Source organism: Lissotriton helveticus, chromosome 12 (assembly GCF_964261635.1).
Source record: "Lissotriton helveticus chromosome 12, aLisHel1.1, whole genome shotgun sequence".
In the NCBI taxonomy this organism is placed as follows: domain Eukaryota; kingdom Metazoa; phylum Chordata; class Amphibia; order Caudata; family Salamandridae; genus Lissotriton; species Lissotriton helveticus.
Window position 1 is genome coordinate 899,184,597 of NC_136073.1, and position 576,716 is coordinate 899,761,312.

The window sequence follows — 576,716 nt, forward strand, 5'->3', positions numbered from 1 at the left end:
CATACTGCGATCATATTTTAGGATCCTATAGGCCTGCGAGCAATGGGACGTTCCAAGGTTCCTACATAACTGTCGTAGCCAGCGATGTCTTATTACCTTATATGTTGGGCAAAAAAACTGTACATGTAGGCCTGTCTCCGTACAAGTTTTGCAAGTTGGACAATTTTTGGTGGAATTGCCCCCCACTTGTGAGTAGCACCACATAAGGGAAGTGCAGCGTGCCTAAACTGCAAATAAAGTATTTTGGCAAGAGAAGGCTGTATATCATCTATATCTATCAACTTTATTTCAGTTTGACTTCAAGAAAGGATATTGTAAGTGTGCCTGTCCTGGGGCCCCTCAGTAGTAGATTAAGATTGTAGTCATTAAAATTCTTAATCAAAGCCTTCCTAGTTGTTAACAGGCATCTATCTTCAGCACTGTCCCACAAATCTCCCATTCCAATGGATAACAAGAAGTTCTTGATGTAAGTGAGCCAAGAGATTTTACTTGCACCATTGAGGTTTGCTACTTCCCTCAGTTCCTCTCTATACATAGATAATTCTGGGGTGCTCCATAAGCGGTGCCAGTATAGCAGAGGTTTGAGGGCAACCTCCAGTGCCATTGGGCTAACTCCAAGATCCATTCGGAGCGGGGTTAGTGGTGTACTTTTTGGAAGTCCTGAAAGTAGTCTGAGAAATTAATTTTCAGTCTTAACAAGTTGTTCGGGTGACCGCTGACCCCATAGTTCTGCCCCATTTAGGGCAGCTCCTCTGGCTTGCGCCTTATATATTTCCAGCACAGGCCCCAAGAACTTATGTACGCACTTCCTCTGCTGTTGTGCTAGACCCCCTGTTGTTTGAGCCAGTTTAAGACAAGCCTTCTTGATTTAAGTGCCCCACTCCATTTTCTCATTAAGGGGCAATCCCAGATACCCACATACAGGGACTTTCTCTAGGTATTCCACAGCTAATTGTGGATTGGGTCATGTTGAACGCCCTGCATTGAAAAAAACATTTATTTAGTTTTCTGGGTATTCCTTTCCAAGCCCCTATTCTTGGAAAAAAAGTAAAAGATGTCTAAAACCCTTTGTATGACCATCGGTGACCTCGACAGCAGGAGGGTATCATCTGCGAACATCAAGGCAGGTACCTTGGGGCCTGCTAACTTAGGAGCATCTATGTCCCCTCCTGCTGTCAGGGCTCCTACAAAGCCATTGATGAAGATACAAAAGAGGGTGGGAGCCAAAAAGGCACCCTTGCCGTACACCTCTCTCTATAGGTATACGATCGGTGACGTCCCCGTTTTTACCGCATCTGATTTGAGCGAAATTATGGTCATGTATTCTTTTCAAGATGTGGCATACGTATGGGGGCACTTCCAAGTCTAATAAAATAGCCCATAGTTTCTCCCTGGGAACTAAATCGAAAGCCGATTTTAAGTCCACAAAGATCATTTTGAGACTGCCACCCTCCAGGATTACTGATTTCCAGTGGTGCAGTAGTGTAACCTGAAGACTTGATCGATTATGGACATTTTTGTTCTGAAACCGGCCTGAAAATTGAAAATTATCAACTGTGATGCCCTTCCTGCCCCAAATGACTGAAGAGAAGTGCCATCTCCCTGTCTGAATCAAATGTGGTCACTGACCTTCCAGGTTCTGGCTCATTGGGAGTTGCAGTGGGAGCTGACCTCTGACCGAGGAGCCTGGTCCTGCGCTCCTGATGTTAATGAGACCTGTCTGCAACTGTACACCTGCTGTTGCCTTTATTTATGACAGCATTCAACGCTCAGGACAGCACTTATGACGTCATTTCCGTGGCAAAGCACCCTGGGGAAATGCGGCACGTGCGCTCAGACTCCCGCGTGGACCTGTCTTCCCCCTGCCTTCGCGCGACTTCCGGTCTCCAAACGCATGCGCGTTCGCAGTGCCGATGGGTTACATTCTGAGAGCTGGCTTTGAAGCTCGTGCCGACCCGACGCTGCTTTCCTTCCTCTCGCGCGACTTCCGTTCTCCAGCAGCATGCCCGCCGCACAGCTGATGGCACGTTTGAGCTCTTGTCGACCCGCCGCTTTCCTTCCTCTCGCGAGACTTCCTTGTTTCGCGCATGCGCCGTGGCGGCCGCATCTTCCCGCGCTGCGTTGTTTCTCGAGCTTTCTTTCGGCCGCCGCCATTTTGACGCCCTCAGGACTCGAGGCCGCCGCGCGCTCCGGGCACCTCAGGGGCCACCAGGGCTTCCGTCCGGCGAGGCAGAGGTAGGGAAGACCCGAGGGGGGCCGGGTGAGGGCGATGGCGGCGACACCACGGGGAGAGAGGAGCCCTCGGGGCCTGACGCAGCCTCTTTGAAAGGCTGGACAGGATTCCCTCTCACTTCCTCATGTTTGTTCATTTTAGTGGCTGTTCAATCCCTTTATTCAAGTAAATATCTGCTTCCTTTGAAGCTTAAAATCTTTATGTGTTTAATACATTAATTCAGTAGGTTTTTACACTGCCACCACAGTGCATTTTGCACTTCTTCAAGGAAATTACATATTTATAAGACAAGAGGAATGACAATTTTTAAAAATACATTATTCATATACATTATTTACAAATACATATTAGATTAATATACTTTCACTGTAATATAATAGAACATGGTGTACCACACCAGTCTCTCCACTTACCTGTATTCATGTTGCTAATCCCAAGGGAGTAGTTGCAAAAATAAAATGCCCCTGGCTTTGAACAACATGGTACAGGGTGAACGACCAAAGTGTGCGGCCCAACCATTACTAAGAACGCCTTTGGAAATTGTTCCCATGGGGAAAATATGTGCATAATGATGCATTTAAAACACAATTATTTTTCCGGACTTTTATATGGCGCAAATTTGACCCAAGGTTATCCAGAGCGCTTTACATGACACCAGTTGCATTAAACACGGACAGACACATTCATTTTTTGTTAGGCACTGGGAGATTAGATGATTTGCCTAGAATAACAGGATGTTGAGCGTCCCGGCCAAGACTCTAATCCGGTTCCTTAGTATTGAGTTTGACCGATCTAGCTGTTAGGCCACATCCTCTCAGCGAGAAAATATGGCCCTAGGGCTCAATTTTAAACAAACTTGGCCAAATAGCTTTTTTTAAATTATTTTTGTCTTTGCTTCCTTTCATCTTATTTCTTTTTGTTCATCCATTTTCATTTTATTTTCTGCAATTGATTCTTTCCTTTGATCATTTGTTCTTTTTTGTATCAGTATTTCTTGCCTTCTGTCAGCTCTCCTTTCAATACTTGATTTTTCTTTCTCTCTGTTCTTTCCTTCTGTCTCACCTTATTGATATCTTTATGTTCTTTATATTCTTATTTTAGTCTTTCTTTCTTTCCACTGTCCTTTCCTTCTTCACATTCCTCATTCATCATTTTTTCTTTCTTTCTTATTTTCCTGTTACATCCTGTACATCCCTGACCCCTTTTTTCATTATTCTGTCACATCTTTAATTCTTTCTCTTCTTTCCTTCCTTTCATTGTCCTTCCCTCCTGTCTTTTCATCCCTTGTCCTGTCTCTATGACTCGTATGTCATACCTGGATCTTCATATAATGCTCTTCTTCATTTCTATCAAGAATGTGCTTCTGTGCCTCTTGTACTCCCCATCTCCGACAGTTGCTGTTTGAGTACCCCTTCTCACAACCTGACTCCAGTATTACTTGCCACCTGACATGACAAGGCCATGACTAACCGCCTCCCCCCATCATTTACTGTACAAATCTGATTATGTCTGTGTGTCTCATAGCTTTAGAAAAACAAAAACCTGTTACGTAGTCTGTAACTATAGACAACTATACCATGTTGTCACTACATCCAACTAACCTCTTAATGTGCTTGTTATCTGTTTTTCTTGCAAACTGCACCCCAGCCTCATTCCCCTCTGGATAGGGAAGGGCCTTGAAAAGCTCAACTGACCCCTGCTGTTCCATGTGGGTTCATGTAGCCACAGAAATACAGATATGTGTGGGGGAGTAGCAAGGGTGCCAAAGACCCTATTGGAAGCAAGGAAGATAAGCCTCCTTACCCTGGACCTGTATCAAGCCTCAGGTCAGGTCCAGTGCACCGCTTGAACCCCTAGGCACAGATGCTACTGCAGCACCAATGATAGCTACAACCCTGCTTACATGTCTCGGAATCCATCTTGCCCCACTCAGAGTTATACTTAATCCCTTGAGAACAAATGGTGCATATTCTTTTGCTAGAAGGAAAACATTTTCCGACCTACCCTCTGCTTGCCAGTCTTCATTCATGCATGACTATGACAGATTGAATGGTGGCGAAGGAAACGTTATTTACTTGTAATAGCAGTTCTACAGCAATGGTATCTTTCACAAATTCAGATGTGACCTTCCCTGCTCCTTATTTAGCTTTTAGAAGGTTAACTTGTATGCCTTGTCCACTGCTATGAAATGTGACAGAAAGTAGTCGTCGTTGGTCGTGCAGTTCAGATCACCTAATTGTGTAGCATTTGGACAATGTACAGTGAGGTGTATGTTCAACTAAATAAGCACAACAGTATTGACATTCAGCCGTATTAATATTGGTCCTGCTATGTACAATGGTGTGGGAATGTTTCAAGCATTAGAATCTAAGAAGCTTTCCCCAGTTCATTTTCCATAGGATATCAAGCAGTGTTACATAAATCAATAGGTTGAAAGGATGAAACATAATGCATACAAGTCAGGTAATGAATGCTGCCCTCTCTCTCTCTCTCTCTCTCTCTCTCTCTCTCTCTCTCTCTCTCTCTATATATATATATATATATATATATATATATATATATATATATATATATATGGTCGTATTTATTTATTTAATTAGAATATGTACATGTTTCAGGTACACAAAGTCTGCTGCTTCGATTTAGTCAGACAGGTGTTGCTTCATACGAGAACTGTGTCCATAGATTACAGATCATGATGGAAGAGGAGAATATGGATGAGAATTTGATCCCGTTTGCAAAGTAAGTTAGAATAATTTTTAAAAAATCCAATGGTTTCTATTTTGCGTGGGCAATACAATGTTTTCATCTCTCATTTCCTCATCTATAGTGCAACGGTAATATGACTTTAGGTCAGGAAATTTGAGAAATTCGTATTGCACAATTGTGTCTGAAAAATATAATCACCCATTTTCTGTGGTACCAAGGTATAATCGCACCATATTAAAAGTACCCCTTTTCCGGTGGTAATGCGGAACACAAGATGAGAAAACCGCTCTTTCCTAGCAAATGGGTTAGAGGTAGATATAGGGAACATCTTTCAAATTTCTCGATGGTTCTCTTTGCTGTGTCCTGTGTTATTTTCTACTGAATGGTGCTCCCCTTCAGCCTGTCACTGCTCCCCTCCCCACTTTCTTCAGTGGTCTTGGTCTCTGCTTCCTCTTCTCCTCCAAGATCCTTCTCTAGTCCCTGTAACATTTCTCTCCTCCATTGTTCTTTGCTTCCCCTGCTTCTCTTCTCCTCTCCTGTCAATCAATCAATCAATCAATCAGAGCATTTGTATAGCGCACTACTCACCCGGAGGGTCTCAAGGCGCTGGGGGGGGGGGTCCGCTACTGCTCGAATAGCCAGGTCTTGAGCTGCTTCCTGAAGGCGAGGTGGTCCTGGGTCAGGCGGAGGTGGGTCGGAAGGGAGTTCCAAGTCTTGGCGGCCAGGTAGGAGAAGGACCTTCCTCCTGTGGTGGCTCTTCGGATGCGGGGGACGGCGGCGAGGGCGTGGCTGGTCGATCGAAGCTGGCGCGTGGGAGCGTAGAAGTTGAGGCGGCTGTTGAGGTATCCTGGTCCTTGGTTGTGTAGGGCTTTGTGTGCGTGGGTGAGGAGCCAGAAGGTGATTCTCTTGTTGACCGGGAGCCAGTGCAGGTCTCTCAGGTGTCCGGAGATGTGGCTGCGGCGGGGGATGTCCAGGATGAGTCGTGCTGAGGTGTTCTGGATCCGCTGGAGTCTCTTCTGGAGTTTGGCGGTGGTTCCGGCGTAGAGGGAGTTGCCGTAGTCCAGACGGCTGGTGACGAGGGCCTGGGTGACCGTCTTCCTGGTCTCGGTGGGGATCCATCGGAAGATCTTGCGTAGCATTCACAGGATGTGGAAGCACGACGAGGAGACGGCGTTGACTTGTCTGGTCATGGAGAGGGAGGAGTCCAGGATGAAGCCCAGGTTGCGTGCGTGGTCAGTTGGTTTGGGTGCGCTGACCAGGGCGGGGGGCCACCAGGAGTCGTCCCAGGCGGAGGGTGTGGATCCCAGGATGAGGACTTCCGTCTTGTCTGAGTTCAGTTTCAGGCGGCTGTTCGACATCCATTTGGCTACTTCTGTCATCCCTTCGTGCAGGTTGGCTCTGGCGGTGGCGGGGTCGTTAGTGAGGGAGAGGATCAGCTGGTTGTCGTCGGCGTAGGAGATGATGTTCAGGTTGTGCTGGCGTGCGATGGCTGCGAGGGGGCTCATGTAGACGTTGAAGAGAGTTGGGCTGAGCGAGGAGCCTTGAGGAACGCCGCAGATGACTTTGGTGGCCTCGGATCTGAACGGGGGGAGGCGGACTCTCTGTGTCCTTCCGGTGAGGAAGGAGGTGATCCACTCCAGTGCCTTCTCCTGGATTCCGACGTTGCTGAGGCGCTGTACTAGGGTGCGGTGGCAGACAGTGTCGAAGGCCGCGGAGAGGTCCAGGAGGATGAGGGCCGCTGTTTCTCCGTTGTCGAGCAGGGCTCGGATGTGGTCTGTGGCTGCGATCAGGGCGGTCTCTGTGCTGTGGTTGGCCCGGAAGCCAGACTGCGAGAGGTCGAGGGAGCCGTTCGTCTCGAGGAAGGCGGCCAGTTGCTTGTTGACGGTCTTCTCGATGACTTTGGCCGGAAACGGGAGCAGCGAGATGGGGCGGTAATTCTTGAGGTCGGTAGGGTCTGCTGATGGTTTCTTGAGTAGAGCGCTGAGTTCGGCGTGCTTCCAGCTCTCCGGGAAGGTGGCGGTGTCGAAGGAGGTGTTGATGATGTCCCGCAGGTGGGGTGCGATGACAGCGTCTGCCTTGTTGAAGACGTGGTGAGGGCAGGGGTCTGTCGGAGATCCGGAGTGGATGGAGTTCATCGTGCGGATGGTGTCTTCGTTGCTGATCGGGGTCCAGGCGCGGAGGGTGGTGGTGGGGGGCGGTGGTTCGGTCGTGGCGTGCGTTGGTTGAGTGCTGAAGCTGTTGTGTATGTCCGCGATCTTGTTGTGGAAGTAGGAGGCGAGGGAGTTGCAGAGGTCTTGCGAAGGGGTGATGTCGTTGTTTCCGGCGTTGGGGTTGGAGAGCTCTTTCACGATGTTGAAGAGTTCCTTGCTGTTGTGTGCGTTGTTGTCCAGTCGTTCCTTGAATGCGGTTTTCTTGGTGGCGCGGATCAGCTGGTGGTGTTTTCGGGTGGCGAGCTTGAGGGCAGTCATGTTGTCCGGTGTTGGGTCTGTGCGCCAGGTTTTCTCGAGTGCTCTGCAGTTCTTCTTGGAGCTCTTGAGTTCGTCGTTAAACCATGGGGCTTTCTTGCTGCCGGGTCTGCTCGGCGGGGTCTTCAGAGGGGCGAGTTCGTCTGCGCAGTCGCTGATCCATTTCGTGAGGTTGGTGGCTGCTTGACTGGGGTTCGTTGTGCTGGTGGGAGGGTTCTTGCTCAAGGACGTAGTGAGCTGGTCTGCAGTGATCTTGTTCCAGCTTCTGCGGGGAGCCTGTTGCTGGTGATGGTGGAGCGTGGTCCTTCTGAAGCTGAAGTGGACGCAGCTGTGGTCCGTCCATTGGAGTCCCGTGGCGTGGCTGAAGGCGATGTCCTTGCTGGAAGAGAAGATCGGGTCGAGTGTGTGTCCGGCGTAGTGGGTGGGAGTGGTCACCAGCTGCTTGAGTCCCAGGTTTGCGAGGTTGTCCAGCAGGGTGGTGGTGTTGCGGTCGTTGTTGTTCTCCAGGTGGAAGTTGAGGTCCCCGAGGAGGATGTAGTCGGCTGAGGGGAGGGCGAGCGGGCGGATGAAGTCGGCGATGTCCTCGCTGAATTGTGTGCGTGGTCCCGGGGGTCTGTAGATGAGGGTGCCTCTGAGGGTGGTCTTGGGGTTGACGTGGATCTGGAAGTGTAGGTGTTCGGCGGGTGCGATGGTGTCGTCGGTGTTGGTCGTGATGCAGATGGTGTTCCTGTGGATGATGGCGATGCCTCCTCCTGTCTGGTTGACGCGGTCCCTCCGGATGATCTTGTAGCCGTCCGGGATGGCGATGTCGGGCGCTGAGGAGGCGTTCATCCAGGTTTCCGTGAGGAAGGCGACGTCTGGGTCTGTGGTGTCGAGCAGGTTCCAGAGCTCGACGGCGTGTCTGTGGACGGAGCGGGTGTTGAGCAGGATGCACTTGAGGTGGTTGCTGCTGGTGTTCTGCTTGGTGGACGCTGGTGCAGTGCAGGTCCGGATGCAGGAGAACTTGCAGGACTGGCAGATGAAGGGTCCGTGGGTGCGTCTCGGGGTGGCTCGGTAGCATCCAGGGGTTCGGCCGGCGTTGAGTGTGTTGAGGGTGGCGGCGTCGTACGTCCGGCGGGTGGGCTGGGGTCTGCGAGGGCCAGGGGTCCTGGCGCTGGGCGCGGTCCAGGCGCGGACGGGCGCGGACGGGCGCAGACGGGCTTACCTTTGGCGCGCCTTCGGCGCACAATCGGCGCGCCCGCTGCGCGTGCACGCTGCGCGTTGACCGCTCTTCCATATGTGGAGAGTGGGGGGGCGGAGCGAGGGAGGGGCAGCTGGGAGGCGGGAGCGGGTCGGCGAATGGGAAGGGCTGACGAGGGGAGGGGCGGGGCAGCGGCGGGGAGCGGGGAGGTGGCGGGAAGCGCGGCAGGGGCCAAGTCACAGGGGTACAATAGTACAAGAACGGGGGAAACAGAAAATAAAACAGGGAGCAGAAGCTGCACAGGGGGTCAAAGCAAACGGAGTTACAGAGGAACGAGTAAACAACACGGGGAGTAAAAAAAAGCTTGGGAGCAGAGAACACACGGGGGGAAGAGAACAATCGGGTACTTAATCACAGACGCGGCGCAGGTGGGGCAAGAGCGCCAACAGCGGAGTCACAGGGTCACGAGCGCCAACAGCGGAGACACAGGGTTACAGGACCCAGCTGCGAGCGGCGGCGGCGGCACTTGGCGGGAACGGGGGGCAGCCTGGGCTCACTCACGAGGAGTGTGCGAGGTGCGAGGGGGTGACCAGCCCTCCTCCGGCATCATCCCTTGTTGAGGCAGACCAACCGCACACAGGGATAGTTAAAAAACCTGCATTTTGTTTCAACCTTCCTTCACACCAACCTACAGAGAGCTCTTCAAAGTTAAATGTAAGCTCACTGATATAAACCTAGATAGTCCTGTCTGAGTGCAAGGACACCGAGACTTTTTCCATATATATGTATTTATAATAATCTTCTGGCTGTGTAGGTAGACACCCCAGTGTTGAACAGTTCGGTGACACTCCATAGGTCATTGACTGGCCAGCTTTAATTGCATTTATATGTAGAAAACTACAGTGCTGTACATAACATATAAGCCATGTTGCAGCATTTAACGTAGAATGTGCTTTACAGTGAAACATCTGTGGTAACTGAAAAAAATGAAGGGGAAGGTGCATGTCAGGTTAAAGGTGCACCAGTCTCATTCAGCATGCACTGTAACTTTAAGATAGCCTACAGCTTCCTGTACCCAGCATGCACTTTACTGGCATTTTGATTTACAGTGTCAGTTTAATGTTTTCAGCTCATGCTGACTCGAACTCAGGACACTTCAGATGTCTTCAACCTCAATTTGTCTCTGAGGATTTTTCTTCAGAAAATGGTTTCGACATTCACACAATGTCTTTTGAAGAATAAAATATATTCCCTGTCTTTTTCACCTCTATGTAATTATCTTCTCTTCGTTGTGCCCTCACTTTTTGTACAGTGCCCCAAATGGGGGAGAGAGAAGGTTGTTTCTTATCCTCATGATCTGCATGTGGTCTGTCTTTTAGCTTCTTATTCTGTTAAAGACCTTTCACATCCTCAAAGAAGGACACACAGGGCGCTTAAGTACAGTGAAGGAATACGCCTGAAAGGCGAACTAGAAGTACTCAGAGCTGAAGTGGAAAATAAGAGAAAGAGGAAAAAAGACAGGACCTACTCAACTGCACCATGCTCTTTCCGTGTAAAGGACACCCACGGAGGAAGATCCAGGAAAAAGAAACATCAGAAGCATCCCTACCATCGACCCAGACACTCCCATAGATCTGGAGAGCACAGATTGTCTTTGATGTTGAAGCCATTGGCAGTGATATGTTCACAGTCGACAGACTCTATAGTTCCAACCGTGTCCACACCAATGGCTCAAATACAATAACTGCATCCATGATACCAATTCCATCGATGCTGAGACCAGTGCCTATGATGGCGATGGTTACCACACCGGTGACCTGTCCTCCCGCGAAAAAGGGGATGAGGACAGTAAGGAGGGCTGCTCCCTCTAACAGGAGGGGCTCGGGTCGCATTACAAAGGTGGCAAGGCCTTTGAAGCTCCCTTCCATGGATGGCTGTTCCTGATTTCTGCTGGTAAAACAGTATGGTGCCTTGGGATGACTGCACGTCAGAATGTAGGGACATAGTCCCTCTACAACATCAGTATCCGTCGGCACAAATCCTGGCTAGCTCACAGTACCTCACCTAAACTCCTAATCTTCCCAGAAGTAGCCAGTGATTTTGGCAACCTAGCACATGACCCGCTAGTCCTCAAGGGAACTGTGTCCCTCACTCATGCATGCCCTTAGTAATCAAAAGAAAGACGCAAAGAAAGTTTACAATACGTTTATTAAAACTATTGTAGCAAATGTACTGCGATCACTAGGCAGATGAAACTAAACAAAGTAATTAGCATTACTATCAGGCTGTATAAAATATACATCCCCAACATGGAAAATGATCTATCTGCCTAGGCCTGCCCCTTCTGGGTTAGCAAAGGGATATAGTAGTGATCTCTGGGAGTGGCAACAGACCTCATACCTTGTGTATGTAGTTAGGTGGTCCACATCATTAGCTGTTATTCGTTTCAGGACAGGTCTCTCTGCCGGGGACGAGACACCGTTTATATGATAAGAACTACTGTGATGCAAAGCTGCAGCTGTGCTGTTGTGTTATGTCTAAAACATTAGGAGCTGTTGCTGACCGGTCAAAGAAAACAGTACACCATGTTGTTATGTGTTCTAAGCAACCTTGGATAAAATGTGCAGACCGAATCCTGAGAAGAATCACTGAATAGCAAACAACATGTACAGCATATTCCAAAACTAATTTCACAAAAACAAATGTGTTATGTGTGGCTGTGCAAAGCAGAAGCAGCCTAAAACATCTAATATGCAAAACGAAGGGAGAACCAAAGTGGGCCAAGAAGGGAAATCACTACACCATTACATAGGCAATGAGAGTGAGTGAGTTACCAGCTTTATCTGCTAATGAGCCCTACTTGATTATCAGTCTCAACAGGGTAGTATTAAGAACACACCCCTCTTATCTGCCGAAAGTCATATCATAGTTTCATTTTAATCAGACTATTTAATTCTCTGTGTTTTTCTCCAATCCATCTATCTAAGCAGCGAGATCTATACCGTCTCTAGCTGTGGAGAGTCCTAAAGTTTTATCCAGAAAAGACTAAGGGCCAGATGTACGACCCTTTCATTGAGTGCCTCGCAATTTGCTACACATTTTATTTATTTTATTTTATTTAAAGAGTTTTATATAGCGCTGGCTAGACCCGAAGGTATTAGAGCGCTTTACATGAGAATCAACAATGTAACAGAAAAAGATCAACAATTACACAATACATCAAAAAATAGGGAATACATTAGGAGAGGAGAGAAAGGAGAGAGAAAAGTAGTGGAGGGGGCTGGGGAGGTGAGAAAGGGAGGATAAGGGGAGAGACAACAAGGAGAGACGAAAGTAAGTCTGTCTAAAGACCGACTGGGTAGGTGACGACCAAGGAGGGAATCCACGGCCCATCTCCCCTATAGCTAAACCAGGTAGCTCCATCGGGCATCAGACAAAATAGCTAGATCTTTAATTGACGAGGGAAAGTTCGTAGATAAACAGGGTGGGGACTAAGGGCCAGGACACGTGGGGGTAATGGTCAGTAGCAGGAAAGTGGAGAAGAGTAGAGCGGGGAGGGGTAGGGGGTAGGGGGAGGAGAGAGATGAGGTCAGGAGAGACGCAGGAGGGTTTGTTGCGGCCGTCATTTTAGGCAGGTACAGGCAGTATTTCAGGAACGATCACTGTATGGGGTGACTAACTGCGAGGAGCTAAATAAAATGTACAACAGTTTGTATACACTGTTTTGCGATTCCCAATGGGGTCGAAGATTGCAAAGCTCTTTAATATTAATGAGCCTCTCGCAATTTGCGAGCCCATTGTGAATGCCAGCCCTCCCAGGGATGGTGGCCTGCTGGGCTCAGCAGACCACCATGTCTGAGACTGCTTTTCAATAAAGCAGCTTTTTTTAAATGCAGCTCGTTTTCCTTAAAGGAAAACGGGCTGCATTTTTTTAAAAAATGAAACGTTTTCGTTTCATTTTTTTAAAAAAAATGAAACGTTTTTGTTTCATTTTTTAAGGGCAGACAGTAGTCCCAGGGACCACAGCCTACCTTAAAAAAATTATTCGCATGCATTACCACCTACAACATTTTACGATTGCAGCAGCCATGTCATAACTTTCTTTTTTTTTGTTTCCTTTTCAGCCATGCTGCCGAGCATTGCTAAAAACTATTCGAAAAATCAATAGGTCCCAAAGGCAAGACATATTGACTTTGCCAATGCCAATGCTTGTTCTTTTAAGAAAAGAGAATCAAAAGTGACAAACACATTTCAAGTGCATTTTTTGGTTTGTGTTTAATTCTAATCTGGATGTAAAAAAAGGAAATGGCTTGGAGTCAGATATTTTTGCAAATTGTATTCCAAGATGCTATATATCAGGAGATGTATTCTTATGTTCTTATCTGTGCATTTGCCTAGACTTGTAACTATTATTGGTATAATTTAGTATGTTCATTTTTTTCACAGGAGATCCAAGATGGTAAGCAGACATGGGTCTGAAAAAAGACTCACAGAGCTTACTAGTAATTGCAGTACCCAGTGCTACAGTGGTGAATTTTGGAACAGATTGGGACAACAGCCCAGGTGCCAAGTCTTTTAAATGATTAAACGATTTTTTAACTACTGTTTGCAGTGCTTCCAGGTGTCTGTTAATAATTATTTTTTCTGTGCATATACTTCTGGGTGGAATCTTTTTATGGACTTACATCGCAACACTGAGAGGGTAAAACATTTTGATGCTTAAACACACATTTTACTTCCAGATCCTTAGCCGAAACAACTAAGATTAACAGGTGGACCATGCTGTTATTTATTTTTCAAAGGCAACTTCCCGAAGAAGGGGCGCTTGACTTTGAAAAACAATGCCCCTGATGTGCTGCGGGTTTTCTCCCAGCATGTGAAAGACATCTGAAAATTTGAGGTAGCAGTCTCAGTGTTGCGGTCTTCCAAGGACTGCACCGTTTTCCTCTGTGAGAGTTGGTGGTCAGGTGCCAGTATTGGGGGGCTGTAACAAGCTTTCCTTATGTTGGTGGATCCCTGTCTATGATGTTGGAGGACTACTATCAAGTTCATGGTCTCTAGTGTGGTGGGCTCCTCCTCCTGCACGTTCCTCTGTCTTGCTGCTGGAGGTGGACTTCTGGTCAGCAAATTTGATCTCTCAAGCTATTTTTCAATTGTCCTTGAGGTGTTTTGATGGCGAAAGGCCTTTTTCTGCTAATGACTCTTCCGATGAGACACTTTACTCCATCACACTTATATCTTCGTGAGTATTGGCACAGTGGCTTGCAGTGCGTTGCTATTTCTTCAGGCAACCAAAGTAACAGAAAATGAAGTTACCATTTCATCCAGTGCTTGGCAGGTTACGACCCCAATAACTGCAGCAAGCTACAGCATCTGTGAATCCTTCGCAGGATTTAGCTGCAACGTTGCAGGAACAAGGTCTGGAGATTCAGCAGTTATGCGGTAGGAACGCTACTTTGCTTCAGACTATTGGCATTTGAAATGTGGATCTTTCTGCAATAAGTTCTTCAGCTCCTTATTGCTCAGGAGATCACATTAGTTGAGCACATTTTTAGATTTGCTAACAATACATTTTGCCTTTTGCCTGTTGTACTGGCTTCCACTCATCCCAAGTCGAGTTTTTTGTTTAGTTCACTCTTTGGTGCCGCTTTGGCATGAGTCCGTGCCTCTGTGTCCTACTCAGATCCTTCCCTGAACTATTACTCAGGTTTCTTGACTCAGTTCAAGAGAATGTTTAAATGCCCTGATATTAGGTGCTCAGCACAAGAGACCTGTGTGCTATTCAACAGGGAATCAGGAATGTTTTCTTTTATGTTACCTAGTTTAGACAATTAGCTTGCAAAACGAGTTGAGAGAACGTAAACAACACTTTTCCATCTGGTTTGAAAGAAAAAATGAAAGATGAGGTATTACAAGCCAAATGACCTTCATTTTTGCTTGAGTTATACTAGTTTATTATGTAATGTAAAAAGAACTTATAAAGCGCAACTAACACCTGGCGGTTTCTTGGCGCTGAGGCATAAAGAAAACAGACAATCCGTGGGGCTGAAAGCGTTAGTTGTAAGCGTTACAGAACAGGTGGGTTTTTAGAAGGGACCTGAAGTGGGTGTGGGGGGAGGCTAGTCTTAAGCCTAAAGGGAGGGCATTCCAGAAGGACGGGGCAAGAAATGAGAACCTCAGTCCTCCCTGTTTTTTACGTTTGAAGGTCGGGGTCTGGAGTAAAGCCAGATGGGAGGAGCGGAGATTGCGAGAGGGAACGTATGAATGCAGTAATGAAGAAATAAACAAAGGACCTGTGCCGGCAAGGGACTTAAAAATAATGCAGCCCAGTTTGAACTTGCACCGCTCAGAGATAGGAAGCAAGTGGAGGGATTTTAAGAGAGGGCGTACATGTTGGTGTTTGGGTTGATGGTGAATGAGCCGTGTGGCCTGGTTCTGGACCAGTTGTAGCCTCTTTAGTTGGTATGCCGGTATGCCAACATAAAGGGAATTGACATAGTCTATCCTAGAGATGACTAGCGCCAATAGGGCCAGGGTGAGGGCTTCAGTGGTCAGAAAACGGGCAATCTTTCGGATTTTTCTCAACTGGAAAAAGCTGGAGGAAACTACCGCGTTGATCTGGGGTTTCATCGTAAGGTCGTTACTAATAATGACCCCAAGGCTTTTTACTGAGCTGACAGGGTTGGGGGGGGGGGCGCCCAGCCTTGTGGGCCAAAAGGTGGAATTCCAGGGATTGGCTACGCCCTCGACAAGCAACAGTTCTGTCTTGTTGGGGTTGAGCTTCAGATGATTCGCCCCCATCCAGTTGCTGATGTGACAAAGGGTGGTTTGAAAATTGTCGATAGATTGGTCCGTAGAGTTGATGTCGAAGACCAACTGGATGTCATCCGCGTAATTAAACGTGGTGACACAGCTGCCTCGTAAGGAACGAATAAGGGGGTGAGGTATAAATTAAAAAGAAGAGGGAATAAGGAGGAGCACTGCGGGACGCCGCAAGCTAGCTCGACCTCATCAGCAGAAAACTGAGAGAGCCGAACCGCCTGACGGCGGTTGCTCAAGAAGGAACGATACCAGGCTAGGGCAGAACCCTGGATGCCGGCCTCTCTGACGCGGCCGACTAGAATGTCATGGTCGACCGTATCAAAGGCGGCCGACAGGTCCAGGATCATCAAAACCTGGCTAATGTTGGAGTCCGCTCCTCTCCGCTGTTCCTCCATAACTGAAAGTATAACAGATTCAGTGGAGTGATTAGGTCTGAAGCCGGCCAGTTGGGAATCGAGGAAGTGAGAGTCTTCGATAAAGGTGCTCAGGGTATTAGTCACATGGGACTCAAGGACTTTGCTGAGGTAGGGGAGGAGGGAAATGGGACGGAAGTTACTCATAATCGCAGGGTCTGCTGTGGGTTTTTTGAGAATGGGCATGACCTCAGCGCGTTTGAATAACCCGGGGACAGTGCCAGAAGAAAGAGAGTTATTCAGCAATGCCAATGGGGGGGGGGAGGACAAGCTGTAAAGGCCTCACGAAGGATCAGGGGAGGGCAACAGTCGGTGGGGGATCCAGAGGCGACCTTCTTAAGGAGGGCGGGAAGCTCTGTCTCCGAGATTGGAGGGATCTGGGTCAACTGCCTGGGGTTGGGGGAAGGCAAGGTGAGGTCGGACCCAAGGGGGTGAGGCGGGGCTGAGGATAAAATACTGTTTTTGATATTGACTATCTTCTCGACGAAGAAAAGATTTAGGGAGTCACAGAGTGCACGGGAGGGGAGAGGTTTCGCGGTAACCCTGTCTGGGTTTGACAGCTCCTCCGCGATAGAAAAAATATCTTTGGTTTTGGTGGCGGAGTCAGCAATCTTGTTTGAGAAATAAGTGGTCTTAGCTTGCAGGACTGCTAATTTATAATCTTTGAGCAAAGTAGTGAAGCGTAGTTTCATGTCTGGGGCGTAACTACGTCGCCACTGGCGCTCGGCCTGCCTAAGGCCCAGCTTCAGGGCTTTGAGGTCTTCCGTGAACCACTTTTGGGCGTCGTGCAGGCGTCTAAGTTTAATCTGTCTGAGTGGAGCCACGATGTTGCTGGCTGACTCCAGCCAGTGTGTGAGGGCGGAGGCTTGGGTGTCGATGGAGCCCAGATTAAAGTGGGTGGAGGCTCTAAGTAAGGTGACAAAATCGCTAAGATCGGCCTTGTTCCAATTCCGGGCCGAAAGGTTGCCTTCCAGAGGTCTACCAAGGCTGGGAATGGCCGTAATAGAGAAGGAAATTATAAAAATGGTCTGACCATGCGCAGGGTGAGATGAGAGGGGCAGATATGTCCAGGTTGGATGTCCAAACCTGGTCCAGAATGTGACCCTTAATGTGGGTGGCTGACTTTATGTGTGTCAGGCAGTTCAAACTAGGTAGGAGATCAGTAAATTAGATAGAGCAAGCATTCTCCTTTACGTCAGAAGGCCAATGGTTAAAATCGCCTAAAACCAACATTTTTGAATTGTTAATGATGAGTTGGGAAAACATGTCCCCAAACAGCGTGGGAAAGTCAGGCATAGGTTGAGGGGGGCGGTAGACTAGAACACAGATAAATGGGGTGGTTGAGGATTCCAGTCTCAGCACAAGATTGTCGATCGAGCGGATGCCGACTGAAGTCAAGGCGGAGAACCGGGTGGAGTTTTTGATAATCGCTGCTACCCCGCCTCCTTGCCTCCCGGGCGCTCTGTTTGCCTGGAGGATGTAGTAACCAGCGGGGATTGCAGCGAGTATATCAGGGGCAGATTCCTCGTTAAGCTATGTCTCCGTTAACAGCAGTATGTCCGGTTGCTCAGAGTCTAACAGAGCAAAGATTTCCAGCTGGTATTTTACCAGTGATCGTGTGTTGAGATAGATCACTGTGAGATTAAGGTATGGGGTCCGTTTGTTGGGTAGAAGATTGGTAGTTGAAGGGGGAGCTGGGGGCAAGCCGGTTGCTATCTCAGGGAATGTGTCTCTGGTACAGAGGAACCCCAGTGGCTCAAAACCCGACAAAGTCGCGGGGGGAGTTGGCCTGTGAGGATGTAATCGGATCAGATCTGAGGAGGTGTATTGGATAAAACCGGCAGGGAGATATGCCCCGTGCCACGGCCGGCCGCGGACGGGCGCAGGCGGGCTTGTCTTAGGCACGCCTTCGGCGCGCAAACGGCGTGCCCGCTGCGCTCGTCCACTGCGCGTCCGGAAAATACACATGCTTTATAGGCCGGGGGTGTTGGAGGGGGGCGTGGCCTGCAGTCATAGGCGTGTCCTGGGGAATCCCAGGAATGGCGGCAAGATCGTGATCTTGGACCCGCGGCAGCGCTAAATCCGCTGTGCGGGGGGTGCCTGGTAAGTGCAACTAAGTAATAAGTGCCCAGAGCAAGGATTTCTAACAATTTAAAACAAGAGCGCAATATTATACAGTTTTAAAAACAACGTCCTATCGGCCCTCCCGGCTTCCGCCTCAGGAGGTTGCTTTCTGTGTGCGGCGCTTGTATTCAGCGCACGCGTTATATAGTCTTATGAGGGGGGCGTGGCCTGCAGTCGTAGGCGTGTCCTGGGGAATCCCAGTAATGGCGGCAAGATCGTGATCTTGGACCCGTGGCAGCGCTAAATCCGCTGTGCGGGGGGTGCCTGGTAAGTGAAAGTAATAAGTGCCCAGAGCAAGGATTTCTAACAATTTAAAACAAGAGCGCAATATTATACAGTTTTAAAAACAACGTGCCGATCGGCCCTCCCGGCTTCCACCTCAGGGGGTTGCTTTCTGTGTGCGGCTCTTGTATTCAGCGCGCGCGTTATATAGTCTTATGAGGGGGGCGTGGCCTGCAGTCGTAGGCGTGTCCTGGGGAATCCCAGGAATGGCGGCAAGATCGTGATCTTGGACCCGCGGCAGCGCTAAATCCGCTGGGCGAGGGGGTGCCTGGTGAGTGCAACTAAGTAATAAGTGCCCAGAGCAAGGATTTCTAACAATTTAAAACAAGAGCGCAATATTATACAGTTTTAAAAACAACGTGCTATCGGCCCTCCCGGCTTCCGCCTCAGGAGGTTGCTTTCTGTGTGCGGGGCTTGTATTCAGCGCACGCGTTATATATTCTTATGAGGGGGGCATGGCCTGCAGTCGTAGGCGTGTCCTGGGGAATCCCAGGAATGGCGGCAAGATCGTGATCTTGGACCCGCGGCAGCGCTAAATCCGCTGGGCGAGGCAGTGCCTGGTGAGTGCAACTAAGTAATAAGTGCCCAGAGCAAGGATTTCTAACAATTTAAAACAAGAGCGCAATATTATACAGTTTTAAAAACAACGTGCTATCGGCCCTCCCGGCTTCCGCCTCAGGAGGTTGCTATATATTATCTATATATCTTTATTTATATTTACAATAAAACATAACCTTCAAAAGACAATGTTGGAAAAATGTAAGAGGTCCATCTGGTATGGTGGGTCCAGTTGAGAAAGAGCATAGACAAAGGTGCCTGTATTGTGCTGACCCTGGTCATTAGGTAGAAGAGTGCACTCTGCAACCACTGAGGACTTCAGGAAAAACACAAACCTGTACTCTGTGAGGGAGATAGGAATGGCTACAAGGACTCCATTATTTAGCATCTTTAAACCCCCATGGTCAAAGTCTGTTTTATCTTCAAATAATACTGCAATATAAAGGTCACTCACTTATTTCCCTGTCTGTTGTTCTGGATAGTGGATTATTGGGCATGTATGTAGTTGAAGCCTGGACTTTGGCTCAGCTAATAAAATGAAAAATCAAACACACTCTAGAAAAAGTGCAGATGATTGATGGGTCCTTTTCAAAGAGATCAAATATCAACAAGATGGATATACGAGTAGATATTAAAACCCACCCAATATTTGGATCATATGGTATGGGTATTTATAATAGCACAAACAAAAACTCCTAATGTTATTACAGAAAGAACAGAAAACAAATTAATTTACAAGTTGCTGAGATGTGTAACAAAAATTGCTCAAGAATCAATAATGTACTCAAATTGTAATTATTTATTTAAAACCATTGTTAATGTAAAAACAAAAACAAATAATTTTGAAATTCGTCTAGTGCAAATTTATAAAGTGCAAGTTCATATGATCACCAGTATATTTCAAAACAGTAATTTCCTTGGCACATTGGTATCATTTTTTATATCCACTTCATTATTACAAAGGTTGATCAAGGGCAGACTACTTTACTGGTCCTGTTAGACCTGACAGCAGCTTTCGATACCCTATCTCCCTCCATTTTAACATCTCGTCTTAGGGAGATAGGGGTAGAGGGCTCTGCACTTAGTCTGCTGTCCTCCTTCCTTAGTCAGAGAGAGCAGAGGGTCAAGCTAGGAGAGTTTGTGTCCCCCTCTAAACCGGTGTGCTGTGGGGTGCCACAGGGGCCGGCTTCAAGCCCCACTCTTTTCAACATATATGTGGCCCCACTCGCCAGGTTGGTAAGATCTTTTGGGATGGAGGTGGTGTCATACGCCGATGACACCCAAATCCTGGTCTCGCTCTCCCACTCGGCGAGTACCTCCGTTCTTAGCTTCAGGAACTGCATGGAGGCAGTTTCACGGTGGATGATTTGCAACTCACTGAAGCTGAACGGGGAGAAAACCGAGGTTTTGATCTTCGGGAGAGACCAGGATGCCTGGTTAAGTGACTGGTGGCCCCCATCCCTTGGAGAGTGCCCACGGCCCACTAAATCCGCCCGGAATTTGGGCGTGATGATTGATACCTCTCTCGCTATGGACCAGCAGGTAAACAGAACGGTCTCCACCTGCTGGGGCGTCATCAGGACCCTGAGGAAAATTACTCATTATCTCTCCCTGAAAGCCCGTAAACAGACTGTAGTGCCCTTAGTTACCTCCCGGCTAGATTATTGTAACACACTCTACTCGGGCATTAACTCCAGCCTGATACAACGTCTGCAGACTGTACAAAACGCGGCAGCTAGGTTTATTCTTGATGTCCCCAGCCGCTCATCTGCTACTCTTTCCAGGAAGAGTCTGCATTGGCTCCCGATTCAGGCCAGGATCTCTTTTAAGATCCTATGCCTTGTCTACGGGGCACTATTTGGAGAAGGCTCTGAAGATATTAGAACTCTCTTAGTCTCTTACACTCCCTGTAGAAATCTACGCACCTCCAGTAAAAACCTCCTGACTGTTCCCCGGGTTAGGAGAGCTAGGTGGGGTGGAAGGGCCTTCTCTGTTTTGGCCCCTAGGTTGTGGAACACTCTTCCCCGGAATTAAAAACACAACCCGCCATTGGTCCTTTTAGGAAGGCATTAAAAACATGGCTATTTTCAGAGGCATACCTGTAAGCTAGCTCCTGGTACACATATTTTGGATTTATTCTCGTTAGGCGCCTTGATGCCCATGGGCTAAGTCTGCGCATTATAAGACTGCTTTCATTCATTCATTCATTCAAAAGACAAATAACAAATGCAAATTAAAAAAAGTGTAACATAAAAAACAGAAATTATCGACGCAGCTTTTCGGCAAAAGTTTGATAGCTCTTCACCTTCTTTAGGACAAAAATTATTTCAATTTATCAAATCAAATTATATTGAGACCCAAAAGAAGTAGTCTCTTGCTTGAAATTGCAAAAACACCCAATGGAAGAGAACTGTATTCTTCTCCCATGATACAATGATCGTGGGATTCTATGTGGTCGTCTATAGACTCTAAACGGCACACGCTTTGACGCCGTTAATTAATTTATCATGACATACAATAAAATGTTGTTGGCCCAAATGTATTAGGTAGAGCGTATAAAGTATCTATGATAAAAGGGGTCAAACAGACAGATTGCTTATTATAGTGCTGCCTGCAATGGGGTGGCCATAATATTCTTCAAGATCGGCCCTCCCTTGTCTGGCAATCCAATCAGTATTGCCAAACTGCCACCTTACTTTGACGTATTGTTGTGTGGCTCGGTTATAGAAGCCCAGGTTGAACAATCACTGGACTCTGCACAATCATCTCACAGCTCTACCGACCGTACGTCTCTATCCTCTAATTCCAAGTGTTTCAAACCTGGTTTGAATAGAATATTACGGCTACCCCATTGCATCAGTTTTTTCAGATATTTAACAACTGTGTCTTTTAAGAGATTATTTATCAATAATTATAGTATATCTAGAAGATATTCTTTTTTATAAGAATCTTGAAGAACATTGGAAACAGGTGGCCTTTGTACTGTTAAGACTGCAACAACATCAACTGCCTTGCAGACTCGAAAAATGAGACTTTGAGCGGGGTCACATTCAATATCTTGGATTTCGAATATCAGCCAAATCGATTTCCATGAATCCAGGGACGGTTGCAGACATACTGGGTTGGCAATTACCTTCTACGTTTATAGAGCTTTGTTGTATTTTTATGCCTGGCTGATATTGATCAATTGTTTATCTAGAACTTTGCCTATATGATGTCATATATTTTTAGAAGAACCTCAAGAAAGAGAGTGCTCAAAATGGAGTCTGTTGGAAGGGAACAATCTGAAAGAGTCTTTTAAGAACCAAAGAAAGCCTTCACCTAAGCATCTGTATTAATATCTCCAGACCTGTCAAAAGGTTTTTGTTAGAGACGGATGCCCCAGAAAGAGCTATTGGGGCAATATTCTAACCGTTCTGAAAGGATGATGGCTTAGAACATCCAATTTGTTATATATCTTGTGTTAACCCATGCAAGTAAATTATTCTGTTTTTGAGAGGGAGCTCAGATGAGTCAGGCATGTCTTCAGCAGTCTCATGTACACTTGGGGTCCCGTGAACCATGCAAAGTCTGAAATGGCCATCAGAATGTAGGGCCTTTGTGTCAAAGAATTTTCCCATTCTTTGTATAAGGGATAGTTAGTTAGTACATCAGGGCCTTATTTTCTTCATAATATGCAATGTCATACCAGCTGGCATGCCTGCTGGTCCCACCTTTTTGCTCAATATGACTTCCGCATTATATGTATACTGGGTCCTAAGAATATTATAGCAAATGCTTCATCCTGCAGCTATACAGTTGATCAATCTCAGCTGAGCCAACTTTTGTGCTTACATGTCAGGTCACCAATGAGATACGTTCTTTTTTAAGGAGAGTTTGTATTGTCTATGGAACTAGACGTAACATAAATGAAGGCACCTTTAAGATTGCAACCTAATCTTTGCTTCCTTTTATACACTGTATTTATGCCTACTTCTAAGCTTCAACAAGAAGTCTTATACATGTGTAAAAATCCAACAATTTGTGGACATTAAGGAATTAAGGCTACATTATACCTAATACTTTGTTCCTTGTGGTGACCTTCTTTCCAAGATGAGGTAGAGAAGTATGTTTCCAGATGTCCAGTCTGTGCTCAAGTAAAGGTGATACATTCCAAATTGTTTGGTTACCTAGGACTAGCTGTTTCTCTTCACCTGTATCATACAATGCTCACAGCTTTCTTTACTGATTTACCTCCTTTGAATGGTTACCGAGTCAATATGGTTACTGTGAGTATCTTTTCTAAAGTGGATAATTTTTCTCCATTTAAAGCAATGCCTTCTTCTACAGTTATGATGCAACAATTTGCTATTGATATCTTTCTACTATATAGATTACCACATGATATTGCTTCAGACAAGGAGCATATGTTTCCTGCTTCGGGAAAACCCTTTCTATATCCTTGGGTTTTAAACACACCTTTTCATCCAGGTACCATCCAGGTACCATCCACTGACTAATGGCCAAACGGACTGTGAGGCAGAGTTTGGAGCAGTACTAGAGATGATGCAGCAATGACACAAAAAATAACTGGTTAGCATGCCTAAACATTGTTGAATTTACATATAATAAAACCATATACTCAGCCTCAAGTTTCTTTTTTCTTTTTATGAGGACTTTATCTATACCTCTCTTTTATCCCTCGTATTGCCACTTCAGCCCCAGCTGCTTCAGACTTCATAGAAATGTTGATAGAACAAAGACAAATAGTTAATAAAAACTTATTATCACCAAAAGAATCTATGAAGAGGCCTGCAGATTCTCATAGATCTCCAACTCCAACCTGATCATCTTGTGATGAGATCTGGGTATCTTCATGATTCTTTTGTAACAGATGTTTCCTGTGAAGTTCAAACCACAATATTTTGGCCCTTTTCCAATCATCAAAGAGGTCAGCACTGTCACATTTCAACATTGTTTACCTTGTTCTTGGATAATATATCCACTTTTTCACATATCGGAGTTCACACTTTTATTTTAAATACCTTTTATTGCAACCTTTTATTGCACTACGACCCTACCAACGTTCATGGTCTAATAAAGAAGTCTGTGATTCCTGGCCTTTTTACTGTTTAAAGATGCATTTATTTGAAGATTTAGGAGGTGTTCATATATACAATTATGCCAATTACTTACACACAGAATATGAGTATAAAGATACTTCTCTCGTAGGGGATTTCCATTTTTAGTCATAAGCAATGAATAGTCCCACCCATGTGCGGGGACCCTGGAGCACTTCAATACATCTTAAGTGTAGACTTTTGGCTTTCTTGAGGAAGGCCTGAAAAGACACTTAAGATAGAGGCAGATTATGCAGCCTTTATACCTAGGGTACAATGGCCAAATTCTTCATCATGAAGACAAAAAAGGGCCAGAATGTAGTAAAAAGGGACAATTTTAGATGATCTGAAAATAGCATAAATCTCCCTCACAACCCCTTTTTATGATAGAGATGAAGGAGAGCAGGGCAAAGTAACCTCGTAGGCTGTCATTGTCTGGCTGACAAAGAAACTGGACCTTTAAGAACCCAGAGACCACCAGTATCCCATCACACTCAGCAGATCGCAGTTACTTCAGTTCTTTTTGAAGGCGATGTGAGAGCATATGTATATTGCATAAATACCTCTGTCCATTCCTCCGGGAAGTAGGGAGGGTTGCTTATGACTGTAATGGAAATACCCTTACGAGAGAACTGGAGTTACAGGTAAACTATTCCTTCTCTCGTAGGGGAGTTCCATTTATAGTCATAAGCACTGATTTTAAGAATAGCAAGCCCATATCCACTGAGAGTGGTGGAGGGGACAGAGGATGAACCAGGATGTTCAAGCAAAGAGATTTCTGAGGGAAGCCTGCTCTACTTAAGCATCTGCTCTAGCATCAGATAGCAATGTTTTGTGAATGTATGAGAAGATTTCTAAGACCAAGCCAGAGGTAAAGTGCCTGCGCTACTCCTTTCAACATGATTAAATTGGTATACTATTAAATGGCATATTTAACTTACCTATACGCCCCTAGTATATGGTACATGATGTACCCAGGTCCTGGATGTTAAATGTTAGTAGTGGACTGCAGCACCTCTTCTGCCATTCACTACATTTGCAGTGCAAACACGACTTCAGACCTATAGTTGTAGCCTGACTAGCAGTGAAAAAACTGCAATTTGACCTGTCAAAATAAACCCTTTTGAAATGTCAAAACCTCCCTTTCAAATATTAATAAGTCACCTCTCCGTAGGCCTTGTCAACCACAAAGGAGGGTGCATGGTATGTAAAAGTAGGACATGTAGAAATGTAATATTAATATTTTCCTATACTGACTAGTACTCAAAAGCTATTTTCACTGTGACAGGCCTAGCGGTCCTATGTGGAAAACCTGAGTACAGACTAAAATCCTAATACTGTATCACAGGAATGGGACTAGCTAGAAAAATAACTACCCAACTATTATTTAATAGTTATTAAAATTGAAGTCAATGGTGAAGTCGGATTTTAAATAAATAATAAGGAACACTAACTTTTAGAAAGTTACCTTTTCCCTGTCTGAAGTTCCTGGAGGCTAATTTACATTTGCTCTCCAACTTCTCCCAGCCAGAAATTAGCATTTGATTAGGTTAAAATGCCCCCTAGGAGCAAACAATAGTCTGACCTAAATGGACAGAGGTAACTCCTCTGAACCTCACAGAATAGGCAGGATGGGGGCTCTGGTCATCCTCAATGACACTACAGTATCACATCTTGCTGCACTGTCAAGTCCTGCTTGTCACCTCTGCTGGGTTTGCATATATTACGGGGGCTCACTTGAAAGGTACAAAATAGGATGTTTGACAGTTCTTGCGTATTCACTGGCTGGCTGCTGGAGATCCCTTCTTTTGTTCTACCAGATCTCTGTCTCTGGGTTTATTGTGGGTATAGTGACTGCTTCAAACTGGATGTTTGAGTTAGATGTGGGAGGGCAGTAAGGTAACCATACTCCACATACCCACCCCAGCCCTCAGAGCCCAAGTTTAGTTTGTCTAAAGACTTTTACTCTCTTGAAACAGCCCAAAGTTGGTAAGGTTTGCTCCAGGGACTTTTACCGCATTGGTTAGGGTGTGCCTAGCAGCTGTTGCCACCTGCTAGGTCATGCCAGGAATAAACGTGGCATCTCCGGGCACCCATTTCGAAACACTTCCTGAACCTGAGGAAGAACAGAAAAGGACAGGTCCTACAAAATTGACTCCTACAAGCCCCGCACACAGCCATATCTAACAGCTTTATATAGATCTTTTTACTATGTATTACACGGGCATGGCCTATTTTGCTCATACAAATGCAGAGTTTTCAGCATTTTCTTGAATTAATTCACTTGCCATTGACCCTATTGTGTAAGATATATTTATTTGTATTCCTCCCGACTTAGTGAGGTTGGGTTTGGTTAAGAGGGAAAATAGTTGAACATTCTAGACTCCTGCCAAAGAGAATACATTTACTTGTTTGTTTTTTCCAACATGGTGAAGTTCTTGCTTTGAGTTGGGGTAAGGTCCTGAGGCTTTGTATTATGCTTGCCAGTGTTTTGGAGGTATTCGAGATTTGGAGATCCGTGAAGGAGCTCACAGATCATGACAAGACGTTTTAAATTTGACCCTTGACCAAAACTTGAGCCAGTGGAGTTTCCTGTCAATCTGTGTTTTATGTAAAACCACGAGAAAGTCTAAAGCATATTGAATGTATGTAAATTACCGAATCTTGGTACAGTCGTTACTGGTATGCGACAATTTATTATCTATGTAATTCACTTCATTACTCTTGAGATATAGGTATGGGTCATTAGTTCTTCTGATAAATTAATCATTTAAACTTCCTATTTTCTAGCGCACACTGGATGGAAGAATACAGGACATCGCCAGCACGGGTATGTTCCCAGAGGAAAACATAGCAGCATTTATAAAGAAATATATATCTTGAAATGCATTAGTGATACATTTTGTAGTTGAACATTTGGGCAAAGACAAACTAATAAATGCAACACAGAAGAAAGTGACTGTTGATGGCAGCAACCAAACTAAGGGTCCTTCCACCTGGTTGGAATTCTGGAATCCACACTACAAATATGTTTTGGCCTGCAATACCTCAAAATGGTTGTATATGCAATTTCCTGGAAAAAAATTAAGATAATACAATTAGTACTCAAAAATATTTAAAATCAGTCAGATTTGCAAAAGTTTTTTTTAAGTTAAAAAACAAACTATATATCTAATGCGTTTTACACAGATCTTGAAATGGTTCCGTTTCATTCTATAAATAGCATCTCCACTTTTACCTCGCCAGGCAACCCTAACCTCACATAAACCATTCCATATGTGTTCTTTCAAAAACATTTCCTAGCCTGTTGTGGGAAAACAAGTACAGGGTATAGAAGCTTTGTTTAGAGCCTGCATGATCCCAGAACAAATGATATTTTTAAATGACACTGTTCAACAAACCACCTGTCTTGGCTTAGCCAAAATCAAAGATTTAAATAAACCGTCTATTCCAAAGCCAATAATGTTTAGCAATAACTCTGATACAGATGAAGAGATAGACGTAAACCATATATTAAACCAAAACAGAACACATCCTGATTGGAAACAATGGTTGATCTGGCCCACAGATACAAATAACTGTCAAGATAGATTCCTGAATAAAACACAGGGTTTCAAAATGACCAGGCCAGACCCTAGATATCCCCAAAGACATCACCCAGGGATAATAACAACCTACAGTGTGGGCAAATTATGCCTTCAGTGGCTACAAACTTCCACACTGCCTGAAATTAAGCAACACCTAACTTTACTTACTGATGGTGCTGACTTGCGTGATTTCATAATGGGACCACGCAAACAGCGTCAAAAGCGTTTCATAGCAGCCTCTGTATATGCAGCATACAATGAGGCCTGGAAGGTTACTCAAATTGAAACAGCAGAAAGAATACGGGAAATTGACCGTATCAATTTGGAAAAATCACTTTCTGTAGTGGACAATGGGTTAATGACTCTGTCCTCCAGAATTTTTTCATTGGACAGCATTGTGTCTTCAGCAATCGATATATTATCGCAAGACTTACTGTTATTACAACATGGTCAGTCACAATTGCGTTCCATTGTACAGCTTGGCTGGACGTTACAAAATCTGCGTTCAGGCTACGTGCCTTGGCGTTTAATCAACACAACGTCACTATTCCAAATCTTTAACCTTACTGATAGACAAATCGGTATGGCGCAAAAGGGTGCTGATTATACAATCTTGAGCATTGAAAAACTAGAAAGATTACCAATGACAATGTCAGAACGACCTGTCAGTGAATGGATAATCCACGGAATCATAAATATTCCAATCTCAACCTTCAGGTTTCAATACTGCCAAAAATATATACAGGCTGGCATGTACGAGAAATTGGGAAAGGGGTACCTTAAAACAACTTGGAACCTGCCCTATTCACATGCATGTGTCAGTAATAAAGGACAGAAAGTGTTTCTTAGTGGCAACAATTGTGCTATGTCACTAAGCGGCACGCTTCTGTGTAACGGTATTAGTTTGCACGGAGCCTGTGAAGGGAATTCATACAACCTTTCATGTCACCAGCAAGGCGCACCTGCAACTGAAATAGAACCATTCTTTCAAAGACTCTATAATGGGAGTTACATTCTTATTGTAGACCGCAGATGTTGCAGTCTTATGCCCGGGACTCCTTATCTAGTCACTACGACGGCGAAGGTCAAGTGCTGTGGACGCTCTTTATTCCCCAGCTCCTTTCCAGACAGGGAGGCAAGGGCATTGCCCAGTTTGAAAATTACTTCTCTTCGAATAGATACTTTAAGCAGAATGAAAACAGTGCTTCTTCAGACGCCTACAAGGCTCACGTCATCAAAAGAAACGTATGATCTACAAGTCGCAAGGACGACTGCAGAGATACATACATTATTATCAACTAATTCCCCCGTACATTTCGCGGAAATCCTAAGCGAAATCTTAAATATTTCTGATACCAATGGGATCTCAGGGGTATTTAAGACAGTATTTTCGATGGCATTAACACCATTCAAAGCCATACTGGGTATTTTTCCAGATTTCGTCCATTCGATTTTTGGCGGACTTCCCCTGATCCTGGGACTAATTGCAGGAATCCTATTCCTAGTCCTTATTTTTCGTTATGGCAACCCATGTCACAGATCAAACTCTCGCGACAATGGAAGATACGATCCTAGCCATTGGATACCGGGACTGGATATCAAAAATCCTGGGACTCTCCCGGCTTAGAGACCTAAACATGACTTGGTTTCTATCATTTCGACCAATGTGGCAAAGGTGTGTTTTACCTGTACTAAGGTGTCTGCTATGCGGAGAAGAATGCGTGTTAGACACCTGTCTGACGCTACAATCGGATGCGCCAGTGGATGCAGATACACTGTTGGTTCCTACCAAGGTTCACGCTTTGTGCTGCCCTCAAAGGCTGCCAATCCTGATGACGGCATTCCTGGAATCTTCACCACTGCGATTGAAGAGTAGTGAAGTTCAAGATGAAAGCAGCATCGAACAGGTACGACCTTCTGTCAGCAATGCGAATCAGAATGTCAATGCAGACAATCATGCGCACGAATGCATGGTTACACCTATTTCCGACTTAGTGGAACTTTCCCATGAAGCTGGTGACAGTTTTTTCGAAAGCCTGAATGATATGATGTTCTCTCCAGAACAGAAATAGAGACTTTTGAGCAAGCTCGCACACGGCGTTCCCTGAATTCGGCCTTCAACTTTAAAAATAAAGTCGCATGAACAATTCTTCCCACCAGTTCACGGACAACAATTTTTTAGCAGCCCCAAATTATTTTTTCACAAATTTTTCGGGACACTTATCTTCTGCTTAAAGTAAGAAACTATTCCTAGAGAACTAAGATTTCTATTTTTTAGATACTTTATAAACTTTAGTTGCCCGCTGGGATGTTCACAAATATTTTATTATGTGATGAGATGGTCTCGAACTTCCTTTCTGTATAGCCATATTAAGAGCCATTTCATGTGTATTTCTCATATACCAATAAGCAATAATGCATACAAATGCGTGTTTACTTTTGCATTTAATTCATAGCTTAAGTGCATACAATATATATGACTGCAATTTTTCAGTATATTTGAAAATTTCGAAATGCATTTATGTATTTTGGGGTGGTAAGGTATACACTATACTCTATAGTATGTTGTACTATGTTATACTATGCATAGATTAGTAGATATGACCATAGTTAGCGTGGAGTGGGTGTCGTGTATTTCTATAGGTTCTGAATCAGTCCCCCTATTCCTGACCCTATTCTGGTTAAACTAACTATCAAGTTAACTAACAGTCAGCCCATGAGGCAAGAAAAGCCCCCATGATGCAGATACCGTTATCTGACGCAGTCACACTACGGCACAGGAACGTGTTATCTGATTAGGTCATAACGCTTGAAATCTAATTAGACAAGCGACATTCCTCCAGCCCCTGATAAGGCATACGACGTTCTCATAACAAATCAAACCTATGACAACCTGGAAAATCCGTGCGGCCATTGTTTTGATTTCACAGAGAACTTTAGTAAAGAATGTGCTAACGAGCAAGTCGTATGACATCTTTATTGACGTATCTATGTCCATCCTTACGTCAATCTCGGCACCTTTAAGGTATAAATATTGCCGATCTTGCCCTATGCAAACACACGCGTGGTGACAAGACGGAGCAGCCATCCTTGCCGAAGCCGAGAGCAGAAGCAGACCCCGCTGGCAGCAGCCCCGCCTTCCTGACGTGCTGAGAGACGCGCTGCTATCTCAAGCCGAGAGACCCAGCACCGGCGCTTCTGGGCAGCCCTCGCAGGCAGCCTGGAATATCGAGAGCAGAGAAAGAGATACCATTCCTCATCCATCCTAAATTCCAGGTACAGAACTGAATAACCCCTCACAGAGAATTCTTTAGTTATTCACTTGGCAAAAACAAACTTAACTTAAACTGTAACTTTCTATTCCCGCCCACGCATTAGACTTAGGTCAGGTACACGGGGTAGGCGTATTTAGAAACACCAGTTGAGTACGTTTAGTCAAATGTATATGTGTATGTAAATATATTTTAATCATTTTAAAACATCATATGGCTCAGAAACCATATCAATGTTTTTACAGTATTATTTTATACTATTGCTTTTAATGTATGCACTTTACTTAATTATAAGTATTGCAATAATATCGATCCATTTCTCATGTACGAGAAAAGAGACTGATCAATAAATAACACCTTTTTATTGAACACGCCCGTCTCTTCCTTTTCTCTACATTCTGATGAGACTAAGAATGCACGTACTGACTGAGTAAAATAATTGCCTTGTGCTCACACGACTCTTGAGATTGACTCTTGATTAGGGGAGAGCAAAGTTGTCATGTTCTATGGTTGTCAGAAACTAAATCCCTTCTTGTCTAATCAGGGGAGTTAATTCCTTCCTTGAACATTCGAGAAAGTTTCTAGCGAACTCTGAGCTTAGCTGGCAAACCCAAAAATTAAGTCTAGTATCGACAGTAGTAGACCTAGTTAACGTCTGGCCTAGGCCTTTACTGCTGTAGGTACTATTCCAATGCGCAGAGCCTATTGGGAAAATAGGAGCTACACTACAAAGGTAAACTGGTTTATGACGCTCCCTGAATACCCCATCCTCTCTTCCACTAAATCTAATAGCCTGTCATGTTTAACAGTATCACATGCAGAAGGTAAGTCAAGGAGGGTTAGAAGGCACTCTTCACTCTGATCTAGCATTTTTAGCATGTTGTCAGCTATGTGCGTGAGCGCTGACTCAGTACTTTGACCCTGCCAGAGGCCAGTTTGGAGTTGGTCTAGAAGTTGGAATTGCTCTATGTGGTTGCAGAGTTGGACCTGGATATGCTTCTCAAAAAGTTTCGCCAAAGTGGGAATATTGGAGATGGGGCAAAAATTGTTAGGGTTTGAGCCATCTGCATTAGGTTTTTTTCAGGATGGGGGTTACCTGTCCTACTTTTAGGCAGTCGAGGATAGTGCCTTGATGAAGAGAGGCATTTGCTATCTTGGTCTAGAGTGGAAGTATAGAGGATTTGATCTCTCTCAAGAAATGTGGTGGTAGCGGGTTTATGAAGTGATTTGAAGGCTTCAATGCTGTAAGAAAGTTGTGGATGTTGCTTTCATTGAGGGATATGAATGTATGCCATGAAGCATTGTTTATGGGGGAGTGCCCAGGGAGGCTGAGCTTCTGGGATATAGGTGGAGTAGGCAGAATGACATGAGGAGTAACTGGAAAGAGCTCCATCTCTGCTTGCAAATCTTTTTCGATTTTTTCGGTTTTGTCAACGAAGAAGGAAGCAAAATCCTCACAGCTAGGAAGCATACTGGACCCATTACAAGCTGGATTAGGATGATTATTTGATTGTTGTTTGACAAGTTCAAAAAGATTTTTAGGATGTTTTTTTGCTAGATCCAGTTGGGTTCTGAAGAAATTAGTTTTGGAACTTCTGATTAGTTTGTTGTTGGTATTTTTCACGGATATTAAGCGCCTTAGGTGATCAATGGACGTTGAGAATCTCCAAGCTCTTTCGGCTATAGTCTCAGATTAGGTCTTTCCTCATTTAGGCTGTCACTGAACTAAGGTTTAGAGTCTTTGGTGGATATTCTTTTTAATTGTAAGGTCACAGTCGAGTCTAGGATGTTCAAGATAGAGGAATTGTAGTGGCCTGTGAGGACATGGACAAGAATCATGTCATCCTGGGGAGTCAGGATGTTGTTATTTAGGGCAGACAGATCTTCAAGGTTTACATTTTGCAGACTTCTATTCCATTGTTTAGGTGTTTTTAGTTGAGCCTTTTTAGCACTCACCTTCTGTGCGATGAGGAAGGTGCTACGATGGTGATCTGTCCAATCACAAGGTACAATAGATTCAAGTTGTATTTTGTCAGTTTTAGAGATAATAAAGTCAAAGGTCTCTCCCTTGATGTGTGTACGGCTGTCTCTGAATAGGGTCAGCCCGATATAGAAACGTTTTAAAGCTGTTCACTGCATGGTCATTCAAGTCATTCCAGTGTAGGTTGAAGTCTCCAAGGAAATGCTGGGTAAAATATTGATCAGTGCTGGTGGAGATGATTTCCATGATTGGTTCAATGAATGGTAGATTGTCTCCCGGTGGGTGGAATATGTGCTGGTAAAGATGATTTCCATGATTTGTTCAATGAATGGTAGATTGTCTCCCGGTGGATGGTAGATCACGTGAAGTTTACAAATGAATCTATTGTTGCTAGTAATATAGATGCATAGGTATTCGCAAGTGGGCAGTGCAACAGTTTGAGACTGTTTCACCGAGATAGTGTTATGGTAGATGAAGGCAACTCCCCTTCCCGGTCTGTTAGCTCTATCTATTCTAATGATGTTGTGTCTTGGGGGGACTAGTAAGTCTAGAATAGGAGCAGATGCATCTTTAAGCCATGTTTCTGTTAAGGATAACGAGTTTGAGTTTATGTGTGAGGATGAGGTCGGAAATATCTGGTGTATGTGTTACCACCGATATGCAGTTGAGGAGCATGCACTTTAGTTGAGTAGTGGAGTTAACTGAGGGATTATGATTGATGTTAGTACGTTTAAGTCTTCGTTTATAGCCCTGCTAGAGCAGTAATAGCTTGAATTTGGTTCGTACTGTCCGTGTTGATCTTTTTAAAAAGGGTTGTAGGTGCAGAGGAGGGCGTGAATGTCACTGTCTGTGAGTTGCTCGACCAGCCTGCAGGGCTAAGAAGGGGCGTTTGGGGAGGGCATCGTTTCCCATCTTAGACGAGGATCAAGAGGGAAGTGGGAATGTGGCCTAATGAAGAGGTCCATGGCAGGAGCATGGTTTCCAGTACAGATCGTCATGGACCTGATGGACCTTTGATTGACCACCAGTTCTTCCTTGATAGAAGTAAGGTTCCGTAACTCTGCCTTGAGTTAACTGAGAATGAGAGTGATATCATCTAGTTTAGATTCCAGCAAAGCATAGCAAGGCGAGATCATGCTGTGAGGGAGGGGGCCTAGAGTAGAAGGGCAGCCCTGGGAAATGGTATGGAAGTTATGCTGGTCACGGAGGTCCAGCGTCGGGTATATCAGTGTGGGGATGGAATTGGGAGGATGGGTGGCAAAGGAGAGGATCAACAGCTGTGTGAGCTTTCAATGAGATGAGATGTTGGACCTGTTAAGGGACTCGACCTCCGGTGATGTCGACAAAAGTGCCCTGGGGTGAGAAGTGAGAGTGCAAACGAGACACTCGTATGAGAGTTCAGAGGACCGGGAAATAGTCCTGGGGGAGGTGTTAGAGCTAGGATTAGGAAGCTCTGTGCTCACCGAATTGAAGAGTAAGTTGGGACTGGCTCAGAGAGTTAGGGGGAGAGCCCCTGTACATTCAAAAGCTGATGAATCTAAGGTGTTGTGGGTGGGGGTCGAAGTGGAGGAGCAGGGGCTGGCGACGGGAAAGGGGTTGGGCGTGGCTGTGGCAATATTAGGGGCTACTAGGGATTCCTGAGAGAGGATGGGGGGCTGGTGTGAAGGGAGGGGGGAATCCTTTTGGGTCGCAGCAGTTTTGATGATCGCAAACATTTTGTCCAGAATTTCTAGGTTATCTGATGCTTGTATGAAGATGATCCCATTGTTATATATGGTTATGGTAGCATCTTCTATACTCAAGAATTTGGGTGCTACCAATAGTCTATGTCAAGGCGATCCCTTGTCGGACGTCCGTTCTTCAGTTCCGGTCCTTGTCGGTCTCATGCCTGGAGTCCTTCTTGGTTGCCAGTGCTCCGCGTCTTCCGCATTAGGCATTCTGTTCCCAATGGCTGTCTTTGTCGGGTGCTTGTAACCGCGTCCTCTGTGGTTAAAAAACTTTTCTTTTATTTTCCTACAAAGACATTGGGAAGAGCAGATTTGTTTTAAAGAACCTGTGCATCCTAATAACGTGGTAACATTATTTTGAAAATCATGTGTTTTTAATATTTATCAAATGTTTTTTTCCTGGTTAGTGGAGATCCTGTTTTTGTGCTTGCTTTGCTTAATGGCTGAAAAGACAAAATATACATATATTGGTTTCCTGATATCCTAAGGAGTTGATTGGATATATTTATTAGCCCTGCACCATTTTGTGTGTTATTTTTCTTTGCTTATCCAGTATAGGAAAATATGTTTTTTGTTTTTTTCCTAATATATGTTGGATATGATTTAAGAGGGCTTGCTTGGATTTTTATCTTGATGATGTGAGGTCAGTAACACTACTTCGTTCCACATATATTATTAAGCTGTTACACTGATAACATTATCTAAAAACTTTGTTTTTTTCTATTTCTAGATATATTAACCTATAGCTGGTTCCTGCTTTTCTACATACTGTCCAAGCGAAGAGGGATTCTACCTAGGTAATTATAATTAGAGGGACTAAAAGGAGTGGTGAGTAAATGGGCTCAACACGTGTATACATGGTAACACATATCTTGTTTCTATCCAGGAATTGCATACAAACCGTTCTACCAGAATATCAGTGCAAGACCTTCAACAGCGACTCATCTCCTGTTCCGTTTCCTTGTTTTGTTACCCCTCTTCCCCCATTCTTCCTGTGTTGGCTTTGACATTGTTGGGCTAACTCTGGTGGATGTGGGAAGTTGGGACATAGCATCAGACCTTGCATCTCGCTCCCGTGGAAACAACAGGTGAGGACTTACAGTCTAAGGCCGTGAGGTGTTTTCCTGGAGTTATTGATCTGGAGCAAGGAATATAGAGTAATCCTCCATTGTGCAAGCCTTTTAGTGGAGAAGATGAGGTAACTAATTAACATTCCTTTGTTAGAGCAGAAAAATGGATCATAGATAAGAATTTCAGGGTGAGCTTTGAGGAGTCTGTGGAACTGGAAGAGGTGTGGCGCCGCGGCTAGGGCGACTGACTCCGGAATCTGGGGATCACGGTTCGATCCTCGGCGCCGGCGGCAGCTCAGCCCAGCACCAAGTGACTCTGGGCAATAGCTTGCTTAATCGTCCCGATGGCCCCAGCGCCTACAGACCCTTACGGGTGATTGTGCGCTTTATAAATGTATTATTATTATTATTGTTTTAGGCTTTTAGATGCATTTTTAGAAAGATCAAGAGGGTACTTAATTACATGGGCATTACAACCTTCTGGGTCTAGTTTGAAGTCCATTGCTCTAGGGGAGTTGTAGCCCATAATGAGCAAGAGATGCATTAAACAATGATCCAAGAAGTCCTCCGAAGGTGCTTTGGCGAGGGAGGAATCTAAAGAAGACTTCCTTCTCCTTTCTTTTTTAATACGTTTATCATAAGATTAAAATAGTAAAAACCGATCACATTGTATAGGAGTTTAAGCAGTTGGCTAGAAAGCTTAATGTAAATAAGGCTAAAATAACCATTCCAAGATGGCCGATAAATTAGTAAAATTGGTGGAGAGGCAGGGAAGCCCTTCTTTAGTTTCTGCTGCAGGAAGAGGCCACCATTTTGCTAAGGACCCCACCCATGTTAAGGGGAGAGAGGAGATCACAAGATGGAGGGCAAATCCAACCATGAGCCTCCAACACCACAGACCAAGGAACCAGAGCAGGCAAAGGATAGAAACCAGCCAGAGAGCAGAAGGCACAGCAATCCACCAGGGACAGGAGTGCACAGGGGGCCAGTCAACTCAGACTGGGCCATTTAAACAAAGCACTACCCAGGAGCCAGAAACTGGAGCCCAGCGAGTGTAGCAGTGAAAACCTAGTACTGGGGCGCTTAGACGAGTGTTCAGGTAGCCTGGAAAAAAGCTGCTATGAGATACAAGGGAACTCCTGCTTCGTGACCTCAAACAGGAATTAACATATCAGGTTAAGGGGTGACTCAACACACAGGAAGAACGGGCCGAGGGGAGCCCTCCAATGCCTTTGAGTCAACAAATAGGCCAGAGTGGCAGCGAGCCGGTCGGGCCATTAGGAGGGAACAAATCTGGCCACAAGCTCTGCCCCACTTAGGCTGCCAATGAGACATCAAACCTCACTGTGGCAAAGTGAGTGGACTGGCACATTTCAATCGAAGGACTGGCTGCAAACTGGGGCCATATCAGGAGGAGAACACTCACTGCCAGTCCGTTGCAGCAGGAGCTGCTGTGGACACATAGGGCCCTAGGGACCCGAACACGGAGTAAATGAGCATTTGCAATGTAATAGGTCTCGCATTGTCGTGAGTTTTACCTATTGGCATTGGAAATGACATTGACTTTTATTTATGTTTTCGTTTTTAAAATGTAAATAAAAGGCATTGTCATTTACAATGCCAATAGCTTAAACTCGCGTATTGCAAATACTTGTTTACCAAGCCATCAGATCTCTGACATTTTGAGTTACTTGAAGCATTGCTTTGAAATATTTTTCTGTTGGGCACCACTGATTAAATATAAACGGCACTCAATGTTTTCTTTTTTATAAATGTACTTATTTTTATTTTAACAATTAGTTTATTTGGAAGGGGAGAAGAAAAACCAAAAAAAGTTAAGGATAGGTTACAATATAAGACATCTCCCAGGAAACTGAAATTACAGTGTATTTTTATATAGGTTTTGATACAAATTTCTACACATTTCCAGAATGCGAAAACGCTGACTGGTGAACTGTGCTCCCATCACAGGAATTCGGGGATGGGAAGAGGCAAAATCTCAGCTTTTAACCAAAGCGATTCCATTCACAGAGGAAAGAGGCCAGTGAAACTAGTAGTTGGCCGTCACTGTGCCGCGAGAGCAGGGGAGCACACAGTTTAAAATGTAGCATGAAGGCCTGACACTTTCAGCTCATACTACAGAGGCGCTCCTCTACTTTCCCAGTCAGGATACAACTGGACGTCTGGGGATTAAGAAAGTCTGCCAAATCTGCCTCCACCTGATGGTTACTGCTGCTGCCTGCAATTTTTGTCATCTAACAAATCAAGGTTCCTGATAGCAGAGACTGACGCTTCTTGAAAACTGTGCACCCAGGGTCTTCCCAGAGATGACCTTCATAATATGCACTAATTAGTGATTCTGGAAAAGCCTAAAGCAAGGACTGGTGAGGTCCTCACAGCCAACTGCACACTTAACCAAAATAACCCACCATCTATGCTTCCCAACATGGATGTTGCAAAGCAACAAGCATCATTCCAAGATGGAAAGAAATTCTCCCCTGGGACTGCACAACAGGTTTAATATGCAGCACAACTGACTCTGACAGCACATTTCCCAAAAGAAAATGAAAAAAAGTGAATGCCGACAAATGTGTTTACTTCTTTCAAAAAATATTTTTGGGCCACATTTATTTTCACTGAAATAAATATACATTCCAGTGCTGCTACTAATTTTGTAAACAATGCTAGGGTCACAAACAGGGCTGTCAAGTTTACCAAATACACTTCATGCTTATAAATGTTTGTTTCCAGTCTGTGAAACTTGTTTAACACCATAATGCATTATGGGAGCTGTGGTCCCGGTTTACCTGAGCTGATCCCGGCTAGCACGCCTGAAATGTTTTGAAAAAGAAAAACACCGAACTGAAGCATTTTACCATATGCCACATGGGTCACTTTCTCTACTTATGCATTCTCCATGCTCTGACCACCAGTGCTTTATGCACTCTTTCACAATATCATGCCCAGGTTTTGATGTTTTACCGCGCAGCATATCGTTCTTGTCCTCTTCTGCATTGCATGGAGCCTGAGCAGGTATTCACCGACCGTGACCAAGAACAAGCATCGATCTCTTAGCTTTATGGGGCCATGTGTTTCTAATTAGCGTGAATTAGAAACACATGGCCCTTTAAAGTTAAGAAAGTGCTTTGCGACAGCAGCAAAGCAGGCGACCCAGTCGGATTGGAGGCGGAAGGGCTTCCACAAAGAACCCTAATTTCCAATGCCAGGCCACCATTTAGCATAAACAGTGAAGCCAGCCAATAGAAATGAGGGGCGGGGCTTAACGCCTTAACCGCGGTGGCAATTCCACCACGGTGCGGGCGTTCTAAAGGGTGGGCGGGGCTGCGACGGCCAACCGTCGTTCGCAGCACTGGGGAGGGAGTGCTCCCGTCGACCGTTGGCCAACGGGAGCACGGAAGGGATTAAAGCCCTTTTCTGAAATCCCTCTCTCACAAAATTTCCGCCAGCAAGCAGCGCATGCGCTGCGACGCAGGTGAGACCTAAAAACAAAGGGGCTGCAGGCACACTGTAACGATCGAGGCTGCCGTGCAGAAGTCCAGGGAGGCCCATCTAACATCTTGGGTAACAGGAGCTCACCAGCACAACACCACAACGTGCGCTAGATCGTCCGATCAGGGGCAGAAGACGGCACGACCAGCAGAGAGTCCTAGAACCGATGTAGGGAGAACTCCAAGGGTCCCGATGTAGTGAGTAGGACAGGTCTTAGACAGCAGTTAGAAATATCCGCTTGTTAATAGATCCAATAGTTAACAGCATCTAGTAGGTGGGTGGATGGCAAGGCATAACCAGGGATATTAGTAGATATAGAACCCGCAAGCCCAGGAGCTGCGCAAAAGCAGCAGCCATCTTGCACTTTTCTTTTAAAATCGGGACACATGCTGTAAATTTAAAAGGTGTCATATACGCTCATACGATTGCAAAGTGATATCACAGACATTGATTTTTGTGCATAACATCAAGCATGTGTCATAACACGCAATTGTCCACACATTTCAATTAAAAGATCCCAAGCATGCAAGATTGCAACACCTTGTCAGAGGTCACAACGTGCCTTTCCCTGGTACGGTAGATACAACACCCATGCTGTTAGGTGTTGGTGAAGTGATAGAACTTGTGTCTTCTAAAGCATTATGTTAGCGCTGCATGCTTATAACTCCGTATTTTTCCAAGCGGAGTTTTTCAGTACAAGCACAGGATATTAACTCCCTGGTATTGTGCCCATAAACACCTTTCGCATCCCTGTACTCATATAAGGCAGTATAAACAAACACACCAAGAAACTCAGTCAGAGGCCCGGTAGGGATGTGGTACATAACAATATGGTCATGCTGATAAAAAACATGCTGCTATTCAGTGCTGATATACCCCCTGGTATTGTGCACATGCTTATAACTCCGTATTTTTCCAAGCAGAGTTTTTCCAATACAAGCACAGGACTTTAACTCCCTGGTATGTTGCCCGTAAACCACTTTTGTATCCTGGCACTCATATAAGGCAGTCCAAATACACTAGAAATTCAGTGAGAGGCCCGGGAGGGGTGTGGTACATAATGCAGCCATAATGATAAGAAGAGGTGCCACCATTCAATGGCATTTTACTCCACGCTGGTTTTAGTGTGTAGCGTAGTATAGCTTCAGCACGGAACTCCTACTTACTTCATCAGAAGGATGACGTATCCATTAGACCTAGCGGGGCCCCCTCCACTGCCGTAATGTAAGAGGTGGGATTGTGCTAGCGTACAGCTTTTGTATATCCGGTTACTTCAGTATACGTGTGTCAAATGACATTTTTCGCTTCCAACACTTCCCCCTGGACTACAACACGGTAGGGAGTTGTAGTCCAGTGTTCCCACGGTCGGAAAACGGCCATGGGCCATGCCGCAACTTATCTCACGAGCCTAGTCCAATGGACTTGCTTAGAATAACCTACCAATGGTTGTTATTTATCTAGTCTAGGGAAGCCCACCTTAAAACCACCCAACCTGTAGCCTATCTCAGACGTGCGAGCATGGCTGTCCAGTGAAGTAGGGGGCGGACAGGCCCATGTCATATGGAGAAAGTTAGCTTCGGGCAACCCACATCGTGGGCATGTTCCAGGACGGGTTAAATAAATCGTACCCAGTGTCCGTGTGGTCAAATATGTCTGATGCACAAAATTATATTGAAGGAGCTTAAAACGTGCATTTGAGCTTACACCTCAGATCCCTCGTTGAACGTCAGCCATTCCCCTTCCATTACATGTTCCCCGACCAGTGCATCCCACTTTGCACAGGCAGAATCCCACTCGGTAAGTCATTCCATAGGGCCCGGTAGAGATGAGGCACCAGCCGCCGCCGGGCCATATACAGCATTACCTTCAGTATATTAGTGCTAGAGAGTTCCTCAGGAAAAGATGGCCAGACCTCCGACAGAACCCTTAATATCTTTTCTTACTGTAAAAATTGTCCCACCTCCAGATTAAAGGAAGTCATTGCCTTCTCCTGCTTTATAAATTGCCCATTAACATAGAGGTCCTATAGCAGCTGGCATCCTCCCTCCTTGCAGCGCCGCACAGATATGGAGTCAGGGACACATAAGAAAGGTCTTACTGCCCACAGAGGCATATCCGGGGCATAAGAGCATGTCGTACCTCCTACCTAACTGCGGTCTCCCAGATAATAGCCACATGTTGTAGGATATAGGGAAGCGTAGCAGGAACCCCAGAACCAAGCATCAGGTGCTCCAGCAGAGGACTCCTAAACTGAGAAAAATCCTAACTTTAAGACTTTCGGTATTCACAGAAGGCATTTAGGAGTTCTAAAGTTAGGACTTCTAACTTCTGTGAATACCAAAGTGAGTAAGTGCCTTCTGTGAATACCAAAGTGAGTAAGTGCCTTCTGTGAATACCAAAATGAGTAAGTGCCTTTTGTGAATACCAAGATGGGAGTAAGTTTAGGATTTTGTCTGAATTTAGTTCTGTGAATCGGGCCCAGAGTGTCTGAGACCGTAGCCGCAAAGGGAGGCACTGTCTAAGCCTCTGCTCAAAGGCGCCACAAGGGTATTGCTGGTCGATCATGGATTCCCCCCCCCCCTCCCCAAGACTTAACAGAACAGTCGAGTATCTGGGTAAGAAGGTGATCCCCTCAACCTAGGGTGCTAGTTCAACTGAGAGGAAATAGTAGCCCCGGCAGCTAAAAGTTTCAGACTCCGGGGAATGGCATGAGAACAATCTCTTTGCAGGGTGACAGTCTCTCCAGATGTCACATAACTGCATGACAATCAGAATGTCCTTTAGTGTTCCAGTCAAATGAGGCTTAGTATGGGCTCGAGGAGGCTCACAATCCATCAAGGATGCCATTAACGTTGCTTGCCCTTACTATTGCTGCACGCAGACAGGGAGCCGCCGCTACCATCACGGCAGGGAAGAAGGCAGGGCAATCAACATTAGGGGCATACACATTAATGATACAGATCTTCCTCCCCTCCAACTTCCTGTGTAAAATAACATACTTCCCCTCCGGATCCGTAACATGGTGTAAATATTGAAAGGGAACCCCTGGAGATACCCATATTAGAAACCCTCATGCAAAGCCGAAACATGAGGTGGCATAATGCTGCCCTCTCCACCGTTTCCTTAGGCATGATGGGGAGTCCCAGCAAATATGCGTTTCCTGCAGACATGCCACCGTCACTTTATACCATTTCAAATAAACAAACACCAATCTGCACTGCTCAAAAGCAGCGATACCACTGACATTCCTAGTAAACAACTTTGTTATGGAGGAAGCCATTAGTCACATAACACTCTCACATCACCCTATCTCGCCACCTCCGCCCTGCACAAGCCTTTCAGCCACCGTGGCCCTCTCAGTAGTACAAACCTACTTCTCTGACACGGAGGCAGGGCCAACAACCCCAACCCTACCACACCAGGTACATTATATTCCAATCCAACCTCCTCCCTCCCCATGGGCAGTACAGCCATCCCCATTGGTCTAATAGACAGGATGAGGATTTGCAAGTGAAATGAAATGAAATGAAAATTACATTTGTATAGCGCATAAACTACCCTGAGGCCTCGCGGCGCTTTGTCTGAAACAGAAGGGTACAGGAATTTCGTGCTAGCAGGATGTACCAAATAGGTGGGTTTTTAGAAGTTTCCTGAATGCCAGCAGGTTGTTGGTCCTTCTAAGCGAGAGGGGGAGGGCGTTCCACAGTTTTACAGCGTTGAATGTAAATGAGCGGCCTCCCCAACGAGCTTTGTTTATCTTGATTGAGGTAGCCAAATGGAGTAAGCTAGAGTGCAAGGCTCTATGGGGGAGGTATGGGGTAATCAAAGGATGCATTATGGCTGGACCGGTCCTCCAGATTGCCTTCTGCGTTATGGGCAACCAGTGTAGCTTCTTAAGAACAGGCTTGACAGATTGCCTCCGTTGGATTTGGTAGAGCAGTCGGGCGGCACAGTTCTGTGTGACCTGAAGTTTATTAATTGTGGCCTTTGGAGCTCCCAGATAGAGAGCATTGCCGTAGTCCAGGCGGGAGAGTATTAAGGCCTGAATCATAACTAGGCTGTGGGGTTTTAGGTTTAAACCTATAATAACTGATAAAACCCCACTGAAAGAAAAATAGCCCTCACCGGTGAAAACATATAAACACTGAAAAAACACCTGCACAACCACAAACTAAATGCCATTCAAAGATAGGAAAAAGAAAGTGAAAGTCATTTTGTTCTTACTGAAGGGGTCAATAAAATTTAACTTTGTTATACAAGCTAGCAGTAAGAAAGACTGGCTAACATTATTCTGCTTGAGTTTTGTTCTTTAGAGATCCCACTAAAATATTGTTTCTTCTTCCTTTTACTTTTTTCAGTTTTATGGCCTTTGGTCTAAAGATGCAGGGTTTAGTTTCACGTTTAAGGTTTAGTTTAATTATTTTATAAACTGTAGAGAATCAGGACATATCAAACTCACATTTGATATTTTGGCTGCATTTGATTCTTTCACTGATAGGTAAAATGGCTAGTTTCATAAAAATCTTTCCTAATATGTGTCATCACATTTACCCACAGAGAATGGGTAAAAACCCTTAATACATCAGACCATAGTTTCTAGTGGGTCAGTATTGATAGTAGGTGAATTGCCAACACCTCAGGCTTTAAACTTTAAATGCAAGGTAAAGTGACAAGTGTATATATATCACCAAGCATCTGGAATAGTGGTGAAAACCAGACTTTTGGAAAGCATGGAATGCAGTGTCACTTGTTATGCTCTGCAAAAAAGGTTCTTTCCAAGTTCAACAAAGATTGGAGTGATCTTGTTTGTATTTGTAGTGATTCAGCTATGTATATAAATAATTTGTATGACGACCTGTTAAAATTGATACCCGAGCTGAAGTGATTCCCTGTAGGAGATCCTTGCCACTTCTTAGATGGTATGCTGAAAGCATCTTTACAATCTTCAGAGTGAATGAGAGATGCTATTGACTTTTTAGTTCATTCTGGTGCACTGTTTTCTTATGCCCAGGAACTAAAATGCAAATATTTATAATTTCGTGCTTTATGTGGCATCAAAGAAAGAGTCATCCCAACTGTGTCCCTTAGCTGACTGTTCTCAGCCGAAGGGGCTCTGAATGCTGAGAGGGCCTTTTCACAGACGTTTACATGGGAAGGAAAGCACGAGCGCACATGACCAAAGACTCACTGAAGAAGTATTGTATGGTGTACTGCAATAAGATTAATTTGCAAAAATCTCTTTGGACCTCATATACACTATACGTACACTGTCTATATACCATGTTCTTTCAGTGCAGAAAGCAAACCATGATAAAAGCAAAACGTTCCATAAACACCGGAAAAACACTTTTTCTGTTGTTTTTAGTGACGTGAAAATGTGTAACCACTGATAACAACTGTTTTTTAAGATATTGAACACACTGAAAAAACCCCACCGGAATTTACCAAAAATAGAAACTGAAAACAGGACAGCCTAATCATAACTCTCCTTGCCTGGAACGGAAGAAGAAGGAGGATCTGACGGAGCATTCTCATCAAACCGTAACAGGTAAATGAGGTCTTAGTGGCCTGGACCATAAAATCCAGGGAACTGTCTAGCCAAACTCCCAGGCTTTTTATCTGTGTCTGAGGGGAGGGGTTCCATACATTCCGGCCACATAGGGACCAGAATGTTGGGTGTGGGGTTGCCCAATAACATAATTTCCGTATTTTTCCCGTTGAGTCTAAGACACGAGAGCTCCATCCATTTAGCGACCGCCTCCAAACAGGAGCCCAAAGTGCTAGACGACCCCCCAGCCTGGTTTAATGAAACCACAAGCCGGGTGTTGTCTGCATAGGTGACAATTTTGACGCCAAAGGGATGGACCACCTCCGCCAGAGGTCTCATGTAAATATTAAAAGTGCCGCCCCATAGCCCAACCAAAACCAGAGCAAAGAAAAATAAGGAACCACACTCTCATATTCCTCATTCCGTTTTCCATTTATTTTTGCTTGTGTATTGCTCATGTCTCAATTTTCTAGACATTTGTGCTGAGCTAGTGGTTGGACAGCTGGTGGGGTGAGAGGCAGGGACCTCCAGATCCCCGCCCAGGTGTCAACCTTTGGGGGTTAAGCCCCTCGCCAACATCGGTCATCTATATTCTGGAGGAATAACTCCTACATACAGTACCTCATGCAAACAACCCCCCAGATATCATCTCCCATGCTCCCCAATATTATCACAAAGACATATCATTCCACTTATCTAGCTCAAACATTTATGTCCCTTCTGCACTATGTTCCATCTGAATCTAGCTCGGCTTCTGTGGCCTGCAACATCCTATCAGGGCAGACTCGGATTTGTCCAGGGCTCCAGATCTTATCACAGGACCTCCACTGATTCAGTTGCTTCCGATCTCTGGCGGATCTGCCTGACGTCGACGATCAGGATGACTCTATTGTGGGTACCAGACTGGCACCTGGATGTCCCCGGGAGTCCAGCAGTCACTCGCATCCACGGCATTTTGACATACAGTTTGGCTGGGAAGAGGAGGATGCATTTGATATTAAGGTCCCAAAGGTGTCTTTTTACCTCAAGAAAAGTTTTTCTTTGGTCTTGAACTTGCTGCGTGTTGTCAGGATAAATTGAAATAGGGTGCCCTTCAAACAGCAAAGGCCCCTGGGTGAGGATAGTTTGCAGGATAGCGTCCCTGAAATTGTAAAGCCAGGCAGAAGGACAATCGCTCTATGGTAAAAAATGTTGAAAGTATTTTGGGGGCTAGAACAGTTATGGTTCAGTCTTCCAGGAATAATTTGGCAGAAGGCCCTTCCACTTTCTCAGGGAAACCTACAAAACCTACAATGTTTCTACGTGGCCCGCTTCAGAATCCAGTCATCCAGCCGCACATTTCGCTTTTGGAGGTCGAGAACAGTGTCCCAGAGTGTACTGACCTCAATGGTAACAGAGTCTATTTTTTAGACCGTCTTGTGTTGGTTGAATCACATTCAGCACATCTACAAGGGAGGGGCCGGATTCACAGCCCGCTGCATCCCTTCACCCTGATAAGTCATGGTCATGACTGATCATGATCAGTCACGGGGACATGGGCTGAGCGTAATTCAGGATTTTGTTGGTCTGGGCCACTCAGTTTCCCTTCTTTTTCACCATCATTGACACTCACTGAGAAGCCAATTATCCCAGGGACTCACCAGATGTGCCTCAAGAGAATTGTGGAGTGTGCGCGTCCCTGTCGTCACTCCAGGGGTATTGTATGCTACAGCTGGGGGTAAGCGGTCCTCTATTGGCTCAATCAATCACGGCTCCCACAATCTTGGAGACACGATCTCAGTGGGCGACCAGTTCAGCCCCCCGCACCCGCCGGACCTCCAGGGGCACGGGCAAGACAATACAGACAACGGGAGCCTCCAGCTAACCTCAGGGAGTGAGCACTGGTTCATGCCAGGGCCTCTCAATCGCCATGGGGACCTTCAGGGGCAGGCCCACAGCTCCCCCGTCCTGGCTGGATGCCGGACTCAAGAGTTCCAGTAAGCAAAGGTAGTCCCATTCCTCCAGGCGTCCAGGCAGTCTCCACCAAGTTCCTTCATATAATACAGCCTCAGCAGCAACCTCACAAACAGGGCCCCTGGCTCCCTTTTCGCTGTCACCGCCTGTCCAGATCCCACGGGCCAGCCGGCACGGAGTCGCTGTCCCGCGTTATTCCTCAGGTTCATAGAAGTCATTCGGAAGCAGCTGGCCGCCTGCCCCCCTTTGGGTCGTCTCAAGGTCGGGGCCCGTAAATTCTAATCACCATGCCTCTGGCCTGCGCCTCTACCTCACCATGGGGTGCCACTCAGCCAGCCTGCTCCGAGCAGTGTGCACGGCCAAGGCCTCTCCGGAATCCACAATCCCAACGGCCAATGTCCCCCACGCTTAAGATAACATACCGCTGCCTCCCAAGGCACCACAGTCCAGAGGCAGCGCTTCCACAGTGCAGCTGCAGGGGAACCAACATCATGGCCTTACAAGCTCAAGACCGCCTTCTAGTCATTGAAAGTCAGCTGATGAAGGGCACACCACTCTGGAATACGTTCGAGGAGACCTCAGGGGGACCCCCCCACACTCCTCTGGGACCAGCCCCTTCTAAGAGTGCAGGATTCACAGCTCTGCTTCACCACCAATGTAGGCCTCACCATCCCAGGCCAGCCATTTTAGCGCCACATCCCCTAGCAGGAGCCTATTTCTTGTCAGACAAGCAGTAGGCACAGGGAGGCAGTCACTGCAGCACCCCTCACAGGGTCATCCTCTACGGCGGAGTACCCTAGTACATCAGCCCATCCAGGCCTTGGGTGATCATCGCGATTTTGGTTTCTGGACATCTCTCCACCCAGCCCCTCATGGAGTAGAGAAAGTGGTGCTGGCACAGGCCGCCATTCCACTGGAGTAAACCATTTTCTCTGGGCAACAAGATTAAGCCAACGGCTGACCTCCGGATGAAAGCTGCATCATGCTAGCTCTTTGATGGGGGAATTACTGCTAGGGCACTGCAGGATATTTGACGGATTCAGTCCGTGTCAACAGGAGCGCCAGTAGAAACCTCTACCAGGCCATTTTGTCAAGCCACGCCCCCACCACCTCCTATTTATGGTGATATATGGCTTTAGTTAAATCACAGATAACTAGGGCTGGGCGTAGTTTGCGTTGTAGCGCTTCGCGAAGCTATGCGAAGTGCACTTCGCACTACGCGAGCTTCGCGTAGCACTACGCAATCTGCATAGTAGCATGTTCGCACTGTGCAAGATGCCGTTTTCAATGATTGCTCAGTGCGGACAAGCATCTGGCACTGTGCAATCATTGAAAACGGCATTGTGCACAGTGCGAGCTGTAGTTTTCTGCCGCTCGAGGAGATTTTTCCTCAAGCTGCAGCTTTCTCAACACGGACTGGTAGTTTCTCATCGCGAGCGGTCGCGAGCATACGCGACCACTCGGAATGAGCAAACAGACCTCCCCGCGTTGAGAATTTCGCAGAGAGGTTTATTTTCCACGCTCGGGATCGGCAACTTGATGTTGCTGATCGCGAACGAGAAAAAAGTCTCGCCAAGATGTCATTTTGCTTGCTCGCAATCGCCAACTTGTTGTTGAGGACCGCGAGCAAGCAAAAAATGAACGCTTCACTATGCTACGCGTGTTCGCACTGTGCTACGTGCAGCTCGCGTAGTGCGAAGTTGCGCAAACTTCGCAAACTACGCGAGGGTAGCGTAGTGCTTCGCCCAGGCCTAAAGATAACAGTTAGTAAAAACCTTTTTGTATCCAGGGAGTCCTCTTGCCCGAATCCAGCTGTTTAGTCCCTTTGGAAGTGTGCACATGCTACAGTGCCCGCATGGGACATGGCCAGTGGGTGTTGGTAAGTTCCACAATTACGTTAGGTTGTTCTGTGCCCTGTGTGGTTTAGGGGGTATGCGCACAAGTTCATCCTTGATCGATTTTCCTCCTCTAAATGGTAACATAGGTTTCTAAAACCCTAATGAACCTGGCATTAGAATGTTCCAATGTTTCTTTACAATTTTTTGGATAGCGTTTGAGTGTAGGCAAAAAGTAGTTACACAAATCAAATGATATGGAGTCGTTCTTGAAGAGGTTCTAGAGTGTTGGATGCTCTCTTACATGACCAGGTAATCACTTGTTTAGGGTAGTTCTTCTCACCCAGCTTCTCGGTAAGGCATATTATGAAAATCCTTCTTGTGAGTACTCCTCGATTCTCAAAATATTTCGGGGGGGGGGCTGATTCTTCCACCACGGACAGAATGGCTGTAAGAAGCCTCATTTACAAGTAAATGGTCTTTCAAAGACCTGTTAAAGGCCTGTTAAAGGCCTGTGCCCATACAATTAATATATCATCAATATATCTGGATGGGTTGCCTTCACTGTAAATGTGTTCTTCCTCAAATGCATTAACATACAGGCATGCCACACTGGGGGCAAAAGTACTGCCCATTAAAGTCCTATGGGTCTGTAGGTAGAAAACATCTTCAAACCTAAAATAGTTTCTTGCGAGGGTTGCATGTGCGCATTCCATCACATATTCATGTGTGGTTATTAAAGTCCATCCCACCTTTTGTAACAGGTCGTCGAGTACTCTGAGTGACTCCTCCTGTGGAATGCTCGTACAGAGAGCTTCGACATCTAGCGTCATGAGTAGCTGATCCCCATAGATTGAACTGGACCTGGCTCAGTCAGTACCTCGGGCATGTTCTTGAGGTCCTGTACAAACAATGGCATTCTTTTCACTAATGGCCTGAGGAAGTGGTCAACAAAGTTTGAAAGAGGTTCCAATGCTGATCTTATGCCAGCCACAATGGGGCGGCCTGGTGGAGGTGTTTTTCCTTTGTGTATTTTTGGTAGGATATAGAAGTATGGCACAGTAAGACTTGGCTCTATCAGGAAATCGGCTTCCTGTTTAGTGATCCAATCTTCTTCCACTACTTGCTTCACCATTTATGCTAATACACAACATCTTTTGTATGATCAGTTTTTTGTAGTTCCTGCCATCGCCAAGGTGTAAGACATTCCTATCTGTACATCTCCTTTAGAAGTATTACCACCGCACCTCCGTTATCTGCTAGCTTTATTATTTCCGTTTCATTTGCAAGATCATCCAGGGTTTGTCTCTTTTCTCGGGATTTGTTGTAAAAGTGTTGATCCGTTGTGTTACTTAAATTGGCAAGCTGTTGGTAGGAGGATTGAAGGTAGACTTTCTCCAAAGGCCCATGTTAGTCTCTCTATCAACTATTGGTTTCTCTAAAAAGAAGGTTATCAACCATACTATGTGGAAAAATTCAGCCATCCCTTTCCTTAGGGTAAATGTCATCTCTTTGAGTAGGGACATATTCTAGTCCTTTAATGAGACATATTCTAGTCCTTTATTGAGGACTTTCAAATGTACGTCTGTTAGGTTTATTTGGTTAGTTTGACCACTACACCCTGTCCTTGTTTGTGGGGATCAGTCCCTCTGCTCCCTTTGTTCCTTTTGGAAGTTCCACTGTACTCTACGGTCTTTTCTTCTCCCTCTGCCCCTTCCTCTGTCTAAAAAAAGCATGGCTGGTTGGAGGGGGGGGGGGTATCTTGGAAGGGATTCGACTCCATCATTTATTGCTAGAATTGTGGTGGACCAAAGTATTGTTTGCAACAGTATCTCCTCTTGGACTTCTCTCCTCTTGGTTTACTGCGATCAGAATCACTTTGGTCTGATTAAGATGTCAAAGATCTTGTGGAGAAGTTGTCCGAGCGATCCCTCCTGCTCCTCTGGGAGTCTGGTTTCAAGTAAGGGTATATTGTTTCCATTGAGAATTTCTTTAAATCCTTCTGGAATTTCTGATTTTTTTGTGCTGTGAGATGATCTTTAAATGTATTATCCAGTTTGTTAATCTCATCAAGTTTCTTTTTAAATACCTTGATAGAGACCTGTGCTTTTAATGCTGTTCCACTTATGTTGATTTTTTACCAATTCATCAGAGAGTTTCTTTGCAGTTTTTTGAATCTGCCAGTGCACAGAAGCCTGTTAACCAGGCCTCAGTGCTGGTGCCCTATCCTTAAAATTATGTATGTTTGATTGACTTATACCCAATTGGCATAAGCAAACTTACTTGTAATTCCTTAGTATGTGGTACCCTGGGTAGCCATGTCCTGTAAGTTAGAGGGCCACCGCAGGGACTGTAGCACGGGTTGTGCCGTCCTGGGTGTGTCAAGGTAAAACGTCGCTCCTAGTGTGCCACCAAAGACCGGAAGGGGAGTTTCTAAACTGCTAACTAGACTTTGCCATCTAAAGTAATGGCAAAGCCAAGTCCTCCCTTTTTATAATAAGTAACTCACCTCTAAGTTAGACCTGGCGAGCCCTAAGGCAGGGTGCTGTATATTACAAAATTGGATAGATAACCAGAAGGGGGGGAGTAAGAAGCTTTGTATGGTGTAAACTCAAGCCTCCCAGACTGTTACAAGTAACTACACTAGAGAGGGTTAACCTATGTTATTGTGATCTCTTCAGATCAAAAGATCAGCTGCGGCATTCTTACTATATCTCTAGAGAATGAGGTACCCGCACCCAGGTGAATTAGTGCAATCCTGACATCTCTTAGATATTTTTGTAGGATCCTCACCCACAGGTACCACCTGTGGCATGCTTCATCATTGATTCCTCACCCACTCCGCCTAGTCTGAGAAGGTGGGCTCTACGCAGTTTGTAAGTTGAGCTCCTATGCTAAGAATGAGGGGTAATGAGTCAATTAAAATTGCATTCCGGATCCTAACTACTTTTCCTATGAAGGTCTTTTGGCAGAGTTAAAAACAGTGAGATGTTTCATGGGTATGATGACCCAACACATCAACAGGTAGACATATTTCAGTCTGTAGTATGCCACCAAAGGTCAGTAGGCTTTCTTCAGGACCAAGAGATATCTCCGGACTTTTCCCAAGACATCAATACCTCCCTCCATTGCCCAGCTATTGGGCGCTTCCTCGCTTCCCTGGCCTCTTCCCATTGAAACACTATGCCTTCTGCCCCAGCCCACATAATGACATCTTTATTCCAGGTTTCCAATTGAGGCCCCCTCACTGACTTCCATTCCTTCGCTATTCTACGCTTAGCGCGGCTCAGAGCAAGGTCTATCAGTCTGTTCCCAACCGTACGCTTTTGTGGCCTAGGGAAAAGGCCCAACAAACACACCTGGATCGTGAGTGGCAGTACCCTACCCAGTACACTTCTGATCTTGTCTAAAACAGCTTCCCAGAATAGCTGTATATATTGGCAGCTCCAGACCATTTGTCCAAAGTCCATGTCAGGGTGATTACATCTGGGGCAGTGCCATATCTCTCACCCCACATATCACATTGAGACAGTGAGGCGTTAAGTAAGACATGTGTATGTGATTAATCTGGATACATTTTAAGCGTGTATGCCTGGAAATCTTTTTGGGGGACAGCAAAGTCTTCTGCCACTCCACGACCATGAGTTCCTCTCCCACAAGTCTTTCCCATTTCTCTCGAAGCTCACTCAAGGGGCCGAGGGATGCTGCTATTAGCGCGGCATAGAACCACTTTACAAGATGCCTTGCTTTCCCTAGGGTAAATAAGGCATGTAGCACCGGGTGTGTCTCTGGTTCCTCCCTCCCATTATCCCACAGCTGCACAAAAGTACAGGACAAGGCCTCATATTGCAAAAACTGACCTGGGGGCAGCCCGCTGTCATCCAGCAAATCCTCAAACTGAATCAATGCCTTATCTGAGTTACAGTCCCCTGCGTTGTCCAGCCCTGCTTCCGCCCAGTGTACCAGTTGTTCGCTTGTGAATACAGATTGAAGATCACCATGCCGCAGTCCCACCAGTGGCAACACCGGCGTATATTTAGCAGAACAACGGATCTTGTTCTGACACTTTTTTCAGGCTTGTAAGGCAGTGCGTTGTAGTAGTGAGCAGTATGGTGTATTTGTTGTCGTTATGAGCAATTCAGCCATCAGTAAATTGGGGTGGGATTCCAGGTTAGACAAACATATACCTTCCTCATTCACCCCCTCCACCCATTGTGACAAATCTGCAGTTGAGATGCCAGCATATAGTATTCAAAATTTGGGACTACCAGTCCTCCTTCTGCCATAGGGCGCTGCAGTGTCTTCAGGGACACCCTTGGATGCCCGTCATCCCACATCAAGCCCCACAAGAGGGTGTTCAGGGGGCAGAACCAGCTACTTGGCTTCAGCACCAGTAGGTTAACAAAGAAATACAGCAGGCGGAGCAACATAACCATCTTGGACAGGGAAATAGTTGCCATTATGGGTAATTGAAGGTTACCCCAAAAATGTACACATGAGCGGAGTGAGCTCAGGGATCTATTCAAATTCCCTTCCCTCAAGTCCTCCAGTGAATGAAAAAGGTATATGCCCAGGTATTTAAATGTATCTTGGGCCCAATGTATATTCTCAGTCAAGGTCTCAGGTCTACTTAGTGGGCCGCCACAGGGAATAGATATGTTTTGGCTTTATTGACCCGGGGACCTGACTGCAGCGCAAATCTATCCAAGATCTGCAGAGCCGCGGGGTGCCTATAGAAGCCTCCTCCAGATAAATTAACAAATTATCAGCATATAAAATATAATATGCTGACGTCCTCCTATTGTTAGTCCTATCCCCTCCCCGCCCTGTAGGATCCTCTCAGCAAGAGGCTCTAAAGCAGGGTTAACAGCAGAGGAGAAAGAGGACACCCTGGTGCATACCCCGCGAGATCCGATATTGCCTAGAGATTGTTCTGCCCGTTTTGACCCGGGCTGTGGGCAAGGCATATAATATCTGCACCCAACACATGCATTCCTCACCCAGTCCCATACGTAGCATCACCTCCAACAGGTACTCCCAGCTAACCATGTCGAAAACCTTTTCTAGGTCGACTGATAACACTGCAGCCTGTTGCTTGATAGAAACCTCAGAATGATAAAGAATAGAGTAAAATCTGCGTAGATTGTAGGAAGTACTGCGTGATGGGATGAAGCCATTTTGGTTGGGATGAACTAGGGATTGCATATGCGGAAGGAGGCTACCCGTCAGTACCTTACTTAAGATTTTAAAGTATAAATGAAGCATGGAGAGAGGTCTGTTGTCCATCACTCCGGCCATAGGTAATTTGTTCTTTGGAAGTGGAATCACTAACACGGTTTAGGGTAGAACTGGGCAATCCCCCACACTCATAAGCCTCTGTGTACAGCTTAACAAGGTGTGAAACTATTGTATCAGCATTTCTTTGGTAGAATTCTGCCGGTAGGCCATCAGGCCCCGGCATTTTACCGGTCGCCAGTTCCATTATGGCCGCTTTGATTTCTTGCGGGTTTATTGAGTCCCCCAGCTCCTTCTGTGCCGACTCATCCACAGTGCAGAGCTAGAGCAGGCCTAAAAAGCCTCTGATGTCAGGCAGGTGTGCACCTGCTGGAGCAGCATATAGGTGTTCATAATAGGAGCAGAAAGAATTGTTAATTACGGCCGGATCATGTATAACATCCCATGTATCTGCCTTCAACTGCGTAATTGGCGCGCCTCCCAGTGCTGGTTTAATTAGTATTGCTAATAGGCAGCCAGCTTTGCCCTCCTCCCTCTGTACTCTATCCAAATACTCTTTGTGGCTTTAGCACCTTAGGCGATTAAGCGCTTTGTCGTACCTCCTGCGCATTTCCAATAAAGCTAAGCGGGCAGCATCCCCTGTTCCCTGAGTATTGTCCACCTTACGTAGTTCTTCCTCTAAGTCCGTGATTTCCCGCTGTAGTTACCTATGTGCCCCGATCATGTCCTCCATGCAGTGGCCCCGTACAACCACCTTAAACGCCTCCCACTCCATCAAAGTAGAGGAGCCTGTGTGGACGTTAATGGGAAAGTATTGTGATGTATTCTTATAGGTTCTGAATCGATCCCCCTATTCCTGACCCTATTCTGGTTAGCAAACTAACAAGTTAACTAGTAATCAGCCCATGAGGCAGAAAATCCCCATGATGCAGATACCGTTATCTGACGCAGTCACACTACGGCACAGGAACGTGTTATCTGATTAGGTCATAACGCTTGCGATCTAATTAGACAAGCGATATTCCTCCAGCCCCTGATAAGGCATACGGAGTTCTCATAACAAATCAAACCTATGACAACCTGGGCAAAACCCTGCGGCCATTGTTTTGATTTCACCGAGAACTTCAGTAAAAGCATGTGCTAACGAGCAAGTCGTATGACATCCTTATTGACGTATCTATGTCCATCCTTACGTCAATCTCGGCACCTTAAAGGTATAAATATTACTGATCTTGCCCTATGCAAACACACGCGTGGTGACGAGACGGAGCAGCCATACTTGCCGAAGCCCAGAGCAGAGCAGACCCCGCTGGCAGCAGCCCCGCCTTTCTGACGCGCTGAGAGAAGCTGCTTTCTCCTGCCGAGAAATCCAGCACCGGCGTTTCTGGGTAGCCCTCGCAGGCAGCCTGAAATATCGAGACCAGAGACGAGAGATACCATCCCTCATTCATCCTAACTTCCAGGTACAGAACTGAATAACCCCTCACAGAGAATTCTTTAGTTATTCACTTGGCAAAAACAAACTTAACTTAAACTGTAACTTTCTATTCCCGCCCACGTATTAGACTTAGGTCAGGTACACGGGGTAGGCGTATTTAGAAACACCAGTTGAGTACGTTTAGTCAAATGTATATGTGTATGTAATATATTTTATTCATTTTAAAACATCTTATGGCTTAGAAACCATATCAATGTTTTTACAGTATTACTTTATACTATTGCTTTTAATGTATGCACTTTACTTAACTATAAGTATTGCAATAATATCGATCCATTTCTCTTGTATGAGAAAAGAGACTGATCAATAAATAACACCTTTTTATTGAACACGCCCGTCTCTTCCTTTTCTCTACATTCTGATGAGACTAAGAATGCACGTACTGACTGAGTAAAATAAATTGCCTTTTGTTCACACGACTCTCGAGATATACTCTTGATTAGGGGAGAGCAAAGTTGTCATGTTCTATGGTTGTCAGAAACTAAATCCCTTCTTGTCTAATCAGGGAAGTTAAGTCCTCCTTGAACATTCGAGAAAGTTTCTAGTGAACTCTGAGCTAAGCTGGCAAACCCAAAACTTTAAGTCTAGTATCGACAGTAGTAGACCTAGTTAACGTCTGGTCTAGGCCTTTACTGCTGTAGGTATTATTCCAATGCGCAGAGCCTATTGGGATGATAGGAACTACACTACATGGCGCCCAACGCGTTTGGAAAGGGCGATAAAACTAACGTAAGACATTTAGAGTAACTCAGTCGTGCTTTCTCACTCAGACCCCTTTTCCCAAATACTCCAAAGACGTCTGGAGTGGGTGAAAGGTTATATCCGCCAGACCTCGCAGGAGGGAACTCCTATGTATGGTTCTTGGTATAGTCAACATTGAAGGATAAACAGTTCCAAAATATTGTGCATCTAACTTTTGTTTCCATAAGAAACCTGATCTGCAAACAAACAAAATAACCTTTTGGACAGTAAAATGTCAGACAATGAGGATGAAAGAGAGGCAGTTAGATTAGCAACTGAACTCGCGGCAGCGGATGCTACCATGCAAGACGCAGACCCGGATATAATACTCATCCCGGTCATCAAAAGAAAATCTATAACCTTAAAACTTATAGAAAACGGACTGACACCTAGAGGTGGCACAGTCATATTCGTAATTTAGGCACACGAATATCGGCAGACAGAGGTATACTATTCATGGATAAATTTTCCAGCAGCAAATGCTGTAACAAAGTACTTCCACTATTACAAAATAGAGGAACCTCCTGAAAATTACACTCCTTTCGAGGAGGTGGAAGTACCACTCAAATTTCAAGAGCATTTGCTCTTATTTGATGGCGCCCTAAAACATAATAATCACATCACCAGGCTCGGTCCTTTAGGTAGACCAGGAGCAACGTGGCCGGTCCTAGCCGGATACACACCACACCCAGACATCGAAGGGATGTCTGCAGCAGAGCTGTTAACACAGCTAAAACAATTAATAAAAATACATAGACAATTAGTCCAGTATGTGATGCGGACTTCAACAATTCAGCCAGCGATTAAACTCCCACAGCTGACCCCTCACCAGGGGAACACAAATAAAATTACACCACAGAACATCCAGTCCTGCCTAGGTAAGGTACCGGCTAAACGGGAACAAATACCATTCTGGTTGGCACAGAAAATCACCCAAATAGAGGCGGTGTTTCCTGACACCACCCCGCTAGAAAAGCACAGGATTCTGACTATCTGTCTTCCAATGGGAATCGCACCACACATTGAGGACTGTGACACTTGGGGTACAGTCTTTGCTTCCATCTACACAAAAACGCACGGTGTTCCATCCATTTCGGTAATACCAGATGTGCTAAAACAAATTCAAGATGAATATGGTCCAGAACCCGCTTTAACTCTTGGTATGAAATTACTGAAAGACTTCAAGCAGGTCTCGGCTATATTATTAGCCAACATAAAAGGTGAAGCAGCAAACGTGGCGATCCGCCAGAGGTTAAAAGAGACAGATATAGCAGACCAACCAGCTGAAATTGCCAGAATCATAGAAAAATCCTATGAGGAACTAGGTAGAGATAGTTTAGGTGGAATACCAGTAAAACCGCAACTGATTGAAAGTCCAGAAAAAATATTTTTTAATAATAAATCTACATCACCAAAAAAGAACTGGGATGGAAACAAACAATCCAATCCTAAAGAAAAGAAATTCCAGTCCCGAGGAAGGTCTCCTAGGCGAAGAGAAAAATCTCCGAACCAAAGACACAGGTCACCCCAGAGTGACCCCTCCGGGAATAGATATAACCTTAGAAATAGGGATAATATAAAAAAGCCTGATAGATATCAAGACATTGATACACGTCCCTCTCAATCTTTTCAGACTTCCTCGCAGAAATCGGAAAGAAGAGGACGATCAGAACAAAGAGAAGAGCACGCCAAGTCCAAAGACAAGGAACCTGCTCAGCTAAAAAAGAAATTACAATTTCCAAAAAAGAAGGTAGCCAGTATCAAGGTAGTTAGCAATGCCGAGAATACTGAGGACACAACTGAAAAACGGGGAATGGGCTCAGACAATGCTAGACAGCGCAGCAGAAGTGAGCATAGCTCGCAAAGTCCTTATGAATCATCTGGAGACAGTGGACACGAATGAATATCTTCAAGTGGAAACTGCAGACACCAGAGTTAGCAAACCTCACAAAATATACGAAATAACATTGCGTATAGAGGGGGATAAGACTAGGAAAATAAGGGGACTATTTTGGGATAATCTCTCCAAGGGCTATGATATCCTTCTAGCTGAAAAAGACTGGCCACCAGAGTTTGTCAGGGAGTGCCCTCATGGCGAAGAAATAATTATGCCTGCCTTCTCAAATCAAATTCCAATTCATAAAAAATACACACTTGCTAGAAAGTGGGCAGTGGCTCTAGCTCCTGCTTTATATAAAAATCACGTGGGATGGGATGAGGACTCTCCTCCTCACAAAATCCAGTTAAAATCACAACCTACTGCACAAAGGCAGTACCCAATTAAGCAAGAAGCTAAAAAACAGGTAAATGAAATACTAGATCAGCTAGAATACCAGGGGGTGATTGAAACTTGCACCTCACAAATGAACAACCCTTTGTTTCCGGTCTCCAAACCAGACAATTCATATCGTCTAGTTTTGGATTACCGACACCTTAACACATGTTGCAAAACTTTTGCAGTGCAAAACTCACACAGTGCTGCACTAATGAATAACATAGTGCGCATCTCCAATGGATTCTTTTGTCAAAACATAGCACCAGAGAGCAGATATTTAACTGCGTTCTCAATAAATGGCACTCAAAAACAATTCTGTCGGTTAGCCCAGGGGTACAAGAACAGCCCGGGAGTATTCTCAGCGGGAGGAACAGAATTACTACAACTATATGATGATGAAGCATTATCTTATGTCGATGACATTTACTTAACAGATGATGACTTGGAGACTCACTTGAAGAGAGTGAACACCATAATACTTGGGTTCGCAACAGAGGGTTACAAATTCAACTTTAAAAAATCCAGAATTGCCCATCTGACAGTCCTGTTCTTAGGATATGAATTATCAAGTGAAGGCAAAAGCCTGGCTGGCAATTTCCTAGAGAAATGTGCCATACTCCAAGCACCCAGAACACTAAAAAACTTACAGTCGATTCTAGGCTTCCTAAATTTCGGAAGAACATACATTGCAAATTACGCAGAAAGGGTCAAACCCCTTTATGATCTGATAAAACCAGATTTTAAAAGATCCAATTGGACTCAAATACACACAGAAATTTTGAGATCCTTACAAACAGACATGCTAATTAAAACAAAATTAGAAACACGTGATAACACACGCAATCTTGAGATTCGAGTCATCCCAGGGAGATGCGGATTCACATACCTGACCTCTCTGGGAGAAAAGGTACCAATTGCATTCAAATCACACTTGTACACGGAAGCTGAACATAAATTCAGCAACAAAGAAAAAATTGTTCATGCAGTTCAAACCGCAATAGCTAGAGAAAAAGATCAAGTTGACGGTAGACATATGACAGTCAGAACAGCTGAATCAGCCTTTGAGGCACTAACAACACCGTGTAATTTACCAACAACAACATTGAATCCAGAATGGATACAATGGGTGAATTCAATCACAACGGACAAAGTATACTATTACTTTGATCCGGAACTAGAAGAAATGGAAAATTTAGAATATGAAAAAACATACCCTCTGCCAATCGACATTCTGCCTTTACGACATTACGCCTGTGTAATTTATACAGACGGACATGCTCAACCCCCCGTTTGGGGAGAACAGGCATACAACCCCACATGTGGGATTACAAAAGAAGTGTGGCGCGGAGGTAAACTAAAACCTCTATTAACAAAAACACACTCAGTAGAAACTAATACAGAACAACAAACTGAAATATTAGCTTTGAAAATGGCGCTAGATAATGCGGATCGCGAATTCCCGACACTTATAGTGTCAGATTCATATTACTGCGTCAAATCATATAACAAGGTGTTAGACCTAGATTTCCCAAGCCTACATAGGGTAGCTTGGCACAGTAGTGGTCTACAGCTAACTCAAGGCGTTGGCTAAGTACTTACAAGTCTCACCCACAGTACCACAGTGATGAACCACTAAAATAAAGACACAACACCTCTCTTTGGAAAAATACCGTTACCTTTTATAAAAATAATATGGCTCTTTGGATTCAAATTATACAGATTACCACATCAGTTTCGCTCAGAAATAATCATTACACTTTTGTCTTGGGAAAATACATGACGCTCTTCTTGCTGTGGAAAAATTACAGTGAAACACATTCTATTGACAATGGATACGTTGATGAATGAATAACACTCTTCTGGGATTAGAAATATTCCAAGAGAATTACACTATGCAATATCACTTTACATTAACAATCAATGTCATCAACATTTCATGACTTGAACCGGCCCAAATACCTGGTTACTTCATTACCAAAGGGTTAAGAACTCCCTCCCCTTCTCTGTACCTTCACACAGAGCTAGGATACACACTTACAGTCACCTACAGGGCTATAAATGCCTGAGGAAAGTTCCCCAATGGGCAAGTACTGTCAGCGCTTTATTGACAGTAATTTATATGTCAGACAACCTATAAACCTGAGGTGGGGGTTAAAGAGTTGTTATCCCCTCAGCTACTATGCACAATTTAGAGTTTAATCAGACAACATGTCAGGGCACCTTGTTATACGCAAGATCTGGTAGTTTTGTTTAACCTTAGTCCCCAGGGCACAGCACCTTCCTTTCTCTCCCCCACTCTCCTTACTGTCACAGTGGCCGAACCGCCACAGTCCTCCTCTCTTGCCTGACAATCGCCCTCAAAGGGTTTTGCCCAGCTTCCCTGATTGACTCCTCAGCTTGAGCTGGCGCTGGGGCTTTTGGTGACACACTGAAGGGCTTGCCGTGGGGTCTCTCCCTTTTCTGCTGCTCGGGGCGCTGTTCCTGTGGTGTTCTTGTGGTGCGCTGAGGCAGGTACAAGGCGGGGCACTTCAGGCGAGGAAGCGCCAAGCGGGCTCCCCCGACGATCGTCTCCCTCGGCGTCTGGGCGTCTCCTGCGCGCTCCGGCTTGTTTGCGCAGCTGCGGGAAGGTAGTGCTCCGGCGGGAAGTCGGCGCTGGTCACCTGATGCGAACGCGTCTCTTCACGGAGGCTGCTCACAGCTCAGACACGCCTCCCGTAGGCCTCGCCTCCTCCGATCCGCCTCCTCACGGCCAAGGGTAGGACAGCGCGGGCGCGAGGGATTAGTATTCCCGCCCGGCGCTGCACTTCCGCCGCTTTTCCTGCACAGTCTCTCCCCTCACCTGGCTCCACGGGGATCGCGCTTTGAAGCGGCGACTCGCTCCTCCAGGCTACAGGCTCCACAGTTCTCCAACCACACCAAGGCGCTTCAAGGGATCCACAACTGACTCGACACCCTGGTAGGTGCAGCGCTGGGCAGGGGATATGAGAATAAGTTTCAGAAGGAAGGTCCTGTCAGTTTTTACAGTAATGCTGATTAAGAAGGGTCTTCCTTCTCACGTAGCTCGATTTCTTTATCAATAGCTGTTGTCTTGAGAGAGGGATCGGTCAAAGGCTGAAGGGGGAACAATCCTCTGAAGTAACTGTCAGCCTCAGTGACAAACTAGCTGCTCTCAGTGTGTCCACCTCCTCTCACCACTGCCTCACTCCTCTACTCTGGGGTCAGCACAAAATGGCTGCTGGTCACTGGCCTTATATAGGGTGGCCTGAGACCTGCAGAAGCCTCTAGTTAATTCTAGAAAGTTCCCTAATGTTATCCTATGGACCTGTCCTCCAGTAGTGTCCGTTATGGCAGTTGGTGGACACCATTTTAGGTTTCTGGAGATCCCTAGATTTTCAAGGGGGCTGACTAGGCCTCACAGGTTATGAGGGAAAAATGGCGTCATCGTCAAGGAACACCTAGCCCCCTGACAGCATTAAAAAAAACTCCTGATGGACATATGTAAAAATAAAAATAGAAACTCTGGGAGGCTAAGGGGGACAAAAAATAAATCATAGTGGTTAGAGTCTTCCCAGAAGCAGACAGGTCTAACACAAGGATTTGCAGACATGGATTCAGAACGGTTACAAAGATAACACAGATGCACCAATAAAGCAGAAACTGCTCTGGGAACAAATAGCTCTTTTACAAAAAGAACTACCAAAGACTCACGTGACACATTCACTGAGTCACCAGCGTGATGGCGTTCACGTTGCAGGGAATTCATTGGCTGAAACAGCCGCAGCGGCAGCCACTAAATCGGCTCCCGTAGTTCGAAAAAAGCGTACATTAAAATACATTGACCGTGAAACAGTGCTGGCGGTGAAAACGTCATCAAAAGGCAACTGCTCAGCGTTACCGATCAACTATCCACTCAATTATACATACATAATCGATGCAAACTCCGTCCCTTTTGCTCGAATCCCTGGAGTGGGGGATAGGGTGATTCCAAACATGGACAGGAGAAACTTGTTAATTGCAGACGCACATATGGGCGAGGGTCTCAGACACCTCTGTGGAAAAGTAAATTTTGCCATGTTCTGTGTCCCTACGTGTCATCCATCATATGTTATGTGTGTATGATTAAATATGCATATGCATTCCCCATGTTCGATTAATGACGCAATTACAGTTGTGTCCACCTCTAGTATGCCAGTTTCCAGTCCTCGTGAATACTACGAATATCAGGCCTATGTAAAGCTACGTTGCCACGTTTCTCAGTGTGCACGTTATTCTATTATAAAGTCCCCGTTTCTAGGCCTCAAAAGGGCCCGGACACCAGATTCAGCTCCTGTCTCCTGACACTTCGCTGAGGAGCGATACAGCCCCCACCTGTATCCTCGACCCTTCACTTACTTCCTGCCTCGCAGTGCCCGGCCCAGCCTGGCTCAGTCTCTGAGTCTGCCAAGAATATGATTCCAGTTATCAGTTCAGTCCTCCTTCTCTGCATTCCTAAGCTACTGAACTGCATCAATAGTTTCCGTCATTGTCTAGCCTTCACGTCTCCACGTTAGAGAAATACTGCATTTAATGGTCATTTAATATTCTTCATCACCCACTACATGTAGAATAATGCATGGTCCAGTCTTAGAATCAAGTCAGCCTTTCCCCTCCTGACTTCTAGTTTATATCAACATGTTCTCTAAACATCAGATACTAGATACTGTTTAGGTACATGTCGCCCTGACTCTCCAGACTTCAGTCTCTGCTCCTAGCACAGAGTTCATAGCCCCCAGCTTCTCCTAGTGATACGTCATTGCTAGTTTGCGCGCACCATCAGGTTAGAGGTCCCGGCTCCTTAGGTAGCCCCCTCCATGGTTTCCGCCCCATTCATGACATATTCTGTTACGTTTGCATCACATGTCTATGTATACGCCCAGTTACACCTACTTTCGCCCTTATCTTTCGCGACTGCTACGCGTCACGCCTTCTGCTCCACCCACTGCTACGCCTACTGCAATGTAATGCTATGTGTTTGCGTTATGTATATATGCTCATGTATTATTATTAAAAAGTCAGCGCGCTCATCCCAGATCCAGCCCCAGCAGCTGCTGGGCCCTGTCATCCTATTCCTATGCAGGTTGTCCTGTTCCTGTCCTTATGCTGTATTAAACCTGCAAAACTCCTACTACCTCGAATCTTGACTCTTATTTATTGAGCTATCTGTTATGATATATGTCTAGTCAAAAAGAGAGGTATTATTTATTTATTTACCACATAATGGCGCCCGAATAGGGACTTGCCCTTTCCCCACGCGTCGGTGAAGCCACGCCGACCCCCTGACCCTCTGCAGTCGTGACGGAACTCTTCTGCGCACCGGCAGATATTTCTGCTTCAAGTATCCCTCAGGCCCGCGGAGGAGACGGAGGAGGCGGTCCAGCATCCAAACGAGACGGTGGAGGAACGCGGCGAGTCCCGACCAGAGCCCAAGCCAAGAGTCCAAGGTCCGAGGTATCCGGAGGCCCACCCGTAACTGAAGTCCGAAGTTCGTCGTCCGTCGTCGTAGCAGTCCAGTCCAGTCCGAGGCTTTCCGTTCTTGCTGCCCGGTGAGTACCATTACTGGGGTAGTATCTAGACAGGGTCAATCTAAATTGACTCTGGTCCGTGGGTTGGTGGTACACAGACTCACAAACGAAGTGTTCACCTAGGTGGATACGGGTCTTGATGCGTCCCTTTATGGGACCGGTATGTTCCGTACTGTTTCAGCAGTGCATCCAGTAACTCTAGTCTGTTCCGTTCTCGAGAAATTCTTGTGTTTCTGTTCTCAGTATTCCAGGTAATATTCTGTCCGAACTGTTATGTTATGATGTTGTTCAATGTATTTCCAATGTCGTGGTATGCCTGAATTATTCTCCAAATTGTTATTGTTTCTCGTGTATTGTATTGTGTTCCGATTCAAGTTTACAATGTCTCTCTTTTCGAGATTACGTCAGCTAAAAACTAGAAAGGGTTTGTTAGAAGAAGCAGTTCCTGTTCCGCCGAGGGACAGTCCAGGTCATTTTATGTATCAGAAGCATGGCATAAGCGCCATATTGTATCTAGATTTATGGGTAGAGTATACCAAACAGTTAGAAGAAAAGTATAGATGGCCCGTATCGGGTACATGGGATGCCGAGTGCATCATGCGAGTAGAAGAAGCATTATGGAAAAAGAAAGCCAGACAATCACAGAAAGATGTCATCGAGTTATGGCGTAAAGAAGCTCATAAGAGAACTGAAAAGGAAATCAGAAAGTCAGAATTAAGTAGAGAATCCTTAGAACGAGCACAAGAAAAAGGACTAATCGAGATTGGTGAACAAGTCAAAGCCGAACAGTCAGACAGACAGAGGCATGCCCTTATTAGGGGTATGTATCCTCTCTTTGCCGAGGGCTTGCCAAAAGCGACCCCAGAGGCATCCAGTAATTTCCCGCCACCATTAGTTCCGACCAAGCTACGTCACAAACAGACCGCAGCTGATATTTTTATTTCGTCCTATTTGGACGACACAGTCCCAGAATATGCAAATCCTGTTCGCGCTCCACCAGTCCCTGTAAATCAGGCACTTCCCGCTCCTCCAGACACCGGAGTACCTGTTACGGTACCCCCGGTCCAGTCCGTCATACAAGTCCAGCCTACATTTCCATTTCCCACTCTGCCAGGACGAAGAGCCTCAGTAGACCTAGACTCCAGTTTAGGGGCCGCAGGGGGAGGTACTCCTCAAACCCCGCCGCCACACAAGCGTTTAACGTTATCCGAATTACATGCACAAGCGTCACAGCGTACGCCTAGACATCAGACTGTAGCAGAAATAAGAAAATCCCTTGCCGAATGCGGCTATGATCCAGTCCCAGGCGAGGATAATATGGTTTTATATTCATTCCGCGTAAGAAAGGTGGCCGAGTATCTAGTCACCTTACCGAATATGAAAGAAGATCTAGACAGAATATATCGTTTCATCCGTACAGGGGATGATCCAGAAAGTATTAGCGAGGCCATGTCTCAAAGGAAAGCCGAGATCCAGCTCATGATATTAAAGTTTCTGATCAATTGTCTAATAAGAGAACAAGATTACCCGTCTAAAGATCCGGCCGAAATGAAAATCCTGACAAGGTGGAGTGATAATATAGCCGAGGGTAAGCACAAGACCGTCGGTGCTATGGAGAGTATGTACAAGAAAATCCGTAGAGAAATAATAAAGATACACGAACAACGTAAAGCAGTACAAGTAAGCGAGAAAGAAAGTAACTCTGATACTGAAGAGGTAGAGGACGAGAATCCCGCCAGAATAGCGTATGTAGGAAAATCTAGATTTCCAGATCGCCATTTACGCCTAGAACACAAGTCTATTTTTCATTCTCCAGCACCAGAACAAGGTTCACTAGAACAAGTATTCCAAGCTACCGATCACATTCTGAAATCACGAATCGGTTACAGTGAGTTAAGTACCATGCATGAACAAGAACTAGCCCGATCAGCAGTCCGATGGATTACTGATTCTACCACTTTTCCAGACGAAATAGTGGCACAAATGTTTCTGAAAATGCCCCCAGCCGAACAACGACTGGCGGGTATGTATATGATCCAGCACCTCATTACATTGTATGAGGGTCAGCACTCTGATCCAGGCCCGCTACATGATATCCTGAACGAGTTACTCCAGTATAGATGGAAAGGTCTAGGTACCGATTTAATTAGTGTCATTCTAGAACAGCGTCACAAATATAGAACGTTTCTGAACCCGCATTTTGTTCATGTCTCACCTCCAGAAAGTAAACCATTTTACATGGAGAGACAGAATCCGTTACGAGAAGTCCACCCAGTCAGAGGAACGGGTGGCGAACTAGAACGAGTGTTTGTATACACTCCAATAACAAAGATGGAACTCCTCGAGATGAAGAAATTAATTCCCTGTCATGACAAAGATCCAGCAGGGTTCCATAGAGAACTAAAAGACATGCTCCGTATGGGAGAATACACATACCCAGATATAATTAAAATGTTAAAGGTTCTGCTGCCCGCAGGGGTGTATGAAAAGCTCAAGGAAAAAGAATGGGAGGTGGGAGAGAAAAAGATCGATTGGGCAGTCCTAGAAGCTGAAGATAAGGCACGAGTACCAGGTACCGGTCTTGGAGATAAATGTAAAGAATTACCAGAATTATTAATACAAGTTTTACCCCGATTATTGACAACTAGAAAAGAAGACTGGGATGCAATCTCAGCCTGTAAACAGAAGCAAGATGAGGATATTAGTGATTTTTATTCTAGATTTGAAAAATGTTTTAGCATCAACAGTGGCCTCAAGACAAGTAGTGAGTCATACCCTCACCTTTTTGTTACTAAATTAGTCGAGAATTCAAGTCCACAAATTAAAAATCGAGTTTTGAAAGTCGAAAGTACCTGGCAAGCTAATACCCCGTCCCAGATGTTGCAAATGCTTCAGTATCATCAGAATAGAATCAGAGAAGAGCAAGAACACGAAAGAAAACGTATGAAAGACACGAAAATGAAAGTACTAGTTGCACAATCTGTTCCTCAAGACAGTCAGAAGAGGGGTCCGAATCAAGCCAGTCATCCTGCAGCTCCCGTTAAAGGGAACTGCAATTATTGTAAACAGCCAGGTCATTTTATAAATGAGTGTGCAGTTCTGAAACACAACATAGCTACTGGTAAGACTAAAGAAAGACCACGTCCGCCTAGACAAGAACAAGTTTCCCAGATTCCTCAGTCACAGAATGCACCACAGACAGTTACAGCACCGCAGCCTATTGCTGCAACACAGCATGTTACATCGCAGATGTACCAGTATGCACAGTCTGAGTATCCAGAGTACCAGCAGTATTCATGAAACAGCCTAGAGAGGGAGGTAGGCTTGCCTCTCATCGAGATACCTGTAGATCAAGAAGGTCCCTATGTTCACAGTCAAGTATTAGGGAAAGACAGAAAGTTTTTGATCGATACAGGGGCAAGTAGGACCACAATTAGTCATGCCGAAGTTCCAGGGGCTCCGCACTCAGGCTCAAGAAATGTTTCCCTTGGATTTTCAGGAAAACCTATCGTAAATGAGATTTCAAAACCAGTTTCTCTAGAAGTAGGTCCATTGTCCCGCACTACTGATCTGTTACTTACTAAGTCATGTCCAGAAAATCTATTAGGTATTAAGACACTGAAAGAGTTAGGTGCAGTTATATGCTGTTCCCCAGAGGGAATACGACTGTTCCTACGTGACTTCAAGGGTCACTATGTATTACGAGATTTTGATTCAAGACTGTCTAATGTTCCGCAGCACTTATGGGCGCAAGGTCCAACTGATGTAGGTTACATGCAAATCACACCCTATCGTGTGACTCTCAAGCCAGGTGTAGTGTTACCACGAATCAGACAGTACAGATTGCCACCTGAGGCTGTAGCAGCCTTATCCAAAATTATTGACGAGCTCATGGCTCAAGGAGTGGTTGTAGAAACTGACTCCAACGTATGTAATTCTCCGATCATTCCAGTCATGAAACGTACTGATCCAAATGCACCCCCAGTATATCGATTAGTGATTGACCTACGAGAGCTTAATAAATGTATTATTCCGCAGTACCCAGTTGTCCCAGATATCTCTTCCCTATTAACGGCCATTGATTCCGAAGCCACGTTCTTCACTGTCATAGACCTCAAGAACGCATTTTTCAGTGTTCCTATTCATCCAGACAGCCAGTTCCTTTTCGGATTTTGTTTAAATGGAAGGAGCTATATGTTTACACGAGCTCCTCAAGGTTTCACAGAAAGTCCTAGTGTCTACAGTCAAGCACTCAAGAGACAACTAGACAACATTCACATGTCAACTGACACTGCCCTGCTCCAGTATGTCGATGATCTACTGATCACAGCCCGTTCTGAACGTGCTTGCGAGCGAGCATCCCTTACAGTCTTGTATTTCCTAGCCGAGATGGGGCACAAGGTGTCCCCTTCGAAGCTTCAATTCTGTGTCCAGCAAGTGGTCTACTTAGGACACTTACTGTCCAAGAGGGGTAGGCAGTTGACACCAGACCGTATCCAGTTAATAGCGAGTCTTCCTCAGCCCAAGACCCAGAAGGAGGTACGTGCTTTTATCGGCCTCACTTCTTACTGTAGACAATGGATTCCCCAGTATGCATTTCTAGCCAAACCACTGATACGGTTAACGACACAGGAGGCAGCCGTATCGACTGTCCTCCCTTGGACATCTGAACATACACTTAGTTTCAATGAGTTAAAGAAAGCCCTATGCCAAGCTCCAGTTCTAGCAACACCGAACTACAGTAAGCCTTTTACACTTTTCGTTACTGAACGTGAAGGTACAGCATTATCTGTTCTCACACAAGATCAAGCAGGACAATACAAGCCCTGTGCTTATTTTTCGAGCACATTAGATCCTGTAGCCCAGGCTCTGCCTGCGTGCCTCAAGTCAGTTGCAGCCACAGCCCTAGCTATCAGACAAAGTGATTCCATAGTCTTAGGACACTCCTTGACAGTACAAGTTCCACATTCTGTGGAAGTTCTTTTAAACCGAACACAAACTCAGCACTTGACAATTGCACGTTTAACAGGTTATGAATTGACACTGTTCCAGCCTCACATAGAAATCAGACGCTGCAACATTTTAAATCCTGCTACACTGTTACCATCAGTTACTTCGAATCCTGACCCACATGACTGTGTGGAAATAGTTAACATTACGACAAAGCCAAGACAAGATCTGACAGATATTCCGTTACCAGACCCCGACCTGACACTTTATGTGGATGGTTCATGTATGAGAACAAGTACAGGAGAACTAGTCGCCGCGTATGCAGTGACTACTGACACCGAAGTTATTGAAACACACCGTATTGACACCCTGTCCGCTCAAGCAGCAGAGCTAGTTGCTCTGACACAAGCCTGTATACATGCCAAGAACCAGAAAGTTAATGTTTACACAGATTCACGTTACGCATTTGGAGTTGTACACGACTTCGGAGTGCTCTGGCAGGAGAGAGGTTTCATGACTTCTCATGGAACCAAGATTCAGCATGGTCTCCTTATTCAAGCTCTGTTAGATGCCATACATTTGCCGACATCTATTGCTATCATGAAATGCAAAGCACATACGAAAGTTACTGACATTATTTCCCAAGGTAATGATCTAGCAGATCGCACAGCCAAGCTCACAGCACAGACTCTAGACATTCCAGTTAATCAGACACATACTCCAGATCCGACCACATGTATGACAGTTAAGGACCCTACACAAGATGTCATAGACATACAGTTACATGCTACTCCCGAAGAAATCAAGAAATGGTCCGAACAAGGAGGGGTCCAGACAGATCAAGGATGGTTAACGAAGGGTAGAGCCACATGGTTTCTCCCCGACTCTATGGTTCAAGTCATTATCAATACCGCACATAGTCCAGCACATTTAGGAGAAAAAGCTATGTTAGACAGTATCCAGAACATTTGGTTCAACAAGCATTTACGAGCTGCAGCCAAGCAGAAAGTCCGTACCTGTATGATATGTTGTCAGTTTAATCCAGGTAAAAGTGTCCCGGTGGAACAAGGTGGATTCCAGCCCCCTGACCACCCTTTTGAAGTCCTCCAGATGGATTATATTCAGATGGAGCGATGTCGAGGTTTCAAGTATGTCCTTGTAGTTGTATGCGCTTTGTCCAGGTGGACAGAAGCATATCCAGTCCCAGATTACACAGCCGCGACCACTGCCAAGCAGTTGGTTCGTGAGTTCTTCCCCCGTTATGGACTCCCTAGAGTCGTATATTCTGACAACGGCCAGCCATTCTCATCTGAACTCATGAAGCATGTTTCCCTGTTATTAGGGTACCAGTGGAAGTTTCATTGTGTACGCCATCCTGAAGCAGCCGGTCTCGTAGAGAGACATAACCAGACCCTGAAAATCCGTATTGCAAAAGTGTGTAAAGAAAAAGGTGTGGACTGGCTAGTAGCTCTACCAGTCGCTTTGTTTTATATGCGCATGGTCGCACATTCCAGATCAGGTCTGTCCCCGTATGAGGTCGTTTTTGGCCGCCCCCCTAACATGTGGGGTACTCCTAGACCCCGAAGTATTACCGATGTTTCAAGTAATATGCTGACAGATTACCTAGCTTCCTTGATGTCTGCCCTCAACTCATGTCGTTCACAGGTTGCCGCCGCATTTCCAGACAATACCGAGGTGGCACCGCATGAAATCGTTCCAGGATCCATGGTGATGGTCCGCAACTTTGACAGATCAAGTCCGCTGGAGCCTCGTTGGAAAGAGCCCCGACAGGTCCTCCTCACCACCCGTACAGCCGTGAAGTTGGAAGGACGCAAAGGCTGGGTGCACCTTTCTCATATTAAACTTTTTAATGGACTGAAACCCGTCTTAAAGAACATTTCCCAGGATTTGAAGGATTGCCAAAATATTGTTCTCAAGGACTGTCCCGCAAAAGACATTGCTACAACCCCTCCCCTGTTAGAGAAAACTCCACAACAGGAGTACAAGCTAAAACTCCGGTCTAGTAAAATAAGTCAGTCAGTTTGATTGTCTAAGTCCTCCCCTAGGTGAAACGGTTAGACTGTTTCTGACATGTATAAAATAGACCCCCATAATGAGAGAGTTAGTCAAAACTCAATCCGATGTATCGTTTTTCTATGTTTCATATTGTTTCTCAGCCTTATGATTTCCTGCACCAGTTATGCATTTTTCTTGTATTTCCCAGTTCTTCATGTAAATAAGTCTGCTAATGCTACAGTAGAGCACACGTTTAGTGATCTGCCTCCTCATGAACTCTCTTACCGCCTCGCCATGCGAAATAACTCATTTATCCGCATGTTACATTACTCACACCAGTCCAGCAATGCCACTAATTGTTGGGTGTGTGGTCGACTCCCCCTTTCCAGATACCGAAGGGAGTCCTGCCACTTTTTCCTTATCCATTTTCACATAATGGTTCGTGTGGAGCATGGTCCACGTTAACGTCATCCTCAACAGATATATCTTTTCTTAACAATACATGTTTTCCAGACAAGCAAGGTCTCCCCCACAGAACAGGGTTAGATCTAGAAAATGAAGTGTATAATTTAGGTAATTATTCGTCGAATTTCATGGTCCTGAATGTTCAGTCTGATACTACTCCAGACTTACCTGCTATTTCAGTACTACCAGTCAAAGGCGAATTATGTGTCCGAAATTATGGTTCCATACACGTAGGACATAGTGATTGTACTACTATTGTCAAGTATAGTGACAGTGGGAAATCTATCTTCAAAGCTTCACGTCATTCTTATTTTATTTGTGGTCAAACCGCATATGTTCGTCTGCCCCTCGATTGGGAGGGAACCTGTTACATTGCCTTCCTACTGCCACCAGTTTTTCTAGCCCCACCTGATTATCATAGGAATACACATCTAGTACACATTAGACATAAAAGGGAGTCCCCAATTGTCGATTATACTGAAACTGCTCTAGAACAGTATACAGATTTCAACAGAGGTTTCTTCTTCTTTATAGGACCTATCCAGAATAGTAAACTGATCCGTAGGTTAACCAGAACCCTCGAAGCTGTAGTAAATGAGACTGCCTCTGCACTAGGTAACTTAACCGAAGAGCAATCTGCTATGAGATTTGTCGTTTTACAGAATCGTCTCGTCCTTGACGTCATACTGGCCGATAGGGGCGGGGCCTGTAGAGTCATCGGATCTAGTTGCTGCATTTTCATTCCAAATAACGCGCCGTCTGTTTATTCAGCTATAACCAGACTCCATAAAATTGCCCATCTGATACACCAAGATCCAGGCACCTGGACATGGTCCGGTTGGTTCTGGAATATAATTTCCGCCTGGGGATGGAAAATATTGTCCTTTCTAGGTATTTCAGTAGCGATCATATTCAGCTGCTGCCTCTGTATACAATGTGGCCCTGCGATTTGCGGCATTTGTGCTACCTCTTGTATTCCTAGTCCCAAGCCCCGTTCTACATCCCGTTCCAGGATAATTCGAGACGAGCAAATGATACTGTATGAAATGATAGATGGTATCATGAATATTGATGTTTCCTGATGGAAACGTAGTGACAAGGAGGGAATGTGGAAAAGTAAATTTTGCCATGTTCTGTGTCCCTACGTGTCATCCATCATATGTTATGTGTGTATGATTAAATATGCATATGCATTCCCCATGTTCGATTAATGACGCAATTACAGTTGTGTCCACCTCTAGTATGCCAGTTTCCAGTCCTCGTGAATACTACGAATATCAGGCCTATGTAAAGCTACGTTGCCACGTTTCTCAGTGTGCACGTTATTCTATTATAAAGTCCCCGTTTCTAGGCCTCAAAAGGGCCCGGACACCAGATTCAGCTCCTGTCTCCTGACACTTCGCTGAGGAGCGATACAGCCCCCACCTGTATCCTCGACCCTTCACTTACTTCCTGCCTCGCAGTGCCCGGCCCAGCCTGGCTCAGTCTCTGAGTCTGCCAAGAATATGTTATGATTCCAGTTATCAGTTCAGTCCTCCTTCTCTGCATTCCTAAGCTACTGAACTGCATCAATAGTTTCCGTCATTGTCTAGCCTTCACGTCTCCACGTTAGAGAAATACTGCATTTAATGGTCATTTAATATTCTTCATCACGCACTACATGTAGAATAATGCATGGTCCAGTCTTAGAATCAAGTCAGCCTTTCCCCTCCTGACTTCTAGTTTATATCAACATGTTCTCTAAACATCAGATACTAGATACTGTTTAGGTACATGTCGCCCTGACTCTCCAGACTTCAGTCTCTGCTCCTAGCACAGAGTTCATAGCCCCCAGCTTCTCCTAGTGATACGTCATTGCTAGTTTGCGCGCACCATCAGGTTAGAGGTCCCGGCTCCTTAGGTAGCCCCCTCCATGGTTTCCGCCCCATTCATGACATTTGCATCACATGTCTATGTATACGCCCAGTTACACCTACTTTCGCCCTTATCTTTCGCGACTGCTACGCGTCACGCCTTCTGCTCCACCCACTGCTACGCCTACTGCAATGTAATGCTATGTGTTTGCGTTATGTATATATGCTCATGTATTATTATTAAAAAGTCAGCGCGCTCATCCCAGATCCAGCCCCAGCAGCTGCTGGGCCCTGTCATCCTATTCCTATGCAGGTTGTCCTGTTCCTGTCCTTATGCTGTATTAAACCTGCAAAACTCCTACTACCTCGAATCTTGACTCTTATTTATTGAGCTATCTGTTATGATATATGTCTAGTCAAAAAGAGAGGTATTATTTATTTATTTACCACACCTCAAACTAAAAGATTCTCTGGAAGAATTACAATCAAGGTACTGGTGGCCAGGCATGAGCCTGCGTCATACCATGTTTGTAAAAAACTGCCCAAACTGCAATAGAGATCGCAGTGGGGAGAGAAATAGTTTAATACCTCGTCGTTCTACTCCAGAAAAAATCAGGAGTAAAAAGGAAGGGTTGCGATTAACATATACAGGCTAGTTCCACTTATAATGTAGATCACCAGCACTCGGCTGACGTCCGGACTGTTATACAAAGATTTGCGAGTCTAAATGGCATATACGCTAAGAGCATGCTACGTTTGACCATTGTCTCCACCCTAGCCCTCAAGCCTGAGGGGAAACATGACCAAATGAGCATAGCCCAGCGGGAATCTTCTCACTTCCTTCCTGAGGGTACGGGATGGTGTAAAGAAAAAACCAAGGCATAAAGCAATCTATAACGGAAAGGATATTAGGTTCGGGAGCTGGGTGGGTCACACATCTAATAAGTGTCCAACGTAGTCTCAATAACTTGCCAAGAAATTCTCTGAAGGGATTCAGTGCGTACGAATTATTATTTGGAACTAGGATGATGATCTCTGACATTGATAGTCAGACTTCAGTGGTGAAAGAAAAAAGCTTTGATATCAAAGACCGTTTGGCTATTTTGCAGGACTTAAACAAAACAAGAAAAGACCTGAGCAACATAAAGTTGAAACAACAGCCAACGACCACTGAAGAACCACCACTTGTCCCAGCAAGACCTGTCTGGATTCCAAAAGTCGGGGATCTAGTCAGGGAAAAGATCGCGGTAAAGAAGGAATTTGGGCCTTCTTACAGAAAAGCAGTTCCTGTCTTGTCTGTCAACGGGACAAGATCAGTTGTACTACCGCCACTTGCTGGTAAAAAGGAGAACCGAGTTGTATCCATCGACCTGGTAAAACCACAATCATGTGGCCGATAACAAACAGTAGGCCAAGTGGACTCCCAATAAGTAGCAGAACACCAAGGTTTGCTACCAGTACAGAGGTCCTAACGAAGAGGCTCATCACATTCGAAACGCCTACAGAAGAACAGCAAGGACTATGCAACAATGCAATAGAACTCAGACCTCTGAAAACCCAAATAAAAACATTTAGCAGAGACACACCAATATATAATGAAGTACCAAACGAAAATGCAAGAAACAGAAATCCTGAAGCAATTGGAACAATTGACAGAACGGCATCCGGCTACTTCATAAACTTCGATGATTCCTCTGAAGGCTTCAGTGAATCAAAGACACAGCCATCATCAAAAACCTTTGAAGATAAAGCTAAGGAACTTTTGAAACAACTGAAAGAAACATATCTGATTTCTCCATGGATTGAATTTTGGGTGGGTTTTGGTGCATTTATCCTCATACTTTGGCTCATCATGGTACTTACTTTGGGACGCTTCATTGAGGGAAAATATGCTAAAATGGACACAGCAAGTCAGAAAATCAACTTAATCCTCAAACCACACACATCTTCACACATCGAGAAAAGAGAACTTTCTTCAGCCAACTTCACAGCCAATCCGATACCTGGTGGGGTAGCCTGGGACAACACTGACTATGAAATTTATGGTCCGGTCGAAATCCTGAAATATCCACACCAAATTAAGATATCATTGAGTGACTTTGCAAAACCAAGCTCATTTGCTGATGATTGGGACTTCGAAAGCATTAATAATATGATGTCTGACTTAGTAATGTCTGCTAAATTTACCAAACATGATTATTTGCAAGGTTCTACAAATTATGATAATATGTACTGTTATAACCACTATGGTAACCATTTTTTACATAGATCTGCACAACCTAGAAATGTTTTAAATTATAATCAATGGGAACATTGTGCAACCCCTCCAAAAGGAAGCTCAAGGACCTTCTATGACAAATATTCATACTTTTCAGGTTTTAACACAAGTAATGCTGAAGCATTCTATTTTAAATTGTCAAACAAGACAGGGACAAAGACCATGATAACCAACACAAAATTGTTATATTCAGACTCATTCTTTGAAAAAATGAATACTTTTGGTTTTGATTATTGGGACAAAAATGTTGAATTGAAAAGTGTTTGGGGTACAAAAGAATGACAAGTACAGGGTATAGAAGCTTTGTTTAGAGCCTGCATGATCCCAGAACAAATGATATTTTTAAATGACACTGTTCAACAAACCACCTGTCTTGGCTTAGCGAAAATCAAAGATTTAAATAAACCGTCTATTCCAAAGCCAACAATGTTTAGCAATAACTCTGATACAGATGAAGAGATAGACGTAAACCATATATTAAACCAAAACAGAACACATCCTGATTGGAAACAGTGGTTGATCTGGCCCACAGATACAAATAACTGTCAAAACAGATTCCTGAATAAAACACAGGGGTTCAAAATGACCAGGCCAGACCCTAGATATCCTCAAAGACATCACCCAGGGATAATAACCACCTACAGTGTGGGCAAATTATGCCTTCAGTGGCTACAAACTTCCACACTGGCAGAAATTAAGCAACACCTAACTTTACTTACTGATGGTGCTGACTTGCGTGATTTCACTTTGGGACCACGCAAACAGCGTCAAAAGCGTTTCATAGCAGCCTCTGTATATGCAGCATACAATGAGGCCTGGAAGGTTACTCAAATTGAAACAGCAGAGAGAATACGGGAAATTGACCGTATTAATTTGGAAAAATCACTTTCTGTAGTGGACAATGGGTTAATGACTCTGTCCTCCAGAATTTTTTGTTTGGACAGCATTGTGTCTTCAGCAATCGACATATTATCGCAAGACTTACTGTTATTACAACACGGTCAGTCTCAATTGCGTTCTATTGTACAGCTTGGCTGGACGTTACAAAATCTGCGTTCAGGCTATGTGCCTAGGCGTTTAATCAACACAACGTCACTATTCCAAATCTTTAACCTTACTGATAGACAGATCAGTATGGCACAAAAGGGTGCTGATTATACAATCCTGAGCATTGAGAAACTCGAAAGATTACCAGTGACAATGTCAGAAACGACCTGTCAGTGAATGGATGATACATGGGATAATAAATATTCCAATCTCAACCTTCAGGTTTCAATACTGCCAAAAATATATACAGGCTGGCATGTACGAGAAATTGGGAAAGGGGTACCTTAAAACAACTTGGAACCTGCCCTATTCACATGCATGTGTCAGTAATAAAGGACAGAAAGTGTTTCTTAGTGGCAACAATTGTGCGATGTCACTAAGTGGCACACTTCTGTGTAACGGAATTAGTTTGCATGGAGCCTGTGAAGGGAATTCATACAACCTTTCATGTCACCAGCAAGGCGCACCTGCAACAGAAATAGAACCATTCTTTCAAAGACTCTATAATGGGAGTTACATTCTTATTGTAGACCGTAGATGTTGTAGTCTTATGCCCGGGACTCCTTATCTAGTAACTACGACTGCGAAGGTCAAGTGCTGTAGACGCTCATTGTTCCCCAGCTCCTTCCCAGACAGGGAGGCAAGGGCATGGCCCGATTTGAAAATTACTTCTATTCGAATAGATACTTTAAGCAGAATGAAAACAGTGCTTCTTCAGACGCCTACCAGGCTCTCGTCATCAAAAGAAACTTATGATCTACAAGTCGCAAGGACGACTGCAGAGATACATACATTATTATCAACTAATTCCCCCGTACATTTCGCGGAAATCCTGAATGAAATCTTAAATATTTCTGATACCAATGGGGTCTCAAAGGTATTTAAGAAAGTATTTTCGATGGCATTAACACCATTCAAAGCCATACTGGGTATTTTTCCAGATTTCGTCCATTCGATTTTTGGCGGACTTCCCCTGATCCTGGGACTAATTGCAGGAATCCTATTCTTAGTCCTTATTTTTCGTTATGTCAACCCATGTCACAGACAAAACTCTTGCGACAAGGGAAGAAACAATCCTAGCCATTGGATACCGGGACCGGATATCAAAAATCCTGGGACTCTCCCGGCTTAGAGACCTGAACATGACTTGGTTTCTATCATTTCGACCAATGTGGCAAAGATGTGTTTTACCTGTATTAAGGTGTCTGCTATGCGGAGAAGAATGCGTGTTAGACACCTGTCTGACGCTACAATCGGATGCGCCAATGGATGCAGAAACATTGTTGAGCCCGATCAAGGTTCATGCTTTGTGCTGCCCTCAAAGGCTACCAATCCTGATGACGGCATTCGTGGAAGCTTCACCACTACGATTGATGGGTAGTGAAGTTCAAGATGAAAGCAGCATCGAACAGGTACGACCTTATGTCAGTAATGCAAATCAGAATGTCAATGGAGACAATCATGCGCAAGAATGCATGATTACACCTATTTCCGAGTTAGTGGAACTTTCCCAGGAAGCTGTTGACAGTTTTTTCGAAAGCCTGAATGATATGATGTTCTCTCCAGAGCAGAAATAGAGACTTTTGAGCAAGCTCGCACACGGCGTTCCCTGAATTCGGCCTTCAACTTTCAAAATAAAGTCACATGAACAGTTTTACCTCCAGTTCACGGACAGCAGTTTTTCCAGCAGCCCCAAATATTTTTGCATATTTTTCGGGACACTATCTTCTGCTTAAAGTAAGAACTATTCTTAGAGAACTAAGGTTTCTAAAAATTAAATAGCTTATAGACATTAGCTGCCCGCTGGTATGTTCATAAATATTTTATTCTGTGATGGAATGGTCTCGAACTTTTTTCTGTATTAAGAGCCATTTCATGTGTAATTCTCATATACCAAATAAGCAATAATGTATACTAATGCGAGTACTTTGGCATTATTCTACAGCTTGAGTGCATACAATACATATGTCTGCAATTTTTCCGTATATTTGAAAAAAAAAAATTCAAAATGCATTTATGTATTTTGGGGTGGTAAGGTATACACTATACTCTATAGTATGTTGTACTATGTTATACTATGCATAGATTAGTAAATATGTCCATAGTTAGCATGGAGTGGGTGTGATGTATTCTTATAGGTTATGAATCGATCCCCCTATTCCTGACCCTATTCTGGTTAGCAAACTAACAAGTTAACTAGTAATCAGCCCATGAGGCAGAAAATCCCCATGATGCAGATACCGTTATCTGACGCAGTCACACTACGGCACAGGAACGTGTTATCTGATTAGGTCATAACGCTTGCGATCTAATTAGACAAGCGATATTCCTCCAGCCCCTGATAAGGCATACGGAGTTCTCATAACAAATCAAACCTATGACAACCTGGGCAAAACCCTGCGGCCATTGTTTTGATTTCACCGAGAACTTCAGTAAAAGAATGTGCTAACGAGCAAGTCGTATGACATCCTTATTGACGTATCTATGTCCATCCTTACGTCAATCTCGGCACCTTAAAGGTATAAATATTACCGATCTTGCCCTATGCAAACACACGCGTGGTGACGAGACGGAGCAGCCATACTTGCCGAAGCCCAGAGCAGAGCAGACCCCGCTGGCAGCAGCCCCGCCTTTCTGACGCGCTGAGAGAAGCTGCTTTCTCCTGCCGAGAAATCCAGCACCGGCGTTTCTGGGTAGCCCTCGCAGGCAGCCTGGAATATCGAGACCAGAGACGAGAGATACCATCCCTCATTCATCCTAACTTCCAGGTACAGAACTGAATAACCCCTCACAGAGAATTCTTTAGTTATTCACTTGGCAAAAACAAACTTAACTTAAACTGTAACTTTCTATTCCCGCCCACGTATTAGACTTAGGTCAGGTACACGGGGTAGGCGTATTTAGAAACACCAGTTGAGTACGTTTAGTCAAATGTATATGTGTATGTAATATATTTTATTCATTTTAAAACATCTTATGGCTTAGAAACCATATCAATGTTTTTACAGTATTACTTTATACTATTGCTTTTAATGTATGCACTTTACTTAACTATAAGTATTGCAATAATATCGATCCATTTCTCTTGTATGAGAAAAGAGACTGATCAATAAATAACACCTTTTTATTGAACACGCCCGTCTCTTCCTTTTCTCTACATTCTGATGAGACTAAGAATGCACGTACTGAATAAATTGCCTTTTGTTCACACGACTCTCGAGATATACTCTTGATTAGGGGAGAGCAAAGTTGTCATGTTCTATGGTTGTCAGAAACTAAATCCCTTCTTGTCTAATCAGGGAAGTAAGTCCTCCTTGAACATTCGAGAAAGTTTCTAGTGAACTCTGAGCTAAGCTGGCAAGCCCAAAACTTTAAGTCTAGTATCGACAGTAGTAGACCTAGTTAACGTCTGGTCTAGGCCTTTACTGCTGTAGGTATTATTCCAATGCGCAGAGCCTATTGGGATGATAGGAACTACACTACAGTATGACGAGGAGCCCTTGCAGCGAGTCACAGAAAGGTGCATCCTCCAGCACTGAGGGGGTTAAGTTTCCATGTTGGAATCGGGGTTCGACCCCCCGACATTTGATGTGTCATTATCAGTGGGCTATGATAAGCGTTGGAGGGGGCAGAGAGGCTTCTCTTGCGTTTTGGAGAGCTCTCGAGTTTGAAAGTCAACTGTTCTAACACATGTTTATTCCCTGTGCGGCAGGGAGAGATGAGACCCGTCCACCGCCCATTGCTAACTTGGGAGCCCACGTGCCTGAAATACCTAGAGGTCTACGTGTACCACACGGCGGCGGATATGCTGGACGGCAATGTAGGCTGCTGTCTGCGAGCGCTAAAGGGAAGCATGGCCTTTTGGGCCACCCTCCCGCTATCGGTAACCGGCCGAATCTCTTTGTTGAAAATGATTGCTCTACCGTGCCTTCTCTATTATTTCCGCACGCTACCTGTGTGGATTCCCAACCCCATATTTCGACGCTTAAAATCGCAACTGACCTCGTTTTTATGGGGCTCGGGCAGATGTAGAGTTGCGCTCCAAACGCTCATCCGCCCAAAAGACGAGGGAGGCCTAGCGGTCCCAGACTTCGAAATCTACTACCTCGCGGCCCAGCTGCAGCTCTTCACGCAAGAGGTGGCGAGGGTATTCCGTGGCCCAGAGCATGAGAGATATGGAGGCACTCCGAGACATGTCCTCGCTTATATTACCTTGCAGCAGAGACTGACCCTGCGCGATTTAACTCTTGAGGAGCAGACGTTTAGGCTCTGCTGGAATCGCTCCCAACGCCGTGCTGGAGTACAACATCCGTACGTGCCTGAGATACCTCTCGGAATGGTGACGGCGCTTCCTCATGGAGGGGACTGGTCGCAGTTACAGATCTGGGAAGATGCGGGGCTGCAGGTCCTTGGTGACTTATACGACGATGGAGTGTTAATACTGTATCAAACGTTGCAAGAGCGGTTTGACCTCCCGCGGGGAGGTTTCTTACTGCATGCTGCAGTGACCAGAGCCATGCAGGCACACTGGAGAGGGGGCTCTCAGAACCCACAACAACCATGGCCTGTCAGTATACCATGATGGCGGCGGGAACTTATAAAGCAGTAACATGCCTGTACTCTAGAATGCTACGAGAAAACTTGCCGCCCTTAACAGCGTTGAAAACCAAGTGGGAATCTGACTTGAACAAGGAGATCCCAGAGACAGCTTGGGCACAGATAGTGCGTCGAGCACGGAAGAGCACGAGGAACGCACGTTTCCAACAGATATACTTCTACGTCCTCCATAGGGCCTATTTAACACCCGGTAAAATTAGGAAGTACTTCGGAACGGCCGAGGCAGCGTGCCCCAGATGTGCTACGGAGGGAGCGGAATTGGACCATATGTTTTGGTCCTGCCCTGACCTGAGGAATTACTGGCGGGCGATTGGTGACACGTTGAACGAGGTGACAGAGAGAAGCCTACATTTTGATATGCCTATCAGTGTACTGCATTGGTTCCCACACACTCCCAAGCAAATTTATTGATATGCGCCTTCTCTTTGGAAGGCGAGAACGGGTCCCACACACAAGAGATGGGTTAATGAGTTCTTGAAATGGGCGGCTGCCGAAAGCACACTACGATACCAAGTGGCACGCCGGAGACCAGACGACAGGGCGATGGACGCAGCGGCTGCGTGGGAAACGCTAGTGCAGACCTTGCGAGATAGTACATTGCAAGATGATGGAGGACCACAGGACGCAGACGGGGACACTCCCCAAGTCACACCAGGCACATCACATACCTTGTCAACCATTGGCTCCTGATAACACCCATAGATATAGGTTAAACGAGCTCTAACGCATAGGTGGTGGGATCCAGGGGGAGGGGGGGAAGTTGGGGACAGTTTACGGGATGTAGAGGGGAGTTAGGGAGAAAAACTAAAAGCAGACATGAGAACTCCTTGTGAAATGGATGCAACTGTATTTTGCACTACTGCTTATGACATTTCCTTGATAAACGCCGCCCGACCTCTGGGTTGTGGGCTCCGAGGCTGTGTACAGTGCTGAATAATGACAGATGCAAGAGGATGTCAAAGATGTAATGTTTGCATAGAAGCATTATGGATATCATAAGTCTGCAATAAAAACTATTTATAAAAAAAAATCAGTGGGCTATGATCTGACAATGTACGACCTTGGTATTCGGTATGGAGTACAGTAATATTAAAGTCTGGCGTGTAAAGGAATATATCGAGTCTGGTATGTACCTGGTGAACTGATGAGAAGAAAGAATATTCCCTATTGACTGTATACAGTGTTCGCCAGGTGTCCTCCAGGCCCCAGTGGGATATCCAATTACAGAATCCCGCTGCTGTGCGATGTGGTTGCGCTCCCTGCAATGGAGGATGCGAACGGTATGCCAGAATATCCGAAAAACAGTTAAAATTCCCTCCCAGGATAGTGAAACCATTTATGTGACTAGCCAATATAGCAGAGAATGTCTCAAGGAATTCAACTTGGTCCTGATTGGGAGCATAGATATTCCCTAAGGTTACTGCCTGTCCGGCCAACCTCCCGGTGATCAGTACTTACCTTCCCCCTGTATCAAGGGACACACTGTCAAGCACAAAGGGGACCCCAGATTTAATCCAGATCAGCACCCCCCTTGCAAAGTCCGGAAAGGGGGTGGTCATGAATATTTGCCCCCTCCATCACCGTTTCAATTTCCCTGCCTCCTCCCCATTCAAATGTTTTTCTTGGAGGTAGGCTATATGTACATCTCTGCGCCTAAGATACAAGTAGATGTTGTGGCGCTTGGTCCTGGACCCCATCCCCTGTGTGTTCCACATTAGGAAGTGTATTGTGTTATGTTGGTATGCCATTGTGATAAGACGACCCTGAGTGACCTCCCAAGGGGACTCCACCCTTTCCCCGCTCGCACATTCCTGCACCACCGTTCCCTCCTGCAGATTAAACAACTTATTACTCTAACAAAAGAACCCCCAAGATGGTCAAGCCCCCCATCCCCAGGGAAGTCTGACAATGGTTGGCTGCCCAAACAGAGTGTGGAACATTATGCACTTAAGTGAGGCTCTAACCTAGTGGGGCTCTCAGTCGGGTGGCAAAGGTAAAGACATAGCTCATGGCACGTAAACCTTATAAAGTGTGCCGGTCCTACTATATGAAACTCGGTCCAGGACCTGGGTCAGCAATTTAATAATTCCCCAATACATCAGGGTCCCAATATCACTCCCATACTCCCTCTATTTCAGATGATCTTGTCGGCTGTATGTGGAGTCACCACTGGCAGTTTGCTGCTGTCACTATGGGAGAAATCCGAGTTGTGTTCCTCAGTTTCCTTTGATGAGCGAACTTCAGGCTTCGGAGAAGGGCTCCTCCTTGTTATGAGTGCCTGCAGCGCCTCTGCCCTCTTCTTCTCTGTGACGTAGTCGGTCTCTTAGCAAGGCCCCTTCGGGATCACCTTTTAGAACGCTTCCCAAGTTCCGCTGTTTTCTTTGCCATTGAGTTGGAGCTCCGCAACTGGGAGCCCCAACCTATGTAAGTTTCAGTCTGTTCCCATTCATCCTTCGGATTGTTACAGTAGTGTGTGTTCCCATCTAGGAAAATACGCAACCGGGCTGGAAACATCAATGAGTACTGCAGGCCCTCCTCTCTCGCAGGGCCCTCTTAACCTCCAGGAATGGGCCCGTTTTCTCTGTACCTCTAGCATGTAGTCGGGGAAGATAGATATTTTACTGTTGTCCAAGATATATGGGCCATCCGCACGCGCCCTTTGCAGGGGTAAGTCTCTATCTGGGAAATGCAGAAGTCTGGCCACGACCGGCCGTGGCGGTCTACCTAGAGCCAACGGTCTAGCACCCGATGAGCCATTATCAGCGTGTAGAACGTTGACAGTCCCTCAGGAGCCATGGTGGTTCTAATCCATTGTTCTAGGAAGAACACTATGTCGCCGCCCTCTGCCCCTTCTGGGAGGCCCAGGACCCTAATATTGTTCCATCTGTTGTGTCCTTTGCATCCTCGGCTCTCCGCTCCAGCATGCTCACTCTATCTGCCAGGACCCCCATCTGCACCTCCAAGGACTTCTGTGCTGGTATCAGGCCTGCAACGTTAGACTTTGTCAGCCTCTTGGACAGTTTCCTGTGTTCCTCCTGCCACCACCACCATACTGATATCTTGATGAAGGGTGGCTTTTGTATCAGTATCAGCAATGGCCTCCAAGATCTTACTTAATTGCCGCTGCACCGAGTCCTCTGGTGCTGTCTGAGACTGCTCTTGTACATTATCCTCCCAGTCTAGGGCGGCCCCGGACGTTCGTCCTCTATGTTTTCCCATTCTGCCTCGAGGATCCTGGGGGGGGGGGACTCACTCTGCCACACCACTCGCCGCAGGTTCCACTCCTAGTCAGCGTGCGTCCGATGTGTTGACTGGTACAGTCCACGTGCCAAGCGAGTCAACCACAGCTCCCACCGTCTCGCCTCCCTAGTCCGGTCTGGTTTGAGGCCTCCTCCGTTGTGCCCTAGGGGAATGGACACATCAATCAATCAATCATTCAAATTATATGTGCGCTACTCACCCGCTAGGGTCTCGAGGCGCTGGGGGGGAGGAGTCCGTTATTGCTCGAAAAGCCAGGTCTTAAGTTGCTTCCTGAAGGAGAGATGGTCGTGGGTCAGCCGTAGGTGGATGGGGAGGGAGTTCCATGTCTTGGCCGCCAGGTAGGAGAAGGATCTTCCTCCGGCGGTGGCTCTGCGAATGCGTGGTACGGTGGCGAGGGCGATGCTGGTCTATCGCAGCTGGCGGGTGGGCGTGTAGAAAGTGAGGCGGTTGTTGAGGTACTTGGGGCCCAGGTCGTGGAGAGCCTTGTGTGCGTGGGTGAGGAGTCTGAACGTGAACCTCTTGCTGACGGGGAGCCAGTGCAGGTCTCTCAGGTGGGCGGAGATGTGGTTGTGGCGGGGGATGTCCAGGACGAGTCATGCGGAGGCGTTCTGTATGCACTGGAGTCTTTTCTGTAGTTTGGATGTGGTTCCCGCGTAGAGGGTGTTCCCGTAGTCCAGTCGGCTGGTGACGAGTGCCTGGGTGACCGTCTTCCTGGTTTCGGTGGGGATCTATCGAAAGATCTTTCGGAGCATGCGCAGGGTGTTGAAACAGGATGACGAGACGGCGTTGACTTGTTTGGTCATCGAGAGGGAGGAGTCCAGGATGAAGCCCAGGTTTTGTGCGTGGTCCGTTGGCTTGGGGGTGGTGCCCAGGGCAGGGGGCCACCAGGAGTCGTCCCAGGCGGAGGGGGATGTTCCCAGGATGAGGTCTTCCGTCTTGTCTGAGTTCAGTTTCAGGCGGCTATTCTTCATCCACTCGGCGACGTCTTTCATTCCTTCGTGTAGGCTGGCTCTGGCGGTGGCGGGGTCGTTGGTGAGGGAGAGGATCAGCTGGGTGTCGTCGGCGTAAGAAATTATGTTAAGGTTGTGTTGGCGTGCGATGGCCGCGAGGGGGCTCATGTAGATGTTGAAGAGGGTGGGGTTGAGCGAGGACCCTTGAGGTACGCCGCAGATGACTTCGGTGGCTGCGGATCGGAACGGGGGGAGGCGGACTCTCTGGGTTCTTCCGGCGAGGAACGAGATGATCCACTCCAGTGCCTTCTCTTGGATTCCGGTGTTGCTGAGGCGCTGTATTAGTGTGCGGTGGCAAACTGTGTCGAACGCTGCCGAGAGGTCCAGGAGGATGAGGGCAGCTGTTTCCCCGTTGTCGAGCAGGGATCTGATGTCGTCGGTGGCTGCGATGAGGGCGGTCTCGGTGCTGTGGTTGGCTCGGAAACCAGACTGTGAGGGGTCGAGGGATCCGTTCGTCTCGAGGAAGGCGGCGAGCTGTTTGTTGATGGTCTTCTCAATGACTTTGGCAGGAAAAGGGAGGAGCGAGATGGGGCGGAAGTTCTTGAGGTCGGTGAGGTCCACTGTCGGTTTCTTCAGGAGGGCGCTGAGCTCGGCATGCTTCCAGCTCTCTGGGAAGGTGGTGAAGGAGATGTTGATGATGTCCCGGAGTTGGGGTGCGATGATGGAGTCGGCCTTGTTGAAGACGTGGTGGGGGCAGGGGTCGGTAGGGGATCCGGAGTGGATGGTGTTCATCGTGCGGGTGGTGGCTTCGGTGGTGACCGGGGTCCAGTTGCAGAGGGTGGTGGTGGGGAGCGTTGGTTCAGTGGTTGGGTGCGTGGTCTGTGCGTCGAAGCTGTTGTGTATGTCAGCGATCTTGCGGTGGAAGAATGAGGCGAGTGAGTCGCAGAGGTCTTGCGAGGGTGTGGTGTTGTTTCCGGAACTGGTGTTGGAGAGCTCTTTGACGATGTTGAAGAGTTCCTTGCTGTTGTGGGTGTTGAATGTTGTTCTTTTGGTGGTGCGGATCAGCTGGTGGTGTATGCGGGTGGCGTTCTTGAGGGCTGTCATGTTCTCTGTAGTCTGGTCGTGGCGCCAAGCTTTTTCGAGGGTGCGGCAGTTTTTCTTGGATGTTTTGAGTTCGTTGGTGAACCACGAGGCTTTCTTGCTGCCGGGTCTGCTGGGTGGGTTCTTCAGAGGTGCGAGGTTGTCGGCGCAGTTGGTGAGCCACTGTGTGAAGTTGCGGGCTGCTTCGTTGGGGTCCGTTGCGCTGGCGCGAGGGTTCTGGCTGAGGGAGGTGGTGAGCTGGTCGGCGGTGATCTTGTTCCAGCTCCTGCGGGGAGCCTGTTGCGGGTGGTGGTCATCGTGGTTCTCCTGAAGTTGAAGTGGACGCAGCTGTGATCAGTCCAATGAAGTCCGGTGGAGTGGCTGAAGGAGATGTGCTTGCTGGAGGAGAAGACGGGGTCAAGCGTGTGGCCGGCGTAGTGGGTGGGGGTGTTCACCAGTTGCTTGAGTCCGAGGTTGGCGAGGTTGTCCAGCAGGGTGGTGATGTTGCTGTCATTGTTGTTTTCCAAGTGAAAGTTGAGGTCCCCTAGGAGGATGTAGTCAGAGGAGGTGAGGGCGTGCGAGCTGATGAAGTCTGCGATGGCTTCGCTGAATTGTGTGCGTGGTCCCGGGGGTCTGTAGATGAGAGTGCCTCTGAGGGTGTTCTTGGGGTCGGTGTGTATCTGGAAGTGGAGGTGTTCGGCGGCGGTGAGGGTGTCGTCGGAGTTGGTCGTGATGCGGATGGTATTCCTGTGGACGATGGCGATGCCTCCTCCGGTCTGGTTGATGCGATCCCTCTGGGTGATCTTGTATCCGTCCGGGATGGCTATGGCGATGTCGGGGGCTGAGGAGGCGTTCATCCAAGTTTCCGTGAGGAAGGCGACGTCTGCTGATGTTGTGTCGAGCAGGTTCCAGAGTTCGACGGCGTGTCTGTGGACGGAGCGGGTGTTGAGCAGGATGCACTTGAGGTGGTTGTTGCTGGTGCCTGGTCTTTCAGGTGCGGTGCAGGTCCAGAGGCAGGTGAAATTGCAGGCTTTGCAGGTGAAGGGTCTGTGGGTGCGTTTCGGGGTGGCTCGGTAGCAGGCGGGGTTCCGGCCGGGTTTGAGTGCGTTGAGGGTGGCGGCATCGTAGGTCCGTCGTGTGGGCTGGCATCGTCGGGGTCCTGGCGCTGGGCGCGGTCCAGGCGCGGACGGGCGCAGACGGGCTTGCTCTAGGTGCGCCTTCGGTGCGCCAGTGGCGCGTCCGCTGAGCGCGTCCGCTGTGCAGCCTCCATAAGAGGGGGCAAGGGAGGGAGGGGCAGCAGGGAGGGACAATGGGTAGTGGGGGGGCGGGGCCGCATGGGGCGCGAGCGGCAGGAACCACGGGCGAGAGGGGGGGAGCGGGTGCAGAGGAAGAACGAGGGGTACAGGAGGGGTCAGGGGCACAGAGGGAAAGAAACGGGGGTACAGGAGGAGACAGGGGCACAGAAGAGAGCGAGGGGCACAGAAGGCAGCAGGGGCACAGAACAGAAATCAGAAGGGAAAGAGACACAGACAGGGGGCACCGTAAAAGTGGAAACAGGAGGCAAAACCGGGAAGCAACCAGAGGGTTAGGCGGAGGCAAAAACCACGGAGAGCAGCCCTCAGAGAAGCGGTCAGCGCATGGTAGATCAGTCTGCAGGGAGGCAGATGACACGGGCCAGCAGCAGCGGGAATCCGGGGGTCTGTACAGTGGCAGAGGGAGAGACCTGCCTGGACTGAGGGTCAAGGGTCGCACATGAGTCCCAGGCACTCACAATCTCCAGTGTCCAGGGAGGAATTCAGCCTGCTCCTATTTTTCTTCCGCTGGCCTGTCTACCTCTTGCCCTGGTGGGGACACCAAGCAGCACCCGCCCTCAAGGAATACACTAATTGGCAGCAAGACTCAGCACAGGACCACCATTCCCAGTCACTGCGCTTTTGGCTACCAGTCTGTTTCCTTCATCAATAGCAGGCGGTGTCCCCTCGCCGCTCCCTCCGACTTCACTCGTTCTTCCTTACACTAGGCTATTAGGAGCTAGAACCTTCCCACCATGTTATGGTCAGGCACGGGGGTCAGGCAATCCTCTGTAGGCCCCCTTCTGCCTTTAAAGTTTACATAGGCACTGTGATCATGCACTTTTGCAGGTTGCTCTAGCTTTTGGGCAGTGGGGCCCCGCTGTGCACCACTGCCGGCAGTAAGTCCAACACTCAGCCCTCCGAGCCCCGGTCCGTGCCCCAATCAATCCCCTCGCTCCTTACTGTTGGGAAAATGCCTGCAACACGTCCTTTGTCTCTGTGGCAGCCCCGCCGCCACAATGACCAGCCAATCTCTCTCTGTCCGCCGCAGCCGCCCGCCGAGCAGTCCTCAATCCTGGCGCGGACCACAGCAGACCCCGAGCCTGGCGTCTCCTCCCTTATCCGGTGCTCGTCTTCGGGTTGCCATCACGGTGCAAAGTTTGTTGCTGCCGCCATGTAAGCTATGAGCCGGCAGAATCAGCCCCTCTCCTCCATGGAATCACCGGACCTGGTTCGGGCTGCCCCCCAGGTCCAGGCCTTCAACAATTCACACCATTTAAAGAGCGGGCCGGCGCAGATCTCCGGGCTCACGCGTCCGCCATCTGCAGCTCCTTGGCCACGCCCCTTGCACGCAAAATACATAACATAATTAAATTGAGGATGATGTCCCTTAATGAATGTGTGACTACAGGGATGGGCCATCCCCACTGCCTTATGATGCCTAACTAAAATTGAGGACATAGACCATAAAGAGGGAAAGGTCCATTATGGTCTGTATTTTGCGTGCATGCTTCGTATGCAGTGTTATAAGTAATATGTGCTAGAGTTTCCAGAAAGAGGATACTTAGTGTATGAATCCCTTCTGTGGTGGAGTGCAGAGCTGCTGTATGCCTTTCCTCTGCTATCTTCTCTGACAAGATTTCTGAAGATCAGGATGGCTTGGCTAAAATCATCTTGATTGTTCCAGATTGGGAGAGTAGGCTACCCTCCTCTGTTGAGCTTGTGCATATAATCCCAGTCTACCTCTTCAGGGGGACCTTTCTACTAAGCAACAAGCCTGGGTTGAGCACCGAATCTTAACTTACATCTCAGTGCGTGGAGATTGATATGCGCTTTTGACTTACTTGCTGCAGTAGTGAATATAATTCTTACACTTAGATGCCAGTTTACCAAATCTATCTGTTCAAGTCGGGAACAAATTTGTGACCTTGTGTGAGAACTGTCAATTTTATTTTCTACAGGCCAGGTTATTTTTTGTTGTTGTTCGTTCTATCTTTGGTCCAGCAAGGGTTTGGACTGGACACAGTTTGAGATTATATGTTGTCTCTTTTGGCCTTTATGTATTTGCTTGAGCAACCTTTATGAATTAAATCACTAGTTTTACTATTTCTCAAAGGACTGTGCATGTTTCCGCTGATGCTTATCATTATATCGCAGTGGGGCCTTAATTTGGTTCTTATGTTTTTAATGTGCATGCTTCTCGAGCCCGCACACAGCTGTCGATACCGGCATCAGTGGGCATATCCATAAGGAAGATCATAACCTCTTCGTCGATGATGAACCCATTGACGAGGCAGAAAAGACCTGCGCTGTGGGCTCCAGACCAGACGTCACCAAGCAAAGTCTTTCCACTGCCTCCATCTCAACTCTTTGACACAGAGGAATCAGACGACAAAGCACTTTTCGGTCCAGCTTACAGCCCATTACAACTGTGGGTAAAGCTCCAGCAGATGGATGAGGAGGAATACCATAACATAGACACTTCGCCTACTTGGAAGGAGATTACTCATTACAACTCACTTTGGGTCGCGCAGAGGCACAATAACACCCTTACCTAAAACTCCACAACCTGCTTGCACGCAAGAGCACAGGGCAGTACTACCGCCTATCACCATCTGAGACGACTACATAGAAAGCGATGCTCATGACCAACCTGAGGAGGGAGAACTGCTTCAGAATCCAGCTGCATAATGGCAGGCATGGGATGATTACATTGCCCCTTCATCATCATCACCTTCATCAGCAAGTTCTCCTCCTAAGGACATCGAGGGTTTTCCACAAATTGTTGGAATGTGTTTGCTAAAGGTTTGACCTGCCTCTCCCAGTAAAGCAGGCTGAATACTTTTTGTAAGATTTCAAAGAATCTGCCAGAAAATCCACCCACTCTATTCCCATTGTCAACCATATCTGGGAACACGGTCTTAAATTTATGAAGACCCCAGCATCAGTCACCTCTGTTATTACCCAACTGGACGAAAAATTAAACGCATTGGATACTTCACTGGCCTATTTGATAGGTCATCCACAACAGGATTCCGTGGTCATGGAGGCTGCCCAACAATGCTCCAGAAATCCTTTGCCCCCTGTTCAGCACCACCGGATAAGGAAGGCAAGAGGCGTGATAACATCGGCAAGCAGTTTGTAGCAATGGCAGCTACTTCCATGAGGCCTTCAAATGTGCTGATTAATCTAGGTCGCTACGACCGTCAAATGTTGTCAGATCTGTCCGCCTTATTGGAGTTCCTACAGGATGACAATAAAAAGGAGGTGAAGGACATCTCGCAAGAAGGAGCTAGAGCGTTGTCTGACACTGCCATGGACATTTCGTGCACCTCGTTTAACCAGATGGCAGGTTCTGGCTGAAAGTGACCTCTTTCTGCCCTGAAGTCCAATCCAAGAATCTGGATATGCCCTTTGAGGGAGAGAATTTGTTTAGAAAACATCTGGACGATGCTCTGTAGGCCATCAAAGCCAATACGGATACTGCACATTCTCTAGGGATGCTTCATTACCAGCATTTTCAGTCCTTTTTATGGAGGTAGAGAAAGAGGGCAATATGGTCAAAGGCCTTCCGTTCAGCCCTACAAATATCAGCCATATTTACAGCAGGGGGATCGACCCCCAATTCACGGGGCAACATCTGACAGGACCTCCACTACTTCTGTGTATTCAAGACAACCAACACGAAGATGGCCCCTGCTGGGGGAAAATCCCCAGACACCACTAGAAGAGAGTAATCATTTTCAAACTTGCCACCTCGCCACCCCAGGGCCAACCATTGAGCCACTATCTCTACGCCTTCTGCGATCAATGGTTGAGTTTCTCTTCAGACAAATGGGTGTTGGACATCATCCTTCATGGTCACACCATGGAATTTGTTCAAAAGCCTCCAAATCCTCCTGCTTCCAAGAGAGCGCAACATTTCACTCTCTTAAAGCAAGAAATAACTCTTCTTCTCTCAAAAGGAGCTATAGAGGAAGTTTGCAACAGTGCGCCAGGAGTTTCTATTCAGATTTCTTCCTCATCAGGAAAAAGTCCAAGAAAAGGAGACAGGTCATGGATCTCCGGCAGCTCAAAAAATATATAAACGACTTTTCAGAGTGCTGTCTCGGCACGAAATCCTATTGCTGATTAACAAACGGGATCTAATGACGTCTCTCGATCTCTTGGATGCATATTTCCACATTCCAATTCACGTGAAACATCGGCTATTCCTGAGGTTCCAGGTGGTAGGGTGCCACTGTCAGTTCAAGGTTTTACAATTTGGCCTGGGATTGGCCCCCAGAGTCTTCACCAAATGCGTGGCTGCCTTTCTAAGAAGACCTGGGCACCAGAGTTTCTCTTACCTTGATGACCGGTTGGTCAAGGGTTCCACATTCCTTTCTGCAGAAATATCCACCTTAGCTTGTCAACAGCTCTTTCAGTCTCTGAGGCTCAAATTGAACGCAGAAAAAGAATCCATGATAGCATTCCAATTGCTGGTGTTTCTGTGGGCCATTCTGGACACAGTGGTCACCAAAGCTTACCTGACTGCAGAGAGAGTTCACAACCTGAGGGAGATGATTACTTCCCTTGAGAGAAGAAGGTCCACTTCAGTAAGTATGTTTAGGTCAATATTGGGAAGGCTTGCTTCATGCATTCCATTAACCCATTGGCTGCTGCTGCTGTCCGCCAACAGTCGTCGCAAGCACTACCTTGGTAGTGCTGCGCACGTCCGTTGGCCGACGCTGCCACACCCGTTTTTCGAACATTCAGCACTGGAGCTGAACGTTCGATGCAGCCAACTGGTTAATACCAAATTGTTGTCTGCACATGAGACCGTTGCAAGACCAATTGGATACAGGTGCTTGGTTACCTCCCTTGTGAGAAGGTGGTCCACTTCAGTAAGAATGGATGTACAATGGATACAGATGCACGGTTCATTCAACTACATAATCAACATCACCACTACGGTGAAGCAAGCTTTGTTACGATGGGAAAGAGAAGTCAGTATTTCTCTAGGTCTGTCTCTTGAGGCAGCACAACCATGCTTCATAATGACAACGGATGCTTCCTTGGAATGTGAGGGGCACATCTTCAGGAGCTGGAAATCCACAGGAAACTCAAATGCACATCACTCTCCTAGAGTTAAAGGATGTATTCCTGGACCTGCATTTGTTCCTACCCAGAAGTCGTAATTTCTCTGTCCTGGTGGGAATGGATAACACGTCTACTATGTTTTATCTCACCAAACAAGGGGAAACGAGATCAAAAGGCTCTCCTTGCAAGCCCAGCAAATATGGAAGTGGTTTCGTGCATGCGGCATCTCTCTGTAAGTTAAACATATCCCAGAGATAAACAAACAAAGGGGTGGACAGTCTCAGCAGAACAATAAGTCAATGCCAGGAATGAGAAATCAGACTCAGTTGTCTCAAATCATCAAACAATGGAGTACCCCAACTCTGGATCTCTTTGCAACTCTGGCCAACTAGAAATGCAAGATGTCTGCAAACAGGTTCCCAGACAGAGGGTTGTGGTGGAATGCTCTTCAAATACAATGGACAGGAATGTTTGCATATGCATTTCCTCCCTTTTCTCTCACCCCAGGGCGATTTGCAAGGTTAAGATGAAACCATGCCATCTCATTCTCAAAGCCCCTGTATTGCCATGGCAATACTGGTACACAGAGATTATTTTCCTTTCTGTGTGTCCACCCATACAGTTTCAACCAATGGAGAACATCATCTCCATGAACAGCAGTCAGGTGCTGCAACCTCAAGTGAAGTCTCAATTTGTCGGCATGGGACCTCATGACAATGAGTTTGGTTCACTAAGTAGTAACTAAGTGGAATGCAAGTCTATTCTGGAGCAGTCACTTGTTTTTTCCACAAATAAATCCTATTTGGCAAAATGGAAACTGTTACTGGTGTCTTAAAAATGATACGCATCCTTTATCGCTCTTTGCCGGAAGAGCTATTGCCATATCTCCTTCACCCGGTAAAGTCAGGATTGGCGCACTCTTCAGCCAAAGTGCATTTAGCTGCAATCTCAAGATTCCGAAGAAAACAGGTGAAATTTCTCTCTGGTCTACTAGACTTGTAAAAGAATTCATGAAAGGCTTATTCAGGGCACAGGTGAAGCCTCCTGCAATAACTTGCCAACTGAATACGGTTCTTTCCCAACTCATGAAAACCCCATTTGAACCAATTCATAAAGCTGATATGAACTATGTCTCATGGAAAACAGCTCTTCTATTGGCCCTTACATCAGCCAGATCGTTCAGCAAAATTCAGGTCTTTACAGTTGTGGAGCCTTTTTTATAATTCTGAGGATAAGGAGGTGTTGAGAATAAATCGAAAGTTCATCCCGAAGGTCCCAACTTCTTTTCATTTAAATGAACCTCTTGTTCTATCGACATATTTCAAAAGCCCTTCCTCTTCAGCAGGAAGGGCTCTCCACTCTCTGGATGTTAAACATTGCTTAAAATGTTATATTCACAAAACGCAAGCTTTCAGAAAATCAGATCAACTTCTCATCTCTTTGACTCCACCCAGGAAAGGTTAGGCACTTTCAAGAAGCAGCATAGCCCGTTGGGTGTCCGCAGCAATTGAATTTTGCCACGACAAGGCAGAAAGACCACAGTTGGCAAGAGTGACACCACATTCCACCAGAAAGATGGCTATGTTCACATTCTTGTTTGCTGGAGTATCGCTTCCAGACGTTTGCAGAGCAGTAACGTGGTTGAATGCTCCTGCATTCACCAAGCCCTATTGTTTGGATTCAGCATAGAAAACGGATGCCGCTGTTGGACAAGCAGTTTTACAGCACCTTTTTCCATAAGGTACAGATTGTTTTTTAGTTTTTTTTATTGCAACATATTGGGTGATAATGTATTGTTATTGCTTGTATCTCAATTGTTTGTTCTAATGTTTCAATTTTTTCCAGCGGTTTATATTTTAGGACCTTTGTACACCTTTGGAGAGAGGTGTCGTCTACCCACCAACATTTATTCTTTTCTTACTGCTAGCTACTTTGATTCAAGCATGTGAATCTATGAAAGATTAAATACTGGAAAAAAACAAGTTACCTGTACAATGTGATTCTCCAGTATTGATATCTTACATAGAGTCACAGCAACCTGCTCACCTCCCCGATTTGGGCTCACCTATACCTCATTTTTATCTATTATTCCCCTTTACACTTGTGCTCGAAATCTGAGGTATGGTGGCTCTGCAGGGGGAGCTTGGTTCAAGGTCTTGTCTCTTTGATTGGCTGAAGTTTGGGTCTAGTAAAACCATGTGAATTGGTTAACAATGTCAATGGCTTTTCTATGACTATTAATGTACTTACTTTGTGCTCCTTGTTTTAAATACCGTGGGACGCACACCATGATGACGGGGAAGTTTCAAGCATGTGAATCTATGAAAGATATCAACACTGGAGAACCACCGTGTACTGGTAAGTATCTTGTTTTTTACTCTGATGTCAGTGTCACACATTCACTTTGGCAGAAAGGTCGCCTCATTTGTAAAATGGTAAAAGAGTGGGAATCAACATGGTCACGTTGGTGGAAAGGACACTCATTATTGTGTATGGGGCATGGAGAAGAAGGAATTAAATAATTCCGCTGATTAGGGCTAGTAGCACCAGTTCTCTTACCAGAAACTGCTGTGAGCCAGCAGTACTGTGTTCTGGGTTGGAGTATAAGTATATTGCAAAGGACACTATAAGATTGGAGTTGGTTAGAGATGAACCAGAGTTTTCTCTATGATGTGTGCACAGAAGAAGTCTATGTGTCCGGTTCAAAAGCCAAGCCTATATGGAATTCTCCTTTCTAACTAGGTGAATTCAGGCTAGAGGGTTATACAGGCATCGAACCAGCAGCACAGAAAGATTAAGGATCGACTCCTGAGGCGGAAAGCCGGGAGTAAGGCAATTGAACTGTAAATAATTTTGTGTCACTGAGAAATCTGTTTTAAACTATACTGTCACAGAATACTTGTGCGTTTTAAAACTATATTGTCACTGAATACTTGCGCGTTTTAAACTATACTGTCACAGAATACTTGTGCGTTTTAACATTATACTGTCACAGAATACTTGTGCATTTGAACCTACTTACCGGACAGAACCATCGTGCACTCAGCGGAGCCAGCGCTGACGTCACACGCGTTCCCCCCCTCGCGCCCTCCCGCCACGAGCGGAGGCCACGCCCATTCTTAGACCACGCCCCCAACAAATACTCGCGCATAAAAAGCGCCTTGGGTTAGGGCTCTCAGCAAAGATTAAGGATCGACTCCTGAGGCGGAAAGCCGGGAGTAAGGCAATTGAACTGTAAATAATTTTGTGTCACTGAGAAATCTGTTTAAACTATACTGTCACAGAATACTTGTGCGTTTTAAAACTATATTGTCACTGAATACTTGCGCGTTTTAAACTATACTGTCACAGAATACTTGTGCGTTTTAACATTATACTGTCACAGAATACTTGTGCATTTGAACCTACTTACCGGACAGAACCATCGTGCACTCAGCGGAGCCAGCGCTGACGTCACACGCGTTCCCCCCCTCGCGCCCTCCCGCCACGAGCGGAGGCCACGCCCATTCTTAGACCACGCCCCCAACAAATACTCGCGCATAAAAAGCGCCGGGTTAGGGCTCTCAGCAAAGATTAAGGATCGACTCCTGAGGCGGAAAGCCGGGAGTAAGGCAATTGAACTGTAAATAATTTTGTGTCACTGAGAAATCTGTTTTAAACTATACTGTCACAGAATACTTGTGCGTTTTAAAACTATATTGTCACTGAATACTTGCGCGTTTTAAACTATACTGTCACAGAATACTTGTGCGTTTTAACATTATACTGTCACAGAATACTTGTGCATTTGAACCTACTTACCGGACAGAACCATTGTGCACTCAGCGGAGCCAGCGCTGACGTCACACGCGTTCCCCCCCTCGCGCCCTCCCGCCACGAGCGGAGGCCACGCCCATTCTTAGACCACGCCCTTCTGTCCCACAACCCCAGAGCACCATAAAACATGTGTATTTCTCGGTCGCGCAGCGGGCGAGCGTAGCGGGCGCTACGTTTGCGCGCCGAAGGCGCGCCTAAGGCAAGCCCGTCTGCGCCCGTCCGCGACCGACCGGGACTAGGGGCCATACCGCCTACAGGCTCCAGCCTATCCAGGACAGATACCATCTGTTACAACCGCAGCGAAATACTAGCTCTGACCAAATCCACCACAACGACCAACTGCAGTCAAACCGGCCCAGGCCTATCATACGGACCTATCTCATGCCGCTCATGTCAATGGACTAGCTTGGGTCAACTCCCACCGGATCTTCACACAATCCCTACCAGCTACCAGCGGGAACTAAAATGCCTATACTTTAACGCTAGATCCCTACCCAAGCATGCACTAGATATATGGGACATTTTAACCTCTAAGACTCCAGACCTGGTCTTTATCACCGAAACATGGCTATCCGACGCCAGTGCTCCAGACCTAGCCAATGCCCTCCCCCCTGATTATAAAATAATCACACAAAATAGACAAAACAAGAAAAAAGGAGGTGGAGTTGCTGTGATCTTCAGGGACCACCTAACATGTCTCACGGAGACAATTAATGCATATCCCGAACATGAGCTATTATCATTTAAAATTCTCGCAGAGAATTTTGTTATACTAGCAGGCGCAGTTGTCTATAATCCACCAGGACAACAAACCAGCGTCAGCGCCAAACTTCTGAACCAACTACTCCCTTTGTGCTTAAAACACAAAAACTACATGGTCATTGGGGACTTCAATGTCCATTACGAAAATACCAATGCCCCTGGATCGACACAGCTCAAGTACGACATGGAAATCTTGCAACTCAAGCAGCTGGTCGATGGCCCTACGCACATTGCAGGGCACACCCTGGATCTCCTTTTTACTAACATCGAGTCGACCACCCTTAAGGAAATCCTACCCCTGTCATGGTCCGATCACTTCATGCTTTCATTCTCGTTGAAACTTCCTGGCAAACCCGTAAAGACCAGACCTACCCCCCTCACCTCCAATAGAGCCTGGAGACTAATTAACGACTCCAATTTCCAAAATCACTTTCGCGAAATGGATATCTCCTTACCAGACAATTCATCTATTTGTAACAACGTTATCCGGCTAGAAACCGGAATCCGCCAAACATTGGACAAAATAGCACCTTTGCGAGAAGTAAGGAAAAAAACATCCACCAACGAAAAATGGTACACTCCCACCCTTAAGAGCCTCAAAAGGGAATGTCAAAAGACAGAACACCAATGGAGACAAACCAAAGACTCTGAAACCAGAGCCAACTATACCACCAAAAGGAGACAATACATCTTTGCCATTCGAGAGGCAAAAAAAGCATTCCTTACGCAACGAATTCACGAAAACCACAACTCCGCAAAAGAGTTGTTCAAAATCGTGAAAGAGCTCAGCAATCCATCCTGTACTTCGCAAACCCTCACCCCCTCAACAGAAGCATGCGAACGGATTAGCACTTTCTTTTCCGAAAAAATTAATAAAATTTACTCCACCTTCACCCCCTCCCATCCCACCACCCCTTACGACAACTTTGATGTACATCCACCTACATCCGACAAAGACAATGTCCATCTAGACACAGGCAACTCCCCACGTCTAACCAACTTCCAACCACTCTCCGAAGAGGAGGTGTTGGCAGTCCTTAAAGCAATTAAATCCGGCTCTCCTGCTGACCCCTGCCCGCACTTTGTGTTCTCAGAAATTGCACCGACACTCTGCCCCCTCATAACCAAACTTTTCAATCAGTCCCTCGCCTCCGCGTCCTTTCCAGACTCCTGGAAACACGCATCTGTAACCCCCCTCTTGAAGAAAGCCGGCTCCGACATCCTCAACCCAGAGAACTACAGGCCGATCTCACAGCTCCCTTACCTCTCCAAGGCACTGGAGAAAATGGTCAACTTACAACTGTCCAAATACTTGGAGGACAACTCGCTTCTGGACCCCACCCAAACCGGCTTCAGATCCAACAACAGCACTGAGGCTACGCTGCTGGCAGTGTCGGACAGTGTCAGATGCATCACTGATCAAGGGGGATCGGTGGCTCTGATACTGCTAGACCTGTCGGCAGCGTTCGACACAGTGTCGCACGAATGCCTGTTAAACATCCTCCAGAGCAAAGGAGTACAAGCCACAGCGTTAAAATGGATTGAATCTTTCCTGAGCAACCGCTCCCAAGCAGTGCACATGGGCCAATTCCATTCTAAACCCCGTCCCATTGGCTGTGGAGTCCCACAAGGGGCCTCCCTAAGCCCCACTCTCTTTAATGTTTACGTTTCATCTCTGGCTGACATTGGAAGAAAGTGGGGCATCGGCATATGTTCATATGCCGACGATACACAGCTGATGGTGACCATGGACGAAAGATCGGAAAGATCAGAAACAACCAAAAAAAAACTACACAGCTGCCTCTCCGAAATGGCAGACTGGATGCGCAACCACTGCCTTAAACTCAATGCCGGAAAATCCGAAATACTACTGTTCGGAGGAGCAAAATTATCATGGAATGATACGTGGTGGCCACCGACACTGGGAACAGCCCCCACCCCGAAACAGTATGCTAGAAACCTTGGCATCATGATGGACGACGCACTGTCCATGAAAGACCACGTACGCATACTCTGGGGTAAAGGATTTGCAATTTTGAAACTTCTAGCTAAAATCTTCTCCTGGATCCCACTGGACTGTCGGCGTACAATTACCCATGCCCTTTTGGTCAGCCGCCTGGATTACGGCAATGCCCTATTCGAAGGGATGAACGAGCAACTGTTCTCCCGCTTACAGGTCCTTCAAAACCAGGCAGCCAAATTGGTATGCAACAAAGGCAAACGAGATTCGGCATCAGCATGCCTGAAACAACTCCACTGGCTGCCAATGCGCCAGCGAGCCACCTTCAAACTACTTTGTCACGCGCACAAAGCCCTCCACAAAACAGGCCCTACAATCCTGCAAGGAAAAATCGAGTTCTATACTCCAAATCGGAACCTAAGATCCAACAACTCAGCCCTAGCAAAACCCAAGCGCATCTACAAAACAAGAACGGGTGGACGAGCCTTTTCACATCTAGCGGCCAAACGATGGAATGAATTACCTATGGATCTTAGACACACTACAAACCTCCTTCAATTCCGGCAAAAACTCAAAACCCACCTTTTCCCTATAAACTAACTCCCCCCGCATAATTTCAGCAGTCCCCTTTTTCTTTTTAGCGCCATGATATCCCTTGGGATGAGTGTCGCGCTCTACAAATACCAGAAATAAATAAATAAATAAAGTGCACATACTTCTTGGAGTAATATACAGACACGACATGAAGCACGGTGTACAGAGACACATGACATTCCAAGTGCAGGGCCCTGCCCTCGGACTATAGATACAATATATGCGCCCTCACAGGCCGCAGATGCATTTTACATAGATTTTATCAGCTACAGCAGTATCGGGATAATGGTGCCTCCTATTCTGTAGGGAGGATTTCTACCTTACATAGAATACACATGTGTTATATCACATGCAGTGGCCTAGAGTGGGCACATTAACCCTCCAACCTATTAAAACAGGTGCCCGAGGACTATACACAGAATCTTCCCCTTCCAACATGAGTCTTGTCCACCTAAGTTACCTCGCACCATAGGGCACTATGAACACCCATCATTACAGCGATTCAGAATCGCACTGCGGAAGGCATTAAGCGCTATAACAAAAACAAAGTCCTGTTGATGGCAGAATTAAAACACGAACCTGTCTCTGGGTCAATGTTGTGCTCAGTGAACACTGTCTCTGACACCCCCACAAAGTCCACCTTACTGCTTGACACACACTACAGGAATGAACGGGTTCAGGGCAGCCCAAGGGAAGCAGCTGCCATGCAGGGTTCTGTGTGTTTCACACCAAGCACTAAACATCTGTGCCCTACAAATGCGACGTCTATTGACTCACAACATGTGTATTTGTAAAGCGCACGTTCACCCCAACGAGGTCTCTTGGCGCTGAATAACAGATGTTTGTTACCCAACTCAATGGTACTCATTTTATCGACCTCAGATGACTGAAAGGCTGAGTGGACCCGCCTGGATTTGAACCTTTGACCATGAGATCGAACACAGGCCCCTGCAGTGGATGCATTGTGTTTAAGATTGTTTGCAGAAAAACAAAGTTTACTTCTGTATCGAAGGCAACTGGTTATAATGTCTTGGACAATAACAGGAAGAATCTTGTATTGTTGTTATAGTACCCCCAATATTGGACTTTGGAGTCAACGAAATAATTCAGCAATATTTTGGTTGCTAAATATGAAAGAGAAAATGTATAGATATGTGTTAACTTCAAAATGTGTGTAACCTGAGCAGGGTCGAAAGGGTCACAGTGTAAGGATGGATTTCTGCAGGCAGCTCTCGTTCCTAAACATGTCTGGTCTCAAATATCCTTCATTAATGATTTACCACCATCCAACCGCATGACCACCATGACAATGTTTGTCGATTATACAACAAGTCTGGCCCAAGAATTTGCTGGACTTCTCCTTTCTACTGGCTATTGACTAACTGAAAAAATATATCAGGCAGAAGACTCCAAATTATTTTTTAATAGAACAAACCTGGTTCAAGGGCATTGAAGCGCCTTTTAACAGAACCAGACTGCATTACACATACATTAACTTTGATGGACTTCTAAAGCGCACAGCTACTCGGAAAGTATCCTGGCGCTAAGCAGGCTAAATGAACCATCATTGCAAACACCGCCCTAGTGAAATGCTGAGAGGAATAGCCACGTTTTCAGATTTTGCTTGAAACAGTGCTTGTCTTTCATTGCTCATAAATGCGAGAGGAGGTCATTCCAGGCTGTGGCAGCGAGCTAGAAAAAGAAGTGCCTTCCCATCTTTTCCTTTTAATCCGAGGGACCGCCCCCAGAAGGGCACCAGAGGAGCGAGGTAGCATAGGTAATAATAACTGGCCAACTTTAGTGGTTTTATGCTTTAGTTTCCTAACCCTAATTCCACTAATTAAGCAGTGATTTTTGGGAATTTCTGAAGTTCTTTTAATTGTGTGCACCGGGGGTTAGCAAGAGGGTCTGGCCTGCAGCCAGGCCTTGCAAGCAACCCACGATGTGGCAAACTTTACTGCACAAGCCCTACGGCTGTGCACAGTGGAATGCGCCGCAATGCCTTGCCTTCGCCCAGGTCCTGCGCAAAAACATCCTCCACAGCCAATCCCCACTGTACATGGAGGCTTTTGGTTGTGTGCAGTAGAAGTTGGCTGCGGGGAATGACCTTAACCTGGGTCCTGCGCCAAACCACCCAGTGGTCCGAACCCCACTGCTCTTAGTGAAAGGTTTGGTTCTCCACTCAACTCACCATGCTGCAGCAGGATATGACCTAGTAGTTGCATTTTTTTATTTTTTATTTTTACAAATGCAGACATTTGCTTTGGGGTCCACTGCCCCAGAGGCAGCTTTGTGAATTTGGAAGAAAAACTGTTTTTTTTTCACAAGTCTGGGGTACCTCTGGGGCTCCTCTTATGGGCCAGGCAGTCAGGTTTGCTTCCCTTGTCCCCCTACAGCCTGATTCATTTGTTTTTGTTCATATGCAGGATCCGAGCCTTAGGTCCTTTTAAAATGACCACAACAGAATGTTTCTTTTGCAGCCAACCAAACAGAGTGGGTCTGTGGACCACCATTGGACAACAGTTGAAAATAGTCTTTTGCCCAGTGGTATTCATTTTTAGGTCGAGCCTGGGCAGGGCATGTGCTGCTCTGCAAGGCATGCTGTATTTGAGTATGAAAATGGAGCCCGCCCACTCTCCGCCCATATTTATCATTGGTTTGTGTTATTGTCCGTAAATGCTGCCTTCTGGTTCGTTAATAGGCTTGTTAGTCCCTCCTTAGTACCGCCTTGTCTTCATTTGTAACCTCCCATGAAGACTGGCCCTTACTTCTGTTGTTACACGGTATGTTTATTTTAGTTTGTAAGCACTATTTTCTTTGATGGGTGTTTGCTCCTGCAGGCACTACGTGCAGTGCGCCATGCACGTTGTCACTTTCAAAGCAACCGGGGATGATCACAGCCGCTTCTTTGCAATAAAATAGTTCTTGCATTTACGAGCGTTTGAGCTATTGCCATTATAAATGACAATGGCCTAAACTCTCGCAAATGCAAGACCTTTTGTATTACACAAATGTTTTTTGGGGTAAAGGCGCTCCACACGGCGCTTTCACTTTTATGTTGGCCACACCCTTTCTTAACACATAGCTTGTTTAAAGAAAGGGGCAGCTATTTAAGTGAAACCACGGCATGAGGCACTTTTACCCCAAAAAAGTATTTGTCAACTTGACTAATTGATGCAGGTTTTTTTTGTAATTGGGCCCCATACGGCGCTTTCACTTTAATGGCAGCCGCGCCCATTTTCTTTAGATGTGGCTCGTCTAAAGAAAGGGGAGTGGCCGACAATAATGTGAAAGCGCAGCATTGGACCCTTTTCCAAAAATTGCATTTGCAATGCAATAGGTGTCGCATTTGCGAGAGTTTAGGCTATTTGCATTGTCATTTACAATGCCAATAGTTCAAACTCTTGAAAATGCGAGGCTTATTGTGTGCAAATGCTTGTTGTTTTTTTGCTGGCAGTCTGGAAATTAATGGTCAAGATATATATCAAGTGAACTCTTCAAAGTCTGTACAACAGTTTTTCGTCTTACAAATATCTAAAAAAACTACTGAGTGAATTTACAGCTAACAATATAAAGCCCCTATTCTGTGTAAAGTTGTATTTTCATGCCAAGTTTATTGTTAATCCGGCCAGCAGTTCTTGCTGCATCGAAAACCAAACATTTCTACAGGAATTAACATTGAAATCACATGTTCTTGATCACCCTTTCAACTTACTTTTTTATCCCAGATGGATCTGCAGAAAACGTCACCTGCCTAAACTAAGTAATTTTTAGGTCTCGCTAGAGCCAGCTATGCGCTGATCTGGCGAGACATTTAGTAACTGGCTTCTTGAAGTGCAACTAAAAGGCTTTCTTCGGCCACCAGCGAGCGGTTACGCGCGCGAGCGTGCGCTTACGAGCACAGGCGCCATATCGCGGGCACCCTTACAGCCGCGATTACTTTCACTTTCGCAGCGCCACCATCTGCCATTCCTCGCTCCGCTTCTCCAACACCACTGATCGCGTCCCCTTTCACGGCCGCGCGGCCCGTTACTTTTATGGCTGCGCAGCTACTGCTTGTTTTATACTGTGTCTGGAAAATTCTTGAGAGTCGAATAAAAATGGGCTGGTATTTAAATGTAACCATGAAAACTTGCTAAACCACTGGTTTTTTAAACTCATATAAATAAACACATTCGTCAATAATATGCATGGGCATAGATTAGAAGGACGCAAAACTGAAGGGGGAAAAGTCTCTTGGCTACCTAAGATGCAAGTAGACTGGCCTGCCAGCCGAAGCGAAGCCTTATCTATAGGATTAGCTTGTCATCCGTTTGTAAACATTGAGCATTGTGCATCCTGTGCCTGACTCTAAAGTGGACGTCTCTGAAGACTTACCGCGCTCTCGCTTCTGCGCAGTCGCAGTTCGGCTGGCGGACCCTGATAGTAGTTGACGGAATGAAGAGGCTACAGTTCTCCATGATCGGGGCTCTCTCCTCCTCGGGGCCATGCCGTGCAGGGAGCACCACGGCCCCTGCCCCGTATGCTCCCGGGGGTCCTCCTCGGCCACGCACTCTGGCCTTGCAAAGCATGAACCCCTGTGTACGCGCTGTGGAATACGCGGTTCGGGTCCAATCTTCTGACGAGCCGGAGAGCTCGAACGGGAGCTGCTTGGGGTGAGTATGGAGTGCACTCCCTATCTAAACCCTAATTTCATAGCTGAATACCTATCACTCGCCCCTGCCCATGCTGGTGTAGGGCCAGAGAGCTGGACGTGTAATGAATGAATGGTGTGTGCTTGCCTTCATTCATTCATTCCTCATCAGCTGCTTATCTCGCCCTGGGTACTTCCTCCGCACGGATAAATAAATAGCATTTGAAAGGTGAATGCCAAATAACATGCGATGTACTTTTCGCCCTTCCGCTTTTACTTATCACACCAGCACTAATGCTCGTTCACACACGTTAGTTGTGGCTAGAGGGGCGTGCCAGTATGGGGAGGCTCTTGAAAGTTGTGCGCTTTGAATTGCCTGAGCACCGAATTGCTGTCACACACTGTGGTGGTTTCATCATCCAGGCCTCTTGCGCATCCCGTGATGCGCGTAGGTCTCTGGTGGTATGCAGTCACTGTAGCTTCACCCCATGAGGCTTCGTAAAGGAGGAAGTTAAATGCTCATCAATTCAATCCACATTTTAAGAATGTAAGCGCCATCTATGTCCACAGTGTGCGATCGTTGGTGCATTCTGTCAATTTTTTGTAATTGGGAAACTGACTTTCCGAACTTTATGAAACTGTCACACATTGTACTAGGTAAGCTTTTACCAGGCACATTAGAATCCTTTACCGTGAATTAATTGCAGACTAGCTCAAATCCAGTAAAATAGTGCTCTATAAATAACCTGGTATTCACACCGTTTCGGTTATTCCTAAAGATTACAGTGGTGTTTAGTGGCTCAGTTCGGTTCACCTTGTTTCCTTATAGTTGTAAGGAGGTGATTTGGAAGAATAATGCTTTTTAGGACTCTGCAGGAAATCTAGAGTCCTCACAGTAGCCTAAGGTCTTTGCCTCAAAATATGGCCTAATTGGTTGGTCATGTATTGAATGTTAACTAGTACCAGTGTTCTTAGTGTCGATCACAAGATATTTTTTGGGTTGGTACATAACTGCCTAGAACTTCTTTACATGGAAAAGACTAGAGACCTTACTTTTTGGAGAGCGTCCAGGCAGTTTGGCGGATGGATCAGTACTTCCAAGTTGATGTGTTTGCGTAGTATCTCAGAATGTAAGGTGCCATGTAGCATGCTTAGTATGTTTTAACCTTTCGCTTGGACATAGAAGACTCGGGTGCTGGTGTTCCATTAGCATGTTACTGTTTGATTCTGATCAGGATCTGAGAGAAGTTAGCTGTTGTGTTGCCTGCATGCACACAGGTGGCTTGTCTCCATATGGCTGAAATAAACTGTTTCTGATGAACTCTTCTCACAAGTGGAGATCACAACTTTTCTCTAAAGCATAAGTTGGCTTAGCCTTCCAAATAGTTGCATTACAGGCAATGAAATTTGTAAAACCGCACCTCCCTTAAATGTTGGACCTATAATTGCAATGGAAGCACCAAAAGTGATTAATTCGTAGATGTTTCTGTTATAGAGCAGAGAGTGGGGCCCCGGGCTTCACAGTGGACATTTGCAAACCCCTCTCTGCAGAGTTCCTCGTGTTACCCTAAGAGATAGCTTTGCTAACTATGCACAGTAAGCTATGTACGCATTTAGTAGGTGGAATATATTAGGACTCCATCCTGCTGGATCATGGGGAGTGCCCTCGTGCAGTTGGAGGCCATTGTGGCATAATTGTGCACACGTAATTCACTTATACTTCGATTTTCTTATATGCTGAATACTTTTGCCACACAGATAATGTTAGAATAACCAGCTGCATATAAAACAGATGTAACAGTGAGTCACAGGCACTTGCATTTGTGTGGAATCTCAAGTACTAAAGTACAGCACAGGTACCAGTATAGGTACTTTGTACTGCTGTCTTAGAAAACAAAACGTGTTAACTGAGGCTTGACATCCTCAATTGCAATTTCTCCTAGATGAATCTGGTCCCAAACCAGCAAGTCCACCTCTCTCTACCTGTAGGGCCATTTGTAAACTGCAAAGCACACACATTTTAAAGGATCTCTTGGCACCAAAGAAAACCTCCGAGCATCATACTAGTGTTCACTGAGCTTCACCCATGAAGGTTTTGTCATTTGACTAGGGTTTAAGGCCCTAATGAAACGGAATGTCTCAACCTTTAGTGATGGAAGCCCCACAATGGCATCGTAGGGCATGAGCAGGCTAATTTTAGAACTTTGCTTGCTCACTGGCCCAACATATCGGTTTGGGAACTGAAAAACTCATTTTTTGTGCCAAATCAAGCTATTTCCAGACAGTGAAATCAGTAATGCTGACAGCAAACAGCAAGTCCATACATGCCAAGTAAGGAATTTGCTTCCCATTCAGGAGGTTGTCAGTCACAATAATATCAGCACTCTTGGCTGGATGAGCACAGGACTATAGCTACACTAGGGTGTCAGTAAACGGAGGACTGACTTGCTTCAATAGTAAGAATAGGTAACACTGCCAAAATTCACCTTCTGAACACAATAAAGCAGATAATATGATGGACTGTAAACATATATACAGATCATAAACAATGAGTTTACCTTTAGTTAATTGCTATTTTTAGAAAACAGCTCAGAACAAAAGATAACAAGCATTGGCATTGCCAATAGGTCTCGCTTTTGAGACCTTATAAGTATTTAGTTATGCACCACAATATCCTTGGTACAACAACATCAACTGTTGCATAGCTAAAAACGTATAAGGTCCCAAAGGCGAGACCTAATGGCTATGCCAATGCTTGTTACCTATTGGCTAACGTTTTTCCTGCAGATTCGTCAAAATGCACCAAAGTTGCTCGCCAACCAAAAATAGAACATAGAAGTGAGATTGACCCACATTTTTTGTGTGTGTAATTATATGTATCCACATAGATTACAGGATCAAAAGATAAGGACGTTTGTGTGTGTGATTGTGTGAACCGCGTGTGCTTTTATTATGGAACGAAAAAGAAAGACGCTGAGGGGAGGGGGTGCTACTACTGCTCAAAGAGCCAGGTCTTAAGGAGCCTTCTGAAGGTGAGTAGGTCTTGGGTCTGCCGTAAGTGGGTAGATAGGGTGTTCCAGGTCTTGGCGGCGAGGTAGGAGAAGGATCTGCCGCCAGAGGTCATCCGTTAGATGCGGGGCACAGTGGCGAGGGCGAGGCTGGTGGAGCGGAGCTGGCGGATGGGGGTGTGGAAGCTGAGTCTGCTGTTCAGGTAGGCTGGTCCGGCGTTATGGAGTACTTTGTGTGCGTGGGTGAGAAGCTTGAAGGTGATCCTCTTGTCGACGGGGAGCCAGTGTAGGTCTCTCAGGTGGGGGGTGATGTGGGTGCAGCGGGGGATGTTGACGATCAGTCGGGCGGAGGCGTTTTGGATGCGTTGTAGTCGTCGTAGGTGTTTGGCTGGGATTCCTGCGTAGAGTGCTTTGCCGTAGTCCAGTCTGCTGCTGACGAGGGCCTGTGTCACCATTCTTCTTGTTTCGGTCGGGATCCACTTGTAGATCCTGCGGAGCATGCGAAGGGTGTTGTAGCAGGAGGAGGAGACGGCGTTGACCTACTTAGACATGGAGAGGGAGGAGTCGAGGATGAAACCTAGGTTGCGTGCGTGGTCGGTGGGTGTTGGTGCTGATACCAGTGTGGTGGGCCACCATGAGTCGTCCCAGGCTGAGGGGGTGGGTCAGAGGATGAGGACCTCCATCTTGTCCGAGTTCAGCTTCAGACGGCTGCTCCTCATCCAGTCGGCGACAGCCTTCATTCCCTCTTGGAGGTTGGTTTTGGCGATGTGTGGGTCCTTGGTGAGGGAGAGAATGAGCTGCGTGTCGTCGGCGTAGGAGATGATGTTGAGGTCGTGATGGCGGGCCACTTGTGCGAGGGGGGCCATGTAGATGTTGAACAGCGTCGGGCTGAGGGATGAGCCTTGGGGGCCGCCGCCGATGATGTCGGTGGCTTCGGATCGGAAGGGTGGGAGGCGGACGCTCTGGGTTCTGCTGGCGAGGAAGGACGTGGTCCAGTCGAGAGCCTTCTCTTGGATTCCAGCTTCTAGGAGGCGTGTCTTTAGAGTGTGATGGCAGACCGTGTCGAAGGCAGCTGACAGGTCCAGGAGGATGAGAACTGATGTTTCGCCGTTGTCTAGTTGGTGCCTGATGTCGTCTGTGGCGGCGATGAGGGCTGTTTCGGTGCTGTGGTTTTGTCTGAATCCGGACTGGGATGGGTCCAAGATGCTGTTGTTTTCCAGGTGGCGGGCCAGTTGCATGTTGACGATTTTCTCGATGACCTTTGCCGGGAAGGGGAGCAGGGAGATGGGCTGGAAGTTCTTAAGGACCTTGGGGTCCGCTTTGGGCTTTTCGAGAAGGGCGTTGATTTCGGCGTGCTTCCAGCTTTCCGGGAATGTCGCTGTTTCGAAGGAGATGTCAATGACCTTTCGTAGTTGGGATGCGATGGCTGTGTCTGCTTTGTTGAATACGTGGTGAGGGCACGGGTCAGATGGAGATCCTGAGTGGACGGAGTTCATGACCTTGCGTGTCTCGTTGTCGTTGATGTTGGATCTGGAGGTCAGGCGGTTGGTGCTGGTGGTGTTCACAGGGGGGGTGGAGTCTGGCGTAGTCGGGGTGGTCGTGTTGTTGAAGCTGTCGTGGATGTCAGCGATCTTGCGGTGGAAGAAGATGGCTCGTGAGTCGCACAGTTCTTGTGAGGGAGGGATGTCGTTGGTGCTGGGGTTGGAGAGTTACTTTACGATGCTGAGGAGCTCTTTGCTGTTGTGTGCGTTGTTATCCAAGCGGTCTTTGAAGGAGGATCTCTTGGCTAATCTGATGAGGTGGTGGTGTTTGCGGGTGGCGTCCTTGTGGGCTGCGTGGTTGTCCGGTGTGCGTTTGTGGAGTCATGTCTCCTTCAGTTTCCGGCATGTGCGTTTGGAGGTCTGGAGCTCGTCGGTGAACCAGGTGGCTCTCTTGTTGGCGTGGTTGTTGGGGGGTTTCTTGAGCGGGGCGAGGGTGTTGGCGCAGTCGTCAATCCACTGTCTGAGGTTGCGGGCTGCGACGTCTGGGTTGGTGGGGTCGGTGGGTGGGTTCTTGGCGAGGGAGGTGATCAGCTGGTCTTTGGTGACTTTGCTCCAGCAGCGGCGAGGCAGCTGTTGGGTGCAGTGGTGTGTAGTTGGTCTCTTGAAGGTGAAATGGATGCAGCGGTGGTCGGTCCAGTGGAGTTCGGTGGTGAGGTCGAAGGCGACATGGGAGCCTGTGGAGAAGACGGGATCCAGCGTGTGGCCGGCGGCATGGGTGGGTGCCGTGATGAGTTGTTTGAGGCCGAGGTTGGTGAGGTTGTCGATCAGGGTGGCGGGGTTGGCGTTGTTGTTGTTCTCGAGGTGGAAGTTCAGGTCCCCGAGGAGGATGTAGTCTGTGGAGGCAAGTGCGTGGGTGCTGGCGAGGTCGGCGATGAAGTCGCTGAACTGAGCCCGGGATCCGGGGGGTCTGTAGATGAGTGTTCCTCTAAGGGTGGTGTTGGGGTCGGTGTGGATCCGGAAGTGCAGGTGTTCGGCGGTGTTGAGGATGTCGTCTGCTTGGGTGGTGACCTTGAGGGTGGACTTGTGGACGATGGCTATTCCTCTTACGATTCCGTTGGCGCGATCCCTGCGGGTGATCTTGTAGCCGTCCGGGTGGCTATGGCGATGTCAGGCGCCAAGGAGTCGCTCCACCAGGTCTCGGTCAGGAAGGCCACGTCTGGGGCGGAGGTGTCAAGCAGATCCCAGAGCTCGATGGCGTGTTTGCGTGTGGAGCGGGTGTTGAGGAGTATGCAGCCGAGGTGGTTGAGTCCAATCCTTGGGGGGTTTGGTGGTTTTGCGCAGGTGAAGCTGCAGGTGTGGCAGGAGAAGGGTCCGTGGGTCCGTTTCGGGGCGGCCTGGAAGCAGATGTGGTTTCGGCCGGCGTTGAGTGCGTGGAGGGTGCTGGCGCTGTAGTGGGTTCTGGTGTAGTGGCGTTCGCAGGGTCCAGGGGTTCTGGCGCTGGGCGTGGTCCAGGCGCGGACGGGCTTACCTTAGGCGCGCCCGCTGCGCGGCCGCTTCTCGTCTTGCATTTAAGGAGGCTTGGGAGAGAGGAGCAGCTGGGAGGCGGGAGCGGGGAGGCCAATGGGTGTGCCGGGGGCGGGGCCGCAGGGAGGCAGCGGCGGGAAGGCCGGGTCGAGAACGGTGTGGGGGCGGGGGGAACTGGCATGCAGGGCGGAGGGGAGGGAAAAAGAAACCAGGAACACGCAGGCAGCAAGGAGGCAGGAACCAGGCAACCGGGCAGTCAGGTGACGAGTAGCGGCGTGGGGGCGACCTGCCTGCAAGCAGGGTCAAAGGTCGCTCCTGCTACTGCTTCTCGGCCTGCTTTTGAGGAGGCTTGGGAGGGAGGAGCAGCTGGGAGGCGGGAGCGGGGAGGCCAATGGGTGTGCCGGGGGCAGGGCCGCAGGGAGGCAGCGACGGGAAGGGCTGGGTCGAGAGCGGTGGGGAACTGGCGCGCAGGGCGGAGGGGAGGGAAAAAGAAACCAGGAACACGGAGGCAGGCAGCAAGGAGGCAGGAACCAGGCAACCGGGCAGTCAGGTGACGAGTAGCGGCTTGGGGGCGACCTGCCTGCAAGCAGAGTCAAAGGTCGCTCCTGCTACTGCTTCTCGGCCTGCTTTTGAGGAGGCTTGGGAGGGAGGAGCAGCTGGGAGGCGGGAGCGGGGAGGCCAATGGGTGTGCCGGGGGCGGGGCCGCAGGGAGGCAGCGACGGGAAGGGCCGGGTCGAGATTTTGGGAACTGGCACGCAGGGCGGAGGGGAGGGAAAAAGAAACCAGGCACACGGAGGCAGGCAGCAAGGAGGCAGGAACCAGGCAACCGGGCAGTCAGATGAAGAGTAGCGGCATGGGGGCGACCTGCCTGCAAGCAGGGTCAAAGGTTAAAAATCTTGAATGAATGAATGAGATGGCCCACCATTCTTTCTGAAAGCCTAATTAAATAGGCCATCCAAGGAATAATGTCAAAACCCAAATAGACATCATCTGAATAAGCAAAGTGGTAGAATGCCTAATGTGGGTGCTTGTTGGCAGTGCATGCCGGGTGAAGTGGCTGCTTCTTTCTCAACTCAGGATGGCCGATTTAATGAATGCATTCATCCTTACAGCAAATTGTAAGCTAAAGACAAGCTCTTCATGTCTTTTTTTATCGTAGATGTCAAATTATGCAGTCGAAAGACCTGATTCTCTAACAGACCTACCCTCGTTGCAAATAATTTCCATCCCCGAGAGACTCGTTTCTCCTTCAGAGCTGTGCAGAAACAAGAAGGGCAAGCAGAAGGGTCAAAAGAGAGACAGCAGTCATGTGATGTCGGTTTGCTGCCATCTAGAGGATCTCAGGAGAAGGCAAGCCACAATTGATCAGTAAGGCATTCAATTTTATTTCAAACAAGTTTCACTACTGTAGCTTAGGTCTAGATTTGAAAAATAGTTCACACGGTGGGGTATAATGGTTTATTGTAAATTAAGAGCATTATTACGCAGATTGCTCAGTTAAATGGAAGGCCCTATTGTGATACCGAGGAACACCTCAACTCTGACCTCAACAGCTCTCCTCCCCCCACCACAACCGACGGCAACTCCGTGGCCAATGCACTCCACTGATGGATCACTCACTGTGCAGACACTCTTGCTCCCCTCCGGAACTCCAACAGGCAGTGCGCCATGAATCCCACCTTGTTCACCACCCACCTCCGAGAATCCAAGCACACGTGCCGACGATTCGAGAAAGCTTGAAGGAACAGCAAAACCCCAGGAGCACGCTCCGCCTGCAAGACCACCATGACAGAACACCACCAACTCATCAGAACCACAAAGAAGAACTTCATCCAGAACAGAATACTCACCAACTCACGCAACTCTAAGAAATCTTCAGCATTATTCAAGAATTCAACAAACCCCCCAGCGAATCCTCCGAAGTCCCTGCCTCCCAGGACCTCTGCAACAAACTCTGCTCCTACTTCCATCTCAAGATCAGAACTCTCTACAGCAACTTCGATGAGCAGAACCCAGACACCAACTCTACACCTCCAACCGACAATGCAACCCAGCCGACCATCACCGCCTGGACCCCCGTCACCACGGAACACACCGCCAAAACCATGAGAAGTATACACTCAGGAGCACCCACCTCACATCTTCCACAGTGCTGCCTCCACCATAGCACCCAAACTACGACGTACTATCAACTCCTCCCTCGAAACAGGCACTTTCCCCAATGACTGGAAACGAGAGAAGCCCCTCCTCAAGAAGCCCACCGCAGACCTGATGGACCTCAAGAACTACCGACCCATCTCTCTCCTCCCCTTCGCAGTCAGAGAGAAGATCGTCAACAACCAGCTCACCAACTTCACAGAAGCCAACTTGATCCTCGACTCTTCCCAATCTGGATTCCGCAGCAACCACTGCATGGAGACTGCCCTCCTAGCCGTCACGGATGACATCCGCACCCTCCTGGACCAGGGCCACATGGCAACCCTCATCCTACTAGACCTCAGCAGCCTTCAACACCACCCCCCCACTACACACTACCTGCTAGACTCCACGACCGAGGCATCCGGGGAACCACCCTTAACTAGATTTGCGCCTTCCTCACTTGTCGAACCCAAAGAATGAGACTCCCAACCTTCCGCTCCAAACCCACAGAAATCAGCTGCAGAGTACCCCAAGGATCCTTACTCAGCCCCACACTCTTCAACATTTACATGGCTCCTCTCGCCACCATCGTCAGCAAACACTGACTCAGCATAGTTTCCTACGCCGACGACACCCAGCTTATCCACTCCCTCACCAACAAACCGGACGTCACCAGACACAACTTCCAGGAAGGTATAAAAGACATTGCCTCCTGGATGAGCAACAGCTGCCTAAAGCTTATCTCAGGGAAAACGGAAGTCCTCGTCCACGGATCCACCCACTCAGCATGGGACAACACCTGGTGGCCCACCACCCTCGACAAACCGCCCACACCCACAGACCACGCCCTCAACCTCATCATCATACTCAACTCCTCCCTCACCCTGCACAAACAGATCAACACAGTATCTTCCACATGCTTAAACACCCTCTGCATCCTCCTCAAAAGACCTTCAAATGGATCCCCCCAAATCCAGAAGGATCGCCACCCATGCACTCATAACCAACAGACTGGACTACAGGAACGCCCTCTACCCCGGAATGAATAAATCTCTACTCCTCAAACTCCAGACAATCCAGAACGCCGCAGCTAGACTGGTACTTGGCATCCCACGACAACACCACATCACCCAACACCTAAGAGAACTCCACTGGCTCCCCGTTGAAAAGAGAGTGACCTTCAAACTCCTCACTCACGCCTACAAATCCCGCCACAACATTGGACCCTATACCTCAACGAAAGAATCTACTTCTACGCACCCAAGAGAAGCCTCTAATCCGCCGATCTTGCCCTAGCTGAAATCCCAATCATCCGCAGAGCGAGGGGGCGATCCTTCTCCTACATTGCAGCAAAGACCTGGAACGAACTCCCTCTCAGCATCAGACAAATCCCCACACTGCTAGCCTTTAGGAAGAGCCTGGCTCTTCGGATGAGACACAGTTGTGCTCAAACCTCCCACCCGTGCCTTGAGACCCTCATGGGTGAATAGGGAACTTCACAAATCCTTGATTGATTGATTGATTGATTGATTGATTGATTGATAAATGACTATTAAATATGACTGGATCCTACTGCCAATTTGTACTAACCAATGTAACCTGCAACATGACCTGACGCATCTTAATAAAAAAGGGCCACACCCCCTTGCTATTTTATTCTGCATGAGCCCGTCAGACCAAAATGTTGATGGCAGACAGGAGAAAGATTATTATCTGACGGTGAGTTGGATATAACAGGTGAGTGCTGTTAATGGAAAGATTATATCAAGTAAAGGTAAAACGTAAGAGTTCCTCACACTTATATCTTGCTCTCTCGTATTTCCAACTAAGCAGAAGGGCAATATTCAATTTATAGAAAATCATCATTTGTAGCATCATCTTGGAATGAGGAATCAAAAAAGGTATCTCATACGGTGGGCATTGCATCCGTGGTTTACTTGCACATCTGCTACACAACCTTCCTGGACAGAAGTGAAACAACTGTGAATATCCTATGGAAAAGAATTCCATTGGTTTTCAAAGCAGTGTTATCCTGTCTGCAGTATATGGCTTATATAGCTAATTCTCTGAGACCATACCATCGTGTATCGCGTAGAACGATTTGGAGGAAGTATCTGCCACCTAATTCTATTCAGGACTGCTGAAGTGAAAGCAATGCAAGACGTGTATGATTATGTTTTAATTAATATAGAAATCTGAAAGAGCTTTTGAAATAAAGGAGATGTGTTCTTAAAACCTCTCAAGTCTCTTTGAAAGACAATATACAGCTCAGAAGCAGAAAGTGTATGTTTCTCACATATCCCCCTATCTGTCTTGATTTCACTGTGAATCAGAAATCTGAAATACCTTTTGAAATAGAGGAGATGTGTTCTTAAGTCCTCTCAAGTCTCTTTGAAAGATAATATACAACCCAAAAGCAGAAAGTGTATGTTGCTCACATATCCCCTCACTGCCTTGATTTCACTGAGGGTCACTGGCTTGAATTGCTTGAAATGCGGTCAAACATCATTGCAGCACTAGCCCAGTAGACCAGGATTTTTAGTTTTCTGGATTGTTTGTTGACCCCTAATAATATGCATACACATAGCTCCAAGGCAGCACGAAGCAGACAACTCTACTTGAATGTATGAAATTTAACATAAAACACAAGAATTACATAAAATGGTGTAGTGGGTGAAGGATACACATCATTGGTCCAAACACACCTATTTGGTCTATTTCACTTTTAAAACAGTACTGTCAACATTACTGTGTCTGTATGTGATAGTCTGCAAGCATTACGAATATGGCTTCAGTATGCAAAATATTTATATCATTTGACTTTCCGATTCTATATATGGTGCATACTGCCACTGGAGTGGCCCCAGACAGGTGCATGATACTTTAATCTCAAGGAAAGTTGAGAGTTAGTGGTGTCTGCGCTTTTCACTAATACATTATCAAAGGACTCATTGGAAGGATCAAGGCCACGTGAGTCCCAAAGGACAAGGTCCTTAGGTAAGTAAAGAAAATCTACACGAGACAAGATTCAAAGTCCAGACAATGAAGGCTTATTTAAAATTAAACATTATCACAGAAAACAAAAAGGCCAATTGGTCCGTTAAATAACAGTAATACGTTTATTATTAGGTTACTTAAAACCATTACAATCTTTAATAGCATGGTCAATGTTAAAAGGTTTCTAATTAAATGATTTACAAGGCGTTGATACATTGGACGATAAACCGCTACAATCAGTTGTCATAGGAGCGAGGTTAAAAATGCACATCAAACGACTTACAAATATTTTACATTTTTTCAGCACCACTGGAGTCAACAGCTGCTCCGATGACTAATAAAAACAAAGTGCAAAGTACACTATATAAAATAGGAGCAGCAGATTTGTATCAGCAGGAGTTAGGCATAAAAGCCTGATAAGCCCACCAAGAACTAGCACCTGTATTACATTTTGCTTCTGTGCTGATGCAGACAATTGCTCAAAACACTGGTAAATGTAAAGTGTAGAGTGCAATGTATAGAAAGACAGCAAGCTTTTGTCAACAGAAGTAAGGTGCAGGAGCTTGATGTTCCCTAGGGAGGCTAGGGCCTTGCTTTCTCAAGCTACTTAAAACCAAGACAGCCAAACTAACAAAGGTTTCATGGACAAGCTCGACCAGAAACATGCTGTCACGCCGGTGGGAGGACCCCCATCAATATATATCATGAGTTCAGAGAAAAGGTCTAAATTTAGAATCAGCAAGAGGACCAACATGAAGTCTGCCTCTGAAGTAGGGATGTATGTCGTTACAACGCATGCCTTTACGACGCAAGTTTTACAATGCAAGTCGTTACAACGACTTGCGTTGGGGGGCGCTGGATAGTGAATAGTTTAATTTACTATTCCAACTCCAGTCCCCGTGGATAGTAGGGAAGTTGTTGGATAGTAAATTAAAACTATTCCCTATCCTAGAGCGCCCCCCAGCGCAAGTCGTTGTAAAAGTTGCGTTGTAATAGTTGCGTCGTAAAGGCACTTCGTTGTAAAAGTTGCGTTGTGAACGCTGTTCCCCCTGGAGTAGAGACAAAAAGCTCTGGCAAACTGGCATGGAGACTGCTCAGTATGAAAGCAAGAAAAGCTCTGGCACACTCCAGAAAAGGCACTTTTTATATGTTTTTAAACTGTGAACGTCACACTCCTGACATTTTGTGAAATAAAGTAATGACAACAACCATAAACCATGATACATTAACTAACATTTCTAGAGAGCGCTTCAAAATGCATAATTAAGGCCAACCCTTAACCAAAAAACAAGAGAACAACATTATATCTTTGCATGTATTGAATTCAGCAGACCCTTCAGAGTCATCAACAGGAACTGGAAATGTCCTTGACTTGTTGCAAGAATGAGTACAGTCAAAACACAGCTTGAGAGGAAGTTACAAAATACATGTAAACCAATAAAGCAGGACCTGGCCCAGAGGGTGAAATGTGTTTAGTACTTTCAGAAATTAAAAACGATACTAAGTGGCACTATGAAACAATTCATTTAGGAGAAATTCAAAGAGCCAGGCAGAGGACATAATAGTAACAATCTACAATAAAAAATTATTAATAAAATGGCAAAGATCATTTCAGCGAAGTAGGATCTCTGGGACCTAAGAGACAATTTTCATTGTAGTTGGGCAGTAGATCTATACACCCCATGAGCACCCCCAGAGTACTTGAGTCTGTCTCTTTCCAAACACTTAAAATTCTCGCTCTTGAGATTTTGCTTTGGCCTAATTCCACTAAGGTACTATTGGTTTCGCCGAAAGAAGGAATTAAATAACACTCAATGCAAATGGTGTAATCAAGCAGAGTAGTTGCTAATGCGTGTGATCTGTGTAGGTGAAGGATTATTACCCTTGAGGTGCCAATGGCTTTCTTCAATGTTTCAGACCCTAAATGTGAGGCCTTTTCATGGCAGTTGTATTAAACTGCTTGAAAGGTGATTCTAACCAGGTCTAAGGGCGGCGGTTTTTAAAGTTTCTGAAAGAAGTAAACGCAATCCAAAATGTTAATGAATGATTTTAGAGGTAACAGAAGCGAACTTGCACACGCAACGCAGCACAAAGCACTTTTTATTTGTACGAAACTCAGTTTGGCCCCTATGGGGTCAACTATGATGGACTAACATGGATTAATAGACCCCTCTTGGATTTTCTGCCGTTTGGTTTGCTGTTCATACCTGACTCCTCGCTGTTTCCTGAGACCTGGTGACCTGGTGTGCCCCTGCAGGGCGGAGGCGGCTTCTTTGACGACTCGCCGGACCCGCTTCGCGGGTCCCGCAGCGCGTCTGTGGCAGAGGAGCCTGATAGTCTCAGGCGTCTGTTGGGAGGAGCGCGGGAGTGGCGGCCGGTCCAGCGGGGCTGCGAGCTGTTAGGCAGGGACTCCAGTCTCCAGGAGCCCCTGCGCGCCCATCAAGCAACACCTGGGCTGCTCTCCCCGCTGGCCACGCCCCCCTGCTGACGGTGTTAAAAGCGGTACTCTCCCTCACGCAGCTGGGACCCCTCTTGGATTTTCTGCCGTTTGGTTTGCTGTTCATACCTGACTCCTCGCTGTTTCCTGAGACCTGGTGACCTGGTGTGCCCCTGCAGGGCGGAGGCGGCTTCTTTGACGACTCGCCGGACCCGCTTCGCGGGTCCCGCAGCGCGTCTGTGGCAGAGGAGCCTGATAGTCTCAGGCGTCTGTTGGGAGGAGCGCGGGAGTGGCGGCCGGTCCAGCGGGGCTGCGAGCTGTTAGGCAGGGACTCCAGTCTCCAGGAGCCCCTGCGCGCCCATCAAGCAACACCTGGGCTGCTCTCCCCGCTGGCCACGCCCCCCTGCTGACGGTGTTAAAAGCGGTACTCTCCCTCACGCAGCTGGGACCCCTCTTGGATTTTCTGCCGTTTGGTTTGCTGTTCATACCTGACTCCTCGCTGTTTCCTGAGACCTGGTGACCTGGTGTGCCCCTGCAGGGCGGAGGCGGCTTCTTTGACGACTCGCCGGACCCGCTTCGCGGGTCCCGCAGCGCGTCTGTGGCAGAGGAGCCTGATAGTCTCAGGCGTCTGTTGGGAGGAGCGCGGGAGTGGCGGCCGGTCCAGCGGGGCTGCGAGCTGTTAGGCAGGGACTCCAGTCTCCAGGAGCCCCTGCGCGCCCATCAAGCAACACCTGGGCTGCTCTCCCCGCTGGCCACGCCCCCTTGCTTATCAGCCAACGACAACAGTGCCCATAGTACTTAGGTCCGCGGAGCTTCCGCTACGCGGGAGCGTGCCGGGAGAAGCCCGGGACAAGGGCGGGACCGTCTGTGGCCATCCGGGGCAGGAGGAGGCAGGGCAGGGCCACCCCTCTTTCATCCACCGTACCGGTTTCAACTTGTGGTGCTTCACTGTGGGGCCGGAACTCAGCATGTCAACTCGCTCCGGTAAGGCCTTGAGGGGTGGCGGGGAAGGTGCCCCCGGGGGCACTATGTTCGGATCTATGGACAAATTCCTGACTAGGGTGGCGGCTGTCATCGACAACGAACTCGCCATATCAGAACGGCGCCTCTCTTTTGACTTTCCTCCCTCTAAAAGCCCATCTCCAGCAATAGTGTTGTCTTCACAAAACTCTATTTCCCCTGCACTCTTGCCTGGGGACCTACCTGGGGATTCTTACATTGCACCATTAGAGGGTGGTATAGATGGGGTAGAAAGTTCACAGACTGATAACCACGGTACTAGCCCTTGTGCCGTGCCTATAGATCCATGCACTGAGTTTTCCATAGCATGCCCCCCTGGCATTCAGTCCCAACACCGCCCTGAGGTTTCTGCTCTTGACCCACAACCTCCGCCTAAAACTCGGCCTAACCAGGAGCTTAACAAAAGGAAGGGTAAAAGGGCAATTTACACTCGAAAGGGCTGTCCATCCAAGATTACTAACCATTCCAGGTACCCGCCCCAGAGGGGTCCTTCCCCCCCGGGTGCCGCAGGACCTGTATCTTCAGGGACACCTATCTGCGCTCCAACTGTTATTGATACAGTACTACCTTCCCTGCTGGCCCCATCAACGCCTGACCTAGCTAATGTGGGTCCCTCCCTGGAGTCGATCGAGAAGCTGGTCAGGTCTCTTTTGTTGCCACTTATAGACCAGGTCAAGAGGTTGGGGGATAGGCTTGACTGTTTTGAACAGGTTACCAGGGATAATTTCTTTGCCCTGAAAACCCTGTTCAAACTTCAGCCAAAGCTCAGTGAGGATAGGACAGATAGGATAGATAAGACCAATAGGATAGAGGTTCCAGTGAGACCCCCCTCGGGAGATCAGCTGACGCAGCCGCCCAAGCGACCAGCCCCTGGGAATACTATCTTGGTTGCTCCTAAGGATGGTCCTAGGCAGATAAAGCCGAATGCTTCCACTCATGCTGCTCAAGTGCATGCTACCCCTCCCCCAGCAGTAACAACCCCGGTGCCCATTCAAGGCCCAAGGCAACATCAGAAGGGAGGGACGGGCCCTACTTTGCAACCTGGGGCTGTTTCATCCGCTACAATTGGCGGTGTAGTATCAACTCCTAAGGTTGCATCTATCCCCGTCCCACCTATAAACCCTTCACCTTTAGGTCCTCCTCAGAATATTAGACGAAAGTGCCCCCCAGTTAACCTCCCCCCTGAGTGTCACCCGTATGTTGTTATTCTTACCAAAGTCCCCCCTATTAGGAGTACCCAGCGGGAAAACCATCAGGCACTTAAGAATAAGGTCATCCACTGGCTGAAAGCCAACAGGCCCTTGCCTTTGGGAGTGGATGGTATTATTCTTGGTGTACGCAGGGTGGGATGGATTGGAAACGGGAAAAAATCGCTTGAAGGGGATTGTGTGGTGGTAAATTTCCAAGATGCTAGGGTTGCCCATCTGATATGCTCTCAAGGTCAACCCACGGTTGGAACGGGTATCGACATAGTCGACTTGACATTCTTTTACCCACGGTCCATTATGACCACTCCCACCTTCCACCTTGGACAACCCACCCATATCAGCAGTTCTGGGGGCCAATTCCCTGTGGAGAACACTGCCCACGGCCTTTCTACCCCGGGAGTTTTCCCCCAGCGGCTATGCCTAGCTCCAGTTATACCAAACTGGGGACCCTGGAGTTGCTGACTCAGTAATGTTCCCGGGGAGGTCGCTGTGGCTTCAAGCCCTGTTGCTGAGCCAACACCTTATTTTAAAACCAATGGCTCCTCCTCCTCATCGCAAATTCAGGCTATGGCCGAGCTTGTAGAGGAGAAGGGGGAGATTGGGGCATCCTATAATCTTTTGGCTAGTCCCCCTGGTGTGGGTGCTGTGGTCTTATCACTCCCTGTCGAGGATTGTAGCATTGCGGCTGTAACGGACCCCCAGATTAGGGTTTTCAGCTGGAATGTGGCGGGCCTCGAGAGGAAGCTAGCGCTGCCGGACTGGAACGAGCTTGTGGAGCAATACTCCATATGCCTGTTCCAGGAAACCTGGAGTCGGGTGCCCCTACACAAGGTGGGCTATTCCACCCACTTTTTGCCGGCAGTACAAAGTGCAACTGGCAGGGGCCGCCCTTCGGGTGGCCTACTAATCTGGGTAGCCACAGAACTCAACTGCAGGGTGGAGGAGCGGGACACCAATTGCCCTGATCTCCTAAATATTTTGCTGAGAAATTCCAAGGGCAGAGTCATTCTAAACATTTTTAACATCTACGCCCGTGGCACTAAGGGGGGAAGAGAATCCTCAGTAATAGCTTGTCTGGAAGCCCAGCTCCGCTCATCTCCTCATAGGTCTTGTACCTTGTTGGCAGGTGACCTGAACTGCACTTTCGAGCCCCTGGACCTGGAAATCCTAGCAGACCAAGAGGAACATGATAATGGGTGGGGGATTCCGCCCCTCGAGCTTAGTCCTATTAAAAAGTGGACAGAAGTGGCCCTCCAGATCAACTCACTAGCTATGGAGTTTGGTCTTAGAGCTGCCAACGGCAGGACTAGGTCCGACAAAGCAGGGGCCCACACTTACAACAGGCCAGGGCACATGTCACGGATTGATTATTTTCTCCTTGACATACACCTGTGGAGCCTGGTGGAGGACATGGTAATTGTACCTTCTGTTGAGAGTGACCACAATCTCCTGTCCCTCACCCTGTCCCACAGGTGTTTCAATAGCACTGTGAGTAGATCTCCTTGTAACCCCGCCCCGGACCCGTCAGTGGTTACAAATTGTGGTCGAAGGCTAAAGTGGGCGAAGCTAGCTCTTTCGGAGGAGAAAACTTCTGCGATTAGGCAGCTTCTGGTCTCAGCCCTAGTTAATCTTGATTGCCAAGAGGAAGGGCTGATGGAGGTGGCACCCAGGTTTTGTGTCATAATTCAGGCCATTAGCGACCTCTTTGTAGTTCCAGCTCACCCGAGTGGAAGGAAACCAAGCTCACGATCGGGCCAGGGCTGGTACAATCAGAAGTGTAGGGAGGCGAAGTCACTTCTCATCGAGGCAGTCAAGTCCAAATTACCGTCTAGGACTAGGGAGGCCAGGAGACACTATGCACTCTGCCAGAAAAATGCAAGGATGGAGTGGGAGGTTAATTTCTGGCAGGACCTCCTGGCTGCCAGTCGTGGGAAAGATGCCAAAGGTTTTTGGGACATGGTGGGCAAAAGGAATCGTCCTGACGACTCCCGGAGGACGTGTACCATCAACGCCCAGACTTGGTTCTCCCACTTCCAAAATCTTTATTCTGCTGTCGAAGGCCCACTTAATGACTCCTTTAAACTCCCACCCTTTACTCTAGTTCGTGACCTGGAACTTTTTTCTGCTTTGGATGTCACAAAGCAGATCAAAACCTTGGTTCCCTTGAAAGCAGCTGGTCCGGATGGCCTACCGGGGGATATCCTCCGTGCTTACCCGGAAGAATGGGGGGTACTAATCTCTGCACTCCTCAACGCAATTATGGGGGGAGGCCCTGTGCCTGACTCCTGGAGAGGTGCGGAGGTGGTCCCCATTTTCAAAAAGGGCAGCCGGGATTTACCCGGGAACTATAGGCCCATAAGCCTAATAGACTCAAGCCAGAAATTGGCTGGGAAAACCATCTTGGGGAGGATCACCCAATGGGTGGACGACAATCACATCCTGTCCGATATGCAAGCTGGGTTTCGTTCGGGTACAGGAACTATTGAACAGGTCTTTAGGCTCTTGTTATTACACTGGAAGGTGGTGGTGCTGGGCAAAGGCAGTCTTTACTTGGCCTTTATTGACCTTAAGACTGCCTTTGACCTGGTACCAAGGGAGGAACTTTGGAGGGTGCTTCACGGTTTAGGGATGCCCCCGTACTTACTAAACCTCCTTATTAACCTGCACACCAACACCTATGCCCAGGTTAGATGGGGGCTGAATGGGGAAAAGACCGATAAGATCAGGGTCGAGAGGGGAGTAAGACAGGGCTGTGTTTTGGCCCCTACCTTATTCTCCCTCTACATTAACGGGGTGGTAGATCATCTACTGGGCGAACCATCAGACGCTCCCATCTTGGGAGGAGTAAAAATTCCAACTCTGTTGTTCTCCGACGACACCCTCCTCATCTCTAAAACCCCCCAAGGTCTCCAGACACTGCTGAACCGCTTCCAGGACTTCTGTACCACCAAGGGCCTTGTCATTAACGTAGACAAGACTAAGTACCTAGTCATGCATCCACCTCGTAAACTTGGCCGCCCTCCAATTCTGAACTCTATACCCCTAGAAAGAGTGGCAGAATTTGATTACCTGGGGATCCGACTGAATGACGTGATGAGCTGGACTGCCCACATTGACAAAATGACATTGGCCCACAAAAGGGTGGGGGGCGCCCTTCTTAAGGAGTTCAATAACTCTACAAAACATTGTGTTGCTCCTATACTTGAGATCTACAAAGCACGTGCGGTCCCTGCGTCACTTTATGGATCGGAACTGTGGGGCTTGGGCAAAGTTGACTCATTGAGCAAGGCCGAAAATAAATTCATCAAGGACCTCCTTGCCATTCCAGCGAGCAGCCCGACCATCCCAGTGCTCATGGACACTGGCTGTAAAGCCATAAGGGACCAGGCTCGGCTTCGACCCCTTCTGCTTTGGGCACGCTTGTGGAGGGTCCCGGAGCTACAATCCTATGCCAATGGCTTGGCAGAAGTGATGCACTCTGATGGTTGGCGTAGCATCAAATGGCTGAAGGATATAAAACACCTCCTAGGGGAACTAGGTTTGGACTCCTGCTGGCATAGCCACTCCGCTCCTCCAAAGAAGACCTTAAAAAAACTTTTCTGGGAGTGGGTTTGTGTGAAGCGCTTTAGAAGTCAGCAGCACTGCAAAACCACCGCAGCTTTCCTGCTGTTCAAAGACGCTGCCTTGTACGAGCCATACATGGACATTATATCAGTTGCTATGGATAGGTCCTTGTATATTAAATTTCGGTTAGGAACCTTGCCCTTGGCCGACCTCTGCTCAAGGTGGAACAAAGCCCAGCCCACATCTCGCTTCTGTGCTCTTTGCCAGGACAAGCCAGAGACGGTGCCACATTTCCTTTTCGAATGCCCGGACTATGGTCGCCCCAGATCACGTTGGCTGGGTCCCATCTGCAGAGAACTGGGGACTCGTCAGCACTCTGTTGCACTTCGGATTCTTTTAACCAATACAGCCCCTCCTATTGTTTGTGCTGTTGCTAAGTTTTTAAAATGGGCTTGGTTGATTAGACTTAGAAGACTGTCCACATCAATTTAATTCTTTTTTATCTAATTTATGCTGACCTAACGTGTTTTTAATTCTCACATTATATGTACAGTCTTACTTATTTCGACATGCTGTTTTTATCTTTTGTACTGCTTTTATGATATGTGCATATCGAAATAAAGCAATCAATCAATCAATCAGTAATGATAAAGATGACTATGCAGGTAGAAAACTTCCCTTTATGGTTTTGTAGCCTGGTTATCTTTTTGAATATCCACCCCCAAAGTTTTGGACAGATGCTGCTGTTTTCTTTACTCTGATGTGCATTGAGACCTCCTAACCAGACCCCAGTACCAGTGTTCTAATCCCTTGCAAAGTGTATGTTGAATTGGCTACCCCCAATGAGCATAAGCTGACTTACTTATAAGTCCCTAGTATATGGTACCAAGGATGCCCAGGACATGTAAGACAGAGTTCCCCCCAGGGCTGCAGCACTGGTGGTGCCACCCTGTGTGGGACAAAGTACAAAATGGCTCCCAGCCTGCCACTGCAGCCTAGAAGGGTTTTATACTGTAAGTTCGACTTTGCCATTTAAATTAATGGCAAAGCCCTCATTTACCTTAACAATATATTTAAGTCTCCCCTAAGGAATGCCTGTGTAGGCCTGAGGCAGGGAGCTATCTGTTATTAAGTTGGACATATGCTTTTAATCTGTCCTGACCTCAACACATCTAAATTGTTGTTTTGCTGTGGAAAAGTTAGTAGTCACATTGGGTAACACAGAGTTACCGGCTGAACCCTCAGCCTGGCTAACTTCTGAATGGGACTACTAAAATGGATACTTCAAGGTATCAAATTAGTCGTGGCATTAAACCCGACTTGGTGCCCAAATCAAATTTAATGTCACTGTTAAATAAAAGCAACTTTTAGAAAGTTGCCACTCTGTAGCCGGGTTTCTTCAATGGCCTCACACCATTACTGGCCACTAGACAGCTTTCTGCCCTCCTTGGGAGTAGTATGAACAAGTCTCAGGCTTAGGAATACCGGTAGCCTGCTACAGATGAGATATTACCTTCCCCTTGGAGGAAGCCACTAAGGGGGATGTACTAAATGGCCCACTCATGTGGTTAAGTACCCCATGATGACCGTCAACTATCACCATCCCAGATGGATTGTAGAGTCCTTGGGAGTAGTATGAACAAGTCTCAGGCTTAGGAATACCGGTAGCCTGCTACAGAGGGAGATATTACGTTCCCCTTGGAGGAAGCCACTAAGGGTGTGTACTAAATGGCCCACTCATGTGGTCAAGTACCCCATGATGACCGTCGAATATCACCATCCCAGATGGATTGTAGAGTGTTATGTCATTCAATTATATTGCATATGCCTACCTAGTGAGAATAGTTATGAAATAGGGCAGTGTCGCTTTCTTTTGAGACCTTATTATCGACTTTGACACAGTCTTCTGTCAATCTTATTCTTTGGCTTTATCTTGCTTTACAGCAGGGCTTGCCATTGGCTTTGACATGATCTCAGGTTACCTTGCGTACTAATTTAGTTTTGCTCTAGCTTATTTACGTGCATGACAACACTTGTAGGACTGACTCAGTTTTCTTGACTGTCGCCATTTTCTGAGCTTCACAAGGTGGGGAGGGCATGTTTTGTTCCCCACTTGTTTTTCACACCTCACAGACCAGAACGAACTGGATGTTATCAAAGGAATGTACAAACTTCACCTCAAAGCCAAAATACAGAGGCTTGGCCAGGTTCTGTCTTGACCTTGACGCAAACTGGTACGTGCCAGCCCGATTAACTCTATGAGAAGGGGGCGAGGCTTTCTAGAAGCTTTGTTTCTTGATTGAAACAGTACTAAAGCGAGGGGCCTCCGTGGGCTAGATGGAAGTTCGCCATAGAATAGACGTATTGCTGTGGGATCGGTTGTAACTCTGTGTCCTGATTGAACTCTCGCCTGGCTGCAGTATTGGACTCCCCTCAGCTTGGTTGGCGAGAGATGGCTTGGAAGCATCACTCGGTGAGGTGTTTCTAACCACACTCTGTACTATTTTCATTCTATTCTGGCTATATATTGTTGTCTTTCTTTCCATTAGTTCTCAATCTTTTCATTCATTATTACATGTATATATTGCATTTTATTTTTGGTATCCTATTGTTACTTGGGAGTCTGCCATGACTAATGCTTTAGGTTTGCCCGTGTTGAAATAGTGTATGAATAAAAGTCATATGTGTTATCCAGTATCATGGGTATCTTTCATAGATTCACATGCCTGAATCATTCCCCGTCGTCGGGGTGGGAGTCCCCGGTACATAATAACAGTAATGTCATATAGACATATACATACTAATAGGCCAGAGGCCTCACATTAGTAAGCTATCCAAGTCCTTTTGTAAAAAGGACCAAACTTTGGCCAGGAGCCAATCAGCTACTACCACCCTCTAGAACCTTCCTGGAAGGAGCCCTAGTCCCTCAGATTTTCTTTCGCACGTCGTGCTAAGGGAGTCTCCACTGAGCTCTGCCCAGCTTTCTGGTATTTCTGGATTTTTTCCATATTTTTTATCTTCAAAATGTACTCTTGTGGAGGAGTGCTAGAGCAACTATGTCTACCACTCCTAAAAAATGGCTCTTTAGACTCTGTGCCTCGTGTAGTAAGCTGAGACTACATGTAGATGACAAGCATGAGGACTGCCTCTACTGTCTCTACCCTGAACATTCTGCCAAGGATTGGAAGGTCTGCCGCACTTTCTCTGTCAAGACTTTAAAAGATAGAGAAGGACGCCTGCTTCTGTGGCTTCAGAGACTAAAGGACAAGGATCAAACAGTCTCTTCAGGTGAGAGCGAGTGTTCCTTCAGGAGTTCACACTCCTCTGCCAAAAGGCCAAGACAGACATCTCCAGGTCCTTCTGATATGCCACCTCAAAAGAAGACGCCAAAGTCTTCAGAGGGTCGTCCAAAAACCATGGCAGTTAAGACTCCTCAGGAAGCCACCTTCAAGAAGCCTGTGCTGGTGTCTTCTGCAATGCCTGTGACAGTGTCGACAGTAACCATCTCTACGTCAACAGCATCGGCCTTCACTACCTTCTCGACAACTACCTCAGCATCGTCGTCCACGGGTAGGTCTGTGACATCTATACTTCCTGTCAAAAAAGCATCGACGACGCCTCCGTCGACGATAGTTTCCACGTCGACGAAGTCGAAGCCATCGTCGTCGACGAAGATCCTATCGACGTCGACGACAACATCGTCGACAAAGCCATCGACGAAGCCATTGACGTCGACACCAGCGTCGACGAGGCCATCGACAACGAAGTCGTCGACGAAGCCATCGACGACAGCTCCAGCGTCGACGAAGAAACCATCGTCGACGACGCTACCGTCCTCGACGAAGTCGGCAGAGGTGTCTGCTGTGGCTGACAGCATCCCACCGCCGATGATCACCCGTCGACGGGCCCGTCGACAGAGGAATCTCCTAAGCTGAAGTGTACTTATACACACTTCAGAATGTCAACGCGTATGCTGACGCCAGTGACTACGTCTGCTAGCAAGGTCCAGCCACTGCCACCGGTGCACTTACTGGAGACTGAAGATTCGGATGATGGTGCCATGTTCCACACTGCAACAAGTCCTTCACAGCTCCATGTCAAGGTCCAAGAGATTTCGGATTACGAAGACCTGGGTCAGGCAGAGGTGCCATACCAGGAGAAATATCAACCGCCTCCTCCTTCACAACCTACGGTGTGCCTCCCGGCCTCAATAGTCACGGACCTCTTATTCCTCATAGCGGACTACAAGCAGCGGTTTCCGCCTACTCCGCCTCCTTCGGTGGTGCCTCCAAATCTCGTGGCACCAGCTCCTCCTCCTCGCCCTAGACCACCACCTCTGGTCATTCGCCCTGATCCTGAGACTTTGCCTCCTCTTCCGTCTTCTGATGAAGAAGAAGAGGAAGCAGTAGGAGACAATGAAGAAGGTCTTCAGGAGGAGGGAGAAATACAGGATGACGAGTGGGATGACTATGTCATTGAACGTCCGGCATCCCCAGACCAGGCAGAGGCTGATTCACCCCCAGAAGATATCGGGGGGTTTCATAATGTTGTGGAGAGAGCAGCAGCAAGGTTCAAAATAGAGATGTCCACGCAACCTCAGGATTGCTTTCTATACGACTTTAAAGAGCCATTCAAGAAGACGGTTCGGTCAATCCCGATTATCGAACACATCTGGGAACAGGGGGTAAAAATAATGAAAAACCCCTCATCTTTACTACCAGTGCCGAACAGGCTTGATAAGAAATATAAGGCCCCGAACACGGGTCCGGCATGCCTTACAGGCCAGATCAAACCGGACTCGGTTATCACCCAGGCCACGCAGCGGAAATCCAACAACCCTTCTGCTGCGCTGACTGCGCCTCCGGATAAGGAAGGCCGTAAGCTGGATAACATCGGGAAGAGATTCTCATCGATGTTGGCCCTTACTGTCAGGGCGGCAAACTCACTAGCGCTCTTAGGGCGTTACAATCGCCAGATGTGGGCGGACGTTGCCCCATATCTAGGCACACTGCCAGAGGAGCAGAAAGAAGAAGTAAAGAAGATCCTCCTTGAGGGAGAGCGGTCCGCCTCGGAAATGATTGACGTGGCGATCAACCGGATTTCGGCAGCTGGTGGGGGCAGTGGTACTTAGGCGCCAGGGATGGCTGAAAGCTACATCTTTCCGACCGGAGGTACAGTCCAAAGTACCGGACATGCCGTTTGACAGAGAGCTGCTCTTTGGGGAGCATATTGATGAAATGCTGCAGGGTATCAAGAAAGATACGGAGACCGCAAAAGCCTTGGGTACCCTCCAGTACAAAAATACTCCCTTTCGGGGCTCCAGAGGAAGAGGCCAGCAGACAAGAGGTGGCTATCAGGGATACAAATCCTCCTATGGCTCGTCCCAGCACTACAAGCCTCAATACCAACAGAGGCAGCAACAAGGCCAGTCCTCGTACAATAAGTCGTCCTTTCGAGGGAGAGGAGGAAAGAAGGGCTCTACCAGAAGACAATGACTTCTTTCTCCAACAGACCTCCACTTCTTCTCCACATTACGTAGTTGGAGGGAAAATTTCCAACTTCCTCCACAATTGGCAAAGAATAACGACGGATCGTTGGGTCCTCCAGCTGGTTCGCTTTGGCCATACTCTGGAGTTCGTGGAAACTCCTCCTTCGAATCCCCCAGGTCCCATGCAGCACAAGAATCTGCATCTCCTTCAAGCGGAACTCTCACTAATGTTCCAGAAAGGAGCCGTAGAAAGAGTTCCCAGAGGTCAGAGGGGGAAAGGATTCTATTCCCGGTTCTTCCTAATACGGAAAAAGGAGAAGAAATGGAGACCTATATTGGATCTCAGAAACCTCAACAGATACCTCAAGAAACAATCGTTCCATATGGTATCCATTCAGGAAGTGTTACAGCTACTCAACTCTAAAGATTTCATGGTGCCCTTAGACCTCCAGGACACCTATTTTCACATATCATCCACAAAAGTCACCGCCAATACCTAAGGTTTGTAGTGGCGGGCAGACACTACCAATTCAGAGTGTTGCCATTCGGCCTGAAGTCGGCGCCACGCATTTTTACAAAATGCCTATCTACAGTGGCAGCGTACTTTCGCCAGCACCATCACCAGGTATTCCCCTACTTGGACGATTGGCTCATCAAGTCTCCTACTCTAGAAGGCGGGAGCAGATCTGCCAACGCCTGTCTTCAACTCTTCGAGAGCCTGGGACTTACGCTCAACCTTGGAAAAGTCAGTTTTGCAGCCCTCTCAACGCCTCACTTTCCTGGGAGCAACTTTAGACACGCATCAGGAGAAGGCCTTCCCATCACAGGAGCGTCAGGTCAAACTGAGGTCTCTGGCAGCCCGCATTCAGGTCAAAAAGGCCATCAAGGTGCGACTCTTCAAGTCATTGCTAGGAATGATGTCCTCCAATATCCTCCTAATACCACACTGCCGCCTCTGTATGCGTCCCTTACAGGAGGCGTTATCATCTCAGTGGATCCAGTGTACGAGATCCTTCGACGATCTTATCAAGATCACTCCGTTCATGGTGAAGGCCCTGCACTGGTGGCTTCAAACAAGAAACCTGAACCAGGGCCTTCCATTCCTACTTCCAATCTCCCCACACGTGATAACAACAGATGCATCATTGGAAGGATGGGGTGCGTTCCTGCAGGAACTTCAGATACACGGTCAGTGGTCGCTGGCAGAAAAACAACTCCACATCAACCTGCTAGAGCTGAGGGCAGTATACCTGGCACTCCGAGCATTCCTGCCCCGGATCAGGAACTCCCCAGTGCTTGTGAGGACGGACAACACCACCACAATGCACTATCTAAACAAGCAGGGGGGAACTCGATCCATGACGTTGTCTCAAGAATCACAGCAAATTTGGAAGTGGCTACTCCACCACAACATTTCGCTGAGAGCGGAGTATGTCCCAGGAGCATGTGGAAAAGTAAATTTTGCCATGTTCTGTGTCCCTACGCGTCCTCCATCATATGTTATCTGTGCATGATTAATATGCATATGTATTCCCCATGTTCGATTAAAGACACAATTATATTTGTGTCCACCTCTAGTATGCCAATTTCCAGTTCTCGTGAATACTACGAATATCAGGCCTATGTAAAGCTACGTTGCCACGTTTCTCAGTGTGCACGTTATTCCATTGTAAAGTCCCCGTTTCTAGGCCTCAAAAGGGCCCGGACACCAGATTCAGCTCCTGTCTTCTGAGTCCTCGCTGAGGAGCGATACAGCCCCCACCTGTGTTCCTGACCCTTCACTTACTTCCTGCCTCGCAGTGCCCGGTTCAGCCTGGCTCTGCCTCTGAGTCTGCCAAGAGTATGTTATGATTCCAGTTATCAGTTCAGTCCTCCTTCTCTGCATTCCTAAGCTACTGAACTGCATCAATAGTTACCATCATAGTCTAGCCTTTACGTCTCCATGTTGGAGAAATACTGTATTAATGATCATTTAATACTCTTCATCACGCACTACATGTAGAATAATGCATGCTCCAGTCTTAGAGTCTGTTCGCCTTTACCCCGATAACTTTTGGATTCTATCAACATGTTCTCTAAACATCAGATACTAGATACTGTTTAGGTACATGTCGCCCTGACTCTCCAGACTCTCCAGACTTCAGTCTCTGCTCCTAGCACAGAGTTCATAGCCCCCAGCTTCTCCTAGTAACACGTCATTGTCAGTTTGCGCGCACCATTAGGTCAGAGGTCCCGGCTCCTTAGGTAGCCCCCTCCATGTCTCCACCCCATTCATGACATATTCTGTTACGTTTGCATCACATGTCTATGTATACGCCCCTGTTACACCTACTTTCACCCTTATCTTTCGCGACTGCTATTGACCACACCCACTGCTCCGCCTATCATATGTATTGTAATGCAACTGTTCTAGTATATATAATCGTGTATTGTTATTAAATGTTAGCGCGCTCATCCCAGATCCTGCCCGGCAGCTGTCGGGACCCCCCTGTCAGGCTCTGCCATTCTATTCCTATGCAGGTTGTCCTGTTCCTGTCCTTTATGCTGTAATAAACCTGCAAACTCCTACTACCTCGAATCTTGACTCTTATTTATTGAGCTATCTGTTATTGCTATGTCCAGTCAAACCTAGATCCGGTATTATTTATTTATATACCACATAATGGCGCCCGAATAGGGACTTGCCCTTTCCCCACGCGCCGGTGAAGCCACGCCGGCCCCCTGACCCTCTGCAGCCGTGACGGAACCATACCGTGCACGTGCAGATATTTCTGCTTCAAGTATCCCTCAGGCCCACGGAGGAGACGGAGGAGGCGGTCCAGCATCCAGACGAGGCGGTGGAGGAACGCGGCGAGTCCCGACCAGAGCCCAAGCCGAGAGTCCAAGGTCCGAGGTATCCGGAGGCCCACCCGTAACAGAAGTTCGAAGTTCGTCCGTCCGGCGTCGAAGCAGTCCAGTCCAGTCCGAGGCCTTCCGTTCTTGCTGCCCGGTGAGTACCGTTGCTGGGGTAGTATCTAGACAGGGTCAATCTAATTGACTCTGGTCCGTGGGTTGGTGGTACACAGACCCACAAAACGAAGTGTCCACTTTGGTGGATGCGGGTCCTGACGTGTCTCTGTATGAGACCGGTAAGTTTCGTACTGTTTCAGCAGTGCATCTAGTTTCTGTTCTAGTCAGTTCTGTTCTCGAGAAAATTCATGTATTCTGTTTCCCGTATTCCAGGTAGTATTCTGTTCGAACTGTTATTCTGAATGTTATTCATGTATTTTAATGTCGTGGTATGGGTGTGAAGTAATTATCGTGTTTATTGTGTATTGTGTTGTGTCCAGATTATAGTTCAGTCATGCCGCTATTTTCAAAACTGCGTCAGTTAAAAACCAGAAAAGGTCTGCTGGAAGCAGCAGTTCCTGTTCCGCCTAGGGACAGTCCAGGTCATTTCATGTATCAGAAGCATGGCATAAGCGCCATATTGTATCTAGATTTATGGGTAGAGTATACCAAACAGTTAGAGGAAAAGTATAGATGGCCCGTATCGGGTACATGGGATGCCGAGTGCATCATGAGAGTTAAAACCGAACAGTCAGACAGACAGAGGCATGCTCTTATTAAGGGTATGTATCCTCTTCTTGCCGAGGGCTTGCCAAAAGCGACCCCGGAGGCATTCAGTAATTTTCCGCCACCATTAGTTCCGACCAAGCTACGTCACAAACCGACCGCAGCTGATATTTTCATTTCGTCCTATTTGGACGACACAGTCCCAGAATATGCAAATCCTGTTCCTGCTCCGCCAGTCCCTGTAAATCAGGCACTTCCCGCTCCTCCAGACACCGGAGTACCTGTTACGGTACCCCCGGTCCAGCCCGCCATACAAGTCCAGCCTGCATTTCCATTTCCCACTCTGCCAGGACGAAGAGCATCAGTAGACGACTCTAGTTTAGGGGCCGCAGGGGGAGGTCCTCCAGGAACCCCGCCGCCACACAAGCGTTTAACGTTAGTCGAATTACATGCACAAGCGTCACAGCGTACGCCCAGACATCAGTCTGTTGCAGAAATAAGAAAAGCCCTTACCGAATGTGGCTATGATCCAGTCCCAGGCGAGGATAATATGGTTTTATATTCATTACGCGTGAGAAAGGTGACCGAGTATCTAGTCACCCTACCAGATATGAAAGGAGATCTAGACAGAATATATCGTTTCATCCGTACAGGGGATGATCCAGAAAGTATTAGTGAAGTCATGTCTCAAAGGAAAGCTGAGATCCAGCTCATGCTATTAAAGTTCCTGATTAATTGTCTAATAAGAGAACAAGATTCCCCGACTAAAGATCAGGCCGAAATGAAAATCCTGACAAGGTGGAGTGATAATATAGCCGAGGGTAAGCATAAGAACATCAGTAGTATAGAGAGTATGTACAAGAAAATCCGTAAGGAAATAATAAGGTTACACGATCAACGTAAGGCAGCACAAGTAAGCGAGAAAGAAAATGACTCTTCTACAGAAGAGGTAGAGGATGAGAATCCCGCCAGAATAGCGTATGTAGGAAAATCTAGATTTCCAGATCGCCATTTACGTCTAGAACACAAGTCAGTTTTACATCATCCAGCACCAGAACCAGGTTCCCTAGAACAAGTATTTCAAGCTACCGATCACATTCTGAAATCACGAATCGGTTATAGCGAGTTAAGTACCATGCATGAACAAGAACTAGTCCGATCAGCAGTCCGATGGATTACTGATTCTACCACTTTTCCAGACGAAATAGTGGCACAAATGTTCCTGAAATTGCCCCCAGCCGAGCAACGACTGGTGGGTATGTATATGATCCAGCACCTCATTACTTTGTATGAGGATCAACATTCTGATCCAGGTCCGTTACATGATGTCCTGAACGAGTTACTCCAGTACAAATGGAAAGGTTTAGGTACCGATTTGATTAGTGTCATTCTAGAACAGCGCCACAAATACAGAACGTTTTTGAACCCACATTTTGTTCATGTCTCACCCCCAGAAAGTAAACCCTTTTACATAGACAGACAGAATCCGTTACGAGAAGTGCATCCAGTTAGGACAACAGATGGTGAAATGCAACGAGTGTTTGTTTACACTCCAATTACAAAGATGGAACTCTTAGAGATGAAAAAGTTAATTCCCTGTCATGATAAAGATCCAGCAGGGTTCCACCGAGAATTAAAAGACATGCTCCGTATGGGAGAATACACGTATCCAGATATTATTAAAATGTTAAAGGTCCTGTTGCCCGCAGGGGTATATGAGAAACTCAAGGAAAAAGAATGGGAGGTGGGAGAGAAAAAGATCGATTGGGCAGTTCTAGAAGCCGAAGACAAGGCACGAGTACCAGGTACCGGTCTTGGAGATAAATGTAAAGAATTACCAGAATTATTAATACAAGTTTTGCCCAGACTATTAGCAACTAAAAAGGAAGACTGGGATGCAATCTCAGCATGTAAACAGAAACAAGACGAAGACACTAGTGATTTTTACTCTAGATTTGAAAAATGTTTTATTATAAACAGTGGCCTCAAGACGAGTAGCGAGTCATACCCTCATCTTTTTGTTACTAAACTAGTCGAGAATTCAAGTCCACAAGTTAAGAATCGAGTTTTGAAAGTCGAAAGTACCTGGCAAGCTAATACCCCATCCCAGATGTTACAGATGCTTCAATATCACCAGAATAGAATCAGAGAAGAGCAAGAACATGAAAGGAAACGTATGAAAGACACGAAAATGAAAGTACTAGTTGCACAATCCGTTCCTCAAGACAGTCAGAAAAGGGGTCCGAATCAAGCCAGTCATCCTGCAGCTCCCGTTAAAGGAAACTGCAATTATTGTAAACAGCCAGGTCATTTTATAAACGAGTGTGCAGTTCTGAAACACAACATAGCTACCGGTAAGACTAAAGAAAGACCACGTCCGCCGAGACAAGAACAAGTTACACAGACTCCTCAGTCACAGAATGCACCACAGACAGTTACAGCACCGCAGCCTATCGCTGCAACACAGCATGTTACACAGCAGATGTACCAGTATGCACAGTCTGAGTATCCAGAGTATCAGCCATATTCATGAAACAGCCTAGAGAGGGAGGTAGGCTTGCCTCTCATCGAGATACCTGTCGATCAAGAAGGTCCCTATGTTCATAGTCAAGTATTAGGGAAAGACAGAAAGTTTTTGATTGATACAGGGGCAAGTAGGACCACTATAAGTCACGCCGAAGTTCCAGGGGCTCCGCTCTCAGGCTCTAGAAATGTTTCCCTTGGATTTTCAGGAAAGCCTATTGTAAATGAAATATCAAAGCCAGTTACTCTAGAAGTAGGTCCGTTGTCCCGCACTACTGATCTGTTACTTACTAAGTCATGTCCAGAAAATCTATTAGGCATTAAGACACTGAAAGAGTTAGGTGCAGTTATATGCTGTTCCCCAGAGGGAATACGATTGTTCCTACGCGACTTCAAGGGTCACTATGTATTACGAGATTTTGATCCTAGATTGTCTAATGTTCCGCAGCATCTATGGGCGCAAGGTCCAACTGATGTTGGTTATATGCAAATCACACCCCATCGTGTGACTCTTAAACCAGGTGTAGTCCTGCCACGAATCAGACAGTACAGATTGCCACCTGAGGCTGTAGCAGCCTTATCCAAAATTATTGACGAGCTCATGGCTCAAGGAGTAGTTGTAGAAACCGACTCCAATGTATGTAATTCTCCGATCATTCCAGTCATGAAACGTACTGATCCAAATGCACCTCCAGTATATCGTTTAGTGATTGACCTTCGGGAACTTAATAAATGTATTATTCCCCAGTATCCAGTTGTCCCAGATATCTCTTCCCTGTTGACAGCCATTGATTCAGAAGCTTCATTTTTCACTGTCATAGACCTCAAGAATGCGTTTTTCAGTGTCCCCATTCATCCAGACAGCCAGTTCCTTTTCGGATTTTGTTTAAATGGAAGGAGCTATATGTTCACACGCGCTCCTCAAGGTTTCACAGAAAGTCCTAGTATTTACAGTCAAGCACTCAAGAGACAACTAGACAACATTCACATGCCAACTGACACTGCCCTGCTCCAGTATGTCGATGATCTCCTGATCACAGCCCGTTCTGAATGTGCTTGCGAGCGAGCATCCCTTACAGTCTTGTATTTTCTAGCCGAGATGGGACACAAGGTGTCCCCTTCTAAGCTTCAATTCTGTGTCCAGCAAGTGGTCTACTTAGGACACTTACTGTCCAAGAGGGGTAGGCAGTTGACACCAGACCGTATCCAGTTAATAGCGAGTCTTCCTCAGCCCAAGACCCAGAAGGAGGTACGTGCTTTTATTGGCCTTACTTCTTATTGCAGACAATGGATTCCTCAGTATGCATTTCTAGCCAAGCCACTGATACAGTTAACGACACAGGAGGCAGCCGTATCGACTGTCCTCCCTTGGACATCTGAACATACACTTAGTTTCAATGAGTTAAAGAAAGCCCTATGTCAAGCCCCAGTTCTAGCAACACCGAACTACAGTAAGTCTTTTACACTTTTCGTCACAGAACGTGAAGGTACAGCATTATCTGTCCTCACACAAGATCAAGCAGGACAATACAAGCCTTGTGCTTATTTTTCGAGCACATTAGATCCTGTAGCCCAGGCTCTGCCTGCGTGCCTTAAGTCAGTTGCAGCCACAGCACTTGCTATCAGACAAAGTGATTCCATAGTATTAGGACACTCCCTGACAGTACAAGTTCCACACTCCGTGGAAGTTCTTTTAAACCGAACACAAACTCAGCACTTGACAATAGCACGTTTAACAGGTTATGAATTGACACTGTTCCAGCCACACATAGAAATCAGACGCTGCAACGTTTTAAATCCTGCTACATTGTTACCATCAGTTACTTCGAATTCTGCCACACACGACTGTGTGGAAGTAGTTAACATCATGACAAAGCCAAGACAAGATCTGACAGATATTCCATTACCAGATCCCGACCTGACACTTTATGTGGATGGTTCCTGCATGAGAACTAGTACAGGAGAACTAGTAGCCGCGTATGCAGTGACTACTGACAATGAAGTCATTGAAACACACCGTATTGACACCCTGTCTGCTCAAGCAGCAGAGCTAGTTGCTCTGACTCAAGCCTGCATACACGCCAAGAACCTGAAAGTTAATGTTTACACCGATTCACGTTACGCATTCGGAGTTGTACACGACTTCGGAGTGCTCTGGCAGGAGAGAGGTTTCATGACTTCTCATGGAACCAAGATTCAGCATGGTCTCCTTATTCAGGCTCTGTTAGATGCCATACATTTACCGACATCTATTGCTATCATGAAGTGCAAAGCGCATACGAAAGTTACTGACACTATTTCTCAAGGTAATGATCTAGCAGATCGCACAGCCAAGCTTACAGCACAGACTCCAGACATATCAGTTAATCCAACACAGACACATACTTCAGATCCGACTACCTGTATGACAGTTAAGGACCCTACTCAAGATGTCATAGATATCCAGTTACATGCTACTCCCGATGAAATCAAGAAATGGTCCGAACAAGGAGGGGTACAGACAGATCAAGGATGGTTAACGAAGGGTAGAGCCACATGGTTTCTCCCCGACTCTATGGTTCAAGTCATTATTAATACCGCACATAGTCCAGCACATTTAGGAGAAAAAGCTATGTTAGACAGTATCCAGAATATTTGGTTCAACAAGCATCTACGAGCTGCAGCCAAGCAGAAAGTCCGTACCTGTATGATATGTTGTCAGTTTAATCCAGGTAAAAGTGTCCCGGTGGAACAAGGTGGATTCCAGCCCCCTGACCACCCTTTTGAAGTCCTCCAGATGGATTACATTCAGATGGAGCGATGTCGAAGTTTCAAGTATGTTCTTGTAGTTGTATGCGCTTTGTCCAGGTGGACGGAGGCATATCCAGTTCCAGACTACACAGCCGCGACCACTGCCAAGCAGTTGGTTCGTGAGTTCTTCCCCCGTTACGGACTCCCTAGAGTCGTATATTCTGACAACGGCCAGCCATTCTCATCTGAACTCATGAAGCACGTGTCCCTTTTGTTAGGGTACCAGTGGAAGTTCCATTGTGTACGCCATCCAGAAGCAGCCGGTCTCGTAGAGAGACATAATCAGACCCTGAAAATTCGAATTGCAAAAGTTTGTCAAGAGAAAGGTGTGGACTGGCTCATAGCTCTGCCGGTCGCCCTGTTCTATATGCGCATGGTCGCACATTCCAGATCAGGTCTGTCCCCGTATGAGGTCGTTTTCGGCCGCCCCCCTAACATGTGGGGTACTCCTAGACCCCGAAGTATTACCGATGTTTCAAGTAATATGCTGACAGATTACCTAGCTTCCTTGATGTCTGCCCTCAACTCTTGTCGTTCACAGGTTGCCGCCGCATTTCCAGACAATACCGAGGTGGCACAGCATGAAATCGTTCCCGGATCCATGGTCCTAGTGCGAAATTTCGATCGTTCAAGTCCACTGGAGCCTCGCTGGAAGGAGCCCCGACAGGTCCTCCTGGCCACCCGTACAGCCGTGAAGTTGGAGGGACGCAAAGGCTGGGTGCATCTTTCGCATATCAAAAAGTTTTATGGATTGAAACCAGTTTCAAAGAACATTTCCGAGGATTTAAAGGACTGCCAAAGTACTATTCTTAAGGACTGTCCCGCAAAAGACACTGATACTGCACCCTCCCTGTTAGAGACAACTCCGCAACAGGAGTATAAGAAGAAATTAAGGTCTAGTAAAATAAGTCAGCCAGTTTGATTGTCTAAGTCCTCCCCTAGGTGAAACGGTTAGACCGGTTTCTGACATGTATAAAATAGACCCCCATAGTGAGAGAGTTAGTCAAAACTCAATCCGATGTATCATTTTTCTATGTTTCGTTTTATTTCTCAGCATTATGATTTCCTGCACCAGTTATGCATTTTACTTGTATTTTCCAGTTTCTCATGTAAATAAGTCCTCTAATGCTACAGTAGAGCACACGTTTAGTGATCTGCCTCCTCATGAACTCTCTTACCGCCTCGCTATGCGTAACAATTCTTTTATCCGCATGTTACATTATTCACACCAGACCAGCAATGCCACTAATTGTTGGGTGTGTGGTCGACTCCCCCCTTTCCAGACCCCGAAGGGAGTTCTGCCACTCTTTCCTTATCCATTTTCACATAATGGTTCGTGTGGAGCATGGTCCACGTTAACGTCATCCTCAACAGATATGTCTTTTCTTAACAGTACATGTTTCCCAGACAAGCAAGGTCTTCCCCACAGAACAGGGTTAGATCTAGAAAACGAAGTTTACAATTTAGGTAATTATTCTTCGAATTTCATGGTCCTGAATGTTCAGTCTGATTCCACTCCAGACTTACCTGCTATTTCAGTACTACCAGTCAAAGGCGAATTATGTGTTAGAAATAATGGTTCTGTACATGTAGGACACAGCGATTGTACTACTATTGTCAAGTACAGTGACAGTGGGAAATCTATTTTCAAAGCTTCACGTCATTCTTATTTTATTTGTGGTCAGACCGCATATGTCCGTCTGCCCCTCAATTGGGAGGGAACCTGTTACATTGCCTTCCTACTGCCACCAGTTTTCCTAGCCCCATCTGACTATCATAGAAACACACATCTAGTACACCTTAGACATAGAAGGGAGTCCCCCATTGTCGATTATACTGAAACTGCTCTCGAACAGTATACAGATTTCAATAGAGGTTTCTTCTTCTTTATAGGACCTATCCAGAATAGTAAGCTAATTCGTAGATTAACCAGAACCCTTGAAGCAGTAGTCAATGAGACTGCCTCTGCTCTAGGTAACTTAACTGAAGAGCAATCTGCTATGAGATTTGTCGTTTTACAGAATCGTCTCGTCCTTGACGTCATATTGGCCGATAGGGGCGGGGCCTGTAGAGTCATCGGATCTAGTTGCTGCATTTTCATTCCAAATAACGCGCCGTCTGTTTATTCAGCTATAACCAGACTCCATAAAATTGCCCATCTGTTACACCAAGATCCAGGCACCTGGACATGGTCCGGTTGGTTCTGGAATATAATTTCCGCTTGGGGATGGAAAGTCTTGTCCCTTCTAGGTATTGCAGTAGCGATCATATTCAGCTGCTGCCTCTGTATACAATGTGGCCCTGCGATTTGCGGCATTTGTGCTACCTCTTGTATTCCTAGTCCCAAGCCCCGTTCTAAAACCCGTTCCAGGAAAATTCGAGACGAGCAAATGATACTGTATGAAATGATAGATGGTATCATGAATATTGATGTTTCCTGATAGAAACGTAGTGACAAGGAGGGAATGTGGAAAAGTAAATTTTGCCATGTTCTGTGTCCCTACGCGTCCTCCATCATATGTTATCTGTGCATGATTAATATGCATATGTATTCCCCATGTTCGATTAAAGACGCAATTATATTTGTGTCCACCTCTAGTATGCCAATTTCCAGTTCTCGTGAATACTACGAATATCAGGCCTATGTAAAGCTACGTTGCCACGTTTCTCAGTGTGCACGTTATTCCATTGTAAAGTCCCCGTTTCTAGGCCTCAAAAGGGCCCGGACACCAGATTCAGCTCCTGTCTTCTGAGTCCTCGCTGAGGAGCGATACAGCCCCCACCTGTGTTCCTGACCCTTCACTTACTTCCTGCCTCGCAGTGCCCGGTTCAGCCTGGCTCTGCCTCTGAGTCTGCCAAGAGTATGTTATGATTCCAGTTATCAGTTCAGTCCTCCTTCTCTGCATTCCTAAGCTACTGAACTGCATCAATAGTTACCATCATAGTCTAGCCTTTACGTCTCCATGTTGGAGAAATACTGTATTAATGATCATTTAATACTCTTCATCACGCACTACATGTAGAATAATGCATGCTCCAGTCTTAGAGTCTGTTCGCCTTTACCCCGATAACTTTTGGATTCTATCAACATGTTCTCTAAACATCAGATACTAGATACTGTTTAGGTACATGTCGCCCTGACTCTCCAGACTCTCCAGACTTCAGTCTCTGCTCCTAGCACAGAGTTCATAGCCCCCAGCTTCTCCTAGTAACACGTCATTGTCAGTTTGCGCGCACCATTAGGTCAGAGGTCCCGGCTCCTTAGGTAGCCCCCTCCATGTCTCCACCCCATTCATGACATATTCTGTTACGTTTGCATCACATGTCTATGTATACGCCCCTGTTACACCTACTTTCACCCTTATCTTTCGCGACTGCTATTGACCACACCCACTGCTCCGCCTATCGTATGTATTGTAATGCAACTGTTCTAGTATATATAATCGTGTATTGTTATTAAATGTTAGCGCGCTCATCCCAGATCCTGCCCGGCAGCTGTCGGGACCCCCCTGTCAGGCTCTGCCATTCTATTCCTATGCAGGTTGTCCTGTTCCTGTCCTTTATGCTGTAATAAACCTGCAAACTCCTACTACCTCGAATCTTGACTCTTATTTATTGAGCTATCTGTTATTGCTATGTCCAGTCAAACCTAGATCCGGTATTATTTATTTATATACCACAAGCAGACAACACACTGGTGGACTCTCTAAGCAGACAACGCTCCATTTGTCATGAGTGGGAGCTCGACCAACATGCTCTCGACGCAGTACTCTCCCGATGGGGCAGACCTCGCCTGGATCTGTTTGCGACGGAGATCAACGCAAAATGCCAACATTACGCAAGCTGGCTTCCCCAGAGAGGATCTCTCAGGAAAGCATTTTCGATGGCATGGTGCAACGTATTTGCTTACGCATTTCCTCCATTTCCCCTGATCCCCAGGGTCCTCCGGAAACTGAAAGCGGAGCATTGCACCCTGATCCTGGTAGCCCCAGCGTGGCCGCGCCAACACTGGTTTACAGAGCTACACATTCTGTCGCTGGAGCCTCCGATTCCATTCAGGCCTTACCCGCATCTTCTCACTATGAACCAAGGGCAAGTCCAGCATCCAGATCTGACATCTCTCAGATTATCGGCTTGGCTCCTGAGTTCAGAGAGTTCCAGGACCTAGATATTCCTCAGGACTGCAGAGTCGTCTTAGCCCGGGCCCGGGCTGACAGTACTAATAAGACGTATTCCCTTAAGTGGAAGAGATTCTGTTTGTGGTGTAAAGCTAACAAACTGCACCCGTTCACGTCATCTCCGGCACAACTTCTGCCTTACCTGCTTCACCTGGCCAACTCGGGATTGGCCCATGCCTCAATCAAAGTCCACCTGGCAGCCATATCTCGGTTCAGGCGCTCTTCGTCTGGTATTTCCCTATGGTCCAATAGACTGGTCAAGCAGTTTCTGAAGGGCTTATTCAGGACTTGTCCTCCAATAAACCCTTTACCACTTACATGGCAACTCAATGTTGTCTTGGCTCAGTTGAAGAAAACCCCCTTTGAGCCAATGCATAAAGCAGATCTCAAATACTTGTCATGGAAAACAGCTCTTTTGCTGGCTCTCACGTCAACAAGGAGGGTGAGTGAACTGCAGGCTTTCTCTATTCAGGACCCGTTCCTTCAGTTCAAACAGGACAGGGACATTCTACGAACTAACCCCAAATTCATACCAAAGGTTCCATCTGCTTTTCATCTAAACGAGCCTATTGTCCTGAGATCTTTCTTCCCGAATCCATCTTCAGCAGCTGAGAGATCTCTACATTCCTTAGATCTGAAAAGATGTCTGAAATTCTACATTCATGGAACGGAACAATTTCGCAAGTCCAACCAATTATTCATTGCCTTCAGCAGGCCCAGGAAGGGCCTACCATTGTCAAAGCCGAGCATTTCAAGATGGATCTCTGCGGCCATCGCCTTCTGCCATCAGCAGTTGGAACATCCTCTGCCCTCCAAGGTTCGGGCTCATTCCACTAGAGCGGTCTCCACCTCCATGGCGCTCTTTTCCGGGGTGCCCATTGTCGACATTTGCAGAGCGGCGACATGGAAGACACCACATACGTTCACCAAGCACTACTGCTTGGATTCGGAACTTATGAAGGATGCAGCAGTGGGACAGGCGGTGCTCTGTCATCTATTTCATTAGAGGTGAGCCTTCTTCCTTTCATCCCACCTTTCCTATTACCTAATTGCACATTTCTTATCCTGCTACTGTTTGCAGTTTATTGTGTTGCACTATTGATAAGTTATTATCAAGTGTCTTACATGCTATGTTATACGAAATGTGCTGCCTATTGCTTGCTACTCTGATTCAGGCATGTGAATCTATGAAAGATACCCATAATACTGGATAAGAAATGCGTTACCTGTAACTGCAGTTATCCAGTATTGGTATCTTTCATAGATTCACATGCAACCCACCCGCCTCCCCTGGAAGGGCTCACCTTAGTTCTCTCAGTAGGTACTACTTAGCACTAACAATCTGAGGGACTAGGGCTCCTTCCAGGAAGGTTCTAGAGGGTGGTAGTAGCTGATTGGCTCCTGGCCAAAGTTTGGTCCTTTTTACAAAAGGACTTGGATAGGTTACTAATGTGAGGCCTCTGGCCTATTAGTATGTATATGTCTATATGACATTACTGTTATTATGTACCGGGGACTCCCACCCCGACGACGGGAAATGATTCAGGCATGTGAATCTATGAAAGATACCAATACTGGATAACTGCAGTTACAGGTAAAAAACGCATTTCTTATATTCCATATGATTGGATAGGTATTATTATCTCGCCTCGGGGGAGGGCTGGGTTTTGCCTCGACCTGAGGGAGTAGTGTAGGTAAGATCTGTCCTTTTGGTGAAAAGCAGATTCCAGAACAGGGTGTTAGCCCAAAAGGCGAGCTTCAAAGGCGAAGCAGCCTTTGATGGGCAAATGGCTATCCCACTCCTGAGTGGTTGCTCCTTTGTTCAAGTAGACAAGTTGGTTGCGGCAACAGAGAGGGGAGGCCAGTGCCCAAATCAGTTTTTCCTTTGGCACGTAGTCCACAGGTAGCCACACCTCTAGGGTGGGCTACCAAGCTCTTAACATCCATGGAAGGAATGAGACATCTTGGGATGGGGCAGACTTGTGAAGCCTGGGATTGCTAGATGCCGTACAAAGCAGGAGGTCATCACAGGGAGGAGGATTCCAGGTAGCCCATTGGTTAGTGAACGCATCATTCCCTCCAAGGCACATTCTGGGTATAAATATGGCACCCCTGGCAACCTGAACCTCAGATCATGGCAGAGCTGGAGGAAGGACTGATGAAGGACTGCCCTGTTGACCCCTGGACCTGGCAAAAGAGGCTGCAACTTCTGCTGGACTGCACCCTCCGCACATTGGCTAGCGAAGGGAGGACTGTACCGATGGCTACTGACTCGAGAAAAAGAGGCTCTTGAGCCGCAGACCAAAGAAGTGATTATAATAATAATAATAATAATAATAATAATAATAATAATAGGCATTTGCAGAGCATTCAGCTACCCCAAATGGGGTGTCCCGGTGCTATAATAGACAGTGATCAAGGCAGAGGACAGCGCTAGACTAGTCATTCCGATTAAAAAGTCAGATCTTCAAGGCCCTTCTGAATTCCTGTTCGGACTGCATCATCCGTAAGTGGGGGGGGGGGGGGGGGTGAGGGAGGTTGTTCCAACATTTGGTGGTACCCACTTTGAAAGTTAAACCTCCCATTCTTGCTTTCACAAAGCTCGGTGTGGAGATGAGGCGGTTGTGATTGGACCTCAGAGGTCTGTCTTGTTGATAGGGGCGGAGTCTCCTCAGATAGATAGGGCCACTCCCTTTGTCTGCTCGAGAGGCAAATGTCAGTGCCTTAAATTCAATCCGCTTGGCTATCGATAGTCAGTGCAGTTGTCTGAGGTAAGGAGAAATGTGGTGTTGAAGCGGGACACTGCAGACCAGTCTGGCTGCCGCATTTTGAGTGCTCTTGAGTCTATGGATCCGTCCAAGCGGCAGCCACATGTACAGGCCGTTTGCATAGATGGGAAGTGATTAAAGCATGGACCACGGTTTTGCGAGTTGAATCAGGCAGAAGGTTTATAAATTTCCTGATGGTTTTAATTTTGCCAAAACAAACTGCCGAAACCGATTGTACATGGGTCGTGAGGGACAGATCTTTGTCCCACCTCACACCCAGATTTTTGATCGAGTCCTTTGGGATGGGGGCATCACCCAGCTCCAATGGCCACCATACATAGGACAGGGGGGTCGGTTGATTAAAAAACAAAACCCCTGTCTTGTCCGCATTAAGTTTTAGAAAATTGCGGTTCATCCAGTCAGCAATGTTTTTGAGACGTTCTTTTAGCGGGTCAAAGGTGGAATCAGATAATCCGCTAAAAGAAAACAGCAGCTGAGTATCATCAGCGTAGGATGTCACCTTAATCCCCATTTTGGTAATAAGCTCCGCCAAGGTTGTTAAATAAACATTGAAGAGAAGCGGGTTCAGGGCTGAACCCTGGGGTATCCCCCATTTCAGAGGTTTGGCAGGTGAGGTGAAGGGGTGGGTCAGGACCTGTTGGTTTCGGCCATGCAAAAAAGATGTCATTCAGTTCACAGCTGTAACCTGGATGCCTATGTCCTTCAGGTGGTCTAATAAGATGGAATGAGACACAGTGTTGAATGCTGCAGATAAATCTAACAACAGCACCAACATGGCCTTAGTGTCTCCATCCACAGGGAGAAAGCCGGACTGAGACTCATGTACGAGGTTATTAGACTCGATAAACGCTGCCAAATGCTGGTGTACTGATTTCTCTAAAACTTTTGCCGGGGCCGGGAGCAGGGAAATCGGCCTATAGTTGCTGGTGACTTCGGGGTCGCATTGGCTTTCGTCAAAATTGGAAGAAGAAAAGCATACTTCCAAGCTGAAGAATAAACACCCTGTCTAATAGACGAATTCAAGATGGTATTTAGGTGGGGGTTGAGACACTCCGAGAGGGAACTGTATAGTTTGGCTGGCCATGGGTCACCCGGGGACCCTGATTTGCATTTCTGAAGCTCTGTCAGCGATGCTTCCATGGAGATCTCAGCAAAATCTGAGAAAACTGGCCTAGGAGTCTGATCAGGTTTATGAGCATTTGTCATCCCAGAGGGACAGCGAGCTGCTGGGAAGGACATATAAATCAGAGCTAATTTTCCTCAAAAAAATCTGAAATTTTGTTACACAGTTTCTGTGAGAGGGGACAAGCGTAAGTGAGTGCAACTGGATTCGTGAAAGCCTTCACTATTTTAAAAATTTCCCTAGAAGAGTTCTTAGCGCTAGTAATACGTTCAGCAAAGAAGTCTCTTTTTTTTATAATAAGGAGTTTATGATCATCTTTGAGTGCTGCCAGATAACAGGCTTTGCTTTCCTGAGAGTAGGTTAGCCTCCAGCTGCATTCCAATCTTCTACATTCTGATGTTTTTGCTCTGATATCCTCAGAAAACCAGGGTGCCCCTCTCCAGGGCCCGAAGGGGGATGTTCTCGCAAAGTTTACCAGTCTAAAAGGGGCCATTGAGTCGAGGGCGCCACTGACCCATTTGTTGAGATTCGTGATGCTAGTCTCTAAATTATTAGATAAAGAGGGCAGGGAGTCCTGCAGGTTTTGCAAGAGAGACTCTGGGGTCACCCTACTCCATTTCCTTCTAAAATCTTTTGGGTTGGAGTTTGGGAAGGGTTCTCCCTTCGATTTTCAGGTGTATCCGAAAAGGGATCTGGAAGTGGTCTGACCAGATCACCAGTTCAGGAGGATGGACTGTCATGTCGGGAAGGTTTGAGCAAATAAGGCCTAGAGTGTGACCAGCCTTATGTGTAGGAAATAGCACATTAGATTACAGCCGGCCAGAGTGGATCATCCACATGAAAGTTAAGATCGCCTAGCATCGTGAAGTTAAAGTACCTAGTGCTGGCCTGGGCGATATAATCCACCAGAGGGGGGTGGATTTAAGGCTGCAGGCAGGCGGTCTATAAAGCAGGAGCCCCGCGTAGGAGGTGGAGGCAGAGAGTTTTATACAGAAGGGAAGACCTTCAATGTTATCAATCTGCACAAAGTTGGAAGTGGCGATCTCCCATATCACTTTATGGATGATCACTAACACCCCCCCCCCTGGCTTCTTGCTTTGTCTATTAACACAAACTATGCCATATCCCCCGGGGATAGCTAGAGTCACTGCAGGGTTGGAATCTTCCCATAGCCAAGTCTCAGTCAAGAACATAAGGTCCCATTTGTGTCTGCAAGGGACTGATGTATGTCCAGGGCGTGCTTGGGCAGAGATCTACAGTTGATTAGGCAAGCTTTTAGCTCCACAACCAAAGGGGGCTTAGCAAGGTTAGCACACAGACCCTTAAGTAGCCCCATGTTGCGACTGGTGGTAGGGGTAAACCCACAGCCCTGACATAGACTGCATTGAACCCTCAGGTGCAAGAAGAGTTGGATTGCAGCAGGTGAGAAGTCTGAGGGCAAGTAGCTTCTCACGACTCCAACTAAGCAGGGGATCCCTGAGAATTTGGGCAGCATCACTGGCCCTGGCCCCCATCCGGATGCGGACGGGCGCGGACGGGCTTGCCCTTGACGCGCCTGCTGTGCGTCGGCACCATCAAGCCCTAAAATAGCCCGGCACGGGGGTAAGGCTAGAACATCACCCTGCCAAGATGGCTGCCCGCAAATGGCCCACCGGAAGTGCAGGGCGTCGATGGGTTCTCTCTCAAGCCCAAGATTCTCCCTCCACTTAATCAGCAAGGGTACTGCTGAGATGGACCGGGGAGTAAACGAGCAAGGAGGAGGCAAAACTTAAAGTGCAGGTAGGTTTACAAGAACGTTTAAAACAATAATAGCAGTTTAAAACAATACTAGCAAGAGAAAAGCGCTAACGCAGCATTGCCAGCAAAGAGTTACCTCTGCTTTTCAGTGCGCTGCGTGTCGGCACCATAAAGCCCTAAAATAGCCCGGCACGGGTGGAAGGCTAGAATGTCACCCTGCCAAGATGGCTGCCCGCAAATGGCCCACCGGAAGTGCAGGGGGTCAATGGTTTCTCTCTTAAGCCCAGGATTCTCCCTCCACTCAATCAAGAAGCGTACTGCTGCGGTGGACCAGGGAGTAAGCGAGCGAGGAGGAGGCAAAACCTAAAGTGCAGGTAGGTTTACAAGAACGTTTAAAACAATAATAGAAGTTTAAAACAATACAAGCATGAGAAAAGCGCTCACGCAGCATTGCCAGCAGAGCGTTACCTCTGCCTTTCCAAGGGTCATTCGACTGATCCCCTGGAACCAGCACCAGGGCCATCAAATCTGAAGTAGCCCAACTCGGTAAGTCAGTAGCCACTTCTAGAGAATTGCTGCTAACTGCTACTAGGCACGCCAAGAGACCTATCATCGATCGCCAAATGTTGCACCAGAGTCTGCCACACCTGGGAGTGTCATCTTACTACAGATTTGTGGCCCAAGAGGGACACTAGCCTCCACCAAAAAATACCTCTGGACCCGCTGTGGACAGAGACCGGTAACCCAGTGGCAGGTGCCCTTCTACTGGCTCAAAGAGGACTTTGAGGGACACTGACCTCTGCTTCCAAAGTCACACCCCCTGGCCTATGGACTGAGGAGCAACCTTCAGGACAACTCTATTTAAGTATATGGCGGTTGTTGTGTAAAGTTCAACACTGGACTGTAGAACACTTCTGTGACCAGGTACCAGTCCATATCATCCCTGGTGCCCCCCCCGCCTGACCTTCTATCTGCCGGATTTAGTTGGGCCAGTGTAGCCGAACACAACTTTTTCAAACTTTACGGGTTACCAATGCTTGTTTGAGGTTGTGACTAACAGAACTGAGATTTACATTTGTTTAAATCTATAACTATGGAACCCTCTGGTGAATTTTGCTCATCTTGGTCTTTAAAAATTAATAAAAAAATAATCTATTTTTATACATTGGTGTCCAATTTCTTTTGTGTTGTGTGACATTCTTATTTCGCTGTTTAGTGCTTTTAAATGCTTTACACTAGTTCCTTTGTTTAAGTCTTACTGGTCGAAGCTAGAGCCACCCAGAATTGAGCTATAGGTTTTGCAAAAAAGCTGGACTGGACCCAAGACAGTGTTTACAAGTATATTACACGGTAAGGTCGCACAACCATAATACACCCAAATCGTCATATGCTCTGACAGTAGCTCTTCACAATTCTATATTCCATCCTCACCTTTTTTTCCTTTAAGGCAGTGTATTTGTCTCTGATGGCTCTCCTTACCGAGAATAAGAATAGGACACTAAGGGCCAGATGTACGACCTAGAATTGCATGCGCAAATGGGTTTGCGACCCATTAGCGCATGCAGTTTCGGTCTTAGCCATGTACAATTCCTAAATAGCGAGTCGCAATTCATTTGCGACTCTCTATTTATGAATTGCAAGTCGCAATTAGGAAAGGCGCGTTCCCTTCCTAATTGCGTCCGCAAATCAATGTACAAATGTTTTGTGACCGCATCCAGAACACATATACCGATATCAGAAGCAAAAATATTGTTACACCTTTAAATAAACAAGTTTTGTCAAAAATATTTCCTCACACAATATCGACTACAATTATATTGCCAAAATAATTACATTATCCTTAACAAACATAAAAAGTACTACTTTTCAATTTAAACACATAAATATAATGAACATTAAACAATATATACGTGTTCTAACAAAAGAAAGTATGCGTTATCATCAAAATAATTATAATTCACCCCTAGAAAAGTAACTAAATGCATAATAATATGACCAAAAAATGAATTTCATAATTTACAAACATTTATGCAACAATATAAATAAATATATATATGCATTTTTATATATATATATATATATATATATATACACACACATATCAAATAATATTCAAAAGTATCAAACTACATATTAAACACTATAATTAAATAAAAATAGCATTAATCATGGAAGGACAATAACTGATCAAAAAAACCTCAAACCGATACTAAACTAGTCGATAAAATCAAACTGTAAACAACTTAACCAATAAAATCACACAAACAATTACATTAACAATATAAAAGCACACACATTTTGTCAACTTAATACTGCAAAAATGACAAAAGCTTCAAGAGCATACCCCGCTCTCAAAAAGCACATGGGGCAGTTGTGCGAGCTTGATTAGTCTGACAAACCAGAAGGACCTGGGGGTAGACTCGGCGCCTGAGGGGCCGGCAAGGGCCGAGGGCCCTTAAATTGAGGGGGAATGCTTTTATTCTCTTACTGAGGACTCTGATTCTGAGAGTGTTACAGAAGCAAGCTCAGCTGAGCGTTCAGATGCAGGGTCCAGCATATCAGGTATATCAGACATATCAGGCAAAGGTACCGCACAGAGGAAAAAATCGATAAAAAAGAGAAAGCAGATTGATGAGTCACCGGGGGGCACGGAGAGAAGGCTGGTATGGGACTATGCGGCTACCTCACAGACATACCTAGAAGATGACAGCACTCTAGAAGCATCTCCGGAGCCCGTAGCACAACAGGCCCCTTCTGAACCTATCTTTACTATACTCAGGCAAATGCAGGCAGAAGCCAGATCAGAAAGCCGCAGAGCAAGACAGGCTTCGAAAAAAATTCAGATTACTATGAGGAAAGTCAATAAATTCTACGACGAAATGGCCGACAGACTAACAGAAGTGGAGGAGAGGACAAGCAAGCTGGAGGATGAGGTTACCAGTTGGCAAACATCCATGACTGCACAGGAAAAACTCTCTCAAGATCTTCAGTGGAAAATGGAAGATTGTGAAAATCGCCAGAGGCGGGAACAACATTAGACTCTTGGGTGTGGCAGAAGGGCAGGAAGGGCAAGATATCATGCGTTTTGTGGTGAATTTACTGAAGGGGGCATTTCCAGAATCTGAGTGGCAGTGGGAGAAGGAGATACAACGGGCACATAGGTTTCCCTTTACGCAAAAGAAAGGAAAAGGAGCAGGTGCGGGTGGCCAGGGGTCTTTTCCCAGGGCTATCCTTGTGAATGTGGGGAACTTTCTACTGAGAGAAGAAATTATTCAGAAGGCTAGACCGGATTCCAAGCGTACATTTGAGGTTATCACCTTCTTCGCCAGACCTGACTTCTGCCATGTCACGGTGGAGAGAAGGTGGAGACTTAGGCAGATGATTTCTCCATTCCAGGCAGTGGGCTCTGAAGCGTATCTATTATTTCCTGCTAGACTAAAGGTGGTCACTAAAGGGGGGGTTAGAATGTTTCTGTCAGAAGTCAAAGCCCAACAATACGTAGAAGAGCTCAAGAGACAGAAGGGAGGTTAACATCGCTATGGCTCAGTTTGAGTCTCCAGCGTACCAGAAGGGGGAACATCAGGGTTTGGGATATCTAGTAATACAGTAGAAGGGTAGGTGGGGGTGGGGGGGCGACGATCACGACCCTTAAAGCAGCCACACATAGGTCATTCCTGACCCTTTTGCCAGTAGTGGGGGGAGGGGCAGCAGAGGGGGGGGAGGGGGGAGGGGGGCAACGCAGCACAAATGGTTAGTCTTTTTTGTTTATTTCAGCACATTGTAAAATGCTTTAGAACACATAGTATTCGTATAAAATGGTTTGACGACTTCAAAGTTTACTTATATAATTGATTCTATGCTACAAGGTCTCCAATTTTATATCTATGGCGTGCAGGATAGCCTCAATTAATGTATGTGGTCTGTGGTTCTGAAATTCTGGACCCTACTGTTGTCCCGGTATCGAGGTCCGATACCCGTGTCCCGAAACATCAACGTACCATGACGAATTTGGTGTCGACGAACCGATAATGATTAGGACATCATTCCTATGCATTTGCGTCATGATCGAGGCATGCTAACACCCCTGAATCGTAGTTTCCGTCCCGACCCCTCAGACTCCATTTTGTAAACGGTATCCATCTTGTGTCTTGCCCTCATGATAAGTCAATTAAAGGTCGAGCTTGATCTAAAAGGACACGTCCACCTTCCCTGACTCCCCCCTGACCTGTCCCAACTGACTCCCTTGCCTCCAGCCAAACCTGTTTGGGCAGCTCCTCGCCCAGTGGCCTAATACGATAGCATCAATGCATAACATGCCCCAAACCATTCACTACATCCAGATCATGTTTTCTACACACACGCCTGTCCGCGTTCCCTGTTTATGGCCAGTTTTATGACTAGGAGGTGCCTTCTTTTATTGGGGCTTCACGGATATCTGATGGGAGTTCCGGGCTTGGCTGGGTAATCTATCACGAATTGGACATCTAAAATACGGGCTTGCCTACATGACTTCGCTCTTTTGTATTGTCGTAGAAATATGTGTATAGCCATATCGTAAACTCAAGAATTCTTGCTTGCAGCTATTATTTTTGTATATAAGGAGAAGGCTGGTTCTGTAAAAACGAACAGTCTCCTGAGAACACATGACCCGTGTTTGTCGTGCTTCTAGGACACCTGTTACTTGGTAGCTGCCAATAAAACTTGATCTCTGACTGCGACTAGAAGACTCAGTGTTTCTGTGGCCTGGAACAAGGGAGAACTCAGAGGTCTTCGGGTGTTATCCCCTGGCGCCAAACGGGTTCCTAAAAACCCGTTACCTCAGTTGGCGCCCAACGTTGGGCGGTATCAAGCGGCGACGGTCCAAGCCAGATGTTCGTGAGGAGCTTCGTGTGAAAATTCCAGAGGACGGCCAGCCACTTCAGCGACCCCTGTATGTCGACGTGGTTCCGAAGGTCTTTGCTGCGAGGTTCCCCGCGTCCCGACGGCTACGAAGGACTGCTGGCCTGACTATCGCCTTGTTTTGGACCCAGTGATCCTTGGTAGAGCGAAACGATAGACGAGTCTTCTAGCGACGTCACCGATCTTCAAATACTTCAGTTAAGTATAAGTGGAGCGTCTCCCAGTCCTTAGTTTGTCCTTAGTTTTTGGTATCCTTGAGATACGCCTTGATTTGGTACTTGCAAGCCCCAAAGCCGAAGGACTTGTGTATTCACGAGAAATATCGTAACAGATAATCCTTTGAAGTTTGAAGCTAGACTAGTGAGCAAAGATGCCTGGTTTTAGCAGACTTGGAAACTTGTTTTGTCTTGGTTATAGTAAGGACTCCCGATTAGAGGATTCCTGTCCGGTTCCTCCGATTGGAACTCAAACATATGAGCTCTATGTAAAACACGGCGTAGGTCCTATCACATATAATGAAGTGTGGATAAAATACACCCGCAAGGATGGTGTTTTAAAATGGCCCCAATATGGTAGTTTCGACTCAGAAATATTAGATAACCTAGAGGTCAAATTATTCAAGAGAAAAGCCCGGCCGGCGATGTTTGACTCTTTCCGCTTATGGCGCAAAGAAGCCAAACAGAAAGAAATAAAATTAGCAAAAAGGAATAAAAGAGGTATGTCAATGGTGCAAGCTGCCGTTGCATACAGGGATAACGAGGAAGAGCAGGAAAACGAACAAATACTTAGGAGCAAGAAACTAGCAGTAGATAAATGCTACCCGATGTTACCAAATAAGGGACAAGGTCAAGAGGAGAGATTCGAGAAAGATCCATTAATGTCCCACTTATTAAGCTCACCTCCACCGTATGCGTTAGACGCTACTACAACGCCAAAGCATTTTACTATACCGCGCCCCGGCGCACGTAACCCAGCTCTTGCACGAACGCCAGCTCCTCTTCAGCTGGTTTCTACTTCTCCGGCGCAGCCTTTTCAAGGGCCGCCATCTTTGCTACATACTCCATCTACTTCTACGACTTTGCCTACAGCTCCAGCTATTGTCTATGATACTACGTCTGCTACTACTTCGACTTCCTCTGCTATTGCCTCTACTTCTTCTTTGCCTCAGCCTGTTTTTTCCGAGGCACTTACTCCTCCGCAAGGTTCTCCTTCTATTAGACAAAGAGTGACAGGTACCGTCACTAGTCTATTTTCACCTTTCTTTGGGTCGCCTAAAACAACGCCTAAAACACAACATAGACAGTCCCGTAGTCAACTGCCTGATTACGAGGAAAGAAAAGTGCTGAATGAACTAGCACGCCAATGGATTACGGATACTGTTAGATATGATGTTCAGTCTGTTATGGAAGTTTTCCGTCAATGGAATGCACCCACTCAGAGATACGTATTCGAAGAGATGTGTGTATATCTGGGCGAAGATTTGGAGACGAATGATCCCAAATACACAATGAACGAACTATGGCGTACACGCTTTAAGTTCCATGAAGGTATGATTACAGGCGCAGATGTTGAGAAAGCGATAGAGTTGTTGTTCTCTTATAGGAGTAAGGGAAACGTCTCTAGATCATTGTACCAAGACGACGTATCAGGTAGGAAAAGAGCGAGACAGTACCCCATGAGAGAGGGTCCTCCGGTTTGGAGGGAAGGTGATGCGAATGCGAATCCATCAATTCTGCCTCATTTCCAGCGTGTATGGGTACATGTCCCCTGGAAACGATCCGAAGTCTTAGCACTCAAGCAGACACTGCCTGATCCTCGTAAAAACCCGACTGGGTATTATAAGGAGTTATCGCAAACTGCAAGCTCATGTATAATGAATTTAGCGGATATAGACATGTTGTTTGGGAACGTAGTTCCACATCCTTTATGGAGCAAAATACGTCCTACGAACCATGACCAAGAACTAGGTGACTCACGGGCGAACATTGCCGCTATAGATGCTAGACAAATAGGTGGTTCTAAACCTGAGCCGTTAATAGCTGAACTTCCCGGTAGAATTATCGCGTACATGAAAACCATAATGCCTGAAGTACGCGTAAACTGGGACAAGCTATCTGCGTGCAAGCAGAAGAAAGATGAGAATGTGTCTGACTTTTTCACAAGATTTGAGGAGACTTTCACCGATCATAGTGGTCAGGATATGGCTACCGAGGGTGGTCAAAGATTGTTTGTAGACAAATTCGTACATAATTTAATGCCTGAACTGTGTAATAAACTGAAAGATTCAGAGAGTGCTTGGGCTGTCTCTACGTCAGGGCAAATTTTAGCTACAGCCCAGTACTATGAAAATAGGCGCAAAGACGAGCTAGATAAAGTCGACAAAAAGACAAAAGATTTAAAAACTAAAGTTCTTCTCCAGCAAGCCTATCCGCCTCGTACGGCTAGTCAGCCCAATTATCAACCACAACAGCAGTATTCGAGAAACGCGCAAGGAAACGAGTTTTCCCATCAGCGTATTGCTTATGGCCCGAATCAATTTGCGTATTGCAAAGAAGAGGGTCACTTTAAAGGTAATTGTCCGGCTCTTGCGCGACTAGCCAAACCCTTGCTGGCACTACTCTGTAAAGACACGCCAAATCCTATGCCCTGGTCTGAAGATTGTCAGACGAGTTTCCACGAGTTGCGTGATGCATTATGTTCGGCTCCTGTGTTGGGAAACCCCAACTACAGTAAGCCTTTTACATTATATGTCCATGAGAAGGAAGGTTGTGCATTATCAGTTTTAACACAACATTTTGGGGACAAACAGCGCCCATGCGCGTATTTTTCGGCAACTCTAGACCCTGTGGCTAAAGCCCTACCAAGTTGTCTGAGGGCTACCGCCGCAGCAGCTGTCTGCATTCGACAATCCGCTGGATTAGTCATGAATAATACTCTGATCTTTATGGTCCCGCATGCAGTAGACATTTTACTAAACAGTACGAAGACACAACATCTTACTAGCGCTCGACTATCCAGTTACGAACTTACACTGCTAGCAAGTCACATCCACATAAAGAGGTGTGATACACTGAACCCCGCAACGTTATTACCCATTCCGACAGAAACAGACAAGATTGATAACCATGACTGCTGTTTTAGGACAGAAGAAGAGACAAAAGGGAGAGTAGACTTACAGGACACTCCCCTTCCTGAATGCAACGATACTTTATGGGTTGATGGTTCATGTTTCAAGCTGCCGAATGGTGATACGACTGCAGCATATGCCGTAACGACATTACACACCATTATAGAGACCGCGCGCATTTCCCATAATTCTGCACAAGCTGCAGAGCTAATTGCGCTTACCAGAGCATGTGTGTTAGCGAAAGGAAAGCGAGTGAATGTGTACACTGACAGCCAATACGCCTTTGGTGGCTCACAGTTTTGGGCGATTGTGGCGTGAACGTGGATTCCTGACGTCACATGGTGCAAAGATACAACATGGTCAGCTAGTTAATGAGCTCCTCGAGTCACTGACCTTGCCACTACAAGTTGCGATTGTGAAATGCAGTGCACACAAAAAGATTCAAGATGATGTTGGCCGCGGGAATGCATTTGCAGACGAGGTTGCGAAAGAGACTGCAAGGAACACGATGAGTCGGATGTATGTTGTAGGTCCCGCTAGATGGATTACGGATGTAGGAATGTGTGAGGACACCATTGAAAGCGTAAAATCTATACAAGCCGAGGCAACTGAGAAAGAGGTGAATGAATGGAGAGAAAGTAAAGGTAGACTAGACGCGAATGGTTGTTGGGTCGAACTGTCAGAACACCAGCGATGGCTATTACCTAACGCATATGTACTTGCAGTAGTAACCATGGCTCATGAAGTTGCGCACATTAGTTCGAGAGGAATCTGTTAAGTATTGGCCCCAGTATGGCAAAATGGTAATATCCCGAAATATGCAGAGAATGTGGTCAGAAACTGTATGCTGTGTTTGAAGTACAATCCCGGTAGGGGAACCCCAACTCCAGCTGGTCATTTTGCGCCTCCAACGTATCCGTTCGAGGTTTTGCAGCTCGATTTCATTCACATGGAGAGATGCAACAATCTGAAGTATGTGCTCGTTGTTGTTTGCGCTTTCTCCAGGTGGGTGGAAGCGTACCCCCTTAAGGACAATACTGCCTTGTCAACTGCCAAAGCCCTTGTCAAAGAGTTCTTCCCGAGATTCGGTATGCCTAGAATCGTCTGGAGTGATAATGGAAGTGAATTCGTAGGACGCGTGATGAAGAGAGTGTGTGAGTGTTTAGGCGTACAACAAAAGTTTCACTCTGCGAATCACCCCCAATCAGCTGGATTAGTAGAGTGCTACAATGGCACTTTAAAGCTCAAATTAGCCAAGATCCAAGCCAGTACAGGTCTTAAATGGCCTGACGCCTTGCCCCTAGCACTCTTGTCAACCAGAATGACAGTCCATTGCAGGTTAGGACTTAGTCCTCATGAGATAGTGTTTGGCCGCCCAGCCAACGTCTGGGGCGTGCCAAGGCCAAAGAAACTCAGCGAAATAGAGCACCCCGTACTGCTTGACTATTTGTGCGAATTAACAACTAAATTGCGTGTTTTACACCAACAGGTTCACAGTTCCTCTCCACCAGCCTCTGACGATCCAGGTCACTCCATCAAACCCGGCACGTGGGTCTTGGTGCGGAATTTCCAGCGCACAAACAACGGACAGCCGAGGTGGACCGGACCGTACCTGGTACTTCTTTCCACGAGATCAGCTGTTCGGGTGGAAGGCAAAAAGAACTGGGTGCACTGGACCCATTGTAAACGGGTCCCTCTGCCCCTTCCATACGACCGGTGGGTCAACGAAGGAATTGCCGACTCCGAGACAGAATCCATACCTCGCTTCATCCCTTTCAGCGATGCACGTTTAAAAGAAACTGGTACCGAAAAGGAGAGTGATCAAATTTTACAAGGACTTGTGCCACCGTCAATGCAGTTGGACACTTCAGAACCTAAGACATTGTTTGAAGACCACACCGTACCTGGGAAACAACAATATAATCTAAGGTCAAGACAAAGAGACTAATAAAAAGCAAACTAATGTGATTTCCCTTTCCCCAAGAACTATTTTTGATTTTTTTCAGCTCTCTCACTCTCAGGAAACTTGCTCATTTTTTATTTTCGAACCGCCATCCGGTTCTGCTGCTAGGGTCGCGGTTGAAGTCTGGGGAGTGCAACTGGGGACGTTTAGGTCAACGGTTCTGGTTGGTCCAAGGGAGTTACCCCGGACTGAACAGAGCGCACTCCCTGGCAGAACCAACCTACCACCGCGGGCAGCAACTAGAGGATGGAGTTTCCTAGGGTAAAGAGACCTGCCAGACTCACGGACTTTGAAAGACAATTATGCCCGATACTGGCCAAAAGAAGTTTTTTGATAATATGTATTTTTATGTTGTGTAGCATAGCAATGTTCTTGACTGGTTATACTCTATTCGTCTTTCAAGTTTCCTTGTTCTCAAATGACACTCGGCCAACTCCTCCTCTCACTCTCTCCACACACTCCTTTCACCCTCTACCTGAACACGAGTCTGCCAGAAGACTCGAATTTGTAAATAACTCATTCATTTAACTTCTACACCAACACCAGTCCATAATGAACACATCGAACTGTTGGGTATGCGGACTCATGCCGCACACGACTGATAAGGGTATCCCATACTTCATCCTGCCTTTCAGTTATTATGGTTCTCTGTGGGCTTTCCAGACCATGTTCCTATTCGCCCTAGAACCGTACCCGACCCGTTCTACTGAGAGTGATTCCAGTAACAAGGCACTAGTAGCAGGGATAAGAAATATGAGTAGAGAGTTCGACACCTATCTAACGATTCCCAAAGATGAACTCACTCCGTACACTCGTTGGAACGTAACTAAATATGGGGTTTACCTGAGTAAGAGCCAGACAGCAAAGAAATCCCGCCCAGTTTGGATAGTACCCAACAGAGGTCACTTATGTTTACAAGGTATCGGTAGGGATCCCAAAGCACAATTAGGAAAGAGTATATGCACGGAAACATATGTGTTCGCTTCCCGAACTTCCCCTATATTCTTCGCAGCCAAAGGCACGTATTTCGTCTGCCATGACCAAGCCTACACCTGGTTGCCCCCTGACTTCTCAGGTACATGTTTTATCTCATTTCTGCTGCCTCCCACCTACACGGCCAGAGCAGATTACCATCGGACAAGGACAGCTAGAGGTGTCGTGAGTAAAGACGACACCGCGGGTCAGGAATTCGCTGACTTCGCAAAGGGTTTTCTGCCATTTTGGGGGCCTATGGTGAACAGCAGGAATATTCGCCAGTTATCGAGGATAGTTGAATCCGCCGTGATTACAACGGCCGGAGCCCTTGGCAATTTGACGACCGAACTTCAGTCGGATCGACTTATGACCCTTCAGAACCGAGTTGCCCTAGATATCATACTCGCCGATCGTGGTGGTGTGTGTAGAGTGATCCAATCCAGTTGTTGCATTTTCATCCCTGATAACGCACCGACAGTGTACCAGGCCATCTCTAAGCTACACGAGATATCTGGTTCCCTTCGCGTAGAAAAAGGGGACTGGTCCTTACTAGGGTGGTTCTGGGAACTGATCGCTACCTGGGGATGGAAAACACTGATCTTCATTGGGATGATCTTAGCACTTCTGTTTATGTTCTGCCTGTGTGTACAGTGCGCTCCTGCACTATGTGGCCTTTGTGCTACCTCATGTGTACAGAAGCCTGTGTCAAGGGACGAACTGAGCAACAGAATGATGCTACAGCAGCATCTCCACGAATTCCTTCATACAGATTTAGACTCGGATTAACATGAATTATTGCCTTATATGAGGGCAAAAGGAGGGTCTGTGGTTCTGAAATTCTGGACCCTACTGTTGTCCCGGTATCGAGGTCCGATACCCGTGTCCCGAAACATCAACGTACCATGACGAATTTGGTGTCGACGAACCGATAATGATTAGGACATCATTCCTATGCATTTGCGTCATGATCGAGGCATGCTAACACCCCTGAATCGTAGTTTCCGTCCCGACCCCTCAGACTCAAACATCAACGTACCATGACGAATTTGGTGTCGACGAACCGATAATGATTAGGACATCATTCCTATGCATTTGCGTCATGATCGAGGCATGCTAACACCCCTGAATCGTAGTTTCCGTCCCGACCCCTCAGACTCCATTTTGTAAACGGTATCCATCTTGTGTCTTGCCCTCATGATAAGTCAATTAAAGGTCGAGCTTGATCTAAAAGGACACGTCCACCTTCCCTGACTCCCCCCTGACCTGTCCCAACTGACTCCCTTGCCTCCAGCCAAACCTGTTTGGGCAGCTCCTCGCCCAGTGGCCTAATACGATAGCATCAATGCATAACATGCCCCAAACCATTCACTACATCCAGATCATGTTTTCTACACACACGCCTGTCCGCGTTCCCTGTTTATGGCCAGTTTTATGACTAGGAGGTGCCTTCTTTTATTGGGGCTTCACCGATATCTGATGGGAGTTCCGGGCTTGGCTGGGTAATCTATCACGAATTGGACATCTAAAATACGGGCTTGCCTACATGACTTCGCTCTTTTGTATTGTCGTAGAAATATGTGTATAGCCATATCGTAAACTCAAGAATTCTTGCTTGCAGCTATTATTTTTGTATATAAGGAGAAGGCTGGTTCTGTAAAAACGAACAGTCTCCTGAGAACACATGACCCGTGTTTGTCGTGCTTCTAGGACACCTGTTACTTGGTAGCTGCCAATAAAACTTGATCTCTGACTGCGACTAGAAGACTCAGTGTTTCTGTGGTCCGGAACAAGGGAGAACTCAGAGGTCTTCGGGTGTTATCCCCTGGCACCAAACGGGTTCCTAAAAACCCGTTACCTCAGGTCTCAACGAGGTAAATAAGAGGATGAGAGTGGCGGCATATCTTAAAACTTTGCACCTAGACCTGATATGCCTACAAGAGACCCACATAGAAGGGAGCAATGTATATCTTCTGGAGCAATTAGGATTCACTGTTTTAGCAAGTACTAAACAGGGGACCAGAACTAGAGGGGTAGCAGTTTTAGGTAAAGGCAGGGATGTGGTAGTAGGGAGGAAAAAGGAAGACCAATGGGGCAGGTGGGTGATCTTGGAAGTAAATCTTAAGGGCCAGAAATTAACACTTGCCACAATCTACGGTTCAACATATGACGATCCAGACGTCTTCCAATTCCTCGATTCGTAGTTAGCTCACTGGCCTGAGCCTATTATTTGTTGTGGGGATTTTAATATACATGATTTAAAGAGTACTTTTGCACAGACAGGTGGGATATATCAGGGGAGGAAGAAGAAGGTGGACAGGGCACTAGCCTCCATGGTGTTCCATAATGCTTTGGTGGATCCTTGGGTAAAGTTACATCCATACCTTGACGGGAGTACTTTTTTCTCTGCCCCTCATAAAATCATGGTTAGGCTCGATTATTTTTTAATTTCTAATTCCTTGTTCTCTGGGTCGCAGATAAACATCCTCGGATTATATCCGATCACAGCCCGCTGATTTTAACACTTAAAATCGGTCACGCCCAAAGAACGTACTCGCAGTGGACTTTTGAAAGGGCCCTGTTAAAGGATCCCGTATATAGGGAACATATGACAACATGGATACAATACTTTTGGGATATTAATAGAGGGACAGCAGCTCCAGGGGTCGTATGGGACACTTTCAAGGCTGGGATAAGGGGAGAGACAATGAGCTTCGTGCTAGCCAGACAAAAAAGGGAAAGGGATAAAAGAGAGGAAGTCCAACAAAGGTTATTAAGAGAGGAAGAAGGCTTGTCTGTTGCAATTTTATGGAATCTACCTCTCGAAGAATATCTCTTTAGAATGATAGCCTTGAAAGCTGAAGCTATGGAAGGTCTGGCCAGGAAAGCAGCAGATAATTAACTAACGAAAAGGGAAAGAACATACGAGTTCAGTGAGAGAGTAGGGCAGGTCTTGGCCATTAGAACTAGGCAGAGAACAGCTGCAGCAGAAATTAAAGAAATTAGGAATCCACACGGTAACTTGATTACAGATCCCAATTCAGTAAGGGAAGTGTTCATGAGTTTTTACACAGATTTATACACCCCCGAGACTTCAGGGAGGCTGGGAGATATAGGAATTTTTCTTGGGAATATACCTCCTCCCAATATGTCTGAAGAAGACCGGGAGACTCTGGAAAGACCTTTGCGGTTGGAGGAATTCATAGCAGCTCTCAGTAGTCTACCAGCAGGGAAAGCAGCTGGGCCGGACCAAATCCCGGTTGAATTTTATCAAGTATTTAAAGATGTACTCTTGATAGATATGTTCAATATAATGTTACAAGCGCAATCAGGGGAATCCAGCCCTGACTCATGGGGGGGAGCTGATATGGTTGTAATTTTAAAAAAGGGAAAGCCACCAGAGGTACCTGGTTCTTATAGACCAATCACTCTGATGAACTCAGACGTTAAAAGATACTCTAAAATGCTGGCAAAAAGATTGGCAGGGATTATCGAGCAACTGGTAAGCCCAGCACAGCATGGGTTTATACCTGGTAAAGGGACAACGCAGCATGTTAGGACAGTGGTTACGATGTTTGTTTCGGCAGGTGTCCTAGGAGACCCCGTCGCAGCTCTCTTTTTAGACGCAGAGAAGGTGTTCGACAGGGTCTCCTGGAACTATCTATGGCTGGTTATGAGGTGGTGTGGGATAGGGGAGGTGTTCTTAAAAGCTATACAGGCCCTTTATAAAGACCCTACCGCAAGGATCAGAGTTAATGGAGGGTTGTCAGCTGCAGTAAAAATTGCTAGGGGGACCAGGCAGGGGTGCCCTTCCTCACCTCTGCTCTTTGCGCTGTATCTGGAGCCATTACTGCGGCGACTTGAAAGTAACCCTGAGATCCCACCAATGAGGGCAAGTAATAGTATAGTGAAGACACTGGCCTACGCAGATGATTTAGCCATATTGACCTCGAATCCTTCCCAAGCTATAAAGGAGGTCGAAGCGGAGGCCCAGGTGTTTGGGCAGTTGTCTGGGTATAGTCTGAACAGGTCAAAGACCCAGATAATAAAGAATATACACACTGTCTGTGATGATAGGAGGGTGGTTAGCTCTGCGGTATATCTTGGGGTGTCACTATCTGCTGATTTGGATGAGGTGGTTGGGAATAATCTGACCCCATTAATTTCTAGGGTAAAGAGAGATTTGGAAAGGATGAATAATCTCCATCTCTCCCTCATGGGCTGCACTAACGTGATTAAAATGTTGATTCTGCCTAAATTTCTTTACTTTTTTAGAACCACCCCCTTAGTTTTTGAAGCTAAATGGTTTAATATAATAGAGGGAGTATTGAATAGGTTTATTTGGGCCCATTGGAAAACTCGGCGGGCTTACAGATTCATGTCTCTCCCTAGAGAAAGAGGGGGTTGGGGGGCTCCTGACTTCACGCTCTATCAAATGGCAGCTGCATTACAATACATGCAGGGATTAATTGGGGGAGGAGGCTTCGAGCAAAGAGTTACGAGCATGTCCACGGAAGTATATTCAGTAGTCTTGGGGGTTGAGGCAGAAAACTGTTTTTTAAATAGAATGGACTTTGGGTATTATAAAAGGACAAAATTTAAGACGGTTATGGCAGCAGTGAAAATTTTGAATGCTCTATTAAAAAGGGCAGGATTAGGAAGATATAATAGGTATGTCCGGCTGTATAAGAACAGATCCTTCTCTACGGCTGTGTTTGCTGATTTAACAATGGCTGGCTGGGCACAAAAAGGGATTATACAGATTGGGGACTTAATGGATGAAGAGGGGATAGTTCAGTTTTCAGCCCTTACCTCCAAGTACGGCATTGATAAAAGGGACTTTTTTTAATATCTGCAGGTACGGAGCTTCCTCAGTAACAAACAGGGTGGTATAGCCGGGTTTGGTAGGAATGAGATATTGGAGAAGATAAAACTAGGTGGGGATTGCACGATCAGATCTTTTTATGCATGCCTCGCAATAGGAAAAAGTGATGATATTGACAAATATAATAACAAGTGGGTTGAAAAACTGGGCGGGGAGCCTGAATGCTTTCAGGAATCGCTGGATCTGGGACGTACCATCTTGTGCTCAGCTCCCCTCCAGTCTCAGCACTATAAAACTCTGTTTTCATTATACCACACTCCAGCCAGGATAGCTAAGTGGGGAGGAACCACTGGTATCACTTGTCCTCAATTCAATTCACCAGAGGCAGATATTGTGCATATGTTTGCTCTTTGCCCACAACTATTTACTTTGATTAAAGATTTGGAGGACTTCCTTGGTAGGATATTACGGTTACAAGTACGTTTGACACCTATGCTGATAATATTGGGGAGAGTTTTAGATAGAGATTTTGCACAAAATGAATTTATGTTTATGGCTATGGCAGTGTTTAGGATGACAATAGCAAGAGCATGGTTGGATAAGAATCCCCCGGTTATGCAAACCTGGCTGGCGAATTTATTAGCTACGTATAACCTGGAGAAGGCAATTTATGCACGAAAGGGAAAAAGGGGAAGAAGCTTAGGCTTAAAAATTTGGGAACCAATAGCGAAATGGAAGGAGACCTTGGCAATATAGGGTATATAAAAGGGTAATTTATGTGAAACGTAACATGAATTATAAGGTATATGAAGGATGTGAAAATGTTGGTAGCTTCAAGAAAGTCGACAAACCGGCTATTGTAATAGATACATTTAAATGTAAATAGTCAAATGTATAATATATACAATGTGCGTACTTGGGAAAAATAAAAATATATATAAAAAAAAAAAGCTTCAAGATGAGAAATCTCTGCCAAATTCTCTGACCTAACCCGGAAAAAAGAAATATATACAGCTCATCAACTATTTTGCAAAGTAAGTAAACCTATATTCAAACCCAAACTTACTTTTATTTCAAATTAAAATTGTAATATTACAAATAATTAACAAAACACTTACCAACTTCTTTCTCTTTACATGTAATTACTAAAAGAAAATACTGCAACATAGAGAAAGTGTTAACCTGTCAAAAGACAACACCGATCACAAACCAGAAAAAAAACATTCAACTGTAAGGGGTCGATTCCGATGTCGCTAAAAACGCCTTCCCAATGCTATTCGTAGGCTTACCTTATGACCGACTCGTATCTTTTCTACAAACGAGCAAGTACGATGCGTATTACAGGCAAATTTCCGACCGAATCGTCGGCTCCGATTCACGCTCTATTTAACGACTGAACAGGCCCAGGAAACACAGAAATCGAGTCATACGGAGGCTTTTCCCAACCAGTTTCCAGACATGCAAATACGATGCGTTTTTTCTACGCGTCGTAGAGGGTGCTGCTTCCAGCACGTCACAGCATTCGGGCGAGTCTGTTGTGTCGTGTTAATGCTTGGCTACATGGAGTCGTTCGCGTACGTGTCTGACGCGTCGTGTATGTGCTTGGCTGTGTAGAATTGTTAGTGTACGTGTCTATTGGGTTGTGTTAATGCTGGAGTATGTGGCATTGTTCGCATCCGAGTCTGTCGTGTCGTGTTAATGCTTGGCTACATAGAGTCGTTCGCGTACAAGTCTATCGCGTCAGGCTCCTTTCTTGCCGACTCGGCTGTAAAAAAAAATTACGGCCGAGTCGGCTGTAAATTTTAAGCATCACATCGTACTCAGCCATTTGAAAGGCGCGTGTACGGTTCGGTCGGAAAATATGACGGGTCCATGTCGGGAAAAACGTTTGCCAGCCAAATTCGGAATCAGGCCCTTAGTGTATGTAAATTATTATAAAATAGAAACTCACCCCAAAAACAAATAGAAGAAACCCTAACAAACTCAACCTCCACAACCAACAATTAAACATTTAAAATGAAACTGACGCTCTTTATTTTTCCAACAGAAAAAAGCACCTTCTCCACAATTCAACATCCCCAACAGAAAATATGCAAAAAAGTGTGGAACATACATGTAAGTATAAATAATAAACGAAGTTGCATAATTTTTCATGTAAATAACAAAGTTATAAAAAAAAAATACGTTGTAATTATACAATTACACTATTTTTACACATGATGACAGAAAGGAAAGCAATTACTTGGCTGCGTGGGCTACACCCATAGGCGGATGACACAGATAAAAGTGGTGGGGCGAGGTGGGGGGTCGGGTAAGTCGACATACGACAGGAGAAGTAAAATTAAATACAAAATAAAATCACTTTTCTTGTGCTTGGCGAATCACCCCGCTACACCTACAGCCAAGAAAGTACATCGATCGAAAAAATGAATTGGAAATGTACAAAGGGCTGGATTACGAGTTCAGTGCTCCATCGGACCCGCAAACCCATGGTGGTGTCCCTGGACCTCCAGACTGGTGGTCCGCCTGCCGTAATATGAATACGGCGGTGGGACCACCACAGGACCGCCGCAATTGCTGGGGATCATGGATCCCGTGGAAGTCAGAGGCCCGAATAAGCTTGTCGGGCCGCTGCTGCACCCCCAAGCAGATTTAGTGCTTAATTTGTGAAAAAATATATGCCAGGGCTCTTGTCAGGAAGCCACTGCAGTTTCCACCACAAATTGCCCCTGAAAGGCTGCCAATGATAGTAACAACACAACAAATAACTAGCACACTCCTACAAGTGTGATAATTCAGACCATTTCAAATCTCCAAAGCTATAAGAATGACTTGGGCAGCAGGTAATAGTCATTTTAATGGATATTGAATTGATAATTAACTGTTGTGGTCTTCTCTAAATTAGCCAGACAGTGCCACCTTGTGTCAGAACTCAGTCCAGGACACTTGCATGTGTCAGGGACACTGGCAGCGACTGGTGCCAGGGAAGACAAATTAGGCAGAATACTGGGTACAGAGCTGCCCAAGATCACACAGCGAGTCAAAGGAGAAAGGGAATCCTAAGAGGAAGCTCTGTACAAGAGAATAAGAGTTAAGGCTCAGAAAGGACAGGCCCTCAGAGGTGATTTAGCATTCAGAAAAACTACACACAGGACAGATAGGCCATATATATAAAACAACATTAACAATAAAGGGGATGTGGGGTAAAGCACTAGTACTGAAGCTCAGTAAGTTCCTCACCCACAATTGCTGTTACAGATACTGACTGCAAATACCCACATATAGGATATGCATGCAAAGGCAGGGTCTGTGGAGCTGATACCTATGGTGATGTTATAAATGTAACTCAAAGACAATACTCACAGTGAACAAGAAACACCACCTAGGTTGTCAGCTGTGCCCATGGATCCTGGCGATCAAACAGGTACACACAAGGCAGTAACAGTAAGGGGGTAGAACTAAACACAAGCACGAAAGACAAGGAGCTAGCAAGGAGGAGTGCTTAATAGGAAAGAAAGGAAATCACAGGACACACTTGGCAGAAAGCATGTAATAAACTTACAAGGTAATTTGGAGCAAGACAGCAGGAATAGAAAGACAGCAAACTAGGAACTGGAACCAAGGAAATGGGAAGAAAGGCAGGCACCGAAAAAGGATATACAGAAGGGGAGGCGACATGGGTTACTGGAATGGTGCAGGTTCAGGAATCAAGAAAATAAAGTAGCACTGAAGGCTGTGCTGGGGCAGAAACAAGAATTGAGCGGAGGCTCAGGAGTCAAGTTAGCACTGCAGGCAGTGCTAGTTTAGGAACAGGGAATCACTAAAGCTCAGGAGTTAAGGTAGCACTGCAGGCATCAGGAAACAGGAAATAGCTACAGCTCAGGAAACAAGGAGTCAAGAGAGCACTGTAGGCAGTGCAAATCAGGAACAAGAAATAGCTGAAGCTGAAGCACAGGAACAAAGAATAACTGTAGCTCAGGAAACAAGGTAGCACTGCAGGCAGTGCTAATGCAGGCACAAGGAATAGCTATAGATCAGGAATCAAGGAACAATGAATAGCTATAGTTCAGGAATCAAGGAACAAGGAATAACTATAGCTCAGGAATCAAGGAATATCAAAAGTTCAGGAAACAAAGATCAGTCTCACCGGAACACACTACAATGACCAACACTTGACTGAAGGGAGCTGGGGCTTAAAAGAGCTCACAGTAATCACATGCATTAGGTGTGAGCAGGCTAGCAGCAGCCAGCCACAGGTGAGCTGCATTCCTCCACCCATCCTTAGCCTGCAGAGGTGGAGACGAAGCAGTGAGCAGGGAATATTCTAGGTCATTGAGTGTCAAACATGAGCAGGCTGGCTACAAGCATTTGCAGGCTGGGTTTTACAAAACCTGGCATGGACTGGGAATGGATGACAATTTGTAAGTAGAATCCAAATGACTGGAAGTCAGTATATGCATGAAGGGGACGGTCTGGAAGCTTAATGGAACACTAGAGAGCCCCACAATTCAGCCCCCTGATGGTGGGCACGAGAATGCAGGGAGCGAATCGTGACACCTTGTGGCAGCATGTCAGGCAAGCTCCGGTGCTGACAATTAAGTGCTGGTGCCGAGCACCGAAAACCACTGGCTCAAATTAAGCACTGAGCATACTAGGAGTTTTCTGACCGCCTCACTTTCAATGGTGGTTTGCCTGCCATTAAAAGTGTGGTGGTGAGGAAACTGAGGGCCCTTACAGAGGCCTCCCGTTGCCTCAGGGCAATGGGAAACATGCAGGGGGCACATTGTGTCCCACCAGACCAGAGGAAAACTCTTAATTTGGTGCGGGTCTGACTATGAGTTTGGCGCTGGCATGGCGGCCCCCTTCAGGACCGCCAAACTCCTAATCAAGCCCTAAATATTGTTATAATGCATGCTATCGCAGTCCTCTACAAAATATGATGTTGTAATTCATGTAAGGGCACACACCTACCCCCCAAAGGTAACAGAAATAGATGTCAGGGAGGTATTTGTATGATGTAAGAAAGGCAAGCAACAGCTAACAGAAGCCCACAACAAAAATCCTAAAAGATATATTTTTTAAAGTCCCCAAACACACAGGGCAACCACCACCTATACCAACTCTAAAACGTTTAATTGCATGAACTAAAAAAGCCACCAGTGATACCCCTCCTGCCCCTCGAAGATATCAAGATATCGAAATACCCGAACACTTAAAAATTGCACATAATGGGGGAGGAGCTACGCGCGCATCTGAGATAGCCGCGTGAGCACAGGGCTCCCGAGGACCCTCGCTGCCTCCCGCATTTATCCTGGATAATATCCTGCTTTGATGGAAGATCATTGAAGACACAACCCGGCTGATGTACTAGCAGGTTTTTGGGTCGGAATCGGACACAGGGTCCCCAAGTTCTGCCGTCTTGAAATTTGTGGCCTTCTCCATGGAACAGCCCGGACCTTGAGTTGTAGCAGTGCCCAGGTCGTAATTTAACAACAACGGCTTGAGGGGATCAGACCACAGCCTCACTTCACTTTCGGTTTTGTTTCTCCAGCGCACTGTCTCCTATCTGCGGTGTGTCTGTTGATCGGACGAACTCCGATGCCAGCTCATTGAGCTTCGAGCTCACGACGGTTTGGCTGTGGACTCAAATTGGCCCTACTTCGGCTCCTGTATTCTTTTGTGTGAATTTTAAGGAGCCATTTGGACCAGATCCCAAGCCTCCCTCCGGGGCACCCGACTCACCATGACGGGCAAGCCCGAGGGTGAAAAACGGAAAGTCAAGACCACTATCCGTGGAGGCTCAACCCAGACGAATGTCATGGATCGCTACACACTTTCCAAAGGATCCCCTGGTGGCGCACCTAAGCCCCGGGAGGAGGCTGCCGACGATCCTGCTGTCTTGGCGAAATTAACGCTACAGGACGTGATGGGCGCCATTGCTGGTATTCAGTCTTCTATTGGTCAACAGTATGAAGCCCTAGCTCTGAGGTTGGACACGGTGGCTATTGATGTCAACCTCATTCGAACTGATTTGGCCAAGACGAACGAGAAGGTGAAGTCATTGGACCTGACGACATCCAGCCTTACCACGGATGTGTCCGACTTGCAAACAGAAGTGCGCAACCTTAGATCTGCTAATGACTTTTTTGCTCGTCGCTTGGAGGATTTTGAAGGCCGTGCACGGCGCAACAACGTGCGTATTATTGGGGTCCCGGAAGATTCTAGTTCACTCGCCACTGATCTTCGAGTGGAGGACCTCATTCTTAATCACCTTGCACCCAAGGGCCTGAGCAAATTCTTTGCCATCGAACGTGCGCATAGAGTGCCAGGGGGACAGGTGAAGCCCGGTTTTCCCCCCCGTCCGATCATTGCACGGATCTTCAACTTCAGAGATCGCGACGCCATTCTGCAGGCGGCACGGACAAGTGGCCCTACGCAGTTCGAGAACGCTGCTGTGAACTTTTATCCAGACTTTTCTCAATCGGTCCAGAAACAACGAATGGGATTTCAAGGGGTGAAACGGCGACTAAGAGACATGGAACTAAAATACGCTATGTTGTTCCCGGCCCGACTGCATGTTGAATATGACAATCGAACATTCTTCTTTGTCAGGCCTGAGGAAGCGAGTGATTGGTTGGACCCTTTGCCGGCTCGCCGTGCTAGCCAGGAACATGCTGGTGGTGCTGAGGGGGGACTGATGGACCAAGAATGATTATGGTGCATGTGTCCGGAACACTATTCAACGTGTCCAGCTGAGGCTCACTGACTTCTTTGATCATTCCGTTCGTATCTTGGGAGGTAGCGGGGATGGCGGGACCCCTTTCCTCCTCTGGGGTTTTCTTTGTGTAGATTAGTTCTTGTTTGTAATTGTTAGGGCGACAGGCACACTTCAAGTTGGGGTGGCTTTTGAGTCGGTGCAGGGGTGCAGGGTGGGGGGGGAGTTGTGTTGGGAACCTTGGGGGGGGGGAGGGCCATGTTTGGGAATTGTTTGTTTTTTCTTTTTCAAGGCAAGGTACTTTCATTATCTTTGACATTGGTGTGATGCTCGTTTTGCAATGGGAGTTCACTTCGGATCTGGATGGGGGGTAGAGGGTTGAGGGTATTATGCTGGAATGTGAATGGGTTGGGTGATCGGATAAAGAGAGGGGTGGTTATGCAGCTGTTGCGGCGCCTTTCGCCTGATGTTGTTTTGCTACAAGAGACGTGCTTGATAGGAAATACTTGTCACGCTCTTAATAGACGGGGTTATCGTCTTGCTGCCCATTCTGGATTTACATCTAGTTCTAGAGGAGTGGGTATTTTGCTTAGGGTTTCCCTCCCCCTCGAGGTTGACGATGTGATCCTTGATGCCAGAGGTCGATATGTTGCACTTGTTGGGCGGTGGGAGGGAAAACCAATTTCGTTGGTGTCGGTGTATGTCCCTCCAGGCTTACAATCCACGACATTCACGGACCTGGGGCGGATGGTTCTGGGTCTCCCGGAGGGTGTTTTGATACTGGGTGGTGATTTTAACTCCGTCATTTCTGGCAGAATAGACCGCTATCCGCCCGAGATCTTCCTGCTGCGCAATCCTGGTTGGGTGACTTCCTGGAAACATTGGGACTTATAGATTGTTGGAGATTAATGCATCCAGAGCAAACAGTTTACTTTCCACTCGGGAGCTCATGGTAGTCTTTCTAGATTGGATTATATCCTGATACCAGCTGCCCTGTCCCCCTCGATTGGAGAGGTTAGACACTTGGCCCGGGGTATATCAGACCATTCCCCCATTTGGTTTCATTTTAATCTCAACACCGGCGCCGAAGGAAGGGTGGCCCCGATTAACCCCTGGTATCTTCTTAACCCTAAGACTCGCACTGAATTGATTAAATCATTTGATCTGTATTTTACTGAGGATGCTGGTTCTGTATCCTCGCCTGTTGCGTTATGGAAAGCTTTTAAGACTGTGATCAGGGGACAGGCATTGTCTTTGGTGGGGTGTGCTAAGAAATGTAAGAATGAGGCAATTGTTCAGCTCGAGATTGAAATCACAGACCTGGAGACTGCATTGGAACGAGAGGTGTCTCGAGAAGCATTACATGTCCTCCGCCTTAAACAATTAGGATATAAAAATTTGGTTACTGATGCGGCAAAGATGATGAGTAGGGAACAGCAGGGACGGCTGTATGATGCGGGTGATAAAGCAGGAAAACTGATTGCCTGGCTGGACAGACGGGAGAGAGCGAGTCGAGTGGTTCCGGTGATTGAGACATGTGATGGTGTGCGTGTGACGGACCCTGCTGAAATTCTTGAATGCTTTGCTGATTATTTTTGAGAGGTCTATACCTCGGTGTCCGACAGGCCCGAGGAGGATTCGCAGTTGTTGCTTCGAGATATAGCACTTCCATGTTTGTCGGAATCGGATCGGGACTGTTTGGATGCCACGCCCTCGGTGGATGAGGTGGCTCTCGCGCTACGCTCCATTTGTTCTAGCAAGGCTCTGGGTCCCAATGGCCTTCCTGTTGAACTGAATAAATTACGCCCCGATATTTTAGCTCCCTATCTCCGTGATATGTTTTTGGCTGCGCGGGACGGTGGCTCCCTCCCCAGAGATCAGCGTCTTGCTACCATTGTGGTGATCCATAAGGAGGGTAAACCACGGGATCGTTGCTCGTCTTATAGACCCATTTCGCTATTAAATGCGGAGCCTAAGGTCCTCGCCAAACTGCTTGCTAATCGTCTGATTACGGTTATTAGCGACCTGATTCATCCGGATCAATCGGGTTTTATCCCACACCGTAACACGGCATTAAATTTGCGACGTTTGCATGGTGTTCTCGCGAGGGCCCCGACGCTGCGTGAACCGGCCATCTTGGCGTCCTTGGACGCCACGATGGCCTTCGACACAATCGAATGGTCTTATCTCTGGGCGGTACTCGCCAAATTTGGATTCGGCGCTGGTTTTATTGGTTGGGTCAAACTCCTGTATGAAACGCCACTGGCACAGGTGGTGGTTAATGGCCGTGTCTCCGTGCCTTTTACTCTTGGGAGGGGCACGCGGCAGGGTTGTCCGTTGTCCCCGCTCCTCTTTGCTTTGGCGTTGGAGCCACTCGCCGCTTGGCTACGGTGGGTACCTTCGATGAAGGGTATACGCTGGACGCCGGAATTTGAAGATCGCATTTCCTTATACGCGGATGATATTTTATTGCACCTCACATCTCCCCAAAAATCGGTCAACGTATTGTTTGACGTCCTTAACTCCTTCGGGAAGAACTCGGGCCTTATCATTAATTGGTCAAAATCCTATATTTATGTACTTGCGGGTGATGTCCCCCGTTTGCCGCGGGGCTGTCCCATCCAGGTGTCGCAGTCTGGTTTTAAGTACTTGAGTGTGTTTATCTCGTTAGATCCGGCGGTTCGCTATGAACGCAATTTACTCCCCCCACTCCAAAGGTTGCGCTCCGATGTAGCGCGTTGGCGTAAATTACCGTTATCTCCCCTAGGGCGTGCAACCCTTTTTAGAATGATGTCCTTACCGCGGTTCCTATACGCATTTCAGAATAGTTTTGATGTCATCCCGTCGAAATATTTTCGGGTAGTAGAATCGTTGCAGAGGCAATTAATATGGGATGGACTTTCACGCATCGCTCTTCCAAAATTGACACTTCCCTGGTATGATGGCGGATATTCGTAGGTATTATTGGGCCTCCCACCTTGCTGCCATCAACCACGGGATGTATGGCCCGGCGTTTAATCCAGCATTTGAAATGGATAAGTGGCTGTTCCCGGGTGGTGATTACTACAGGACGCTTTATTCGGGACCCTTGCGTTCGCAACTCTCGGGACCTACCGCTATAGCCGTGCGGGTATGGCATAGCGCAACGGCGGCTATGGGCTGGAGTGATAAACTAACTGGTGCAACTCCGCTCTATGCCTCTGCGAAGTTGGGTGGCCTATGGAAGACGAAGGGATTTGATAAGTGGGACACGATCGGTATTAGTAAAGTGCGTGATCTCTGGGTTAAAGGAGAGGTGAAGACCTTCTCGGATCTGCAAGTAGAGTATAAGCTGAGTGACAGGGAAAAATTTGGTTATGTCCAGGTACGCCATGCTCTGCACTCTGTGTTGCCAGTGGGTAGTGATATTCCGAAATCCTCCCCCCTCGAAGATCGTATACTAGACGGTTATGTGCCAGACAGTACTATCTCATTGTTCTATAAGAAAATGATTAATGACCGATCGAGTCTGCTTGATTGTCTTCGTGAAGCTTGGATTGCAGATGGTATTGAACTGGATGATGAGGACTGGCAGTTCGCGATCTCCTCTCCCAGGGAGGTGGCGATTCCGGCCCGCCTCCGTCTGGTCCAACTCAAGATCCTCCACAGAATCTATGTCACCGGTCCCCGTCTGATCCACATGGGCTACTCCACGGATGGCATGTGTAGGCGTGGGTGTGGTCTCCTTGGCACCTATCTCCATATCATATGGGAATGCCCTGAGGTGGTGCGATTTTGGAAATGTATACATGAGGTGATGGATGAAGTAACGGGTGTTGTGATGATGCCGGAAGCCCGACAATGTTTATTGAGTGTGTGGGGTCCGAATGATTATGACGTGTCGCAGCTTCGGTGGGTGACTCTTGCCAATATGGTTGCGAAGAGGGATATTGCACAGTTGTGGGGGTCCCCGAGGCCGCCTACAGTGACTGCTTGGAAAGAGAGTCTGGACTGGTGCATGTTCAGAGAGAAGACAGTGTATATGGCAAGAGGCAGACCCAAAAAATGGGGGAAGATTTGGAACCAGTGGAACTCATACCGTGGAGATATCTGTACGCCCCCACTCACTGCGATTCCTAGTCCTTCCCAGTCCTTCTAGCTGTGGTATATTGTGCTGTTCATATGCAATTCTACCTTTCGCACCCCCCCTCATCTGTATTCAAAAATCTTTTCCCCTGTTGTCATATATCTCCCGTCCTCCTTGAGCGCAGACCTAATGGCTGTATTATTGCTGTATTGCCTTGAATGTATGTTTGTTGTTTTGTTTCCTTTTGTTTTATATAATAAAAAAAATGTTTAAAATAAATTTGCACATAATGATAAACCCTTACTTGTTATATGACAATCTAAATAATGATAAACGAATCCTAATATTTTCTACAGCGGATAAATTACTAAAACTAAGGGCCTCGCTGGATAACTGTAGTTACAGGTAAGTAACGCATTCCTTCTCTTAAAATTGATGGAAGGGCAAAATCAAAATATCAATTGATTAACATAAAAATGCCCTTTTCTCTCCAATGTTTGTAGTAAAATGATTTATGATGAAATTTGATGTATTTATCAAACCATAGTGAAGAGGCTAGGAAAGATTGATAACTGTGAAAGTCCTTTAAAAAATTGTATGCAAAAGGTATTGAGAATATTTCAAAATTGGGTATTTAGAGATAAAGGTACAATTGGTCATAAATACAACATCCTTTAAAGAAAAATCATTTAATAGTGAACATTCAACAGTAACCCAAGATGGCCTAGGTAAATCTTGATAATCTTTAGACATAGCATAAAATTGACGAATCAAAAAAGCATTATGATATAGTCTAAAATCAGGAAATCGAACACAGCCCTCGGTTTTAGGACAAATTAATTTAGATAAGGCAATCCGTACACGCTTATTATTCCATAACAATGTAGTACAAATAGAATTAATCTGTGTAAAATAATAATTGGGGATTTTGAATGGTAACATTGAAAGTGTGAATAATACCTGGGGAGGTTCTACGGCTTTACAACGCGTGCTTTTACACCGCGTGCCGTTACAAAGCGGTTTTTTCAACGCAAGTCGTTACCACGACTTGTGTTGGAGGGGTGCAGACTTAGGAATTTTTTAATTTACTATTCTAACACCAGAGAGTTTATCAAAGAAAATGGACACTAGTTACAATCTTAAACCATTGGTAAAAGGTACTGTGGTCCCCTGTAAAAACTCAATGTTAATTCGGTTTTGCGGTGTATATTGTTTTTCCGCCCCACATTGTAGTTTTTGGCAGTTATCATTGGGTACCACAGTTAGTGATTTGTGCCCGCCTCATCCAGAAACTCTCTACTAAACCTGGGGAAGTAAATGGACATTTATTCCTCCTCCCTACCTCCTGATTATTCAGTCTATTCTAACACCAGCCTACGTACAGTAGGGAAGGTGTTGGATAGTAAATTAAAAAATTCCTTGTCCTGCAGCGCCCTCCAGCGCAAGTCGTGGTAACGACTTGTGTTGAAAAAACCGCGTTGTAACGGCAGGCGGTGTAACAGCCGCGTCGTAAAGGCTGTTCCCCCCTGGGGAACGATCATCATTTTAATCGATCTAGTCCGCCCCACCAAGACAGAAATGAAGGAGACCAAGAGGCCAACAAATTACTAATTTAAAGTTTTAGAGCAGTAAAATTGTGGGATAGTGTGTCATGAATGTTAGAAGAAAACCATGTTCCAAAATTTTTAATTTTTTGAGGGCACCATGTAAAGTTGGTTGAATCAAACATATGACGATAACATAGTGAATTTAAAGGTAAAATCTCAGTCTTGGAGAAATTTTGTTTATAACCTGAGACTTTGGAGAATGATGAAATCTCTTGTAAAAAGGGGGGAAGTGAGGAAACAGGATTGAACATATAAATAAGGATATCATCCGCATATGCAGAAAGTTTAATTTGATGGGATTTCAGTATAAAAACCAGGTATAAGGGGGTTATTTCTAATACGTTCAAGGAGGGGTTCTAAGCATAGGAGAAAAAGTAATGGGGAAAGGGGGTACCCCTGGCGTGTACCTCTTTGCAGATGAAAATACAGGTAGAAGAGACTGTTAACAAAAACACATGCTTTTGGAGCAGCATACAATAGTTTGACATATGAAATAAACTTTGGCCCAAACCTAAACCATTGTAAAGTGTGTATCATGAATTCCCAATTTATTCTGTCAAAGCTTTTTCAGCATCCAAAGATAGGGCGGCTAAGGGAAAGGGATATTTTCCTCCAAGAGTTAGAATATTGGAAAACATTCTGGCATTATCAGAAGCCAATCGTCCTTTGACAAAACTAGCCTGGTCTGGATTAATGAGAAGAGGAATAACTTTCTCCAAAGGGGATGCCAACACCTTTGCAAAAATATTACAATCATAATTGATTAGGGATATAAGACTAAAATTTTAGCAAAAAGAGGAGTCTTTGTCAGTTTTGGGAATAACAATAATAAGGGCTTCTAAAAAAGAACCACAGGCCTTAGAATTAGATAGGAATGAATTAAAAAGGTCTAATAATTTAGGGGCAAAAATTGGGGAAAAGATTAAAAATAATTCAACTGAAAAGCCATCCGGACCCGGTGCCTTAGATTTTTTCACGGATTTGAAAGCATTGGATATTTCTTGAAGAGAAATATCCTCTTCCAGTGGTAAAAAGATATCAGCGAGAGATTTAGGTTTGGGAATATCTTGGAAGAAAGATACAACATCTCCTTCAGAGGGATTAGTATTTTCTGTATATAAGAGATTGTAATAAGATTGAAATATGTCTATAATGTCAGAGTCAGATGTAAGGAGTTTATTGGTTGTTTCTGAATGGATAGGTCCGATATTCTTACGTTCTGATTTAATTTTTAAATAATTTACTAACATTTTCCCTGCTCTGTTTTGGCCTCCGTGAAATTTTGATTTAATCTTAAGAAGGATGTTACAGGCATCCACATGGGCAATTTTGTTCAGGGTAGATTTAGCTTTAATTAACTCTTGTAATGATCAGGAGGATTTGGGCGAAAAATATTTATGTTCCAAAGTTTTAATTTGTAGCAGGGTTTCTTTATATTTAACATTTAATAGCTTTTTTTCTTGGAAGAGTAAGCAATAGTGAAGCTCTAAATGATGCTTTAAATGCATACCAATTATTGTGAATTGAGGTATCCAAAGAATTGTTAAGCAGAAAAAATTAATTAATGAAAGAGTTTGTTTCTGATATAAAGGTTCGATCTGACAAAAGGTGATTGTTAAATCGCCAGCGACCTTGTTTGCATTTAGTGAGGGACATATCAATAGAGATAGTAACGGGAGCATGGTAGGAAATAAAAATAAAACCAATTTCAGATGATTGGAGAAAAGGTAGTAATGATTTAGAGATTAAAATATAATCAATACGAGACATTGTGTGGTGTACAGGAGAAAAAAAAGTAAATTCAGAGGCATCTGGAGTGGAGGAGTGTGGCTCAATGGTTAGAGCGGCAGACCCTGATGCAGAGTTCTGGCCAGGGACGAGGGTTCAATTCCTACCTCGGTGGGGTCTTGGCTTAATTTCCTCGGACCTGTTAATTCTCGCCTCGGTGCCTATTCTAATCACAGGCCCCACGCTGCAACTCTGGGCAATAGCTTGCTTAGCCTCCACACCGGCCCCAACAGCGCTAAGGATGCCTGGCTTCACCCTGGGGGTGCCCAGGAGTGGACACTTCACAGGGAAAGCCAGGAGGGGTTCCACAGCCGTATGAGTATCAGCGCCAGGATGCCGAATAGGCGACACCGCAAGGTGACCGTCTGGTGACAGTGCGCTCTATAAGTACCATGACATTTACATTTACATGTTTTCCATACATCATAAAAATGTCGAGATGAAATGGCAGACGAAATGATTTGTGGGTTGTTTCTGGTTTAAATTTACATTTGGATTTCCTGTCAGAAAAAGGGTCCAACTAGTTATTAAAATCACCACCAACCACTATATTAGAATTAGATATAGATGATAATTTCAATTTTATAGAATGCCAAAATTCAGGATCTGGTTTAACAGGTCCATAAATATTAAAAAAGGTTATTTGCATTTTGTTTATGAGTGTCCACCAGCACCCAACGACCATTGAAATCACATTCTGATGACAATATTTGGGCAACTTGGATGCTATGGCATGTCCAAGGTCCTAATGTAATTTCCATTGAAATGAATGGGCACTCCATGACGAGTTACCCTTGTCATTAGCATCCAAGTAGATATGTGAAACAATATGGCAACCCCACCATCAACTTGGGTGTTAAGTTTAGCCAAATGAGACAATACCTTATGACGTTTGATAGGATGACCTAGACCATGCACATTCCACGAGACAACGTTAATTATGTTGTTGGATTAGGGAGTACATGTGGAAACAGGAACACGAAACTGCAGGACCAACAAAAAAGAAAAAGAAAGACACCATTTATTATGTGATGAAGAAAAAACACTGCAAGAAGTGAAACAGGTACAATAAAAAAGAACCAAAAGAAAGAGGAATCGACAGGTATACAAAGGAAAAGAGAGATAAAAGGTGGAAGAGAAAGAAAGAAGAAAAAAGTAAACAGATCAAGGAATAAAATCCAGATCTTTAAAGAAAAGTATGTTCGAGTTGAGAGGAGCATAGTGACGTCGAAGGACACGAACAACAGTGATAGAAAAAAACGGATAAAATGAGAACCTCATGAAGAAGAAGACAAAGAATTATCAGAGAATGTCTACTAAGTAAACTTTTAGAACCATATTAGCACTCCTGTAATGTAATAAAAGTCAAGAATTAGTATCCATGCCACAAGAGGAAATATGAAGAAAAAGTTTACGTTTATCGGGATCATCAAAGGAACGTGACCATCCATCATGTGTGATTTTACAGAGGCATGGATGAAGAATTCCATATTGGATGTTGAGATGTCTCATCTGAGGGCGTAGAGCAAGAAATTCTTTGCGTCGAGCATTTGTTGCATTGGAAACATCTTGAGAGATGAAGATATTATGGCCCGACCAGTTAAGACAACGTTTAAGTCTTACAACCTTCAGGACGTGCATGAGTTCTGTGAATTCCAGGAAAAGCATTATAATTCCACGTAGTTTGTTTTGAAGTAGGATGTAGACCAGGGGTCCCCAAACTACGGCCCCCGGGCCACATCCGACCCATATAATCAACTAGAGTGGCCCACTTAACGAGCCCAAACAATCCTTTGCTTCTTGTCTCATGCAGAGACACGTATTTCTCACTTCCAGGTTGCAGGTGGTTGGCGGTCCAGTTCCAGGCGACCGGAAACCGCTGGGGTGTCTCACAGCGCTTCCGGGGTAAATCGCTTAACACAGAAGTTCTCGCCAACACAGAGCTTCGGATTGATGCCTGTCCTTTTCCTGCTTCTACGCAAGTAAGAACCGTGTTTTCTGAGGCCGTGTGTTCTCGACCTTTACTGAGGTTCTTTGACACCGCGGAGGAGCGCTATTCTGTGTTTGTTTTAACACCGCGCTGGAGCGCTATTCTGGATTTGTTTCCACACCGCGCTGGAGCGCTTTACTTTGGGTTTGGTTGTTTGTTTGGGCACCGCACTGGGGCATTATCCTGAGTTTGTTTTGGCACCGCGCTGGAGCGCTTTACTTGTGGTTTGTTTTGGCACCACGCTGGAGCGCTTTACTTTTAGTTCGTGACAACGCGCTGGGGCGCTTATGTGAATACCTTGGACACCACGCTAGAGGGCTTTGATTACGCGCTGGGGTGCTTATCTTTTTTCGTTTCTACACAGGAGCGCTATCTTCTAACTAACCACTATAGATGACTTCTACTCACTGGGTTTTCCAAAGCTCAAGGTAAACACTGTTAACCGCATGTGCACAAGAAGTAAACATAGAGAGGGCTTTATCTGTGCCGAATGTAATCAGGTCTCCCTTACTTCCCCTACCAGCCCGAGAAGAACATACCTGGGGGTCCATATCTTTCACAGTGCTACTGATATGCTAGATGGGAATGTGGGAAGATGTGTGAGAGCATTGGAGGGGAGCATGGCCTTTTGGGCAACACCCCCACTGTCTGTGACAGGTCGTATAGCTCTATTGAAAATGGTGGCATTACCTATGCTACTATATTTTTTAATAATACTGCCTGTTTGGATACCGAGTTCAACATTTAAAACATTGAAATCCTTGATAATGGGGTTTTTATGGGGAGCTGGAAGACGGAGAGTGGCCCAAGCAACGCTGATAAGGCCAAAATCAGAGGGGGGGCTGGCAGTCCCAGATTTTGAATTGTACTGTCTAGCAGCCCAGCTACAGATATTGACGCAAGCAGTAGCAAGGAAAATTAGCGGCCCTGAACACTTGAGAGGCAAGGGGATACTGTGCTAGGTCAGTCAAAAGACACTGAGATTGTGCTGGAATAGATCACAGCGTAGGGCGGGAGTAGTACACCCATATCCTCCCGAAATCCCATTAGGTATGGCGACTGCGCTACCACATGGAGGCGACTGGGCATCTCTTCAGGACTGGGAACAGGCGGAGATACAGGTGATTGGAGATTTGTATGAGGATGGGGAACTGATACCTTACCAGGCATTGCATGAGAGGTATGATCTGCCCAGGGGGGGATTTTTGATCCACGCGGCTTTGTTCCGTGCCTTAAAGGCACAATGGAAAGGAAGAATAGCGGAGCCCAAGACGACAATGGCGAGCCAATACACAATGATGGCGGCCGGGACTTTTAAGGCAGTCCCATGCTTGTACTCCAGAATGTTGAATGAAGGACTAGCGCCAATGGATAATTTGAGATCAAAATGGGAAGTGGGGATAGGGAAACCCATACCAGAGACAGCGTGGGAACAAATAGTACGTAGGGCTTGGAAAAGCACGAGGAACGCAAGATTTCAACTAATACATTTCTACATACTCCATAGGGCATACTTAACACTGGGGAAGATCAGGAAGTATTTCAAAGTGGAAGAAGTGGCCTGCCCTGTAGTGTAGCTCCTATCATCCCAATAGGCTCTGCGCATTGGAATAATACCTACAATAGTAAAGGCCTAGACCAGACGTTAACTAGGTCTATTACTGTCGATATTAGACTTAAAGTTTTGGGTTTGCCAGCTTAGCTCAGAGTTCACTAGAAACTTTCTCGAATGTTCAGGAAAGAATAAACTTCCCTGATTAGACAAGAAGGGATTTAGTTTCTGACAACCATAGAAAATGACAACTTTGCTCTCCCCTAATCAAGAGTAAATCTCGAGAGTCGTGTGAACAAAAGGCAATTTATTTTACTCAGTCAGTACGTGCATTCTTAGTCTCATCAGATTGTAGAGAAAAGGAAGAGACGGGCGTGTTCAATAAAAAGGTGTTATTTATTGATCAGTCTCTTTTCTCATACAAGAGAAATGGATCGATATTATTGCAATACTTATAGTTAAGTAAAGTGCATACATTAAAAGCAGCAGTATAAAATAATACTGTAAAAACATTGATATGGTTTCTAAGCCATAAGATGTTTAAAATGAATAAAATATATCACATACACATATACATTTGACTAAACGTACTCAACTGGTGTTTCTAGATATGCCTACCCCGTGTACCTGACCTAAGTCTAATACGAGGGCGGGAATAGAAAGTTACAGTTTAAGTTAAGTTTGTTTTTGCCAAGTGAAATAACTTAAGAATTCTCTGTGAGGGGTTATTCAGTTCTGTACCTGGAAGTTAGGATGAATGAGGAATGGTATCTCTTTCTCTGGTCTCGATATTCCAGGCTGCCTGCGAGGGCTACCCGGAAGCGCCGGTGCTTGGTTTCTCGGCAGGAGAAAGCAGCTTCTCGTTCTCAGCGCGTCAGAAAGGCGGGGCTGCTGCCAGCGGGGTCTGCTCTGCTTCTGGGCTTCGGCAAGTATGGCTGCTCCGTCTCGTCACCACGCGTGTGTTTGCATAGGGCAAGATCGGTAATATTTATACCTTTAAGGTGCCGAGATTGACGTAAGGATGGACATAGATACGTCAATAAGGATGTCATACGACTTGCTCGTTAGCACATTCTTTTGCTGAAGTTCTCGGTGAAATCAAAACAATGGCCGCAGGGTTTTGCCCAGGTTGTCATAGGTTTGATTTGTTATGAGAACTCCGTATGCCTTATCAGGGGCTGGAGGAATATCGCTTGTCTAATTAGATCGCAAGCGTTATGACCTAATCAGATAACACGTTCCTGTGCCGTAGTGTGACTGCGTCAGATAACGGTATCTGCATCATGGGGTTTTTCTGCCTCATGGGCTGATTACTTAGTTAACTTGTTAGTTTGCTAACCAGAATAGGGTCAGGAATAGGGGGATCGATTCAGAACCTATAGGAATACATCACACCCACTCCATGCTAACTATGGTCATATTTACTAATCTATGCATAGTATAACATAGTACAACATACTATAGAGTATAGTGTATACCTTACCACCCCAAAATACATAAATGCATTTTGAAATTTTCAAATATACAGAAAAATTGCAGTCATATGTATTGCATGCACTCAAGCTATGGAATAATGCTAAAGTAATCACGCATTTGTATACATTATTGCTTATTTGGTATATGAGAAATTACACATGAAATGGCTCTTAATACAGAAAAAAGTTCGAGACCATTCCATCACAGAATAAAATATTTACGAACATACCAGCGGGCAGCTAATGTCTATATGCTATCTAAAATTTAGAATTCTTAGTTCTTTAAGAATAGTTTCTTACTTTAAGCAGAAGATAGTGTCCCGAAAAATATGCAAAAATATTTTGGGGCTGCTGAAAAACTTGCTGTCCGTGAACTGGAGGGAAAATTGTTCATGTGACTTTATTTTTAAAGTTGAAGGCCGAATTCAGGGAACGCCGTGTGCGAGCTTGCTCAAAAGTCTCTATTTCTGCTCTGGAGAGAACATCATATCATTCAGGCTTTCGAAAAAGCTGTCAACAGCTTCCTGGGAAAGTTCCACTAACTCGGAAATAGGTGTAATCATGCATTCGTGCGCATGATTGTCTCCATTGACATTCTGATTCGCATTGCTGACAGAAGGTCGTACCTGATCGATGCTGCTTTCATCTTGAACTTCACTACCCATTAATCGTAGTGGTGAAGCTTCCACGAATGCCGTCATCAGGATTGGTAGCCTTTGCGGGCAGCACAAAGCATGAACCTTGATCGGGCTCAACAATGTTTCTGCATCCATTGGCGCATCCGATTGTAGCGTCAGACAGGTGTCTAACACGCATTCTTCTCCGCATAGCAGACACCTTAATACAGGTAAAACACATCTTTGCCACATTGGTCGAAATGATAGAAACCAAGTCATGTTCAGGTCTCTAAGCCGGGAGAGTCCCAGGATTTTTGATATCCGGTCCCGGTATCCAATGGCTAGGATTGTTTCTTCCCTTGTCGCAAGAGTTTTGTCTGTGACATGGGTTGCCATAACGAAAAATAAGGACCAAGAATAGTATTCCTGCAATTAGTCCCAAGATCAGGGGAAGTCCGCCAAAAATCGAATGGACGAAATCTGGAAAAATACCCAGTATGGCTTTGAATGGTGTTAATGCCATCGAAAATACTGTCTTAAATACCTTTGAGACCCCATTGGTATCAGAAATATTTAAGATTTCGTTTAGTATTTCTGCAAAATGTATGGGGGAATTAGTTGATAACAACGAATGTATCTCTGCAGTCGTCCTTGCGACTTGTAGATCATATGTTTCTTTTGATGACGAGAGCCTGGTAGGCATCTGAAGAAGCACTGTTTTCATTCTGCTTAAAGTATCTATTCGAATAGAAGTAATTTTCAAATTGGGCCATGCCCTTGCCTCCCTGTCTGGAAAGGAGCTGGGGAACAATGAGCGTCCACAGCACTTGACCTTCGCAGTCGTAGTTACGAGATAAGGAGTCCCGGGCATAAGACTACAACATCTGCGATCTACAATTAGAATGTAACTCCCATTATAGAGTCTTTGAAAGAATGGTTCTATTTCTGTTGCAGGTGCGCCTTGCTGGTGACATGAAAGGTTGTATGAATTCCCTTCACAGGCTCTATGCAAACTAATTCCGTTACACAGAAGTGTGCCACTTAGTGACATCGCACAATTGTTGCCACTAAGAAACACTTTCTGTCCTTTATTACTGACACATGCATGTGAATAGGGCAGGTTCTATGTTGTTTTAATGTACCCCTTTCCCAATTTCTCGTACATGCCAGCCTGTATATATTTTTGGCAGTATTGAAACCTGAAGGTTGAGATTGGAATATTAATTATCCCATGTATTATCCATTCACTGACAGGTCGTTCTGACATTGTCACTGGTAATCTTTCTAGTTTTTCAATGCTCAAGATTGTATAATCAGCACCCCTTTGCGCCATACTGATTTGTCTATCAGTAAGGTTAAAGATTTGGAATAGTGACGTTGTGTTGATTAAACGCCAAGGCACATAGCCTGAACGCAGGTTTTGTAACGTCCAGCCAAGCTGTACAATAGAACGCAATTGGGACTGACCGTGTTGTAGCAACAGTAAGTCCTGCGATAATATGTCGATTGCTGAAGACACAATGCTGTCCAAAGAAAAAATTCTGGAGGACAGAGTCATTAACCCATTGTCCACTACAGAAAGGGATTTTTCCAAATTAATAAGGTCAATTTCCCGTATTCTCTCTGCTGTCTCAATTTGAGTAACCTTCCAGGCCTCATTGTATGCTACATATACAGAGGCTGCTATGAAACGTTTTTGACGCTGTTTGCGTGGTCCCATTATGAAATCACGCAAGTCAGCACCATCAGTAAGTAAAGTTAGGTGTTGCTTAATTTCTGCCAGTGTGGAAGTTTGTAGCCATTGAAGGCATAATTTGCCCACACTGTAGGTTGTTATTATCCCTGGGTGATGTCTTTGGGGATATCTAGGGTCTGGCCTGGTCATTTTGAACCCCTGTGTTTTGTTCAGGAATCTGTCTTGACAGTTATTAGTATCTGTGGGCCAGATCAACCATTGTTTCCAATCAGGATGTGTTCTGTTTTGGTTTAATATATTGTTTACGTCTATCTCTTCATCTGTAGAAGTGTTGCTAAACATTGTTGGCTTTGGAATAGACGGTTTATTTAAATCTTTGATTTTGGCTAGGCCAAGACAGGTGGTTTGTTGAACAGTGTCATTTAAAAATATCATTTGTTCTGGGATCATGCAGGCTCTAAACAAAGCTTCTATACCCTGTACTTGCCAATCTTTTGTACCCCAAACACTTTTCAATTCAACATTTTTGTCCCAATAATCAAAACCAAAAATATTCATTTTTTCAAAAAATGAGTCCGAATATATCAATTTTGTGTTGGTTATCATGGTTTTTGTCCCTGTCTTGTTTAATAATTTAAAATAAAATGTTTCAGCATTACTTGTGTTAAACCCTGAAAAATATGAGTATTTGTCGTAAACGGTTCTTGAGCTTCCTTTTGGAGGTGTTGCACAATGTTCCCATTGATTATAATTTAAAACATTTCTAGGTTGTGCAGATTTATGTAGAAAATGGTTACCATAGTGGTTATAACAGTACATACTATCATAATTGGTAGAACCCTGCAAATAATCATGTTTGGTAAATTTAGCAGACATTACTAAGTCAGACATCATATTATTAATGCTTTCAAAGTCCCAATCATCGGCAAATGAGTTTGGTTTTACAAAGTCACTCAAGGAGATCTTAATTTGGTGTGGATATTTCAGGATTTCGACCGGACCATAAATTTCATAGTCAGTGTTGTCCCATGCTACCCCACCCGGTATAGGATTGGCTGTGAAGTTGGCTGAAGAAAGTTCTCTTTTCTCGACGTGTGAAGATGTGTGTGGTTTGAGGATCAAGTTGATTTTCTGACTTGCTGTGTCCATTTTAGCATATTTTCCCTCAATGAAGCGTCCCAAAGTTAGTACCATGATGAGCCAAAGTATGAGGATAAATGCACCAAAACCCACCCAAAATTCAAGCCATGGAGAAATCAGATATGTTTCTTTCAGTTGTTTCAAAAGTTCTTTAGCTTTATCTTTAAAGGTTTTTGATGATGGCTGTGTCTTTGATTCACTGAAGCCTTCAGAGGAATCATCGAAGTTTATGAAGTAGCCGGATGCAGTTCTGTCAATTGTTCCAATTGCTTCAGGATTTCTGTTTCTTGCATGTTCACTTGGTACTTCACTATAAATTGGTGTGTCTCTGCTAAATGTTTTTATTTGGGTTTTCAGAGGTCTGAGTTCTATTGCATTGTTGCATAGTCCTTGTTGTTCTTCTGTAGGCGTTTCAAATGTGATGAGCCTCTTCGTTAGGACCTCTGTACTGGTAGCAAACCTTGGTGTTCTGCTACTTATAGGGAGTCCACTTGGCCTACTGTTTGTTATTGGCCACATGATTGTGGTTTTACCAGGTCGATGGATACAACTCGGTTCTCCTTTTTTCCAGCAAGTGGCGGTAGTACAACTGATCTTGTCCCGTTGACAGACAAGACAGGAACTGCTTTTCTGTAAGAAGGCCCAAATTCCTTCTTTACCGCGATCTTTTCTCTGACTAGATCCCCGACTTTTGGAATCCAGACAGGTCTTGCTGGGACAGGTGGTGGTTCTTCAGTGGTTGTTGGCTGTTGTTTCAACTTTATGTTGCTCAGGTCTTTTCTTGTTTTGTTTAAGTCCTGCAAAATAGCCAAACGATCTTTGATATCAAAGCTTTTTTCTTTCACCACTGAAGTCTGACTGTCAAGGTCAGAGATCAACATCCTAGTTCCGAATAATAATTCGTACGGACTGAATCCCTTCAGAGAATTTCTTGGCAAGTTATTTAGACTACGTTGGACACTTATTAGATGTTTGACCCACCCAGCTCCCGAACCTAATATCCTTTCCGTTATAGATTGCTTTATGCCTTGGTTTTTTCTTTACACCATCCCGTATCCCTCAGGAAGGAAGTGAGAAGATTCCCGCTGTGCTATGCTCATTTGGCCATGTTTCCCATCAGGCTGGAGGGCTAGAATGAAAACAATGGTCAAACGTAGCATGCTCTTAGCGTATATGCCATTTAGACTCGCAAATCTTTGTATAACAGTCCAGACGTCAGCCGAGTGCTGAGGATCTACATTATAAGTGGAAACTAGCCTGTATATGTTAATCGCAACCCTTCCTTTTTACTCTTGATTTTTTCTGGAGCAAAACGGCGAGGTATTAAACTGTTTCTCTCCCCACTGCGATCTCTGTTGCAGTTTGGGCAGTTTTTTACAAACATGGTGTGACGCAGGCTCATGCCTGGCCACCAGTACCGTGATTGTAATTCTTCCAGAGAATCTTTTAGTTTGAGGTGTCTGAGACCCTCGCCCATATGTGCGTCTGTGATTAACAAGTTTCTCCTGTCCATGTTTGGAATCACTCTATCCCCCACTCCAGGGATTCGAGCAAAAGGGACGGAGTTTGCATCGATTATGTATGTATAATTGAGTGGATAGTTGATCGGTAACGCTGAGCAGTCGCCTTTTGATGACGTTTTCACCGCCAGCACTGTTTCACCGTCAATGTATTTTAATGTACGCTTTTTTCGAACTACGGGAGCCGTTTTAGTTGCTGTCGCTGTGGCTGTTTCAGCCAATGAATTCCCTGCAACGTGAACGCCATCACGCTGATGACTCAGTGATTGTGTCACGTGAGTCTTTGGTAGTTCTTTTTGTAAAAGAGCTATTTGTTCCCAGAGCAGTTTCTGCTTTATTGGTGCATCTGTGTCATCTTTGTAACCATTTTGAGTCCATGTCTGCAAATCCTTGTTATATGATTTGACGCAGTAATATGAATCTGACACTATAAGTGTCGGGAATTCGCGATCCGCATTATCTAGCGCCATTTTCAATGCTAATATTTCAGTCTGTTGTTCTGAATTAGTTTCTACTGAGTGTGTTTTTGTTAATAGAGGTTTTAGTTTACCTCCGCGCCACACTTCTTTTGTAATCCCACATGTTGGGTTGTATGCCTGTTCTCCCCAAACGGGGGGTTGAGCATGTCCGTCTGTATAAATTACACAGGCGTAATGTCGTAAAGGCAGAATGTCGATTGGCAGAGGGTATGTTTTTTCATATTCTAGATTTTTTAATTCTTCTAGTTGCTTGGAGTACGGCACATTTTTCTAGAAAATTGTCAGCCAGGCTATACTTGATAATTCATATCCTAAGAACAGGACTGTCAGATGGGCAATTCTGGATTTTTTAAAGTTGAATTTGTAACCCTCTGCTGCGAACCCAAGTATTATGGTGTTCACTCTCTTCAAGTGAGTCTCCAAGTCAACATCTGTTAAGTAAATGTCATCGACATAAGATAATGCTTCATCATCATATAGTTGTAGTAATTCTGTTACTCTCGCTGAGAATACCCCCGGGCTGTTCTTGTACCCCTGGGCTAACCGACAGAATTGTTTTTGAGTGCCATTTATTGAGAACGCAGTTAAATATCTGCTCTCTGGTGCTATGTTTTGACAAAAGAATCCATTGGAGATGTCTAAGGTTGTTTTGTATTTTTTGCGCACTATGTTATTCATTAGTGCAGCACTGTGTGAATTTTGCACTGCAAAAGTTTTGCAACATGTGTTAAGGTGTCGGTAATCCAAAACTAGACGATATGAATTGTCTGGTTTGGAGACCGGAAACAAAGGGTTGTTCATTTGTGAGGTGCAAGTTTTTTAGCTTCTTGCTTAATTGGGTACTGCCTTTGTGCAGTAGGTTGTGATTTTAACTGGATTTTGTGAGGAGTAGAGTCCTCATCCCATCCCACGTGATTTTTATATAAAGCAGGAGCTAGAGCCACTGCCCACTTTCTAGCAAGTGTGTATTTTTTATGAATTGGGATATGATTTGAGAAGGCAGGCATAATTACTTCTTCGCCATGAGGGCACTCCCTGACAAACTCTGGTGGCCAGTCTTTTTCAGCTAGAAGGATATCATAGCCCTTGGAGAGATTATCCCAAAATAGTCCCCTTATTTTTCTAGTCTTATCCCCCTCTATACGCAATGTTATTTCGTATATTTTGTGAGGTTTGCTAACTCTGGTGTCCGCAGTTTCCACTTGAAGATATTCATTCGTGTCCACTGTCTCCAGATGATTCATAAGGACTTTGCGAGCTATGCTCACTTCTGCTGCGCTGTCTAGCATTGTCTGAGCCCATTCTCCGTTTTTCAGTTGTGTCCTCAGTATTCTCGGCATTGTTAACTACCTTGATACTGGCTACCTTCTTTTTTGGAAATTGTAATTTCTTTTTTAGCTGAGCAGGTTCCTTGTCTTTGGACTTGGCGTGCTCTTCTCTTTGTTCTGATCGTCCTCTTCTTTCCGATTTCTGCGAGGAAGTCTGAAAAGATTGAGAGGGACGTGTATCAATGTCTTGATATCTATCAGGCTTTTTTATATTATCCCTATTTCTAAGGTTATATCTTTTCCCAGAGGGGTCACTCTGGGGCGACCTGTGTCTTTGGTTCGGAGATTTTTCTCTTCGCCTAGGAGACCTTCCTCTGGACTGGAATTTCTTTTCTTTAGGATTGGATTATTTGTTTCCATCCCAGTTCTTTTTTGGTAATGTTGAATTATTAGTAAAAAATATTTTTTCAGGACTTTCAATCAGTTGTGGTTTTACTGGTATTCCACCTAAACTATCTCTACCTAGTTCCTCATAGGATTTTTCTATGATTCTGGCAATTTCAGCTGGTGGGTCTGCTATATCTGTCTCTTTTAACCTCTGGCGGATCGCCACGTTTGCTGCTTCTCCCTTTATGTTGGCTAATAATATAGCCGAGACCTGCTTGAAGTCTTTTAGTAATTTCATACCAAGAGTTAAAGCGGGTTCTGGACCGTATTCGTCTTGAATTTGTTTTAGCACATCTGGTATTACCGAAATGGATGGAACACCGTGCGTTTTTGTGTAGACGGAAGCAAAGACTGTACCCCAAGTGTCACAGTCTTCTATGTGTGGTGCGATTCCCATTGGGAGACAGATAGTCAGAATCCTGTGCTTTTCTAGCGGGGTGGTGTCTGGAAACACCGCCTCTATTTGGGTGATTTTCTGCGCCAACCAGAATGGTATTTGTTCCTGTTTAGTCAGTACTTTACCTAGGCAGGATTGGATGTTCTGTGGTGTAATTTTATTTGTGTTCCCCTGGTGAGGGGTCAGCTGTGGAAGTTTAATCGCTGGCTGAATTGTTGAAGTCCGCATCACATACTGGACTAATTGTCTATGTATTTTTATTAATTGTTTTAGCTGTGTTAACAGCTCTGCTGCAGACATCCCATTGATGTCTGGATGTGGTGTGTATCCGGCTAGGACCGGCCACGTTGCTCCTGGTCTTCCTAAAGGACCGAGCCTGGTGATGTGATTGTTATGTTTTAGGGCGCCATCAAATAAGAGCAAATGCTCTTGAAATTTGAGTGGTACTTCCACCTCCTCGAAAGGAGTGTACTCATTAGGAGGTTCCTCTATTTTGTAATAGTGGAAGTACTTTGTTACAGCATTTGCTGCTGGAAAATGTATCCATGAATAGTATACCTCTGTCTGCCGATATTCGTGTGCCTCAATTACGAATATGACTGTGCCACCTCTAGGTGTCAGTCCATTTTCTATAAGTTTTAGAGTTATAGATCTCCTTTTGATGACCGGGATGAGTATTATATCCTCGTCCGCTGCCTGCATGGTAGCATCAGCTGCTGCGAGTTCAGTTGCTAATCTAACTGCCTCTCTTTCATCCTCATTGTCTGACATTTTACTGTCCAAAAGGTTATTTTGTTTGTTTGCAGATCAGGTTTCTTATGGAAACAAAGATTAGATGCACAATATTTTGGAACTGTTTTTATCCTTCAACGTTGACTAAACCAAGTACCATACATAGGAGTTTCCTCCTGCGAGGTTTGGCGGATATTACCTTTCACCCACTCCAGACGTCTTTGGAGTATTGTGGGAAAAGGGGTCTGAGTGAGAAAGCACGACTGAGTTACTCTAAATGTCTTACGTTAGTTTTATCGCCCTTTCCAAACGCGTTGGGCTCCATGTAGTGTAGCTCCTATCATCCCAATAGGCTCTGCGCATTGGAATAATACCTACAATAGTATATTAGACTTAAAGTTTTGGGTTTGCCAGCTTAGCTCAGAGTTCACTAGAAACTTTCTCGAATGTTCAGGAAAGAATAAACTTCCCTGATTAGACAAGAAGGGATTTAGTTTCTGACAACCATAGAACATGACAACTTTGCTCTCCCCTAATCAAGAGTAAATCTCGAGAGTCGTGTGAACAAAAGGCAATTTATTTTACTCAGTCAGTACGTGCATTCTTAGTCTCATCAGATTGTAGAGAAAAGGAAGAGACGGGCGTGTTCAATAAAAAGGTGTTATTTATTGATCAGTCTCTTTTCTCATACAAGAGAAATGGATCGATATTATTGCAATACTTATAGTTAAGTAAAGTGCATACATTAAAAGCAGCAGTATAAAATAATACTGTAAAAACATTGATATGGTTTCTAAGCCATAAGATGTTTAAAATGAATAAAATATATCACATACACATATACATTTGACTAAACGTACTCAACTGGTGTTTCTAGATACGCCTACCCCGTGTACCTGACCTAAGTCTAATACGAGGGCGGGAATAGAAAGTTACAGTTTAAGTTAAGTTTGTTTTTGCCAAGTGAAATAACTTAAGAATTCTCTGTGAGGGGTTATTCAGTTCTGTACCTGGAAGTTAGGATGAATGAGGAATGGTATCTCTTTCTCTGGTCTCGATATTCCAGGCTGCCTGCGAGGGCTACCCGGAAGCGCCGGTGCTTGGTTTCTCGGCAGGAGAAAGCAGCTTCTCGTTCTCAGCGCGTCAGAAAGGCGGGGCTGCTGCCAGCGGGGTCTGCTCTGCTTCTGGGCTTCGGCAAGTATGGCTGCTCCGTCTCGTCACCACGCGTGTGTTTGCATAGGGCAAGATCGGTAATATTTATACCTTTAAGGTGCCGAGATTGACGTAAGGATGGACATAGATACGTCAATAAGGATGTCATACGACTTGCTCGTTAGCACATTCTTTTGCTGAAGTTCTCGGTGAAATCAAAACAATGGACGCAGGGTTTTGCCCAGGTTGTCATAGGTTTGATTTGTTATGAGAACTCCGTATGCCTTATCAGGGGCTGGAGGAATATCGCTTGTCTAATTAGATCGCAAGCGTTATGACCTAATCAGATAACACGTTCCTGTGCCGTAGTGTGACTGCGTCAGATAACGGTATCTGCATCATGGGGTTTTTCTGCCTCATGGGCTGATTACTTAGTTAACTTGTTAGTTTGCTAACCAGAATAGGGTCAGGAATAGGGGGATCGATTCAGAACCTATAGGAATACATCACAGCCCTAGATGTGCGAGGGCGGGAATGGAGCTTGAGCATATGCTATGGGAGGACATAGGAGACACTTTGGGCTCGATCACAGAGAGGCGGTTGACTTTCGACTTAGCAACATGTATATTGCACTGGTTTCCTCACACCTCTAAGACTAAGATTTCCAATAAATTTATAGACATGGGGTTAATATTTGTAAAGAGAGAGATAACGAGGCACGTGGTTTGTTTTGAAGTAGGATGTAGACCAGGGGTCCCCAAACTACGGCCCCCGGGCCACATCCGACCTATCTAATCAACTAGAGTGACCCACAAAAGACAGTCCCAGTAGCGAGAGATGGAAGGCTGAATTCATAAAATGGGTGCAAAGTGAGAGTACGATCAGGTACCAGCAAGCAAGAAGACTAAATAATGATAAGGCACTGGACGCTGCAAATGCATGGGAAGCACTGGTCCAAGCGTTATTGGATCACCATGTAGATGAGGATTCAGAGCAAGACACTGAGGTTTGAGGGAGGCTCCCACATTCACAGGTACATAGAGAAATGTGAATAATGGTAACTGCACTAGGAACTGAAGCTGGAACGAGGCTAGCAGTAACGTGCACCGGTGAGGAGGGAGGGGGGAGGGTAGTTTGAAGGGAGTTGGGAACGGTTAGTATATGATTACATTTTGTGAGATGATATGTATGTAATAGAAATACGTAGACCATCAGGACATCCTGATGAAACATCACTATTGGTCGTTCGGAGGGGGTAATGAGGGGAATACTGAGATGTATGATTACAGATGATGATGATAAAGGGATACTGTTTATAATCAGATGCATGTATGAAACCAATAAAATATGTTTTTTTTAAAAAAAGCATTAGGTGAAATGGGAGGCTGTCGCCAGATCAAAAGAGGCCATAAACGAAATCTATAGGTTGTATAAGATGAATTTCACATTTTTGTGTGTCATGCCTTATATCACCTACCCAGATTATAATAATTCTAAAAATTGTCAACTTATTTGTAAAGGACTGTAGTAGTGGAAGGGGACTCCGGAGACCAAGAGTGATCAAGTGGTTCAATGAATCATGCAAAATTGCCAAGAAGGCCCTAGTAAATACCCTAAAGAGTAAGCAAAGAACACTCATTCCGGAAAGTACACTAAGGGTATTCAAATCTGTAAGGCCCAGTGGGAGACTGGTATATGGGATGGCTTATTAGAGGTGGTTAGGCTCAGAGACAATAAGCATTTTTGGTATTTGGTTACACATAACGGTCATAGAGACCTAACTCACCCAGATTGCCACCTTGCCCCAGAAGTCTGGGTGAACCGCTTCTCAACACTTTATGGGGAGGCAAATGTAGGTGATGAGTCATCAGAGACCTCACCAGTCTGTACTAGAGAAGAGGAGGTTAAGCCATTCACTCTAAAAGAACCTTTAGATAAACTTTAGATGCAATCCAGGCCCAGAAATCTGCAAAGCCCCTGGGTTGGACAGAATCCCTGCAGATGTATTCCATAGTGAACTTCAGATGTGGGGACCATATATAAATTGCCTGTCTAATGCATTGATGGCTGGAGCACCGATCCTGAGTTCCTGGAAAGGAGCGGTAATAATTCCCATTAATAAAAAAGGTGACAAATCTACACCAGGAAATTACAGACCCATAAGTCTGATTGATAACATTCAAAAAGTCTATAGCATGCACATTTTATCTAGGCTATGGGACTGGATTTCTCAAGCTAAAGTTTTATCCCACTTACAGGTGGGATTTAGATCCAACACTATTAATATTGATCAGATTGTGAGGTTCCTGGCTATTAAGTGGAAGATAATAGACATTGATAGGGGGTTGTTGTATGTTGCCTTAGTGGATGGTCGGGCTGCATTCGATGTTGTCCCAAGGGCAAAACTTTGGGTGGTTTTGCATAAGATTGGGGTCCCATGGGACTATTGTCCCTAATACAGGCTTTATACACATAAAACTTTGTGAGCGTTAGGTGGTGCCCTACAAGGGTACTGACGGAAGATATTCCAATCAGGAGAGGAGTAAGACAAGGGTGTGTTTTGGCTTCTAAACTTTTTATTTTGTACTTAAATGCCTGCACCACCTATCTTTTAAATTACGAAAATGACTCCCCAAAGGTGAAGGATTTTAAAATAAAGTGTCTCCTTTTCGCGGATGACACTGTGTTATTATCGAAGACTCCCAATGGTCTATCTGGCCTGGAAACTAACAGAAACAAAACTAAGTACATGGTCTTTGGTGTCTGGACAAAAACAAGCAAGAGTAAGGTATTCTTAAGCGGAGGGGCGATGGATAGGGTACATGAGTTTGAGTAATGGGCGCATGGTTGAAAGATTCCCATAGATGGGTAGCCCATGTACAGAAAAGTGTTATGACTCTAAAACAAAGAGAATGGCCTATCATAATATTTGCCAATAGATCGCCTACTTTTGCCATCTCCCCCCCACTTGGAGATATACAAGATTCAGGCTTGTGGGGAGCCATGTATGGGGCAGACTTATGGGAGCACTGTACCCTTAGTACCCTTGAAAAAGCTGAAAATGCCTTTATAAAGACCCTCCTGAGACTCCATACTAGTACGCCGATGCTGTCAATTAAACTTGAATTAAACCTAAGATCAGTTTCTCACATTGCTATGTTGAGACCTATCCAATATTGGATAAGGCTCAAGACCAACAAAGATTTAGGACCTGTAGTGAGGGCTTGGCCTGGATTGCGCACATTGCTATGTTAGCATAGGCTTATTAGAAGTTTACCTTTTGCTGCTTTTGCACACAACACTGCATATAGGTGTTTTTGTAAGTTAGGCTGCGTGAATATCTTCACATGAGAAAGGCTTGTTTTCGGCATCCTTAGACTTATATCGTGACCCTAGTCTGCACAGTGAGTGCTTCCCACCATTCCTGAGTATAACCTAAGTCGCATGTTCTGGGTTGTCTAATCATTGGTTCCTTTGCTATAGGACGAAGAGCTAATATGACACTGATGCTAGCTGGTTGGGGTTTTCTAGGTACTGAGGTGAGTTTTTTGGTCCACAATTCACTGGGCTCCTGGTACTCTGTGCACAGTTCTGTGTAGGAGCAGAATCCTTGCAATATGGCGCACCTAACGTTTGGTCTTATGTTTGAGACTCTCGAGTAGTGCTTATATCAGTCCACGACCCCCTCACTATTGTTTCCGGTTGACAGTGGTGACGGATAAACCTACCTATAGTTAAATAGGTCTTTTCAAGTTTGATCATTTAAAACGGTTTCTATTGGATTACTACCCAGTTGTGCTACTTTACTTTGTATTGTTCATTTTTCTCTACTGTGTCGTTATGGTTGAAGTTGATATACCCCAGCATAGTAAGGATGGCGGTCCACAATCATTTGCAGACTTATAACGTTCCCTTCGAGGGCATGGCAGTTGTTTTTGTGATGAGTGCAGACGCAGCTTACCCGTTTGAGATTTTCTACTCATGGGTTACATTCCCTGCGGTGAATACCGATAGCAATACATTTCATGTTTACACTCACACTGCCGTGCCTATGGAGTACACGCCATATAGGACACAGGAGATTCCGAATTCTGCTTGGCAGCACCGAATTTGGTTTAATGGCACCCTCCCCCACTCTTTAACGGCGGTTCGATTAGGTCCTTTGTCCATCACAGGCGCTTCTTGGCCTGTTTTTGCTGGATTTTCCCCGCACCCATGTGCCGGAACGGCTCTCGTTGGTGAAGTGAGAGCCCTTTATGCCTCTGCTGTAGGGGTTATAAGGGCCTTAGTTCAGTACATTACCCGCAACTTCCAGGGCGGGCCCCTGGAGCTGCGGCGCATCCAGTTGGACTGAGAGGGTTGAAGCTTAGTCCCATTATGGTTAATGCGGTTACGGACAAGCGTCTCCAAGATAAGGATGAAATGGCTTTTTGGCTTGCTGAGAAATTTGACCAACTGGAGGCAGTATTTCCAAATACAACTCCTGTGAAGAAACACAGGACTCTTACGATAAGTTTTCAGAAAGACTTATTGCCTGAAGTAACTGATTGTACCACATGGGGTATGATATTTGCGGCAGTCTATACTTGGTGCTTCGGCACACCGTCCATGGCTGTCTTGCCCTCCGTCATTAAACATGTTCAGGATGAGCACGGACCAGAGGTAGCTGTTGAATTGGGAATGAGACTCTGAGTGTTTGACGTAGTTTCCGATCTCGTCCTTGGTAATGTTAAGGGAGATGCGGATCCTAGTGTGACTACTCTTATCGTAAGTGACTCTTACTACTGTGTACAGTCTTACAATGACAATTTGTTATTTTGGACTGAAAATGACTATCGAGATTCCAAAAGTAGCACAATAAAACATAAAATTATCTGGGTTCGAGTGGCTGAGTTCAAAGAACGACTGCCACTCGTGTTTATGATTCATACTCTTGGTCACGAGCGTGTTGGAGTTCACGATGTTGGCAACAGTCTCGCTGATGAAGCAGCGTAGGCAGCAGTAGCAACATATGTGGTTGCAGCAGTTACACGTTCCAAAAGTAAGATTGATGATGACATCTTGGCAGCTATTGCCGCAACAGAGAAGGGAAGTAATTACCCTAGAGGTTTCCCTTCCAGATACTCTTATCAATTAAGTCCTGATAAAATTCCTTATGTGAGAATTACCGACGTTGGTGACAGGTTGATCCCCAACGCGGACCGCAGGTCCACACTTATTACAGCCGCTCATGAGGGTATGGCATCCGCCCATGCCGGCGTCTCTGCGACTGTATCACTTTTACAACAGCGTTACTGGTGATGCGGATTGTACAAACAGATGCGTGATTATGTCCTTCTATGTGACATTTGCCATCTGATCTTACCTTCTACTGCGACACGCCCGCCTCAGACACAGTTGTACATATCTAGTAAACCACTTGGGTGTGTTTATTTGGTCCACCACAATTCACTGAGGTCCTGGGTCTCTGTGCACAGCTCTGTGTAGGAGCAGAATCCTTGCAACAGACCCTATATGGATTGCATCAGAGTGATATTAGATGATGACCAAGTGGCTGGTTACGATGGCGGGCGGGCCTGATTTACCCCTCACCATATTATAATGGTGGGGGTATCGCGGCGGACGCAGAGTGGGTTGTGCATGGCAACGCACAACATGGCACTTTGGCATTGCGGTGGGTGCTGCTTACAGCAGCACCCGCCGCAATGTCAAAGATGTGGAATGCGAGCGCCAGGGTGGCGGTCGCACCATAATTAGCTGTGCGGGACCACCGCATGTCTGGTGGCCAGTCCCAGCACCGCTGGGGTGGTGGCATCCTAATGACCCCCCAAGTTGAGAAGATTTCCTGGCTTGTACATATTGAACATTGGATATTTAAGTTGGGCCTGGAAGGTTTTGGCTGCAGCTTTCTCCATTACCCCATGGTGCTGGGCACATGTTGAAAACGTCCTTTTGGACCTTTGTCTTAGGAGCCAAACCTTCTGCTTCATCCCCAGGTACCCTGGAAGACTCCTTTTTGTTGTTTAAGTGTGTATTTGAGTGTGAGCAATAATTGAATATCGTTATTAACCCTGCTGCACATGCACTTTACGTAATATTTAGATTGGGTATTTAAAGTTGGCCATGTTCTCTCGTTCCTGGACGAAAAAGGGAGACATATCAAATCTGTGCCCGGTGGGTTGTCAGGTACCTGAGAATGTGGAACATGTGTTATTTTTCTGCAAGGCCTATGCTAAACAGCGATCGCACTGGATTATTCCTCTATGTAAACTCCTTGGTTTTATGGATTATTTAAAACCAATACCAGAGACTGTGTGGTGTATTCAATCGTGAGATATCTGATGGCAATATGGTACATTAGGTCGAATGCATTTTGAAAACAGTAAGTCTAACATTTGCACACTTATCATCCTGTCTCAAATGTGTTTACAATTGGCTTCAAATCCTTTTTTTTATTGATGTCTCACCTAATTTCTTCATAGGATTTTACGTGACTTCTTTGTCAATCTTTTTAGCTTTGGGATGCTTCTTTTTTTATTTTATTATATTGATTTCAATTTTATGTATTTTAAAATATGATGAGATTTTTATTGTTGGACTGTAATTCCCAAAACGAGTTTGTATTTCCTAGGAAAAAATATTTTTACATGAATGTGCATGCTTTTATTGCATTCTTTTTTAAAATGTTTTTTACATTGTACCTTTTATGGTTCTAGTGAATCAAAATAAAGGAAATATGATGATGAATTAGCATTACATTTAAATTACAATATCCACTTTTTAAACATCTCCCCACCATTGTCCCCTAAAAAACCATTATTCTGCTACTGAAAAATAAGTATATTCATTATTTGTATACATTGATACAACTAAAAATAGAAATATAAAACATTTCACAATTAATATACTATCTTACCAAAGACACAAACAAAAAATATTAGACATATAAGATCAAACACACTGCAGTAAAACATAAACAAAATAACACTTCAAATCATAGTATATACAGCGTTATTTTCCATATCTATTTTTTACAACAATATAAAAGCAACACTTTAAACAATGTTCTTGCCTTTGATATTGTCTACAATATTTTTAACATCCCAATATTATTGACACAATATTTTTGTATCACAATATGTTTATTCAATATTTTGTCCAAGCACAGGATTAATTTTGTACGGTATTGTAAGGTAAGGAATCTGCAGCTAGATAGATAACGAATTAAGAGTCTGGCGGTCCACCATGGGGGCGCAGTCATGGGGAGGTCTCCTGATGGCCCTATTACAATAAGGGTGGTTGGACTGCCATTGCCCCGTCTGGCGGTGTTGCAGCGGTCAGGAAGGAGTAATATGCTTGGCGGGACCACGGCGGTCCCGCCAAGCATAAAACAAGTTTCCTCTCTGCCACGGTTTTCATGGCGGTTACACCACCATGAAAACTGTGGCAGAGAGGAAACAACCTGGTGCCTCATGCCCTGTGGATGCACACAGGGGTGCACAACATGTGCCCCCCGTGTGCATGCAAACCAGCTCCTGGATGGCATGGACTTTACAGTCCATGCCGTGCAGGAAATGTTTTGGTGTTCCCATCTTCAGGGCACCGCCATGGGAACGTCAAAAACAAAGCCAGCCAATCAGTAGGAAACTCCTTATCTGGTGGGCGGACTGACCATGGCTTTGGTGGTACAGAAGCGGGGCGGACCCGGCGCCTTACCTCCAAAGTCTTAATCAGGCCTATAGACTCTCTGCCAGATAAGGCGTTACCGAAGATAAGTAACTTGTTCATCTGCTGTAAAGGTACATCTGACAGTGAGTAAGGCCTACTGAAAATGTCCTTCATAGAGGTTCTTTTATTGCACTCCTGGTCGTAAAACAATCTTTGAAGGGGCTAATGAAATTATATCCCCTGGTTACACAAATTATCTGCACTTAGGGAACTAAATTTGGTTTTCTCTAAGTTAATGTCTCCTCATTTTTAATCTATGCATAAGGCAATATTTGTCATCAAAACCATTCTTAGTGGCTATTACATCAGTGCATAGAGTTGGCGGGATTAAGAAGCTGTCAGATAATGATCCCTATACTGTTTCCCACTGACAAAGCGTAATGATGAGAAAGCACCCTTCTTCTGTGCACAAAGGAGTTTCTGATTTTCTTGTAAATCTGTTTTTATACTGATTTTCTTTAGTAACCCTTCTAGTTTGGCTAAGTGGTCACTTCATACCCTAGAAGTAAGGAAGGTCCTGAGGTTTTACTCAGAAGGGACTGCGTGGCCATACTTTACATTAAGAAACATTTCAGCTTCTGCAATTTTTAAAGAGGAAGGTCCATTGTTGACACATGTGAAACTGTTTGCCTAGTTTCCCTACCTCGTATTTTTTACTTTTTGAAAAAGGATTTACAGTGGTGTTTCAATGTTCATTTTTAGCCCCAATAAGCTCTGTGGGCTTTCCATTTGGACAATTTCCTTGTCATGTTTATTTGATACATTGACTGCATTTAAATTTAGTGCTCTGCTATCTATACCTAGCGGGGCCGATTAACAGAACTAACTTAAGACAAAATCCTAAACTTACTACGTTTGGTATTCACAGAAGTTAAGATTTTGTCTTAAGTTTGTTTTAAGACAGACTTAAGACAAAATCCTAACTTACGTCTGTCTTAAGTCTGTCTTAAGTATGTCTTAAGACAAACCTAAGACAAAATCCAAACTTCTGGGAATACCAAAAGTAGTAAGTTTAGGATTTTGTCTTGTTAGTTCTGTGAATCGGACCCAGCATGTTTATCCTACCTTTCATTGAGGTGGGTATTTTTCAAAGTGAGTAAGTCTATTTTGATGTCAGTGAACCTGAGGCTATTTCTAATTTCTCCAGTATTGGGGTGTCTTTCATAGATTCACATTCCTGAATCATTCCCCGTCATCGGAGTGGGAGTCCCACGGTACATAAAAAAGCAATAATATGCACATAATAACCAAAACACCTTGGTAATAAACAACCAGGAAGTAAAGTAGCCCTAAGCTACAAGAGAAAAAACTTCCACACTCATCACTTTCATAGTCATTTTGTATAGTCCAAACTGCAGCCAATCAGGCAACAGCACCCACCAGAATGTTCTCCCCAGAGGCTCGGGCTCTCAGATGTTCTACCGCATGTCGTGTGAAGGGAGTCTCCCTGAGCTCTGCTCAGTACTTCACTGTTTTTTCTGGATTTCACCTCCTTTTCAGGATGTCATCTGCTAAGAAGTCTCTCTTTAGACCTTGTGAGTCTTGTGGGAAGCTCCAGCTATTTTCAGAAGATCCCCACAAAAAGTGCACCTACTGTCTTTATCCAGATCATGAGGTGAGAGATTATAAGATCTGCAGGACCTTCCCTCAGAAGACTCTCAGAGATAGAGAGGGACACCTACTTCTGTGGCTACAGAAGATAAAAGATCAGGATAATCCTTTATCTGAGGTGGGAAGTGTGGCCTCAGGTACATCTGTGTCCTCCAGGAAGAGGACAGCTGAGGAAGAATTATCTTCTCCTGGGGCCAAGGTGTTGAGAAAAGTTCAACCCTCTAAGGGTTCTAGCTTGCCTTCATCAAAAAAGGCTTCTCCACCTTTAAACCCAGCTCCTGTGTCGCCCCCCAAAAAATCTGGAAAGTCTCTGGCATCGAAAAGGCTTCCTGAGAAAGATTTTCCTCAGAAGCAGACCACATCGCGACGGCGTCGTCGACGGCTTCTTCGTCGACGATTCTCATCATCGACGCTACTTCAACGTCGACAGTTACCTTCACGTCGCCGGTTCTATGAACGACTACGCGACATGTGAAGATGGCACTAAATCCTTTAATTCAGAGGGATTAACGCCACACATACTAGATGGGAAGCACGCATAACATTTGAATTTCCCTAATACATGGCGGAGAATTTTTAAACATATCGAGGTGGCTATCCCTGTGCACAAAGTGAAGGATTGGACAAAAATATCCTCATGAGCAACTGTCGAGTGTAGACTGACAAACAATACAAGAAGGATACTATATGGAAACAGATAAGGGTGCTGCCCTATGAGAACACTATAAAACTGTGAGAAAAGATTAGAGAACCAACCAGTACAGATTGAATCACCACTTTGTCGCCCTAAAGAAGTCCTTATGGACGAAACGCGTTGGCTACGATCGTTTGAAGAATAAGAATAAACAACATTTAAAAAAAGACCTGCTGAACGGATTCTAATTTTTGCTACACTTACTTGCTATTTACGTTTTGTGGGAGTGCTGGATCCTTGTATTTCATTGTAAATTGGGGGAATATTCCCTTGGAAGCTTAGGGGTATTGAGCACAATCACTTAGACTACATTATTGATTCATTATTGCCTTATACCCATGGTTCTCTTTTGTTGTTGTTATATATATATATATATATATATATATATATATATATATATATATATATATATATATATATATATATATATATATATATATATATATATATATATATATATATAGAGAGAGAGAGATATGGATATATATATGTATATACTGTGATGCAAGGAGCGTCTTACGAGCATTATGTTATGTACTGCTGTCTACTCTGATTCAAGGTAGAAAGGGGGGGATTGGTTCAATTGAGGAATGTCTAGAGGCTGGAATCGAGTGAGAAATGTTTCATATGTCCATGTCTGGGTTGTGTTTGTGCATTTGTAAAAATTGAAAAAAAGAAGCAAGATAAAAGAAAATATTCCAACGTTACTTAAAAAATCATTTGGGTATCCAAGGAATGTTGAATCCATGGTGTCAGAGGCACGTTGTTGTTGTATAACTGTCTACTCTGATTCAGGCATGTGAATCTATGAAAGACACCCCAATACTGGAGAAGAATAATAGTTACTTACCTGTAATCTATGGTTCTCCAGTATTGGTGTCTTTCATAGATTCACATGCAACCCGCCCACCTCCCCTCTGAGGCTCTTTAGGCTAGGGTGTTTTTAGCTTCACTCCTGTGCGAGAAAATCTGAGAGCCTGAGCCTCTGGGGAGAACATTCGGGTGGGTGCTGTTGCCTGATTGGCTGCAGTTTGGACTATACCAAATGACTATGATAGTCATGAGTGAGAAAGTTTTTTCTCTTGTAGCTTAAGGCTACTTTACTTCCAGGTTGATTATTACCAAGGTTTTTTGGTTATTATGTGCATAATATTGCTTTTTTATGTACCGTGGGACTCCCACTCCGACGATGGGGAATGATTAAGGCATGTAAATCTATGAAAGACACCAATACTGGAGAACCACAGATTACAGGTAAGTAACTATTGTTCTTCTAACAGGAGAGAGTGAATATCCTCTCTGTCCTCATAAAGGGCCTCACCCCCTGCAGTTCGTTCCTATATTCCATCCTTGCTCCTCGGTTTCTTGTATACAGAATCTGGCTCCTGGATCTACCACACTTACAAGAGCAGTCCAGGCCCAGAGGGAATGTTGCTTAACCAACATGATGGTACGAGCACTGTCAACTCTTCAGGTGAGCTACTGCTAGTGGCCCCTAGTCCTGCCCAGCCTCTGAGGCCTTAGACAGCCACACTGCTGCAGCAGCTCCCCACTGCCACCACTTGCCTTTGGGATGCCACTGATGGGCCTCATTGCTGCAGCATTGGGTCCACAGAGGATCATGCAAGCGACTGAGGTAAGCTTCGTAGATTGACAGGATTATTAAAGGATTAGACCACCAATGGCTTAGAGCCCCCCACCACAGCAGTTACCCACCAGTGCACTCAAATTGACCAAATAAATGGATGGTCTGGATTGGATGCAACGTGGTAAAGGCAGCTGGGTGTCCACTACAAGAATATTCTTTCCTCTACTGCTCAGATGGGGAAGAATCTCAGGCTTCAGCCACATCAGTCATAGCTAAGCTTCCATCGGTTGGCACTCCACCCTCTTCGCTGTAGTTCTCTCAAAAACTACTGCAGACTAATCCATTTGGTGTTGGGGAGCGACAGTCACCACAGTCATTTGTACTACCAGCAGGAACAGTCAGAGATGTTTAACCAGAGAGTCTTCGCGTGAATCAAATGCAGTGGTGGGCGGCTAGACTACACGGACTGGCAAAACACTCCCCTGCACACCAGCCCCCACATAAGACAGGTGCTACAACTGTCATAAGGGGAGGTATCTTCTGGCCAGCACACTCAAAGCTACCTCTTATGTTCCACACGCCAGGCCTGAGCCTCACAGGACGACCTTCAGGATCTGAACCAGAGCCCACCAACCTCTTGATAGGATGCACGCTCCGGCCTCTTGTATGCCGAACGAAGCTCCCACATTGACCACACTTGCAAGGGCAAACCAGAACCAGAGGGGATATTGCTCGACCAACATGATGATAAGAGCACGGTCAAGTCCTTAGATGCGCTGGCGGTCAAGTTCTCAGGTGCACTGGTGGCTCCTGGTCCTGCCAGGCCTCAGAAAGCCACCCTGTTCTAGCAGCTCCCAGCTGCCGATACCTGCCTCTGGGACGCCACTGATGGGCCTCATTGCTGAAGCTCTGGGCCCCCAGCAGTCTATGCAGATGTCTGAGGTAAGCCTTGTAGATTTACAGGATCATATATGGATCAGATCGCCAATGGCTTAGAGCACTGGAATCAAATGGACATCTTGTTTGGCATCCAGCCATGTCCTCTGTACCCTGGTCTCAAATGTATTTTGTTGTGATCAAAATTGATTCTGATCGCCGGGGGTGGGAAGGGTGGGGGAGGTTGGTTGTTTGGAGGGTTTGATTTTATTTGTATTGCCTTTCATATTCTCCTGTTTTTAAAATATGTAAAATGGTCAAAGTCAATTTTTGTATTTTTCATGCGGCAGTTGTCTCTGGGGTTCAGAGATCTGCGTCATATGTGCTATTTTGACAAATAAAATCTGTTTTAAAAAAATAATTTGATTCTGATTGATTTACTTTAGAAGATAAATAGAATGAAACATATATTTTATGCAAGATGGAGAACTAGGTGTACAAGTAACTGTCATCTAGATGTGACTTCTTTTGAAAAGCAGTTCTGACTTTTTAGTGGAATTCTAAAAACTAGTAATTTACTGCCACATGGTGGGAAAGTAAGTAGGGAAATGTAATTAGACTATATAGGAAAATCTGGTACATGTTTGTAGCTGATGAAGGTACTATACTCTACTTAGTAACTAGTTCACATTTTGGAAGCTAATTCCACTATCAAAATGCTACTGCTTAAAGTTAAAGTATTGACAAGCATTGTTCCCAATAATGATACCTAGGGAAGGACAGAACAACAGCTGGTAATCTTGGTACTCACTAAATTAGGGAAACAGAGGTCACGACCAGGGCGCCGAAATATTGTCTTAGAAAATCCTTCAAACTAGGGATTGATAGCATTTTTGTCTAAATTATGTACAGGTTGAAGAAGCTGCATTGGGGTGGATATGGGGCCCAGCCTCCCCCAGACTGTTTGGAAGAAGTAGACAGCTCTTCATCTGAAATCTACGTCTCTAAAGAAATGCAGAACCAAGAATCATTTAGCCACCTAGGCAAGCAAAGGGCATCTTCCTGGAATGTGGAGCAAAGCAGCTTTCTCAGAAATGGGCAGGTGAGACATTCATTCAGACATATGAAATATCTATGTATTTTCTTAGGATTTTGCTTTGGCAAAGTAACCTAAGATAACTTTATTTTAACCTAAAAGGAAAGGAAGTAGCACCATCTTGGATTGGTCAGTTTCATACCATTATAATGAAATGTGTCGCAAAACCTCTGAGATCAGACAAGAAGTACTTTTTGAGAGATATGGGCCAAAAGTGTTGAGAACAAGAGGCTCATTTATATTTTGGCAGATTGGATTTTCTTTTTGAAAATAAAAAGTAATACCCCCCTAGCCATGGGAGTCACCTCCCTTGGCGGGGTTGAGCATTATTTGGTATTTTTTGTCACTTAGCACCAGGGTTTGGCTGGTGGTGACAGAGAGTAAACAAGCGGTGCCTAAACACGCACTTTATACTAATAGTCCTTGCTTACGAGAAGCAAGGCTGGCAGTAAAAGAGGCGCAGTTACTGCAAGCCTTGCTTCTCGTAACCAACGACTATAAGTACAAAGTGTGCATTTACGCACCGCTTGCAGGTTTTCAAAACACATAAATAAAAAGGCAGTCATTTACAATGCCAATAGCTCAAACCCTCGCAAAGGCGAGACCTATTGCATTGCAAATGCTTCTTATCTTTTAGGCACCAGATTGCTTTGGCTAGAGTGCCTGATGCTTACAATGTTATGAAGCATAATGTAGTTGATGAACGATTGATTAACTGCCTACACAGCCGAGGCTTAAGAAAGTCTGTGTCTTAGCGAGCAAAACTTTATTCGCATGTACATTTTGTAATTTTCCACAAATGTAGATTAGCCAGAAAGAATGGTCCCAGGTAACAGAAATATTCAGCACTTTTATCGAGTGATCACTCATCACACGCAGTGTGTGAAAGCTTATAAGGAACAGCACAGGTTAAAATGTCCCAGTTAATTTGAACCAGGTCACCCATCTTGATATATGTGCAATATTTAAATAAACAAGATTCAATATGAATTCATATCATCGCTGCTTGATTACAGTAGCAGAGTAATTTATCTGTGGTGCTGCATTACAACTCACAGTCAGTATATAGTATTATGCATGCGCCCGGGAGATCAATGATGCGTTTAAGTGAGTTAGTTAATTTACCACTGTAGATATAGTTTCACTTTAACTGAGAAAACAATACTTGAATGTAACAGCAGTTGTAATGGAATATAACAGCAGTTGGCCCCCTCACATCACGATAGATAGAAAAAGAAAAAACACCCAAATGAAATGTCGGAGGCAGGAGAGACAAGTGTTTGGTGCTGTTTTCTTCTGTGTAATCCAAAGCCAATAGGATATATATTACAGAAGCGATTTATTAAAATATTCATGCTTCCAGCCACCGTGCACAAAATAACCTAACAAGACAAGTCATGCTCTTAGTGCCTTAATTGGGCAAAGGATAACATGATCTATCTAACCAGAGCACCAGTGAGAATGTTCCTTTTTTGCCCGCCTCTCAGATCTAGCTATCTGGTTATCAAAAACTCACTACTATATGTGTCGCACAGCTAACAAATAATTCTTCACCATCCTTGGTCAAAAGGTTCAACTTTCATCTAGGCTAGCAAACGAATGGGTGTGACCACTGTTGAAAAGGTCTCTTTGTGGAGCGAGGGAAGGGGCCTTTGCTAAAGCTGTACTCTATGTGCTCTACAATTTCTGACGTCTCCTTTTGTGCGCCTCTGGATCTTAGGACAGCATATGATATGGAGGCTTCTGCCGTGCAGAGAACGTCGAAGATGTCGGTGAGAGCAATTACCCTTTAACAAGCCTCTAACAATTGATGGAGTGAGACTTGAGAGAGAATGGGGTTGTTCGACACCGAATGGAGCAGACGAAGTCTGTTGTGTTGTACAGCTCCATCCAGTATCCTTGACCGCATGGTGACAATCACAGTGCCTGTCATAATACCGGGCGTGAGCGGGTCGTGAAACTGCCATGCCTTTCTCTGTGTGAGGTTGAGAAGGCAATACTTTAACACATAAGTAAGTCTGCCTACGGCACATCAGAAATTACTTTTACTGGAACGTGCTTAACTCGTAGGCATAAAGGGCTATGTATACCTAAGAGTTAGGTACCTCCCATGGACACCCTGAAATTGGCGCTGGGTGTGTCCGAAAAATTTGTTCCACTGCCTGAAACAGTAGTTTGATTGCCGCCATTGTTAAATTTATATGGTGCAGACACTAGTCCAGTGACGTCACGGCCAGAGCTGGGCAATCCGGTTTGAATCTCGAAGCAGCTTAACATCCTGTGAATGACATGGTTTTAAAAAAGTCAATTACTGAATACCATCATCCACTCCCGAAGTTAAAATACCTACATCTGCTAAAAGCAGCATTACGGAGAACCCTTCATCTGCTAAAATCTGCTTCACAGAGAAAGGAACACCATATGGTGTAATAGCTAATGCGGCATGGCTTTGGAGCTGAAGAGCAGGATTCAAGTCTCCATGTCGACTCAACATTCGATTCTAGGCTATTTGCTCGATTTGCAGTGGAAAATGTAAACAAATAATTTAAGCAGCCTCTGCCAAATGTAAACAATTTAGTTTAAGTGGCCTCATGAAAAGTATTAGAAGTCCTCATACGTCACTGTACAAAGATGGCTTTGGCCTGTCAAAATGGCCCGTAGTAAAAGAGGACAAGGCGGTAACAAGTAAGCCAACAAACGTGCTTCAATGACCTTTGTGCTTTTCGAACATAAACATTACACAAAAGACTAACCATGGTAAATAAAACGATCAATTGTGGTTGTAAGAGAGCCAAAAGGCATAGAGGACTGAGTTGTGAGGCACTACAAAACAAAGTAAGCGGGGGATCCACGGATAAGACAGACAAGCATCGTAAATATTTATACTGGTAAACAATCACAGCCTTGTGCTTGCCTGGTAGCAGTGCGAGAAGCAAGAACCACTAACCGTTTCATGAATATGCTCCACTGGGTTAGAACCAGGCCATAGACAGCATAATTCACGTACATTCGGGAATTTCGCACTCTGCTGGTTACACAAAATCCCCGAAATTAGGCCACTGGGCTACTTCGCGTAATTACATGGCAAAAACTAGGCCACATTTAAAAAAACAAATCCCCGCCGGGCCGCCGCGCTGCCTGCGACGACCCGGAAGCGGTTGGGAAGCCGGCCAATCACAGCGCGGCCCCAACCGGAAGTCCCGCCCCATCGCGCCGAGAGGGAGAGAGAGCTGCCCGAGGAGCCACGAAGGCTCCGCATTGAGTCCCGGTCCCGAGATGGGGGACCGGGTGAAGAGCGGGCGGATGGGGAAGGCGGGGCTCTCATGTGGCGAGAGAGCCCCGCAAAGTGCTACCGCCGCCCGAAATGCAGATCCGCCGCCAGAACAGGTGAGTGTGTTGAGTGAGAGGAGGGGTGAGTGGGGGTGGGGTGTACGCGTGTGTGTGTGTCTGTTTGAGTGTGTTTGTGCGTGCGTCTGTCTGTCTGTGTGCGCGTGTGTATGTTTAAGGGGGGGTGCGTGTGTGTATATGCAGTGTGTGTATGGCTTTCTTTGTGCGCATGCGTGAGTGACGACGTGCGCGCTCACGAGGTACAATCTCGGAAAGAGAAAGCGCGTGCAACATTGTTGTCCTCATTCCCCCAGAAGTAACAACATAGGTCGTCTCGCCCTAGACAGCAAAGCTTCGCTTTGCTTTCGTCTAGGCGAGACCTAAAAACAGGAAACATCCTTTACGACGCAACTTTTACCACGCAGTGCCTTTACAACACAGGTTTTTCAACGCAAGTCATTATAACGAATTGCGCTGGGGTGCGCTCTAGAATAGGTAATAGTTTAATTTACTATCCAACACCTTCCCTACTATTCACGGGAACTGGAGTTGGAATAATACATTAAACTATTCACTATCCAGCACCCCCCAAAGCAAGTCGTTGTAACGACTTGCGCTGAAAAACCTGCGTTGTAAAAGCATGCGTGGTAAAAGCATGCGTTGTAACAACGTACATCTGTAAAAAACACATGGCTGCATGTCCGCTCATCCTGATTGGTTGGGCGGACATATAGCCATTTCTCCGACAGCCCTTTTTCAGACAGGGCTTGGGAGAGATTTGGCTATGACGATGACAGGGTATCACTGCCATAACCAAACCGAAGGTCTGCCCGCAGTGAATGGGAAGAGAGACCAGAACTCTGCCTGATGCCCCCAAACCGTTACAGAGTGTGAAGCATCCTACGCCTGCCACAGGTTAGTTAGGGCAGGTTAGTGTTGGGAGATGCTGCTGCATCGATGAACAATGCACAGGGCTACCAGAGGCATAACAAGTCAGTAATCCTCACGTTGCTGCCTCTGAATATTGAATCTGTTTGTACCTAATTCATACATGCAGCATTTGTGATACCTTATTTGGAGAGCAACTCACTTCCCTAACTGACCTCACAATTGGAAAGGCTTCTTCAGAATGATGTTGTGCTGTAATTCTCGAGCAGTGGATCTTACAGGTGCTTTAACTACCTTCCTTCCACCAAGCTAGGAATACTCAGAAAATTTTCATAGCAATAGTAAAAGAATCACACTTAATATTGGAGACTGTTCACCTCTGTAAGTATTTTCTGTTCCAGCTAATAAGGTGATTTTTATCTGCAACCTAGATGTCATCTTTAGTTTCACACTGCAAATCTGGGTGAGAGAATGTGCACATATAGCTTGCTATCAGGTCACTGGTTTTAACTATAAGACTCTTTCCATATCAGAGATATCACCTATTGTAAATATAAGAATATATTTTGTATGGAGGGAGGTTCCAGACTCACATGTACATTAATTTCTGGGCCTGAATGAGGCTTTCACAGGGCCTGCTTGCTCTTGTCACAAGTTTGCAGAAACACAGAAAAAGGACTTTAAAATTAGTTTATGTGAATCAACTAGTGATTCTTAGTGTCTGTTACAACTTGCTAGCTAAGACTAATGCAGTGATTCAATTTGTCACATTGTGTGCTGTCTGCTTTCTGAAACATGAGTCTATAAGGGCTATAACCCAAGTGATAGTTCTCTTGTTGAAGGATTGAGTCTTAAGGCCTATAGTGGAGGTGCGGTGATGGTTGGGGACCGCCGCACTAGTGGTCTGACTGCCCTATTACAAGTACAGTGGTTGGACCATTTTGAGACCACCGCAACTGCGTTCCCTAGAGGTAGCATGGTGGCACCGCCAAGCATATTCTTAGTTTCTCTTCCAGGGGATCCTCATCAAAGTCATAAGCATTAGAATATTCCCGCCCATGTGCGGGACCCCGGAAACACTATATTATATGTGCCCCACATATATATATACTCATATATATATAAATACATATATATATATAACATGCAATAGCAGCCAATAAAAACAGAGCTGAAATATGCTGTGTAGAATTTCCACCATACATGTATAATAATAAGCATTAGAAACATGAGAAACAACAAAAAAGTTTGTTTAGAAATTGTTTTAATGCTCAGAAAGCAGTAGAAATTCTTATAACTCACTGGAAGCATAGAAAGCTCCCAGGCTGCATTGCAAACACACAGTCTAAAAAGACTGAAAAGCTAACCTGTAGCTGCATAGCAATAAACTGACACCGTGCCTTTAAGGCACTCATGACCCCCAGTATCCCATCATGCCTCAGGGGTGACAGTTAGGTCAGTTGTTCTTTCCGGCTCCTTCAGTGAAGGACCCTGGTTACACAGCTCCACTAATTTTCCTGGTTTTTGACAGAAAAACTCTTCACTTTTGACAATTTTTTGTTCTTACTCGACATTTAACATCTAGTCAAGTAAGACACTGTCTTTTTCAGTCATTTTGGTGAGCATTTTCTCCTGAAAATGCCTTCACTCTTTGACAAATGCCCTTCTTGTGGCAACAAGAAGGCCAAGTCAGACAACCACGACGTCTGTATCCTGTGTCTGCCTGAGGAACATGATCCAGGCACCTGTCCTCATTGTGAACACCTGTCAGGAAGAACTTTAAAAGACAGGGAGAGGATTCGCATTTATGGCCTAGCTCATAGGTCATCAAGAGGAAGATCTCCGGTGAGGAAGGGCTCCAAGAAGACTCATTCATCTTCCAGAAAGAAGTCTTCACACCCCTCACCCTCAGCGTCGGGCTCGGCGCTGAGAAAAGAACCACCGGTGGATCATTCATCGTCTAAACTACAGTCGACGGCGGGCTCGCCGTCGAAGAGAAGACCAGGTACGTCGACGACGTCGAAGGATCCAGTTCCATCGTCGAAATCCCCTCCGCCGGCGTCAACCGGGCGACGTCCGACGTCGAGGAAGGGAACTCCGCCGCCGTCAACCGGGCGACGGTCGGCGTCGAGTTCCAAGACCCCTCCGCCGTCGTCAACCAGGCGACGACCGGCGTCGAGGGAGGTCACCCCTCCGCCGTCATCATCCAGACGTCGACCGGCGTCGAGAAGTGTGACTCCTCCGCCGTCGTCGAAGAAGCGACGTTCGGCGTCGAGGACCAAGACCCCTCCGCCGTCGACCGGGAAGAGTCGATCGGCGTCGAGGAGGCAGTCTCCGTCGGTGTCTCGTCAGCTCTCGGCGTCGAGGGTGTCCAATACCCCTCCACCGTCATCGCACAGACATTCGACGTCGAGGCAGAAAACTCCGTCGACGGCTGATCATCACCGTTCGACGTCGAGAGAAAGGCCTCCGTCGACGATTGGACATCGTCACTCGACGTCGAGGCAGGGTGCTTCGTCGATGACAGGACATCGTCGTTCGACGTCGAGATATCCGTCGACGACTGGGCATCGTCGTTCGACGTCGAGAGAGAGGGCTCCGTCGACGGCCGGTACTCGCCATTCGACATCGAGACATGGAACTCCGTCGGCGGCTGCTCATCGCCGCTCGACGTCGAGAGACCACACATCCTCGCATAGACATTCAAAAACAAGATTGTTTGATCCGCCGACTCCACGAAAGCACTCGACCACGAGGGAAGATCGCTCAATGTCGAGATGTTCAGATGTGGTGATGGTAACGGAGTCAGCTTCCCGTCATTCCACCTCAAGGTCCTCTGGCTCCTCCACGGCATCTTCGAAGTCCAGAAGTCCGGTACGCAAATCACCTGAGCGTCTGACGGACCCTTGGGCGGATAAAGTCAGACTGTCACCTAGATGGTACAGGTCTTTGGACCATTGGAGAGATTCTGGGGCTGCAAAGCGTATGCAAGACTATGCCAGCTCGCAGCACAGGTCTCCTCTTCAGGATCTGGTGGAGGAGATGGACAAGCATAGCCCTCCCAGGCGCAAATCTCCTGTGAGACCACCTACCAGATCTCCCAGACCCCGATCTCCCAGAAATGAACCACAGGAGCGGGTCAGGTCTCGCTCTCCTCGACGAGAAGAGCGTTCGAAACGATCAAAAGAGAGGAGGCACAGTGTTCACCGTAGACGTCGATGAACTCCGTCTACTTCATCTACCTCTTCTACCAGGTCTTCCAAGAGTGACTACTCCCCTACTTTGACGGACAGTCCTACGTCCCGATCCTCCCCAGTGGATGACATTGGCACGTATCTGGATGTCTTGCAAAGAGGAGCTCATAAGCTGAGCATTGAAATGTCTGTCCCTCAGGTTACAACGACAGTCATTTTTGAGACTTTACACAAAAAGGCGATCACCCGTCCTCTACTACCGTTAGTCCCGGGGATTATGGATCCTGTCAAGGAGGTATTCCTAACTCCGGCGGCTATCAGAGCTGTGCCAGCCCGCATCCAGAAGAAATACAAACCGGCCTCTTCTGACCCGGTTTTTGTACGATCTGACCCTCCAGCAGACTCGGTTATTGTGGCAGCGGCGAGGAAGACACACGCAGTTGCCGGTTCTTCTTCAGTCCCACCAGACAAGGACAGCAAGACTCAAGATTCCTGGGGTCGCAAAGTTTGCAACTCAGCTGCGTCGACTCTTAAGGTTTCTAGTGCGGCTGCACTTCTGGGTCGATACGACAGAGCCTTATGGGACTCTATGGAAAGGTTCAAAGCCAAGCTGCCAAAAGAAGACCAGCAGGATTTTGAAGAGACCGTGACTGAAGGATGTCTGGTGGCGAATCAGATGATAAGCACGGCTGCGGATGGTGCTGTCCTGGCGGCGCACTCCTATTCTCATGGGGTTTGTGCCAGGAGATCGGCATGGTTGCGCCTGACAGGCCTGAAGCCGGATGCTCAACATCGCATCCTTAATCTCCCCTTTTCGGGTTCCGCTCTCTTCGGGGAGCATGCTGACGAAGAAATGACCCGAATGAAGACGGAACTGGACACAGTGAAAGCGGTGGGCTTGGAAAAGAAGAAAGAGTTCAAGCGCCGTTTCAAGCCCAACAGGGGGAGAGGGGCTCAACAGAGGGTTCAAACCCCTCAGTGGTCCCAAAATAAGAACCAGGGGAAATCCCAGTTTCGAGGTAAACCTGGCAGAGGTAGAGGAGGTCATCAGCAATCCTCTAACACCACGAGAGGAGGAAAAGCCTGATCAGTGGCTTCCTCTGGCGCCGTTGCCCACTCCAGTGGGAGGAAGTGCTTCACAACACCTGGCAGAGTGGGTCAGCATCACCAAGGATCAGTGGGTGCTGAATATACTGCGCAATGGATACAGGCTACGTTTCCGTGCCCCTCCAAAGAGCATTCCTCCAAAGAGCGCTTACCCTCATCCACTAAGCTTGCTCCGAAGAGAGGTAAAAGTCCTACTACAAAAAAGAGCGATAGAGGAGGTTCCTCTTGCTCAAAGAGGAAAGGGAGTTTACTCCAGTTACTTTCTTGTCCCCAAAAAAGATCAGGAGGACAAGTTCAGACCAATACTCGATCTACGACTTCTAAACAAGGTCATCGTCAGAGAAAAGTTTCGCATGTTGGCACTTCACCAAATATGCCCACATCTTCAAGTCGGAGATTGGATGTGTTCGGTGGACCTACAAGATGCTTACTTTCACATCCCTATTGCTCCTGAAAGGTCCATCTCCAGTGCAGGTAAAACACGATCTACATCTGTGTCTACTCCAGTTGCACAGGCTCGGCCTTCATGTGAACCTGGAGAAGTCAGTCCAGCGGCCTACTCAATCAATCCACTACCTAGGCTCCGTTCTGGACACAAACGTGGGAAAAGCGTTTCCTTCGGAGGAGAGACTTTTTTCCATGAGCCAGAAATGTGGAATCCTGCTGAACTCTCGGCTTCCAACAGCCCGACAAGTAGCATCCCTGCTAGGTTCCATGGCGTCCTGCATCTTTCTCATCCCAAACGCCAGGCTGAGAATGCGTCCTTTACAGCAGGCTCTGGAGGATCAATGGGACCAGGCGACAGATCTTTGGGAGGATCGCATCAAACTCTCCCAAGCGACAAAAGACGCCATCAAATGGTGGACACGGAGAAAGAATCTGCTGGTGGGGGTTCGGTTTCACCAGCCTCTTCCAAACCAGTCGATAGTGACGGATGCCTCTCTGCAGGGTTGGGGAGCGCATATGGGTCCTCTTCAGATTCAAGGCCTGTGGTCTGCGCAGGAGCAGACATACCACATCAATATGCTGGAACTCAGAGCGGTATTCCTGGCTCTCAAAGCTTTTTTACCAGCGATAGAGTCCAACTCAGTCCTAGTTCAGACGGACAACACGACCACCATGTTCTATCTGAACAAACAAGGAGGCACAAGGTCTCGCCCTCTGTCTCGAGAGGCTCAGGCAATCTGGCATTGGCTCCTCTCTCGAGGCCTCACGATAGTGGCGGTGCACCTTCCAGGCGAGTTGAACGTAAAAGCAGACGCACTCAGCAGGCACTTCGAAGATCAGCCAGACTGGGTGCTAAACGACAAAGTAGTGGAAGAGCTTTTTCGTTGCTGGGGTCGTCCAACCATAGATTTGTTTGCAGACGACGAAAACTCCAAATGCCACGCCTTCGCGTCCAGGTTCCACCGACCAGGGACTCAGGGGAATGCTCTGCTGATGGATTGGTCAGGGGCATTCGCTTACGCGTTTCCTCCCCTGGCTCTGATTCCGAGAGTAGTTTCCAAGCTCTGCAGGTCGAACATGGAAATGATCCTGATAGCTCCGGATTGGCCTCGGCAGTGGTGGTACCCGGATCTTCTACATCTGTCTGTGTGTCCACACAGACGACTTCCTTGCAGGCCGGACCTGTTGAGCAAGATGAACGGGAGGATAATGCATCCCAACCTCCCATCATTGAACCTAACAGCATGGCTCCTGAGGTCCTGCAATATGGACATTTGAACTTGCCTCCTGAGTGCATGAACATTTTAAAGGAGGCTAAGAGACCTTCCACGAGAGCGTCCTATGCGTTTAAGTGGAAGCGGTTTTTCCTATGGTGTAGGGATCATCACCTTGATCCGACTAAAGGACAGGAGGACGTCATCTTGCCATACCTCCTTTCCCTAGCTATGGCTGGTTTAAAATACGCTTCTATTAGAGTGCATTTGTCAGCCATAGTGGCATACAGAAAATCACCAGATCAGGTGTCTTTCTTTCAGGTTCCAGTGGTTAAGGACTTCCTCCAGGGGTTGAAGAAAGTGTATCCCCCTGTGCGAAATCCTTCTCCTCCATGGGAATTAAACCTGGTGCTATCCAGGTTAATGTCACCACCTTTTGAGCCCATCCACAAGGCCTCTTTGCAACATCTCTCTTGGAAGGCGGCCTTTTTGGTGACGATTACCTCTGCTCGCAGAGTCAGCGAGATTCAAGCTCTCTGTGCGAAAGAACCATACACTATCTTTCATCACAATAGGGTAGTCTTAAGGGCTCATCCAGCTTTCTTACCTAAAGTCATCTCTGATTTTCATATAAATCAGTCCATTTCCCTTCCGTCATTTTTTCCAAATCCTACGACCCCAGCCGAGCGGTCACTTCACTCCTTAGATCTTAAGAGAGTGCTCAAGTTCTATTTGGAAATGACCAAAGGGATTAGGAAAACGGATCAACTGTTTGTGAACTATGGTTCAATGCGAACAGGTTTTCCAGCGGCCAAGAGGTCCATCGCGAGATGGATTGTCTCTTGCATTAAATTGGCTTATCAGCTTGCAGGCAAGCCTTTGTTGCAGTCACCCAAAGCGCATTCCACTAGAGGGAAGGCCGCTACAGTAGCCTTCTTGCACGACATTCCAATGTCAGAGATATGCAAGGCTGCGACTTGGAAATCAGTTCATACCTTTATGAGACATTACTGTCTCGAGTCTGATTCCAGGGCCGATACTCAAGTAGGACAAGCCTCTTTGAGGAATCTATTTGGGTAGCCTACGGCCTATACGAGCTTAGTATTTTCTAGGCTTAATATGGTTTATTACTGTATTGTTACTCCTTTGCCCGCAGGGAGATGAGGTGAGGCTCGCTATTCTATTCTAATGCTTATGACTATTGATGAGGATCCCCTGGAAGAGAAGGATTAGTTACTTACCTGTAATCCTAGTTCTCTTCCAGGGGTATCCTCATCAAAGTCATAAGCAACCCTCCCGCCTCCCCGGGCAAAGGACATTCTTTAATAAGGAGATATTGTTAACCTATTTGTTATTGGGTTTATTTTCAGTCTCCGAAAAGAACAACTGACCTAACTGTCACCCCTGAGGCATGATGGGATACTGGGGGTCATGAGTGCCTTAAAGGCACGGTGTCAGTTTATTGCTATGCAGCTACAGGTTAGCTTTTCAGTCTTTTTAGACTGTGTGTTTGCAATGCAGCCTGGGAGCTTTCTATGCTTCCAGTGAGTTATAAGAATTTCTACTGCTTTCTGAGCATTAAAACAATTTCTAAACAAACTTTTTTGTTGTTTCTCATGTTTCTAATGCTTATTATTATACATGTATGGTGGAAATTCTACACAGCATATTTCAGCTCTGTTTTTATTGGCTGCTATTGCATGTTATATATATATATGTATTTATATATATATGAGTATATATATATGTGGGGCACATATAATATAGTGTTTCCGGGGTCCCGCACATGGGCGGGAATATTCTAATGCTTATGACTTTGATGAGGATACCCCTGGAAGAAAACTAGGATTACAGGTAAGTAACTAATCCTTCCCCACCACCAGCCTTTTCATTGCAGTGAGCCCTCCATGAAAAGGCTGGCGGTGGGGAAACTGAGGAGGTCCTACAGGGGCCCCTGCTGCCCCAGAACACTGAGATGCATGCAGGGAGGTACATGGTGTGCCCCCCCTGTGTGCATACATGCCCGGTACTTGCACAGCATTCACTAAACAGTCCATGCCGTGAAGGAACTTGCTTTGGCATTCCCATTGCTGTGCCTCTTTCAAAGGTACCGTAGTGGAAATGCCAGAGGACCGCCCGCCAGACCAGGAGAAAACTCCTAATCTGGCAGGCGGTCGACATTGGCAGTGCAGAAGCGGGCGGTGGTGTGACACCCCGCTCCACTGCCCCGCTCCTGCACCGCCAAAGTCATAATCAGCCCCACAGACCTTTCATAGATTCACATCCTTGAATCACTCCCTTTTATCAGGCTGAGAACCCTTGGGAACTACACTCAGTAATGTTATAGAAAACCACAGACTGCCTACAGCCAGTTTACCTTATTGTGTGACCCTAACTTCAGCCAATCAACCCTAGGTCCTCAGCTTTGATAGACACTTCCAATTGCCAGGTTTTCTACTGCATGCTCAGAGATTTTTTAAAAATGGTTACTGGACGGTCATGCCACTATAGAATGGTGGAACATCTGGCATAGTTTGTTTTTACATAAACATCTCCCATATCAATAACAGTACTTTACATGACAAAAGGCTGCCAACACAGCAGGCAACTTTAGATTCAGAAGGCAAGCTGCAGCAGCTTGGCCAATGTGTATCTATATTGATCCCTAGGTCCTTTAAATTCCTTTGCATCTGCCCTGTATGGCGGTGAAACATATACCTTCTCATTTATATTTTCAGTCTTTCACGAAAAATATGGATCACAACGTTCTGTTTAGGGAATTTCCTAAGAATGGGACTTATTTATTGCTCCTCCATCAGCATCTAATGTACCTTCATTTTAGCAGTTGATGCCTGGGCAAGAGATGAACATTGTGACTTTGTATGTGTTGTGAGCCTTTCTGAATACAATTTATTGTGTATTCTACCCATAAAATATACCACCATCACAGAATAGTTCTGTGCCCTTGAAAATACAATATTTAAATCCGGGGTGGAGAGCCTACCTTAATGTTAAACTCTTCAGTCTTGTTGTTTCTGTGCCCTTTTTTGGTTATACTTGGAATGGTAAAAGAGTGGTCACCATTTTGACCGCAATATAGTGACCCCCTCCACACCCACACAGGTAGTAGGAGGGCTCTTCTCAGCATTAGGTGAGGCCTTCTCAAATATGAATGGTGTAACCTTCCTCCTGTGGCTCTCAATTTCTTTTTAAGTTTTGGTTTCATCTCTTCATCACTGATTTCTGATGATGTGGAGCCGTTCTGTGAGATGCTATATGGTTCTTCAAACCGTAGTGTCAAGACCACAGGGTGATGCGTTTTGGCACTCAGCAAGGCGCGGAAGTTGAGAATCAGTGGCAAGACAGTAAGTCTGTGGGTACAGATGGGTTCCGAGGTCATAGGCCAAATGCTATCAGAACAGAGAACATTCTCACAGACCTGCAGCCTAGCTTTGGATAGGTGAATATAACAAATTTCATATCATTCAGTAAAGCTTTCACTGATGTGTTAGTTTTAATCCTGGCAAAGGATTTCACCCTTCAATTCTTCTGAGTTTAATCGCCAAATCAGATACCTTTATATTGAGTAATTGTATAAAACATTCCTCTTTACAGCACATAGAAGTGACAGGAGTAAACGTTAAAGTACTAAATAGATTTAAAAAAAACAATGATTGTTGGTTTAATTGTTTAAGGAATCCCTAAGTCTTAGATATGTATGTGTGTATTTGCACAAAGCAATGTACTTGTTTGACTGACACCACACTTCAACAAACTGGCCATTTCGTGAATCAGGCTGACTTTTATTAATTATTAATTTAACAGGCTCACTCTGTAGCCCTGTTTATTTTGGGGGGATTTTAAGTCCTATTCCCCAGTTCAGGTTTAGGTGCAGTTTGTAATTCCAGCAACCTTTTCAGTTATGATAAGAATAGTTAGATGAAGCAGGACATTTAAGCTAAGTAGTCTTTTGTATTTAATCTTGTAGGAGGCTGGCTTAGTATATGGTGCACACTTATTTAAGTGATGCATCTTACACTAATCCAGGCAACCCTTATAGGGATTTTAGTGGTCTTTGATAACTGTAGAAAGCTCTCAAAGAGGCAGCTGTGGAGAGCAGCCTTCAGGCTTATCTTGAAGGAGTGTTCAGCAGCTTGTTTTGCCAGTTTAATCATGTAGTGTATGTTAAACGAAAAGAACCACACTGTGTTTATATAAAAATGCTTCTATGTATTACACAACTAACAAATTGTTATATTGTTATACCTCCTACCGGGAGATATCAACACAATACACAAAAATACTTACATTGAAATAAGGTAAGTAGCACAAAATACAGTGGTCTCTCGGGGAGAGCAAACCATATATTAAGAAAGTGCAATAGGAACTGCAAAGGAGGGCGGGATTTGGACCAGAAGACTCAGAGGAGCTGGGAACACAAGGAACCACCCAAGGGACATACCCGGGATCCCCCAAGGAGGCTGTGTGCAGAGTGGGAACACAGCTGTGTGCTCAATGGAAGTCAATGGAGAAGTTGCAGTTTTGCAAAGAAGGACCCTGCTCAGATCCCCGAAGAATTCCTTTGGAGGATGGAAGGTTGGAGAGCTACCCCACCCGTGGATGCCCCGAGAACCAGTTTACCTACAATATGGAAGCCAGGTGCATAGGGATGAAGAAACGTCGGAAATCTCCATAGATGACAATGGAAGACTTGGAGAAAAGTGCCTCTGGGGAAGAAGATGAAGAAGTCTGTTGGAATCCAAGGGTAGATCCTAGAAGTGAAGAACCTGTAAGCAGAGGGGATAGAGTCTATGCCACTCAGTTCTGACCAGGAGGCAAGGAAGAACAATGCCTACCGATGTTGGACAGTTCATAAGAGTTGGCGGTGCCCTTCTTGCTGCAACTGTGAGGACCAGGCGATGCTGAGGAAAATCAGGAGCCATGCAAGAGCTGTCCCACGTCGGAAGTCAGTTACTAGGTGGTCGGTGTCTGACAAGAGCAAAAAAACAGGCCTTCGTAGCCACAACTGGCGTGAAGAGCGGAAAAGAAGTAACGTTGGGACCAGCAAGGTCCAAGGGACTCACCACAAGCAGGATAGTCAGAGTGGGCCCTGTGCAAGCAAGCAAGCCCACTTAAGTAGGAGAAGACCCTCAGGAGGACCCCCGGGCCTTAGGCATGGGAGTCTTCACCTCATTGAAACCCCAACAATCAAGAGGTCTAGAACCGGGAGTCGACGCTTCTCCCTTAACGCTGCAAAACTATGGAATGCACTCCCACTCCATCTCCGCAGCTATCACGTCTTCTGTAAACAATTTAAATCTTTCCTATTTCTCTAATGTCTGTGCTTCTGAGTACTGATCACGCCTAGCGCTGGGAGGCCTGTGGGTAGCCATGCGCTATATAAGTGTCACTTTCATTTCATTTCATTTCAAGAGGACCTCAAGCAGCTCATCAAAGATGAAGGCCCATGGTGCAGAGGATGCGGCGAGGACGCTGTACTTGGCAGGCAGGAAGAGATGATGGAGGCTGGAGCTTCTTGTAGCCCGGAGATCTCTGGAGTGCAGAGCCAATAAGCCTTGGCAATGGCAAGTTGACTTGGGACATCTGGAGCAGCAGACTGGTTAGCTTTGTTATCCAGTATTGGGGTATCTCTCATAGATTCACATGCCTGAATCATTCCCCGTCGCCGAGGCGGGAGTCCCACGGTATATAAAAAAGCAGTGCCAACAGTAAATTACAGTAGTAGGCCCTATGAGAAAGCCTGAGGCCTAGATTGTAGTAGCCTATCTACCTCATTATGCTAAAAAGACCAAAGACTTTGCACCAGCCAATCAGCTCACAGCACCCTCTAGAAACCTCTCTGCAGAGCCTGTTCTCCTCAGATTTTCACCGCACGTCGTGTGGAAGGGAGTCTCCCTGAGTCTTGACTCAGTTTCTTCATCAAAGCTTCAGGATGTCTGACAAGAAGGCCTTGTTTAGACCTTGCAGAACATGTGAAAAGAAAAGGGTCCATGTTGATGACCAACATAAGGACTGCATTTATTGCCTTTATCCAAAACATGAGGCAAAAAATTGCAAGATCTGCCGCACCTTCCCTTCTAAAACTTTAAGGGATAGGGAGGCCAGAGTCCTTTTGTGGCTAAAATCCTCTTCTATGGATGACGAAGACAGAGCCTCTACCTCCAGTAAGAGAGCGAGATCTCAAGAGGATAATTCAAGTGAGGGGAGAAAGCATGTTAAAACCTCCCACTCCACTTCAGGCTCTTCACAGAGATTTCCATCTAATATCTCTGGGGCCTCAGCCACCAAGGAATCTTCTAAGAAAACCGTGAGTATGAGTTCTTCTGTCTCCTCACCTGTGACTACCATTTCTACTTCTACTTCTTCATCTACGGCTATGATCTCCACTACAGCCATTACTTCTCCTATCCTGTCTACAAGAATCTGTATTGTGGCTACAAAAACCTTCGTCGACGATTCGTCGACGACAGCCTTGACGACGAAGAAGCACTCTTCGATGAAGAAGCCCCCGTCGACGAAGTCATCTACGGTACCGTCGACGACCGTCTCGTCGACGAAGAAGCAAGGTCCATCGACGATGAACCCATCGACGACGAGTCCGTCGACGGCGGCCCCTTCGATATCGAGCCTGACGTCGAGTCCGTCGACGGCAGTCCCGTCGACGTCGAGTCCGTCGACGATGAACATATCGACGACGATAACACCGATGGCATTAAGCCAAATGGATACTGCTTCAGCTAAGCCTTTAGCTGTGAAACAGGCTTTTTCTACCCCGCTTCCTTCAAAGACCTTTCAATTAGTATCATACCAGAGGCAGCAAGGATCTTACATTTTGCCACTCATGCCATCTCATCTACTAGAGACTTATGCTGATGACGATGAGGAGAGTCTTGAGGATGATGACAACGAGGGAGCTTTTGGAATAGCTCACCATCCCTCAGAATTAAATATTAAAGGCCAGGAGGATGATGAAGAAGAAGATGCTTATTCTGGGCATTATTATCAAGAGGACATTGTAGTCCCTCATCATTCAGAATACTGGAGGAGGCCTCAGGTTTCGGAGGCCAGCCATTTACCACCAAGCCTCATTCAAGATTTACAGACTATGCTGGCATACAGACTATGCTGGCAGATTACAAACAACGTTTTCCACCTCAACAGGTTGTGCCTCCAGCCCAACCTACTGTTCCAGTTCCTCAAACTGACGTTCCACCGCCCAGGTCTCCGGTCACAGAAACTCCACAACCTGCCTTACCTACGCTGACCCCGGACACTTCTTCGGATGAAGAAGTAGAGGAAGGAGAGTTACCTAACAATCCACCGTTGGATCCATGGGACGGCTACGTTATTCCCATGACGTCTCCATTAACTCCACAACCTTCTTACTCACCACTTGAAGACATAGATGGTTTTCATAATCTCATGCAGCGAGCTGCATCTAGATTTCAGTTGCCGGTGACGGGGGGCAGTCAAAATGTTTCCTCCATGATTTTAAAGAAGTAACTAGGAAGGTGTCAAGAGCCATTCCTATTATAGATTATATCTGGAAGGAAGGTGTCACGGTGATGAAAAACCCTGCTTCAGTTCCAGCAGTGTTGCCCAGGATTGACAAAAAGTATTGTGCTCCTCTCACTAGTCCTGCATGCCTCATTGGACACCCGCTGCCGGATTTGGTCATATCACAGGCCGCGCAGCAAAGATCAAAAAACCCAGCCACCCCTATCACTACACCACCGGATAAGGAGGGGTGTCGTTTGGACCTTATTAGTAAGAAATGTTCCACCATGGCTGCTGCCTCGATCAGAGCTGCAAATTCTTTAGCGATTATAGGGCGCTATGATCGCAAAATGTGGTCCGAGATGGCTGGTTTAATTAATCTAATCCCAGAAGATAAAAGACAGGAGGAACATAAGATCTTATTGGAGGGGGAACGTGCAGCGGCAGAAACCATTGACTGCGCTTTGGATATTGCTAATACGAACTTTAGACAGCTGGCAGGAGCTGCAGTTCTCAGAAGACAGGGCTGGCTAAAGGCTACCACTTTTAGGCCCGAGGTCCAACTTAAGATCCTGGACATGGCTTATGATGGAGAGTATCTATTTGGGAAACACATTGACGAGGCTCTCCAGGCAATCAAGACGGATACTGACACTGCAAGATCCCTAGGATCATTGCAGTACAAGAGAGGATCGTTTAGAGGTGCTAGAGGACGTGGATACTCCTCTAGAGGAAACTACTACCAACAAGGCAGACAATATCAACCTCAGTACCGGCAAAGTTATCAGTCTTCTTATCGACAGTCCGGAACAGCTAGTTTCTCTCACCAAGGTGGACGGAAGCGCACAAACAATCAAGGGAGAGACACGCACAGAAAACAGTGAGATCAGCCGGGCGCCAACCTCATTTCCTTCCCTCCCTGTGGGCGCGAAGATATCTGCCTTTCAAGAACAGTGGCAGCGGATTACATCCGGCCAGTGGGTGCTAGACTTAGTACAACATGGTCACACCCTGGAGTTTATCACTAAACCACCAATAACTCCGCCCAGGGGTCCCCCTCCCCCTGGTCTTCACTTATTGTTCAAGGAAGTTCATTAAATGCTCCTCAAGAACACTATAGAAAAAGTTCCAGTACATCAGAGGCACACAGGCTTCTATTCCCGTTTTTTCCTCATAAAGAAGAAATCAGGGGAATGGCGACCAATTCTAGACCTGCGCAAACTCAACAAATATCTCAAGAAGCAGGGCTTCCGCATGGTCACTCTTTCGGAAATTCTAAATTGCCTCAACGAGGGAGATTTTATCGCTTCCTTGGACATGGAAGACGCATACTTCCACATCCCAATCCACCCAAAACATCAGAAGAATCTCCGTTTCACTGTGGCTGGTGCCCATTATCAATTCAAAGTTCTCCCATTTGGCCTCAAGTCGACGCCAAGGATTTTTACAAAGTGCCTGGCCCCAGTAGCATGAGTGAGATATAAATTGAACGATTCAACAAATTATTCATATAAACAATGAATGCATCCACACTGTTTTATTCACAATGGGACTAGGTATACTCAATATACAAACAACTGATCAATCATAATAAACGGTTGTACAGTGCCCCAGGGAGGAAGGGGAAGGGTGATCAAGTGAGGATATTGTGATGGAAGGGAATTGGTGACAGTAAAATCAGCCAGTTAACAAAACTGTATTGGCGAGATATATACAAAACCAAAGGACCAATGGTTCGAAGTTTGAAACAAAAACAATGTCATACTCCACAATATACAGTGAATGTAAAGATAATGGCGTGAAGTTGACAATCAAACAGGATGTTGTCGACGTTTTGATTGCGAGTCATGGCAAGTGATCCCGTGTGACCACAGTCCTCGACCCCTCACCAATTGAGATAACAACCATGGTTGCTGGCCCCAGATTCTATCCTGATGAAGACCCCACAGCAAGGGCAAGATTAATCCCTGCGAACTCTTGAGGGTCGAAACATCGACGACATCCTGTTTGATTGTCAACTTCACGCCATTATCTTTACATTCACTGTATATTGTGGAGTATGACATTGTTTTTGATTCAAACTTCGAACCATTGGTCCTTCGGTTTTGTATATATCTTGCCAATACAGTTTTGTTAACTGGCTTATTTTACTGTCACCAATTCCCTTCCATCACAATATCCTCACTTGATCACCCTTCCCCTTCCTCCCTGGGGCACTGTACAACAGTTTACTATGATTTATCAGTTGTTTGTATATTGAGTATACCTAGTCCCATTGTGAATAAAACAGTGTGGATGCATTGTTTATATGAATAATTTGTTGAATCGTTCAATTTATATCTCACTCACGCTGGGACCCCTTCCTCTTAGTACTTATAGAACCCAGGTCCCAGTGACTATGTTTGGATAAAACCCCCCTACTTATATACCTGGCCCCAGTAGCGGCAGCACTACGCTCATCAGGGATCCAGGTTTTCCCGAACTTGGACGACTGGCTAGTCAAAGGTCCATCAAAATGCAGGGTGCAGAGCGACATAAAAGTGTGCTGCAATCTCTTTGCATCCCTAGGTCTCACTATCAACGAAAAGAAGTCTCAATTGGTTCCAAAAACAATCCTACTTTTCCTAGGAGCTTGTCTGGACATGATACAATGCAAAGCATTCTTGTCTCAAGAAAGGCAGCTTCGTCTACAGGCTTTGGCCATACAAAATTTCCAAAACAAAGTCACTTTCTGTTCGCCTCTTTGCGTCACTTCTGGGAATGTATTCCTCAGCCATAAATCTTATTCCGTTGGCACATCTCAAAATGCGGCCTCTACAGGAGGAGCTACATCTCCAATGGCAGCAAGTGACAGGCTCATTCGAGGACATTATCAAAGTCACCCCACGTATAGTGGATGCTCTGCAATGGTGGACACAACTTCACAATCTAAAACAAGGACTCACGTTCTTACAAACTCCTCCAGACTTCGTCCTGACGATGGATGCGTCCATGGAGGGCTGGGGAGGCCATCTCCAAGACTTGCAGGTGCAAGGCAAATGGTCTCAGAAACACAAGAAATGCCACATCAGCAGTCTAGAGTTGAGAGCCATCTTCCTATCTCTACAGGCATTCCTCCCCAGAATCGCGGGATCTTCAGTCCTGGTCTGAACGGACAATACCACCAGCATGTTTTACGTAAACAAGCAGGGAGGGACAAGGTCAGCAACACTATCAAAAGAGGCTCAAGAGTTATGGGAATGGCTAACGCTGCACGATATAACTCTCAAGGCGGAACATGTTAAAGGTCTGCACAATACCCTGGCAGACAAGCTAAGCAGATCCTTGTCGGATTACCACGAGTGGGAGCTGGACAACATGCAGTTAAACAAGGTGTTTCAGACTTAGGGCAAACCAACGTTGGATTTATTTGCGACCAACCAGAACAATAAATGCCGGTATTACGCCAGCAGATACCCTCAACAGGGGTCAAGAGGGAATGCCCTGTCCATGCGATGGTCAGGGATCTATGCTTAATCCTTTCCTCCGATCCCTCTGATTCCACGAGTGTTGCGCAAGATTAAATTGGAGAGCTGCCGTCTCCTTCTAATTGCTCCCAGATGGCCTTGTCAATATTGGTTTCAGGAGCTCATGTTGCTGTCACAGGAGCCTCCGATCAAACTTCAACCGGTTCCAACTCTACTGTCACGCAACGGAGGTCAGATTCTTCACCCAGACCCTCAATCTCTGAAATTGCACGCATGGCTCCTAATTTCTTAGAATTTCAACACCTACAAATTCCTCAAGACTGCCGGGATATCTTGAAGAAGGCACGAGCCCAGAGCACTTTGAAGACCTATTGTCTCAAATGGAAGCGTTTCTGTTCCAGGTGTACTTCAAAGGCTTTACACCCTATCAAAGCTCAAGCGGAGAAAATTCTACCTTATCTTTTACATTTGGCTCGCTCTGGTCTTTCATTCTCGTCCATAAAGGTCCATTTAGCGGCTTTATCCAGGTTCAGGAAAGTGGCTGACACTCCATCACTATGCTCTTCGTCACTGTTAAAACAATTCAAGAGGGGTCTTTTCCGGGCTTATGCTCCAATTAAACCTTCACCACCGGAATGGGAACTCAACACGGTCCTCTCACAGCTGATGAAGCACCCGTTCGAACCAATCCACAAAGCCGACCTCAAATTCTTGACATGGAAGGTCGCCCTGCTTTTAGCCCTAACTTCTGCCAGGAGAATAGGAGAAATTCAGGCTTTCATCTGAATGAACCAGTGAAATTGCGGGTTTTCTTTCCAAATCCTACAACCCCGGCGGAAAGAACACTACATTCTCTGGACAGTAAACGATGTTTAACGTTTTATCTTCAAAGAACAAAGAACTTCAGAAAGTCAGATCAGCTATTCGTGGCTTATAGCCAAACTACACTGGGGAAAGCGGTCACTAAAGCCACAATTTCCAGATGGATAGCCTCTGCGATCCATTTCTGCCATGTTAAAGCTAACCGACCACTATAAAGGACTGTAAGATCTCCCTCTACAAGAGCTGTAGCAGCATCTACAGCATTGTTTGACGCTAGAGAACATTTGTCGTGCTGCGACATGGAAGAATGTCCACACGTTTACAAGACATTACTGCCTGCAATCGGCAAATCAAGAGGATGCGGCAGTTGGTCAAGCGGTTTTACGTCACCTGTTTCCATAAGAACATATTCAGGTAACAATATTTGGTTCATTTTAAGATGTGTGTATATTATTCAGTATTTTTGTTGATATAAAAGAAGGACATGTTTAGCGTATTGCTTGTTTATGTTATGCTAATATTCATTTCCTGAGGAATACTAGATGACTACTCTTTTGAATTTAGACATGCTTTTATTAGTAGATCATTTACTTTGCAATTGTTGGTTGTTAAACATACGTTTATGGGGGTGCACCACAATAAGTCTCCCACCATCCGCAACCGACTTTTACCTGGCTTACTGCTTGCTATTCTGATTCAGGCATGTGAATCTATGAAACATACCCCAATACTGGATAAGAAAACAAGTTACTTAACTGTAACTTCAGTTATCCAGTATTGGTATCTTTCATAGATTCACATGGACCCACCCTCCTCCCCGGAGCGTCAGTTCTCTAAGTTTGGGATACTCATTCCCACTTGTGCTACCGAAAATCTGAGGAGAACTGGCTCTGCAGAGAGGGTTCTAGAGGGTGCTGTGAGCTGATTGGCTGGCGCAAAGACGTTGGTCTTTTTAGCATAATGAGGTAGATAGGCCACTACAATCTAGGCCTCAGGCCTTCTCATAGGGCCTACTACTGTAATTTACGGTTGGCACTGCTTTTTTATATACCGTGGGACTCCAGCCTCGGCGACGGGGAATGATTCAAGCATGTGAATCTATGAAAGATACCAATACTGGATAACTGAAGTTACAGGTAAGTAACTTGTTTTCTTGCGGTGCCTGCAGATGGAGGGAAGTTACTCCTTCACTCCAGGGAGATTACTTTGGGTGTCCTTGATGCCCACAGGCCTGTTAAAGATCCTGGAAGAGGCACAGACAACGAAGAAGACTTGCAGAACAGCGAGACCAGGAGCAGCAGGAGACTTCCTGGATGTGGTCTTGGTTCCAGGCGAAGTCCAAGTGTCCACGTGGTTGAAGAGTGACATGATTTCAGGCTTGAGTCTTGCCCCATGACAAATCTGAGGACCCACCCACAGGTAAGTCCTTAAATACTATAAGAAAGGGTTTAGGATAACTCAGGGGTCCCTCCTAGAGGAGGGGCTGGACAGAGGATGTCCTCTGTCCTTTGTCCATGTTTTGCACCAGAGCGAGAGCCAAGGTCTCCTTGAACCAGATGAAACCAGGTTATGCAAGGAGGGCACCAATGGTGCCCTTCAAGGCAGTCTGGTGGAGCTGGCAAGTGGCCCCACCCCAGCCTGATACACTAAGTCCTGTCTGGGAGGTGGTCACCCCTCCCTGTGACAGGAAACCTATTGTTCTACCTTCCCCTGCTCGGGCTCAGCTCAGCAGCAGGAGGTCAGAATTGTGCCTGAGGTCAGAAGGAGCACTAGCTTGCTGGCAGACCTTGGAAGGCTGTTAGCGGGAGTATTGGGAGCTTCCCGGAGGAGCCCTCGACTGCATGGAATCATAAATCTAACACTGGTAACATTGTTGGGGTATGATTCCAACATGTTTGATACCAAACATGCCCAGGTTCAGTACAGCCACTATATAGTTAGCCATCGCGCAATGATGGATGGCCAGTATCAAAATGGCTGGCTGCACTTACAATGCCTGGAGAATCAACTCCGGAGTTAGTAGGGGTCTCCTGCTCATGCAGGGACTCCCTCACATTTATAACCCAGCACCCTGCCTTCAGGATTGAAAGGCATGCCTTAGAGGTGACTTATGGGTTTTATGTGCAGTGACCTCAGATATAAAAAAAACTATATCTGTCGTAAGTGGTGTTAGCACCAACTTTCACAGACTGCAATGGCAGGCCTGCAGTCACAGTTTGAGTGGTCTCTCATGGGTGGTACAAAACATGGTACCTATGCCCTGGGTACCTCAGTGCCATATACTAGGGACTTATGGGGGGGTACACCAGAAGCAATTGTGGAGATACAGAAGTACTTGCCATCGTCAATTTAGAAAGGAAGAATGGTGACTGGGGTCCTGATTAGCAGGATCCCAGTCAGACTGGTGAAATACATCCTTATACCAGCAAAAAGTGTGAGTAACCATGAAAGCAGATCATACCTTTCTACAACCCTGAAAAAATCTGACGCTCACGTTCAACTTTGAGGGCTGTGATGCAGAGCTGCGCTACCATGCCATATTGTTTACTGTCAAGGACTTAGTCGACTTTGAAGAGAAGAGGACACTCCATATTGAGTAATAATACACGGTTGACATTGAGATACACTATAACATTGAGGTATTCATTGACGTTGAGACACGCTGGTTGTGAGAAGTTGGCCTGATATATGATGCTTCCAATTCTGGAATCACCTTGTATCAGTCCAAACAATCCCTTATGGTGTCTGGTTGTAAGTCAACCTTGTAGACAAGCTATCTTAAGGGTAGCATAGACTAAGCAGCCTTAAAGGCTTAACTCAAGAGGTTGTGTTAAGCGAGCTGTTTTACCAATCACAGTCCTGTAATACCAAATGAAAGGACACCACACAAGTATATATTATAAAAATATGGTGCACAGACATAATATCGACTCCAAAATATCGTTTGGACAGAATATCGAGTTTTAAATATCGTTTGGACAAAATATCGACAGGACAGAATATCGACAGTCAAAATATCGTTTTTAAGGTAAGTGAAGTAATATCGACTGTAAATAATATAGAAAGTGAAAATATCCAAGTATATAATCTAGATAGTAAAAAATATCGTTTTTTAAATAATATTTAATTATTTATAGTGTTTTTATGTTATAATATGTGTGAAAAGTGTAATTTTATGTTATAATTATTTTTAATTAATGATTTTTTTTTAATTATTGTGTAATTTTATTCTGTAGCGGGTTGCGGGTTTATAGGGGAATAGGGTGGGAAGTAATTTAATTATAATTAATTAAATATGTAAATTTATTAATTGGTAGTAATAATTAATTAATTGGTAATTAAATAATATTTGTTAATTATTTAAAATTTAATTGGTAATTAATTTAATTTAATTGATTAATTGCTAATTATGTAAATTAAAATAATTTATTTCCAGTAGCGGGTTGTGGGTTTATAGGGGAATAGGGTGGGAAGTAATTTAATTATAATTAATTAAATATGTAAATGTATTAATTGGTAGTAACATTTAATTAATTGGTAATTAAATAATATTTGTTAATTATTTAAAATGTAATTGGTAATTAATTTAATTTAATTGATTAATTGCTAATCATGTTAAATTAAAGGGGTATTTTTAGGGTTCAGGGTCAGTTTTTGGTTTTTGGGTAAAGGGGTATTTTTAGGGTTCAGTGTCAGTTTTTAGTTTTTGGGTAAAGGGGTATTTTTTGGGTTCAGGGTCAGTTTTTAGTTTTTGGGTAAAGGGGTATTTTTAGGGTTCAGGGTCAGTTTTTAGTTTTTGGGTAAAGGGGTATTTTTAGGGTTCAGGGTCAGTTTTTAGTTTTTGGGTAAAGGGGTATTTTTAGGGTTCAGGGTCAGTTTTTAGTTTTTGGGTAAAGGGGTATTTTTAGGGTTCAGGGTCAGTTTTTAGTTTTTGGGTTAAGGGGTATTTTTAGGGTTCAGGGTCAGTTTTGGGTTTTTGGGTAAAGGGGTATTTTTAGGGTTCAGGGTCAGTTTTTAGTTTTTGGGTAAAGGGGTATTTTTAGGGTTCAGGGTCAGTTTTGGGGTTTTGGGTAAAGGTTTTTTTTTAGGGTTCAGGGTCAGTTTTGGGTTTTTGGGGTACAGGGGTACAGTGTAAAAATAAAGTAAAATTAAATTTACATTAATTTAATTTAATGAAATTAAATTACATTAAATTCATTTTAAATAATTTAAATTATAAAAATTATTATATACTTACCAATACTTATGTTGTAATGGTAGTGCGTTGTAAAAGTTGCGTTGTAACGTCATATATCCACTGTTGCACTCCTTGGAGTGGGAATAGTAATTTTAACCCCTACGCTATCCAACGCTTTCCCTACTGTTGCACCCACTGGAGTGGGAATAGTAATTTTTACTCTTTTGTATTTGTACGTTAATAATATTGGCTATTATTTAATTAAATTTTGTTACTATATATATACATGTTTTAAGAAATATGATTAAAAAAATATTATTTTTTTACTTTCATTAATTATTTAATTATTACAAGTTATTTTAAGTATAGTTAAGTATATTTTAGTAATTAATTTTTTATATTAATGTAATTAAACATTGTTTTTATTAAAGTCGATATTTTTTACAACTATATTTTTGTAAACGATATTTTTAACTCGATATTTTTGTACTTACCTGTTTGTAGATAGAAACTCGATATTTTGTCTCTCGATATTTTGTCAACGATATTTTTGTTGGTCGATATTCTGTCCCTCGATATTATTTCAGTGATCCTAAAAATATATGTATTTATTACTTAAAATAATCCCCAGTATTCTTTATGAACAAAGGGGCACAAGCGTTAAATCAAAAGCACAGTATAACATACAAAGTTGCACAATTATGGATGAGGGCGGTTAATTTCTAAAAGAGCCTCAGATCCACAAAATGGATGCTTCTGCCACAGACACAAGTCTGACCCCCTGTAGCTGACCGAAACTCAGCCAAGGGGGCCTGGACAAAGGGTCTCCTGTCGCAGGGAGGTGTCACACCACCCCAGACAGGAGTTAGTGGTTTGTAGCAGGGAGGTTTGAAAGAAACCAGACACTGCATGGGGAGCACAAGGCTGCCCCTTGCATAATCCGGTCAAACCGGTTCTGGGGCACACCAGCCCCAGTCCCAGCGCGGCCTGGATCAAAGGAAAGGGGTGTATCCACCCCCTTTCTGGGTCCCACCCATAGGAGGGGACCTAGCAGGTAATCCAGCCCCCCAGATTCGAATAAGAGTGGGAGCAGTGCCAATGCACTTCAGATTATCCTGATGAAACATAAGAAACGAAACTCTGGACCCTTTGACATCCTACTCAACGTAGAAGACTGAAGAATCTCCCTTGTGGTCAAGGAGTGACCACCCTGTGCAAACAGGCACCATCCAGCCATCGACGTCTGCTTTGTTGCAGTTCCTGCCGGAACTCGAGCAACAGAGATCGACGAGATCAAGCTTGCCTGCCTTCTAACAGCCCGATCCACAGTCCCTGCAGAGCTGAGACCCGTGGAGGCGACCGGAAGCGTGGGGCACGCCATCTTGGAAAGACCATGAGACGCTGACCGTGCAGCCCACGAGTGACCCTCGAAGCTGTACACCGGGGTTTGAGAAGCCCCAACCCTGAGCCACTCTTGCACCGAAGTTCAGCCCTCCACACTCGACGAGTGCTGCTTGGGGCCCTTCTGCTTCTTTGGCTCAACGCGTTGGCCCGGTCACTTGCCAGCTGGCTTGTGGCCCCTGTGCCGACGAAAACCGAAATACGATTTGTGATTCTGGTTGCTCCAGATTTGCACCCACTCCCCTGAAAAGGAGTACCCACTCTGACCCTCCTGGTCCGAGTGAGAAGCAATCTCCCGGTTCCGCGTGGATTGCTTTTGCCAAGTGTTGTTTGCTCCAATCTTGAAGCCGACAGCGCCGACGGTGAGAGACTTCGTGGGACAGATCGTGACCCGCTCCTGGACTTCGTAGATGCCCCAGAGCCCACGTGACAGCGGAGAGAAGCTCCTCGACAACGACCTGATTGCGCCCGACATTGCCTGGTTCCATCCTGGTTCCACCCTGGTCACTGCTAAGTGACCCAGACTCTGTCCCCTCTGCTTTCAGGTACTTTTCGACTTCGATCCACCCTTGGATTCCACCGGACACTTCTCCTTCACAGCGCCTGCAGCTTCTTCAGCTTCAAGCACCAAGAACCAGCGTGACGAAACCCGACACTACTTCGACCCTGTGCACCCGCTTCCTGTGGGTGAGGTAACATTGCAACGCCGGTGTTCCCACACTGGTACACACCTCTAGGGTCTGTGTGTCTTAAGTTTTGTCTTTCTAGGTTCAGCGGAAGTGTCCTAAAACTCTATTTGTGTAACTTTTGCGCACCATTGACTTGCATTGGTGCATGCGTGTGCTTTCAGCACTGCACCCGAATCCCGCGGGCTTTTCCTGACTTCAGCATTGCTTGTCCCGACTGCTCCCAGCGATTCCCTAGGCCCTAGGCCTAACCACTGTTCGATTGGTATCTCTTATACCACTTTCTTAGTATATGGTCTGAGTGGCCCCTCGCCCTCATCCATAATTGTGCAACTTTGTATGTTATACTGTGCTTTTGATTTAACGCTTGTGCCCCTTTGTTCATAAAGAATACTGGGGATTATTTTAAGTAATAAATACATATATTTTTATAATATATACTTGTGTGGTGTCCTTTCATTTGGTATTACAGGACTGTGATTGGTAAAACAGCTCGCTTAACACGACCTCTTGAGTTAAGCCTTTAAGGCTGCTTAGGCTATGCTACCCTTAAGATAGCTTGTCTACAAGGTTTACTTACAACCAGACACCATAAGGGATTGTTTGGACTGATACAAGGTGATTCCAGAATTGGAAGCATCATATATCAGGCCAACTTCTCACACTGGTCATTTGTAAATCAGCCATTTGGAGAAAAGGGATGAAGATGAGAAGGTTACCTACCACATCAGACTCTGAATACTATAGAGCGTATTTTCCATCTACTCCATTATACCTGTTGGCCATTCCGGAATCTCAAGCTCCTGCCCCTCAGCTTCTCTGTAGACTTCACCTCCACAACACCCAGTTTTGCCAGTGACTTCGCTACCTCTTCCTTCTGCTACTCCTCTGCCTCCTCCTTCTTCTCCATTAGTGCCTTTGATTTTGTATTTTTTTTTGTAAATCTGTTTTTTATTGCAGCATAGTTATTCGTACATTCACATGTTACGCGTTATGTTCCCCGGTGAACAATCCCCTTATAAATTTTCTATATATACGTGACACACAGCTCTTTAACTCACACCCCGGAGGTCGAGCAGCGCAACAGCAGAGATATACATGTGTAGGGTGTAATGACATGGAACAGTTGAAATCAGCTTTCTGGGGAAAGACAGTGCTGCTTTTCAGTCCTCTCGCTCCCTCGCCTAAACGCTTTTGTCCATTTAAAGGCAGGAAGGTCTCTCCTTTACATCCGAACAAGAACTCCCCACCCTCAACACCCAGCTTGCCCCCCTCCACCCCTTCCCCCCCTTCAGAACTATCCCCCTTCCCCCCCTCCTCCACCCCCCACCCCCCCAGACGTGCCAGTTCGTCACCAGTGCGGGATCATAGTCATCTCGACCAAAGCAGTCCCGAAGTGGGTCATCAGGAGCATCCAACAAACAACTCATCGTCCTCACTCAGGAAGTAGGGGCTCCATTAGTGCCTTTGATGTCTCAACCTCCATCCAGACTATCTGGGGCACCAAAGAGATTCAAGTCTCCTCTGCCTAAGTCCAAATCTTATCACAGATCAAGACCAAGATCTAGACACCGCTCTCAATACACCTCCTCTTCTAGACATTCTCCTAGACATAGACATAGGTCTGCAACACGTTTCTACTCTTCTAGATCAATGACTACTTCTGATAGAAGAAGGTTTTCGCCTCCTTTGACTGATTCTCCACCAATAACAACCACACCAGTTGATGAAAACAACCCATGCTCATCCAGGGAGCTAACAAAGTGAATATTTCTCTGCCAGCTCCTACAGCGAACCACGTCTGTGATTTTTTTAGATGCTTCACCAGTGTTTGACCACAAGGCCGCTATTTCTATTAGTTCCAGGCCTAATTGTGCCGGTGATGGGATTATTCCTTATGCTTGCCTCAACTTAAGTTTCTTCATCTAGGCTACAAAAAAAGTACAGGCCTCCAGATCAGGATTCCCTTTTCCTGCATTCAAATCCTCTTCCTTACTTTGTAGTGGGCCTAAGACCAAAAAAATGTTTCATGCAATTGGTCCCTCATCTACAGTTCTACCAGACGGGGAAAACTGAAAACTTGATTCTTTGGGACGTTAAATGTGTGTCTGTCTCCATGATGTCGGCAAGTGCTACAGCCCTTCTGGCCAGATACAACAGATCGTTATGGGATTCACTTCAGCAATTTGTTGACAATCTTCCAAGAGAACATAGAGAAGATTTAATTGAAATTTTGAACAAGTGTATAATTTATTTTCATTTTTTTTTTTTGACTGAACAAAAAATACAATTGTATAGCTCATACGAGTTTGGAATAAACATAAGGATGCAAATATAGAACAAAGGCATGATAGTGTCCGATCAAATTATCGCTTCGGCTGCAGAGCTTTGGCTACACATGGATATTGTTCTTGGCTAAAACTAATGGCCCTCAAGCTAAAATCTTAACAACAGATTCTATATTCACCTTTCTCTGACACAACTTTATTTGGAACTTGTACCGTAGATGAAAGCCAAAATAGAGACCTTAAAGGCTGTTATTCTGGAGAAAAAAACAAGCAGAAAAAGTACTGCAGCAGAGCTTATGATCAGCAATATAACCAGCCTTAAGGTCTTTCCACCAACAAAGATACTAACCAAAAGATAGAGGACTAGATTCCTGATGCTGTGTTACAAAAAGTGATTCAGAAAAGGGGGTGGTGATGAACAGAGTGTCTGAATTAAGCAGACCACTCTTACCCAGTCCAAAGATCAGGGCTTGATCCATCACCGTTATTTAGCTCACTGCCCCATCCCAGCTCAGAACCTGGCTATATGCAAATTAGTCTGTCCCTGGCCCAGTACATCATGGGAACAGGGCAGACCAAACTACCAAGCCAATTCTTCACCAGAAAGGAGACAAGCTACCGGGGACCGGTTTCTGGCATTTCAGCCTCGTCGGCCCGGCTTGCTTGAATCCTGATGGAGCAGTGAGCAAGGGACTCATGTCTGAGTATACCCTGCCACACCTATAGTGGCCAAAAACGATTCAGAAAAGTGGCATTTTTGATGATCTCGGGCCAGGTATTGGAAATAATGCTGGAATTGGAGGACATGGACAAGAGTTCAATAATATATACCCTATTGTTTCTACCTTCAGGACTCATTGGTTGCCAACTGATCAAACCACTGCTGGTGAAAGAGAAAAAGACAACCTCACAGCAGGAGGTGGCTTGAAACTACTGCTGGCGAAAGAGAAAAACACACCCTCACACTTGACAGTGGCCAGGCCAGTGAGGTTTCAAGCCATGCTCACACCAGATGTCTCTTTGGGCTATCAAACCAATCCAGCCAAACCAGGACCCACACTCTTACCTCATTCTAAAAACTCCCTCTGGCACCATTTGTAGAAAACTAGGTGCTGGGCAGCTCTGTGGGGCTGTTTTTTTTTAACATTTCTGACTACCCCATTGGGGGGGGCTGTGTTCAGATGAGCTGGGAGTGAGAACATGGAGTGCTGTGAAATTGCTGAGAGAAGTGCATTATGATTGTGATTTCTAGGTCAAATCCTACAAGACATTGCTGCTACCTGGTTGCTAAGGACTTCTTGGGGATGTTCTGAAAGCTGACCTAAGAATGCATTACACCCATTGCTTACTATTCGTTTTGTGGTTTGTAACTCACATTTGCTTTTTCTGTTTGCTGGGTTTATTTATTTTAGGATGTCCAGCATGTCTTCGCCCCTCCCGTGGATTATACCTGTTTACTGTATTCTTCCACGGGTGCTCGCTTTCTGTAAACTGGACTTTGAATTTTGTTTTCATCTTGTCACATTTGCTGTGCATTCAAAGATAGAGGTCAAATGTCAGGTTCTGACTTCCCTTCCGAGGGAGCTTGATTTTTATTTTTTTTCCTCTGAATTCGAAGTGAAAGGATTTGTCTGACAATCAGGGGTTGTGACAGAAAAGGCTGTTTTTCCAGCACACAACAAAATGTAAATGTCTGTAAATGAACTGTGCAAATATTTCTGAATGTATAAGAATTAGGAAAGCACAAATTAAGCACTTTTTTGTAATTCTGAAGTGTGCTGGAAACGAATATTTTAATACGATCAAAACAAATCAATACACTAGGTGATGCCATTTGTGGGTTGTATAGTTTTATCAGTAAAACTGTATATTGTGCAAATGTAATGGTCATTTCAATTGCTAATTTGTAATGGGCGTGCACTACCACACGATGCATACTCCACTATACGCCACTCCACGCTGCTCCATTCTGCGACACTCTACGCTGCACTCTACTCCACTCTAGTCCACTACACTCCATGTCACTCTACTCTACGCAAATCCACTCTATGACTCTTTACTTCACTCTACGCTATTCCACTCTACAAAATCCAACTCTATGCTCCTCTACTCTACATCACTTCACTCTATGACACTCTGCTCCACTCCACCTCACTCTACTCCACTCTACGCCACCCCACTCTGACACTCCTCTTTACTCTATGCCACTCTGTGACACTCCATTCAACACCACTCCATGCCACTTAACTCTAGGCCATTCTGCTCCACTCAACACCACTCTACTCCACTCTACCTCACTCTACGACACTCCAATCAATCAATCAATGCATTTATATAGCGCACTACTCACCCAGAGGGTCTCAAGGCGCTAGAGGGGGGGGGTCCGCTACTGCTCGAACAGCCAGGTCTTGAGTTGCTTCCTGAAGGCGAGGTGGTCCTGGGTCAGGCGGAGGTGGTTCGGGAGGGAGTTCCATGTCTTGGCGGCGAGGTAGGAGAAGGACCGTCCCCCTGTGGTGGCTCTTCGGATGCGGGGAACGGCGGCGAGGGCGTGGCTGGTCGATCGAAGCTGGCGTTTGGGAGCGTAGAAGTTGAGGCGGCTGTTGAGGTATCCTGGGCCCTGGTTGTGTAGGGCTTTGTGTGCGTGGGTGAGGAGTCGGAAGGTGATTTTCTTGTTGACCGGGAGCCAGTGCAGGTCTCTCAGGTGTCCGGAGATGTGGCTGCGACGGGGGATGTCCAGGATGAGTCGTGCTGAGGCGTTCTGGATCCGCTGGAGTCTCTTCTGGAGTTTGGCGGTGGTTCCGGCGTAGAGGGAGTTGCCGTAGTCCAGACGGCTGGTGACGAGGGCCTGGGTGCCCGTCTTCCTGGTCTCGGTGGGGATCCACCGGAAGATCTTCCGTAGCATGCGCAGGATGTTGAAGCACGACGAGGCGACGGCGTTGACTTGTCTGGTCATGGAGAGGGAGGAGTCCAGGATGAAGCCCAGGTTGCGTGCGTGGTCTGTTGGTTTGGGTGCGCTGCCTAGGGCGGGGGGCCACCAGGAGTCGTCCCAGGCGGAGGGTGAGGATCCCAGGATGAGGACTTCCGTCTTGTCCGAGTTCAGCTTCAGGCGGCTGTTCTTCATCCATTCGGCTACCTCTTTCATCCCTTCGTGAAGGTTGGCTCTGGCGGTGGCGGGGTCGTTGGTGAGGGAGAGAATCAGCTGGGTGTCGTCGGCGTAGGAGATGATGTTGAGGTTGTGCTGGCGTGCGATGTCTGCGAGGGGGCTCATGTAGACGTTGAAGAGGGTAGGACTGAGCGAGGAGCCTTGAGGGAAGCTGCAGATGACTTCGGTGGCTTCAGATCTGACCGGGGGGAGGTGGACTCTCTGTGTCCTTCCGGCGAGGAAGGAGATGATCCACTCCAGTGCCTTCTCCTGAATTCCGATGTTGCTGAGTCGCTGCACTAGTGTTCGGTGGCAGACAGTGTCGAAGGCCGCGGAGAGGTCTAGGAGGATGAGGGCTGCTGTTTCTCCGTTGTCAAGCAGTGCTCGGATGTCATCGGTGGCTGCGATCAGGGCGGTCTCGGTGCTGTGGTTGGCCCGGAAGCCAGACTGCGAGATGTCGAGGGATCCGTTCGTCTCGAGGAAGGCGGCCAGCTGCTTGTTGACGGTCTTCTCGATGACTTTTGCAGGAAACGGGAGCAGCGAGATGGGGCGGTAGTTCTTGAGGTCGGTGGGGTCGGCTGATGGCTTTTTCAGTAGAGAGCTGAGTTCGGCGTGCTTCCAGCTCTCCGGGAAGGTAGCGGTGTCGAAGGAGGTGTTGATGATGTCCCGCAGGTGCCACACCACTCTATAACACTTGACAACACTCTATGCCACTCTACTCTTCTCCACTCTACACCACTCTACTATGCTCCACAGCACTTCTCTCCACTCTACAACACTTTACTCCACTCTACGCTCAACCACTCAATGTACTCCACTTTTCGACACTCCACTCTACACCACTCAACTCTACAACACTGCATGGCACTGCAATCTATCTTATTCCACTGTTTCCCACTCCACTTAACACCACTCTATTCTACGACACGAACTCTACGACACTCCACTCTACTACACTCCACTACACTCTGCGACACTGTATTCCACTCTATGCCACTCCACTCTATGAAATTCTTCTCCACTCTATGACCCTCCACTGTGCAACACTTTACTCCACTCTACTCTACTCCACTCCACTTTAAGCCCCTTCACTCTGAAGCCCTCCACTCTACACCCCTACACTCCATGGCACTCTATGACTCTAACCTGCATGACACTGCACCCCACTCCACTCATCTCCACTCCACTCAATCCAATCCACTCTATAACACTTTACTCCACTCTGCAACACTTCACTCTACACCACTTCATGCCACTCTATGCCACCTAATTCTAGGCCACTACACTCTACTCCAATCTACAACACTTTACTGCACTCTACACTACGCCACTACATTCTACACCACCCCACTGTACGACACTCCACTCTATGACATTTCACTTTACAATACTCCACTCCACGACTTGACACTCCACTCTATGACACTCCACTCTACAACACTCTATGACACTCTTCTCCCCGCCACTGTACGCCCTCATCCCTAATGCCCTTTCACTTTACGACATTCCATTCTAAGATACAAAACTCTACTCAGCTCTACGTCACTCTACTCCACGCCACTCTACTCTACTCTACACCACTCTACTCCACTGTGCTCCACTCACTGCCACTCCAGTCTCCACCACTCTACTCCATTCTGTGCAACTCCCCCCTATGCCACTTTACTCCACTCTACATCACTCCACTCTACTCTGGCACACACCTCCAATCTACACGACCCCTAACCACCACTCTATGGCACCCCACTCTATGCCTTTCCACTCTATGACACTACTCCACTCTATGCCCCTCCACTATACGTCCCTCCACTCTATACCACTTCATACTACACCAATCCATTTTACACCACTACAGTCTACACTACTTTGCTCCACTCTACATCACTCTACTCCACTGCACACCATAACACTCCACTCTACCCCACGACACTCCACTCTACTCTACTTCACGACACTCCTCTGTATGACCCTCCACTGTATGACACTACAATGTACAAGACTTCACTCAACAACACTGCACGACACTCCTCTCCTCTCTACACCCCTCCACAACACTCAATTCTAGTAGTCTCTAAGAGGCTCGGTATATCTAGAAGCCTCTAGCGGCATATCTCCTCTGTACCTGGTCCCCACGAGCAGGAGTACATTCACAATGCCATCGAGCTGAACCAACAGAAGAGAAGGCTCATAAAACAACAGTCTTGCTGATAAATTTGGTGAGGGGTAAGATGCAGCAGTCCACGCTGCCCAGCCCATGCCCCTATAATGGCTCCAAACTTACCAGCCGCATTAAAGGTGATGGGAGGAATGCTTGAAATTAGTGAACCAGTGCCAGTCACTTGAGGTAGCATTTGAATCCATTGTTCTTTTGCCCACCATACCCCCTCTGTTTGGACCCAGCCATTTTCAAATCAGTCTTGATCCTGTCCCAGTAGGAACGGTCCAACCTGAACTGCCCAGCCACGTTCTCCCTGAAACAGAATTGAAGCAACTCAATGCTGGTTTCGCCCATATTGAGACTCACCATTCAAGTCTAACTTAGTTCCAGTGGCACAGTGAGCACAAGACCATGTCACTTGGGGCGGTACATCAAACACACAAATGGTGATGGGAGGAAAGCTTGCAATAAGCCTAACCACTGGCAATCGTTCGGGTAGCCTTTTAACTGAATATTCTTTTGCCCACATTACCACCTCAGTATGGACCCAGCCATATATATGACAGTTAGATCCTGTTCCAACAGGAGCAGTCCAGTCTCAACTGCCAGGCCAGGTCCTTGTGAACCATAACACAGGCAACCCCAGAGCGGTTTCACCCTGATTTGGACTCATCAGGCAGAATGAGGTTGGTTCCAGCGGCACAGTTAGCACAGGACCCACATCTGGGCATACTCTCGCCGCATAGGGTGATACATAAACACACTAAAAACTGATGGGAGGAATGCTTGCTATATGTCTAACCACAGGCAATCACTCAAGTGAGTATTCCAAGCCATAGCTCTTTCTCCCACCATTCCACCTCAGTTTAGACCCAGGCATGTGTAAATCAGTCTAGACTCTGCTCCAATAGGAACAGTCCAGCCCGAACTGCCTGGCCAGGCCTTCCCTGAACCGGAATGCAAGCATCCTAGGACTGGTTTCATCTTGATTGGGGCTCTTCAGTCTGGTGTAGGTTGCTTCCGGTTTGTATAAGGCGGGTCTCTGTCTAGAAACAGTGGTCTGGCATGCGGCCCAGAGTGATGGCCAGTGGCTGAGATTGAGTCCCGCCTTCCTTCCATCACCTTGCTTGCAGGAGTCCATGGTGATCCACGGGTGGACACAGAATGTTTGGTGAGCGACAGCGCCCCTCCTGGCAGCGGGAGGCAGGGCGGCAGGGATCTCCACAGCAGGGTTGAAACCTGGCAGTCGAGCAAAGGAGGTGAGGCCTCGATAAAGTGATGTATGGAGCTGAGACTGAGAGGTCATGGAGCCACGTCACCAGTGGTAGTGGTGAGCTTTTTAAAACACAGCCCTATGTTTGAGACTGGCCATCTTGCCACATAGGCTGTTTATTCATGGCTGAGCCCCTTTGTCAGCCCCCAAGTGACAAAGAACTCCGAGGATGCGCTGGGGTCACCCCACACTGGTCCTTTCCTGCCACGAGGCAGGCGAGGGCGGGCTGTGCTGCTCCTGACGTCTGTCTCGGTGTGCTGTCAGGACAGTGTGTCTCTTCCGAGGCGGCATGGCTGGTGCATCGTGTACACAACCCTTTGCACAGATCAATGCCTTGTTGTTGTTCTCCTGCTCTCTTTCATTCGCGCTGCGTCCCTGAGGGTGGTGTGTTTTGTCGTTCCAGCTCCTGTATCCCCGGTGGAGTCCGGAAGTGGAAGAGGCGTTCTTGGTCCCTGAAGAGCATCCCGTGATGTCCTACGTCATGGCCACGGCAGACAGACACAGCGGGGCGCCGCCGGGGTGCCTCACCCGGGAGATGCTTTGGGGCTCTGAGCACCAGCCCGAAGAATAGTCCCCGAGGGGGGAGAGGGCGCCAGGGTGTGCACAAGCCACACTCACCTCACATCCCTCCGCCAGGGTTATTTGTACAGTAAATTATATGTACCTGTTCGGTTACTGAATAGAAATAAAGGCTGCGGCCGCGTTTTAATGCAAGGAACCTGCGCCCCACTTCAGTGACTCCCCTGCTTTGGTGATCCGTGTGGATGCAAGTGGAGCCCCCAGCACTCATCAAGCTGTGACCCAGACGATGAGGCAGAAAAACAAGCACTGGCAAAGCAAATAGGCCTCACCTACGGGAGAGCTATCCGCTTTGTCGTTGTCTTTTAGCCATGTTATTTCCTTTTAAAAATAAAAAAAGATTGTAAACGTTACATTCTAGTGTGGAAACTTTAACTGAATGGTCTGTTTGAATAATGTATGTTGGATGAATGGGGCACTGATAGCCCAATAATATACTAGTTTCTCCAGGGATTTTCCTTTGACTTTTTTTTCTTTTAGCCATGTGTTACAGCAGCGTGGCTGATTAGCATGGATAAAAGGAAAGTTAGAACAAAAGTATTATTATGCGGCCAGCGCTGGCGCCGTACCACAGCGTTTTTTTCCAGGGGAAATGGGGTGGGGAAATGGGCAAGCAAGGACAAGAAAAGGGGTTGAGGGTGCCGGCAAGCAACAATGACGGTGAAAGGTGGGTGAACGGGTGCAGCAACAGGCAATAGGGTGGAAGGGGAAGAAGCAGCATGGAGAAAAATTGGATGGAAGGAGAACCAGCAACACGGAGAAGGGGTAGGTGGAAGATGAAAGAAGGAACACGGAGAAGGGGTAGGTGGAAGATGAAAGAAGCAACACGGAGAAGGGGTAGGTGGAAGATGAAAGAAGCAACACGGAGAAGGGGGAGGTGGAAGATGAAAGAAGCAACACGGAGAAGGGGGAGGTGGAAGATGAAAGAAGCAACACGGAGAAGGGGGAGGTGGAAGATGAAAGAAGGAACACGGAGAAGGGGGAGGTGGAAGATGAAAGAAGCAACACGGAGAAGGGGGAGGTGGAAGATGAAAGAAGCAACACGGAGAAGGGGGAGGTGGAAGATGAAAGAAGGAACACGGAGAAGGGGGAGGTGGAAGATGAAAGAAGCAACACGGAGAAGGGGGAGGTGGAAGATGAAAGAAGCAACACGGAGAAGGGGGAGGTGGAAGATGAAAGAAGCAACACGGAGAAGGGGGAGGTGGAAGATGAAAGAAGGAACACGGAGAAGGGGTAGGTGGAAGATGAAAGAAGCAACACGGAGAAGGGGGAGGTGGAAGATGAAAGAAGCAACACGGAGAAGGGGGAGGTGGAAGATGAAAGAAGGAACACGGAGAAGGGGGAGGTGGAAGATGAAAGAAGCAACACGGAGAAGGGGGAGGTGGAAGATGAAAGAAGGAACACGGAGAAGGGGTAGGTGGAAGATGAAAGAAGCAACACGGAGAAGGGGGAGGTGGAAGATGAAAGAAGCAACACGGAGAAGGGGGAGGTGGAAGATGAAAGAAGCAACACGGAGAAGGGGGAGGTGGAAGATGAAAGAAGGAACACGGAGAAGGGGGAGGTGGAAGATGAAAGAAGCAACACGGAGAAGGGGGAGGTGGAAGATGAAAGAAGCAACACGGAGAAGGGGGAGGTGGAAGATGAAAGAAGCAACACGGAGAAGGGGGAGGTGGAAGATGAAAGAAGCAACACGGAGAAGGGGGAGGTGGAAGATGAAAGAAGCAACACGGAGAAGGGGGAGGTGGAAGATGAAAGAAGGAACACGGAGAAGGGGTAGGTGGAAGATGAAAGAAGCAACACGGAGAAGGGGGAGGTGGAAGATGAAAGAAGCAACACGGAGAAGGGGGAGGTGGAAGATGAAAGAAGGAACACGGAGAAGGGGGAGGTGGAAGATGAAAGAAGCAACACGGAGAAGGGGGAGGTGGAAGATGAAAGAAGGAACACGGAGAAGGGGTAGGTGGAAGATGAAAGAAGCAACACGGAGAAGGGGGAGGTGGAAGATGAAAGAAGCAACACGGAGAAGGGGGAGGTGGAAGATGAAAGAAGGAACACGGAGAAGGGGGAGGTGGAAGATGAAAGAAGCAACACGGAGAAGGGGTAGGTGGAAGATGAAAGAAGGAACACGGAGAAGGGGTAGGTGGAAGATGAAAGAAGCAACACGGAGAAGGGGTAGGTGGAAGATGAAAGAAGCAACACGGAGAAGGGGGAGGTGGAAGATGAAAGAAACAACACAGAGAAGGGGGAGGTGGAAGATGAAAGAAGGAACACGGAGAAGGGGGAGGTGGAAGATGAAAGAAGCAACACGGAGAAGGGGGAGTAGGAGGGAAAGAAGAAATAGTATCTCAATCACAGTGTGAGCAGAGGACAAACACTAATCAGGACGAAGCAATCTGTGCATTGTCAATGCTCCACAGCAAGAGAAGGAAGTGATGCTCTGCAGGTGCTAGCCAATTAGAGGCAGTAAAGAAGAGTGACAAAGACGCCAACAAATGGTAAGCAGTGGGCAGGATCCACGCCCTTTTTTGTGAACAGTACTCCTCGCAGCGACAGCACATGCACTGTCGACAGGAGAGACTTGAAAAGGGAATGAAGAAGAGAAAGACAGAAAAACGGTGCCCAAGAAAGAAAGCAGGGATGAGAAAGAACTAGCTAGAATGAGAAAAAGAGGCATGGAGTGTCTGGTGATAGTATAAAGTGGTATGAGGTGCAGTGTCGGACTGACCCATATGGCAATAAGGCACTGCCCAGTGGGCTGGTCTAACAGGTTAGTGAAGGGCGCTTTTTTGGCTGTTTGAGGGCCTGTTGTATGGACTGTTGGGCTGGTTGTTACGGTTGATTTCCCTGATATTAAAACAAACATTGTCTGCAGCATGCTCAAATCCATGCAGTTTTTCATACCTTGCAATACCTTTGTACAGCATGGATTTAGAAGTTCAAAATTGCCACGGTTTACACAGCCACTTTGTTAGCTTTCTAATTCACTAATGGGGACCACTTTTATGTTGGTGCCTGGCCCTATTTTCTGTCCCAGTCCAACCCTGATAAGGTGGAATCAAAACTACACAGCCTTGGTATTTGGCACCTCTGGCATCCAATAGTGCCCTCCACTGACCTCTGGGCACACATTTGGGCCAAAAACTTCACAGATTAAGCACTGCCACTACTTATTTTAATCCTATTTGTAAAACCAGTTCTTATGTTATGACCCTCTTTGCGCTTCCCTGTGCTTTCCTACTGGCAAGATGAGGTTAGAAAATAGTCAGGTGTACACTAGGGCACAGCTTTGTCTCAAGATGTTGGAATGAAATTGGTGCAACTTCAGGTGAACTTTTTATCAAATAGTCATCAGTAGAGCACTTTTCGATTGTATCCAGTGCCTTTTACATAATCCCTCTCCCTACAATGAAATTGTTACCGCATCCATATTTCATGGTCCTTCCCATGCCATGCACTGTTTCATTCTTATACTTATTCTATACCTGCACACTTTCCTTGCTCTTCAGTACCAGAGAAAGTAAACACACATTTTTTGATGTGATAGGGGAACTCGCTGATGATTGGTATTGGCGTATTATGTGTATGTACTCTCTTGTCATTTTCTTTAGCACAGCAGTAATGCTTTTATATGTGGATCCAGCTGGTGACACCTTCAGCATCTCAAGGGTCAGTATTAATAATCTGCAAAAAATCAATACCAGTGTTAATGTATCGTAATATAAAACACTCCTTAGCACACGTATATCAATCTTTGTAGTAACATAGGTACGTAATATGTTCAGTAAGCACAAACAGAAATAATAGACAAGAAATTGTTCTTCTATCTTCTTTGTCGTTCGATTTAATATGTGCAAGTCTTCACAAATTGTTCTTTACAGCCAACACGTGTTTCGTCGCATCGGGAGGTCGTCCTGCAACTTTCTCAAGGCTGTGTGAATGTAAAAACACAAAGAAACCAATGTATGTGTTGGGGAAAACTATCCCATTGATAACAGCCCAAAACCAATCTCTATATACACACATGTTGGCTGTAGAAAACAATTTGTGAAGACTTGCACATATTAAATAATTGTCTATTATTTCTGTTTGTGCTTACTGAACATATTACGTACCTGTGTTACTACGGATCTACGGAGTTCAAGGCGGATGACCATAGGTGAAGCAGCCGATCCAGCAATCTATTCAACTAGGTCTAGCATTGCGGACGTCCGCCTGAAACTCATGATGTTTGTTCTTTGAATACTGAAGTACAAATTGACAGGAAAATCTCCTCTTACACATTCTAGCACCTTAGCTTGTGCTACACATAAGGTGCTCAAACACACATAGCCCCTTATTCACCCCATCACACATAGGTCCTGATGAAAGCCAGTTTCCAACCAAAGCCTGGCTGAAACTAGTTGACCACACGGGACGTGGGAGACCATAAGTCTCTCAACCACGTCCGAAAGCCTTGTTTTTAATTCTGCCTAGGGCCCACCAATAAGTTTATGTAACTGGGACCTCTAGGACAGCTTTTTAACCGCACTCAAGTCACTTCACTGCACACTCACCTTACAAAACCAGCTACGCTGTAGTCGGGCGTCGCAGCACACCCAAGGCACACTTGGTGCCTTGGGTGGAGCCCGATGATGAAGCATGCCACCAACTAGGTTGGTGGGTCAGGGCCTTCATAAAAACAAGTAGTTTTTCCTCCCCCCAAAACAATCTTTTTGACTTAACAGACACATAGCCTTTTCACAAGTAGCTAGCTCTTATTGATTCAAACATATCCTCAGTGGAAACGAACTAGCTACTCTAGTTCCTCACTCTCCACTTTTGATTACAAGTAGTATCATAATGCTGCCATCAACATCGAAACAGCACCTTCCACCAGACCCGATTAATTTTAGAAGTGTAGTTTGTGAATAGTAAAGGGCTTACTCTTTTGTGGATGGGTGTTTTTCATTGTGCCTGTCCCTCTCTACACCCCACCTGACCCTATCCTAAATCCCTCCCATTTATGTGTAAGTGTTCCCCATGTTCCAGCCACTTCCTCCTTTCCTCCCACGTTTACCACTAAAATGTAGACCCATGTGTGCGGAGATCTCAGCACTGGAGGTGGAGATCTCCAAATAGAAACAAAAGGCGATGCGGAGGTGGAGATTTCCACTCGCAGGTTTGTGAAATGCACTTTGTAGTACATGAATAGCCGTACTGTGGTAATACTAAACATACTACAAAGTGCAATTTGTGAATACAGCTCAGAGTATCCTAGCTGGATTTCCTGAAATCTGTTATGGATTTTACCCTCTGTAGGAACTGGGGTCACCAGTTCCCCGGGGGTAGCCTGGCACGAGCAGGTAGACACCCGAAAGCTCAGGTGTTAAGTGACTACACAACACACGCATCCACTGAGACAATACGTGCACGCAAGGACTTAGACCACACCAGTTACGTTTGATTCAAATTCATAAGCTTTTATATAAGATTAGAATCAGGGTAATCAAAAATTCACAGTAACAATAACTTATTAGCTCCCTTTAAAAATACATATGTTTCATCACTCGGCAATAAATACTGTACTGAATAAATATTAAATATTAGATAACATAAGCTTTGCAATAGTCCTGCTCTTACTCAGCACCTGCAAGAAATTCTTTATAAAGTCATTCGGATACCATTGCAGCAAGCACCAATAACCATCTCTACATGTAAATAACCCTTTCAACAGTACATTTCATGAGGGGAGCAAAGGACATGTCGTCATCAATGCCACAACATTTCCTAGCTGCAGGAATAAACGGTGCATTAAATGAGAATGTAACACTTCTCACAATGTAAAACATTTCATTAGATGTCAACCATCTTCTTTAAATGTAAAACGTTTTCTTTGGCCAGCTGTAGCCCCCTCTGTCTCAAAGTTACTCAATATTTCCTGAGGCTCTGGTCCAGTCTACAGTATTCGTATGGGCCTTTTAGGGGCTAACGGGGCCCAACAACAGTTTCCCCGAGGGGAGGGGCGGTTCCGAGGCCTCCTGTTCCCTCCTGGGAGGCCCCGCGTCTACTCCGGTCCTCCGCCCTCCCCCAGGGTTTTACCTTCACTCTTCGGGCCCACGGCCCCTTGTGGAGCAGCTGCAGATGGTGAAGAGGCCTCCGGCGGCCTGCGGATCGATTCCCGGCCCTTCGGGGCCCAGGCGCTGACAGGTGGGGGCCCTGGCTCTTTCTCCGAGCCTTCCAGGGTCCCAACAGGTTGTTCCCGGGCCTCTCGTGGCTTCCCGGCCCGGGTACCAATCGGGGCGAGGCACAACGGAGGCGCGCCCGCAGCCGCCAATGGCAGCGCGGCCTGCGGGGCGCGATGACAGGGCCCAATGGGAGCGCGGCGGGGGCGGGGTTGGTGACGACGCCCCCGTCACGTGAGCTGAGATGATGCCTTCAGGGCCTTACGCGGCCTGCGGGGCGCTCGAGGCCTGACAGGAATTCCTGAAGCGGCGGCCCTCTCGTGATGCTGGGGGCCGCCGGGGGGGAACAACCAACAGCAAGACACTCGTGGGGGGAGCGCAGAGGCCCCGAGGATGTCAGCGGCCCTTCGTTGACTGGGCGCCTGGCCACAACAGTGAGTTCACATACGGCGCTGGTGAATGGCAAAGCGCTGGGAAGCCTCGGCGCTGGGGCGTGGAGTTGAGCAGCGCTGGGAAGATAAAGCGCTTCGTAAATCTAGCGCTTCAGGGCAGGAAGGTCTCTAGCACTTCGGTACTTCGCACAAGCACAGTGGGGGAAAAGTTGGCCCCTCTTGGAGGCCGCGCTCCGGACCACAATCACAGCGCTAGCTTGCACCCAGCAGTTCTCTGGATCACAGCCGGTCTAGGCAGTGCCGCGCTCTACAGAGGCCACCGCAGGGGAGCGCTGGGCAGGCAGCACAGTCAATTCAGGCAGTTCACACAGGACAGGGCGGACAGCACCGGAGCCCAGGTTGGGGGAAGTGAACACAGGTCTGTACCTGGGGGGTCCTTCAGCAGTCCTCTGTAGTACAGGCAAGGAGTCTTCTTGGCGCTAGATGGTCCTGCGCCCTTGATGGGTTGTTTCTTAAGAAGGGGGGGGTTTGAGTTGAAGGCTTGTCAAGTTTCCTCACAAGGTCACTGAAGATGGTCCCTGGGTTCCCCTCCCGCCAGGCCAGATCAGTAGGCTAGCTCAGGGTACCTCACCCTACTTGGAAGGCAGCACCTAAGCCCTGTCACTCCCAGTGGCATAAGTCCCTGACTAGGCCCTACCGCCTAAATCTCCTGCGTGGGTCCCCCAGGTCAGTGATGCCCCAACTGACAGGAAAGTTTCCCTCCCTTTCCTTATATAGCGACAGTTGGCAGTTGGCAGTGGCAGCTGGTGTCACCTCCCCTGTTCTAGAAGGTTCCAGGAGCTTCCCTCATTCTAGCTATGGGCAGGCTGGCAGGCTGGTATTGCAACATTGTTTAAGGGTTCCAGCCAGCTCCTGGCTACTAGAGTGCGTCTACAAAGACCGCGCTGCAGTAGCAGGGGTCAGTGGCAGCCATGTTAGGGGAAGAGAGCACCTGCACCTTAACATTGGGAAACAATGGGAAGGTGCCCAGAGACCTAAGGCCAAAAAAAAGTAGGTGGGAAAAATGAGGCCAAGGCGAAAAAAAATAGGGAAAGACCACCCTAGGGCTGACAGGTCTAACACCCTCCCTAACTACTCGTATACGCTATATGATAGTGGGGCCCTATGTATGTTGTGGAGCACCATAGTTCACAGACCCAGCGATAGAGGACGCCTCTTTCATTGGTGGACATCTGCTAGTTGTTTTCAATATCCCATTACTGCCTTCTTCTAAATGTCTGAATCCACATATTCACGTAGCATGAAGGACCATGATTCACCTACCATAAAGAACACAACTAAAATAGTGGAAATACATAGATACATTATGTAGAGTCCAAAACTCGGTCTCCGTTACTAGAGTATCGATGCTGAGCTGTAAACTGTACATACACACATTCACCAGAGCCAGATAACCAGACATCTGCCATTCGGGAGCATGCTTCTGGAAACATGCTCCCTCCTGTCCAGCACAGGTATCAGACAAAGACCCCATTACGAGTTGACTAGAGACGTTTCCCTGACTAGGATACCGCTCTGCTCAGTTATAAATGGGCCCAGTGTCCCACAAACTGTTTTTTAGGGTGCTGGAACACTGGTCCCCATTTTACAGATTGTAAAATCCATGTAGCAAAATCGCTATGGGGTAGAGCTGCAAATGCAGCCATGTCTTGGTCCCCAGCCTCTGCCCGACTATTTTCTAAGTCGCGACGGAGCATTTAATGCTGTGGCAATTAAAGCGTATAGTTAGGCACGAGAAGTCTTGAATACCAAAAGGTATCTGTAAAAGTGACTCACCAGGACATCATTATGAAACCAGCAAAGAATGACTGCGTCAACGATTGATTGGGAACAGATTCCCTGTACCACTGAATGACACAAATATTTAATTAAAGCCACTTTTACACATCCCTTCGGTATTGTATTCTTCTTGCACACAGGAGATGTTGATTTATGTGTTTCTGATATACATGATGTTTCCATTATCTGTCCTGATGAAGACCCCTTGCTGATTCATTACTGACACTTTCTTCTGGCGAGTCGAAACGTCAACGGAATCCTTGTGTATACCTGGATTCCAAAAGACATTCTATTGAGACAACGGATTTTGTGAATACAGTACAAAGTCCCGTGGTCCTTGATGAGAGGATGGGCACTGCGTGGAATTTCTGGCAGAAAACAGGGACAGGACCCAGAATTAATGATTGCCACTTTCCCCTCAAGTGGTTGCACCCAAGGACCACTAGGTTCATCAATTGTATAGAGATGTGGTAGAGAGAACTTTGTACCCAAAAATTCAGTCATGGTATCCTGTAATGTTCCAGTCCAAACGGCATTCCTTTATTTGTATACTCATTTATTCAAAGTAGATCCAACGTTCTTAACTAAAATGTTGAAGTAACAGCCTGTTGTTTATTCATTTTATTTAAGAACGTTATTTCTACTTTGAATAAATGAGCATACAAATAAACGAATGTCGTTTGGACTGGAACATTACAGGATACAATGACTGAATTTTTGGGCACAAACTTCTCTCTACCACATCTCTATACAGTACAAAGTCCCAATTGCAGAGACTTTAATGAACCTTGTCCTTCACCAGGCTATCTTGCTAAAATATTGTTTGTGCATTTGTACCACACATCAGTTGACACACTGCACAAGCACTTTTGCACTAACCACGGAGCACCCCCCTCTATAATTTCTATGTTGTTATGTAAACCTGAATGAGTTTGATCCAGTCATAAGATGCTATTTTTCATTTTAACCTCCCCTGTGGGTGTTTGTGTGTAGGAATTATTCAATTATTTTTTCGATGTATACAAAGTTATTCAGAGAGAACCAATTCTTGTGTGGCATGATATGTTGCCCAGGTTCTGAAGGACAAAGGGTTACCCCACAGTTGATAACAGTGGATCGGGCCCAGGGCCAGAAATCCTAGCCATACTCCCACACAAATGGATGTAATTACCTACCCGCCTGATGTTGAGACCCAAGCCGCAAACACTTCCAGTAAGAACGATCTCCCTTATCTAAGATATAGCTCTAAGCAGTTCATGGCCCTAAGGACCCCAATCAAGCAGAATTGCTCTAAATTACTTTTGAAAGGCGAAACTACTACCTGTCTGAACTGCGGCTTATCAATTACAATCAGGCATAATTTAATCAAAGACAGGAAGAGTCACAAGCAACCTAATTGTAAAACATTCTCCTTTCTGAGCCTTAACTGTAGGTCACTACCTAAACACAAGTTTGAAATTTTCAACTTGTTATTAGATGAAAAACCTGATGCCCTCTTCTTAACCGAATTAACTAAAGACAAGTGATGCCAATGGTATTTTACTTAAAGAAAAATTATTAGCAGAGACAGATACTACAAATTATCTGTCTCAAAACATTATGAATTGTACAGAATCAATCTATCATAATATTATAACGTTCATCTAGTGGCTATTAACACCAACTGAAAAAAAGATACACAAACAGTAGTTATGATTTGTAACTTTCTTTTAAAAGTCCTTTTTCATTTTTTTATCATATGTACAAATCAACTAGTCAAACAATATTTAATCTTGTGAGAAAACAATCAACACAATCAAAATTTCTTTTTGTTAACCCTTAATCCTTGGGTTATGTATGAAGCCCAATTAATTATGTACAAGGAAAATACAGACAATGTCTTTTCTGGCCTTAATTTCTTTTCGAACACCAAAATATCAAGGAGCATAGGAAGCAAAAATCAATGTCTATGGCTTCTAATCAAATTGTACTCCTAGGGATTGTGTCCAAGAAATTTCAAAATCAAGAGGGTGTCAAAATTGGTGATGACTGTCGCTGGGGGTCGCGTAACTAGTCAGCTCTTTCTCGATTCTGTGGGTGGTGGTGCATGGCCGTTCTTAGTTGGTGGAGCGATTTGTCTGGTTAATTCCGATAACGAACGAGACTCCTCCATGCTAACTAGTTACCCGACCCCCAGCGACAGTTATCACCAATTTCGACACCCTCTTGATTTTGACATTTCTTGGACACAATCCCTAGGAGTACAATTTGATTAGAAGCCATAGACATTGATTATTGCTTCCTATGCTCCTTGATATTTTGGTGTTCGAAAAGGAATTAAGGCCAGAAAAGACATTGCCAGTATTTTCCTTGTATATAAGTAATTGGGCTTCATACATAACCCAAGGATTAAGGGTTAACAAAAAGAAAATTTGCTTGTGTTGATTTTTTCTCACAAGATTAAATATTGTTTGACTAGTTGATTTGTACATATGATAAAAAAATGAAAAAGGACTTTTAAAAGAAAGTTACAAATCATAACTACTGTTTGTGTATCTTTTTTTCAGTTGGTGTTAATAGCCACTAGATGAACGTTATAATATTATGATAGATTGATTCTGTACAATTCATAATGTTTTGAGACAGATAATTTGTAGTATCTGTCCCTGCTAATAATTTTTCTTTAAGTAAAATACCGTTGGCATCACTTGTCTTTAGTTAATTATATTTTACCCAGATGCCTATTGGTTTATCGGGTACCCCTGTTGTTAATAATAAAAACTCTTCTTAACCGAAACATGGCTCCACGAGAGCTCAGGATCGGGTGTTGCGGTGGCTGTGCCTGATAACTATGCAATTGAGAGGTTTGACCGCCCCAATAAAACAGGAGGCGGAATAGCTGTTCTATTTAAAAAAGAATACAACTGTGATATTACGAGCATTCCCAACACTAATGGCGAAGCAGCAGTTTTCAAACTTGCTATCACCCCTAACTTCACATTCTCTGGTTTGCTGGTCTACCGTCCACCGGGTTCCGCCACAGCCTGGACGAATGCTTTACCGGAAACCATAAGTCCCCTAGTTTTGACAGCCGCCAATTTTTCTCTTATCGGAGACTTTAATATACATCTGGAGAATCTAGCTTGCACCACCACCTCGGAATTTATATCCGATCTAGCCGCCCTGAACCTAACGTTGTTAAATTCAGGACCAACCCACACGGCAGGTCATTTACTTGACACTATCTTTTCCAACCTTAAAGCAATTAATGTTCTCCCGGCACTACCACTCAGCTGGTCAGATAATTATTTGATCACATTTTCATTCCAAGTAGCCTCACAGGAGTATAATGTCACATCGGATCAACCAAGGCAGATTAGAAATTGGAAAAAATTGGACATGGAAACTTTGAACACCTTCTTAGATTCTCACCATCCCTGTTCAAAACAATCTGTACACTCATTGTCTGTAGCAGTTCAGAACTGGCTCTTGACGGCAATAGACACTTGCCTCCCATTGTCCACGGCGAAATGCAAGGGCCTACGACTTCCTGCCCCTTGGTTTACTGAGACAGTAAAAAAGGAAAAATCTGAGTGTAAAACCTTGGAACGCAGATGGAGGAAAAACTATTCCTTGGATGTGAAGAAAGAGTGCAAAAGTAGATAAAACAAATATCGGACCCTCTGCAATAAGGCACGAGCAGAGCATGTCTGCTCCACGATTGCGTAGGCCCTAAATCGCTCCCAAACCTTATTTAAGTTGGTAAAAGAACTTGCAGGATCTAAAACCATAGCCACGCCTCCAGATCTAAATAAATTGCAATGTGAAACTTTAGCGTCCTTTTTTATACAAAAGGTGGACAAAATCTATCAAGGAATTACGGCAGCCCAGAATAGTGGGGTCCCCCCTGATACAACACATCTGAGTCCTTCTGCTCACAATATTATCAGCAGATCCGATACAGATGCTTCTCAGAATCCTGGAAGTATCTTGGATAGCTTGCCCAGACTAAACACTGAGACTTTACTGAAACTGCTTAATACCATCAAATCGGGGTCACCAAAAGACCCTCTACCTTGTACGATACTTAAAAAGCTTGGCCCACACTTACTCGACATTATTACAAATCTACTTAACACCTCCCTACAAGAAAACACTGTACCTTCCGATTGGAAACATGCCATGATTCACCCATTACTAAAAAAGGCTGGAACGGATCTTAATCAGCCCTCCAACTTCCGGCCCATCTCTCTGCTACCCATCTTTTCCAAGATTCTAGAAAAACATGTGAATCAAACCTTAACTGAATTTGTCACCACCCAAGATCTACTACCCCCCTGTCAATCTGGGTTTAGAGTGGGCTTCTCGACGGAAACCAATCTATTAGGAGTCACGGAAAACATTCGGGGCCTTTTGGACAAAGGAGAGATGGTGGCCCTTATATTGTTAGATTTAAGTGCTGCCTTTGATTCTGTATCACACACTGTTTTAATTAACACGCTTCGCTCTCTTGGTATTTGTGGTTCAGCATTGGAGTGGCTCATTACCTTCCTAACTGGAAGTTACTGGACGTTTCAGGTCTTCTCTCATACAGCATGCTCAGACACTCATGTCTTTGAACACGGTGTACCTCAGGGTTCTATAATCAGCCCCCTATTATTTAATTTGTATATGAGCCCTCTGGCTAAGGTAGTAGAAGAAGCGGGTCTATCAATGTACTCATACGCGGATGACTCACAGCTAATTTTCTCCCTCACATCTGAGAATATGGATGCCCCGTCCACCCTCAAACACGGCTTAGTGAAAATAGCAGGCTGGATGCAGGACAACTTTCTCCAACTAAACGGGGAAAAAACGGAAGTCATCATTTTAGGTAAAAACAAAAACATGTGGGGCCCTCAACATTGGCCAAATGAGATGGTCATGCTTCCTGTCCCAGTACCACCAGCGCGTAATCTAGGTGTAATCATTGATGACTCTCTTAAGATGCACAAACAAGCTGAAAAAAACGCAATTACGTGCTTTGCCATGGTAAAATGGTTGAAAAAGATATGCTGGATGCTGCCTGAGCCAACAAGGAAAACGTGATTAATTCCTTGATCACTTCAAGGATTGACTATGGGAATGTCCTTTATTTAGGCTCAAATAAAGCAACCATCCGTAAACTACAGGTAATTCAAAATTCAGCGGCCAGGCTAATATGCAACATTCCTAGATACACCCCTACTACCCAATATCTTCGGGACCTTCACTGGTTGCAGGTTGAAAACCGGATAAAATTCAAAGCATTATGCTTTTTGCATAAAATTAACTCTGCTAAAGCCCCAAAATACCTTCTATCTCTGGCCCTCCCTTATCGCCCATATCGAATCCTGCGCTCCCCCACACAAAGAAAGTTTGTTATTCCTAAAATCAAGCTGTCCCGTATGGGAGGCAAATCTTTTTGCTATCAAGGGCCCGTGCTATGGAACTCCTTGCCTTTCTCAGTACGCGACGAAGATAATTATTTCAAATTCCGCAAAATCTTAAAAACCTGGCTATTTAACATCTAGGCCCTCTTCATCCTTTTGACTCAGACATTTCTACAAATCTCGCGCCGGGAAACCCTTTGTGGGTAGCTGTTGCACTTAACAAATGCAATAAAAATAATAATAATAACAGTAGGTTATAATCTGGGCCTGAGAGTTGAAGAGGCCCATCTCCATTTGGAAGTTTTGGGGAGAGTCCAGTGCTTCCACGCAACATGTAATCTTCCTTGCCTTGACTCGTGTGTCTCGTGTTGCACATCTGTGATGCCAGGCTTCTTTCCAAGTGCTGTAAAGACAAAATATTGGGAACAAAAATATTGCTACAAAAATGTCGGGAACCAAAATATTGAGTTTAAATGTCTTACATGAAAACTACAAAAATATTGATCATATATATTGTGGACCAGAATATCGTCAAAAAACATGCAAGTATATTGAAATATCTATACATACAGAATCATGGTTAATTTATTTTAAATTATTAATATAATTAAACATGAATATAAACATATTTTATTGAACTATTGTAAAATAAAAATAAATATAATATATGTGTCACAATTCGCTCCATGCGCTCTCGTGCCCACCACCAGGGGCCGAATTGTGGGACTTTCCACTGTTATAATAAGCTTCTGGACCCTCCCCTCATGCATTTACTGACTTCCAGCCATTTGGACGCTACTTAGAAATTGCCATCCATTCTTAATCCATGCTGGGTTTTATGGAAGCCAGTCTGCTCATAATGGAGATTCCATTACCTTGAATTTCCTGCTCACTGCTGCGTCTCCGCCCCTGCAGACCAAGGATGGGTGGAGGAATTCAGCTCACCTGTAGCTGGCCACTGCTAGCCTGCTCACACCTGATTCATGTGATTACTGTGAGCTCTTTTAAGCCCCAGCTCCCTTCAGTCAAGTGTTCGTCATTGTAGCTGTGTTCCGGTGAGACCGATTCTTGCTTCCTGAGCTTTTGGTATTCCTTGATTACTGGGTTTTGTTATTTCTTGTCCCTGTTCCTGAGTTGCAGCTATTCCCTGTTCCTGATTAGCACCGATTGCAGTGCTCTCTTGCTTCCTGAGCTGTAGCTATCCTTGTACCTGATTAGCACCACTTGCAGTGCTCTCTTGATTCCTGAGCTGTAGCTATCCTTGTTACTGATTAGCATTGTCTGCAGTGTTTCCTTGACTCCTGTTCCTGAGCTGTACCTATACTTGTTCCTGATAGGCACTGCATGCAGTGCTCTCTCGATTCCTGAGCCATAGCTATCCTTGTTCCTTATTAGCACCGCTTGCAGTGCTCTCTTGATTCCTAAGCTGTAGCTATCCTTGTTCCTGATTAGAACCACTTGCAATGCTCTCTTGATTCCTGAGCTGTAGCTCCTTGTAGCTGATTAGCCCTACTTGCAATGCTCTCTTGATTCCTGAGCTGCAGCTATTTCGTGTTCCTGATTAGCACCGCTTGCAGTGCTCTCTTGATTCCTGAGCTGTAGCTTTACTTGTTCCTGAGTAGCACCGCTTGCAGTGCTCTCTTGATTCCCGAGCTGTAGCTCCTTGTTCCTGATTAGAACCACTTGCAGTGCTCGTTTGATTCCTGAGCTGTAGCTATTACTTGTTCCTGATTAGCACTGCTTGCAGTGCTCTCTCGATTCCTGAGCCATAGCTATCTTTGTTCCTTATTAGCACCGCTTGCAGTGCTCTCTTGATTCCTAAGCTGTAGCTATCCTTGTTCCTGATTAGCACCACTTGCAATGCTCTCTTGATTCCTGAGCTGTAGCTCCTTCTTGCTGATTAGCCCTGCTTGCAATGCTCTCTTGATTCCTGAGCTGCAGCCATTCCGTGTTCCTGAGTAGCACCGCTTGCAGTGCTCTCTTGATTCCTGAGCTGTAGCTATCCTTGTTCCTTATTAGCACCGCTTGCAGTGCTCTCTTGATTCCTGAGCTGTAGCTATCCTTGTTCCTGATTAGCACTGCATGCAGTGCTCTCTTGATTCCTGAGCTGTAGCTTCTTGTACTTGATTAGAACCTCTTGCAGTGCTTGTTTGATTCCTGAGCTGTAGCTATTACTTGTTCCTGATTAGCACCGCTTGCAGTGCTCTCTTAATTCCTGAGCTGCATCTATTCCTTGTTCCTGATTAGCACCGCTTGCAGTGCTCTCTTAATTCCTGAGCTGCATCTATTCCTTGTTCCTGATTAGCACCACTTGCAGTGCTCGCTTAATTCCTGAACTGCATCTATTCCTTGTTCCTGATTAGCACCGCTTGCAGTGCTCTCTTGATTCCCGAGCTGTGGCTATACTTGTTCCTGATTAGCACCGCTTGCAGTGCTCTCTCGATTCCTGAGCTGTAGCTTCTTGTTCCTGATTAGCACCGCTTGCAATGCTCTTTTGATTCCTGAACTGTAGCTATTCTTTGTTCCTGATTAGCACCGCCAACAGTGCTTCTTTCTTCTTACGTTTTCTACCCATTCACCAGTGCTTGCTTAGGTCCCTGAATTTGTCCCAGACAGTCCTGGACATTTCCTGACAATATGCTTTACACATTTTTAAACTACATGAAAAATAAAGATAAATAAATGATGTTACAAGGTCAATTAATAATAATAATAATAATAAATAACAAACATATATATAAAGAGCGCCGTCACTGCCCGACATTGGACATCCGTTCGTTTCTGCGCAAGCTACCAGGGCATTAGGCTGCCGCCAAGGACCAGACTTTGGTTTAGGCCCACAGCAACCTAAACGTGGAATGCAAGTGGATCCTGGCTATTCCAAAAAGCAGCACATCAAAAAACCGGCATTACCTATTGGAGGGAAACACCGTGAAGGTAATCAGCACACTACAAGAACAAGCATGCCCGTAAGAATAAGTCAGCCCGTCGTGGTGGCCACTAGATGGCGAATACCTTTAAAGAGCCCAGCTGATCAGTGTGCTGCATACACCCGTGAGATGCCGAGGCGTTCTCCCCTGACGAAGGTCGAAGCACAACCGAAATGCATTGGGACAATACTGAACTCGCCTACGCTGCAACATTAAATATATGCTTTTGGAACTGTCCAGGATGTGTGCGGCTCAAATTCCTTTCTCCCAGAGAGGCTCCTGTTACACACATATATATATATATATATATATATATATATATATATATATATATATATATATATATATATATTCACTTTGAGATGTCATCAGTGATGTCACTGACCATGTCATGAATGATGTAATATGTGACATCATCGGCAGTGGATTGCGGGTGCGCGAAATATAGTTAGTACAACTAACTATATAGGAGCAATTTCAATGGTTTTGTATGAGTGAAATGTCCAGCTAACTATAACACCCCTAAAACTTATAGTTTTTTGAATGAATTTTAAAGGTTTTTTAAATGCTAATTCTTAACTATATGAGGCCTGAAACCTATGGTTTTTCAGTGAATTTCAAAGGTTTTTTAAATGCTAATTCCTACCTATATAAGGCCTGAAACCTATGTTTTTTCAGTGAATTTGCAAGTTTTTTTAAATGCTAATTCCTAACTATATAAGGCCTGAAACCTATGTTTTTTTCAGTGAATTTCAAAAGTTTTTTTAATGCTAATTCCTAACTATATAAGACCTGAAAGCCCACCAGGAATCTCCAGTATGCGCCAGGGGACTGCATTGCAGAGAGGTGTAATGAAGCCACGCCCCTTTTTACACCTCTCTGCAACGCAGCCCCCGTGCATGTTTGAAGAGGGGGAACTAATTCCCCTTGCATACTGGGGGCCCCTGGGGGCCAACTAGCCCACCTTGAACCTCCAGTATGCGCCAGGGGGCTTCATTGCAGAGGTGTATTGAGGCTATGCCCCTTGTTACACATCTCTGCAACGCAGTCCCCTGGCGCGTTTGCAGAGGGGGAACTAATTCCCCTTGCATACTGGGGGTCCCTGGGGGCCAATTAGCCCACCAGGAGCCTTAAGGAAAATAAAAGCATTTGAATATACACCAAGATTCAGCGCTTCAATAAGGACTCTAAGTGATATGATTTGATTGGACTTATTGTGCAAGTGGTGCTGTGCCAAACTTTGGAATATTCTTCACTACTCTCTACTAATTACTCTATACTACTCCACTACTCTCTAATACTCACTCTCTACTACTCATTCTCTACTACTCTACTACTCTCTACTACTCACTCCGTACTACTCACTATCTACTACTCTCTACTACTCACTCTCTACTACTCTCTACTCTACTACTCTCTACTACTCACTCTCTGCTACTCTCTCTACTGCTCTCTACTACTCCCTACTACTCACTCTCTACTCTATTACTCACTCTCTTCTCTCTACCTCTCTACCTCTCTCTACTTCTTTCTCTACTAGTCTCTACCTCTCTACCTCTACCTCTCTACCTCTACCTCTCTACCTCTACACCTCTACCTCTCTACATCTCTCTACACGCACACATATACACATATATATGCATATATATGCATATGCATTTATGTATGTGTATATATATATATACATATATAAACATATATAATCTGCATATCTATATAAATACAAATATAAATGCATGCATACATATACATATATGCATACATATGCATGTTATTTACATGAAAGTTTTAAAAACACTAATAAAAGCAAAGCTAAAAAGCCACCTCATTACAAACAGAATGGCTTTAACTTAAACGAGGGCGAGATCTATTGCATTTTCAATGCTTGTTTACTTTGGTTCCATCAAGAAGGCATTCAGGTGTGTCACACATTTGCCATAAATTCTGAATGTTAGCACTCTAGTTGCTCATTAGATCACTGTAGTAAAGCTACTGCTCACCAGGGAAGTCTGCTGCTAATCATACTTTCTATTTCTATGGCAAAATGAACCCCCTCATTTTGTTCCTTTTTAAATTAAATGTTTTCAGACTTACCACTTCATTCCAATCAAGATGGCTTCTGGTGTGCCATACTTTTGTCATAAGTAAGACTGTTAGCGCTCTAGTTGTTCTTTAGAACACTCTGGGACATTCTGTCATTGGGCTATACTTGGGCTACATCTGGGTGATATCTGGGCTACATTTGGGCTCTTTTGTCTCTGGTGGCCATCTTGGGAGACTGCATGTCAGAATTTTTTAATGAAATAGAAGAGGATTTGGGAAGTCACTCAAAATGTGCTCTAATTTTTCTTTCTGCAGCACTAATCATACTTTCTATGGCATAATATACCCCCTCATTTTGTTCCTTTTTAAATTAAATGTTTTAAGAGTTACCACTTTATTCCAATCAAGATGGCTTCAGGTGTGCCATACCTTTGTAATAAGTAGGACTGTTAGCGCTCTAGTTGTTCTTTTGAACACTCTAGGAGGCTGCAGTAGAACACAAAGGAATCAACTGACAGTCTCTGTCCTTGTTGGATGTACATGTTTTACTGAGAATGTCAGACTTCATTCTCACATGACTGAGAAAGATAATGTGAATTTACAGAAAATATGCTTTCAGTTTATCTTATAGATCCCCTTCCAAACCACTGTGGGAAAAGCATGAGATAATAGTTTTCTTTCAAACATGATTCATGATATCCCAGCAGAAGGCTTTTTCACATGGTAAAATCACCTTAGAAAACACCACAATTCCTAAAATGAGTATGGTACTGATCCAGCGGCCCTATAGAAAATATGCCATAAGCTACGCTACCTAACTCCACAATACTCACCATTAATAATAAATCTTTCACAAGGCCCATAAACTAATATGACATATTTTGAGCAACTGAATCATGTGACCTAATTAATAAACCTATTCACAAAATATATACATTTATATACATCTGCAGAAAAACAACTTCATCATACATAATAAACCCTATGTTTAATTAAGCCACTGTGGTAATAGATCTGCTAATGGTAACCTAGACACATGAAATAACAAGTCCAGCTTGTTTTTTCAAAGATTATTATTTATTTTAAAGAAAGTGCATTAGAAATCTTTTTATTTAAGCATTTTTATAAAATTTTTAGCGAAGTAATGACAGTTTCAAGTTATATCAAATAGCATGAATTTTATTGAAATAAAGATTTTGGCATCATCAAAACCCTAAGTCCCTAGCTACACTTGCCCCATTAAGTAAAAGGGAAAAGTCTTTAAGCCTAGAAGGTCTCTTACGTGCTCCAAGTAAGTCCAAACAGCACGATACGCCCTTCTGGAAAACAGCAAACAGCAGCGGCTTCCCTCCCAGGGGGACAGTTTTTATACCCTTCTAACTAGCTTATCTAAGAAAATTAAATACTTTTCTGCCACTCAGAGTCCTCATTGGCTGACAAGTGACAGACCATAATGTCACCACATTCTTTGGAGCCCAGTTCCGACTTTTTTTAAAGAGTCTATTGTCCTTTATTCCAAGTCACGAAGCTTCCTACAGTTTGCAACATTTAATAAAAATGTCCGCGACTTCCTTAGCTTGACAATCTCTCTGCCGGTTCCTGGCCTTGGCCATGCAGACCAAAAGTACAGTCAGTTCACTGAACAACCACGTTTGTATTTTTTCTCCCTTAAAACTTGGCAAGAATTTTTTCCGCACTGGACTCTTGCTTACTCTGAGCAGAACTTTGTCAACTGCACATTAGGACGGACTAGGCCTCAAGCCTTTTTTCCAGAAACTAGTGCATAAACAAACACAAAAGAATAATTAATGCAAGAAATAAAGTTCGTTCTGTTACCCACCCACCTTTGCTAATTATTAACCCATTAATCTATGTTACCTGGCATAGGCAAATGAAAGCAACAAACAAATTCGTGCAATATTTAAGACAGAAAAACAAAACATGAGCACACAAAATTAAGCACATGCCATTATTTAAACAGCCGCATTTAATTCTGACAATCACAATAGACAGAATTAATTCATTATTTTCACACACATGCAAATTCAACATAATGCACATTTATGAGCATACATATTAGTTTCCCACATGTTTGTGTAAATGCAAATTTTACTCTAGATTGGTTAGTACTTTTCACCACACACTTTATTAATAATATTAATTTATTATGGAAGTTAAACTTCACGAGCAGAAATAAATATATTTCTAAATCTCGCTCCATCAACTCCCTCATCTGGTGATTTCAAAATCACCAAACCACACCCAAACATGTAGCAAAATGTTCTTAAGATGAACATGATTTGATTTCACTGTATTAGTATTTCTAAAGACTTGTTTTAGCCGTCTGCCTGCAACTTTCATATTGAACTTTACAAAACTCTTCTAGTTCTATCTCTTTCTCTTGTTCCTTTCTGATCTTGTAAATTCTCTTCTTTTCCCTCATGTATTTCTTCCTTTTGTGTAACATGCAACTGATCTTCAATAAAAGTATCACAACAACTATTACAAATAAAGGTGTTAGAATCTTGCCAAGAACTGAACCACCAATTTCTTGAAACCATGTTTTGATTGCCTGAAATCTTTTAGAAAGACGTTCTGAAAAATCATTCTCTTCTAAGGGAACAATTTCTGAGTGCATTTCTGTAATATTTTTGATGTACATCTCAATGTTTTTACTTTCATCGGGGATATACGTACAACAGTGTTGGACATGTAAAATCCCACAGACTCCTCCCTCTTTTGCTAGGAGTATGTCTAGGGCAAGACGATTTTGCATTACCATCGATCTAATTGCAATAACCTCAGTATCCACTAATTGGAAACCACCAGCTGTATCAGTTGACAATCTGTCAACAATCGTGGACAATTTTCTGATTCTTCCTGCATTCAGGGTTATACCCACCAAAGGTATCACTGCTTCAAAAATGTCTCAAAAATCTCTGAGAAACTTTCTCTTTTGTACCTATTTACATGATTACTGATTTCAAATGAGCCTTCTGCATTTCTGTCAACATGAAATATTTTTGGAAAAACAAGTCCAACAAAACACGTCCCATACCAGTGATCTGGGAGGTTATAATAGGCTTTGTCTCCACAAACAAAATAAATTCCAGGAAAAATTGGGTCTTTACCACCTTTGAATCCCCAACCCCCCATGATTTGGTAAGTGTCCTCACAATTGCTAGCTCCCACAAAATAATTATCAAAAAGTGTGTTATCTCTTCTAATGCAAAGCTTACCACTAATTGGTCTGTCTATGTGAATTGCAACATTGTCAAAAGATTTGCCATTGAATGTTGTATCCTCTTTCTGCCAGAACTTTGATTTTGTCTGCTTGACCATCTCATTTCTTTTATAAATTGCCCTTCTCTCCTCAACAAGGTTCAGGAAAGTTTTTTCCTCAGTCCTCAATCTGCATGTTAGATTATGTGAGTTCATTAGTCACAATGAAGAATTCCCTCATCTGTTTAGCTTGTTTATGTTTATTTAAGCTTTTCTCTATTTTCAGGTTTGCAAAAATCTCATCATAATTAGAGTAATAATACTCTAATCCACCAGTCTGATAAAATAAGCTAGCTATCACACTGCAGGTTATGCCATAAGTAAGAGGAAGCATATTGTATGTTACTCCCTCTGAAACAGAAGCAGGCAACTTCACACAGATATAACAATCTTTGACTTCCATAACCTTTACATATTCTGCCAGAAGTCTTGAAAAAGTATTGCTAGAAAAATCACCAACAGACCTATCTTGGTGAACCTCTGGTGTGTGATCAATAACTTTGTTAACTTTTTCTGTTGCACTATGTTTGTCTTGACTAACTGAAGCTTTGCTTGTCATATTGACCTTGTACATCTCCTTATCGATTCCGAAAGGAAAGATGACAGCTAAAACTAACCAGAGCAGAATTATTAAGAGCACACATATCAGAGACATCTTGCAACAACTTTTAAAGATGGAGCATCTTGAGCTGTTGTTTACAAAAACATAAGGCATTTTCACTAAGTTTGTTATAGAAAAAGAAAACAAAAATTTTAAAATATCCCAAAATGTGTCCAAAAGTATCTAAATTTTAATCTTTAACACCCCCCTATTTAAAGTTTATTTATTTTTAAACCCTCTAACAGCTTTTCTTCGACCTTGTGTCACAATTTGTTTTCAAACTAACACAATTTCTTCGACCTTATGTCACCTAACACAATTTCTTCGGCCTTATGCCAAAAACAGAAAACCTAAATTTTCAACAAGTATTTCAATCATTGTCACTATTGTCTTCAATCTCTTCCTGACTGCTACTGTTTATCTCAACTACAGGCGGAATAATGATGTACGTCCATTCAGGTGATTTATATTTTTGATTCGGCCTTAGCGTTCTCTTTGTCTTTCTAGAAATAACCTCTATTTTCTTCCCTGTCTCACTTTTCCTTTCAGGATCCTTTTGACTAGTTATTTCATTAATTTGTTCCGTTGATTTCTTTATTAATTTAAATTTCAGCCCTTCATTCTCACTCGACCAGTTATCACCTTTTCTTGGTAATTTCTTCTTTGGCTCAGTCACATTACATTCTGTTCTCCAAGCTCTTTTTCTGAATTTTCTTATTTGAGAATCTTCATCACTCTCATCAGTATCAGTGTCAGAAATTTCAATTCAAGACTCAGGTTCTTCTTTACTAGGCAGCCTCACTCCATTAGGAACGTCATCTCTATAACTGGTGCTTGGTAATTCGTCCTCTTCCTCTTCTTCAATTACCTTCAACTTCCCAGCTTCGGATTTCTTGTTCCTGTATACAGAGCTTCTTTTCTGCTTTCAATACTCTCCTGGTCTTAATTCTGAGCTTGATCAGATTCTTCTGCTATATCTTTTTCTAACAGATCTTCATTATTTTCAGAGTCAACAACTATGATTCCCAAATCCTTTTCATTAGTATCTCCATTCACAGTTGAATTTTCCAGATGTCGACCAACCTGTCGATCTTCAGAATCTGGATTTCTTTCTGACTCTTCTTCAGAATCTGAATCAGCTGTGGTATCACTTTCTTCATCAGAATTTTCAGGTGTAGGCACACGAATGGTATGACTAGCATGAATCCACCTTGTTATGCCTCTACACTTCACTGCATTTGTAGTCACAAGAATCACTTGTCTTGCTTTCTGCCATCTTGGTACCAAACAATTTCTTCTTCGGTGAACTTTTGTCCTCACCCAATCACCAGGTGACAGATCATGTGCTTGCTCTTTTTCTCTTGTGTTTGTTATAAACAAGGGAACCCCATACAGGAGAACCTGGGGTAGAATGATAATTTTAAAGAACAATGGTTCGAGGTGGGCCGTAAGAGGTCCTTAGAGGGAAAAAGAGCGAGTATTTAATAAGTCGCTAGGGAGCAATGGTAGTAGGTAAGGATAAGAGTTTTTTTATTTTTACTCTTTTCTCTTAACGATATACATAAATATATATACTGTATTGCAGGTGCTCAGGTGAATAATACGGTGCAGAACGTGACATAAGTGATCAAAGTGAACGGACTGTCACACAACAACAAGGATAAAAACACACAACAATTATATACAATAGAACAAGTGAAATTCCTTGGGTAGGTCGACGGCGTTTCGATCTATTTTGTTTTAGATCTTCATCAGGACAGTTGAGCCTCCTGAAACTTGCCGGTGGGTAGGGCAAGGATAGTCATTCGTACAATACAGCTGGTTGGGTGTCGCTTTTTTCCAAAGAATTTTAAAAATTATCGGAATTACGTCTTCCAATGAGGAATTCAAGTAGCGCTCGTTCACTTCTATGTAGGCAAGGGTCCTACTTGAATTACAGAAGATTAATCAAGTTAAAACACAATCAGTGTAGAAGGGGGTTCCAAAAGCGCATTTGTCGCTATGGTAGAAATAGGCGCCTGAAATGAATCGTCGTAGTTCTGTGTGGCAGGAGAAGGGGGTCCGAGTACCTCTTTCGCAGTAGCTCACCAATCTACTGCGAAAGAGGTACTCGGACCCCCTTCTCCTGCCACACAGAACTACGACGATTCATTTCAGGCGCCTATTTCTACCATAGCGACGAATGCGCTTTTGGAACCCCCTTCTACACTGATTGTGTTTTAACTTGATTAATCTTCTGTAATTCAAGTAGGACCCTTGCCTACATAGAAGTGAACGAGCGCTACTTGAATTCCTCATTGGAAGACGTAATTCCGATAATTTTTAAAATTCTTTGGAAAAAAGCGACACCCAACCAGCTGTATTGTACGAATGACTATCCTTGCCCTACCCACCGGCAAGTTTCAGGAGGCTCAACTGTCCTGATGAAGATCTAAAACAATATAGATCGAAACGCCGTCGACCTACCCAAGGAATTTCACTTGTTCTATTGTATATAATTGTTGTGTGTTTTTATCCTTGTTGTTGTGTGACAGTCCGTTCACTTTGATCACTTATGTCACGTTCTGCACCGTATTATTCACCTGAGCACCTGCAATACAGTATATATATTTATGTATATCGTTAAGAGAAAAGAGTAAAAATAAAAAAACTCTTATCCTTACCTACTACCATTGCTCCCTAGCGACTTATTAAATACTCGCTCTTTTTCCCTCTAAGGACCTCTTACGGCCCACCTCCAACCATTGTTCTTTAAAATTATTGCTCTTTTTCTCTTGACTGTACTTCAGTTCCCACCTGATTAGACACAGAAGTCACGACATCAGACAGTTTCCTACAATACTCTAAAATTGCACTATCATTAATAGTCAACAATTTTCCTACTGGTATGAATGCCTGTCTCATGACTCTGCCCATAAGAATATCATGAGGACTTAAACCTGTCTTTTTATCTGGTGTACTTCTTAGAGTCATCAGAACAAGTGGAAGAGCATCTGTCCACTTTATACCTGTAGCTAGACACATCTTTGCAATTCTGTTCTTAATCGTTCCATTCATTTGCTCAACAACTCCAGATGCCTCTGGTCTGTTTGCACAATGCAACTTTTGCTCAATGTGTAAAGCCTCACAAATCAATTTTAACAGTCTGTTTTCAAAATGCCTTCCTCGATCACTCTCCACAGTCACTGGGAAACCGTACCTTGGTATTATCTCCCTTAAAAGTAACTTTGCAACAGTAATTGCATCATTGTGACGTGTGGGAAATGCTTCAACCCATCTTGAAAACAAACAGACAAATACCAAAACATAGTGCAATTTGTTATGCTGTGGCATCTCAATGAAATCCATCTGTAATCTGGTGAATGGACCACCCTCCCGTCCTATGGTTCCCATTCTAACAACAGTTTTCCTGATCGGGTTCATTTGTTGGCAAGTCAAGCACCTCTGACAAAGAGATTCTGCGATTGGTCTGAATTTGGTATTAAACCAAGTTTCTCTGAAAAGTCTTACCATTGAATCTCTACCAATATGTCCCAGGCCATGATACATTCTAGCCATGTCAGCAATCATGCAGTTTGGTAAAACTATTCTGCCATCTTTGTAAGTCCAAACTCCATCCTCATCTCGCTGTCTACATTCTGCTCTCAACCATGTGTTTTTCTCCTCATCATCAGCTTCATCTTGTAAATCTTTGACTTCTTGCCATGTCTCAACTATTGAAGTTAGCATTAATGAATTCAAAGCATGCTCATCATTCCTTTCCCGATTAATTGCAAAATTGTTTCTTGCGCAGTACTTAGCAATTTCGTCTGCGTAAGCATTTCCTTTTGTAATGAAATCATCACCTTTCTGGTGAGCTGCACATTTTACAACAGCAATTTTCTCTGGTAACTGAATGCCATCTATTAATCTTTTTATTAATTTTGCATTTCTGATTGGTGATCCTTCAGATGTCAAGTAGCCTCTCTGAGACCAGAGCTGTCCATAATCATGCACAACTTCGTACCCATATTGGCTATCAGTTATTATTGTGATTTTCAAATGTATTGCTCTTTCACATGCACGAATTAAAGCAATCAATTCTGCTACTTGAGCTGAACGAATTCCTTCAAGACATGATGCTTCCACAACATCTGCGACTGTGCAGACAGAGTAAGCTGCTCTCAAAAAGGCCTTCTCTGTTCTCAGACAAGAACCATCAACAAAATAAACACGATCTGAAACAGGCAATGGAACATCCTTAATGTCCTGCCTTGGCTTGGTACAATATTCCAAAACATCCAAACACTCATGATCAACATCAATTTCATTTCTGATTTCAGTAACAGCACCATCAGGCAATAATGTGGAAGGATTTAAATTCACACATCTTGCTATCGAAACATTATCTGATCCCAGAAAATTTTTTCATACTTAGTAAGTCTGTTACTGGTTAAGTGTTGCGTTTTACTTCTGGTAAGAAGAATTTCAACTGAATGAGGAACATAGACTTTTACAGGAAATCCCATTATGATTCCTTCACTTTGCTCAAGACTCACACTGGTCGCAGCTACTGCTTTTAAGCAGCCTGGTAATGCTTTTGCAACTGGATCAAGTACTGCTGAGAAATATGCAATTGGCTTTCTCAGTTTTCCATGTCTCTGTATTAACACAGACAAAGCACATCCTTCTCTTTCACTGCAATACAGCTTAAAATCTTTCTCATAGTCTGGCATGCCCAGAGCTGGAGCTTCACACAAACTTCTTTTTTTTTTTTATATATATATTTTTATTGATTATAACACAAGAGTAAAATGTACATATCAGGTGTCATTTGGCAGCACATATTACAGTAATGAACGGGCAAAGGAGTCAAGGAAGTACACTACAGTTATAGGCACCTGAGAAATATCAATACCAGCATAGAACTGGGGCAAAACCATACAATACAGATAACCGTAGGCAAACGTTATCAGAACCCGCCCACCAGGGAGTCAGGATATGTAGATTGCACACTCGACACCCAGATACGAATAACAAAAGGCTCAGGAGAATATGCCACATCTCTTGTGAAGAAGGGAAAAGGGAAATAGACCGGTCATAAACAAAATAAAGGAAAAATAAGAAACCCCCCCACAACCCCCCACCCTGCACCCCTGCAGATGGCTACGACCTAACCCCACTAGCAGCGTGCCTGTCGCCCCCTAAACTACACCCCAAGGAAGGGAAAAGATGGAGGAGGAGATATATTACAAAACGATACGGGCTCCCGGACTCCCCTCCCCCGCCAAAGGCAGACATCCCCTACCATGGTATTAAGCGAATTATAGCAGACTAATAAGCAAACAAATAGGGAACCCACCGACAGAGAAATGACCGTCCCGCCCAGCCCCCGACACCACAGAGGCAGCAAACCCCGTTTTCGAACATAACCGTCACACCAAACCCAGACAATCAGAATTCCATCTGGCCCTCACTCCCAAAGATACAACCCAGCAGAGCCAAAAGAAAGTCACTGTACCGAAGAAAAACAGTCAAATTCAGCCCTGGCCCTTACGATCCATTGTACACACCCCATACACTAGGACCAATATAGTAGCAAAAGAGTCAAAGCGTTGATGAAAAAGGAGATCAATATAGCCTGAAAGGGTCAAAAAGGTTAAGTCTCGAAGTCTATCAGATACACAAAAGTTAATCCAAAAAGTATCAGTGGAGGTATCCAAAAGAGAGGGAAGAAGTGAGTCCTGCACGGGCGATAACTTTGCCGATCTTGCTAGTTGTTCGGGGGTTGCGGTAACGTACCGCTGTAGTTGTGTGGATAAAATTGGCACCAGTGTCTGCTTATGGTCGGGGTCCTCCTCTCGAGGTAGATCAAGCTTCGCGGGGGTCACCGTATGTTGCAGGTCTGACACAAGGCTAGAGTCCGGTCTCAAACAAACAGTCTCGATGCGTGCAGTCAAATTGTGGAGAACAGTCTCCATTTGCAGGCGAAGAGCCCCGATGGCGGCCATCACGGTCCCCAGGGTCGGTCCACACGTCGTCCGATCCATCTCTGCGTGAGCGATAACAAAGCAGATCTTCAACCCCGGAGGCCGGCTACTCCGGGGAAACCAACAGGCGTGGAGTGGACGGAAGCGACTGGCGACTCACAGGCTTGGCACTCTTTACACCGCTGCCGAGAGCGGGGTCCCCACCCACGTACCCCGAGGGCTGCAGCTGGGTCCCGGGACCTGGTCCCCCACCCACCGCGGCAACCACGTCTCGTCGCCGTCGTCTAGTATTCGCCGGGACCAAGACCACCACCAGGATCGAGAATATGTTCCACTCCGATGAGACCGGACTCAGCCGGGTACCCGCGGCCGATGTTGTTCAACTGAAACCCGGCTGGGTCAGTACTCGAGGCCCCGGCTCAAACACTGGAGTAGGCCCAAAAATGAAAGACGGTGTAACTTCGTCAATAAAAGTGATAAAAACTCCGGAATTGCCCCCCCGGGCTCAGCAACGATTCAGACACACGGGAGTCTGGCGGGAGGTCAGGATAAAGTTCAGGATAAGTCCGCCAGCGACGGAGGTCGACGGAGCCGGGAGCTTATGCGGCCATCTTGGTTGCTTGCGTAGCTCCTCCCCCCACAAACTTCTTTTTAACTTCAAAAGCTTCCATCTCAATTTCTGTAAGGACAATTGGATCTTTTATGTCTGATTTTGTCAGTTTCTGTAGTGGCTTCGCAATTACCAAAAAACCACTAATCCATTGACGACAATAGCCAACCATTCCTAAAAACATTCTGACCTGTCTCTGTGTTTTTGGAGGCTGTATTCCTTGAATCATTTTAATTCTCTCAATTGTCACTTGTCTTGTTCCCTTTGCAATTCTGTGACCAAGGTATTTTACTTCTTGCTTACAAAACTGTAATTTTGCAGGTGACACTTTATGTCCTTCATCTGCCAAATGATTCAAAAGAGTAATTGTATCTGTAACACAGTTATCTCTTGTTTTTGCTGCAACAAGAAGGTCGTCAATGTACTGAACCAATGTTGACCTTCCAGGTAAATTTAAATTCTCCAATGATTTCTTTAACAACTCTTTAAAGATAGAAGGACTCTCTGTATACCCTTGAGGAATACGACACCATGCTAGTGTGCGACTTTGAAATCGGAACGCAAATATTTCCTGACTCTCTGGATGTAATGGAACAGTAAAGAACGCATTGCACAGATCAATGACAGTGTACCACTCTGCATCATGTGGAATTTGATAAAGAATCACTGCTGGGTTTGGAACAACTGGACAACAAGGAACAACTATCTGATTAATTTTTCTCAGATCCTGAACTATTCTGTACGTTCCATTTGGCTTTTTGATCCCCATAATCGGTGAATTACAAGGACTACTCTCAATCTCTTTTAAAACACCTTGCTTTATGAATTTTTCAATCACAGGAATGACACCCTCAATCGTTTCTGCCTTCATTTTGTATTGAGGAATGTTTGGAAAATATATTCCCTGCTTTACTGTAATTTTTACTGGATCAACATGTTTCATCAGACCCATTTCACTTCCTGACAAGTCCCAAATTTCAGTTTTAACTGTCTTTTTCAATTCTTCAGGTAAATTTTCTTTGTCAAAAACCGGAAATAATTTTGTTTTCTCTGCTTCAACCATTAACATTGTTAATTTATAAAGCCCATCTTCCTCCATGGTTTGTAGCTCAATACCCTCCGTGGAGCAATCTATTTTGCAGTTCATCTTGCATAGGATGTCTCTTCCCAGCAAGTTTACAGGACTGCTGTTACAAACTACAAATCTGTGTTTGTCTCTGAACTTCCCAATTTCTATTTTCACAGGCTCTGTCAAATCTGTTTTAATTTGCTGATTTGCTACACCAACTACTTGGATGGTATCCCCAGAGAGAGGCAGGTTTTCAATTTCCACTGATCTAACAGTAGAACGGGTAGCATCAGTGTCCACAAGAAAAGTGATTTCTACATCATTCACTTTACCATTTACAAATGGACCAGACTGGTCAACCTCAAGAGTGGCTCCAAGTACACACTCTTCCCCCTCTCTCAGGCACCGTCATAACTAATCATCAGAATCACTCCCTTGATTTTCTGTCAACAAAAATTGTCCAGAAGCATTAGTTAAATTTGGTCTTTGTGTTCTAATTACCTGATCACCACCGCAGAATCCTGTCTCTGAATTAAACCTTTGAACACCACCACAATTTGGGAGAGGAGGCTGTGGAATTTGACTCTGCTGATTCACTAATTGTCGCTATAGCTGTTGCTGAAGACTCAATTCATTGAGCTGACGCTGTAGCTGTTGCTGCAGATTTACATCATTCTGCATCTGTGGATTTAATGATGCATTTTTAAAATTTCTGGGCGGATTTTTACACTCGCGCTTCCAGTGTCCAATTTCGCCACAATTAAAACAAGGTAATTTTTGTTTCAGCTCTTCAATATTAACATTAAATTTAGGTTTATTAAAGTTTCCCTTACACTTTCCCTGACCCTGATTTTGATTGAAATTTACATTTTTATTCTCTAGATTAGCAATCTGATGTTCAGCCACTTTCACTTGTGCCCACATTGCTTTTTCTTTTAATTTCTTCTGTTTTGCTTCTAATTCATCACTACAGTATTTTGCCTTTCTCAAAATCTAATCAACTGAATTTGATTGCCATCCGACAATATTATTCTTAATCATTTCACCGATTTCAGGTCTAAGACCATAAACAAATCTGTAAATGAAGTGGCTCATGTCTTTTTCATTTAATTTTTCATAGCCACTGTACTGTTTGAAAACCAACAATAACCTTTCATAGAATGAATGAACTGACTCTTTTGGCTCCTGGTTTGTTCTATCTATTTTCACCCAATCTACCGGTTTCGGAGGAATCTTTTGTTTTAACCAATAAATCACTTTGTCATATAGTCCCATGACTTCTGATGATGGGGCACCTGTCTCTTTGTCCCGAGCTGGTTCTACTTTGGGCCAACTCACAGCAACTTTACATTCTGTCCAAAGATCTGATGGGACAACTATGTCAAAGAATCCATCAAGATCAATCCACAGAACCTTCAATACTTTGATGAATCTATCCACCTGTCGATACCATTCCACTGGCTTTTCTCTCAGCCGAGGAAAATCAATTGTGAATAACAAAATGTCCTGTCTTGACCAGGGAACATGAACATAACCACCACCAGCAATTTCTCTCATTGGGAACTGTTTTGCTAACTTTTCTTGTCTCTCCTCTTCCATTGTGCCAATTATTAACTCTCCTAATCTGCCTTTAGTCTTGCAACATCAAGCTTTGAAATATAATCTGTTTTCTCAGATAATTCAGTATCTCATTCTGCACCCATTGGTGTTTTGCATAATGAATCAGGGTTAAAAGTTAAATCAGGCATCTTTGTTTTTTTTCGATGTATTTCAGTTAATTCTGAGTAAAAATTTTCAGCTACCTTTTGAATTTCTGCATGTAATGGAATTGTCAAACCTGGTTGCTTAATTTCTCCTTGATCAAAAACAGGTTGAACAGGACCAATAGTTACTGGAACTGTCACTGCTTCCATGCCTTTAGTTAATTGTCGAATTAATTCTTCTTTTGATCGTAAATATTCTGAATTATCTGTAACTTCCTCATTTCCACTAACTCCCATCAGTTTTCCAGAAGTTTCTCTTCTCATTGGGGTTTCAGAAAAATTTCTGCTTTCATCGTAAATACTAGAATTTGTTCTTGTTTCTAACCTCATAGGAGTTTCAAAAGATTTAGAATTATTCGGATACAATCTGGGTGTTTCTTCATTTAATGGAGGAGCACTCGGTGTGGTTCCAGTAGAAACCATCGGAGTAGAACCAAGAACAAGCTGGTTTTAAAGAAGTCTGTTTTTTATTTACTAAATAAATATCTTCTAGAACTTGGTCTTCTGATTCACTTTCAACAACAGTATTATTTTTCTTTTGGATACTATTTTGACCTGGTATTTCTGTAATCATTTCTCTCACTATGTAGAGACCATCACACATATCTGCCTGTCTCCACCGACGCATTCTATCTTCATGAGTTTCATGTTTAAATTTTGATGAATTCGGAGGTCTTATTATGCCATTTGTTTCTCGCTGAAGTTGAAACATCTCATCCTCCCATTCAACTAAAGCCTCAAATTGTGTTGGTCTTGGTTTCGGAACAAGAGCTGTCATTTTCTCTCTCAAATTTGTCAAAATCCTCATATTAAATGAACCATCTTCTGGCCAAGCTAGAACACCGTCATTTTTAGTGTACTGCATCCAAGCATCAAACCAACGGCAAGTATGATAACCATATTCACCTTCTGTTGGACCTGGGCCTCTTGGCAGGGTCATCCCTAAACTTTTTGCCTTCCTCCAATACTCTCTCTGACCTATTTTTGTTGGTTTAATGACTCTGGGCACTTTTACCACTGCTGACCAGTGCTAAAGTGCATATGCTCTCCCTGTTGTAAAGTGTACATGTGATTGATGTCCATGATTGGTTCATTGGATTTACTGTTAGTCCCTAGTAAAGTGCACCAGGAGTGCCAGGGCTTGTGAATGCCAATACTGCTAGTGGGCCTGCAGCGCTGGTTGCGCCACCCACAGAAGCGGCCTGAAAAATGTGTCTAGGGTCTGCCATTGCAGAACCTGCGTGCAATCTGGTACTGTCACACTGGCTGGGCAAGTGCACACACTTGCCAGCCCCTAAAACCTTCCCTTAACTTCATATTAGTCACCCCTATGGTAGGCCTGAGGGCAGGGTGCATTGTAAGCATAAGGTAGAACATGCCCTGATGTGTGTGGCATGTTCTAATAGTGAATTACTGCCAAATTCGTTTTTCACTATTGTAAGGCTACCAGTTCCCTTCTAGGCCAGATGGGCTGCTGGAATTATTACACTCTATAATCCCAGCAGGCTCAGGGAACATGGTAGAAATTAATGTTTAGTATGCCTGAACTCAGAATAATAAAATACTTCTTTTAGTAAAGTTTATTTTAATATCCTGGGTTTGCAAATGCTACTTTTAGAAAGTTAGCATTTGCTGGCCTAACCATTTCAGCCCGCCTCTGCTTGGATGTGGATCTGACTGTCTGGTGTGTGTGAGTGACAGGGCTGGGAGTTGACAGGTAGTGAATAGTAGGATGACTCAGCCTGCACCTGGCCCAGGAAGGACCGAAGCTTGTCAACAAAGTGCTCAAGCTGCCCCTGTCTTCACAATGCCGGCTCCGCCCCCCTGGGGAGCGGCTGATGTGCCTGCCCTCACACTGCATGCAGAAGCCAGAAGTACCCACAACAAGTGCTCAGAGACTGGAGCAGTTATGCAGAGGCCCCCCTGGCCTGCTAGAACAAAAGAAACTGGGTATAAAAGTAGGAGCCCTGCTCCTTGTAAATTAGATCCTGTTTGCGCAAAGAAGAAGCTCTGCCCGAGGAGAAGGACCCTGGAAGCTGCATGGAGAAGTACTGCCTCTGACCCCAAGAGACTGGCCTGTGGTGGGTGCCTTGCTGCTGAAGGAGAGCAGGAGAAGAAAGACTGAAAGACTTTGCTTTTATTCAACTTGTGCCAAACTTTTACCCAGATCTCCAAGGGCTTGCTGTGGAACTTGCCCCCTGAACTGCGCCCCAGGAACAGTGGGCGCTACCCCCCCTGGAAAGAGAAGCTGCTGTGAGATCTGCATCTGCCTGGTAAATCCTCCTGAGGAAAAAGCGGAGTGCGCTGTGAAGGAATCACTGTGCCCTCTGAGAGGCCCTTGGCACCCCCGTCCCGCCGAGCAACGCATCTGCTTCCTGGCAGGCCCCAGCTGACATCGCCAGGACCAGCCTCGCTGGCCCCAGCACCGTGCCTGTCGCCTGCCTAACTGCGGACTGCACCGCAAGACCGGACTCTGCCTTTTGCCCGCCTGCTCCTGAAGGAGAGAGTGCCTTGAAGCCCCAGCCGCCGCCGTTCGTGTGCAGCAGTGGCGTGGGGAGAGAAGGAGCACTCCCTGTGCTTTGCCAAGGCTTGTTTTGTGCCTCACTTTGCTGCCCGGGGCGCCACCCCCTCTTTTCAGGACTCAAGGCGCTTTGTCTCTCTGGCCCGGCCCGCGCCGCAACGCCAACCTTCAAGCCCGAGCCGAGCCGCCGCTCTGACTGGCCCAGGAAGGAAGACACCGCGACGCAGGACACCGAGCCGACCTTGACCTTGCCGCCTCGACCCTCTTCTCATCACTCAAGGTACTGTGTGCCCCAGCGGTGCGAGCATCCTGCCCTTTGCAGCTCGCACCGCCCTCTGTGACCTTGTGTGCCCGGGAGCCCCCAGCTGCAGTCTGCACCTTGGCACGAGCCTCCCCTCTTCAGAGAGGCTCGCACCGCTCCTGGCTCCCCGAGGCCCCCCCTGACATTCCCTGTGGCCGGCGCCCCCTCTACAGCGAGTCCCACACAGCCTGTGACTCATCCTGAGAGCAGACCCGGCCGTGCCCATCGCTGCTCACGCGAGAAGCGTGAGCTTTGGCAGGCCGGGCCCGATTTTCAAGCAGGAGGTGCACAGAGGCGCTAGGAAGCACCCAGAAGCGCTAGAAAGCACTATACTTGGCAGGAGCTGGGCAAAAGGCCCCAAAGAACACCTTTGAGAGACTAGAAGAAGCAGAATAAGAACTGTGGCCTATTAACAAGTAACTGGAACCATTTTTTGTACCAAGACCGTATTTACAAGCCTGCGTTAAAATATATATAAAGAAGATATTTTTACAAAAATACAGTCTAGTGTCATTGTGTGGTGGGTTGGTGGTGTTTGGTGTGATACTGCAGATGTTTAACCCTATGTGCCCCAGAGATTAGCCTAGACTGCTTGCGCCACACTACCTAGAGGGTAAGCAGAGGTTGTTCTTGAAGGTAACCCTCAGCCCTGACGGGGAAGAGAGAGGCCCTGCTTGTCGCCAGTGCTGCACTGCGCCAACCAGAGACTCCCCCTTTCTACATTGGACGCAGCGCTGAGGATCGCGAATTTACGTTTGCAGTGTCTTTACCTTAACTACTGACCATTGCACAGTGATGACAGTCCAGTAACTAAGCCACAGACTCTTTTTTGAAAGGATTTGCGAGAAGAGATCTCCATGTGTTTTTGAAGTCATGCCTGTGTCAGTGAAAATGGAAGAGGCAGCATCCATTTCTTCTATTGACTGTGATTGGGAGAAACTAGAAAACTATACTGGGAAACAGCTCAGGAGCTTCTGCAAAAATTTGAACATTTCCATGACCGGACTCTCCAGAAGGGAGCAGTTCCAAAAGGCACTGAGGGCCTGGGTCAAGGCAAGGAATGCCCCTGGAAAGGATTTTGAATTTGAGGATGCAGAACAGCAGCTGGAGGGACCCCTGACTCCAGAGTGTAGGGGTGCAACCTCCCCATTGGGTAGCAGTGTTTCTGGCCGAGGTCTGTCGCCAGAGGAGCTGGCGGACAGACAGGCAACCCGAGATCATGAATTGAAGTTGGCAGAGCTGGAAATAAATGGGCAACTGGAGCTAGAATCTAGGAAGTTAGCCCTGGAAGTAATGAAAATGGAGCTTGCGCATGACTTAAGAATGAGGAAACTTGACTTGGAGCTCGAGGGGCTTGAGGCCAGAAGGGCTTCTGCCCAGCAACAAGAAATATGTGTAGCTCAGAGATTGAGCTTTGCTGAGTTGGAGGTGGAGTCCAGCTCAGATGGTGGCAGCAACATTAAGGTATCTAGTGCTGACAGCATAGCGCGCGCACCTAGAGATATGGCACCTGACTTAGAGGGGGTTAACATACACCAGGAGGTTCAAGGGCATGAGGTAGCTCCAGTAGTGCGCAGCGTCCCTGAAGGGAATAGGGTAGCTGGCGTAGGAGTTCATGGTCCTAGTGGCGGGAGGGTTTCCCCCATGGTTGAGGTCCTGGTGGGTGAGTGTAAGGACCGCCCAGAAGAGTGTGGGTTGTGTGACAGAGACAGTTCGCTACTGTCTGGCCAGTCTCAGAAGAATGGTGTGGAGTATGTGTGTGAGGCGCTGGATGGTGAGGTGAAGGATAATTTGGTTAACCCTGCTAGGGGGCTGTGTAATCCAATTGTGGGAGAGCATACTTTAAGTCCCAGTTTTCCAGAGCTATGCCAACACCTGTTTGAGAGTGAGTTCTCTGACCCCAGGGAGCTCACGTTGGAGGCAACCCTTGTGGTGGATTCCAGAGGGTCTGGAGAGGCATTGGGGTGTGATCCTGTGGGGAGTGGCTCAGGTATCTTCCAGCCCAGAGTGGTGGAAGTGGCGCAGAGTAGCCCAGCTAGGTCCTGTAGTAGTGAGAGGGGTGTAGGGCCTCACGTCCTGTCCTTAAGGGGAAGGAGTGAGAATGGGTTTTGTCCCGGTAGTGCCCAACCTCAGTCTCAGAGCCTGGATGGTTCTTTAAGGGAACACCAGGTGGGGAGCCTAGGCTGTCCGGATGAGTCACCCGCTGAGGGGGATCCCCCAGTGGCTAGAGAACGTGGAGGCTCTGTAAGCAGAGCTCCAGTCGTTCTGGTGTCTGGCAGTACCGCTCCAGTTGGGAGGGTGCAGAAGTCCAGAAGGAGGGGCGAGAGGGGGAAAGAGTCCCCAGTGGAAGAACCAGTGGGTATGGGGCCAGCCAGCAGGGCTGCGTCCCCAGTGAATGACCAGGGGGACACCACTTCTGTCCTGGGGGATCTTCCCACACTGTCAGAGGGACAGGGTTTGGGAGATCTGCGCCAGGCAGACTGTCGCACGACACATGAGCTATGTGCCACCCTCAGGGGGGGCAGGCGTGCTCCCCGGAAAGTCCTGGTGTGCCAGGCAAGTGTTCAACTGCAGGGTTGGGTCCCTGAGTTGGAGAGCCAGGTTCAGGTGTTGTCTGACCTGGAGGGTGGGACCACTGTAATCAGTGTCCTGACCCATGTCACTTCTAGGGGTACCACTCCAGTTGGGAGTGAGCAGTACTCTGGAAGGGGGTGCAGAGGGAGGGAGTCCTCGCCTCTGACCCCGGTGCGGCTTGAGGGTTTAGACCCTAGGTTTAAGGGCCAGGTGCAGGGTGTCCACCCTGACCTGGTGCCCCAGTTGCAGGATAGCACCCCTGAACTGGTGAGCGAATTGTGCAGGTCACCTGCCCCAGGTGCCCTGACAATTCTGGAAGGGGGTACCACTCCAGGTGGGAGGGTACAGAGCCCCAAGGAGGAGGACCGGGTGTGGGAGAGGCCACCCCAGTCTTTGGTACAGCCGCCAGGTACAGACCTGGGACTGGTGGGTCAGTGCCAGGATGTCATACCTGACCTGACAGGAGGGAGAGTGGACAAAGGGTGCCAAGCACCTGGGGCTACTGCCCCCCACTCCTTAAGGCCACAGAGGTTTGAGAGCCCTGAGAGGCATGAGGCCTGGGTCTCATCTCTGACTACCGTCAGTGGCCGCTATGACTTGATGTCTGTCTGTTGGGACACACCTGGGAGCAAGTTAAGGTTAGAGGCTGCACAGGTGGTGTCCACAGAGGAAGAGAAGGGGGCCCCATGGATTAGCTGGGTGGACCCTGAGAGTATGGACAGAGGATTTGAAATAGGTTCAGTTTGGCGTAGAACTGGAATGTGCCCCTGCTGTTGCGGGCCAGGTCCATGTTCTATCGCCCTAAGCAGGGAAGCCCATCACAGTGGTGATTGGTCTACCCTGCGTTTTGGCTGGAAGGGGGTTGTGTTGGACCTGGGCCTCTTGGCAGGGTCATCCCTAAACTTTTTGCCTTCCTCCAATACTCTCTCTGACCTATTTGTGTTGGTTTAATGACTCTGGGCACTTTTACCACTGCTGACCAGTGCTAAAGTGCATATGCTCTCCCTGTTGTAAAGTGTACATGTGATTGATGTCCATGATTGGTTCATTGGATTTACTGTTAGTCCCTAGTAAAGTGCACCAGGAGTGCCAGGGCTTGTGAATGCCAATACTGCTAGTGGGCCTGCAGCGCTGGTTGCGCCACCCACAGAAGCGGCCTGAAAAATGTGTCTAGGGTCTGCCATTGCAGAACCTGCGTGCAGTCTGGTACTGTCACACTGGCTGGGCAAGTGCACACACTTGCCAGCCCCTAAAACCTTCCCTTAACTTCATATTAGTCACCCCTATGGTAGGCCTGAGGGCAGGGTGCATTGTAAGCATAAGGTAGAACATGCCCTGATGTGTGTGGCATGTTCTAATAGTGAATTACTGCCAAATTCGTTTTTCACTATTGTAAGGCTACCAGTTCCCTTCTAGGCCAGATGGGCTGCTGGAATTATTACACTCTATAATCCCAGCAGGCTCAGGGAACATGGTAGAAATTAATGTTTAGTATGCCTGAACTCAGAATAATAAAATACTTCTTTTAGTAAAGTTTATTTTAATATCCTGGGTTTGCAAATGCTACTTTTAGAAAGTTAGCATTTGCTGGCCTAACCATTTCAGCCCGCCTCTGCTTGGATGTGGATCTGACTGTCTGGTGTGTGTGAGTGACAGGGCTGGGAGTTGACAGGTAGTGAATAGTAGGATGACTCAGCCTGCACCTGGCCCAGGAAGGACCGAAGCTTGTCAACAAAGTGCTCAAGCTGCCCCTGTCTTCACAATGCCGGCTCCGCCCCCCTGGGGAGCGGCTGATGTGCCTGCCCTCACACTGCATGCAGAAGCCAGAAGTACCCACAAGAAGTGCTCAGAGACTGGAGCAGTTATGCAGAGGCCCCCTGGCCTGCTAGAACAAAAGAAACTGGGTATAAAAGTAGGAGCCCTGCTCCTTGTAAATTAGATCCTGTTTGCGCAAAGAAGAAGCTCTGCCCGAGGAGAAGGACCCTGGAAGCTGCATGGAGAAGTACTGCCTCTGACCCCAAGAGACTGGCCTGTGGTGGGTGCCTTGCTGCTGAAGGAGAGCAGGAGAAGAAAGACTGAAAGACTTTGCTTTTATTCAACTTGTGCCAAACTTTTACCAAGATCTCCAAGGGCTTGCTGTGGAACTTGCCCCCTGAACTGCGCCCCAGGAACAGTGGGCGCTACCCCCCCCTGGAAAGAGAAGCTGCTGTGAGATCTGCATCTGCCTGGTAAATCCTCCTGAGGAAAAAGCGGAGTGCGCTGTGAAGGAATCACTGTGCCCTCTGAGAGGCCCTTGGCACCCCCGTCCCGCCGAGCAACGCATCTGCTTCCTGGCAGGCCACAGCTGACATCGCCAGGACCAGCCTCGCTGGCCCCAGCACCGTGCCTGTCGCCTGCCTAACTGCGGACTGCACCGCAAGACCGGACTCTGCCTTTTGTCCGCCTGCTCCTGAAGGAGAGAGTGCCTTGAAGCCCCAGCCGCCGCCGTTCGTGTGCAGCAGCGGCGTGGGGAGAGAAGGAGAACTCCCTGTGCTTTGCCAAGGCTTGTTTTGTGCCTCACTTTGCTGCCCGGGGCGCCACCCCCTCTTTTCAGGACTCGAGGCGCTTTGTCTCTCTGGCCCGGCCTGCGCCGCAACGCTAACCTTCAAGCCCGAGCCGAGCCGCCGCTCTGACTGGCCCAGGAAGGAAGACACCGCGACGCAGGACACCGAGCCGACCTTGACCTTGCCGCCTCGACCCTCTTCTCATCACTCAAGGTACTGTGTGCCCCAGCGGTGCGAGCATCCTGCCCTTTGCAGCTCGCACCGCCCTCTGTGACCTTGTGTGCCCGGGAGCCCCCAGCTGCAGTCTGCACCTTGGCACGAGCCTCCCCTCTTCAGAGAGGCTCACACCGCTCCTGGCTCCCCGAGGCCCCCCCTGACATTCCCTGTGGCCGGCGCCCCCTCTACAGCGAGTCCCACACAGCCTGTGACTCATCCTGAGAGCAGACCCGGCCGTGCCCTTCGCTGCTCACGCGAGAAGCGTGAGCTTTGGCAGGCCGGGCCCGATTTTCAAGCAGGAGGTGCACAGAGGCGCTAGGAAGCACCCAGAAGCGCTAGAAAGCACTATACTTGGCAGGAGCTGGGCAAAAGGCCCCAAAGAACACCTTTGAGAGACTAGAAGAAGCAGAATAAGAACTGTGGCCTATTAACAAGTAACTGGAACCATTTTTTGTACCAAGACCGTATTTACAAGCCTGCGTTAAAATATATATAAAGAAGATATTTTTACAAAAATACAGTCTAGTGTCATTGTGTGGTGGGTTGGTGGTGTTTGGTGTGATACTGCAGATGTTTAACCCTATGTGCCCCAGAGATTAGCCTAGACTGCTTGCGCCACACTACCTAGAGGGTAAGCAGAGGTTGTTCTTGAAGGTAACCCTCAGCCCTGACGGGGAAGAGAGAGGCCCTGCTTGTCGCCAGTGCTGCACTGCGCCAACCAGAGACTCCCCCTTCCTACACCTTCCATATAAGCTGCGGGTGTTTTGTATTTATGAAGTAACTTTCCACCCCGTGTTTCAATTTTCTTATCCGGTGAAATAATTTTTTTAAATCTTTGAAGCAATGTAAGCTTTTTCTCCTCTTTTTTATAATAATAACTCATGTTTTAATCAATTTTATTCAATTTAAAATGTTCGTAATGTTTTTGGATGTTCCGCTAAACCAGCCAATCCGTGCGCGAAACACACCAACAAGCCAATCAGGTTAAGCCACGTCACCACCTTGCTCAACCAATAGTATTACTACTTTCTCAACGAACCAATCAACTATCAGTTCGTCAGAGTCACGTGAACCAATCAGTACGCTAGCTGTGACGTATATTAACCAATCACAGCGCGGACCCTGTGACGTACACAACCGCTGCGGCTTCTCCCGTCTCACTCCCAGAGCTTACCCCTCCTTCACAAAACTTTTCACAGCGCCATTTTAAGAACACCTTTTTAATGAAACTCAATTAATAACGACAAAAAGAACAAACCATTCGTCTGTTTCGCTAAATTACATTCGTTGATAAAGTAAACCTTTACTCTACCCTTCAAACAAGTAATAACAAACTTGTTTCCCTCTGAATGCACATAAAGTATCAATTCAAAGTTTGACTTGAACGGAATTACAAAATCATTTACGCACTTTCAAACGGAAAATTTCCCTAACCACATATACATGAAATCCTGGTAGGACTTTAACCCACCATAGAGATCCTGAATCGCCAGTAAAATAAACGACGTTACTTTACCCTTCACTCAAGTTTGAATAAAATCTATTACTCTTTTCACATTGAAATTTTAAAACGGGCTCTCAGTCCCTATATTCCAAGCTACGATTTCATAGACAATCCTCACTATACATTTTCCCTAACATACCTATATCCCTAACATGTGTTGTACGACCACAACACTAGTGATAAATTATTATCACTATTCTGAAACAGATCAAATGCACTGTGTAACTTCACTCGTGTTACACCACTCTGTACCGGTACAACTAGGATTTTTCACACTGCAGGAAAAAAAACCTTTCGACTACATATAACAAATGAACAAAACTCAACATATGTTAAACATCTATCCTATGTAATTACCATGTAGCATTTCGGTTACCATAGCAACCGTATCTCTGCTACCATTTAATTGATCCAGCGGCCCTATAGAAAATATGCCATAAGCTACGCTACCTAACTCCACAATACTCACCATTAATCATAAATCTTTCACAAGGCCCATAAACTAATATGACATATTTTGAGCAACTGAAACATGTGACCTAATTAATAAACCTATTCACAAAATATATACATTTATATACATCTGCAGAAAAACAACTTCATCATACATAATAAACCCTATGTTTAATTAAGCCACTGTGGTAATAGATCTGCTAATGGTAACCTAGACACATGAAATAACAAGTCCAGCTTGTTTTTTCAAAGATTATTATTTATTTTAAAGAAAGTGCATTAGAAATCTTTTTATTTAAGCATTTTTATTACATTTTTAGCGAAGTAATGACAGTTTCAAGTTATATCAAATAGCATGAATTTAATTGAAATAAAGATTTTGGCATCATCAAAACCCTAAGTCCCTAGCTACACTTGCCCCATTAAGTAAAAGGGAAAAGTCTTTAAGCCTAGAAGGTCTCTTACGTGCTCCAAGTAAGTCCAAACAGCACGATACGCCATTCTGGAAAACAGCAAACAGCAGCGGCTTCCCTCCCAGGGGGACAGTTTTTATACCCTTCTAACTAGCTTAATCTAAGAAAATTAAATAATTTTCTGCCATTCAGAGTCCTCATTGGCTGACAAGTGACAGACCATAATGTCACCACATTCTCTGGAGCCCAGTTCCGACTTTTTTTAAAGAGTCTATTGTCCTTTATTCCAAGTCACGAAGCTTCCTCCAGTTTGCAACATTTAATAAAAATGTCCGCGCCTTCCTTAGCTTGACAATCTCTCTGCCGGTTCCTGGCCTTGGCCATGCAGACCAAAAGTACAGTCAGTTCACTGAACAACCATGTTTGTATTTTTTCTCCCTTAAAACTTGGCAAGGATTTTTTCCGCACTGGACTCTTGCTTACTCTGAGCAGAACTTTGTCAACTGCACATTAGGACGGACTAGGCCTCAAGCCTTTTTTCCAGAAACTAGTGCATAAACAAACACAAAAGAATAATTAATGCAAGAAATAAAGTTCGTTCTGTTACTCACCCACCTTGATAATTATTAACCCATTAATCTATGTTACCTGGCATAGGCAAATGAAAGCAACAAACAAATTCGTGCAATATTTAAGACAGAAAAACAAAACATGGCACACAAAATTAAGCACATGCCATTATTTAAACAGCCGCATTTAATTCTGACAATCACAATAGACAGAATTAATTCATTATTTTCACACACATGCAAATGCAACATAATGCACATTTATGAGCATACATATTAGTTTCCCACGTGTTTGTGTAAATGCAAATTTTACTCTAGATTGGTTAGTAATTTCCACCACACACTTTATTAATAATATTAATTTATTATGGAAGTTAAACTTCACGAGCAGAAATAAATATATTTCTAAATCTCGCTCCATCAGTAACATCAACAAATGATTTAAAATGGAACTAAAGTCCTAAAACCCTCTATTAACTACAATGCCTTTTTAATAAGGTGCTATCATGTATATTGGTCCCAAGATGGCTGCCAACACTTCTTGGATGAAGTGCTGACAGCCAATCAGATCTCACGATGAGATGTGTGGTTAGGCTCCGCCCAGATATATATGTGTTTTTGAAGTTAATTTTCATAAAAACCACTGGAGCAATTTTCACCAAATATAGCAAAGGCACTTCTGCGTACCAGTCCCAACAATTTTGCCAAGTTTGGTGTAATTCCGTTCAGCGGTTCGGGCTGTAGCCTTGTCAGTTCAAGAAGTCTTTATTCGATTGATTCATCATAAAAGACATAAATACAATTACACAAAAACATATAAAACCAGTATTAAATTATCAGCATCGAGTTGACTTCATACAGAACTATACAAAAATTTAAAATATTGTCATGTATACCATATTATCACAATACATATAAAAGGTTTAAGCAGTCTCTGCTGTATTGTGTTTAATAAACCTGCATCTAATCACCCATGCCCACCCAAGAAACTTAGCAACCCCCACAACAATAAATGGATCCAGATTAGTTTTTAACAGTCTCAAGGCTTCAGCAGCTGATCTGGTACCTAGCAGTCTACATATTGGTATGAGCCACTTAGTTCTAGGGGCTGTGTATAGGGGGCACACATACAAAAGGTGAGAGAGACTTTCCCCTGTGCCCTGACAGTTAGCACAGTGCCCCAAACTGCCCGTTCCCCACTTTTTAGTGAAATCCCCCAGAGGGAGAGTACCACATCTGAATTGAAAAAAAAGTTTGCGGTCCAATGGTTTGGTGATGGTTTCCCAATACCTTTCTAACCTAGGAGAATCTTTATGAACCATAAATTGGCCAGAAAGACTGCTCGTACTCGTATTTAAGAAAATGTTGTGCGTCACCCATTCCCAATAGCATTTTTTGAGCTCTTTTTTTGATGGGAATTTGGCTGTTTCGGGCGAAAACCACAACTCGTTAAGGCCCAAAGATAGTAAGGTGGCCCTAAGATCTTTAAACCAACCAATTTTGGTGGCTCCAGGACTATTTTTTACCTCCAGGCATGCTTCCGCGTAGTGGTGTAAATCAGGCGTCGTCCACAGGCGTCGCCAGAATGATAAGGGCCGATATTTGGCATAGTCAACCACCGAGTGGCAGCCCAAATCAAATAATAAAGGGAGTAAAGGAGTTGACTGGGGCAGACCTGTTGCCATCCTTATAAACCTATTTTGGGCATGTTTCAGGGAATCCAGATTACTTCCACCCCAGAGCTCTGCTCCATATAACACCGCTGACAGTACCTTCCCTCCATAGATCTTCATCAGCGGTGACATGGGCTTCGTGAATGACCCCTTGTGTTCCTTAATCAAGGCTCCGCCCAGCTGCTGATGTTTCAGGGTCATGAGCTCAATCTGATGAGTCCAACTAAGGGTGTCACTGAAAGTAACACCCAAATAGGTGAAGTACTTGGTCTGCTCCAGGGGGGTGTCCCCCATAACAACCCTAGCGTTGACCTGCTTGTGCCCCCTCATCACCATGAAATTGGTTTTGGCTACGTTCACCTCAAGCTCATGTTCGCTGCAGAAACTCTCAAACCTCGACAGTGCATGCTGGAGGCCCTGTCGGGTTCGTGAAATCAGGAGAGTGTCGTCAGCGAACATGAGCAGGGGGATTTTCATGCCAGCCAAACTCGGAGCATCAGTGGGAAATCCGTCGAAGTACTTGGTAACTCTATTAATGTATAGAGAAAACAAGGTTGGTGCCAAAACGCATCCCTGTCTGACACCTTTCGACACAGGGAATTTCTTAGTCACCTCACCAGGTTTGCCCCATCTTACAAAGGCATAGGTCTCTGTGTGGAGATTAACTATAATGCGGAACAAAGAGGGAGGCATACCCATTTCTAGAAGGCTATTCCAGAGCCCAGCCCTCGGGACAAGGTCAAACGCAGACCGAAGGTCTACGAATGCCGCAAATAAGTTTCCTTTGCCCAGGGTGACCGTCTTCCAGTGTAAAAGCATGAAACGAAAAGCCTGGTCCAGGGTGCTTACGTGAGGTCTAAACCCAGCTTGGAGAGGAGTGAGTACATTAAATTCCTCAATCCATGCCTGGACCCTAGATAAGACAAGGCGAGAAACTATCTTCTGTACCGCATCAATAAGGCTGATCGGCCGGTAGTTGGAAGGAACCGACCGATCACCCTTCTTGAAGATGGGCAGGATCTCAGCACCAGCCCATGAATCAGGAACCTTTGCACCCCTAGCCAAAGAGTTTGCCAAATACAGAAGATAAGGAACCCATAGGTCCCGGTCTTCTTGGAAAATATCTGCTGGGATGCAGTCCGGGCCGGGCGCTTTGCCCCTAGGGATGGCATTCAAAACGTTTTCAACCTCTTTAGCAGAAAACACAAGGATGTCACTAGTCAGTGGCCAGCCAATGGGAGCAACCCCCACCCTAACACACCTAAACTGTTCCTCAAAATAAGACACCCAAGCACGAGGGTCAACAGAAGCAGGACTAGGACGATCGTCCTGGGACTGTCCCCACTTGAGGAGGTGCCAAAATTGCGTGAGGTTCCTAGAGCCGCAGGCATCAACAAGGAGAGCCCAGCGCTCAACATCCCATGCGGCTTTAGCCCTCCGTTTAGCTTGGTTATAAGCCTTCCTGCTGGATTTAATAAGGGCTGGATTCCTAGATTTTAATGCCTTAAACAGGGTTGAGTGGGAATTGGCACAATTTTCATTAAACCAGTTCGCAGGCTTCCTCGTCTTACCTAAGCCCTTTTTAGCTACAATTTTAACGAATAGTTTCTTTAGGGATGCAAACAGGCTTGCATGAACGTCTAAAATATTAGGATATGTCTGATTCGAATCAACACACTTCTCTAGTTCCCTTAGCGAACTTGAAACCAGTGTTCTTATTTTACTACGTGCACTCCCATCAACGGCAACCCTTGGCCAACGAACCCTCCTCATATCATTAGTTAATGCAACGGTCCCTTGGACGGGATTAGAGTGTCGCACAATAGGCCCAGCAAAACTAAAGTCCTTCAGTTCAGCGATGAGTGGTTCGTGATCACTTTCAGGACGTGGTCTAATTGCCATGTCCGTCACCAAGGGCCACAGGGACATATCAACTAAGATATAATCAATTCGACTACTATGCCTGCCGTTGAAAAATGTTGGGCTGCCCAATCTGTCCGATCTGGTGCGGCCGTTTAGAGCGCGCAACCCCCAATTCAGACATAAACCTTTAACAAAGGTAGCACATTGGGACCACTTAGCAATAGGAGGAAGCTCAAGTTGGGGAATACCCCACATCAAATCTTCGTCCTCAGTTAACATCCCGTCTTCTCCACTTAAAGGTTCAAAGCAAATATTAAAATCACCCATTACAACCACCTGACCCACTGAATTTGTAGAGCCAAGGAAATCATCTAAACGTGTTAGGGTGGAAGATACACGACCACCCGCGGTTCCTCTGGCATAAACATTAAACAGCAAGACATCCAACCCACTATTAAATTTCAAATTAACTATAAGGATATCAGGACAGTCAATATAAATTTCCTTCACAGAAACCCCTGCAGTTTGGCGAACCCAAACGGTGAGGCCCCCCATTGCTCTACCTCTTTGGCCTCTAACTGCGGGTTTGTTAAAGCACAGAAATCCTTGAAAATAAACTGGATGGGTTGACCATGTCTCCTGAAAAGACCAAATATCACCATTACTGATGAAGTCAGCCCAGTCAGGTATACATAAACAGGATTCTATACCCGCCACATTCCAACATCCCAAAGTAGTACCCTTGACACAAGCTTGAGCACACTGGACTGTTGTATCCTTGGGGAGTTGTTCACAGGGTTGCAGGGAAAATTCAACAAATGAAGAGACCTCATTGAACACCCCTTTCTCAACAGCATAGGATGGAGTACCCAGAGCTTCTACCCCCCCCCACACTCTGAGTTAGAGACAACACCCCCAGGTGGGGGTGCTGGTCAATCATTGGTCGCCAGCCAGGATAATGGATCGTAAAGGTTTCTCAGAGGGATCTTCCAAGACTCCTTAGGCTGAGTAGACATATTTGAAGAGGAATGTGTTGGGAAAAAACTTGGGTACTGCTGAGTCTGAATAGGATCAAATGCTCTGGAAACAGGTGGATACTGAGGCCTATTGGGGAATAAAGAGTCGGGTAAAACTGGAGGGCCCTTAAACTGGGTATTGATCTTAGCCCAACCCGGCGTCTGGTCAGGGCAATTGTAATTTGATTGGATATAAGATCGATACTGCACCTCCGGATTAAACTGAAAGCCATGGAAATTTGGGGTGAAATTGGTCCATTTAAGGAGGTTATTGGTATTATTGCTATTAATAACTGGTGGATGATCTGGAGGTTTAAGCAAAGTCTCAGGGTAGAAATAGGTGAGGTTCCTAGTTGAGATCCCACCCTCATTATTACCTACATACCAGTCTGAGAGATGGGATACGACTTTGTGGTCCCTAAAGTTAATAATAACTATATCCCCCTCTATGTCCTTGGGGCGTACCCCTACCCACCGGCATCTTCTGACTGTAACAATGTCCCCATTTAGATGTGAAGGAAGGGGCCTATTTGTTTTCAGCCAGAAGATGACTTTATTTTTTAAACTAGCATAGTTTTCCCTGTCCCCTTCCGCAAGTGGAGGCACACCCGTCAAAACGATAACATAATTCGTAGAGTCCGGGGGCAGATCAACATTTTTCTTATGTGGGAGGGGTCTAGTAGTTTTGCTAGTGGGAATGGCGGATTTAATCGCCCCAGTCCTTTGCTGAGATACACCCACCTTCTCAGGGGGTTTGTTATTAACACCCACCCTAGCGTGTGTTATAGCAGTACTAACTACAGGGGGTTGTTTATCTGCTGAAACCAATGCTTTGTTATTTGCAGAAGCATTCTCATTAGTAGAGGCATGTTTATTAGCTCTATTGGAAGAGGTAATCACGTTAGCAGCAACATGCGGTATACCCTGAGTTAACTTGGAGGGTCCCTTTACCTTGTCTCCGCTAGGAGCGTGGGTGGGTTCGACTGTCGCCAGCAAACGATCCAGTTTGTCCCCCAGTATCCTAACACGCTCCAACACAGGAAGCATATACGATTTAATAAGCTTTTCTAGGTTGGCAAGAGACACCTCCTGAACCCCTTCACTACATATTTCATTGGACTCCAATCCCTGTGTGTCTAAAGCCTTAGGCTCTATGATAGATGGAGGGGCCAATTCTACTGCCCGTTGTGGTGATAGTAAGGCTGGTGGTGTGGGAGGTCGACCACTATATCCTTTTCTTTTTACTCCCCCCTTCCTCCTTCTTTTTCTAGGTGGTGATTGCGCAGCCCTTTTGGCCACAACAGGTTTGGCTCTACTGTTGCATCCACTCTTGGGGGGTATACCATCTCCTGGTGCCAAACCAAACTGTGGAGGGGAGGGCAGCGTGGAGCATGAATCCAAGTCAATAAGATTGGTAGAGGGGATGTTAGACTCCACAAAGCTAGAGTGGTCAACCGGCGGGCAACCTAACCGGTCGTCACTAGTTGCATTAACACAGAGCGGGGAGATAGTTGGAAATCTAAATATACTCGGGCTTTGATTGATGTCGGTGACATCAGCGTCAATTGAACTCTGCCCATCCCCAACCATATCATGGGTGAAATTCGAGACAGTTAGAGACTGCATTGAATTTCTCTTCAGATGCTCAATTGAGCGACGACGCTCGGCTCTTCGTTCGGCTAGGAGTAAGTCCATATCAAGTACCTTTGTAGATTTTTTTAAAAATGTATCAAGTGGACCGAGAACCGAGTTCCCTACACCAGGGGGGGCAGACTGACTCATAACAGAACCCTTCAACAGTTATTTAAAAACACAATAGGATAGGCTGGCAATAAATACAGTACAAAATGTCAATAACCTGGCCCAGCCCGGCCTCCTACGGCCCCGGACGGCCACAGACGGTCCCGCCCTTGTCCCGGGCTTCTCCCGGCGCTCCCGCGCGCTCCCGCGCCGCGGGTATGTCCACACCTCTTAATAATGACCACGAGTTACCAAGGGGACGGGGCCGGCAGGGAGAGGAGCCCAGCTGGAAACGGGCGCGCGGGGACTCCTGGTCCGTGGAGTCCACCCGCAGTTTCCTCGCAGCCCTGCCGGTCACCAGCTGAAAGCCCTTGCAAAGATACAAACAGCCGCTGACACCGCGAAGCGGGACCCGCGCAGCGGGTCCGGCGAGCAGCAGCGGTTCAGCAGGCTGATTCAGAGGAGGTCCGTGGTGAGTGGCGTGGCTCGGTCAAAATAACAAATCCGCCGAGGGAAGGGCAGAGAGCCACTAAATAGATGCAGTGGATGGGGGCGGGGCCGGCAGGGAGAGGAGCCCAGCTGGAAACGGGCGCGCGGGGACTCCTGGTCCGTGGAGTCCACCCGCAGTTTCCTCGCAGCCCTGCCGGTCACCAGCTGAAAGCCCTTGCAAAGATACAAACAGCCGCTGACACCGCGAAGCGGGACCCGCGCAGCGGGTCCGGCGAGCAGCAGCGGTTCAGCAGGCTGATTCAGAGGAGGTCCGTGGTGAGTGGCGTGGCTCGGTCAAAATAACAAATCCGCCGAGGGAAGGGCAGAGAGCCACTAAATAGATGCAGTGGATGGGGGCGGGGCCGGCAGGGAGAGGAGCCCAGCTGGAAACGGGCGCGCGGGGACTCCTGGTCCGTGGAGTCCACCCGCAGTTTCCTCGCAGCCCTGCCGGTCACCAGCTAAAAGCCCTTGCAAAGATACAAACAGCCGCTGACACCGCGAAGCGGGACCCGCGCAGCGGGTCCGGCGAGCAGCAGCGGTTCAGCAGGCTGATTCAGAGGAGGTCCGTGGTGAGTGGCGTGGCTCGGTCAAAATAACAAATCCCCTTGTCAGAACGTCCTATGGAAATTAACATGGGGACAACACGTTTTGGGACCCCCCCTTTTTTCTCAGCCCCCACTTCACGAATCTCCCCGAAACTTTCAGGGAAGGAGCGCAGCGGAGCTGGCCAAAATTTTGGAAAATTAAACGCAAATTCCTCAACCGGCGCCAAAGTTATTCCCAATAGAATGTTGCAGATTTCCTATGATAGCTAGGTCCTAACTATATATACCTACTGGCTATCGCCAGTAGGTAATATATATATATAAAACAAAAACATATATCAAACTACATAAAAAAATAACATCAATACAAACCAAACTAAATTAAAATATACATAAAAAAATACAAATTATTACATTTTATAAATAATAAAAAAATGATTAAAATAAAAATAAATAAATATTAATAATCTTAACTACACAATAGTAGGAAAAGTGTTGGATTTTGGATTAGTCAGATTTACTATTCTATCCAGGCACAGGGTAGCTATAAAGTGGATAGGACAGAGGGCCCCAGAGATTCCTGCATGGCTTAAAAACGTGAGAGAATGGTCCCTAGCAGGAGAAACACATATGCAGATGTGATGGGGGGGCTCCCCAATGGGGGTACAATCCCCGGACATGGACTGGTGGACAGCCTCCCCATTTTCACCTGCTTCCCTTCCCTTGTTTCAGCAACCTGAAGCCGGCTCGCGGGATGCGGTGGCAAGTCAAGACCAAGACCCATGGGGGCAGGACAAGGAAGCGGCGGATCCCTTTAAGTTGGAGTATCCTGAGAACGTAGGCACGCCCACCACTAGCGGAACGACGTCAAAAGAAGGGAGGACCCAGGAAGAGACGAACGGCGTTTCCAAGGAGGAGAAAGGAGTTTGTTACACCGGAGAAGAGACGAAGACCGAAGAGGAGAGCATCGAAGGAGCCCTGCAGACCAGGAAGGAGTTGGAGAAGCCCGGAGGCCATCGTTCCCACGAGCTGCCCCGTCACGTGCCCCCTCTTCCCACACCCAGTCAGCTGTAAGTGTGGCTTGGCAGTGTGGGCAAGGCCTGTTTCGCAGTGCAGGCTGTGACTACAGTGACTCGCTCTGTGAAACATGCTGCCCATTCTGGCAGCCTCACCGATAGCACATTGTCAGACCTCTTCACGGAGTGAGTGAAACAGTGACCCTTACAAAATATGGGATCAAAGTTTACTGTTGAATTTACATGTGAAATAAGCATTTTATTATTTTAATGGAGTGGTCGACGTAAAATTTTTAAAACATAGCTGACAAGTTTGTAAAATGTTTAAAACATAGCTGACAAGTATTTTATTATTATTATTTATTTTATTTTATAGTTTTATAGAGCTCGAACCAGACCCGTGACAGTATCAGAGCGCTTTACAGGATTGAAGGGTGGTATACAAAAGAATTAGGAGAGGAGGGAACCAATGGGTAAAACAGGTAGATACATTATACAAGAAAAAGCAAGCAGTCTAAAGTCCCGATACAATTGGGATTACAAAAAAAACAGGTAGATACATTATAAAAGAAGGCATGCAGTCTCAACTCTTGGTTGGGACGCCCAGGAGTGACAACACTTTGTATGCTGGGGTTATGAGCTCATGGTTTTGAGCCCATGATGAAACTGTTAAAAGCAAAACTACAAGCCCCACAATGCAACATGCCCTTGGTTGAAGAAAACGGATGACGGTACCCTCTGCCCTACTGTGAAAGTGCAGTGTTGTGAAATGCAAAATAAAAGTTTATTTCTGACTTTCTTGCTTTTTTCTTGTAGGCAGTGAAGTTTTAAACAGCCCAGTGGGTGAGAGGACAGAGGTCCTTTTCAGATGCTGTTAGAGCATCTCACTGTAAATTGGCCATATTAACACTTCTTAGAAAACCTGCAATTCGCGTCATATGAAACTTTATAAATAAATGGGCACCATTTAACAGAACAATGGAGCAGCAACAGTTAGACGTGTCTAAAGACACTCAGAAAGGAAGAATAATGTCCTGTCCCCGCTCTTCCCGAACACGTCCTCGGATGTGGTGGGTTGAGGTGGCGCCATTGCTGTGAAGCGCCCTACTCGAACAGGTGCAGCACGTGCGGCAGGTGCTGCCCTGCGAGAGGCACCAGTGCTAGTAAGCCCCAGGTGATGCTGCGCCCTGTAGAGGGGAATGGACAGCTCTTAGCACAGTAGGAAATGCAGGTGCCCAGGGATTGGCTGCCTTCGCCCAGAGCCCGCCCCATCCCCGGGTGTTCTTCCGGATTCATGAGCGAGGTGGACTGCAGCAACTTTGAAGATTCTGCCATTAACTTTAGTAGAGGTTTGGTGCTCAGGCTGTGTGTGTCTGGGCACAGAAAGAGTAGCTGTAAACCTGCTGGCTCCTCCATGTTCACAGTATGTAGCATATATGTTCACAAAGTAAGAAATCCTGACTTGTATTCCTGATGCTGCAGTTTAAAATAAAAGTATTTATTGAGGACAACTGAGAGCTCAATGTGAGGCTGGTGAAGGCCTGAGAGACCGAGAGATGCCGAACAAGGAAGAGGCAGAGGGGTGAGAGAGGAGGGAACAGAGTGACTGGACAAGATAGTGGGCAGTGGGGTGACAGCCGGAAAGAGAAAGGTGGAACAGAATGACAGGGTGTGAGAGAAGGAGGAAACCGGTGGGTGGAAACAAGGATGAATAAAGAGAGATAGAGTATGAGAGAAGTGAGTCACGATGAGAATAAAAGATAAATCAAAGTGATATGAGAGAAGTGAGTCAGGGTGAGAAAAAAAGATAAATCAAAGTGATATGAGAGAAGTGAGTCACGATGAGAATAAAAGATAAATCAAAGTGATATGAGAGAAGTGAGTCACGATGAGAATAAAAGATAAATCAAAGTGATATGAGAGAAGTGAGTCACGATGAGAATAAAAGATAAATCAAAGTGATATGAGAGAAGTGAGTCACGGTGAGAATAAAAGATAAATCAAAGTGATATGAGAGAAGTGAGTCAGGGTGAGAAAAAAAGATAAATCAAAGTGATATGAGAGAAGTGAGTCAGGGTGAGAAAAAAAGAAATCAAAGTGATATGAGAGAAGTGAGTCACGATGAGAATAAAAGATAAATCAAAGTGATATGAGAGAAGTGAGTCAGGATGAGAAAAAAAGATAAATCAAAGTGATATGAGAGAAGTGAGTCAGGATGAGAAAAAAAGATAAATCAAAGTGATATGAGAGAAGTGAGTCACGATGAGAATAAAAGATAAATCAAAGTGATATGAGAGAAGTGAGTCACGATGAGAATAAAAGATAAATCAAAGTGATATGAGAGAAGTGAGTCAGGATGAGAATAAAAGATAAATCAAAGTGATATGAGAGAAGTGAGTCAGGATGAGAATAAAAGATAAATCAAAGTGATATGAGAGAAGTGAGTCAGGATGAGAAAAAAAGATAAATCAAAGTGATATGAGAGAAGTGAGTCAGGATGAGAATAAAAGATAAATCAAAGTGATATGAGAGAAGTGAGTCACGGTGAGAATAAAAGATAAATCAAAGTGATATGAGAGAAGTGAGTCAGGGTGAGAAAAAAAGATAAATCAAAGTGATATGAGAGAAGTGAGTCAGGGTGAGAAAAAAAGATAAATCAAAGTGATATGAGAGAAGTGAGTCAGGATGAGAATAAAAGATAAATCAAAGTGATATGAGAGAAGTGAGTCAGGATGAGAATAAAAGATAAATCAAAGTGATATGAGAGAAGTGAGTCAGGATGAGAATAAAAGATAAATCAAAGTGATATGAGAGAAGTGAGTCAGGGTGAGAAAAAAAGATAAATCAAAGTGATATGAGAGAAGTGAGTCACGATGAGAATAAAAGATCTGTCTTTCCCTGTGTTTTTCAGCCCTTGCCTCATTTTTCCCACCTTCTTTTTGTTGGCCCTTAGGTCTTCGGGCACCTTTTCATGGCTAATCCATGTTAGGGTGCAGTTGCTCTCTACTTCAAACATGACTGCCACTGGCCCCTGCTACTGCAGCCTGGTCTTTTAGTGTAGCACCCTAGCTGCCAGGAGCTGGCTGGATCCCCATACAATGTTGCAATGCCAGCCACCCAGCCCCTGTCCATAGGTAGAGTGGGGAAGCTCCTAGAACCTTCCAGAAGAAAGGCGGAGCTGATTTTTGCCGCCTTAGAGAGTGGTCACCTGACCTGGGCACACTTAAGCAAGGGAGGGAACTTTTTCTAGTCAGTTGGGGCATCACTGACCTGGGGAACCCACGCAGGAGTTTTAGGCGGGAGGGCCTAGTTAGGAACTTATGCCACTGGGAGTGACAGGATTTAGGTGCTGCCTCTTAAGCTGAGTGAGGTGTCCTAGACTAGCCTTTAAGTCAAAAATAAAATTCCCTTTGGGCATATAAATTTTACAAACATCAACTTCTCAGTGACATAGAAGAACAACAAATATTGTGAACATAAACACAGATTAAACCATAGAAACTAAGAGACTAAGAGCAATGCATAAGCTTCAGCTGAAGAAAGCAGGTAACCCCCGGGGAGGAGGGCGGAAGGCCGGGTAAGGCCCCGAGGTCGCTCCTCCCCTGGGGAGAACCGAGATTGGGCCCCGTAGGCCCCCTAATGTGCCTCGAGAGACTGGGAGGCCTTGATGGGGTGTTGAGGTGTGTCGGGCCCTAAAAACTGTGCATACCTGGAGAGCAGGCTATTCTGAAGTAACTGTTTCCAGTCCTTGGTGATAAGATTGTTCAGTCAGTGACTGTTGGTGTTTGGTGGCCTGCATTGCTCATGCCGGCCTAAATGTTTTCAAGCCTGTTGATGAAGTGGTTATCTTTTCCCTGTACTGAATTTCTTGCAGCAGCAGGCTTCTACGGATCCTGAAGGGGTTAGATCCTGATTCCTAGTGATTCAGTCCAGCACTATTTTCATGATCTGACTTTGGTTGCTAAACTGTTGATATTTGCAAGAGGAAATGCTTATAATTGCTTCCTGCATGCTAGTCCATGGTTTATGAAAGTACCCATTTTAGCCTGCTGAATGGTATAACGCGACAGGCTGTGTTATTTCAAGTTTTCTGCTTTACTGGAAGTATTTAATGAAAAGTTCCACCATTTACAGGAAATGCATTTTGAAAGGCGTCCATGAAATGCTTTAAAGTGGTACTTTAATGAAATGCTGGTGATTTGCTAATGGATTAACTGCTTTGATCTAAAGCCTACATAAAAGATCTTGATTTTCAAACACAACTACTGGTGTGGTCTCCATTATTGCGCCCACTTCATGTCTCCGTGGATGAGTGTGTTAAGTAGCTGCTTTACACGTAAGCCCCTGGCTGCCTTCCTGCTCGAGCCAAGCTACCCTCCGGAGAGCTGGTGGTCCCAGTTCTTACACAGTGTTATTGTGTAAAATAGAAGTCAAGCAATTGGAGTGAGAGAAGAATGCAATAATATCAAGAACATGAATGTGTGATGAACCAGAAAGAAGTGGAATCAAAGTTTGAAACCAGAAGGAAGCCATGAAGAGCGAAACTGGGAGTGATGACTACAGGCAGCTGGAGTCAGTGTGTGTGAAGATGGCAGCGGGAACAGGAAGGTGAGAAGGGATGCTGTGATTGGAAATATAAGGGGATGGTTAATATGAGTGTAAAATAGAGACAGATAAAGATGGGTGGGAGCCAAAGACAAAGGCAGGGTGTGTTGAGAATGGAAGAAGAGGAGGACGAGGAGAGGTGACATTGAGTCTGAAGCTAGAAGAGCCAGTGTTTATGAAAGTGAAGAGAGGTCAGTGCTTGAAGGTGGTGATACTCTGGACTAACACAAGTAATGAATCGATATCATATATAGATGTGTATGCTTTCTGGCAGGGTCGATTCGATTCAATAAACTTTATTTGGTTAAAGTGTAGCAACCATAAAAGCAAATGTACATGCACAAATACTAAAACCCAGTTACAGCTTCATAAAAGGCGGAAAAATACAATCACAGTTCATAAAACATTTAAACACCATACTTTTCCTTGCATGGATTGATCTTAAAATAAATGTTGCAGCATAAAAACAAATCTCGGGCTTTCTTAGTGTAAACAGTAGACTCATAGCAGCATTGGCGGTTATGATGTGATATTTTTTAAACAGAGGTTTTAAATAAACAATTCGGAAATTCAAATACAAATCACATAAAAGGAGAAAGTGCAAGGTGCTTTGTTTGTTATGCCAGGTTCTGCCAGGGTCAAATCTGTCATCAGTGCAGTGGCCCAGTGATGTGAGGGGCCCTACGCCCCATAATTGTGCTTCTCTTTTACTAAGTAACTGCAGGGTGAAGGGGGTCCCATGCCCTTGTTTGTATTACGAACCATAGATTCTTTGTTAATCCTTTGTTTGAGCAAGCCAATGCATAGTCCGTACTGCCGCGACACTACCCAAGATTAGCGTCATGAAACCTCCAGGTGACCGTGCGCTCTAGAAGTTCCTGCTAACATAACATAACACTGCATAGAACTCGCTACACCGTCCCTTCTACCAGTGGTTTCGACAAGAGGGAGTCCCAGTGCCTTTATGTCCTCATAGGACCCTGTAAACCCGAACCTCTGCGCGGTCTCCAAGACTTATAGGGAGAGGCCTCTTTCTCAGTGGAGGACCACGGCAGCACAGCTCCCTTGACGCACTGCAGCAAACATTCATCGCTGATCCAAACAACCTCAGACATTCGGACCAGCAAAGTATCACACAAGTCTACACTCCAGCAAACATTTACAGAAGAAAGACATCACACACATCCAAACACCACCAGACATTCATACTAGCAAGAGCACAGAGCAGACAGGCTTAACTTAAAAAATGTTGAAAGCGATTAGTAATTGCATAAAAGTTCAAACACAACTCTATAAAAATCCTACTCCAATTATTGAAAATAGAGAACAATTTAAACAGGAAATTTACACCAAAACGACAAAAAAATCCAATAAGGGCAAATGGAGTTCTCCAGTATTGGGGGTGTCTTTCATAGATTCACATGCTTGACTATTCCCCGTCGTCGAAGTGGGAGTCCCACGGTACATAAAATAGTAGTAAAGTATATATATATATATATATATTTCCGCACTTGTGCTCCTGCTACCACGCCACGCCATCAATCCTCGGCCAACAGACGAGCAAGAACACGGAAGACCCGGAGTGCAGGTGAGTTTTTATTTTGCAGTACACCACGCCAGGATAACGTTTCGCCCTACACAGAGGGCTTGGTCACATGGCGCATTGAAAGAGTTGCGTGAATTTAAAGTGCTAGTGCAGTAACAGCGACATCAATGATTGGTTGCAACTTAATTGATGAAAATATATAACACATTTGTTAAAACAATCATTTACAAGTGCAAAAACGGGCAAGAAAAGCAATGTTAGGCCACTACTTGATAATACCTGTTTAAATACAGTCTCCTTATCCGATAATATATATGAAGTTTGTGAATAGAGGACCAAATGGGTATTCCAACAGTACATAGTCAGTTTGTAAGGTTACATATTTTTGTAAAAATTTCTCGTAAAAATTTCATGTATTTACAGTTTGCGCAAGAATGCAGCCGCACCGCCATTGCCTGATATTAAGGCTAGGTCATTTCTACCAAGACTAGCTGACTGGCATTGACTTTTAGTGCTTTTTGGAGCTATTTTTTTGCTAAAAACTTTTAAAAAACATATGAACAATAGTTACTTACCTGTAAACAGTGGTTCTCCAGTATTGGTGTCTTTCATAGATTCACATGCTTGAATATTCCCCGTCGTCGAAGTGGGAATCCCACGGTACATAAAATAGTAGTAAAGTATATATATATATATATATATGTACATATAGAAAATTATATATAATTATACATATACATAAAATGTAATACACATAAAACATATATAAATATAACAGAAAGTTAAAAGTACCATGGAACTGAAAACAGGCCCATAGAAGCCTAAAAGGGAGAAATCACTTTAGTAACATATCACAGTCATTATAATGGTCCACATTCCAGCCAATCAGGCAACAGCACCCTCTAGAACCTTCTCTCGTCAGAAGCTCAAGCCCTCAGATTTTCTACCGCACGTCGTGTTGAGGGAGTCTCCCTGAGCTCTGCTCAGTTTCTTCAACTCTTTTGCTTACTTCAACCCTGAAGATGTCTACAACTAAGAAATCCTTGTTCAGACCTTGTTCATCCTGTGGAAAGCTCCGTCTGTTTCGTGAAGATCCTCACAGTAAGTGTATTTACTGTCTTTATCCGGACCACGAAGTTAAGAACTGCAAGTTCTGTAGGACCTTCTCCACAAAGACACTGAAGGATAGAGAGGCACGTCTCCTTCTGTGGCTACAGAAGTTGAAGACTTCCGAAGGTGCAGTTTCTGACGTGGAAAGCGTGTCTTCTTTTCATTCTAAAGCCTCTCTCAAGCGTGGGTCAGAGACTGAGATGCCATCTCCTTTTCTGAAGAGAAAGAAGCTCGTTGACGCTTCTAAGTCTGTCTCCCCACGGGATTTGCAAGTTTCCACGCCTACGGGACCTGGTTCTCTGGCGTCGCAATCCCAAGCTGTGCCCTCGTTATCTAAATCGGGCGCCAGCTCGTCGACGCGTCCGTCGACGACAACATGTTCTATGTCGGCGAAGACTACGATGACGACGTCTTCCTCGTCGTCAATGCTTCCAGAGGTGAGGCCTATTTCATCTATTTTAAAGATTTCGTCGACGGCCGTTAAACCGGCCTCGTCGACGCCTGTGCTGAAGCCTTCATCGGCGAAGACTCCGTCGACACGCCCTTCGTCGATGACAACATCCTCGTCGACAGCCAAGACCTCGTCGACGGCCAAGACCTCGTCAACAGCCAAAACCTCGTCGACGACCAAGACCTCGTCGACAGCCAAGACCTCGTAGACGGCCAAGACCTCGTAAACGGCTGCACCCTCGTCGACGGTTACGTTGACGGCAAGATCCTCGTTGACGGTGCCGTCTACGTCGACGGTTCCTCCTGTGTTGACGACTTCATCTTCGTCGACGACTCCGTCGACAGCACGGAAATCTACGTTGACTAAGGAGAAGATATTACCTCCGTCGACGACTCCATTGCCATCTGCTGCCATCTCGTCGACGGGACCGTCGATGGCACAACGTTCACTCTCTACAGCAACTACTTTCACGGTGGTTACAGCTTCTGTGGTGAAACCGCCTGTTCCATTGAGTCCAATGACTGAAACTCTGCCAACAAAATTATTTGAGTCTGCAGAAGACGACTCTGATGACGATTCCTATGTCAATGAGGTATTTCGTCCTGCTAACAGTCCATCTGAACTTAATATAAAGTGCCAGGAAGAAGATGACAAGTATGATGAGGAAGGAGGTGCTCTTTTTCCTGTTCAGGATGCTCGCTTTGAGGCACCACATGAACAACGTATGACGCAAATACCGTCTTCTCTGGTGACCAACTTGCAGAACATGTTGGAGGATTACAATCACAGGATCCCTCCATCTGCGCCTACCTCACCAAGTCCTCATCCTGCAGCGCCAACACCTGTACATGCAGAAATACCGCAGTCGCCAGCCCATCCGCAGCCAGATACTGATGAAGACGCGGATGTCCATCAGGACACTGATCAAGATGACTTCCTCGCGGACTGGGATGATTATAGAGCTCAAACGCCATCTACCCCACCGACATCGCCTTTGCCTTCTCCGCCGGTGGACATTGGAAGTTTTCATAACTTAATGCTGCGTGCTGCCAAGCACTTCCATTTAACGTTAGAGATGCAACAAATGGATTGCTTCCTCTACGACTTCAAAGATCAGCCTCTTAAACAGACTCATACCATCCCAATCATTGACTTTATTTGGCAGGAAGGCCTTAAACTTATGGCACGACCAAATTCCATCCCGGCTGTATTACCACGCCTGGACAAGAAGTACAAGACGCCTGCAGACTCTCCAGTATGCCTTGTCTCTCATCCCAAGGCAGACTCCGTTGTTACTCAGGCTGCCCAGAAACGTTCGAGGAATCTAGCTACTCCTCTAACCTCCCCTCCAGACCAAGAGGGACGCCGGTTGGATTCTATCAGCAAGAAGTTTACCACCATGGCTGCCACAACGGTCAGAGCGGCTAACTCCCTGGCCATCCTTGGGAGATATGACCACCAAATGTGGTCTGAGATTGCGGCTTTGATTAACCAGCTCCCGGATTCTGTCTGCACCGAGGCCCAGACGATAGTCTGGGAGGGAGAAAAGATCTCTGCAGAGATTATAGATTGTGCTGTTGACATCTCGTCAACAGGATTCAGACAACTTGCTGGAGCTGCCGTTTTACGATGCCTGGGCTGGCTCAAATCAACAGCTTTTCGGCCCGAGGTGCAGGCGAGAATTCGGGACTTGCCATATGATGGGGACTTACTTTTTGGCAAGCATGTTGATGACGCTCTTGAATCCATTAAAAAGGACACAGATACTGCTCGTGCCTTAGGAAGCCTCCAGTACAGGAAGCGGCCCTTTCGAGGAGCACGTGGCAGAGGTAGCTCTTCCATTTTTCGTGGCTCCTCCTATTATCGCTCCTATAGCGACAACAAACAAAGGTACAGCTATCAATCTCAGAATCGCCAGTCCGATTCAAGACCTTATCGGAGGAAACCTAATTACAGAGGGGGAAACACCTCCAAAAAACAGTGACTTTCCCGACAAGTGTTCTCCGACTCTGAAAATTGGAGGTCGAATCTCCCAAAACTTCTCCAACTGGTCTCGTATCACCTCGGATTGTTGGGTCCTGGATGTCATCTCGAAAGGACATGTTCTCGAGTTTACAAAATTTCCACCCAGCCGTCGACCTTCTGGTCCCCCACCACCTCATTTAAAAGATCTGTTGGCTCAAGTCAAGATCATGATACAAAAAGGGGCTGTCGAAGTGGTCCCTCGAGCACAACAGGGAAGGGGCTTTTATTCCAGCTTCTTTTTAATCAAGAAGAAATCGGGAGAATGGCGCCCCATTCTGGACTTACGAGCCCTCAACAAATTCATCAAATCACAAACTTTCCGAATGTTGACCCTCCTGGAAATTTTGCAATACCTCAATCCCGGAGAGTTCCTCTCCACTATCGACCTACAAGATGCATATTTCCATGTGCCACTACATCTCAAACACAGGAATTATCTTCGCTTCACTGTCGGATCGAAGCACTTCCAGTTCAAGATGTTGCCTTTCGGCCTTCGATCAGTGTCGAGAGTCTTCACGAAGATCATCGCTCCAGTCGCGGCTTTCCTGCGCCAGCAAGGCGTTCAATTTTATCCTTATCTAGACGATTGTCTAATAAAAGCCCAGACACATCAAGAAGCAAGACAGCATACCCAGACCTGTCTGTCACTATTTCACGCCTTAGGCCTTTCCGTAAATCAGGAGAAGTCTCATCTTCGCCCATCACAACAGAGAATCTTTTTAGGAGCCTTAATCGATTCTCGTCTGGCACAGGTGTTCGTGTCCCAGGAGCGACAACTTCGCATCCTCAGGATGGTCGCTTTCCTCAAACCAAAAAAGTCAGTTTCTGTCCGGATCCTGAAATCTTTTCTGGGCATGGCCTCCTCTTGCATACATCTGATCCCACACTGCAGACTTCACATGAGAGTCATACAGGAGGAGGTGGACAAACAATGGAGACAGGTTTCGGGGTCGTTCAACGACAAACTCTACCTGACCCCCCAAATTCAAACAGCTTTGGAATGGTGGGCTCACCTTCCGAATATCGCCGCGGGGCGGCCTTTCCAAGAAACACCTCCTTCGCTCACCCTCACAACGGATGCTTCCTTAGAGGGTTGGGCGGCACACCTAGAAGGCATGTCAGTCAAGGGCAAATAGACAACAACTCAACGCAAATGGCATATAAATCGTCTAGAACTCTTGGCCATCTTCCTTGCCCTGAAGTCCTTCCGGATACTGATCCAGGGCCATTCACTGCTGGTGCGGACAGACAACACCACCAGCAAGCACTACCTCAACAAGCAGGGAGGTACGAGGTCTCTCCTGCTTTCCAAACAGGCGCCAGAAATCTGGACTTGGGCAATCCAACATCAAGTTCACCCGACAGCAGTCCACGTGCCGGGCGTCTCCAACACCCTCGCCGACTGTCTCAGCAGATCTCTGGCAGACAACCACGAATGAGAACTTCACCAACCCATTCTGGACTACATCTTTCGCCGGTGGGGCCAACCACAGCTGGATCTGTTTGCGACTTTAACCAATCGCAAATGCCGACGCTTCGCAAGTCGGCATCCCCACAGAGAGTCGAGCGGGAATGCGTTTTCGATCAACTGGTCGAACTAATTTGTCTACGCTTTTCCCCCGCTCCCTCTCATCCTGCGTCTGCTGCACAGGATGAAGCTTCAACCATGCCATGTCATTCTGATTGCGCCCAGGTGGCCATGTCGCCCGTGGTTCTCGGACCTCCTTCTTTTGTCCATGTGCGACCCAATACCACTTCATCCTCTGCCCCACCTGCTCACCATGAACCAAGGCCGCATTTGCCATCCGGATCCGGCATATGTCCAACTGCACACCTACAACCTGAATACAATGAATTTGCAAGTCTAAATATTGCTCCGGAGTGCAGGGATGTGCTGACTCATGCACGCGCTCCCTCCACCATTAAAACATATCAACTGAAATGGAAACGGTTTTGTGTCTGGTGCCACAAAGAAACTCTTGATCCAATGCACGCTAAGCCAGAGCAAATCCTGCCTTTTTTCTTATCTTTAGCAAAATCAGGACTTTCTCATTCCATTCTTAAAGTCTTTTTGGCAGCGATTTCCCGCTTTCGTCAAGATGGCACCACATCTCTATATTCCTCTCGGATCATTCAACAGTTTTTTAAAGGCCTCTTTCGACTATATCCACCAATTCATCTTCCTCCGCCTCCATGGCGCTTGAATCTGGTTTTATCTCAACTCCTCTTACCTCCTTTTGAGCCAAACCATTCAGCAGATTTGAAATTTCTCACGTGGAAGGTTGCTCTTCTGCTCGCACTGAGGTCATCACGGCGAGTAAGTGATATCCAAGCATTCACAATCCAACCTCCATTTCTCCAATTCTCCAAGGACACTGTTACTTTACGTACGAATCCAAAATGTATTCCCAAGGTGCCCTCGGATTTTCATCTGAATGAGCCAGTAGTTCTCAGAACTTTCTTCCCAAATCCTCAGTCTCCGGCTGAGCGTTCTTTACATTCCCTGGACTTAAACCGCTGCCTGAAATTTTACATCCAGCGCACTGCACCTTTTCGTAAATCAGACCAGCTCTTTGTGGCCTATGGCCGACTATGCAAAGGACAGCCAGTCACCAAACAATCCATTACTAGATGGATTTCTTCTGCCATCTCCTTTTGCCATTGCAAAGCCGGAAAACCTCTTTCTACTCTGGTACGAGCACATTCGACAAGGGCTGTGGCATCGTCTACCGCCCTCTTTGCTGGAGTGCCTCTACACCAGATCTGCAGAGCGGCAACGTGGTCGAGCAGACACACGTTCACGAGGCACTATTGTCTGGAATTAGCGGACACCGCGGATGCTGCTGTGGGCCAAGCTGTGCTACGAAATCTTTTTAACTAAGGTGGGCCTCTGTTGCTTCCCGCCTCCTGTCATAAAAGGTTTTAAATTATGTTTCACTGTATGCTATTTGAATAATACTATAGTGTACTTCTCTGGTTTTGCATTGCCTTTTATGACTCATGTATATTTTACTGCTGTCTACTCTTATTCAAGCATGTGAATCTATGAAAGACACCCTAATACTGGAGAAGAACATTAATTACTTACCTGTAAACTGTGGTTCTCCAGTATTGGTGTCTTTCATAGATTCACATGCGACCCACCCTTCCTTCCCTCAGAGGCTATCTTCTCCTCATGCACTCATGGTTACTTTGGTGCTACGAAAATCTGAGGGCTTGAGCTTCTGACGAGAGAAGGTTCTAGAGGGTGCTGTTGCCTGATTGGCTGGAATGTGGACCATTATAATGACTGTGATATGTTACTAAAGTGATTTCTCCCTTTTAGGCTTCTATGGGCCTGTTTTCAGTTCTATGGTACTTTTAACGTTCTGTTATATTTATATATATTTTATATGTATTACATTTTATGTATATGTATAATTATATATAATTTTCTATATGTACATATATATATATATATATACTTTACTACTATTTTATGTACCGTGGGATTCCCACTTCGACGACGGGGAATATTCAAGCATGTGAATCTATGAAAGACACCAATACTGGAGAACCACTGTTTACAGGTAAGTAACTATTGTTCATATGATTTTTAAAAGTTTTTAGCAAAAAAATAGCTCCAAAAAGCACTAAAAGTCAATGCCAGTCAGCTAGTCTCGGTAGAAGTGACCTAGCCTTAATATCAGGCAATGGAGCGCAGACTCGATACGCCAACCAGATTCAACTCAGTCAGAGGTTATACTTTGAGACTTGGTCTTTTTTCTGGAACCCAGAATCTTTCGGCAGGGCAGCAGGCGGGGTCCGAGGATGGCTCCACAACGTTGGACAAGCATTGGACGAGATCCCGTTGAAGCTCTTAGTTTTGGCTGGAAAAACTTAGAATAGGAAAATTGGAATTTTGCAGCCAGGGAAGTCTTCTCACTGGTCAGATACATTTGGGGCCTTTCCCTGGTCAAGATGTTACCTCTGGACTTAGGTTAGTTTACACAGCAGGGAATCCCCCAGGGGAGCAAGGCTGCAGGCTGGATCCAAAGAGGGCTTCACGAGTCCGGGTACCTTCCTGGCGAGGTCCAGCTTCCGGCGGCTCCGGAACCCAAAGTGAGTGGCTAATCCAGTGGTTGTTGGTTATTGACTCTCAGAGAAATGTGGCAGATGTGGTGGGGGCGGAAACTGAACTGCAGCCATAAAGGTTACGGCAAACATGCACGTGACAGAGTAGGATGTGCTCAGAGAGAGGAGGCGCCACGAGGAAGGAGAAGGAAAATGTGAAGGTTTTAAATCGAGGTGGACATTGTCATGCAGGGTTTTAGGAACACAGAGAAGAGACTCTGAGGATGCACACCTGTAAAAAGAAGCATTCCTGTTTAGAAGCAGGTGAGCTCTAGACGCGCTCCAGCAAGGACAGCTGGGCGGCTCATGTAGCGCTACTGAGAGAGCACAAGTTTGAAAAAAATGTATAAGTACGCCATATTTACAAGCACGTAGTTAGTTTAAACATGTTTTGCACACGAGTGTTTTATATCCAGGAGTGAAATATACAGAGTGGTTTATATTCAGTAGTGAAATGTATAGAATGTTAAGTAGAGTAACTATAATTATAACAGTGTGAGATTAATGTAGAAATGTTGGAATATATGTGAAAACCTCATGTTCTCATGTTAAAAGAATCATGTCCGAATTAAATGTAACTTTGAAAATCCAGTATTATGTGTAGGCCTTAGGGCAATTCACAGCAAACCTGAACGTGCTGCTAAAATAATGTGAGATAAGGTTGACGTGGTTCTTCCAAAATGTACTATTGAACTTAGGGTTAAAAGTATATGCTTTATAGATGTGTTATTTTAGAAACGTATGCTAGTTAAGAATGTTTGCTGTTTAAATCAAGTTAACGTTTTAAGAGTGCAGGGACCTGCTGCATGTAAATCAAGTAGGCCAGAGGAGATAATGTCATGTCGTGTAAATCGTCATGTGCTCGTTAGAGAAGAGGTCGCGAGGTGTCCAGCACCGAGCTTTGAGAGTGTTTTATGACTAAAGATATGGTCGAGTCTGGAATTTGAGGCCCACTGCAGGACGAGCTGTATGCAGGTGCGAGGGTCCTAATCAGCTCGAATGAAAGGGACTTTGTTCAGTGGCGCCTTGCGCAGGCCTGTAGGAGTTTCCAGGAATTTCAGGGGGTATCAGCGCACTGAAGAAGAAGCCTGGGAACCAAGGTCAACTATAACGAGGGTCTTCAAGAGTACCATCATGGAGTTTGCCGCGCAAAGATGTACCACGTGAGGGGCGTCCCAAGGGGCGTTTCTATTGGAAATGTGATTTGGTATTAGGGAAAGCGACCCGGGAGGAGAGCAGAGCAGATGATTTTGGGAGCCTAAGGAAGCGGATGGGTAGGCAGATAGGCTGATCAGGAGAGACCCATTATCAGAGAAGAGACAAAGAGAAGTGCGTGATCTTCTTAGGAAGTCACCACGGCTGACACCTAGAGGGTTAAGATCTTGCTAAGTAGGGATGTCATTTAAAATAGTGTAGGGACAGACTAACCTTAATTTTCTTTTCTGTAATGACTTTGAGATTGCAACTTATATCTATTTTGACAACCCTTATGGTCTTTGAGCTTGTACTTATTATTTTGTTCTTCAGACTTAGATTATTCAAGAAGTTCATGTTTATAGTGATACCAATTTACCTTTTGAATCTCATTTTGAGAAGTTTGTATCTTCAGTTATCTTTGACTTTATATTAAATCTTTAAAACTTAAATTTGGTCAGTGGTCATTTAGAGTGTTGTAAGTTCTTAAATTGATTGACTTATTGCGAGATTACCTTTACTCAACGACAGGTACCAACGATTCAGTCGACATAGTTTGGGATTTGGTAAGATAATTAGTAACCAGTAATCCCGCGTTAGCAGTTGGTAGCAGAGTGAGGATGGTTATCTTCTTGAGGAAGGTAATCTAGAGAGGTTAGTTTACCCCAAGGCCCGAGACGCCGAGAGACGAGCAGCGGAAGAATCGTGTGCCGAAAGGTGCAGACGGTGCGAGAAAAGCAGCAGTATCGGAGAGTGAGTATAAAAAGGGTCATGCGTGAACAGATTGCGGTGTTTTGTGTTGTATTTGTATTGTAATGTCTTGCGGAGTTGAATGCCTGTAGTGTGAATGAGAGAAGGTTGTGAGCGCGCGCAACCTGGTAAGCTGGTAACCTGGTAAACGGGTGAACTGGTGAAATCTTAAGTTCAGGCCAGAGCTTAAGTGGTTTTGGGTGTATCGAACATCCAGGGTAGTTGTCGACCATAGTACGGAGGTCACGAGGTACCATTGACCGCCGTGGATCCAAGATAGGGGGAGTGTAAGAGTGAGTGTATGAGTAACGGACGCTGGTCGAAAGTTACTGTGTGTGAGTACCCTATCGGAGAAGGCGATTGTCTGGAAGTAAACGGAAAGACATTTCGCCAAGTTAAGGTGACAACTACAGAAAGACTGTGGGCGTACAGTCAAAGAAAGGTGATCGCTTGGACGGAAGTAATCATTTTTCGGAGTATGAATGGGACGCGTGCATGACCGAGGAGACGAGCTGAGAAAGGAGGGGAACTGCTGCGAAGGGGGACGGGTGACGTCGGCTAGAGCCGCGCAGTGATTGAGCGGTTGGTGTGACGTTAGCTAGAGCCGCGCTCTGGTTGGGCGGCTAGAGTGACGTCGGAGGAAAGTCGCGTACGGATAGGCCAGTTAGTGAGAACGGCGCTGAGATTGGTGGATTGTCATCAGGAAGTAAATAAACGCGGAGAAAAGAGAAATCATGAAGTGTTTTAAGTGTTTGAAAGGGATTTTTAAACGTAAACGAAGTGAACATTATTATGGGGAAGAGGCACCGCCGGAGGGTACACCAGCTCATTACATGGCAACGAATGTGGGGCTGCATACGATATTGTGGATTGGGGCTTGGAATAAGCTTACGGAAGGGAATGAGGAAATGCAGTTCCCGAGGTACGGGACGTTTAAATTAGAGGTGTTACATCGGCTAAAAGCAACCATGTCCTCATTGAAACCCTCGCCCAGACCAACACAGTTTGAGGCTCTTAATGCATGGATTAAGGCTGCACACGACCGAAATTTGAACAGGCGTCAACAAAGACTGACGCGATCGGTAAGGGCAGTGCGAGATTCCAAATGGGATGAGGAGGAAAAGCGTTGGAGAGTACAGACTATTGAGGTGGAGAAAATGTATCCGATGAGGGAGGTGTCAGGAGGAGGAAACCTCATGGAAGAAGACGAGGAAAGCGAGTCGGAGGACAATCTGATAAACAGATTGTTAATGGATAGACCACCTCCGAGAGTGGGGTTAATAGAAGATAGAGGGCTCGCAAGGGAAGATGGAAATGACATAGAGGGATATACACCACTCCCTATATCGGAATGGACACCTATCAAAGGCGGAGAAACACCTCCAAACAACACTGTACAGAGTGTAGTGGGAAGGTTTGTGGTGCAGAAAACGCCAACCACAGAAAGGGTTGAGTCTGTGGGATTGCCAGACGCTCTTCAAGTGCCTGTTACCATAGGACCCATAGTTTCGATCTATAATTCTGAGAGAGATAGAGGGGAACAACAAAGGCAATTGGATAGAGAAAGGATTGAGATGGAAAGGAGGAATAATGTGACAAATGCATGGAAACAATTGCCAGGTTCGGTAACATGGAACACCCCATTAGACACAACTGTCGGTCCCAATTCAGAACAGGGAGGTCCGAGAGGACCAATGGATCTAAGGGGACCACGGCCAAGATCTTTTTCAGAGTTAAGAGCTGATTTGAGGGAATGGGACGGGTCCGTAGTATCTCCAAATAACAGGACAAGAACAGAACCAGAGTGGGAAAGCAGGGGTAACGGGACAGTATCTCATTGTGGGGCCAGCGAAAGCAGTCAGGGCCGGGAAGGCCAAAGTCAAGAGAATAGAGGGGATGCATGTCCTACAAATCAGAGAGAACAGCCGGAACAAAATACTAGGATTGTAGAATGTGAGGAAATGTCCCGTCTCTGGGGGAAAGGAGGAGATGAGGCGGTACGGGCTTTTCAGAATAGGTTTAGGTGCCTTCATCATACACTTGGGGAAGACGTTCAACATTGGAGAAAGGAGAACAGCGATAGGTCCCGCCACGCCTCGAGTAATCAGGAATCACAGGGAAGTAGGGAAGAAAGAGGGAGTAATGGAACATCTTACCCTGCATCCCGTGAAACTAGCCAGGATGGGGAGAGGGAGGCTAGGAGGCATGAAGGAGTGTTTCACCACCCACCCCGAGAAGATGGAAAGGCATGGGACTTAGAGAGATGGGAACAGGGGAGGACTCCCTATAATTCACCAATACCCAAACGTAGATCTCGGAGCTGGGATGGGAGAGATGCGGATGGAGGAGCTAAATTGAGTGTCTTGAAAGCTGAAATTAAGGCAAAAAGGCTTGATGTTACCAGTTTAAAATCAGATGTTGATGAGATAATAGATGGAACATTGCCTTTGGAAAGGATAGAATTGTATGAACAGGATGAGTTATTGTTCATGGCAAAGGATATTACTAGGAAAGCTAGAGCGTTTCATGAGAAATTGACTGATTTGGCAGACAGGTATGCCGTGGATTTGTCTAGGACAAGGGCATTACAGAGTAACCACAGATTACAGTACGCAGACCAAGATCTAGATGAGAAGAGAACTACTGGATTAAAAACACACATAAGAGAGCTGGTAACAGGGATAAGAGTGTGGAGGGAACTGGATAAATGGGAAGAAAGGTGGTCGAAAAAGGGCACAGTTAGGCGAAGTACAAATGTGATGACCCCTGAGGGAAGGGTAATGCAGATGGAGGCATTCCCTTTGCGAGAAATATCAAACGGAAATTATGTACATGTGCCCTGGAGTAGAGGAGATTTAGCTGCATTTACCAACTCATTTCCGAAGTTGCGGGACAATCCAGTCGAATGGTATAAACAGGTAGAGAGGTTTGTCAAAATCTCGAAAGTACTGTGGATAGATTTGAACACGTTGTTTGACATCGTGGTCCCATCTGATTTGTGGACCCCGTGCAAGACTAGTGTTGAATGGCCAAATACTGAACCAGTGAGGGATGCTCGGACTAATGGACCGTCCGAGATTGTCATGCAAAAGTACGAAAGGGTAATAGCATGGCTGAAAGATAAGGTACCACCACAGGATATAGATTGGGTAAAGATAGATCGAACAAGGCAAGAACCGAAGGAGACCGTGCATGAGTTTTATGAGAGGTTGCTGAAAACATTCAAGCAATACAGTGGACTAGATGTAATGGATCCCAAAGATATAGGGCAGTTTGTGTCAAAGTTTGTCTTGGGGTTGAGACCTGATATTTGTTTGATGATACAGCAACATTTAATCTGTTGGCAGAACAAACCACTAGATGAGATTTTACGTTATGCGAGGTACTGCAGTGACGAGATAGATTCTAAAGCCAAGAATCTAAAGGAGAAATTGATGGTGGTGCAAATGCAGTCCGCTGGGAAGGGTGGCCAACAGAAGCAGGGGATGGGACGAAAGCCAAACGGTCAGAATAAGGACAATGAGGAAGGGCAGAGACCTAGGATAGACTTTGCCACTTTAAAGAAAACGACAAAGTGTCATCAGTGTCACCAGGTGGGGCATTGGCGACGCGAGTGTCCCTTTAACCCTGAAAATGGAGAGCTAGAAGTAGAAGAACAGGTCCAAGAAGACCCAGTGCAAAAGGTGACAGTCTCAAGCAGTAAGGTGGCCAAAGGGGGGACTTCGGCTCCACGGGCCCAATTCCCACAGCCACCGAAGATAGCAGCTGGGGGAAAGGTCTTTAAACAAATGCCTCTGTTTATCGAGGAAGAAAAGTGTTATTACATTGATCCATTGACAGGACAACGGGTGAGCAGTGGAGAGGATTGTACCCTCGGGGCAGTCCTAGAAGTGGATCAAAGAGGGCCATTTGTTGAGGCAGAAGTGGCAGGGTGTCCCACTACGTTCTTAGTGGATACTGGGGCTACTCGTTCGACTCTGAGATCAGCGGTGGTTCCAGACTTGCCGATGTCAGGGGAAACAATTCAGGTGGTAGGAGTCGCAAATAAAAGAATGACAAGTCCCTTGACCGAACCAGTGTCTGTGAAGATAGGAAACCACATGAACGAACATCAGTTTGTGGTTTGTGACTCGAGTCCGGTATGTCTGTTAGGAAGGGATTTGCTGTGCAAACTGAATTGCACCATATACTGCACCCCGCAAGGAGTGGAGGTACAGACTACCAACGAAGATGCTACTTTTAAGGTGGCTAATTCAAAATCTTGTGTAGAACTATATCCTACTCTGACAATAGAAGATCTTCCCCAAGACCTAAGAGATGCAGTGGCGTCAGAGGTATGGGATTTCACAGGAGAAGAAATAGGATTGATTAAGGGGGTAGAGCCGGTAAAAATATTGGTAAAACCAAATGTTGAGTTTCCAAGAACGCCTCAATACAAATTATCACAGGAAACGATTGCAGGAATAAAGCCTGTGATCGAGTCAATGATTCAACAGGGAATACTGAAAGAAATCGTGGGTAGTCCTTGTAACTCCCCGATTATGGGTTTGCAGAAACCTAGCGGGAAGTTTAGGATAGTTCAGGATTTACGAAAAATTAACAACATAGTCGTTTCATGTTGTCCCGTGGTACCGAATCCATCAGTGATATTGTTTCAAATACCATGTCAAGCAGAATGGTTCACAGTGATAGATCTTTGTCAGGCTTTCTTTTCAATCCCATTGGATGAAGAGAGCAGGTATCTTTTTGCTTTTAAAATGGAAGATCGCGTTTTAACATGGTGTCGAATCCCACAAGGATTCACAGACAGCCCATCCATCTTTAATCAGTTGCTGAAAAAGAATCTTGAGAATCTAGTACTGCCACAGAATTCGGTTCTGGTACAGTACATAGATGACCTACTTGTTGCGTCAGAGACAGAGGAAGCTTGTAAAGCAGATTCAATTGCCTTACTGAATCATTTAGCTGAAAATGGACATAAGGTATCTCCGAGCAAGTTGCAGTATTGTTTGACAGAAGTACAGTATCTAGGGCACAGGTTAGAAAAAGGGAAACGTAAGGTGTCACCAGAGAGGATTGAGGCGATAATGAAAATGAATGCGCCTACAACACAGAGAGAAGTTAGAATGTTCCTAGGAATGGTGGGTTACTGCCGACAGTGGATAGTTAACTTCTCACTGAAAGCAAAGCCCTTACAGAAACTGACGCACAAGGAGGTGAGTGATCCGGTACCATGGGATGAAGAATGTCTAGTGGCGTTTTTACAGCTGAGAGACGATTTATGTCGTGCTCCGGCTTTGGGAATGCCAGATTACGAAAAGTCATTTTCACTCTATTGCTGTGAGAGAGAGGGATGTGCTTTGTCCGTCTTGGCACAGACCCACGGAAATGCCCGTAGACCAGTTGCATATTTTTCGGCTACATTAGATCCAGTAGCCGCAGCGTTGCCCGGATGTCTCAAATCCGTTGCTGCAACGGGTGTCAGCATTGAAAGGAGCGAGAGTATTGTGATGGGACATCCAGTGGTGGTGTATGTACCACATTCAGTTGAATTGCTAATGACCAGGACGAAGACGCAGCATCTGACCAATAGTAGGCTCACGCGCTACGAGCAAGTTATACTTGCCGCAGAGAACGTGACTCTCAGGAGATGCTCTGTCTTGAATCCTGCTACTTTGATGCCATTACCCACTGTAATAGAAGGCGAAGGATGTGAAGACCACGATTGCCTTGATGTGACTGAACTATGCACGAAACCCAGACCAGATATTGTGGATGAGCCATTGTCAGACCCCGATGAAATTTATTTTGTTGATGGCTCATGTTTAAGAGACGATACTGGTCGGTTGAGAGCAGCTTATGCTGTTTGTACTATTACTGGAGTTGTAGAAGCCGCTTGCCTGGAAGGAGTACATTCCGCACAGGTAGCAGAGATTATTGCCCTAACTCGTGCCTGCATAGCAGGAAATGGAAAGAGAGTCACCATCTACACGGACAGCCAATATGGTTTCGGTGTGGTTCATGATTTCGGGCAGTTGTGGTCTCAGAGGGGTTACATGACCTCCTCTGGTTCGCCCATTCGAAATGGAGAATTTGTGCGGCTGTTGTTAGAAGCATTGCAAGGTCCAGTTGATATCGCAATAGTAAAATGTGTAGCTCATACTAAGAATACAGATTTTGTGTCACAAGGCAACAGATACGCTGATGAAGTCGCACGCTATTGTGCGGAACAAAATTATTCTTTCTCAAAGGTGGAAATAGAAGGTGCAGAAGAAAAGACTGAATTAAGTATGATGTTAGAAACTGTAGACACTTGGGAGGATTTAAGAATAATGCAGGAGAACGCACCTGAAACAGAGAAAAAGGCATGGGAAATAGCAGGTTGTGTGCGAAGTGAAATGGATTTTTGGGTTTCAGCAGATGGGAGAGCTGTGTTACCTGAAGAATTAGCTAATCCCATGGCGAGAGAAATACATGGTCCAGTACATCTAGGAAGGGATGCTATGATGAGAGTGTTTAGGCAAACTTGGTATTGCCCTAAATTTAGAATAGCAGCAGAATCAGTATGTAAGCGATGTGTTACCTGCCAACAACTGAACGTAGGCAAACGAACACCAGTCACACTGAGTCACATTGGGAGGTCGGGGGGGCCTTTCAATAGAATGCAATTAGATTTCATCGAAATGCCAAGAGTCAATCGCCTTAGGTATGTGTTGGTGATTGTATGCGTATTTTCCAGATGGGTTGAAGCGTACCCTACACGTAGGTGCGATACACTCACAGTGGCTAAATTGTTGCTCAGGGAGTTGATACCGCGCTTCGGGGTGCCTGCCTCTTTGGAATCTGACAGAGGAAAACATTTTAACAGCGAAATAGTGAAGATGTTGTGCTCCACACTGAATATCGATCAAAAGCTGCATTGTAGTTATCGACCAGAAGCTTCAGGAATTGTGGAACAAGTGAACGGCACGTTGAAGAATAGATTGGCTAAAGTAGTGGCATCCACATCTTTGAGTTGGCCAGATGCTCTTCCTTTAGTGCTCATGAGCATGCGCAGCACACCTGATAGGAGGACAGGTCTCTCTCCCCACGAGATCCTGATGGGGAGGGCCATGAGACTTCCTACAGTTCCAACTACTGCTCTATTGAATATTACAGATGATCTGATCTTGGATTATTGTAAAGGACTGTCTGACGCCATCCATTCTGTGTCCCTTCAGGTGCATGCGGCTGAAGTTCCAGCATCGAGGAACCTGTGTCATGATCTGAACCCAGGGGACTGGGTCTTAGTTAAAAAACACGTCCGGAAGAACTGCCTAGATGTTCGCTGGCGTGGGCCCTTTCAGGTAATCCTGATAACGAACACCGCGGTGAAGTGCGGGGGGCTGCCAAATTGGATCCATGCATCCCATACTAGAAGAGTTCCAGCACCTCTAGAAGGAACAGCTCCCATCCCAGACGAAAGCCCGGAAGTGGAAGAAGAGTCGCAAGAAGGGATTGAGGCAGCTGAGGGGGTGTCGGAAGAAGTTGGGAACGCAACGGATTCAGAAGAAGAGCGAAGGCAGGACGGCAGTGAGACAGAAGACGCAACTGAAGGAGAGAGCAGAAGTGAATACGACTCAGACTCAGATCCGTATCAGAGCGACCAAGAACCAAGTGGGAGGACAAGAAATAGGAGAATAAGGCTTGGAGCTGCCACTTGGCCAACAAGGAGAAGAAGGCTAAGTTTGAGGTCGGCCCAGGAAGAAACGCTTACTCCTATATCCGAAGACTCAGATCCAGAAGAAGATATCCAGGATCAAGCCGAGGAGGGTCTTAGAAGATCAAGTAGGGTGCGAGTGCCTAGTAGAAGATACTCTACTCCCGACTGGACCTACCTCGTTGCAGATGTCTGGGAGACACAGAACAGGGAGGATCAGGGAAGTGGAACTGATCAGAACTGACCCGATCATCACAGTGCAAATAAGATTTCTACTGCCAGGAGCGGAGACCGAAAGGTTGCTGACACTCAACATCGTTCATCCTGCTCTCCTGAGTGGAATAAGAAAATTGATTTTAGAGACAGTTGAGTTTCCAGTTTGCTGTTCACGATATCCAATATTGGAGGGAACTCTTCTTCGTTTGGAAATGCTTGAGCGAGTAGTGGAAATGCTAGGAGCGCTTATTGTTGTGGATTAATACCATATTGTGAATGTCTTCAAAGGGGCGCAGAACTGGAAAGGTGAAGAAAGTGATCTTGATTAGAACGGACCCCTTTGTAATTGTGGATGTAGAACTGATAGTACCAGGAGTGGAAATTGAAAAAACGCTAACTCTCAATTTTGTCCGTCCACTTGTCTTGAGCGAAATAAGGAGAATAATCCTAGAAAAAGTTGACTTTCCATGTTGTGGGACGAACTGCCCAGAACCTGAGGGAATGATACTTCGGATGGACATTTATGAAGACGTAGTGTCACTCCTTGAGTCATACATAACTTCAGACGAAAATAAGACTGTTGAAAAGAAATTGTAAAAACTTGTTGCAAGATAACCTAGCGCCGAGTGGAAGAAGAAAAGTGATAGGGGTTTCATTTTAGTGGATGGAGAAGGGCTAGGGTTGTCTATTTTCTACTGGACTTTGAACTGTTTTGCGGAAACAAATTGTCAAGCTTCCAAGTGTTCAAAGAAAGACATTGCAAGAGAGAAAGACTTTGTTTGAAAAGAAGAGGAAGTGAATGCTGGAAGAAAGTCAAAAACTACACTGTTTGAGAACATGGAGGCTGGCAACCCGAACCGCAGGGCAAAATGTATAGCTGTTACACTTTTAGGAGTAGTGGTTTCTCTTATAATTTTAGTGGTAACTGTTTCATTCCTAGCGGGACACGAAGGGGATGAAACCGCAGTTAAGGAGGATAAGGGAGTATCAACACCGAAAACTACCATTATTAAAGAGAAGGGAAACATCAATGAGAAAGACAAAGCATTGTTAGATGCAGAAATAAAAAGGCTTCACACCGATGAATCACAGGGAAATTACAAGTCAAATGCTTATGCTAAATTGCTTTATGAATATGTTGATGCCATGGAAGTAAAGGATTGTTACGTTTGTATGCAATTACCAGCTTCAGTGGAGGAGGGTATCAGATACCATCATCTTCCATTGACATATGGAATAACGTGCAGTTTATTGTTGAGCATGTTTTATGGACGAGAAGGATTCGAGTATTATTTCTCGAATTTCGACTCGACATTGCCAGAGGTTCCGAATTTCAAGCATTTGAACAAATGGGACTACTACAAAAGCGAAGACAGATTACACAAATGGTTTATTCCATGGAAAACGTTAGATACTTCACATGCTCGAAGGAATAATCTGACTTGTCAAATATCAGAAGTTGAGAAAAAGTTTATAGCACAGGTAGATACTAGATACAGGAGGCAGAAGATTTTGAAAGCATCAGGACAATGGGAAACAGATTGGACCAAGGAGGAGAGGGCACATCAAAGAAAAGGTAGTATTGGTCCAATTGCTTTGGATAAGGATAAACGGGGAAAACTGTGCATTCACAGGAGTTACTCATATTATGAAAACTTTTATGTAGGTCAAGTCCATTGTGAACATGCCTTTCAATTGGAGTATTACTCTAAGAACTTTTTGAAAGGGATGCAAGCAATACCAAATGTATATTTTGTATGTGGAAGAAGTGCCTATGTGAAGTTACCAGATAATTGGTACGGATCATGCTATCTGGCTGTTGTCTTCCCTAAAATATATCATGTTGAGAATTTAGACACGCCTAAGAAAGAAATATCAACTAGATGGAAGCGAGGGCTGGGTGCAGCAGAAGTAGTTGGAGATGTACTCGGTGCTGCATTCCCTTTCTTAGGATTGATAATGAATGACATCAAAATTAGGAGGTTAGCTACAGTCGTAGATAGGCTATCTGCTAGTACTGCAAGATCCTTGATGCTGATAGAAGGGGAGATGCAATCGATTAGGGCAATGGTTCTTCAGAACCGACTTGCTTTAGACGTTCTGTTAGCAAAAGAGGGAGGAGTCTGTAAGGCCTTGAAGGTCCAGGAATGCTGTACTTACATTCCAGACAATTCAAAACCTCTAGAGAAGTATATACAAAATATCACTGCCATACACTACGAAATTGAGGACCTAGCAAAGGTAAATGTGTGGGAAAAAGTAGGTCATGGAATGGGTAAAGTTGGAAGTTGGTTTGCCAACTTAGGAAAGGGTATCGTTTGGTACATATTGAAACCCATCATCATAATTGTGATTTGTGTAATCACTTTGTGGGGATTGGTGCGTTTGTATCAATGTTATAGAGCAAATAGGTTACAGAGAGCTATGAAGAAACAAGAAGAAGAGTTGACAGCGATGCAGGACACTCAATATAAGAGTCTGAAAGCATTAGAGAGTATGAAAAGAGGTGGAACTGCCCTGTCTTCACTTTAAAAGGTTCTACATTTTTAGTGTCTTGGCGATGATGACCCCTGAAGGTCATCAAAGGGGGGACTGAGAGAGCACAAGTTTGAAAAAAATGTATAAGTACGCCATATTTACAAGCACGTAGTTAGTTTAAACATGTTTTGCACACGAGTGTTTTATATCCAGGAGTGAAATATACAGAGTGGTTTATATTCAGTAGTGAAATGTATAGAATGTTAAGTAGAGTAACTATAATTATAACGGTGTGAGATTAATGTAGAAATGTTGGAATATATGTGAAAACCTCATGTTCTCATGTTAAAAGAATCATGTCCGAATTAAATGTAACTTTGAAAATCCAGTATTATGTGTAGGCCTTAGGGCAATTCACAGCAAACCTGAACGTGCTGCTAAAATAATGTGAGATAAGGTTGACGTGGTTCTTCCAAAATGTACTATTGAACTTAGGGTTAAAAGTATATGCTTTATAGATGTGTTATTTTAGAAACGTATGCTAGTTAAGAATGTTTGCTGTTTAAATCAAGTTAACGTTTTAAGAGTGCAGGGACCTGCTGCATGTAAATCAAGTAGGCCAGAGGAGATAATGTCATGTCGTGTAAATCGTCATGTGCTCGTTAGAGAAGAGGTCGCGAGGTGTCCAGCACCGAGCTTTGAGAGTGTTTTATGACTAAAGATATGGTCGAGTCTGGAATTTGAGGCCCACTGCAGGACGAGCTGTATGCAGGTGCGAGGGTCCTAATCAGCTCGAATGAAAGGGACTTTGTTCAGTGGCGCCTTGCGCAGGCCTGTAGGAGTTTCCAGGAATTTCAGGGGGTATCAGCGCACTGAAGAAGCCGCCTGGGAACCAAGGTCAACTATAACGAGGGTCTTCAAGAGTACCATCATGGAGTTTGCCGCGCAAAGATGTACCACGTGAGGGGCGTCCCAAGGGGCGTTTCTATTGGAAATGTGATTTGGTATTAGGGAAAGCGACCCGGGAGGAGAGCAGAGCAGATGATTTTGGGAGCCTAAGGAAGCGGATGGGTAGGCAGATAGGCTGATCAGGAGAGACCCATTATCAGAGAAGAGACAAAGAGAAGTGCGTGATCTTCTTAGGAAGTCACCACGGCTGACACCTAGAGGGTTAAGATCTTGTTAAGTAGGGATGTCATTTAGTATAGTGTAGGGACAGACTAACCTTAATTTTCTTTTCTGTAATGACTTTGAGATTGCAACTTATATCTATTTTGACAACCCTTATGGTCTTTGAGCTTGTACTTATTATTTTGTTCTTCAGACTTAGATTATTCAAGAAGTTCATGTTTATAGTGATACCAATTTACCTTTTGAATCTCATTTTGAGAAGTTTGTATCTTCAGTTATCTTTGACTTTATATTAAATCTTTAAAACTTAAATTTGGTCAGTGGTCATTTAGAGTGTTGTAAGTTCTTAAATTGATTGATTTATTGCGAGATTACCTTTACTCAACGACAGGTACCAACGATTCAGTCGACATAGTTTGGGATTTGGTAAGATAATTAGTAACCAGTAATCCCGCGTTAGCACTACAATATATACTTTTGATAGGCACTAGAAGCAGGTGAGCTCTAGACGCGCTTCAGCAAGGACAGCCGGGCGGCTCATGTAGCGCTACAATATATACTTTTGATAGGCGCTAGAAGCAGGTGAACTCTAGACACGCTTCAGCAAGGACAGCTGGGCGGCTCATGTAGCGCTACAATATAAACTTTTGATAGGCACTAGAAGCAGGTGAGCTCTAGACGCGCTTCAGCAAGGACAGCCGGGCGGCTCATGTAGCGCTACAATATATACTTTTGATAGGCACTAGAAGCAGGTGAGCTCTAGGCGCGCTTCAGCAAGGACAGCCGGGCGGCGCATGAAGTGAAGCATAAAGCAGTGGCTGGACGCCTATATAGGGATATGGAGAGCTTTAGGCGCTGCATGAATAAAGTAACCTCAGAATGAAAGGAAGGTGAGAGCAGATACAGGAGAATAATGCAAACACTCAATGCAAGCATGGAAAAGGAGACGGTGCAGGTGCTGAGATCAGGCCTCCTGGGAGACACCTCGCGTCCCGGCCGCGAGTTAACACACAGAAAAGAGAATGCAACTCAGCTTAAAAGGAGAGATAGCGAGGACGTGCGGCTCAATATTCATTCATTCATTAATTCATGTCTTCGTCCCCGGCTGCGAACACACCCATCATGGCTGACAAGAGCAGCCGGCGCGATTGACCGCAGCAGAAACCACACAGTCAGCCCGATGATATGTTTAAATCACGGCTCCCACTCGGAGGGCGCCTCCTTGTGTGACCTTCTGCCAAAGCGCAAGTACCCGCGCTCGGCGCTGACGTGAGCACAGCACAGGCCCTCGTGCACAGCACAGGGAGCACTCGTGCACAGCACAGGCCCTCGTGCACAGCACAGGCTCCCGTGCACAGCACAGGCTCTCGTGCACAGCACAGGCCCTCGTGCACAGCACAGGCTCCCGTGCACAGCACAGGCTCTCGTGCACAGCACAGGCCCTCGTGCACAGCACAGGCCCTCGTGCACAGCACAGGCCCTCGTGCACAGCACAGGCCCTCGTGCACAGCACAGGCTCCCGTGCACAGCACAGGCCCTCGTGCACAGCACAGGCCCTCGTGCACAGCACAGGCTCCCGTGCACAGCACAGGCTCTCGTGCACAGCACAGGCTCTCGTGCACAGCACAGGCTCTCGTGCACAGCACAGGCTCTCGTGCACAGCACAGGCCCTCGTGCACAGCACAGGCTCTCGTGCACAGCACAGGCCCTCGTGCACAGCACAGGCTCTCGTGCACAGCACAGGCCCTCGTGCACAGCACAGGCCCTCGTGCACAGCACAGGCCCTCGTGCACAGCACAGGCTCCCGTGCACAGCACAGGCTCTCGTGCACAGCACAGGCTCTCGTGCACAGCACCACAGCACAGGCTCTCGTGCACAGCACAGGCTCTCGTGCACAGCACAGGCTCTCGTGCACAGCACAGGCCCTCGTGCACAGCACAGGCCCTCGTGCACAGCACAGGCCCTCGTGCACAGCACAGGCCCTCGTGCACAGCACAGGCCCTCGTGCACAGCACAGGCTCCCGTGCACAGCACAGGCTCCCGTGCACAGCACAGGCTCTCGTGCACAGCACAGGCTCTCGTGCACAGCACAGGCCCTCGTGCACAGCACAGGCTCTCGTGCACAGCACCACAGCACAGGCCCTCGTGCACAGCACAGGCTCTCGTGCACAGCACAGGCCCTCGTGCACAGTACAGGCTCTCGTGCACAGGCCCTCGTGCACAGCACAGGCTCTCGTGCACAGCACAGGCCCTCGTGCACAGTACAGGCTCTCGTGCACAGGCTCTCGTGCACAGCACAGGCTCTCGTGCACAGCACAGGCCCTCGTGCACAGTCTCGGCCATCCGCTCCTGTGCGTCCGTCCAGTGTGCCCTGTGTTCAGATGTCATATGTGTTGTGATGCTGCGCGCTCTTGGAGCAGATGTGACCTTGGAGTCCGGTGCTGGTGCGCGCACAGCCCCCCCCCCCCCCCCCCGGGGAGCGCATCCATCATCAGGTGACATTTATCACCAGAGGGGGGATTTGGGGCTGATTAAAGGCCCCATCGATCGCTGTCGGTGATCCATTGTCCGCATTGATCGGGGCGGGGGTCAGTGTCCGCTGCTGGGTCTGCTGACGGCTTCAGCAGCAGGAGCGTCTGCGGCACGCACCGCGCGTGACACCCGAAAGGGGCGTGACACCCGAGAGGGGCGTGACACCCGAAAGGGGCGTGACACCCGAGAGGTGCGTGACACCCGAGAGGGGGGTGACACCCGAGAGGTGCGTGACACCCGAGAGGGGGGTGACACCCGAGAGGGGCGTGACACCCGAGAGGGGCGTGACACCCGAGAGGTGCGTGACACCCGAGAGGGGCGTGCGCCCCTTTCACGCAAGGTGCGTGTACATCAAATAAATGCTGAGAACCAATGTGAACACGTGTCCCGCAGATTGCAAGTAGTGTGGAGCGAGCCCGCGCCAATATCCGTGACGTTTCATACCCTGATCATCCATGTCATGGCCCTATCAATGGTGGCTTCACCAGATACAGCTCTGTCTTCTGTAGGGAGTCTGTACATGGGTGTCACGCTCCCCGGCTGCCGGGGGCACCTCTGCATTGAGAGGACAGAGCGCCTCGAGCCTGAAGGAACGGCTTCGAGTCTCGGCAGCGTCAACTCAACAGCCTGTGATTCTGGGCACATCACAACCTCTCTGTGCTCAGCGAAATGACCGTGTCCGTCTGTAACGCACCTGGTGCTCGTAAAGCGCTCTGATGCACGCCTGCGGGTCGAGTTCGCGCTATATAAAACTAAAGAAAAAAAAACATGCATTGTTATCCGTGGAGCTTGCTGGAAATCAGATAATTGGCGACAAAGTCAGATTGGGTTTACCCAGGACAGATTTCCTATTTTGTGCCAGGAATATCTTTCATCTGGTTTGTACATTTGATCAGTCGGTTTTATTGGAAATGGCTAACTCGTTGAACCACAAATCCGCACAAGGCTTTAGCCTTTCCTTTAAAACACGAAGAGCTGACTAACTTCGATGAATGGCCGGCTGTGTCAGCAGCATTATTGGGCCATAATCCTGGCTTCCACGGGACGGCACGGTGTGTGAGCCTGCGCACAGTGCTTCGGTGCCCTTAACTGCAGCTATCTAGGCTAATGCCTAGTAAATCAATCTAGCTGTGCAGTGCAGATCGACATTTAATTATATTTATTGATCATTTATAACGTGTAAATGGGGTGCCCATGACCCCTGCCGACCAGGCGTTCTTAAGTCTTCCAAATATGAACAGTTTTTTCAGCATGGCCAGTCCCTATGGTCCGGCGGGTGCTTTGGGTCTGGGCACCATGCCAGCCCCCCCCTGGCCTGGCTCTCCCTGTGAATGTGGCGCCCTCTGCTGGCGCGTGTCATCATTGCATGCTCGTGAGCACCGGTGCGGCCTGCACTGCCCGTGTACCGTCTTTGTATTAAAGTTGGAATCAAACAGCAATCAGAGTGACTCGTATTCCGCGAGACAGTCATAAAGTTGGCGATCGAGTTATTATTGCCGATATTTTTTATATTTTTAATTTGATTAAAAACAGCCCCAGCAGGACACAGGCGCCAGCACCCGCATGGGGGGGGGGGGGGGGGCTCATGGTATAGCAGACACATACGGCTCTGTATACAGGACTTTAATAATGAGTTATTTACGAATAACGGGGCATATTAGCAAGAACCTCGTTAAAATTATCGCCGTTTTAGCGGCAGTTTACTGCCGCTAAAACGGCGATAGTTTTAACGAGCTTCTTGCTAATATGCGCCAACATCTTTCTGATCAATTCCTATGAGCCGAAGTGGCGTGGTACTCCTTTCATGCGCCGTGAAAGGATGAAAGGCTGAGTAGACATGCTGGGGCCTAAGCCTGCTGGCTTCAAAGACCCCCGTGCGGTGCAGGCGCACACAGACCTTCACAGGACGGGTTGTGCGTCTCCCCTCGCAGACACACAGCCTCTGGTTCTTCACTCGAGGCGGAGGCAGCGACGCGCACAGCACCGGGCTTTAACCGGCTGTTAATGCCCCAGCCGATCGATCACTCCGTATTAGCCATTAAAGTAACCGCCCTTAAATTGCTAATATATTCCCATTAACGTCTATGCTTTCAGTGTGGGGAGGGTGTGTGTCATGCAGGCTAGTGTTGTTCTTCGAGCCGGGGAAGGGGCAGAGGGGAGAGAGACACAAAAAACAACACAACCCTCACACCGCAGCCATCCGGGCCTGTCTCAGGCATGGAGAGGGTCCAGGGCAGACGAGGGGCCTCTGAGACTAGAAGAGCCCCTCTGGAGAGGCAGCCAGAAGAAGGCGACTGCAGACATGCCAACCCTCCCGATTGAGGCGTGAGACTACCGATTTGAAGGCTAGTCTCCCGCCTCCCGATTCCTAAAAGCAAAAACCCGATTCCTCGGGGGTTTCAGCTGACAGGGCTTGGTATTGTGTAAAGTGCTAATTCTTCCAGCAAAGAGTGGCGATGCAGGGGCTCTCGAAGGTGTGAAAAATCAACAAAGCGTCATTAACAAAGGAATCGTCTTTTAATGACCTGCGAAGTACAGGGGGGGGCCGTTTCAGCCCGGGCTGCCAGGGCGGTGGGGGGTGCATGCACTACCAACAACCTGCCAGGCCAGTGCTTATGCTCCATGCTTCTGAAAGGTAAGGAAAAAAAAGTGCATTTGCGTTTCAAATGTCCGATCCTACAGCAGCACACAAGCCCATACATGCCAGTAACCCGATTCAAAGCCCCATTCTCCCGATTTTTTTTTTGATTTTTTTTAAATCTCCCACTTTGCTCTCCTGAAATGTTGGCATGTATGCGACTGTTACATTTGGGGGTCTCTGGTTGGTACAGGTAAGTACTTGTGACAAGCAGGGACCCTCTCCTCTAGTCAGGATAAGGGGATCACCCTCTAAAATAACCCCTGCTCACGCTCTAGGTAGTGTGGCGCAAGCAGACAGGGCTTATCTCAGAGCGTTATGGGTTAAGCATTTGTGAACACATACAGTAACTCAGTGACAACACCACACATGGACACCACACTAGTTTTATATCCAAAAATAGTATCTTTTATATAAGGATTTAACACAAGACCAATAATCACCAAAAATGATCCACAATACTGTTTAGGCAAAAGAGTTCTTAAAAATGCGTAATTCAATAGTCTGTGCGCTGCGTGTTCTCCAGCTCGGCCTTACGGTGAAACCAACAGAGTCTGATGCGTGCCGTTGACGCTTCTGTCCGATGCGCGTTGAACACAGTGTTTGATGTGGACATAGTACTGAGAGAGCGCAAACTGACCTAAATGTATGAGTGCATCACACTTACCTGTAGTAAGCATAAATCATGAGGAGAAATGCCATGAGTGCTAATAGTATCTGAAATTATATTCTGAATGTATAGCTAATGTAGAGATTTAAGTAGAAGTGGAACTAATACAGAAATGTGTGACACTATATGATTTTATTAGATGTGATTATTCCTGAATTCATGTCGTATAGCTGCTAAAATGTAAGATGGCATGTGGTAAAATGCAGAATGTGGTAGGCCTCAGGGCCAAAGCTAGAAAGTGTTTCTTTTCACGACATAGATTGAAATAATGTTTTGGCCATTGCATTAATGGGCCATGATTTATAGATGTGTTTACTGAATAATAGAATAAGAGTATTAACATGCTTTAATTAATGAAGAAGTTGAATGCTATAATCATTATGAGAAATGCTGTGGGCCTGAATTATTTTAAACATTGATTTATACGTACATGTCTGGGCTGAGAAATGTTGCAAGCCTTTTTGGAAGTCTATGAGAGTTGGGTTCTTGGCTGCAGATATCTGTCTGCAAAGGAAAAGGGGGGATCCAATTATAAATGAATGAATAGAGGTCTGTTCAGTAGACGGCCCAGACATGGAGGAGGGTTCCGGAATGTTTAAGGGGTATCAGCGGGCCGGAGAAGAGTCTGAGAAGCAAGGTCAACTCCAACGTACGAGGCCCAATACAAAGCAGCATGGAAAAAGCCAGAAGCTACACCACGTGAGAGGCGTCTCACGAGGGGCGTCTCAAATGTTGTTGACTGTTTTGTATTAGGGACAGCACCCCTGGGTGGAGTTGGAGCAGATACCTGAGGACCCTTTAGAGAGCGGATGGGTAGGCAGAGAGGGGTCATGACTGGAGAACTATAGGTTTTCACCAAGAGACTTAGAGTGAGTGACTTCCCTTGGGGGTCATTCACTGCTGACACCTTCGTTAGGTTGGGATTTGGTTAAGTAGGGATACCATCTAGAGCAGGGTAGGGACAGCCTAACCTGTGTGTTTTCCTCCAACTTAAATGAAGGAGAGATATGCGTCAATGCTGATAGCTTTATTATTCTTAGAACTTGTGTTAGTGATTTCCGTTGCTCGTCTGAGGGCTTTCAGAGAGCACATGTATGTAGTTGGACCTGTGTATCTCGTGAATCTCATTCTGAGATGCCTGTATTTGCAGCTTATCGTATCTTTACAATAAACTTTTGAAAGCTAGAAGTTGTTTGTGATCTTTGGGAACAGAGACCTTTATTGGGTGAACTAACTTGCAGAGAGGTGCACTTTTTTTTCCTCAAAGACAGGCAATAAAGGTTCAGTCGACCAGATCGAGGTTTGGATCAATAGTGATAAGGTATCGATCAAAATCTCGCCCTTCCAGTTGGTAGCTATAGAGGATGGTTGCCTTCTTGAGGACGGTGACCTAGGCCAGGTTAGCTTACCCCAAGGCCCCTAGAAATCGATGATCGGAAGAACCGCCCGCCGAAGAAGATCCGGATGACGTGAGACAGAAAAAGCAGCAGTATCGGTCGAGAGTGAGTATAAAGGGTCATGCGTGTTAGATTGCGGTGTTTTTGTATTGTATCTATGTTGTAATGTCTGGCGGAGTTGAATGTCTGTAGAGTGACTGTGGAACAGGTTGTGAGCGCGCGCAACCGGTGGAAATCTTAAGTTCAAGGAGAGCTTAAGTGGTTCGGGTGTATCGGACACCCAGAGTAATTGTCAAATAGTGTGAAGGGGGTCATGAGGTACCATTGATCACCCGAAAGACCGAGATAGGGGGAACGTAAGAGTGAGTGCGTGAGTAACGGACGCTGGTCGGAGGTTACTGTGTGTGTAAGCAACCTATCAGAGAGACGATAGACATTTCGTCAGTTGTGTTGACAATTACATATAGACTGTGGACGTACAGTCGAGGGAAGTGACCGCTTGGTCGGAAGTAGTCATTTTTCGGTGTATGAATGGGACGCATGCATGACCGGGAGACGAGTTGAGAAAGGAGGGGTGCTGCTGCGAAGCGGAGAAAAGTGACGTCAGGTAGTGTCGCGCAGTGATTGGCTGACCGAAGAAAGACCGCGCCGTGATAGGCCAGCTAGAAAAGACGTCAGAAAGTGTCGCGACGTGATTGGCCGACCGGAGAAAGACCGCGCTGCGATAGGCCAAGCTAGCAAAGCCGCGACAGGATTGGTGGATTGTCATCAGGAAGTAAACAGAGTAGCGAGGCTGGATATTGTGCGCATAATTATGAAGTGTTTTAAATGGCTGAGAGCGGTGTTTAAAAAAGAGAAGCGGGGATCGTATGAGGGGGAAGAAGCCCCGCCGGAGGGTACGCCAGCTCGTTACATGGCAGTGAATGTTGGGCTGCATACAATCCTTTGGATATCAGAGTGGAGTAAGATTACTGAAGGAAATGAGGAACTGACGTTCCCGAAGTACGGGACGTTCAGATTAGAGGTGTTACATCGATTAAAATCAGTCATGACCTCAATGAGACCCTTGCCTAGACCGACCCAGTTTGAAGCTCTTGAAGCATGGATTAGGGCAGCGCATGAAAAGAATATGAACAGACGACAAGAAAGGGTGAAACGATCGGTAAGGGCAGTGCAGGATGCCAGGTGGGATGCGGATGCTAAAAGATGGAGAGTGCATAACATGGAAGTAAATAAACTGTACCCAGTGTTAGAGGTGCCCGTAAATAAAAGCCCCCTAGAAGAAGATGATGAGAGCGAAACAGAGGACAGCCTGATAAACAGATTATTGACAGACAGGCCACCCCCGTATAATAGAGCAGGGGGAGAGGTCGAGCATACTGAAGGAGAAAAGGGGGGCAATGCAGGAGAGCATAGACCGCTTCCCAGTTCAGAGTGGGATCCTGAGGCAAAGAAAGAGCTGTCCCAGCCTAGTCAGGTGCAACAGGTAGTCGGGAGGTTTGTGGTACAAAGAGCGCCGGAAACGGAGTGCGCCACATCCTACGGATTACCAGATGCACTACAGGTACCTGTTACCATAGGTCCTATAATATCGATATATGACCAAGAAAGAGCAAGAGGGGAAGAACGGGTACGGAAGGACAGAGAAAGAGCAGAGAAGGCAAGGAGGAACGATACGATCAATTCCCCAAGTCAGATGCCGATACCGAGAGAGTGGAGCACCCCGATGCACACAGCAGGGGACCCAGGAGGGGATCCTGGGGGCCCTAGATGGCCAGTGGATCTGAGGGGATCCGGACGAAAATCCTTTCAAGAGCTAAACGAGTACATGAAGAAGTGGGATGAGGCAGTGGAGGCTCACAAGAGCATCATAGCTGCAGAAGCTGAAAGGGAAAGTCAGGACAGCAGAGCTCGGACTCACTGCGGGGCTGGGGAGAGCAGCCCGGAGTGGGACTGTAGAGAGAGGGATAGTAGGGGAGTCACCCATTGGGCCCGGAGTGGGAATAGAACAGATCTGGAAAACGGGGGCCCCGGGAGGGGAGGGGTGGCGTGCCCAATACTCAGTGAAGGGGAGAGGAGAGCGCAAGAGTACAGAAACAGCTTTAAGTGTCCACACTGTGTGCCCGGCAATAGAGAACAGAATGGGAGTTGTGAGAGGTCGCACCATAGTCCCTGTGATGACGGAAATGAGCGCAGCCCAGGGAATATGGGGAACCAGGAAGGATCGTATCGGATACTGAGCGATACTAGGCAAAGGGAGAGTAGCGACCAGAGGGAAAATAACAGAGAGGCGTACGGTGAAAGGAGAGAAGCAGAAGAGAGTGGGCAGAGTAAGAGTGGGGGTAACAGGCCCGTGTTCCATCACCTTCCAAGATCGGATGGCCGAGCATGGGACCTGGAGAGATGGGAGCAAGGGAGAGTACTCATTAACTCTCCCGAGCCCAAACGTAGAGCTCGAAGTTGGGATGGTAGGGAGACCAGTGAGCCCCCTTCGAAAGACATATTGCGAGCTGAGATAAAAGCTAAGAGACTCGATGTCGCCAGCTTAAGGTCAGACCTGGATGACATGATAGATGGTACCCTGCCTTTAGAAAGAATGGAAATGTATGAGCAGGACGAAATACTGTATATGGCAAAGGATATCACTCGAAAGGCGAGAGCAATCCATGAGAAGTTAGTCGAACTAGCAGGCAAATATATGGTGGATCTGTCAAGAACCAAAGCATTACAGGGTAACCACAGGCTACATTACACAGATCGAGACCTAGATGAGAGGAGAACGATTGGGCTGAAAACGCATATAAGGGAACTGATCACTGGAATAAGGACATGGAGGGCACTAGATAAGTGGGAAGAAAGGTGGTCCAAGAAAGGGACCGGTAGGAGAAGCACGCTTGGGACGACACCAGGAAGGCTGCAGGGAATAGAAGCATACCCTTTGCGTGAAGTCGCCAATGGGAACTATGTGCATGTCCCTTGGAGTAGGGGAGATTTAGCTGCTTTTACCACCTCCTTCCCCAAATTGCGGGAAAACCCGGTGGAGTGGTACAAGCAAGTTGAGAGATTTGTAAAAATCTCAAAGGTCCTATGGATAGATCTGAACACGCTGTTCGACATTGTAGTACCAGGAGATCTGTGGACAGCATGCAAGGTTAGCGCTGAGTGGCCCACAACGGAGCCAGAGAGAGATGCTAAGACTAATGGGCCGTCCGAGATTGTGATGGCAAAATTCGAGAGAGTGATGAATTGGCTGAAAGAGAAAGTGCCAATGCAAGACATAGATTGGGTCAGAATAGACCGAACCAGACAGGAACCCAAAGAGACCGTCCACGAATATTACAAGAGATTACTGAAGGCGTTTAAACAGTATAGCGGCCTGGATGTAATGGATCCAAAAGACATAGGGCAATTCGTGTCCAAGTTCGTCCTGGGACTGAGACCGGATATTAGTTTAATGATTCAGCAACACTCGATTTGTTGGCAAAGTAAACCCCTAGACGAAATACTGAGGTATGCCAGGTACTGCTGTGATGAGATAGACTCCAAGGCTAAGAAACTAAAAGAAAAGTTGATGGTGGTACAGATGCAGGCAGCAGGAAAGGGGGGACAGCAGCAACAGCAGCAAGGAACAGGTACAGGAGGAAAGAAGCAGTACAGTCAGAACAAGGGCAATGAGGAGAGTTCCACCTTTAGACCCAGATTAGACATAGCTGCCTTGAAGAAAACGACAAGGTGCCACCAGTGTAACGAGGTGGGGCATTGGAAACGCGAGTGTCCCTACAATGTAGAGATAGGAGAACAAGAGGAAGAGGAGGAAGAGGTCCAGAGAGCGCCTACGAAAGGGGTGACGCCATACCAAGGAAAGGTGCTCAAAGGGGGGGGGGCTCCTCCCCGAGCCCAGTTCCCGCAACCTCCTCGAGTAGGGACCATGGGTAAGACCTATAGACAGATGCCCCTGTTTGTAGAAGGAGAAGAGTGCTATTATGTGGACCCATTAACCGGACAGAGAGTGGAAAGAGAAGACTGCACCCTCGGGGCAGCCTTGGAAGTGGATCAGAGGGGACCCTATGTTGAAGCAGAAGTAGCAGGGTGCCCCACGACATTTCTGGTGGACACAGGAGCCACTAGGTCCACGATCAGATCAGCTGCAGTTCCAGACCTGCCCATGTCTGGAGAGACCGTACAAGTGGTAGGGGTCGCAAACAGGAGAATAACCAGCCAATTGACAGAACCGGTACAGGTGAAAATAGGGAAGTACAGCGATGAGCACCAGTTTGTGGTTTGCGATTCAAGTCCTGTGTGTCTGCTAGGAAGAGACCTGTTGTGTAAATTGAATTGTACTATATACTGTACACCTCAGGGAGTGGAGGTATTGACCAATGATGATGATGCAGACTTCAAAGTTGCAAACTCAAGAATATGCGTGGAGCTGTACCCTACTTTAACAGTAGATGAGCTCCCCTGGGACTTGAGAGAGACAGTGGCACCAGAAGTATGGGATTTCACTGGGGAAGAGATAGGATTGGTCAAAGGGGTGGACCCAGTGAAAATTGTAGTGAAACCGCATGCTGAGTTCCCAAGAACACCCCAATATAAATTGACTCCAGAAACGATTGCAGGCATAAAGCCCGTGATCGAGTCCATGATTAAACAGGGAATACTGAAAGAAATCGTGGGTAGTCCATGCAACTCCCCGATTATGGGTCTGCAGAAACCAAATGGGAAATTTCGGATAGTACAGGACCTTCGAAAGATTAATAACATAGTCGTTTCATGTTGTCCAGTGGTACCGAATCCATCAGTGATACTGTTTCAGATTCCATTCCAAGCTGAGTGGTTCACTGTGATTGATCTTTGTCAGGCTTTCTTTTCGATCCCTCTGGACGAAGAAAGCCATTTTCTTTTCGCATTTAAGCTGGAAAATCGCGTCCTAACATGGTGTCGTATCCCTCAGGGGTATACAGAGAGCCCATCGATCTTTAACCAGCTTTTGAAGAAAAATCTTGAAAGTCTAGTGCTGCCCCAGAAGTCAGTTCTGGTCCAGTACATAGACGACCTCCTTGTGGCGTCAGAAACAGAAGAAGCTTGCAGGGAGGACTCCATTGCTTTGTTAAATCACCTAGCTGCCAATGGGCACAAGGTGTCCCCGGGAAAGTTGCAGTACTGTCTGACAGAGGTGCAGTACTTGGGACACAGAATAGAGAAAGGCAAACGAAAGGTGTCACCAGACAGGATAGAGGCGATCATGAAAATGAATGCGCCTAAGACACAGAGAGAGGTCAGGATGTTCCTAGGGATGGTGGGTTATTGCCGACAGTGGATCGCGAACTTTTCACTGAAAGCAAAGCCCTTGCAAAAACTGACGCACAAGGAGGTGAGCGATCCGGTACCATGGGACAAAGACTGTTTGATGGCATTCCTACAGCTGCGAGAGGACCTGTGTCGTGCTCCGGCATTGGGAATGCCTGATTACAATAAACCATTTTTTCTTTACTGTTGTAAGAGAGAGAAGGTTGCGCGTTGTCTGTGTTAGTCCAAATCCATGGGAATGCCCGTAGACCAGTTGCTTATTTCTCGGCTACTTTAGACCCAGTAGCCGCAGCGTTGCCCGGATGTCTCAAATCCGTTGCTGCAACGGGTGTCAGCATTGAGAGATGTGAAAATATCGTCATGGGGCACCCGTTAGAGGTGTGCGTGCCCCATTCTGTTGAACTGTTGATGACCAGGACCAAAACACAGCATCTGACCAACAGCAGGCTCACGCGCTATGAGCAAGTTATTCTTGCTGCAGAGAATGTGACCCTCAAGAGATGCTCTGTTTTGAACCCTGCCACCTTGATGCCACTCCCAAATGATATCGAGGATGATGATGAATGTACAGACCATGACTGCCTCGATGTGACTGAACTATGCACCAAACCCAGACCCGACATCGTAGATGAGCCACTGACTGACCCAGATGAAATTTTCTTTGTCGATGGCTCATGTGTAAGAGACGAAGTTGGGCAGTTGAGAGCAGCTTATGCTGTTTGTACAATTACTGGAGTTGTGGAAGCTGGGTGCCTGGAAGGAGTACACTCCGCTCAGGTAGCCGAGATTATTGCCTTGACACGTGCTTGCTTGGCAAGCAATCAAATTCGAGTCACCATATACACCGACAGCCAATATGGTTATGGGGTTGTTCATGATTACGGGCAGTTATGGTCTCAAAGAGGGTTCATGACCTCTTCAGGCTCTCCCATTCGCAATGGAGAGTTTGTGCGCCTGTTGTTAGAGGCGTTGCAATGCCCAGCAGGTATCGCAGTTGTAAAGTGCACCGCACATACCAGAAATGAGGACTTCGTTTCGAAAGGCAATAGATATGCTGATGAAGTTGCGCGGTATTGCGCAGAACAAGGGTACTCTTTCACAGAGGTGGAAGTGGGTGGAATAAATGTAAGAACTGAATTAGCCATGATATTGGAAACTGTTGATACTTGGGATGAACTGTCAAACATGCAAGAAAATGCTCCTGATTTTGAAAAAGAAACATGGGAAAAGGCAGGATGTGTAATGGGTGAGTCCCATTTTTGGGTCTCAGCAGACGGCAGAGCAGTGTTGCCCAATGAGATGGTGAGTCCAATGGCCAGACTCATACATGGTCCCGTACACTTAGGGAGAGATGCTATGCTGAGAGTGTTTAGACAGACTTGGTACAATCCTAAGTTTCGAATAGCAGCAGAAGCAGTGTGTCAGCGTTGTGTGACCTGTCAGCAGCTGAATGTAGGGAAAAGAACACCAGTTGCACTGAGTCACATAGGAAGGTCTGGAGGTCCATTCAATCGAATGCAGATAGATTTCATTGAAATGCCGAGATGCAACCGCCTCCGCTATGTCCTGGTGGTTGTTTGTGTGTTCTCCAGATGGGTTGAGGCATACCCTACACGTAGGTGCGACACCCTCACAGTGGCCAAGTTACTGCTTAGGGAACTCATTCCGCGCTTCGGGGTGCCGGCCTCTTTGGAATCAGATAGGGGAACGCATTTCAATAGCGAGCTTGTGAAGATGATTTGTGCAGCTCTAAATATCGATCAGAAGTTGCATTGTAGTTACCGACCAGAAGCCTCAGGAATTGTGGAGCAGATCAATGGCACGATCAAAGCCCGAATTGCCAAGGTGTGCTCCTCAACGACCCTGAGTTGGCCTGACGCCCTGCCATTGGTTCTCATGAGCCTTCGTAGTACCCCAGACAGAAGAACGGGGTTGTCACCACATGAGGTGTTAATGGGGAGAGCAATGAGGTTGCCATCTGTCCCGACTACTGCACTGTTAAATATCACAGATGATATGATCCTGGACTATTGTAAGGGGCTGTCTGACGCCATTCGTTCTGTGTCCCTTCAGGTGCAGGCTGCCGAGGTTCCATCGTGCCAGGGCCCGTGCCATGACCTGTATCCTGGGGACTGGGTCCTGGTGAAAAAACATGTGAGAAGAAGCTGCTTGGATGTTCGTTGGCGTGGGCCCTTCCAGATCATCTTGATTGCGAATACGGCTGTGAAGGTGGGAGGCCTGCCCAATTGGATCCACGCGTCACATACGCGAAGGGTTCCAGCACCTCGGGAAGAAACAGCTCCTCTCTCGGATAGACGTCCAGCAGAGGACCGAGAAGCCATAGAGGGGGCTAGCCAAGCTGAAGAGGTGCCAGCGGAAGCAGGGAACGAGTCTGACCAAGCTGAGGACGGTCAGTACAACAGCGAAACAGACGACGCTACAGAAGGAGAAAGTAGCTGGGAGTACGAGTCAGACACTGACAAGTCTGACAGAGAGCGAGAACAGACAAGAAGGAGAAGGAGTAGAAGGGCACGTGGAGAAGCTAATTGGCCGCAAAGAAGGAGTTCTAGCCTGAGGTCAACTCCAGAGGTAACCCTTCCTCCGATATCAGAAGACTCAGACCCGGAAGAAGGTGCTCAGGGCGCTGAAGCACCGGACCGAAGAAGGTCGAGAAGAGTGTGTGTGCCTAACAGAAGATACTCCACTCCTGAGTGGACATATCTGGCGACAAATGTCTGTGAAACAGGAGACAGGGAGGATTCGAGCGGTGGTGGTGTCCAGTTCTGAGCCCATCGTCACCGTGGAAATACGACTGTTGGTACCCGGAGTCGAACAAGAAGGGTCACTAACATTCATGCTCCCCAGACCTCCCCGCCTCAGCAAGTTAAAACACATGTTTCTTTCAGAATTGCAATTCCCCGACTTTGGTACAACGATAACAGCACATGAAGAGCACAATCTTCGTTTGGAAATACTGAACTTTGCTATCGAAGCTGCAGGCACAGGCTTGATAGTAGACTGTTAAAGGACTTTGTAAATAAAGTGAACAGAAAAAAGAAGATTACCTAGCGCCCAGGAAGCAGAGAATTTTAGGGAACTTCCCTTGAGTTGATGGAGAAGGGCTAGGGTTGTCTTTATTGAACTGTTAAAGGACTTTTGCGAAAAAGGTTGTCAGCTTCCAGTTGTGTGGATTCTAAAGACAAAAAGGAAAAAAAAAAAAAAAGGAGACTGTAAAGGAACGAGAGGAAAAGAACTTTTTGCTAAGATAAGAGAGAGCCATATTGTCTGACGAAATGGAAGCCGGCACCCAGAACCGCAGAGCTAAATGTATAATAGGTACACTAATAGTAGGAGTGATAATATTAATAGCTTTAGTGGTAACAATTTCTTATGTAAAGGGACATGAGGAAGAGGCGAAGGTAACTGATGTGAAATCTGTAGAAACGCTTACACCCACTGTTGCTGGTGAGAAAAGGGAAAACATTCAAGAGAAAGCGTTATTAGCTGCAGAAGCCCGCAGGTTACACGTAGATGAGTCCCAAGGAGACTTTAGGTCAAATGCTTATGCTAAACTATTATATGAATACGTGGATGCCATGGAGGTTAAGGACTGTTATGTCTGCATGCAGTTGCCGGCGTCTGTAGATGAAGGCATTAGATACCATCACCTCCCGCTGACATATGGCATTACATGTAGCTTATTGCTTAGTATATTTTATGAGAGAGATAGTTTTGAATACTATTTCTCCAACTATGATTCAGTGTTGCCGGAAGTCCCAAATTATAAGCAGATGAACAAATGGGACTACTGGAAGAGTGAAGACAGACTGGCCAAGTTCTTCATTCCTTGGATTACCTTAGATACTTCACATGCCCGTAGAAATAACCTGACATGCAAAGTGTCAGAAGTCGAGAAGAAGTTCATAGGGCAGGTGGATGATCGTTACAGGAGACAAAAGATTTTGAAAAAATCAGGACAATGGAAAACAGATTGGACCGAGGAAGAGAAGGCACACAAGAGAAAGGGTAGTAGTGGTCCAATAGCTTTAGATAAGACGCAGAGAGGAAAGCTATGTCTTCACCGAGCCAAAACGTATTATGAAAATGTATACGTGGGAGAAGTCGACTGTGAACATGCTTTCAATATAGAGTACTATACTAAGGATTTCCTGAAGGGAATGCAAGTGATTCCAAATGTGTATTTTGTATGTGGAAGAAATGCTTACGTGCGACTACCTGACAACTGGTATGGATCATGTTACCTAGCAATTGTCTTCCCCAAAATATATCATGCACAAGACTTAGTGATCATCGAGGGCAAGACATCATCAAGGGGAAAGAGAGATGTAGGAGATGCAGAAATGGTTGGAGATGTCTTTGGAGCTATGTTCCCTCTTTTGGGAGTAATCCTTAATGATGTTAAAATTAGACGACTGGCAACAGTTGTCGACAGGTTGTCTGCCAGCACTGCTCAGTCCTTAATGCTGGTAGAAGGAGAGATGCAATCGATAAGGGCTATGGTTCTTCAGAACCGTCTTGCGTTAGATGTCCTACTAGCAAAAGAGGGCGGAGTCTGTAAGGCTTTGAAGGTCCAGGAATGTTGTACTTACATTCCAGACAATTCAAAGCCCCTTGAGAAAGTTATTAGGAACATAACTAATATTCACAAGGAGATCGAAGACTTGAGTAGAGAAAATGTCTGGGAAAAGGTGGGCCACGGAATGAGTGAAGTTGGAGGGTGGATTTCCACCATAGGCAAAAGCTTTGTGTGGTATATACTAAAACCTATCATCATAATATTGATCTGTGGGATTATATTGTGGGGATTGGTGAGGGTATTCAAATGGTACAGAGCAAGAAGGTCAGAAAGGGCCCAAAGAGAACAGCTGCAGAGATTGGCTGCCATACAAGATAATCAGTACAGGAGTCTGAGGGCTCTGGAAGCGCAGAGACAAATTATGCCAGCAATAACTGCAGTTTAAATGTTAGTGATGACCCCGAGAGGTCATCAAAGGGGGGAACTGAGAGAGCGCAAACTGACCTAAATGTATGAGTGCATCACACTTACCTGTAGTAAGCATAAATCATGAGGAGAAATGCCATGAGTGCTAATAGTATCTGAAATTATATTCTGAATGTATAGCTAATGTAGAGATTTAAGTAGAAGTGGAACTAATACAGAAATGTGTGACACTATATGATTTTATTAGATGTGATTATTCCTGAATTCATGTCGTATAGCTGCTAAAATGTAAGATGGCATGTGGTAAAATGCAGAATGTGGTAGGCCTCAGGGCCAAAGCTAGAAAGTGTTTCTTTTCACGACATAGATTGAAATAATGTTTTGGCCATTGCATTAATGGGCCATGATTTATAGATGTGTTTACTGAATAATAGAATAAGAGTATTAACATGCTTTAATTAATGAAGAAGTTGAATGCTATAATCATTATGAGAAATGCTGTGGGCCTGAATTATTTTAAACATTGATTTATACGTACATGTCTGGGCTGAGAAATGTTGCAAGCCTTTTTGGAAGTCTATGAGAGTTGGGTTCTTGGCTGCAGATATCTGTCTGCAAAGGAAAAGGGGGGATCCAATTATAAATGAATGAATAGAGGTCTGTTCAGTAGACGGCCCAGACATGGAGGAGGGTTCCGGAATGTTTAAGGGGTATCAGCGGGCCGGAGAAGAGTCTGAGAAGCAAGGTCAACTCCAACGTACGAGGCCCAATACAAAGCAGCATGGAAAAAGCCAGAAGCTACACCACGTGAGAGGCGTCTCACGAGGGGCGTCTCAAATGTTGTTGACTGTTTTGTATTAGGGACAGCACCCCTGGGTGGAGTTGGAGCAGATACCTGAGGACCCTTTAGAGAGCGGATGGGTAGGCAGAGAGGGGTCATGACTGGAGAACTATAGGTTTTCACCAAGAGACTTAGAGTGAGTGACTTCCCTTGGGGGTCATTCACTGCTGACACCTTCGTTAGGTTGGGATTTGGTTAAGTAGGGATACCATCTAGAGCAGGGTAGGGACAGCCTAACCTGTGTGTTTTCCTCCAACTTAAATGAAGGAGAGATATGCGTCAATGCTGATAGCTTTATTATTCTTAGAACTTGTGTTAGTGATTTCCGTTGCTCGTCTGAGGGCTTTCAGAGAGCACATGTATGTAGTTGGACCTGTGTATCTCGTGAATCTCATTCTGAGATGCCTGTATTTGCAGCTTATCGTATCTTTACAATAAACTTTTGAAAGCTAGAAGTTGTTTGTGATCTTTGGGAACAGAGACCTTTATTGGGTGAACTAACTTGCAGAGAGGTGCACTTTTTTTTCCTCAAAGACAGGCAATAAAGGTTCAGTCGACCAGATCGAGGTTTGGATCAATAGTGATAAGGTATCGATCAAAATCTCGCCCTTCCAGTACCTTTAACTTGTAGAGTTCGTCACGGATGGCGCAGGAAGGCAGAAGCGTACATGCGGCGATGTCGTCCCTTCGTGGTGCGAGCTACGGCTCGTAGAGGCCCAGAGTCGCGTTACTCGAGGAGACTGTGCCTTGCGTTGATGCGTTTGCACTTCGATGCGGCGAACGCACCGTACCTGGAGAGTGGGCGGCCTGTTGCAGATCCCTCGAGCGCGGTGTGAGGCGTCAGTACTCTTCGGAGGTACGAGACGTACCCAGCCTCTCTATGCACCGCAACCTGTAAATAACAGCGGCGGGGTGCGCATCGAGCAGGATGATGCGAAGGAGAGAAGTGAGGCCCAAAAGTGGAGTCCGTTCCTTGCGTTGCGAGCTACGGCTCGTAGGGGGCAGAAGTCGCGTTGCTCGGGCGAGGCAGGTCCGTCTTTTACGTTGCGAACTACGGCTCGTAGGGGGCAGAAGTCACGTTGCTCGGGCCAGACAGGTCCGTTCCTTTACGTTGCGAGCTACGGCTCGTAGGGGGCAGAAGTTGCGTTGCTCGGGCCAGACAGGTCCGTTCCTTTACGTTGCGAGCTACGGCTCTTAGGGGGGTAGTAGTCATGTTGCTCGGGACAGACAGTTGGGCACGGGCTTCTCAGACTGTGCGGTGAGTTTTCACGAGGCGCACACAGCTCCTCCTTCAGCACTGCGGGGAAAGCAGCGCTCTCAGCAGCGTTTCTCCAGGTTGCTGAAGCCCTCTGGTCCTGGGACTTCGTTCAGGGGGCAAACTCACTCACAAGCCCTTGGAGATCTTTCAGAATGCACAAGTTGAATAAAGTCTCTTTAGTCTTTTCCTCTCCTCTCGCAGCAAGGCAACCACTGAAGGCCAATCCCCCAGGTCAGGGACAGTACTCCTCCTTACAGCTTTCCCAGTTCCTTCTCGTCGGGCAGAGTTTCTTCTTGGTTCAAGCAAGGATCTAATTTCTTAGGAGCAGGGCTCCAATATTTATACTAAAAATCTTTTGTTCTTTCAGGCCAGGGGGCTTTTGCCCAGTTCAGCCCAGTTCTTGAGCAATTTGTGGACATGCTTCTGACTTCTTCTTTCAGGGTGCAGGGCAGAGACATCAGACGCTCCACAGGAGGTGGAGCCAGCATTGTGGTGGCAGAGCACAGCCCTATTCAGAGTCAAGGGGCACTCCTCCCACCCATCTTGGATGTAATCTTCCTATTCACCACCTGGCTGCCCAGCCTGTCTCCTGGAATTCCCAGCCCTGTCACACACAGAAACCAGAGAGCAGATACACATCCTAGCAGAGGCGGGCTGAAAAGGTTAGGCAAGCAAATACCCACTTTCTAAAAGTGGTATTTGCAGAACTTTAAAATAAACTTTACCAAAAGATGTATTTTATTATTCTGAGTTCAGGCATACTAAACTCGAATTTCTACCATGTTCCCTGAGTCTGTTAGGATCATAGGATGTAACAATTCTAACAGCCTATTCTGGCCTATGAGAACAGGTAGCCTTGCAATAGTGAAACCCGAAATTGGCTGTAATTCACTATTAGGACATGCCTGTGAGAAGTTGGCCTGATGTGCAGTGCTCACTATTCTAGTGATCACTATATATCAGTCCAAACAACCCTTATTGATGATTGGTTGTAAGTCAACCTTATAGACCAGCTATCCTAGTAGCATGGATACGAGCAGTCTAAGGCTAAGACTCTAGAGGGCGTGTTAAGCCAGCTGTTTTACCATCACATTACCCCTTGAACACCCAGTGAAAGGACACCACACAAGTTGTTATGAAAATAAACAGTGTATTTATTTATAACAAGACTACCCTGGCTCTTTATGAGACAGGGAGCTAAGCACACAACAAAACTCTTACGAAAATACTTTTAAGTTAGCACGTTACACAAATGCCCGAGGGGCACGAAAAACCATATACGCTAAAAGTGGAATGCGAATTACTAGCAGGTAAGTAACAGTTCTAATAGGCTTTGGAATCGCTAGGACTGGACTAGGGAATCGTTAGATTACTACTAGGAGGCCCAGGGGACTCGGGTGCAGAGTGTGCACTCTCACGCGGGATGCGGGACAAAGTCTATGGAAGCTAGAATTCACAAAGTTAGTGTTCACGGGCGAACCCGACCTGGTAGGGAGAAAACGACAGTGGATCCTGACCCTTGGATAGTGAGGCTATGCTGGGACACCGGAGTGCCGAAGTTACCTAGCCCAGGGGCTGCAGTTGCATAGGTCTGAAAAGACGTCGGGGATCTCGTTGCCGGACCAGGAGCCTGGAAGGAAGAAGTTGCTGGCAGGCGACCAGTGAAGAAAAGTTCGATGGATCCAAGCCTGGATCAAGGAAGAAGAAAACCTGAAAGCAGAGGGGACCAAGTTCTTGAATCACTAGCCAGTGATTAAGTGGGCACCAGGATGGCACCGGGCGAAGTCACCGCAGTCAGGTGAGTGGGCGCTGCTGGGCTCTGCAGTCTCTCGGACCAGGAGGCGTTGTCGGTGACCAGGATGGAGGTGCGAGCTGTCCCACGAAGGATGAAGTCGTTGGCGTCGAAGTTACCCAGGATTGGGCAACAAGCCTTGCCTAATTCAAGCCCACGCGGTGGACTCAAAATGGCGTCTTGAGTGGACCAGGAGGGTCCGGGGTGCTCCTCTTCTGGAAGGGAGCAAGGGCCAGTCTGGAGCAACCAGACCAGCAGCAGAAATGTCGTCGGGCGTCGTCAGGAAGGCCACAAGCCAACGGGCTAGTAGCCAAACAACGCGGTGAGCAGCGGAAAGCAGAAGGGCCCCACGCAGATCGTGGAGATGCTGGGGGGCTGCACTTCGGAGCTGGAGCTGCTCAGAGTCGGGGCTTCTCGGACCCCAAAGCACTCACCAGTAGATTACTCGGCGGGCTTGCTGGAAAGAAGTCGTGCAGTCTTGCAGATGGCCGGTCCCTTGAGGTCTCGTCGCACCCACGGTTCTCAGCTGGGCTGTAGAGGTGGGTAGAGGTCAGAGGTGCCAGGGAAGCCGGTTCTCGTCGAGCTGGGCAGTCGGATTCCGGAGGAAGGACTTACAGCAGACCGCAGTGTTCTTGGATGGTGCCTGCGGATGCAGGGTGACTACTCCTTAGTCACAAGGGAGAAATCTTAGGAAGAAGTCTTGAGTTCCTTTCGCAGAAAGTAGTTTCAGGATTCAAAGATGATCTGATTTGGAAGGGGGCCTGTTCCTACCTTTATCCTGTAAAAAGGGGCTGGCACGCGACTAAGTCCTGCCCTATGGGTGGGACCAGGAGGGGGGTGGTTACACCCACTTCCTTGGCGGGCTTTTCCCCAGCACAGGGTCTGGAGTGACCCTGGAACTGGTTCAAGCCAGCCTATGCACAGTGAGCACCGGGGTGCCACGTGCAGTCACCTTCCTCTGAAGCCCTGCCTACCTACAATACACAAAACCCTGTCTGGGATGGTGCTGGCACCGCCCCTGGCAGGAAACCCTTTGTCCTTATCTCCTGCTCTGGGAGGACTCCCAGCAGCAGGAGGGCAGACTTGTGTCTCGGTGGCAGCATCCATTTTGTGGATGCTAAGGCTCTGTCTGACTTTTAACCGGGTTATAGGTTACAGGCATGTCGTGTCCCTCTAGAAGGGTGGAATGCTAACCCCGTCGCCAGAATTGGCGAGGGGTTAGTATTCCAATTCGTATGACACCTTACTCGACATGTTTTGATAAAGCGATACCAGAGTTGGCACATAACCGCGAGGATTATAATGCACTTAAGAGTATATGGTATGCGATATCATGGAACCGGCTAAGGGATGGATCCCGAAAGCCGCAGACAGGCTCAGCTCATGCCAGAGCCCCATCTCACACGATTCCAAGCACTCTGCCTTCAGGATTGTTAAGGCCTGCCATAGGAGTGACTGATAGGAGATCTGTGTGTCCATTTTAGGGTTAGATATAGGTATACTATATCTAAAGCAAAGGGTGAGTACACCACCTTGCCCCAGCTGTCGTGCAGCCAGTTGTGTCAGTTTTAGTTAGTCAATCCAGGGGTGGCATAATACATGCTTCAGCCCCTGGGAGACTTCTGGGTGCACCTCAGCCCTGGGTACAGGGACTTGGAGAGGGCCCAGTGCCAATTCAGTACCTGAGTACAATTTGGATAGAGAGAACAGCTAGGCTGTGGGTCTGATTAGCAGGCCCACAGCCAGGGAAAGTCGTAAACCAGTGCAGCAAAAAGCAAAAATCTGGGTGATCATAGGATTGCAGACCCTACTCTCCTACATGACCCCCCCCCAAACTTTGGGACAATAAGCTAACCTTGACCAGGTGAGTCTTCTTGCTCTAAGTGGAAATACCTGGAGAGCCCATCAGCATTGCTGTGATCAGTCCCAGGTCTATGCTCCACTGTAAAATCCATCCCCTGTAGGGAAATGGACCACCTAAGCAGTTTGGGGTTTTCACCCTTCATCTGATTTAGCCACAAGAGGGGCTTATGGTCTGTCTGAATGGTGAAGTGAGTGCCAAACAAGTAGGCCCTCAGCTTCTTCAGGGCCCAGACCACAGCAAAGGCCTCCCTCTCAATAGCTGACCAATTTTTCTCTCTGGGGGTCAACCTTCTACTAATGAAAGCAATAGGCTGATCATTACCATCAAAATTCAGTTGAGACAGAACAGCTCCCACACCCAACTCAGAAGCATCTGTTTGGACAATGAATGGCTTGGAGTAATCTGGACTCTTGAGGATAGGTGCTGTGCACATGGCCTGCTTTAGGTCATTGAATGCTTTCTGACAGCTTGCTGTCCACTGAACTTTCTTTGGCATCTTTTTGCTTGTCAGGTCATTAAGGGGGGTCACTATGGACCCATAATTTCTGACAAACTTCCTATAGTACCCAGTCAGGCCCAAGAAAGCTCGAACCTGAGTCTGGGTGATTGGAGGAGTCCAGTCCTTGATGGCCTGTATCTTACTCTCCAGTGGCTGAACCTGGCCTCCACCTACAAGGTGGCCCAGGTATACAACCTGTGACTGCCCTATCTGGCACTTGGTGGCCTTGATAGTGAGGCCTGCCTTTTGCAGGGCCTCTAACACTTTCCTCAGGTGGACCAGGTGATCCTCCCAGGTGGAGCTAAAGACAGCAATATCGTCAAGATAAGCTGCACAGAAGTCATCCAGCCCAGTGAGGACTTGATTCACCAACCTTTGGAAGGTGGCAGGTGCATTTTTCAGTCCAAAGGGCATTACTACAAATTGATAATGCCCTCCAGGGGTAGAAAATGCTGTTTTAGGTTTGGCTTCCTCAGCTAACCTGATTTGCCAATACCCAGCTGTCAAATCAAATGTGCTTAAGAAGTTGGCAGAAGCCAATCTATCTATAAGCTCATCTGCTCTTGGTATTGGGTGGGCATCAGTCTTAGTGACTGCATTGAGGCCTCTGTAGTCTACGCAAAACCTCATCTCTCTCTTACCACCCTGGGTGTGAGGCTTTGGCACTAGAACTACTGGGCTAGCCCAAGGGCTATCTGAGGGCTCAATGACTCCCAGTTCCAACATTTTCTGCACTTCAGTTTTGATGCAGTCTCTAACATGATCAGGCTGTCTGTAGATTTTACTCTTGACAGGCAGACTGTCTCCAGTGTCAACATCATGGGTACACCAATCAGTTTGGCTGGGTGTCAGAGAGAACATATGTCGAAAGGATTGCAGAACTTGCCTGCAATCCTGTTGCTGATGTTCAGTGAGGCTGCCACAAAAGACAACACCATCAACTGACCCATCATCAGGATTCTGAGTGAGCAGGTCTGGGAGAGGGTCACTCTCTTCCTCCTGTCCCTCATCTGTGGCCATGAGCAAGCTCATGTCCTTCCTGTCAACATATGCCTTTAGCCTGTTAACATGGAGCACTCTGAGAGGGCTCCTGGGAGTTCCAAGGTCCACCAAGTAGGTAACCTCTCCCTTTTGCTCAATGATGGTGTGGGGCCCAGACCATTTGTCTTTCAGAGCTGCTGGGGCCACTGGCTCCAGCACCCACACCTTCTGTCCTGGCTGGTACACAGTCAGTACAGCCTTTTGGTCATGCCAAGCTTTTTGAAGTTCCTGGCTGGCCTCAAGGTTTTTGGATGCCTTTTCCATATACTCAGCCATCCTGGAGCGGAGGCCAAGTACATAGTCCACTATGTTGGTTGCAGGCTTTTTGAGAGGTCTCTCCCATCCTTCCTTCCCCAAACACAGGGGTCCCCTTACAGGATGCCCATACAGAAGCTCAAAAGGGCTGTAGCCAACCCCCTTCTGTGGGACCTCTCTGTAAGCAAACAAGAGGCAGGGGATCAGGACATCCCATCTTCTCCTAAGAGGTTCAGGTAGCCCATGAATCATCCCTTTCAGGGTCCTGTTGAATCTCTCAACAAGCCCATTGCATTGTGGATGATAGGGTGTGGTGAACTTGTAGTTCACACCACACTCTTTCCACATGGCAGTCAGATATCCTGACATGAAGTTTGTACCTCTGTCAGAAACGACCTCCTTAGGGAAACCCACTCTGGAGAACACTCCAACTAGGGCTCTTGCCACTACAGGGGCTGTAGTGGTCCTAAGGGGAATAGCCTCAGGATACCTGGTGGCATGGTCCACCACCACCAGTATAAACTTGTGTCCTGATGCTGTCTGGGGTTCCATTGGACCAACAATGTCAATCCCCACTCTTTCAAAGGGAACCCCCACCACAGGTAGTGGTATGAGGGGGGCCTTTGTTGTGCCACCTGACTTACCACTGGCTTGGCAAGTGACACATGAGCGACAAAACTCCTTGGTATTCTCATTCATATGGGGCCAGTGAAAGTGTGAGACAAGCCTGTCCCAAGTCTTTGTCTGACCTAAATGACCTGCAAGGGGAATCTCATGGGCCAAGGTGAGAAGGAAACCTCTCAGAGACAAGGGGATGACCAGCCTCCTGGTTGCACCAGGCTTGGGGTCTCTTGACTCAGAGTACAGGAGTCCATCTTCCCAGTATACCCTGTGGGCACCTGTGGCATTCCCTGCAGCCTCAGCAGCAGCCTGCTGTCTGAGGGGTTCAAGGGAAGGGCAGCTCAACTGTTCCTTCCCCAGGTCTGCTCTGGAGGGTCCCCCTGAGCCCAGAAACTCAACTTGATCAAGTTCAAGCTCTTTAGGCTCAGTTTCCCTCAGCTCTTCTAGATCAGCCTCCTCAGAGACTTGATCCTCAACCTGGGGCAAGGGGGAAGGCAAAGCCTTACCCTTACTGCTCTTCTTCTTGGAAGGTGTCTGGTCCATAATTTCAGGATCCAGCACCTGTTCAGTGGGGCATCTTCTGGCCTGTGACCTAGTCACAGCAAGCACATGTGCTGGCAAGCCTAACATCTCCATGTGAGTCCTCTGCTCCACTTCTGACCATTGTGATGACTCCAAATCATTGCCCAACAAACAATCAACTGGGAGGTCTGAACTGACTACAACTTTCTTTTGTCCCTTCACTCCACCCCAGGAGAAAGCTACAATTGCCACACTATGACTAGTAGTGACATTGCTGGCATTGGTCACCAGGAAATCAGTACCTGGCATGATCTGTCCAGGGTCCACAAAGTTAGGTGTCACCATGGTGACACTGGCACAAGTGTCCCTATAGGCCTGAGCCATCTTGCCATTAATCAAAGGTGTCTGCCTGTATTTGCCCAAAGTATTGGGACTTATTTCAGGGGACATATCCATATCCCCTGTACAGACAAGGACAGCCTGAGTGAGTGTGCCAACTAAGTTGTCAGACCCCTCAGTACCCAAGGTTAACCCGACTAATGCCTTGGGAGTGACACTACCACTACTGACTGTACTAGGGGGTGCAGTTGCTTTAGGAGCTGTAGTGGCAGGAGTTTGTCCTCCTCCTCTTTTGGTGCACTCACTAAACCAGTGAGATTTACTTTTGCAGTACTGGCACCACCTTTTTGACTGGCCTTCTTGAGTCTTCTTCTTCTGGGAAGCCTGACCCCCACCCTCTTTGGTTTGTTGGGGACCTGGTGAAGACTTCTGGTCATTTTGCTCATTCTTAACATTACCCTTCTGGTCTGCTTTCTTCTGACCACCCTGGTTCTGGTTCTGGTTCTGCTTGATCCTTGTCCTGACCCATTTGTCTGCCTTCTTTCCCAATTCTTGGGGAGAGGTCAGATCTGAATCAACAAGGTGCTGGTGCAGCAACTGGTTCTGACAATTGTTCAAAATTTGTTCTCTCATCATTAGATTATACAATCCTGTGTAATCTGTAACCTTGCTACCCAGCAACCAGCCCTCCAAAGCCTTAGTGGCACAATCCACAAAATCAGACCAGTCCTGAGACTGAGTTTTCTGGGTGTCTCTGAACAGCAACCTGTACTGCTCAGTGGTTAAACCAAACCCATCAACCAGTGTATTCTTCAGGACCTGGTAATTGTTAGCATCCTCCACTCTTGTAGTGAGGAGCTTATCTCTACCTTTACCATCAAAGGAGAGCCACAGTATAGCTGCCCACTGACTCTGGGGAATGTTCTGCACAGTGCAGGCCCTCTCCAGAGCAGCCATCCATTTCTGGATGTCATCCCCTTGCTTAAAGGGGGGCACTATTTTAGTCAGGTGTTTAGTATCTAAACCCTTCTCTCTATCTCTTGGGAGATTGCTGCCACCAGTGGGAGCTAGCCCACTCATCTGCTGCTCTCTTGCCAGGGCAAGCTTCTCTTTGGCCAGGGCAATTTCTTCCCTTTCAATCCTCAGTTCAGCTTGTCTCATCCTAGCTTCATGCTCCTTTCTCTGAGGGGAAGTAAATCTCCTCTGTGGAGGATTCCTTCTCCCCTGAGAAGAGGCATGAGAGTGCAGAGATCTATTGGAGTCCCTAGAAAGAGATCTATCTCTCCTAACTCCAAGGTTAGGCCCACTTCGGGTTAGTACTGGGGGGCCCCCAGATCCTAGCCCAAGTAAGTCTAAGTTGGTCCTAGTTAGCCTTCTGACTACCTCAAGACCCTTGTCTACCTCATCCCCAGAGAGTACCTCCTGATCCTCCTCCTCAACTGCTGAATCAGTGTTGTGGAGATCTGGATCCCCAGAGGTTCCCTCTAAGGCTGGCATGTTCTCATGTAACTGAGAAAGCTTTCTGGCATCATATGTCTCTAAGAGACCTATCAGAAAGGAAGTGGTGGGGTTAGACCCCTGCTTCAGTTTCCTGGAGACACAGATCTGTCTCATCTCATGGAAACTGAGAGCTGCATATCTTGAAGTGACCTGTGGAGGGTCAACACTGACCAGGGGAGTCTCAGTAGAGTCCTCCTGAGTCGACATGCTTTTCTAGTGAGGTGTAAGTGGTGCACTTACCTACACTATATGTTTGCCTACTGATCCCTTGCTAGAGTTGTAGTTTTAGGGTGTGCTAGGCCCTAGGAGCTACAACAGCTGGTTCAGTAGAACTCAGAGTATTCTAAGCTAAGTTATATGTACCTTTAGTACTTATGTGATCTTTCACAAGATATTCTTAGGGCATGTGTGGTAAAACAACAGCAAGCTCAAATCCCAACCGCTGCTCACCAATGTGAGAAGTTGGCCTGATGTGCAGTGCTCACTATTCTAGTGATCACTATATATCAGTCCAAACAACCCTTATTGATGATTGGTTGTAAGTCAACCTTATAGACCAGCTATCCTAGTAGCATGGATACGAGCAGTCTAAGGCTAAGACTCTAGAGGGCGTGTTAAGCCAGCTGTTTTACCATCACATTACCCCTTGAACACCCAGTGAAAGGACACCACACAAGTTGTTATGAAAATAAACAGTGTATTTATTTATAACAAGACTACCCTGGCTCTTTATGAGACAGGGAGCTAAGCACACAACAAAACTCTTACGAAAATACTTTTAAGTTAGCACGTTACACAAATGCCCGAGGGGCACGAAAAACCATATACGCTAAAAGTGGAATGCGAATTACTAGCAGGTAAGTAACAGTTCTAATAGGCTTTGGAATCACTAGGACTGGACTAGGGAATCGTTAGATTACTACTAGGAGGCCCAGGGGACTCGGGTGCAGAGTGTGCACTCTCACGCGGGATGCGGGACAAAGTCTATGGAAGCTAGAATTCACAAAGTTAGTGTTCACGGGCGAACCCGACCTGGTAGGGAGAAAACGACAGTGGATCCTGACCCTTGGATAGTGAGGCTATGCTGGGACACCGGAGTGCCGAAGTTACCTAGCCCAGGGGCTGCAGTTGCATAGGTCTGAAAAGACGTCGGGGATCTCGTTGCCGGACCAGGAGCCTGGAAGGAAGAAGTTGCTGGCAGGCGACCAGTGAAGAAAAGTTCGATGGATCCAAGCCTGGATCAAGGAAGAAGAAAACCTGAAAGCAGAGGGGACCAAGTTCTTGAATCACTAGCCAGTGATTAAGTGGGCACCAGGATGGCACCGGGCGAAGTCACCGCAGTCAGGTGAGTGGGCGCTGCTGGGCTCTGCAGTCTCTCGGACCAGGAGGCGTTGTCGGCGACCAGGATGGAGGTGCGAGCTGTCCCACGAAGGATGAAGTCGTTGGCGTCGAAGTTACCCAGGATTGGGCAACAAGCCTTGGCTAATTCAAGCCCACGCGGTGGACTCAAAATGGCGTCTTGAGTGGACCAGGAGGGTCCGGGGTGCTCCTCTTCTGGAAGGGAGCAAGGGCCAGTCTGGAGCAACCAGACCAGCAGCAGAAATGTCGTCGGGCGTCGTCAGGAAGGCCACAAGCCAACGGGCTAGTAGCCAAACAACGCGGTGAGCAGCGGAAAGCAGAAGGGCCCCACGCAGATCGTGGAGATGCTGGGGGGCTGCACTTCGGAGCTGGAGCTGCTCAGAGTCGGGGCTTCTCGGACCCCAAAGCACTCACCAGTAGATTACTCGGCGGGCTTGCTGGAAAGAAGTCGTGCAGTCTTGCAGATGGCCGGTCCCTTGAGGTCTCGTCGCACCCACGGTTCTCAGCTGGGCTGTAGAGGTGGGTAGAGGTCAGAGGTGCCAGGGAAGCCGGTTCTCGTCGAGCTGGGCAGTCGGATTCCGGAGGAAGGACTTACAGCAGACCGCAGTGTTCTTGGATGGTGCCTGCGGATGCAGGGTGACTACTCCTTAGTCACAAGGGAGAAATCTTAGGAAGAAGTCTTGAGTTCCTTTCGCAGAAAGTAGTTTCAGGATTCAAAGATGATCTGATTTGGAAGGGGGCCGGTTCCTACCTTTATCCTGTAAAAAGGGGCTGGCACGCGACTAAGTCCTGCCCTATGGGTGGGACCAGGAGGGGGGTGGTTACACCCACTTCCTTGGCGGGCTTTTCCCCAGCACAGGGTCTGGAGTGACCCTGGAACTGGTTCAAGCCAGCCTATGCACAGTGAGCACCGGGGTGCCACGTGCAGTCAACTTCCTCTGAAGCCCTGCCTACCTACAATACACAAAACCCTGTCTGGGATGGTGCTGGCACCGCCCCTGGCAGGAAACCCTTTGTCCTTATCTCCTGCTCTGGGAGGACTCCCAGCAGCAGGAGGGCAGACTTGTGTCTCGGTGGCAGCATCCATTTTGTGGATGCTAAGGCTCTGTCTGACTTTTAACCGGGTTATAGGTTACAGGCATGTCGTGTCCCTCTAGAAGGGTGGAATGCTAACCCCGTCGCCAGAATTGGCGAGGGGTTAGTATTCCAATTCGTATGACACCTTACTCGACATGTTTTGATAAAGCGATACCAGAGTTGGCACATAACCGCGAGGATTATAATGCACTTAAGAGTATATGGTATGCGATATCATGGAAACGGCTAAGGGATGGATCCCGAAAGCCGCAGACAGGCTCAGCTCATGCCAGAGCCCCATCTCACACGATTCCAAGCACTCTGCCTTCAGGATTGTTAAGGCCTGCCATAGGAGTGACTGATAGGAGATCTGTGTGTCCATTTTAGGGTTAGATATAGGTATACTATATCTAAAGCAAAGGGTGAGTACACCACCTTGCCCCAGCTGTCGTGCAGCCAGTTGTGTCAGTTTTAGTTAGTCAATCCAGGGGTGGCATAATACATGCTTCAGCCCCTGGGAGACTTCTGGGTGCACCTCAGCCCTGGGTACAGGGACTTGGAGAGGGCCCAGTGCCAATTCAGTACCTGAGTACAATTTGGATAGAGAGAACAGCTAGGCTGTGGGTCTGATTAGCAGGCCCACAGCCAGGGAAAGCCGTAAACCAGTGCAGCAAAAAGCAAAAATCTGGGTGATCATAGGATTGCAGACCCTACTCTCCTACAATGCCACACACATCAGGGCTTGTCCTACCTTATGCTTACAATGCACCCTGCCTTTGGGCCTACCATAGGGGTGACTAATATGAAGTTAAGGGAAGGTTTATGGACTGGCAAGTGGGTGCAGTTGCCCAGTCAGCATGACAGTACTAGACTGCACACAGGTTCTGCAATGGCAGACCCTAGACACATTTTACTAGGCTGCTTCTGTGGGTGGCACAGCCAGTGCTGCAAGCCCACTAGCAGCATTTGGATCTACAAGCCCTGGCACTCCTGGTGCACTTTACTGGGGTCTGACAGTAACCCAAATAAGCCAATCATGGAAACCAATCAACATATATACTTTTTACAGGGAGCACTTGCACTGTGGCACTGATTGGCAGTGGCACAGTGCTCTGAGCAGCTAACACCAGCAAAACACATGAGGCACGGTAACAAAAATGGAAGGGAGACCCACGCCAATGGTGCCAGGTCTAACAGCGACACACTCCAGGAATGGAATATAGGGAACGCTGGTGTACATATTCATAAATACAGGACATCACAGAGACGTCTCAGTGACATGACTGGGGGATGTCAGGCTTTGTTAGTGATTACTGAGGCATAAGTGTTGTGTTGCCACAGTTTCACATAGGCATCTTCCATTTGTGTACAGTGTGGCATCTGTTACAGAGGGATCCTTGTGACTCTGAAGGTGGAGCATGCGTGAGAGAGATGTTTGTGTCTCTGAAGGTGCCTCTTGCTTTATACAGGAATCTTTGTTTCTGACAGTGTATCCAGCATTCTTTTATAGAGACATTACATAACACGTCGAACATTGTCCAGCTCTGGTGTGCCTCCTCGAGTGGCAGTGATGGCCTGCGCGCATTCCAGTGTGACTTAGGAAAGGTGGCAAGACTGGTAATTTATCGCATTCCTGACACATGGCGCAGCGCTACACAACACCACACTAGAAAAGCAGGCAATGGGCTTCTAAGGCAGACAACCCCTCACCCAGAGCATTGTGTTACAGACACAGCCCTTACTGCAGCCCTGTTGAAACTCCTGTGGTGTCTCTGCTGCATGCCACCGGGCAAAAGATATTAGTGCCAGCCTAGTGTGCAAGTAAATACGTTTTATGGCATTCATTTCAATCAACGGTGTTTACATAGTTTCGTTGTTTTGCTGAGTTTATGACCCACCCAAGGCAATCTATATCTGTAACCTGTGGAAGTGACTGCAGGAATCTGTCCTGGTGCCAGGACAGGCGGATGACACTGCCCAGAGGCAGGGCGGTGGCACTGGACCCGAGAAAGGCTTCTGAAGCTCAGTAAACACTTCTTCTGAGCCACGAGCAATTTTCTTAAAAGTTCGCTGCTTCTCAGGAAAAATGCAAGGGCTGTGCCAAGATAGGTAAACAGGTATTTCTATAATTACCTGCATGCTGCCAGGCGGATATCAGCTTTAATGGAAACTGTCTTTCCAGCTAAGCGTGTTTCTATACGACTTTGGCAGGAAACAAAATTACTCAAAAATAAAAAAAAGTTTCTATATTAGTGCAGTTCCAAGGAATAACAGGCCCTCTTTCACCTCAATGCAGGCCAAGCCTGCCAGCGAATAAGATGGGTGGTGTGGGGGCATGTGACGGGCACAGGTGGCGCAGACCATGGATGGTCGTGGAAGGCCCTAGGACCACCCACAATTGAGGAACTATGGGGCTAATTAACAAGCCCTTTGCGCCACTTTTGCGTCATTTTTAACATGGGAAAAGTGACGTGCGGGTGGGGCAAGGGTCTTGTAGATAAGCCCCTATGCCTTTTATGCCGACTAAACACATGGTACAAGAGCACGTGTGTCACGTGCTCCCCTCCAGAACACAGAAGGTGAGCCCACCGCTGCATCTGAGTGCGCCAAGCCTTACGTAAATCACTGCACTGACATTGCAGCTCCCAATAACAAGCATTGGTGCCAGGAAATGAGGGTTCATAAGTGCCAGCCCAGCATACTAAGGGCCATATGTATCATTGAAATTCACATTCGCAAAGGCCGAAATTCGCAGAATTCCGGCCTTTGCGAATGCGAATTCTCAATATGGTATGTATTAAGCAAATGTGGTTCAAAATAAGGAATCGCACAATTTGCAATTCCTTATTTTGCGATTGCATTTAAGGAATCGCAAAATTTGCGATTCCTTAAATGCAATGTATGATGCAAAAAAATATTGCTAATTGTCCCTAAGGAATCGCAAATTACCACCAACTTCAAGTTGGTGGTAAGTTGCGAATTCCTTTAAAAAAGCATTTTATTTCAAAACAAAAGGTGCCATGTGACGCTCATACATGCCCTTAGGGCATGTATGAGCACCACATGCGCACACATGCCATTTTCAGGGGTGCAGCAGGGTGTCATAGAAATGAATGAGAAATTATTCCTTAATGGCGATTAGCAATTTGCGAATCGCAATTAAGGAATTTTAAGAAATCGCTAAAAAGAAGCTGATTTCTACATACATACCATTTTTCGATTTCTAAATAGCGATTCCTTAAAAATCGCTATTTAGGAACACAAAACGGAATGTTGATACATATGGCCCTATATAACCACAGGCATTCGTGCCCTCCAGTATTGCAGGAACCATTCATTCAGCCTTGAGTTACCTCTGGAAATGATCAGCTGTGTCATCTGAATAAATATACCTTTTGAGAATTGGCTGTGATGTGTTATTCCCTCTCCTGTTCCTGTACTCGACACATCACAGGTTGACTCGGTTCTCCTCTCTGAAAGGCTTCATGCTGCGGTCAGATTAGGGTCCGGTAGAGGTACAACACATACTCACCAGCCCCCCTGCAGAATGGGATGAGGGGCCCCTGAGTCTCCTATATCTTAGAGATATTCACTGACCTTCGGCTGAATAGAAGTCCCCCTTGCAGGGTTGGGGGCCCCTGGGTGATTGGGGTCCCCCCTGGCACCCCAGGGCTGCAGGGGCCTGCGTTACGCCCCTGGTCAGTTATCCTAGAATCCGGCCCGAGCCCCTGTCCTGTGAGGTCTCCACGAGGCTCGGTCCAGTTTAATCTGGCATGTCCAGTTATAGTAAGCTGTGAGTCTTATATCGCACACACATAGCACAGATGATTTCTTTTAAAACTAAACAATGAACAGGCAGCAAATGTAACCCCTAACAAGGGAAACAGGAGGAGGTGTTTTTTTTTTGTTTTTTTCATAGTCCTCATTAGTGCAATATTATTAGTAAGGAGTCGTCGGGCCCCAATCTCTCTTTAGTTCTTAGACTTCACTGTCATATAACGGAGTATGTGTAACTGGACAGTTCCCCTGTAACGTTTTAAAAGAGAGGAGGGTCCCCTTGTTTCCATTACTTTGTAGAAGGATTTAATGCGAGGGGGGGGGAGCTAGCCATTATGGCTACTCATGCAGGCCTTCTCCTGACTTTCCATTGCTTACACATAATCATTGGACTTTTGCGTAGGTTTATCTGATTCGTACCAACCACTGGGGCAATATCCCTTCGAGTTATCCTCTAAACAATTTAGCTAGCACCTTGATGGTAGTTTTCCCAGATGTTCCAGAACTTAAATTTTTTTCTAGGGGCTTTTCTTTTATCAAGTCTATATATTCTTAGTATTGATGTTAACCATTCACTGTGAGCTGGAGGGGCCGGACTTACCCATTTCACACATATTTCTCTCCTTGCCAACAATATTAACAAGAAAAGGAGATTTTCCTGTGCTATAGAAAGTTTTTCTGGTACATTTGAATTCCTTACCCCAAAGATAATTAAATCAATACTTACATTTAGATGTCTTCCTAAAACCCCATCGAGTGTCTTATCCACATCATTCCAGAAGCCGTCGAGAAGGGGGCACTGCCGAAACATGTGTAAATCATTGGCCCTTTCCTACCCGCATTTAGGGCAGACTTTCACTGTCGTCCCGGCGAATTTCGACAGCTTTTTTGGGGTCCAGTAAGCTCTATGAGAAGTGAACAGATGATTTCTCTTTAGGGCAGCCGATGTTACAATTGTCCAGCATTTGCTCATAGATACTTGCCATTGGTTGTTTAACTCCAGCGTCGGCAGGTCTTTCCCCCATACTCTCTCCGGTATCCGAAATTCGTCTTCCCCTGCGAGAATCAAAGCCCAGTACCAAAACGCGATTTCTTTATGTATAGTGTCTTTTTTCTGCATTTCTCTCTCCAGGGTTGGGTTTCCCGCTCTAACTTCTTTTAGGGATTTAGTCCAGCTAGATAGCTGATAGTACTTGAATTTAGATAATGAGCCCATAGTTTTTGAAGATAGGGTGTTCCACTCCAGAAGATTATTTTGAGACATCAGATGACCCCACTTGGTTATTCCTGATGATTTTAACGGGTATGCTAATTTGTCTTTGAGACACTCTGGGGTGCCAGGGGAGTCCCATATGGGGGCCAGGTCGCTGTAGTAGGGAATATTTAAGGTACATCTTATGCCAAACCAAGATTTGGCCGCAGACTTCAGCATCTTGAGTTTAATTTTATTAAAGAATTTAGGATGTCCAAATTTGTATAAGAAATGGCTGGTTTTATTAGTCATTGTTTGGAAGTATAACGGATAGCATTCAAATGCATTTAGGAGCTTTCTGTTTGATTTAAATTGAAAAGCTCTGCAGTACTCAAAGAGATCGGGGCTTGCGATTCCCCCCTGGTCTTTTCTTCTTCTTAACTTACTCCAGGCAATTCTGGGATTTTTTGAAGACCAAATAAAACTTGAGATTTCACTCTGGATTTTTTTTAATGATTCTTTTTTGAATTCAAGAGGAATGGCACCAAAGGCAAAAGTAAATTTTGGTAAAATTGACATTTTTATTATGTTCGATTTGCCTAGAAACGTCAAGGGGAGACCCCCCCACACTTTCAATAACCTTTTGACTTCCTTATCTATTCTTTGGATGTTTATGTGAGTAACTTTATCTAAGTCTTTGACTAGGTCTATACCAAGGTATCTGATTTTATCCTTATTGTAAGGGCTAATGGAGTTATCATTCCAGCTCATAGTTTCCGTCTTATCTTGGTTAATTTGATAGCCGGAGATACTCCCGAAACTGGTTAATGCCTCTTCAACTGTTATTAGCGATCCACTGAGGTTGTCTGTAAAGATCATCAGATCGTCTGCATAGAGAGCGATCTTTTTAGACCAGTCTTGGAAAGAAAAGGGTGATATTAAAGGATCTATCCTGAGGTGTTCCGCCATTGGTTCAATATAAAAGTTGAAAAGCAAGGGGGAGAGGGGACATCCCTGCCTGGTTCCTCTCTTTATCTGTATATTAGTAGTAAGGCTGCCATTTATTAAGATTTGGGCTCTAGGAGAGGTATATATCTTTTCCACCATATTCAGGATATTTGCCCCCAGGTTAAACCTTTTCAGAACTTCGCTTAAGTATACCCAGTTGACTCTATCAAACGCTTTTGCGGCGTCGATAGTAATTATTGATAGAGGGAGTTTCTCGTTGGAAGCGATGTCTATGGTGGCAAACAATTCTTGCGTTAGGTCTTGTAAAGGTCTTCCCGGTATGAAGCCCTTCTGGTTGTTATTTATTAGAAGCCCGGCTATTTTCCCTAGTCTCTTCGCCATAATCTGTGTAAAAATGTTATAATCACAGTTCAGGATCGAGATTGGTCGGTATGATTCACATTTTTTGGGGCTTTTACCCTGTTTTAGAAGGACCGTAATTATGGCTTCGTTCCAGGAGTCGGGGAGATCGCATTTTTCCATGAATATTTTATTCAGCAGTGTTGTTAAAGGTGAAAGCAAAGCCTCTATTAGATTTGTGTAACATTCGTTTGGTAGAGCATCTGGACCAGCTGCTTTGCCTTTCTTGAGGTTTTTTAAAACTACTTCTACTTCTTGAGTCGAGATTTCCACGTTTAGTTCTTCTCCCAGATCTGATGGTAAGGTTGGGAGATTTAGGGGGTCCAAGAAGTGTTCTATTTCTTCCATTTTGGGTTGACAATCTTCGTTGAACAAATCTGAGAAGAAAGTGAGAAATTCTTGTTTTATTACAGCTTCTTCAGATCCGTTATCTGCTGGGTTTCTAGGGTCAATACAAACAACTTTGTTCCTGGTTTGTTCTGTCTTGGTTTTCCAAGCAAGCATCTTGCCACATCCCTCCCCATATTCATAATGGGCTAGTTTGCTGGCTTCCCATTTTTCTCTCACTTTGTTTTCTAACATTTCTGCTAAACTATATTTTTTACTCAATCTGTCGACCTCTAATTGCTCTTTGTGAGTGGAGGAAGTTACTGAGGCTATTTGTAGATCCAGGTTTTTGATCTTATCTTCCAAGGTTAATATCGATTGTTTTATACCCTTTGATTTATGAGCTGCTAGACTGAGGATGTGTCCCCTTATCGCTGCTTTATATGCGTCCCAGGTAGTCTGTATCGAGGTACCTTCCTTATTTTCCTCAAAGAAGAGATTGGTCTGTACTTTTAGCTGATCAATGATCTGGTGGTCAAGGAGGATTGTGCGGTCCAACGTCCATCTTTGTGAGAAGTTGGCCTGATGTGCAGTGCTCACTGTTCTAGTGATCACTATATATCAGTCCAAACAACCCTTATTGATGATTGGTTGTAAGTCAACCTTATAGACCAGCTATCCTAGTAGCATGGATACGAGCAGTCTAAGGCTAAGACTCTAGAGGGCGTGTTAAGCCAGCTGTTTTACCATCACATTACCCCTTAAACACCCAGTGAAAGGACACCACACAAGTGTTATGAAAATAAACAATGTATTTATTAGAATCACAACAGCCCTGTACTCTTTATGAGGACAGGGTGCTAGGCACACAACAAAACTCTTACGAAAATACTTAAGTTAGCACAGTATACACAAATGCCCGAGGGGCACGGAAAACCATATACTCTAAAAGTGGAATGCGAAATTACTAGCAGGTAAGTACAGTACTAATAGGCTTTGGAATCGCTAGGACTTGACTATGGAATCGTTAGATTACTTCTAGGAGGCCTAGGGGACTCGGGTGCAGAGTGTGCACTCTCACGCGGGATGCGGGACAAAGTCTATGGAAGCTAGTAAAGTTAAAGTTAGTGTTTACGGGCGAACCCGACCTGGTAGGAAGAAAACGACAGTGGATCCTGACCCTTGGATAGTGAGGCTATGCTGGGGCACCGAAATGCCGAAGTTACCTAGCCCAGGGGCTGCAGCTGCATAGGTCTCAAAAGACGTCGGGAATCCTCGTTGCCGGACCAGGAGCCTGAAGAAGAAGTTGCTGGCAGGCGGCCAGTGAAGAAAAGTTCGAAGAGATCCAAGCCTGGATCAGGGAAGAAGAAACCTGAAAGCAGAGGGGACCAAGTTCTTGAATCACTAGCCAGTGATTAAGTGGGCACCAGGATGGCACCGGGCGAAGTCACCGCAGTCAGGTGAGTGGGCGCGGCTGGGATCTGTAGTCTCACGGACCAGGAGGCGTTGTCGGCGACCAGGATGGAGGTACGAGCTGTCCCACTGTGGTAAATAAATAAATAATACCTCTCTTTTTGACTAGACATATATCATAACAGATAGCTCAATAAAATAAGAGTCAAGATTCGAGGTAGTAGGAGTTTTGCAGGTTTAATACAGCATAAGGACAGGAACAGGACAACCTGCATAGGAATAGGATGGCAGGGCCCAGCAGCTGCTGGGGCTGGATCTGGGATGAGCGCGCTGACTTTTAATAACAATACATGAGCATATATACATAACGCAAACACATAGCATTACATTGCAGTAGGCGTAGCAGTGGGTGGAGCAGAAGGCGTGACGCGTAGCAGTCGCGAAAGATAAGGGGGAAAAGAGGTGTAACAGGGCGTATACATAGACATGTGATGCAAACGTAACAGAATATGTCATGAATGGGGCGGAAACCATGGAGGGGGCTACCTAAGGAGCCGGGACCTCTAACCTGATGGTGCGCGCAAACTGGCAATGACGTATCACTAGGAGAAGCTGGGGGCTATGAACTCTGTGCTAGGAGCAGAGACTGAAGTCTGGAGAGTCAGGGCGACATGTACCTAAACAGTATCTAGTATCTGATGTTTAGAGAACATGCTGATATAAACTAGAAGTCAGAAGAGGAAAGGCTAACTTGATTCTAAGACTGGACCATGCATTATTCTACATGTAGTGCGTGATGAAGAATACTAAATGACCATTAAATACAGTATTTCTCTAACGTGGAGCCGGAAAGGCTAGACAATGACGGAAACTATTGATGCGATTCAGTAGTTTAGGAATGCAGAGAAGGAGGACTGAACTGATAACTGGAACTATAACATACTTTTGGCAGACTCAGAGGCAGAGCCAGGCTGGACCGGGCACTGCGTGGCAGGAAGTAAGTGAAGGGTCGAGGATACAGGTGGGGGCTGTATCGCTCCTCAGCGAGGCTTCTGGAGACAGGAGCTGAATCTGGTGTCCAGGCCCTTTTGAGGCCTAGAAACGGGGACTTTACAATGAAATAACGTGCACACTGAGAAACGTGGCAACGTAGCTTTACATAGGCCTGATATTCGTAGTATTCACGAGAACTGGAAACTGGCATACTAGAGGTGGACACAACTATAATTGCGTCATTAATCGAACATGGGGAATGCATATGCATATTTAATCATGCACACATAACATATGATGGATGAGGCGTAGGGACACAGAACATGGCAAAATTTACTTTTCCACATTCCCTCCTTGTCACTACGTTTCCATCAGGAAACATCAATATTCATGATACCATCTATCATTTCATACAGTATCATTTGCTCGTCTCGAATTATCCTGGAACGGGATTTAGAACGGGGCTTGGGACTAGGAATACAAGAGGTAGCACAAATGCCGCAAATCGCAGGGCCACATTGTATACAGAGGCAGCAGCTGAATATGATCGCTACTGCAATACCTAGAAAGGACAATATTTTCCATCCCCATGCGGAAATTATATTCCAGAACCAACCGGACCATGTCCAGGTGCCTGGGTCTTGGTGTATCATATGGGCAATTTTATGGAGTCGGGTTATAGCTGAATAAACAGACGGCGCGTTATTTGGAATGAAAATGCAGCAACTAGATCCGATGACTCTACAGGCCCCGCCCCTATCGGCCAGTATGACGTCAAGGACGAGACGATTCTGTAAAACGACAAATCTCATAGCAGATTGCTCTTCAGTTAAGTTACCTAGAGCAGAGGCAGTCTCATTTACTACAGCTTCGAGGGTTCTTGTTAACCTACGGATTAGCTTACTATTCTGGATAGGTCCTATAAAGAAAAAGAAACCTCTGTTGAAATCTGTATACTGTTCTAGAGCAGTTTCAGTATAATCGACAATTGGGGACTCCCTTCTATGTCTAATGTGTACTAGATGTGTGTTCCTGTGATAATCAGGTGGGGCTAGGAAAACTGGTGGCAGTAGGAAGGCAATGTAACAGGTTCCCTCCCAATCGAGGGGCAGACGAACATATGCAGTTTGACCACAAATAAAATAAGAATGACGTGAAGCTTTAAAAATAGATTTCCCACTGTCACTATACTTGACAATAGTAGTACAATCACTATGTCCTACATGTACAGAACCATAATTTCGGACACATAATTCGCCTTTGACTGGTAGTACTGAAATAGCAGGTAAGTCTGGAGTAGTATCAGACTGAACATTCAAGACCATGAAATTCGACGAATAATTACCTAAATTATACACTTCATTTTCTAGATCTAACCCTGTTCTGTGGGGAAGACCTTGCTTGTCTGGGAAACATGTACTGTTAAGAAAAGACATATCTGTTGAGGATGATGTTAACGTGGACCATGCTCCACACGAACCATTATGTGAAAATGGATAAGGAAAAAGTGGCAGAACTCCCTTCGGTGTCTGGAAAGGGGGGAGTCGACCACACACCCAACAATTAGTGGCATTGCTGGTCTGCTGTGAGTAATGTAACATGCGGATAAATGAGTTATTTCGCATAGCGAGGCGGTAAGAGAGTTCATGAGGAGGCAGATCACTAAACGTGTGCTCTACTGTAGCATTAGCAGACTTATTTACATGAAGAACTGGGAAATACAGGAAAAATGCATAACTGGTGCAGGAAATCATAATGCTGAGAAACAATATGAAACATAGAAAAACGATACATCGAATTGAGTTTTGACTAACTCTCTCACTATGGGGGTCTATTTTATACATGTCAGAAACAGTCTAACCGTTTCACCTAGGGGAGGACTTAGACAATCAAACTGACTGACTTATTTTACTAGACCGGAGTTTTAGCTTGTACTCCTGCTGCGGAGTTTTCTCTAACTGGGGAGGGGTTGTAGCAATGTCTTTTGCGGGACAGTCCTTGAGAACAATATTTTGGCAATCCTTCAAATCCTGGGAAATGTTCTTTAAGACGGGTTTCAGTCCATTAAAAAGTTTAATATGAGAAAGGTGCACCCAGCCTTTGCGTCCTTCCAACTTCACGGCTGTACGGGTGGTGAGGAGGACCTGTCGGGGCTCTTTCCAACGAGGCTCCAGCGGACTTGATCTGTCAAAGTTGCGGACCATCACCATGGATCCTGGAACGATTTCGTGCGGTGCCACCTCGGTATTGTCTGGAAATGCGGCGGCAACCTGTGAACGACATGAGTTGAGGGCAGACATCAAGGAAGCTAGGTAATCTGTCAACATATTACTTGAAACATCGGTAATACTTCGGGGTCTAGGAGTACCCCACATATTAGGGGGGCGGCCGAAAACGACCTCGTACGGGGACAGACCTGATCTGGAATGTGCGACCATGCGCATATAAAATAAAGCGACTGGCAGAGCTACTAGCCAGTCCACACCTTTTTCTTTGCATACTTTGGCGATTCGGATTTTCAGAGTCTGATTATGTCTCTCTACGAGACCGGCTGCTTCAGGATGGCGTACACAATGGAACTTCCACTGGTACCCTAGCAAAAGGGAAACATGCTTCATGAGTTCAGATGAGAATGGCTGACCGTTGTCAGAATATACGACTCTAGGGAGTCCATAACGAGGGAAAAACTCACGAACCAACTGCTTGGCAGTGGTCGCGGCTGTGTAATCTGCAACTGGATATGCTTCTGTCCACCTGGACAAAGCGCATACAACTACAAGGACATACTTGAAACCTCGACATCGCTCCATCTGAATATAATCCATCTGGAGGACTTCAAAAGGGTGGTCAGGGGGCTGGAATCCACCTTGTTCCACCGGGACACTTTTACCTGGATTAAACTGACAACATATCATACAGGTACGGACTTTCTGCTTGGCTGCAGCTCGTAAATGCTTGTTGAACCAAATGTTCTGGATACTGTCTAACATAGCTTTTTCTCCTAAATGTGCTGGACTATGTGCGGTATTAATAATGACTTGAACCATGGAGTCGGGGAGAAACCATGTGGCTCTACCCTTCGTTAACCATCCTTGATCTGTCTGGACCCCTCCTTGTTCGGACCATTTCTTGATTTCTTCGGGAGTAGCATGTAACTGTATGTCTATGACATCTTGTGTAGGGTCCTTAACTGTCATACATGTAATCGGATCTGGAGTATGTGTCTGATTAACTGGAATGTCTAGAGTCTGTGTTGTAAGCTTGGCTGTGCGATCTGCTAGATCATTACCTTGGGAAATAATGTCAGTAACTTTCGTATGTGCTTTGCACTTCATAATAGCGATAGATGTCGGTAAATGTATGGCATCTAACAGAGCTTGAATAAGGAGACCATGCTGAATCTTGGTTCCATGAGAAGTCATGAAACCTCTCTCCTGCCAGAGCACTCCGAAGTCGTGTACAACTCCAAATGCGTAACGTGAATCTGTGTAAACATTAACTTTCAAGTTCTTGGCGTGTATACAGGCTTGTGTCAGAGCGACTAGCTCTGCTGCTTGAGCGGACAGAGTGTCGATGCGGTGTGTCTCAATAACTTCAGTGTCAGTAGTCACTGCATACGCGGCGACTAGTTCTCCTGTACTAGTTCTCATACATGAACCATCCACATAAAGTGTCAGGTCGGGGTCTGGTAACGGAGTATCTGTCAGATCTTGTCTTGGCTTTGTCGTAATGTTAACTACTTCCACGCAATCATGTGTGGCTGGATTTGAATTAACTGATGGTAACAGTGTAGCAGGATTTAAAACGTTGCAGCGTCTGATTTCTATGTGTGGCTGGAACAGTGTCAATTCATAACCTGTTAAACGTGCAATTGTCAAGTGCTGAGTTTGTGTTCGGTTTAAAAGAACTTCCACGGAGTGTGGAACTTGTACTGTCAAGGAATGTCCTAAGACTATGGAATCACTTTGTCTGATAGCTAGTGCTGTGGCTGCAACTGACTTGAGGCACGCAGGCAGAGCCTGGGCTACAGGATCTAATGTGCTCGAAAAATAAGCACAGGGCTTGTATTGTCCTGCTTGATCTTGTGTGAGAACAGATAATGCTGTACCTTCGCGTTCAGTAACGAAAAGTGTAAAAGGCTTACTGTAGTTCGGTGTAGCTAGAACTGGAGCTTGGCATAGGGCTTTCTTTAACTCATTGAAACTAAGTGTATGTTCAGATGTCCAAGGGAGGACAGTCGATACGGCTGCCTCCTGTGTCGTTAACTGTATCAGTGGCTTAGCTAGAAATGCATACTGAGGAATCCATTGTCTGCAGTAAGAAGTAAGGCCGATAAAAGCACGTACCTCCTTCTGGGTCTTGGGCTGAGGAAGACTCGCTATTAACTGGATACGGTCTGGTGTCAACTGCCTACCCCTCTTGGACAGCAAGTGTCCTAAGTAGACCACTTGCTGGACACAGAATTGAAGCTTAGAAGGGGACACCTTGTGCCCCATCTCGGCTAGGAAATACAAGACTGTAAGGGATGCTTGCTCGCAAGCACGTTCAGAACGGGCTGTGATCAGAAGATCATCGACATACTGGAGCAGGGCAGTGTCAGTTGGCATGTGAATGTTGTCTAGTTGTCTCTTGAGTGCTTGACTGTAAATACTAGGACTTTCTGTGAAACCTTGAGGAGCTCGTGTAAACATATAGCTCCTTCCATTTAAACAAAATCCGAAAAGGAACTGGCTGTCTGGATGAATAGGAACACTGAAAAATGCGTTCTTGAGGTCTATGACAGTGAAGAACGTGGCTTCGGAATCAATGGCTGTCAATAGGGAAGAGATGTCTGGGACAACTGGGTACTGCGGAATAATACATTTATTAAGCTCTCGTAGGTCAATCACTAATCGATATACTGGGGGTGCATTCGGATCAGTACGTTTCATGACTGGAATGATCGGAGAATTACATACATTGGAGTCAGTTTCTACAACCACTCCTTGAGCCATGAGCTCGTCAATAATTTTGGATAAGGCTGCTACAGCCTCAGGTGGCAATCTGTACTGTCTGATTCGTGGTAACACTACACCTGGCTTGAGAGTCACACGATAGGGTGTGATTTGCATATAACCTACATCAGTTGGACCTTGCGCCCATAGATGCTGCGGGACATTAGACAGTCTTGAATCAAAATCTCGTAATACATAGTGACCCTTAAAGTCACGTAGAAACAATCGTATTCCCTCTGGGGAACAACATATAACTGCACCTAACTCTTTCAGTGTCTTAATGCCTAATAGGTTTTCTGGACATGACTTAGTAAGTAACAGATCAGTAGTGCGGGACAATGGACCTACTTCTAGAGTAACTGGCTTTGAAATCTCATTTACGATAGGTTTTCCTGAAAATCCAAGGGAAACATTTCTTGAGCCTGAGAGCGGAGCCCCTGGAACTTCGGCGTGACTAATTGTGGTCCTACTTGCCCCTGTATCAATCAAAAACTTTCTGTCTTTCCCTAATACTTGACTGTGAACATAGGGACCTTCTTGATCTACAGGTATCTCGATGAGAGGCAAGCCTACCTCCCTCTCTAGGCTGTTTCATGAATACTGCTGGTACTCTGGATACTCAGACTGTGCATACTGGTACATCTGCTGTGTGACGTGCTGTGTTGCAGCGATGGGCTGCGGTGCGGTAACTGTCTGTGGTGCATTCTGTGGCTGAGGAGTCTGTGAAACTTGTTCTTGTCTAGGCGGACGTGGTCTTTCTTTAGTCTTACCGGTAGCTATGTTGTGTTTCAGAACTGCACACTCATTTATAAAATGACCTGGTTGTTTACAATAATTGCAGTTCCCTTTAACGGGAGCTGCAGGATGACTGGCTTGATTCAGACCCCTCTTCTGACTGTCTTGAGGAACAGATTGTGCAACTAGTACTTTCATTTTCGTGTCTTTCATACGTTTTCTTTCGTGTTCTTGTTCTTCCCTGATTCTATTCTGGTGGTATTGGAGCATTTGTAACATCTGGGACGGGGTATTAGCTTGCCAGGTACTTTCGACTTTCAAAACTCGATTTTTAATTGATGGACTTGAATTCTCGACCAATTTAGTAACAAAAAGGTGAGGGTATGACTCACTACTTGTCTTGAGGCCACTGTTGATACTAAAACATTTTTCAAATCTAGAATAAAAATCACTAATATCCTCATCTTGCTTCTGTTTACAGGCTGAGATTGCATCCCAGTCTTCTTTTCTAGTTGTCAATAATCTGGGTAAAACTTGTATTAATAATTCCGGTAATTCTTTACATTTATCTCCAAGACCGGTACCTGGTACTCGTGCCTTGTCTTCAGCTTCTAGAACTGCCCAATCGATCTTTTTCTCTCCCACCTCCCATTCTTTTTCCTTGAGCTTTTCATACACCCCTGCGGGCAGCAGAACCTTTAACATTTTAATTATATCTGGATATGTGTATTCTCCCATACGGAGCATGTCTTTTAATTCTCTATGGAACCCTGCTGGATCTTTGTCATGACAGGGAATTAATTTCTTCATCTCGAGGAGTTCCATCTTTGTGATCGGAGTGTAAACAAACACTCGTTCTAGTTCGCCACCCGTTCCTCTGACTGGGTGGACTTCTCGTAACGGATTCTGTCTCTCCATGTAAAATGGTTTACTTTCTGGGGGTGAGGCATGAACAAAATGCGGGTTCAGAAACGTTCTATATTTGTGGCGCTGTTCTAGAATGACACTAATTAAATCGGTACCTAGACCTTTCCATCTATACTGGAGTAACTCGTTCAGGATATCGCGTAACGGACCTGGATCAGAGTGCTGACCCTCATACAAAGTAATGAGGTGCTGGATCATATGCATACCCACCAGTCGTTGTTCGGCTGGGGGCATTTTCAGAAACATTTGTGCCACTATTTCGTCTGGAAAAGTGGTAGAATCAGTAATCCATCGGACTGCTGATCGGGCTAGTTCTTGTTCATGCATGGTACTTAACTCACTGTAACCGATTCGTGATTTCAGAATGTGATCGGTAGCTTGGAATACTTGTTCTAGTGAACCTTGTTCTGGTGCTGGAGAATGAAAAATAGACTTGTGTTCTAGGCGTAAATGGCGATCTGGAAATCTCGATTTTCCTACATACGCTATTCTGTCGGGATTCTCGTCCTCTACCTCTTCAGTATCAGAGTTACTTTCTTTCTCGCTTACTTGTGCTGCTTTACGTTGATCATGTAACTTTATTATTTCTCTACGGATTTTCTTGTACATACTTTCCATAGCACCGACGGTCTTGTGCTTACCCTCGGCTATATTATCACTCCACCTTGTCAGGGTTCTCATTTCAGCTTGATCTTTAGACGGGTAATCTTGTTCTCTTATTAGACAATTGATCAGAAACTTTAATATCATGAGCTGGATCTCGGCTTTCCTTTGAGACATGGCCTCGCTAATACTTTCTGGATCATCCCCTGTACGGATGAAACGATATATTCTGTCTAGATCTTCTTTCATATTCGGTAAGGTGACTAGATACTCGGCCACCTTTCTTACGCGGAATGAATATAAAACCATATTATCCTCGCCTGGGACTGGATCATAGCCGCATTCGGCAAGGGATTTTCTTATTTCTGCTACAGTCTGATGTCTGGGCGTACGCTGTGACGCTTGTGCATGTAATTCGGCTGTCGTTAAACGATTACGTGGCGGCGGGGTTTGAGGAGGACCTCCTCCTGCGGCCCCTAGACTAGAGTCGTCTACTGAGGCTCTTCGTCCTGGCAGAGTTGAAAATGGAAATGTAGGCTGGACTTGTATGGCGGGCTGGACCGGGGGGACCGTAACAGGTACTCCGGTGTCTGGAGGAGCGGGAAGTGCCTGATTTACAGGGACTGGCGGAGCGCGAACAGGATTTGCATATTCTGGGACTGTGTCGTCCAAATAGGACGAAATAAAAATATCAGCTGCGGTCTGTTTGTGACGTAACTTGGTCGGAACTAATGGTGGCGGGAAATTACTGGATGCCTCTGGGGTCGCTTTTGGCAAGCCCTCGGCAAGAAGAGGATACATATCCCTAATAAGGGCATGCCTCTGTCTGTCTGACTGTTCGGCTTTGATTTGTTCACCAATCTCGATTAGTTCTTTTTCTTGTGCTCGTTCTAAGGATTCTCTACTTAATTCTGACTTTCTGATTTCTTTTTCGGTTCTTTTATGGGCTTCTTTACGCCATAACTCGATGGCATCTTTCTGTGATTGTCTGGCTTTCTTTTTCCATAATGCTTCTTCTACTCGCATGATGCATTCGGCATCCCATGTACCCGATACGGGCCATCTATACTTTTCTTCTAACTGTTTGGTATACTCTACCCATAAATCTAGATACAGTATGGCGCTTATGCCATGCTTCTGATACATAAAATGACCTGGACTGTCCCTAGGCGGAACTGGAACTGCTTCTTCTAACAAACCCTTTCTAGTTTTTAACTGACGTAATTTGGAAAACAAGGGCATGACTGGACTGTAATCTAGACACAATACAATACACAATAAACACGATACTTATTCCCCATTCATACCACGACATTAAAATACATGAAAAACATTTAGAAATAACAGTTCGAACAGAATACTACCTGGAATACTGAGAACAGAATACAAGAATTTCTCGAGAACGGAACAGACTAGAGTTACTGGATGCACTGCTGAAACAGTACGGAACATACCGGTCCCATAAAGGGACGCATCAAGACCCGTATCCACCTAGGTGAACACTTCGTTTGTGAGTCTGTGTACCACCAACCCACGGACCAGAGTCAATTTAGATTGACCCTGTCTAGATACTACCCCAGTAATGGTACTCACCGGGCAGCAAGAACGGAAGGCCTCAGATCGGACTGAACTGCTACGACGACGGACGCCGAACTTCGGACTTCAGTTACGGGTGGGCCTCCGGATACCTCGGACCTTGAACTCTCGGCTTGGGCTCTGGTCGGGACTCGCCGCGTTCCTCCACCGTCTCGTTTGGATGCTGGACCGCCTCCTCCGTCTCCTCCGTGGGCCTGAGGGATACTTGAAGCAGAAATATCTGCCGGTGCACAGAAGAGTTCCGTCACGACTGCAGAGGGTCAGGGGGTCGGCGTGGCTTCACCGACGCGTGGGGAAAGGGCAAGTCCCTGTTCGGGCGCCATTATGTGGTAAATAAATAAATAATACCTCTCTTTTTGACTAGACATATATCATAACAGATAGCTCAATAAAATAAGAGTCAAGATTCGAGGTAGTAGGAGTTTTGCAGGTTTAATACAGCATAAGGACAGGAACAGGACAACCTGCATAGGAATAGGATGGCAGGGCCCAGCAGCTGCTGGGGCTGGATCTGGGATGAGCGCGCTGACTTTTAATAACAATACATGAGCATATATACATAACGCAAACACATAGCATTACATTGCAGTAGGCGTAGCAGTGGGTGGAGCAGAAGGCGTGACGCGTAGCAGTCGCGAAAGATAAGGGGGAAAAGAGGTGTAACAGGGCGTATACATAGACATGTGATGCAAACGTAACAGAATATGTCATGAATGGGGCGGAAACCATGGAGGGGGCTACCTAAGGAGCCGGGACCTCTAACCTGATGGTGCGCGCAAACTGGCAATGACGTATCACTAGGAGAAGCTGGGGGCTATGAACTCTGTGCTAGGAGCAGAGACTGAAGTCTGGAGAGTCAGGGCGACATGTACCTAAACAGTATCTAGTATCTGATGTTTAGAGAACATGCTGATATAAACTAGAAGTCAGAAGAGGAAAGGCTAACTTGATTCTAAGACTGGACCATGCATTATTCTACATGTAGTGCGTGATGAAGAATACTAAATGACCATTAAATACAGTATTTCTCTAACGTGGAGCCGGAAAGGCTAGACAATGACGGAAACTATTGATGCGATTCAGTAGTTTAGGAATGCAGAGAAGGAGGACTGAACTGATAACTGGAACTATAACATACTTTTGGCAGACTCAGAGGCAGAGCCAGGCTGGACCGGGCACTGCGTGGCAGGAAGTAAGTGAAGGGTCGAGAATACAGGTGGGGGCTGTATCGCTCCTCAGCGAGGCTTCTGGAGACAGGAGCTGAATCTGGTGTCCAGGCCATTTTGAGGCCTAGAAACGGGGACTTTACAATGAAATAACGTGCACACTGAGAAACGTGGCAACGTAGCTTTACATAGGCCTGATATTCGTAGTATTCACGAGAACTGGAAACTGGCATACTAGAGGTGGACACAACTATAATTGCGTCATTAATCGAACATGGGGAATGCATATGCATATTTAATCATGCACACATAACATATGATGGATGAGGCGTAGGGACACAGAACATGGCAAAATTTACTTTTCCACACCACGATGGATGATGCTCTCGACGTCGCTGGACCCAGGATTGGGGCAACAAGTCTTGGCAAATTCAAGCCCACGCGGTGGACCTAAAATGGCGTCTGGAGTGGACCAGGAGGGTCCGGGGTGCTCCTCTTTTAGAAGGGAGCGAGGGCCAGTCTGGAGCAACCAGACCAGCAGCAGTGATGTCGTCGGGCGTCGTCAGGAAGGCCACAAGCCAGCGGGCTAGTAGCCAAACAACGCGGTGAGCAGCAAAAAGCAGAAGGGCCCCACGCAGATCGTGGAGATGCTGGGAGGCTGGACTTCGGTGCTGGAGCTGCTCAGGGTCGGGGCTTCTCGGTCCCCAAAGCACTCACCAGAGGATCCCTCGGCGGTCGTGCTGGAAAGAAGTCGTGCAGTCTTGAAGATGGCCGGTCCCTCGAGGTCTCGTCGCACCCACGGTTCTCAGCTTGGCTGTAGAGGTGGGTAGAGGTCAGAGGTGCCAGGGAAGCCGGTTCTCGTCGAGCTGGGCAGTCGGATTCCGGAGGAAGGACTTACAGCAGACCGCAGTGTTCTTAAGATGGTGCCTGCGGATGCAGGGTGACTACTCCTTAGCCACAAGGGAGAATCTTGAAGAAGAAATCTTGATGTCCTTTCGTAGAAAGTCGTGTCTTGATTCCAAAGATGATCTAATTTGGAAGGGGGCCAGTTCCTACCTTTATCTGGGAAAAGGGGGCTGGCACGCGACTAGGTCCTGCCCTATGGGTGGGACCAGGAGGGGGGTGGTTACACCCACTTCCTTAGCGGGCTTTTCCCCAGCTCAGGGTCTGGAGTGTCCCTGGAACTGGTTCAAGCCGGCCTATGCATAGTGAGCACCGGGGTGCCACTTGCAGTCACCTTCCTCTGAAGCCCTGCCTACCTAGGATACACAAAATCCTGTCTGGGACGGTGCTGGCACCGCCCCTGGCAGGAAACCCTTTGTCCTTATCTCCTGCTCTGGGAGGACTCCCAGCAGCAGGAGGGCAGACTTGTGTCTCGGTGGCAGCATCCATTTTGTGGAGCTGAGGCTCTGTTTGACTTTAACCGGGGTTAGGGGTTACATACATGTCGTGTCCCTCTAGAAGGGTGGAATGCTAACCCCGTCGCCAGAATTGGCGAGGGGTTAGTATTCCAATTCGTATGACACCTTACTCGACATGTTTTGATAAAGCGATACCAGAGTTGGCATATAACCGCGAGGATTATAATGCACTTAAGAGTATATGGTATGCGATATCATGGAAACGGCTAAGGGATAGATCCCGAAAGCCGCAGACAGGCTCAGCTCATGCCAGAGCACCATCTCACACGATTCCAAGCACTCTGCCTTCAGGATTGTTAAGGCCTGCCATAGGAGTGACTGATAGGAGATCTGTGTGTCCATTTTAGGGTTACATATAGGTATACTATATCTAAAGCAAAGGGTGAGTACACCACCTTGCCCCAGCTGTCGTGCAGCCAGTTGTGTCAGTTTAGTTAGTCAGTCCAGGGGTGGCACAATACATGCTTCAGCCCCTGGGAGACTTCTGGGTACACCTCAGCCCTGGGTACAGGGACTTGGAGAGGGCCCAGTGCCAATTCAGTACCTGAGTACAATTTGGATAGAGAGAACAGCTAGGCTGTGGGTCTGATTAGCAGGCCCACAGCCAGGGAAAGTCGTAAACCAGTGCAGCAAAAAGCAAAAATCTGGGTGATCATAGGATTGCAGACCCTACTCTCCTACATGACCCCCCCCAAACTTTGGGAAAATAAACTAACCTTGACCAGGTGAGTCTTCTTGCTCTAAGTGGAAATACCTGGAGAGCCCATCAGCATTGCTGTGATCAGTACCAGGTCTATGCTCCACTGTAAAATCCATCCCCTGTAGGGAAATGGACCACCTAAGCAGTTTGGGGTTTTCACCCTTCATCTGATTTAGCCACAAGAGGGGCTTATGGTCGGTCTGAATGGTGAAGTGAGTGCCAAACAAGTAGGCCCTCAGCTTCTTCAGGGCCCAAACCACAGCAAAGGCCTCCCTCTCAATAGCTGACCAATTTTTCTCTCTGGGTGTCAACCTTCTACTAATGAAAGCAATAGGCTGATCATTACCATCAAAATTCAGTTGAGACAGAACAGCCCCCACACCCAACTCAGAAGCATCTGTTTGGACAATGAATGGCTTGGAGTAATCTGGACTCTTTAGGATAGGTGCTGTGCACATGGCCTGCTTTAGGTCATTGAATGCTTTCTGACAGCTTGCTGTCCACTGAACTTTCTTTGGCATCTTTTTGCTTGTCAGGTCATTAAGAGGGGTCACTATGGACCCATAATTTCTGACAAACTTCCTATAGTACCCAGTCAGGCCCAAGAAAGCTCGAACTTGAGTCTGGGTGATTGGAGGAGTCCAGTCCTTGATGGCCTGTATCTTACTCTCCAGTGGCTGAACCTGGCCTCCACCTACAAGGTGGCCCAGGTATACAACCTGTGTCTGCCCTATCTGGCACTTTGTGGCCTTGATAGTGAGGCCTGCCTTTTGCAGAGCCTCTAACACTTTACTCAGGTGGACCAGGTGATCCTCCCAGGTGGAGCTAAAGACAGCAATATCATCAAGATATGCTGCACAGAAGTCATCCAGCCCAGTGAGGACTTGATTCACCAACCTTTGGAAGGTGGCAGGTGCATTTTTCAGACCAAAGGGCATTACCACAAACTGATAATGCCCACCAGGGGTAGAAAATGCTGTCTTGGGTTTGGCCTCCTCAGCTAACCTGATTTGCCAATACCCAGCTGTCAAATCAAATGTACTTAAGAAGTTGGCAGAAGCCAATTTATCTATAAGTTCATCTGCTCTTGGTATTGGGTGGGCATCAGTCTTAGTGACTGCATTGAGGCCTCTGTAGTCTACGCAAAACCTCATCTCCTTCTTACCACCCTGGGTGTGAGGCTTTGGCACTAGAACTACTGGGCTAGCCCAAGGGCTATCTGAGGGCTCAATGACTCCCAGTTCCAACATTTTCTGCACTTCAGTTTTGATGCAGTCTCTAACATGATCAGGCTGTCTGTAGATTTTACTCTTGACAGGCAGACCCTCCCCAGTGTCAACATCATGGGTACACCAATCAGTTTGGCTGGGTGTCAGAGAGAACATATGTCTGAAGGATTGCAGAACTTGCCTGCAATCCTGTTGCTGATGTTCAGTGAGGCTGCCACAAAAGACAACACCATCAACTGATCCATCATCAGGATTCTGAGTGAGCAGGTCTGGGAGAGGGTCACTATCTTCCTCCTGTCCCTCATCTGTGGCCATGAGCAAGCTCATGTCCTTCCTGTCAACATATGCCTTGAGCCTGTTAACATGGAGCACTCTGAGAGGGCTCCTGGGAGTTCCAAGGTCCACCAAGTAGGTAACCTCTCCCTTTTGCTCAATGATGGTGTGGGGCCCAGACCATTTGTCTTTCAGAGCTGCTGGGGCCACTGGCTCCAGCACCCACACCTTCTGTCCTGGCTGGTACACAGTCAGAACAGCCTTTTGGTCATGCCAAGCTTTTTGAAGTTCTTGTCTGGCCTCCAGGTTTTTAGATGCCTTTTCCATGTACTCAGCCATCCTGGAGCGGAGACCAAGTACATAGTCCACTATGTTGGTTGCAGGCTTTTTGAGAGGTCTCTCCCATCCTTCCTTCACCAAACACAGGGGTCCTCTTACAGGATGCCCATACAGAAGCTCAAAAGGGCTGTAGCCAACCCCCTTCTGTGGGACCTCTCTGTAAGCAAACAAGAGGCAGGGGATCAGGACATCCCATCTTCTCCTAAGAGTTTCAGGTAGTCCATGAATCATCCCTTTGAGGGTCCTGTTGAATCTCTCAACAAGCCCATTGCATTGTGGATGATAGGGTGTGGTGAACTTGTAGTTCACACCACACTCCTTCCACATTGCAGTCAGATATCCTGACATGAAGTTTGTACCTCTGTCAGAAACGACCTCCTTAGGGAAACCCACTCTGGAGAACACTCCAACTAGGGCTCTTGCCACTACAGGTGCTGTAGTGGTCCTAAGTGGAATAGCTTCAGGATACCTGGTGGCATGATCCACCACCGCCAGTATAAACTTGTGCCCTGATGCTGTCTGGGGTTCCATTGGACCAACAATGTCAATCCCCACTCTTTCAAAGGGGACCCCCACCACAGGTAGTGGTATGAGGGGGGCCTTTGTTGTGCCACCTGACTTACCACTGGCTTGGCAAGTGACACAGGAGCGACAAAACTCCTTGGTATTCTCATTCATATGGGGCCAGTGAAAGTGTGAGACAAGCCTGTCCCACGTCTTTGTCTGACCTAAATGACCTGCAAGGGGAATCTCATGGGCCAAGGTGAGAAGGAAACCTCTCAGAGACAAGGGGATGACCAGCCTCCTGGTTGCACCAGGCTTGGGGTCTCTTGACTCAGAGTACAGGAGTCCATCCTCCCAGTATACCCTGTGGGCACCTGTGGCATTCCCTGCAGCCTCAGCAGCAGCCTGCTGTCTGAGGGGTTCACTGTGGTTGATTTTTGTTCCGCCTTTTTTTCCTACCCGTTCATCAAGAGAGTCAGTTACTCTTTGTTTTCTCATCCAGTATATACCAAATGCTATGGGAGGCTTCCTCAAGGCTTTACAGAATCCCCTTTAAGGCTTTCCTATACTTTAAAAAAGGATTCAGACACCTTGGTCTTTCCCGGAAACAACACTTTGGTCCAGCAGGTTGATGATGTTCTTCTTGCCTGTTACTTTAGACCAATGCAAAGGTCCCTCTGTTTATCTGCTCACCGAATTAGATAAGAAAGCGCACAAGGCTTCAAAAGAAAAACTACAAAGTTGTCTTTCCCTTGACTAGTGTCTAGGTGGTGAGATCTCTGCATGAAAGCACCATCTATCGACAGAGCGGATTGACGCCATTCATAAGTTACCACGTCCAGTAACCGCCTCCCTGGTGCACACGTTCTTGGGTATGTCTGGGTTTTGTAGGCAGTGGATCCATGGGTAGGCAGGCTAAAGTAAACCCTTTGATAAAAAAGGACACCCCTGAACCCTTGCAAGGGTGTAAAGAAGTTGAACATGTAATTGTGCAATAAAACAAGCTCTTGCCTTTGCAACCGCCTTGAGGCGTTCTGATTACACAAAACCGTTTATTACGAATGGGAAGGGTTTTCCCTTGAACTACTGGTACAGGGTCATGGTAATCCAAAAAAGGCTTATAACATATTACTCATCTGCTCTAGACCCCATTGCTACAGGGTTCTCTCCAAGTTCCTGCTCTGTAACTGCTGCTGCCCACCTTGTTGAGGCCTCTGAAAATATTATATTGAGTTCTACCTCGATTGTGACCGTTCCTCATTCTGTTGTGCTCAGCACCTTTCCACTGCCAGAGTGTCTGAATAGGGGGCCCTATGGCTATCTGTCTTCATACAACCCTGATTCATTGCTGTTAGACCTGTCAGCCTTAGGGTGGTCTTCCCCATTTTTTTCCGCTTTTGCCTCATTTTTCTCACCTACTTTTTCTTGGCCTTTGGTCTCTGGGCACCTTCCCATTGCTTATCAATGCTAGGGTGCAGGTGCTCTCTTCGACCAACATGACTGCCACTGACCCCTGCTACTGCAGCGTGGTCGTTATAGGCGCACTCTAGTAGCCAGGAGCTGGCTGGAACCCTTAAACATTGTTGCAGTGCCAGCCTGCCGATAGCTAGAGTGAGGAAGCTCCTGGAATCTTCCAGAATGGGGGAGTGGACACCAACTGCCACTGCCAACTGCCAACTGACGCTATAAAAGGAAAGGGAGGGAAACTTTCTAGTCAGTTGGGGCATCACTGACCTGGGGGACCCTACGCAGGAGACTTAGGCGGTAGGGCCTAGTCAGGAACCTATGCCACTGGGGGTGACAGGGTATAGGCGCTGCCCACCAAGCTGTGTGAGGAACACTGAACTAGCCCACTGATCTGGCCCAGCGGGAGGGGAACCCAGCGACCACCTGAAGTGATCTGCTGAGGAAACTTGACAAGTCTTCAACTCAAACCCTCCCTCTCTTCAAGTAACTTCTAACAAGGGCGTAGGAAACAGCTAGCGCCAAGAAGATCTTCTCACTGCCCACAGGACTGGTGGAGAATCAACCAGGTATTGGCGCTGTGTCACCCCCTGCGCTCCCTGACTTCACCTGGGTCCCCTCTGTTGTTTTGCCACTGTTGTGTGGCCTGTCCTGGGCTATCTGACCTGCAACTCTGTCTGATTCCCCTATCCAGCGCTTTCCTACGGTCCCCCTGAGAAGCGCTGTGAACTGTTGACTGGCAAGCATTGTGCCCCCCTGAGAAGCGCTACTGCGTGGAGACCCTCTGTGGGCCCAAAGAGAGCTGCCCGAGGCGCGATCGTGAATTGCCCCCAAAGCGCTAGGAGGACCAAGCGCTTTAGCTACCAGGCGCTTCTCAGCTGTGCCCCCCACCTCTTTTTGCGCTTTCCACCGTGTGCGCCCCTGAACTTACTGCTTCAGCCCAGGGGCCCTCTGAGCCTCACCGACATTGCCGCAGCCCAGCGCGTTCCCCGAGACGCCAACGCCGCCTTCTGCTTCCCCTCGGTGGCCCCCGGAGCCAGGAGAGTGCTGCCGTGAAATCTTGTCAGGCCGCAGTAGGCCTCACTAGGCCTGAAGCCTAGATCTGGCATCATGTGACGGGGGCGCCCGTGTTGACCCCGCCCCGCCGTGTGCTGATTGAGCCCCTGTGCTGTGCCCCGCGAGCCGCTCTGCTATTGGCGGTCGCTGGGCGCCTGGGCCTCCCATTGGTTCCCGGTCCCTGCAAGCACTGAGGGAGGACCGGGACCGGCTCTGACACCTGCGCGGGGGGCTCGCAAAGAGTACCGGAGCCCCCGCCTGTCCCTGACTTCACCGTAGAGCGCAGTAGTGGGAGTGCGCCTCCGGGTATCAGCCCCAGCGTGCTGAACCTCCGCAAGGGCCCGAGAAGGGGCCGAAGAAGTAAGGTAAACCCCTGGGCAGGCTCCAAGACCGCCCTCCCCGCGGGAGACTGCAGTTGGGCCCCGTTGGCCCCGATAAGTACTGTGGACTGGCAGGAGCCCTGTGTCGTTTGAGGAGCCCTCCAGGGGGCTTTTGTGACTATCCCTAGGGAAAGTTAACCCCTTAGTAGGGGAAAGGTTATTCTGTTATAGTGGCCTGATTGTTATTGGAATTGTCATGCTTAGCTCCTGAGAGTAATGTCCTGCCTATTCTGACCAGAAGAAATGCTAATTTTGCCGGCAGGAAAGGTTATTAGTACCTGTTGTCCATCTAATGAACTGTTGGAGTTTACCTAAAAGAAACACTTATTTCTAATTATTGAACTGCTTTATTCCAGCCTTGTGAGATGCACTACATTTGCTGATAACTGGCTTATCTTTGCAGCTAGGAAATGTTTACCCCCCATTTATTGACATGCCGATTTCTGCAGCGACGAAGTGACTGTTGCTGAGTAATGAAATGTTATTTAAATGTTTTAAAAGGGAAATCCTTGCAGGTGCTGACTAGGAGCAAGGCTGTTACCAGGCCTACCGTTATTTAATATTGAATATTTATTTATTTAAGTATTTATGGCCAAGAAATGGAAAGCATGTGTTTTTAAGGGAAAGCAATGAGTTAATTCTGCTGTGATTTTTGACTGACCTGATTTTGAACCCAGATAAAACTTATTTATTTGAAACAGGCATTCTGATGTGGACTAAGTCTTTGCATGCACTTATCGTCTCAGTGGATGTATGTGTTGTATGGTCACTTAACACCTAAGCTGCTCGGTCCATGCTACCCCCCGGGGACCTGGCGAACCCAGTTCCTACAATTGCCACATCGTAAAATCTGCATCTCTAATGGCCGCCAGAGAGGAGGGCGAACCCCCTGGTTGTCTTGTGATAACCAAACATTTGACAAAGCCCTCCATTGATCTTACAGATGCTCCTATACCAACTGGTGAATTCATCTACTTTGTAGATTGGTCAAGTTCTAGAAATAAGGAGAGTGAGCTTGTTGCTGGATATGGTGTATTCACTGTATATCAACTTGTTGAGAACCACTGTTCAGTCAATATGAGATAAGTAGTGGCGGCTCCTCCGCAATGGCGGAGAAGCGTCGCCTCACTGCCTGGCTCAGAGCCAGCAAATGCAAAATAAAAAGATGTTCTTGCATCGTCTTATTTTACATTTGCCGGCTGTTAGCCAGTGGTGTTGGGAGGGGCGGGCAGAGGCACAGGATGGGGGAGGAGGAGTGCTTGTGCACTCTACTCCCTAAGTGCTCATGTGTTTGGCCGACCATCTCAGGCCGACCAAGACACACATGCGAACAAAGGTTTTCTCCAGCCCAGCTGTATTGAGCAGCCAGGCTAAAGAAACCCCACAGACTCCCTGGTCTGAGCAGGGCGTTTTTCCTGCCTGCTCAGACCAATCCACGTGCTGCTCTGCAGTGCAGGGATTGGACAGGGAGTCTGTCCCAAGGGATGCTGGGACCAGGCAGGAAGAGGAGAGGTGACGCGACGTGGTGCAATGCTGGAGGCGGCCGGCGGCAAAAGGTAAGTTTAAAAAAGATATATATTGTATTGCCCCCTCGCACGACACCTCCCGGGCAACCCCACCCGCCCCACCACCCTTTGTTTATGACAGCTGCCGCCACTGGAGATCTGTCCAGGTTGCTAAGCTTCTTGTCCTTCCCAGAGCTTGCATTCCTGCTGAGAAAATGACTGTAACTGTATTCACGGCCTCAAAGTATTTGTTCAGAGTTGTGCATGACTGTGGGCTTCTGTGGCTGCAGAGGAGTTTTCTAACTTCTGCTAGTAACACAGTCAAAAAAGGCCTTTATGTAAAGAATCTGCTGAGTGCCTTCCTTCTGTCACTTAAAATTGCAACTGCCAAATGCGCTCCCACCAAAATTCTCATCATGACGTCTCTCTCAGACATGCCTTTGTTGATTCTGCTAAGGAAGCTGCTGAATCTTAGAACAATGAAGCTGCTATTTATATTGCACAGACTGATTTCTTTCCTGTCTCCTCTTTAAAGAATCCTTCTTTTGTTACAGAAGCATGCACCAAAAGTAAAAAAAAAACCAAAAAAACATTTGCAATGCAATAGGTCTCGCATTTCCGAGAGTTTGAGTTCTTGGTATTGTAAAAGGCAATGCCTTTTATTTATGTGTTGTTTTTAAAACAGATCCATAAAAGGCATTGTCATTTACAATGCCAATAGCTTAAACACTTGCAAATACAAGACCTATTGCATTGCAAATGTGTTTGGCGGCCGTGGTATCACATTTTTAAAAAAGGGTTAGGAGAGAGCCTGTTGCAGGCAGGAGAAAGAAAGATATTTGAGAAAATAGTGCCCGGAGGCTGTAATTAAAGCCTACCGAGTAACAACACACGTAACAGGGGTTGTTGCCATGGGAGGTTACAAAATGAGACAAGGCGGTACTAAGGAGGGACTGCTAAGCCTATTGACAAATGAACAGCCACAGTTTGCAATGGACAATGACACAAGCCAATAAAAAAATATAGGTGGAGCTTCAAGTCCGTATCTGAATACAGCATTCCTCGCATAGCAGCGTATGCGCTGCCCGGGCTCGACCTAAAAAGAACAATACTAGACAAAGTAACATTTTACAACAGACCTGGAAGGAGTGTGGATGGACAGCTCAGGGCATGCAGTCACATTGAACTGCCTGCTCTCCAACCTCAAGTGATTGTAGATTGGAGCTGCCCATGGTGGTGAGCCGCTGGCCATGTCTCTTTGCCAGACTGGCGCAGAATGGGGTATCCCTCTGGGTGACGATACGCATGCAGTCTCTCTGTATGTGGATGACATCCTGATCTACCTTCGGGATATGCGTAGCCCATTCTCTGAGACCGAAAGGGCACTGTCAGAGTTCGCCTCCCTGTCAGGGCTACGAGTAAAGTGGGGGAAGTCGTGCTTGTATCCCTCCGCAAAGGCTACCCCGGATCTGGATTTGGTACTGGATGGTACACCGGTGCCGTGGCAAAACTCAGCTCTCCGTTATCTAGGAGTCCGTGTCTACCGCCAGCAGGAAGATCTTCTGGAAGGTAACCTCACGCAGTCCGTGGCGGCGGTGAGGTCTCAGATGTCTTTCTGGCGCACACTCTCATTGGCCACCATGGGTCGTATAGCGCTTCTGAAAATGGTGGTGCTCCCTCGGCTACTTTATCCCTTCACAAACCTGCCAGCATACATCAGACCCTCGTTTTCCATGCTCTAGAGCAGGACCTGAGGCAGTTCATATGGCAAGGAACGCGTAATAGAGTAGCATTAGCAAAACTTTACTTACCCGTTGCCCGAGGGGGATTAGGAGTCCCAAACATATAACACAACTATTTGGCATTGCAGCTGCAGTGGATAGCCCGCTGGATTGGTGGCCAACAGTTGGTGGACACTGGCACGCAACAACCTGGTTATACGCAGTCCCAAATCACGGCCCTGTTTCACCCCGGTAGGAAGGGTGCAGTTCCGACTCAGTTCCTGACTTCGGTTGCCTACAGATGTTTTCGCCGGAGCCTAAAGCTCATGAAAGAAGTCATGTCATATGCCCCCTCCCTGCCCATACTTGGCACACCAACTCATCGCCGCACGGTCTCAGCAACGGAGCTTGTCGCCTGGGAAGCGGCGGGGCTGCTGACCCTGTGAGACCTGTACCAGGACCAGCAGCTTGTGCCAATCCACACACTGGCTGAAGACAGTGGCCTGCCGCAGGACCAATGCCTCTTATATGCCATGCTGACATGGGCGCTACGTGTTTTGTGTGGTGACATGGTTTACGAGTCTGTGACCTAGCTTACCTTACAGTATCTTCATGAACTGGGCACAGGCAGACACCTTACTAAATTGTTCGCTGAGTCCCTACACACACATTCGGTACAACCACTGACGTCCCTTAGGCAGCACTGGGACTCCGTCTTGCAGAGGCAATGCCCCAACCATGAACAGGGCCGGACTGGCTACCGGGCGTTTTGGCATGCTGCTGAGCTGGGGGCTGATTTCGTTGATGCGGACCTGCATGCGCTGAAAAACATTTGTTTTGCTTTGTTTATTTCGAAGCACACGCAGGTCCCCATCAACGAAATCAGCGCCAGCTCGGCAGCATGCCAAAACGCCCGGTAGCCAGTCTGGCCCTGACCGTGAATGGTCTGCCATATTAGAGGGGCCACACATATTCCCAGAAATGCCTGGTTCCACTTAATACAGTACTACATACTTCAGAGAGCATATATGACACCAGCCAAGAATAAGAGGTATTTTAATCAGGCGGATGCCAAGTGCCCTAGATGCAGATTGCAGGAACGCTGTGGGCCCGCACAGCGCTCACCTCCTATTGGAGAGCCGTCACAACGCATTTACGTATCGTAGAACAAAAAAACGTTAAGTAACGTCTCGATTTATAGATCTCAGGCTCATTGTAGCCAAGTGCTTAATCACTAGGCGCTGGAAGTTACCGGAACCACTGAACGTCAAAGCATGGCTACAGTTTCTGACGTGCTGGGCCCGGGCGGAGAGTATGGCACTGCAGCGAGTGGACACACTAGGTCTGTGGGCGCTCCTGCTGGCGGAAGCAGTGAATGCGATTCTACTGGATATTCAAGACGATCCAGAGGTGCTCAGAGCTCCCACATAATGCTCTTGGTTAGATGGACCAAGCGACCCGCGTGGGACGTGCTGGCCGCCATTGGGAATCCTGCGGGACAGAAGACTGTGCTACCCCACTGACTATGTGCCTCACGTTCATAGCCAGGGCATGTTATATAAGTACATTCAGCAGTGGCTAGAATCACATACCCTAAGCAGATAGATAAGAAGCGTATACATTAGCTGGGAACAGCACAGAGGTAATATTGGGGAACCAGCCCAGGTAGGGGGGGGGGGGGCGCCACATGCACTAAATGAAAATGATACAGCATGAAAATGTCCCAGTTAATACATCCCCTGTTTCTTTAAGCATTAACACTTACAATATATGTTATATGACACAAAACAATATAAGGCATACATGCTCTCATTATGCAGATTCTCATCGGTGTATGTTCAATTATGCAAATATGTGCATGTAATTTGAATAGAAGTTTGTCAAACTGTATCTAAAATGTTAAAACTCAATAAACAAATTTAAGCAAAAATGGAGCAGCCCATGGTGGACATGGTTTGATTTGTGGTGCAAATCCACGGGTATGTTCCCCTTTTTCATTCTTTTGCCCAGGCCTATTGCCACTCCCATGCCATCTATCAGTCCCACAATATTGGTTAGAGAATTAAAACCACCCCGCTGCCCATCCACCTCCTTCGGGCCCCATCATTCATCTGCAGATGGACTTCAAGTTCCAAAATATGCTTCCTAGGCTTATGTGCTTATCCTTATCTGTATATTTTCTGGGAGAGTGGAAACATACCCATGTGCAAGAGCGGATGCAATATCAGGGAATTCATTCCAAGATTTGGTATCCCACCGCCCATTTCGAGTGACTGCGAAACCCACATAAATTCAGCAATAGTTCAAGAGATCTGCAAAACTTTAGGGATAAAGAAAAACTTACACTATTGAAAGACTCAAAAGAAAAGACCATTGGCTTGTGGTCAAGTCAGGACATTCCAACTCAAAGGACTAAGCAGAATCCCAAGCAATGCCCTATGTCGTAAAACTCATTTGCTCCTGCTGCTACGACAGACTTGAAATTGAATGATGATGCAGTTTATCAATAATTACTAAGAGGTATTCTCTAGTTCTTCATTGTTTCTGTTCTCTGGTTGCAGCTGTCTTACCTGACTGCTCATCTGAAGTCTGCCATCGCTGGGTGTTTGTCAAAGTGAACTAGCGAAAGTCCGCCTTTCAGCCCCGGTAGAAAGGAGGACCATATCAAGTGCTGCTCACCACCAACAGAGCCTAGAGGTCATAGATTAGAGACATGGATCCACTCCTCCCAGTGCAAGCGTGCATCACCCCCGCCGGACGCCTGCCCACCAGTGCCCGTGTGCAGGCCTGCATCTGCTTCCAGATCAGGAACCCGGCTGGAGCGGCTCATGCCTCTGCATCTTCTCCTACGATGAGAGCAGACACTCAAAGCCAACATGCCATGCCTATTCTTGGAGGGAATCAACTTGCATCCTGCCCCATGGCAGCTGGACAGCGATGTGCCCACCTTCTCTCACCATTACCATCTTTGCCTAAGGTGGTTGAATGATCACCTGATGCTGTATTTTTCTGTGGGTTTGGCCTTTCCTCTTTGTCTCTGGTTTGATCATCTGGCTTTCTTTGTGGTATCTGATCTTTGTGAGAAAGCCCCGACTGGCCAGCTACAATGGGAAGGTCACATCAGCTTTGCTTCAGGACCGCCATTTGGTCTTCCATGAAGAAACCTAGCTGCAACTTCTCTAAAAGCACCACCAAGCTGTGAATCTTTCCTCTTGCTGGATCTCCACTCATATACCAGCTGATAGAAAAAGTGTGGCTCAGCTATTCTCTGTGCTGCACTCTTTGCGAGACACAGAATGTCACGGTCTATGTAGGGGACAGTACATGTGACACCGCGCTAAACACCATTCCAGGATGGGAGGAGCCTAATTTGATTTGCGATCCCTAATGTCTTTTGCAGAACTCAGAGCAGAATATAGCCTTCCGGGAGGACAATTTCTGGATCATGTGGTATTGCACGAAGCAATAACAACTACGTGGGAGCAGGTGCCTGTAGTGTCCTCCTCAGTCCAGGCACATGCAAATGAATATGCCACACACGGAGCTCTGGATTGTGCATTTTTATTCCTCAGAATACTATCACAGTCTGTTCTCTGATTACGTCATAACCGTTAACAACCACACCTTAACACTTACCAGCAAGTTACGTACTTCCTCTCTTAAGTCCGCCCAGAACCGCAAGGGTCCTAGCACACATAGTCTCACGACACTACAGTGCCTACTGAAACTGAAACCGAAAGCACACTGCAGATTTTAATATCAAGTTTATAAATTATAAGCTTATATAGCGCATGAATCACCCCCTGAGGGGTATCTCGGCACTTGCGGAGTTGCAAAAGAAGTTGTGGCGGTGGACTGATCTAAAAAAGGGCGGTTTTCAGAGCCTTTCTGAATTTCAAGTGGTCGGGGCATTGTCTTAAGGCCAATGGGAGTTGGTTCCATTTGAGAGGTGCCTGGTATGAAATGGACTTTCCTCCTGTTCGTGTTTTTTTAATCCTGGGAATTTTGAGCAGGGATTTCGACCGTGATCGCAAGTCCCTTTGGGGGATATAATGATGGAGCCTCTCCAATAAATAGGAGGGTCCTTTTGCCCATATTGCCTTGTGTGTCAGGCAACAGATCTTAAACTTGACCCTTTTCCGTGCAGGTAACCAGTGTAGTTGTTGTAGGAGAGGGAGCAAAGCTGATCTGTAAGGTGCATTTAAAACTAAACGTGCTGCAGCATTTTGTACCACCTGAAGGCGATTTAGAGCGGACTCATTAGCTGCGATCAGTAGAGTATTGCAATAATCTAGTTTACTAAGCACCAGGGTTTGGGAGATGGGGGAAAGCTCTTCTCAGCAGGCCCAACGTATGAAAGCATGCGCCAACAGTGTGGGCTACATGCTCTTTCATTGTTAGGGTCTGGTCAAGACGCATTCCTAAATATTTTGCTGTTGTTTTTAATGTTGGAACAGTTCCCAACTCTTTGGGCCACCAGCTTGGTGCCCATAATAGCAGGGCCTCTCCAAAGAGCATGATTTCCGTCTTTCCGGCATTCAGCTGTAAAAAGTTATTTCTCATCCATTGTGAGATGGCCAGCATGCCGGAAGAGAAGGAGGCTTGAGTTGTCTGGGAGGACTTGTTAAAGGAGAAGGTAAGTTGAATATCGTCAGCATAGGATATCGGGACAAACCCGTAAATTCCTTAGAAGTGCGGGCAAGGGGGCAATGTAGATGTTAAACAAAGTTGGGCTTAAACATGAGCCCTTGCAGCGGAAAGACCTACCCTAACAGCATGGTGCAATGGCATGGACGAAGCCATGATAGCAGAAAGGGCGGTGTTTAGTAGCAGGGGGTGCCCAAGAAAATGGAACATGGGGGGCATGGAACAAGTATAGGGGAAATATCTGTGAGCCACCACCAGACCAAGATGATAGCAGTGGGGACTCCGACGAAGACTAAGAGCTTCGAAATTACCATACAAACTGCATGTTGGAATGTCATACAAATGTACACCTGTGATTTGAACGTGCTGGAATGTGTCTCTGATGTAACTATGCCATGTTTAACTATGAATATGTGCCTGAAACGCCTGTACTGTGCTAACATACAATTTCTAATACAAAAAATGTATAAAAAAACAAACAAAAAAAAACATGAGCCCTGAGGCACTCCCTTGGTCAGTTCTTTAGTCTTGGACCGATATGTGCCCCGATTGATAGTCTGGGTACGATCAGAAAGGAAACTAGTCATCCATTGCAGTGCCACACCCCCAATCCCTGCTTCCCTCATTCTTCTGAGCATGGTCTGGTGGTCGACCGTATCGAATGCGGCGGAGAGATCTAAAAGCACCAGGAGGGTTGATTGGCCCTGATCTAGGGCAAGCCTGATGTTGTCTGTTATGGCCACCAATGCAGTTTCTGTGCTGTAGTTGGGGCGGAAGCCTGATTGAGATGGGTCAAGGTAGCTCGCCTATTCGATATGGTCAGATAAGTGTTTGTTGACATGTTTTTCCAGGACTTTGCTCAGATAAGGTAAGAGGGAAACAGGGCGTAAGTTTGAAAGATCTTCCATGGACGCTTTGGTGTTTTTCCGTATTGGAATGATCTGAGCAGCTTTCCATGTAGGTAGGTGGCCATCCTTCAGAGATAAGTTCAATAGGAGCAGATAGATAGCAAATTGGCAAGAGAGGCTGAAATTCTTGCAGGTAGGAAATCAAGAGGCGAGCCTGACTTTACCTTGCACATTAACATTGCAGTCTCTTCTCGCACTAGGGGAGGAAAGGTCAGCAGTGTTTTTGGCATGATGTTAAGGGGGGGTACTGGTATGGTATCTAGCGGCAGAGGGCAGCTTGTCTTAGTGATTTTATTATAGATGGTGTCTATTTTCTATATGAAGAAAGCACTGATTTAGTCACAGAGAGACTGGAAGACATTTTCTTCAAGTTCGCAGGCTTTGGGGCAGGTGAAAGCTTTCAAAATCTGGTATAAGGTTTTGGGGGTGGTATCAGCTTGGCATAGCTGTTGAGCTATGTGGGTTTAGCGAGTTTGTCTAATGTTTTTGTGATAAAGGGCGAGGGCAGATCTGTAGTTCTCTTTATCAACTTAAAGATGGGTTTGTCGCCATCTCCTTTCTAAATTTTTACAGTGACTTTTTGTTGGACTTGGCCCTTTTCCCCCAAAAATGTTCGCTTTTCGCCCCCGTATTGTAGGATACCTCCCGCATGGTAAATAATGTTGTATAGGTCATGTGTGGTGTGAGACGCCATGTTAAGGTGTAATGTCGGGGCTGCACGCTCTGGGCTCCATAAAAAGATTGCTGGAGCGAGCGGGCAAACCCTAACCTGGCTCTGGAGGGTGGCTGACGTGTCTGGCAGGGCTCTGTTAGCACGGATGTGCACTCCTGAAGCTCCTGATATTTTACGCTGTGATTTTAAAAAAGCGGTCCCTTTGTTTTTAACTCTGCCACATTGCTGCTATTTGTATTTTTGCACTGCCCTTACCTTTTGGGGGACCGGAGTGGTCTCCTCGGGCTCCTGTGTGCTCTCCCCTGGTCGGGTCCGTCCGTGCGAGCGGACCTGCCATCTTGGGGGTAGTTGGGCCACGTTCTAGTGGTCGGGGCTGCACGCTCTGGGCTCCATAAAAACAACACTGGAGCGAACGCGCAGCGGGCGCGCCGTCGGTGCGCCGAAGGCGCGCCAAAGGCAAGCACGTCTGCGCCCGTCCGCGCCAAGGAAGCGCCTAGTTCCAGTTGTGCTGCCGGTTTTTCCTACGCTGAGGAGTGCCGACAGGTTTCCGTTTCTAAGTATTATTCTAGAGAGAAGCTGTTGCATATTGGTGAGCACCACGCTGACAGGGGGACACTCGGGCTGCTGGATTCAGCTCATCCATTGGCAGATATTCTTGCTGGCGATCTCTTGATGTGTGGGCTCCTGAATGTTAGGTCCCTGCCAAGGCATAGCGTGGAAATCCAACTAGTGATAGAGACATACGAACTTGATGTTCTGTTTATGACAGAGACATGGACTCGTCCTGACTGTATGGGTGACCCCGGCTGGGCCTGTCCATCTGGTTTTAAATTTCTACATCTCCCTAGGCCAAATGGGAGGGGCGGGGTGGTGGGGTCATTTATAAATCATCTTGGAAGATTGGATCCATTAACATGGATCCGGTTGATTGAATGGAACTACTGGGCCTATCTATAAAAAGCTGCTCCAGGATTATCTTTACTGGGGTTTTATGCTACAGACCTCCAGGGGCTTTCAGTGCTCAACAGCAACAATCGCTACTAGCTAACCTTACTAATATGGCAGCTACTCACCATAAGTTGATAATTCTTGGGGATTTTAATCTTTGGACAAACGGCTCCCTAGACTCAGGCTTATTAAATTTGCTTCACTCATGCGAAGGTTTTGTCCTTTATCAGCAAGTCGCAGAAGCCACTCACAAGGCGGGGCACCTCCTTGACTTAGTTTTCACTGTTCCCGACCTGTTGGTTATGGGGGAAATCTTGCCTATGGACTGGACAGATCACTCCCTCGTCAAATTTTATGTTAAAATCAATGGCTCTCAGACGAAGGCTCCACGGGTTATAAAGGAGTTTCTGTGTAGAGACTGGAAGGCTCTTGCTCGACTGAAGTCCTCTGACTTGGTGTTTAAAGTTGGAGATTGCTTCGCTTTGGATAAGCAAGTTGAGGAGAACTATGCCTCACTCTGCGCTAAAATTACCTCGGCGCTGGACTCTCATGCCCCCCTCAAAGTACGAAGTTGCGAGGGGAAAACCTCCGCCCCCTGGTTCAATGATACGTCGAAAAACTTAAAACAAGGCTGTAAACAAGCAGAAAGAAGTTGGAGGCGTGAATATGAGGAAACTAACAGATTGCAGTGGAAGCGTTAAATCCGGAAATATAAGAATTTGATTAGGAAATCTAAGGCTGACTATTTTTCTTCCTTGATTTGCAATGCTACTAACAGCTCTAGGAGTATTTTTAACATACTAAATAGTCTCAATAACCCTGACTGTTCCAAGAACTCCATTGTCCCGCATCTGGCTAAATTCTTCAAGGAAAAAATTGAGCTAATCATCAAGGATCTGGAGGATCCTTCTGAGATTAGTAGCCCTTTGGCCACCAGGCATAGGCCTCCAGAGGACAAGACTAACGGTCCAGTTTGGCCGCTAGGTGAACCTTTATTAGAGTTCCCACCTCTTACGGAAGAAGCCTTTCCTCCGGTTCTCCTTTGTACCCCGTACCACACAAGATTTGGAAGGAGTATGAGGATGAATTATTCCCCACTCTCCGCCTGATTTGTAATCAATCACTTGCCACTGGTATTGTTCCATTCCATTGGAAGCAGGCTCTGATATCTCCCCTGCTGAAGAAGCCTTCCTTAGACCCTGAATGCTCTAAGAACTACAGACCGATTTCCTTGCTGTCTTTTCCAGCCAAAATTGTTGAGCGTATGGTCAGCCTAACCCTTTCAAAACATCTGGAACAGCATCACTTATTAGAGGACGACCAATTTGGCTTTCGGCCGGCTCACGGGACCGAAACGGCCTTAGTTACCGCCATGGATGAGCTTCAAAAACGTGCAGACAGAGGACAGGCAGCGGTATTGATTCTGCTTGACAAGTCTGCCGCCTTTGATACGGTTAACCATGAGATTTTGCTGAGCTGACTAAGTGATGCTGGGGTGAGAGGTAGCGCTCTGTTGTGGTTTCGGTCATTCTTGCAGGACAGACAGCAGGCGGTGTCCCTGCCTCCTTTTCAGTCTGTGTTTTCTCCTGTTCTGCACGGGGTGCCTCAGGGCTCAGCAATTAGCCCCATCCTTTTCAACCTTTATTTAAGACCTCTGATCACGCTTATTAAATCCTATAAGATCAAGACAATAAATTACGCGGACGACACGCAGATGATCCTCTCCTTTGAGGGAGAGGAGTCGACACCAGTGGATGTATTCCACAATTGTCTGCGGGATACGTCACGCTGGCTGCAGAATAACTCTCTTCAATTCAATGCTGGGAAGACGGAGGTGCTTTTTAGCGCTGGGAATAAGATCTCCTGTCCTTTTCCAGGGAATTTTTGGCCTCCTGAGACAGCGACCAAAGTGCGGTTAGTGGAATCAGTCCGTAACTTAGGGGTCATGCTTGATTACAAACTCAGCATGGAGACTCAGGTCGCTAAAACGACCTCTTGCTGCTTTGCAATTCTGCAGTCTCTGAGTAAGATCCTGCCATTATTACCATCTCAGGCGCGTGCCCAAGTGGCAAGATGTACGATCCTTAGTAGGATGGATTATTGTAATGCCTTATTACTGAAGTCTCCAGGCTTCTTGTTGGATAGGCTCCAAAGAATTCAATCAGCGGCTGCTAGGTTGGTCTTGGGGCTTCCCAGAAGAGCGCATGCGCCGGCAGCTCTGGCGGAACTTCACAGGCTTCCTTTGAGGCAGAGGGTACAATTTAAGTCCCTTTGTCTCGTCTTTAAGGCTCTCCATGGAACAGACCCTCTACCCCTGCAATCTAAATTTGCCTGGTATACTCCAACCAGGCTGCTTCGCTCTTCATCGGCTAGACTGGTGAGAGTTCCTAGGTTTAGGAAGGTTAGATCAGGGGGTAGATCTTTCGAGGTGGCAGCTGCCAAATTATGGAATAAGCTCCCGTGCGAGATCAGGCAAATTAAGGAGCTTCTTCCCTTTAGAAAAAAGGTTAAAACCTGGCTATTTCCCGAGTAAATCAGTCTGGCCGGCCTGTTCTGACATTCTTCCGTCCTCTTGAGCCACCAGCGCCAGGATGCCTGTAAGGTGATAGTGCGCTTTATAAGACAAACAAATAACAAATAAATAAATAAATGTCATGCAATGGTGTGAGCACTTGTCAATACCCCCCAGTGTGTAAATGTGTCCTGGTGAACTGCTATTTTTAAAATGGATGCCATGGCTGTGCGTTGTGCCACCTGACTGCATGAGGTTAGCGGTCTAGTCGTTAGGTACCCAGCCACCCCAGCATTTGGAGGGAAAGCCTGGCACCCAGGGTGCTCTACTCCTCCCCCTGAGCCAGGTTAGACCAGTTTGTCACCACATTCTAGAAGGTTCTGGCACTGCCTGGGAGGAGGGTATAAATAAGGGGGATGTGCCACCATGTGCAGAGACAGAGCTGGGACAGAAATGTGAGGGGACCTGTTGCCAGGGGATACCGCCACTTGGGCCTGTGTGCTGGACCCTGCACCCATCCAGAACCCCCCTACTGTCCCCAGGGCTAGTGGAGCCCCACTTCAGGAGTTCAGGCTGCTGTGTAGGAGGAGGGCCACGCTGCAGTGGGGATGGTGAAAGCCTACCACCCTGTTTTGATGATGCCCCCACTACCTGCTGACCTGGCCCAGTACTGCCTACTGCTCTGTCCCCCGGGGCCCCTGAAGAAGGAGGGCCCCTGAAGCTGCCGGGACCCTGCGCCACGCAAGCGCTGTGCAAAGAAGCGCCTAGAAGGGAAGGGGTGTCGTGGACTGGACCCCCCAGGAGGAGAGAAGAGTTACCCTGGGACTCCTGGGCTTGCTGCTGGGGCTGTCCGCCCCCCCCCTTGCGCTGGGTGCCGCTGGAAACTGCTGTGCTGTTGAGGACCTGAACTGCTGTATAGCCCTGAATGAGTGCTGCCTGCTAAGCGCTATACTGCTTGTGTCCCCACAGTGCTGTGGCCCTAGGAGTAGCGCTGGATCCCTGAACACTGTTGCCTGGTGAAGCGCTGTGTGCCCCCTTTATAGCGCTGTGTCTGCAAAGGCACTTTGTAGCCCAAGAAGAAACTGTGGAGCTGAAACGCTGCGGGTGCCTACCCCCATTTTGGCGCCGCTGTGTGAATCTAATTTAAGGCGGGAGCCTACTCCTCGCTGTGCCCGCAGTCACCGCCGCAGCCCGGTACCTGTAAAGCGCTGTGGGGAAGAGAGCGCTAGCTGGGCAATTCACCGCCGCTGCCCCGGGTCCTCAGGTTGTGTGGGGCCCGAAAGACTGTTGCCGCCTAAAAGCGCTGCTGTGCCTTCGCAACACAACCCAAATCACCGCCGCGTCCCCGAGAGTAGTGCAGTGCCGCCATCACGTGATGGGGCGCCGGTCGAGTCACCGACCGCGCCCCGCACAGATTGCCCAGAGCTGCCGCGTCCCCTGAAGGCCGCGCAGTGATTGGCTGCCGGCCGGGCAGCCAGAAGAGGCTGCCGGAAGCAGGAAGAGGCCGGCAGGAGAGGCCCGAAACAGAAGGAGGTGCTGCGGGCTCCCGTGAGTTACGGGGAGCCCCAAATGGTGAGGGAGCCAGGCGGGAGCCTACCCCGCACTGGCCAAGTCGCCGCCACCGACCCCTGCAGCCTCGCGGAGGCCGCCTTGAAGTCCCGGGTCCCCGTGAGGCAGAGGGACCCGGGTGAACCTCGGGGAAGTGCCGGACGGGGCTCTCCTGTAGTGAGGAGAGCCCCGCGAGTCAAGCGATGTGCGGTAGGGGCCTCGAGGCACATTGTCGGTGCCTGCCCCCCCCTACCGCAAAGGAGACCCCAGAGGAGCCTGTGCCCCCCTCCTTCCTCCCTGCAGGACTGCCGGTGAGTGTGGGCTACGTTAGACTGTGCTGGGGGCTGAGTCGGGGCACAGGGTCGGTGCCCGCCCCCGGAGGAGGAACTGTCGTTGGCCCTAATTGTACACCAGAGCCTGCTGGACTGGGCTGGGGGACTGCGCCCATTACCACTGTTCAGATCCCTGAGGTAGCCTGTAGCCCATGTGTTGCCCCTAAAGAATGTGGACATAGATAATGTTGACACCTACATGCTAATGTGCCTATGCCCAGGTGCTGAGGTTGAGGTCCCTTGGTAAAGGTGTTTTAGGCCTGACAGGTTTCGGATTTACCTCCTGTTGCTAAGGTTAATGAAGATTCATGCTAAGGCTAGGCATATTGGGCTCTTACCTCCAATGTTCGATGTTATGCTGATGCAAGTTATGCCAAGCCTTTTTACCTAATGTGTATTTTATGCCTAATGCTTTAGTTTATGCTTACAGCTTACGTCTAGGTGATGCCAAGGATTAATGCCTGAGTTTGCCCTGCAAAATTGACCTTGGGTTTCATGCCTAGTATTTCTTTCCCTCACGTATTCTGCTAAGGTTTCATGCCAATGATAACATTCTTATTTCGGCTGGACACTAATGGACTTCCTTAACCCTTTTTCTTATTTCTACCATTGTTCCTTGTAAATAATCCCCCTTGCATTCATTGCCCTGGCGCCAGTTAGCGCCCTTTTGTGATTACTGCTATTATTGTGTTTTACCTTTGCAGGATGGAGATAATACAAAACGTATTCTTTTTCCAACCAGAAGCAGTGTCGTGTCTCTTTTGTAGTGTGCCTGGTGTGTCGTCTGAGGGTACTGCGTGGATGCTTCACACATGTCCTCTGAAGTTTGGCCTGCCCGCTCTGCTCCATGCTACCCCCTGTAGAAGTGGCAACCCCATTTCTAACACTTTTATTCTTGTGAAGTTCGGGAGTAAACCACACTGCCTTGGATTGTCTGGGTGCTTTTGTGCAAGGAAGATATAGGTGTATAATCAGTAACATATATCAGTCTGAAACTAAAACAGAATAGGGCTGTTTTACAATCCGGATGGGAGGAGAACTTGGGGGTTAAGCTGACAGAGAGGGGGTGTGCAGCTGTGCTCAGACAAGTTCCTGGGGTTTCTCAGAACTACTCTTTGAAGCTCATTCAGTTCAGCTATGTTCGGCGAAGCTGCTTAATACCAGCTAGATTTCGCAGAATACTCCCTGCGGTGTCAGCGATTGCCCTCGCTGCGTGACTCCTGACGCCTCTCTTTAGCACATGCTTTGGCAGTGCCCTTTATTACATGTATAATGAGAGCAAGTGGGGAAGTTGATGGTCAGGCGTGCTTGCTGGGCCATATGCCCGGCCTTATGCCCAGACACGGGAGCAGGACCCCAACCTGCGTTATTGAGCTAGATGCCCTACTTTCAAGAAGAGCAATTTCTCCATCCTAGAAGTCACTACACTCAACATTGCTGACAAGCTGGTGAGCTCAGGGTCACAAGGGAGCTCAGGTGGAGGAGGCAGTGATTAGCCCATTTGCTTAGAGGACTTGGAGATGGATGAAGCTGACAGAATGGGGTACATTTATGCTCAAACTGCCCCACAAATCCAATAGCTGGAGGTCTGGCTTGAGAATTAGGCTCTTGATGCTTACATATGGGCTGTGCCCTTCCTCTGTGCTGCCAGGAGTGTGATGGAACTGCTGACTGTCTCCTTGTGGACCAATCACACCCCACGTCTTTATTCTTTCAGTAAAGTTGTTTGATGTGGTCCAATGTTAACAATGCATGTCATACCTGCGGAACGGTGAATTGTACCTTAAAGTATTGTGTTATAAGGCACATGGCAAGAACAGTGTCGTACCACACACCATCATCGGGATGTATCCATTCGTAAGTAAAATTAGTGCTACTTCCGAGATGCAAGACAATAATGTTCCTATTTCTGTTTGTTTGCAAATGATAAAAATAAAAAAGGAAGGGAAGAGCCCACCACCATTCCTGTTACTAGTAGACTAAACCTAAGGATCTTGTCGCACACACAGTATAGGCCACATTGCAAACAAACAGAAAATGACCTAAGCAGACAAATCCGAACTTACTAGGAACTGCATACCCCTGTGATCTTGCTCAACATTCAGACCTGACCATGGCACAAAATCCCCTCTTTGCAATATGAGAGTTTACTGCAAATCCAGCAGGTTAGTTACTAAGATAAATGCAATGCTGGAGGTATGTTTCAAGCCTACTTTAGTCATGTGAATGATCTAGTGGCTTTTCTTTAGGACCATAAAAACTGAATTTACACAGTGACTGGGCTTTCAATATATGAGTTCATTTGTGTTACTCCCAGCCACCTATACTTCTTTATGTATCAATATAAGTAAAAACAACTTTTGAGAAGATCTGCAGTGCAGACAAAATGTTGAACAGACACACCCAACACCTCACTCAGAATCCATCAGCAAATAGATCACATCAAGAGTAGCATCAGGGAACTACACAAAATAACACGCACCTTCACACTGAATAGTAACAAACGCAGATGAACTACTGTTGAAAGAAAGAACTGCTGGAACCAAAACCTCAACTTTGGGATTTCTGTGCGCCCAGAGAATATCTCTGTACGTTCCAGCTTCATGTTTGCATCACTGGCTGGCAAGGTGTCTTCGGTAGGTGACTACCCAAGCTTCATATCCAGAATGTTCAAACCTAGGCTGCTTCCTTTGCGATTAGCTCTTGAGAGATGCAGATGCATCTGCAAGAGTGAAGGAGAGTGAGAAGCGACATTAAGAGAGGATTTAAGAGAATGAGTGGTAGAAGCTAACGAGGTGCAGGATTTCAAAGGAGGTTTATTAGGAAATGAGAAGAAACTGGTCTGGTCAATTGGAATGTAGAGAAAGACACCAGAATTTATGAGAGCAGTATATGCTATTAAGAAAGGGGAAAGACTTTGACAGTGTGAGGGTACTTCCAGCCTCGTAGTTCTCTGCGTCGAGTGCAGGCACTGTTATCATGTGGGTGGTAGGTGCCAGATGCCCACAGCGCTATTTAGAGCCAATGCTGTTCTAGCTTCATGTGAAAGATGTTGACATTGTGGGGGAACTTACAGCCCCATAGCTCACTGTGCCAGGGCAGGCGCTTTCATCCTGAGGGGAGGAGGTGCCAGACCCCAATAGGGCTATTTAGTGCTGATGCTGCTCCCGCCACACAGGAAACACTCCGACATTTATAATGGAGACTTTTTATACATGTTACACTTACATGACAATGTACTTAGAAGTTATTCTGCATGCATGGTATTGCTTTGTAAGGATTATTATCATTTGGATTGTATTCTCTGTCCGAAGCTAGGCAAATGGAACGCGATGGCTTTGTATTTACTTGTCCGGTTGGAGACAGCTCTTTGGCTCCAGACACTCCATCGCATCAGCTCTGCACCTTTGACACAGTGTGATTGGAACAGTACTTTTATTATATAAACAACCTCTGCATCACATTCAGCAGAGGAACACTTCTGCTGGGATTGTCCTGGAATGCAACAAACTGTGGCTGAGATGCAGCCCTGCTGACTGACCTCTATCTTGCAAAGATAACCTGTTCTACGCAGGCCATCTTCCTGATACATCACACTCAGGAATGGGGGTGTTGGGCTATCCCAAGGGATCTTGCAGAGGGTACTCCCTCTATACTCTAGATAGCATAGGTAAAGTTAGGTAGGAGTATAATCATCTGATTACATTTTAATGATATAATGGTTGAACATATTTCTTGTAATGTTGGATACAATGCTTGCTTCATTTGCCTAATAATTGGAACACACTCTTTCTATACAAGAATATGGTTGTTTGAATAAATATTTGAAAAGCCTGTTGTATAGCATTTTAGGACCCTAGTGTAATTTTCCCGATTCATGCCCCTATATAGGTATAAATCTCCATATCCTTATATAGGCATAGAAATCATAACCATATTTAGACATAGCTCATGCAGTCCAAATACAGCATGGCTACTTCCACTAGTTCCGAAAATCCACAACGATTTCTTGGGAAACTCTGCTTCAGCAGTTAGGGACTTCCTCTTGCTTGAATATTGATTTGGCCAAGAACTCATGGAGTTTTCAAAGAACTGAGACTCTTTGATGACTTTATTATGTCCACCTTTACATCAAACTCGGCACCTTCAAGGTATAAATATGCCCACACTTGCCTTAGCAAGCACACAGTGGTTTGGAGCAGTTCGACTATCTACTTGCCCGACGCATCCTGCTGCAGCAAGTGCCGAAGGAAGCCGACCCTCCAGCAGACGCACTGAGAGAGACGCTGTCTTTTCTCTTGCCGAGAAATCCAGCTCCAGTGTTTCCAAGCTCCCCTTGCGGGGTGTTGGGAAATTGAGTCCTGAGACAGAGAGATACCAGGCCTACTTCATTCTAAACCAAGGTACGGAGCTGATTAGACCCTAAGAGAAATCTTGGATAGATTCTTGGTAAAAGAATACTAGATTTATGCTACACCTCACTTACTTCTTTCCTCGTACTAGACTTAGGTTAGGTACATCGGGGTAGGCGTATTTTAGAAGCACCAGTTGAGTACTTTTTAGCCTTTTATTATTTGTGTATGTATTTTATGGCTTAGAAACCATACCATGCTTTTACAGTATTATTTTATAATACTCTTCTTGCTGTACGCATTATACTTTACAGCCAGTATTACGATTGTAGCAGTTAATTTCTTCTGCACGAGAAAGAAGACTGTTCAATAAATACTTTTATTGAAAACGCCCGTCTCTCTATTTCTCTGCACCTCTGGTGAAACGAAGCATGCATGAATGACTGAGTGAAATATCTATCTATTGTTTCCACGACTCTGAAGATCAGTTTTATCTTGGGGAAACAAAGTTGTCATGTTTATGCGGTTGTCAGAAACTAATCCCTTCTTGCTTATTCGAGAAAGTTTCTAGTGACCTATGAGGTAGATGGCACTCACAATTAAGTTTAATATATGCGATAGAGACCTAGTAGACACCAGTCCTACGTCAAATCTATAGGATATATTATTCCAATGCGCAGAGCCTATTGGGAATATAGAAACTACACTACAAGCCAATTTGCATCTTTCTTGTGTTTACCTTGGGCATACAAAAGTAAAAAAACAAAAGGGTAGATCTGATTCCATGTTTTCCTTGGGTGTAAAAAAGTGGCCATATTTGAGGTTGCTGAAACCGTATGGTACCTAGGTAAATGTAGGTGTTCAGATGGGGCAATGTGAGCTAGCTAGGAACCAGGCCAACACGTCCTGATGATATGTGCGAAGGGATTTCCCATATTCTGATGTTTATGTTGTCCAGACACACAGTCCTACTTAATTCGTATTAACCGTATAACTTCTTCTCACTCCGACTCATCCCATACCTTTCTGACTGCTATTACTTTCCAAACATCCTTTTCAAACTTCCCCCTCCTTTTTATCCAATTCACCTAACAAGCTCACCGAAGTAATAACTTTAATGTGTTTCTTTAGTCAACAGGAAGTTTATTTGGCAACAACCGTATGACAACTTCTCTAGGTTCCAATATAAACAGACTCTGAACCTCCGTGACCACATCATTAAAAACATTCATTACATAGCAAACATTCCTCTGTATTAAAGTCACAATAGATCTCCTTTTCTTCACATAAATAAGGAAGAAGGATATATACACAACAACAGGACAGGGACCAACACAGACACAAAGGTCAGGGAAAAACACACAAATGGAAAAGAGAAAACAACAAACCAACTGATATTAAGCTATACAGATCCAACAACCAACAACTAATAACAAAAATGTAATCAGCCATGAATGACATTAAGAGAGGGAGGTTATTTACCCACTCATGAAATCCCGGATCCAAACTGGTGGTCTGCAAATTTTTAACCGTCTGACTCTCCCAAACTGTGGCATTTGCCTATTTGATGAAAGAAAAAATTGGAGAAGTATCTCCTGCACATCCCTGTGTATTCTATGCTCCATCCTAATTACCACATCCTAATCCTCTACTACTGTCCTGAAATTCAGCCTCTAACATGGAGAGCAAGCCACTACATCCTTCATCTCCCTCCTTCGAACAGGTACACACGCCACCCCTCCGATATAATGCCACCCTTCTTAAATTCTGTGTCTGGATATTTTCACATTTTACCATATTTTCACCCACAAATCGTACGTGATATGGGCTATTCAATTTGGGCAATCCCTGGCCTCATCTACTTGTTTTAAATTTGACCCACTCTCCCTGCATTATCTTACGGCCCATTTGTCTACTGTTAGATGTTGTTCCACCACTTCCATCCACAATAATTTCTCATATCCAAGCCGGTATCAACTTTGTACCTGGAGATCTGCCTCTCAGCATCTCAAAAGGGGACTAACCTGTGTTAGGGTTTGCCAGCGTGCAATGCGCCTGCAACATGTCGTTCACTACCCCGTATATGTTTTGTCTACATTTAGATGCCATTTCCACAGTATCCTTGAGTAATCTTGTGATTATTTCAGCTTGCCCGTTAGACTGGGGATTGTACAAAGAGGTGTGAATATGTTTGATACCTATGCTACGCAAAGAATCACATATTTCTGTTGAAATCAATTGTGTCCCATTGTCTGTAACCAGGAAAGAAGGAATTCCTTCTCTTCGAAAAATCTTTCCCAATGCAGCAAACGTGGAGTGTGTAGTTATACTCCTCATAAATACCACTTCAGTACGGCTAGAACAAACATCCACAACTCCTGCTGCATACCTCTCTTGCTCCAGCAAATACCAGAAAGTTCCAATAAAATCCATGCACACCTTTTCCCACACAACCTTAACATCACAGACATGCGTTTCATCCTATAATGCTCCCAAGTCAAACTTCAAGCGTTTCTCTGAGCTCCTGAAGACCATACACTCCATGGCCACCCACTTTCTAACTTGATCGTCCATTCCAGGCCACCAAAACCTTTCCCTTAGATGTTTGTCATGGAATGTCCTTGATGTCTTTCGTACGCCAAAGACATCAGCCTATTTCTTTCACCAAACAGAGGAACAAACTTGTCTCTCACATAATTACATGCTCATCAAACAAAGCTAACTCATCACAACTTTGAAATATGATTGGGTACCTTTTAAAAGTGTGCTCTCCATGCAAGCTCATTTCTATATAAGTACAGCAACCTCTTGTAGGTTGTTATTATTTCTTATAGCTATAATCCAAACTTCTTTTGACACTGCCCACTGCAATCCTTCTGTGGCATCACCCACACTCGTCACTGCCTCTTCAGTCTGCATGTCACAATCCAATTCCGATGCATCGGGCAGGCAAGACAGTCAGCAAAGTGATTCTTCCAACCTGGGACATATTTGACAATACAGTCATACTCCTGCAATTTCACGACCAACTTAGCTGAACAATTCCTTGTTCCCCCAAGTCTGGTATCGCAGGCCGCTGCCAATGCTTCCAGTTCAAAATCAGATTAATTTCTCTCTGTTTCAGCGATCGAGAAGCAAATATTACTGTCTTTTCAGACTTCCCATGTAGATGAGTGAGGACAGCTCCAATGCCCACACCACTGGCATCGACTGTAAGAATTGTTTTTAGTGCAGTCTAAACTGGATTTGCAATGACTGAGAAGTGTGGCTCAATGGTTAGAGCAGCAGACCCTGATGCAGCGGTCTGGCCCGGGACCAGGGTTCAATTCCCGCCTCGGCGTGTCTTGGGCTCAATTTCCTCGGACCTGATAATTCTCGCCTCGGTGCCTATTCCAATCATGGAGTCCCACTCTGCAACTCTGGGCAATAGCTTGCTCCACAACGGCCCCACAACGTTAAGGATGCCTGGCCTCCACCTTGGGGGTGCCCAGGAGTGGACACCTCACAGGGAAAGCCAGGATGGGTTCCACAGCGGTATTCGTACAAGCGCCTTGAGACCCTTGCGGGTGAGTAGTGCGCTATACAAGTATCAATTTACAATTACAATGACTGATTTCACCTGCTGAAATATTTGCTGTTGACCCTCTTCCAACTTAAACCTCCTGCCCCTTCTTAACAACCTTCTCAAAGTTTCTGCTTTGTGGGAGAAATTAAGCACAAACTTGGAATAAAATCCCCAAGCCACATAAAAGTTCTGTTATCCTTATCATCCGGAACTGCAGCGTTGACTACTGCACTAACTAAATCCGATTTAGGTCTCGCGCTATCACCAGGAATGAGGCAACCCAACAATTCTACTTCCTGGACCTAAAACTTGCACTTCTTCTTATATAGGGTGAGACCAGAGCATGATGTTAAACTTAAAACTTACTGTATTGCATCATTATGAGCTTCCAAAGACTCTCCAATGACCAAGATGTCATCTTTAAAGAAGACAACATTATTCACACCGGCCAAGATGTTTGACATTAGTCTTTGGAAGTTACTGGCTGCCGCAGACAGACCGATGGGCAGCCTAGTGAACTGTTATATCCCTTCAGAGGTACTAAATTCAGTCTATTCTTTAGAATCCCAATGAAGTTTAACCTGGTGGTAAGCACTTCTTAAGTCCAGCTTGGAGAAATACTTACCATTAGACAACATGCAAACCATCTTGTTGGTGTCCGGCCGTATGAGGAGGGTGAGCGAGTGGAGGCAATGGATTTTTGTAATCGGTAAACATCACTTACAACGAAACTTTTACAACGCACTACCATTACAACGCAGTCATTACAACGCAAACCATTACAACGCATTGCGCTGGGGGGCGCTCTAGGATAGGGAATATATTTAATTTACTATCGAACACCTTCCCTACTATCCACATGGACTGGAGTTGGAATAGTAAATTAAATAAATCACTATCCAGCGCCTAAAAGCACTATGCGTTGTAAAGGTTTGCGATGTAAAAACCGCGTTGTAAAGGCAGGCGTTGTAATAGCCTGCGTTGTAACGTCATACATCCTTTGTAATCCAATGGCGAAAGGAGTTGCGTGGGCCTCTTGATGAGAAGGAAGCCAAAGCACTAGTTGAAGACAGTAGCGAAGGGAGGCGCGTGGGCTTACCAACTCGTGGTAGAGCAATGGTGAACACAAGCAGGTGCCGCAGTTAGCCGGCGCGCTACTATTAATACATTGAGTTGACTCTGTTTCAATTGTGCAGGGTTGCTGATGTAAAAACAGTCTGTTTTGTACTTTTTAGTAACACTGTGTGTTGTACAGCAGGTAGCTTGCTGAAAATGTTGACCATACAGTGTTAATGTACACACAGACAGCATAGTCATCAGGGTTGTTACACTTGGTCAATTCATCAGCAAAATTGTAGCAATCATGCTGATGCGTTTCAACCCTGTGACACCTTCCAGGTATGGAACTACAGCCAATTCCTCTAGATTCCAAAATAAACAAAACTGGGACCTCAGTAACCACATCATTGGTACATTCATTAGATAGTCAACATTCCTTTGTATTAAGATCACAGTACGCACATGTTCATTACTCCCAATAACAGCTCACAGTTTCCCTTTTCGAATCAATTTCAATTATTCTACACCTATTTAAAACACTACTAAATGCATGAGAATTCAAAAACACAGACTAAAACTCACAACTAGTCAACAGTGGAAAACAGGAAGCACATATTACTAATGTACTATTCAACTCAAATCTTGGGTTCCAGAGTCGAATGCTACTCGTTGCAAAGTCCTTCAACTCAGTGGTATGTAGAATCGGGCAGTACGACAAAGCAATGCGGCTGCAAGATGTATGATAAAACAAGTTGGTATATTCCAGAGAAAAATCCTTAAGGATGGACTCACGGCTATCGGGCAAGATGCAAAGGAGAAGTCTCAGAGGGAACTGACCTTTCTCCTGGCAACTAGAGATAGGTTCAAAAACAGAACATTCTATTACACAATAATAGAGAAGGCACGTATAGAACATTAAATGACATGCAGCTGGATTCATCATTGTCAAATCGGCTCGCAAAGGGCCAGATTCTGAGAATCTGGCCCTTTGCGAGTGCAATTTTTGCATTTGGGATTCATCACCCCAAATGCAAAAATCGCTAATTGCGAAATCGCATATTTGCGAGGAATTGCATTTGAGGAATCTCTATTTGAGATTCCTTAAATGCAATTCATTAACCATTTTTAATTTGCGAATTCGCAATTTTTGGCCGCTATTTACCACAAATTGTAACTTTGTGGTAAATAGCGAAAACTTAGAAAAATGCACTTCAGTGCATTTTTCTAAGTTGCATGTTACACACACACATGTCCTTTGGACATGTGTGTGCGCAACACATGTGTACATTTGCATTTCACGGGTGCTACAGGGTGTCCTTTGGACACCCCTGCACCCTTGAAATCGCATCCTTATTTGGGATTAGCAAATTGCTAATCGCAAATAAGGAATAAGGAATAACTCCCCATTCATTCCTATGGGCCCATAGGAATGAATGGGGAGCTATTCCTTATTTGCGATTAGCAATTTGCTAAACGCAAATAAGGAAGATGTTGGAATCGCATTTCTTTATGCAATTTCTACATGAATCCCGTTTTGCGAGTCCTTAATAGCGATTCCTTAATCGCTATTAAGGACTCGCAAAACGGGACTTTGATGAATCTAGGGGATGGTGAATAACATTTCACAATACATAAGATTAACATATGAAATAGGACACTACCTCACCTTCCCCCTATAAAATATAAATTAGGATAAATCATAAATAATCATTAAAACAGAGTGGTAAACTAGAAACCCTTCTAGTACACACAGGTTCCGAACAAGACGAGGAACCTGACAAGCCTGGACACTGTGACCACTGTGGGATCAGTCTGAGATATAGGTGTACAGAGCAGAGTCGTGGTGAGTTTACCTTAACAAGTAAACGCTGTGAAGCACACTGTGAGCTATTAAGTGGAACCAAATGAGACTCAGAAGAGGGTACAACTGAGTGAGAAGATACCCCACATAAATCAGAATTACTAGCTTCATAAACAATAGAATCGTCACCAACTGTAGTATGAGATTTCAAATGAATCTCTTTCTGAACATCAGAGACAGCAATTGCATGAAGGAAGGAGGGTGAATGGACCATAGAAAACCAAGGCTACTTTAACCCAAGGACCATCCGGTAGAGAAACAGGATGCAAAGGTTTATGGGCAGTTTCCCAGTGTTTATCTGACATGCACTGAGGACACAAATTGTCAAAAGAAGATATTTGCGCTTTCATGGCAGGCGACCAATAATGGTTCCTTAGCTTTTTGCAAGCGGCTGTGATCCCCAAGTGCCCTTCATGAGCCATTTCTATTAACCCTGGCCTAAGTGAAGAAAGAGAAATTAATTTACCAATTCTGGTGCACAATCGGTTTTGAATAGAGAGTTCAGGAGAGACTTAAGCAAAAGGTCTCCAATCATCAGAAAGATTATGCAGAGGAGGCCAACTGTTCCTGGTGTGCTCCACAACTCTCTTGAGAACCTCATCTTGGGAGGCAGCTTCCAACCAGTCTTTCTCAGAAATAACATTACAGCAAGGAGAAACAGCATCTAGAGCAGCTACTACAAGTTCACAGTCTCACTGATATCATCATCGAAAGGAAGATGTAAACGTGAAAGGCAATCAACCTGAAAATTCTTCTCAGCTTGTACATACGTGATGATGAAATCTTGTTCTTGCAGTTTTGAAAGCAAACATACAAGGCAGCAAGACATTTTACCAAGACCATTACCTTATAGAAGAAACACAAGTGATTGCTGTAGATTTCAAATGAACAGCCCCACAAGTACGTTTTAAAGTTCTGGACAGCCCAGACACAAGCCAACGCTTCTCTTTCTAAAGGTGCTGTAGTGTGACTCGGCTTCTGAAAGAGTTTTAGATGCAAAAGCTATGGTGATTTCCTTACCTTTGACTCTTTGCCTAAACACTGCACCAATGCCTTTCATGCGGTAAACCACTGAGAATATGCATTATTGACCAGAAACAAAAGGACTAAGAGCAGGGGCATTAACTATCAGTTGTTTGACACTAGCAAAAGCTTAATTGATCTGACCAGTCCACAACAATTTAACACCTTTCTTGAGTAGATGTCTTAAAAGCTGACCTGCACAAGCGTAAGATGGTACAAAACGTGCATAATAGTCACAGAGACCCATAGATGTTCTTAAAGAATCTCGGTCAGCAGGAGCCTTTAAAATAGCTTCAACATTGTAAAACTTCAGTTTGATGCCATCGGGTGTTATGGTGTGACCAAGATAATCTAAGTTTTGAACTAAAAATGAACACTTTGCAGACTGAACAGTTATGCCTTTAGAGTTCAGAATGTCTAGTACTCTGTCCAAAACCGAGAAATGTTCTTCTTTAGTCTCAGTAAAGACAAGAATATCATCCTGACAAGCTTGGACATTTTTTAGATCTTTAAAAAGAATGTCCATAACCTACTGAAAAACGCTGCCCGCTGAAGCAAGACCAAATAGTAGTCTTGAGTTCTTATAAGCCCCAGAGGGAGTTAAAAAAGTAGTATGATCTTGGGACTTAGTACTTAAGGCTATCTGAGCAGAGGGCAAATCTATGGTTGAAAAATACTTGGCCTGGCCTGTTAGATAATATTTATTGAATGTGAGGGAGTGGGTGACAATCCACAATTATGTTGCAATTCAAAGACCTCAAATCCACACAGACGCAAAGATTCCCACTCTTCTTTTTAGCTAAAACAATGGGAGATACTCATTCTGACAAATCTGTGGGCATAATAATACCTTCTTCTGTAATTTTGTTAAGCAAATTTTTCAAATCAGAACGAACATTAATTGGAACAGGTCTGACCGTTTGTATAATAGGAACAACATTTTTCTTCAACCTAATCTTGTGCTCAAACCCATTTACAGTTCCTATCACATCTTTAAATACTCCCAGGAATTTATGCATTAAATAAGGTAAAATGTCAACTCTACAGTTATTGGAAAGAGACAGTAAAGGCATAGCTCCCAGGACGATGGGATGTTTATGACCACTGATCCCCACCCAGTCGGAAATAACAATCCCACTCTACCATTGCTAACGCCTTTCAAATCGGTGACTTGTAAACAAGTATCAGTGGCTGTATCAAAGATCAACTCTGGCTCCCCAGCAGATCCTCTTCCACCCAGCTTTTTTATTAAAATAGCACCCCTGTTAACACCTAGTATTACAGAGATCTTTAACATGTCACTAGACCAAGCAATGGTCCCAACCAGATGGAAAACAGCTCAAGTCAAGCCCATCTTGAAAAAGCCAAACTTAGATCCTAGGGTACCAGGGAACTATCGCCCTATCTCGCTACTGCCCTACTTCGGGAAGGTGCTTGAATCCCTGGTAAACAAACAACTTACCACCCACCTGGAAAATCATGAATTCCTTGATCCATAGCAATCTGGTTTCCAGTCTGCACATAGCACCGAAACGGCATTAGTACAGATTGTTGATAATATCAGGCTGTCTCTGGACAAAAGAGAATCAGCTATGTTGGTCCTTTTGGATCTGTCGGCTGCTTTCGACACCATCTCCCACAGCATTTTAGAACAGCGGCTCTGGGAGGTAGGAGTCAGAGAGAAAGCCCAGGACTGGTTTGAATACTTTCTAAAGAACCGTACAACCACTGTACATATAGACACCTTGGCCTCACGAAGTAGGTCAGTAAGCATAGGAGTTCCTCAGGGATCCATCTTAAGCCCTATGCTTTTTAACCTCTATGTAACACCTTTGGCCGGGATGATTAGGTCCTATGGTTTTGAGACTGTGTCTTACGCTGATGATACTCAGCTGTTGATCACGTTTGGTCCCGACCCTGCAGACACAATGACCCGGTTTAAAAACTGTATGAATCACATTAACAACAGGATGGGCAATATCAAACTACAGCTCGACTGCAGTAAAACGGAGATCATCTTGTTTGGCAGGGCTGAAGAATATTGGTCCAACAATTGGTTGCCACAGGAATTGGGCCTTTGCCCATCCCCAAAGCAAGCCATGCGTAATCTTGGAATAACCATCGATACCAAACTATCCATGAAAACCCATGTCAATCTTCTATTAGGCACCTGCTATGGCATCCTGCAGAAATTATGTAAAATCTTTAAATGGATACCTATTGAAGCCAGGAAACCTCTGGTGCAGGGTCTAATTATAAGCTGTTTGGATTATGGGAATACTTTGCTGGCTTCCCTAAACTAAGATCTTTTTTCCAAACTGCAGATTCTGCAGAACACAGTTGCCAGACTTATTTTGAATCTGCCATCCAGAGCTCCTTCAGCCCCCAGCCTGAGGCCCCTCCATTGGCTCTCGGTAAGAAAGAGAGGCCATTTTAAAATCCTATGCCTCACTCATAAAATCATATATGGAACCGGACCCTGTTATCTATCGAAAAAGCTTAACTGGTACCAGCCAGGTAGACTGTTAAGATCTAGTTCAAAATCTCTCCTTACCTCACTTTGAATCCGCACGGTACAAAGTGGGGGGCATTCCTTTTCCTTTCTTGCCTCCCATCTCTGGAATAAGCTTCCTTCCCATCTTCATTCCATTATCGAACACAAACATTTTCGGAAAGAATTAAAAACTTGGCTGTTTGATCAGAAATAATGATGAACAGACATGACCTTCAGCTTAAGGGTAGTCCTTCAAGCACCATGAGACCTTAGGGTGAGTTGTGCGCTCAACAAGCTTCTTTGACTTTTGACTTTTAGGTATATGCCCAACTTAGCTAGATCCATCAAGCCAACAAGGTCTCTTCCATTAATAGCTCCACAAATCTTGGTGTGTACCATTCTGCCTAAAATTTGTAAATCATCAAAGAAAGATCTGAGGAGATCAATCTCCTTTTCCCCAAATGCCTTTGGACAAATAGCAGGAGCAAAGAGTTTGAAAGTAGAAGGCCATAACGAATGAAACGTCCTATCAGCTAAGACCGTTATGGGTGCACCTGAATAAGCGATGACTTGCAGAGATTTTATCCCAATAACAGATTGACAAAAATGACCCTCTACTTTGACAATGTTCTGCCCATTTTGAATAGTCAGGACAACATTCAACCGATTGAATGCTCAATCACTAACAGAATTGTCTGAAATATCCTTACCAGTTACGTGTTGGAGGTCAACACTATGCATACTAGTTTTACCAACAATGCAGTGAGACCTACAAACTGTCAGTCAAAAGAGCAATGGAAGAACGCCCTTAATGAGAAGCTAAAGCTTGAGTAGTTAGAATAGAATGTTCAATGCTTTTAGCAATATCCATAACCTCAAAAAAAAAGATGGATTGCGACAGATAAGTAATCTCTCATGCATCTTCTTTAAGAAACATTTGAAAACCAATTGCTCTCTTATAGGTGTCAACTGAATTCTCAAACTCCCATGGCGCAGCCAGGACATGTAATGCCACTATATACTCCTGTACAGTTTCGTCGCTAATATGTTTGCGCAAAACAACACTGTGCCTCTCCAACAACAAACTAGTTTCCTCTGGGTATTGCATCTTAAGCCTCACTTTATCCTCAATACATACATTCCATACAAAATCACCCACAGAGCGAGGTATAACAAGAAGTTTGTAAAAACTACTAAACTGAAATGCGATTTTTCTGGCAGGTGTATAATCAGGCCCATTAATGGCAACTAAATAACTTTCCAAATTGCATAGCCATTGCTTCCATTTTATTTCTGGTTTACAGTTTCTGTAAAAAGGGAGGCTGGTGCAATACATTCTGTGAAGAGGCCATACCTGAAAAAGAAAGTGATTAAAATGACAGTGAAATAATAAAGTGGTAAAAAACATAACTCAAGAGATTCTGCATAAAATTGCTGTAGAGAACAAAAACACAGAAGGTGATGCACAAAGGTGATGCAAGATGGCTGCTGTAGTTTGACAAAAGAGTTCCAGGAAGATGAGCAGTTAAAAATGTATCAGACGAGGCAGCACCAAACAGGAAGTGATATCAACAGTGCAGAACAGGATATCTGTCCGTTAGAGATCAGTGGGTTGGAGCAAGAATACCGGCACTGCAAACCGAAGCTCCCACAACGGCAGCACAGCAGGTAGGAAACAGCATGAAGCGCCCAAGAGGCTGTTGCGGCCACCAGGAGCAAGAAGAACGTAGCCGAAGGCAAAAACAATTCATTCTACTGTAGAGCGCACAGAGACAGACCGCAATTTCTAGCGGCAGTTATGTGCTGAACAGAGCGCAAAAAGAGAAAAATGTGATCAGGAGAGTGCGCAGACACTATGGCAACAGTAAAGAATGGCTGCAGTCTTGAGCTGCACAGGAGACACAACAACAATGGCAGTGGCGAATCTGAGATCCGTTGGGCACACAGGGAAAATGGTAAGATTTATTTTCGACAAAGCGAAGCAGGGAACACAAAGCAGAGTCACGCACCTTAAAGTAAACGTAGAAGGTGCCAAATTCTCTTTCTTTTTGGAGTATTAATTTTCTTGTTCAAATGGTGAGATGGTTTCAGTCAGTGGGTCCAGGAAACGATATGCCAGCCTGGGGAAAAGAGTCAGCTAACCCCACTCCTCGTACCAGATGTAGAATTGGGCAGAAACGCGGCAGCACAATGTATGATGAAACAAGTTGGTTTATTCCAGAGAAACATCCGTAAGGATGAGCCCACGGCTATCAGGCCAGTTGCTCAGTAGAATGTTCAGAGAGAACTGACCTTTCTTTCGGCAACCAGAGATAGGTACTAAATCAAGCAATAAAACTGATCTCGTTATTAATGGATAAAACAGTATTTTCTAAGAAACATCATGCACTGGCAGGGATACAATCTTACCAGACGCTGAAACCTCAACCGTACTTGTCTGAACACCTCTTATATAAAAATAAGCATTATTTGACATGGCTGGGGTCATTCCCCTCGAAGGATTGAACCCCGAAATGGAAGCATAACTGGCCGACAAAAAATTTCGCCTCTGCGGTCAGGGTGAAGAGACACTATAACATCTCCTAAGCTCTTGCCCCTCATTAGTGGAAATTCGAAAAATTGTCCTTAGAGAGTCATTAAGGATAGAACAAATAAGGACATGCAGAGCGGCGGGCATAAAATGCCTTGGAGGTTTGTGGATCCAATTGTCTTGCAGAGCTATAAAATTCTGGAAAATTGCGGCAAAAGAACTGGTCAAAAAAAGCGATCAAACATGAGTATCCTTGAATTGAACTGTTTGCACACTTACTAATTGCAGTCTACATTTTTTTAATATTTTCTACTGAATGGTTTGCACATTTTTCAATTGCACTAATTATACTTTTTAAGATTATCTCTCAGTCTAATTAGCAGATGATTGTCCGAGGATAGGAGGACCTCGTTGTGTTTTTATCTATAGCTTTTATTAAATGGCTTTCCAATAATTAGGTATAATCGTGGTTTTCCCACTCTTTTATGATTTTTAACTAAATCAAATAAAAGTATTATTGACATTCTATTGCAGAATACTAGAGAAGGCAAGTATGGTAGATCAAATGAAATAGTGAATAAAATATAATACATAACTACAATATATTAAATAGGACACTAGGGTAGTAAGCACCTTATAACTACAATTTACAACACATTTTTGAGGGCGTATTCGGGTACTTGTGATGATTCAAACTCCTGTTTTATATCTTCCATTTCCATATTAATTTAGTTTCTCCCTAATCCCAACGCAGATTAGACTCAAACTGTAAAATGGGCCGTGTCACGCGAGGGATGCGCGTGTCACGCGAGGAATGCGCATATCACGCTGAGTGACAGGAGTTCTGACCGGAGCAGCTCCCCAGGTGGCTCTAGGCCCCAGGTCCAGCACGCCGCCACCGGCCCGGAAGTGATGTCTGCCCCCCACCGTCCGGTGGAGGCGGGACATGGATTGCCAGGTGTGACCCCGGCGGCGCTGCCCGCGAGCCCCACGCTCGCCGCCCGGAGGAGGCGTGGCCTCGCTCTGACAGCCGCGAGCAGGCACGTGACGCTCCACGCACGCCGGGGGTGCGCCGGGCTGTGTGCGCGCTGACGTCAGACGCCGCCGCCCTGAGAGAGGGGCTGCTGTATAAGATGGCGGTTGGCAGGGCTCCGGAAGGTAAGCAGCCTGCTCGCCGCCGCCGCTGCTCCCCGCTCCGGCGCGGGCCCAGGGAGGCCGCGGCGCCGCTCTCGGCCCGTCCGTTCTGACCGCCCCCTTCGGTTCCACCCCGTGCTCGGTGCATGCATCACCCCGGAGGCCTGCAGGGGCGGGGGTGGCGTGAGAGCTGCACCTGCGGAGGGGTGAGCCCCGCGGGGGCGGCAGGTGGGGGGTCCTCTCACCTGGACCTATGCTCCTCCCCGGGGCTCGTGTGCCATTATCAATGGAGCCTCTCCCCATCCCTTAGGGTCACTAGCCCTCCCCTGTCACTGGGCTCTTGTGCCATTCACTTAGACTCACTCCCCCATCCCTCAGGGTCTCCCTCCTCTCGGGGTCACAAGCCCTCCCCTGTCACTGGGCTCTAGTTCCATTCACATGGACTCTCTTCCTCATCCCTCAGGGTCTCCCTTCTGTCACTGGCCCCTCTCCTGTCGCTGGGCTCTTGATTCATTACCAATGGAGCCTCTCCCCATCCCTTAGTGTCTCCCCCATCCCTCAGGGTCTCCCTCCTCTCAGGGTCACTAGCCCTCCCCTGTCACTGGGCTCTTGTGCCATTCACATAGACTCACTTCCTCATCCCTTAGGGTCTCCCCCATCCCTCAGGGTCTCCCTCCTCTCGGGGTCACTAGCCCTCCCCTGTCACTGGGCCCTTGTTCCATTATCAATGGAGCCCCCCCATCCCTTAGGGTCACTAGCCCTCCCCTGTCACTGGGCCCTTGTTCCATTATCAATGGAGCCCCCCCATCCCTTAGGTTCACTGCCCCCCCCCCTGTCACTGGGCTCTTGTTCCATTATCAATGGAGCCCCCCCATCCCTTAGGGTCACAAGCCCTCCCCTGTCGCTGGGCTCTTGTTCCATTATCAATGGAGCCCCCCCATCCCTTAGGGTCACTAGCCCTCCCCTGTCACTGGGCTCTTGTGCCATTCACATAGACTCACTTCCTCATCCCTCAGGGTCTCCCTCATCCCTTAGTGTCTCCCTCATCCCTAAGGGTCTCCCCAGCCCTTAGGGTCACTGTCCCTGGGCTCGTGTTCCATTATCAGTGGAGCCTCTCCCCATCCCTTAGGGTCACTAGCCCTCCCCTGTCACTGGGCTCTTGTGCCATTCACATGGACTCACTCCCCCATCCCTTAGTGTCTCCCTCCTCTCGGGGTCACTGTCCCTCTCCTGTCACTGGGCCCTTGTCCCATTATCAGTGGAGCCTCTCCCTATCCCTTAGGGTCTCCCTCATCCCTTAGGGTTTCCCTTCTGTCACTGACCGTTATCCCTCCCCTGTCACTGGCCGGCATCTCTCTCATGTCACTGGACTCTTGTTTACGTTCTCATTGGAGACCCTCTCCCCCGTCCCTTAGGGTCTCCCCATCCCTCTTCTGTCACTGCGTTCTTGTTCCATTATCAATGGAGCCTCTTCCCATCCCTTAGGCCCCCCATCCCTTAGAGTTTCCCTCGTCCCTTAGGGTCCCACCCATCCCTTAGGGTCTCCCTCCTCTCAGGGCCCGCATCCCTCCCCTGTCCCTGGGCTCTTGTTCCATTCTCACTGGAGCCTCTTCCCCCATCTCTTAGGGTCTCGCTTCTGTCTCTGGGCCGCATCCCTCCCCTGTCACTGAGGATGTGTCCCATACTCATTGGGGAGGACACGCACCTCCTGTCACTGGGGTGTTGTCATCCTGTCCTCCCCGCTGGGCTTGTCTCGCCCCCTCACCTGGACCATGCCCCTCACCTGCCTCTGGGTCCCTGCCCCCCCCCCCCCACACAGCGGGGTTGATTTACTCCTGTCTTCCGACCTGCCCTTCACCCTTGTCTCCCTCCGACTCCCAGGGACCCCTCCCTCGCCTCTGGGACCCTGTCCGTTGCACCGGTCTTTGTCTTCGCCTTTGACCTCGGTAATCCTTACATACCCTAGCACTTAACCTCCCCCGTTGCTCGTCCAGTGAGGGTCCAGGAAGGAGCCTGTAGGAGTTAAGTCCCTGGGCGTTCAGCGGGAGGGCGGCGGGGGTCGCCCTTTGGGTGTTTAGAATGAGGGCACCTTTTAATAGGGAGAGAGTGATTGAACATAGGACAGCGGCGAGTTCAGAGCTCTCCCCCCAATGACCTGACAGGGGTGTGTGTGTCTGTCCGTCCGTCTGATGGCTTATGAACCTGGTGGTGCGCCGCTTCAATGACCGTATCCTGCCCTTTAACTTTCTGACCTCGTCCCATAATTCCAGCCCCTAATCCGCGTGTGCTGCCAGGGTCGCACGGAGTGTGGCGGACGCATGCCAGGGCACCTTCTTCCCTTAATACCCCCGCGATGCTCTCGTCGCTGCCCCCGGGAATGAGATGATCATCTCTCCTTCGCTGCGGGCCCCGATCTGGGGGATGTCACCATGGGGTGCATTACTGGGCTGTTCCCAGGGGTCACTTGTAACCTGCGTGTCTGTAGGGTCGGTGGCTGCATGCATCGGGGCCGTCCTTCCACGGCTGCCCGCGGCCGGCTCTCGCAGGAGCCGTTTCAGGTTTTGGATAGCTCCCGGGCGGAGCCTGCGGCTGCCGAGGGCATTTCCTGTGGGAATCGATATTTCCGGCCCATCCCACGGTTTAAAGACCACAGACGCTGTGGCCAGACGGGGAAGGAGCTCGTGCGTTGTCGACTTGATTTGCATTCTATCCCACTGCACAGAGTTCGCTTCCGTAGCAGGTCTGCGGCATCGCGTTTACTCTCACCCATGCAAATGCTGAGCTACTATCTCTGGGTAAACCGAAGAGACCAGTTTTACCCCTTTAATTTGCGGGGCAACAGCTCCGTTTGCAAATCACTGTAGGGGATTGGGTGCTAAACTATAGTTCAGTGGTTAAAAAAATAAGAGCATGCACCTGGAGCAAGAAAAAGATGGGACACAACCAGGAAATAATGCAACCGCCCAAAAAACGACAGAAGCCAGCTAAAGCGAACGTGTAACTTCAATTGGATCCGACCCGGAACTACTTTCAGCGGCCCCAGAAATGGACGAGCCTCCGGTGGGATCTGCGGAGGAGCAGACTAGAGCCCAGACCTTATGTCAAGAGTTTCAGCCTGAAGGCAAGAGCAGGCCAGACATACAGCTCGATAAGACATGTAACTGGACTAGAATATACTGGAAACCTACAAACACCGCCGCGACCTCCAGGCAGAGTGCTGCCAGGCCAGGCAGTAAACAGAAGCGAACGCAGCAGGATCCAGGTGGGCAGCGTGCGGAGAGTCCGAGCAAAGACTCCTTCAAGAATCTGACGGAAGTGTGGCAGAATAGATGGAGCAGAACCCAAGTTTAAGACAGCTGAAAGGTGGCAGGGTACACACCGAGCCGAAGAAGAACCCAACGTTTCTGGGGCACAAGACAGCTTGGCTATTTGTGAATATAGGAACACGGAAAATACTAAAGCCAGAAAACAACTGGAGACACCACTAACATGAAGGTGTCTGTAGCAGAACACCACAGGCCAGAAAAAAGTGAAATACAACCAGAACAAAAATAAATATCAATAGAATGGAATTAAACATTGCAGAGAACAGCCGGGATAAGCGGCAGCAGCATCCGGTGTATCTAAAATGCACAAGAATGTATCCCAAACAGAAGACCGATAAAGCTGGACGGAACCTGCCAGTCGAATGGAGCATGGCCTGACAGAGACCGAAGAGAGTGCGCCTGCCTGGTACAGAGGGGCACCAGCACCACCTTTGACTCCTGTGGCAGTAGAGGGAGATGTTCACACAATGGACGGAAAACATCATAACAGACAACAGCCAGAGCAGAGTAAACCTGGAGCACTACAGTCACCACGGAGTACAGTTGGGTTAACAGAGCAGCCAGGGCAGAACAGATAGGAGCTGGCTCACATTGAGACTGCAGCAATAACTGAAAAGAACAACCTGAGGGCTGAAGCCGGGCATTGAGCGGAATCAGGGCGTTTACTTGGGAAGTGTCTGATTAGACGGGTGATTTTATTGGCTCTGTGTAGTTTTCCAGCTCTTTAGATGTGCTCACGAGTGTCGTGTTTGTGCTTTCAGAGAATCTGAAGCCACGTGTATTTCAACCTTATTTATTCTCTCCTTGGTAGCAGTGTTTGCATGTTTGGTCTGGTGTGCTCCTACTCTTCTGAAGAATTATTGGCCTGTCCTTGCAGTGCTCATGTATTTGAGCGTACGCTGCTTGTGTGACAGCATTTACTGTTTGTGCTCTTTTTCCTTATGTTGGCTCTGTCCTTGTGTGTGGTCTTAGCATGGGTTGTGTGAGCTCCGGTCGTGCAGATTTGTGGGCGCTGTTTTTGTTAAGACTGTTTACCTCAGCTGGTTCCATTCTTGTTTGGGCTGTGAGTCTCGTAGATATGTGGTGTTTGAGTACTTCGCCTGTGTTGTAGAGCTGAGGGATGGATATTCCAGCAGTGTTAGGGTACGTCGCCTGTGTTGTAAACTGGGGTTAGTTCTAGCAGTATTTGTGTACTTCGCCTATGTTGTTGAGGTGGGTGAAATTCTACCAGTGTTTACTGGTTGGCATCCGACCAGTATTAGAGTACTTTGTGTTGTATAGCTGGTGGGATAGTTTAGCCTTGGATGTATACTTATTTTATTAAATATAAAGCGTGAAAAATATTTATTTTTTTTGGTTTCCGAGACTAAAAATTGAAAATAACAGAATGTACTCAAAGTAATACATAGAATCTCATAGCGATATCACAAACTAGACTATTGTGTAATTGGGCTTTGTGATGCAGTGTACAAGGACGTTTTTGTGAGTGGGAGATCGCCAAAGAACATAATTGGTAATGTCATAAAATTAACTGTAAAATGTCAAACATGGGAAGCAAAACGAGAACATTTACCAGAAATAACTGGATTAACAGTGGTAAAGTTGCTAGCATCTGTCGGTAAGGAATCTATTCAATAATAACATTTTTACTTCTTTTTACGTTGAGCCTAGCACTGCGAGGCATGGTGTATTCAGTACATGGGCTTCAAGCTGACCCATCGCTTGCCATTGGTAGTTCAAGGTGCCTTTCTAAATTCCTTACTTTTGAATAGTATAACGTGCCCATTTGTCCTCCTTTTGGTCTGTGGTTCCCTCCCATAGTGACTGGTCCTGCTACATGGCTCATTTCGCTTTAGTCTATTTCAGTTAGTTTTGCGCACTATTTTTTCCAATCACCTGCCTCATGTTCTGGAAATGTTGCAAACGTGAGCAGCTGACCAATGTTACTGCTTCCCCTCCCTGCCTCCCACTCACCGTTTCTCCGTGTTCTCCCCTTCACACCTTAGCTTTCACTTACGATCTACAGAGTCTGGGTCACTGAAGATCGAGTTGAGCAGCTCCCTTTCTCCTAATCTTTCGTTTTTAGCATTAATTTTTTCACTCACTAGGAACTCAGTTCCTCCATTTCTGTGACAGTGCTGTAAATCTTGTGCTTTATCTAGTCTCAATGTGGCAGATGTATCTCTGTTCCTAGTGGTAATTCCCTTTTCTTAGCCCTCTAGCCAGTGCTCCTAGCTGCGTCTGTGGTCTCATCTGTAAATAAGTTCTCTACATAGTGCTGCTGCTGCTTCTCTGGTCCTGTCAGTAATTCCTACATTCTTAGTCCTCTATTCAGTGCTGCAGCTGTTTCTCTGGTCCCGTCGCTAATTCCACATTCTAACTCCTATAGGCAGTGCTGCAGCTGTGTCTCTGTTCCTATTGTTAATTCCTCATTCTTAGAACTCTAGGTAGTGCAGCTAGCTGCTTCTCTGGTCCCAGTGGTAATTCCTCATTCTTAGTCCTCTAGGCAGTGCTGCTATCTGCTTCTCTGGTCCCGTCAGTAATTCCTCATTCTAAATCTTAGACAGTGCTGCTAGCTGCTACTCTGGTCCCATCGAAAATTACTCCATTTTATGTCCCTTTGGCAGTGCTGCAGCTGTCTCTTTTCATACATCCAGTACACTACAAACCAAAACACATACATAAAAGACATTCTTTAACAATGTCAATAGCTCTAACTCTGACAAATGCGAGATCAGTTGTATTGCAAATGCTTGTTTGAAGATGGTTATTGAAGAAGTTGGTCTTGGTCTCCGGAGGAAGAGTGTGCCAGATTTTTGGAGCAATGCGGGAGAAGGTTCCCTTTTAGAATTTGTTCAGTTTTTTGGGCTGTGCGCAGAAGGGAGCTTGTGTTACAAGAAGATCTATTCCCATCAGATAGAACCAGTTTCTGTGCCAGGTAGCAAGGAGTGTTGTGGCGAAGGGCTTTGTGTCATACAGGCGATTTTTATGTGAATCCTAGCCTCCGAAGGTAGCCAGTTCAGTGTATGTAAGACAGAGGTGATATGCTCATTTTATTGTGCCTGTGATGAGCCGAGCAGCCGCGTTCAGGGTAGTCCTCATGGGAGCTAGTCGTAATTTCGGTAGGGCGACGAGGGTAGCATTCCCATAGTTGAGTTTGGAGGTCACAAGTACTTGAACTGCTACTTTGAGATCTGCAATGGGAAGGAAATGTTTTTCCTTAATGTGTGAAATTGGTGATTCCTCCCTCTGGTGGAGGTGCTTATGTGGTTCTGCATGGAGAGGTGGTTGTTTAGTATGATTCCTTGGGATTTTGCTGAATCGGTATGTGTGGTACAGTTCACAGCTGTAAGATGTGGGAACATCTTTGAAGTTAGACGGGAAGTTGAGTTGTGTTTTAGAACTGGGTGCCATTCTAGCAGTGTTTGGATACTTGGCCTGTAAGAGCTGGGTGACATTCTAGCAGTGTTTAGATACTTTGCCTGTGTTTATTAACTTTGCCTGCATTATAGAGCTGGGGTATACTCTAGCAGTGTTTATTCACTATGCCTGTATTGTAGTGCTGGGAGATATTTTAGCAGTGTCAGGGTACTTGGCCTGTGTTGTAGAGCTCGGTGACCTCTATCAGCATTTACTTAATTCGGTGGGGCAGTATTTTGATTTATTTGTTGAAGCCCATAAATCCGAATTAGTTTGTCGTGGTTTGAGTGTACAATAAAGGCTCTAGGTAAGGACAGCGACCACATAGATTAATGTGTCTGACTGTCCATTATTACTTTGTCTACAAGTCCGTAGTGGCAAGGGTGCAAGCGACGCAATAAGTCACCACTTACAGTAGCTGTGCTTATGAAGATGTGGCTTGAAGGTGTCCACGCATGCATTTGATAGTTTCCGGGTTCATGAATGCAGCAGAGTGGAAACAGGCAGAGGCATGCATGTTTCAGAGTGAGGGGAGCAATGGAGGACTTTGATCGGAGAGGGCGGTGCTGGTTTTGGCTGGGCCTCTGAGATCAATGGAAAGTCCTAATCATAACCTTTTCCTCCTTGTGCACACGGGATGCACAGGGGTGTGGAATTTAATCAAGTATCTACTTGTCCATGGGGCAGGTTGCTTGTAGCTCCCCCTTCACCAAAACACTGGGAATCACCCTTAACAGCGATATGTCACTGAAAACTCAGGATGGCTCTGTCCTCTCTAAATGCTTCTTCCAACTACGGAAGATTTAGGAAGATCCGCAGTTTTTTCACACATGAAGCTCTGATGCAAGTCGTAATAGCCACCGTTATCTCAACTTGGACTATGCCAATTCTGTGTACCTGGGCATGCCAATATACTTGATCAAGCGGCTACAGATGGCCCAGAACCATGCGGCTAGATTGATTCTTCAGCAACCTAGATGGCAGCCAGCATCGCCTCTGCTGAGGAAATTGCATTGGCTCCCCATTCCTCAACACTGCCTTTAAAGTGGGCTGCCTTATCTTCAAATCCCTGCATGCCAAGCACCCTGAATTCATCAACCGCTTGATACTCGGACACACTCCCTCTTGCAACCTCCGCTCTGCTCACCTCACTCCTCACCATCTCGATCTTTAAATGGGTACGTCATGGTGGCCGCAGATTTACAGCTCTCACCCCCAGACTGTGGAACTCTCTTCTGGTGGAGATCAGGTCCTGCACTGATCTTCTGCAGTTCAGCAAGTCCCTTAAAAAGTGGCTATTTGCACAAGCCTATGATTAATGATCCCTCTGGCAGCACTGGAGCCTTTCACAGCGCCATGAAACCACCCGGTGTACGTGTGCTTTATAAGTCGTTTTTAACATTAATATCTCATTATATAAAAGCTCTGATATGGCCTTTCTGATCATGCCAGGGCTCATACAATAGTAGTGTTTAAATACTTGCAATCCCATTATGCTGCCATGTTTTTGCAGAACTACATACTGGGGCTGAAGATAATGGTAAGCAATAGTTACAGGGTTAGAATGTCCTTTTGAATCTTTGCAAACCTTATAACGTGCATGGTTTTTAAGGGTTTTTAAAAACTCTTCTGTAATCTTTTCCCATACTGAAAAATATTAGAAATTTGCTCCTGACTATGGCAGACGTGGTTGGAGGGAAAATCAACTTGAAAACACTAAAGATTTTTGCATGCGCAAATCTACACATGCATATTTGCTCATGCTAAAATGCAGTTCAGATATTTCCTAGGAGTACTATTTATTTGAAAGTTTTATATAGCGCGAACAAGATCTTTGCAGATATCAGAGCGCTTTACAAGGGCATGGGGATAAAAAATACAAAGTAATAAAGCGTATATACAGAGTAATATGAGGTAGTTAGGTACAAGGTGCAAGTTACATAGGTGGGACAAAGGACATGAGGTAGGTCACAGGTGGTCAGTACACAGTGTATAGACAAACAATTGCGTCAATAGTATAAAGTGCAATATTAAGGAGCATATACTTGCTTAGGCGTATTTAGAATATTTAGAGTTTAAAGGTGGGTACAGTTGAGGTAGGTGTGAGGTATTTCTTGTCCTACTTCTGTAAATTCTTGGGAATTCACAAAAGCTGTATAGCTGCACTGAATGCAAGCACATGAACCATGGGTGCACTTTTGAGACTTTCTTTAATAATTGAGCCCCTAATTTGGTCTGGCGTTGACCATGACATTTTGCACTTATTAAAATTGTCTCTCTGTATCGTCTGGGTTCACTGTGTGTGACTGCTTTCTGCTCTTTTACAAGGAGCAAATCGGCACACAAAGTAGTTTTGTTCAGTGTCAGTAACTACTGTGGCAGTGTGTGCTTTTTGAGACCAAAAACAACTTTTGCTTTTGGCAGTGTTTGTTATAATGGTGAGGACCCGGCAGCTCCCACATCAATAAGGTTTTACAAAAAGCATGCCAAAAACAAGTCACACATTGACCAAACTAAAAAGCTGACTGCCAATTTCAGATCTACTGGCTTTTCCAGTGCTTGTTTATTTTTGTTTCCCCATAATCTTAAGTCCCGTGACTCTAGGTATGTGAACCTAGGAATGTATGGGCAAGAATACACGAGAGAGTGCTGCATGGTTCATGGTGTACAGAGAGAATAGATAGAAGTATAATTTAAAGCAAGAAGTTGTTCCGGGATGGTAAAAGAAGTAAATACACAATATCAAATGTATAGTGGATAGGAACAGGGGTAATCCCAATGTGATCTTTGAGATGAATCTATGTACAAAATTATGTATCAATGTGCTTTAGTAACTGTATGTGGAAGGTAAAATTGTTTATATATACAATTGTATGGGAAACAGATTGTAGAATGGGCTTACACATTATTTTAAGTAACACTATGTCTGTGTTGTGTATAGTATAGTTTGGGAACATTGAAGCCATGAGTTTGCACATTAGTGGATATTGGCAAAAAACCTGAACAGTTTCAACTTACTGATGTAAAATGTTGTTTTTATTGATTTCATTTAATGTGACTATCCTGTATATATTTTTTTTGTTTAGATAATTTTATGGAATTATGTTGCAAGCACGAAAGAGACAAGAGTTGTTGCCTTGAAAAAGGTGTCGTTTATGAAACTATACACCGAAACGCGTCGACTCATTTGTTTTAATACGTCAAATTCAAGGAACCAAGTCCCAGAAATGACCGATTGGACTGTGGACATTATAAATGTGATTCCCTTGAATTGACATACTGCTGATGATTATAGACTAAATCACGGAATTTGAGTCTCTTTCTGGTTTTAATTGTATTTGTGTATAATGCTTATGTACTCAAACTGTTATTGTGAAAGTTTTTAATGATTTTAATGAAATTTTGGTATCAATAAACATACAGATTGTAATATTGTACTGTTCAGGTGCTTGAATAAGTTTTAGGACAGGGGGGGCTGGTATTTAGGTATCTCCTACATATTTAGAAGATAGAGCAGAATTGCCTACTGTGAGGTGCATGTATGGTTATGATGAATGCTTGATCCCAAGGGATAATTTATTTTACTTGCGTATTTGGTACCCTGTCCCTTGGATAGCTGGGCCACTCCCTTTTATATTTTCCCACATAATCTTATTGAAACTGGTTACCGTTACACTGATTTCCCATTATGAATATTTTTGGGAAATCCTAGCATGCATCACCTCGTGTTAATAAATGATGCTGTAAAGAAATAGCACCTGAAATTTTACAGTAGTTTAGCTAAATGTTTTTTTTAATGAACATTTTATTTTGAAAACAAAGGATTATCAATCTTGCTTTCAGGCTTCTGCAAATATTAAATCTAAGCGCATTCTCGGAGCATTATACATCGCCTCGTATTGCTAAACTTTGGAAAAAGTGTGTACACATTTTTATACTGGAACGACTGTCAGTAGTGCAGTCAGGTCAGAGCTTACAACGTGTACTTTAGCGCTCACCCTAGTAATAAAGGCTTTCAATTAATGAACCATAAATGAGTTTGAACAGCATTAACATATGGACAAAAATATGACCTTAACTGCAGACAGTGCCCTTCCTTGATCCATAATGTGGTACCTCAAGCTGGCAGCCAAAGGGTTTGTGCTGCAGGGGGTTGGGCCCACTTGTTCCAAGGACAAAATACTTATGAAAACGTGTTGCCCTTAACCCCAAACAATATGTCCATGGCTTCTGGCTATAGGAATTGCACATCCCTGGTGCTGGGGTAGGGCTATAAACAGCGGCCTGCTAGTGTTGGTGTCTCCTATAGGGATGGTCCATGTCTCTCTACTTTGTCTCATGAGACATACTGGACCCAAATAGCTCAACCACCTCCTCTCCTTCTACACACCGACTAGACATCTCCGCTCTTCTTAGCTGGCCACTATCTCATGGATCAAGAAGACTTTGGCTGGAGGTAGTTCCTTCTACCTCGCTACGAAGACCTGGAACTCCCTACCTCTGCATCTCAGGCAATCAGTCCCTGCCTCAATTCAGGAAGGGCCTCCGGACCTGGCTCTACGACTGAACTGCACCCATGCACGCCTTATCACCCTTACGGGTGATTAACTGTGCTCTATAACAACTCTGATAGTGTCCATGGGATGGAGTGGGGCAAGGGTGATGGCATCCAGACTAGCCGACTGCACATGTGTGCTGGGGTAGGACTGTAAACAGCTGACGGCTAGTGTTGGTGTCTCATACAGTGATGGTCCATGCTCTACTTTGTGTCCATGGGATGGAATGGGTCGTGGTGGTGGGATCCAGTCTACATGACTGCACATAGGGTGCTTGGGGTAGGGCTGTGGACAGCAGACAGCTAGTATTGTTGTTTCCTATAGTGAAGGGTCCATGCTCTCTCTCTACTTAGTGTCCATGGGATGGAGTGGGGAGAGGGTGATGGGATCCAGTCTAGCTGACTGCACTGGTGTCCTCCTGGCCCAGGTACTGCTCTCCCTCCACGCAGCTCTGCCTGGGGTCACCTCCACTGACAGAGTAGAGCAGGGTTTGAGACTGCTCTCGACCCGCTCTCTGTGCTTGCCCTGTTTTTGCCTGCCCTCGTGTCTGGTGTGGCTTGCTTAGTTGTTAGTTAATTTTCCCTTAGTTGACTTGTTTTAATTTAGGTTTAGTTTAATCTGTTGTGCTCCTTTTGCCCTTTCTGGCGATACAGCGCCCTTCCCGCCACTCCTGCCTGCCGCTTCCCGTCTCCCAGCTGTGCTTTCCCTCCCCCACTTAATGGAGGCCACTGCGTGGCCGTGACAAACGCCAGGAACCCTGGAATTACGACCATCCATCGCTACGAAACTACCACCCTCCATCGGACATAAGCCACTCGTCACCACACCTACCCACAGAGCAGGACACACCCTCAACTTCTTCTTCGCTGCAGGAAACAACGTTCACTTCAGCCACACAACGCAACCACCATGGACCGACCACCCCTGCATACACTTTGCCGTCAACAAACCCAAGGCACCCAAACCAGCCCAAGCCCACCACGGAGGAATTGGAGCAAGGTTACAGACGAGCAGCTCCTCTCCACCCTCACCCAAGACAACCACACCTGTGCATCCGACACTGACGCCACAGCCAGAGGACTCCACACTTGGATCGCCAACTGCGTAGACGTGCTCGCCCGCTACACAACCCCGACAAACAGCGACCCCAGAAAGGCTGCCTGGTTCACCACCGCCCTCCAAAAAGCCAGACGCACCTGCAGACACCTAGAAAAGAACTGGAGAAACACCATGACAACCGGAACTACACTGCCTACAAAGATGCCATGACTGACTACGACAACCAAATCCGAACCACCAGGAGGATCTTCATCCACAACAAAATCCTCGCCAGCTCCAAAGAACTCTTCAGTGTCATCCAGGAATTCACCAACCCAGGCAGCGAAACCACAGACATCACCCCATCCCAAGAACTCTGCAATAAGCTTGGAACCTACTTCCACCTCAAGATCAAAAAGCTGTACGACAACTTCGTCGACCAGACACCACAGCCGGACCCCCACCTCCCCCTAGAGACACCGGCCAGCCCACCATCACCAACTGGACACCGGTCATGTCTGAAGACACCGCCTCCACCATGAAAGTTATCCACTTGGGGAGCCACCACCGACTCCGGCCCTCCTCACATCTACCACAGAGCTACTGCGCCATCGCACCCGAACTACAACACACCATCAACACCACCTCAAAGCAGGCACCTTCCCAGATGACAGGAAGCGATCAGAAGTTAGGCCCCTGCTAAAGAAGCCCTCAGCTGACCCTACGACCTCAAGAACTACTGAACCATCTTACTTCTCCCCTTCGCAGCCAAAGTTGCAGAGAAAACAGTTAACATGGAACTGACGCGATTCTTTGAAGAAAATGCCATCCTCGACCCATCCCAATCCGGATTCCAAAGCAACCACAGCACCGAGAACGCCCTGCTCGCCGCCACAGACGACATCCACAAGGCCACTTCGCAGCCCTTATCCTTCTCGACCTATCAGCGGCCTTCAACAGTTTCCCACTGCACGCTAATCGCCAGACTACTCAATGCTGGCATACAAGGAACAGCCCTGGACTGGATCTGATCATTCCTCACTGGAAAAAGCCAACGGCTGAGACTGCCACCCTACCTCTCCGATCCCACGAAAACCTCTTGCAGAGTCCCACAGGGGTCATCAATGAGCCCGACCCTCGTCAACATCTTCATGGCCCTCCTCGCAGCCATCGTCCGACAACATGGCCTCAACATCGTATCCTACGCGGACGACTACCAGCTGCCCAACTCAACTTCCAGAAAGGAATGCAAGACGTCGCAATTTGGATGACAAACAGCTGCCTAAAGCTCAACGCCGAGAAGACAGAAGTCTTCTTCCTTGGAACTACCCCTTCAGCATGGGACAACACCTGGTGGCCGACTGCCCTCAGGAGCCCACCTACCCCCTCGGACCACGCCAAAAACCTTGGCATCGTGCTCGACTCCTCACTCACCATGAACTGACAGGTCAACGCTGTCACCTCCAGTTGCTTCAACACCCTCCACATCCTCCGCAAGACCTTCAAATAGATCCCCCGAGTCAAGGAAGACAGTCACCCATGCACTCATCACCAGCAGACTGGACTATGGAAACTCACTGTACGCCAGCATCAACAAGTCCCAACTCCGCAAACTCCAGACAATACAGAACACAGCCGCTAGATTCGCCCTCTGCATCCCCTGGCACGAACACATCAGCCAACACCTATGAAGACTCCACTGGCACCCCGTGGTTAAGTCACCTTCAAGATCCTCACTCACGCTTACAAATGCCTACACAACTGTCCCAAATACCTTCACAACAGAATCAACTTCCACGTACCCAAAAGAAACTTCTGATCTTCCAACCTCGCACTGGCCAAAACCCTGCGCATCCACAGAGCAGGTGGAAGATCCTTCCCTCACATTGTGGCCAAGACCTGAAACGAGCTACCGGCAGACATCAGACACGCTCCCTCCCTGAACACCTTCAGGAAGACCCTTAAGATCTGGCTCTTCGCTAGACAGATCTGCGTACCCCCTCAGCTCCTTGAGACACTCACTGTGAGTAGCGTGCTTACAATTCCCCTGATTAATTGATTGCTGGAGTAGGCCTCTAAACAGATGACAGCTAGTATTGGTGTCTCATACAGTGAGGGTCCATGCTCTTTGTGTCCATGGGATGGAGTGGGGCGGGGGTGGTGGGATCCAGTTTAGCTGATTGCACGCGGGGGCTGGTGTGGGGCTGTGGACAGTTTTGACTGCTAGTATTGGTGTCTTACAGTGAGGGTCCATGCTCTCTCTACTTTGTATCCGTGGGATGGAGTGGGGTGTGGTGACAACTGGTGTCCAGGACCATGGTCCGCCATGGGTGCTTGAATTTGACTACCCTTGATACCTGTGTTAGGAGCTGTACTTTGGTCACTCTTACCCCGTGACCATAGGTGACTCCAGCATGGTAGGTTGTTTACGGGCAGTGCTCTCTACTCGCGTGGGCTTTTGTCGCCAGTGTTTCCCTGACCAGGCTGGTGGAGATGTCTATCTTTGTTGTGGTTGGCTGGGCCTGGCTTGTGCATGGTAGGTTGTTTATTGTCAGTTCTCTGTACTCGTGTGGGGTTTTGTCGCCAGTGTTTCCCCGAGCAGGCTGGTGGAGATGTTTACCTTTGTAGTGGTTGGCCGGGCCTGGCTTGTGCATGGTAGGTTGTTTGTCAGTTCTCTGTACTCGCGTGGGGTTTTGTCGCCAGTGTTTCCCCCTGGCAGACTGGTGGAGATGTCAACCTTTGTTGTGGTTGGCCGGGCCTGGCTTGTGCATGGTAGGTTGTTTACGGGCAGTTCTCTGTACTCGTGTTGGGTTTTGCCCCCAGTGTTTCCCCGAGCAGGCTGGTGGAGATGTCTACCTTTCTTGTGGTTCGCCGGGCCTGGTAGGTTGTTTACAGGCAGTTCTCTGTACTCGCGTGATGTTTTGTCGCCAGTGTTTCCCAGAGCAGGCTGGTGGAGATGTCTACCTTTGTTGTGGTTGGCCGGTCCGGGTTTGGCTTGTGCCTGATAGGTTGTTTACGGGCAGTTCTCTGTACTCGCGTGGGGTTTTGTCGCCAGTGTTTCCCAGAGCAGGCTGGTGGAGATGTTTACCTTTGTTGTGGATGGCCGGGCCTGGCTTGTGCCTGGTAGGTTGTTTATGGTCAGTTCTCTGTACTCGTGCTGGGTTTTGACCCCGGTGTTTCCCCCAGGCAGGCTGGTGGAGATGTCTACGTTTGTTGTGGTTGGCCGGGCCTGGCTTGTGCCTGGTAGGTTGTTTGTCATTTCTCTGTACTCGCGTGGTGTTTTGTCGCCAGTGTTTCCCTGAGCAGGCTGGTGGAGATGTCTACCTTTGTTGTGGTTGGCCGGGCCTGCCTTGTGCCTGGTAGGTTGTTTGTGGTCAGTTCTCTGTACTCGTGCTGGGTTTTGACCCCGGTGTTTCCCCAGGCAGGCTGGTGGAGATGTCTACGTTTGTTGTGGTTGGCCTGTGCATTTGCCACTGTGCATTTGCCGCTGTGCATGTAAACAGAGCAGGCAGGGCGACAGCTGCTGGCGTGTGTCCTGTAATGTATATGGTCGGTGGTTTGCTGTTTGCCTTTCCCGGCAGCAGGCAGGCCCGGGGAGCCTCTCCCATTCCCAGGCTGGCTTTTCATCTGTGCACCTCCAGCTGCTCGGAAGATGTGCCTCCAGCTCCTGGGAGGTGGGAGGCATGTCCAGGTTGTGTGCCTGCTGTGCGGGCCCAGCGCTGCTCGGAGCTCTGGCCTCGGCTGTGCCTTTGATCTGTGTGTGTCACGCTGCAGCCCATGCTGGCTTCTGTGGAAGCAACACTTTTTATCTTGTAATTTGATATATTTTTGACATTTCGAGGAAGCAGACACTTCTTGTTAATCACTAAAACGGCTTTTAAGTCAAAACACAGTAAAAGAATCCCGTGCCTCTCGGAGAAAGCACGTTGGGCCGCCCTGGACAGTTTAATTGAATATGTTGCAAGTGTTGCAGCCTATGATAATTTTTTAGTCTTCAGAAAGGGGTAACGACGGGTGGGTTTGAGGCTAATAATGCCCCCGCCGATTCTGTCTGATGTGATAGGGAGCTCTGCTGCTACCGACCTTGATGGGTGGAAACCCTCTCCCAGTGTCAGGCTCGGGCCCATCTGCACCATTAACTCCCGCTGCATCCCGGAAGTCCTCCCGAGTGGGGGCCTCCGTGGCCCATCACTTCGCCAGAGCTCTTGCAACGGGCAGCCCGAGCCCCCGGGCATGTGCAGTGTAGTCACTGCCAAGAGTAGGCTTGTCATTGGAGATGGGTGTGCATTCATTGATCTCGCCTGGTTTTCTAAGAGTAGGGTTGTCATTGGAGATGGGTGGGCATTCATTGGTCTCGCCTGGTTTCCTAAGAGTAGGGTTGTCATTGGAGATGGGTGGGCATTCATTGGTCTCGCCTGGTTTCCTAAGAGTAGGGTTGTCATTGGAGATGGGTGGGCATTCATTGGTCTCGCCTGGTTTCCTAAGAGTAGGGTTGTCATTGGAGATGGGTGGGCATTCATTGGTCTCGCCTGGTTTCCTAAGAGTAGGGTTGTCATTGGAGATGCATTCATTGGTCTCGCCTGGTTTCCTAAGAGTAGGGTTGTCATTGGAGATGCATTCATTGGTCTCGCCTGGTTTCCTAAGAGTAGGGTTGTCATTGGAGATGCATTCATTGGTCTCGCCTGGTTTCCTAAGAGTAGGGTTGTCATTGGAGATGGGTGGGCATTCATTGGTCTCGCCTGGTTTCCTAAGAGTAGGGTTGTCATTGGAGATGGGTGGGCATTCATTGGTCTCGCCTGGTTTCCTAAGAGTAGGGTTGTCATTGGAGATGCATTCATTGGTCTCCCCTGGTTTCCTAAGAGTAGGGTTGTCATTGGAGATGGGTGGGCATTCATTGGTCTCGCCTGGTTTCCTAAGAGTAGGGTTGTCATTGGAGATGGGTGGGCATTCATTGGTCTCGCCTGGTTTCCTAAGAGTAGGGTTGTCATTGGAGATGGGTGGGCATTCATTGGTCTCGCCTAGCTTCCTAAGAGTAGGGTTGTCATTGGAGATGGTTGGGCATTCATTGGTCTCGCCTGGTTTCCTAAGAGTAGGGTTGTCATTGTAGATGGGTGGGCATTCATTGGTCTCACCTGGTTTCCTAAGAGTAGGGTTGTCATTGGAGATGGGTGTGCATTCATTGGTCTCGCCTGGTTTCCTAAGAGTAGGGTTGTTGTTGGAGATGGTTGGGCATTCATTGGTCTCGCCTGGTTTCCTAAGAGTAGGGTTGTCATTGGAGATGCATTCATTGGTCTCGCCTGGTTTCCTAAGAGTAGGGTTGTCATTGGAGATGGGTGTGCATTCATTGGTCTCGCCTGGTTTCCTAAGAGCAGGATTGTCATTGGAGATGGGTGGGCATTCATTGGTCTCGCCTGGTTTCCTAAGAGTAGGATTGTCATTGGAGATGGTTGTGCATTCATTGGTCTTCCCTGGTTTCGTAAGAGTAGGGTTGTCATTGGAGATGGGTGGGCATTCATTGGTCTCGCCTGGTTTCCTAAGAGTAGGATTGTCATTGGAGATGGGTGGGCATTCATTGGTCTCGCCTGGTTTCCTAAGAGTAGGATTGTCATTGGAGATGGTTGTGCATTCATTGGTCTCCCCTGGTTTCCTAAGAGTAGGGTTGTCATTGGAGATGGGTGGGCATTCATTGGTCTCGCCTGATTTCCTAAGAGTAGGGTTGTCATTGGAGATGGGTGGGCATTCATTGGTCTCGCCTGATTTCCTAAGAGTAGGGTTGTCATTGGAGATGGGTGGGCATTCATTGGTCTCGCCTGGTTTCCTAAGAGTAGGGTTGTCAATGGAGATGGGTGTGCATTCATTGGTCTCGCCTGGTTTTCTAAGAGTAGGGATGTCATTGGAGATGGGTGTGCATTCATTGGTCTCGCCTGGTTTCCTAAGAGTAGGGTTGTCATTGGAGATGGGTGGGCATTCATTGGTCTCATCTGGTTTCCTAAGAGTAGGGTTGTCAATGGAGATGGGTGGGCATTCATTGGTCTCGCCTGGTTTCCTAAGAGTAGGGTTGTCATTGGAGATGGGTGGGCATTCATTGGTCTCGCCTGGTTTCCTAAGAGTAGGGTTGTCATTGGAGATGGGTGGGCATTCATTGGTCTCGCCTGGTTTCCTAAGAGTAGGGTTGTCATTGGAGATGGGTGGGCATTCATTGGTCTCGCCTGGTTTCCTAAGAGTAGGGTTGTCATTGGAGATGGGTGTGCATTCATTGGTCTCGTCTGGTTTCCTAAGAGTAGGGTTGTCATTGGAGATGGGTGTGCATTCATTGGTCTCGCCTGGTTTCTTAAGAGTAGGGTTGTCATTGGAGATGGGTGGGCATTCATTGGTCTCGCCTGGTTTCCTAAGAGTAGGGTTGTCATTGGAGATGGGTGGGCATTCATTGGTCTCGCCTGGTTTCCTCAGAGTAGGGTTGTCATTGGAGATGGGTGGGCATTCATTGGTCTCACCTGGTTTCCTAAGAGCAGAGTGTTGGGTAAAGCGGTGGCTCGAACTTGGGGAGTGTTGTGATGTGCGGTGGCACTTCTTTCAAGAGCTGAGCTGCATGCATGACCACCGCATGTGAACATACGTGCTCCTCACTACAAGCTTTCCAGCCAAGAGCTGATCTGTTGAACATTGCTTTTGATCTAACTGCTGAAAGGCCATCTAGTGAGTCCTCTGTAGGCCTTTTATTTGCTTTATATTGTGGGTGAGTCAATGATGTTGCTGCTCTCATCCAGATTTGTGACCAAGTTTCTACGCCCCGGGCCGCCTGTGCTGTGTCCCACATCTGTACGTCCACATGTTTTTTTTTTTTTTTCAGAACAAATTTTATTAGTGTTATGGCAGTTGACAGAATACAAAAGAAACACTGCTCCCAAGATTGCAGAAAGACAGTGAGCATAGAAGAGCAACAGCGTTCAAGAAATTCAGTCAACATTATCCAACACCCCCCTCCCCGCATCCCCACCCGGGTCCCACCCCCCTCCCTGCACGGTGTTCATAATGTCCAGAAACAGGAGCCAAAGCAGCATGGTAGCGACAAGTGGACAGTTCACATGAGGGTAGTATAGACGTGATCTGTATCAGAGGCTTGTGGCGCTGGGGGGTCCAGCAATAGGCCCCTATAATCAGCCCATTTCTTCCAAATCCTATAATGTTTCTTGGGGCAGCCTCTGGCCTCAAAGATCGGGCGTTCCAAACCCATGCTAAAGTCCATGCCCCGCTTCCACACCCCCACCAACGGAGCCTTGGGGGCTTTCCAGGCTTGGGCTATATCTCGTTTGGCTATTGTAAGACCCAGAAGGAGCAAGTGTCGTTTATACAGATTACCCCCCACTTTTTCCATAACGTGGAGCAGGCCAAGTTGCGGCGTGCGAGGGAGCTCCCATGCCAACACTTCCTCCAAGCATTCCCATACACCGGTCCAAAACCTCTGCAGCCGTGCACATCCCCATACTGTATGTAAGAAGGAGCCTACCTCACTGCCACACCTCAAACAATCCGGGGAGGCTATCAGCCCCGCCTTCCACAATCGTTCCCTCGTGTAGTATGCCCTGTGCAGGTATTTAAATTGAATAAAGCGCAGGCGCACCGCTATCGCAGCTCCCCTAGGGGCCTCCAGGGCTTCTCTCCAGTCCTCCTCCTCCAAGTCTCCCAGATCGCCCTCCCAGACCGCCCGCAATTTATCAAGAGAGGGGGAACAATGCGTAACTAACGTTTGATAGATGGTTGAGATTTTTTTTGATTCCAATTCCCCCATAAAGACTTTTGCTTCCAGGGGACTAAACTCCGGCAAGGACGATAAGTCCGCTAGTGCGGGGGTCAGGGCGTGGCGGAGCTGTAGGTACCTGAAGAACTGGGACCGGTGCATATCGAATTCATCTTGCAACATCTGGAACGATTTGAGGACTGTGCCCTTCAGGATGTGGCCCAGCGCCGAGATGCCTATGGCATCCCAGCCCTCAAAGCCCCGGAGCGCAGCCAGGCTGGGCAGTCTCCCATTGTGCCATAGAGGGGTTTCGCCCGTGAGCGTGTTCCACCATCCCATGCGGCGGAGCGCATCGCGCCACACTTTGAAGATTACTTGCGTGGCCCTCGGAAGTCTCTTCCGGATAGTCGCCGAGTATAAGATAGTATGGAGCGTGTGTGGGTCCATCATATACCTCTCTAGGGCATAGGTCGGGTCAGTGCGATCCCCGTACCACCATTCGTTAAGAACAAGTAGGTGCGATGCCTGATAGTAGGACTGGACATCAGATGCGGCCAGTCCCCCACAGTAGGTCGACAGGAAGCAGGTGCGGAGCGCCACTCTTATCGCTCCACCGGCCCATAGGAACCGACCCAGAGCCGAGTTCACCTGACGAAACCATTGCTGCGGAATTGGGTACGGGTAGTTCTGCAATTGGTACAAGATTCGGGGTAGGGCCACCATCTTAAAAATGGCCGAACGGCCATAGACATTTAGAGGCATCCTGGACCACATCTGCATGTCTGAGCGGATCCTGTCCCAAACAGGCACTACATTACGGGACCATGACACTCCCTGCACATCGGTTAGAAAGACACCAAGATATTTAAGGCCTCCCGCCGCCTCCTGAAGGGCCGAGGCCCAGGGACCCAAAGTCCCCCTGTCGCCCAGGACCCACAGCTTCGACTTCTGCGGATTGAGCCGGAGGCCCGACACCTCACCGAAAATGCGCATTATTTCAAGGACCCTCGGCCCCGATTTATTGAGGTCTGTAAGGAAGAACAGGACGTCGTCCGCATATAGCGCAATCCTGTCAGACGGGCCCCCAACCCACTCCACACCACGCAATTGGGCATCCATCCTCACCCAGGCCGCAAGCGGTTCCATAGCCAGGGCGAACAGGTAAGGTGAGAGAGGGCATCCCTGTCGGGTGCCACGACCGATGAGGAATGTGTCAGAGGTGGCTCCCGCTATTCTGACCGTCGCCGTCAGGTCCGTATAGAGCAGATGAATGTACGACAGGAAACGTGGGCCCAGATTGAGCCGGAGGAGGAGGGCTCGGAGGTATGACCAACTCAGGGAGTCGAAGGCCCGGTCTATGTCCGCCAGCAGGAGGGCCGCGGGGATGCCCGCTGCTCGTGCCGCCTCCACCACCAGGTGAGCGCGACGTATGTTGTGTCTTGTAGCCCTGTGAGGCATGAAGCCTGCCTGGTCGGCATGGATCAAGTCCGTGATGTAAGGGAGAAGACGGTTCACCAACGCCTTAGCCAATATTTTCGCTTCAAAGTTCAGCAAAGAGATCGGCCGATAAGAGTCCGGGCTGTCTTGGGGCCTTCCCGGTTTGCAGAAAACCACGATCTCAGCGTGTCGCCAGTCCGCTGGCAATCTGCCAAGCTCCCGAGCCGCCTCCAGTGCCTTCCTATAGCGCATCCCCAATTGGAGATGAAACAACTTCATAAATTCGCAGGGGAACCCATTGGGCCCAGGGGCCTTGCCCGTGTTCAGGCCACCCAGTGCTTCCCCAAGCTCCTCCGCCGACAGTGGGAGGTCTAGGCGGGCCCTCGCCTCATCCGAGAGCGCCCGGGGAGGAAGGTCTGCGAGAAATTTGTCAATCTCCTCCGCTGGGAGAGATTCTCGGGGGGCATACTGGGTCTCGTAGTATTGAGCAAACATCTGGGCCAGGACCTCAGGGGCCGAGACAGGGCCACCCGCGGCATCTCGGAGACCCGGCAAGGGCTGGGCTTGATAAGTGCTTTGACATAGCCTATATAGCATTGTGCCAGACTTGTCCCCCCATTGATAGATTCTGCTCTGCGTAGCGAGCCAGGCCTGTCGGGCTTCGTCTAACAATAGCGAGGTGTATGACTGCTGGAGGTGCAGGAGCCGGTCCACGGCCACTCCATCCTCCCCCGTGAGACATCTGGTCTCCTGGTTCCGCACCCGGTCGGCCGCCTCCTCCACCTCCCGCCTGCGGGCCCTACGATTCGCAGCGCACCACGCAATGTCCACGCCCCGAAGGACTGGCTTGAGGGCCTCCCACAGGGTCATGGCATCTATACTCGGGTCCTCATTCTCTGACCAGTAGTGCGAGATAGCCTCCCTCATATGCGATTGATAGTCGCGGCGCTGCAAGTGCCACACAGAGAGGCGCCAGCGAAACGGTTGTCGCCGCACACCGAGGCTCAACGTCAGGGCGACCGGGGAGTGATCCGACAGGCCCCTCGGAAGTATGGAGGTGGAGTCAATTCTGCCCAACCAGGGTTGCGGGACGAATAGGTAGTCCAAGCGCGAAAAGGATTTGTGGACCGCAGAGACAAATGTATATTCACGATCACATGCATGCTGGTGGCGCCAAGCGTCGATCCATCCCATCCCCTGCGCCATCCTACTCAGCCTCGTAGAGGCATCTGACAATTGACCACCCCCAGGCCTACAGCGGTCCAGTCTCCCATCCATCACATCATTCCAATCACCACCCACTACTGTCAACACATGCGGAAGAGTCGTCCATACCTCGAACAGTCGTTCAATCAGGGCATCTTGGAGTGGGGGTGGAGCATACACACTCCCGAAAACCACCGGCTCACTCCCCAGACTCCCCTTAACAAAGACATACCGACCATGCACGTCCAGCCATTGTGTTTCATGGGTGTAGGAGACCCTACGGTGTATGAGAATTGCAACTCCTCTGGACCCTCGTGTAAACCCAGCATGGAACACCTGATCATACCCGTATCGGCGTAGGCTCAGAACCTTGGTGCCCAAGAGGTGAGTCTCCTGAAGGAGCAACACATCCGCTCTTTCAGTCTTCCCCAGACGTAGGACTGCACTCCGTTTAATTTTGTCGAGCATCCCTCGCACATTCCAGCTCAAAATTCGCATGGAGGCCAGCGGGGGGCTCGCCCCCAGTACATCAGCCGCCATCAATCATCCAGATTCCGAAATCGTCAGGCCACTGAGGCCACACACACATGCTCAGTCGTCTCCAGGTTCCCATGTACACCGTGCTAAGGCCCTTTCCAACTTCCCCCCCCACCATCCCCGGAACCCTCAAACTCCCGTCCCTCCCCCTGCAAACTTCCCCCGGAACCCAACCACCCCAACAACCTCCCCTCCAACCCCCCACCCCATACCTCAGCAACATTGAAGTACCTGTCGCGATGCAGGCAATCTCAGCCCTCCAACGGGAGGCCCAAGACCCACTGCACCAATGGATCCCACCCAACTACCCACAAAGTGCCCAACTACTTCCCACTCAACACCTGGGAACGAACTCCGGGAGTAGGCCCGCCCTTGGAGAGGCGTCACCCGACCCACTGTCCACCCTTGAGTACGAAATTGTGTAGTCCATCAATGAGTGGCATGTCCGAGAGCAGCGCCTGGCCTATACTATACTGCCAAGCACTTCAATAGTCCTGTAGATCCATCGCCGGAGTCAGCGTGAAGAGAAGGGCGTCAGGATTTCGATGGGGAAGAGTCCGTCTCCTCCGGAGCCTCGGCCGACTCGTCGCGGGGAGGAGGGCGTTTCTGGGAGCGCGCCCTCCAGTTGCTTCTGCTGCGTGACCTTCTGGGTGGTTTCGGAGGTCTCCCGGTGGTCGACGAGTCCGAGTTCCGCCTGGGAGGGGTATGCACCTTGACACGCACAGTCTCGTCCGTCCATTCAAATACTTCCTCCGGAGAGTTGAAGAACTGGGTGCGGGACTGGAAGACCACTCGGAGGCGGGCCGGGAAGAGTAGAGCGTAGGGAATTTTGAGCTCCCGCAAACGTGCTTTTGCCGCGGTGAACGACTGCCTCTGCTGTTGGACCAGCTTTGTGTAGTCCGGGAACACAAGGATTTTGTGGTTCTCAAACATGAGAGGGTCCAGGGCGCGGGCCTGTCGCAGGATAACATCCCTGTCGTGATAGTTGAGCAACTTGGCAATCACCGAGCGGGGGCGAGCTCCAGGAGGTGGTTTTGGAAGGAGTGCTCGGTGCGCCCGCTCTACCACAAAGCAGCGCGATAGGGTGTCTGGGGGGAGCCATCCCTCAAGCCATTGGGTCAGGAAGGCCACCATATTTCCTTTCTCACAGTCCTCCGGGAAGCCAACGAAGCGCAGGTTGTTCCTTCTGGCCCTCCCTTCCGCATCTTCCACCCGCAGCGCAAGTCCCTTCTGAATCCCCTCCATGGCGGCAACCTTCTTCTTGAGGACGGCCACATCATCCTCGACCTCCGTGATCCTGGATTCCGTTTCGGTGATGCGGGCCACCGCATTGCGTAGGTCCTGTCGGAGCAAGGTCACGTCGGCACCGACCGCCCCGATCTTCGCATCCAACATGTCCCTCGACTGCGTGATCGCCGCCATCAGCGCCGCGTTGTCGGGTCCCGCGCCCTGGGGACCCCCAGATGCTCCGGCCGTCCCACTGGGTCCTGCAAACTTGTCCATTGGGCCCTGCTTCGAAGCATTGCTGCTGTTGCTCCCTCTCGTCATGGCGCGGATAGAGTGATGGTTCCGACCACGAGGGACCAGCAGTCCAATGTGCTCCGCACGTCGTGCACGGCCTCTGATTATGGACGTCTCCCTGACCGCCGTGAGCCTGCGGAGATGGAGCGCACCCCCGTGAAGCTCCCGCAAGGTGCTATACGTGCGGTGGCAGGGGATGGTGTCACGCGGTATCGAAACCGTTCACTACGCTGCGGGCCCGCAGCTATCAGCTCAACATCCGTGCCCCACCTCCCAGTTGTAGTAGCAAAACAATTTGGGGGGCCTCTTGTATGCCCAGGATCGTGCCAGTAGACTGCGGGGGTCTGTCCAAGGCACCTTCCCCCCACCGTGGCCCGAGGCGGCCACCGAGCAGGAGTGTAGCAGTATTCCAGCCCCAGGAAGAGCCCGGCAGGGTCGCAGTCCGAATATGGAGGGGGGAGGGGGGGGGGGGACGAGTAGGGGGTCGGCGGGGCCGCTACCCCCCTAGTGTGCCAGTGTCTCAGAGCCCCGCGGCTCGATCCCGCCGCCGAGTGGGGCCAGGCACAGTCTCAGGGCGTCCCCTCCCCCACTAGGCCTTACACCCAGTCACCTCTCCTTACCCCACCTCCGCTGGAGAACGGGCGTCGATATCGTCCTCCCCAGCCGGTGTAGCCGCCACCGCAGCAAGTGTCCAGGCGTCAGCGGGGCTCGATCAGTCCCGGTCGCCTCTCCGCCACTGGACTTCCACTGAGGCGGCACCTTCCGGCCGGCGCGCCCCGGCTGCCATACACTTCCGGGCGGATCAGCCCAAAATCAAGGTCCCGGCCGTGCTGTAGAGGCAGGCCCCTTCGCCGTCAGAATTCTCGGCGGCTGTATCTCCCCAGCCGCAGACCGCCGGGACACCGGAGTCACTGCCGAGGCGTCGCCGTCGGATCCGCCGCTTGCCACCAGGTTTTTGGGCGCAGTGCGGTCGGGGCGACGTAGGATGCAGGCAGGATGTGTGGCTGGCGGGACGGAGCTCGGTTAGGCTGCGTCCGCCATGTTCGCCGTCTTGGCCACGCCCCCTCGTCCACATGTTTAATACCTTAGGGCGTTGGGCTCTCAAGCAAAGTGCTTTGGAGAAACACGAATGTCTCTGAGAAAGCAGGACAGCTGAAACACAGGGCTTTTGTTTATGTGCACCCTTACACGGCACTCCAAGTGGGCATGCTTAGAAACCCAACGCCCCACCAAGGTACAGAGAGGCAGGGGGCAGAGCTACCAATACTGCAACAGGTGCAGTGGCACCGACGCCCGGGAGTATGAAGGGTCGCCTTGAATTACTAGCTGTGGTCCCCTTTCCCCTTCAGAACCTGCGGAGGTGTGCCAAGCGTCCCTTCTTGCATGCAGCTCCTATAGGAGGATGAACGGAGACATCAGCCCCTCATGAGCGAGGCAGGGGGAGCTGCCTCACCCTGGCAGAATGAAGCGTTGGGTACAGCAGACCCCTTGGGTCTTCTGGCACAGGAGGCAGCCGGTGCTCCCAGCTGGGTTCAGCTGGCTGCATGGGCACCAAGGCCCTGAGCCGAGAGCCCGCAGCGCAAGCGAAGGTAGGCCTCAACGGTGTGTATAACACACAACGCGTCGCGATGGAAAACAAGTATTATTATGCTAAATTCGTATAGATGAGACTGGAAACATAGCTAATGTCCATTATTGATACAATTGCAGTTTGTAGTTTCTCTGAATGAAAGCGGAAACTATCTTCAACGGGCCTGGAAGGTAGCTCGTTCTGCAACCTCCATGGTTAGCTGGGCTGTGTCCCAGGGTGATGAGCAGCGCCACTATTGAGAGGTGCTGAACCTTCCGGGAGGCCTGGGCTTCTCCTGTGCAGCCAGAGTTAACAGATGCAAAGAGGCTCGAGAAAGAGATGGGCCGTTGGACCCATCCAGGCAGCTCATTTCACCCCCCCACTGGGGCAGAGGGGTACGCAAACTCAGCACTTTAACACTTACATTTTTATTTGCCCCATCTTCCACATAATCCACAACCTGCTGCATTATTCCAGTTAAAAAACGTTTCTGGCTCAAACACACGTCACACAGCTCTGCACCAGCGTCTTTTACAAAAATGTACCGGTCACCTCTCCTACTGTTTGTTCTGGTCCGGCTTCATTCAAAAGTTGGCATTTCTGCCCAGATTGATGTTCACCTCGCAGCCTGTCCCCGGACAACATTGGTTTTGCACATTTTGTTCTCAGAGAACAGTCTTTTCAAGAGGACGTTCAGCATTTAGACAAAATTCGAAAGCCTGCTCTTGTCTTTGTAAGGACTGATTCATGCAGTCTTACAGCGCTTCCTAAGGAGACCCATACGTAATGTACAATTTACAAGACTGTTCTGCAAGAATGATTCCTAATCAAAACAGATACTTCCAAAGGGATCCGTAGCGGGAATGCAGAATAGGACACTGCTTTTAAAACAGAACCGTGAGGACCACCCTTTATTCAAAGTAATGTACATTAGCCTTCTGTTCTGTTCAGTGCAACATTATGTATGTTTTACTCTGGGAGGTAGAAGGCACTGATTTAATAACATGGAGTTCTGTCCGTCCACGCATCTTAAAATCATTAACTGATGGAGGATTTTTATTTAAATGGGGTTCGCTCAGTAGCTAACGTTTACTTCTGAAGAAACCTATCTATGCATGCTCTATCATTGGGATGTTTTCTATAACAGCATTGTTAAATAGCTATTTTTACAGAGTAATGTATACTATCATTTCTGCCACATTTATATCTAATTCCAGAATACTCCACATAATTTACATTGTCTTTCCTGTGTACTTCAGCCAAGCATTTGGGACAATTTTGAACTTCATTGATGCTCACACTTACTGTGGCCGAGCCTCCTACTAGACTGTTCACTTTTTTATTTAATAGATCATTTGTCTCCACAAGGGCTCTGTAACTTAAATATTTGTTGTGTAAATCTTGCTATTCACAATTTGAATCTTGGCAACTCAGACTTCCATCATTCTGAGGTCGGTAAACGGACTCCTATTAAATCAGGCGATAGTGACACCGGTTATTTTCAGTGCTTTCAAATGGCTGACGTGTTTTACGAAGCACCGCAAAATAAGTTGGTTCTTAATATCTTCACACCTACACATTGTACAAACGCCACACTTCACCTGTCCATTGCTGTGCGGCTCACTTGTAAATGTTAAACAAAGCCCACACCTCATGTACCCGTTGCTGAGACTCCTCAATCACAGAAGCGAAACATAGCGCCCAGTCGGAGTAGATCAGTGCAAAAGTAGGCGTACGGTGTGTGATAATGGACCGATGTTGCGATGCAGATTCCAGTCTGCTCCAAGGGCACCATTGTTAGGAGTGTTCACGAGTGACCACGCAGGACAGGGAGCCCACAGTAGACAGTGTGGCCTAGGAGGCAATCTGACGCCACAGTTCACTGAAATAAAGCATTCGAAGCAAGGAACTATAAAGGCACAGATGCCACTCACTCAGCATACGGCCACAGCCAGACATCCGTACTTCAGCTAGGATTCTGGGAGTGCTGTGCAGGCCATGATGATGTGAGAAAGCAGAATGCCACCACTCGCAGTGAAATTAGTCAATGACTGAGCTAGGCTAACCAAATGCCCCATGCTGTAGAGGGCGGAAGAACTTGTGTGGCACAACAGACCAGTGGATTACTGAAAGCCCCTAAAATCAAAAGGCTTTGGTCCAGTCCATACCTAAAAATACATGCATATAAACAATGCTTAGAAGAGCTTTGGGCCAGACCTCTTCATCATTAGTCTGTTCAGCTGTCATTCACATTTTTTCACATTTTGCTTCCACAAAACAAACCGCGTAGGGTTTTGGGCCATGTGACTTACATGACTGACCACATGTGGCCATAAGTCTAAAAAGAAGTGTAATTGGCAAATCCTTTTATTTTACCATTTTTTCTTTACATTCTTAGTCCTTTTTGTTAATCTTTTTAGTCATTTTTGTATGTTTAAACTACGTCCTTAGGTTACAATAATTCAAAGCAATAGTATTTTTTAGGGTTGAGCTTGCGAGCGCGTGTGCCACACTGCTGTGTTCAGCACAGGACTGGAAGCCCCTACTTGCCTTCCATTTGCTGGTTCCTGCTTCACTCTTCTTTGCTGCCTCCTAACTGGCCAGTGCAGCCCAAACCTCAGTTACGCTTGCCTCCGTGGAGCAGGGACACAGAGAATTCAAACGTAATCTGTGCCCGTCCGCTGCTCCCGAGGTGATCGAGGTACTATTTCTCCTCCCTCCACAACTCTCCCTTCTTCCTCTCGCCAAAGAATCTTATACTGTGGTTCAGCTTGTTACTTCTACATGAAATACAAAGCCTGGTAAAGATTTTTTTATTTAATCTTTTGACCGTTTGTAAATGGGGAATAGATGCGGCGAGGGTTGCTTGTTTCTTGCTGCTTTTTCACCAGGAAGTGTTTTTCTTTGTGTTTTTCTGCCTGCAAGTTTCACACTACTATTTCAGTGGACTTTCATGGCTAGTGCTTGTATACTTGTGTGTTTTTGATTGCAGTGTAGTTTTCACACAACGGTAAAAGACATTGCCATTTACTATGCTAATAGCTCTAACTTTAAAAAATACGTGACTTATTGCATTTCTAATGCTCGTTTAATTTGCTTTTGCCTACGTTTATATACTAAAACTCTATTTGCTTATTCCCATTATGTAATACTTTTGGTTAAAGTATAACATTTTTTTTCACAGCGTTTTTCATGTACGTAAGAATTCTTCAAAGTCTCTGCTAATGTTTCATAGTTGTCTGTACATTTTTTGTGACCACGTTGATTAGCGTTGAATCTGTTTCAGTTGAGAATCTTATTTGCCTCTCTTTATCGTTCTCTAGTTTGGTTATAGTGGCTGTGTGTGATATCGGCTCTCCCGGCAGTACAGCGTTTGCTGCATCCCACAGTCAGGCCTGCGAGACCTCTGTTACCGTTCTCTTCTTAGTTCTGTTCTAGGGGTGCTTTGATGGAGTCCCTTAATGCTGGATCAAGGATGGCTATTTTATTAATTTACCAAGCGGATTTGACTTCAGATAGAGCTCTAATGGGAGTTGGACTGGCACATGATCGGATAGAACCTGGAATCCTGTACTGGTGTTTAATATTTATTTATTTGCAACGTTTTATATAGTGCTGGCTAGACCCGGAGGTATCAGAGCGCTTTACATGAAGATCAGCGAGTTACTGGTTAGATAGTTATATCAGTTGGATCAGCGAGTTACCGGTTACAAAGTTACAACAGTTTGAATCAAAGAAACAGAGGCAGGAGGTGGGGGAGGGAAGGAGACACAAACAGGGACACGAGGAAGACCATGCCAGATGACCAGTTGGGTAGGTGATGGCCAAGGGGCCAGACTCCTCTATAGCTGCATAGGACCACTCCACCGGGCATCGGCCAAGGTTGCTCGGGCACAGCTGTAGGTATCTACATCAGTTGAAACAGGGAGTTTCAGGATACATAGTTGCAGCAGTCAGCATCAAGAGAATCCGAGAGGAGGGAATAATGTATTGTGGTACGAGTGCGATGAAAAACACACAATCATTTCACCACTGTTTCCTCCAGGAATCTGGCAGGTTCTGTGCACAAGTGACAATGGGGTATTTGGGGTATTGTAGCAAGCACCTGTTTCTATGTATACTATAGCATTGAATTCTACCCCGGGCACAATCGACTACAGTCAGGAATAATGTTGAAAATAATTTTTCTTTTCCTTCATTTGGGCCATAAGTAAGGAACAGTGTGAATTAACATGAATCTAATCTGCCTTTGAGGGTCACTATTCTGCCGTTTTTTAATGGGATAGGTGTGACCGTTCTCATGATCTGTCTTTTTACCTCTGTCTTGCGTGGGACAGGAGAGTTGGATTTGTTGTGGGTACCGGTAGTGGGACACTATAGGTATATCTTGGGACATCTTTGGGTCTCTTGTAATGTTACAGCGTTCCTTTTCTTTGAACGTAGCCGTTTTAAGAGTGCTCTCCTCTTCAGGCGAGAATCAAGACCCCACATGTTCAGACTATAGCTCATTGTGCCATAGATATTCATGTTTTTTTTAGCCACATTCCCACAGGCCTGGAGTGACATTACTCTTTTTCTGTTGAAATCTGATTGTAGTGTCTTCTCTAATTGTGGTCTCGTAGTCCGTCACCGGCCAGCCGACATAACCCACTTGAGGTCAGTACTTGGGTCTTAAAGCAATGGTGGTAAAACACAGGGATCGCCTGTACCATTAACATTAGGGCAGTCAGGAGCCATACACGTATACATTGTATGCGGCAGCTTCTGGGCTGTTAACAGACCCCACTACCCTTTTCTACGGGTTCGAGCCTCCAGTATGTTTTGTATCTTTTAATTGGTAATTTTAAGTTTGGGTCAGTGGATCGCCCATACCCTTGTCCTGCTATCTGCAGGGAGACGTCATAAATAAGCTTTATAAGTAATACTGACCATGTTCCATAATCCAAGCAATAAACTGCTTCTCCCTTTGAAGCTTGCATTGGGTTATTTCCTCGCTGCTTTGTCCTTTTTGGAGCTTTAGTTTGTTCTTTCACCTCGGAGTCAATTTTCCCGAGTATTGTCTTGTCCCATGCGTTTTCACTTTGTTTGCTCCCCTGGCTGTGATTTGTTTGTTACCTACAGAGTATGGATCAGACGAGCTGGGTCGCGCTATCCTTTCTATACGTAGGTGCACTGTCACTTTAACCTTTAGGTATTTGACAGAGATAGGTGGGATTTACTGGAATTGTATTGAATGTTAGTCTGCTTTTGACACCTTTTTTTCTGAAAGAAATGATTCTTGTTAGTAGGCTGGGTGCCAGTTTTTTACACTGTTGGTTCTCTGAAGACAGTCAGTGAGCGTGTTCCAGCAGCATTTCATTGTCTTTAGGGGATCCCAGTGCTTGTCCAAATAAGGCTTGAGTAGGACTCCCAAGATCTAACTTTCTTACATTGCTGTTGATGCCTTTTTACATCATGAGCAGTTTTCAGTTTTCTAATTTACGAGGTTTCTCGTTGTTACATTTCTGCATGTCAGTTCGTTGTGATGGATATGCAAAATATTTTGTTACATACGCGTTTCAGCTTTCTGCAATGAGTGGCTGTGATCAGAAGGGCTTTTGCAAAGTCTGTTTTTTAGAGCTGAGAGATTCCTTTTGATTTCCTTCAATAGTTTCTGATATCCTCTTTTGTGGAGGGCACGTTTAGCTTGGGGAGGACTTCCATGGTTTTGTCAGTGAGAGCCAGTATAACTCTTATTAAGGTTGATTGTATCGTTGTCAATGGTTTAGTTGAGCTGTAAAGCAAACTCACAGATTAATGGGGCTCGGTTTATTTAGAGCGCTCTGGGCATTTTGATGGTGGCTTTTTTTTCTGGGCAGTTAGTTTATGAAAGCCATGACTTCTCGGTAGCCACCTTTCATATGCCTCTTTGGTGGGTCATGTGTTGAGGGCAACGTTTGTTATTTTATTTTGTTTTTCTTTCTTAATTTCCTTTATCTTTCTGATTTTCTTTTTATTCCCAGCGATGTCCTCTATTTTGTTAATTTGGTAAGAGCAGCTGCATATGGCCCTGTAGGTTACCAAGCCCACTACTCTTCACTGATGGGTCCCTGCTTAAGGCAGAGGACAGACCCGCCTGGAGCAAAACACTGACAGCCACTTTGGTGTCCACATGCTCCCTGGGACAGCGAGGTTGCTTTTGGGCTTATTGCACCGGCCTCAGTAGTTCGACACTAAGCAGTCACTGCTAGCCTACGCCTGTGTCTCCATGAAGGTTACAGACTTAAAATCTCACCCTTTAGGGAAAATTATTTCTTTGAATCCCAATGGAGCAGAAGACCAGAGTGATTTGAGAAAAACACTTGTCAATGGGTGGTCATTGTCGATGGTCAAGCATCTTTATCGAGCCAGCTTGGCAGACGAGACTGGCAAGAAATGACTGCGATCTTAAAGAGAAGGCTGGCCCCAGATCGGCTCTAGAAGAGAGGCAGGCAATGCTGACTAACCTAGCTGTGGAAAAGGGACCTTCCTGTCTGATTCCCTGGGCTCATTGCTAGAAAATGTACCAGATTTTGGAGACCATACCAATGGAGGGCTATGGAGTCTCTGAGGCTAGTGTCCTCATTGATGGGGTAGGTTTGTGGTGATCCATGGAGTAGGGACAAAGTACAGCGTGGAACGAAATAAAGCATATCTGTGTATCTCCTCGCGCTGTGGCAACCCTCAATTTCATCCCTCGCCAAGATCACATCACCGGACACCTAAAAGACCTCCACTGGCTTCCCGTCAACAAAAGAATTACATTCCGCCTTCTCACCCACGCACACAAGGCCCTCTACAATCTAGGACCCGAATGCCTCAACACTCGACTGTCTTTCTACAAACCCACCCGCCAACTAAGATGGTCCAATCAAGCCCTCGCCGCTGTCCCGCGCATCCGAAAATCCACCATGGGTGGCAGATCCTTCTCCTTCCTTGCTGCCAGGACCTGGAACTCACTCCCCATTCACCTCCGCCTTACTCAAAACCACATCTCCTTCAGAAAAGAACTCAAAACCTGGCTATTCGACAAATAATGAACCCTTCCCCAAGCGCCTTGAGACCCTCTGGGTGAGCAGTGCGCTATACAAATGCCTGAACTTGAACTATTTCAACGCAGAGAATACAAATATGGTAGTGCAAATTGAGCTGCAGCTGCTGCCTAAGAAAAATAAGTTAATAAAGCAAAATAAAATAAAAACCTTGTGCGATGATTAATATTACTCTGTGATGACAAGGCAATTAAATACATTGTAAAACAATCGTTCATTTTTTAAAATATATATTTTTTTATTCAACAGAACAATTAACACAAAAGAAAGATTACATGCTGCATTAATAAAATCAGGTCTCAAACCAGATCGAATATAATCATTATCTGCATGGCCCCCACCCCCTCTCCACCAATGATCAATGTAGAACAGTATATGCCGTCTATATTTTCTGTCATGGTTGCGTCGTGGACCAGCAAACATTCTCTTGATGTGAAGGAGAGGTCTTCTAGGGCGTTATTGGCTCGAGTCTCTGTCTCTGGGTCTCTTGTGCTGTTTACCCACTGGGCTGTTTCGTGCCGCGTCTTACGTCTAACCCAAAGTAACGTCTCCAGTGGTCCCAGATCCTTTGAAACCCTTTTGGGCGCTCTCTGCTACGATTCGTGACCTGTTCAGCCGTCATGAATATTTTCATTCTTCTCATCCATTCCTTGAAGTTCGGCCTGTTGGCCACACCCCATCTCCTGGCATTGTCTCTCTTACCAACAGTTACCCCCGCAGTGGTAATAATAAGCTGCGGTCTAGTTATGTCCGCCTCGCTCGGGATCCCCAATAGCATGAACTTGGGCTCCATCTGCAACGTTACCCCTAAGAGGGTTAGAAAAATCGTACATTTAACCATTAACCAACTTAATAAAATTGTAGCCGCTCATGTTGATGTCATACACAGTAGCATGTTATGGATGTCAGAATCTAAGCCAATTATAAAGTTAAGACAGAGTGAGCATTGACGCAACAAAAGGTAAAAAACGTGCATAATGTTGTCAACCATCATCCGCATTTTGTAAAAAAAAAAACAAAGGTAATAGTGAGAAAAGGGTTTCAGATTTTAAAGTACAGTTCAAGTGTTCCATGATATAAAGTATGGTAAATGTGTATGAAAGTAGGTTCCTCAAAACCATACTATATAGCATGGAAGTCTGAGGGGGAGGGAGGTTAGGGGCTGGGGGTGGGCTGTGGTTTAGATTTTTGTCAAACCCAATTGTTTGTAGGGTTTCTTTTTGAAGTAGGATTCCTCAGAAAACCCTACAAGCCTGTTTGTTTTTTTTTGTTGTTTTTTTTAGATCTCGCCCAGGCATCTTTGGCGCTGTATTCAGGATATGGGCATAAAGCTCTTTTTAATTGCCTCTTTTCCTTTGTAAATGGTGGCTTTTCATTGGTCAATAGGCTTTGTAGTCCCTCCTTAGTACCGCCATGTCTCTTCTTGTAACCTCCTATGAGTATCTCTCTTGTTACATGTGTTACTCCCCAGGCTTTAATTACAGCCTCAAGGCACTATTTTCTAAAAAGGCTTCAGGCAGGATACACCCTTGGTCCTAAGCTAGGTTGGCAGTTGTTACTTCACTCACTAGAACATCTCACATTTATGATACTGTCTATAAATTTCCCTTAATCAGCTCCACATAGAGTACAACCTAATACGAAATTAATGTAATCATTCTTTTATCACATTTCAAAACTACTAATTGTGTGTGAATGTATGTGTGTGTATGTATATAAATATATGTATGTATATAAATATGTGTGTGTGTGTGTGTGTGTGTGTGTGTATATATATACATATATATATATTTGAATGTACTCTTAGTACTTTCTTGCATGCAATGCATTATGGGCAGGGTGGATTTACGATCTCTTTTGCAGGGTGCAGTACCATATGTGACCGAAAGAGGTCCCCTTTTGGCCACATATGGTACTGCACCCTGCAGCATGGCTAGGTAACAAGCATTGCCATTTATGCCAGTAACTCCAACTTTGTAGACCTGCATTGCTGTTGCCTTGCTCCCTAGGGACCTCTAGGAGCAGCTTGCGGTACTGCACCCAGACATGCAGTGCTGGTGCCTTGCTCACTAGGGACCTCTAGGAGCAGCTTGCGGTACTGCACCTAGACATGCAGTGGTGGTGCCTTGCTCACTCAGGACCTCTAGGAGCAGCTTGCGGTACTGCACCTAGGCAAGCAGTGCTGGTGCCTTGCTCATTGGGGACCGCTTGGAGCAGCTTGCGGTACTGCAACTAGACATGCAGTGCTGGTGCCTTGCTCCCTAGGGGCCTCGTACTGCACCTAGACATGCAGGGCTGTTGCCGTGCTCCCTAGGGACCTCTAGGAGCAGCTTGCGGTACTGCACCCAGACATGCAGTGCTGGTGCCTTGCTCACTAGGGACCTCTAGGAGCAGCTTGCGGTACTGCACCCAGACATGCAGTGCTGGTGCCTTGCTCCCTAGGGGCCTCGTACTGCACCTAGACATGCAGGGCTGTTGCCGTGCTCCCTAGGGACCTCTAGGAGCAGCTTGCGGTACTGCACCTAGACATGCAGTGCTGGTGCCTTGCTCACTCAGGACCTCTAGGAGCAGCTTGCGGTACTGCACCTAGACGTGCAGTGCTGGTGCCTTACTCACTAGAGACCTCTAGGAGCAGCTTGCGGTACTGCACCTAGACATGCAGTGCTGGTGCCTTGCTCACTCAGGACCTCTAGGAGCAGCTTGCAGTACTGCACAGAGACATGCAGTGCTGGTGCCTTGCTCACTCAGGACCTCTAGGAGCAGCTTGCGGTACTGCACCTAGACATGCAGTGCTGGTGCCTTGCTCACTAGGGACCTCTAGGAGCAGCTTGCGGTACTGCACCTCGACATGCAGCGCTGGTGCCTTGCTCACTAGGGACCTCTAGGAGCAGCTTGCGGTACTGCACCTAGACATGCAGTGCTGGTGCCTTGCTCACTCAGGACCTCTAGGAGCAGCTTGCGGTACTGCACCGAGACATGCAGTGCTGGTGCCTTGCTCACTAGGGACCTCTAGGAGCAGCTTGTGGTACTGCACCTAGACATGCAGTGCTGGTGCCTTGCTCACTAGGGACCTCTAGGAGCAGCTTGTGGTACTGCACCGAGACATGCAGTGCTGGTGCCTTGCTCACTAGGGACCTCTAGGAGCAGCTTGTGGTACTGCACCTAGACATGCAGTGCTGGTGCCTTGCTCACTAGGGACCTCTAGGAGCAGCTTGTGGTACTGCACCTAGACATGCAGTGCTGGTGCCTTGCTCACTAGGGACCTCTAGGAGTAGCTTGCGGTACTGCACCGAGACATGCAGTGCTGGTGCCTTGCTCACTAGGGACCTCTAGGAGCAGCTTGCGGTACTGCACCTAGACGTGCAGTGCTGGTGCCTTACTCACTAGAGACCTCTAGGAGCAGCTTGCGGTACTGCACCTAGACATGCAGTGCTGGTGCCTTGCTCACTCAGGACCTCTAGGAGCAGCTTGCGGTACTGCACCTAAACATGCAGTGCTTGTGCCTTGCTCACTAGGGACCTCTAGGAGCAGCTTGCGGTACTGCACCTAGACATGCAGTGCTGGTGCCTTGCTCACTCAGGACCTCTAGGAGCAGCTTGCGGTACTGCACCTAGACATGCAGTGCTGGTGCCTTGCTCACTCAGGACCTCTAGGAGCAGCTTCCGGTACTGCACCGAGACATGCAGTGCTGGTGCCTTGCTCACTCAGGACCTCTAGGAGCAGCTTCCGGTACTGCACCTAGACATGCAGTGCTGGTGCCTTGCTCACTAGGGACCTCTAGGAGCAGCTTGCAGTACTGCACAGAGACATGCAGTGCTGGTGCCTTGCTCACTCAGGACCTCTAGGAGCAGCTTGTGGTACTGCACCTAGACATGCAGTGCTGGTGCCTTGCTCACTAGGGACCTCTAGGAGCAGCTTGCAGTACTGCACAGAGACATGCAGTGCTGGTGCCTTGCTCACTGGGGACCTCTAGGAGCAGCGGGCGGTACTGCACCTAGACATGCAGTGCTGGTGCCTTGCTCACTCAGGACCTCTAGGAGCAGATTGCGGTACTGCACCTAGACATGCAGTGCTGGTGCCTTGCTCACTCAGGACCTCTAGGAGCAGCTTGCGGTACTGCACCTAGACATGCAGTGCTGGTGCCTTGCTCACTAGGGACCTCTAGGAGCAGCTTGCGGTACTGCACATAGACATGCAGTGCTGGTGCCTTGCTCACTCAGGACCTCTAGGAGCAGCTTCCGGTACTGCACCGAGACATGCAGAGCTGGTGCCTTGCTCACTCAGGACCTCTAGGAGCAGCTTGCGGTACTGCACCTAGACATGCAGTGCTGGTGCTTTGCTCACTAGGGACCTCTAGGAGCAGCTTGCGGTACTGCACCTAGACATGCAGTGCTGGTGCTTTGCTCACTAGGGACCTCTAGGAGCAGCTTGCGGTACTGCACCTAGACATGCAGTGCTGGAACCTTTCTCACTAGCGATCTCTAGGAGCAGCTTGCGGTACTGCACCTAGACATGCAGTGCTGTGCCTGGCTCACTAGGGACCTCTAGGAGCAGCTTGCGGTACTGCACCTAGACATGCAGTGCTGGAACCTTTCTCACTAGCGATCTCTAGGAGCAGCTTGCGGTACTGCACAGAGACATGCAGTGCTGGTGCCTTGCTCACTCAGGACCTCTAGGAGCAGCTTGCGGTACTGCACCTAAACATGCAGTGCTTGTGCCTTGCTCACTAGGGACCTCTAGGAGCAGCTTGCGGTACTGCACAGAGACATGCAGTGCTGGTGCCTTGCTCACTCAGGACCTCTAGGAGCAGCTTGCGGTACTGCACCTAAACATGCAGTGCTTGTGCCTTGCTCCCTAGGGACCTCTAGGAGCAGCTTGCGGTACTGCACCTAGACAAGCAGTGCTGGTGCCTTGCTCACTCAGGACCTCTAGGAGCAGCTTGCAGTACTGCACAGAGACATGCAGTGCTGGTGCCTTGCTCACTCAGGACCTCTAGGAGCAGCTTGCGGTACTGCACCTAGACAAGCAGTGCTGGTGCCTTGCTCATTGGGGAGCTCTAGGAGCAGCTTGCGGTACTGCACCTAGACATGCAGTGCTGGTGCCTTGCTCACTAGGGACCTCTAGGAGCAGCTTGCGGTACTGCACCTAGACATGCAGTGCTGGTGCCTTGCTCACTAGGGACCTCTAGGAGCAGCTTGCGGTACTGCACCTAGACATGCAGTGCTGGTGCCTTGCTCATTGGGGACCGCTAGGAGCAGCTTGCGGTACTGCACCTAGACATGCAGTGCTGGGTGCTTTGCTCACTAGGGACCTCTAGGAGCAGCTTGCGGTACTGCCCCTGAGACAAACAATGCTGGTTCCTGGCTCACTACGCAAGCATTTGCAATGCACTAGGTCTCGCATTACTGGAAGTATGAGCTATTAGCGTTGCAATATTTTTGCAATGCCACTGCCTCAAACTATCAGTAATGCGAGACCTATTGCATTGCAAATTATTGTTTTGTTTGGCTCTGCACACACAATGACCTATGAAAATATATTGGTGGTAAATAAAGTTGATATCTGATACTGGTGTCTACCACATGAAGCCTTTGACTTAAGTTTCAGAGGAATATTGTTCTTTAAGTCAAGGTGAATGAATTTGCTTGGGGAACGTTTTGCTCTGATACAAGCTATAGATAAGATGGAGTTAATGAGTTTGAGGGGATGGTTTCACCATTTTTTCTTCAGTTGTGTTTCCTTGGTCCCGAGGATACTAAAGAGCTAGAGATTTACCAAAGAGTTTGACAGAAATTGCCCAGTGTCTGTGGTGGCCAAATGAAAAGTCCTCTTGAAAAATAGAAATGTATGTGTAGTCATTTTATGGAAAAAATAACAATTATTGCCTTTTCTGATATTTTGTTAAAAGCCACAGCATACTTTTCTCATTTTAAGTCAGAGTGAATAAACCCATGTTCATTCTTTTGTCATATTTTTGGCACGGTACCAAAAAAATATCCTGAATGTAGCGCCCCAGTTAATTATTTTTTTCTAACAGTGAACATAATTATAACCGTATTCCAAAATTCTCTCTAGTTACCATAGGCCGTCGGGTAGAAATAATAGAGTGCACACTCCTGAGGTGAGAGCCCATGCTGCTATCTTTGTGGGATGGGTGTTTGGCTGCGCAGCGGCAAAAGCTGCTGAGAGGTCCAACGTGGCAGGCATGGTTCGCTGCTATTGATCTGTTCAAAGCCCAGTCACCAAAATTGGGCGGAGCCCCTCTCCCCCTCGTTGTTGTGCTTGCATCCTAACTCCCTGGAATCTAGAATGACTTCTATCACATGTTATGAAGCTAGTGCACAAGTGCAATGCTCCTGAATCAGGCCAACATTTCATAATGTCGACTAACTCCGACGAAACCTTCACCGCCGCCGAACACCTGCACTTCCAGACACACACTGACCCCAAGACCACCCTCCGAGGCAACCTCATCTACGCACACAATTCAGCAAAGACATTGCAGACTTCATCAGCCCGCACGCCCTTCCCTCCGCCGACTACATCCTCCTAGGGTACCTCAACTTCCACCTGGAGAACAACAACGACAGAAACACCACCGCCCTGCTGGACAACCTCGGACTCAAGCAACTGGTGAACACCCCCACCCACTACGCCGGCCACACGCTTGACCCCGTCTTCTCCTCCAGCAAGCACATCTCCTTCAGCCACTTCACCGGACTACACTGGACAGACCACAGCTGCGTCCGCTTCAGAAGAACTACGACCCACCACCACCCGCAACAGGTTCCCCGCCGAAGCTGGAGCAAGATCACCGCCGAGCAGCTCACCGCCGAGCAGCTCACCGCCTCCCTCAACCAGAACACTCCCACCAGCACAACGGTCCCCAACGACGCAGCCAGCAACCTCACCAAGTGGCTGACCGCCTGCGCCACCGGGACTACGCACACAATTCAGCAAAGACATTGCAGACTTCATCAGCCCGCACGCCCTTCCCTCCGCCGACTACATCCTCCTAGGGTACCTCAACTTCCACCTGGAGAACAACAACGACAGAAACACCACCGCCCTGCTGGACAACCTCGCCAACCTCGGACTCAAGCAACTGGTGAACACCCCCACCCACTACGCCGGCCACACGCTTGACCCCGTCTTCTCCTCCAGCAAGCACATCTCCTTCAGCCACTTCACCGGACTACACTGGACAGACCACAGCTGCGTCCACTTCAGCTTCAGAAGAACTACGACCCACCACCACCCGCAACAGGTTCCCCGCCGAAGCTGGAGCAAGATCACCGCCGAGCAGCTCACCACCTCCCTCAACCAGAACACTCCCACCAGCACAACGGACCCCAACGACGCAGCCAGCAACCTCACCAAGTGGCTGACCGCCTGTGCCGATGATCTCGCACCACTAAAGAACCCTCCCAGCAGACCCGGCAGCAAGAAAACCCCCTGGTTCACCGACGAACTCAAGGAATCCAAGAAGAACTGCCGCACCCTCGAGAAAGCCTGGCAGCTCGACCAGACCACAGACAACAGGACCGCCCTCAAGCACGCCACCCGCAAACACCATCAGCTGATCCGCGCCACCAAGAAGACTGCACTCAAAGAACGACTGGACAACAACGCCCACGACAGCAAGGGACTCTTCAGCATCGTCAAAGAGTTCTCCAACCCCAGCGCCGGAAACAACATCACTCCCTCGCAAGACCTCTGCAACTCTCTCGCCTCGTTCTTCCACCGCAAGATCTCCGACATACACAACAGCTTCGACGCACAGACCACGCACCCTACCACCGAACCAACGCCCGCCACCACCACCCTCTGCAACTGGACCCCGATCAGCACCGAAGACACCACCCGCATGATGAACTCCATCCACTCCGGATCACCAACCGACCCATGCCCACACCACGTCTTCAACAAAGCCGACGCCATCATCGCACCCCATCTCCGGGACATCATCAACTCCTCCTTCCACACCGCCACCTTCCCGGAGAGCTGGAAGCACGCCGAGCTGACCGCCCTCCTGAAGAAACCAACGGCGGACCCCACCGACCTCAAACTACCGTCCCATCTCACTCCTTCCTTTTCCGGCCAAAGTCATCGAGAAGACAGTCAACAGACAGCTTGCCGCCTTCCTTGAGACGGATCCCTCGACCCCTCGCAGTCCGGGTTCCAGGCCAACCACAGCACCGAGACCGCCCTAATCGCTGCCACCGACGACATCAGAACCCTGATCGACAACGGGGAAACAGCGGCCCTCATCCTCCTGGACCTCTCAGCGGCGTTCGACACTGTCTGCCACCGCACCCTAGTGAAGCGCCTCAGCAACATCGGAATCCGAGAGAAAGCACTGGAGTGGATCATCTCGTTCCTCGCCGGAAGAACCCAGAGTCCGCCTCCCTCCGTTCAGATCCGAGGCCACCGAAGTCATCTGCGGCGTACCACAAGGATCTTCACTCTGTCCAACCCTCTTCAACGTCTACATGAACCCCCTCGCAGCCATCGCACGCCAACACAACCTCAACATCATCTCCTACGCCACCCAGCTGATCCTCTCCCTCACCAACGACCACACCACCGCTTGAGCCAACCTACATGAAGGGATGAAAGACGTCGCCGACTGGATGAGGAACAGCCGCCTTAAACTGAACTCAGACAAGACGGAAGTCCTCATCCTGGGATCATCACCCTCCGCCTGGGAGGACTCCTGGTGGCCCCCGGCCCTGGGCACCGCTCCCAAACCAACGGACCACGCACGCAACCTGAGCTTCATCCTGGACTCCTCCCTGTCGATGACCAGACAAGTCAACGCCGTCTCATCCTCATCCTCATGCTTCAACACCCTGCGCATGCTCCGCAAGATCTTCAGATGGATCCCCACTGAAACCAGGAAGACCGTCACCCAGGCACTCGTCACCAGCCGACTGGACTACGGGAACACCCTCTACGCCGGAACCACAGCCAACTTCAAAAAAGACTCCAACGCATCCAGAACGCCTCCGCACGACTCATCCTGGACATCCCTCGACACAGCCACATCACCGGACACCTGAGAGACCTGCACTGGCTCCCCGTCAGCAAGAGAATCACGTTCAGACTCCTCACCCACGCACACAAGGCTCTCCACGACCTGGGCCCCAAGTACCTCAACGACCGCATGACCTTCTACACGCCCACCCTCCAGCTATGATCGACCAGCCACGCCCTCGCCACCGTACCACGCATCCGCAGAGCCACCGCCGGAGTGAAGATCCTTCTCCTACCTGGCAGCCAAGACTTGGAACTCCCTCCCCACCCACCTTCGGCGAACCCAAGACCATCTCTACTTCAGGAAGCAGCTCAAGACCTGGCTGTTCGAACAGTAACATACCCCTCTCCCCCTGCGCCTTGAGACCCTCCCGGGTGAGTAGCGCGCTTTACAAATGCCGTGATTGATTGATTGAATAATGTCTCAGAAAAGTAAATCCCTGTTGTAAGCGGCTGGCAGACCACTATAGAGGAAAAGTGCATCTGTAGCAGATTGCATTGGACTAGTGTGAAAGCAGCACTTTGAGTTGTGCTGAGAAGTGAGTTTTCATGGATTTGAACGTTTAACACCGAATATTTGCATTTCTGTGTGGTGATGCGGAACAGAGTTCTGTATTTAAACGACTCTTGTGCTTGAAGGACATGCTAGGGGGGCGGCATTGGTTTGCTGGTTGCGAGCTGTGAACAGTGTTTGTGACAGAGAAGCTCTGAGCAAAGTATATGTTCCAGTATGACTAGTTCTTCTGGAGTCAGTAGTTGTGTGATGTGAATATTTGAAATTCCAATTCCAGATGGTGTATTATGGGGATGGAGGCTGCATATCATGGCCTTGTTCCCACCCCCTTAAATCAGTCATCAGTCATCAGTCTTTCTGCCCACTAGATACTAGACACTGCATTCAGGCAATATTTTTTGGGGGGCAGGGTCCCACCACCACTGGGCCCAAAAGACATTGTCCCTCCTGGGGGAAGATATTTGATTCTTTTGTGTTTCTTACATATGGACCAGGAGAGTGTGGTTGACTCCCAAAATGACTGACTAACTTCTTTTTTTGTGCTTGGGTAGGCTGCCACCTGGAAGAACCTACCAGACTATAAAGTTCTGAAAACTAGACGTCCGGCAGAGTCCAGGGTTGTGTGCTTCACATGGACCCTACACCATTTTCTTACCCACAATACCCTGCACACCTCAAACTTTGACTGAAAACACTGATTTCCTCCCATTTCTACGGGGCGCCACCGACTTCCTACCACACAGCATTCCATAAAGTCTCCCTTTAAAAATGGTACCTCACTTGTGTGGGTGGGCAAGAGACCTGGAAACAAAAGTCCCTCTAGCACTACATAGTGATCCGCAATAGGGATAGTTGTGGGATTTGGGGCCATGTGTGGCTGCCACTCATGGAAACCTACCACCCATAGACCTTTTTGAAAACTAGGCAAGGAGAGGATTCCATGGTGGTGTGCCTGGCATTGATCCTATGAGGTTTCCTTACCTACTGTGCCCTAAAACATTGCCCAAAATCATGCATTTTCCTTATAATTCTACAATGGGAATTTCTGGAATCCGCAGGAATCCTCAAAATTCCTACCACCCAGCATTGCCCTACTTGTGCTGATAAAACATTGTGCCTGTGACAAACAGGTGAAACCGGGGTCAGTGGGAATCTTCTTGCAATTGCTGCCATTGACCTTGGCTGGATCCATTCCTGTTGTGGGCACTCGGCCCAGCTATACATGTGCTGCAGAGATGCATATTGCTAAGACCTTGTTTTTTATTTTTTTTACTAAACACTATCTTTACAGAGTTGGTAAATGGTTGAATAAAAATCTGCATGAGGCCTTAACTAGTCTCATAATCATGATCTGTAAAGCCGCTTCCAAATATAAATGAACCACTCAGCATGGATTGTCCAAAGTATATGGCTATAGTCTGTAAAGTGGTAAACCGTACTACTTTAATTTCAAACTAGATTCAAATTAGACTCGAATATTACTGGTGAAATGTGGGTTACCTAGTAAAATGTAATCAGATTTCTAATACTGCTGGTATACTAATTTCCTTTTTAGGTCTTGCTGGCGTTGCAGCGCGAAGTGCTGCCGCCAACTAGACTTATTGTCGCCTTGCTCTCTCCCAAGGGAGACAGAGCTGTGCACGAGCCGATCCAGACCTGGGCATGAGCAACGTGCACGCTCACGGCGTCACGCTCCTGCCCTCCGGCGTCTCTTCCGAGGCGCGCTCCAGGCCGACTGGCCCCACTGCAGGCTCCAGCTTACTACATTGGCTCTCGGGATTATGCAATGTATTCTCAATATGGTAGGACTGTTGATATTACAATTTCGTGTTAAATGTTTAAACTATTTCTCCATAAATTTCCTTTGAATGAATAGTAGTCACATTACAGCTACTGAGAGACGCATTTACTCCTGCGCCACACTTGACTTTGATGACGTGTCTCATGTCGTCCAGGAGTTTGCCACGTGTGCTCATATTCTGTGCGCTGTTTCCCTCTAGTAGAAACTTGTCCAAAGGTGTGATTCCAACCCTGCTTTATGTGACGTTCTCCGTTTATGTCGAGCGTATTTAGACGTTTAGCCTGCATTAGTTCTGCATGGTTTCCTCGGTATTGTACCATGCTATCTATGGGTTTATGCTATTGCAGACCATATTTGAGCAAGGAGGGAGAAAGCAAAAACAGTTCTTACGTATTTTTCAAAGTGCTTGCCAGAAGTCTTTGATTTTGTTAGATCATTTGGGGCACTAGAAAGCACGTGCACTGAAAATGCATTTCATGATTCGAACATGTTTTCACTTGAAGGGTCCCAGCGGAGGAAATCTTAACAATTGAGAAACAGATGTTCATGGCTGCGAAAGAATGTCTTTTTCTATGATGTGCCATTCAAAAATGTCGTCTTGGATAAACCGACATCGAGATTTGTTTTCTTCATCACGACTCCTGCCTCTTTTTTTATGGCATAGAATGTCGGAGTCTAGTTTGAAGATGCATGCTGGGATATGTTTCTTCTGCTATGGCCTTCCTCCTTGGCAGCAGGTTTGTGATTAAAGGACAACTAACCACAAACTCGTTCCATTAGGAATGGCCTATCTGTATGAACATTAGGAATGTAATTACCATTTTATAATGGCATGTGTTTACTACCCTTTTTCTGCGCACTCCCAATACTGGCTGATAGAAGAACTGAGGCCCAAGAAGTTAGCATGATTTGCTCAAGATCAAACATTGCGGCCAAGTGCATAAACTGGGACTCGAGCTGAAGTCTAGGATCAGAAGTCTCCCGTAGAGCCTTCATATCCCACACAGACTTGTATTTCTGGAGGGGGTGCTGTTCCACAGAATACTCTCGCTTGGTTTCGGATAGTTGGATTACTAAACTGTACTCCGCATGCCAGAAAATGGCACATGAAGCGTGAGGTATAGTGACTTTTATCTGACTAGAAATTACCTGATTCTTTCACATCGGTCTTTTTAAGGCTGATGATTGCCACAGTTCACCAGGGCTTGCACAGATGCACAGAAGCACATACATTGTGTTTATGTGAAGATTTACTCGTGCACAAGTGCTCTGATTCACAAAGTGCACTTATGTATGTGGGAATGGCAGGTGTGAGTGTAGGCTTGTACTGTATCGGAAAAGCACTTGGCGTTATTGTGTGCATTTGCGTGCACCAAGAACTATTGAGTAAATGTGACGTGTGGAGTTGGGATGTTTATCTCTGTCCTTTCTTGAGTAAGGGATGCAGCACAATACAGCCCCATCTTAAAAAAAAAAAAAGCATTAAAAATGCAATGGGGCTTGCCTTTGATTAAGTGGAAGCCGTTTGCTTTGCTGTACAATACCATTAGCAAAGCAAATGGCTTTAACTTAATCAAAGGCGAGACCTATTGCATTTTCAATGCTTGTTTGGAATTGTAATGTTTGCTTTACCCTCTACTAGGCAAAGGAGGCCGTCCACGGTAGTCCTACGGGAAAAGCCCTGGGGTTGGATGCGGTCACTAGGGACTGTTACAATGCTCCCGTTGAACAGGAGGTTCCTATATAGACGTGATCTAGATGCACCTTGTAAAACAACCATTTCCTTGCTGCAATCCATCAATCTTGTTTTCACGAAATGTGACGGGAATGGTCCATCCTGCTATTGACCAATATCCCAGGTAGACTCTAGTAAAAGTGGCAGTGAGGACTTGACCTCCTTGAATACAAGCGTGGGGGGTCCAGATACAGTCGTGCTCTGTCTGCATCTCAGTGTGGATGTAGGATGGGTGTTGGATCTGCGGTGCAGACCATGAGGAGCAAATATGTTCGCACCAAACAGGGCTGCTACATCTAGGTTTTATGCCTCGCAGCTCAGCCCTAGGTTGTGTTAACAAAACAGAACTGTGTCCATAATAATCATGAGAGATTGGCTCATGTAGTTTATTTGTTTTAATAAAATGTAATTGTTCCTGTTAAGCCTTGTAGCTTGTCAGTAAGGGTTTGGTCTGTGGTCCAGAAGCGAGAGTTCAGATAGTTTTGTCTGTTTACCAGGATTGCGTCCTGGTTCCACTTTTCTTTACTTTGTATAGCTCCATCTTGAAGATAATTTGAGGAGCTGGAAGGATGATTCAAAGCACTACAAGATTGTACATATAGTCTTTTCTATTTTATCTCCATGCGGCTTATTTCAAATCTCAAATTACCATAAAAATCATATAAATATACAGTAGTAACCTGTCGAAATAAATGTATACATCGATTATGCTAAAAAAAATCTTAATTTAATAACCCTAATCAGAAAGTTTCCTACCACAAAGCAAATCTGTATGGAGGGCAATCTTTGCAGGCATATAAAAGCCACTCGTGAATTAGTCCTGTCTTAGAATAGGAATTAAATATTTAGTTTAAGCCTATCTTTAGATAGTAAAACAAAGTGTGATTCAGTTCAGCTGCACAATCGTCACTAGGGCACTGAAATTCTGTATTGGTGTAGGGCTAAGCAGTCAATGGTTCACTGTGTATTTTAGGGATTCCTTTTGTTTCGGAGTGCATATGCCATAGGACTTGACTGCTTAGTATGCACAGTGAGGTTGAAGGTTTATCCATTGCCTAGTTTGCTGGGCTGATGTTGAACGGCTCATTGGTTAGTTCTCAGGGGTACAATTTGGAGCGGCATTGTTGCCGCTTAGATACTCTGGTGCCCATTTAAGGTTGCTATATGGCCTCACTCAGATATTCTTTTGCTCTTTGAAGTTGTGTAGCATGAGTTGCGTATGCTGACTGGAGACAGGCAAGCACCTAGCAAAGTTTGTCCAGTAGAGTTTGGTACGTGAATCCTGGATATGGCAAGAAAGGACTCCACCACTCCTCCGGCCCCTCCCTCAAGAACACATTTTGCAGCAGTGAGATTTGGGAATAGCGTAGGGTGCACCCTTTGCACATTTGGATAATTCAGCTAGTGAAAAAGCACATGTACAAAATATGCTTTGTCGGTGCACAAAGTCTTTGTGAATTTGCCCCAAAGTTTACACTAACTATATGGCTTTGATAAATCTGCATCGCGATTTGATAGCTAAAAATGTATAAGTATGTTTGGGGCAGAGCTTGAAGTACGGTGTTTAATGCCAGGACTTGGACTCAGCAATAATTAAAAACTGACTTTAACCTCTACCGCGCTAGCGGGTTTTCCCGCTGTGCGCTGAAATTTGAAAATCGCGCGTAACGTGACAAAGCCAGCTCGTCATGCGCGTAGCGCAGGTAACGCCCATGACGAGCTGGCTTTGTCATCAGCCCTGAAGGGGTTAAAACAGGTTTCCACTGGGCTCTCCTCCGCTCCTTAACTCTGCAGGCAAAAACGCGGATTGATTTCTCAACGTCTGCAAAAATATTTAAAGAAGGAATCCATGTCAGCGTTGCTGCTCTTTTTTACATTTCAGTTTATTTTCTTTTGCCAGGTATTACACTCTTGCAAAGTCATGGTCACTGGAATGCTGATACTTCTGTGTTTTCCGCATACTTATGGATTTGTCGCATTTGTCAGTCGGTCATCTGCTACATCTGCAGATTTTAACACCATTTGTTTATAGCTCAAAGGGATCAAAAGTTACAGCGACCTGTGTGGTTGCGCAGAGGAAAGACCTATGCTAAGGTTGACTGGTCATCTTTTAGCAGTTGCGTATTATTGTGTTTTAATTAGGGGTGGGCAATGAGCTCTGCTAACTGAGTTTGCGTAGATTTCTTAACTACGCATTCTATGAAAAACATGGAATTCAAGCAACAACTCCATTCCTCCACGTAGCGGAGTCGGCTACTAAACTGTACACACAAATGCTTTGATAAAGCAACTTTACATGCTAAAAAGCATATAACCAATTCACAAAAGTGAACTTTCAAATAAAAATATCAGCCAATGAGAGAGGTGATGATTGTGGGATCCTTCCTAACCTAGGGGGAGGACAAAGCAGATGCCTTGAACACTAAGAGCCTTATTCAGTGGTGGTCCCATCCTCTTAGGACCACCCCAAGCACAGATATTATGGGCAAAAATACAATCCCAACCAAAGGCCCTGCAAAGCATTATAGGATGAGGTTAGCTGTAGGCAGTGAATATTATAGTATCCAATATCAAAATAATTCTAGAAAGAGCTGCAGTTCAACTTGTCGTTACTAGGAGTGGAGTGGTGTGGCTCACTGGTTAGAGGCGGTAGACCCGGACGCAGAGGACGGCCCGGGACCAGGGTTCAATTCCTGACGCGGCAGGGTCGTGGACCAGGGTCAGCGGACTTGATAATTCTTGCCTCGGTGCCTACTCTAACCAGGGATCACACTCGGCAACTCTGGGCATTAGCTTGCCTCATCTCCACAACGGCCCCCCACAAACGCTGGGGATGTCTGGTTTCACCTTGGAGATACCCAGTAGGGACCATCTCACAGGGAAAGCCAGGACGGGTTCCCCAGCGGTCTATAGCACAGAGATACTCCTTCGGGAGTCGATTCTAGCGCTTTAGAAACCCACAATTTCAATTAATTAGGTGTCCCTCACAAGTCAAATCCAGAGTTAGCCAGTAAGGAATGACCCCCTGCCTTTTTCCTTAAGGGTTTCGGAGGCATAACTGAAAGTTTTGCAGCAGACCTCAGCGTCCTAGTGGGACAGAGGAAAAGTCTGTCATAGCTTTGGTGGTGACTAGGATGTTATGTGTTCATGCAACAACCTTTACTGGACCTTGGAAGGCAGCAGAATCCTACAAAGGTTGCGTGGCCCACTGTCACACGGGGGTGGCTTGGGCATCTTTAGAGCACTGCCTGGTTCGGCATGGTCTAACTTGCTTGCATTGGCTTTCACTGTACCTACTAAGAGTGCTTTTCTGTAGTCTTATTTTGAACCATGCTTTCAGCGATTGTACGGTTTAAATAGTTTTTTTAGGTCACGCCTAATCAGCACGCAAGCGCTGCTTAGGAGTGACCTCTTGGAATCGGTCTGCACTTTTGCAAACTTGTGCATGTACTGCACTGTTTCCAATGAGTGCTCGTGCATGTACAGCATACACCTTGCGGGAGCGAGCAGCGCCACCATCTGTTTGCAGTTATCGTGAAATGAAATGAAATGAAATGTGTATTTATAGAGCGCGATTGCTGCCCAGGGGCGTCCAAGCGCTGATGTGAGGTGTAATAGCAGAACAAAGGAGGGTTAAGCCAGGAGAATTAATGATAAGCATTAAACAAAAAAGTTTTCACTTGTTTTCGGAACAGAAGAAGGTTGGGGGTGGACCTGATTTGGAGGGGAAGGGAGTTCCATATTTTGGTGGCATTGAAGGAAAACATCCTTCCTCCAGCTCTTGCCCTTTTTATTCTGGGTACTGAGGCCATAAAAGCCTGACTTGATCTAAGATTTCTGTTAGGATGATACTGAGATAATAATTGGCGGCCGATTGCTGGTCCTGTTTGCCAGAAAGCCTGGTGGGAAATGCACATCGGCTTGAAAGCGATTCTTTGTCGTACAGGTAACCAGTGCAACTTGTTCAGTCCAGGTTTGGCTGATTGTCTGCGGGGCAGTTGGAGCAATGTGCGGGCTGCACAGTTCTGCACTATCTGCAGCTTTCGCAATGTGTATTCTGGGGCGCCTAGATACAGGGCGTTATTAAAATCCAGCCACGATTGAATCAGGCCCTGTACGGCTACCTGTTTGGCCTCCAAAGGCAGGAGAGGAAGGACTTTCCTCAACATCCTAAGGAGACCAAAACAGGTTGCAGACAATTTCGTAGCCTGAGTGTTAAAGGAAAGAGCTTTGTCCAGACAAACCCCCAAACTCTTTATCTTGTCTTTGGGGGCTGGAGGGTTGCCCAGGCAGGGGGGCCAAAGGGAGTTGAAGTGTACCGGGGATGTAGGTCCCAGGAGCATCAACTCCGTTTTATCCCCATTGAGTTTAAGGGAGGATGTCGTCATCCATCCCTTGACTTCCTCCAGGCATTTCATTAGTCTTGATGATGATGCTTGACCGCCCTCCTGCGCCAAGGAGACCACTAGCTGAGTGTCGTCTGCGTATGAGATGATTTTAATACCAAACGGATGAACAACCTCAGCTAGTGGTTTCATATAGATGTTGAAAAGCGCAGGGCTTAAAGAGGAGCCCTGCGGGACTCCGCAGCTCAGTGGCCTGCTAGTTGAGACAGTGTCCCCGTCAAAGATCTGGAAAGACCTGGTGTTCAAAAACGAGTCGAGCCACTGCAGTGCACTGTCCGCTATTCAGACATCCGATAGACGGCTCAGCAAGGTGACATGGCTGACCGTGTCGAAAGCAGCACTCAGATCAGATCGTGCCCACTCTTTGGAAACCGATGCCGCTGCTCGCTCCTCAAAGGTAAACGCTGTACATGCACGAACGCTCATTGGAAACAGTGCAGTACATGCACAAGTTTTCCAAAAAGTGCAGACTGATTATATAAATACAATTACATCGGTTTTGCACCGCTACATGCATTAGTTGTTAGAGCATGCCATTTACTGTTCAGGAAATTACTCTTGTGATGTCTGGTGCGAAATGGAGACATCTGGTGGTAATTGCTCTTTAGTGTGCTGAGACTAGCCACATCGGTTATTTGGAGGGCTAACAATTGATCATTACTGGACTGGCAGCGACACCTACCGTTTACAAAGCAAATAGCGAGACATCATGTTTACATTGTTATGGAAATGACCGTAAAGTGTAAGCGGAGTTGCGTGGGAAGGGCTGTGTCATTTCAAGCGGATTTTGTTTACCACTCCCCACCCGCTTTCAGTTACCTGCAAGACTTATCTGCAAAACCAGTGCACACAAGCAGTTCTCTTTGATTAAACAAGAGTATGTCCCCGGTTTCAAAATCACAGTCCAAGGTAGACACTAGGTGGAACTGAACACTTTTCTGAATGTGCGCTTTTGAAACAAGGTTGAGGAGGGGAGCAGCGCGTGCAAGACGTAACAATGGAGTTAGAGGTTACTCACTAGGATCACCGGTTGTTTCCATAACCCAAAGAGTCGCTGTTAGTACATTCAGAAGGAGATGCCAGCTCATCTCCCACTAAGCCATTGAAGCTCCGACTCATGGTTCAAGTGCTCAGCTCGAGGAAGCAGGCCCCACCCTCTGTGACCTCATCCTCGCCAGTTCTGGAGCTCCTTCACAGACCATGACACTGTATCCCAGCAACGACTAATAGTGACATCACTAAACCATATCAAGAGTGGAGGGCTCTCTTCCTTGACAGCTGCCTTTGCCTACTGCCCCTTTAACTTACAGAGGGAGATTGTGTGTACTGCAGTGCTTTGCCTACTGCCCCTTTTACTCACGAAGGGAGCCTGTGTGTATTGCCGTGCTTTGCCTACTGCCCCATTACATCTCAGCGATAGCCTATATATGTACTGCAGAGCTTTGCCTACTGCCCTTTTTACTCACTGAGGGAGCCTGTGTGTACTATAGTGCTTTGCCTACTGTCCCCTTAACTCACAGGGTAAGCCTATATGTACTGCAGTGCTTTGCACACTGCCCCTTTTACCCACGGAGGGCGCCTGTGTGGACTGTAGTGCTTTGCCTACTGCCCCTTTTACTCACGGAGGGAGCCTATATATGTACTGCAGTGCTTTGCCAAAGGCCCTTTTTATGTCTCGCCTAATAATCGTGCAATCGCTGCTTAGGCGTGACCTCTTGGAATCGGTCTGCACTTTTTGTAAAACTCATTCATGTACTGCACTGTTTCCAATGAGCGCTCATGCACGTACGGCACACACCTAGTGGGAGCGAGCTGCAACCCCATCTGTTTGCAATTATTGCGTCCGCGCTTTGGAAACAGATGGCGCCGCTGCTCGCTCCTGCAAGGTAAACGCTGTACATGAACTGAGCCTCGAAGCCGCGCCCCCGTTCCCACCATAAGCTTCAAAACGTAGAAGACGCCAGCGACATGGCTGTCCGCTCTGCCGATTTATTGCCCTATTATCTTGCGCTAGCAGAGGATGCCTCGAGCTCGGCACTCGCCACCCCGCTCCCGCCTCCCAGCTGCTCCTCCCTCCCACTGGTATCTTAGGGCTGCGTCCGCGAGGCGGGGAGCTGTGACCTGACCTGACCTGGTCAGAGCCGGTTGCTCCACCCGCCTCGTGGCCCATCCCTGGTGTGCCCGATCTCCGCTTGCTGCCGCCGCCGCTACCCGCTGTGCCTCTGTTGTGCTCCTGTGCCCCTGAGCTCGCCTGACCGTACAGTATCTAGTTTTGTTGCCGTTTACTTGTTGAGCATATTATTTTGTTTGTAACCGTCTTTGTTTCTGCCCCTGTTGTGCCACCTTATTTTTGGTTGTTGTGTTCTCGACCCCTGTGCCCCTCCACCCCGCTCCCTGCCGCTGCTCCCCCACCCCCGTTCCCTCCTGCATCACCGCTTCTCCCCTCCCCACCCCGCTCCCGCCTCCCAGCTGCTCCTCCCTCGCTCCGCCTCACCACTCTCCATATATGGCAGAGACACCGTGTGCGCGCCAATGGTGTGCCGAAGTCGAGCCAGTCTGCGCCCGTCCGCAGCGCCATACCCCCTGGCCCCCGCAGATGCCATTCCACCCGCTGGACATACGACGCTGCCACCCTCAGCGCACTCAACGCCGGCCGACCCCCTGGCTGCCACTAAGCCGCCCCAGGACACACCCACGGACCCTTCACCTGCCAACCCTGCAAATTCTCCTGCAACCGGACCTGCAACTCACCTGCACCCGCCAAGTCGAGCACCAACAACAACCACCTGAAGTGCATCCTGCTCAACACCCGATCCGTCCACAGACACGCCGTGGAACTATGGAACCTGCTCGACACCACCTCTCTGGACGTCGCCTTCCTAACAGAGACCTGGATGAACGCCTCCTCAGCACCCGACATCGCCACAGCCATCCCGGACGTATACAAGATCACCCGGAAGGACCGCGTCAACCAGACTGGAGGAGGCATCGCCATCGTCCACAAGAACACCATCTGCATCACGACCAACTCCGACGACACCCTCACGGCCGCCGAACATCTTCACTTCCAAATACACACCGACCCCAAGACCACTCTCGGAGGCACTCTCATCTACAGACCCCCAGGACCCCGCACACAATTCAGCGAAGACATCGCAGACTTGATCAGCCCACACGCCCTCCCCTCCGCTGACTACATCCTCCTAGGAGACCTCAACTTCCACCTGGAAAACAACAACGACAACAACACCACCACCCTGCTGGACAACCTCGCCAACCTCGGACTCAAGCAACTGGTGAACACCCCCACCCACTACGCCGGACACACGCTGGACCCAATCTTTTCCTCCAGCAAGCACATCTCCTTCAGCCACTCCACCGGACTCCACTGGACCGACCACAGCTGCGTCCACTTCAGCTTCAGAAAGACCACGACTCACCACCTCCCGCAACAAGTTCCCCGCAGGAGCTGGAACAAGATCACCACCGACCAGCTCATCACATCACTTAGCCAGAACCCTCCCGCCGGATCGACGGACCCCAACCAGGCAGCCCTCAACCTCGCACAGTGGATCACCAACTGCGCCGACGACCTTGCACCCCTCAAAACCCATCCCAACAGGCCCAGAAGCAAGAAAGCCCCATGGTTCAACGACGACCTCAAGAACTCCAAGAAGAACTGCCGCACCCTTGAGAGAGCCTGGTGAAAGAACCCGACCACAGACAACATGACAGCCCTCAGGCTCGCCACCCGCAAACACCACCAGCTGATCCACACCACCAAGAAGTCAGCATTCAAGGAACGAATAGACAACAACGCACACAACAGCAAGGAGCTCTTCAGCATCGTCAAAGAGCTCTCCAACCCCAGCGCCGGAAACCACGACATCACCCCCTCGCAAGACCTCTGCGACTCACTCTCAACGTTCTTCCACAACAAGATCGCAGACATACACAACAGCTTCGACGAACAAGCCACGCACCCAACCGCAGTACCAACGCCCCCCACCACCACCCTCCGCACCTGGACCCCAGTCAACACCGAGGACACCATCCACACGATGAACACCATCCACTCGGATCGCCAACCGACCCATGCCCCCACCACGTCTTCAACAAGGTCGACTCAGTCATCGCACCCCAACTCCGGGACATCATCAACTGCTCCTTTAACACCGCCACCTTCCCGGAGAGCTGGAAGCACGCCAAACTCAGCGCCCTCCTGAAGAAACCATCAGCAGGCCCCACCGACCTCAAGAACTACCGCCCCATCTCGCTCCTCCCCTTTCCTGCCAAAGTCATCGAGAAGACCGTCAACAGACAGCTTGCCGCCTTCCTCGAGACGAATGGATCCCTCGACCACTCAGTCCGGCTTCCGAGCCAACCACAGCACCGAGACCGCCCTCATCGCAGCCACTGGCGACATCCGAACCCTGCTCGACAACGGGGAAACAGCGGCCCTCATCCTCTTGGACCTCTCCGCAGCGTTCGATACTGTCTGCCACCGCACCCTAGTACAACGCCTCAACAACGTCTGAATCCAAGAGAAGGCGCTGGATTGGATCATCTCGTTCCTCGCCGGAAGAACCCAGAGAGTCCGCCTCCCCCCGTTCAGATCCGAGGCCACCGAAGTCATCTGCGGCGTACCTCAAGGATCATCACTCAGCCCCACCCTCTTCAATGTGTACATGAGCCCCCTCGCAGCCATCGCACGCCAACACAGCCTCAACATCATCTCCTACGCCACCCAGCTGATCCTCTCCCTCACCAACGACCCCGCCACCGCCAGAACCAACCTACACAAAGGGATGAAGTAGCCGAATGGATGAAGAACAGCCGCTTGAAACTGAACTCAGGCAAGACGGAAGTCCTCATCCTGGGATCATCACCATCTGCCTGGGACGACTCCTGGTGGCCCCTGGCCCTAGGCAGCGCACCCAAACCAACGGACCACGCACGCAACCTGGGCTTCATCCTGGACTCCTCCCTATCGATGACCAGACAAGTCAACGCCGTCTCATCATCATGTTTCAACATCCTACGCATGCTCCGTAAGATCTTCCGATGGATCCCCACCGAAACCAGGAAGACGGTCACCCAGGCACTCGTCACCAGCCGACTGGATTACGGAAACACCCTCTACACTGGAACCACAGCCAAACTGCAGAAGAGACTCCAACGCTTCCAGAACGCCTCCGCACGACTCATCCTGGACATCCCCCGTCACAGCCGCATCTCCGGACACCTGAAAGACCTGCACTGGCTCCCTGTCAGCAAAAGAATCACGTTCCGCCTCCTCACCCACGCACACAAAGCCCTCCACGACCTAGGCCCAAGGTACCTCAACAACCGCCTGACCTTCTACACTCCGACCCGCCAACTACGATCAACCGGCCACGCCCTCGCCGCCGTTCCACGCATTCGAAGAGCCACCATGGGAGGAAGATCCTTCTCCTATCTGGCAGCAAAGACCTGGAATTCCCTCCCCATCCACCTCCGTCTTACCCAAGACCACCTCGCCTTCAGGAAGCAACTCAAGACCTGGCTGTTCGAGCAGTAGCGGACCCCACTCCCAAAGCGCCTTGAGACCCTTTGGGTGAGTAGCGCGCTATACAAATTCTTGATTTATTGCTTATGAATGCCAGGGCGCCCTACCAATCCAATGAGCATTGCGCTACTCACCCTCACACTACTTCCACTTGCATTGCTGTCCCTCACTTGTATAATTCTCCCCCTGTACTACATGTTGCTCTCCTTAGCTTGTGTCTTCCTTTGCCCATGTGTTGTCTTGACTGTGTTGATTCTCCATGCCCACCAAGTTGTTTCTTGTTCTACTTGCTGTTTTGTTTCGCCCCACTCCCCTTTTTTAAATTTACATTTTAAGAATGCCCTTTCTTTGTACTTTGTTAGTTACCTATCACTATGATAACAATGGTCAAGTCTGCCCGTATTGGGTCCAGAAGAGCTGAAGGTCACATCTAGCCCCCCCTTATTTCAGCAAATGCCAGCCGATCTTACTGATTACTTTATATGACTTTCGGTTGTCTAACCATTCCTCGTGTCTTCCTCTGCTCGCTACGACTCGTGCTGCTTTCAGGGGTTTCCTTTCAATTTTGCCTGGGGGAGGCGGGGGAGGGGCGGAAGAGGGGGGCAGGTTATATTTCATTTTCTCTCCCTCCTTCCGGACTCCGAGGACAGGCCCAGCCACAGCATATGTGGCGAGTATGGACAAAGCTCTTCCTACATGGTGCTCTGAGGTGAAATAGAGAGGGTGCCTCGTGGCTGTGTTTTGGGGTTGGGTGGGGGTGTCTGGCTTCACATTTTGCCCCTGACCCTGAGAGCACACCAGGCACGACCGGATCTATACTTGCCGCCCCTTCACCCACATCGCATTAACACATTAACACATGTACAGCTCCTAGATGTGAGGCTGGGCTCGAAGGAACACAGACACTTGTTAGCCATGCCTGAATAATGTGCTGCTGGGCGTGGACTCTGCATTTATTTGCCAGAGTATTTATCTGCCCAAAATGTAGACAGGAGCAGCCCATTTCTCCGTTTATCTTTCCGGTTGCAAAATTGCTGTGCTGGATCTGGTTTTGCACACAAAAAACACAACTCCAGCATACTTTGTGCTATTAGAGGCAGGAATTTGCAAATGCTGCTGTTGTGCCTGAGCACAGTAGTTCCCACTATGGCTGTCATGGGTTTTAACTGCCTTTCGCTCAAGAGCGGCTGCTTCCAGGCAGAGCTCTTGCAATGGAACACTTAGTTCCAGTGTTGAGCTTCTCACATGTTGGAGCAGAGAGCCATGGTGAAAAGAAGAGGGTGGTGAAGAGAGGGTAAAGGATTGTTGCAGTATGCCCCCGCTCACAGATAGCTCAGCGAGGCATAGTACTGGATCCAGCCATCGGCCCATCAGGTAAGTAAAAGCAGTTCTGGGACTGCCTCAATAAGATAATGCATTGCAATATTCAATTGCTTATTTGATATCTTCCCCGGCAGCATCCCCCTTTCACCCCCCATTTAGGGTGGAGCATGAAAAGTTGAAGCTGCTTGTGACAGCTGGGTAAATCGATGCTCAGGCAGCAGAAGATGGCCTGTAACAAGTGTCTCAGGTTCGATCTCACAGCCATTCACTCGCCCTTGTAAATTGTAGCTTGCTGATCCCCGTTGGCTGGGGCGGATGGAGTATGGAGGTGCGCCACTTTATTTATTTATTTGTGCAATTTTATATAGCGCGAACTTTACCCGAAGGTGTCAGAGCCTTTTACATAAGCTCCAGTTGAAAACATAAGGACTAAGGGTTACATGCGTTACAAAAAAGGTACAAACAGGAAAAATTGCAAATGTACAAGAGATAAAGTCACACAAGGAGGAGATACAAATGGATATACTCTAGGCATATACTAGTGATATCTCTATCTATATAGGGAGGGGATACACATGGATATACTCTAAGAGTCACATAGGAATGGTAGAGAGTACAAAGGTCTACTGCATATACTAGTGATTAGAGTTATCTCTATATACATAGGGAAGGGGTAAGACTGGATATACTCTAAGAGTCGCATAGGAATGGTAGAGAGCATAGCGGACTACTGCATATTCTAGTGATTAGAGTTATCTACCATACCCCGGCATAGCAACTGCTGCGCTCAAGGCGCAGCTCAATGGCACATGCCCTGAACAAATGATCTCACTTTGATCAATCACCTTGTATCGTATTACAATCGGACTTCATTTCATCCACTTTTGCTGCTGTTAACCTGTCCTGTCATCTGGAGAATTTACATTTCAGGTGGCTTCTCTCAGCCGAGGGGATTCAAATATTAATACCCTTCAGGGAATATTTCTTCACACCCTCCCCTTTCTTTGTTTCCCTCTCCTGATGCTTTCATCGCTTTCTTTTGGGATCGTTTACTTTTGGGGTTATTTCTGAGCATACATGGTCATAGGCACCAGTGCTTGCTTCATCCCCAGCCCTTCCAACCTTGCCATGCTCATGGTGTTTGTTAAACTCTTTCTTTTTACATTAAAGTATATGTGCTGCTTTTACTTTAAAAAAGCTTAAAGCACTTTTTTATTATAGCTTTGAACATGCTGCACTGCAGTCACGCTGCTCTACAACATAACTTAAAGACATTGCCAAAGCCAATCGCTCTGGCTAAGCACTTATTAGGTCTCAAAAGCTAGACCGATTGGCTATGCCAATGCTTGTTTCTAAATGTGATCATTGGGAAGAATGGTTGGATCTTGTGCTGCAGGGAATGCAATAGCACTTTAGAGATAAGCACTGGTTTATCCTATCATTAGCGACAAATATGGCGACGTGATATGCAGTGTTGGGTGTAGGGCTTATCTCCGGAAATTGTTTTAATTTCTTGATAGGTAATTGCCAGTGTAGCTGTAGTGGACCAGTTAAACGTTTAAATATTTTATGGAGCAGAAACAAAGTGGAAGTGCAGTCTTAACCTCCACTTACTAAACAAACATATACTATATCACAGAAATTACTCTGGCGGCAGTTTTAACTGGGTAGTTCAATGTTGGTCTTTTACTCAGATTTGTTTAAAAGAAGGATCTTGCTAAATCCACAAGCCTGGTCTCCTCATGGTGTTCTACAGCTCCTGCAAATACATTATTTGTTTTCCTTTTTTCAAGAAATGCGCTCGCTGCCCTCAGGTGTGTAAAGATATTGCTGTTCTCCACACTGCACCTTCCGTTATGGCAGGAGCCACAATAAGGCCTCTTGCCGGTCTGCAAACAATTCCTTTTGACTCCTCCCCAGTTTTGTGCCCTCCTGCTAACGTTTGGGAATTTCAACATCCTGTTTCCTATAAAGGTCCATCCTCTGGGTTTTGAGGCAGCTCATGAGCCGGTCTTTCCTTGCAGGTTCCTAAGCTCCACCAGGGCAGCCCCAGCCCCCTGTATAAATCTTTTCAGACCTTCAGTTGGCTGTTGTAGCACTTAAACTCCTAGAAGTGTTACATCCTCACTCGCGACGATCTCTGTATGCAGAAGCTGGGTGATCACCTCAGTCCTATTCTCTCCTTCCAGTTGAGTTACCCATAGTCCTTCATGGTGAAAGCCAGGCAATGTTGTCCATTGATTCCACCTCTTTCTAAACGAATCGGGTTGTGACCGCTTTCTCTGAAGTTCTTCTGGTGTTTCAGTACTTCCTCCTTCCCCTTCCATGTGCCCCTGACTAGGCCTTCTGGCTTTTTCTTTTCAGCCACTTCGATTTTTCATGCTTTCCACACTTCATTTATTTGAGATTTTCTTGTCTGTATTCCCAGTTGTCTTTCATATCTTTGATGGTTGTGTCTGAGTGCCTAACCACTACTCAGTTTGGCAGTACACGTGTCTTTCACTACTGAGTAATTCTTTTCTGCAGAGGTGGCTGTGTTGTCCACTGGTTGTAGTCTTGGGTACCCTCGGTTTTGGATTAGTCCAATGGCATGTTCTTGTTGGGCAGGAGGTTGGGGGCTGCCACTTCTCAGAATGCCATGACTGTGGGAATCTATGCTTAGTGCGCCTGACACTTGTAGCTGACAAAAGCATTAACTGTGCCTGATCCATGCTTCTTTCCTGAGTTTGGTCTGCTAGTCTGTGCCGGAACAACCCTGGTTTGCCTCGGGTAGCTTTTCTTCAACTCCCCGACACACACTTGTGTCAAACTTAGAGTGACAAATGGGACTCCCCGCCTATGAGACCATTTTCTCAAATTCTCAGTTGGGGGTTTCTGGCCTCTCCTTTTGCTTGCTGGACAATAGTTTGTGCCCTCTGGCGGCAAGCTCTATATTGCCTTTGTGCCGCGGCTGCTCTCAATCGCACTCTCTTGGCTGCAGCAGCATCTTCAATGGTGTTGGCAAAATAGAAGATCTGCTGTACAAACTGCAGCACTTCCTTTATTTTGTCTTTTTGAAAGTTTAGATTTGCTTCTGAAAGACCGTCATAATTTTTGGGCCATGGCCACACAACCCGAGTATAAAATTGTATGGACGTGTGTTGATCGTTCCACTCTCTGTGAAGCATGCTGCTTTTCCCCATGTACCATCTGCAGCTTCTCCCGCTGGAAGGTGCTTCAAGAATCTACCCATTAAGAGGTCCCCAGGGTTTGCAGCCTTCTGTCTTCCTCGGCGTCTGTCTCGTACAGTGCCCAATATTTTGGGTATACCTTCCTGTTTGCTGGAACATTGGTGTTTTGTGGCTGTTCTGTGAAAAGCAGGTACTCTCCTGACAAAACTGTAGAGCTGAATCGACTAGACCTTAGCTGTGCTTTGTTGCTCTCCGGTACTTTTTGAGGGAGCGCTGCCTTAAACTGCCCCACAAAGGATGGAGGACTTCCGGCTCTCCAATACCTGTGAGGTCAGACCTGGAGGGCAGCAAATTTCAGAAGCTCTTCACAGCCATCACTGTAGACCTCCAGAAGGGCTGAACTTGGCAGCATGCTTGGCTTGAGAGATTCACCTTTTATATTATACCCATCTAGAGTTGACGCATACCCTCCAAACTGTTGAACTATTGGACAACTAGTACCACTTCCTTTGTAGCTGATAATCTATGCCTATTTATCTATTTCTGTCGAAATATAGAATATCGTAGACTGCTGGCAGAAGCCAAGAGAGCTCATTTTTGAGCTGGTATATTACTTCCTTTTATTAGTAGGATGGGCAGCGATTCTTCCCATTACCACCTGTTTTTAGTAATCATTTTCCTTATCTTCTTGCTATGTCGCCGTAGTATAATATCATTCCAAATCTGGCACGCCAAGGCCACCCTCCTTTCCAGCCATCTTTAGGCTGTCTAGAGCATCCAACTTTAGGCTGTCCAGAGCATCCAACTTTAGGCTGTCTAGAGCATCCAACTTTGTTCCGGCACACTCTCTCCTCATTCTTTGGATACTGAACAATGTTTTTTGTAGGATCTATAAACAGCGGGGCACTAATGCTATCTTTGTGAGGGTGATTGGGGAGTGTATTCCAGAAATTTGAATTTCTTAAGGCCCTCTTTTGTGTGAGATATCTGTATGGCTAGGTATCGAAATAGTTCTGTTTCCCACTTCAATCTCATATGCAACTGTAGCTAGCCTACCCCGGGAAAAATCTGTCTCGTCTTGGTTTACATGTAGGCCAGCTGTAATGATCTATGTAGATAATTATTATAATTAGTGTATCATCGGCATACATGAAAATTGTCCCGGACTCTCATCCCCCATTTGAGGTACCTCTGAGCCTTATTGATTATCGGTGCAGCACAAGGCAAGCAGTGCTGACAAACGGCATTCATGTTGGGTGCCCAGCTATATCGCAGCAGATATACTAGCCGATTTCACCCTTGCTTTCGGTTCCATTTACGGCTGCTTGATTCATCTCCAAAACTTGGAAGATCCCAAACATGTGATACCGGTTTTAAATTATTGAAGGCTTTTTCAATGTCCAACGCTATGAATGAATCCTCTATCTCAGACTTTTGTTTAGTGTGGAGGACGTGAGTAATACTCCTAAATCCCATGGGTAATCTACTATGGGTGACCCTTGACCTTCCCTGGTAGGTCGCTTCCCCACCGCTGCAGCTCCGCTTGCACACCCACTATCTACTGCCGCCGGCGAATTCGAGGTCCTCCACCACCTGCAGGCATCCACCTGCGCCTCATCCCTGGTGGCCACTGGTGGCCTTAGGTTCGTTGCCGTTTGCTGCCTGTAACTTTTTACCCGCACCTCTTCTGTGCCCCCCTGCCCCCCGCTCGCTTTTGTGCCCCCTTTTGAATTGTATACCCCTCGCCAACCTCTGTGCCCTTTTATTTTGTACCGACTTCTGTGACTTCTGTGCCCCCTTGATTTTGTACCCCTTGTACTGACTTCTATGCCCCCTTCCCGAGTCCGTTCTCCGCGCTGGTCTCCTTTCCCCCGTCCCCGGCGCTGCTTCCGCTGCGGCCCCGCCCCCTCGCTCCACCCGGCCCTCCCAGCTGCTCCTCCCTCCCCATATATGGCGGCCGCTGCGCGGGCGTGCCGAATGCGTGCCCCTCTGTGCCTGGACCGCGCCCAGCGCCATAACCCCTGCACCAGCCACTAGGACCGCTGCCACTACGACGCCAAAACCCTCGTCGCTCTCAATCCAGGAAGGATCCATACCTGCTGCAAGGTCGCCCCGAAGCGCACCCACGGTCCCTTCACCTGCCTGAACTGCAGCTTCTCCTGCCTCTTAAGCGCTGAGACGCCCGCCACAACGGAACACAACCAGCTTAGATGCATCTTGATCAACACCGCTCCGCGCACAAACACGCCGTCGAACTCTGGGACCTACTCGACACCGCATCACCAGACGTTGCCTTCCTGACTGAGCCAGACATTGCCATAGCCATCCCAGACGGGTACAAGATCACCTGCAGAGACCGCACCAACAGGGCCAGAGGAGGAATTGCCATCGTCCACAAAAACACCATCAGGGTCTCAACAAACACCAACGACACCTCCCGCACCGCCGAACACATGCACTTCCAGATCCACACAGACCCCAAGACCACCCTAAGAGGCACGCTGATCTACAGACCGCCAGGACCCAGGCCTCAATTCTGTGATTCCATCGCTGACCTAATCAGCTCGTACACGCTGACCTCCACCGACTACATCCTCCTCGGAGACTTGAACTATCATCTGAAGAACGACAGCAACTCCTCCACCCTGATCGACAACCTCTGACAGAAACAGCTCGTCACGACGCCGACCCACATCGCCGGTCACACGCTAGATGCCATCTTCTCCTCAAGCTCCCACGTCACCTTCAGCCACGCCTCCGAACTCACCTGGACAGACCACCACTGCATCCACTTCTCCTTCCGAAAACCCCTCGCACACCACCGCACCCTATAGACCCCCGCCGCTGCTGGGGCAAAGTCACTGAAGAACAACTACAGACAAGCCTCGCACTCAACCATCCGACCAACCCCACCAACCCCTATAATGGTACACTCACCCTCGAACGCTGGATGAACGACTGCGCCAACACCGTAGCCCCGCTGAAAAAACGAACCAACAGAGACACCAGCAGAAGTGTCTGCTGGTTCACCCCAGAACTCCTCGACTCAAAGGGCACTTGCTGGAAATTGGAGAACATATGGCACAGCGACAAGACGCCGGACAGCCGCGCTGCCCACAAAGACGCCATCCGCAACCACCACCACCACCTCATCAGGACCGCCAAAAGGACCTCCTTCACAGACCGCCTTGACAACAACGCACACAACAGCAAGGAGCTCTTTACCATCGTGAAGGAACTCTCCAACCCCAGCACCAACACCGACATCCCACGATCGCAAGCCCTGTGCGACTCCCTCGCCACCTTCTTTCACCGGAAAAATCACCGACATCCATGACAGTTTCAATCCCCGGACGACCCCTGCAGACATCACCGGACCCACCGCCCACGACAGCCTGATAACCTGGGCCAACGTGAGCATCGAGGACACAATCAAGACCATCGGCACAATCCACTCCGGATCACTGTCCGACCCTCTCCCACACCACATCTTCAACAAAGCCAGCCATTCCATCGTACCCCACTTGCATGAAATCATCATCATCCTCTCCTTCGAGACCGCCACCTTCCCTGAGAACTTGAAGCATGCAGAGATCAACGCCTTTACAAATTAAATGATTGATTGAAATGTTCTAAGCTCCCACTTAAGGCTTCCCCTGCTTTGGAGTTCAGTTCTTACCACAGGATACTCCTGGGCGTTGCTGATTCTCTTGTGTCGCCTCAAGGCTCTGAGCATGTCCTCACTGCCAAGGCCATGTGGAAGTGTGCACCTTCCTACACCGGTTAGGAAGAGGCGCTTACATGATGTTCTGAAACATGAGCTGGTCTGCCAATGCAGACATGAGTGAGCACTTGCACCTGTGGGGTTTTAACTATGTGCTCAGCCTGCCATTACAGGCCTGGGCGTGCACACCGGCTTGTATGCTGTTTCAAGTACATGTCAAGCCTGCTATTGCAGGCTTGAGGATGCACCCTGCCACCTATGGCATTTTTGACAGATACCTGGCCTGCCATTGTGAGCCAGTAAGTGCATACCTGCATCCCCGATGTTTTAATACCCTCGTCTGGCCTGCCATTGCAGGCCTGTGTCTGCGCTTGCACCCATGGTTCTAGTGGCAAGGTGCCTGGCCTGCCGTTGCATGCCATGTGTGCCCAGTCACACCCGTAAGGGGTCAACCAGTGTCCTGCTGGTCCAGGCAAGGTTGTGTGTGGGAATTCGCACCTACGCTGCTAGGGCTTGGGGGAACTCATGTGCCCAGCCTGTCATTGCAGGCCTGTGCGTGCGCACCGGCACCCATCGTGATTAAACTCATGAGCAGCCTTCCATTGCAGGCCGATGTGTGTGCACGCATGCTCCAGCAACCATGGTGGCCCTGATTACATGTGCAGCCTGCCATCACTGGCCTGTGCGCGTGCACTGACACCCATATTAGTTAAATCTGTGTCCAGTCGCTATTGCAGACCTGGGCGGACGCACTTCCACCCCTGTTGCTGTGTCCAACCTGCCATTGCAGGTCTGTGTGCGAACGTGTGCCCAGGTAGTGAGAAATACCTGTGTGTTTGCACTACCTATGAGGCTTGATCTTCCGATAAGTTAACATTGGGCAGTTGTTGAAATTACTTCAGGCTGCAGTAGAGGAGCAGCCTCATGATCTTTCCTATCAATAGATTTGCCATGGCAAACCCTTTCCATTGGTAAAGGTGGTTTTGGCTTAACTCGCTTAAAAATGCCTCTTTTAGAATATGGACATTTCCATGTTCTAAGAATCTTGTATGCCATGGTATGGTGCCTGACTCTGGTGGATATTAGGGTTCGGGGAGCACATCAGTGCATTCCCCAGGGACAGCCATAAATCATGGCCATACCACTGGAATGACAGATCTGTGCCATTTGAAAGGCCGAATGGGATAGATTGGAGGGAGAGGTTTTGACACTTGGCCAGATCAAGGACCCACTAAAGATTAAAATCTAGATTCCACAGCCTGTTGGAGAGACATCTGTGGTTTAAAGAGAAACCCCCTTAAACCACCTCTAACTTCAGAGACACACTATTGTACACCTACTGGTCCAATCCTTCAGCAAGGCTGGGATACGTTTGTGAGGATGTGGTACCGAAGAACCCAGACTGAGTGGTGCACACTGCCAGAAGACTGTTGTGCACATAGAGGATTACTATCATTGAAGGGGACATGTGCGCTTTCAACGGCATAGTTACTGGCCTGGGCCAAAGTCCTGCTGAAGTGTGGCACCTTGAAGTGTACTGTCCAAGGGCCCGTTGGTGGGCCTCCTGTTCATCTCAGGGACATCAAAGATCTCCTGTGAGGGACCTGCACCATCTACCTGGGACATCTGTGACCACATCTGCTACTGAATCTCAATGGGCAATGTTGAGCGTGGAAGCCTGGATTTTCTAGTGCTGACCCCCCAGAAATCTTGCCCGCATGTAAGGTGTGGTCCCTGTACCGCACGGACCCTGACACTCATAGGCGTGAGTGGACTCACTGGCTGCAGGACCCCGTGTGGCCTGTTTTGTCGATTGCGCTACATCTCTTATGCAGCATGCCGAATGCATGCTCATTGCGTGCAGTGTCCGATTCATTGGGTGCGACCCACTGAGGTGAGGTTGCATCTGTAGGATTACAGCATTCCTCCTCATGTGGCGTTGCTGAACTTGCGCTGGTGTGTGAGAGACTAGACTGGGCAACTTGTATCATCGTGCACTGGATGTTGAGCCTCATTTCCAAGGAGGTATGGAATTTGCAACTCTTCATCTTTGAGAACTGAAGTGTTTCGTGCGACCTATACCAATATGCATCAGACGCTGTTCCTGCATTGCCTGGGTTTGACCCTGAACAAAATACATGAATTGGGCGTGCCTCCTCCCACCAAGAGACTCCCCATTCATCCTGTTCCCCTTTGACCCTCATCATGATAGACCAACCGCCCTCTTCACAACTGGCCACTCTTGAAGACCTCTTGGCGCCAGGTACTAGCGAGAGAGATTGACTGGGGTGAAGGAACCCTTCCAAGACAGTTCGGAAGTGGGTCAAGAGTGCATGACTCTATTGTGTTTTGAGACCTGTGGATGAACTTCCCTGAGTGGCTGCTAAACTCCCCTTGTTTAACTCATGATTACATATTCCCACCTGCTTCCTGAGGACCCAGACTCAAGTGTGATTTCTGACATGTGCTTCCTACAACCCAGGAGGAGGGACTTGTTATCTTCCATCAGGGGGTATAGGACAGTCTGGGTGCTATCCATTGACCTGCTGGGTACTAGTGGCACTGTATTAGGGTGCTGAGTGTGTATGAATTTTTTGTACGGATTGGGCAGATCCCTGGTGCACCGTGGGTGTGTTAGTCTGCGGATCGCCAGTGATTCACAACACCGGTGTCCTACTTTATATTTTGATTTCAGGCCAAAAGCACAATACATTTGATGTTGGGTTTACCCTTGTGGCTCCGACCTGCGGTGTTGCTCAAAACTGTTCTAATTTCGTGTTTATTACAATCCCACATTTTGATGTGTGGGATTGTAATTTCAGGATTGCTTGGGTGGGTCTGGTGTGTTGTGTCTCGCCTCATACGGGTGCTCTCTTTTTATATTAAGAATTGTCCCCCCTGTGCATACTACTGATATAACAAAATGAGTGGGCCTACTACTTCTAGTAATATTTCCAAATGTGTTTTATGCCCAGAAGTACATGATGTTCGTTATGATTGATTGTTGATTGTAAACGTTGTTGATTGTAAACGTTATTTACATACCTCCTGTGCGGAGTCTGTATTTATCGCAAGTGACTGCTGTGCCTTTGCTTTACACATTGCTACTGAATTAAGCCTGACTGCTCAGTGCCATCCTACCCAAAGGTGAGCACAGGATATACAGCGAGTGTAATCACCAGCTCTTGGCAGGAGCAGTAGTTTCTGCCTGGAGGCATCCCTTCAGCCAACCAGAAAGTGCCTGTTACTGCAGTCAGCTAGTGCAACATGACATGCACACGTATGTCCAAGCTTTGATGGCCATTTTGTAATGTTCTTTAAGAGAAAAATGATTGCAAGATGTGCACTGGTGCGTAGATTCACTAGCATGTACTTTTTCTAATAAAATTAAAGAATTCCAGGGTTGCCATCAATCCATGCACTAATGTTGTGATGCCCAGGCGTCTCTTTTGCCATATTTTTGTAAATTTTAGTTCCAAGATGTGACATTTTAGAAATGTAACGTGGAAAACAAAGTACACACATGATGCTCTGCAAACTAAAATGAGTGAACGACCTGGTAGGGTGCAGCCACTAACCGTTGCCAAAGAGGAAGGTTTTGTGTGTATATGTGGTTGTATTTACATGTTAATTTGTTTGGTGGTTTACATTGTGTTTTAACTAAAAAGTATATAGCACTTGTTTTTTGCAGTTAAACTACTTTTCATGTGTTTTTTTCAAAGTGCTCGAAAAGCATTATTTAGTGGTTTTATATTTGGTCTTTGCCTTCAAGGTATTAGGCCAGTCTGTATACAAGGTGACTGAGAGCTTAAGTGCTTTTCCCCTCCCTGAACCCTAGTTTGTGCTTTAATGATTGAGCCACAGCCACCCGAGCAATCGCTCCTGCCCCCCACACCTTGCACAGCCCCTTAAGTTTGTGCAAGGAACCCCAATGTATCCTTCTCCAGTTGGTACCAACAGCTTCTGTGAGGCTGCACAGAGCAAGGCCAAAGGAAAGGTGGAATCCTAACTCTAAAACTGCTGTTTTGTCCTAAGTGTGACTGTTTGTACTAAGACTACTAAAAGCCAAATCTCTCCACATATCCCCGCCCCCCATTCTGCCCTAGGCACAAAATACACACCTATGCCTAACCAGCGTGTCTTAGAACTGCTTAATCGGTTTTGTGGTTTTAAATTGTGTTTGGAAGTGTAGCTCTCATTTTTGGGTGTTTATAATAAGGTTTATTTAATGTGTGCGAAAAGCATGATATAATGGTTTTACATTTGGGCTTTACCTGTAGGATTGAAAAGAAACTGCTAAGTGTGTACTGGGCCAATCTGTTGTCAAGGAGATTGTGAGCTGAGCATATGCCCCCCCCACCCCCAAGCTCGTGCTTTGGACACATGAGCAGACATTCCACTCCACAGCCCCTTAAGTTTAAGATCAAATACTAACTCTCTTAGAAGAAAGTAACACTAAAGGTTATGTTAGGTCGTGCTGGGCTGCGGCAAAGTTAAAGTTCGGCCTGACCACAACAGAGCGCCAACCGGCTACAGGATCCATGCAGGCTGTGGTCAACATAGTACATTTCCAGGTCGTATGCAACAAGATATGTCTATCTTCTCCACTCAATGAAGGCGATGCATCAGTTCTGAAAAGCGGGTGCCAGAGTCGAGAGGCCTCGAGCGATGCACTGTGCTGTGCAGTCTAGGGCCTGCGTTGATCTCACCAAGCTGCAGTGTTGGTGATACGCTCTCCGATGCGTTGATCTGTGGAGGCAAATCATTTGTTCCGATGTAATGTGCTGATTTTACTCCATCAAGTGGGTCGATGTGTCGGTTCTGTTTCTCACAGACAGGAGATGCATCGAAATGTGTGTTGCAAGTATCTCTGCTGCTTCCAGTGAACAAGAGCAGAGACTTTGATTTTCTGGAGTCTCAAGCATTAGAAGACAAGCCAAAAAGCCCTTGGAGTGAAGACAAAGTCCAGCTTTCCGTCAGCAGAGTCCGAGAGCAGCAGGCACATTCGTGCACTGTACGGTCGCGAAATCCCTTGGAACCCCTTTGTGGGTTGGAAATATCACCACATTGACAATCCCAACACTTGGAAAAGTAGTCGCGGGATCATGCCCCAATTGCGACAAAACACGTGTTGGCTGTGGCTGAAATCAACAGAATAAAACCTGAAAAGAAAGAACCAAAAGAAATTGTTCATATTTTGTTTTGAAATGACTGTTTGTTCGCAAGAATAGGGAAACCTTGTCATAATATAACGTGTGCTTGGGAGTAAAATTCTCGCTCTCAGAAGTGCACAAGGATCCATTTCAACTCAGCCATGTGTGCCAGGTCGGGAGAATCAATGCGTTGTGTGAGGACAAGACACTACCTATTGAAGTGTCAGCCTGCCCATTCCTCCCTGTCCATGAAGACCCATCAGAATGCAGACGAGCCTCACCTTTGTGTTTATGGCTGTCTAGAGGGAATGCCCAAAGTGTAGCTGTCACTCAACCCAGATGTGTAATAGAGACAGGTTCCAAAGCACAGAGAAATGGCCACTTTCTAAAAGTTGCATTTCTACAACAGTAATGTTAAATCCAACTTTACCAGTGAGGGGAATTTTTCATTACTATCCCAAAGATATGAAACATAAAAAAAAAGTTACCCATCTCTGAAGAGGAATTACCGCTTAAGTGTGTTCAGGAATTTCCAATGCTGGCCTATGAGAGGGGTAGGTAGGCCTCACTGTTGTGAAAAACGAAATAAGCTGTTTGTGATTACCAGGACATGCAAAATATAATAGAGTGTGCCCTACCTTTTGCTTACATAGCAGCTTGCCCTTAGGGCTACCTACTCCCCTACCGTAGGTGTGACTTGCAGGTTATATAAGGGGTGTTTAAGACCTAGCAAGTAGGTTTAAATGTCAAGTCGAAATAGACAAAATCTGCACACAGACCCTGCAGTGGCACACCTGAGACAGGTTTGTAAGGCTACTTCTGTGAGTAGCACAACCATTGGCGCAAGCCCACTAGTAGCATTTGAAGTACAAGCCCAGGGTATATGGTATACCACTTTACAAGGGACGTACAAGTAAATCAAATATGCCAAACAGGTGTAAATCAATGACACCATGTTTAGAGGAGAGAGCACATGCACTATTGCACTGGTCAGCAGAGGTAAAGTGCTCAGACTCCTAAAGTCAACAAAAACGACGTCAGGAAAAAAGAGGAGGAAGGCAAAAAAGTGTGGGGTGAGCCTTTAAAGAGGGTAATGTTCCAACAAGACCCATCCAACCCCAAAGCCAGGATAGTCTAATTAATACCTTACTGGACTTACCTGCTTAGGGTGATGCAAAAGAAGCAACGGACTGCAGGGACACACATTAGGTGTCATGTTTGCCAACCCAAACCTAGTCACATGGCAAAGAATTTCTCTTGTCACTTGGTCAGACTAATTTCTCACCAGAACTAAAACCATCTTGCCTTCAAGCCCATACCGACCATGGAACAAGCAGAATTGGAGGAATATCAAAATCGCTTTATCTCCAACACAGATCTGGTCACTATCAATTCTGCACACACACTCTATGGATGGGTCCAGGCAGCTTTTGATCTCTTAATTCTTCTGAAGATGAAAACAACAAATTGGTAAGCCTCAACACAACTTGCTCAAAACAAACAATCTAAAGACAAGAAATAATTACACCGAACAACGGAATATAACACTCAAGAATCCAAAAAGGCAAAAAAAAAAACTATACTATTGTAACCAAAACCACAAAGCAAAGTGTACCAATAAAGAACTCAATAAAATACTCACTGAGTTCCATAAGCTGAAATGCTCAGAAGGTAACAATTCCATTTCTCAACATTTTTCTGACAAACTGGCTAACCATTACACATATGGAGCAAATATGTTGGACACCAACTTAAACAACAATAAAACCAATAGCCCCTCCCCTCCAACCAAAGGTAAACACACCAACTATCCCCCTTTAAAGAACTGTCACCAACTGAATTTGGTATCTTATGCAAGCAAGCAAGCATGCATGCTGGCTGCCCTCTGACACTTGTCCACCTCAAATCTTTTTTTATTTTATTTAATTTTCAAAAACCTTTATTTAGATAAATCAAGGCAGACCCAGTACAGCTTGCAAGATCACATTGTAAGACATAAAATAAAAAGCAGAATGTGCTCTCCACGAGACATTGGTGTCAATTGTCAACACAGGGAATAGACATGGAAAGAATATCTCAGCCCCATCACAACAAGATCCCTCCCACAGGGAACAAATCAGGTCTGGCTTTATTGGCTATAAAAGGGCCAGAAAGAAGGGGTTAGAGGTGCCAACTACGGGGGGGGTGGATGCAGTCACTGGCCGCCACGGACTCTGGGCCAGCAGGGAGCGCGGGAGAGGCAGCGCCGCTAGAGTGAGAACAGGAAAGGAGGTAGGTAATCCGGGTACGTCAGGCCTTTCCTGAGATGATACGCTTTCAACCGCTGCATGGCCCGATAATGAAGCGGGCCCGGGAAGATGGCCTGAATCGAAGACGACAATAGGCCCACTACCCGTGCTAGGTGACGCAGCGATATCAGTGGCTTCGCCAGGGTCTGGCGCAACTCGTGCCGAATCTTTGACATTTTCCGAGCGGGAAGACTCAAGGAGGCCGAGACCGAATCGATGCTGAACCCGAGAAAGGTTGCGCACTGAGCTGGGGCTAGGAGAGATTTCCTCTCATTTATTACAAACCCCAGACCCTGCAGTAGGTCCACCGCGAACTGCAGCTGGGAAGCCAAGCGTCTAGGACACTGATCCATGAAGAGCATATCTTCCAAGTACACTATCATTCGGACACCGCGCGCCCGCAAGGTCTCCACCGCTGGGCGCAGCACTTTCGTGAAACACCACGGCGCTGAGGAGAGCCCGAAAGGCAGCGTGGTGAACTCGTACACCTGTCCGTCGCACCTGAACTGGAGGAAACGACGGTGCGGAGGGAAAATCGGGACTGCCAGATAGGCGTCTTTTAAGTCGAGCCTGGCCATCCAATCGGACGGCCGAAGCACATCCCTCAGGAGGTGGATCCCCTCCATTTTGAAGTGGCGGTAAACCAGCCACTCGTTGAACTCCCTTAAATTGATAACCGGACGGCGGCCTCCATCGACCTTGTCGACCAAAAGGATGTTGCTGAGGAAGCCGTTCGGGTGCTCGCACACGCGGCAAATCGCCCCTTTGTGAAGGAGGGCGGAAACCTCGTCGCGCACCAATTCTGCATCGCGCTGAGAGAACGTAATGGGATGAGGGCGCTGGGGCTGCCACGGACGGCCATGGAACTCCAATTGGAAGCCCTGAACCATCTGCAGTACCCAGGCGTCCTTGGTAAGGGAAAGCCATGCTGGGAAGAACTGCGCCAGGCGCCCCCCTACCCGCAAACTCACAGAGGGTAGCACACTCACCTCGTCCACTCTGTTGCTGACCTCGATAGACCCCATGTCCTCGGAACTTCTGACCTCTTGTGGGGTAAAAGTTATTGAAGCGGGAGCTGTGTTCCTGGCCATGCCCGCGTCCGGAGCCTTGTCCTCTGTCGGAGGGGTTGCCTCGACCGAACGAGCGGCCCCTGCCTCGTCCGGCCCCTTCAAAAACCAGAGGGGCAAACACTTTCTTGATGTTGGACTGGGCCCGGTCCAGCGACGTAAACGTAGCCACAAATTTACCGAGCTCCTTAATAAAAGGATCTCCAAACAAGCCGCCCTGCGCCACCGCGCCAGCGTCGGAAGAGGCGAGGTCACCCAGCTTAGGGTCAATCTTGATTAGCAGTGACCTCCGCCTCTCAGTCGAGAGGGCGCAGTTGGCATTGCCTAGGAAGATAATGGCGCGTTGCGCCCAGTTAGATAAGACTTCCGGAGAAATGAGGTCCCCCGACACCTTGGCCTCCTCTGCCATGTCGAGGATTTTGGTCATAGGGCCTACTGCGTCCAGAAGCTTGTCCTGGCAAGTACGCCAGGACCGATCTATACCCTTCCGGGGATCCTTGACAAACTTAGCGAGAAAAGTGGCCATTTTAGGGTCAATGTCCGGGGTCATTGCCACTTTTCCCTCTAGGGAAGGGCGGGGGCACTCCGCCCTAAGGCGGCTACGGGCATCCTTGTCCACTGGCTTCCGGAGCCGGTTCGCCACATAGAGGGCCACCTTATCCCCCGGGACCCATTCAGAGGACCGAGGGTGGACGATATCGTCCGGATCCAACATGTCCGAAGGGCCCACGGAAGTGGACGGCTGGGACGGGAGCCACGACCTAGAAGAGCAGGCCTCTTCCTCCGAGTCCGGAGAATCGTCATCATGCTGCGGCTCCGGGGACATAGTACGGGGAGTAGGAGGTGGGGCACCCACGGGTGGGGCGGGTACGGGGTCCTCAAGCGCCTTAAAGGCGTACCTAACCCTATCAAAGGCCATCGGATCAATCCCCTCAGTACAAGGTTTCTTAGGCGGGGGGGGGGGGACCGCTGACGGGGGAGGATCCGAAGCCGGGGCAGGCGCCGGGATGAGGGCCGCAATTTTTTCGTACGCCTCATCCATACGCGCTGTCAGGCGTTGTTCCAGGGGCACTATCGCCTGATCTACCGCTTTGTAGATGGAGTCATCCACCGCCTGGTAGAAGTCATCATCCCAGGAGGCATAATTTAGAGGGTCTTCCTCCGTGTACTGGCCTGACTCCCCCTGCATACTGAGGTAAGTTGGGCTCCACAGAAGGGAGGTACAACACAGCTAATTACAAACCCCCTAGAGGGCACACTGTGGGACTGGGGTAACCCAGAGGATATGGCGGCCCAGAGGCACGAATTTTGGGACTAGCCGAGGGAACGCAACAGCCCTCTATGTACTAGGGCGCCACCCGGTCAAGCGTCCCCTAGCGCTACACACCAGCGCCAATTGCGACCCTGTCAGGGTGTTCAAACTCCGCAATACAACCCACTCTGGGCGTCAGCTGAGGAAAACCTAAATTTCGACCCCGCAGGGTGTCGGGACAGGGTAGCCAGGGACAGCGCTGAAGCGGTGTCAACGCGGTAAAAAACACGTTTAAAAACGCGAATCCTAGCGCGCCTACAAGCGGCGAGAGCACTGCCCCCTAGTGGCGCTAAGGCGCACCGCACTCTGCTGGGCCAACCAAATCGCGTAAGGAGCGCGAAAAGCGTCCCGCGATACCAAGGGGACCTGTAGGGATCGCAAAACACCAGCGCTAAACCACAAAGTCACGCGCTGTCACAGAAGTCCCCAAAACCCAGGAGAGAGTAACAAAAAAACCACTTAACTTGCTGCTGAGCAGCGAAGAAAGAGGAAGAGGAAGTGGGTGCAAGGCATGATGGTTGCTGCCGGTGCATGGACACTAACTAAGGACTTATGACTCAGTTTCCTGTTTTTCCCTGATGTTCATGGGAATGTGGTTTTTTACATGTTTTTTCTTGCTGCTGTGAGAAATAAAGTGAAGAAAGTAAGGCATAATCTGAAGCCTCCGGTCCTGCCATAGAATCAGGGGGCTCCAAATATCAACAGGGCGGGACCTAGCAGGCATCAGATCCCAGAACTCCGACAGAGTCTGGCAACGAGCGGCATCTTCAAGCCAATTTTCAACCTTGGGAGCCAGCTTGCGACCCCAACACATGGCCACCCTAAGCCTAGCGAGGACCAGAAGCATCGCGATCAAGCGGCGGGAGGCGTCAGGGCAGAACTTAACAAACCCCAGGAGGCACGAGGTGGATCGGGCTGCACTGTCGCACCAGTGATATCAGAGATAACAGAATAAAGGGCCCTCCAAAACTCAGACACTCGGGCAAAGCCAAGCCAGAAGGGCGAAGTCCGCCGCAGGAGTGGCACAGCGCATGCAGTTGTCGCCAGGAAGGAGCCAGAGCCTATGAAGTTGCACCGGGGTACAGTAGAACCTATGCAGATACTTAAAATGGATCAAGCGAAGCCGGTAGTTCGGTGACGGTTTCCTCGTTTGATTACAACAATAAAGCCAGTCAGCTTGCGAGATCTCGGCTCCAAGATCGGTTCCCCATGCCTCTCGAGCCCGATCAGAGGTGATGGGAACGGACACCAGAGTAAGAGCATAAAGTTTGGTGACCAATTTGTGGGAAGACGAGGAGGTATAAATGAGATCCAGAGCTGGCATATTGGCTGGGGGTTGAGGGAAGGTGGAGTGCAGCTTCCGACACATGGCACGTAGCTGGTAAAATAAGAGCGTGTCCCTTGGCCCGATGCGCCAGGAAGCGTAAAAAAGGTGTTCTCTGGATAAAGGTCTGCCACCGTCGCAAGACAGAGGCGTGCCGCACTTCTGGACATACTGGATGCCTGAAGGGAGGGAAAATCCGGGTGGTTTGTTATAGGCACGGATTTAGCGGAGAGCAAGGGAACGTTAGACAGCCAGCGGAGGCCAGACCAGGCCCATCGGAGTGTTTCGACTGTGTCGACCGCAGCTCGGGGGCACGCTGCGGGCGCGAACAGAGCCGTGGTCAAAGGCCAGGGGGATGCCAAATCCCTCTCAACTGCAACATGAGGCTGGTAGGGGGACGGGTGGATCCGGAAATGCAGGAAACTAGCCTGGGCGCATAGTGCATATAGCTTAAAGTCTGGCGCGCCCATTCCGCCAGCAGACATGGGGAGAGTAAGAATATCGTAAGCTATTCTTGGTTGTTTACCTGCCCAGACCAGTGAAATTAGTCCACATCAAATAAAAAAAAAAAATCCTACTATCATAGTCAGTTCCATCCCAGTAAGTCTTCTCAGCAGACCTTAAAAAGACATACATGTGCCCCCTTTAAAAACAAACAAACGAAAAAAAACTAACATGGATAATAGAGACCCCGACAACGGCAGACCCATAGCAAACAGATCTTTTGTGCACAAACCTATAGAAAGAGCAGCTTTTTCCCACATGACACAATTCATTAAAGACAATTCCATAATTTCGAACTTTCAAACTGGATTCCATCCAGCAAGGGGTACTAAATAGGCCCTAATCTCTATCTGTGATGACCTTAAAAGCGCAGTGATCAGAACGGAGTTATAGCCCATCTACTCTTGGACCTTTCAGCAGCCTTTGATGCAGTGGATAATACATTCATGCGAAGACTTGAAGCCGGAATAGGGGGATCTCATTTGCATCACACCCTACCCACCACATCAAATATTACATGTACCCTCCCTTCCTCTTCTAGACCATGCAGCATTAAAGTAGGAGTCCCTCAAGTCTCAAGTATCTCACCCATGCTTTTCAATATCCTCCTGAAGTCTTTACTAGATCTGGTCAAGGGGTTTGACATGGCCTGCTATAACTAGGCAGATGACACGCAGATAACCTCTGAAATTCAAAAGCCTGGGTGACTTCAATTGTGTCCGGGCCATCGACCAATGGATTACATGGAGCCACCACAAAGTGAATGCCACCAAAACCAGTATACTCACCTGTTGCGACTGGAAAAGCCATGACCCTCTCCGTGCTTAGCCTAATGATCTAGGTTCACCTCCAAAAATAGCTCAAGGAGGTTGAAAAGAACCTTGAATTTTCATAGACTGCAAACTGTCAATGTATTTACAAGTGGATAGCGTAGCTAAATCAAGCTTTCTCACAATGAAAACACCACAACATCTTCCTGCACCTTGGATTCTCACACAGGGTTAAACCTCCACCTCTTTTTCTATCAAAACTGGACTATGTTAATGGTCTGTATCATGACTCACCTTTGTCACTTTGAGAAGATGTCCCTACACGTGTAAAGCCACAAGCACACATGGCAAAGGACCACTCTTTAGCAGGAATGAAATCACCAACTACATACATACAACAAAGGAACCTATGGTCAGGAGTAGCTTCACAATTCCTACATACCAGAAAGAAAAATTATGGGTGGAACATCTTTCTATGTTTAAGCAGCCAAACTTTGGAATTCCTTACCCTCAGACATAAGATTCACAGACCTTTGTGGTGCTGAGAGTCTAACTTTTCTATTTTAATCCCAGACAGCTGTTGTCAAGTTATAGAATATTTTCTATCCTTGATAGAGATTTTGTACTCCTTTTGTACATTTTAAAGCTTGCTTTAATTTCTTATTTCTGTTTTGTAGCAGTCACGTCTTTCACCCCATTCGTTGCCTACAAGGTGGGGGCTTTTCCAAGGTACAGATGGGTCTTTCGAAGTTTGTCTTTAGTAAAAGATCTTGAGATAAGAGAAAGTGGCTGCGATCCTGCTTGTGAAGTGTGATCCTCTGTTGGTGCCGATCCGCAGACCACCCTCTCTGCTTCAGAAGATCAGTTAAGGGGTGGCTCTTTCCCAGATGACGACTATACTCCCAACTCTGGAATATGCCTCAACAGTATTAAACAAAGACCAACTATACTTCTAGTATGAAAAATTGCTTTTGTTATAAAAGTACACTTCATTGTACTTTGAACTATTCCCTCTGTTATAAGTAGTTACATTTCTATATGGGGTAAAAACTATATATTTCACCAGAAGGTACATGTGTAAATCAGACCATGTCAAAATTGCTGCTTCTGTGTACATACGGGTGCATATATAGAGGGGTATTAACACCTACTACTAATAAGTGGTGTGTATATTTATGTATATGTTAATTGCAAGTATTTGAAACCATGAAAATGTGCTACAAGCTGAATGTGGAGAGGAAACCATGTAAAGATTGTTATTTCAGTCTACATATGGGTATTTATATCGAGGGATTTAATCAAGCAAACTTAACCAAGCACCATGTGTACTTATATATCTGTACAAATTATTTGCATTTTGCAATTAAAACCCAAAAAATCCTTCCGTCCTTCTCATCCCAAATTTTCATGACTAATATAACTCCCAAACTTTCATCCTTCCTTTTTAGCCATGCCACCCAACTTACATTACCCCTACTTTAAAAAAAACCTCAATGCTTTCCCTTTGCAAATCCTTTCCTATGTATTCTATTCAAATTCTACAAAGAACGCGAGAAATCAAAAGCCCAAACCTAGCACAACTAATGCACAAAAAAAATAAAAATAATTTTACTAACTACTAATCTTGGGTTCTAGATTAGAGTGTCACTTACTGAAAAAGTGCTTCAATCCCTTGGTAGGGTTGTACGATATGTGTGTATCTATCAATCTATAAAAAAAAAATACCCTTTCGGGCATAGAGTGACGAATAAATTGTGCAAAAAAGAAGCAGAGAACTCTGGGTAGTTCTCAAGTTTAGGTGGAAAGCAGCTCCTGTATAGAGCCCTCTCAACACCAGCGACATTCTAGATCTGCTCACCTCAATGTCTGCTTTTCTATCAAATCTTTAAGCATAGGATTAGTACAGTGCTATCCACGCCGAGATGGAAATGGACAACGTCTTTTGCCATTTCTACAGCAAAGTTTTTAAGCATAGGACTAGCACAGTGCTGTCTTTGCTGAGCTGTAAAATGACAAAAGTCATTTATCACTCCAGGCACAGTAATACAGCTTTGAATTGGTAAAATACCAACCAAGCCAACCTGAAATGAATAAAAACAACCCCTTACACAGTGTTTCGCTCTAATTAGAGCTCTTCAGAGAAATATAACTTTGTCCAGACACAAGGAAGCACCCAGTATAAGTCAGAAAAATACCCTTTCAGGCATAGAGTGACAAATATATTATGCAGAAAGGAAGCGGAGAACTCTGAGTAGTTCTCAAGTTTAGGTGGAAAGCAGCTCCTGTATAACGCACTCTCAACACCAGCGACACTCTAGATCTGGTCACCTCAAATGTCTGCTTTTCTATCAAAGTCTTTAAGCATAGGATTAGCACAGTGCTATCCATGTCGAAATAGAAATGGACAAAGTCTTTTGCCATTTCTACAGCAACGTTTTTAAGCATAGGCTTAGCACAGTGCTATCCATGTCGAAATAGAAATGGACAAAGTCTTTTGCCATTTCTACAGCAACGTTTTTAAGCATAGGATTAGCACAGTGCTGTCCTTGCCGAGCTGTAAAATGACAAAAGCCATTTATCACTCCAGGCACAGTATTACAGCTTTGAATTGGTAAAATACCAACAAGCCATCAAAGATTTCAAATGAGTGGGAATGAAGACTACTAATAATATGATGTGGGTGGGTTGTAAGCCCACTGAGTAGTAAACAGTATGTCTCTCAGCACAACCACCAACTGTGTAGGTGAGAACTAAAAAGAAAGTACCTGCCTCTAGTACTAAGACATGCTGGACATTTCCTTTTGCTCCTATGATGCAGTGCTTAGGTCGTGCCCAGCATGTCCTTGGTGATTGAGAAGTTAAGAAGAAGGTTACTAAAGATTTGCCAGGCTTAGCTGTGGGGCTGCCTAGTCTGGCCATTCTGGATAATGTCAGTGCAGTATAAATCTGTTTTCTTGAAGAACAATTGAGACAGCCAGACATCACCATTCTAATTCTTCGCATGTCTATGCAATGTTTTTGCTGTGTGAGATGTGTAACCCTTACGAATCTTTGCACTGAATATACAGTTATTTCGTAAAATGCCCCCAATCCCTTGCAATAATAGCTTTTGGACAGGAAGAGCAGGAGAGGTGGTATCCAAGGGAAAGGGGGGGAGGAAACGAAGAAGTGGGACATTTTCAGTTTGAAGGTTCAAGATTGGTTCCAGAAAGCATTGTGTGGCAATGTTTAGCTATTGCATCGCTTGAAGAAATGCCCCCTGAGCATGTGATGGTCAACAAGAATCTGAGCAGAGGAAGCCGATGAAAATACACCTTCTGGGCACCCTCGATACACAATCATTCTAAAGCTAGGACTGAGCTGGAGCTGAGGGGTGCAAAGACGAGGAGGACGCTGAAGGGGGGGCTGCATGTTCTTCTGCGATGCAACGCCATCACTCTTCGAGGCGGGCCATGAACAGATGCATCCTTGCTTGCATCTTGTGTCACGGTGGCATTTCTTGTGGAGCACGAGAAATCAATTGATTCTTCGCCAGGAGACTTCTAGAAAATATGCATTTATGATGTTTTAAAACCTAGTTCTTTTTCCATAGTTCAAGTCGAATTTTATTTTCCCCCAAAATATAAAAATAAAAAGATAAAACTTCTCAAAAGCCAAAAAATGTTTTCAGAACAAGCTGTCATGGTTTTCGAAAATGAGGGGTCTCTTTACAGTGACCTGTGGAGGTCAGAGGGTACCCATTCTGCCTCCGTATTTGCCATTTTGTTTTGTTTCTGTATGATGCGGGACCTTGCCCCATATTCTGAAACATCTGCGTCTGAGACCTTTCCTCTGTCAGTGGCGAACCGTAGTAGGAACCGTCCTTTCGAAACGAACCACATGAGGAAGGGCTCCATCTTCCAATTGGTTTACTGGGATCTTTCAATTTCTGGTCTGGTGGTGGATCCAGAGATCTACCTCAGTGGTAATCCTTTGAAGCATCTACATCAACCCAACCAGTGAGCTCGTTCACACCCACCCAGGATAGCATGCTTTATGAAACGAGCTGTCGGGCTGCAGGTGCTGCAACATTTCCTATTGGAGCAGGGATGGGAAGAAATAACCTTCTCTCACACCTCAAACCTTCTTCTGTTCCTCCCTGCACGGATCTGCATGAGAATCACCATGCAGGACCTCGGAGGGCTGAACCAAGTGATTGCCAAAGGGCATGGCCATTCATTTGCCACATAAAAAGTAATACGCTGAATAATGAATGCTATTTTAATTGCAAGTCCGTCTGAACCATAACTACACAGAGCTATCACAGCTCTCTAATTTTTATTTGTATTTATCCACGCAGAACTTTACAGAGATGCATGTTTTTAATATTGATTTAAAAGGGGTCATTTGTGGGTAGGACCTGTGCCACCGAACGGTGCTGCCCTTTGCCCAGTCATATGATTGATGCGAAACAGATGGCGCCCCCATTAATACTCACTCCACTATCAGAATTGATCACTACTTGTTGACATGTTATTCTTATTTTATTGCTATTTCATAAAGGCGTTATTTCATTTAATATGGAAATTCAGCCGAAAGTTTGTCTGTTTCCTGCTTTCTTGAATGCGGAGACCCTACTTCACCAGGGTAGCCTCGCAAGCACTTCACCCATTACATGAATTAGTCCTAATACACAGAGGTGGAGGTTGATTTGTTGAATAGCAAATTACAGTGCGGGCAATGTATGTGTGTATGTTTATATACATATTTATAGAAACCATCCCAATGGACCGCACACCGCTAGCCCCTCCTCCGGATCGTCCCTAGGGACTCTGGTACATGGAGTTCTCGAGTGGTTCACCCATGTGGGTGCAAGTAGGTACTTGTTGAACTGATGATCTCTAGACCCGATACATGTCCCGGGTTTTTGGATATCGCCCGAGACATGGCTCGGGTTTCGGGATAACTTCCCTCATCAGTAGAGAAAATAGTTAGGGGTGGAAGAGAAGGCCGCCAAACAACCGTCAATGGCCTCGATGCCCGAACCGGCACGCAGGTGCGTCGTCCAGGAGCTCGTCGGCTCAAAGCTCAAGGGAGCCAATTTGTAGAAACCATCGCAATGGACCGCACACCGCTAGCCCCTCCTCCGGATCGCCCCTAGGGACTCTGGTACATGGAGTTCTCGAGTGGTTCACCCATGTGGGTGCAAGTAGGTACTTGTTGAACTGATGATCTCTAGATCCGATACATGTCCCGGGTTTTTGGATATCGCCCGAGACATGGCTCCGGTTTCGGGATAACTTCCCTCATCAGTAGAGAAAATAGTTAGGGGTGGAAGAGAAGGCCGCCAGACAACCGTCAATGGCCTCGATGCCCGAACCAGCACGCAGGTGCGTCGTCCAGGAGCCCGTCGGCTCAACGCTCAAGGGAGCCAATTTGTAGAAACCATCGTAATGGACCGCACACCGCTAGCCCCTCCTCCGGATCGCCCCTAGGGACTCTGGTACATGGAGTTCTCGAGTGGTTCACCCATGTGGGTGCAAGTAGGTACTTGTTGAACTGATGATCTCTAGACCCGATACATGTCCCGGGTTTTTGGATATCGCCCGAGAGATGGCTCGAGTTTCGGGATAACTTCCCTCATCAGTAGAGAAAATAGTTAGGGGTGGAAGAGAAGGCCGCCAAACAACCGTCAATGGCCTCAATGCCCGAACCGGCACGCAGGTGCGTCGTCGGCTCAAAGCTCAAGGGAGCCAATTTGTAGAAACCATCGCAATGGACCGCACACCGCTAGCCCCTCCTCCGGATCGCCCCTAGGGACTCTGGTACATGGAGTTCTCGAGTGGTTCACCCATGTGGGTGCAAGTAGGTACTTGTTGAACTGATGATCTCTAGACCCGATACATGTCCCGGGTTTTTGGATATCGCCCGAGACATGGCTCGGGTTTCGGGATAACTTCCCTCATCAGTCGAGAAAATAGTTAGGGGTGGAAGAGAAGGCCGCCAAACAACCGTCAATGGCCTCGATGCCCGAACCGGCACGCAGGTGCGTCGTCCAGGAGCCCGTCGGCTCAAAGCTCAAGGGAGCCAATTTGTAGAAACCATCGCAATGGACCGCACACCGCTAGCCCCTCCTCCGGATCGCCCCTAGGGACTCTGCTACATGGAGTTTTCGAGTGGTTCACCCATGTGGGTGCAAGTAGGTACTTGTTGAACTGATGATCTCTAGATCCGATACATGTCCCGGGTTTTTGGATATCGCCCGAGACATGGCTCGGGTTTCGGGATAACTTCCCTCATCAGTCGAGAAAACATTTAGGGGTGGAAGAAAAGGCTGCCAGACAACCGTCAATGGCCTCGATGCCCGAACCGGCACGCAGGTGCGTCGTCCAGGAGCCCGTCGGCTCAAAGCTCAAGGGAGCCAATTTGTAGAAACCATCGCAATGGACCGCACACCGCTAGCCCCTCCTCTGGATCGCCCCTAGGGACTCTGGTACATGGAGTTCTCGAGTGGTTCACCCATGTGGGTGCAAGTAGGTACTTGTTGAACATATTTATGTATAGGTTTGTCTTTTACAAAGGGTCAGCTATGTCATGTATACATTTCTCTGCATATAAACGCGCTTTGGATCTGTCTAGAATGATGTATGCATTGGTTATGCAGAAGACAGCAGCAGTATACATATATATATTGCTGAAGAGGTGTCTTGGTTGCGTATATATGTGTACTCTTTTAACAGTGAAAGGTGCAGTGGTGTCTTGTGTGCGTTCACCTGTACGTTTGCTGCGTAGAAAGAAGCCACGGGGGGCTTTTTTAATCGGTCTAAGCTTGAAGGGCGGCGGAGCCTTGAACCTGTATTGTACGTTCTTCACACAGTCCTCTTGGGCAGGAGAGCACATTGTTATTCTGTGAGCACAGGGCATGAATACGAGCCCTTGTTCAGAGCTGGCATCTTTCATAGAAAGGTACAGTGTACTGTTGTGAATGTTTTGCTTCCCTCAGCACTTGTTTCTAGGCAACACGCATTGTGGGAAAAATCCCTGTTTTTAGTTTAGTTAAATGGCTTGATGCAGAACACATTGGCTTTCAGGGGCTCTGCTACCAGCACTGCTCTGCTTCCTTGGAGGAGGAGAGCTGCTCCAGTGTGCTGTCAGTCGAGGCGAGGAGGACAGCATAGGTTTGAACTAAGCCGTCTGGTCTGGGAGCTGCAGGAAGAGCTAATATGGACGCCTTGAATCTTCTGTTGACGGATTATCGGCTGGTCATCAGATAGGTATCTGCCCTTGCTTTCAGCAAGCCCAGAAGAGCTCCTGTTCATTCTGTGCATCGCGAAATGCCTTCCTGAGGATATAAGAGCTGACTTGTGAGGGTGGTCTTCAAGGCAGGCTTGAGAAGCCTCGACGAAGCAGAGTTATGTGCTGCCTAATTGATGGCCTTAATCCAACTCTAGCACTAAACCCATAGGTCCTTGTGCCCTTCCCAGTGTGGTTATTCACAGCAGCCTTGATGGCTAGTGTCCTGTGTCACGTTAGAGCTTTGGAACCCATACATATACCTCTACAGTGGTTGGGCCCATCTTGATACTAAAGGTCTAAGTTTGCTGGGCAGGGTAAAGGTTGGGTAACGGGGGTGGAAGGCTGTAGTGAATGGACTCCATATCCTGGGATCCCTTGCTTAAACCTGCAATCGAGCCCATTGCCTGCTCCGAGACATCTCCTTATTCACATTTCTCACCTTCTACATGGTCTGGGCTAAGATCTCACACTTTTAGAATGGAGGATATGAAGATGAGCAGCCGTAGAGAGGGAATGTTCATCGTTTGCCAGTGGGAAGGGTTTGGGCTTTTTGCATCGTCATTAAATACCATTTTCTCCCATTTTAACTCCTCTATATCCTAATATGCTACTAGAATATTCACCAGTCTCAGAACCAGTCTTGCCCTCATATGAGTTGATGAATATCAGATTGTAGTTTTAGTTTTAGCTTTTCAATCGAATTAGACTGTTTTTAGCTTTTCACTGCTCCCATTCAGGGGTCTGTTTATTCTTTCAACACTCCATGAGACTTCATGCATTTTAGAACTGTGATCCTCATATGACGTTTCTCCCTCAAATGCTTGCCACCCCGGCTATTCCCTTGTTCCCTCGCCTACTTTGCTGTTGCTCGCCCCTCTCCCTCTTTTTAGTTTGTTTTTAATTACCCCTCTTCAGTTCCTCTGTTGCTTTCCTGTCCACACTCCCACTTGCTTCCCCCTCTCGCATTGAATGATCTGCCAGCTTGTTCTATATTGCTTAAATGCCCCTCGTTTGACCTTTTGTTTAAAAAAATAATAATTCTCTTAGTTGTGACCTATTCTGTAACTCAGTTTTTACAGTGGAAGTCTTTTTTAATGTCAGGTGCATAAACTGTGTTTTGGCTGAAGTCGCTTAAATGCAAATGGAAAACAACTTGAGAAAACATTCTCAGTTTGTGAGCATTAAAAAAAACGTGACTTCGCTTCAACTTGTGAAGGGGATTTATCCAATCCCGGAAAGAGCCTTAATGCATGCCTAACATTGGTGGTTGGTTGAGAACAGAGAGCCGTGAGGTCAGAACTGTGTCGTTGCTGGGAACGGTCCAAGCTTTTTCAGGTCGGTGCTTTACCCTAACATGGCTGAAAAGTTGTCCTCCTGCTGCACATGCTTCAGCAGACCTCATCCGATCTCATCCAGGTCACACTGATTCTTGTTCTTTTCAGGGCTCCTCTGGAGGCCGCTCTCGAGGGGGTTTCTTCTTTGAACTAAGATGGAATCTTTTTTTTTTCTTTCTCTAAAATTCTTTTTATTGTTGCATCAGAAGGATCACACATGCAAAGGATCAACACCCGGTAGAGCGTCAACATTCCGCTCTAGCCGACAGCCACGCAACTTTTCTGGTGTTGTTAGACATAGTACCTACCCCTTATTAGAACTTTTGCTTTTGAAACAGCCACAGAAAAGAAAACAATAAACTAGAAACGTCCCGTAAAACAGCAGGTCTCTACCCTCTCCCTCCCATCGCCCCCTTCCCGGTCTCCACTCCCCCCCGCTCAAGTGTTCCTGGCCGTCCCTAGCATAGGAACTGGGCAGTACGGTATACAGTTACCAAGCATGCAATCCCGGCGTCTAGACTATCCTGACTAGGGTTCCATAGGCTTCACGTTACCAGTTCACAATGTCTCATTCCAGCCCGTGGTATTGCCTCCAAACTAAGATGGAATCTTGATATTCAATGCCCCTCCCAGTGTTAAGGGAGCAATATTTTGTGGACTTTGTCCTTTTAGGTCTCGCCTAGACAGCGCACGCGAGGTCTCTTCCAGACATTTTGTTTTCTACCGGTGGGCTTGTAGATTGTTCGCTACCTATATTGGTTGGCTTCATTTCCACTCTCGTTTATTTTCTCCTTGTAGGTCAGTTGTCGTAATCTCCCATCTTCTTTGTGTGTTTGTGCCTCCCCTATAAGTATGGCTGCATTACTTTTCATTCCACTGCCCATTTTATCTGATTGGGACTTTTAGCCACAGATTACTTACCGTAGAATTATCCTCTGGCGTCAGACTGGATCCATAAAACCGGAAATGATGTGCGCGGTACCTGTACAGATGCCACCTCGGCGCGCTGTTATCAGTTCTTTTTTTTCTGTGCCAGATAGAGCTGATATGGTCTGAGCTACTCCATAGTCACTTTTTGACTGGCTTTTTGACAAGATTTAAAAAAAATAAAAAAATCTTTTCTGCTGTGTAGGTATGTCACCATACAATCCAGCCGTTTTCAAACCTTGTGGGGCCTATCACAGGCGGATGTCGGAGACAGACCCCCACTTGGTGTGTTTGTGTTGCTTGGGGCAGGACACAACTCCAATGCCTGCGAGGACTGCCCCCTCTGCCCCCCAAGATGCTGACGGAGGATTCCCTCAAGCTTCTCACCGCCAGATGCCAGTCGACTCTTGTTCCCTACAACTCTGCTGGATGGGGAATCCAAAAGGCTGGACACCTTTAGCAAGAGAATGTTCTCTTCTACTGCCGTCAGTGAATACAGCATGCCTTTTGGGCCTTTATTCCCATACAAGATTGGACTCAGTTGTACAATTGCTGCCAATGGTCTCGGAGGAGGCGCGAGCCAAACTGTCCCAGGCTATTGCTCACAAGTGTGATGCAGCAAAGTTCACCAGAAGGTGTGGGCTCAACACAACTGACTCTCAGGCAGAGTGATTTCCTCGTCAGTGGACTTGCAGCACCAGGTCTGGCTGCAAATAATTGTTTTTCAGGGGATGCCCAGTCTTCCCTCATGGACATGCTCTTTGCTTACCTATTTGAAGAGAAGTGGGATTCAGCACTGGAGCGCTTTAAGGACAGCAGAGCTACGGCCAGGTCCATGGGATTGTCTATGGCCCCTCGCCAACCCCAATGCATCTTCCACCCCTTTTGTCGCGATTGAAGGGGTCTCCAACCATGCTCTTACCCTCCCAGCCACTACAGCCGACAGGCTTCCCAGTCTTTTTGTGGCCAAGGGTGTGGACCCCACAGAACTTGTGAGACAGGCGGCCAGCAATTGAGACAGTCCATCACTCCCCTGGCAGTCGCTGCCTCCAAGCCTCTCTAGTTTGCCCTCCAACCATCAGATGCATTTGATAGGAGGCAGGATACGCTATCACCTGCCCTCCTGGCGGTCAGTGACGTCAGACCGCTGTATTCTCTAGATCGTCCAAAGGGTCTACTCTCTCCCCTTTGTGACTTCCCCACCATCCATGCCATCCACGTACGATTGACTGACAGAAGACCATCTCGCCTTGATTTGCCAAGCAAAAAGTGCATGCTCTCTTGGCCAAGGGGGCCATAGAGAGGGTGCCTACATCAGATTTAGGTTGTGGTTTTTATTCCAACTACATTCTGGTGCCAAAGAAGGAGGGATGACTTTATCCTATCCTAGATCTGCACCTACTCAACCTCATTTTAAGGAAAGTAAAATTTAAAATGTTCATGATCACCTAAGATCTGTCTGCTCTCGACCCAGGAGACTACATCCCCGACCTGCCTGCCCGCCCAAAGACTTTACCTGTTCGCTGGGGTTCAGTGTCAACATGTCGAAATCACACTTGACTCCCTCTCAGACTCTGCTTTTTATTTGCGCCGTTGTGTGTCCAGTGCATTTTTGATCCTATCCTCCCAAGCGGCAAGTCCAGGCCATGAATCCGATGTTTAAAGCTCTATCCTGGATTTTGGTGAGACTGATTCTGAGGCTGTTGGGCCTCATAATCTCCTGTAGTCTGCTTGGTACTCATGCCCGATGGCATATGCAAGCCCTGCAGTGTGACCTAAAGTTTCAGTGGGAACAGTATCAGGGAAATCTCTCCGACATGTTGCAGATCTCTGAGGGAACAGCAAAAGATCTGCAGTGGTGGCTAATGAACCGCAGTTGGTTCAGTGGCAGACAAACCCCTCTCCCTTCCCCAACCAGAGGTGACTAGTGACAGATGCTTCACTCCTGCGCTGGGGCTGTCACCTGGCAGAGGTAGAGACCAGAGGCCTCTGGTTGCTGGTGGAGTCTAAGCTCCACATCAACTTGTTGTAGCTACGGGTGATTTGCCTGGTTCTGAAAGCCTTTCTTCCTTCGATCAAGTGAAGTTTGGTGCAGGTGTCCCTGTGGTACTATAGCAAACAGGGTGGGCGGGGTCGTGAGCTATTTGTCAAGAGGCCCTGCGTCTCTGGACATGGCTGGAACGGCAGGGCTTTTCCCTGGTGGTTCAACACCTGGCGGGCTTTCAGAAAGCCACATCAGATTAACTCAGCAATAGATGCCTAGTGGATCACAAATAGCGTCTCCATCTGGAGGTGGTGCACTGTCTCTTACAGCAGTGGGTAGAGCCTTGGTTAGATCTGTTTGCCACAGCCGAGAACGCGCAATGTCGGCAATTTTGCGCCCTGTCGACTTATGCTCGTTGTCGCTTTTCGTCTCGAGTGGAGCTCAGGCCTCCTATATGCCTTACTGCCAATGCCACTCTTCCCCAGAGTTCTCAAGAAGATCAGGAACGATCGGGCTCTCGATTGGGCACAGACCGTCTGGAATCCAGCGCTGTTGTGCATTACCATCAGTAGTCAATCAAGAGGATGCCCTGTCATAGCAACAGGGGGGTTCTGCACCCGAACCTCTCTCCCCACCACGCCTGCCATTGGGACAAGTTTGGGTACTGGTGTGCTTCCCACAACACCCTTTCTGCATCTCTATCTCAAGTTCTATTGTTTGTATTATCCTTCACTCAGACGGGCTCTGCTCTGGGCACAGTTAAGGGTTACCTTTCGGCCATCTCAGCATTGTAGTGGATGCTGGACCAACCCTCTTTCTTCATCACCGATAGTGGCTAGGTTCCTTAGAGGCCTTCAACATATGTTTCGTCCTACGCTATTCATAATGCCTCAGTACGACCCCAGTTAGGTTTTCAGTTTTCTCATGTGTACACTATTCAAGCCTTTCCACAGGTACCCTCTTAGGCTTCTTTGACTTTAAAACTGCAATCTTAGTGGCAATAATGTCGGCCAGGAGGGTCATTGAAATACAGGCACTCTCTCCGCAACCTCCTTACATCACTTTTCTATTGGGACAAGCTAGTTCTCCATGCACGTGCCTCCTTCCTTCCGAAGGATGTGAGTTAATTCCATGTGAGTCAGAACATCACCCTGCCCACTTTCTTTGCTCCACCTTATCCCACAGAAGAGGAGGAGAGGCTCCAAAAAGCACTCTTCGCAGGCTATGTGGAAGCAAAAAAAAGAGAAGGCAGTACAGCAGAGAACCATCTTGCGATCGATTGTCCTGTGTATTAAGATCTGCTACCTTGACCAAGGAGGAGTCCCCCGAGGGCTCACATAAACCAGAGCCTAGGCGGCGACCACTGCATTAGTGTGCAGTGTGCCATTCCTGGAGATCTATCAAGCAGTAGTGTGGACCTCACTGCACCCAGCTGCGCCTGAACAGTCCGGTCCATTGTGACAGGCACTTTGCCCATTCGGTCCTGCAGGACCTTCTAATCTAATTGGTTTTTGCAGACCCACCTCTGGGGAGATATTGCTTGGGCATCTATTCTACAGTAAGAAATCTGCGGCTTGAAGTCACTGTCGGACGAGCAAGTTACTTATCTTCAGTAATGCCTTATCTGGTACAGACTGTCTAGCCGCAGATTTCCTACTGACTCTCCCATCCACCACGCTTTGCGAAACAATTACGATGTAGGGAGTACCCTTTCAACTGCCTTAGTTTGTCACACCAGTGGTCAGTGCTCATTTTGTCTCTGTGCTCCTGGTGTGGAAAGTAACTGACATCATGCCTGTATAGATACCGCATACGTTGCTTCTGGCGCAGACAATGTCACATGGAGCTGAATACTGCCACCAACCAGTGAGCAGGGGGTACTGCTGAAAATATGGTTGGATCCGACATTGCCTGCAGCCTCTGCACGCAGGCCCCCTGGACTGTGACTGCTCCCGGTAAGGAAAACCTGATGCCTTAAGATACCTCTGCATCCGTTGCCCCTGGGCCGTGGAAAATAGGACCAAAGATGTCCCTATGTCCCAGAGCATTGTGAGGCCTGAACCCCTCTGTTGGTTCAGCCCGACTGGCCTCCCTGTCCGAGCCTGCAGCCTCTTTACGCAAAGACCGATTCCCATGGAGTAACATTGGACACCGACCTGTTTTGCACCTCTGCACCCGGCCGCCCTAGGGCCGCTGGTGGTGTTCTGCTTCTGCTGGTGCTGCCTTGGACCTTGCCCACCACTCACCTCAACTCCTGGAGATTGGTCCCGTAATTCACCTTACTATACCCGAATGCTGCATTGACTTTTCCTCCCATAGGATAACATTGCAGCCTCTAAAAATGGCTCTGTGTCGATTTTTTGAAGACATCCTTACCTGAAAGATTTTCTTCTGATTCCTAAACGTATATAAAGATACTTGCTATTTTTATACATTTGTGTGGATCTCTTTCTTGAGTTGTGTTTCTCATTTATTGATCATTGTGTGTATTTTCAGATGTCTTGCACTCCTCTGTGATAAGCCTAAGGCTTCTCGATCTACTAACCCCTTAGAAGCGCACCTTGGGATTGCCGTACCAAGTCCCCATTCCACTCATAAGGGAACTCTTGGACTCTTTACACAATATATCTAATTTGGATATATCATATAAAGAGCAGCTTCCTACATACCTGCACCTGTGTCAGAGGTAGTTGAGCAGCATCACTCAAGGATCTGGTTTTCATTGTCGGGCAAATTGATTAGTGTACACGTGTCTTCACCTGGGGATTTGCTAGTATGCCTAGAAGATGTATGTTGAATTGGATGATTGCATGTTATCATCATCATCCTTTTCACCATTGGAGCATGATCGAAATTTCAATCGAGATATCCATGTCACAGGTCTTTGATTTCTTAGTTGATACCGAGTGTTTCAGTATGGTTTGTGTGGGCCAGTTTTTTTTAATGATGTCACATCAGTTGGGGATTCAGGAGCTAACGACTTGCCACAGTTGTTTTCTCAAAGTTTAATTAAAGTCTCATAATCTGCTTTCAGAGTGAACATTCAGTAGCAAATAAATCCATATTTGTTGGCTAAGGCAAGACCTTTAGAACATGTAAACCTGTTCTTCTGCCTCATTCATCTTTTTTGTAGTCTTAGTGCGGTTTGCCTAGTAGTTGCCTGGATGACTTGGTCCACCCCTTGACTGGGTGTATAGAGTCTTGAGACAGAGTAGTGTGTTGATGAACTTGGGGAGGCACAACATGCAACTGATGTGTATACCAGCTAGAGACTTTCCTTATTTCCACTTTTCTGTTTTGGTCAAGCTCCGTCTGGATTTAGTGCTCAAAATGAGATTCCCACTGACATTTAGTTGTTATCGCCCGCTGCCTCTTCAGCATCATCAGTTGTGGGATTAGTTGCAAACCCGTCTCCTTTCTCTTTGTTCATACCTGCTACTTGTGCGGTTTGATCAGTGCCCTCAATCGCTGTTCTCATCTCTGTTGTTGATAGGAGTAGTGCCGTCTTGTGTGACATTCCTAGTGCTATTCTGCATCTGAGTCGAACCGCTGCTGTTACCGAACAGCCGTCGGCCTTGACAAGTAGTTGAGGATGGAAATGGTATTCCAGTTTGGTTCCACCTTTTGGCCCAATTGTCACCAGCATTTATTTTTCCGGCGTTTACTGCTGGAAATGACAAGCTAGATATCTGGGTGTAGGAAGGTAGAATCCCTCTGCATGGTTACCCCCACTTTTGTCTGGTGTTGCTATGTTTTACTGAATAGTCTGGGACCCTGCTAATCACGATCCCAGTCTCTGTGCTTTTTACCTAAATTGGACCTGGTGAGTACTTAGGTACACCCCAGATTGGCTACTGATGTAACCTTGTCAGTCCCTAGTATGTGGTACCAAGGTACCCGGGGCATAGGTACACCAGGGGTTCCCCAAGGGCTGAAACGTGTATTATGCCACCCATGGGAGACCGCTCAAATTGTGACTACAGGCCTGCCATTGCATCCTGTGTAAGCTGGTCCTTATATCTGAGGTCACTGTACTTAAAACCTGTAAGTCACCCCTGAGGCATACCTTTCCAGCCTGGAGGCAGGGTGCTCGGTTATAAGTGTGAGGGTGCCCCTGCATGAGCAGGTCACCCCTACATCCTTTGGAGTCCATTCACCCAGGTTGTAATTGCATCAGCCATTACGATATATACAGTGGCCATGTGTCATTACGCGATGGCTACCGCTAAACTGACTGTAACGAACCCTGTTGTGTTTGGTATCAAACATGTTTGGAGGTAGGATTCCATGCACTGTGTACCAGTCTTCTAGACCCGGACAGCAAACTATGGCTGCTGCCGACCAGAGACACAATTCTGCCGTCCAGCTGCCAAGCTCGAACAGGAGAAGGCAGGACAATAGGTTTCCTGTCACAGGGAGGTTTGACCACCTCCCAGGCAGGACTTAGTGTATTGGGACATGGTGGGGGTGCTTGCCAGCGCCACTAGACTGCTTTGGAAGGCACATTTGGTGCCCTCCTTGCATACTCCAGTTGAAACCAGTTCAGGGAGCCGTTGATTCCTGTTCTGGCGCGAAACTGGACAAAGGACATGGGAGTATCCTCCCCACTTTCCAGCCCCTCTTCTGGGAGGGACCCCAGAATCCTCCCAACCCTTTCCTTAGGGTACTTAAGGACTTACCTGTGGGTGGGTCCCTAGATTTGTCATGGGACAACGTTCAGATCTGAAACCACTTGTACCGTCTGGGCACTTTGCACTTCGCTTTGGGTACTAAGACTGCAACTGGGACGACTCCTGCTGCTCCTGGTCTCGTCGTCCTTCCAGTCTTCTGCAATGTCTGTGCCTGTGCTCCACACAGGTTCTTCACAAGGCCTGTGGACATCCACAACACCCAAAGGAATCTCCCCTTGAGTGAAGGTGTCACTCGCCTGCACCGCAATGAAGCTGACTGGTCTGCTGTTCCTGAGCACCTACGGACTCCGAAAGATTAAGCAACACAGATGGTGGTTCTGCAGCTCCCTCGAGGCCTGCACTGTCTTCATAGCAAGTTTGAGGCCAGTATCACTCAACTGAACCACTGGAGCAGTACCCCCTGTGCACCGCGTTGACCTAAATTTGCCAAGGCTTGTTGACTCTCTCCTCCAGAGATCTCCAGGCTCCAAGAAGCTCCAGCCTCAAACATCTCCTGCAGCCAAGATCTTTGCCTGCACCTCATCCTTTGCACTGTGGGCCTTCATCCTTTGGTGAGCTGCTCCAGGTCCTCTTGCGACTCCTATGCCTCCGTCCTGTGGGTCCTATCAAGGGTCTTCTTTGGCTCCAGTTGGCTCCCCTGCTTGCTCGAGGCCTGCTCTGACTTACCTGCTCGTGGTGAGTCACTTGGACCTTGTTCGTCCCGACACTGCACGTTTTTCGACAATAACGTTGGTTGCCGTTGCCAAGGCTTGTTGGTGCCCCTGCCGGACACTGACCTCTGTGCTCGTGACATCCGATGTGGGAAAGCTTGTGAACTGCTCCTGGTCTTCTACAGCGTAGCCTGGTCGGCACAGCTGCAGCTTCAAGGGCACCGTCAAATCTCCTGCATCTCTGACATCAGTGGGCATTAATCTTCCGTGCCTCCTGGTCACTACAAGTGGCATAGACTCTGTCCCCTCTGCATGCAGGTACCTCTCAACTTGAATCCACCTTTGGGTTCCACCAGACTCTTTCACCTTCGCCAGCGGCATCTTTTCTGAACTCCTCCATAGTGGTCTACGGCGGTTTCTGATGTCACTTTGCTCCTATGCACCCGGCTTCCCTGGTGTCAGTATCCTGTTTCCTGGGGTAGGCACGGGTGAGGTGACTCTCCAATCTTCCATGGGGTTTCTTCAGAGTCCGCTGGGAAGGGTCCTTCTTCTTTAAAACTGCAACCACGACTTACCCATTGACTTGTATTGAGCACGCAGTCGTTTTCCCACTCTGCACACGACCTCCGTGTGGTTCCTAAATACTCACCGTGGGTGGTTGCTTGGGTCCCCGACTATTCTACATCTTCCGGGTTCATTCTCGACTTGGGTATCGGTTCACATTCCACTATTTTAGTACATGGTTTGGTCTCATCCTGGAGATCACTGTATTTGTGCTACTTACCTGTTCTATTTCCAAAGTATTGTGTGTATTGTGGTTATATCTCCGTGTAGGAGATATTGCAATGTGTTAGTGTTAATAATAAATACATATTTTTATAACTACACTGTTTTTCACTTAACCTACACCATAAGTTTAAGTGCTGGTAACACAAGCTGCTTTACACTCCTTCTGGACTAAGCCTGAAAGCTTCTCTCCACAGCTACAACTTAGAGAGGTTTCTAAGGTTTGCTAAGACCACTAAAATCACCATAAGGGTTGTCTGGATTAGTGCAGGGTGCTACACTTACATAAGTGAACACCATATACTAAGCCAGCCTCATACACTGGGTGAAATGAAGGAAATATTTTAAAGCTGATATTTGGGGCCAGAAAAATGATGTATTCAAATGTATGAAAACTCAGAAAATGGCAATTAATTTTGTAGTATTTGATGCCACTTTATTTCCTACTCCACAAGAGTTTCTGATTTTTTTTTATCTCTGGTAAACCTCTGATAATTTCAGTACTCCCAAACAGAAAATATCGGTGTGCAAACTTTTAGGGCAGAGAAACGTGCAGGTGATAATGCAAAACGAGATGTAGTTACTGCTAAGTCACTACTTCCTGCTGTGTTTTACTGACAAACAGCTGGCTAAGCAGTGATGTCAGGGTGGGCAGTGACAGCTTTTGGTAGCATTTAGCGACCACCTTGGCTGCACTGCTGAAGCCTCACGCCCTTGGTGAAGCCTCAGTACAGGCAGTGGCAGCACTGAAAGGGACAGCCGGCCTTCAGAATGCTGCTGCTGAGAGAAACCAGCTTTAGGCCACACCATGCATCCTTATCTGGAAGTGTATTCGTACACGGCCGGTCAGCATCCTATTGCGAAAGGCATCATTAACATAGGTATGATAATCTTTTATTTCCCCCCACAAGTTGAGGCTAGGCCTTGGTAACCTGTATCCTATACTCTTCTCTGTCTGTAGTCTACTCCTTTACCCAACTCGGAGAACTTGTGATACATTCAGATACGTTGTCGATTTGGAAATTGCGTTGAGGGTGTATCCTGTCTCAAATGTAAAGGTTTACATTTGGTAACGGTACAGTTATCCTAAAGAATGGTAGTATTGGATTTGGGAAGGAACTGGGTTTGGAGAAGGATGACACTATTAGGCATAGGGGAGGCCTTATGTTCGCCTATTACCTAAGCATACTTAGGAAATCCACAATGTACTTCTAGATATGGAGTTGGATTTCCTGTTTATCACTGACATGTGGCTTAAGGAAAGTTCTAATCTAGACATTGCCTTAGCTTTTCCTAATGGTTATTCTATGCAGCACTTAGACAGAATTATCTCAAGAGCAGCAGGGCTTACAATAATTCACCTTTCCATAGTTGGATGTGTCACCATACTATTGCCAATTTAGAGAGAGCCTCTGGTATTGCTTGAATAGCTCTCTACAATCCTCCTTCTCAGTGCCCTTTATCTATTGTCTGCCAGGACACATTACTAAGTTTATTGATGCTTCATGAGAGGTATTAACCCCCTACTGCTTGCAAGGTGCCAACTTCACAGAGCTGGGAGATTTTTAACTATCATGTAGATGAGGATTATAACTCAGCAGTGCAACAACTAATTAAGAAACTTACCATTCTGAGCCTCCCCCAGCGGGTTATAGTTATCACCCATATTGCTGGGCTAATCCTGGACATTTTTACCAATCACCCAGCACTCCAAGTTGACTAGCTGTAGCAGCAGGTGTGGTCTTATCACATGTTTTTTTACCCCTTTTTAGTTGACAGTAGCCAGAATTGGCACTGGAAACTGTCAAATAGTAAACAATGGTAAAGGGTTCTGTCAATGGGGCAAGATTCAAGAAAAGACTTACAGATTGTATGATCAGCTCCACCCCTTCTCTTGGTGAGAACTTGGAGAATGTCAACAGCTGGCTAAAGTTATGCAGCTGATATTTTAGCCTCACTTAAACCTGGTGGTTGGAAACAGCAGGGTGTTTCTTCTCCTTGGTTCTCGACAGCATTGACCAGTGAGAAATCAGCATTCATTACCTTCCAAAAGATAGGGACACTTAAGCAGCCATTATGAAATATATTAATTCTATAAAAGATACCAAGATGAATTTCTTTGCCACCAAAATAGAGAAGGCTAGAAACGCCCCGCAAGAGATAAAGGGTTCCTTTATTCAAGAGCTTGCAGCTCTGATTTCTTGCCTTCTCAAAAAAAGGGGTTCGCCAAGGGTGCGTATTGGCTCCCACATTATTTAGCCTCTACATTAAAGGACTTGTGGACCATCTGAATGGTGTGGTAGACAATGATGCCCCCAAACTGGCCACGGGGAGGGTGTTTGCAGACGACACTCTGTTGTTGTCTAAAACATCGTCGGGCATCCAAAAAACACTTGATGGTTTTGTAGAGTTCTGCGCGCTCCGGGGATTGGAAATCAACCTGGAAAAAACAAAGTTCATGATATTCAATCCCCCGAAGCGGACACGCCCAAACCCGGTCCTACATGGTATTCCCCTTGAGAGGGTTGAGACATTTGTTTATTTGGGTCTTACCCTTACAGAGAACTTTGAGTATAACACACAGATTGCCAAGTCGAAACTAAAACTATTACAGTTAGTGGGGGGCATTAGCAAAGTAATTAAGGGGTCAACATTTAAGCCGGTGTCCCCGGCTTTGGAAATATACTGTCGCCAGGCTAGAACTGCAGTAATCTATGGGGCGGAGCTTTGGGGGCACAAATATATATCGACCCTTTCAAGGGTGGAACAAACCTTTATGAGGAATCTAGTTGGATTACCGGCTAGTACACCCTTGACCCCCCCTTAAAATGGACCTTGGAATGGAGCCAATCGAGGAAATTGTGAGTGCAAGACCAATTATGTACTGGAAGAGGTTGTGGTCAGTTCCAGAATTGGCCGCCTACAGAGCAGAACTATCTGAGATCTGGGTTTCTCTAAAATGCAAAAAGATACCGTGGCTGGAGCATATTAGGGCAGACAGTATCCGGCTGGGTCTCCCAGACTTGTGGGAAAAACCAGAGACTTTTTGCCCTGGGATACCAAAACGAGAACTCCATGCTCTGATACGTATGCAGAATTTCCAAACAATTCTGAGCTCTGCAACTATGGACAGGCTAACGTCTGAGTTCCTCTTAGTTAAATCGGAATGCAAAATCGAGGAATTCATGGATGTAATTGAACCCCCTCTTGCTAGAAAGCTCTATCTTCAGTTAAGGCACGGCACTTTACCAATTAGGTCATTGCCTGTGATTACAAAATTGAAAATGTACCACATGTTTTTTTTTGTCCTGCTTATTCTGCAATTAGAAATTGTTGGCTGACTCCAATTTGTAAGAACCTCAAATTTCTGCATTTTATCCAGGCATGTAGAATACTGACACCCATCCCCCCATTGTGTTTGCTGTATCTCGATACCTACTCAGTATGTGGCGTAGGAGACAAACATTTTTAACCTAAATGTTAGCAATTATGAAATTTTATCGTTCTTCTTCATTGATAACTCATAGTTTAATTCTCTTCTTAAACGTTTAATGATTATTTATTGTTTTAACAATTTGTGCTGGTTTGTATTTTATGTGCACTTTTATGGTCATTGACCGAAATAAAGTTATCAATTGAATTGAATTGATAACTTGACCAACTTCTTTAAGCAAAAGATAAAAGCCATCCAAGCCACATTTACCAATAATAATGAGAAGGGGTTTGTGGGAAAACTATCCCCTGTATCAACTTTCTATAGAGTTAATAATAGTATGTGGACCGATTTCATATTTATCATGTTAAAGGAATCAGAATCCACCACTAAAAGTTGCAAATCTGGATGCCCTGTGGATCGATGTCCACCAGCACTTGTGAGGAAGTCCCTGACCATGCTCAAGTCCCCATATCATGTAAGCAGGCAATGGTAAATCCTTTGTTGAAGAAGGCCTCAGTGGACCCAAGGAACTTGGCCAGTTTCAGAACCATCTCACCTCTCCCGGGCCCATCAACATTTTAGAACATTTGTTAATATACAACTTACAGAATATTTAGAAAGGTTCAATATTCTTCACCCCTCCTAGTCAGGCTCTGCACCAGATCAGCCCTTTCTGAAGTTTTAGTATCCATTAAAATAATGATCGGTAGGGCTTAAACGCTGTTCTGATTCTGCTTCATCGGTCAGCAGCGTCCTTCACTGTGTCACATGCACTGTTGCTTCAGAGCATTGCAGAGCTAAGTTTTTGTGATAAGTTGTTAGGTTGCTTTCAATCTTTCCTCAACAGGGAAGAGTCAATCACATTTATTCTTTTCAGTGTGGGAGGCAGGATTCTCAGACAATGGATCCCGCAGGGATCTTCCCTGAGCCCAACTTTTATTATCTATATGATCCCTCTGATCAGTCCCATTAAATCTTTTGGGATTATGGTCATTGCTAATGCATTGCAGTTGATTTTATCTTTAGATCGGAACTCTCTAGGTGCTCAGCTGAATTAACATTTAAATTGTGTGTCATTGCCTGAATGAATAACAATCACTTAAAATGGAACACTGATAAAACTGAAATCCTCCGGTTTGGTAGGATCAATATTTTTCTATTGCAGACCGATGACCCAAAGGGTTCGAAATCCCAGCTTCACCCACATTTATTTATTTCCCAGGAAGCCGTGCACAGTCGACATGAATTTTAGCTTAGCCCACTTTAGGAAGGATTCATTTTCAAAGGAGTGGTGCAACTGTAGGTTTTGAGTAGGCAGGTGTTCTTGCTGAACAGATTGATGTTGTTCTTGATAAGATAGTGTTTGTTTGTAGCACGTATGGTAGACGTTTCAACAGTGATCTGCAAGTTAGTTTGAAATTCTTTTAGTGTGGTCTGTCTGCCCCTTCGGAGCCTGACAACTGGAAGAGAAGTAAATTTAACTGATATGTGCCTATTAAACCCCCTTCCATTTTCTCTACCTTCTTGACCTGAACTGTTGCGAGCCATCTAATCCTAGATTGTTGTGAAGCAAGAAGAGATCGGAAATGCAGGCGGTCTCCTGTCTCCTGTCTCCTGTCAGCTGACAGAATGCACAGTCTGCATATATTTGTACCTTCAAGCTTGACCATATGATGACTGCCGTCAGTGGGTGCAGGTAGTTATGGGGGAAAGTCTGCAAGAAGTGTAAGCTCATTTGTACATTTTCGGAAGGATTGTATATCATGGTGTTGAGCCCCTCAAGCTACATTACTGATGTTAACCAGATCTTTGAAGCGGCAACCTAAGGAGTTCTTGCTGGGCATGTCAGAGGTGCGTTGTGGTTTAAGAAGGATGTGAGTTGGCTTATCAGTGTCTAGAAAATTCAGAATACATTGCATGATGGCTAAAAATCCTGAATTAGTACAGTGTTTGGCTCAGAAAGCAAAATGATGGGTACGCAGCGGATTGTTGCTCTCAATCAACTCTTGCTGGCAGCACTTTACATTGTCGTAAGAATAAGAGGAATATTTGTAGTGGAAAGGGTAGGATGTTTTTCAGACATGTTGTGAGAGTGGCTTGTCTAAAGTGTCGTTTATTAGTTATTACCCCTTCTTCCAAGATTGCATTGCTTATGAGGGTAGCGTTGCACACAAATCACTTACTGGTGTTTTTGAATGGTGTCTTTGATGCCTTTTAAATCTTGAGGAAATGAGCAGTGGAGAAGTTTTAAAAGTTAGTAAGGTATAGAAGAGGCTGATCTACCGAAGGTCATGGGAGAAAAGTCAAGGTGTTAATTTTGTTATTGATCTAATTTTTCAAACGAGACAGCCTGGAAGTTGTTGGTGTTGATTGTAAGCGTTTAGTCAGGGTTCATTATAGATTGTGGAATAGGCTACATTAATTTCAGCAAATTCATTTGACCGTAGTTAAATGTCTTCTCGTCTGCGTTGATAGCTCTCTCCAAGTCTCCTTGCTTTGAATGGCAGGCTTTTCTCGAACAATATCCTAGGGATCTGTATTCACACTTAACTTCAGCAAACTTGTTGATCCCCTTGTGAGTTGATGTGATCAGGGTTTCTGTATCCCCTGAAGCGGCACAGCTTGTTTAAGGCTGAGATAGAGTTGGTGAAAGTTTTGTTGACCATAGTTGTAGTGGATAGGCAATTGATGGATTTGGTAAAAAGGATAAAGATTTTTTTTTATTGTAAAAATATTGGGCAAACTCAACCCAAAAGTATTGGAGCGCTTTACGTGAAGCACCAGTTACATTAAGAAGTCCACATCCATTTAAATTTTTTTTTTATATATATATATATTCACTGAAAAAACCATAGGTTTCAGGAGTTATATAGTTAGGAATTAGTTTTTAAAAAACCTTTGAAATTCACTCAAAAAACTATAAGTTTTAGTGGTGTTATAGTTAGCTGGACATTTTACTCATACAAAAACAATGAAATTGCTCCTATTTAGTTAGTTGTACTAACTATATTTCGCGCACCCGCAATCCACTGCTGATGATGTCACATATTAGATCATTCATGACATGGTCAGTGACATCAGTGATGACATCTCAAATGACATCACTGATGACATCACTGATGACATCATCCAGTGAATGTGGTTTGCTTCGTTATTTAAATATGCATTATATATATATAGCAATTTACATTGAAGAATGAGTGGATATATATAAATACATATTTGGATGGAAGATTTAGTAGCAGTGTAATTGACTGTTTACTTGACCAATTTATAATGTCTCACTAAATATAGTGGATAGTGACTAAACTGTGTGAATATCTGTATCACTTTGTCAGTTGTTGTGTAAACTGATTCTACAGTTGGTCACTAGCTATGTGAAAGTCTATATTAGTTATTGATTAGTTAACTGAGTATTTGTATGGGAGTGTGAAAGTGTGTGTGGTTCGGTGGGGGGTGTGTGACTGTCCAAAGATGTGTGAATAGTTGATTCAGTAGATCTATGAAGTTAAAACTACATGTTCTAACAGTTTGGGTGAGGGAATCTCTTTATGGGTGTGGTGATGAGCAAATATATTTCTCAAAGGTACAGGTCCAACATACTAGAAAAATAAAAGGCAGTGTATGTGTCAGTTGTATATAAATAAGTATACATAAGACACAATGATTGTGTGAGTGACTGTATGGATAACTGTATACTTGTAATAATGATTTTATAATTCACTAAGTATGACTTACTATCTAAATGAATAGAAGAAGTGGTGTTTGTATAAGTGTTTTGCTAAGTAAATATGTAAGTATGATCCATTGTTTGCATAAGTGAGTAGGATGACTTCATATGTGAATAGGATGCGTGCTGTTGTTTAATGTCGATATAGATGTATAAGTATTTTTGATAGTGTTCTATTGTTCATTGACAGCATGTATGAGTGAATCCATAGGTAAGTGATTAGATGTGTGTATACATCTATGAATCACTGAGTGGATTTTTAGATACTTGTATTGCTGTGACAATGGATTTAAATATGATACTCTATTTTACAAACAGTGATGAAAAATTGTAATAGTGTATGAAAAGGTGTATGTGATTGTCACATGGATGATGTCATCAGTGATGTCATTTGAGATGTCATCAGTGATGTCACTGACCATGTCATGAATGATCTAATATGTGACATCATCAGCAGTGGATTGCGGGTGCGCGAAATATAGTTAGTACAACTAACTATATAGGAGCAATTTCATTGGTTTTGTATGAGTAAAATGTCCAGCTAACTATAACACCACTAAAACTTATAGTTTTTTGAGTGAATTTCAAAGGTTTTTTAAAAACTAATTCCTAACTATATAACTCCTGAAACCTATGGTTTTTTCAGTGAATGTCAAAGGTTTTTTTAAATGCTAATTCCTAACTATATAAGGCCTGAAACCTATGGTTTATTCAGTGAATTTCAAAGGTTTAGTAAATGCTGATTCCTAACTATATAAGGCCTGAAACCTATGGTTTTTTCAGTGAATTTCAAAGGTTTTTTAAATGCTAATTCCTAACTATATAAGGCCTGAAACCTATGTTTTTTTCAGTGAATTTCAAAGGTTTTTTAAATGCTAATTCCTAACTATATAAGGCCTGAAACCTAAGGTTTTTTCAGTGTTTTAAAAAAAAATGGATTGGTTAACTGGCTTATTAAGTGTATCTTAGTGAATACATATATTAGCGAGTAATGTTTAAATATTTAAATATATGCATGAGTGATGTAATATGTGACGTAATCAGCAGTGCATTGCAGACGTGCAAGTTATAGTGAGTCCAACTAACTATAACGTGGGAATTTCAATGGTTTTATGTGAGTAAAATTTCCAGCTCACTATAACTGGTGTGAAACCTATGTTTTTTTCAGTGAATTTCAAAGGTTTTTTAAATGCTAATTCCAAACTATAACTGGTGTGTAACCTATGGTTTTTTCAGTGAATATATATATATATATATATATATATAACATTTCTATGGCAAAATGAAACCCCTCATTTTGTTCCTTTTCAAATTAAATGTATTAAGTATGTATTTGTATGTATTTATTTACTTGATTAAGCGCAACTGCCACCCAAAGGGTACCCTGGCGCTGAGACTGCGTCCGTGCTGCAACAGGTCTATCATTACATTTTCCTAGGGAACAAGAACGTTTTCAGGTCCTTTTTAAAAGAGGGGAGATCCTGTGTACTCCTCAATGTCAACGGGAGTGAGTTCCAAAGTGTAGCGGCCGTAAAGCCAAACGCCCGGCCGCCCATCCTCACTCTATTTATCCTCGGGACCGTCACTAAGAACGCCGAAGAAGATCTTAATGATCTAGTAGCGCAGTACCAGGAAAACAGGTTTTGGATCGGCGTTGGCCCCTGTCCATGCAGGGCCTTGAAAACAAGACAAGCTGACTTGAACAATATTCTCTGCTGGACAGGTAGCCAATGGAGATCAGCCAGTGCTCCCGTGGCAGAGGCAGATCGAGGACGCGCTAGAGCCAGCTTAGCCGCCATATTTTGTATCCTCTGTAGTTTTAAAATTAGAAGTTTTGGGGCCCCCAGGAGCAGTGCGTTGCAGTAATCTAACCGGCTAAGGATAGAACTGCGCACTACTTCTGTTCTAGCATTTTCAGGGAGAAGAGGTAAAATCTTGCGTAAGGCCCGAAGTAGGCCCATGCAAGTCGCTACTGTTCTGTTCACCGACGCATCAAGCTGCAGGTTGGGTTCAAATAGAACTCCCAAATTCCGGACCGACTTTGCTGCCTCCACCGTGCCAGGAATAGATGCAGGCCAGAAGTCGTCCGGGAGCGGGCGCGGTGTACGATCTAAGGAGCAGTGGACCACTTCCGTTTTTAGGCTATTAAATTGTAGCGAGTTCGCACCCAACCACTCGGCCGTAGCCGACATACAGCGATGAAATGTGTCCATTGATACTGCCTTAGTGCCCTCGAATGAAAAGATCAACTGAGTGTCATCGGCATAGTTGATGACCGATATGCCGAATGACTTTATCAAGGCGACCAGAGGTTGAAGGTACAAGTTAAATAGGATAGGGCTGATCGCCGATCCCTGGGGGACACCTTGTTCCACGCGATGCGTGGCAGATTGGTAAGGTGGAAACGCCACTGCTTGCTGTCTGTCACTAAGATAAGATGTAATCCACCTCAAGGCCAGGCCAGTGACTCCTGCCCTCTGTAGACGGCTCAGCAATACTGCATGGTCCACCGTGTCGAACGCGGCCGACATGTCAAGCAGCACTAAGAATGCTGATTTGCCCATGTCGACCCGCGCCCTTAGATCGTCCAACACGGCGACCAATGCAGTTTCCGTGCCGTGAGCCGGCCTAAAGCCGAACTGAGATACATCCAGGCAAGAGTTATTTTCCAGAAAGCTGGATAAAGTTCTTGTGACCCACTTCTCTACGACCTTTACTATAAAAGGCAAGAGCGAGATGGGTCTATAGTTGGCCGGATTTGAGGGGTCCAGGGAGGCCTTTTTCAGCAATGGTGTGATTATTGCCATTTTCCAGCCTTCCGGGACCACTGCTGTGCTTAGAGATTGACAGCAGATGGTGTGGAGCGGCGGGAACAGTTCGTTTTGGAACGCCTTCCAGAACTTCTGGGGCATGGGATCAAGTGGTGATCCTGATGACACACCATTAGCAAGAAGGCAGAAATCTTCCAAGGAGGGGCACGGGAAACAGGACAGCTGAACCCCCGTAGCAGATGGTTCTATCGGGGGGAGCAAGGAAGCTGTTACCTGCTCCGAGCTCTGAAGTCCACTTAGGATTTTCCTAATTTTTTCCTCAAATGCGTCAGCCACAGAATCACACAAGTCCTGGGAGATGGGGACGCTCGAGGCAGCACAAGGCGGATGGGCTAAGTTGTTCACCAATTTGAACAACGCCTGCGCTTTGTTAGCGGCCCTAGTCAGAGTGTCCGCCAAGAACTGAGCCTTGGCTTTCCTCAGCTGGATCTTGTATTCCTGCAAGGTCGCTTTATATGCCACCTTGTCTACTTCCCTATAATCTCCTCTCCAAAGTCGTTCCGCCTGCTTGCAGCGGAGCTTTTGCTGGCCCAGATCCTCCGTAAACCAAGCATTGGTTCTTCTAGGCCTGTCCCCTACATTTCTTAGAGGGATCAATTTATCCAGAGATGTTCCAATCTGCTGACATAAAGTCTGATAACTTTTACCCACATCATCCTCTGCCACGAAGGGTTTGGACAGCAAGGTAGGTCTAGTTACAGATTTCAAAAGACGTGACCACCGCCTGCCACCGCCTACCACTTTATTCCAATCAAGATGACTTCAGGTGTGCCATACTTTTGTCATAAGTAAGACTGTTAGCGTTCTAGTTGTTCTTTAGAACACTCTGGGACATTCTGGCATTGGGCTATAGTTGGGCTACATCTGGCTGATATTTGGGCTACATTTGGGCTCTTTGTCTCTGGTGGCCATCTTGGGAGACTGCATATCAGAATTTTTTTAATGAAATATAAGAGGATTTGAGAAGTCACTCAAAATGTGCCCTAATTTTTCTTTCTTCAGCACTAATCATAATTTCTATGGCAAAATGAACCCCCTCATTTTGTTCCTTTGCAAATTAAATGTTTTAAGTGTTAACACTTTATTCCAATCAAGATGACTTCAGGTGTGCCATACATTTGTCATAAGTAAGACTGTTAGCGCTCTAGTTGTTCTTTAGAACACTCTGGGACATTCTGTCATTGGGCTATAGTTGGGCTACATCTGGCTGATATTTGGGCTACATTTGTTTTTTTTGTCTCTGGTGGCCATCTTTGGGCTACATTGGGCTACATTGGGCTACATTTGGGCTCTAACATATATATAGCCCAATGTAGCCCAATATATATTTTTTTCAAAGTTAATTTTCGTAAAAACCACTGGAGCACATATCTTGAGACATAGCAAAGGCACATCGGGCTACCAGTCCCTACAATTTTGCCAAGTTTGGTGGAAAACCATTCAGCCGTTCGGGCTAAAAGTGAGTCCAACCGCCGTATGGAAATTAACATGGGGAAAACACGTTTTGGGACCCCCCTTTTATCTCGGCCCCCGCTTGACGAATCCCCCCCAAACTTTCAGGGAAGGAGCGGAGCGCCGCGAGGCAAAGTTAAGGAAAATTTCAGGAAGATTCCTCAACCGGCGCCAAAGTTATTCCCAATAGAATGTTGCGATTTCCCTATGGAAAACAATCCTAACTATATATACCTACTGGCTATCGCCAGTAGGTAATTTATATATATATATATATATATATATATATATATATATATATATATATCAAAGCTCCAGTTACACCATGCAACGAGTCACTCTTTGAAGCGGGTGCTGTCACGCGACGGTGTCCGCGTGAAAAATATAAGCTCCAAATTCCTCAAAAAATCCAGCCGGGTTTAAGGAAAACAGCACTCACGCAAATAGCAGCATATCATCAAAGGGCTTTATTAGAACAAACGCGTTTCAGGATAAGATCCCTTCGTCAGTGTTCACATCGGAAACACACTTAGTGGCACCATTTTCTATGTTTGCAGTTGTCCTAAACACAAATAATGGACTACAATACCAGCGCTTGTTTTCTCGCGCCATCTTGGAGTGTGTAGTAAACAAACATGCATCATTTGAAACATTAAATGGGTTACAAGCTCCATACTTCAAGCCGTATATCGGCAAACAACAATTTTGGTCATTACTTGTGATCATAATTAAGGAAAATTAATCCAAACTGAAAACAAGAATGAGCATACTGCAAAATATCGCAACATCCACATGAAAGTCACATTAAGCGAGAGTCACAGGAACATACATCTTGCCGTGGATCGGCACTGGCAGCCAAATATTAGCTGCAAAAACTCGGAATACTTAAACCCAATAGCTTCTAGATGCATGAAATACATTAAACAGATAAGTTTCGGTGCAGTTTAAGGCAAAAACCCTTTCTACAAATCATTCTCTTATACTTAAAGAAGTTTTTCACTCTTATTGCCATGTCATGACTGATGAAATTACAAATTACTATGATACTGATTCATCAACCCAAGTGTGATACTAGTTCTTCACCCATGTTCAGGCCCTTAGGCGCCCTGGTTTCTAAGTCCACAATATATCGAGATTCTAATCTTCTGAGCGATTGTAGCCTATTTCCTCCTCTAGGATTTTCACTGACATAGTCTAGGCAAAAATATCTCAGGAGATTCCTATCACTTTTGTGCTTCAGAGCAAAATGTCGGGCCACCGGGTATGTAAAATCTCGGTTAGTGATGGCTCTCATGTGCTCGAGCACCCTTAGTTTGACGGGGTTGATGGTACTCCCCACATACCTCAACAAACAGGGACATGTCAGACAGTATACTGCATGATCTGTGTGACAAGACATGAATTTATCAATTTTCTTGCCATCTTTACAGCCAGGAACTACGTATGTTAATGTTCTCTTACTTGCTAAACAGGCCTTGCATTTCCCACAAGGGAAAAATCCTTTAGCATCTTTTAGGGTACCTGTTTGTTTTTCCGGAGGCTCCAAGTAACTATGAACCATCTGATCACGTAACGATCTTGCTCTTTTAAACGTGATCAATGGTGTGGCTAGAATATCTGGTCCTACAATCAGGTCAGATTTCAAAATGTGCCAGTGCTTGGACAGTATAGATCTTAATTTAAAAGAGTTGGCTGCATATGAAGTTATCATGCGGAATTTACCATCTGAGATGGGGCGTGTCTTTTTACCAAAAAGGTCTGTCCGGGGTAGTTGTCTAACCTTATTCAAAGTATCCAGAAGAACTTGACCACTATATCCTCTAATTTTGAATCGCTCCATACTCTCTGATGCAGCTTGCTCAAAATCTATGGTCTGACTGCAATTTCGTTTGAGCCGTAAAAATTCCCCGTATGGAATGCTGTTGATGAGTTTACGGGGATGGCTGCTTGTCGAATGCAACACGCTGTTCCCAGCTGTTGGTTTTCGATAGAGTTGTGTGCATAGTTGGCCTTCTCTAATGCTTACTTGTAAGTCTAGATAATTAACACTGTCCTTACTCACATCACCAGTAAATTTAAGATTGCACCCATTCTGGTTAAGTATTCTGATATAATCCATGGCTTCCTCTATAGACCCGTCCCAAACAAGGAACAGGTCATCAATATACCTGTGCCAAGATATCACTTTCTTCGTCCAAACCTCATTCTCTGCAGCCCAGGCTACCTGCTCCTCCCACCAGCCCACGAATAAATTCGCGTAGCTGGGGGCGAAGCAGGAACCCATGGCCGTACCAGAGAGTTGGCAGTAGATGGTATCAAGAAAAATAAAGATGTTATTACGCAAACAAAATGAAATCAATTCTAATAACATCTTGTTATGCATCGCGTATTTTAACGCTCTTTTCTTTAAAAAGTATTCCACTGCATGCAAACCTTGCTCATGATCTATGCAAGTATATAGGCTTGCAATGTCCAGTGTAATTAGCACATACGAGGGTTGCCAGGTTAACAGTTCTACCTTCTCAATGAAATCAGTGGTATCTCTGATATAAGACCTCAAAGATAGCACAAAGTCAAAAAGAAAGTGATCCAGAAATTTTGAGAGATTCTCAGTTAGACCTCCTATGGAGGAAATGATGGGTCTTCCGGGGGGGTTGTCACTGTTCTTATGGATCTTAGGTAAATGATAGAAACAAGGTAAAATGGGATTCAGGTTTTTCAGAAAAAGGTATTCTTCAAGATCCAACATCTTTTTGTCATGCCATTTTTTAAGCAAAATATGCAAGTTGTCAATCCTCTTCAGATATTCTTGTTTTTTTATTGGCATGTAACATGACATATCTTGCAATTGCCGCATAGCCTCTGAGACATAACTCGATCTTGACATAATCACAATTTTTCCTCCTTTATCGGAAGGTTTACACACAATTGTTTTGTCCTCCGTTAACATTTTGATTGCCAATTTTTGTTCTATTGTGATGTTATATGATTTTGTTTTATCCAGATTATGTTCTCTCCTCATAGCCATCAGGTCCCTGATGACAGCGTCCGAAAAAACATCTATTGCATCAGTTGCAATCTGGGGGACAAATTTTGAAGCCGATTTGAATTTACTTTTAGGCGCCTCTTGATCAACATCAATGTTCATCAGTCTTTGTGTGAGAGTATGACCACTTTCCATTGTTTCCATGTCTCCTTCTTGTCTCAGATTTTCTAAGACCTCGCATGCTGTCAAATCATTAACTGATAGCAGATCGGTATCTTTTTTGTTGTGTCTCAGTTGTTTTGCTTCTTTCCCAGTCGGTTTAGTCTTGTAGAATTTGTGAAGTTTGACCTTTCGGATACATTTAAATAAATCTATCCGGGTTTGAGTATATTCCATGTTGTTATTAGGGCAGAATGTTAAGCCCAATTTTAGAACAGATTCCTCTGCTGGTGTCAATATTCGCTGGGACAGATTCACGATTGTTAGGTGGTCAGATGCTCTCACCATCTGCCTCTCCTCTTGCTCCTGGTTATCCTTGGAACTGTTCCTGTTTGTGCGGTTCCTTTTCCTCTTCCAACCGCCACGTCTGGTTTGTCTTGATCTTCTGGGGGCTTGTTCTTCCCGCCTCTGAGCCAACTCTCTCTGATAACTTTGAACTCCTGCTGAAAAGGAGTTTTGATGGTTGGTGCTGCTGTTGTACTTGGAGTTTCATCTCCTGATAATTCACTTGCAGTCAAATCAGATTCTGAGGTTACAGTCGGTGATTCCACTGTAGAGTGGGAAATATGGCTCTTTCTTGCGACCTCCTTACGTGGTTGGTCATACTTTTTGGAGAACGTGAGGACCCTACCCATGGCATAGTCCCGCTCATCCCGGTCAAACTTTTCCTGTTTCCTTTGTTTAATCTTCATTTCATATTTATGTAGTCTTTTTTTCATATTTTCCCTCAGTTTCTCTTGTTCCTCTTTGTCAGTATTTTGAGCAATCAACTCCTCCAGAGTTTCAATTTCCTTAATGACCTTGTCGCGGTCACTCCACGCGAACTGGACTAATATCTCCAGCATACCTTTGCAGGAATTCGCTATGTGGGTCGCCCAGGTTTCCAACAGCAGGGGGTCAGGGTTTTCATACGCGGGTACAGTAAAAATTCGTAAACCTCGCGGTACTCTCTGTACCTCAATGTACCCCTGTAAAGATGTACCCTCCCACCATTTGCGGAGTTCTCGCTCATATAGTCGTTCTAGTCTCTGGAATTGAGTTGTCAAGATGTTTTGTGTAGGACCGCTTGATGTTGGTGGCCGTTTTGTAATATCTGGGTTCTTGTTCTTAAAGATGTCACCAGCCGCATCTCTGCGTTCCGACATGTTGAACATGTTTCGTTTATTTTGTTGTTACTCACTTTGGTCACCCGGTCCCGGGGACCAACCAATGCCCGATGATTGATTGCCGCTTATGTTTCGCTTCACTGCCCTCGACCAACAAACACAGCGTCACAGAATTGTAATTAAATTGTCTGGCTTACCAATTCTAGATGAGCCGGTTACATAACATTCGTGCGCTATTCCAAGCCGTGTTGTCGGTGAGAGTCGATCACTCTTTACTCTTCATTTCTTCCGGTCGACGGCAGCGGTGCACTAGTTTTTTGAAAATCAAAGCTCCAGTTACACCATGCAACAAGTCACTCTTTGAAGCGGGTGCTGTCACGCGACGGTGTCCGCGTGAAAAATATAAGCTCCAAATTCCTCAAAAAATCCAGCCGGGTTTAAGGAAAACAGCACTCACGCAAATAGCAGCATATCATCAAAGGGCTTTATTCGAACAAACGCGTTTCAGGATAAGATCCCTTCGTCAGTGTTCACATCGGAAACACACTTAGTGGCACCATTTTCTATGTTTGCAGTTGTCCTAAACACAAATAATGGACTACAATACCAGCGCTTGTTTTCTCGCGCCATCTTGGAGTGTGTAGTAAACAAACATGCATCATTTGAAACATTAAATGGGTTACAAGCTCCATACTTCAAGCCGTATATCGGCAAACAACAATTTTGGTCATTACTTGTGATCATAATTAAGGAAAATTAATCCAAACTGAAAACAAGAATGAGCATACTGCAAAATATCGCAACATCCACATGAAAGTCACATTAAGCGAGAGTCACAGGAACATACATTTAATGTTTCAAATGATGCATGTTTGTTTGATGTGAACACTGACGAAGGGATCTTATCCTGAAACGCGTTTGTTCGAATAAAGCCCTTTGATGATATGCTGCTATTTGCGTGAGTGCTGTTTTCCTTAAACCCGGCTGGATTTTTTGAGGAATTTGGAGCTTATATATATATATATATATATATATATATATATATATATATATATATATATATATATATATATATATCCAACTTATCAGGAAGCACAATAAGGAGGGCCTCAGGAAGCTTCTTTTAAAGTTCTTTAATGGACTCGAAAACTTGCCAACAGCCACTGCATCAAACCACAGGCTTCTCAGTAAATACCTTGCCAGACGCGTTTCAGGAATAAAGTCCTTTCTTCAGTGGCAGTATGTTCAGAGTGAAATCATCGCGCTGTTCAGTTCTGATTAAAAACACCTGCCCTTGTGGGCGTGTCACTCTCGGTGCATCCTGGTGTTTGTAGTTCGTGACCCCCAAGTGGGTGCGATGTTCATTCCATTGATTGAAAAAAATAATAAACTCCGTGTGGATTGAAGTGCTGGGCTTGAGGTTTGTGACTGTCCTGCTTTGTAGCTTTCGTGTTTCAAACTGTGTGCAGGCTGCAGCCCTGAAATGCAGCCAGCACTGCTTCCTCCTGTTGATTCCAGGCTCGAAGTACAAGCCCAGACAGACCCGTAGAGTACAGTGAGCCTCCCCTTGTCAGGCGTGCAAAGCCCCAAACATCCAACTTATCAGGAAGCACAATAAGGAGGGCCTCAGGAAGCTTCTTTTAAAGTTCTTTAATGGACTCGAAAACTTGCCAACAGCCACTGCATCAAACCACAGGCTTCTCAGTAAATACCTTGCCAGACGCGTTTCAGGAATAAAGTCCTTTCTTCAGTGGCAGTATGTTCAGAGTGAAATCATCGCGCTGTTCAGTTCTGATTAAAAACACCTGCCCTTGTGGGCGTGTCACTCTCGGTGCATCCTGGTGTTTGTAGTTCGTGACCCCCAAGTGGGTGCGATGTTCATTCCATTGATTGAAAAAAATAATAAACTCCGTGTATATATATATATAATCCGTTCGTTTCCAATCAGCAGCACGCCCACCGTCAGGAACCGCAGCAGAAGAAGAAACGGAAGACCCAGAATGCAGGTGAGTTTTTTATTTTCAGGCACACCTCGTCAGCATAACGTTTCGGCCTACACAGAGGCCTTGGTCACATGACGCACTGAGGGAAGTGAGCTAAATTTAAAGTGCAAGTGCAAAGGTGACAGTACAATTGATTGGCTAACAGCTTAGGAGGGGGGTGTGTCTTATGACTAGCGACAGAAAACATATTGTATAAAGTGCTATAACGGGGTAATCCCACAGCATTGAAAACATTCACTGTATAAATACATAGGAATACTGACGTCTGCAAAACCTGTATCGTATATAGTAAAATACCACGATAAAACACAATAAATAGACAATTTTGTATTTTTTAAACAAATATATACATATGTTATTTTAAATTTCATTAGGTTTGGCACATCAGACCTTGAAATGCTGTGTTTGAATACACGATTGCCCTCAATGTCCGCTTCTGCACTGAAAACCCATAGCGATGGCTATGCTGATTTTGGACAACTGTAATGCCACCATTACAAATATCATACACTGGGTTATAACTTTCTCGAATACTTGACCCCCATAGCCAATTGCTTGTACTGATATGATAAACAAAACAAAAATTACATGAAAAATTATATGTGAAGACAAAACCAGATGTGGTAAAATCTTAAATTCAGGTTATATATAACCTATGCTACGTGATACACATTCCGATAGAGATGAACCAAACGTATTGATTTCATATGTGCCCCACTATGTAACCTAGCTGTTAATACATTTATAGTTATGATAGTGATAGGGTACACAGGTTCTGGTAATAAGCACCAAGGACAGATATTTCATTTGATTAGGGAGGTGGCAGGCTATTGGATGACATTAGGTGTTTAACTAGAGGCAAGTATAGAAATCCTCTGTGGAATTGAGGCCATACGGGGTCTTACTGTCCATTTCTAGAATGTATCTAGTCTCCAACGTTCTCAGAATGCCCTCCCTATTGCCGCCTCTCCTCAGTGGACCTACTGTATCTATGGCATAATACTTAAGGAGTCCACTGTTGTTATTGTGGTACTCCCTAAAATGCCTGGCAACAGGATATGTGGCATCATTAGTATTGATGGCCCTTATGTGCTGGAGTATCCTCTTGTTGACCTGCAATTTGGTACTACCAATTTATTGCAGGCCACATGGACACTCCAGCACATATACCACGTATTCACTCTTGCACGTTAGTTGTTTATTGATTTTACGGGGCACCGTGGAAAATGCGGTTAGGAACTCTGTTTTATTGAGTCCATGTGAACAAGCCTTGCAGCTGGAGTATTTCCTAAACCCTTTGCTTGCGGCCATCCAATTGTTTGGGGGGATCACCTCAGGACTGGATTTGACCAAGGCATCCTGCAAAGAATACGCCTTCCTGAAGGTGATCGCTGGCTTGCCAGGCATGTGTTCACCAATTACTGGGTCTAACCTGATCAGGTTCCAGTGTTTGTTGACTATCTTCCTTAGTGCACCCTGTTGTCTATTGTAGGTCCAAATGAGTCTGGTTGGTTGAGATACTCTAGTATCTGTGAGTCTCTGAACTCTTTTATGGGTCAAAGCATCATTACGTGACAGGGCATTTGCTTTGTTGATAGCTATGTCAATAAGACTTTCTTTATACCCTCTAGCCAGAAACCTTTGCTTACTAGCTGCTTGCGCTGTTTTGCACTGGTTGTCTGTGCTGCAAATGCGCCTAATTCTAAGCATCTCCCCATAGGGGATGCTTCTAATTAGGTGCGGTGGGTGGTGGCTATCAGCATGCAATACAGTATTGCCTACAGTGGGCTTCCTGTAGAGTATGGTGTCCAACTTGTCCTGTCTTACCTCTATTGTGATGTCCAGAAAATGTGCTTCTGTCTGACTCAGATGAGATGTAAATGCCAAATTATATACATTGTTATTCAGGGTTTCAATGAATTTGGTTGCCTCCTCATATGTCCGACGCCAAATCATTAGGACATCCTCGATGTACCTATACCATCGTACGATATGGCGGGAGCAGATTGCATGGTGATCACCATGGAGGCCCTGTCTCTCCCAGTAGCCCATGTGCAAACAGGCATACCTAGGAGAGAAACAGGCCCCCATAGCTACACCCCTGCCCTGCTGATAGTATTGATTGAGGAACATAAAGTAATTATGGTTTAAACAGAAGCTGGTCATGGTAAGTAACATTTTGTTGTGTTCAGCAAGCTTAATCGGGCGCTGGCCTAAGTAGAATTGGGTAGCTCTCATTCCGTCTGTATGCACAATACTGGTATAAAGTGATGTTACATCAAGCGTAATTAACCAGTAGTCTTTTTCCCACTTTACATCATTGATTTTTCTTAAAAAGTCACTTGAATCCTGAATGTACGATGGGAGTGCTACAACATATTCCTGAAGGAATGAGTCAATATACGTTGTGGCATTCTCTAGCAACCCCCCACACGCCGAAATTATCGGTCTTCCGGGCGGTCTAGTGGCATTTTTATGCACTTTGGGGATTAGGTACAACACAGGGGTGATTGGGTGGTCATTCTTTAAAAATTTCAATTCATCCATGCTAATGAGCCCACTCGACCGCCAGCTCATCTACATGGAATAGAAATCAGATTGCGCTTTTCTCAATGCTCCCTCATCACAGTGTTTGTAACAGTTTAAATCATTCAGTTGCAAGTACGCCTCCTCCATGTAAAGGTTCCTAGGCCAGAGCACGACGTTTCCGCCTTTGTCAGATTGTCTGACTATCATGTTACCATCCTTTTGAATTTTTTTGACCAGTTCATAGTATTCATTGTTACACCTTTGGTTATGTTGTTTAGATTACAATGTCTTTACATGCAAAGTCTTGACTATATATATATATTTAAGGGTGGGGATATTAGTTTGTTGAACTAACACCGACACTTCAATTTCAAAGTCGCCAGCTCTGACTCTGCCGCATACTCTCTTGGATACATTTATTTGCATGTTCAGTTAATAAGTTGATCAGGGGGATTTGGAATGAGACGCGGACATGATCTAACAAGTGAATGTGCAAGTGGATAAGTTACTTGTTGTCAATACTTAGTCCTGATGAAGTCCGGGGGCGGCTTTTTGAATCTGGGATTGGGAATGTTGGATGTGTCGCTCTGGGGGTGAAGTCCTCATTGTAATGGTCTTTTTGCATAGATAACGGTGGTATTGAGGTGTTTTTGAAGGTGTAAAGGTTTTGATACATATGACCTGTAGAAGACACTGATGATGGCAGAATGGCATTAAGTATTGTTGTTGTTGTAATGTGTGAAAAGAAACATAGGGCATTGTCCTCCGGTCCGCTGCAGACTTTCCCTCCTCCATTTTTCTCTTTTATTTTTGATTAGTAGATTTAATCCTGACATTGAGACCCTAACATAGAATAACCTGCTTGCAGTCTGTAAAATAGTTTTGTGTTCTGGTTCAGAAATTAACATCTGCTTTCATCCTGAGGTCTATTAAAGGAGATCCATATTTCTAGCTGGTGTGGCATTATTAGGACTGAAATGAAGGACTTGTTTGATGGGTGGAGGCGTCCGATGGGGGTCATTAGGTCTCGACTATTCTATCTTGCAGGGATAAATAGAGGAGAGTTTAGTGGTTGAAACAAACTCTTTGACCAAGCGGATTCCAAGCGGATTCCTCCCAATGCATGTGATCTATTGAAGCGTGACTCTTCGCCAGCGTGCGCTTGCCCTCACTCACACCCCATATGCTGATTCCCTCCCACTCGCTCGCACCCTTGCTCCCCCGCCCCCACCCCCATCGGCCTCGCACACCAGCAGAGTTCTTTCCCTCCCACTCGCTTGTTCCCCGCACCCCAGCCTCCTGCTCCCCCCAGTCTGTGCCTCGCATATTGTACTTTAAATTTAACTAAGAGTTGCAGTCCCTGCTCCCCTGCCCCCCCACCCCATCCGCCTCGCACACCACCATGCTCCTTCCTCCCACTCGCTTGCTCCCCCCCCGCCTCCCGCTCCCCCCTGTCTGTGCCTTGTATATTGTACTTTCACTTTAACTAAGAGTTGCAGTTCCCTCCTTATTCGCACAATGTTTGTTAAATGGATGGTTCACTGCATGGTCCCAGTGTTCCTGCAGCAAGGTCGACAACCCATTATTTAGTGTTTGATGTGCAAAAAATGCAGACAGCGCGGCTTGGTAGAAATTACATTCGAATGGTAGTATGATGAAGTGTTAGAAGGAAACAGACAAGAGGCGTCACTGTGGCACAAGGCCGACAGAGCCATCCTCCTTGGTTCCAGTTTCCCCTTCGCGGAGCATTTGTTTATGTTTACTTCTCAACACTTCCATCCCCCGTAAGCCTGTCCTTTCTACGGTTAGATCTTTACCACTGTGTTGTTAAAAGTGCCGTTATTTTGTCTAGCGTATGGGTAAACACCTGTTAAATGAACGACACAAAAATTGAGCCATTCAAAATTTAACAATCATTCAAAATTTAACAAAAAATGTAAAGGGATTTATTTTGTAACATAGACACGGATATGATTTCATTTGTGTTTAGGATTTACTGCGACAGTTTTAACATTGCGTTTTATTACCTTGTGCTCGCTCTTTGGATGGTTTGAATTGTTCTGCTTTCAGCTTTTATTGCTATGTGTGTTATATTGTTAACACCTTCAATGAAAACACTCTTGCTTCCTTCGGCATATAGTGCATTATTTCTCGCACATACCCTCGGCGTCTCTGGTGTGTTCACACCTGGAAGCCTACACTTTGCAGCATAGACCGCCATTTATAAAGGGCCTTTGAGGGAGTGCGGGTGAAGTCACAGATCTGAATTTGAAATACAGTTTGCTCACACCAGCATCTTTTGCGTTTTACAGCACTGCCTTGTGAAATCTGCAGATGTTTGGGGAATGGGAACTCGGCCGATGAATACAGACCTTTCTTACTTTTCTAACGCCCGCTTGTTCGTGTGCTCCATTAGTCCATTGCGAGCCCCATAAAACGTTAGCTGTTCGCAGGAGGTATCACGCGACGCAGTGCTCGGAAAATGGAGGATTGTTTATGAATCTGCGACCCGGATGTTGGGCACGTGTAATGGGCCTTTACTGTGAATTAGACACACAGGAGCGGCATAGAATATGAAACACTCAGCAACACCACATCATCACTCGGGGCCAAGAATGCATCACTCAACACCACCACAGCATCACTCAGCACCACCACAGCATCACTCAGCACCACCACAGCATCACTCAGCACCACCACAGCATCACTCAGCAGCACCACAGCATCACTCAGCACACAACAATATCGCTCAGGGCCACCACAGCATCACTCAGCACCACCACAGCATCACTCAGCACCACCACAGCACCACCACAGCATCACTCAGCTCCACCACAGCATCACTCAGCACCCCCACAGCATCACTCAGCGCCCCCACAGCATCACTCAACGGAACCACAGCATCACTCAGCGCAACCACAGCATCACTCAGCGCAACAACAGCATCACTCAGCACCACCACAGCATCACTGGTACAAATATGTTCTCTCAATGTTTCAAGCTTTATTACAAATGTCACAAAAAGATGTTAATATTTCACTTCTGTTCTTGTATTTTCGTCACAATAAAATACACTGAACATAATCTTTACAAAAGTTATTTACAAAAGTTTAAGCTATTGCCATTATAAATTACAATAACTTATTTAAGTATTAATTATTTAAAAAAAATAAAAGCCATTGTTATTTGTAATAGCAAGACATGTAAGTCACGTAAATACAACACATATTGTATTACAAATTCTATAGGTGTCACATTTGCGAAAGTTATAACTATTGACATTGTAAATGACAAAGCTATTTTATTATGCTATTTTCAAAACCAACACATAAATAAAAAAATTGTCATCTACAATACCAATAGCTCAAACTTTCCTAATGCGAGACTTATTGCATTACAAATGCTTTTTTACTCTGGCAGGGTTTACTATCAGTTAGTGGGGATAACATAGATCCATGGGTAATTTGAATATTTGTTAGTCAAGAAGGGTTTGAAGAGTCCTTCTTGAAACTGTTTCTGTAGAGTGATGCATGGCTTCTTCGACTCATTGGTTCCCATGAAGAATATTAAGTCCAGAGTAGGTTTTGGTGAGTTTTCGAACCATAACCTTGCACATGGTAGCAGCATTTAATGCCCATCTTTTCCCTTATACGTTCTTATACCTTTTGATGACAAATCCTAATGCATGGCAGCTGCCTGTTACACTAGTTCTTCAGTAATGTAGTAGATGCAGGCATGCTCGTCATCTGCTCCTCCCGGAGTAAAACCCACTACAATTGATTCTAGATGCACACATCCATTTCAGAATTGTCTGCATCACTCAAGGACTTGCACAACTATGGACCTGTCTATTCGCACACAAGAATCTGTGAATAAACCTCAGTTTGGCTTCTATGCACTGATGGACAAATGTTCTCGGTGCAAGCTTCCATTTAATGGAACTTCCCAAAGAAACTAACTGGTAGGAGGTACGCTCGGTAACTGCACTGACAGCCCTAATGCAAGTGGCACACTAGTCTGGGGTAGAGCGGCTTAGGTTGTGTATCCTTTCTGATTCTGCAGGTATTCTGACTGTAGGGAGGGAAGCTTGATAGCTGGGCTGAGCTCCCTTACACTTCATTGTGACCATATCATCAGATCTAAGTGTATTCAACTGAGTGTATCTATATTTGGGAACTGTGCCACCGTCTCAGTGATATAAACACCTACCCAGAAGCAATCGCTCTCAGAACATGTGAACTGTCTAACGGTGACAGTGTCTGTCGAACACATGCATGTGCACTTCGGTGTAAAATGTTGAGTTAACTCTCTCAGTGAGTGAAACCCACTCCCACCACCAGATTCATTTCTACTCACACTGATAGATTACTTGTCACTGCTCTCGGGCAGCCTCTACTGCTCTCTTTCTCACATGGTGAAGACCTTCTGCTTATGTATTCTTTTTTCTCTCTCCTGTTACAGGGCCGAGCCTTTCAAGGAGACAGCCCGTTTGAAACATCCTGGAAAGCTTGATGGTACATGAGAGAAAGAAAACGCTTAAGATGAATAACAAGGACACTCCAGAGGTTTCTGGTAAGTTTGTAAGCGGAGTGGTAGAAATGTGCACAGCAAAATCATAGCAGTTACCAAGTTGAGTGTAATTTTATTGTTTGTGAAATTGAGTGATAATCCTGTTTTACTTTACTAGAACCCCTGACTCCACTGTGGCAGGTGTGCAGCTCGTGCACAGCTCTTGAGTTGACCAAAGGGCCTTTTTCCTGACCAATATTTGCTGAATTGGAAGTCTTCATAGTTTTTACAAAGTGCAAGTTATTCTCTGGAGAAGAAAAACTATGTTAATGATGCAATCTAAGCAGTTACGCGTTCCTTTCTGAGGCTGTAGTGCCCAGCAGATCATTAGTCTCCAGTCCAGCTATTGTTACAAATGGTGCACATTCTGCGACTCCTGTAGTGGCATAGCAGTGAGTATGTGAGGTTAGTGTCTGATCTCACCAGGCAGTATCCTATTATTATTCTTTTTTTTTAAAACAAACTTTATGTGCAAGTAATAGTTAGTTATAGATTCCTTACCTTCGAATTACCCCCCCCGCATCAGACTGGATTCGGAAAGTTTTTCGTCAGCAGTACCCCTGCACGTCGAAAGGTGGCGTCGGTCCGCTCCTCGTTCGTCGTAGTCGCCGGGATGATGTCGCGGTAGCTACTTAGACGCTGACCTCGCGCGCTGTCAGTTCTTTTTCCGCGCCTGCAAGCGCAGATCCGGAGAGAGCGGTCACTTTTTGACTGTTTTTTTTGCCCACTTTTGTCGACATCGTTTTTGAGTCTTCGACTCCTGGTGCACGTCAGGGATGCCCGGCTTCAAGGCTTGCGGATCCTGTAGCCGACTGATGTCGGTGACGTATCCGCACCGCGTGTGCCTGTTCTTCCTGGAGCGTGACCACGACCCCAAATCGTGCTCCGACTGCCGGACCATGATTCCCAAGTCTTTGCAGGAGCGGTCCCGAAAGCTTCTTCAGCCCCGGCAGTCGGCTTTGCGGTGTTCGAGGTCCCGGCCGCGTGAGAGGTCGAGGGACCAGCCGCGGAGCCACCACCATCATTCATCTTCCAAGGCTACGCATTCGGGGTCAGGTAAGTCGAAGCACAAGCAGAAGTTGAAGAAGCATCGTCGCTCTTTGACTTCTTCCCGTCGTCGGCCGACACAACGAGGAATGCGGGTGCTGCCCCTCCCGCGGCTCCGCGTGTGGAACCTGAAGAGTTAACTCCAGCCTTCCCTCCCTTCCCGGGACCCGGAGCAATCCCTGCCCAGCTTCGTCAGTTTTACGAAGCAATGCATGCCATCTTTGGGCAGCCTGACTTTGCTGGTGTGCCTTTGGGCCCCGCGGACTCAAATCGGGGCCCTGGGCCTTCAATGCCGGCTGCTTTGGCCCCTGCGCCGCAGGGTCCCCTTGGTTCCAGGATCGGCACCGTTTGAACATGTGACACCTTCCCCGGCACGGATTCCACCGGCACCACGTCCGCAGCCAGTGTCTGCTGTGTCCCCAGCCGACGTCAACCTTAGCCTCCACCTCGATGTAGACACGGAGCCAGACTGACGTCGACCCTCGCCGGATCCGGCGCCGTTGGGTACTTTTGTGCCCTTGTTCTACCCATGCTCTTTTAGACCAGATTGGCAGCCAGAAGAGGGAGAGGGGGACTGGGAGGGGTCTGGAGACCCTCTGACCAGTTAGGCTATGAACCGGACTGGAGAGAGGAACATGGGGAAGCCAGTGGTCTGGATACCTCACCATACCATGGCATGTTGTCTCCTCCTACCGTGGCTACGGAGGTGGGAGCGTCTTATGCCGTGGTGTTGCGTAGGGTGGTCGAGGCTCTCCATCTCGAGCTACCTACGGTGGCAGTCAGAGCTAACCTCCTGACATCCTTTTGGGCACCTGGTCCAGACCCAACACAGGGACTCCTGTGGATAGGATGATTGCCCAACGCCACCGCCCGGCTCCGGGTGAGCCATCTTTCTCCGGTGGCGCCGCTCTGTTCAGTCTGGTCCAGGTATCTTGCCGCGGCCGACACTCACCCAGCCGGGCACCAGGCATAGCTCCCCTCTTAACTCCGCTGCTCATCTTCGTCTTCCCCCGCCTTTTCCTCTTCATTTCCTGGTTAACAACGTTCGACGGAACCCGTTGCTACGTAGCTGATGTCTCTTTGATCTCTCCGGAAGGCTGCTGAAGAGCTGGGTGGAGGCTCCCCTCCTGCCTCTGGGTCCGATTGCTGCTGCCCTTCCCTACTGCCAGCCCATCTGCTTTGCCTCCTCGCAAGACATCTGGACCGATTTGGGGGCTTGGCTGAGGTGAGAGGTCCCGGCGCCGCTCTCCATGGCTGTCTGAGCCCATCGTTCCTTGGCCGTGTCGGAAAGGCGCCCCCTCCAGTTTTTCTAACTTTGCTGCCTGCTTCGCCTCCTCGGTAGACATCGTGACAATTTGGAAACATAGTGGAGGTTTGAAGTATTCACCGCCCTCCGTGGCTAGCTGATCCCATCTTTCTGTGACCGCCCTGGTCTCCGGCTTTCTTTGGACTTTGTTTTGGACTTTGCTGCCTCCCGTTCTACGGACTGCTGCCTTGGCACCTGTGGTCGTTCTTCCCTGACCCATGGACAACGGATTGGACACCGCTGCCCCGAGCCTTTTCTCATGGACTGTGCGGCTGTGACTTTGGGACGACTGCCTTCCTCCCTCCTGACTCTCTGGCTCATTTTCCCCTCTGGTTGCCCTATGCTAAATTTGCTCTTGGTGTTTTGGGGAATTTATTTTCCCTTTGACTTTCGGACTTGGACCATTGTGCTCCGCGCCATTTTGTGACTTGCGGCTTTTACTCCCTTGTACCTGATCCGCCATCTTAGCGATCTCTGACCTCTTCCTCTGTCCCAGTCAGTCCCCAGCCGGGTGGCCTTTTTATTGTCTCTCCTGTGCCTCTGACCTACTCCTCGCTGTCGATCTTGTTATTATCTCTGGTTCCCTCTCTCATTTTGTTTCACTTTCACTCTAACTTTCCTGCTCTTATCTGCCTTCCTTTGCCTTTCTTTGTCCCCCCTCTTCCTTCCCCTGCCCCTTAGATTGTTCTTGTCTCCTATTTTCTGCCACTTTTACTGTTATCCCACTGCTTTTCGTTGCCTCACCTAGCTTCTTCATTTGCCATCCTCGAGTATTTTCATGTCCTTAATCCCCTGTTTTTAATGTTTAACTTTGAGTAGTTTATTGTACCTCTGTAGATACTCTTGTAAAGCTCTCTGATACCTCCGGGTCTAGCCAGCGCTGTATAAAACTCCACCTCTGAGAGCTTGGTGCTCCAAGCTTCCACCTCCAAAGACGCATTCCCTAACACACCCCTAATGCAAAAAGCTGGACCATCTTGGGAAGAAGATGTTTTCTGCCTCCAGCTTGGGACTGCGGTCAGTAGACACTGCATGTCTGTTGGGCCATTATACCCACTCCGTGTGGGATACGGTGGTGCAAGTACTGCTTCAGTGCCCGGAGGAGGCCCAGGCCATACTTTCCTGTGCGGTTGCAGAAGGAAGAGACGCAGCAAAGTTTACCATCCGCTGTGGTCTGGATACCGCTGACTCACTAGGCAGGAGGATTTCCACGGTGGTAGCCCTTTAACGCTACGCCTGGTTTAGGTCGACTGTTTTTGCAGGGGATGTGCAATCCACTCTTATGGACATGCCCTTAGATGGCCATCGCCTATACGGCGACAAGGCAGATAACGCGCTGGAGCGCTTTAAGGATTATCCGGCCTATGGCCATGTCCTTGGGCCTCTCCACCACCCGCCCTGCGCAGTCTGCTTTTAGCCCCTTTCGTGGTTATGGATGGGGTGCCCCGCCACGTCCCGCCCAGATCCACAGGCCAGCGCAAGCTGTTCAGCCCCTGCGCGGCTGGTGACGTGGCAACCACCGCCTTGGTTCTGGGGGCCAGCGGGTGGGCCAATCCACCAGAGCCCCCTCTGCCGCAGCCTCCAGACCCTCCTAGTCCAGCCTTTTAGGGCCACCAATCGCCAGTGGGCGGCTGGATTCGCCATCACCTCCCCCGCTGGCGGACCATCACGTCGGACAGGTGGGCTTTGCAAATAGACCGAAGGGGCCAGTCCCCCCGCCCCCCCTTCAAGTCTATCCCTCCATCCATTCCACATCAGTACCATCGCATGTCGGAGGTTCATCTGGCCCTTCTCCAACAGGAAGTTTCGGCACTCCTAGCCAAGGGTGCCATCGAGCGAGTTCCTGTCCCAGACTTAGGTTGTGGTTGTTATTCCCACATCTTTCTGGTGCCCAAGAAGGACAAAGGCCTGCGTCCTATCTTGGATCTCAGGGACGTCAACCGCTTCCTCGAGGACCGACAGGTCCTGAGTGTCAAGGTCCCCCCCCCCTCGATGGGGAGGAGACAAGTTCCACAGGAGCGAAGATGAAAGTCCCCCACACTTCCAATTAGCAACGACCAGAGTGGGATTAAAACACACTCGATGCCGACTGCTCCCAAAAAGTGTGGGGGGAAAATCCAAGGAGTATACCAACTCTCCCCCAGCTGGACGTTTGTAGCTGCAGTCTCGAAGGCAGGAGAAAGCTGTAACAAACATACAATACGTCTATACTTTAAACATAGCCTCCAGGATTAATAAACATGTGTTCAACATGAAGTTCCACTTACCCCACGATCTTGAGCGTCAGGTCTTGAGTGAGTAGACACAAGGGTAGCTCTGGAGAGGCCAAGTGCCAGGTGGGACAGGAGGGGCACCAGGCCAACAACAACAGACATGAAAGGCTCACTCACAACCAGGGGACGTCTTCCCGGCTATGCTAAAAAACACAGCGCGGTAAGAACACGAAGTAGTCAAAAATTCACACAGTCCTGCTCATAAACTGAAGGCAGAGCAGGGCTGGACCACCAGAGACGCAGATGACAGACTCCGTCCACTTATAGAGCTAAAGACAAAGTGGATCGGAGTACACACACCACGTCCGACTCGTAAGCTTAAGACAGAGCGGAACGGGTGTACACCAAACACACGCACAAATGAGAAACCCCGTCCGCCCCATAACTGATGACAGAGCGGTACGAAGCTCTCAAATGGCCAGAAAGACGCAGACAAACACAAAACACTTGGAGTGCCGTCCACCTCGTAAACTGAAGACGGAGCGGAACGAGCACTAATGGAACAGACACACAAAGACTGTACTCACGAACACAATCAGACAATGCCAGGTAAAGGTGATAGAGGCAGGAACCAAGAGAGGTCGGAAACAGAACCAGCAGTAGAGCGCGGGCAAGACACCCCGCCCCTCGGGGAAGGGAGAGGTAATACCGGGGAAAAGTGGTTTAGACAGCAAGATGCCACGAATCTACCGTCAACCAAATGTCCAGGGAACGATGTCAGGAACTCGAGCAGGCAGGGAATCAGAAATCTAAACTCCGGTAGCTTCACAAAAGCATGAAGAGCAGAACACTGAGTAAAGGGGCGTGGTCACGATACAATCAGTAAGCCAAGCGGGGATTCACGGGAGAGACGTCCTTTTCAGTTCGTTAGGGATCGTCTCCAAATTACAAAACAGGGCATAACAGAACACACGGAGCTCTATTAGGGGCTGTATAGAAACATGCAATTCTTTATGAAATGAAACAAAATGCTGAACACTCGTCATAAAGGGTCAGTGAATCCGACCACCCCTGACAGTTCTCCCCCCCAAAAGCCTCCCTCCGGGGCATGGTTTAGATGGATGTAATCTGTGGAATTTTCTCACTAGTCTGGGGACATGAACATTTCTGCAGGTTCCCAAGTCCTATATTCAGGAGGGTAACCTGCCCAATCCACTAAGTATTGTAGCTTCCCTCTCTGTCTCCTAGAATCCAGGATTTGGTGTACTTCGAATTCTACTTCTCCCTCTATCTCTACAGGAGGAGGAGGTTTTTCAGGTTTCAGTGGTGGTATGTATTTCTTAAGTAAGTAAGGAGCAGTGAAAAACAGGATGAATATTTAAGTGTGAGGGTAATTGCAATTTTAGAGTAACTGAAGTTATGACCTTGCTGATGGGATATGGACCTATGAAACGGGGTTGTAATTTCTTGGATCCTGGAAATCTGAGATTTTTGGTAGATAACCAAACCTTTTCCCCTATCTCATAATGTGGTTCTGCTCGACGATGCTTATCTGCCTGGTGTTTCATATTTTCTTTGGCTTTATTTAATTCTTGAATGGCACTTTCCCAAACAGCCTTTAAATGTTGATGATGTTCTTTTAAGGCAGGGATATTGTGAAGGTCATTTGGAAAGGGGATGGGGAGAAACCCTGGATGTTGTGCGTAATTAAAAAAGAAAGGGGAGACCCCTAGAGAGGAGTGTGTTGCATTATTGTATGCGAATTCTGCCAATGGGAGAGCCTCCACCCAAGTAGTAGACAGACTGGTCAGTAGACAACGTAAATATTGCTCTAAAGTCTGATTTGTTCTCTCAGTCTGCCCATCTGGTTGGGGGTGATAGGCCGTGGACAGTCTGTGATCCATTTGTAACACGGAACCCACTCCTTGCCAAAACTTGGAAACGAATTGAGGGCCTCTGTCCGATATAATAACAGCTGGGACGTCATGTAATCGGATGACCTGAGCTAGGAAGATCTGTACTAACTCTTGGGAAGATGGTATCTTCTTTAAGGGGACAAAATGGGCCATTTTAGACAACATGTCCACTACTACTAGTATTGTATTATACCCTTGACTACTGGGGAGCTCTGTTATAAAATCCATACTTATAGTATGCCACGGTTTAGGAGGAGCAGGCATCACCTTTAACAATCCCGTGGGAGCACAATGGGAAGCTTTTTGTCTGGCACAGATAGAACAAGCTCTGACAAAGGCAGTTATTTCTTTATTCAGGTCCCACCAAAACCATCTTTGACATTCCCTGGATGTCCGGCTAACACACTGTTATGACACCATTCTAACACTTGGGTTTGCAAGGAGGGAATGGGTATGTACATCCTGTTATCACGGTAATATAACCCCTCTTTGATAGAATTCAAAGGATTCTTCTTCTTCCATTCTTCCTCAGGGATAAGGGCATATTGTTCCCTTAATAGCTCCAAAAATGTTTTGGTATTGTGGTCTTCTGCTCCAATGATCTTATATTCAGGAATGATAGGGGGCACTTTTTCTTTGTGATCCGCATGAGGGCTGTTTATTCGTGATAGAGCGTCAGCTTTGCCATGTTGTGCTGCGGGTCTATAGGTGATATCGTATTCACTGAAGAATGACACCCAACGCATCTGTCTTGGCGTGAGAGCTTTAGCAGACTTAAAGAATTGCAGATTTCGGTGATCGGAAGAAGTAGTGTAGGGATCCCAACAGGTAATGCCTCCATTCTTGAAAGGACAACTTGATGGCTAGCAACTCTCTTTCGCCTATGGTGTAGTTTTGTTCTGCAGGAAGTAGGGTCTTCGAAAAATGAGCAACGGGATGTAATTGCCCAGTACCTTGATCTCTCTGAGATAATACGGCTCCTACAGCTGACTGAGAAGCATCAGCTTCCAGAAAAATAGGTAGAGTATTATCGGCAATACGAATTATTGGAGCAGACATAAATTTGTCTTTTAGAATACAGAAAGCTTTTTCAGCTTCTTCCGTCCATGAATACTTGGTACCTTTCTTGAGTAATTTCATGATAGGAGTGATGGTATCAGAGAAGTGGTCAATAAATCTCCTATAAAAATTTGCAAACCCCAGAAAGGATTGCACCTCTCTGTTCGTAGTTGGACTTGGCCAATCCACTAGAGCTTTAGTCTTTTTCGGATCCATGTGTACGCCTTGGGGTGAGATTACAAAACCCACAAAATCAATGGTATCGGTGTGAAAAGTGCTTTTGTCTAGCTTGGCAAATAAAGAATACTCTTGTAGTTTCTTTAACACTCTCTTCACATGTATCACATGTTCTTCCTCGGTTTGTGAGTAAATCAAAATATCATCAACGTAAACGATGACGAAGACATCAAGAAAGTCTTGCATGACTTCATTGATAAAATATTGGAACGCAGCTGGAGCGTTACATAATCCGAAGGGCATGACACAGTACTCGTATAATCCAAATCTAGTACGAAATGCAGTTTTCCACTCATCCCCCTCTTTGATCCGGATAAGATGGTACGCTCCTCGCAAGGCTATTTTGGTGAAGATTTTTGCACCTCGCACTTGGTCGAGAAGGACCGGAATGAGTGGCAGTGGATATTTGTTTTTCACGGTTATTTTGTTCAAGGCCCGATAGTCCAGGCATGCTCTCAAGCCTCCCTCCCGTTTGTGAATAAAAAATAAAGGCGAGGACACAGAGGAGGTTGAATGCCTGATAAAACCTTTTTGCAGCATTTCCTCAAGATATTTCTTCAAGTATTCCGTTTCGGCCGGCGTCAGAGCATATATCCTACTATTGGGAAGCTCGGCCCCTGGTAGCAAATCGATACGACAATCGTAACTATGATGTGGGGGTAATTTAGTAGCTTCTTCTTCATTGAATACAGAGTCGAACTCGGAATAGATGTCTGGTATCACTGATGTGGCTGCCACTGAGTGGACGGTACAACATAAAGGGTGTAGGCTGTCAGTGGCTTCTTGATAACAGTGCATCATACAGTATTGAGATTTTAGCGTCACTGTCCGTTCTATCCAATCGATCTGAGGGTTATGGGCTTGTAACTATGGAACTCCTAATATTGCTCCAAAGTTAGGAGTGTCAATCAAATCAAAAGTTATTTGTTCGGAATGCCCATTGCCACATACCAAGAGAAGGGGAGGGGTCTGATGAATGTCAAACCAGAAGACAGTTCGGAACCATCTACTGACTTAACTGGTTCTGGCCGACTTTTGTTCATGAAAGGGATACTCATTTTATGAGCTAACTTTATATCAAGAAAATTTCCTGTTGCTCCTGAGTCTAAGAGTATAGACATGTTATGTCTGTCTTGATTTGAAATTATGAGGGTTACATTTAAAAGGAAATGTTACACTGGTCTGCTTAAGGTTTTGTTAGATTTTGAGATCTGAGGAGATGATGAACTTGAAGAATCGATCTCATTATTCTTCACGTTTTTTTAGTTTTCCTGAATACTAGCAATCTTTTTTGGAGGAACTGAAGGCCGAATGGGGCATTCTCTTGCAAAATGCCCACCTTTTCCACAGTATAGGCATAGGTTATTCTTCCGTCTCCTTGACTTTTCTTCCTCTGAAATAGGGCCTCTCACACCACCAATTTGCATAGGTTCAGGCATATCCTTAGATTCTTTTTTGTCGGTTCTCTGTACCACCAATTTGGGAAAACCTACTCAAGCTTTCTCTCCTCTTCTTTCTTGTAAACAATGATTTAATTTCACAGTGAGCTCAATAAAAGAAGGACAATCCTCAGGTGGATTAACAATTTGAGACAATATATCCTTTAATTCATCAGATAAACCTCTATAAAACAATGATGTCCTTTTGCCTTCTGGCCAATAGGTTTCTGCCAGTAGTCTATTAAATTGCGTGATATATGTGAGGAGATCTTTGGACCCCTGTTTTAAGTTAAGAAGAGCGTTGTCACTAGCCTGCATGTATGTATGTTTGGCAAAGAGACTTCTCAACTTTTCCTGAAAATTATTGTAATTATACAACAAGGGATCATTAGTTTCTACAAGGGGTACTGCCCATTCGGCTGCATTTCCGGCTAGATATGAAATGACAAATGCTACCTTTGCAGCATCATCCGGGAAAGCAGCCGCTTTGCACATAAACTGGAGGTGGCATTGAGTCATGAAACTATTGATCTTAGCACTATACCCTGTGAATATTTCTGGCATACCTAATGGGACTGGACTAGGTGTATGGACTGTAACCTGAACAGGAGTTACCACACTTGCGTCACCAGAAGTGACACTTGCAGAAGAGGTTGGAGCAGGAAAATGGGCTGGCTGAATATAGTTCCTCCTTCCCTTGGGAATTGCACCCAACTTTCCAGTTACCCCTGACTCTTGTGATTTTAATTGGGTTACCTCAGCATGTAACTTTATGTTTTCTGCACGTAACTGAGCTACTTCCTGTTGTAATCCAGCTAAGACTACAGATAGGTCTTCCATTGTAGGGGTTTGCCTAGATAGGAGGGATGCCTGGTCGGAAGGGCTGAGGGTCATATCTATATTATAGGGGAGAGGGGTTGGCCTAACGGCTAAGGCGCTCGACCTCGGACCTGGGGATCTGGGTTCGAGTCTCGGTAACGACGCCATAAACCTCCTGTGATTCTGGGCAAATCACTTAATCTCCCCGTGCCTAAAATGAAAGTGTGTCCTCATGTAACGTAACTGGTGCTATGTAAAGCGCTCTGATTCGGTTCGGGTCTAGTTCGCGCTATATAAAACTCTAAAAATAAAATAAATAAATAAATAAATATATTCATCTTCGCTCGGGTGGAATATATTTTCGTGGGCTTGGCTTTCTGTCAAGGTTCCCCCCCCGATGGGGAGGAGACAAGTTCCACAGGAGCGAAGATGAAAGTCCCCCACACTTCCAATTAGCAACGACCAGAGTGGGATTAAAACACACTCAATGCCGACTGCTTCCAAAAAGTGTGGGGGGAAATCCAAGGAGTATACCAACTCTCCCCCAGCTGGACGTTTGTAGCTGCAGTCTCGAAGGCGGGAGAAAGCTGTAACAAACATACAATACGTCTATACTTTAAACATAACCTCCAGGATTAATAAACATGTGTTCAACATGAAGTTCCACTTACCCCACGATCGTGAGCGTCAGGTCTTTGGTGAGTAGACACAAGAGTAGCTCTGGAGAGGCCAAGTGCCAGGTGGGACAGGAGGGGCACCTGGCTAACAACAACAGACATGAAAGGCTCACTCACAACCAGGGGACGTCTTCCCGGCTATGCTAAAAAACACAGCGCAGTAAGAACACGAAGCAAATTCACACAGTACTGCTCATAAACTGAAGGCAGAGCAGGGCTGGACCACCAGAGAAGCAGATGACAGACTCCGTCCACTTATAGAGCTAAAGACAAAGTGGATCGGAGTACACACACCACGTCCGACTCGTAAGCTTAAGACAGAGCGGAACAGGTGTACACCAAACACACGCACAAATGAGAAACCCCGTCCGCCCCATAACTGATGACAGAGCAGTACGAAGCTCTCAAATGGCCAGAAAGACGCGGACAAACACAAAACACAAAGAGTGCCGTCCGACTCGTAAACTGAAGACGGAGCGGAACGAGCACTAACGGAACAGACACACAAAGACTGTACTCACGAACACAATCAGACAATGCCAGGTGAAGGTGATAGAGGCAGGAACCAAGAGAGGTCGGAAACAGAACCAGCAGTAGAGCGCGGGCAAGACACCCCGCCCCTCGGGGAAGGGAGAGGTAATACCGCGGAAAAGTGGTTTAGACAGCAAGATGCCACGAATCTACCGTCAACCAAATGGTCAGGGAACAATGTCAGGAACTCGAGCAGGCAGGAAATCAGAAACCTAATCTCCGGTAGCTTCACAAAAGCACGAAGAGCAGAACGCTGAGTAAAGGGGCGTGGTCACGATACAATCAGTAAGCCAAGCGGGGATTCACGGGAGAGACGTCCTTTTCAGTTCGTTAGGGATCGTCTCCAAATTACAAAACAGGGCATAACAGAACACACGGAGCTCTATTAGGGGCTGTATAGAAACATGCAATTCTTTATGAAATGGAACAAAATGCTGAACACTCGTCATAAAGGGTCAGTGAATCCGACCACCCCTGACACTGAGCTAGCGTCAACATTTTGCAGGAGAAGTTCAAAATGTTGAAGCTAGCTCAGAACCTGTCGGTCCTCGACCCTGGAGACTAGATGATAGCGTTGGACTTGCAGGAAACTTACTTTCACATCCCCGTCCTACCGGCCTACCTGCGATACCTACGGTTCACGGTAGGCCGTGAGCACTTTCAGTTTACCGTGCTCCCCTTTGGCCATACCAGCACCCCTCGGGTCTTCACGTAAGTGATGGCGGTGGTCGCAGCTCATCTGCACAGATCAGGGGTTCCAGTCATCCCCTATCTCAACGACTGACTGTTCAAGGCGGGCTCGCCCCAGGCTGTCTCCTCCCACCTCCTGACTACAGCCGACCTCCTGCATTCGCTGGGGTTCTCCATCAACGTGCAGAAGTCGCATCTGACTCCCTCTCAGAAGCTTCTGTTCATTGGAGCAGTTCTGGTCACGATGCAGTTTCGGGTCTATCCTCCCGAACAGCGAGTCCGGGATATTCGGGCTATGATTCCGATCTTTCAGCCTCTGTCCCGGATTTCGGTCAGGATGACCCTCCGGCTTCCCGCTGGTGGACCATGCCAGATGGCATATGCGGGCTCTGCAGTGTGACCTGAAGTTCCAGTGGGCACAACATCAGGAGAACCTGTCCGATTGCGTTCACATCTCGGAGGGCACTGCACACCAATTGCCATTGTGGCGAACGAACCAGAATTGGGTCGACGGCAGATCCCTCTCCCTTCCCCAACCAGAGTTCAGAATGGTGACCCATGCATCACTTCTGGGATGGGGCAGCTATATTGGGTAGCCGGAGATCAGAGGCCTCTGGTCTCCGGTGGAGTCCGGACTCAACATCAACCTTCTGGAACTTCAGGTGATTCGTCTTGCACTCAAAGCATTCCTTCCCTCTGTCCGGGGGAGAGTAGTGCAGGTGTTCATACACAACACCACCGCCATGTGGTACTGCAACAAACAAGGCGGGGTGGGGTCGTAGACTCTATGTCAAGAGGCCCTCACCCTCGGGATATGGCTGGAACATCAGGGCATATCCCTGGTCGTTGAACACCTGGCAGGTTCACTGAACGCCAAGGCAGACGAACTCGGCCGCAGGTGCATGATGGATCACGAATGGCATCTTCACTCGGAGGTGGTGCAAGGTCTCTTTCAACAGTGGGGAGAGCCTTCGTTAGATCGATTTGCCACCGAAGAGAACGTGCAATGTCAGCAATTCTGTACGTTGGAATTTCCAAGGTGGCACTCGCTAGGCGACGCTTTTCGTCGCGAGTGGAGTTGTGTCTTCTATACGCCTTTCCGCCTATACCACTTTTGCCCAGAGTGCTGAAGAAATTCAGACGCGACCGGGCTCAAGTCATTCTTGTGGTTGCGGATTGGGCACGAAGAGTCTTGTATCCCGAGCTGCTACACATCGCCATTGATCCTCCGATCAGACTGCCTATTCGGGAGGATCTTCTGTCGTAGCACAGGGAACAGTCCTTCACCCGAACCTGTCCAGCCTCCACCTCCTTCTGTGGAGATTGAGCGGCGGCAGTTGACATCGTTTGACCTGCCTCCCGAAGTCTGTGATGTTATCTTGACTGCCAAGCGTCCCTCCACTAAGACGGTATACGCCTGTAGATGGAACAAATTTGTGGCATGGTGCACAGCAAAGGCTGTGGATCCCCTTTCAGCCCCTCTTTCTGAGGTTCTCTTGTTCCTTGTTTCTTTAGCCCAACAGGGCTCTGCTCTGAGCACTATAAAGGGCTACCTCTCGGCCATTTCAGCCTTTCTTAGACTTCCTGATCAGCTTTCTCTTTTCAAACGCCCCCTGTTGTAAATCGCTTCCTTAAGGGCACTACTCATCTTTTTAGGTCTCGCCTGTCGATGCGCATGCGCATCGAGCAAGCGAGACTATAGGGGCTCATCTACTCTTTATCTAACTTGCAAGGAATCCTGGCGATTCCTTGCAGTGCCCGTGACTTTTAAGCTCAATGCGCATGTGCATTGAGCTTAAAAGCGCGTGCACAGCCGCCCGCATTCCTCCGACACCTTTGAAGTGAAGCTTAGCTTCACTTCAAAGGCCCGGCTTCTTCACACCCACATGCCGCTCTGCCCCGCTCCGCCCCCTCCCCTGAGTCATCCTGCCTGCCCCTTCCCGCCGTGTCGCATTTCTCCTCCCCCCTCCCCTCTCTTCCCTCCGTCTTGTTATATTTATCTTGATTGGCTGCGGGTTTGAGGATTTTAAAACGTGCATCACTAAAATATGCCCAAAACTTCCTCTGCAGAATTTGTCCATGCCTTTCCGAACCATAGTTAATATATTTTTGTTGGTGAATATGAGGGCTTTTCCAAAACGCATCCTCGCTGGGTTCCAGTTATCCTGGTTAAAAATGTCCGTTAGGAGTGTCGGCTGTATGTGTATTTGAGGTAGCCAGGTCTGCACTCCTATTCAAATAAGCACACTGACCTTTACCAGAAGTTGTGTAAATGCCCTGGCTGTCGGCACGTCCTGGGCAGGCCCTGTATTTGTATCGGATAGCTCAGCTGCTGTGACCCCGGCCGAGCCGCTGGTTGCCTCTATACAGGGGTCAGCTGCTCCGTGCTTTCCTGGGTGGACTGGTTTCGTTTCTTCACTTATCCGAAGGCCGCTGAAATAACCCAACGCTCTTTGATTTCAGAAGCGCTTCTCTGTGGTCGTCTGACGTTTGGGCCTATATCTACATGAATTGTCGGCTCGTTGGTTTTCTAGACAGCTGCGGGCGTCTATCACTTTCAGTTTTGTGCTCCTTTTATTAAAGGTGATTCACCCGGAAGGACATTGTGTACTTCACAATTTCTGTAATGAGCGTCTAAGCTGTGGAAATACCACCTATCATTACCAGTGTTTATAAATATCCCTCCCGGCTCTCTATGTGTTGTGTGTGTATGTGTAGAGCAGGTGTGTGTGTGTATACATACGTGTAGTGCAGATTTTCCAAAAGCCCCAACGTTACAAAATTAGCTTGGACAAAATCTATCCAGGATTAGAGCCACGTGCTTTTTGCTACTTCCCCTGTTACAAGCACATGCTTTGTAATTCATCATGTTTCAAGAGCTCCCCGAATGCCACTTAAAGCCAGAAAGCGTTGTTATAGATATGGGCGTTTCTCTCAATGGCCATAGATGGCTGTGACTTTGCACATGAAATAATAGCTCACATTGTAATGCCAGATGCCGTTGGTGGTGCAAGTGTACCCTAATTATTTTCCACATCTGACCAATACCAATTGTTATTTAGCGCTTAGAAAAGGGACCACTCGGTGTTTAGGCGCTATGTAAATAGCACACCATTGTTGTGTGAAGGTTATTTGTCTGCAAATATGAACATATCGCGGATTCCTTGTGCTCTTAACGATGCCGCATAGGAAGCACCGTTTAACACGACGCTGGTTCATCCAGCCGCGCCGCCTTTGAAGGAAGGACTCCAAACAAAAATGCGAGCAGTTGCATGTTTTTGATGTCTCTAATTCCTGGCATTCCCGCTGCCTGCGAGAAAGGCAGGCCCGACCCCCTGCCTGGCTTGATTTAAACAGCCCGGTGTGTTTTCTCCCCTTCATCCTCCCGTGAATAAAAGATAACCTGACAATTCCGTCAGGCGGAGCAGCCAGACGACGCCCAAGCAAACCAGCAGCACAGCAAGGGAAAAAAGCCATAAAAAGAGAAGCTTTTCACAAAAAGCTATTCTACTCGCTGAGCAGGCTGTGGATTTCTGTTTGTGACTACCATTTTTTTTTATTAACAAAAAAATCTTTTTCTGCTCCTTTTGCGTGCGAATGATGGTGGATTTCTTTTAAGACATTCTTTGCAAGGCACAGAATATAAACCTCTTTAAAACATTTTGGTTCTTGAACCTTCGTGACGCTGGCGACCTGGAGTTCCCTTCCCCTCCTAGATCTTGTAACCGCAATGGTATTTGAAATTTACCAAGTGTTAAAAACACAGGAACATGTGAGATTGTGATGGACTCGACACCCTGTGTATATGGCTGGCTGAGATGCTTTACCAATTCTAAGCAGTGCCCTCTCGGGCCACGAGATATTATACATAAGCATGGCCGGAGTCTCACATTTTTACTGGGCATTGTATCGAGGGGAATTTTACTGTATCTCTCTTTGCTTTTTGAAGTTTGTGGTGGACTTTGCGAAATATAATACATTTATTTAGCACAAGCATTTGGGCACTAAATAGGTCTCCAGGATTCCTCGTACAATTAAGTAAGAGGCTGATTTTATGTGACTTCTCACGTGTTTAGTTTAGCCAGTGAAGACCACAGTAATTACGCATGTTTCATGCTTTTTTCTCAGACAGGATTCCCTGGTTTTAAAAGCAATCCTGAGTTACAGGACAGTGATAATTTGAATGGGCAATCAACCTGACATTAACCTAATTGCACTCACCCTCAACCCCTCACCCTCACTCACCCTCACTCACCCTCACCCTCACTCACCCTCACTCACCCTCAACCCATCACCCTCACTCACCCTCACTCACCCTCACCCTCACTCACCCTCAACCCCTCACCCTCACTCACCCTCAACCCCTCACTCACCCTCAACCCCTCACTCACCCTCAACCCCTCACCCTCACTCACCCTCACTCACCCTCAACCCCTCACTCACCCTCACTCACCCTCAACCCCTCACCCTCAACATCAACCCCTCACCCTCACTCACCCTCACCCTCACTCACCCTCACTCACCCTCACTCACACTCACCCTCACTCACCCTCACCCTCACCCTTACTCACCCTCACTCACCCTCACCCTCACTCTCACTCACCCTCAACCCCTCACCCTCACTCACCCTCACCCACCCTCACTCACCCTCACTCACCCTCAACCCCTCACCCTCACACAGTGGAATAGGTCTCGGAGCATTTGAGTTAGAGCTTTTAGAAATGTTTATGGTTTTTTTTTTTCAATTCTTTAGCATTGGCTACAGGAAACAAAAATGCTAAAGATTTACAAAAAAACCCATAAACAATTCTAAAAGCACTAACTCTAATGCTGCGAGACCTATTGCATTTCCAATGCTTGTTCCTCCTGTTGCCTTTGTAATGCCCCAGGGGGACTTGAACTTAGTTCTTACATACCTTATGTGCGCTCCTTTGAGCCGCTACATAACTGTCCTCTCAGGCTTCTGACTTTAAAAACTGCCTTCCTGGTGGCCATCACCTCTGTACACCAACGCTAGATAGCAGTAAGTCAAAACACAAAATATATGTAACTTGAGTGTGCATTTGGATAGGAAACAAGTGGTAAAAAAAAAAAAAAATCTACCCCGTGGAACATCATCTGAGTGTACGAGTTCCCATCAGTCAACTCACGAGACCGCCCTTCATCATTTGGGGACCGTCACATTTCCACAATAGATTGGCAGTTGTTTTTAAGCCTAATCTATGTCAAACATAGGAGGACGGTTGGAATTATATTAGCTTTATAATTGTGGCATATATTAATAATGCCATGTGTGTTCCTTTTTGTTTCTTTTGTATGCATCTGGTGTTCCGCCTTGGATGATTGCACCATGACGTCTGGAAGATGGTAACAGATCACGTCTAAGGTGATATTAAATTCACGTTTTTTAAGCAGTAGCATGTAATGGTCCTGAGGAAGCAGCGGGAGACCAACTGGCTCCGAGAGTCTGCAGAAACATGTCGACCTAAGATACTCCCTAGTAGTTATTTTGTTACACTACTATTGCACTGATTTTTATAGTTTGGGATTGAAGGGGTACAGAATAAAAATGTTTTTCCCCAATCACTACCCAATTTTAACAATTATTCACTAATTCACTTTCACTTTTTGCACTGCTACTCAGTCTCCCACAGACACCCAGTCCTCCTATGTTTGACGGAGTAGATTTTTTTTTACCACTTGTTTCCTATCCAGATGCACACACAAGTTACATATATTTTGTGTTTTGACTTACTGCTATCTAGTGTTGGTGTATTGATGTAATTAGGGGTTATAGCAGTTCTTAAGTTGGTAAACTTCCCCTAGGACCTTCCACTCTCAGTGTTTTTGTTGGCCATCACCTCTGCCCACAGGGTGAGTGAGCTCCAAGCTCTTTCTTCAAAACCTCCATTTCTAACTATCCATCCGGAGAAGATTGTCCTTAGAACTCGTCCATCCTTCCATCCCAAAGTGGTTACTCCTTTCCATATTGGACAGACCATTTCTTTGCCCACTTGCTTTCCGCCTCCGCATACTTCAAAGAGGAAGAGAGGCTCCACCGTCTGGATCCAAAACGTCCCGTTTCACTTTATTTGGATCGCACAATGCAATTCCGGGTGGGTGACCAGCTCTTAGTTGGCTATGTGGGCGCCAAAAAAGGTTGGGCCGTGCACAAACGGGCCATCTCTATGTGGGTTGTTTTGAGCTTAAAGCATGCTATTCTTTGGCAAAGGAGCCTCCTGTGGGGCTGCGTGCCCATTCGGCCAGGGCGACAGCAGCTACATCTGTTTTGGGACGAGGAGTACCCCTCTCTTGATATCTGTCAGGCTGCTACGTGGGCATCGCTGCACACGTTCACAAAACACTACTGCCTGGACACACAAGTCCAGAGAGACGGCTTCTTTAGCCTTTCTGTTCTCCACAACTTTCTGGTGTGAACTTGGTTCGCAGACCCATCTCCGGGGTTGGTATTGCTAGGGTATCTATTCTAAGGTAAGGAATCTATACCGGTTTCTTTCAGATGAACAAGTTACTTACCTTCAATAACGATATATCTGTAAGAAACATAGGTTAGTTATAGATTAGTGCCCCACCCATCTTCCCCGTTCTGTGAACTGACTTCTTGGGTTAAGGTATTCCTTTCAGGGCCCTAGTTTTATGCACCAGTGGTCTCTGTCTTGTATGGCTCTGCGCTCTGGCATGGAAAGTTGTGTACAAAACTGACGTCAGCGTGCGAGGGTAGTGTCTATGTAGCTACCGCAACATATTCCCAGGGAACCACAACGGCAACGACAAACCCGGAGCCGACCAATGCCACCTTTCGACGCGCAGGGGTACTGCTGACGAAAAACTTTCCGGATACAGTCTGACGCCTGGGGGTAATTCTAAGGTAAAGAATCTATAACTAACCTATTTTTCTTACAGATATATCCATACCGAAGGCAAGTAACTTTTTCATTGCTATTTCTCAAATCCATGCAGCATACGATATCACTACGGTTGTATTTTACAATTTGGACAGCATGGCCCGAATCCTGGTCACTTTAAAAAGCTTTCTCCCTGCTTTCCTGTTTCTTCCTCCTATCTGAAGCCGGCTTTTGTTGTCTGAGCCTCCTCACTGTCTTTGGTAACTCCCACTTTGCCTCGCCTCCTGAAAGGGACTATGGTTACTGCTCCTTTTCTTGGAGCGGTTTGGACAGAATTCCTCCTTCTCACCCCCTTGTGTTCTTGGATGCCTGAGTGCTAGTCTAGTGGCCCAGTTAGAGAACCAAACTTGGCAAATTTTGCTTGGTTTCCAATTCCGAAAGATCCAGCTGTGACACGAGTCCGAGAACCGTGCAACTAGTCCATCCTGTTGCAGGTATGAGACTTTTTGGTGCTGTGTCCCATCGCCGATTATGTATTTCTGTCCACTTTTCTTGCCATGACCCCAGGCGTATTCCATCTTTTGCGTCCTATCAAATTGTTCTAGTGCACCATTGTTTGTTATTTTACTTCCTGTGAGCTTGGTGTCTGACCAGGTTACCATTTGTGTCACTGAATGTAGGTATTTGTGGGTTAATGCAGACATTATAAGTGATAGCTTTTCAGCAGAAAAGGATCCAGACCATTATTTACCTCCCGGCTTCAGTCAAGGGCTGTGGATTACTTTCACATTTACCAGCTGGTAGGACTCTATTCTGTAGGCCAACACTGATTTTGCAATGTGCCAGAATAAGTTCCAAAGAAAAGATTTTTAAAGGCTACCTAATATCTTTACATTTTTACTATTTCTGGGTGTTCATGAGAAGAGCAGTTCACTGTTGGAGTTGCCCTCTTGGGCGATATCTCTCTGTCCTACCCACTAGGTTGTCTTTTGCGCTGAAGGTTCCTGTTTTTCATGAGAGCTTTGGGACATGTGCTATCATTTAAATATATCTGATATTGCAAAGATGGCTGTTGAAATTGAAGCTTTTCATGTGTTTTTTGTACATCTTTGTTTTCAAGTCCTGTGTTGATATTTTTTAATCTCACCATTTTAGCAATTACACTTATTAAATGTCAACAATGGTATGTCGTATGTTTTGCGTATAATTAATTATTCAGCCATAATAAGTCATTTCTCCCAAAAACTCCCTTCCTTCCCCCCTCCCCCCCTATGGAGTTGCAGCTTTGCTAGTAGTTTACTTCAGGTTCGGTGCGTCAGCCACAAGATAGCCAATCCTGTGATAGTCAATAGTGGAAGGGTGTCTGTTCTTTGGCATACTTTGTTTTCAGGAGTGTGGGTTGGGGGGTGTGTACTAACTCACACACACGATCACTTGCCATTCTAGCCTGCGAGGGTGGGGGTGTTGGGGTCCCAGGCGGTTGGTGCAGGTGAGGGCCAGGATTCTTTAAACAATTAACTAATGCCACACAGGTGCGGTCTGTGTCCAGTGTACCTATGCCCCTCCTAGCCTCCCTCAGGAGAACCTACCCTTCATAACTAGCCCATCGGTCCAGTTTTCTCCTCCACACTCTCGCACGAGGGCCCCCGGGGCACCGGTGACCTCCATTTTTGCTAAGATAAATGGCAGGTCCTGAAATCTACTCGTGATTTTAGTTTTGTATGTATGGGGAAACCAGCCCATGAGACAATGACCCAGGGAGCATGGCACCTCCTTCTCCACTATTTTCGCCACAGTTGTTGTTACCTCCTCCCAGTACTTCTGCAGGGTCAGGCATTGCCATATCATGTGTATGAAATTATCTCCTATCTCTTTGCATCACGGGCAGGCCACATCGTTCACATTGAAGTATCTAATGGTACGGTCTGGATTGAGATTGGCCCTGTTCAGCATGTAAAAGTCAATTAACTTAAATCTGGCGTTCCCGCTACCCTTCAGTATTCTGTCTAGTATTTTTACCCAGTCTCCTTCTGGCATGGGGATTCCTAGGTGACCCACCCATTTGCTGCGCAGCGCGTCTAATGGTAAAAGCTTGTCTTTCAGTATTGACCTGTATAGGGCTGTCACTGCTCTGTAGGTGTCCGATGATGTCACAATGTATTGACAGGGCCTATCTGGTTGTGGTTCTTTCGGCCCTGCATTCGAGTGTTTACGTAGTGCTGCTGTTACTGCCCTCTGAAGCAGGAAATGACCCTGTGGTAGGATAATTCTGTCCTAAATTCTTCGAAAGGGAGAAGCTCCGCCTCACAATACAGGTCTCCCACCATTGTTGCCCCAGCCTCTGCCCACTCTGTCAGCCCTCCCATATTTCACCATGAGGCAATGCAGCAAACGCCCTTAGGGGCATGTCAGGGAAGTACAGTAATTTTGACACTTCTTCAGTAAGCAATTAGTCCAACACCGGCTCATTACTTGGACCTCTCCAGTATCCTCCCGGTGTGGGCCCCCGTCCGCAGCAGCACTCCAAATAGCCTATCTAGAGTCAGAACAAATGGTCCGGTTGTACGACTGGAGTCCAGTCTTCTAGTCATCCATTGTGTGAACCAATGTAGTTATGCAAAGAGATAGTATGCCTCACTGCATTGACCCCCCGTCCATCACCTAGTGCTGCAATGTAGCAAGCGCCACACTTTCCATCCTGAGCCCCATAGAAACCCAATGGTCATCAAGCCTAATTCCCTGAACACTCCCCTAGGGATCCTTACAGGCAGCACCACGAACAAGTGCAACAAAGGCGGGAGCGCCACTATTTTAAGGAGTGCCACTGTGACCGCCACCAAAAGAGGGAGTATTCTCCAGAACTCTTTCTTTTTTAGGAATTTAACAGCTATACCTACATTCCCTTCCAGGAGATCAGAGGGGTCATGGTATATGCGAACCCCTAGCTATTGCAATTAGCGGGGTTCCCAATGTAGCAAGTCCAGACTGTCTGGGGATTCCCTGTCCGCCTGTGTTGGGAACAGTTTGGATTTTTGTCAGTTTACCCTTAATCCTGATAGCGCTCTGAATTTCACTAGCATGTCCCTAGCTCCTCTCAAGTCGTCTGCCGTGTTCCCGAGGAATATCAATAAATCATCTGAATACAGGGATATCCGGTGAGATCTGCCGCCAGTCAATACTCCCTGATACCATTCTCCTGATTTGGCATGGCAGGCCAGAGGCTCCAACGCCAGAGCAAATAGCAGTGGAGACCAGAAACAACCCTGTCTTGTTATTCACCCTATGCAGTAACTGTCAGAGACAGCTTGTCCTGTTCGGACTCTAGCCCTTGGGTCGTTATAGAGGAACTTTGTCCATTGCAGGAATCCCAGTCTCAATTTGAGACGCTTCAGCACCCCGTATAAATAGCTCCATTCCAGGCTGTCAGATGCGTTTTTGACGTCAACAGCAAATACGGTGGCATGAGTGCGATCATAGGTATCATTCTCTAATAGGGTTAATTGTTGCCGGATATTAAGTGCCTGTAGCACCCCTAAATCTAGTATTTAGGTGGCATCCCGAGACCCTGAAATCATATTCCTGACGACCTAAGAAGAGCCATTCACTAAAGCGTTGCACCAGCAGAGAAGACTACAGACACCAACTGACCTGGCCCCAGCCGTACCGGCCTGTCTGTAGTCCCCGATGATCGTGCACAAAAAGACAACCTGTCCTGCAACCCAGCGACCTCCAAACCCTTGTGAGGACTGCCTTCCTTTGACAAAGATCAAGATCTCCCATGGACGGCGGACCTGTCCAGAAGAAAGCAACTTTAAAGAACAAAGAACTCTGTCCTGAGGAACCGCAAAACTACTGAAAGACCCAACTCTGGACCCAACTCCCACAGCCCAAGTCAAATGGCCCACTGGTCCTGTGAAGGACCCCCAGCACTTCTGAGTAAGAGTCCTCCGTGGGCTGACTTCTGCCGTACTTCACGTCGACGCCTGGAACCTCAATTCAAAAACTGCCCCCTAACTGTGACCTTCCTGTTGAGACTTTTCCAACGCCTAAGGACATCCTAAACTCTTTAAGCCCCTGGGTCTTGGGGAGCACAACCAATGGTGTCCCTAAGCCCCCTAGCGTCTCTACTTACCTGGGCAACTGTGTGTTTTCTTCGTCCTGCCTCCTGGCATGAGGCTGTAGCCTTTCAACAAAACCGAACTCCCCCCATTGGTTTGCATTGGGCGCACATCGCTGTGTTGGTACTCTGCACCGGCCGTCCCTGTGTCATTGATGGTGTAAATTTGGTGCTGCCTTGTGGCCCCCCGTGCTTACCTTAACCCCCCCAAGACTGTGTTACCAAACCGTGTTACTCACCTGTGAGCAGCATTTCTTCGATTACCCCCCTTTCTCCTTTGATAACATTGGCACCAGATCCCGAGTTTGAACCCTGCACCTGGCCGCCCATGTGCCTCTGGAGGTGCAGATTTGCTACTTACCTGAACCTTGCCTGGTGCTGATTCTTCATCCTGAAAACCAAGACTGTAAGTTGTGTACTTAACCTGCAACACCGCATTCTTGTTTTCCTCCCATAGGTTAACATTGCTAAACACAAAATTGCAGTGTGTCTGTTTTTTAAAGTGAAAAGTATTTCTTATGAAAAACATACTTACCTTTTTAGGTTTTGCCTGGCGAAAAGATGCGCTCTGCGCATCTTTTTCGCGCAGTCGAAAACCTGATGAGAACTGTAGTGTGGGTTTGGGTCGGCCCTCGTCATTCATTGGCTGGCTCCATAAATGGAGCCTAGCCATTGGACGAGGGGCCTGTCCGTCAATGCCGGACCAGATTCGGGGGCGTTCCCGAGATTCTTTGGCTTTTGCCGACGTCACGCGACGTCAGCCGAAAGCCGGGAACGCCCCCGAATCTGGTCTGGCATTGAGCCGGCACCCGCCTTCCTGCTTGGTGAGTGATCTGACACAATCATCAGAGGAAGTATCCCTGCTGGGGTTCACGTACATCTCTCGCTTCTCACCGCTGAGGCAGAAGGCGCCTTTTCTGCCTTGCCTGCGCCTGATATCTTCCGAGCCACGTGCAACCTTTGCCCGCTCTCCACCCTGAACAAAGTGCACCGCCACATGGACAGCGGGCAGGGAACGTGTGACGCAGCTAGCGCTGCGAAACGGGAGCATCCATGCCAGGCCAGCAGCGCTAGTGATGGAGTCCAGGCCCTCACATCTTTACAAACGCGGTGTGACAGAGTTAAGGGGGGGGGTGTTGTTTCACGGCTGACCGAACCTCTTCGAGGCGCAGACACCTCTGGGAGCGCCACCGCCAGGTCGTCAGCCGGACACGTCTCTGGACTGCTCGTTCACACGATCACAGCACAGGGGGGGACGTGTGAAGAGGCTGGTCTCCGAGGGCTGGCACGGCCCGACTGCAGTACAGCTGCAAACAGTTTCAGCTGCAGAGTCATCTGTAAAGTATAGCGCACCACTCAAACGCTGACAAAATATAGCGTCCAAATACCCTTCTGAAAAATAGGGCCCCATGTGGTTAATAATTTAAAAAATCTACACCCAACCAGACAATGTGCATGTCAGAGAATATTTCTATATGTGATCGTCTGACGTACAGCCATAGAAACCACGTCACTCTCATGGGCGCAGTTTCACCAACATGCTACAGCACCAACTACACAATGTCTCATTAATTTTTTTGTGGTATTTTTAGGCACGGGGAGATTCAGTAATTTGTCCAGAAGTGCAGGATTTTGAGAAGACGCCAAAACTTGTACCTGGGTTTCCCAATTTCAAAGATACAGCTCTGGCCCCTAACACCACATTCTCTACCCCCACCCCCCCCCCACCCCCCCTTCGACTCTTTGCGCAATACCTCCCTGAGCCCATCCACTCTCGCCTCTCTCTCTCTTCTCCATCGCTAATCGCTTTCTCTCTACCTATGCCCACCCTCCCATCTATATATCTCTCTCGACGCCTCTCTTTGCTGCAGTTAAAATGGGGGAGCTGCGGCCTGCGGAAAGTGACAGGGACACCGGGAGCGGCCCCGGGCTTTCAAAACCACCCCCAAGGGCACCGACCCACGGGGTAAATGCACAGTGGAATAAAGGGCCTGTCAGGCAATGTAAGTGATGCGTGTGTAAAGCGCTCCAAAAGCTTCAGGTCAAGTTGGCGCTGAGAAGGAACACTCCTGTATTCGAACATCGTTTTTAGAAAGCGGTTACTTCATGGAATAAATATTCCTTCTAATTATAACTACATAAGAGAAAATAATTCTATGTTTTAAACTGACACAAATGGACATCCACTGTGCAGAATTATCCATTTGGAATTCTGCATGTACATTTGACATTCTCGTCAAAATCCAGGACTGTTCTCCAAGCTCCTAGAAGCCCTTCATTTTATTGTGCGTGCTCTGAAAGTTATCATGAGGGTGCGATGCACACGAGTCTAGGAGGAGGCAAAACCAGAAGAACGAACGGACACTGCACAAGCGCTAGTGCACCGCCTAGAGCCTCAAAATCTATCACGAGGCGCTAGTTCCAAGTAGATAACAATTGCCTACTTGGAACTAGCGCCTCCTGAAAGACTTGGAGGTTCTAGGCGGTGAAGTAGCGCTTGTGCAGTGTCCGTGCTTTCTGCTGGTTTTGCCCAGGGCGCTATCTGAGCAGAGGGTATCTCTGTACCGGGGTCTGGGTGGGGTGGGGGGGGGGGGGGGGGGAGCTGAGTCTCCCCGGCCTTCTCTTGGGGTGGGGGTGGGGGCGGGACACGGGCCGGACGTGAGGCGGCGGGCCCTCCCGGCAGCAAGGGGTCTCATAGAATGCTCTCCACCCTTGTTTCGAGTGTGAGATCACGGCACTGCACACCTCGACCCCTCTCCACGAGCCTGCTCGTGACTTCACCGATGTGCTTTGCATGCGCCACACAACTGCAGGGAATGCTTGGCGCTAGGGCTGCCTGGCCGGCGCGTTTGGAGTTGGAGACAGACTGAACCTGGCGACAGTCTGAAGGTTTGAGTACATCCACAGGTCCTTGAGGCCTTGCACAGTATGACGTTGTAACTACATATGTGTATGTCACTCACCGCCTCGCATCTTTACGGCTCGGTCATATGGCCGGTGTTTTCCGTGCAACGAACATGGAAGGCCTCCCCCGTTACAATGCCAGGAGAGGGAACCCGCCGCCCCTGTGGCTGTTGCATAAACATGCGTCACACCTGAAGTTCAGACCCAGCGCTGCACAGAAGTGCAAATGAGTCGTGGACGAGCTGCTGTCCTTGTGTAGGTGTCGCCCCCGGAAGCATGGGACGCTTGCCCAGTACCAATGCTTGTCCGTGCCTTGATTGCTCTGCATTTATCCCCCTTTTGTCTTCCAGAGCCCGCCTTTGTCGGGTAGCGCCCTGGGCGGAAATGCATTTGGCGCCCTCCTGCTGGTGAATAAAACGAGGCAGCGGGAGCCCTTGGGTTCAGAGGGCCGCCCCTGGAGGATTGCATTAGTAGTGTCTGGCCTCTGCACAGATCCCTGCGCCACCCCACTCACCTGCATTATGCACCGATTTGCATCTCACCCTGGTGCCAAGCTGTTGGTTGGAGGGGGGTTAATGGTGCATGGCAGCAGCGGGTGGGAGGAGATGGGAGGGCAAGAAAGCAGGCTGATGGGGTGTTAAAAACAGGTCTGCAGCTCTGGAGCCAGAAGCAGGGTCTCTGCTGACATTAATGCAGACAGCTCCTTACGCCCCTCTGAAGCCTGCGCCTTGGGCATGGAGCCCGCTCGCCCATGCCAAAAGCCGGCCCTGGGCGGCACAAACAGAATGGCCTCTCTGCAGTGATGTCACTCCTTTCCTGCCACCCCCTTCTGCCTCGATGTTTACAGAGGCCTACTAATGTTGAGGGCGGCCATGGGCAGTGCCACTCCTAGGCTGGCGGTGGGCATGGTGTATGCGAGTTGTTATTCTTCCTACTTTATCCCCAACAAGCACTAGGAAATTCCGGAGGTCAAGCGCTCCTAAACAGAGGATATATTTTCCATCATTTAATATTTTCTTCATATGTGCAATGAATTAAGTTGTTAATAAGGATGGCCAGTTTATATGGCCAACCGGAGCTCAGTTAGCTGCTAGAACAAGCAGTGGCCTCGTGGCGTCTTGAAGCATTGCTCTGTACCACAAAAGCTGAAAGGTCATCTACATGAATCTGCTGGGACAATGCTCTGAAGAAGAAACGTCCCCCCTAAGCACAACATGTGATTTCCATTCATGGGGCGCGAGGGATGTGCTGCAAGTGTCTGTCAGTCACTGTGATGGCCGATGCCATCTTTAGGGGAGCGGTGACTTTTCCCGCCCAACGACCAGTGCTGCAATGAGAGCCAGAACCAGCAGCACGGTGATTGTGACCATCCCGCCGGAGCGGCCCGAGAGGCCGAGGTCCAGGTCAACCACGTCAGTCACTGCAATAGAAAAGATGTGCGCGTTAGGAGTGACGTCACTGCCGGGGACTACGTCTCATCATCAGGGCTCAGCTTGTACCAGGTGTCCTTGCTCGAGACATCTCGCTGGATCCTTGGCGCAGGTACACACATGCATTGGTCACACCCGGGGCTTCACTGACGCCCCGCACATGACAGCCAGTGCCCCACAGGAGGCCATTTACACTCAGCTCTTGCATCTCCGACTCTTCCAGACTACAGGCCGTCCTTTCCCCACAGCACCCCAAACACACCGTGCTCTCATTCTAGCAGTCTGGCCCCACTCACAGCTCAGGCACACACCCATGCTGCAGCAATCACTCACAACAGCCCTCAGCACCACGTGCACCCTTCACAGACCAGCACTCTGGAGGCACACGCACACCTCTTACACACTCACAACCACACGCGCACCCCTCACACTCACAACCACACGCGCGCCCCTCACACTCACAACCACACGCGCGCCCCTCACATCCTGACAACCACACGCACGCCTCTTACACACTCACAACCACACGCATGCCTCTTACTCACAACCACACGCGCACCCCTCACACTCACAACCACACGCGCGCCCCTCACATCCTGACAACCACACGCACGCCTCTTACACACTCACAACCACACGTGCACCCCTCACACACTGACAACCACACGCACGCCTCTTACACACTCAGACACACCTCTTACACACTCACAACCACACGCGCACCCCTCACACACTGACAACCACACGCACGCCTCTTACACACTCACAACCACACGCACGCCTCTTACACACTCAGACACACCTCTTACACACTCACAACCACACGCGCACCCCTCACACACTGACAACCACACGCACGCCTCTTACACACTCACAACCACACGCACACCTTATACACACTCACAACCACACGCACGCCTCTTACACACTCACAACCACACGCACACCTTATACACACTCACAACAACACGCACACCTTATACACACTCACAACCACACGCACGCCTCTTACACACTCACAACCACACGCACACCTTATACACACTCACAACCACACGCACGCCATCAGCCCCACGCGCACCCTTCACAGACCAGCACTCTGGAGGCACACGCACGCCTAACACACTCACGCCTCTTACACACTCACAACCACACACATGCCTCTTACTCACAACCACACGCATGCCTCTTACTCACAACCACACGCGCACCCCTCACACTCACAACCACACGCGCGCCCCTCACATCCTGACAACCACACGCACGCCTCTTACACACTCACAACCACACGTGCACCCCTCACACACTGACAACCACACGCACGCCTCTTACACACTCAGACACACCTCTTACACACTCACAACCACACGCGCACCCCTCACACACTGACAACCACACGCACGCCTCTTACACACTCGCAACCACACGTGCACCCCTCACACACTGACAACCACACGCGCGCCCCTCACATCCTGACAACCACACGCACGCCTCTTACACACTCACAACCACACGCGCACCCCTCACACTCACAACCACACGTGCACCCCTCACACACTGACAACCACACGCACGCCTCTTACACACTCAGACACACCTCTTACACACTCACAACCACACGCGCACCCCTCACACACTGACAACCACACGCACGCCTCTTACACACTCACAACCACACGCACACCTTATACACACTCACAACCACACGCACGCCTCTTACACACTCACAACCACACGCACACCTTATACACACTCACAACAACACGCACACCTTATACACACTCACAACCACACGCACGCCTCTTACACACTCACAACCACACGCACACCTTATACACACTCACAACCACACGCACGCCATCAGCCCCACGCGCACCCTTCACAGACCAGCACTCTGGAGGCACACGCACGCCTAACACACTCACGCCTCTTACACACTCACAACCACACACATGCCTCTTACTCACAACCACACGCATGCCTCTTACTCACAACCACACGCGCACCCCTCACACTCACAACCACACGCGCGCCCCTCACATCCTGACAACCACACGCACGCCTCTTACACACTCACAACCACACGCGCACCCCTCACACACTGACAACCACACGCACGCCTCTTACACACTCGCAACCACACGTGCACCCCTCACACACTGACAACCACACGCACGCCTCTTACACACTCACAACCACACGCACACCTTATACACACTCACAACCACACGCACGCCTCTTACACACTCACAACCACACGCACACCTTATACACACTCACAACAACACGCACACCTTATACACACTCACAACCACACGCACGCCTCTTACACACTCACAACCACACGCACACCTTATACACACTCACAACCACACGCACGCCATCAGCCCCACGCGCACCCTTCACAGACCAGCACTCTGGAGGCACACGCACGCCTAACACACTCACGCCTCTTACACACTCACAACCACACGCATGCCTCTTACTCACAACCACACGCATGCCTCTTACTCACAACCACACGCGCACCCCTCACACTCACAACCACACGCGCGCCCACCACATCCTGACAACCACACGCACGCCTCTTACACACTCACAACCACACGTGCACCCCTCACACACTGACAACCACACGCACGCCTCTTACACACTCAGACACACCTCTTACACACTCACAACCACACGCGCACCCCTCACACACTGACAACCACACGCACGCCTCTTACACACTCGCAACCACACGCACGCCTCTTACACACTCACAACCACACGCACACCTTATACACACTCACAACAACACGCACACCTTATACACACTCACAACCACACGCACACCTTATACACACTCACAACAACACGCACGCCTCTTACACACTGACAACCACACGCACGCCTCTTACACACTCGCAACCACACGTGCACCCCTCACACACTGACAACCACACGCACGCCTCTTACACACTCACAACCACACGCACGCCTCTTACACACTCACAACCACACGCACACCTTATACACACTCACAACAACACGCACGCCTCTTACACACTCACAACCACACGCACGCCTTTTACACACTAACAACACGCACGCCATCAGCCCCACGCGCACCCTTCACAGACCAGCACTCTGGAGGCACACTCACGCCTCTTACACACTCACAACCACACGCGCACCCCTCACACACTGACAACCACACGCATGCCTCTTACACACTCACAACAACATGCACGCAGTAGATCATTGCTAAAAACCAGTGGCAAAATCAATGAGTCCCAAAGGCCATTTCTGTTGTTTTTGTCAATACTTGTGCTTTAAGCATCTTTATACCTCAGCGGAAAGAAATACATGTGACATTTCTTTTTTTTTTAAATAGTTTTGTTACAGATTGTCTGCTACGTTCGCCTCCAAAATAGGCACCCTGCCTTACATAATTATACAATGACCAGTGTGAACTGGAAGCGATGCATTGTCCATTGTAATACTGTGGGCTCAGTTATAGTTTTTGTGGCATGAAACTGCACATTAAGCCACAGAAATTGACGTTAGTGGTACGTATGCATTTAGTTATACCCCTTACTTTCTGGCACGGACAAGGCTTTGTGTTGTGCTCTTAATGTACTGTGATTATGTGGTACTTTCTAAATCCCCCTCTTGGGTGGTTAATCTACTGCTGCACCCCTTGGGTGCCTTCACTTGGCCTCATGTTGATCTCCTTTGGTGCTGACCATTTTCTGCAGATAACACAAGCCTGTTGGAAGTAAAGTGCATTGTGACTTGCTTTCCCCCATCTCTCACAGCCTGCTCTGTGCAAAAGTATTGTACACCCTTTGACACCTGTCTCTTGCCTGTGAAGAACCCTTTCCCACCTTTGAGTTAGTTTCACAGCCCAGCTATCTCACACCTACCTACTGTCTGCTGTTCCTCTGTGACACCTCGCTATTGTCTGCAGCACTCCCTTTCACCAGTGTACATCATTGCAGCCCCTTTCACACTTGTTTGTTGCCTGTACAATCCTTTGTACAACTGATGTTACACAAAGAGCTTCTCCCACCCAAACCTACCCATTATCTACACACTCCCTCTCAGACTTCTTGCTGTGTACAACCCTTTTAACACTCCTCTTTTATCTGCACAATCCCTCTCTCTCTCACTCCTACATCATCATCTCTCTCCCCAGTCTGTCACCTTTGAAGGCCTTTTTACACCTATTGGTTACCTATGCGGTCGGTTCATCTCTAACAACAGTGTATAACTTGCACAGGGGGCTCGCAGTGTGTGGAGGGCTCTGTGTGGGTGGCTCTGTGTGGGTGTGTGTGGGGCTCTGTGTGGGTATGTGGAGGGCTCTGTGGGTGTGTGGAGGGCTCTGTGTGGGTGTGTGGGGGGGCTCTTTGTGGGTGTGTGAGGGGACTCTGTGTGGGTCTGTGGAGGGGCTCTGTGTGGGTGTGTGGGGGGCTCTTTGTGGGTGTGTGTGGGGGGGGCTCTGCGTGGGTGTGTGGAGGGCTCAGTCTGGGTGTGTGGGGGGTCTCGCAGTGTGTGTGAGGGCTCTGTGTGGGTGTGTGTGGGCTCTGTGGGTGTGTGTGTAGGGGGGCCCTGTGTGTGTGAGGGGGCTCTGTGTGGGGGGTTCGGTGTGGGTGTGTGTGGCATTTGCGAGAGATTAAGCTATTGGCATTGTAAAGGACAATGCCATTTATTTATCAGTTTTCAAAACGAACACATAAATAAAGAAATTGTCATTTACAATGCCAATAGCTCTAACTTTTCCAAAGGCAAAACCGTTGCATTGTAAATGCTTGTTACAAATTTCTTGGTCTTAAAATAAATCCTGAAAGAAGCTTATTTTCATAAAATTAGTGTGGATCTCCTTTTTGAGTTGTGTGTCATGTATTAATCACTGTGCGCATGACAACTGTCTTTTTGCGTTTACTTTGAGGCCTGTTACTTCTTGGGGAATCTCTGGACTCCTTGCACAATATAACCTCTTAGTGTTATATCATATAAAGAGCCAACTGCCTACATGGTGGCTTTGAGTTAAGGTCTCAGTGTTTTGTGCTCACTCTTGTGTACAGGCCTCGAAGATTCTGAAGCTTCTTGGACTCTTGATCTTATGCGTCCTGCTGGTCCTCAGTATTCATAAGCACACGTAAGGTCTGCAGTGGGCTCTGGGCTAGAGTTGCCTTTCAGACAACATCCACACCTCTGATGAGGCAGTTCGGGAACTTCCTTGGTGGATGACAGAGGCCTTTCTGACCTACCCTCAAGGGTTCACAGTAGTGATCGATGCATCATTTCAGAGTTGTGTCTGTCACCTGGACCAGGTAGAAATCCGAGGCCTTTTATTTCTGGAGGAGCTGAAACACAATTTCAATCTTCAAGAACTGCATGCCATTCTGTTGATCCTGAAAGCTTTTCTGCCATCCATCGGTCCAGGTCTTAACGGACCACACAATTGCCACACAGTACTCAACAAGCATGACCGTGTCTGCCACAGCCCTACTTTTTTCTTTCTGTTGCAATCCTCGTTAGGAGCAAGAGAGACTTCATCAGTTGAATCCAAAGAGGGCCCTTAGTTTCTTCATGGATCCTGTCTAAGGAGTATTAACTTTGTTGAGATGGAATGTCCTGTCCATAAAAATGTTGTCTCCTGGCCAGAGGGCCCTTTGCTAATTTCGCCTAGCCTGCCACTATGGCGAGAATGGGAGGTTTTCTGGTGCTGTGCATCTGCGCGGCCTTCACATAGGTGTCAGTTCAGGCCTTCACCAGTAGTTACTATCTTCAAGCTCAGGTCCGCAGAGAGAGGCATTTTGACTGCAAGGTACTGCAGAATGTCCATGGGTAAGTCCTTTTGTCAGAGCCTCCTCCATTTCGGAGCTACTGCTTTGGTGTCTAATCTAAGATACATCTGCTTTTTTACCAAATAACAAGTTACTTGTTCTCCGGATGGATAAAAGTTAGATAATGAGGATACTCTAGCTGCAGGTTCCTCACTTCCCTCCCGCCTCTTTGTTCTGTGCAGAGAACTTTATGAGTATGAAAAGATTCAAAGTTAGATTTTGCACACTGTCCTGTAATGATCTGGCATAATTGATGTGTCTCTGAGGGTACAGAAAAGTGAAACTAGGAAACAGGTGTCCATGTTCAGGAGTGCTGCCTACATACTCCTGTGCACCATCACTTCAAGAGACAGAACACAGCTGCCTTGTGCCATCCACTGGCACATGGGAACAATTGCTTATCATGTCCAGCGCCTGGGGGAATTCACAAGGTGAGGAATCTACAGTTAGAATATCCACCAGAAAGAGCGAACAGAAGATAAGTAACTTGGTTGTTTGATTATTAAAATTTCTCATTTTGTTTAATTTCATAGAGAACAACCATCACATCAAGGTTTTCCTGCCTAAGAAGCTTCTGGAGTGTTTACCGAAGTGTACCCTGCTGCCCAAAGAGAGGTTACGATGGAACACAAATGAGGTTAGTTACTGCTATCCAACATGGTTGCACATCTGTCTTTTTACCATTTTCATTTGCTAACTAAGCCTAGCTTCAAATACCTGTACGCGGTAGCCATGCCATTTGCATAATATGTATTTGCCATTTACCTTTGCCAGATTAATTAGGAGCCCATTCACAAAGTCATGTCCCCAAGATTCCTTTTCTTAAACATTAGAGTGTGATGTGGGTTTGCCTCTTTTGTCTGCCTTTCTTGGCCAGAAATATTTTGTTTTTTATTTATTCAAATGTATAGCAATAATCAAGAGTTGTTACAGTTTTTGTATTGTAGCATGTCTCAGGCTTTCAGAACAGTGTAGTGTGTGATTGGTGATTTCAAGTTGGGAAACAAATGTATAGTACCTAGTTAGAGCAGCGTCAAGGATGCCACAGGTTCATCGCTGTCTCTAGGGGAATGACCTTGGCTGGCTTAGCTAAGTGATAAGTTTTATATTTCCAAAGAGTCTATGGAGTTCTCTACACAGTTTTGTTAACAGCAACAATTGTCTGTGTATACGCAATACATGGGGACATAGTCCATCATATTTTGCTTGATAATTAGGAATTGAAAGTGTTATACTTATTGTGTTATTTTTGTTTGCAAAACACACTACCACCAACAAGGGTATCCCGGTGCAGTGCAGGTGTGTGTGTGCCTAGCCCTGCCTATGGTAGGTTGGTTAATCACCTGCGAGGGTATCCTGGTGCAGAGTGTGTGTGTGTGTGTGTGTGCCTAGCCATGCCTCGGGTGGGTTGGTTAATCACGCACAAGTGGATATCCTGATGCAGAGAGTGTGTGTGCCCATCCCTGCCTACGGTAGGTTGGTTAATCACCCACAAGGGTATCCTGGTGCAGAGTGTGTGTGTGTGCCTAGCCATGCCTAGGGTGGGTTGGTTAATCACCCACACGGGGGTATCCTGATGCCGAGACTGTGTATGCCCAGCCCTGCCTATGGTAGGTTGGTTAATCCCCCACGAGGGTATCCTGGTGCAGTGCAGGTGTATGTGCCCGCTTTGCCTATAGTAGGTTGGTTAATCACCCACAAGGGCATCCTGGTGTAGTGCAGGTGTGTGTGCGCCCATCCCTGCCTAGGGTGGGTTGGTTAATCACCCACACGGGGGTATCCTGATGCCGAGAGTGTGTGTGCCCATCCCTGCCTACGGTAGGTTGGTTAATCTCCCATGAGGGTATCCTGGTGCAGTGCAGTTGTGTGTGCCCATCCCTGCCGAGGGAGGGTTGGTTAATTGAAAAGCCAGTTCTTCAGCTTCTTGCGGAATCAAAGAAGAGAGGAGGAGGCCGCTCTGATGAGGAGCAGGCTGTCATTTCACACTTCAGGAGCGATGTAGGAGAACGTCCGTCCTCCGGCTCTGGTTCTGTGTCAGCTTGGGATTTGTGTGAGTAGGAGTTCTATGGAGCCAAAGTCTCTGGGTGTTTGGTGGACGGAGATGCAACTGTTCAGGTATTTGGGGCCTGAGTCGTGCAGTTCCTTTAATGTGTGTGTGAGGAGTTTGAATTCATTGTGTATCGGGAGCCAGTGTAGTTCACTGAGGTGTGATGTGAGTTCTGTGTGACCTTCCCCTATGTTACATATATTTCAAATCTTGTGCAACCATGGGGTCGCGTTTGGTTGGTTAGGACTCTTACACGGAGGTCTCTTGATAATTAACAAATAGATAAGTGAGTCCCGTACAGGATTATGACATAGTTAGTTTGTTATATGTGGCTCTCACTGAAAGCCTGCAACATGAACATCCATTTGTAAATCTATTTATTCATTGCTATAACGTAATAACAGTGGATAAGAAATGTCACCCACTGTTGCTCAACATAAAGGAATATCAGGCTGCTCTGACAGCCCTCTCTGAGAACCTGTAAGTTCAGCGCTGACTTTCTGCTATGATGGAGGGCAGAGGACTCCTCTTTGGGAGGGGTGGGTGTGGGATAGCACAGTGGGTGGTAGACTAGGTGCTGGAGGGCATTTGTTTTTTAATTTGTCACAGGGAGAAGCCATGTTATGTATGTAAAATTATACATGGGTAAAAAGTGAATGACAGAGATCTTTCTGACTATGTCCAGATCTCGGAGGGAACTACACAACAATTGCAGTGGTGGCTAATGAACCAAGCTTGGGTCAGAGGCAGATCCCTCTCCCTTCCCCAACCAGGTCTCACAGTGGTGACAGATGAGTCACTTCTGGGATGGGGCAGCCATCTGGGAGAGGCGGAGATCAGAAGTGGAGTCTGGGCTCCATATCAACCTGATGGAGCTTCGGGCCATCCGCCTGGCACTAAAAGCATTCCTTCCCTCTCTCAAAGGGAAAGTGGTACAGATGTTCACCAACAACACCACCGCCATGTGATACTGCAACAAACAGGGCGGGTGGGGTGGTGTACCGTGTGTCAAGAGGCTCTTTACCTCTGGACATGCTTCTGGAGACGCTGAAACATCAGGGCATGACCCTGGTGTTTCAACAACTGGCAGGTTCTTTGAACGCCAGGACGGACCAACTCAACCGTCTGTGCCTGGTGGATCACGAATGGCGTCTTCACTCTGAGATAATGCAAGGTCTCTTTCAGTGGTGCTGAGAGCCTTGGTTAGATCTGTTCACCACCGAAGAGAACGTGCAATGTCAGCAGTTCTACGCATTGAAGTTTCCTAGGCGGCACTCTCTCGGCGATGCTTTACGTTGCAAGTGGAGTTGCAGCCTCCTGTACCGCTTCTGCCCTGAGTGCTGAAGAAGATGCGACCGGGCCCAAGTCATTCTTTTGAACCCGGACTCGACACGAAGAGTCTGGTACCCCAGGCACCTGAGCATAGCCATCAATCCTCCGATCATACTGCCCCATTGGGAGGATCTTTTGTCGCAGCAGAGGACGGTTCTTCACCCGAACTTGTCCAGCCTCCACCTCCTTGCGTGGAGATTGAGCGTCGACAATTAGCGGCTTTTGACCTTCCATCCGAAGTTTGTAATGTCATCTTGGCAGGCAGGCTTCCCTCCACTATAACGGTATATGCCTGTAGATGGAACAAGTTTGTGTCATGGTGCACAGCGAAGGCTGTGGATCCCCTTTCTGCCCCTTTCTTGTATATACTTTCTTTGGCCCTGCAGGGTTCCGCTCTGGGCACACCTAAAGGCTATCTTGCGGCTATCTCTTCTTTTCTTCAGCTGCCAGATCAGCCATCCTTATTCAAGTCTCCTATGGTAAATAGAGCATTTAAGGGCATTACTCCTTCTCTTTTCATAATGCCCCAATGGGACTGGAATCTTGTTTTCACATATCTTATGTGTGCTCCCTTCGAGCCTCTTCACAACTGTTCTCTCAGGCTTCTTACTCTGAAACGGCCTTCCTTGTTGCCATCACTTCTGATCGCACAGCGAGTGATCATGAAGCTCTATCTTCTAAGCCCCCTTTCTTCTCTGTGAATCCGGACAAAGTGGTGTTTAGGACGAGGTCCTCGTTCCTTCTTAAAGTGGTACACCATTTCACATAGGACAAATGATCACTTTGCCCATCTTTTTCCCATCTCCGAACCCTTCTAAGGAGGAGGAGAGACTTCACCGTCTGAACCCTAAACGTGCATTATCCTTTTACTTTGACCGCACAAAAGATTTCAGGGTAGATGATTAACTCTTCGTTAGCTATGTAGGTGCCAAGAAAGGCCAGGCAGTTCAGAAGCGTACCATCTCCTGATGGGTTGGCCTTTGTATTAAAACCTGTTACGCTTTAGCGAAAAAGGAACCTCCAGTGGAACTCCGTGCTCATTCCACTAGAGCTACAGCAGCAACTACTGCATTGGCACATGGGTCCCACTTCTTGATATTTGTCAGGCAGCTACGTGGACATCCTTGCACACGTTCACCAGACATTACTGCCTGGACAGTTAAGTCTGGAGGGATGGCTATTTTGCTAGTTCAGACTTCCAGGACTTTCTGGTGTGAACTTAGTTCGCAGACCCTCCTCCGGGATGGTATTGCTGGGGTATCTATTCTAAAGGTAAGGAGTCAATAACAAACTGTCTCTTTCATATGAACAAGTTACTTACCTTCGGTAACGATGTATCTGTAAGAGACAAATGTTAGTTATAGATTCCTTACCGCCCCACCCATCCTCCCCGCTCTGAGAACTGACTTCTTGGGATAGGGACTCCCTGGCAGGGCCCTAATTGTAGCGCACCAGTGTTCAGTGTTTTTCGTGGCTCTGCACTTATGACGTGGAAAGTCGTGGCAGAACGGACGTCGGCACCCAGGGGCAGCGTCTAAGTAGGCACTTTGACGTCATCCCAGCGCCCACGACGCTGGACCCGCAGTCGATCGACGCCACCCACTGATACGCAGGGGTACTGCTAAGAGAAAAATTCTTCGGATCCAGTCTGATGCCTGGGGATAATTCTAAAGGTAAGGAATCTATAACTAACATATGTCTCTTACAGATACATTGTTACTGAAGGTAAGTAACGTGTTCTACACTGTTGACGAAACTCTCAGAACAAACAATTAGCAGAAAATGGCCTGATGTCCATTTACTTATTTTCATTCTGTGAGACTGTGTTCCTTTTAATAACAATAAATGAGACACATAGACATCGACCGTTCAGAAAATTGTCATAAATTAGTAACACATAATGTAGAGCATAAGAGTTGGGTTTTCAGAATAAGTACTGTAAATCTGTTTAAGCAAACGTCATTATCACATTGAGCAAAGAATAGCATAAACAAATGTGCATTTTATACCAGTAACACGCATTCACAAGACTAAAGTCCTAATATTCATGACATATGGATCCGCTTCATGCTTAGGATGTGTGCTAGGGAACCACAGGACTTGCCACACCAGCGTACTGATTTTAAGGGCCCTCTAGATTGCCTCCAAGTCTTTCCTGCTGGGCATCAAAACTTCATCCCTGTTTGTTCGAATGGGCAATTCGAAGAAGCTGCAGTGCACCAACAGATTCCTTAAATAAGGGGGTATCCAGTGATTCACAGCAATGTATGTATAAAATGTATCTCAAAAACAGTGGTCCCTGTGGTTCATGTAGAGAAGTCTATAATGCATTTAATGTTGTAACAGCTATACACTTTAAAATGATGTTAAGTATACAGTGTGAGAAATAGGACATCTAAGATGTACTTCATACTGTGTAAAAAATCTATTCTTTTAAGAAGACAAAAGCCCATGACAATTATTAAAAAAGACTAAATCATAAAAAAATATGGAATCTAGGGAATTATAGAATCCCCTCCACATTAACCACACAGACCACTGTGTTTTAATATGCATTACACCAGTAAGCAGTGAAACACAATATCTAGAACTCTGTCTAAAAGGGCAGACAATTAGCAAATGACTGACAGCAGTCCATCTGCTCGCTGCCCACAATGCAGACACCAATCCTCTCAGCAGATTATTTCGAGAGACTCGTCAGTGTGTTAATCAGCGATGTGCTACATGATGTGTTTTACACAAATGAGGTTTTCCTGAAATGCACTTGTTTACAAATGCAGAAAACAGGACATGCACTCAGAGTTCTCTTTTAATGAATTAGTCAAAGAATTTCGCTCAAGCTGGGCTGTAGTTTAAAAACAATTAAAAAGTAGCTCTTGCAGCCATCTTTGCTTATTAAAAAAAAGTGTCTTTCACAAACCTCACTTTTTCAAACTCCTGTTGCAAAAGACATATCGGAAGAAATTAAAAATGTTTTCCATCCCTTTAAGGAGACCACCTCCTACTTGGGAGCTTAATGTGTCCCCCTCTGCGCCCACTCATAGGGCTATTTTATATCCTATCTACTGGAAGACAGCATTTCAAGAGGCCATAATGTCCTCTTCTGGGGTTAGTGAAATTCAGAATATAAGAAGTTGACATTATTCCACCAAAATAAGGTTGTGGTGATGACCCCTCCTAGTTTTCTCCCTAAATATGTATCAGATGTTCTTGTTTTTATTTCTCTTCAACCTTCTTCCATGACCCTTCTTCTCCAGCGCAGAAATGGCTTTCCATCCCCTGGATGGGGTGAGAGGTATCAAGTTTTACCGTAATAAAACTAGAGACAGTAGACTGGCCACCTGTTTGTAAATTATGGACCCTTACATACGGGACTAGCCATTCTTCAACAGTCCATTTCTAGTTGAATTATTTCCTGTATTTTGCTCTGTTGCACCAATACCAACAAAACTGTATATGGTAGGCCCCAAGACCACACAGTTCAGCTACTGCAGCATTTTTAAGTATTAGAAATGTTATATATATATATATATATATATATATATATATATATATATATATATATATATATATATATATATATATATATATTCTGTTTGACTAGCTTAGTGTTGTTTCCTTCTCTTTGTCATTTTTTACAAATTTATTAGTGATGGACTTGCTATTCTGTTGAGCGCATGTCACTTTTGAGGGTGAGGAGAAGGAAACATAACTGAATCTAGTTACCTTCAGATGAATCTTCATCAAAGTCATAAACAACCCTCCTGTCTCCCTGGACGAGAGAATGGAAAATCTGTATGTTTTGTACCCAGGATCCTTAGTGTTTCTGTAAAAATGAACTGACTTAACTGTCAACCTATTTCCTTTGCAGCCTATCTGCTAACATAGACCTAATTTCCTTTATTTAAATTTTCAAAAATGTTTGTTCCTGTTCACTTTTTATTTAGTGACATTGTGGATAAAATGTGCTTCTTTCTACAAATTAAAATAAATAGAATTTAGCACATTATTAGCCATTTTTGTAGGGCTGCACTTGTATTTTTTATTATCAAAAACGTACTTTTCAAATGCACATTTCTACGGAAAAGGGTTTTAGAAACAACCTGTGCGCAAGGACTGCCAACCAGCTCACAGGACGACTGCAGACAGTGCAACATGCAGCAGCTAAATGAATCCTCAGCCTCCTACGCCGAGCCCACATCTCACCACACCCTAGGAAACTCCACTGGCTCCCGATACATAAGCGTGCACACTTCAAACTACTCACTCACACCTACAAAGACAACACCGGCCCTGTCTATCTGAACAGCTGCTTTCACTACCACCAACCTGCCAAACACCTCTGCTCTACGGGTCCCTAACTAGCACAACACCCTACGCATACACAAAAGCAGAGTGCGCGGGCTGTGCCTTCTGATACCTGGCCTCTAAAACCTGGAACGACTACCCACATTACATCAAAGTCTCGTCCTTTCTTCTTGACTTTCACAAGTAGCTGAAGTCTTGGCTTTTTAAAAATTCTGTTTATTGATAACAGGGCATAATAAAAAGCGGTTACAGATTGGTAGATTGAAAATATTCTCTTGAAACATTCCCAATTGCCATAGACCTATCTGCAAGACAGTCAGTACATTGTACGTAATATGGAATATTGCAAGCCACCCGATCTTCCCACCACCCCCTTCACTCAGAACCTTCATCTGATGCTGTCAACAGTGGAGTACAGATATACCCCCTATATTTATTCCACGCTCCCCATGTTCTCTCCCATTTTTGGGGGCAGCCACGATATACATACGTCACCTTCTCCGCCACCATAGCCCCATCTTTGTCCTTGCACCAGACATGAAGTGTGGGGGAGAACCGTGATCCCCATAAACGGGCTGTATTACGTTTAGCGAACATCATTCCAAGGGTCACCCAATCCTGTGATGCATGATTAAGATCAGTGGGTTCCTAAATATTTAACAAACATCGTTTGGGTTCTGGTATAACCGAGACTCCGCTTACTTGAGAAATGGTTTGCATTACCGCTGCCCAGTAGGGTCCTATTCGTAGACATTGCCATATTGTGTGGTAGAACGTTCCCTCCGCCCTACATCCCCTTAGGCAAAGCGGATCTACGGTACTCCCTATTCTGTGCAAGGTCATTCTGGTATAGTATGTGCAATGTAATATCTTTAGCTGCACCAGTTTAAGTCGGGAGGGTATTGCCACTTAACGAGGAGACGAAAGCGCCTTCTTCCAGTCAGTGTCGTCTAAGTCCCCCAGATCATCAGACCATTTTATGCGTAGGGATTGCATCGGATCAGGCAGATTGTTTACCAGCTTGCGATAAGTAAGAGAGGTAGGCTTCTTATCCTTGTATTCAGTCAGCAACCTATCCTCCGGGGGGGGGCCTCAGGAAGTGCGGTGTCAGGTGGTATTACCGCCATGAGTGCGAATCTGATCTTCATGTATCTACATTTTTCAGTGGACGCCAGCTCGTAGTGTTCCTGAAGGTGTGTGAATGTAATCATCTCCCCTTTAACCCATAAATCCTCCACTGTAGAGATGCCAATAGAGTCCCACCTATGAAAACCCTTACTATTCCGAAGTCTACCCAGTTGTTGTTCTTCCCAGAGCGGAGTGAGCCGAGTTACAACTCCACTCCAGCCTACTTTTTTGAGTGCAGAGTACCAAACCCGAACTGTATGTGCCGTGGGTCAAATTAATGGGATTGTTCGCTTTGTTGTATATAACGCTCTCATGATGCCCCCCTCTCCCAATCCATATTGGTCTGCTTTATATGCAGGGTCTTTTTTTGCGGGGCATGTATCCAATGATTAAATATTTCAACCGCGATGCCCAGTAATATAGTTGTATGTTCGGGATCGCTATGCCCCCATCATACCAGCCTCGGACCACCTTGTCCATGGCAATGCGTGCCGGTTTGTTCCTCCAGAGTAAACTAGAAACTTCTGCCGCTATTGCTTTAAAATAGCTTGGTGGCACCGGAAACTGGGTATTCCCCAGGGCCTAGAGGAATCGGGGAAGCGCCTTCATATTAAAAAGTGCCGCCTTCCTGAGCAACATCAACGGTAGGGCTTGCCAGTGTACCGTATCAAGTTCCAGGGGTGGTATAAGATTTTTCTTAACAAATTCGGCCAATCTTGGCGTGACATGGATAACCAGATATTTAAAACTCCCTTCCACTATTTGGAAATTACACCCCTGTGGAAGGTGCGGCGGGGGGCCCTGAAGTATATATATAATCCACTTGGACCAGTTAATGGTGTCGCCGGAGACCTGGCCATATACATCGCAGATGTTTAACAGCATAAGGATAGACCATCTGGGAGATGCCAAATATAACAACACATCATTGGCCTTCAGGTAGAAGTGATCCTCCCAACCAGCCGCCCAATGGAGCCCTCGGATTATCGGTTCCCATCTAATCCACGCAGCCAGTGGCTCCAGGACCAGGGCGAACAATAATGTTGAGAGGGGACACCCCTGACGTGTTCCACGCCCCAGTGGAAAATCCTCAGAAAAATGGCCGTTTGCTGTGACTTGAGCCAGAGGTTTAGAGTACAGCAAGTTTACCCATGCACAAAATTTGGGGCCAAAACCGAAATGGTGCAAGCTTCAAAAAGAAAGGGAAACTCCACCATATCAAACGCCATTCGGGTGTCTAATGAGAGAATAACGTCCGACTCTTGGATGAAGGATATACGCGCCATTACCCCATGTAGGCGTCTCAGATTAAGGGCCGTATTCCTACCAAGCGTAAAGCCCGATTGGTCCGAGTGTATTAGGGCAGTGAGATGAGGGGTTAATCTAGTTGCTAGGAGCTTAGTGGGAATTCTCGCTTCAGCATTGATCAGCGATATAGGGCGGTATGAGGTACAGTCTTCGGGAGGTTTACCATGTTTACGAATCAACACTATAGTGGAATGCGTTGATCCAGCAGGAGTTCCTTCGCCTCCAGACTCGTGAGATACATACTCAAAAGATAGCACAAACTTGCACTCCACAGCCCCTATATAATGCTCCAATACTACATACCTCTTCCTACAATCTGCAGCCACTCGATAATGCTTCACCTCTACCCACCTCCTCAGGCACCTTGCAGCCCCATTGACAATGCTCAACCTTATCCTGCCTCTTCCATCTTCCCCGATCTCCCCCCTCGTTACCTCCTTCCGGAATGAGGTTGTGCCCAGGTCAATGTGCGTTTATCGAGGCTATCTCAGGACTGCCTCACCTCAATGACGCGCAGCTCACTGGGTTCTCTGAACATTTGTGTGGGACTATGCCTTTCTTATGTGATTACAGCTTAATTTCTGTTGTAAAGCGCTCCGATACCCTTGGGTCTGGCCAGCGCTATACAAAACTTCTAAATAAATAAGTATATAAGTATTAGCTGTCTTTTTATAGAGGTCAACGGCTATACCGTTAGGCCCCACCACCTTCCCTGACTGTATGGCCCCTATAGCCAGTTGCAGTTCGTTTGTTGTGATGTCTGCTTCGAGCGTGGAGACCGCTTCTGGAGTTAGTTTAGGCATTTTAATACCTTTAAGGAAGGTCTGGGCTTCCTCAATCGTTGTTGTGGAAGTCGATGTATATACCTGTTAAAATGTTAAGCTAATTTATTTACTATTCCCTGAGGGTTCGTTATGGTCCCTTTATCTTCCACGCGTATTTGCGCGATCCACCCTTTAGCGCGTTCTTTCTAATCGAGCCAGGCCAGAAGCTTTCCCGCCTTATCTCCAATTTCAAAGTCCTGGCTTTTTGACTAAGCTCCCAGGGTAGATACAGAGCACCTGGATATCCTCCCAGGTGAATAGTGCACTATACAAATATTAATAATATAACATAGATATATGTATAGTTTGAAGTGCTCTGGCTTTCCATGCCCAGATGAGAACATTTTGCTCTTATGAAATTGATGGTAATGAACTTTTCCGTACTTTGGTGATGTAAGTAATTAGTTTTACGTAAGGGGTTCAGCATGAATACATTTCCTGACAAATAGTCTAAACTCAATATTTCATGTACCTAATCTCTGTGACACCCTTAGCATTCAGATGTTGTTCATCTTCCTGGCAGTTCTTGCTGATGGTTGGTGTTACAGCTTTTTAGTGCTTCAGAACCTTAAGAGTCGGGCCTTTGACAACTGTTCACTGTCAGAAAGTGTGTTGTACACTTACCCAAATATTTGATATTCTGCATTGTGAGACTTCATTGATGGTCATAAACATTATCACAACACCCTGCTGCGTTCAAGGACACCAGAACACTTCTTCAACATTGTGTTCTATAATTGTCCCTAATCCAGCATTAAGATTGAGTCCAACGTGTCCCTGAGTTGCAGAGTACTTTCTGAAAGCCCATCATAGGCAAGGTTTTCTGTATTGAAAGCTTTAAAAAGCATGCGAAACTAATCTTTTTTTCAGACTACATTACAGCACTTATGGAAAAACCTGCAATAGTAAATAAGTTAGGAATGCAGCTTTGA

The 576,716-nt window shown here is 46.6% G+C and overlaps 2 protein-coding genes across 8 annotated transcripts in view; both read left to right on the forward strand.

Annotated features, from left to right (window-relative positions):
- The first annotated feature begins 2,087 nt into the window (after positions 1 to 2,087).
- On the forward strand, positions 2,088 to 243,953 carry INCA1 (inhibitor of CDK, cyclin A1 interacting protein 1). Its single transcript, XM_078669807.1, has 7 exons — positions 2,088 to 2,235; positions 4,852 to 4,975; positions 13,034 to 13,150; positions 26,676 to 26,715; positions 111,504 to 111,712; positions 205,729 to 205,918; positions 243,425 to 243,953. Exons 2-7 carry the CDS (start codon positions 4,929 to 4,931, stop codon positions 243,590 to 243,592), a joined length of 771 nt encoding a protein of 256 aa, XP_078525933.1. The 5' UTR covers positions 2,088 to 2,235; positions 4,852 to 4,928; the 3' UTR covers positions 243,593 to 243,953.
- Positions 243,954 to 412,087: 168,134 nt separating this feature from the next.
- The window catches only part of CAMTA2 (calmodulin binding transcription activator 2), an 809,661-nt gene continuing 645,032 nt past the window's right edge, over positions 412,088 to 576,716 (forward strand). For 4 of the 7 annotated variants that reach the window (XM_078668359.1, XM_078668362.1, XM_078668363.1 and 1 more), the window contains exons 1-3: positions 412,110 to 412,171; positions 531,642 to 531,752; positions 565,371 to 565,474. In XM_078668359.1, coding sequence (XP_078524485.1) covers positions 531,692 to 531,752; positions 565,371 to 565,474 — 165 coding nt within the window. In that variant the 5' untranslated portion in view covers positions 412,110 to 412,171; positions 531,642 to 531,691. Of the gene's footprint in view, positions 412,172 to 531,641; positions 531,753 to 565,370; positions 565,475 to 576,716 lie in introns of all 7 variants that reach the window. The other 3 variants (XM_078668360.1, XM_078668361.1, XM_078668358.1) reach the window with 2 other exon arrangements.

Excerpts from the sequence above, each read along its gene's own strand:
- INCA1 (XM_078669807.1), top strand. The coding sequence starts at position 4,929 with ATGATGGAAGAGGAGAATATGGATGAGAATTTGATCCCGTTTGCAAA. Across the intron at positions 4,976-13,033 it reads AATTTGATCCCGTTTGCAAA|GAGATCCAAGATGGTAAGCA; the intron begins GTAAGTTAGAAT and ends TTTTTTTCACAG. Across the intron at positions 26,716-111,503 it reads ACAGGACATCGCCAGCACGG|ATGTCAAATTATGCAGTCGA; the intron begins GTATGTTCCCAG and ends TTTTTATCGTAG.